Raw genomic sequence first — 472,247 nt, 5'->3', positions numbered from 1 at the left:
CTAATATAAAACACAATAAAAACACTTGCAGGATCCGCTCCTCGTATTAGAGGACCTGCATCCTACTATGAAGGGCAACACACAAAATCATCATAGTCACTGGGGGGGACTGGCGTTAGACTGTCCTGATGGAAACCCCAGTGGGCTAGAAGGACCTTTAGAGCGACAAGGAGACTCTGAAGGATCTGTATCCAGCGATGTATCCTGCACCCTTCTATGAAGGACCTGCTATTATTAGTGGACCTGCCTCCTGCTCTGGATGATCGGCACCTAAAGAAATAGGACCTGTACTCAACTCTGTAGGCCCTGCTCCCTGCATTATAGGACCTGCACCCAGGTCTTTTGGAGTCCTTACCCCCAAAACCATAAACACTAATATGGATCATGACTTTATTTACAAGACATTAAAACAATTAAAAATGTGTGTCCGTCCGTGTCCAAGTGTCCAGCAGAGCTCACAAATGGCGCAAGTCACTGGGGTGGATTTTTGGAAACCGATGTGGGCTAGAAGAAGCTTTGGAGTTCTGCTCTGAAGGACCCGCAGCCAGGGGTGCACCAGCCATGAGGCAAGTTGAGCCTCACAGTCACCTGCTACAAAGCAGGACCTGACACTTATAAATAAGCGTCACCATTCCAATGCTCGACTCAGGAAGTATAGAGTTTAAAGGACCTGCACCCTACTATACAGGGTGCAGCCTCTATGAGGCCCACAGTGTCGGGGGCCCCATCATCTGACCTGACAATAAAGAACGGAGGATGTGCACCATTATTTACATATTATGCTGTGCAGGGTACAGCATATGTATATAACATACAATGTATACGTGTGTATATATAAGTGTAAAGGCTCATGCATACGGCCATAATGGGGACCAATATCTGGGCGCACCATTTGTGGCCGGCTATTGGAGCCCATTGACGCCTGTGGCACCCAGTCCGGTGAGCAAATGTTATCTCACTGCACCGTGACCGTGCATGGAGAAGGACATGTCCCATATTTTGTCCTGTTACGGCACCGGCCCTGCGCTGCTCTGCTTGTCTGAATATACCCTTATATTTATATTATTTTTAAAACATATTTTATTTCAGTCAAAATACATAAATACACATCATACATTGCAAATACATTGCAGAAATCTTTTGTAACAGCATCCTGCATTTCGACTCATTTTACATATATATTTGTTTAAACTGAACCTCTGTTTTTATAACATACATTTTATGTTATCTACCGTATATACTCGAGTATAAGCCGACCCGAGTATAAGCCGAGGCCCCTAATTTTACCACAAAAAACTGTGAAAACTTTTTGACTCGAGTATAAGCCGAGGGTGGGAAATGCATTGGTCACAGCCTCTCCAGTATGTAGCCAGCCAGCCCCTGCCCCAGTGTATATAGCCTGCCAGCCCCTGCCCCAGTGTATGTAGCCAGCCAGCCCCTGCCCCAGTGTATATAGCCAGCCAGACCCTGCCCCAGTGTATATAGCCTGCCAGACCCTGCCCCAGTGTATATAGCCAGCCAGCCCCTGCCCCAGTGTATATAGCCTGCCAGACCCTGCCCCAGTGTATATAGCCTGCCAGACCCTGCCCCAGTGTATATAGCCAGCCAGCCCCTGCCCCAGTGTATATAGCCAGCCAGATCCTGCCCCAGTGTATATAGCCTGCCAGACCCTGCCCCAGTGTATATAGCCTGCCAGCCCCTGCACCAGTGTATATAGCCTGCCAGCCCCTGCCCCAGTGTATATAGCCTGCCAGCCCCTGCCCCAGTGTATATAGCCCCCCCTTCCCCATTGTGCAGCACAACAATACCGGATGGATCGCACAGAAGATCTACGGGTGCCGCCAGAAAGGCGAGTTTTGATTTATTTATTTTTTTGACTCGAGTATAAGCCGAGTTTGGGTTTTTCAGCACATTTTTTGTGCTGAAAAACTAGGCTTATACTCGAGTATATAAGGTATGTCCCTTTCGTAATCTTACTGCACTATATATTTATATTTTTAAAGGGGTAAGGGGGGGGGGGCAATCAGAAGTCTACTATGGGGTCCTCCTTCTCTTAGTTACGGCCCTGCCTGCTCTCTGTATCATGAGACCTGCCCCCTGCTCTGAACGACCTGCACACTGCTATACAGGACCTGCTCCTTACTCTGGAGGACCTTCACAGTGCTATATAGGACCTGCTCCTTGCTCTGGAAGACCTGCATACTGCATTACAGGACCTTCTCCCTGTATTAGAGGACCTGCACACTGCTATACAGGACCTGATCTCTGCATTAGAGGGCCTGCACCCTGCTGTACAGGACCTGATCTGGAGGACCTGCACACTGCCATACAGGACCTGCTCCCTGCATCAAAGGACCTGCTCACTGCGTCAGAGGACCTGCACACTGCTATGCAGGACCTGTTCCCTGCATTAGGGGGCTTGCACTCTGCTATACAGGACCTGCACCCTGCTATACAGGACCTGCTCCTTGCTCTGGAGGACTTGCACACTACTATACATGACCTGATCCCTGCATTAGGGGGCTTGCACTCTGCTATACAGGACCTGCTCCCTGCATTAGATGACCTGCTCCCTGCTATACAGGACCTGCTCCTTGCTCTGGAGGACCTGCACCCTGCTATACAGGACCCGCTCCATGTTCTGGAGGACCTGCACCCTGCTATACAGGACCCGATCCCTGCATTAGGGGTCCTGGACCCTGCTATACAGGACCTGATCCCTGCATCCTGCTATAAAGGACCTGATCCCTGCATTAGGGGTCCTGCACTCTGCTATACAGGACCTCCTCCCTGAACTGCAGGACCTCACCCCATGGACTGTAGACATAATGGACTGTAGGCAGACTCCGTCTCACAGAGACACTGAATAGAAGTGAGCTGTCACATCAGGAGAGGTTGCCATGGTCTCCTTCTGTTTTAGCAGACAATAAGCGCGGGCGCCAACGCCAAACTCATAAAACAGATGAAGGCAACAAGGACCTTCAGAGAGATGAAAACAAGAGACTTATCCAAGGGAGGTCTGACACTGGGATATCCAGACCAAAACATAGGGGGCAAGTGACACCACTGCACACCATCACCTACTCTGAAGGGTTAATGTCACAGGGGTCACTAGGAGCTTTTTGAACTAGTTTTTCCAGGACTATTTTATGCCATATTTAAAGGACATCTACCACCAGGATGAATGATTGTAAATCTTCTACACTTACATGTTGGTGTGTCCCCTCCGGCAGGATCTGGTTCTCTTTAAGCTTCTTAAGCCATTATTTTCATGAAAAAAATGTTTTAAAAATGATGCAAATTATGCTAATTTGCATATTTTTAAAAACCTTTTGTAAGTGTGCAAGGTTTACAAACCTTAATCCTGGTGGTAGATGTCCTTTAAGTCTATGAAAAAATAAGACACCAGTGACCTCACACTGCTGTGCTCTGTGCCCTCTTTAGCCAGTTTTATGCATTGTCCCTAGAAAGATGTTAGATCAGACCTTTGTGTATGTTAGTAGCAGCAGACCTATGAAATACAGATTTATTTTCATGGATTGAAGCCGCTGTGAGTGGGTCATCACACTGCTGTGCTCTGTGCTCTCTGCATCCAGTGTTAGGTAGATTTCCTGGACAGATGTGTATTCAGAGCTTCGTATATGTTGTAAGTAGCAGCAGGACTGTTTTATAAGGATTTATATTTCAGGCTTTTACATTCTTCAAGCGCACTTGGGGAGTCCTCACACTGCTGTGCACTTAGCTTTTTACATTGAGCTGTCCTGTTACCTCTCCAGTGTGTTCTCAGTAAAATCTGTAAGATGATTCCAGTTGGATACTACAGCAGTTACTAAGAGCAGAATGTAGAATGTGGTGTGGCTTAATGCTGAGAGCAGCCAAGAGCACAGCAGTGTGAGGACAGACTCTCAGTGTACTTGGAGATGCTGGAATATAAATCCATATTTCACAGCACTACTGCTACTAACCACAAACACATAATATGATTCCACAATTCTCTGGGGACAATACCTAACACTGGCTGCAGAGAGAACAGATCGCAGCTGTGTGAGGAAATTCCCTCAAGCTACAATCCTGGAATATAAAACCACATTTCATTGTCCTGCTGATATTTGAAAGATATTGGAGGAAAATGTAACTTTTAAAAAAATATTTGTACATTCTTGCTAGTTGGCCGCACATCTATGTATAACAGTGATGATTGGATCAGTCACACGTAATAACTATTATATTATGTCTATATATGCTTAGTTCATTATATAAGGGGGATCAATATTGCCAATTGCATTAGAGGGGTGCACTATATATATATATTATATACCTACCTTCATTGTTACCATAGTATTTTTTAAACTTGTAGTTACCTCTTTTCACCACCACTTTACAAGAATGTATTGCTTTCCATTGCCAACAATACAACAGCGCCCCCAACTGTTATGAACAAAAAGGAAGAGGATCACAACCATGATATGTTATAAGACATGATCAGACTATAATCACATGCATAAAAATATAACATCACCAACTCCAGGAACTACATGAAAGAATCATCACACATCAGTCCTGATTATGGGGGAGCAGAGGCCCAGATCTATTAAAGCCCCTGCGCCAGTTTTCTGTCTGACTTTGCAAACTTCTTGTACATGTATTTATAAAGTGTCCGCGGCACAAATTTCTGCAGAAAAGAATTTATGAGAAAAGAATGTTCCAGGAAATACTGACTGCTGTGTACTAGAATATAACTACTATAATACTGCCCCCTATGTACTAGAATATAACTACTATAATACTGCCCCCTATGTACTAGAATATAACTACTATAATACTGCCCCCTATGTACAAGAATATATCTACTATAATACTGCCCCCTATGTACTAGAATATAACTACTATAATACTACCCCCTATGTACTAGAATATAACTACTATAATACTGCCCCCTATGTACTAGAATATAACTACTATAATACTGCCCCCTATGTACTAGAATATAACTACTATAATACTGCCCCCTATGTACTAGAATATAACTACTATAATACTGCCCCCTATGTACAACAATATAACTACTATAATACTGCCCCCTATGTACAAGAATATAACTACTATAATACTGCCCCCTATGTACTAGAATATAACTACTATAATACTGCCCCCTATGTACAAGAATATAACTACTATAATACTGCCCCCTATGTACTAGAGTATAACTACTAAAATACTGCCCCCTATGTACTAGAATATAACTACTATAATACTGCCCCCTATGTACAAGAATATAACTACTATAATACTGCCCCCTATGTACAAGAATATAACTACTATAATACTGCCCCCTATGTACTAGAATATAACTACTATAATACTGTCCCCTATGTACAAGAATATAACTACTATAATACTGCTTCCTATGTACAAGAATATAACTACTATAATACTGCCCCCTATGTACAGGAATATAACTACTATAATACTGCCCCCTATGTACTAGAAAATAACTACTATAATACTGTCCCCTATGTACAGGAATATAACTACTATAATACTGCTTCCTATGTACAAGAATATAACTACTATAATACTGCCCCCTATGTACAGGAATATAACTACTATAATACTGCCCCCTATGTACAAGAATATAACTACTATAATACTGCCCCCCATGTACAAGAATATAACTACTATAATACTGCCCCCTATGTACAAGAATATAACTACTATAATACTGTCCCCTATGTACAAGAATATAACTACTATAATACTGCCCCCTATGTACAAGAATATAACTACTATAATACTGCCCCCTATGTACAAGAATATAACTACTATAATACTGCCCCCTATGTACAAGAATATAACTACTATAATACTACCCCCTATGTACTAGAATATAACTACTATGATACTGTCCCCTATGTACAAGAATATAACTACTATAATACTGCTTCCTATGTACAAGAATATAACTACTATAATACTGCCCCCTATGTACAGGAATATAACTACTATAATACTGCCCCCTATGTACTAGAAAATAACTACTATAATACTGTCCCCTATGTACAAGAATATAACTACTATAATACTGCTTCCTATGTACAAGAATATAACTACTATAATACTGCCCCCTATGTACAGGAATATAACTACTATAATACTGCCCCCTATGTACAAGAATATAACTACTATAATACTGCCCCCCATGTACAAGAATATAACTACTATAATACTGCCCCCTATGTACAAGAATATAACTACTATAATACTGCTTCCTATGTACAAGAATATAACTACTATAATACTGCCCCCTATATACAAGAATATAACTACTATAATACTGCCCCCTATGTACAGGAATATAACTACTATAATACCGCCCCCTATGTACAGGAATATAACTACTATAATACCGCCCCCTATGTACTAGAATATAACTACTATAATACCGCCCCCTATGTACTAGAATATAACTACTATAATACTGTCCCCTATGTACAAGAATATAACTACTATAATACTGCTTCCTATGTACAAGAATATAACTACTATAATACTGCCCCCTATATACAAGAATATAACTACTATAATACTGCCTCCTATGTACAAGAATATAACTACTATAATACTGCCCCCTATGTACAAGAATATAACTACTATAATACTGCCTCCTATTTACAGTAATATAACTACTATAATACTGCCCCCTATGTACAGCAATATAACTACTATAATACTGCCCCCTATGTACAAGAATATAACTACTATAATACTGCCTCCTATTTACAGTAATATAACTACTATAATACTGCCCCCTATGTACAGCAATATAACTACTATAATACTGCCCCTATGTACAAGAATATAACTACTATAATACTGCCCCCTATGTACAAGAATATAACTACTATAATATTGCCCCCTATGTACAAGAATATAACTACTATAATACTGCCCCCTATGTACAAGAATATAACTACTATAATACTGCCCCCTATGTACAAGAATATAGCTACTATAATACCTCCCCCTATGTACAAGAATATAACTACTATAATACTGCCCCCTATGTACAGGAATATAACTACTATAATACTGCCCCCTATGTACTAGAAAATAACTACTATAATACTGTCCCCTATGTACAAGAATATAACTACTATAATACTGCTTCCTATGTACAAGAATATAACTACTATAATACTGCCCCCTATGTACAGGAATATAACTACTATAATACTGCCCCCTATGTACAAGAATATAACTACTATAATACTGCCCCCCATGTACAAGAATATAACTACTATAATACTGCCCCCTATGTACAAGAATATAACTACTATAATACTGCTTCCTATGTACAAGAATATAACTACTATAATACTGCCCCCTATATACAAGAATATAACTACTATAATACTGCCCCCTATGTACAGGAATATAACTACTATAATACCGCCCCCTATGTACAGGAATATAACTACTATAATACCGCCCCCTATGTACTAGAATATAACTACTATAATACCGCCCCCTATGTACTAGAATATAACTACTATAATACTGTCCCCTATGTACAAGAATATAACTACTATAATACTGCTTCCTATGTACAAGAATATAACTACTATAATACTGCCCCCTATATACAAGAATATAACTACTATAATACTGCCTCCTATGTACAAGAATATAACTACTATAATACTGCCCCCTATGTACAAGAATATAACTACTATAATACTGCCCCCTATGTACAAGAATATAACTACTATAATACTGCCTCCTATTTACAGTAATATAACTACTATAATACTGCCCCCTATGTACAGCAATATAACTACTATAATACTGCCCCCTATGTACAAGAATATAACTACTATAATACTGCCTCCTATTTACAGTAATATAACTACTATAATACTGCCCCCTATGTACAGCAATATAACTACTATAATACTGCCCCTATGTACAAGAATATAACTACTATAATACTGCCCCCTATGTACAAGAATATAACTACTATAATATTGCCCCCTATGTACAAGAATATAACTACTATAATACTGCCCCCTATGTACAAGAATATAACTACTATAATACTGCCCCCTATGTACAAGAATATAGCTACTATAATACCTCCCCCTATGTACAAGAATATAACTACTATAATACTGCCCCCTATGTACAAGAATATAACTACTATAATACTGCCCCCCATGTACAAGAATATAACTACTATAATACTGCCCCCTATGTACAAGAATATAACTACTATAATACTGCTTCCTATGTACAAGAATATAACTACTATAATACTGCCCCCTATATACAAGAATATAACTACTATAATACCGCCCCCTATGTACAGGAATATAACTACTATAATACCGCCCCCTATGTACAGGAATATAACTACTATAATACCGCCCCCTATGTACTAGAATATAACTACTATAATACCGCCCCCTATGTACTAGAATATAACTACTATAATACTGTCCCCTATGTACAAGAATATAACTACTATAATACTGCCCCCTATATACAAGAATATAACTACTATAATACTGCCTCCTATGTACAAGAATATAACTACTATAATACTGCCCCCTATGTACAAGAATATAACTACTATAATATTGCCCCTATGTACAGGAATATAACTACTATAATACTGCCCCCTATGTACAAGAATAGAACTACTATAATACTGCCCCCTGTGTACAGGAATAGAACTACTATAATACTGTCCCCTATGTACAAGAATAGAACTACTATAATACTGCCCCCTATGTACAAGAATATAACTACTATAATACTGCCCCCTATGTACAAGAATATAACTACTATAATACTGTCCCCTATGTACAAGAATATAACTACTATAATACTGCCCCCTATGTACAAGAATATAACTACTATAATACTGCCCCCAATGTACAAGAATATAACTACTATAATACTGCCCCCTATGTACAAGAATATAACTACTATAATACTGCCCCCTATGTACAAGAATATAACTACTATAATACTGCCCCCTATGTACAGGAATATAACTACTATAATACTGCCCCCTATGTACAGGAATATAACTACTATAATACTGCCCCCTATGTACAGGAATATAACTACTATAATACTGCCCCCTATGTACAAGAATATAACTACTATAATACTGCCCCCTATGTACAGGAATATAACTACTATAATACTGCCCCCTATGTACAGGAATATAACTACTATAATACTGCCCCCTATGTACAGGAATATAACTACTATAATACTGCCCCCTATGTACAAGAATATAACTACTATAATACTGCCCCCTATGTACAGGAATATAACTACTATAATACTGCCCCCTATGTACAAGTATATAACTACTATAATACTGCCCCCTATGTACTAGAATATAACTACTATAATACTGCCCCTTATGTACAAGAATATAACTACTATAATACTGCCCCCTATGTACAGGAATATAACTACTATAATACTGCCCCCTATGTACAAGAATATAACTACTATAATACTGCCCCCTATGTACAAGAATATAACTACTATAATACTGCCTCCTATTTACAGTAATATAACTACTATAATACTGCCCCCTATGTACAGCAATATAACTACTATAATACTGCCCCTATGTACAAGAATATAACTACTATAATACTGCCCCCTATGTACAAGAATATAACTACTATAATATTGCCCCCTATGTACAAGAATATAACTACTATAATACTGCCCCCTATGTACAAGAATATAACTACTATAATACTGCCCCCTATGTACAAGAATATAGCTACTATAATACCTCCCCCTATGTACAAGAATATAACTACTATAATACTGCCCCCTATGTACAAGAATATAACTACTATAATACTGCCTGCTATGTACATGAATATAACTACTATAATACTGCCCCCTATGTACAAGAATATAACTACTATAATACTGCCTCCTATGTACAAGAATATAACTACTATAATACTGCCCCCTATGTACAAGAATATAACTACTATAATACTGCCCCCTATGTACAGGAATATAACTACTATAATACTGCCCCCTATGTACAGGAATATAACTACTATAATACTGCCCCCTATGTACAGGAATATAACTACTATAATACTGCCCCTATGTACAAGAATATAATTACTATAATACTGCCCCCTATGTACAAGTATATAACTACTATAATACTGCCCCCCTATGTACAAGTATATAACTACTATAATATTGCCCCCTATGTACAAGAATATAACTACTATAATACTGCCCCCTATGTACAAGAATATAACTACTATAATACTGGCCCATATGTACAAGAATATAACTACTATAATACTGCCTCCTATGTACAAGAATATAACTACTATAATACTGCCCCCTATGTACAAGAATATAACTACTATAATACTGCCTCCTATGTACAAGAATATAACTACTATAATACTGCCCCCTATGTACAAGAATATAACTACTATAATACTGCCCCCTATGTACAAGAATATAACTACTATAATACTGCCCCCTATGTACAAGAATATAGCTACTATATTACTGCCCCCTATGTACAAGAATATAACTACTATAATACTGCCCCCTATGTACAAGAATATAACTACTATAATATTGCCCCTATGTACAAGAATATAGCTACTATAATACCTCCCCCTATGTACAAGAAAATAACTACTATAATACTGCCCCCTATGTACAAGAATATAACTACTATAATACTGCCCCCTATGTACAAGAATATAGCTACTATATTACTGCCCCCTATGTACAAGAATATAACTACTATAATACTGCCCCCTATGTACAAGAATATAACTACTATAATACTGCCCCTATGTACAAGAATATAGCTACTATAATACCTCCCCCTATGTACAAGAAAATAACTACTATAATACTGCCCCCTATGTACAAGAAAATAACTACTATAATACTGCCCCCTATGTACAAGAAAATAACTACTATAATACTGCCCCCTATGTACAAGAATATAACTACTATAATACTGCCCCTATGTACAAGAATATAGCTACTATAATACCTCCCCCTATGTACAAGAAAATAACTACTATAATACTGCCCCTTATGTACAAGAATATAACTACTATAATACTGCCCCCTATGTACAAGAATATAGCTACTATATTACTGCCCCCTATGTACAAGAATATAACTACTATAATACTGCCCCCTATGTACAAGAATATAACTACTATAATACTGCCCCTATGTACAAGAATATGACTACTATAATACTACCCCCTATGTACAGGAATATAACTACTATAATACTGCCCTCTATGTACAAGAATATATCTACTATAATACTGCCCCCTATGTACAAGAAAATAACTACTATAATACTGCCCCCTATGTACAAGAATATAACTACTATAATACTGCCCCCTATGTACAAGAATATAACTACTATAATACCTCCCCCTATGTACAAGAAAATAACTACTATAATACTGCCCCCTATGTACAAGAAAATAACTACTATAATACTGATATGCATTGGAGAAGTCAGAGGTTTTTTGATCAGTGATGATTATTGTGTGACCTGTGATGTAGATGTGAAGCTGCAGGTGTCGGGGCGTCACACATAACTCACGTTCCCGCTCGCTTTTAATTAACAAGTATCACATAGACGCCGCTCTCCTGTGATTACATCTGTGCTGTACTATAGCGACTCGAGGAGATGCTGATCGGAGAACAGGTGACACCTTCTCTAAGTCTCATCTCCAGGGAATCTCATGCCGTCTCTTCCACCTGCAGCCTATAGTATAAATCTCTTAAAGGGGACTCATCACCAAATCGCTGGAAGCACAGCGCTAATCACATGGGGTTTGTCTTTCAACAATTTGAGGTTCGATTTGAAAATTTGACTCACACGTTCATGGAACACCCTCAGTACATCCCCCGTCACGACCAACACACCACCAGCGCCCCTTACCCTTCCTAATAGGGTTGAGGGCTTCACAGCAACTCAGGTTTGAGGCTCTTCAGCTCACCACCCAAAACAGAATCTGGATATGCTCGGTGCTTGCAACGTTACCCCACTGGGGCCTGACCGCATTGTGGGGGCATCTGGATTACCTGGGATCGAGGTGGCTGTCTATGCCTAGCACCAGAATGTGTCACAGTGGCTTTATCTATGAGAACAGGCCTGATCCACGCCTGTCAGGGCTCGCAGGAAGAAGTAAGGAGAAGGGGAGGCCGCGATGTACACAAGGGGTCTCTCTTGGGCACTCCCGATGTGCATTGTAATAGATCACAATGGATAACGGGAATCTTTGCAAAAGTCACACAGGCACATAGGAGCAGGTCACAGGCTGATGATGGTCCTTCCAACAGGCACACTCAAGGAGTTGGATCGGTTGGCTGTGGCGATGATTCCTTTGTGGAGTAGGAATTTAGTAGTAGCTCAACATTGATTTAGTGGTCAGAAATCTGGAAATGGGAGCCAGGTTGGCTCTGCTGCTTGGGCAGCAATCTATGTGCAGAGATGAATCTCTTTCAAGAAAAAGAATAGAAAGTTCCAGAAGCTTGGAATGAGCTCTTATTTATAGATTTTTGCACAGCTCACTCCAAAGCATGCTGAGCTGACAACCAATTACAGCCTGGGATTCTGCAGGAAAGATAACAAATGTTTCAACATAACATAAATATCACATTTAACCCTACAGTGGCAGGCATAATATTCTGCAGGTATTAACACTCCTTTTGATCAGTAGATGGTGAAGGATAGGTATAGCAAGGATTACATGTGAAACAAAGGGAAGCTCCAGCCTTAAAGGTAATATAAGTTTAAAGGCGGCATGGAAGGGCTGGCCAGAACCTCTTTAGCCAATCAGGAAAGTAACCAGAGCTAAATTTAGTGATGACTGTTTGATATTACATATCTTCCACCATAGTGACCATACACATCCTAAAGTGGCCCTAACAAGAGGTCAACTTACCATTCCCTCCCTACAACATATCTCTGATGCAGGCCAGGTCCTAATGTAGGGACCAGTTCTATATTGTAGTTGGAAGTCTGGGGTACCACATCTTAAATTTTGCTTTGGGATCCTAGTTACTAAGTGAAGCCTCAAGGAGTGTGGGGGGAAAGGGGCTATTGGTTTTTAGGAGTCACATCAAGAAGTTGTATTACCGTTCGGGACCTGAAGTAGGAAATATAACTGAGGGCAAAAAGAGTAGGACCTACAATGGTCACTATTACTGTGTGGAGCACTACAAGGGGGCGATCTTGCCTTGTGGTACACTGTGGATTCTGAGTCTATATGGAGGAGGTCGATGCTGGAAAAGTGAGGTTCCACAGATGTCTGGATGTCTTGGTTTGTAGTGAGGAGAATTCATAATGGTGGTCTGGGCTGGATGGAAAAGAAAAGGGCAAATAAGTATCTGGGAGGTTACCGAGTGTAACGATACTGTGTGGTCTGCAGAATCCCCGATACTTGCTTTGTCTGGTTACAGAATGGCGTTGACATTTGTCATTGGTATTTGCCAATATTGTCCCACATTTTAAGTGACATTGGGCAGGTTGGGTAGTTCTGGTTGGCGGGACTTAAATTACCAACAAGTTCTTGGTAAGTATGGTGTTGGTGGGCATGGGCATTGCTTCCACTGTGGCAGCCATAATAACCGCCATGGGGTCCAAGGTGTCAGAGGGGTCTGCAGCCTAGTGAGTGAAGGGTCCACATCATTACTGATGCATCTCCCAGGGAAGTGGTGGTGAACCTATGCCAGAGGTGGCACTAAAACCCCTTCCTGGGATCACATAAGCCACTTCCTCTTGCACAGAGTTTGTCAGACAGGACTGTGGGCCTCCTCCTGCAGTCCCAGGTCACCCAAGATGTGCCATGTTAGCGCTAATTTAAAGTGAAACATCATGGGCAGCCTGGGACAGAAGGAGGAAAGAGTAGACACCTGGATAGTCATTGGAGTTGCTTCCGGCCTGCTATTTTTCCTATTCAGGGGAACCCTCGAGTGAAGCTACAATGATAATCCAAAATTCTTCTTCTTTCAAGTGTATTTACGTCCTCAGGATGCCAATACAATTGAAACATGTGGCAGAGCTGGTAACAAGAGGTTGCTGCCATCGGCATCAGTATTTGGTATCATTTGTATAGTAGGTCCTGGCAGTTCATGGCACATCTCACGTGTTCTGGGTCGTGTTGTGTGTGGGCACCCTCCAATGCCAGGATCTGCAATTCAGCCTGCAATGTTCAGGCCTAGGTGGCCCAACCACGATTTTGCTATGGAGCTCCGCCTAGTTGTATATGTTGATGCTACTTGGGACAGAGAAACCAAACCAAATAAGGTGTTGTGTAAGCTCAAGCCACCAATTCTCTGGGACCATCAAGATCTTAGAGCAACTTGAACACCATGGACCCTGGACACGGTCTTAGACCACAAGGAAATTTACAATGAACCATTTCACCACCAAGGTTTTCATGGGCCCGGGGTAAGGTCTCCGAGTCTGACCACAATCCTACTTTCCAATTAATATGGCCAGCGTTAGGGGCAAGGTGGTGACCAGACACCTGACTATCTGCACCTTGGATCCATGGAGCTCTTCTTCCATGTCTGTTCCAGCCTTGTGAATACTGTAGATGTCTATTACAATTTTATATGCAAAATATACATTGTACGCCAATCATCGGAGCAGACGCGGATAAATTCTATTTACAGACAGCACGCGGCCCCCGGATACATCACATATCACACGAGACAACAAGATGGAATCACCAACAGCTGCAGATTCATGGAGACATCATGGCAGCTGCTCTGGAGGACACCAGTGATACATATTCATCGAGACGCTTCATCCTGACATGAAGGGAGAACATTCTCTGCAGCTGGGTCCAAACACTCTGCCCATACAGACATTATGACGCCGCCGGTGTGTGCACCAGCAGAGTACATGGACCTGTCTCTACCTGCGCTGTTACAGAGGAAGCCGAGAGGGAAGAGGAGCTTTGTTTTTATTGACCAGGTGCTCATTCAGTGCCAAAACATCACTTATGAAATATGCAAATGAGTGGCATCTCTTATTCTTCCCCCCTCAGGTGCTCTCCTGAGGTGCTCTCACCCCCTCCCAGAGCACTTTAGCCTCATTTGCATACTTCTAAAGTGAAGTTTTGCTGCAGAAGGATAATAAAATCAATGGTAGTGTCATAAATGTGGGTTTAACTATATGTGACATATATGGGCTCTAATTATCCAACAATCCGCTTTGTGCTTCTACTATGATATATACAGAACACAGCCCTTGTCTATTCTGCTGTACAGTTCTTCACATCTTTTCTATTACAGAAATTTGGGTCAGAAAAAAAAACCTTATTTTTGCTTAAATTTCTCTGACAGGTGGAGAATATATTATACCCCAACATTTGCTGCAGAAATGTGCCAGCAGGAACAGGAAGTGCAGAGAGGAAGGGGAGGGCCCAGCACCAGGGTGGTGAGTTTTGGTGAAAGGTGGAAGAGTAGAGTAAGAAAAAAATATATACTTTGTCTTCGAAATAAAATGTTTATTATATTATAAAATATTATGTTATACGATTTTTAACCCCTTCCAGCTAAAGCCTGACATACAACTGAGGAAAGGTTTTCCCAAATCTTTCTTCCGTTTCTTGGTCTGTTCCTGTCGTGTTATCTTCACAATCACTGAATTTGAGGAGCTTTGCCTGGTCCTGGTCTCATCATCCCTTACGTATAGGAGGATGTAAACTCTCTCTGCAATATCTTCATCACTGGACTCGGTATAGTATATATATATATACACAGCTTGGTATCATCCTCACTTGCAGAAATGGCAAATGTTCCTTCAGTCATGATTCTTCTCTCTTAGTTTCAGTCCAGTTCATTCTCCATCTCTACTGTAGACCAGGTTGACTTCATCTCACTCCGCCTTAAAGTTTCAGGCCGTGTTTTTGGCCATTAGCCAATCATTTTTGGAGATTTTTTGGTCTACACATACAGATTTATTTCTGAGTGATCTTAGAGGAAATTGCCCACTTGGATAGCCATGATTTTATTCAGCCATACTTATTGCTCAGCGTTTTCAGGGTCATAGCATCATTAGCCCTAAACACAAGAAATTTTGCCAAAAAAAATACTTTTTAAAATTATTCAAATTACGTGGCTCTTGGGAACTCTCGCGCATGTGCATGTGTCATCCCGATCACCCAGTTGGCTGTGCAATCTAATCCAGATGATGAGCTTGTATGTGCAAGAGCTCCCGAGAACCGGGTGCCATCAACCGCTTTCGGGCAGGGTAATGGGAGGGGGTTTATTTAAGGCAAATTGGTAGAAGCTGACAGCTAACTGATCTATAATGTTAGAGGACAGGGGTGCGGCCATTACATCTGTACCCCGCATTAATAGTATTTGGGGTGACCTATGTTACAGCAGCACAAGGAGGAGATCATGAAGGTTTCACACCGGCGGCCACAGAACAGATTTGGCTTCTACCTGGGAGCATGAGAACAAGTCTCTCCAATCTGACTATAAGCTCAATAATTAAAATTAATTATCTCGTGTGCGGGTGCACAGGAATCCTCCAGACGGTATGAACGGGGGGTACGGTGCACGCGCTGCTAATTATACAGTCAGGATTTTAATTGCGTTGTGTAAACACATTACAGGTAATTAAGAAAAATGGAAAATACTTTCCGTGCAATTCTCTTCGTTTTTGGATACATCGATGGCGACGTAATACGTGATGAATGATGGGCAGGTGACATCACGCAGACACGGAGGCACAGGAGGGGCCGGTATGGCAGAATATGCAAATTTAATACGTTTAATTTTTTTAGGATAATTTGCATAAAAATATTGAGGAGTTGGTGGGAAAGTGGGAGTGTTGGCCGGGGCGAGACAGATGCAACCAAATGCAACTTTGTAAAAAGCCACTAATGGCCGAGGAAACAATGGGGCAGATTTACTTACCCGGTCCATTCGCGATCCAGCGGCGCGTTCTCTGCGCTGGATTCGGGTCCGGACAGGATTTATTAAGGCAGTTCCTCCGACGTCCACCAGGTGGCGCTGCTGCGCTGTAGAGCATCGGAACGCACTGGAATACACCGAGTCGGGCTGAGTGAAGGTAAGTGCAAGTTTCGCGACACATTTTTTGTTTTAAATGCGGCGTTTTTTTTCGAATCCGTCGGGTTTTCATTCGGCCACGCCCCCCGATTTCCGTCGCGTGCATGCCAGCGCCGATGCGCCACAATCCGATCGCATGCGCCAAAATCCCGGGGCAGTTCAGGGGAAATTGGCGCAAACCGGAAATATTCGGGTAACACGTCGGGAAAACGTGAATCGGGCCCTTAGTAAATGACCCCCAATGTATTTAAAGGGAACCTGCCAGTTAAACTTCCCACACTAAACATATCTACCGTATGAAAATTGCTATTTTATAGCATTACAACTATCCCTATATTGTTCCGCCCCATGCCTGTTCCACAGTCCGTTTGTAAAGTTGACTCTCCATCTTTGTAAATTACTCTGTGTTTATGTCCTTTCTGCTCAGATGTGCCTCCAGCTTCCTAACTGACATGCTTTCTCTCAGCTCTGCTACATCATTCATACCCTGGCTGTGTGACTCGCTGAAGAGAATTCCTGAGGGAGGGGAGAATGAGGGGATTGAAGGGAATTCCCTCAGGAATTCTCTTCTGTCATGGGAATGAGCTGGAGGCGTGGCTGAGCAGGAAAGACATGAATCTGCAGACACAGCTCAGAGGAAATATGAAGATCAGACTCACACAGGGTCACATATCGAACTGATGCCTTCACAGTTCGCCACAGAATGGGCTAAGGTGGCGTTCGTGATCTTCTTAGGAGTCTCCTGTACTTTCCAAAAGGCTAAAGACATGCCCGACCAGACTTCATACAAGGTTTATTTGTAGCCTGATTTGCCCATGGAGACACATTGCTTTGCATCGGAGCTGCGTACACAAAAGTTACAAGTAGCTTTGCTATTTTATTTAAGATGTAGAGCGACTCATAAATCAATGATTGCAAAAATATCCACACCCTGTGTCCACCTCCCACCGATTATTGTAACATGAGGGGACAGACGGCCTTGGTATCCCAGCGCATGCAGAACCTCAGCTTCACTACATGTGGGCTGCAGGTCCAAAGCAAACACGGACCCCCATCGCCGCTACCTGAAGTATCTCGAGAGCCCTCAGAGACCCTTAACCCCTCATCACTAGGGATCCTTATGACAGGTTCCCTTTAAATACTGTACAATATACACAAGGCAGTACCAGAGCGTGTCCTATACCAGAGGAGGGACCTCGGGATTATCGGAGAAGTCTCCCTCGTCCTCGGCCGCACTCTTGGCTTTGCAGTTGCTCGGTATCAGAGGTCCCTGGGCTCCGCTTCTCTTGTCCTGGACAATATTCGCCACGTCTGGAAATGAACGCGCCGTTGGATCCACTTCAAGCGTCTCAATTCTCTCGCTGCAAAATATATCAGAGGCTGAAATCAGAGAGAGACACGAGCCGAGTGCAGGAAGGAGCGAGGAAGGGGATGGAATAAGATACACGGAGACTTCCCAAAAATCATCACAGTGCAGGAAAGCCTGATGAGGACTACAACCACCATCATCTACAGGAACTCGGATCTCCTGCCACTGATGCTGTAGTGACCACAGAAATAACTTCTCACCTCTGCATTTCTCTGATATAATAATAATAATAATAATAATATATATATATATAATGATATCACAGCATGAAGGTTATAAGTAACAACATCAGATCCTATATTTAGAACCTGTGATTTATAGGTAATGACATCAGGTGCTGTAGGTCATAAGCTACGACATCACAGCCCCTAGTTATAGGCAATGACATCAGAACCTGTAGTGTCTAGGCAATTCAATCAGATCCAGTAATTTAGGGGTAATGACATCACAGCCTCTACCTCTAGGTAATGACATCAGAAACTGTAGGGTATAGGCAGGGGTGGAGTAAGACCACCATGGACCCTGGGCTGTATGGATATTATGGCCCCTACAAGTCTGGAATCTCTTCCTACATCTGGTACTAGAATCAGCTTCTTGGGGAATGGAGGATGTGTCCCTTCTACTACTTTCAATCTGTGGTTTCAGGACCTTCAAAGGTCCTGAAATGGCTCTTGTGTACATGTGTAATAAGAACAGGAACAGATGTATAAGAATTTCATAGTTGAAAGTCCTTGTCAATATAAAATTTGGTGGGTGGTTTTGTTGGCCATGGGCCCCTTAGAATGCTTGGGCCCCGGGCTACCGCCCAAATCGCCTATGTTATGATCCACTACTAAAAATATAGGGAATAACATCACAATGTGAAGTTTCTAGGTAATGACATCAGATGCTGTAGGGTATAAGCTATGACATCACAGCCCCTAGTTATAGGCAATGACATCAGAACCAGTAGGGTGTTGGTAATTCAATCAGATCCTGTAGTTTACAGCTAATGACATCAGAACCTGTAGGTTATACGTTATGACATCACAACCTGTAGTTTTCAGGTAATGACATCAGAACATACCCGTCCACTTCCATATAAATCGGATCAGGTTCTGGGACATGGACTATAAGCAGTTACAGTGATACCAGTCACTAGTAGGATTATTCCTAGTGTCCTTCCAGGGCCTCCAGAGAGGGGGCTCAGCCGTCATTGCCCCAGCGCCTCTCCCAGGGGTATTACATTCTTAAAGGGGTTGTCCGAGAGTTATGAAAATAAACTAAAGGTGGCCGGAGGGGGCTGCTTAAAAAAATAAAGATGTACTTACCTTCCGGGGCCCTCCGGTGTCCCGCGCTGCTGTCACTCCGGTCCGGGCGCCATATAAACAAACATGGGCGGAGCAACGCTCCGGCCAGACCCGTCAACCTTCCGGCCCGCATTCACAATGCTGTGAATAGGGATGGGTAGGCGTGGCCAGCCACGACCGGCCGGAAGCAGAGTCCAGCGCTGCTCTGGCGGCCATGTTTGTTTACATGACGCCCGGACCAGAGTGACAGCAGCGCTGGACACCGGAGGGTAAGTAGATCTTTATTTTTTTAAGCAGCCCCCTCCGGCCAACTTTAGTTTATTTTCATAACTCTCGGACAACCCCTTTAACCAACAAGAGGATAAGGGTTTGGTCATGGAAATTACATGGGAAGGGAAACAAGAACCTGATCCTTCCACCCTGAGGGGCAAAATGCGGTACCGTAACATCGCCCCCTCTTATATACAGGGGCAGGAAACATAATAAACTTCCTAATGTCCACTATTTCCTAAAGTGTATAACAAGGTGACTCTCATATTAGTCTACAGAGCAGCTGATCTTTAGCCTCGGCGTCGTGACCCTCTCCGTTTGGCGAGCCGGGCCGCGGTGCCAGCCCTATTATATTAATTGTAAAATGAAGGAGTATCCAGGTGATTATGCAGAGTCATGATCCCGGCAGCCGTGAGATGTTGTGTACACCTCAGCCCTGCTGGGATAATTACCAGCGCGATATTAGTAACAAAGGATTCCGGCTTCCAAAGGAGCCCCAGGAGCACACGCAGACACCGCAAAATGTTCCCAATCATACGGGATCTAATGCCAGAAAAATAGGGTATGAATAACACATATTTATGTCTCATTAACCGCGATTTGTACTGAGGCGCAATCACATAGACAGACACATGTGCATAGCACCGCTGCAGTACCGGAACTGGCCACAGGGGGCTCACAACATGTTATTAACTGCCCTTCTGTATCACCAGCAGAAGCCCCGCCTCTTCTAGGCCACACCCTCTTTATTTTTGTGTTTCAATTTTTAACTTTTCGCATTCTAAAAGCCATAATTCTTAAATTTTTCTTTCTATGTGGCTGTAGGAGGGCTTATTTATGTGATTGGAGAGAGGGGTGAAGGCCCTAAACTCACCCAAAACCAATTCACTACCTGATCTGCCCAGGTTGTGCTAGTCACAAAGGACAACCTGAAGGCAATCCTTACTGTATGTGGCAGGGAACAGAAACAAATGACAGACGAAGAGACAGATATACTAACACTAGAGAAACGGGGAACAGCACAGGATCGGGGAACAGGCTCCACAACCAGTTTTAGAGGACAGGCTCAGGATCGAGGTATAGGGTCCAGAACAAGGTACAGGAAACTGGCTTAGATACAGGTTTGTGGTCCCAAACCAGAATGGGGTTAAGGGTTTCAGAATCAGGGTACCAGATCAGACTGGGATACAGGGTTCTGGATAAAGAAGGATATAGGGTCAGGTACAGCTTGAGGGTTCCGATAAGATTGGGGTTCAGGGTTTCGGATTAAATGGGTATACAGGGTTCTAGATCAAGAAGGATACAATGTCAGGTACAGATTTGGGGTTCTGGATCTGCTTGGGGTTCAGGGTACTTTATCAGATACAGGACACAGGGTTACGAATTAGATAGAGATACAGGGTTCTGCTTCAGATTTGTATACAGGGTTCCAGATTAGGCAGCATACAAGGTTCTGGATCAGTCAGGTACACACTCGGGGTTCTGGACAGGAAAGAAGGTTCCAGGTAAGGAAGGATACAAAGTTCCAGATCAGGCAGCATACAGTGTTAGGTAGAGGTTTGACTGCAGAATAGTGAGTGCAGCTCTGGAGTATAATAAAGGATGTAATATATATATATATATGCGATTATGTTACAGACTCACATTATGTATATGATGTACAGTGAAGGATATGTATCTTTAGTTGAATGTTTGGACCTGGGCCTAATGTGCATATAATTGATTACTGGGCGGCTGTACATCCTCAGAACTGCTTTATGTGCACAGCAGATACAGACTTAAGTATTTGCTGCAATGTTTATTCACTCTAAGCCTCCACTTCTGCTCGCTAAGACCTATTGTCTCCCTCCCTGAGGCATTTCATCATATCGCTGGGTTATGGATAAGGCTACTTATATGTATGATAATAGCATCCATATATACCTACCATATGGGGCTGGTAGTGCTTTATGGGAATCCACTACTCTATTAACCCTTTTAGAGGTAGCTTTCTAATAAAGGACATTCATCTTTTGTCCACAGGATGGGGAATACATATTGGAATGGATGCTGACTACCGGGACTCCCCTCACTCCGAAATTGGAATAAATGGGGGCCCGCTAATCCCCATCAGCTTCCCTGTCATGCTGAATTCCATCAGCTCTTGTGTGTGCAAAATCCTATTAAAGGCAATAGAGCTCAGGGCGACTATTAGGACTAAATTTTGACTATTTACAGCCACCACTAGGGGGAGCTCAGAATCTTACTGCATACTGTACACACATTGAAGTCAATAATAAATCTGTATGCAGTAAGCTCCTAAGCAGCCACTGGTGATAACAGAAGGTTATTAAAATTACAACTAGACAATAACCTGCTAAATATTGAAAGTATAAAGGATAATCCCCTGGGAACGTTCCCGTGTAGATCATTGTGTTCCTGTTTCCTCACAATAGGGCAGAATGGTATACAGTGTATTCCATGGAGAAGCTACTGAACGTATGGGAAAAGTAAGCAACGATCTACTGTGGTACCCATCCGAAAGAGTGGCAATGCCATATTAAAGGGGTTGGCCACTATCACAATATTTTAGGGGTACGTATAGGACCCTAATAGAGTCACCAATACTGTACCAAGGTAAAGTTTATGTTAATCAGCAGAGACCAGCAGCAGGACTCAGGACTTCCTCTGGTGCCCCATGTCCTGCCGGCTTCCCCCACCATCATAATCACTCCCATATCAGTGGTTGGAGGGGCGGGTGGATGTCTTTGCCACGCCCCTCCAACCAGTGATATGGGAGTGGTTATAAAGTAATAACTGCAGGCCTCCCCCTCCATCTGTCCTGCTGCCAGTAAGTCACCCGCTGGCCCTGGCGGTTTTGCAAAAACTTACCAGGGTAACAATTATATAGGTGACCCTATAAGAGTTTTGGTAAAGTTTTGTGATAGCGGCCGACCCTTTTAATGGACGTATCTGAATATTCAAAAATAGGTCTATTAATAATTAATATTAATAAGGATAAATTGGGTACCCCTTTAACCCCATGTTACCTGCACTGCACATTACTGGAGTTCCTGCTTTTTACCCCTGGAGAGGCCGCCCTCGGTTTCTGGATGAGATCGGAGGCCTAGAAAACACAATACAAAAGAGTAAATAAAGAGGAATTCTACCCAAAAAAAGAGACCTCCGTCACCTGTTTCCTAGTCTGACTGTAATCCGGACACACGGAGGAGATACTCCCCATCAGCCGGGTTTGCTTCCAGCTGTGTCTATGTGACAATGTCGGAGGTGACAGTGCAAGGCATGCTGGGACTTTTTACTACAGTCACAGGTTACAGATCACTGATGTAAATGTGGACAGTGAACATGTAAATAGCCACAGATCTAGAAATTATAAAAATAATCCATGTGTACAAATACATAAATATATAGACAAGTGAGGAGGTAAATGAAACTGCTCGTCCACTCTGCTCTCCTGGGGGTAAAACCTCTAGCAACTACTACAGATGTCACTAAGAGGAGGAGGGAAGGGGCTGTGCACTTTATTTTTCACAGTTCTGCTGATACTAACAAAATACCAGGCCTGATATCCAGCATTGCTGACAAATTCCCTTTAAACAGTCGGCGTGACATTGGCAGTTTGGATGTTACATTAGTTATTAGTAATCTCCTGGTAATGAGGTGACGCCTCTCCCTCTGCGGAGGACGTGCGGTTCCTGGATAATGTGTGTGGGGATGGGAACTGCTGATGAGGAGAAAAACTTGTGTGTTCCTCAGACTCCGGGATAATGGCTTGTGATGAATTATTGATGGCGCAGACTCCTCAGGGCTGGGATCAGATGTTTCCATCCACTGGAGATGGAGAGTTCTGCCATTAGTGAGTACGGGGTGATAATACCTGGCACCCGCCGCTCTGCTCACACCTGACCGTGTAACGTCACCCAAACACAGGCTGCACCCACACATGCAGGATCTAACTGCACCCGCTGCTCCCACACCTGACCTTGTAACGTCACCCAAACACAGGCTGCACCCACACATGCAGGATCTAACTGCACCCACACATGCAGGATCTAACTGCACCCGCTGCTCCCACACCTGACCGTGTAACGTCACCCAAACACAGGCTGCACCCACACATGCAGGATCTGACTGCACCCACACATGCAGGATCTAACTGCACCCACTGCTCCCACACCTGACCGTGTAACGTCACCCAAACACATGCTGCACCCACAAATGCAGGATCTAACTGCACCCACACATGCAGGATCTAACTGCACCCACACATGCAGGATCTAACTGCACCCACACATGCAGGATCTAACTGCACCCACACATGCAAGATCTAACTGCACCCACACATGCAGGATCTAACTGCACCCACACATGCAGGATCTAACTGCACCCACACATGCAGGATCTAACTGCACCCACACATGCAGGATCTAACTGCACCCACACATGCAGGATCTAACTGCACCCACACATGCAGGATCTAACTGCACCCACACATGCAGGATCTAACTGCACCCACACATGCAGGATCTAACTGCACCCACACATGCAGGATCTAACTGCACCCACACATGCAGGATCTAACTGCACCCACACATGCAGGATCTAACTGCACCCACACATGGAGGATCTAACTGCACCCACACATGCAGGATCTAACTGCACCCACACATGCAGGATCTAACTGCACCCGCCGCTCTGCTCACATCTGACCGTGTAACATCACCCAAACACAGGCAGCACCCACACATGCAGGATCTAACTGCACCCACCGCTCTGCTCTCCCCTGACCGTGTAACATCACCCAAACACAGGCTGCACCCACACATGCAAGATCTAACTGCACCCGCCGCTCTGCTCACACCTGACCGCGTAACATCACCCAAACACAGGCTGCACCCACACATGCAGGATCTAACTGCACCCACACATGCAGGATCTAACCCACACATATCTATCTCATATCTATCTATTTATCATCTATCTATCTATCTATCTATCTATCTATCTATCTATCTATCTATCTCATGTCTATCTATCTATCTCATATCTATCTATCTATCTCATAACTATCTATCTGTCTCATATCTATATCTATCTATCTATCTATCTATCTATCTCCTATCTATCTATCTATCTATCTCATATCTATCTATTTATCTATCTCATATCTATCTATCTATCTATCTATCTCCTATCTATCTATCTATCTATCTATCTATCTATCTATCTATCTATCTCATAACTATCTATCTGTCTCATATCTATCTCATAACTATCTATCTGTCTCATATCTATCTCATATCTATCTATCTATCTATCTATCTCATATCTATCTATCTATCTATCTATCTATCTATCTATCTATCTCCTATCTATCTATCTATCTATCTATCTCCTATCTATCTATCTATCTCCTATCTATCTATCTATCTATCTCCTATCTATCTATCTATCTATCTATCTATCTATCTATCTATCTATCTATCTATCTCATATCTATCTATCTATCTATCTCATATCTATCTATCTCATATCTATCTATCTCATATCTATCTATCTATCTCATAGCTATCTATCTATCTATCTATCTATCTATCTATCTATCTCCTAGCTATCTATCTCATATCTATCTATCTATCTATCTCCTATCTATCTCATATCTATCTATCTCATATCTATCTATCTATCTATCTATCTATCTCCTATCTATCTATCTCCTATCTATCTATCTCATATCTATCTATTTATCTATCTCCTATCTATCTATCTATCTATCTATCTATCTATCTATCTATCTCATATCTATCTATCCATCTATCTCATATCTATCTATCTGTTGCTGGATAGATTTTGTTTGTTTTCCTGACATCCCCTTTAAATTTCCTTCATGCCTCCATGATCTGATCCCATGACGGCCCTCGTGGGGTAATAACTGTGTTTGGGGGGGGGGGTCTTTTATGAGGAATTAGCGCCTGTAAGAGGCAGGAAAGGGTCCGGGGTTTTACGGCTTCCTAAGTGCTGGAGACGTTGATGAATCAGCAGCTCCGTCCGCACTGATGACTTCTTGTAGATTTAATACCCCTGCCCGCGGCCGGCTCATAATACCCAGGAAAATCCTGCCCCTAAGCCCAAAATCCGTGTAACACCTGGATCAATACAAACAGCGGAGCAGGACTGCGCCCTCCTGGGACGCTGCGCATACACTTATTATACAGCCCCGTGGCTACATCACTCAACATTAATACCACAGCTGCCAGGCACTGAAGGGTTAAAGCCACTCCACTGCATCACCGCACATTTTAAGGACCACTTTAAGGGGTATTCCAGTTAATGGAAGTTATTATCTATCCATAGAGGACAGCTAGGACCTCTCCTCACATGACCTCAGAGGTTCCCTTTACGCCCTTATAATGAAATGGTGCTGAGAATGAACCCCCCGGATCATATAGAGGACACCCGTATAGCATATAGTAATGTATTGTACCCCTGCAGTAATTCCACAAATCACTGGCCTCAGCAACCACCTCTACCCAAAGCCTACAGCACCAGCACAAACACCTCTACCCAAAGTCTACAGCACCAGCACAGCCGCCTCTACCCAAAGTCTACAGCACCAGCACAGCCACCTCTACCCAAAGCCTACAGCACCAGCACAGCCACCTCTACCCAAAGCCTACAGCACCAGCACAAACACCTCTACCCAAAGTCTACAGCACCAGCACAGCCACCTCTACCCAAAGCCTACAGCACCAGCACAAACACCTCTACCCAAAGTCTACAGCACCAGCACAGCCACCTCTACCCAAAGTCTACAGAACCAGCACAGCCACCTCTACCCAAAGCCTACAGCACCAGCACAGCCACCTCTACCCAAAGCCTACAGCACCAGCACAGACACCTCTACCCAAAGCCTACAGCACCAGCACAGCCACCTCTACCCAAAGCCTACAGCACCAGCACAAACACCTCTACCCAAAGTCTACAGCACCAGCACAGCCACCTCTACCAAAAGTCTACAGCACCAGCACAGCCACCTCTACCCAAAGCCTACAGCACCAGCACAAACACCTCTACCCAAAGTCTACAGCACCAGCACAGCCACCTCTACCCAAAGTCTACAGCACCAGCACAAACACCTCTACCCAAAGTCTACAGCACCAGCACAAACACCTCTACCCAAAGCTTAAAGCACCAGCACAAACACCTCTACCTGAAGCCTACAGCACCAGCACAAACACCTCTACCTGAAGCCTACAGCACCAGCACAAACACCTCTACCTGAAGCCTACAGCACCAGCACAAACACCTCTACCTGAAGCCTACAGCACCAGCACATATATCTGATTTGTAATTCAATCCTGTTGGGTGACGGGCTCCTAATTTAAAAATCCACAATGCCTCACGTTTAAGTAAGGTTTTACGACAGTCGCCAACTCAACCACCTCTACCCAAAGCCTACAGCATCAAAACACCCAAGTCTACTCAAAGCCTTCTACCCAAAGCCTACAGCACCAGCATAACCACTTCTACCCAAAGCCTACAGAACAAGAACAACCACCCCTTTCCAAAGGCTACAGCACAAACAGCTCTTAATAGAGCCTACATCGCCAGCACAACTACCTCTACCCAAAGGCTACCGCACCAGTACAACCACCACTACCCAGGGCCAACAAAAACAGAAAAAACACCTCTACCCAAAGTCTACAGCACCAGAACAACCACCTCTAACCAAAGCCTAAAGCACCAGCACAACCACCTCTACCCAAAGTCTACAGCACCAGCACAACCACCTCTACCCAAAGCCTACAGCACCAGTACAACCACCACTACCCAGGCCCAACAGAACCATAAAAAAAACAACTCTACCCAAAGCCTACAGCACCAGAACAACCATGTCCACCCAAAGACTACAGCAGCTCTACACAAAGACTGCAGCACAAACATAACCACCTCTAGCCAAAGACTATATATAGCACAATCAGCTGTACCAAATAAAAACAGCACCAGCACAATTACCTCTACCCAAAGACTACAGTACAAGCACAAAGACATAGCACCAGCACAACCACTTTTATTCAAAGCCTAAAGCACCAGCAGTCGTATGTGTAGCGGTCATCTCTGATGCCTGTGACTGCAGCAGCGAGTTTTGGAGCTCCCAATGTTAAGGAGTCATACAGACAGTGCTGGGTAAAGGAAGACCAATCTCTAACAGCTGTAAACTCTATTAATAGGCAGTCACGTGTAAGTCAATGTTTGAAGCATTAAAAGTTACACAACATGATGGGTTGTCAGATAACATGTCGCCAAGTCAGAAATCAATATGTTCCATACCAAAAGGATACAGTCAGGGAGGCTGAGCAGTGAGCGTTTCCTATGCATAACTGTGTGACAGGAACGGACTGATGATCATAGTAACTGTGAGAGGAGTTTCTGTCTTACTTCGTAGAGTCCCTACTTAATACAGTCTATAATTGGGGAAAATCTGATGTCTGGGATGGGGGAAACATAAGTCTCCATAGACTCAAATATAGAAACCCAGAGGCGGATTCCCTCTTCTGCTGTACAACCATCCCAATGTTATATATTAGTGATAGAAACAGCACGTGGCAATCCAGTATTAGCTATCAACCCTGGAGAGATGTGTAATCATACCATTGTGTGCTGATAGTAGCAGCAGGATTGTGAAATATGGATTTGTATTCCAGGACTGTAGCTTCTTCAAGTGCACTGGGGGCGTGTCCTCACACTGCTGGGCTCTGTATTGTCCCTGGAGAGATATGCAATCATACCTTTGTGTATGCTGTGAGTAGCAGCAGGACTGTGAAATATGGACTTATACTCCAGCATTGTAGCTTCTGCAGGTGCACTAGGAATGTGTCCTAACACTGCTGTGCTCTGAGAGATGTGTAATCAGACCTGTGTGTATGTAGCAAAAGTGAAGCTCTTTCAGGTCTGCAACTAAGAAATGTGAGTCTTTCCGCCTGAAGAGCTTTCTGCACTCTACTGCTCCACCTCTACTATATGTATTAGCTCTAGTATGCCTTTAAGTAAAGCCACTGACTCTACTATGGGATTATGGGAAATATGCAGATACATTTTTTAGGATAGGACAAGGAAAATAAAAGGCAAACCATGACATGGATAGGACAGGTATCCCAGAAGGTGCAGCTCGTAGCAGTGACTCAGGACAGAGAGGAGACTGTGGGACATTTGAGCTGCAGAGAACTGAAAGCTCTACCCAGGGCACCTGCAGAGCTGCAGACCTGTATCAAGAGTTCACTATTCACAGTCCTGTTCTCCACATTTCTACCTTATAATGTGTACACAGAGCACAGCAGTGTGAGGACTGCCCCCCAGTGAACTTTGGAGAAAATACAATCCTGGAATATAAATGCATTTTTCACAGTCCTGCAGCTACTAGCAATCTACACAAAGGTCTGATTACACATCTCTCCAGGGACAATGCCTAACACTTCCTAATGGTCAAAACAGCTGTCAAGAGGTACTGATACTTCAGACCATACTGTATACTGTGTCCAAGGAGGGGACAGGTAGGTACCTTGGGCATAGTGATGACTAAGTGCCCCGTTGTCTGTGACCTCTTGGCGGTGCTGCTGTCTGGCTTCACTTCTTCGGACAGGACGAGCTGGAAGGGCTGGAAGAGGAACGAAATGCAACATGAATGAAGATCAAGGCGAGGTTACACCGTAGCAGTGGTGGGGTCCCCTGAGCCAAAAGGAAGGAGCCACATCCCACTGATTATGTACCCTATTTGTAGATATTATACAGTAGAATATTTCATACCCTATTGGAGGGGAATGATAGTTCAGTGCGGTAAAATCAGGAGACATTATCCCTTTAAGGCCCCAGATAAAAGCCCCATTTAGGCAAAAATGTTCATCTGACTTCCTGTTTGTATCCACTTCCTCCTTCATGGGCGTCAATGTCATTTAATATGTAACAATCCATTGTGAAGGACGCTATGTAATACCCAATTTACCCTGCGGGGGTGCTATAGGGAAACAAAACACTAGGTTCCCCAGCGATCGCAGCTGATCACTGGTGGATGTAATAGGGGGTAGTCTTTGTGATCATATAACCATAAAAGGGGTCAGCTTTTGGGGCAGATATACAATGTTTCACAATCAGCAGCCAATCACAATGCAGCTTTCAACTTTTGCAGCATCGCAAGAAAAACTGCTACGCTGTGATTGGTTGAGAGTTAGTTTTTCGGAAATAAAGTTCTACAACTTTCCAATAATCTTCGTTTTCTTCCACCCCTTCGCCTTTGGACTGGTTTTAGGAAATCTCACCGCCCGACCTTAAAAAACCTCCAGATGTCATAGAGATGAGGGGCCGCTCCGTGTGCGCTGGGAATGATTGATGTAATGAGCAGCGGCTTATGGCAGATACCAAATAATTCTGTATCACAATCTCCAAGTGAGAGGCAGAAGCAGAGACTGATGGGAGCTTTCACTTCACATCATTTCTATCTTATTCAATCCCTACTGAAATCTCCATACAATGGATTCAACCAAAAACACCGGGTCACTACAGAACCATCACAAGAAGAGACTGAACAAAGTTATCTCCATACATGTATCATTATAACAGCTCTGTAAATCGGGACGCAAAAGCAAAATACAGGCAACAAAATCCCCTACTTAAAGACACCCGACTTAGAGAACCCCCCCCCCCCCCTTACAGACGGATCCCTCTGCCCCTGTGACCTCTCTGGTTGTTACTATAGTCCCAGGCTGCAATGATCAGCTGTAAGGTGTCTGTAATGAAGCTTTATAGATAATCCTTGGTCCCATTACAACAAAAGTTATGAAACTTCAGTTGTCACTGGAACAAAAGAAAAAAAATTGTCTAGAACTTCAATGATAAAATATAGTTTCGACTTACATACAAATTCAACTTAAGAACACACCTCCGGACCCTATCTTGTATGTAACCCGGGGACTGCCTGTACACCTTCAATACTTCAGGAGCTGAGTATAGGCTAATATACTCAAGTATAAGCCTATTATAATGGCTAATGCACGCCTACCTGTTTGTGTTAAAAAATATATGGAATAATATATCTAAAAAAAAAATTACTTTTTGATTATTATTCCCCCTTTGCAGTTACCTTGCTCTTCACCGTTACTCTTACATAATTAGGTTGAACATCAACGTCAACGAGAGAAGTGTCCAGGTGTCTGGAAGAAATTCATGACATAATAATAGAAAATCGATACAAAATTCTGCATTTTTTTCCCTATATCTCTGTGTGACCCTGTACCATGTCTGTGCATGACCCTGTACCGTGTCTGCTTGACCCTGTACCGTCTCTGTGTGACCCTGTACCATGTCTGTGCATGACCCTGTACCGTGTCTGCTTGACCCTGTACTGTCTCTGTGTGACCCTGTACCGTGTCTGTGCATGACTCTGTACCGTGTCTGTGCATGACCCTGTACCGTGTCTGTGCATGACTCTGTACCGTCTCTGTGTGACCCTGTACCGTGTCTGTGCATGACTCTGTACCGTCTCTGTGTGACCCTGTACCATGTCTGTGCATGACTCTGTACCGTCTCTGTGTGACCCTGTACTGTCTCTGTGTGACCCTATACCATGTCTGCGTGACCCTGTACTGTCTCTGTGTGACCCTATACCATGTCTGTGCATGACTCTGTACCGTCTCTGTGTGACCCTATACCATGTCTGTGCATGACTCTGTACCGTCTCTGTGTGACCCTGTACCATGTCTGTGCATGACTCTGTACCGTCTCTGTGTGACCCTATACCATGTCTGTGCATGACTCTGTACCGTCTCTGTGTGACCCTGTACCATGTCTGTGCATGACTCTGTACCGTCTCTGTGTGACCCTGTACCATGTCTGTACATGACTCTGTACCGTCTCTGTGTGACCCTGTACCATGTCTGTGCATGACTCTGTTCCGTCTCTGTGTGACCCTGTACCATGTCTGTGCATGACTCTGTACCGTCTCTGTGTGACCCTGTACCATGTCTGTACATGACTCTGTACCGTCTCTGTGTGACCCTGTACCATGTCTGTGCATGACTCTGTTCCGTCTCTGTGTGACCCTGTACCATGTCTGTGTGTAGCTCTGAACTACATAGGATCTTAAAATAGATAAAATGAAACATGGGGGCTCATTTACTAAAGGTTGCACCGAGCGCTTTAGTCAGACTATGCACCTTTTTCGGGGCTAAAACGGCTTGCACAGGCATTTAAGAAGTTTGCCGCGATTGAGTGGCGCACAGGACCCTTTTTGTGACGCGGCTGCGCTGCTTCCATGCGGCACAAATTAGGGGGGAAGGCCACCGGTCGATCCGACTGATTCGGACAGAGCGTTGGATATAACTCTTAAATTGTGTTGCAAGCCCCATATATATATATATAAAATGCACCACAAAAAAGATGGTGAACTCGTACCAGAGCAGAGAAGCGACACATTCATGATTTCTGGTGCACAATCTCAGTGAATCGCAGCATAGGGTTTTATACACAGACAATGCACTTTCGGTGAACTCCGGTGACCCTGTAAGTAAATGTGCCCCAATGTATCTAGAGAAGTAGAAACAGGATGAATTTATACACAACAAAATTAAAAACCTACCTATAGATCCCCAAATCCAAAATGAGCTGATTCCTCTCCTCATCATCCGTGAGAGTGAAATCCAACCTACATAATATAAAACCGCGAGGAAGAAAACATCATCTCAGCGCTGCTTCTATCCATGGATAATTAATACATGATAAGAGAAATTATTAATTACTATAATACTGCCCCCTATGTACAAGAATATAACTACTATAATACTGCCCCCTATGTACAGGAATATAACTACTATAATACTGCCCTCTATGTACATGAATATAACTACTATAATACTGCCCCCTATGTACAGGAATATAACTACTATAATACTGCCCCTATGTACAAGAATATAACTGCTATAATACTGCCCCTATGTACAGGAATGTAACTACTATAATACTGCCCCTATGTACAAGAATATAACTACTATAATACTGCCCCCTATGTACAAGAATATAACTACTATAATACTGTCCCCTATGTACAAGAATATAACTACTATAATACTGCCCCCTATGTACAGGAATATAACTACTATAATACTGCCCCCTATGTACAAGAATATAACTACTATAATACTGCCCCCTATGTACAAGAATATAACTACTATAATACTGCACCCTATGTACAAGAATATAACTACTATAATACTGCCCCCTATGTACAAGAATATAACTACTATAATACTGACCCTATGTACAAGAATATAACTACTATAATACAGCCCCCTATGTACAAGAATATAACTACTATAATACTGCCCCCTATGTACAAGAATATAACTACTATAATACTGCCTCCTATGTACAAGAATATAACTACTATAATACTGCCCCCTATGTACAAGAATATAACTACTATAATACTGCCCCCTATGTACAAGAATATAACTACTATAATACTGCCCCCTATGTACAAGAATATAACTACTATAATACTGCCCCCTATGTACAAGAATATAACTACTATAATACTGCCCCCTATGTACAAGAATATAACTACTATAATACTGCCCCCTATGTACAGGAATATAACTACTATAATACTGCCCTCTATGTACATGAATATAACTACTATAATACTGCCCCCTATGTACAGGAATATAACTACTATAATACTGCCCCTATGTACAAGAATATAACTGCTATAATACTGCCCCTATGTACAGGAATGTAACTACTATAATACTGCCCCTATGTACAAGAATATAACTACTATAATACTGCCCCCTATGTACAAGAATATAACTACTATAATACTGCCCCCTATGTACAAGAATATAACTACTATAATACTGTCCCCTATGTACAAGAATATAACTACTATAATACTGCCCCTATGTACAAGAATATAACTACTATAATACTGCCCCTATGTACAAGAATATAACTACTATAATACTGCCCCCTATGTACAAGAATATAACTACTATAATACTGCACCCTATGTACAAGAATATAACTACTATAATACTGCCCCCTATGTACAAGAATATAACTACTATAATACTGACCCTATGTACAAGAATATAACTACTATAATACAGCCCCCTATGTACAAGAATATAACTACTATAATACTGCCCCCTATGTACAAGAATATAACTACTATAATACTGCCTCCTATGTACAAGAATATAACTACTATAATACTGCCCCCTATGTACAAGAATATAACTACTATAATACTGCCCCCTATGTACAAGAATATAACTACTATAATACTGCCCCCTATGTACAAGAATATAACTACTATAATACTGCCCCCTATGTACAAGAATATAACTACTATAATACTGCCCCCTATGTACAAGAATATAACTACTATAATACTGCCCCCTATGTACAAGAATATAACTACTATAATACTGTCCCCTATGTACAAGAATATAACTACTATAATACTGCCCCTATGTACAAGAATATAACTACTATAATACTGCCCCTATGTACAAGAATATAACTACTATAATACTGCCCCCTATGTACAAGAATATAACTACTATAATACTGCACCCTATGTACAAGAATATAACTACTATAATACTGCCCCCTATGTACAAGAATATAACTACTATAATACTGACCCTATGTACAAGAATATAACTACTATAATACAGCCCCCTATGTACAAGAATATAACTACTATAATACTGCCCCCTATGTACAAGAATATAACTACTATAATACTGCCTCCTATGTACAGGAATATAACTACTATAATACTGCCCCCTATGTACAGTAATATAACTACTATAATACTGCCTCCTATGTACAGGAATATAACTACTATAATACTGCCTCCTATGTACAGTAATATAACTACTATAATACTGCCCCTTATGTACAAGAATATAACTACTATAATACTGCCCCCTATGTACAGGAATATAACTACTATAATACTGCCTCCTATGTACAGTAATATAACTACTATAGTACTGCCCCCTATGTACAGTAATATAACTACTATAATACTGCCCCCTATGTACAGGAATATAACTACTATAGTACTGCCCCCCATGTACAGGAATATAACTACTATAATACTGCCCCCTATGTACAGTAATATAACTACTATAGTACTGCCCCCCATGTACAGGAATATAACTACTATAATACTGCCTCCTATGTACAGTAATATAACTACTATAATACTGCCCCCTATGTACAAGAATATAACTACTATAATACTGCCCCCTATGTACAAGAATATAACTACTATAATACTGCCTCCTATGTACAGGAATATAACTACTATAATACTGCCTCATATGTACAGGAATATAACTACTATAATACTGCCTCCTATGTACAGTAATATAACTACTATAGTACTGCCCCCCATGTACAGGAATATAACTACTATAATACTGCCCCCTATGTACAGTAATATAACTACTATAGTACTGCCCCCCATGTACAGGAATATAACTACTATAATACTGCCTCCTATGTACAGGAATATAACTACTATAATACTGCCCCCTATGTACAGGAATATAACTACTATAATACTGCCCCCTATGTACAGTAATATAACTACTATAATACTGCCCCCCATGTACAGGAATATAACTACTATAATACTGCCCCCTATGTACAGGGATATAACTACTATAGTACTGCCCCCCATGTACAGGAATATAACTACTATAATACTGCCTCCTATGTACAGTAATATAACTACTATAGTACTGCCCCCTATGTACAGTAATATAACTACTATAATACTGCCCCCTATGTACAGGAATATAACTACTATAGTACTGCCCCCCATGTACAGGAATATAACTACTATAATACTGCCCCCTATGTACAGTAATATAACTACTATAGTACTGCCCCCCATGTACAGGAATATAACTACTATAATACTGCCTCCTATGTACAGTAATATAACTACTATAATACTGCCCCCTATGTACAAGAATATAACTACTATAATACTGCCCCCTATGTACAAGAATATAACTACTATAATACTGCCTCCTATGTACAGGAATATAACTACTATAATACTGCCCCCTATGTACAAGAATATAACTACTATAATACTGCCCCCTATGTACAAGAATATAACTACTATAATACTGCCCCCTATGTACAAGAATATAACTACTATAATACTGCCCCCTATGTACAAGAATATAACTACTATAATACTGCCCCCTATGTACAAGAATATAACTACTATAATACTGCCTCCTATGTACAGGAATATAACTACTATAATACTGCCCCCTATGTACAGTAATATAACTACTATAATACTGCCTCCTATGTACAGGAATATAACTACTATAATACTGCCCCCTATGTACAGTAATATAACTACTATAATACTGCCTCCTATGTACAGGAATATAACTACTATAATACTGCCTCCTATGTACAGTAATATAACTACTATAATACTGCCTCCTATGTACAGGAATATAACTACTATAATACTGCCTCCTATGTACAGTAATATAACTACTATAATACTGCCCCCTATGTACAAGAATATAACTACTATAATACTGCCCCCTATGTACAGGAATATAACTACTATAATACTGCCTCCTATGTACAGTAATATAACTACTATAATACTGCCCCCCTATGTACAAGAATATAACTACTATAATACTGCCTCCTATGTACAGTAATATAACTACTATAGTACTGCCCCCCATGTACAGGAATATAACTACTATAATACTGCCTCCTATGTACAGTAATATAACTACTATAATACTGCCTCCTATGTACAGTAATATAACTACTATAATACTGCCTCCTATGTACAGTAATATAACTACTATAATACTGCCCCCTATGTACAGGAATATAACTACTATAGTACTGCCCCCCATGTACAAGAATATAACTACTATAATACTGCCCCTATGTACAAGAATATAACTACTATAATACTGCCCCCTATGTACAGTAATATAACTACTATAATACTGCCCCCTATGTACAGTAATATAACTACTATAGTACTGCCCCCCATGTACAGGAATATAACTATGTTTTTTAAATTAAAAAACAATGTTAACCCCTTACTGCAGGTGATAATGAGGTCTATTTTCCTCTCATGTAAGAACTCTATGATGTTCGGATTAGCGCTCCTATAAATAGCGGTTATTAATTAGCGTTCTGCGTTCTGTATCCGCAGTGAGTTGTAACATATGAATCTGCCAAATGTTCTTGTGTGTTTGTGCGGGGCTGGAGGTTCCTCTCATTTCTCACATCAGTGTTTACAATGAATGATAATTCCCCGGTTGCCTGGTTCCAGGATGCGGTTATAATTAAGGGGGGGAGCCGGCGAGGCGCGAGCCGCCGCGCGCTGGAGCAGATCTGTCAGATGCCTTTGTATAGGAGACTGTGAAGCGGCTCTGAGCACAACAGGCGGTTATTAGCGGCTTCCCTGAAAACTTTATTCTCTCCGTGTATTTGGCGCTTACTTGGGTTCGTTAACATTCAGGGGGCGTCCATCTCTGCTGATCAGCGTCCGGGGAGGTTTTACTTTCTTCTTCTCTTCACTGAAACAAAATATGTGAGATCAGACTACAGATACATATATATTTATCATATCAGTAAGCAGGGACCGGCCTGGGACCCCCTTCCCCCCAATAGGTCTGCTCAGACTTTAAAGCCCCCCACACAGCCACTTCAATTATGCTAATGAGACATAAGGGCTACCCCAGCCCTTCTGTGCTGTGGCTTTACAAACTGTTGTTACACTGTGCAGCAGCAGGTCTCAGTCTCATCCTCCCCTTCCTGTAATCTCTGCAGCAGTGAGCACTAGTGATGGGAAGTCCGGCTCTTCTTAGTGAGCTGGATCATTAGGCTCCACTCACTAAAAGAGTTGACTCTTCTGGCTCTTGAACGGTTCCCTATTAAATATAAGTGAGCCTCAGGCCAGTCGGTCATCCCCCACTAAACTCCACTTTTAACCTGATCAGAGACGATTAGGGGCGGGGTTACGTGAGCTATCGGTTCACTGAAGGGAGACAACTCCTTTTGTTCACGCGAACGAGCCGGCATTTCATGCTGATTCATTCGCAAACGAACCATCACTAGTGAGCACACAGTGGGAGGGGGGAAGTGCTCCTTCACACTAATAGCCTGTGTAGCTACAACATGGGGGGCTAGGGCGGCCTTTCAGGCACCTTATATATAATTTTAAAGTTTAATTATAACTTATGTATAATTTTAAAAGTTGATTTTAGAAAGAAGGAGGCCATGGATAACAAATATACGGAGATTAGCACAGTCCTGGTGCCTGGATCTATGGTTAATGTCCCTGGTTTATCAGGATGGATTGTGAGGATTTCCTTTAGGCTCTCCATACATTTTAGATTGCTGTCAGTCGCCCCCTCCCATATACCCCAGCGCTGTGTTTCGGCTGTCATGGTGTATCGCCAGCTAATACTAGTTCACAGTATTGTCATCGTCCCCCAGTCCACCAACCTAAAAAAGTGACAGCCTTGAAAAGAGAAAAGAATGAATGGACATCTTTATGTGAGGATAACCGCAGGCGTTAGATAAAAAGCTGACAGGATGCAAAAAGATACAAGGCTGCGATGTGCGCGGGGATCCCTCGGATCACAGCGAGTCCTGCCGCACCGCCAGCTATTATCAGACAAAGACCAGGGGGGGTCATTTACTAAGGGTCTGAATCGTGCATTTCCAGCGGGTTTCCCGTATTTTTCCGTTTTGCGCTGAATTGCCCAGGGATTTTGGCGCACACGATCGGAATGTGGCGCATCAGCGCCGGCTTTCACGAGACAGAAATCGGGGGCCGTGGCCATCGGAAAACCCGATGGATTTGGAAAAAACGTAGAATTTAAAACACGAATTGTGTCGCAAAATCAATCATTCAAATGCACCAGGGATTGGATGGTGAACTCCGACAGACCTCGGCGCAGCAGCAACACCTGGTGGACAAGCTTAGAGAATCACCAGAAGACCCGAATCCTCATCGGAGAACACACCGCTGGATCACGACAGGACAAGGTAAGTAAATGACCCCCCAGGTCTATGATGCTTCTAGAATAAGATATTGAGGCGGCCATCTTTGTAGAGTGTGCAGAAATAAAGGCAAATCAGCCCTGGGGTAACGTGACCCCCACAGACCCCCCCTTAGTCTACTCTATGTGCTGTGATTTTCTGGTACTATCCTCTACCTCTCAGAATTTATCCCTGGATGAAGTAGAAATCTCGTCTTTCTCTGCGCTGACTTCCTGGGGAACTGATGAAGGGTTTGTATTAGTACACAGCAGCCAATCAGAGGAGGGGGAGGAGCAGCCTGGACCAATGATGAGACGGGGGTGTGTCAGTGACTCATGAGTCTGAGTCATGTAGGTGATGAGCCGAGCAGGAGGAATTGAAGAAAATATAACCCCACTTGTATATGAATAGTGGGACATTACCCCACCAGACAAAGAGGGGAATCAGTCCTTACCGTTACCATTGGGGGGTGCTAGGAGTTACCCCACTATGGGCATTCTGCTCTTCTCTACTCTACATTAACAATGTTTCCATGTTATAACACACCAGGAGGCAGAAAAGAAGAGCACACATACTTACCTGCTCCGGCCCCCAGCTCCCGCTCGCTGGTACTTCCAGTTTCAGTCTTGTGCCCCATTGGAAGTCGTGGTGGGTCACATGACCCCTTCATCCAATGACTGACCTTCTTATTGTCTCACAATCCAAGGAGGGCCAGTCATGGGATGAAATGGGATCATGTGACGCCCCAAAGGTTGTGGTCAACTAATCGGAGTAGTAAGCCTACACTAAACAGTCTACTAGTGAGACCGATTTATGTACAAATGTATACAGTGAATCAACGCCCTTGGAGAGGTGACTTAAAGGAAATCTACCATCACAATCCATCATGATAAACCAGGGACATTACTCATAGATCCAGGCACCGGGACTGTGGTATCTTCTTATATTTGTTATCCATGGCCTTCCCTCCTTCTATTCCATGTTACAGTATGCTGGAGGGGGTCCTGATCTTGCACCCCCAGCCCCAGGGTCTTGTGACGGGTTGTATGACATATTCCACCACGTTCTGCCCTTACCTCTTGCTCTCCTTGGCTTTGCGCTTCTCCTCGATGTATCTGTGAGTTTCCAGTCTACTTTCTGGGGTGTATTGTGACGGCTGCTGCCAAAAAGCTTCATCCTCTTGGTTTTCCTGGGGATCCACTTCAGGACAGTTCTCTTTATTTTCTGCAGATTCAGGTCTGAAAAATATTGATCAATAATTATAATTTTTTCAATAGAAGGTCCGGTCTTACAAAGGCCCCCCTAGCGGTGCCAGGCTCGTAGCACCCCCGTAACACTGCCTTCCCCCCACAACCTCCATAACAATGCTGGATCCATCGAGACCCCATAACAATGCTGGATCCATCCAGACCCCATAACAATGCTGGATCCATCCAGACCCCATAACAATGTTGGATCCATCCAGACCCCATAACAATGCTGGATCCATCCAGACCCCATAACAATGCTGGATCCATCCAGACCCCATAATAATGCTGGATCCATCGAGACCCCATAACAATGCTGGATCCATCGAGACCCCATAACAATGCTGGATCCATCGAGACCCCATAACAATGCTGGATCCATCCAGACCCCATAACAATGCTGGATCCATCCAGACCCCATAACAATGCTGGATCCATCCAGACCCCATAACATTGCTGGATCCATCCAGACCCCATAACAATGCTGGATCCATCCAGACCCCATAACAATGCTGGATCCTTCGAGACCCCATAACAATGCTGGATCCATCGAGACCCCATAACAATGCTGGATCCATCCAGACTCCATAACAATGCTGGATCCATCCAGACCCCATAACAATGCTGGATCCATCGAGACCCCATAAAAATGCTGGATCCATCGAGACCCCATAACAATGCTGGATCCATCCAGACCCCATAACAATGCTGGATCCTTCAAGACCCCATAACAATGCTGGATCCATCCAGACCCCATAACAATGCTGGATCCATCGAGACTCCATAACAATATTGGATCCATCGAGACCCCATAACAATGCTGCATCCTTCGAGACCCCATAACAATGCTGGATCCATCCAGACCCCATAACATTGCTGGATCCTTAGAGACCCCATAACAATGCTGGATCCATCGAGACCCCATAACAATGCTGGATCCATCGAGACCCCATAACAATGCTGGATCCATCGAGACCCCATAACAATGCTGGATCCATCGAGACCCCATAACAATGCTGGATCCATCGAGACCCCATAACAATGCTGGATCCATCGAGACCCCATAACAATGCTGGATCCATCGAGACCCCATAACAATGCTGGATCCATCGAGACCCCATAACAATGCTGGATCCATCGAGACCCCATAACAATGCTGGATGCATCGAGACCCCATAACAATGCTGGATCCATCGAGACCCCACAACAATGCTGGATCCATCGAGACCCCACAACAATGCTGGATCCTTCGAGACCCCATAACAATGCTGGATCCATCCAGACCCCATAACATTGCTGGATCCTTAGAGACCCCATAACAATGCTGGATCCATCGAGACCCCATAACAATGCTGGATCCATCGAGACCCCATAACAATGCTGGATCCATCGAGACCCCATAACAATGCTGGATCCATCGAGACCCCATAACAATGCTGGATCCATCGAGACCCCATAACAATGCTGGATCCATCGAGACCCCATAACAATGCTGGATCCATCGAGACCCCATAACAATGCTGGATCCATCGAGACCCCATAACAATGCTGGATCCATCGAGACCCCATAACAATGCTGGATCCATCCAGACCCCATAACAATGCTGGATGCATCGAGACCCCATAACAATGCTGGATCCATCGAGACCCCACAACAATGCAACCTCTACAACCCTAAAAGCAGAACCTGCCACATGGGGGGGGTGCACAGAACACCCCTAAAAGTGGGGATGAGTGTGTGATAGCGCGGGGTCTGATCACTGTGCCCCCTATACTAAGCTCCGTTCAGTATTTAAGCTGTCACAGAGGTCCCACAAAAGTGAAAGGCTAGCAGCACGAGGATACTCCCCTGCACACTATTATGTCACGATTTTCTCGCAATAATTGGATGTGTCATTGGTTGGACCCCGAGGAGCAGAAGTCTCTATCATGACCTCACTCCTCACTAAGGCTTAGATGCAATACCCCACATGGCCTCTGAGCAGGCGTGGTGCTGTTTTGGGATAGAAACAAACTTATTTTTCCAATTCTGTACTTCTTCTGCAGATTCTACACTTTGGGGGTACCCGAGATCGGAGCTTGGCCACCCAGTGAGGACGGCTATGCTATAAGGGCATATGGGGTACAGAGAGATCCGGCTGTATTATTCCGACTCGGATGCCTCATGTATTTCTTCTCCTTCCTGCAGAGAAGTAGAAGTCTTGCCAAGAAGACAATCGCGAAGAAAACGAATGAGGATAATTTGCAGCTTCCCGTGTGATGCGACTTCTGTCCTCTGTGGGGAATCTCTTAATAGCTGAGGAGGAAGCCAAGCAAATGTTCCTCTGTCCTCATCTCCATTATGAGGGATGTGAAAAGCTGCAGAGATTTGGGAAAGCTCCCAATGCAGAGAACAAACTTTATCGCAGTTTTCTTTTTGCAGCCAAACTTCATCTAAAAATTGAATGTTACGGTTTTGTGTCCACAGCTGCTATGCAGAGCTATACTTCTCCATGGTAACAGACTGCAAACAAAGCATGCGTAGTCTGACCTTGTGGTTATGTAGTAATTTTCTCCTGCTTCTTCCCAAAATGCATTCGGTATGTTGGTGAGAATTGGGAACAGAGTGACTGCAGAATCAGACTACACAGGGTTTGTTTGTTGTCTGTTACCGTGGGAACACATGGTAAAAGAAAGATGTGAACGTAGCAATAACAAAGGCTATTACAAAGTTTCTTTAAAGCAATTTTACATTGATCATATGGGACAAGAGTCTGCTTACCCAACGGTTACCATTTTGTTTACCTTACAATTGTACTAATTGTAACTTTCCTGAGGTTTAGCAGGCAGCTTATCGGCTAGCACCAATGAGTGTTTAGACAGAGCAAGTCTACAAATATAAACTCCGGAGCTTTTGCCTTGTCCTTCTTGGATTTAGTACTTGGATTTAGTCTCATTCCTTAGATTTTTAGTCTTGTCTCTGATCTGAGATAGTGTTATGAGCTAGAGAACTGATTGCTGATTATTTTCGTGCTGCTAATGCAGCAAAGCCAATCTGGCTGACAACTTCCAACTGCCACAACTAGCCAAACCACAGAAGGAGGGTTTGTTATTGGCCTGTCATGTGCTGTGCACACTTCCACTAATAAAGGAACCTTGAGTTGTTTTTCAAGAGCACATTTTCTCTGTGTGTGTCTGTGGCCTGATAGAGACCCCCACATACTTTTGCCCCTGAGTCCCATTAGATTTCCTAAGTAAAAACCAGACCAGGGGAGTTGAGGACCTGGGTCCTGACTCCCTCACTGTTGGCAAGGATACTTATAGCAATTAAATTTGAGAACCATATTTGCTCTTCATCTGAAAGTAAAAAAGGCTTTAACCAGAGGCAATGACATACAGTCCCTATCGGTAGCCAACTAAGAAATTTCTTTACATTAATCAAAGGAAAACTCAACATAAAACTGACACGTTGTATCCAGGTCTGAGGGGGTACAATAAGACAGAACCTGCTACACGTACAATGCGTTACTGATGTCGGTGTCCCCGCGTCCATCCGCGCCGGGCTCTCTCCCCTGTGTGCGGGAGGATTGGCTCAGCGCCTCTTGTCTATCCCGTAATCTCTTCAGCAGATAAACCTCCTCCTGCTCGCTGATCTGCTGCTGCACTTGGCGGTAATCCTGCAGGGCCTGGATCCGCTCAGAGCGATCTATCTCCTTCCCGTCCAGCCACTTCAAGACAAACAATATCAGACTCTCAGCTCCCAGAAGTGGAAGGGAAGAGACAAATAATCACAGTAGAAATATTATCTCCAATGTAACAAAATCCGTGTAAACGCTGCAGGAATTTAGGAATATCACAGAAACCTGAAATATTATAGTTTATACTAAAAATTTGCCCCCTTTGTACAAAAATATAACTACTATAATACTGCCCCCTATGTACAAGAATATAACTACTATAATACTGCCCCCTATGTACAAGAATATAACTACTATAATACTGCCCCCTATGTACAAGAATATAACTACTATAATACTGCCCCCTATGTACAAGAATATAACTACTATAATACTGCTCCCTATGTACAAGAATATAACTACTATAATACTGCCCCCTATGTACAAGAATATAACTACAGGCAGTCCCCGGGTTACATACAAGATAGGGACTGTAGGTTTGTTCTTAAGTTGAATTTGTATGTAAGTCGAAACTGTATATTTATCATTGTAGTTCCCGACAATTTTTTTTTTTGCCCCAGTGACAATTGGAGTTTCAAATTTTTTTGCTGTAATAGGACCAAGAATTATCAATAAAGCTTCATTGCAGACAATTTTAAGCTTATTATTGCAATCTGGGACTATTTTAAAGCATCCAGAGAGCTTCACCAGAGGTCACAGTGGGCAGAGGGGTCCGTCTGTAACTATGGGTTGTCTGTAAGTCGGGTGTCCTTAAGTAGGGGACCGCCTGTACTATAATACTGCCCCCTATGTACAAGAATATAACTACTATAATACTGCCCCTATGTACAAGAATATAACTACTATAATACTGCCCCCTATGTACAGGAATATAACTACTATAATACTGCTCCCTATGTACAAGAATATAACTACTATAATACTGCCCCCTATGTACAAGAATATAACTACTATAATACTGCCCCCTATGTACAAGAATATAACTACTATAATACTGCCCCCTATGTACAAGAATATAACTACTATAATACTGCCCCCTATGTACAAGAATATAACTACTATAATACTGCCCCTATGTGCAAGAATATAGCTACTATAATACTGCTCCCTATGTACAAGAATATAACTACTATAATACTGCCCCCTATGTACAGGAATATAACTACTATAATACTGCCCCTATGTACAAGAATATAACTACTATAATACTGCCCCCTATGTACAAGAATATAACTACTATAATACTGCCCCCTATGTACAGGAATATAACTACTATAATACACTGCCCCCTATGTACAAGAATATAACTACTATAATACTGCCCCCTATGTACAAGAATATAACTACTATAATACTGCCCCCTACGTACAAGAATATAACTACTATAATACTGCCCCCTATGTACAGGAATATAACTACTATAATACTGCCTCCTATGTACAAGAATATAACTACTATAATACTGCCCCCCTATGTGCAAGAATATAACTACTATAATACTGCCCCCTATGTACAAGAATATAACTACTATAATACTGCCCCCTATGTACAGGAATATAACTACTATAATACTGCCCCCTATGTACAAGAATATAACTACTATAATACTGCCCCCTATGTACAAGAATATAACTACTATAATACTGCCCCCTATGTACAAGACTATAACTACTATAATACTGCCCCCTATGTACAAGACTATAACTACTATAATACTGCCCCCTATGTACAAGAATATAACTGCTATAATACTGCCCCCTATGTACAAGAATATAACTACTATAATACTGCCCCTATGTACAAGAATATAACTACTATAATACTGCCCCCAATGTACAAGAATATAACTACTATAATACTGCCCCCTATGTACAAGAATATAACTACTATAATACTGCCCCCTATGTACAAGAATATAACTACTATAATACTGCCCCTTATGTACAATATAACTACTATAATACTGCCCCCTATGTACAAGAATATAACTACTATAATACTGCCCCCTATGTACAAGAATGTAACTATTACAATACTGCCCCCTATGTACAAGAATATAACTACTATAATACTGCCCCCTATGTACAAGAATATAACTACTATAATACTGCCCCCTATGTACAAGACTATAACTACTATAATACTGCCCCCTATGTACAAGAATATAACTGCTATAATAATCACAGTAGAAATATTATCTCCAATGTAACAAAATCCGTGTAAACGCTGCAGGAATTTAGGAATATCACAGAAACCTGAAATATTATAGTTTATACAAAAAATTTGCCCCCTTTGTACAAAAATATAACTACTATAATACTGCCCCCTATGTACAAGAATATAACTACTATAATACTGCCCCCTATGTACAAGAATATAACTACTATAATACTGCCCCCTATGTACAGGAATATAACTACTATAATACTGCCCCCTATGTACAAGAATATAACTACTATAATACTGCCTCCTATGTACAAGAATATAACTACTATAATACTGCCCCCTATGTACAGGAATATAACTACTATAATACTGCCCCCTATGTACAAGAATATAACTACTATAATACTGCCCCCTATGTACAAGAATATAACTAGTATAATACTTCCCCCCATGTCCAAGAATATAACTACTATAATACTGCCCCCTATGTACTAGAATATAACTACTATAATACTGCCCCCTATGTACAAGAATATAACTACTATAATACTGCCCCCTATGTACAAGAATATAACTACTATAATACTGCCCCCTATGTACAAGAATATAACTACTATAATACTGCCCTCTATGTACAAGAATATAACTACTATAATACTTCCCCCTATGTACAAGAATATAACTACTATAATACTGCCCCCTGTGTACAAGAATATAACTACTATAATACTGCCCCCTATGTACTGGAATATAACTACTATAATACTGCCCCCTATGTACTGGAATATAACTACTATAATACTGCCCCCTATGTACAAGAATATAACTACTATAATACTGTCCCCTATGTACAGGAATATAACTACTATAATACTGCCCCCTATGTACAAGAATATAACTACTATAATACTGCCCCCTATGTACAGGAATATAACTACTATAATACTGCCCCCTATGTACTGGAATATAACTACTATAATACTGCCCCCTATGTACAAGAATATAACTACTATAATACTGTCCCCTATGTACAGGAATATAACTACTATAATACTGCCCCCTATGTACAAGAATATAACTACTATAATACTGCCCCCTATGTACAGGAATATAACTACTATAATACTTCCCCCTATGTACAAGAATATAACTACTATAATACTGCCCCCTATGTACAAGAATATAACTACTATAATACTGCCCCCTATGTGCAAGAACATAACTACTATAATACTGCCCCCTATGTACTGGAATATAACTACTATAAAACTGCCCCCTATGTACAGGAATATAACTACTATAATACTGCCCCCTATGTACAAGAATATAACTACTATAATACTGCCCCCTATGTACAAGAATATAACTACTATAATACTGCCCCCTATGTACAAGAATATAACTACTATAATACTGCCCCCTATGTACAGGAATATAACTACTATAATACTGCTCCCTATGTACAAGAATATAACTACTATAATACTGCCCCCTATGTACAGGAATATAACTACTATAATACTGCTCCCTATGTACAAGAATATAACTACTATAATACTGCCCCCTATGTACAAGAATATAACTACTATAATAATTCCCCCTATGTACAAGAATATAACTACTATAACACTGCCCCCTATGTACAAGAATATAACTATTATAATACTGCCCCCTATGTACAAGAATATAACTACTATAATACTGCCCCCTATGTACAAGAATATAACTACTATAACACTGCACCCTATGTACAAGAATATAACTACTATAATACTGCCCCCTATGTACAGGACTATAACTACTATAATACTGCCCCCTATGTACTGGAATATAACTACTATAATACTGCCCCCTATGTACTGGAATATAACTACTATAACACTGCCCCCTATGTACAAGAATATAACTACTATAACACTGCCCCCTATGTACAAGAATATAACTACTATAATACTGCCCCCTATGTACTGGAATATAACTACTATAATACTGCCCCCTATGTACTGGAATATAACTACTATAATACTGCCCCCTATGTACAGGAATATAACTACTATAATACTGCCCCCTATGTACAGGAATATAACTACTATAATACTGCCCCCTATGTACTGGAATATAACTACTATAATACTGGCCCCTATGTACAGGAATATAACTACTATAATACTGCCCCCTATGTACAGGAATATAACAACTATAATACTGCCCCCTATGTACAAGTATATAACTACTATAATACTGCCCCCTATGTACAAGAATATAACTACTATAATACTGCCCCCTCTGTACAAGAATATAACTACTATAATACTTCCCCCTATGTACAAGAATATAACTACTATAATACTGCCCCCTATGTACAAGAATATAACTACTATAATACTGCCCCCTATGTACAAGAATATAACTACTATAACACTGCCCCCTATGTACAAGAATATAACTACTATAATACTGCCCCCTATGTACAAGAATATAACTACTATAATACTGCCCCCTATGTACAGGAATATAACTACTATAATACTGCCCCCTATGTACTGGAATATAACTACTATAATACTTCCCCCTATGTACAAGAATATAACTACTATAATACTGCCCCCTATGTACAAGAATATAACTACTATAATACTGCCCCCTATGTACTGGAATATAACTACTATAATACTGCCCCCTATGTACTGGAATATAACTACTATAATACTGCCCCCTATGTACAAGAATATAACTACTATAATACTGCCCCCTATGTACAAGAATATAACTACTATAATACTGCCCCCTATGTACAAGAATATAACTACTATAATACTGCCCCCTATGTACAGGAATATAACTACTATAATACTGCCTCCTATGTACAAGAATATAACTACTATAATACTGCCCCCTATGTACAAGAATATAACTACTATAATACTGCCCCCCTATGTACAAGAATATAACTACTATAATACTGCCCCCTGTGTACAAGAATATAACTACTATAATACTGCCCCCTGTGTACAAGAATATAACTACTATAATACTGCCCCCTATGTACAAGAATATAACTACTATAATACTGCCCCCCTATGTACAAGAATATAACTACTATAATACTTCCCCCTGTGTACAAGAATATAACTACTATAATACTGCCCCCTGTGTACAAGAATATAACTACTATAATACTGCCCCCTATGTACAGGAATATAACTACTATAATACTGCCCCCTATGTACAAGAATATAACTACTATAATACTGCTCCCTATGTACAAGAATATAACTACTATAATACTGCCCCCTATGTACAAGAATATAACTACTATAATACTGCCTCCTATGTATAAGAATATAACTACTATAATACTGCCCCTATGTACAGGAATATAACTACTATAATACTGCCCCCTATGTACAAGAATATAACTACTATAATACTGCCCCCTATGTACAACAATATAACTACTATAATACTGCCCCCTATGTACAAGAATATAACTACTATAATACTGCCCCCTATGATATCAGTGAGCATCTTGCAGTATATTGTTGCTCTGTGTAGAGTTATTCTCATTGTGATGAATGCTATTATTTCAGTATCTATATGGTACAGGTGAAGGAGGCCGTCCTTGTACCCAGTGTATAGCGGTATTATGTATCTCTCATATGGACAGTGTTTGAAATATTCTGCTGTGACTTGCAGTCATCCTCTATGGGAATCTTTCCTGCATGGACAGTATTAGAGATGCTGATGTCTGGAGTCCTATAATCTGTGATGTATTGTACAGCTCTGGCTAGGACTGTGTACAGAACCAGTATTACCAGGACCGGCCTTTGGGACTGGGGTCACTTTATTGTATTCTCCCCTGTGCAATCCTGCCATATATCTATAGACTTCTAGTCTGTGTGACCACCCTGGGGTCCCCAAACTAAGCTAGAAGCTGGACCCCCACCGATCAACTTTAAGACCGCCCTCCCCACCCCCCCTCTCACTGATTCAGTACCTTCAGCTGTGGGAGGGTGGTCACCACGTACTTCCGGTAGCCCTCATATTGTGCGCAGGGGTTTCCCACCAGGTAAAGTTCTCGCAGGTGAATGTTGTGTTTCAGGCTCTGGACGCTGGACAGTTCCCCCACGAAATTTACTGTAAGATCCAACTTCTGCAGAGATTCACAGCCTGAAGGAGGGAAATACATGGAGCTTCACTGCACAACTGCAACCCTTAACCCCTTAACCCCCAGGCCCTTTTTGGTTTTTGGGTTTCCATTTTTCACTCACTCATCTTCAGAGATCTAAAACTATTTTATTTTCCCATGTACATAGCGGTGTGGTTGTTTTCTGCGTAACAAATTGCTCTTCATAGTGACGGGTTTTTTTATTATTCCATGTCTTGTACTGGAAAGCGGGAAAAAAATCTATAGGCAGTGAAATTGGTGAAAAAATGCATTTGCGCCATTTTTGGGGGGCTTGGATTTTACAGCCTTCATTGTGACAGGTCTACTTCATTCTTTGGGTCGGTGCGATCACGGCGATACCAAACTTATATAGGTTTTATAATGTTTTCATGCATTTACAAAAATTAAAACCTCCGGTACAAAAAAAAAATTATTTTTTTTTGCCGTCTTCTGACGCTAATAACTTTCTCATACGTCAGTGCACGGAGCTCCGGATGGTGTCATTTTTTGCGAGACTGTGAGGCTTTTTGATCACTTTGTATTAAAAAAATGTTGTTGAAAAATGGCAAAAAGTGGCATTCTCGACTTTGGGGGCTATTTTCTGTTACAGGGGTTAAATGCCTGAAATAACCCATTATTATATTTTGATAGATCAGATATTTTGGGACGCGGCGATACCGAACATGTTTATGATTATTTCCTGTTTATTTACATAGATATCAGTTCTAGGGAAAGGAGGGTGATAAGAATTTTTAGTTTTTTATTTATTTATTCATAACTTTTTTATTTATTTATTTTTTTTTACTATTTTTCAGACTCCCTAGTGTACTTTAACCCTAGGTTTTCTGATTGATCTTACCATATACGGCCATACTACAGTATGACAGTGTATGGGGATTTTACTGTCATAGCAACAGATTGTCGCTCCCTGATGACATCATAGGAAGTGACATTCAAAGCCAAGACTGCGGCACCCACTCAGCGGCACCGATTGTAAAAGTTACCGGTGGGTGTTTGCTGCAATATGCAGCAAAAACTCACCATGTATGGTGAGGCTCCAGCCATTGAGCTTTCTCCGAACACTTGCACCCGACATGTGACGTATTGATCTGTCACACGTTGTTAAAGGGAACCTACCACCACAAATCTACCTATAAAGGTAGATCGGGTGGTAGGTGGATCAATGGGACCTGAGGATAGCCCTTTTAAGGGCTAATCCTCACGTCCCCGCAATTTTTTGGTAACTTTTATGAAACATTTATGCTAATTTTATTATGCGGCTACTGGGGCGTGGAGTAGCCGCATCTGAGGTTACACGAGGCGGCTACTCCACGCCCCGGTAGCCACTTTACCCCTCCTACTCACCATCTTCGGCGCGCAGCTGCTCGTAGCTGCGCGCCCTCGTCCAACGATCCGGCAGTCTGCGCATGCGCAGAACAGCAGGCCCGCGCCTGCGCGGTCACTGCTCCGAAGCCGGGACTGCACAGGCGCGGGCCTGCTGTTCTGCGCATGCGCAGACTGCAGGATCGTCGGACGAGGGCGCGCAGCTACGAGCAGCTGCGCGCCGAAGATGGTGAGTAGCAGGAGAAAAGGGGCTACCGGGGCGTGGAGTAGCCGCGCCATGTAACCTCAGATGCGGCTACTCCACGCCCCAGTAGCCGCATAATAAAATTAGCATAAACGTTTCATAAAAGTTACCAAAAAATTGCGGGGACGTGAGGATTAGCCCTTAAAAGGGCTATCCTCACGTCCCATTTATCCACCTACCACCCCGATCTACCTTTATAGGTAGATTCGTGGTGGTAGGTGCCCTTTAAGGGGTTAAAAGTATTCTCCAGGCAGACGGCTTATTAGAATAGGGTCCAAACCTATACTAATCTATACAGAAGTTGATGGATCCATCACTGTAGAATAGGAGTAGAGCTGCAGTAACCTCACATGGCCACTATACAGTCGATCTACTTTCCTGTAAAGCTTCCTGTGGACCAGCAGATGATTTGGGTGGGGTCTGGGTGTCGGAAACCACTATGGAAGTTCCAAACACTTGATTCTGGCCACCTACATGCACATGTAGCCTAAGGCTACTTTCGCACTGCCGTTGCCCGCCGTACCGTAGCGCAGCTCACCCCCGCCCCTCTCCATAGGAACATATAGCGCACGGCGCCGTACTACGGATGAAGATAGGACATGTCCTATCTTTTTCTGGGTTACGGAGCGGTACGGTGCCGCACGTATGCTGCACCGTACCGCTCCCGACGTGCGCCATGCGCCCATTGCTGTCTATGGGGGTCGTATATTGGCTGTATATACGTTGGCTGTATATCCGTCCCCCATACGGCAGTGTGAATGTAGCCTAAAGATGGACAATTTAACCCCATGATTGCAAACATGTACTGATCACTTACCTTCTAGATTTTCAATCTTTTCAATGTTGTTCAAGGCTAAATTCAGATATTCCAGCTTCTTTAATCGGCCAACGTTTTCTGTAATACAAAAATCAGGGTTCAGACACAATCCGTGTTTGTAGATACAAGTTCACCCTTTGGTTTCCAAATTCCTGCTGGAGTCTTCTGTTACTTGACCCCTACAGAGATCTATGGGTGACCTTGTAGTGTATGAGGTCATGGGGATGTCTCACATGATGGGTGACAGGCAGCTCATACTCAAGCATGGAGATGACCACCCCCCAGCCCGGGGTGAGCGCCCCATGGCCCGGATGAGCAGGGGGGATACCCAGGGCAGAATCCATAGTCCCCCATGGAACCTACGTGTACCTGACACGGACCTATCTTAGGGATGAGGTTGTTCTGGAGGTAGAGGATCTTCAGCTCTCGGCACCATTTGTCCAGGTGTTGGATCCTCTCCACATCTTGCTGGTGAAGGGATATTTCTTCCAAGGAGAAGATCTCGCAGTTGTTGTGCTCGGCTCGTCTGCGGATCAAGTCTTCTGTGACTGTGAAATAAAACAGCAGCTCAGGAGACGGCGCAGTGTGAATGATGGCGAGGAACAGCAAGATATGTGATACTACAGCGGAGCCTGAGGTCAGGAGGGACGCACAGCCCTCCAGACATCCCTGTGTACAGCGGATTGTACATGAGCTGCTGTGTTAGATCTTTGTATCCACTGTGGGACTCTAATGAGCCTCAGGGGCTCTGGGAGGGAGTACTGTAGCTGCACCGGCTGTTACAATGAGCAGAGCAGATCTCCTCCTACACTACCTGCTGCTTCTAGATTACACGTGCAGAGGGAGAGAGCTGGGGGGGGGGGGGATGTTCATTGTGACAACCTGAGAATCTACAGCACAAAGGAGCTCTGGTAACAACCCCAAGCTCATAAGAATAATTGTAACAGTTGATTTTAGAAGGATGGGTGGATAAGAAATATAAGATGATCACCTCCAAAAAATTATCCTCCAAAGTCATGTTATAATGAGCAGAGAAGAGTCAGATTTTACCTGAGATAAGTCAAGTTTAGAGGCTGCAGGGGGAAGAGTCGCTTCAGAAGCCTCTATTTTCTCTTCTGTAGCACTTACACACATGCTGCTTGTATCATAATAAGGATAAGAATCTCATCTTTCAGATTCTATGTGAGCTACAGAACTGAAGATACAGGCAGTTAAAGAAAGCCTTCAAATTCCCAACTATGGGGTAGATTTATTAGGCCATTTACACATGTTCAAGGTATTTTTCACCCCGCACATCACTTTGGATGTGTCGGGAGCAGGACGGGCCTCTAAACTTGACTCATCTCTGGCAAATCTTCTCTGCTCATTGTCACATGACTTTGGAGGAGATTTTTTTTATAGGTTATTGGGCATAAAATTCACATAAAAGAGGGAATTCTAGAAATGGCCTTTCATCCCCAACCTGAAGGAGCTGGGAGTTTGTAAATATATAAAATAAAAATGTAATAAATATGTGATCGGAGGGGTGATCGGGGGATTGCTGATGCTCGGGGTGCTACAATTTGGCAACTGAATTGCAGTACCGGCACCAACCATGGTCAGGAAAGGCGCTGTTTATGGAAGAACGCAGCAATGTTTTCCGACCTCTGGACAACCCCTTTAAAGATAATTGGGGGAGCAGTGTCCTGCTGCTCTGATCCCCGCGACCAGACGTCCTGCTGCTAGGTTTCAATCTCCCCACAGCGCCACCACAGGACATATGAGGTATTACACTTCCCACAAATTGCAAAACTACAACTCCCAGCATCCCACGGCGGGTTAGGAAGCAGAATAGTGACCACTACTATTGCTCTTACTACAGAGTCACTACATTTCTCTCTTCTTTGTGGAACTACAACTCCCAGCATGCCCTTACTATAAGAACTCACAGTTTTAAGTGACGATAATAGCTGGGACTTGTAGTTCCACACCATAAAGGAGCGGCACAATGTATATGAGGATGTCTATCGGGGCAGATACTCACTGAACACCATGTCCGCGGCTGAAGACGCTTCCGCTCCGGTGTGTACGAGCGGCGAAAACTGATAGAAGCGGCTCTGTAACCAAGACAACGAAATAATACGGCGGGGGGGACGGGACAAAAAGCTTCAAATCGAATTATAAACCGTTCTATCCTGGGAGCAGCGGCAGGGGGCGCTGTGTACAGGGGATAATGTCACAACGAGCAGCAATGGAGAAGCGATCAATCTGGCCGATCACGTTATCGCACACAGGAGGCTCTGAACGTCCAATTTGGAGCCTTACTAGGTTTTGATAGGTCATATGGGTTAGGGTCCCTGTGTGTACCTCAGGTCCCTTTACACTGGGTATTTTGTCTCCCCAAAATGTTTCATTTGACTCCCCAAGCTTCTATCAGGGTCCCGTGCACACTATAAAGATGAACCAAAAAACTAGGAGCCAAAAAACTGCAAAACTATCATCAGTGACGACACAAACCAGTTTATAGCAAGAGAATAAACTTACATTTTTCGCACGCAGTAGTTTTGCCCAAAAACAACAATTTTTTACAGTTTCACGGCTCACTCACCACTTTTCCCAAAAATGTGACCCTTTAATTTTACCAAAATGCAAACATATATAAATTGTCTTCTGATATTTCCTCCTCTGGTGTTAGATATTGTCCCTGGAGATTGGTGTAATCAGACCTTTGTGTATGTTGTTAGTAGCAGCAGGACTGTGATATATGGATTTATATTCCAGGATTGTACCTTTTCCAAGTGTACTGATGGTGTGTCCTTACTCTGCTGTGCCCTGTGCTCTCTGCAGCCAGTGTTAGGTATTGTCCCTGGAGAGATGTGTGATCATAGCTTTGTGTAAGGTGTTGGTAGCAGCAGGACTGTGAAATATGTCTTAATATTCCAGGATTGTAGCTTCTCCAAGTGCCCTGGTAGTGTATCCTCTCACTACTGTGCTCTGTGCAATAAACTGCATGGAACTTGATGTACAGGCAAAACTTTATCCCATAGAAGAGAGAAAATAACCCAATGACGACCAGATATCTGTTAAAATATTTCTCTTTAATAAAGTGCAGCATAAATAATCTCTATCTGTGCATAATCTGATTAATCTAATTACATCTATTAATATTTTCTGCATAATTAGGTGCTCAGGGAGGGGACACAAGTTAGATCTTCAGTATTGGACTGGAGGGGGGTCCAGCACCCCTGGAGATCAGATGTCCTCAGCAGCTCATACACATAGAATAGAACAGGAAGCAGACAGCCCCCTAGTGGTCACACAGTGTAACTGCAGATCAGTTTCCATTCATTTCTATGGGCGCTAAGCTGCAGTGACTCAGTTCAGCCACTGTATAGAGAACGGCGCTGCCCTCTTCTTGATCCATTTTCTGTTTATCAGCTGCTGAGAACATCTAATTTGCGATCCTTCGTATAGGGGACACCAAACACCTGTAGATCCGTATAGGTAGATGGATTAGTGTCCCAAATATTCCACATACTTAAAAAATACAAAGAAACTACATTCTAGTTTACATTCATTGAGTGAAGTGCAATAGTTTTATTTCCTTCAGACGGAGGCCGTGTTATTCATCTGCATCTGCCAAATTTCTGACACAGTCTCAGGATTTGCCTGGGATCTTAAGCCAATCAGTGCAGTATGGAGAGGCAGTGCACCCCACAGCAATCAGAGCTCCTGATACCACTGCACAGCAATCAGAGCTCCTGATACCACTGCACAGCAATCAGAGCTCCTGATACCACTGCACAGCAATAAGAGCTCCTGATACCACTGCACAGCAATCAGAGCTCCTGATACCACTGCACAGCAATCAGAGCTCCTGATACCAATGCACAGCAATCAGAGCTCCTGATACCACTGCACAGCAATAAGAGCTCCTGATACCACTGCACAGCAATCAGAGCTCCTGATACCACTGCACAGCAATCAGAGCTCCTGATACCACTGCACAGCAATCACAGCTCCTGATACCACTGCACAGCAATCAGAGCTCCTGATACCACTGCACAGCAATCAGAGCTCCTGATACCACTGCACAGCAATCAGAGCTCCTGATACCACTGCACAGCAATCAGAGCTCCTGATACCACTGCACAGCAATCAGAGCTCCTGATACCACTGCACAGCAATCAGAGCTCCTGATACCACTGCACAGCAATCAGAGCTCCTGATACCACTGCACAGCAATCAGAGCTTCTGATACCACTGCACAGCAATCAGAGCTCCTGATACCACTGCACAGCAATCAGAGCTCCTGATACCACTGCACAGCAATCAGAGCTCCTAATACCACTGCACAGCAATCAGAGCTCCTGATACCACTACACGGCAGCCGCCAAATTGGATCAAGGGCAAGTTTTTCCAATGGGGATTTTCCATAGATTCCATGTGGGTTCATACTGATTGGATGCAGCACTGCCAGCTCTGATCAGCACCAGGGACAACACATCCCACAGCTGTGCATCACAGGGAACGTTCCTGGTTGTTGTTGTAGCAGCTTTCTGCGTTTATAACTCTTGAACCACGAGAGATATAACAGATCTGATTGCGGAAATCGATTTCTGAGACAAGTCTGGTCTTTGATCCACTACATGTGGACCTTCCTATTGTAAAAATTTATGAATGATTCAATATGGCGGCTTTCAAGATGGAGACCAAGTTCCAGATCAGGGGCATAACTGGGAGAGGCAGGGCCCTATAGAAGACTTCTGAATGGGGCCCCCCTTCCCCTTTTTAAAATATATATACAGTATTTGTATATCTGCATATGTAAGTTACAATCACACATATTTATATACTCATATATACACACATTTATGTACTTGTATACATACACATACAGCATATAAACACCATATACACACATACAGCATAATCATACATACAGTATATACACACCATATATACATACAGCATATACACACAGAAATACAGTACCGTATACACCTATGCAGCATACACACATCACGTATGCACAAACGTATAGAGCATATACACATACAGCAAATACACACATATATACAATACCAGACTATACACAGACATACAGAATAAACACACTATACATACATTCAGCATATACACACCCAATACACAAAATGCCAGGGCCCCCTTACACTGTGGGCCCCATAGCTGATGTTATGGCTGCTACCCCTGTTGTTACATCCCTGTTCTAGATATAACCTCACAGACAGACACCTCACCCATAAGATTCCTATCTGATTATTTTTGAAATAAAAGGAACCCTGGAGCTTTTGATCGAGTAGGTAACCATATCGCCAAAAGTATGTGAACCCCATGTCCAATTCGGGAGCTTCATCTATACCCTGTGCTACCAGGTGTTAAAATATACTGAAATATCCAGAGATAACCCATATGGATCGTACCAAAGAGCTCAATGACTTTGGGCTTTGGTCATAGGCTCCGTCCTGTATCACAGGTCAGTACCATCAGATTTCTGACACATAGGTCCATTTCCACTACATAGGTCCATTTCCCTTTTATTACTATTATTGTTGAAGTGGTGGCGTCTAAAAGTAACAACAGCTCAGACCAAGCAAACAGAGCAATGATGCTAAGAGCTCCTGAAATACTCTGTGCTGCTGCTATCAACCCTGACTGGTTACACAATGACCGACAGTCATTGGAGTCTTTCAATGTGATCCCCAGTAATTGCCTTAGATCCAGGGGGACATGGCCGTCTTGGGACAAGTTACAGGAATTGCAGCCGAAAAGGCAAAGTGGCCCTGGCTTTAATCTTTTCCACTTTTGAGTTTTCAGTTTCCCCTCAGACCGGCTGAGTGTGGGGGTTCAGCTGCAGAACCAGCGCTTAGTGATTCTGCAGAAAAATCCAACTATCCAGGATACTCAATACAATAATTGGGAGACTGCTCCCTTGTCATGTCCAGCTCCAGCCAATAGAGGGCAGTACATAAAGCAATGAAAGGTTAGTCTGCAGAACTGCAGCTATTGCATCTACATCTATGTGCACCTAAAGGATTGTCAATGTATTACTGCTACTTAAAGGGGTTGTCCAGTTTGGAAAATCCATTGTGCTAGAGGGTAGTTCTATACATCATCTGCTTCCATAGGTCTATTGCTCTGGTCTATCCTTCATTTCACAGATAACCCATCTATGTGAATGGACACTGTGTAATACTTAATCTCCCCTCTGGGGGTGCTTCCCGCAAACCATTGATTAGCCCCTATGGATCCCAAATGATCACTGATGATCCTAGTTCATCACCATATTTACAATAGACCCTAAAAAGTAGATATTCTCCAGAATGGACAAACCCTTTAAGCATCTCCAGTAGACCTCCAATACTTGGTGTAATAATAATCTACACACATATAATAAATACAGTATGGCTGCTTTCTGATACAAACAGGAGCAGAATGTATAGGACACATTGGAATAGTTGTATTATGATGAAGTGTCTTGGAGTGGAGGCTCTGATTCTTCTTTAGGTGATGACGTTTTCGTAGTCTAGAGACCTACAGGAACGGGGAAAAGTTAGTGTTACACACCATAGAAGCGCCTAAACTTATGCAGGCCCACCAGATAAGATTATTGTGAGAGAAAATTATTCATCAACCCTTAGGAATTAGACCCTCAAAGACTCTAAATTGGGTGGTCATCTTCTGGATTTCTGGAGCTAATTTTTGAATTAGAGTCTGAGCCCACCGGAGGATCCTCAGGGACTCGGGTGGGCCAGTCCGGCACTGGGCGTGGCTACATCTACTATTGGTCCCAGATCACGCTAGAGGAGTGACCATGCCACACTGTGCTACCCCCATATGGTAAATCTGATTTTGTGTTTAGGAAAGAAGTGGACTCCAAGGACATCTCCAGTCTCAACTCTCACCCCTGAGCTAGGACTTCCACTACTACCCTAAATAGGTAAATTCATAGATGATGAATGAATTCAATTTGTCATGGCAGCCTATTTCCAAAATGTCCCGTATGTGTCAGGAATAATTTTCATAGATAGTCCTAGTAAAACTAATCAACGTTGGCTCTTAAAGGGGATGGGACTTGTGAAACCCAACTAAAGTCTAAGGTCCCATATTAGTTTAGAGAGAAGGCTAGTCCATCCATCATTCATGAGTGGGACATAGATATCCCTTTTTCGGGGCTTCCCGGACAGTGATCGGCTAGTGACCATGGACCAGAGCATCAGTTCTGTTTTGCCAAGAGTAGAGCTCATTTGCATATGACTCCCAAAATCAGATGGACCCAGGAGGAGCCAATAAACCATTCTTCAAGGCTCTTTAATAGGTCGAACATTGACTTACAAGTTAGGTGCAATATACCTATAGGTGGCACTAGAGAGCCTGTGATTTTCACTTTTCACATTGTCCCTACATCATCCTGATCTTAAGGAGGAAAAATAATGAGAGTGACACATATAGATTATATACATACCTGACCCACCACAGAATCACATAGAGCAACAAGAGAGATATGAAGATAAAGGTGAGGTCCGTCCACCTGCTCCGTCTGGTGTCATCTGCAACACAACATACAAAAATGCATAGTAAGGAGACCCCTTAAAGGGGATGTCTGGAATAGATATATGAACAATAGCAGCGGAAGATGCAAAATAAAACACATCCTATATTCTCCTTCCCTCCACTCTTATGTGTGGCTCCTGGTGTTCCCGATCTCGGCCTCTCCGCACCAGGCACATATTCAGACAACCCCTTTAAGAACAAGGCCTTTTTGGACCAAGGCCCTTGCCTAATTTTTATTTTTTTTATTGATGCACCCCAAGAACCATGACTTTTGAAATGAGGGCCTGATTACTGAGGGATGGGTAGTATTTTCTAACAGAACTCTTTTTAAGAAACTAATAATTTATCAATAATATTTTAACTCTTTCTATATGGGGGAGATGTACAGACTGCAAATTCTGCCTTTGATTTTTGCATTGTAAATTTTAAGTCTTTGGACACCAGAACCTGTACAGTGGATGAAGCTGAAAGCTGAAGGTACCGTCCATTATACTGTATAGTGGCGGAGCTGTGGAACTGCAGATTAGCTCCTATACATTTGCATGGAAGCTGCAGTACACCAGACGGCCACTATGCAGGGAAAGGAGCTTTCTGATTCCAGATTTGTCATTAATAGTAAAGGTGCAATAACAACCCTATAACCTACCCCTTCCCATCAAAACATTACATCAGAACAGCCAATTGGGGGCTGCAGTAGCTGGGGACCGTGACGTTATTTTAATAATTTTGCGTTGAAGCAGTGTATGAAGTGGATTTAACCTTTACATTAAAGGGGTTGTCTGTTTTTTCATAAAACCAGCTCCTCTCCTGACCATGGGCAGTGCATGGATAGCTCCATTCATTTCTATGCAGTCCAGCTGCAATACCAGGAACAACCTAGGTCAGGGGTGGCGCTGTTTTCATTTTTCTAGCACCGGACAAATCTATGAAACTTTAGAAAACTATACAACTGGATATTGCAATGTCGTACAGCATCTGCTAGAGGGCAGCACTAACAAGCAGAGGGCCACTTACCTACATCCATACAGACACTGTCTATAGCTGGGGTCAGGGTTGTAGCCAAGGAATCTGAAGAATGTCTTTTTACAAGCCGCCTCATAGTTGGTCTCCAGCTGCTCATCTCCTGTGAGAACTGACACGTATCTGCGTCTGTAGAAAACAACTCGTGTAAAACTCATAGAACACGGGGTTAGTGGTTGGGATCGTACACAGATGTAGCAGAGCTGAACTCATACAACCCAGGGGTGAGATCATAATGTAGATTTTCACTGAATTATCTCAATTGTTTTTTTCCGGCCCAGCAACAGCACCCGGCTTCCCCAGGCAACTGCTGGAGCCCAAAGGTGCTAGAGGGGCCCAATCTTACACCAAAAATAAATTTTGGCCCCCTGGATCGATTGAATTAAGGCACTGGTACAAATTATCACCATCCCGTTCCTCATTGTGGTTTATGAGGTGAGGGGGGAAGGTGTGGCCTGTGACGGGACGGGAGTTTTCTGTAAAGCTGCCACTAAGGCTCGGTCACCCAGGGGCTTACTTCTACCTGGAGCCGGCCACGGTTTTCTTGATGCAGGAAAGGAAGAGTTAAATAACAAACTCAGCTCTGCTAAATATCCTCAATACTGTATGTTATAGCTCGGATGCAAATGAGCATTTTTCTTAGAGGAAATTTCCCATCAAAATCCATCCTGATAAACCAGGGACATTACTCATAGATCCAGGCACCGGGACTGTGGTATCTTCTTATATGTGTTATCTATGGCCTCATTCCTTCTGAAATCCACTTTTAAAATTATGCCAATGAGCCTGAGGCTCCTCTGTGAGATGACTATACAGACTGTTACACTGTCTCAGCCTTCCTGGAAGAAGGTGAGACAGTGTAACAGCCTATATTGACAGATCACAGATGAGCTAGGGAAGCCTCTCAGCCTCATTTACATATTTTAATTTTGAAAGGTGATTTTAGAAGGAAGGAGGCCATAGATAACAAATATAAGCAGATACCACAGTCCCGGTGCCTGGATCTATGAGTAATGTCCCTGGTGTATCAGGATGGATTGTGATGGTAGATCAGTTGCAGTATATGCTGAGCTGTATCCGCTCCATCACTGATCTCTATCTTCAAGGACAAAAAACAAGTCCTCGTAGCTGCAGAGACGTGTAATCATAGCTCTAACTACTCCACATCCCTCCTGCTCAATGCAAAGAGCTAAGAGCACAGCAGGGTGAGGACAAGCACAGACATACAGTATATTTAAGCGCCTACCTTTATTTACGTACAGGTATCCACCACAGGAAAAGCGATTGAGCTGCTCGTCGTCTTTCTTCTTCTCATCTAAATACGGAAGGAACGCTGGGAATTAGGTGGTTTATCATTTCACGGATTTTCCGCAATGCGTTTTATACATCACTGAATATGAGCCATAAATTATATAGATACAGATTATATCCCTCAGATGTTACTTTGGGTTATTACATTGGCGCTGGGGTTGTTCTACAATTAGGAAATTCTGGGAGAAGATTCATTCAAAAATAGAGGAACAGCTGAATCTATCGATTGACTCTCCGAGTCTGAGAGAAAAGAATTATAACAATTTGTCATTTGACCCTTTTGGCTGAGGTGCTAATAGCTAGAGGTCAGAAAAACTCCCCCTTCATTGACACATTGGGGCTCATTTACTAAGGGTCAGAACGCTGCACTTTCATCGGGTTTCCCGAATATTTCCGTTTTGCGGCAAATTTCCCCGGGATTTTGACGCACGCTATCGTATTGTGGCGCATCGGCGCCGGCTTGCACAAGACAGAAATTGGGGGCCGTGGCCGTCGGACAACCCGACGGATTCAGACAAACTGCGGAATTTAAAAAAGGTTTTGTGTCGCAAGATCAAGCACTCACATACACCGAAGAAGGTGAACTCCGGCGGACCTCAGCGCAACAGCGACACCTGCAAGATATGGGGCGCATGATCTTAGTGAATCGCGTCGGACCCGAATCCTTGTCGGAAAACAACGCGCCGCGGGATCGCGATGGGACCGGGTAAGTAAATTGGGACACATTTTGAGAGGACATATCATGCTGGAAGAGGAAGAAATAAAGAATGGGGTGAATTGCAATTGGGAAAAATAAACGGGCGTACAGAGCACAGCAGTGTGAGGATACACATTGGATGTATCAAGAAAAAAAAACTTTACAAAACTCTACAATGCGCCATGGGTGTACACAAACGTAATGGAAAACACAGTCTCCATAGACGTCTATGGTACCCGGTCACAATGCGGCGAGCACACGCTGTCTCACAGCAACATGATCGGAAAAATACAGGACATGTGTTATATTTTGCCTTTTTACTGCGCATGCGGCACAATTCTCTATGGAAAGGGGAGGGGTGAGGAGCGCTCGTCTCTCCTCTCTCCTGCACCCGGCTGGATGCCATCCGTGTGCATGAGGCGTCAGGCAGCACCTACTATAGCTACAGACCCGATACAATTGTAATAGTAGAATCCCACCTTTATCCGTGTTGTATGAGGTTCCAGGGGGCACAGGATTTGCTGATTTTTCCACATTGTGCTCAGGTTGTAGCGTCTTGGTAGAAGGGCTGGCATGATGCACAGTTGTTAGGTATTGTTCTGGATGAAAATGATCTATATTTGTCAAAAAGCAAATAAAAAGTGTCGAAAAAATTAAAATAAAAACATTTGGGGCTTATGAAGCTTTACACACAATGGAGGGAAGTTACTAAAGTGGCGTCAAGTTAAAAAACATGGCTGTTTAAATCCAAAAACAGCGCCATGGGTAGTGTATGGTAGTGACCATGGGTAGTGTATGGTAGTGACCATGGGTAGTGTATGGTATTGCAGCTAAGCTCTGTTTCTATACAGCTGAGCTGCAGTACCAGCACTAACCATGGGCAGGAGTGGTGCTGTTTTTGTATTAAAGCAGCCATGTTTTATAATCTCTGGACAACTCCTTTAAGCTTAATATGCACAGATATAGTCATATATTTCATGCAGTCTTGTTGTCTTGTCAATCAAAAGGTGGGGCTTATCGTGAAAAGGCTGAGCTTATTGTGAAAGGGCAGGGCTAAGAGTGAAAGGGCAGGGCTTAATGTGAAAGGGTGGGGCTCAGTTCGACAGGGTGGGGCTTAGTGTGAATGGGTGGGTACTTAGTCTGAAAGGGCAGGGCTAAGAGTGAAAGGGCAGGGCTTAATGTGAAAGGGTGATGCTCAGTTCGAAAGGGCGGGGCTTAGTGTGAAAGGGTGGGGCTCAGTCTGAAAGGGCAGGGCTAAGAGTGAAAGTGCAGGGCTTAATATGAAAGGGTGGGGCTCAGTCTGAAAGGGCAGGGCTAAGAGTGAAAGGGCAGGGCATAATGTGAAAGGGTGGGGCTCAGTCTGAAAGGGCGGGGCTAAGAGTGAAAGGGCAGGGCTTAATGTGAAAGGGTGGGGCTCAGATCGAAAGGGTGGGGCTTAGTCTGAAAGGGCAGGGCTAAGAGTGAAAGTGCAAGGCTTAATGTGAAAGGGTGGGGCTCAGTCTGAAAGGGCAGGGCTAAGAGTGAAAGGGCAGGGCTTAATGTGAAAGGGTGGGGCTCAGTCTGAAAGGGCGGGGCTAAGAGTGAAAGGGCAGGGCTTAATGTGAAAGGGTGATGCTCAGTTCGAAAGGGCGGGGCTTAGTGTGAAAGGGTGGGGCTCAGTCTGAAAGGGCAGGGCTAAGAGTGAAAGTGCAGGGCTTAATATGAAAGGGTGGGGCTCAGTCTGAAAGGGCAGGGCTAAGAGTGAAAGGGCAGGGCATAATGTGAAAGGGTGGGGCTCAGTCTGAAAGGGCGGGGCTAAGAGTGAAAGGGCAGGGCTTAATGTGAAAGGGTGGGGCTCAGATCGAAAGGGTGGGGCTTAGTCTGAAAGGGCAGGGCTAAGAGTGAAAGTGCAGGGCATAATGTGAAAGGGTGGGGCTCAGTCTGAAAGGGCAGGGCTAAGAGTGAAAGGGCAGGGCTTAATGTGAAAGGGTGGGGCTCAGTCTGAAAGGGCGGGGCTAAGAGTGAAAGGGCAGGGCTTAATGTGAAAGGGTGATGCTCAGTTCGAAAGGGCGGGGCTTAGTGTGAAAGGGTGGGGCTCAGTCTGAAAGGGCAGGGCTAAGAGTGAAAGTGCAGGGCTTAATATGAAAGGGCGGGGGTTAGTGTGAAAGGGTGGGGCTCAGTCTGAAAGGGCAGGGCTAAGAGTGAAAGGGCAGGGCATAATGTGAAAGGGTGGGGCTTAGTGTGAATGGGTAAGGTTTAGTCTGAAAGGGCGGGGCTTAGTATTAAGTGTCTATTCAAAAAGTTCTAGAAGTTTCTGCCATATAGACAGGGGATGTCCCTTGGCCTTCACGAATCCTTAAGATTTCTGGGCTGATCTTCAGACTGTAGAATATCCGCTCTCCAATAACATTTATGTCTTATATGCAAAATGCAATTACTATTCCCCTACCGTTATGTACATGCTGGGAGGAACATCCAGGAGACACATGCTCATGATCTGGCTCCGGTATTTCTTGGAGAGCACACGGATTGGTGTTTCCTGAATCACAAAAGTCTAGATTTTCTGCAGGAAAAGAATTACAGATAATGAAGACTATGATCCAAACCAAACAATTCCCAGGCCCCGAAAACTGGCCAAAATGACCAGACCCTCATGTTGGGGGTTTGGTCAATGCTGAGCTGAGGAGAGGTCAACCCATGTGACAAGTCTTCCAAAGCAACACCCAAACCCTTTCTAATATCACCCCCAGGGGTTCCAAATAGCAGCATGGAGCCCAGGAGCCCTAGCAAGGGCATAACTTGAGGGGGTGCAGAGGTTGCGGTAGCACCTGGGCCCAAGAGGCTTAGGTGGCCCTTATGGTGTCACTTTCCCATATGAGAAGATTAATACTATAAACCATACATTATAGTCGGGGGCCCGGCACAGACTTTGCACTGGGGTCCATCAGCTTCTAGTTACTCCACTGAGCTTGGGGAGCCCATTAGCTGACGGATATGCTAAACTATACATTATAGCTGTGGGCCAAATACAGATTTTGCATTGGTGTCCAGCAGATAAGCGTCTTATTGTTAGGGGTCCTGCCACCACTCTGGTGATGTGCCATGTCCACCATGAAGGGAGTCACAGTCCATATAAAGTCTATTTGATGGATGAAGATAACTAAGCCTTGTACTCGTCCACCTCCACCAGCCCCATAGAGATGGATTAGAGTGATAGCGTCTCAGGTATCAGACACCTATCCTGTAGGAGCGATTAGGCATAAATTATGATTGTTGAATCATAAAAATAACCCCCCCCCCATGAGAAAATTCTTCAAACGAGTAAAAGAATCGAGAATAATACCGGAGCTGCAATTGAAGATTCGCTGTATCACGTGAGGTTCGAGGTCGTTCATTTCTTCAAACTCAGTTGGATGTCCATCATTTGTGAGATCAAGACGTCTTTGGGCCAAGGTCTTACGCCTCTTCCTAAAAATTCTAAACAAAAGACTTAATAGTTTAGAAACTTGCAAATTAATCGACAATCTCAATTTTTAGATTGCACCACCAGAAGGTCAATGGACCCTCTTTGGAGTCTTTGTTCTTGTCTGGACCATCATTGGTCAAATCCATCAGAAACCAAAAAAAATGACTGCACAGTGTTGTACAGCATCCTGGATCTCCAATCTGGTGAAACTAAACTTCTACATCTGTCATAAGAGGCCCACAACTAGACCACCGGCCACGTATCGACAGCATAAGACTAAGCACTGGACAAAGGCACAACTAAGAGGACCCAGGAGCTCTATGAGGTCCATACCTCTTATATAGATACATAGAGACCTTTCAGAACCTTTTGTTCTGGCCATGGGTCCACATACACCTTGAGCTGGTCCATCACTTACCTTACCATGTTCTCCTTGTAAGACACTGTGCATTGTGTAGGACTGAAGGATACGTTGCCCAGTTCATCCCAGCAGAAGCTTTCTTCATCACAGATGTAGTAGCCATTGGAGAGCAGGCGGAGGCTGTGCCGGGAGGGACTCATAGTTACACCTGATGGGATTGGGGGGCCATTGCTAGGAGAGCCCATGGTCAATGTATCAGAGGCATCCCTGTGAGATAGAAGGAGGTCAGTATCCAGTAAATGGTAGATCTGTATGGATCATTAAAAGAATTCCAAAAATATTGGGTTTGTAACATCAAGATTGCGAACTGTAAAAAAATATAGTGCTCTACAAGGACTCCATCTGAAAAGGAAAGGGATAAAGGACCCAACCTCAACAGAGCAGGGATAAAGGACCCAACCTCAACACACCAGGGAAAAAGGAACCAGCCTCAACAGATCCGGAATATAGGACCCATCCTCAAAAGACCAGGGATAAAGGACCCAACCTCAACAGACCAGGGATAAAGGATCCAACCTCAACAGACCAGGGATAAAGGACGAAACCTCTACAGACCAGGGATAAAGGACCCAACCTCAACAGACCAGGGATAAAGGACCCAACGTAACACACCAGCAAAAAAGGACCCAGCCTCAAGAGATCCGGAATAAAGGACCCAACCTCAACAGACCAGGGATAAAGGACCCAACCTCAACAGACCAGGGATACAGGACCCAACCTCAACAGACCAGGGATACAGGACCAAACTTCTACATACCAGGAATAAAGGACCCAACCTCAACAGAGCAGGGATAAAGGACCCAACCTCAACAGACCAGGGATAAAGGACCCAACCTCAGCAGACCAGGGATAAAGGACCCAACCTCAACAGACCAGGGATAAAGGACCCAACCTCAACAGACCAGGGATACACGACCAAACTTCTACAGACCAGGGATAAAGGACCCAACCTCAACAGACCAGGGATAAAGGACCCAACCTCAACAGACCAGGGATAAAGGACCCAACCTCAACAGACCAGGGATAAAGGACCCATCCTCAACAGACCAGGGATAAAGGACCCAGCCTCAAGAGATCCGGAATAAAGGACCCACCCTCAATAGACCAGGGATAAAGGACCCAACATCAACAGACCAGGAATAAAGGACCAATGTCAAAACACCAGGGAAAAAGGACCCAACCTCAACAGACCAGGGATATAGGACCAAACTTCTACAGACCAGGGAAAAATGACCCAACCTCAACAGACAAGAGATAAAGGACCGAACCTCAATAGACCAGGGATAAAGGACCCAACCTCAACAGAACAGTGATAAACGACCCAACTTCTACAGACCAGGGACAAAGGACCCAACCTAGAGACCGGGGATAAAGGACCCAACCTCAACAGACCAGGGACAAAGGACCCAACCTCAACAGACCAGGGATAAGGACTCAACCTAGAGACCAGGGAGGAATACTAGTTCACTGTCATATGGGTCACTCATCTATAATATTTACCGTGAGCAACGTCCAAAGAGCCTGTAAGGCAGAAGCGCTATCTCCTGGAAGAGGGAGGAGTCTGCAAGAAGAGGAAATGGTAAGTACCAAGTGACATCACAGAGAGCACTAGATAATCATCTGGACGTACATGTGACATGTGTATTGCCAATCTTGTTGATTTTGTTGGTAGTAGTGAACAATTGATTTATGTTTCAGGATTGTAGCTGGACTCGGTGCACTGAGAAGTGGGTTTTGAAGCACAGCAGTGTGAGGATATATCTCTAATGCAATGGAAAAAGATACAATCCTGGAATGTAAATCAATGATTCACACAAAGGTTTAAGCCCCTCTGCAGGATTGCGGTCAGATTCCCCTAAAAGGAAAAGTATAACCAAAAATGTACCTATTTTTATCAGGTTTTTTTCCTTGTCACTACCTTGTCAGCAGCTTTTACCCAATTAAATTTGTAAAACCTCAGTTACAGGATGAAATTTCCTTTTCAGAATTCCCTCCTTTATGTGAGATCTCACTCTTTGCCTGTAAAACATCTCCTCCAAAGTCAGGTGACAATGAGCAGAGAAGAGTCATATTTGCTTGAGATGAGTCAAGTTTAGAGGCTGCATGGGAGCTTCACTTCAGACGCCCCTATCTTCATATCTATAGCAATTAGAAACATGTTGCCATATTAAAGATAAGTGTCTCATCTTTCAGATTGCACATTTGTGGTTTTGTGAGCTACAGAACCGGAGATACAGTCAGTTAAATACATTAAATGTGGGCTCCAGTATTTCTTTTCTGCCTGTATCTCAGGTTCTGTAGCTCACAGAACCACAAGCCTGATGCCACCCAATCAATTGCAATGTAAGTGCTGCAGTTTAATAGGGAAGAAAGGACTCCTAGCGTCATAGATCGATACGATGCAAGGAGTCCCATTCTCTAGGTCTTTGAAACAGCTCTTAATGTGTACAGGACCCTTTAAGTTTCCCCCAGCAGCAGATGTCTATGAAGATAAGGATTAGCCTGAGCTGTCTGCCACCTGCTTGCATCCTGGTCAGATCTGACAATACAAGTGTATGGGGAAGATAAAGCTGATGGCCACATGAATGCTCAGCCTAGTCTGTATCAGCTCACACCATCAACATCTACTTTCCCAGGCTTCTGAATGGCATCAATGTTAGACTGCAGGGAAGTTTCATGAATCTGGAGGAGCTCAGTTGGGGGTGCGGTAGTGACAGTCATATGGGTTGTGATTCAGCTTTTCCACAATGTGCGGAATTATTGATGGAGAATTTCTAGTATTTTGTAAACAGAATATTGTAAACGTCATTAACAGTTCTCTAACATTCTAAAAGGCTTTCTATTTTAACTCTCATGATTTTTAAGATCTCTGCTTACTGTCAGTGAATGCAAATATTTAAAAAGGAAATCTACCATCCAAATCTATCATGGATAAACCAGGGACATTAGTCATAGATCCAGGCGCCGTGACTGTGGTATCTTCTTATATTTGTAATCCATGGCCTCCTGCCTTCTAAAATCAACTATTATAATTATGCTAATGAACTGTAAAGGCTATGAGTGTGTTATCATAGCCCTTCCCTGCTGCAGCTTCATAGGATGTTACACTGTGCTGAGAATGTCTCACCCAACCCCCAGCTCGGCCCCTCCTTCTCTGCCTGTGTACTCTAGCAGCAGCAGGAGGGACAGAGAAACCTGCTCTTCTCATTGTCACAGTCTGTGAATCTACCGCACTAAAGGGCTTTGGAAACGTTGATTTAAATAGAACCATTCAGCAGTTGTAAGAATACAGACTGCAGCCAGTGTTATGTATTGTCCCTGGAGAGATGAGTAATCAGACCTTAAAGGGGTGTTCTAATTTCACCAAATTAATATTTTTGTTTTCATGATTACAAATTATAAATTTTTCCAGTATACTTTTCTGTATCAATTCCTTACAGTTTTCTAGTTTTCTCAGCTTGCTGTCATTCTATAGAAACCTGACCATGGTCACACAGGTGCACGGTTTGTATCATAGAGGGTAAGTAGAATTGTGTGTGATTATGAGCCGTGCACCTGTGTGACCATGGTCAGATTTCTGTCCACTGTGTTCCCCCCCACCTCGGGAAACGGCTCTGTCATGGGTCTATTTTAACCCCCCCCCCCCCCTCCGTCGCATGCCATAATAGTACGGTGCGCGTCGGGTGCCGGTACATGGAGAGGACTCACGGGCAGAGCCCTCTCCATAGCCGGTGAGTCTTTGCTTTATGATAGCCTCGGGTCTTCCGAAGACCCGAGGCTGTCTCGTTTTAACCCATTCATTACAATGTGCGATCATTTAATGAATGAGGTGGAAAATCCCCATATACTACCATACAGCAGTATGGCAGTATATGGTAGGATCAATCAGACAACCTAAGGTTAAAGTACCCTAGGGAGTCTGAAAAATAGTGAAAGTAAAATTAAAAAAAACTAAAAAATTTTTTTTATAAAAAACATAAAAATTCAAATCACCCCCCTTTCCCTAGAAGTCATACAAATATAAATAAACAGCAAGAATCATAAACACATTAGGTATTTCTGCATCCAAAAATGGCCAATGTATCAAAATATAATAACGCTTTTACACTGCGTGTAAAATGGCACTTTTTTACCATTTTGAAAAATATTAAAAATTCTATAAAAAGTGATCAGAAGGTCCTCCAGTCCTAAAAATAGTAGCATTGAAAACATCATCAAAAGTTGCACAACATGACACCACCCACAGCTCCGTACACTGAAGTCTGAAAAAGTTATTAGCGCCAGAAGATGGCAAAAAATAAAAAAAAAATTTGTACAGCAGGTTTTAATTTTTGTAAATGTATGAAAACATAAAACCTATACAAATTTGGTATCCCCGTGATCGCACCGATCCAAAGAATACAGTAGACATGTCATTTGGGGTGCACACGGAAAGTCGTAAAATCCAAGCCCACAAGAAAACGGCAAAATGCGTTTTTTCACCCTTTTTCACTGCATTTGGAATTTTTTTCCTGCTTCCCAGTACATGGCCTGGAATATTCAGTACCGCCACTATGAAGTGCAATTTGTTATGCAGAAAACAAACCATCACACAGCTCTGTACACGGAAAAATAAAAAAAGTTATAGATTTTTGAAAGTGGGGAGTGAAAAATGGAAATGAGCATATTTAAAATTGGAAACAGACGCATGATGGAGCGGTTTTCCCGGGGGTGGGGGGATTACCGCTTCTCACTGGCCACTCCCATTGGACACGGGACACTGCTCTGTAGAGCGAAAGGTAATTTTTCATCTAATTTTTCTTTTTATCAGAAAAAGCCAGTTTTATTATAAAAAAAAACACTCTGGCAATGTTCACACTATTCTCTATGGGGACATGGAGGAGCCAGAAAATGGGCTCCCGGTGACAGGTTCCCTTTAAATGTTTAGCATGGCTAGCTTCAGTGATCTGATGGTCTGTTACAATGTATCAGTGCAGGCAAACCTCTGTGGGCAAAATGCAGCAACAGTGCAAATTACTTGTGTGTGCTGGAATTACCTACACTGATACATTGTAACAAACTGCTGCTGTGGAAAGTACTGGGTGAGGACAATCTCTCAGATCCTATTCATACACACATAATGTTGCCTTACAATATGAGCGGCTGGACATTGGGCTCCAGTTTCAAGCGGCCTTGTGTTCCAGCTCTCCTCCCCAGAGTGATGTCATAGTGGAGTGTTATGACATCACTGATGATAGATGTTTCCTTATACATTCTGCATAATCTGCTCCAGTATATTATTAGCATTGTAGAAGCCCCTGGCAGCCGCAGGGTGTATATTACAGGCCCAAACTATGGGTCATCAATAAGAGATCAATGGGTCCATCTCCCATCACCACCACTGATCAGAGTATTGAGGGAGACTTGTCAAGAGCTGCAAAGTCAGGTTCTCTGGTTCCTCTGCAGTACAGAGCTGCAATACCAGACACAGCCACTATACAATGTAAGAAGGGGCGTAACTACAGGGGCAGCTGCTATGGGGCCCACAGTGTCAGGGGGCTCCAGCATCTGGCATATAGGGTGTTTATTGGGTGTGTATATTCTGTATGTATGTATATATGGTGTGTGTATATGCTGTATGAGTGTGTGGCCGGGGGTATATACTGTGTGTATGTGTATATGCTGTATGTCTCTATATGGTATTGTATATATCTACAAATGCAATCGTAAGAGCGGGCACTACTGAAAAAGTACATAAAGTATTGTTGTCCGTGTATCCCTAAATATAACATTAAACAACATAGGAGAGAAAGGAGGGATACATGCGACGGACTTACCAAAAAAGTAACAAAATATTTTATTATAAATATCAATACAATATAAGAACAGGACACGAGACAACGATTAAAAACACTTAAGAAGATACACTCGCAGGTGTATCTGGCTACCGAGGGTCAGTGGACCCTGTAGTCCCTCCCACGGACAATGAGTACAAGAATGTGTGTAAAGAAATCAGTACAATGACACCAGGTATCCAAACCACAATGAATGATATGATATACAAATAGAAAAACAATAGCTAAATAGCGTTAAATGTGCATGAACCTGGTCATCAGGACAGGGCTGCCTGTGAAAACTGCAATGCCACGGGATATGGCAGTGCATGGGTGTTACCTATCTGGATGGAAGTGCAAAACAGTGCCGCAGGCAGGCCGAGTCAGACGGGGAGGGATGTGGAGCGAACCCCACGCGTATCGTCACCTAGCTGGTGACTTCCTCAGGGGTAAGTGAGCTAGGTGACGATACGCGTGGGGTTCGCTCCACATCCCTCCCCGTCTGACTCGGCCTGCCTGCGGCACTGTTTTGCACTTCCATCCAGATAGGTAACACCCATGCACTGCCATATCCCGTGGCATTGCAGTTTTCACAGGCAGCCCTGTCCTGATGACCAGGTTCATGCACATTTAACGCTATTTAGCTATTGTTTTTCTATTTGTATATCATATCATTCATTGTGGTTTGGATACCTGGTGTCATTGTACTGATTTCTTTACACACATTCTTGTACTCATTGTCCGTGGGAGGGACTACAGGGTCCACTGACCCTCGGTAGCCAGATACACCTGCGAGTGTATCTTCTTAAGTGTTTTTAATCGTTGTCTCGTGTCCTGTTCTTATATTGTATTGATATTTATAATAAAATATTTTGTTACTTTTTTGGTAAGTCCGTCGCATGTATCCCTCCTTTCTCTCCTATGTTGTTTAGTATTGTATATATCTATCTTTGTATTTGCTGTATGTGTGTTTCTATGTGATGTGCATATGCTGTATGTCTGTGTATATGATGCATGGGTGTATATGGTACTGTATGTATGTGTGTATATTCTGTATGTATGTATACATGGTGTGTGTATATGCTGTAAGTGTGTCTGTGTGGTGGGTGTATATACTGTGTGATTGTGTACATGTTGTATGTCTGTGTATATGATGCATGGGTGTATATGGTACTGTATGTATGTGTGTATATTCTGTATGTAAGTATATATGGTGTGTGTGTATATGCTGTATGTGTTTGTGATGGGGGTATATACTGTGTGTTTGTGTATGCGCTGTATGTCTGTTTATGGTATTGTATGTATCTATCTTTGTTTTTCCTGTATGTGTGTGCATATGGGATGTCCATATGCTGTATCTCTGTGTATATGATGCATGTGTGTACATGGCACTGTATGTATGTGTGTATATGCTGTATTTATGTATATATGGTGTATATATACTGTGTGTGATTGTAACTCACATGTTAGTATACAAATATGTATATTTTTATGGGGGAGGTGGGGGGTGCATTTCAGAAGTCTGCTATGGGGCCCTGCCTCTCCTCGTTACGCCCCTGAATGTAAGACAGCATCTCTGCTATACAGAATAGTCTGATATGATATGATCAGTAGGATATCTGACACCCAATGTCCCTCCAAACCAATCATCTAATATTGGGAGTCCTATATAGTGTATGGAGTGGTAAGCAGACAGCTCCATCCAGAGTGTAGTGGCCATGTAGGGTACTACAGAGCAACTCGCTTTCCGGCATGGTCACTACACAGCGGTGGAGCTTCTGGTATATTTCTGGTGCTGTGGCTCCTGATATCGGGTGATGGAGGTGCCACGTGTAAGACCCCCTCAATCCGATATGGAAAATCTATCCTAATCATAAGACATAATCACAACTAAACCTTGAGAAACCCCTTTAATTTTGCATAGTGAGGTTATGATTCCAGAGCATAGCAATGTTGTATAGGTAATCCGGCCAATGTACGGCACTGGTAGTACCTGGGATACCCAGGACATAGTTACATGTTGCTCCTCTGCTTTAGGTAACAATGAATCCTACACCTCAGTGCACATCACGGACACTTACATTTCCCCTTTATGGGCGTTGACATCATGGGGGGCTGAGCCGCCATCTTGAAGAAGTCCGAGCTCATGATCTGTAAGAGAGGAAGTTACTGTTACTATTGGGAATACATTGTATCCATCAGCTTAACATCCCTCCCCACATTGTCATGGCCATTGTTGGCACTGGACTGCCCACCCACCTTGGAAAATATTTTGGGTGACAATAACATATAAATTGGTCGGTTTGGAGACATGTAATAATCTGCATGTGATGGGAGGTCATGAACACTGTTGGGGTCTTCGATTCCAGCAGTGGGACAGGGGGGTCTTTATTATATATTTATATTATTTATGAATATGGAAAGTATCTGCCCCCCTGGTCTGTGCTCCTGGTGTTCACCTTTCCTGATGTCTGAAGGTCACAGCTTTCTCTTGTATCAGAGACTGGAGGCACTTAGAAACATTCCTGTCCTATCGCAAGCACTTTCCATGTGCCACCCTGAGGTCAGCGTTATGGCGCCAACATGGGGTCCTCTGCTGCTGTCACTGTAAAAAGGCATCTGTGGGCGGCCCATGTAATGTGGGCAGTTATGGCTGGCACAACATGTAATTTAATCAATGTTGCTGGCATAGGAGATAACATACGGGCATATGGGGCATGGCATACTCATGGGAAGTATCTCTGGCTGGCATAAGTTGGAACAAGGGCATCTGTGGTTAGAGTCTGCTGTAATGTTGGGGATTTTTTGGATAATGAAGATGTAGTAATGTGTGTTGTGGCTGTCATTGTGCATCTGTGGCTGGCAGAATAGGTAATGTGGGTCATATGGGGCCGGTATTGGCAGAAGTGGCAGAAATGGAATTAGTGGCTCTTTTGGTGACATCTGGGGCTGGCACTGTTAAGCCACAAAACTCTGGTTAGCACAAAATGTAATGTCCTGCGTCTGTTACTGGCCTGGGCATTAATGGCATCTCTGGCATCAGTATCTGGGGAAGTGGAGGTTGGCACAAAATGTAATATCATGCATCTTGGGTTGGACCAAGCTACAATGGGGGCAATCTGTAACAGGGGCTGATGTAGGGAATAACAAAGGGCAAATGTGGCTGGCACAGGCTGTAAAGGAGGCATCGAGTGAGGCTGTCACTGGAAGGCGGCACAGGGATAGCAGTAGCAATGACTCTGCTCTGACACTTGAGACCCTCATCACCGGGAGGAATTCCAGCAATGTGAGCCGCTCCTTTAAGAATAACAACTGGAGGCTGAGAATAACCATGGAGCTCAATGGGAAGCAGAAAATGTAGGAATTCTGTTCTCCGCTCTGCCCTGGTTGTATCTGTGCCTATCCTTAATGAATGGAACCAGAACATGAGACCAGGACAATGTTCCCCTGTCACATCTGTGTCAACATCCTGACTACGACATCACAAATATATTCATCTTCACCCCCCACTGCTTTCTCTACGTCATCCCATATTTCCATGTTGGATCTTATATGGTGAAGACCTGCTACATTGTTCATCCTAAGCCTCTTGGTTCATGAATATAATACCAGACCCACAGTAAAGACTGATACATATACAGAGAATATACGGCAGCATGGTGGCTCGGTGGTTAGTATTACAGCCTTGCAGCGCTGTGGTCCTGGGTTCAAGTCCCATCCAGGTAAACATCTACAAAGAGTTTGTATGTTCTCTCTGTGTTTGTGCGGGTTTCCTCCGGGCCCTCCGGTTTCCTCCCACACTCCAAAACATACTGGTAGGTTGATTACATTGTGAGCCCAATGGGGACAGGGACTGATTTGGGAAGCTCTGTGCAGTGCTGTGGAATATGTGTGCACTATATAAATAAATGATTATTTATATTATTATTATTATTATTATTATTATATATATGTGTATATATAACATTCAGAGTAAATTTTAAGAAGACTGGAAGATTCCATTTTTGGCTCCAGGCTTCTGTGTAGAGTCATTTCTTCATATGTAGCGTCTCCAAATCACTAAATCTCCGTCATAAACCCATTTTCTAACATGAATACATTCTTTTATATGAACTGAGCGCAAAAGGTAAAAAATTACCAAACTCATTTGAATGTTGGGGTCTCTTTAAGAAACTTCAAAGCAATACTCTTACATAAAGAGAGTCTGCCAGAAGGTTTTACACCCAGCCCCCTCCGGTAGGGGATGATATGTCCTTTCGAGAATAACCCTCTTTTACGTGATATCTCCTAAAATATCCTCCTCAGAAATCATGTGACGATAAGCTGAAATGAGTCTAGTTTAGAGGTTGTAGGGGAAGAGTCACTTCAGACGACCATATCTTCAGTTCTATAGCACCTAGAATCATGTATCTGGTGTCATATTCAAGCTAAGATCTACAAAAGCTACAGGCAGCTACAGGCAATTAAAGACATAGGGGCACATTTACTTACCCGGTCCAGCCGCGATCCAGCGCCGCGTTCTCCGATGAGGATTCGGGTCTGCCGGGATTCACTAAGGTCCGTGCGCCCGATATCCACCAGGTCCACCGGAGTTCACCTGCTTCTTCCCGATGCATGTGAGTGCTTGATCTTGCGACATAAATTCTTTTTTAAATTCTGCGGTTTTTCTGAATCCGTCAGGTTGTCCACCAGCCACGCCCCCGGATTTCTGTTGCGTGAAAGCCGGCGCCGATGTGCCAAAATCTGATCGCGGAAACCCGACGAAAGTGCGATTCGGACCCTTAGTAAATGAGCCCCATAGTGAGGGATTTCTTTTTTTTATGTTTGGCTTGGTGCCCCTGCGTGTGCATTTTTTGGCACCTGGTATTTGTGGTTTTTATTGGTGCTAAGCTGAGCCGTTGTGCGGCTTTTTAGGCACATTCTATGCCGCTTTGGTTATTGGGTATGTCCTGCAATATTTTTCTGATTTGGCGCTGTATAAAGCTGCCACTCAATGGCTGCTGTAAAAGCCTGATACAGCAATCATAAAGTGGTTAAATAGATGGGCATAAGGGTCCAAAATTACAGGAGCAAATGATGCATGAATATTTCTAAAAAAACATTTGCATTTGGTTTCCATTTTCTTATTTTAGAAAGGGTCAATTTCATTACATTGAACAAAGATTATATCAGTTCAGGCTAAGCAGTGAAAGTGGAGCCAAGTAAAAGCAAATTTTGTAAATCCCATTATGTAGTTGTAGGAAAACCAGCGACTGTGCCAAAAACCCCAAAGAAAATGCCAACCCCCCCCCCCCCCCATATTGGAAAAGATATAGATCTAAATAACCACTGATATCTCTAGATTACACATCACAAAAGACCCAACAATTAGATTCTTAGCTTTAATATGGCACCAGCAGCATGTTTCTAGGTGCTATAGAACTGAAGATAGGAGTGTCTGATGTGACTCTTCCCCTGCAGCCTCTAAACTTGATTCATATAAGGCAAATATGACTCTTCTCTGTTCATTTTCATATGACTTTAGTGAATGGGTGGGATTTCGCATAAAAGTAGGAATTCTAGAAAGGACATTTTATCCCCGACCTGAGAGAGCTAGGAGTTTAATGGGGTAACATCTGGTGACAGGATCCCTTTAAGGATTTTGCCCTTATTTGTCTTCTGCAGATGACATGTGTTACATGCGCAGTAGGAGCAGAGCTGAGGGTAGAGCCGGCATAGTGTCTGCTGTGCTCCGGCCCAGTGCAGATGTCACTGAGGTGGAGACAGAAGGAAGAAGAGACTGAGGGAGGACACATGGAGAGCCGAGGGTGACGGGTGAGAGGCGAGAGAGACCACAGGGATCCAGCATCATGATCAAACTCTTCTCCCTAAAGCAGAAGAAGAAGAAGAAGAAGAAGGAAGAAGAAGGAGCCGGCGGCTCCGAGGGAACCAGCAAGAAAGTGTCTCCCGCACATCTCCACATACAGAAAGATATCAATGAGCTGAGACTGCCGAAGGAATGTGAGATAGAATTCCCCGACCCCGACGACCTTCTCCATTTCACATTAGTTATCTGCCCAGATGAAGGTTTTTACAAAGGAGGAAAATTCATCTTCAGTTTCCAGGTTCCTGGAGGCGACTCCAACATCCGGCTCCACCAGGCCAAGACATTGCTGAGGAGGACCAATGGCCTCTGCCTGCCTCTAGCTTCTTACATGGCCGGAGGAGGCTACCCTTACGACCCACCAGAAGTGAGGTGTCAGACCAGGGTTTATCATCCCAGCATAGACCTGGAGGGTCACGTCTGCCTGAGTCTTCTAAGGGAGGACTGGAAGCCTCTACGTACAATAAACTCCATCGTATACGCCCTACGGTTCCTCTTCTTGGAGCCAAGTCCTGAAGACCCGTTGAATGAAGAAGCGGCGGAAGTTCTTCTGAACAACAGAGGGCTGTATGAGAAGAACGTGTGGCGGTCCATGCGCGGGGGATATATAGGATCCACCTACTATGAACGCTGCCTGAGATAGGATGACGCCACCGGTTGTTCATTTCTCCTCCCCGTCCTGCCACATTCCCTTCGGTGGCATATGACCTTACAGATTGCCCCTTTCACCACAACCATAAATTCAAGCTGAGCTCCTGATAATTAATAACAATAATTCTTTATTTATATAGCGCACACAGATTACGCAGCGCTGCACAGAGTTTGCCAAATCAGTCCCTGTCCCCAATGGGGCTCACAATCTATTGAACCTACCAGTATGTTTTGGAGTGTGGGAGGAAACCGGAGGACATGTACACAAACACGAAGAGAACATACAAACTCTTTGCAGATGTTGACCCTGGGACTTGAACCCAGGTCCCCAGCGCTGCAAGGCTATAATTCTAACCACTAAGCCACCATGCTGTGGGAAAGGCCTAGACATGGTCCTGCTGTTGTCCCTGTGCCTCTGAAAGGGAACAATGGGGTTGATGTATTGACACTGGTGCTACTGGCAAGTGGTTCCGACCTCGATTCTAATGTACAAATTTTATTCTACATCAGGTCCGAATATAACCAGTTTTTTGGTGCAAGTTATGGTACATTTGTCTGGCCAGGGGGTCTCCTAGGCTCTCCTTATTCCCTGTCTGATAAGACCCAAAAATTTTTTAATGCTTTCTATGCAAAATACATTTGTGCCATTTTCCTACGTGTTATTTGCGCCTTTCCAAATGGCACCTCCCCATTATTCTTTGAGTCGGTAAAATCCTGGGGATCCCAAATTTATATAATTTTTGTTCTGTTTTAATACATTTAAAATTTTTTAAATCTTTAGAGAATTTTTTTTTTGTAGTATTACCATATTCTAAAGCCAATAACTTTTTCATAATTCGGTATATGGACCTGTGTAAGGCCTTATTCACATGGCCGGATCCTTGGCGAGCACAGGGCAGAGTAGGGAGGGGGAGTGAGCACAGGGCAGAGTAGGGAGGGGGAGTGAGCACAGGGCAGAGTAGGGAGGGGGAGTGAGCACAGGGCAGAGTAGGGAGGGGGAGTGAGCACAGGGCAGAGTAGGGAGGGGGAGTGAGCACAGGGCAGAGTAGGGAGGGGGAGTGAGCACAGTGCAGAGTAGGGAGGGGCAGTGAGCACAGGGCAGAGTAGGGAGGGGGAGTGAACACAGGGCAGAGTAGGGAGGGGCAGTGAGCACAGGGCAGAGTAGGGAGGGGGAGTGAGCACAGGGCAGAGTAGGGAGGGGGAGTGAGCACAGGGCAGAGTAGGGAGGGGGAGTGAGCACAGGGCAGAGTAGGGAGGGGCAGTGAGCGCTCCTCTCCCCCTGCTTCTCTATTGAAAAACGAGTGGTCATGTGCTCACCGCACTGCGACCGGGTGCCGTAGACTTCTATTGCGCCTGTGATCTGGGTGCAATTTGTGCAGCCAGATCATGGCCACAATAACAGTTGTGAGATTAGGGCTTTAGTTGTCTTTTTTGTGGGATGAGCTGCCGTTTTCATCACAAACATTTAATTGCTGACCTTTCCATCACTTTTTATTAAGTGTCAGTTCTGACATTTGGACGCTCTTTTCCGTAACAGGGTTCACCATAGGGGATAATAATTTTTTGATATATCTGGCATTTCTGGGACACAGTGATACCAAACATATTTAGAATTATAGTTATTTATTTAGATTTCCGTTCTAGGGAAATTGGGTGATTTGAGTTTTTTATTTTTGAATTTCTTTAAACTTTAAAAAAAAAAAGAAAATTCACCATTGGATTGGGCCCTATAGAGTACCCTGCAGATCAATGAGGTGGCGGCGCCCAGCACCAGTCGTGGGTGCACAATGCATCAAACACTCGCCTTGTGCGGCCCATGAGCCCTCTCCATACCCCCTTATCAATGCTGTGTAGTCCTAGTAAATGCACACGTCGTAAGTGATTGAATTGGGCCCAAAAAATAAATAAACAAATAAAATGTATAAAAGCAAAATATCATAAATAGACAAATTAAGTGTCTATAGTGAGATGATCCCTTTAATAAGAAGAGCTTCATTGTGCGAGCCGACGAACACACAGGCGGCGGAGATGCTTGCTACACATCCTGTGTCCTCATATCCTGGTGACAAGTTACTCCTAATATATACAATAAATGTGCAGCATAAAAGTCTCTACTTCGCTGAGGTTCCTGGTAAAATTATTTGTGATCCTTTTGTAAAATAGATTCTACAAAGAGGAAAATGTTCTTACACTGTAATATAATATACGATGATTTCTCATGTCATGGAGATTTTTTTACAGATTTATTACTGGGTTTGGTGTATGGACAGTATACAGTTGACTCTTCAGCTCCCCCTAGTGGTGATGGCAGACAAACAATTTGTTATCATTTAACTCTGTGGTTTGCAGATGATTTGCAGCTCTCTATCAGTAAAATGAAGCTCTGTGTATATACTATGCTAGAATGTCATACGTATTTAAATAAACAGGTAATCATTTTCAAGCTGGACTGGATATTTAAAGAAAATCTTCCATCAAGCATGATAAATCAGGGACACTTACTCATAGATCCAGACACCAAGACTGTAGTAATCATCTTATATTTGTTATACATGGCCTCCTTCCTTCTAAAAGATCAATGTTTAGACTTATGCTAATGAGTCTGATGGGCTCTGGGGGTGTTACCAGAGCCCCTCAGTACTGCAGATTCACAGGCTGTTACAATGTACAGGAGCACTTCCCCCTCCTCCCACTGTGTAAAATTACATCAGAAAAAGGGAGGGAGAAGTAGTGATAAAGTGCTGATACAATGTATACAGCCCTCTATTGCTATACCAACTGCCCCCTAGTACTGTATATACTGCCCCCTTATACTCTCCCCCTATATATATAATTCCCCCCTCCTACAGGACCCATATCACCCCCATTATCTGCCTCTATAGGATGTACAGTGCTGATAACATACCCTACATTCCTAGTATTTGAATAATCACAATGCGTCCTATAATCTCTACTTCCTGCATCATTGGGGCTCATAATAACCAATCAGATTCAAACTTTTTTTTCCCAAACCCTTTGATTAGTTTCATTGGACAACATAATATAACAAAGGTTGTTGCTTCTGAATAGAGAATCCCTCCTTCCCATTGATTCATATTCCAGAATATCACTAGATGTAGCAGGGCTGAATCTGTCATTGCGTTGTCTCTTTGTACTGTAATAATAACTCACTGAGCCTTGATGAGTCATGAGAGCATCACAGCATTATAATACAACATGTGATGACAAAATGACAAGTTCAGCTCTGCTACATCTGTATTTATAGATCACAAAGAATCTGCGCCCCACATGACACCCAGACACCAGATAATATCAAACTATAGTGGAATATTAATGGCAAAACACATCACAGACCATTGTCTATTGAATTATTGGTGGGATTCTATACATAATATGGGAAAACTGCTTGACAAAACATATTATATTACATAACATGATGTTATTGGAATTATACTCCAGTGACAGATATATGGGACTATGGATTCTCTGTCGCTATCCCTCTACATGTCTCATAGATTGTAAGCTCTTGTGGAGCTCATTCCTTTTGCTTCATCTGACCATGCAATTGCTCTTTAATGTCTTATTTTTTGTACATGTCCCCCATGATTTGTACAGGGCTATAGAATATGATGGCGCTATATAATAATAATCCTTTATATAGCGCACACAGATTACGCAGCGCTGCACAGAACTTGCCAAATCGGTCCCTGTCCCCAAAAAGACTCACAATCTCATCAACCTACCAGTATGTTTTGGAGTGTGGGAGGAAACCGGAGGACCCGGAGGAAACCCACACAAACAAGGAGAGAACATACATACTCTTTGCAGATGTTGACTTGGGTGGGACTTGAACCCAGTAACCCAGCGCTGCAAGACCGTAGTGCAAACCACTGAGCCACCGTGCTGCATAAAGATTTCTTATTATTATGGACATAAAAAATATGAAATCTAAGTTTATGGAATTGTCCAAAAATTTGCAAAATTGGACAGAAACAGCTGAGGTAATGCGGGAGGAGCTGGATGTTACTTACCCGTCTGATGTGATCTGTTATATCAGTGTCTGGTGGGATCTTAGTTGCTCTCGCTGCAGGATCCTGATTGTTCCTTGCTCCCAGGGATACAGTGCAGATCAGTGAATCGCCTGATGCCACCTGTTAGTACCTTGTGGATCTGCAGCATAACTTAGTCTAGTCTATGAGAAGTCGCACCAAGACGCCCACAAGCTCCCAAAATCTGCCCTTCCCTCTTGGTGATGTCCGGGCGCTGCGCAGTCTCCGGCTTCCAGATCTCTTCTTAACTGTCTTGTTTCTTTTCAAACACAATCGGAGCAGTCGTCAGCCGCTGTCAGGCAGAATGAGGTCACATTTCCTGTAGAGCCGCAGCTCAGAGGCTTTCACAGGGGTAGAGGCGTATGTAGCAGAGCTGAGTGGGTCGCTTGGCATGTAACGGTCTGGTATCGCACTGCAGCCCACATGGAGATGAAAGAGTTACTTATTTATATAAAAGAATTGTATTGTTACATAAACGTTTACGAATTTCCTAGAATTCTCAAGATACTTGCTTGTTGTCAGTGAATGAAGATACTTTAGTTTCCATTCAGCGGCAGTAACCCTGTACATACTGTAGCTGGTCCTGCTCTCAGCTGACAATTGTATCCAGTCTAGACAAAGCTCTGGGAACTAAACAACCTGGATTCCAGAATGATACATTGTAGCAAACTATCAGACACATTCATGCAGTGGTCATTGACGGCTATTTTCGGCGTCATAAATTGTACTTTTCCGTGCCGGTATTCATTATTCCATGTCATGTAGTAGGAAGAGGGGAAATAATCCAAATATTGTGAAATTGGTGAAAAAACACATTTTCACAATTTTTTTAGTGGACTCTATTTACGCCTCAGTACAATCACGGCAATACCAAATTTATATAAATAAAGAATTAATTATGAATTTAATAAAGAATTAAAACCTTTTTTTTCGCCACGTTCTGACGCCAATTACGTTTTCATACTACAGACCTGTATGGTATCAATTTTTTGCGGGACAAGATGACCTTTTCATTGATGCCATTTTACATCATGTATGACCTTTATATCACTTTTTATTGCGAAATGGCAAAAAATATGGCAGTTTGGACATTTGGGCGCTATTTTCAGTTGGGAATAAAATGTTTCTATATTTTGATAAACTGGGACTTTTGGGATACAGTGATACCATGTTTATTAATGTTTTTGTCTATTTCTATATCAGGTCAAGGGAAAGTGGGGTGTTTTAAACTTTTAGGTTTATCATATAATATATTATACAATTTTTAGACCCCCAGGGGTATTTTACCCCTTGGGGGTCTGATTGCTTCAACATGCAGTATATGGCTGTTTTTCTAGTGATCTTTAGTGATCCAGAAGGCTGAAGGGAATCTAGCGTAGACTCCTAGATGTCATAGCAACTGATCACCACCCCCTTACACGGGGTGACAATAGAATCCAAGATGGCAGTCCACATGCAAAGACATTTAAATAGTTAACCCCCAAAATTGGTGCCACCACCACCTGCGGTGATACTGATGTATATTAATTTCTATGAAGCTGACGTAGTTTGCCCAGCGCTGAACCTTGTATTTTTGACCTCCCAGACATGATTCTTACTGTACTGATGTCATGTGTTTTCTTAAGTCATCCTGGATTATCTCATCATACGTTCTGTAGGAAGGACACATGGAGATCTATTGTTTAGTTATACACACAAGAGTCATGGTAACGGGGGTACCGCGCACCACTATCTACTCTCAGAAGACAGTTTGGGTCGGGCCACATCAGACAATAAGACTCCATTCACATCTGCAGTATTATATGATGTGACGGACGTATTGTAGGACTGATATGAAGGGCGTCTGTTAGAAATGATTGATGTGTAACACGTCCACTGTTCCATCATGTCTAGTGTTCTTTAGGTGCTAAGAATAGCACTCCATGATGTCCTTAAAGGGGTTTTCCCACCAAACAAGTTAGACCCCCTGGGACCCCCACGATCAGCAAATTAGGCGCTACCCTGGGATAGGTCCTAACTTGTTTGGTGGGAAAACCCCTTTAAGATCTTACTAAATATTTTTTGTGACATTAAAAGTGGTGAAAGTCACAGCGGCAAAACCCCAGACCTTAAAGTGGCCACAAAGTGAAAAACCACCCTGACTTGCCCCACATTGTATAATGCTCCCTTCCTGTGTCATGCACCCTAACTGTACCCACATCCCCAGACAGTACATTGCTCCCTCTGTTCTCCTATATAATGCCCCCTAAATTAGGTGACCACTTCCATTTTCCATTTGTCCCTCTTCCATTTGTCCCCCCATTGCAAAATTCGTGCCAGTATATTCCTCTGTCTGCAGTGTGTTGCTTAGAATGTGTTTTGTGTTGACTTTTCATAGTGTGAACTGTACTTTATGTTGTGGCTGTTTTGAGACTAATCACACTCTTACTTTGCAGTTCAGCTCTGGCCTAGCAAGAGTTAACCTGCTGTGATGGACAGTCCTCTGCTCCTAACAGCTGGGGCGGAGGCTTTCCTTACACCTATATAGATCATTTTCTGGTGGTTATATTTCCTGGGTAGCTCCATATTATCTTCGATTGCTGTTCTGATGTATTTCTGGTTATCCATTCTTGGCTTACTTATTTTGACTATACCTTTGTGTTGCGATTTTGTGAGGTATTCGCCATCTCTGCTGTGATTCAGACTCCGACCTCTCTTTTGTATTATTTGTTTGTAAGTCTTGTTTCATGTTCCCACTTTGGTGTAGTCTTCTAGTTGTCCTGTATCACCTAGGATATGCTGAGGCAAGAAGGCAGGTGACAGTTTGTGGGTTCAAATCAGGGATCACTGTCTTGATTATCCACCCCGAATCCAGTCCCTTCATTATACCCCTTTTCTTATTATGCTACCTTACAGTAGCCCTTGGCCTTGAGCCATCTTTTCAGTAACTCCCCCTATTTACAATGACACATTCTTGTTCCATGTTTTCTTACTGCCTTCCCAAATACACCATAGACACAGAAACATTGTCTGACATCACATTGGGGCACATTTACTTACCTGTCCAAGGACAGGACACCCGAAGTGCATTGTTCCATCGATAATGCACTCTGCCGCGATTCACTAAGATCATGTGCCCGATATCCTGCATGTGTCGCTTCCCCGCTCAGGTCCCCGGAATTCACCTTCTTCTTCCTGGTGCATGTAAGTGCATTGTCTTGCGACACAATTTGCATGTTAAATCCCGCACTCAGTCCGAATCCGTCTTATCATCCGATCGGCCCGTCCCAGATTTCTGCCTCATGAAAGCCTGCGCGATAGCGCCAAAATCTGATCGCATGTGATACAAACCCCTTTTAAATACCTGTCCCAGCCGTGCAATCCACGAAAACATTGGGAAGTCCGACGGGAATGCAATCCGTGGACCCTTAGTAAATAAGCCCCATTGCGTCCGCTGGCCTCTGCCACACGCAGCACAGGCTTAATGGTGGAGTTGGGAGCTGCCGATTGAGCTTGAGCCTGGGGCATACAGTAACTTCCCACTTATTCCAGAAAGGCTTGGGAGGTATCCAAGACTGTACCAGAGGAACCATACAGAGAACAGGGAGTTAACTACAATTAACTATGGATGCCAACCCTCCCAGGGCTTCAGTCGGGTCTCAGTTATAAGAAAAGATTAAAACAATTAAATATACAATATTTAGTCTTGAGGAGAGATGGAGTAAATCAAACCAAAAACAAGGGGGCGCTGTCTGTGTCTGAAAAAAACAAGGTTTAAATATCAGAGACAAGTGCAACACCCCTGCCAATACATAAGCAGGCTGGTAGTGGCGAATGGCGCCCTCTCCAGGTCAGGAGCTGTTTGGGGGAGTCGCGAACCCTCTATGAAGGTTCCAGATCCTGGACATTATGTAATTGCAGCTGTAGCCTCTGCCTGGAAAGGTAATAGTTAAATGGGTGTAAGACGTTATCCAATTATGTGGCTGTATTGTAAACTGGAGTATGATTGGAGAGGTGCTACCACCTGACCAGGGGGAGCACATGGGCCAGACCTCATGGTCTTTCCACAAAGCAGAGAATAAGATCTGCTGTTAGAGAGCTGACTGAACAGAGAGACAGTGTTCGGTACTGCCACAGAAACCAATCCCAGGAACTGAGTCAGGAGACTCTAATCCAGAGCTGCAGCTTCCACAGTTTGGACACAGCTCCATCCCAGCTCCTCCTGAGGACCACTAGCTACCTGTTGTTCAATAAAGAACCGTGAGTTGATTTGCACAACGTTGCCTCCGTCTGGTCCCTGGATATGGCTGTTACCACCACGGGCTTCCCCATCCATTACCCAAGAACTCATCCTACAGACACTCAGGGGTTGCCCCAGGGAGAACCAGTACATCAGCCTCTCCCTCCATATTTCTTGCACACACCACTTGCTGGAGACCTGCCAGGCTGTAGGACAGCCCTCCGGTCCCCATACCAAGTCCCGTGACACTAGCGTGCCTAGGCCACAACCGCCAGCCACTCCGGTATTCTGTGCCCCGGCTGCCTCCAGGCCCCAAGAATAGGCTACAACTCGGTGGAGGATGTTGCACAAGGCTTCTTTACTGTGAGAACTGTTAATTTGTGGAATAGCCAAGCTTGGGAACAGAGCACAGTAGGGACAGCAGAAAGCAGAGCACAGAGCAGCCTTGCAGCAATTGGGACCTGGGTTCAAGGACCAGGGTCAACATCTGCAAAGAGTTTGTATGTTCTTTATGTGTTTGCGTGGGTTTCCTCCAGGTCCTCTGGTTTCCTTCCACACTCCAAAACATGCAGGTAGGTTGATTAGATTGTGAGCCCCATTGGGGACAGGGACTGATTTGGCAAGTTCTGTGCAGCGCTACATAATCTGTGTGCACTATATAAATAAAGGAATTATTATTATTATTAGGGGCATCACTGAGACCGCCACCTCCTATGGGTAGAGCCTAACTTGCTTAGATGGTACAACCCCTTTAACTATGTAATAACAACAGGCAGAACCCAGTCTCCATCAATCAACTGATACAGTTACGTCCATAACTATTTAGACAATGACACAAATTTTGTGTTTCTTTTTAACTGTTTACCATAACATATTCGTTAACATATAGGCATACGGGCATACCGCGTGTGAATGGACCCTTACTAAAGAAAATCAGGTACAAGGAAATACAAGCAAATCACAGGGCTGACTTCTCCTCCCTGGCAGAAGAAGGGTTAATGCTGAGGAATGGTCTGGGCTAGCTGTCCTTCTCTTTCTCAGAAGGCTGGTACCTGGTCACAGGCAGGATCCCAGGGTCTGTGGCAGATTATAAACCTCTCCGCTTCTTCTTCTTTAATACTTACCTGGATGTGAGTCCAATGAGGCACATCGCACTCACATCAGAAGATCCAGCACCTGCGCCTCCTGCTGCGATGAGGGAAGTGAATCTGGGACAGTATCACGGCTTCACTGCACATGTGCCGTACCTGTGGGGTGTAAAACTCCAGCTATACATGCAGGCCAGGCCTGCTTCTTCCACCGGGCAACGCCCCCCGGGTAAGACCTGGTGGAAGAAACAAGGGCTGCCAGCAGCCGCCCGCTATCCCCAGTAAAAAAAAAAAAACCTCACCTTCCGGCATTCCTAGCAGCTCCTTTTATACCTTCTGCAGCTCTGTGCACTCGAGGCACCGTGGGGAGTGCCAGAAGGTGAGTACTTTTTTTTTCTAATGTGCTGGGGGAACTGGGGCTACCTATATACTGCAGGGAGGGGTGACTGCAGTGTGCAGGGGCTACTTATATTCCAGGTGACTGCAGTGTGATGGGGCTACCTATAAACTAAGGGGCCGCAGCGTGCTGGCTCCCTACATACTGGAGGGGGAGGCTGCAGTGTTCTGGGGCTACCTATATACAGGGAGGGAAGCTGCAGAGTGCTGGCTACTATTATAATGTGGGGGGGGGCTTCATGATGCTGGGACTACTTATATACTGGGGGGGGGTTGGCTGCATTGTGCTGGGGCTACCTATATACTGGGGGGTGGCTGTAGGATGCTGGCTACCTATTTACTGGGGGGAAGGGTTGGCTGCAATGTTCTAGGGCTCCCTACATACTTGGGGGGCTGTAGTGTTCTGGCTACCATTATACTGTGAGGAGGGGGGGGGGGGCTGCAGTGTGCTGGATACCTACATACTGTGGTGGTGGTGGCTGCAGTGTGCTGACTACTTATATCCTTGTGGTGCCTGTAGTGCTCTGGCTACCTATATACTTGGGGGGGCTGCAGTGTTCTAACTAGCTATATAAAGGGTGGAGCTGCACTGTGCTGGCTTCCTACTGGGGGAAGGAGGGGATGCAGTATAATGGCTACCTATATACAGGGATGTGGCTGCAGTGTGCTGGCTACCTATATACTGTTATGGCTGCATTAATCTTAGATAATTAAAGGGGATGTCCTATCTCTCATACTGCATTTCAAAAATTCTGACCACAAAGAGTATTTTTAGATCATTGTCATTGTTTTGAAAAATTGCACTGGATTCACTTTTGTTAGAGATTTTTATCTAGGGCCTTAACCGCCCTTACTTCATGTTGTACAGTGACCTTCAAATTAACCCTTTCATGACTGCCCCGGGGCTAGAACACAAAACCAAGAGATCTTCTCCCGTTTATTTCACAGCTGCATGTATAAAAAGACAGAAAAATCAGCATTAGTGGGCGTGACAAGGAGATAAGGAGCTTGGATGCTATAGGCTTAGTTTAAATGTACTACAACCGCTCTCTAATACATTCTACAAAAAGTTAATTAATGGTGCTCGGTTCTTAGGGACCTTGTTCCCAGACATATTTATACTAATTTCCTGAGAAGAAGGAGATAAGCGGACTCCAGAATCATAATATAATGCAGCATCCGAGACAGACTGGCTTCTCATTAAATGTCAATGGGAATTAGCTGGCAGGCGAGCAAACAGGTTACATAAAATGAAGTTTGAATCATGACATTAACTGGACAGTGCTTGACCCCCGGCGTGACCCCTGGCCAATACTTAAAATGGTGGACAGTAGTCAAGTTGGTGTCCGAAACCAGTGCGTTCTCCCTAACACTTTTATAGCACTCCGGTATGTCTCCAGTATGGATCTAATATGACTCCAGTTTGGATCTGGTATGGCTCCAATATGGGTCTGGTACGGGGCTCCGTTATGTCTCTTGTATGACTCCAGTATGGATCCAGCATGGCTCCAATATGGGTCTGGTATGGGGCTCCGTTATGTCTCTTGTATGGCTCCGGTTTGGATCTGGTATGGCTACGTTATGTCTCCAGTATGTTTCTGGTATGGGTATGCTTTGGCTTCAGTATGTCTCTGGTATGGCTCCAGATGGGATCTGGTATGCCTCCGGTTTTGATCTGGGTTCAGAATGTCTCTGGTATGTATCTGGTATGAGTCTGGTTTGGATCTCGTATGGCTCCAGTACGTCTCTGGTATAGGGCTGGGGTGGCTCTGGTATGTCTCCAGTTTGGATGTGTTATGTCCCTGGTATGGTTTCGGTTTGGATCGGATATGGCTTCATTATTGCTCCACTATGGGCTCGCTATGACTCAGGTTTGGATCTGTGTGCTCTCTGTTATGGCTGCATTAATCATAGATAATTAAAGGGGAAGTCTCATATCTCACACCGCATTTCCAGCATTCAGAGGATATGGAAGGATATTTTGTGATCTTGTGTCCTTGTTCTGACAGATTTCACTGGATTCACTTTTATTGGCTGTGATGTTACAGTATCATTCCCCTCCGTATAGCACAGGACTATAGACTGTGTATCATTATAACTCAACACTCCTCACGTCCTGATACATTGTAACGTATCCTGACCATTTTTAGTATTTCATAAGCCCCGCCCATACATCTCCCCAGGTCACATGACCACACAAGACGACGCGAACGCAGGAGAGTTCAGCCACGCCGGAAGTCACGTGAGCCTCACCATAGCAACGGCGGCGTACGCGTCTCCCTTTGACGCGCTAACCCGGAAGTTGTATTTGCGCGACCTCTGACGTGGCAGCGTGTGATTGGCTGGCGGGCGCTCAGAGGGCTCTCTGGGAGCTTCGGGTGGGAGTCCGCCGGAGAAGCTGAGACTGGAAGGATGAGGCTCCCCGGAGACTGAGACACCCCGAAATCCGAGAGGAGACTCCGCGTCCTTCACGGGCTGAGCGGTGCGCACCGTCACCCAGGGGGGAAGAGAGACAGCCGGGGTGAGAGGACCGGGGCATCGCCGGGGTTATTGGGCTGATACAGAGGACGAGGGGAGGAAGACACAGAGCAGCACAGGGAATGACAGGGACAGTGTGAGAGAGAGGAAGATGGGGTACGACACAGCAAGAGACAGCCAGTGACAGGTCGAGAGACAGCAGGGGATAGAAAGAGACAGTGAACGAGAGGGCAAGCGACAGCCAGTGACAGGGCAAGCGACAGCCAGCGACAGGGCAAGTGACAGCCGGGGATAGAAAGAGAGAGCCAGCGACAGGGCAAGTGACAGCCGGGGATAGAAAGAGAGAGCCAGCGACAGGGCAAGTGACAGCCGGGGATAGAAAGAGAGAGCCAGCGACAGGGCAAGTGACAGCCAGGGATAGAAAGAGAGAGCCAGCGACAGGGCAGGTGACAGCCGGGGATAGAAAGAGAGAGCCAGCGACAGGGCAAGTGACAGCCGGGGATAGAAAGAGAGAGCCAGCGACAGGGCAAGTGACAGCCGGGGATAGAAAGAGAGAGCCAGCGACAGGGCAAGTGACAGCCGGGGATAGAAAGAGAGAGCCAGCGACAGGGCAAGTGACAGCCGGGGATAGAAAGAGAGAGCCAGCGACAGGGCAAGTGACAGCCGGGGATAGAAAGAGAGAGCCAGCGACAGGGCAAGTGACAGCCGGGGATAGAAAGAGAGAGCCAGCGACAGGGCAAGTGACAGCCGGGGATAGAAAGAGAGAGCCAGCGACAGGGCAAGTGACAGCCGGGGATAGAAAGAGAGAGCCAGCGACAGGGCAAGTGACAGCCGGGGATAGAAAGAGAGAGCCAGCGACAGGGCAAGTGACAGCCGGGAATAATAAGAGACAGCCAGTGACAGGGTGAGAGACAGCCGGGGATAGAAAGGCAGCTGGTGGGAGAGAGCCTGGGGCGGCTAGTGGTGTATGACCGTGCAGGAGATGGCCGGCGTCAGAAAGATACAGTGAATGACAGAGTGAGAGCCTGTAATGGAAAGATACAGCCTGTGGCAGAGAGAGAGAGACGTTATGTGATGGGACAAGAGAGATGCAGCTTGTGATAGAAAGAGACAGCGTATGGAAGTGTGAGACACCTTGTGACAGACAAAAAGAGTGTATGACGGCAAGAGACCGTGTATAAGATGACGAGTGGATGGGTGAGAGTAAGCCAATGATAGCCTGTTGTAGAAAGAGACTGCGTGTCATGAGGCAGGAGAGAGAGAGGTGGGATGTGATGGGAGAAAAAATATTCTGTATGAGAGAAAGCAAAGGGCAAAGTCAAGAACAGATAGACAGTGAGAGATGTGTATCAAGGTCAAAAAAAGATGGAGAGAAGTTATGGCGGAGCGAGAGACCGCAGGGGACCGAGTGCTTCAATTCCGTTGTGTGACACAACCTGAGATGAGCGATGATGAGACGACTTTGCACATGTACAGGACACATAGACCCCACTGTTCTTGTGAATGGGGGTTCCCACAAATTATATAAGTTGCCGGTGAGCTGTCAATCACCTGTGTATGGTGCAGTACAGCGCTCATTTACATGTACATAAAGATCATAAAGGAAACAGATTCCCTATGGAAATGTGTGTTTGTAATGGAGAACACGTATGTATAATACACATCACTCCTCGTGGCTCGTATGGTGCTAGAGTAAGGTCCTTAATATATATAGTGAAGTAACTCGGCACTGTATTGCGATGAAATATTATAATTGTTTTATTCAGAAATTGTGCAATCCACAGACAATTATTTGTGATGTTTGGGTCACCAGTGCGACCTCCTTCAGACACTGAAATAGGAAATAAGTAATGACAGGAGGTGAATTGGAGATGGTCCGCTGCCTGAAGAAGGTCTCCTTGGTGACTGAAACGTCACAATTTTCTGTGGATTGCAAAATTTCTAAGTAAAACGGTTGTCACTTGTCATCGAGTTACTTCAGTGAGTATAATGCAGAAGACTTCACCAACAGGGACTAACATGGGAAATGATAAAGAGAACAATGAGATACAATAATAGGCATCACATGATCAGGGAAAATCTGTGACACAGGTGTATGGCTCATCATAACACACATGATAAACCGTGCACCTGTGTGACATCACATGACCAGGGATAGAACGAGCCCTGCACCAGGGCATCACGTGACCAGGGATAGAACGAGCCATGCGCCTGTGTGACATCACATGATCAGGGATATAATGAGCCATGCACCTGTGTGACATCACATGACCAGGGATATAATGAGCCCTGCACCTATGTGACATCAAGTGACCAGAGATATAACGAGTTGTGTACCTGTGTGACATCACATGACCAGGGATATAATGAGCCCTGCACCTGTGTGACATCACATGATCAGGGGTATAATGAGCTGTGCACCCGTGTGACATCAATGACCAGCGATTTAACAAGCTGTGCACCCGTGTGACATCACATGACCAGGGATATAACGAGCAGTGCATCTGTGTGACATCACATGATCAGGGATATAACGAGCTGTGCACCTGTGTGACATCACATGACCAGGGATATAATGAGCCTTGCACCTGTGTGACATCAATGACCAGGGATTTAACAAGCTGTGCACCTGTGTGACATCACATGACCAGGAATATATTACGAGCAGTGCACCTGTGTGACATCACATGATCAGGGATATAACAAGCCGTACACCTGTGTGACATCATGTGACCAGGGATATAGCGAGTCGTGCACCTGTGTGACATCACATGACCAGGGATTTATAACGAGCCGAGAACCTGTGTGACATCACATGACCAGGGATATAACGAGCCGAGAACCTGTGTGACATCACATGACCAGGTATATAATGAGCCGTGCACTTGTGTGACATCATATGACCATGGATATAATGAGCTATACACCTGTGTGACATCACATGACCAGGTATATAATGAGCCGTGCACCTGTGTGACATCACATGACCATGGATATAATGAGCTATACACCTGTGTGACATCACATGACCAGGTATATAACGAGCCGTGCACCTGTGTGAAATCATGTGATCAGGGTCAGATTTCTATCCCCTGGAAGTAAACAATGAAGCTTCCTATAGAATGACCATAAGCAGAAACAGTGAAGAATTGATATAGAAAGTATATTGGAAAATTGTACAACTTTTCATTATACAATAAATGACATTTGCTGTATGACACCTCCACGGGAGGGGCTGCATGGGTGCATTCAGTTTGTGCAATCCGCATGGTTCATTAGTGGCCGAAAGTTCGCTGTTTTTTCAAAAGAACGCAGGCGCAGGCCGTCGTGCTACTGTACGCCATATGACATGGAGGTGGCATATTTGCTATTTTAATCGTAAATTCTTGCACAGCTTAAGGATTTGCAATTACCAGGCAGTCCCCGAGTTACATACAAGAAAGGATTTGTAGGTTTGTTCTTAAGTTGAATTTGTATGTAAGTCGAAACAAAGACAAAAAATGTTTTTGTTAAAAAATGTTTTTGCCCCAGTGACAATTGAAGTTTAAAATTTTTTTTTGCTGTAATGGGACCAAGGATTATCAATAAAGCTTCATTACAGACACCTCACAGCTGATCATTACAGTCTGGGACTATAGTAACATCCAGAGAGGTCACCAGGGGGCACAGGGGTCCGTCTTTAACTATGGGTCGTCATTGGGAGAGGATGTGAAATTGTGAAATCGGGTGTGAAAAACTGATTAGAAATATTGAGCTGCCCCTGTAGTCAGGAGTGAGGAGAGGATTTATTATCAGCCCGTTGTGTTGTGCTGTATCCAGTTTTTTTTTTAGTAATAACTAAATGTTTCCATTATTTTGTAGGTCGGGTCAGAAGAGAAGACTCTTAAGATGAGTAAGACCCCTCCGATTCGTCCCGGGATCACATTTGAGATTGGCGCTCGTCTAGAGGCGCAGGACTACCTCCAGAAATGGTAAGGGCTGCCTTGTGTTTAAGACCTATACTGTGGGGTCAATGGACATTTGTAAGGTCTGTGGGCGGAGGGGGTCATGGCAGAAAGCTGCACAGATAACATTTTGCCAGACTTTGATGAATTGGTGTCTGAGGGGTTGGTCCATAACTCAAGCTACTAATTGTTTTGGGTCAAAGTGCTCGGACCCTCAGCAATCAACAGAATACAGGTTGGAGGCGCATCCTGACACTCCATTCACTGCCGTTCTCTGCTGTCTCTGCCCTGCTGTAGAGAGTTAGTGAAGTGTCGGGGTGCACGCTCAGCCTGTCTCCTGGTAATCCGGTCCCATGTTTATGGGATCTGTTGCGACTTATGATCAGAATGTTGTCTCCAACACTGGATAGGAGATGACATTCAAAAATTGGTGAATTTTTTGAAGGTCTTTTCCCAAAGCAGCCTTACATCCTATATACAGCAGCAATGCTGGACCCTGTGTGAAGGAGAATAGGAGTTCCTCTTACTGCTGTAAGGATGGTGGAGACTGTATGACTACCACATTATACTCATTCTCACAGCAGTGATGTGGAGTAGAGGACTGGGAACCCGTGTATCTACAATTTTACAGCATCTCACAAAAGTGAGTACACCTTTCACGTTTTTGGGAAAAAATCTTCTATCTTTTCATGGGACAACACAGAAGATCTGACACTTTTGATACTTAGTGTAAAGTGCGGGCAACAAAATTGAAGGAAGCCTCTTCTAATGATTGTGTAGATGTCCTCAGTCACTTGTTGAAGGTGTGGAGGACAGGGAGGAAGCATGACACACATTTGGTGGTCTTGTCCGAGTATATTACAGTTCTGGGATGCAGTCCTCAAGGTTACCTCACTACCCCAGTGTAATTCTACTCAATAAGCCCTCAACCTCCTTCTCACCAATCAAAATCCTCCTATTTTGGCAGCTAAATTACTAATTCTTACTTTGTGGAAGCATCAATCTCCTCCTTCTCTTTCTCAGTGGTATGATAAATTAAAGGAGTTCTGCTGCTTTGAGGAAGTGGCTCACTGGGATTGGGTCCCAGGAATAAATTCTTAAAAACTTGGTCCTCTTGGCGCAACCATGTAAGGTCAACCTGCCCACCTGCCCCATGACACTCTTATTGTCCCCAGAGGCTTCTCATCCCCAGGCCCTACTAATAAATAATAATAATTCTTTATATAGTGCACACAGATTACGCAGCGCTAAACAGAGCATGTCAAATTGGTCCCTGTCCCCAATGGGGCTCAAAATCTAATCAACCTACCAGTATGTTTTGGAGTGTGGGAGGAAACCGGAGGACCCAGAGGAAACCCACGCAAACACGGAGAGAACATACAAACTCTTTGCAGATGTTGACCCTGGGTCGGGCTTGAACTCAGGACCCCAGCTCTGCAAGGCTGTAGTGCTAACCACTGAACCACCATGCTGCTACCACTCCCATCACCCAACAACATCTATCAGATTAGAGTCTAATTGAACAAACTTTACCCATGTCTTCCTAGTTAACTATTATAATTAAACACGTCTATGGAGTATATATTACAGTTAATATTATACTCCTCCGCAGCTAAAAATACTCCACAGAGATGGCAAGAGGAGTATTATTACTACTCTCTGTAAGAAAAATAAAAGTAGTGCGCCCCCTGTGGCTGTGTGTTGAGTTGGTGTGAGGGTCACCATATTTTCCCGGTAATACAAGCAGTGTGTGAGGGGTGTTAGAGGGACTGAGAACCTGTAGACTGGACATGACTCGCCGACCTCTATGGTACAGTGTTGTGGGCATGCTCTGAGACCTGAGGGGGTGAAGCTGTAACATCACATATTGTAAGTTGTGGATCCTGCGCAGTCTCTATACAGGTGTTACCAGTCATAGTGATCTTGTTTGTGATGAGAATGAGGTGATGGCTGATAAGTGATCTCCACACAACAGGAAGTATCAGACGATTCTGAGGCTTGGAGCTCAAATACTGCAAGAATTCAAGATTATTTTTATGTGCACCTGGAAAATGTAAAAAAATAATAATGTGTAAATGCTTAAAATGTTTGTGTCTTATGGTGATGGCATCCGTTTTTGACAGGTTTGACCAATTATCTTAATTCAAACCTGCTTAAAAATGGGCCAAAAACGTGTTCAAATCGCCACGTGTGCCATCACCCTTAAAGAGGACCTGTCACCTCTAAAAACTGCACTAGGAGCTGTTTACTGAAGTAAGCAGCTCCTAGCGCTACAGCATATGCCGCAGTGTTATCGGAAACCTCCTATAACGCTAACAAACACTGCAGCGCTGTACAATTGAAAAGGCCGACCGCGCTGTAAGTGGTCGGGCGTATTCATGAGGGGGCGGGATTAGGGTCGGTGACTGCCACGTGAAGCTCTGCAGTCACCGCCGGCCTATGGAGTAGGAGGGCAGTATGGGGGAGAGGCAGCGCCTCAGACTGCCCCCTCATGAATACGCCCGAACGCTTACAGCACGGTCTGGCCTTTTCAATTGTACAGCGCTGCAGTGTTTGTTAGCGTTATAGGAGGTTTCCGATAACACTGCGGCATTTGCTGTAACGCTAGGTGCCGTTTTTAGAGGTGACAGGTCCTCTTTAAGGTAAATCTGCCATGAGAATCCATCCTGATAAACCAGGGACATTCCTCATAGATCCAGGCACCGGGACTGTGGGATCTTCTTCTAGTGTCTGTGTACCTGGTATGGTGACTATATCTGAGGCTGCAGGTGTCATAAGTTATTTATCTAATGTTTATTTATTTGTCGGCAGTGGATATACAGGCGGTCCCCTACTTAAGGACATCCGACTTACAGACAACCCATAGTTACAGACAGACCCCTCTGCCCCCTCTGACCTCTGGTGACCTCTCTGGATGTTACTATAGTCCCAGACTGCAATGATGAGCTGTAAGGTGTCTGTAATGAAGCTTTATAGATAATCCTTGCTCCAATTACAGCAAAAAATGTTTAAACTCCAATTGTCACTGGGGCCAAAATTTTTTTTGTCTGGATCTACAATTATAAAATATACAGTTTCGACTTACGTACAAATTCAACTTAAGAACAAACCTCCGGACCCTATCTTGTACGTAACCCGGGGACTGCCTGTATTCCTTACAATCATTCGTGTTATTATTTGGCATAATCTCTATATACAAATAGGATACACACATTCTAATTGGGTGTTCCTGAGCTCTGCTTCTATGTAAATATCATCTGAATTTGGCTATAAATAAAGTTTTTTTTTTATTATTTACCTTTGTAATTCGTATACTTTTCCCTTTGAGTACAAGTTTTGGGATGGAATAATCCTAATGAGCCTGAAAGGTTACCTGGGTGGTTCCCAGAGCCTCTCTATGCTGCAGCTTTACAGGCTGTTACACTGGTCGGAGCACATCTCCTGGGACCTCCTGTGCTGCAGTGAGATTACATCAGGCGGAGGGAGAGAGGGAGCAGGGGGAGACAAGGTAACAGCCTGTGAATCTGCACCAGTGAGAGGCTCTGATAATACCCCCAGGAGCCCTTCCAGATCTTAAGCAAAATTATAAAAGTTGATTTTATAAGGAAGGAGGTCATGGATAACAACTCGTGCCCGGATCTATGAGAAAGTGTCCCTGGTTTATGGGGATGGATATTGATGGTAAATCTCCTTTTGAAGGGTCAGTTACTTTTTCACAGGCTTTGCATAAATCAATTGTACAAGTTACCAGAAGAAACCTCGTCATACATCTTATAGGAGGAAGTTGCTTCTTTCTCCGCTTACTTGGCTTATTTCATCCTACTCTCTTCTTGATAAATTGAGTAATTCCTTAAATCTTTGGTGATCTTTGTCATGTGAGCAAAATTTGCTAGAAGAATTTATTCTGAAGTCTATGGAGAAGGGAGGGGGAGAAGGATGAGGTTCCCAATGCAGCAAGTTGCCTGAAAGTGAGGAGTAGACTTCATATGGGCAGCATTACTACATTGTATGATCCTAATAATAACCAACAAGAATGTTAAATGGGTTATCCCAAGTTTATGGTCCCTCCCCTCCCCCCTTATCTGCATAGTAGGGGATATGCGCAGATATGTAGTAAATGATCGCAGGTTCTAGTTGCAGGTTCTAGTCTCAATGTTATAGGGTCCGTGTTGTGTTAACTGGACTTTAGATCCAGGGTTTAGATGTTGCAGGGTTCCTGCCTTGATGGCTCCTCTCCATTACCTGTGTTATATACCTGAACCTTTAGGTGTAGGTTTTGTTTTCGGATTGTTAAGGAGCAAATGGACATAGGAGTAGCATGAGTTGCTGGGTGCTGGTCTAAAGACAAGACAAGATCAACTGCAGTCCCCAACTTGGACCTGCACAGTGGGAGCAAAAGCCAGAAACGTTGGGTGAGAGCCATTGTTGGACTGTGTTAAATAAATCTTTGAACTGTTATTTGAACAAACCTGCCTGGATGTGAATTTGTGCCAGACAACAAGTCTGTCTGACGGGTCCCATTTCCCACAATATATATATGTAATTGGAGAAGGGAGGCCGGCGCTGGCCATTTCATTGGGGAGGGGAGGCCGGCGTTGGCCATTTCATTGGGGAGGGGAGGCCGGCGCTAGCCATTTCATTGGGGAGGGGAGGCCGGCGTTGGCCATTTCATTGGGGAGGGGAGGCCGGCGCTGGCCATTTCATTGGGGAGGGGAGGCCGGCGCTGGCCATTTCATAGGGGAGGGGAGGCCGGCGCTGGCCATTTCATTGGGGAGGGGAGGCCGGCGCTGGCCATTTCATTGGGGAGGGGAGGCCGGCGCTGGCCATTTCATTGGGGAGGGGAGGCCGCCGCTGGCCCTTTCATTGGGGAGGGGAGGCCGCCGCTGGCCCCTTCATTGGGGAGGGGAGGCCGCCGCTGGCCCTTTGATTGGGGAGGGGAGGCCGCCGCTGGCCCTTTGATTGGGGAGGGGAGGCCGCCGCTGGCCCTTTGATTGGGGAGGGGAGGCCACAGCTGGCCCTTTGATTGGGGAGGGGAGGCCACAGCTGGCCCTTTGATTGGGGAGGGGAGGCCGCCGCTGGCCCTTTGATTGGGGAGGGGAGGCCGCCGCTGGCCCTTTGATTGGGGAGGGGAGGCCGCCGCTGGCCCTTTGATTGGGGAGGGGAGGCCGCCGCTGGCCCTTTGATTGGGGAGGGGAGGCCGCCGCTGGCCCTTTGATTGGCGGGGGGAGGCCGTCGCTGGCCCTTTGATTGGCGGGGGGAGGCCGCCGCTGGCCCTTTGATTGGCGGGGGGAGGCCGCCGCTGGCCCTTTGATTGGCGGGGGGAGGCCGTGATCAATGCTTTTGTGGTAAAATTAGGCGCCTCGGCTTATTCTATTTACCTGGACAATCAGCTCATGTTATTTATACTCCATGGTGAACTTTCTAAATTTAGAAAAGATTCCACATTTAAAGGTTACCCCAAAATGGTGCCTTTAAAAAGAATACTGCACCACACGTAGGCTATACATTTTTATAAATCTTCCACCTAAAATTGGTGTGTTGGGAATATGGCGATTTGTACATTTGGCTGCTGTTTTCCCTTACAGGTTTCACTGGTGGGAATAGTGGTTTTTATATTCTGATAGATCAGGACCTTTAGGACACAGGGATAACTAACATGTATTTCAGTTGTAGGTAAAGGGGCTAATTAGAAGTTTATTTTTTTTTATTTTTTTTTTTTATTTTTAGCCCCTTAAGGTACTTGAATCCTAGGGGAATCACATCCCTCAAGCCATGTATTACCTTAGCTGCCTGCCAGTGATGACTTTCAGCCACAGCTCATTCAATTAAGCTAGAGGTCATAGTGTTGTAGACGGCAGTGTAGCACAGGAAGAGTGTTCTCCTCCGCTTCATAGACTCCAATGGGACTCGTAGGTCACCAGCTGATGCCAGAAGTGGACCTCACCAGGCAGTAGTGATGTAATGATGGGACAGTGTTATCTATGTAGAGGACATTGTACAGGGAGGAGGAGGAGATAAGCTGTGACATCATCTATTGTCAGTAGTGATGTAATGATGGGTCAGTGTTATCTATGTAGAGGACATTGTACAGGGAGGAGGAGGAGATAAGCTGTGACATCATCTATTGTCAGTAGTGATGTAATGATGGGTCAGTGTTATCTATATAGAGGTCATTGTACAGGGAGGGGGAGGAGATAAGCTGTGACATCATCTATTGTCAGTAGTGATGTAATGATGGGTCAGTGTTATCTATATAGAGGTCATTGTACAGGGAGGGGGAGGAGATAAGCTGTGACATCACCTATTGTCAGTAGTGATGTAATGATGGGTCAGTGTTATCTATATAGAGGTCATTGTACAGGGAGGGGGAGGAGATAAGCTGTGACATCATCTATTGTCAGTAGTGATGTAATGATGGGTCAGTGTTATCTATATAGAGGTCATTGTACAGGGAGGGGGAGGAGATAAGCTGTGACATCATCTATTGTCAGTAGTGATGTAATGATGGGTCAGTGTTATCTATATAGAGGTCCTTGTACAGGGAGGGGGAGGAGATAAGCTGTGACATCATCTATTGTCAGTAGTGATGTAATGATGAGTCAGTGTTATCTATATAGAGGTCATTGTACAGGGAGGGGGAGGAGATAAGCTGTGACATCATCTATTGTCAGTAGTGATGTAATGATGGGTCAGTGTTATCTATATAGAGGTCATTGTACAGGGGAGGGGGAGGAGATAAGCTGTGACATCATCTATTGTCAGTAGTGATGTAATGATGGGTCAGTGTTATCTATATAGAGGTCATTGTACAGGGAGGGGTAGGAGATAAGCTGTGACATCATCTATTGTCAGTAGTGATGTAATAATGGGTCAGCGTCATCTATATAGAGGTCATTGTACAGGGAGGGGGAGGAGATAAGCTGTGACATCATCTATTGTCAGTAGTGATGTAATGATGGGTCAGTGTTATCTATATAGAGGTCATTGTACAGGGGAGGGGGAGGAGATAAGCTGTGACATCATCTATTGTCAGTAGTGATGTAATGATGGGTCAGTGTTATCTATATAGAGATCATTGTACAGGGAGGAGGAGGAGATAAGCTGTGACATCATCTATTGTCAGTAGTGATGTAATGATGGGCCAGTGTAATGATGTACCTAACTTGTTTTGTGGGAAAACCCTTTAAATTTGGGAATGGAGGGCTGTGTATAAAAATCACATTTTCTATTGCAAGTTTAACAATGGATATCTCTGGTTCTGTGCTGCCTAGAAACGCCAGATGTGGTAGTAGGGAGAAGTGTGTTTCTAGGTTCCATGGTTCAGAAGATCTGATCGCTTGCAGTGGGCCGCACTCATGACGTATGTCCCGTCTGCTGGGCGTTAGTAAATGTAATGTAAATCTGAATGTATATTGCTGTACAGCAGCTGTCGTGAAGGGGTTAAAGTTCATCCCCTCCTTCTTCTGTTTCCTAGAATGGAAATAAACATGAACGAACATAAACCTGTAGTCCCGATCTATCTACATATAATACGATTATTCCCTGCACTCAGGGGCGCACCTGCCATGAGGCGAGTTGAGAATCTCGCCTCAGGCGGCGCGCCACCTGCTGCACGACGGGGCGGCATGGTGCACCCGCCCGTCCATGCTGCCACCAGCCAGTCTGCCTATGCTGCCTCTGGACCCCCCACCTGTGCAGCCATGCTGCCGCCCACCGGACCGTCCTGCCGTCCGCCTGACCGCCCGCCCTGCATGCTGGCTGGCACATCCTCTTTCCCGCCAGCCGGCACATCCTTTTACCCGTTGGCCGCCACATCTTCCTGAGCACCTGTCTGCTCCGCTCCCTCTGTCCCATTCATCTCCGCTCCGCTCCCCCCTCATCCGCTCCGCTCCTTCTGTCCCGTTCATCTCTGCTCCCTCTTCTCCACTCCGCTCCGCTCTCCTCTGTTCCACTCCCTCTGTTCCTTTCATCTCCACCCCCCCCCCTCTCCTCCGCTCCGCTCCCTCTGTCCCGTTCATCTCCTCTCCGCTCCCCACTTCCTCCGCTATGCTCCGCTCCCTCCCTCCTCCGCTCCATCCCCCCTCACCTCGGCCCCCCTCCCCTCCACTCCTGGAGAACCTTTCTGGAGAATAAAAGAAAAAAAGTAAGTTTATCTGTGTATATGTATGTGATGTGTGTACATGTATGTGATGTGTGTATGTAATGTATGTGTACATGTATGTGATGTGTGTATGTAATGTATGTGTACATGTATGTGATGTGTGTATGTAATGTATGTGTACATGTATGTGATGTGTGTATGTAATGTATGTGTACATGTATGTGATGTGTGTATGTGTATATGTATGTATGTATGCATTTTATACTACATGGCCGCATGCTGTATGCGGTTTATTCTACATGGCGGTACACTACATGCATTTTATTCTACATGGCGATACGCTGTATGCATTTTATACTACATGGCGATACGCTGTATACATTTTATACTACATGGCGATACGCTGTATGCATTTTATACTACATGGCGGTACGCTGTATACATTTTATACCACATGGCGATATTCTGTATGTATTTTATACTACATGGCGGTACGCTGTATGCATTTTATACCACATGGCGATATGCTGTATGCATTTTATACTACATGGCGATACGCTGTATGCATTTTATACCACATGGCGATACGCTGTATGCATTTTATACTACATGGCGATATGCTGTATGCATTTTATACTACATGGCGATATGCTGTATGCATTTTATACTACATGGCGATACGCTGTATACATTTTATACCACATGGCGATATTCTGTATGTATTTTATACTACATGGCGGTACGCTGTATGCATTTTATACCACATGGCGATACGCTGTATACATTTTATACCACATGGCGATACGCTGTATGCATTTTATACTACATGGCGATATGCTGTATGCATTTTATACTACATGGCGATATGCTGTATGCATTTTATACTACATGGCGATACGCTGTATGCATTTTATACTACATGGCGATACGCTGTATACATTTTATACCACATGGCGATATTCTGTATGTATTTTATACTACATGGCGGTACGCTGTATGCATTTTATACTACATGGCGGTACGCTGTATACATTTTATACCACATGGCGGTACGCTGTATACATTTTATACCACATGGCGATACGCTGTATACATTTTATACCACATGGCGATACGCTGTATACATTTTATACCACATGGCGATACGCTGTATACATTTTATACCACATGGCGATACGCTGTATACATTTTATACCACATGGCGATACGCTGTATACATTTTATACCACATGGCGATACGCTGTATACATTTTATACCACATGGCGATACGCTGTATACATTTTATACCACATGGCGATACGCTGTATACATTTTATACCACATGGCGATACGCTGTATACATTTTATACCGCATGGCGATACGCTGTATGCATTTTATACCACATGGCGATACGCTGTATACATTTTATACCGCATGGCGATACGCTGTATACATTTTATACCGCATGGCGATACGCTGTATACATTTTATACCGCATGGCGATACGCTGTATACATTTTATACCGCATGGCGATACGCTGTATGCATTTTATACTACATGGAGGGACGCTGTATGTATTTTATACTACATGGCAATATTCTGTATGCAGTTTATACCACATGGCGATACACTGTATACATTTTATACTACATGGTGGTACGCTGTATGTATTTTATACTACATGGTGGTACGCTGTATGTATTTTATACTACATGGTGGTACGCTGTATGTATTTTATACTACATGGTGGTACGCTGTATGCATTTAATACTACATGGCGGTACATTGTATACATTTTATACTACATAGCGGCATGCTATATGCATTGCTTTATTTTCACACCAAACCAATATGGTGGATCTGGTCCTGACACTACCTGGAAATATTACATATATGTGCGGGGGGGGGAGGGGGTCTCTCTATGGCTCGCCTCAGGCAGCAGACAGGCTTGGTACACCCCTGCCTGCACTGAACCGTGTAACTGAAATGTCCAAATGTCGGAAGCGCAGTTCTAGCGTCAAAGATTTTTTTTTTTTTTTTTGTAATAAAAACTGTGGGATGAGTTCTTTTTTTCATGGCTGCCCTTTTATTAGGGACTGTTCAAGCTTTTGATCAAAGATTAATGAAACTGAATGTGAGCGCCCAGATGAGAATAATGGGGAGAGTGCAATGAAAATTAATTGTAAGAAAAAAAAAAAACCCACAAGAGATGATAAATGTGGTTTTTTTTTTTTTGGGGGGGGGGGGAGAAAGGGGGTGTTTGTTGTCGCTTTCACTGAATTTGGAAGTTTTTTTCCAGCTTCCCAGCACATTCCATGGAATGTTACATACAGACACAGATAATAATAATAATAATATTATATAATAATATAATAATAATGATAATTCTTTATTTAATTAGCGCACACAGATTACGCAGCGCTGCACAGAGCTTCCCGAATCAGTCACTGTCCCCAATGGGGCTCACAATCTAATCAACCTACCAGAATGTTTTGGAGTGTGGAAGGAAACCGGAGGACCCGGAGGAAACCTACACAAACACGGAGAGAACATACAAACTCTTTGCAGATGTTGCCATGGGTGGGAATCGAACCCAGGACCCAAGCGCTGCTCAGCCACTGTGCCGCCCTATAACATATAACAAGCCTCATACATAAAAAATAGAACGTTATAGATGGCAGATGAGAAGTAAAATACTGAAACGCATTCATTAATTGGGGCCAGGTCACTAAGGGGTTAAAGGAGTTTAGTAGTTTTTATTGATATCAGCATCAATCCTTCTGGCTCCATTGATATTTATGTCTGTAAACCGCTCCTATGCTGCCCCCTGCTGGCTGATGATGGGTATAAGCTGTAATTGGTTAGGGCTATGGCTGTGTTCACACTTCTATAGGTTCTGTTTTTATTAGATCCATAGGTGTAATAATTATATGACTGATAGGAACATTTGTAATTGTGGTAATGGGGGGTCCGTTATACCCCAGGTCACTAGTCACCTCTTTGGCACTGAGTACTGTACTCCGCTACTTCTGTCAGTGCCATGGATGGTGAATGGAGCGTGCATGACTGACCTCTATTCATTTGGGTTACATAGACCCCATACTCCTAATCCACTGGGACCCCCACTAATCAGCAAGTTATCGTCTATCCTTACGTGATGTAGCTGGACAAAGAGGTTTACAGAATTAGGATTATATGTCTGGTGTTGCAGCTCTATTGAAGTGTAATGCCACAATCAACCTGTGTACAGTTGTGGCGCTGTTTTGGATCAAAAGCAGTTCTTTTCTTCTTAACCTGGACATTGCCTTTAAAGGGAACCTGTCATCAGAAATTGACCTAATTAATCATTGCCGGTATGTTGTAAAGCAGAGTAACACCTTTCGGATCATGTTCCTTTCATGGCTCAGTGCGGTGGCATCATTCCGAAAATCAAGTTTGAAGTGAGATGTAAATTGGTTGTATAAAGTCATGGAGGCGGAGAGCTCAGCATTGAAGTCAAGCTCTCCTCACCTGAGAATGAAGATCTGGTTAATGAAGTGTCTGGATGTAGGACCATCAATTACAATGAGGTCAGGCATTCTGAAGTGAGGAGAGCTTGACTTCAGTATTAAACACTCCGCCTCCTTGACTTTATACAAACCAAATTACATGTCACTTCAAAGTTGATTTTTTTTTTTTTTGGACGATGCCACCGCACTGGGCCATGAAATAGACATGATCTACAAGGTGTTCAGCTTCTTGATGACATACTAGTAGTGGTTTATTAGGTCAATTTCTGCTGACAGGTTCCCTTTAAGGGAATTTTTAAAGAGTAATTTTATCCACAGCACTGTGGATAATCGCAATGGTTGCTTGAGGTCCAAGTCCTGGACTGTTGTATAGTCTCTACTGTAGGATGCTTGGGAGGGCTTATAGGACCGCCGTCCCAGGGGTCCCAGCTGCTATATGGCAGTGCAGGGGACATTCAGGTTTCAGTTTCTAGAGGTCACTGGGGGTCACAGGCCCCCAAAACAATCAGACATTTAGGTTAATTCTAATACTGGTGGCTTCTCTTTCCTTAGGTATCCATCAAAGATTGAGAAAATGGATTTTGAAGAGGGGAAGATGTTGGTCCACTTTGAGCGCTGGAGCAGCCGATACGACGAGTGGATCCCCTGGGACAGCAGCCGCATCCGTCCCCTGGAGAGACCGGCGCTACGGAAAGAGGGACTGAGGGACGACGAGGAGAACATTGTACGTCTCCTGACTCTTGTAGTGTGCACTTGGTTTGGGCTGTGGGTACCTGGGAGTTCTTAAAGGAGATGTCTTGAGAGATAACTGTAATCACTTACTATAGAATACTGTAGAAATACATTTCTATTCTGAAATATTCTAACAATGTATCTTCTTGTTCTAGGATTTTAAAGAAGGAGAAGAGGTCCTGGCCCGCTGGACTGATTGCCGGTATTATCCTGCCAAGATCGAAGCAATAAACAAGGAAGGTTTGTATCCTCATCATGTCAGATATGTAAAGGGGTTTAAAAGAAATCTACCACTAGGATGAAGGATTGTAAACCCAGCACACTGACATACTGGTTTGCGCCACCTCTGGCAAGAACTGCTCTTCTTTTAGCTTCTTATATCCTAGTTTTTACAAAAAAAGGCTTTAAAAATTATGCAAATAGGCCTGAGGGGCTCCAGGTTCTATGGACATCTATTGAGTGTGGAGCCCCTCGGGATCATTTGCGTAATTTTTAAAGCCTTGTTTTTGTAAAAACAAAGGCATGTGAAGCTAAAAGAAGAGCAGATCCTGCCAGAGGGGACACACAGCAGTATGTCAGTGTGTTTGGTTTACAATCCTTCGTCCTGGTGGTAGATTTCCTTTAAGGAGATTTTCCAGAGTTATGAGATTGATTGATTATTTACTGAGAGCGATAAAACTTGCACAACCAATCACTCCCTTTAAAGGGAATCTGTCACCAGGTTTTACCACATTAAATTACTATTAGTGTCCTCAGATCGGGGTAGGAAATGTCCTTTCTAGAATTAATCTTTTATGTGAAATCTCACCTTTTTACCTATAAATAATCTATAAATAAAGGGGTAATCCAGGAATAAGCATAATTCATATTCAATTGTTTTATTTAAGGGGAATACCCCTTTAAGTACAAATTTGATAAACCTTGTATGTAACCCGGGGACTGCCTGCATCCAGTTTTTTTGCAAAGGGTGTTTCTAGGTGCTATTAAACCAAAGTTAGTGGCAGCTAAAGTGACCCTTCCCCTGCAGCCTCTAAACTTCACTCGTCTCAGGTAAAATGTCACTCTTCTCCGCTTGTTGTCACCTGACTTTAGGAGGAGATTTTTTTTTATTGGTAAAAGGGAGAGATTTCACATAAAAGAGAAAATTCTAGAAAGGATGTTTCATCTCCTACCTGAGGGGACCGGGAGTTTAATGGGGGTAAAATCTGCTGATAGGTTCCTTTAATGGAAATCTACCATGTAAATCCACCATGATAAAGCAGGAACACCTTTTCAGGCACTGTGACTGTGGGAATCTTGTTATATTTGTTATCCATGGCCTCCTTCCTTCTAAAAGCAACGTTTAAAATTATGCTAATGAGGCACTGCGCGAGATTATATTAGGCGGTGGGAAGGGGGAGTTCTGAGGGGAGACAGTGTAACAGCCTGTGAAGCTCAAGCCCCAGAGCCCTTTTGGCTCATTAACATAATATTAAAAGTTGATTTATTGAAAAGTTATTGAAAGTTGAGTCACGGTGCCTGAATCTATGAATAAGTGTCCCTGGTTTATTATGGTAGATTTTGATGGTAGATTTTGAAGATATATGAATTTTATACTTTTTAAATAGTTTTAAATGTTTCTAATTTCCCTGCCCCCCCATTTGATCTGATCTGTTCTGTTCATACAGGAACCTACACCGTACAGTTTTATGATGGGGTTATTCGATGCCTGAAGAAGATGCACATTAAGTCTATGCCAGAAGATGCCAAAGGACAGGTAACCTCCTAAATTTGTGATGTTTACGGAAAAGCAGAGACCTCCTGTGCCCAGGCTCACCAGTCTCATCTCTTGTGTAGGACTGGATCGCATTAGTCAAAGCAGCTGCAGCCGCCGTGAAGAACAAGGCTGCGCACAAACCAAGGACGAGTGTGAACAGCAATAAAGACATCAAAGAAGAGCGAAAGATGCACAAAGGATCCGCAAAGAAGGAAGAGGTCGTCATCCATAAACCTCTGGACCTGGTCCACAGAGAGGAGGAGCCGACCTCCAGCCACAACCTGGGTATGAACTGGGGTTGTTATAAGTCGTAATACTCCTTTAAAGGGGTTGCTGCTGATCGCTTGGATTCCCACAATCGCCAAAATGGGGGTTTTGATCCCCGGAGAGGCAGTTTGACCATTCATTGTCTATGGCAGTGTTGTAGGATGGAGCACATGGTCCCTGACTATCCTCAGCAGTCCCATACACAATGAATGGAGCAACAAGGCACCAACAAGGCACAAGCTCAACCTGTGAACAGGAATCCCATTCATGACATGGAATCTGTGGCCAACCCCTTTAACACTTGAGAGCCCCAATACTATTTGGTGTTACTTTAGGCCCTAGCTACCCCTCCATTGTCCATCCATGGGCACCCAGCCTGTAAAAAAAAAGTCAGTTTCTTCAATTTTCTTGTGATTGCTTTATAGTAATTTTTTTTTTTTTAATCAGAATTTATTAAATGGTTATTTTTCCAATTTTAATAGGGTGTCTAATTCCAGAAAGCGCTTTAGAAGAATTTCCGAAACTGCCCCTTCCACATCGAGAGGATGACGTGTTACTGAAGAGGAAGATCAGCCAAGCCAGCACCTTCCAAGCGAAGCGCGCCCGGCTGAACAAGATTACAGGTACTGCCCCTGTGCGTGACATGTGAGAGGTGACTGGGGGACTCTCCAGCATACAGCAAGTGGTTTCACTACAGCGCCACCACAGGAGGATTAGAGAATTACATATGTGGTGTCTCTGTTATGCGTGGGTGTGCCATGAGGAAGGATCTAATATTAGACCCATGATGCAGTCATGACACATTGCACTCATATTTGTCAACATAAAGGTCAATGCAAGTCATGTCCATGTGACTTACAAATTGATTTTGTTACAAAATGATCCTACATTGACAAACAATTTTTTTCTTCTTTTTTTGGTTTGCACAATGTATCATGATGTTGTTCAAGCGATCACCATGTAGCCCAGGCCCAGTTTGCAGAAACACAACCCCAGGAATACCCAGACAGCCTTTGTTGTGGAGTCTGTCTAAAACAATCATAGATGGGCACAGCTTTGCCTATAACAACCCAATGGTCCTAAAAGGATTGCATGTGTGTGTTGTACAGCACAATCGTTCTCACAGTACAACCTTAAAGGGGTTGTCTGGGTTTCATCTCTTTTTTTAAAGAGAACCCGTCATGCAAAATAACCCCCTAAACTAAATATATTTTCATAAACTGCCATTAGAGAGCATTGCCTCTATCCCTTCATTGTCCCTCTACAGGCCTGTAAACCTAAGCAATGAGGTCCTAAAGCTGTATGCAAATGACCTGTGAAATGTCCAATGAGTCATTAGCATATTCAAGCTGTCCAGCTTATTCATGAGTGGGAGGCACAGCCACACCCCCAGTGCTAGACTGACAGCCTCTACAATGATGTAATGGCTCCTCCATGTGCTTGCTGCTGGCCACGCCCCCTGCAGCCTGTGTGTGTAAAGGAGAGATACAACAGCTCCAGGATGCAGCCATGTTATAGCAGAACATGTCAGGTACTTGTGTAGCTGATGTCTGTGTATTAGGAGGATGCAGCATGTCAGCAGATGCAGCACACACACTAGCAATGCTTTACTATACATCACACACAGACATGAGCAGGGGGAGGAGAGGGGAGGGGTAACAGTGGTGACATCACTGCCTCTGACCATGTGACCAGCCTCATTTACATAATAAAGAAAAGATGATTTTATAATGATTAATGTATGAAATAACTAGATAAAGGCTGGGATGGGATCCTTGTGAGCTGCTCCAACAGGTAGAGGTGACAGGACTAGTGACACAGACCTGATGACAGGTGTCCTTTAAAGACATTGGATTTCAATATTAGGGCACATTTGTATGGGCGTTTTTTACATCTGCATACTATCCGTTTTTTTCTTTTGTGGATAGAATATCGACTTCTATAGGTCCATTCACTTGTCTTTTTTTTTTTTTTTTTGATTGTGTAGACAGTGAGAAAAGAAAAGTAGCGCAATATTTTTGTATGGACCATTCATATATTTATATAAATTAATCTTATCCCCTCTTTCCTCATTACTGAGACCCTCCATACCCCATATCCCTTCTAAGTAGATTAGAAACAGATCTTTTTTTTTTTTTTTGCATTTTTTGTGGGCACACCTGTCGAGCCCTTGTACAGTGTTTCACATGTCTTTGCATTGACAATCAATCACTGTCAGCACCATAAAGATGAATAGAACAGCCGGGCACATGCACGACTAGCTGCTCTATGCATCATGGGTACAACGGACTGGCTTTCTCATGATTCATTGACTAATACCTGGTGCAGGGCCTGAAGGGAGGAGCAGGACTCATTGTCATTGTATTCCTAAAACCTGGAGACCTTCTCCTCCCTTCAGGCTCTGCACAAGGTATAATTCAATGATTCGGCTGTAACTGGAGTGTTCCTTTAACCCCTTACCAACATGTGACCTAACTGTACGTCAAACGGCGGCTCCCCCTGTTTGAAGAGTGCTCACGGGCTCACACCAGTGGTCAGTGAAGTCATCGGGGAATGGCGATCTGTTACAGCCTCGGGTCATACAAAGATCCAGGGCTGTCTGGTTTTAACCCTTTCATTACAATGTGCGATTTGCACATTCTAATGAATGATGTGTAAAATCCTCATATACTGTATATGGTAGGATCAATCAGACAACCTAGGGTTAAAGTACCCTAGGTACTGAAAAATAGTAACATTTTTTTAAAAAGTTACAAAAAAATTTAATAAAAAAAACTAAGAATTCAAATCCCTCCCCTTTCCCTGGAACTGAGATAAATTTAAATAAAAGTAAAATTATTAAACCTGTTCGGTATCGCCGCGTCACAAAGTGTCCGATCTATTAAGATATAATAAAATTTTTTCCCGACGTTTAACCCCGTAACGGAAAATAGCGCCCAAAGTTGTAAATGTCACTTTTTGCCTTTTTTTAAAAAATATAAAAAATTCTATTAAAAAAGTGATGGAAAGGTCTTGCAGTCATTAAAATGGTAACATTGAAAGCATCATCAAGTCCCAAAAAATGACACCACCCACAGCTCCATACAACGAAGTTTGAAAAAGTTATTAGCGCCAGAAGATGGCAAAATGAAGAATAATTTTTGTAAATTTTTGAAAACATCATAAAACCTATACAAATTTAGTATCCTTATGATCGCACCGACCCAAAGAATAAAGTAGACTTGTCATTTGGGGCGCACAGTGAAAGCCGTAAAATCCAGGCCTACAAGAAAACGGCGCAAATGCATGTTCACTGCATTTTGAATTTTTTTCCTGCTTCCCAGTACACGGCATGGAATATTAAACATCATCACTATGAAGTTAGGAAATAAACAAGCCCAAACACAGCTCTTTTAATGGAAAAATAAAAAAGTTTGATTTTTGAAGGTGGGGAGAGAAAAATGGAAATCAAAAACAAAAAAAGGGCCAGGTCGTTAAGGGTGCGGTTACACGGGGGCGGCCATTGAAACATATGCGGATGTTAACCAGCACCAGGTGTCTTGCATTTAAACAATACAAGACACTGGTTGCTTGTTATTGGTCACCTGCATTTCCATAGAAACACATATGCAATGGGGCCCTGGCACACCCCCATGGGCCTTAAACCGGGTCAAATCGGTACATGTGCTGCACCCTAAGGGTTAAGGTGTAAGATGCTGCAAATGCATGTGTAACCCTGTCTAGGGGTCTTCCTGCACTTGTCCATCTCCTGTTTGGAGAACACATGCTTCAGCTCCTCTCAAGACCTACTTAGCTTCCTCTTGAGACCGGCTCCGAGAATAGCTGCACCCGATCCGCACTACTTATCCCCTCACATCATTCTTTTCTTTGCTGCTGATGTTTGTTTCAGATCTATAGTCACCAGTTAAAGAAAGTCAAATCTCTTTCAATCTTTTTATTATTGTTTCTAAACATAATAAATAATCAAGCAACTTCTGGTCTTCAGAAAGCTTTCAAAAGGAGCTCAGATGAAGAACATCACACAGCAGATCCCACTGTGTTATCCAAGAACCAAGTACAGAATCCCTACACCCTTACTACCTCCATAGGATGTAATATGGGAAGTAGCAGCCAGCAGCTGCAAATCAAAATGTCCTTGATTGATCATCGGTCAGTGTGACCACCTCTTTAAATGTAGAAGTTTGGGCAGGTGCTGATCTGGAGCATAACAGCCTCTCACAGTTATAAAATCAGGTTGGATGTAGGGATGTAGTGATTTTAATCTATACACTGTCTCTTTGACTATCTTGTAGAAAACTTTGTCTGGCAATTTTTCACCATTTTCAAGATTTCTGCTTTTTTTTTTTGACAAATGATAGCCTTCCTATTGCCATTCAGAGGCAGGAACGTGCTGCTCTCAGCGGAGAAGTGGAGACAATTATATCCAGGCGAGACAATGCTCTGTGAACTCAACACAGCAGCAGCTGCACAGATCTCTCTGCTGTTTTGTTACAATGTATCGGTCTTTAGTCCAGGCTGTTTAGCTGACATTATCTAGACTGGACACAATTCTCTTCATTCAGAGGCAGTAACCTTGTACATACCGAGTCCTGCTCTCCGCTAAGAAGTGGAGATAATTGTGTTTAGTGTAGACAATGCTCTGTGAGCTAAACTGCCAGAACTAGAAGCAGATACATTCTAATAATGTATAATAGATTATTTTGCAAAGCTCATGTTTGTCAAGACTTAAAGGGGACCTGTCACTGCCTTTTTCACAAATACAGCTAATGACCGCTTCCCATGGAGCCCTAGTAACTAAATAACATCCTTTTTTTTTTTTAACTAAAAATTGATAAGTCAGCTTTGTTTTCTTACCTGGCATACAGCCAGAAATAGCAGTTGGAGGATACGTGTCCGGCTCCGTTGAGTCCTGCGGCGGCTCCTCATGCTTCCTCATCATTCGGCACTTCATGTCATGTGGCCAGGCTGATGTCATCTAAGGTACTTTAACCAGTAACATTTGCAAAATCTCCCCCATGCATGTATCTGATCACATGAAATCATAGCAGCCTCCATGGAGGAATTGCGATAACTAGAATGGTGGATGCTGTGATTTCATGTGATCAAATACATACATAGGGGAGATTTTGCAAATGTTACTGGGTAAAGGACCGTAGATGATATCACCCTGGTCACATGATCGTGCTAAATGGTGAGGAGGCATGAGGAGGAGCCGCCGACTCCTGCTCTATCTGGCTTTATGCCAAGTAAGATAACAAAGCTGATTTTATGGGGATGTGATTGACACCAATTTTAGATTTTAAAAAAAAAAGGTGGCTTTATGGGGACCTGTCACTAGATGTATTTGTGAAAAATGTGGTGACAGGTTCCTTTTTAATAAAAATATTTTTATATATATTTAATATATGTCCTATACTTGGTCAAAGTGTTATTGTTAATGCATTGGGCTAGCTCTTCAGTGCAGACTTTGTCATGTTTAAATTAGATGGATGTGACTATATATAACGTTCATGGGGTCACCACAGTTAACCTACCTGGACTAACCTACCTGGGCCACTTCTGCCACCATTCCCTTGTTTTATTGTCTAGCTGCTCCAAAACTTCTTTCTAAATATGCAAGTGCTCTCAGGGGCATCAGCAGACGTCCTCAGGTCTCGCGGGGGTTGGACCAGGTTTGCACGTTTTACCCGTCCCATTTTGTAGGATTGTTCTGACATCATATGTCAGCAGGGCATCCATGTATATGGTATGTTATGGCTTTGTCTCCCAGGATATCAACAGGTTTCCGTTTTCTTTGAAGGTTTATTGGCCTCCAAGGCTGTGGTGCTGGAGGACGCAGAGAAGAAGCAGCAAGCAACTGAACCGCCTGCAAAGCGGGAAGAGGTATGAAATGGGCCAGTGCCGACCCACATCAGGGCTGTACCTTACTCAACCTTAAACCAGTGCCTGTGTCCGGTGCAAAAGCTTTTCAACTGCACAAGTGGAAGGCCGTATGTGCGCCCGGTATTGCCCGTCTCCCTACCCTACATACAAGTTTACATTTTACAAATACTTTGCTCCACTTGTCTTTTAACCCAGTTGCATCTGTTAGATCCGATTTTAATTTAGGGGAACCTGCTAGAGGCTTTGGTCACAAATCTATTCACAGTTCTGGCAACAGGTTATCAGCAAAGGAGAATAACTAGGGACCCAATTGTTGCAAATTGGCGATTGCTGCTGAATCGGCACTCAAAAATCTCATTGGCTGTAATGCAATGCAATGCATTTTGGGAGATTATTTGAATTTCCTACTATGCATTACCACTAGAGGGCAGAGAGTAAACTAGCCACGTTTTGGGCAAAATTTTTAAAGCACAGTTTTAGATGTGACTTTTGGCTATTTAGAAGGTAAAGAAAAGTATGTATAGAAGTGGATGTAAACTCCAAAAATAGTAAATTAAAAAAAAAAATTATTGGTCTATAAGGACATGACTTCAGATCCCAAATACAGCGATATAATGGTTGGTTTATGCCGAATGTGAGGATGTTCCCTTGTGTTTTTTTTTTTTTTGCCCATGTGTTTATATGATTGTAAAGGAATGATAGAAACGTTATAACAATGTCCAGCTTTATAGGAAATAGGAAATCTGGTTGGTTTCCCTGGCAAATAGTTACTCTGTAAACTGCCATATTTCTTTTCTTTTTTACTTTTTTTTTTAAATTTGGCCTTTTTGAAGGCTTTGTCCACGTTTGGAAAAATGAAGAATCATTTCCATTGTTCATAATAAAAAGTTCCCCCCTTTTTTTTTTTTGACAATTTCATGTACAGACCTCTGTGTCTCCATGGTAACAGACTACAAGCAAATGCTGTGTAGTCAACAGTCTTGCAGTAGGATATTTCACTGACCTTGTCGGTCAGTTAGAGCCCTAGAAAGAAAATGGAGGGGCTTTAAAGGGAACCTGTGAACAGGGACCTCATTTTCACTAAAGACAGGTTACAGAATCCCATTACATTTACAGTGCACATCCGCCTTTCTGCCTTTTATAGGCATTTACAATATAATTGTGTGTTATAACTTACCTTGCACCCTGACAAAATCCTGGGGTAGTCACAGGGGTTGGGCTTCGGTTTGGATGCATTTCAAAAAACAACACGTGACTTGTCTGTGCTGCAGACTCCTCAGCTCTCAGCATCCACCTGTGTGCTCTTGTACAGCTCCTCCCTCCTGCTCCTTCACAGAGGTCACTGCCTGGTGAGATGAAATCAGTGGGAGGGAGGAGCTGTTCAAGAGCACAAAGGTGGGGGCTGAGAGCTGAGGAGTCTGCAGCACAGACAAGTTTTTTGAAATGCCTCCACACCAAAGTCCAGCCCCTGGGACTACCCCAGGATTTTTTCAGGGTGCAAGGTGAGTTATATCACACAATTATATTGTAACGCAAATGCTTAGAGAAAGCGGACATATTTGCAATGCAGGTGTGATGGGCTTCTGCAACCCGTCTTGGTCCCTGTTGACAGGTTCCCTTTAACTATCTCATGTCTTTTACTTTATCAACCAACGTTAGATTGTAAGCTCTAATGAGCAGGGCCAGTCATGTGCAAAGCATTTATAGTATGAATCTTACCACTTTCTATAACTTAAAGGGGACCTCAACATTGACATCAACATCATTGAGTCGGTTTTGCTCCACTGGCTCCGGCATAGATAACAAAAAAAATGTCTTCAAGCCTCAAATTCCCCTCACAATCGGTAACTTATCTTTCAGCACCCGATATGCCAATTCTGCTCTTTACTGTGAGGAGGGCAGTCTGGCACCACCCACCTGACAGTAGAAAACCTAATTAGCATATTGGGAGCTAAACATTGCAGCACTGATTGCTCAGGAACAGTGGGGGCTAGAGAAAAAGTCCAACTACTCCACACCTGGCAGAGTTGCCAGTGGAAGGGTCTCTTTACACTTTGTCAGTAACTACCCCACCGAAAGCAGGTTGTCACAATTTGCACTACCCAGTCCCCCCCCCCACTTTTGTTTGTCATAGGAAAGCCATGTAATATAGCTATTTGTATTTTTACTCTTCTCTGTGGACTGTCCTAGAGCCCTAAATACCTTAGGGTTGGTGCTAATTTTAAGTATAACTTCCCCTTTCTATAGTGCAAAATTTACCCAAAATTTACATACTGCCAGTAGATTTTGTTACCCAATGAATAAATAGGCCTAGGGGAGGACTAGATGCTCTGGTGTTATTTTTAGGCTGGACCTTGCATGTATAATAAGACCATTCTGTCTCGGAACAGAGAACTTGATCTCGGCTGCACATGCGCATCACTCTCCACTCATATCAATGGAGCTTTTATAGAAAGTTGACCCTCACAAGCTCCCATAGATGTGACTGGAGAATCCAGTGCGCACACATCCATCTTAATACTCCCCCAGCAATTGGACTGGAGCGGAAGACCAGGTTTTTTATGTGACAGATTTGGAGCTCACTTTCGGGACAAAAGTTTTAGGCTTTTGTGGCAAATCCTGTGGATATTCCAAAAATGTCCCCTTTAAGCCAGTGTAATGGTGGTCCACTGTCTCTGTTATGGCGCTTTTTACTTTGGCATCACTCATGCTGACAATATGACAGGTCAGATGTAGTGGCATGGGGGAGGTATGATACTGCCATCGTTCATACGGCTTCATTGTGTAGTCAGCACATCTCCGCTCTGCCCTGGGTTTGTAGGAGGATCACATACATCTTTACCAGGGCTATTTATCTGTAATCATCTTAAAGGGAACCTGTCAGCAGGTGTGACCATTGATTACTGCAGAAAGTGTTGAGTGTTGTCCTCATGTTGTTAGTAGCAGCAGCATTGGGAATAGTGCATTTATTGGATTCCAGGATTGCATCTGGATTCGGAGCACTCTAGTGCACTGGAGTGGGAGATATCTTCACTGTACTGATGCACAACTCCTCCCTCTGCTGTAGCAGTGTAATGTTGCAGTTTAGAAAAGGACAGATGTGGACACCGAGTCCTAATGTTAGACCACCCCTTACTGATCCTACCAACTTGCCTAGTCTACCCTAGATGGTAGGGGGCAACTTGTTGACATCCGAGTCAAACTCAGAAGAATAGTTGTACAAAGACGGGTCAAAACCAAAAGGACAATGCAGTACAGCATCAAGAAGACAAGGAAGGTTTAGAAGATCAAAATTACACGGAAAACGCTAGCAAGCTCCAAAGAAGGCTTGTAGCAAGCTCTGGGAAGTGGGCAGACAATCCTCTTAATGGATTTCAGAGTCTCGGTCTAGAGAGTAATTGGAGCGGTCCCCTGACATCCAGAAATACTAGACTAGCAGGGGAGAACTGTGAGTGGAGGAGGGATTTATCCATCACAGCTTAATTGTCTGCAGCAAGAACAAAGTCAACAGAAGACAGAAGGTTGTGGCGAAAATCATTTAAGACAGGAGAGGAATAAGGCAGTGTTCAGACTAGCACAAGACATGATACAAACGCAGTACAAAATCTCAGTTTGCAGCACACCTTCTGCTGTACTTTATGGGGAGAGGACGGTGCTGCAGCCTGAGCTGAGCTGATTTTTCAAGAATTCTTCAACAGTTACTCAGAGTAGAGGGGCTTAGAAGCAGTACAGCGAAGAGATCTCACACACCTGTGCAGCACAGTGCTCCAAATCTGATTACACATCTCTCCAGGGACAATATCTAAGGCCCCTCACACACGAGCGAGTGTGTCCAACTTCCATCACAGTCACAGCACTTCAGTAGTGGATTATAACATTTGGGTGGTAGCCCGGGACTGAGCCTTCTTGGAGCCCATGGCCACCCATCAATTTTTCTGAGAAGGATCTTTACTCATGAAATCTTCTTTCATCTGAGCCATTTCAGGACCTTTTAAATGTCCTCCAAAAGGTCCTGAAACCACAGATTGACAGCAGACGGAAGGGGGCAGACAGAAAGAAGCTAATTCTAGTACCAGATGTAGGAAGTGATTCCAGACTTATAGGGGCTATAATATTCATACAGCTCAGGTCACATGGCAGTGTTACTCCGCCCCTGAAGCACTTGCCAGCTGGAAAGACCAGCCTAAATGCTGAACAATCCGAACTAAACTCAGCAGGTCAGTTGAGTTCATGTTGTCAGTGTTCGGGCTGGACTTTTCAATCAGCGCATACTGCGACTGTGAAGCGAGTTAAACACATGGGCCTTACACTTTCTGCAGCTTCGCGTGGGCAAAACTTCTGACCTGCACCTCCCTAATAAGAGGGCCATGAAATACCCTTAGACTCTTCTCCCATTATATACTCCGAGGGAAGGTGAAGGAAGGGAAGGACCTGTTTGCACAATTGATGTTGCACATTGAACAGGGTCTACCGGGGGTAAAGCCTCCCACCAGCATTGTGTAGGGCACGTAATAAACTTTCCACACATACCAGTAATTTCAGAGAATAATTTATTATTCTTCTATATGTAAATGACCTTCCAAGTGCAACAGGGGCGGGGTTCTGTCTGGATTTCTTCCTTTCCATAGGAATGTTACGGTAAATCATCTGATAGGGCAGCATCGGGGTAAAAAACGGGTAGATCGGTAGCCATGTTCTCTTGCCCCTGTTGCGCTGATAAGCTCATTTGCATAAAGAAAAATGTAAGTTTTTCTAAAATGAGTGAAAGGAAGAAAGGATATGTCTGCAAAGATAACATTCCCTACACCTTTATAATTATAGATGTGGGGTCATATGCAGCGGGTAGACCCCCAATATTTTGATTTTTAATCGCAAATAACATATTTTTACTCTTAAAAACTTAAGCCATAAAATAAACTATTGTTTGATGCTGTAATTTTTTTGAAATTTAGGTTAATTTATATTAAAGTGGAATTTCTTCTTATATAACCGTCTTGGCTTCATAACGAGGCTTTTACTATCGGTATGGGGTCGGCAGGAACATTTAAAAAAAATTAATTTCTTATTGTAAAAAAACAAAAAAGTTTTCAAAATAAATTATTACTTTCCATTATTACATGAATGTTCTTGTTGGTCTCTGTTGTTGACCAATAATTGTTACATTAAGGTTTTTTTTTTTTCAGTTTTTTTTTTCACCATTTCTTTATTTCAGTCTGTTTTTTTTTTTATATTTGGAATTTTAATTTAATTAAAATTTTTATTTTATAAAACCCCCTTCTGCTCCTGAAGCTTTGCCCTTTCTTTTTCCTGTTTGGAAATAATGTGATATTTCTCTTTCATGTTGCTTTTTCTCCTTTTGCACAAAATGTGAATGTGTCCCTCCTTGTACGTTTCGCTCTTCTCGTTGGGGAGTGTTTTTTATATTTGCTGACAATATCAGGTACATGATGATGATCACTGAGCCATATGTTGTGTAGGGATAATAGGATATTTTGTGTAGGCATCAATTTTTTTTATATATATAAGTGAACCCTTGGACACGGCACAATTCCTTTGTTTCTTGTCTAATACATATACTTTTATTAATATTTACGCTTTTCCATGAGCTGCCTGGGTCTACCTAGTGTTGGGAAATGCTCCAAGATGCCTGTCCAGAAAACTACCGGCCAGAGTTAGGACCTACCTCAGCCGGTGATGAGCTGGGTCGGCATCTCGGTACATATCCGGGCAGCTTGTAGGTCGGAGATCGATAACATATCTGTCATGTTGTCAACCTCCCGTTTGGTGGTGGAAATTCCTTTCAAAGGGGTAGTTTAGGGGATGAAAAACACGACCTTTTTGCTTTTAAAAACAGCGCCACACCTGGTTTGTGCCAGTATTGCAGCTAAGCTGTGTAGAGGTGAGCGGAGCTTAGTTGACCATGGACAGGAGCGGAACTGTTTTTGGAAGAAGACGACATGTTTTGAACCCCTTAAACCCTTTTACAGATATTAAAAGGGATTTGTAATTGTACAATGTCAGAGGCATCTCCTCTCATTCTCCTTCTTAAAGGCGCACCCCCCTGTCCACAGGTTGTTTGATATGGCACCTCCGCCTTACTCACTTTTACAACTTCTTTAATGTGTGAATGTCTACACTTTTAAAATTTTATAGGTTATTAAATGACAATTTATAAGGGAATGAACTTCTATATAGGGGCACCTGCAGCTCCCTTTTAGATGGAGTACAGCCATACGTGTATATTACATCCCCCACCATTTATGTGGATGGCCATTACTTAGAGAGACCCTTCGGCTCGGTCACTGTATGTGTAGCAGTTTCGGATAGCGATCTTCTTTCTCACTGTTGGTTTAGTCACCTGTATGTTGTAATATTCTGCTCTTGCTGTAATATATGTCGCCAATCCCCCATTTTGCACTTTGACCTCCTCCCCAACCAACACCCCCCCCCCCCATTACTCCCTTTGCAGAACTATTTTGATATTTTGGTTAGAGGTTCTCCAAAAGATTGTACATCTATCCAACTAGTTAATTTTTTTTTTGTTCCAAATGTGGAAGTTTTTGTGTACCCCCACCCTCTCCTTAAAAAAAACAAAATGTATTGTTAAAGAGGACCTGTCACCCTTAAAAACAAATGTCCCATCAGTGTTACATTGCTAGAGTTATCGGAAACCTCCGATAACGCTAGCAGAAACTGTCATGCTGTACGCTAGAAACGCCGGACCGCTCTCATAGCGGTCTGGCATATTCATGAGGGGGCGGGATTAGGGGTGGTGACTGCCGCATGATGCTCGGCAGTGGGCAGGGTGGTCCGGGGAAGAGGCAACTCCTCGGATCGACCCCTCATGAATACGCCGGACCGCTTTGAGAGCAGTGCTGCTTTTGTACTGTACAGCACAGCAGTGTTAGTTAGCGTTATCGGAGGTTTCCTATAAAGCTAGCAGTGTAACACTGCTGGGACGGTTGTAGCGCTAGGAGCTGCTCACTTTAGTAAGCGGCTCCTAGTGTCGTTTTTAAGGGTGACAGGTCCTCTTCAAATTCTTCTTTGTTTGGGGAAAAAAAAAACCTTTACACAGTATAAATGTAGCTCATTTTGTAAGACCCATCGTAACTGATATGTTAGAAGGCTTAGAATCAATGGGCAAGGTCCAATATTTGAAACACCCCATAAACCTACAATAGCTGAAGGTCCTCCAATAGCTGAAGGTCCTCCAATAGCTGAAGGTCCTCCAATAGCTGAAGGTCCTGCACTGTGGATTCCTGTGTGTTGTTTCTACCTGATTTCTATCTGATTGTACTATACAAGGACATGCTGTTTATTTTTCCTGTGACCTCATTTTCTATAGAACTGATGATGTATGATGCTACATTTTGATGATCATGAAGCTGTTGTAGTTGATGTGCAATAAACTGTGTTTGTTTACATGTTGTGGCTATAATTAATATCTTGCTGATTTTTAGAGAAAAAAATTCCAACTGCAAACACAATGAACTTTTTGAGCATAAGGGCGCAGAGTCAGCAATTATTTGGCCATTATCCTTTATCCTTGACAAAGTCGGATGATTTAAAGTCCTTTTTCTTTTTTTTTTTTTTTTTTTTCTTGCTTTCCTTTATCGATAAGTCTGTTTTTGAATATCAACAATTAAAAGAAGAAATAAGTGCACAAATCAAGTCAGATTTCTTGGTGGCATTAAATTAAAGGAACAGAGACCACGACTGCCGGTTCAGCAGAATTCTCCCTTTCAGATGCAATGAACAGAAATTAACTGCATTTACATTTATATTGAATTGTCTAACAAGAACTAAGCTAGAAATTGTATAAATAAGATGGGGGGCAGTTCAGAGCCGGACCCCCTTTAAGAACTAAACACAAAAAACAGCTATGTCTTAATCATCTTTTTTTTCTAGTCTTCCTCTTCTTTCTTCCTTTATCTTTCTCTTCTCCATCCTTCAGCAGTCTTTTAATTCTTACATCATCCTTCTTCTCATTCTTCCTTTGTCTCTCCTCTTATTTTTGTGCCTTTCCACTTCTACTTCCATCCCTGCAACTTCTCGCTCTGTCCTTCTGCAACTTCTCGCTCTGTCCTTCTGCAACTTCTCGCTCTGTCCTTCTGCAACTTCTCGCTCTGTCCTTCTGCAACTTCTCGCTCTGTCCTTCTGCAACTTCTCGCTCTGTCCTTCTGCAACTTCTCGCTCTGTCCTCCTGCAACTTCTCGCTCTGTCCTCCTGCAACTTCTCGCTCTGTCCTTCTGCAACTTCTCGCTCTGTCCTTCTGCAACTTCTCGCTCTGTCCTTCTGCAACTTCTCGCTCTGTCCTCCTGCAACTTCTCGCTCTGTCCTCCTGCAACTTCTCGCTCTGTCCTTCTGCAACTTCTCGCTCTGTCCTTCTGCAACTTCTCGCTCTGTCCTTCTGCAACTTCTCGCTCTGTCCTTCTGCAACTTCTCGCTCTGTCCTTCTGCAACTTCTCGCTCTGTCCTCCTGCAACTTCTCGCTCTGTCCTTCTGCAACCTTCTCGCTCTGTCCTTCTGCAACCTTCTCGCTCTGTCCTTCTGCAACCTTCTCGCTCTGTCCTTCTGCAACCTTCTCGCTCTGTCCTTCTGCAACCTTCTCGCTCTGTCCTTCTGCAACCTTCTCGCTCTGTCCTTCTGCAACTTCTCGCTCTGTCCTCCTGCAACTTCTCGCTCTGTCCTCCTGCAACTTCTCGCTCTGTCCTCCTGCAACTTCTCGCTCTGTCCTCCTGCAACTTCTCGCTCTGTCCTTCTGCAACTTCTCGCTCTGTCCTCCTGCAACTTCTCGCTCTGTCCTCCTGCAACTTCTCGCTCTGTCCTTCTGCAACTTCTCGCTCTGTCCTTCTGCAACTTCTCGCTCTGTCCTTCTGCAACTTCTCGCTCTGTCCTTCTGCAACCTCTTCCTTCCGCTCTGTCCTTCTGCAACCTCTTCCTTCCGCTCTGTCCTTCTGCAACCTCTTCCTTCCGCTCTGTCCTTCTGCAACCTCTTCCTTCCGCTTTTCCCTCCAGTTTTTTTTTCCCTTGCTCTTTCTTCTCTTCTTGTTTTGTCCTTACCTTCGTTCCTTATTCACGTCATCAATCCGCTTCCAGTACTGCTTCAAGTGTGCCCATTAGTCTCCGTATCTGGACGTTCTCGCCAAGGACCAAGAAGCAAGAACCAATGGATCCTTTATTCACTGGAAAGCCTGTTTTCGTTATCTACCCAGTATTTCCTCAGCTGTCAACATTTCTTTTTTTAATACAGCTGGAAACCCCTCATAAAGTTGGTGCACAGAATCGGAAAATGGAGTAATAGCCTTGTCTATAGGCTGTGCCTGATGTTGCAGCTCTGTAATTTTCGAGGAACTGCAATACCACACACAACCTGTGGAAAATGATGGAGGAAAGAAACTGTTTTCACATTTTTCTCCTAGGGAAACGTTTACATTAAGGATAAAAAAGCTAAAGCTTAAAAATGATAAAAGAAATTCTTTGTTTGCTTTTTTCCCCCTACAGTTAATTCCTCAATTCCACAAATGCGGGTATTTTTAATCTTATTTTAAGTGTGTATATATATATATATATATCCAATGTCCATTCAACTGTCACTAATAATTTATACAAATACATTTTCTAAATGAGTCATTTTACCGCATAACATCTGATTCCTCAAGTATTCTGGGACCTGCACACGAGGTAAATGCCCGGCCAGTGGATGATGTATTGTGATGCATTTTTTTGTGTGTTTTTCACGGTTGCTCAATGTATTTTAAAATCTCTTTCAGCCTAAACATAATAAATTTGTATATATATTTTTTTTTAATTGCTTTAATGAAAAATGTTTAAAGTTTTTCCTGACTATAGTGTCCGTGGCTAGAGATGAGTGCACCCTTTAAGTTCGAGTGCATCCTGCACGACCCAGGCATATACAGCCAATCCAACAAACTGACTCCCCTAGCTACTAGCCATAGCTGTGATTGGTCAGAGGGACACCCCTGGCTGGCCATGGCTAGGGATGTCCATATGCCAGATTGTATCCAGCAATCTGTCCAGGTCGTGTGGGATACACCCGAACCCCAGACCCGAACTAAAAGTTTTGGATTCGCTCATCTCTATTCATGGCTTATCCTTAGATGCCATCGACCACATACAACTTAGGGGAAGCTTAGACCCACTTCTTTGTTGACCAGATACAGCTTAGCACCTTTTGGCAGTAGATGTAGTTCATGCCGCAGCACATTGTAATTAATGCCCGAGCATTACATAATAAACTAATAAAACCTATTTACAAAAATTATGTATTGCCGGACCCATAGACTCTAAAATAGATAGATAGAAATTAGGAACTTATATTTGTCTTTTTAATTTTTTTGACATAATGCTTATGGGTCCTTCAAAAAAAAAAAAAAAAAAAAAAAAAAAGTTCAAAAAGACATATGCTAAACGGAAAGTGAATCTGGGTGGAGGTCCCTGTTGAGAGAATAAGAAACATTTAGCTATGTCTGGTCTACATAAAGAGGTTCTATATAGAATGTTGTGGACGATTGATATTTGAACTCCTATTGGACCTCCTCTAAGGACAGGCCATTTATATTACGTTTCTGGAAAAGCCCTTGAAACCACAAAATAACGTCAGCTGAAATGTTAGGAATATTAGAAGTTAAAATGTAAAAAAAAAATTTATGTAATATGATTTTGTTTTCATCATTGTTTTTAATTTATAGATTAAAAAAAAAAAATGTTTTCAAATTTTAAAATGTTTAACTTTTAAAATGAATCATCCGATTATTTCAGGAAATTTAGGTTTTTTTTCATTATTGTGTTAATTTATATGATTGTATTTGAATTTTATTTAGTCTTTCAGTTCATAAAGGTTTTTATTTATAGATTTTTATGCAATTTTTTTTTTTTTTTGCTTCAAAGGATTTCACGTGTCTCTAAATTGTGAATCTTACGCAATAAATGTGTTTTTTTTTTATTTGTCTGTCTTTTTATTTAGGCAATTCCTCCCAAACCTCAGAGTCCAATTGAAGCAAATGTATTCCATTCTAATATGGCAGCCAAACCTTTGCCATTGACTTTGTCTTCTGGGAAGTCGCGCAGCAAGAAAGACAAACGGGAGTCTGCCGACGCCTCGGGGTGTAAGAAGTCCTCGTCAATTAGTGATCCACAGATTAACAAAGGCGAGGAACTGTCCAGTCACTTTCCTCATTTTGCAAAAAATAAAAATTCAGACCGTGTTTTAATTGCTGGATTTTAGTGGTAGCAATGGAAGACGATTTATATGTATCGGGTGTAAAGCCATTACTACTCCTCCTGAGCCGAGTGTGCATGTGTCCATTTTAGTAAAAGGCTATTGAGTTGAAACTGCTCGTTTTAAAAAAAAAAAAAATGCAGTAAAACATATGGAACTGACAATTCCCCCCCCCCACCCCCCGCCCCTTTAAAGATCACTTTTCTGTGTGCAAAATTCTCTGTCCGCTCACTATACTTCTTATGTTGGTCCGAGAACATTTTTACATTTGTCTGTTACTTAACATTTTTATACCCAGTTGATTTTTATCTGGATTATTTCATATTAGAAATATTACAAAACTTGTAGAATTTTTTGCCCTTTTTTCCCCCCTTTAAAATTTGTTTTATTTATTTTTATTTTATTTGTGTGTAATTTTAGATTTTTTTTTCCACCTCCTAATCATGCTATTAAACAAGTAGGGAAAAATAGTAAAAAAATAATAATCCAAAGTAAAAAAAAATTTGGAAAAGAATTTGCTAGTAGGAAAACTGTCAGTTATTCTACTTTATAAAAAAAAAAAAAAAATTTAATGTCATTTTAAAATGTTAATATTATAATTTGTATATTTTATGTATAAAAATATTTTATCGAAACCACTTTTATTTCCCTTCTTGTTATCGGCACCAGCCAATTTTTTTAGGTGCTTAGTTGCCCGAAAAGAATCCCCCCCTCCTCCCATCTGATAATCTGATACTATAGAACGAACAAGGGGGAAAAAAGGTTTAATTATCAGTTGGAAATTTTTTTTTTTAATAATTTTTTTTAAATTTTTTTAATTTTGAAGTAAGCATGTTGTCTCGGTACGGGTCTTACATTTCTTTAACACCAAAGGTTATTTCCTTCCACTTCCTTATGATTGAAAGATCTTTCTTTATAGGTTCCCCACACAACGCAAATCTTTCTAGGTCCGGGCGGAACAACCAAAGGCGAAGATCTCGGCGACATACATCGGAAACCTCCGGTGACATCCTCCGCCTGCCTTTCAATGAAGGAAAAAGCTTTCTAGGTTACCCACAGACTCCACAAGACCTTTCAATAGCCAAGGGTAATTAATAACTTCAATGCGTGACCTTCACTGGGGCTACAGATCATTCATTGTTTCTCAAATTCAATTTTTGAATCTGAATTTTTGGTTTCATCTGCCAGCGAGTCATCAAATTTTTATTTCATCAGTTTCATTTTATTTTTTAATTTTTTTAATTTTTTTTTTTTTTTTTTAGACCTTTAGGTTAGGAATATAGAACTTTTTAAACTTGTACTATTGTCAATTATTTTTTGTTCCGCATTAACATACTAAAATTTAGCTCTCTTTATACTAGTTCTATTTCTATTATTGACCTTGGACCGTTGACTTCATTTGGAAATTTTTTAACATTTTATTTCCAGTTTTTTTTTTTTTTTTTTACTGAATTTTGGCCTGTTATTTCAACTTCAATTTACATATACTGCTTTGCTTTTAATTTTAAACCATTTACGTTTTTTTTTTTTTGGTCGATACAGAAATTTATTTTCGGCACTTTTAAAATTTTAAAGTAGTTCTATTTCTAGTGTGTGCCATTTTGCATTTATTAAAAAAAAAAAAAAAAAAAAAATATTAATATTATTTTACCTCCGGTCCACTTTTTGTTTTATTCTTTTTTAGATTTGACTTTTGGGTTTTAAGTTGAATAAATATTTTAAACTCTTTTTACCTTTTTATTTATTTTTTTTTGTTTTTTGTATGATGATGTGGTTAATAATTAGATGTCTTTTTATTAAGTGAATAATTTACTTTATAGATCCAGATTTTATAGATTTTTTTTGTTCACTTTCTGGGTGACCATTTTTTCTCTCTTTTCTCCAGCTGTGTGTTTTTTGGTTGTTATTACTATACATTTTGAATCCTTAGGACTGGTAAAATACATTGATCGGGTGTGGGTTCTCATTGTTGTTGAACCAGGATGACATTAATAAATGATAATCTAGTGATCTCACACGTTTTTGATGTTTGATTTTCCATGCAAAAGTAAAATGTACCATGACCCCTTTCGTTGTTGCTTCTGAAACGATTCCAGACATGATGAAGCGACTGACCCCCAGAACGTCCTATTGTAATACTCTATCACATTCTTTTGTTTATATAGTACCTGACGTTGCCTTTGTGCCTCAAGAGAAGCTCGAACCACTTGACCTAAGCCGTAACGTGGAAATTACATCTCCCACCATAACCCCCGAGTCCACTTACCACATTGACTGTCTCAGTAAAGAGAAGGAACACTTACAGTTGATAAGCTATTCACCAAAAGCAATAGCTGATTGCAGGATAGCCTCCACATCATCAGGTAATCCACTTTTTGGCTTTTACAAGCTCAAGGCTTGTTTAATACTATGTGTAAAACCCAAGCAATCTACAACTCTTCTCATCCCTGGTCCAGGAGGTACCGGAGGAGGTAGGTGCTCCGTAACCTTTGAAGCATATTTTCTGACAAACATGATGCCCTACTTTATATGTTATAGCATTGTGTTTGGAAGGGGAATCCGAAACCTCATCCACGTGTACTGTACGAGATACGCAACATATTGGTTCAGCGTTAGATCTGGACCCTGGGTACAGAGACAGGTACTTGCAGATACTAAGGATATGGTTGGTTTCTTCTTCTTCAATTTAAGTTTTTATGGGCACTTCAAAAAAAATGTGGGCTTTTATATAATGGATCAAACCAACTGGATTATTGGGGGAGTTGTAATTAGACTTTCCTCCTGTTTCACCGCCAAACCATATGAATTCTGGGAATGTTACCATGGGAAATCATCAAAAATAACACAGATCCTTGTCTGTTGAGGGATCACATTGCTGTTTTTTCTATTCTGTTGTTTTTTTTTTCCTACATAATAATAATAATTCCTTTATTGATATAGCGCACACAGATTACTCAGCGCTGCACAGAGTTTGCCAAATTGGTCCTTGTCCCCATGGGTCTCACAATCTAAACAACCTATTAGTATGTTTTTTTTGGAGTGTGGGAGGAAACCGGAGGACCTGGAGGAAACCCACGCAAACACTGAGAGAACATACAAACTCTTTGCATATGTTGACCTGGGTGGGATTTCTACCCAGGACTCCAGTGCTGCAAGGCAGAAGTGCTACTCACTCATCCGCCGTGCCACCCTACATCAACAATACCTTTTTTTTATTCACTTGGTTGTTTTAAAATTTGAGGGCTCTCGGTTTTTTTGATTGGTTGATCTTACTTCACGGTTTTTAAAAGACTCCATATCAACATTTTCTTGCCTTGGTCTCCATCAGGTTCTATCTTCTTCTCATACTTCCCATGTGTATAGTTTCCTTCCATATAACTCTATGGCCTTAAGAAAAGAATTAGTGACCACTGATCAGTAGACGCCACTTCTCCACATTTGTGAGGGACTTACAGATGACAATACATGGAATGTGACCGTATCCTTTTAAATCCCGTTGCCTATGAGTTCGGGTTGGATCAATTTGCTCCGTGCACTTGCAGGATTTCCTGGACCGAAACTGGAATCGCCGAACTTAACTTACTTACCATGTCCGTTCAGCTCAGTAAATTGAGTTCAGTTCAGTATTTTGAGGTTCGGTCCGGAAAAACCCACATGTGCACGGAGCGAGTTTCCTGGACCGAATTAGTTTGTGGGCAACTAGTCTTTGTCATTACATGTAGATCCAAACTGAATCACTGGCATGCTACAAGATGGCATAACCACTTTTGTGGTGTTACATAGAATAACGATGTTCCCATAAGATTTTTTACAATGCATATTTTATCAGCCGTTGACTTCTCCTTGTCAGGTTCTTAAGAACTTCTCATGAGGACTAATGAAGTATCTGCAAGTGCCTGTAGGATGGTTTTATAGGAATTAATGTACTCTGTAGAGGGTTTGCAGGACAGGAATAATCGAGGGGTTCTTCAAGATTGACAATTTAGGGTCTACTCTTAGGAAAGGTTAATTATCGGAGATCGTTAAGGTCCTACATCCGGTCACTCCTGTTACAAAGTCACACAACATGCACAAGTGTCTACTGCACTGTAGCTAGATATTTGGTGAAGAGTATGAGCATGAGGGAGGTGACGTGTGAATGTGAATATTGTGGTCTGTACAAAGTGGACTCTTGACTACATCAAGAAATTTTTGGAAAGATTATAAAATTGATCCATCAAGAGGAAACCGTTATGTTATGAAGATTTAAGGGAAATCCTACGACAAGATGATGGAGACAATTAAAGAAATTCTCATGGTTGGGTCTCCGGGAGACATATATTGTCATCTAGGAGAAGGAACGTTCTGCATGAAACTCTAATAATTTGATCACTTTGTGTGGACCTCCACCTGAAGGCACTTCTCGTAGAAATGGATACGAGGTGGAAAGACTTTGTGGAGTCTTATTTGGGATCAGTATTGGATTAGTGTAAGTTCACTTTTTCATAGTACAAGTCTAAGAGGTTTTCTGGATGGTAGTCATGGATTTGGGTTATGATGTCATTGTATTGGCCTCCTTGGAGACCGTAATGATGACGTACCCTACTAGGCCCCTGGCTGATCTGTACGTGTTGTCACATCCAGTTCTGTCCAATCCATCATCTTTCCACAATTTGAAACTGTTTTACCAATTTGTTGTTGACCTAAGACGAGCCCCCAAAGAAACCCCCAATGACCCATTCACCTTGCGTTTACGTAAACATGAAGTTAACGCAACATAGTTGCGGCGTTGAAACACGGCCTCAGGCTAAAGAAAAATGGCGGATGAAGGTGTAATCCATCTCCTAAGTGAATGATTGATCTCGAATCACGGGAATTAAAAAGTAAAAGGACCAGGCCAAAGCCTCGGGTGTCTTCGACAGATGGCAAATGATTGACTTGATTAGATGCAGAAGAATGGGAGATTCCGACAAGACGCTCTGCAAGGAAATCGCAACATTCATTACGGAACATTAACCCTTCATGTATTAGAAATCGTATCCATTCCTAAATGTATCAGATGGTGTATTGTGACTCTCCTTACACTACAAGGCAGAGTCTACAGAATCTATACCAGAACCCCCCCCCCATCTACATCTTGTTGCATCTGTGAGAGGTTCCACCACAATACACACAGATTGTGAGGATGAGGGTCTATTTCCACAGTCGCAAAGAGCTTTAACCCTCTAATGTATAGATCTGACTGATAACACAATTTAATAACTCCACTTCTCAGTCTTGTGACCTGATTATTGGACTTTCTGGATTATCAGATGCGCCATTAAAGGGACTATACTCCCGAGTTGAGATGCCGGGTCCCTATAGTAGTGTTTACAGCTCTCTAATTAACCCCTTCCTCCCTCCATAATTGGTTTGCTTTTCATCGGGGAGAATTGCTGTTCCTTTTTATGTCGGAATCTGCCGTCATTCAATCACTGTAACGAGCGACTGCTTCTTCTAAAGTGAAAAAACGCAGCAAAGGGTTAAACCCTTCCACAGCCATCGCGTTACGCCATCCATTATTCCATGGATAACGCGGGCCTGGAGGAAGAGAGAGAGAGAAAAAGCTCCATTGATTGTACATGAGGATGGTCGGGCCTAGTGCCGGAGCACATGCTGCAGATGGAAGGAGCACAGAGGATTGTGGGAGTTGTAGTCCCCCCTCTCACACTGCAGACATGGGAATAACCAGCCTTGCATTCTATATAGTGTATCATATCACATATTCTGAGATGGGGAATAGAGTCCTGGGTGTCGGTGGCGGATAATTTCGTTTTTTTTTTTTTTTATCAAGAATTTATTAGCTCCTTCTGTCGGGTCTCGTATTGCGATAGATTTAATAAGACTACTGCTAATGCAAATTTGGTTGTGGCCCTTGAAAAAAAAAATTTGGAATAGCAATCCAGTTGTGACAAGTGCTTCGTGTCTGTTCTGATTTTACAAAATCCTCCTCTTTAGGCTTAAAGGGATAGTCCACACTTTTAGAGCCATTATCAAACTATAGTGACTGCATATTTCAAGGGGTGTTCCTGCATTTCTTAGGTGTGTCAGCCAGATTGGTGGCTGTACAACCCCATAACCATCCCACAGGTCCGTACTAAAGTAAATGGGAGCCTGTAGTATCCCAGTTTGACCACTGCTGTGTGTATGGAGCTGTTAGCTTCCAGCTTCTTACATTGTATTTTGTGCGGCTGATTGGTGGTAAAGGCTAATTGCCTTATTTTTTTAACACTTGCCCTTTCTTGTTCCTTCTCTTCATCATCTACTTCTTCTTCCTCTTCTACTTTTCACATTCCATGTACATTGTTTGTAGTGAATCTCCTGCTCACTATCTCCATCCTCAAGGAGATTGTATCCATAGTTGTTCCATCCCACCAGATGTTTAAATTTGTATAGAGTTGTGTTCTCTTCATTCCTTACCAAGCACAGTGCCATTCATTGTATAGTGGCCGTGCTTGGTATTGCAGCCCTATAATAGGACTAGGCTGCTAATTGGCGTGGGTACTTGCAACACTGACCTTTGATACAGAGGCGTGATGGGTGGGGGTTGCTGTGTTTCAGAATCCTAATCGGTGCTCCATGTAACTACATTCTGGAAAAGCCCTTTAATGTTTGGTGTATACGTCTGTATATGACAGTGATGGCGAACCTATGGCACTGGTGCCAGAAGTGGCACTCAGAGCCATTTCTTTGGGCACTCACACCATCACCCCAGGACAGAGTTCCCCAAAGAGGACCAAATCCACCATATCTTCCTGCAGTCCCAGGCAACTTAAGAGATGCTATTCTCAGCGCTATTTTAAAGCGACAATTCATTGGCTGTTTGGAACTGCGGGGAAAGTGAAAAGGTGTTGACAGAACTGCAATACCTTTTAAGGTCCTCATTCTGGACCCACCATTCCTCCTCTACAGAGACACCCTGGAGAGAAGCTCAACAAGAGTATGAATTTGCCCTCCTTCTTTCAATTGTATTGGTGGCCTCATGGGGCCGATACAATTGAAAGATTAAAAGAACAGGTAACAATGAGTTACTTCTTAAAATGCCATGTTGGCACTTCACAGTAAATAAGTGAATTTTGGATGTTGTTTGGGCACTCGGTCTCTAAAAGGTTCGCCATCACTGGTATATGAGGTGTGAACTCAACCTTCAAAATCAAGTGTCTGCACTCCTGACACACATTATATCAGGATCCCCCATAATCTTAGGTCTTCCCTCTGCTGTTCCTTCTGGTAAAATGGTAATAAATTAATTAAATTAGTGGTCAATTTTTGAAAATAAAAATTTCATGCAAGTTTTTTCGATGTGCGGCCGCAGACGCGGGAAAAACAAATCGATTTACCATATGGGTGTTGAAGAAAATCTCCCATCAAAATCCATCCTGGTAAACCAGGGACATTATTTATAGATCCAGGCCCCGGGACTGTGGGAATCTGTGGCCTCCATTCTTCTAAAATTTATTTTTCTGATTATGCTAATGAGCCAGAAGGTTTCTGGGTGTGTTACCAGAGCCCCTATATGCTGCAGCTTCACACGCTGTGCACTTATAAGACAGAGGGGAGGGGGAGACCTGGTAATGGCATTTAACGCTACAGCATAGAGGGGCTCCAGTAACACCCCCAGCACTTCGCCCTCCCTCTGCCTGATGCTAATATTGCACAGCCAGCTGTGGGAAGTGCTCCTGCACAGTGTAACAGCCTGTGAATTTGCAGCACAGTGTGTCTCTGGTAACACCCACAGAGCCCTTTCGTCTCATTAGCATAATGATGAAAGTTGATTTTCGAAGGAAGGAGGCCATGGATAACACATATAAGAAGGTTCCCACAGTCCCGGTGTCTGGATCCATGAGTAATGTCCCTGGTTTATCAGGATGGATTTTGGTGATAGATTAGGGGCGTGTCTTCACAGAAACTGATCAAAGGCCGTTGTATTACAATGTAAAAAATTAGTGTATTTTCCACTATTTACAGATCTTGTCACTATTACATGGATTGAACCTTCTTCTCTTCCCCTTTAGCCCTCCTGGAGCCCCTCGCCCCCTCCTTACACACTGTCGCGGCTTTACCCAATAACTTAAAGCCACCAAAATCCACCAAGAAGAAGAAACCTCCTGTTCTCCTGAACACAGAAGTGACAGAGACGTCATCTACTCCCGTGGCAGAAAGCCGACCCCCGGACCCTCTGCGAGACAAGACAGCGAAGAAAGACAAGCAGCCGCCAACCGGTAACAAGCCTCATATCCATCAGAGGTTTTATCTGATTTTTCTGATTTTTTTTATCTTTTATTTGTTGGGCTACCAAAACATTTCTTTGTTTTTGTGTTTTTTTTTTTTTTTGCGAGCTGATGAATACTTTTTTTTAATAATATTTAGAATCCAAAAGATTCTATTATTATTATTATTATTATTATTATTATTATTATTATTATTATTATTATTATTTTAGTTTATTATAATTTTTTTTGTTTTTTTTTTAACTTTCCTTGAAAATGTCAAACTGATACAAAAAAAATAGAGTTTGGACGATTCCAATGTAACTGAGGCATGTTTAGGTTAAAAAAAAAAAAAATAGTTTTTAAAAGAAATAAAAACTTTGATTTTACACTTTTGTCAACAGGAACCATAAAGGCGGAAAAGAAAGTAAAGACTGAGGAGAAGTCGTCTTCCGCTGGTAAATACTCTGATCTTTCCTCTGATGTGGGGTTAAAGCTGAAGACATCTGCCCCCACTGGGGGCTGTTTCTCCCTATAACTGGGGCTCTTTTAGATGTCCCACTTGTTAAACTTGTAAAAATAATTAAGTAAAATGTAAACAGTTAAAGGGGTTGTCCAGGCCTATTTCCTTGAAAAATCAACTTTTAAAATTATGCTAATGAGCCAAGGGGGCTCTTTGCGGGTGTTACCAGAACTTCTGACTGCTGCAGCTTCATAGGCTGTTACATTGTTTAGACCTTGTCATTGAGGAGTAAAACAGGGGAGAACACCCGTTTTTTTTTAAGCCGATTTTGCAAGTTTTCCTAGCCTCAAAGTATGGAGAGGTTATTGTTACATAGTTACATAGTTTATATGGTTGATACAAGGTAATATTACAAGGTCTGTCATTTTCATCAGCAAATTGAGAAACAGAATCTAAGATGCTCCAGAATCCCACATTGTATGATTTATTTAAATAACGAATTTGTATTTTCTTACAAAAAATAAGTATTTGATACAATTGCATATATATCAAAATATTAGGTTCAGGAACCAGGTTCTGCAGTTCTAGAGTTTGGACGTCTCCTGAAGTTCTTGTAGTTTGCACAAGCTGCACAAGGGGTTCTGGTCCACTCCTCCATATAGATCTTCGACAGATCGTTCAGGGTTCAGGGCTGTCGTTGGACAACATTAAGTTTCACCTCCTCCAAAGTTTTGATTGGTTTCCGGTCTGGAGACTGATGAGGCCACTGCAGGACCTTGAAACGCTTCTTGCAGGCCCTTCTCCAAGGCTTTTACTGAGGGGAGGAGGTTGTTGGCCAAAATCTTGTAATACATGACCTGATCCATCCTCCATTCACTACGGTGCAGTTGTCCTGTCCCCTCTGCAGTGTCATGTTTCCACCCCCAGACTTCACGGTTTGGACAATGTTCTTGGGGTTGCACTCATCCTTGCTGCAGCATGTGTAGGGACTTGTGGAATCACATTACATATGTTGTATCAGATCATCACTGTATAACAATAATGTACCAGTTTAATGCCATCTCTTTCCCTAGTTGGTAAGAAGAAAGAAAAAGACAAGGAGAAGAAAGAGAAGAAGGAGAAGGATCACTCCAAGTCCAAACAGAAGAAGAAGAAAAAGAAGAAGAAGAAAAGTAGGCAAATACATGTGATCTGGTTACCGCTTATCCTCTGTACTTAAAGGAAATCCACCATGACAATCCACCATGATAAACCAGGGGCATTACTCATAAACACAGACACAGTGACTGTGGTAATCTTCTATCTGTTATCCATGGCCTCCTTCCTTCTAACGTTACATTACAAACTTTTATAATTATGAAAATTAGCTTGAAGAGCTTTGGGGTGTTTTGTCAGAGCCCATCCATGCTTTAGCATCACAGGCTGTTACACTGTGCAACTCCCCCCCCCCCCTCCCCCTTCATCACTGTGTGAAATTACATCAAGCAGATGGAGGAGGGAAGTGCTGAGGGAGCAGGGTGGAGGTGAGACGGTGCAACAGCATGGAGGAGCTCTGGTAACACCACCCAGAGCCCTTCTGGCTTATCAGTATTTTTATTTTTAGGCCGGATAACAAATATAAGAAGATGCCACAGTCCCGGTGCCTGGATCTATGAGTAATGTCCCTGGTTTATCAGGATGGATTGTCATGGTAGATTTCCTCTAAAGGTATTAAAATCCCTGATAGAGAGGTGTGCACTAAGCGACAAGTCGGGGTTAGCTTTGCCTGTGTTGTATCCTTTGCTCTGCAAATCGTCTTCGTCTCTTCCCTTTTACAGAACATTCAGACCAGGAAGAAAGTTCCTTGGACTTGTTGGACAGAAGCTCCTCTCCAGGGATCCGCTCATCCTCCAGCTCTGTCCCTCCCAACAACACAGTAAAGAACACCACCTTCCAGTTCCCATGTGCCATCCTGTCTGTGGATCTTACTGGAGAAAGTGAGTCTATGGGGGTGTTATCACTTTCACGACTAAGGCTGCATTCACACAAACGTATGAAAACGCCCTTATGTACGGGTAGCAAGCGGCCCCATTCATTTCAATGGGCAATATGGCCATTCATGTACATGGCCGTATGGCCCACAGCTCCGTACTGTAAGCGAGCTGTATAAAAATATAGAACAATATTTTCCATTGTATTTCCGTTCTGTTCGGCCCATAGACGTCAATGGGAACGTATAAAATACAGGCTAAGGCTACATGCACACTGCCGTGAGCCCGCCGCACCGTAGCACGGTTGGCACACGGCAGCGCGGGGAGAGGAGGAGGAGGTGAGCGCAGCTCACCCCCGCCCCTCTCCATAGCAATCTATGGCCACGGCGCCGTAATACGGGAAAAGATAGGACATGTCCTATCTTTTCCCGGGTGACGGAGCGGTATGGTACCGTACTGCTCCCGTAGGGCGCCGCGAGCCCATAGAAGTGTATGGGGGACATATATCGGTCGCATATACGTCGGCTGTATATACGTCCCCCATACTGTAGTGTGAATGTAGCCTAAATACGTGCTGCATATGGCTGTGCACCGTATACTGCCGTATGTATGTGCTGTATCCAGAACCAGAGGGAGGTGCATTCTGTGAGATAGTCAGTCAGCTTTCCGTCATCTGCCAGCCCACTGTATTGTAGACGGATACGGTACAGATAAGGTGCCATACGTGCACATATGGTTGAACATCGTCACGTACATACGGATTCATACAGAACGGAAATAACGGATTGGAGAAATCACATGTTTGTGTGAATGGGGCATTCACATGGCCGTCTGGGGGAAATTTGCGGCTGCATATACATCCCCATAGACAGCAATGACGGCCCGGTGGCGATACCGATCCGCATGTACACCGGGAAAAGATAGAGCATGCTCTATATTACCCCGTGTGTGCGGCCGTGTTCGCACCTTTCTCTATGGAGGGGTCACCTCCTCTCCAGGGCACAGACGTATGTCCGCCGGGCTGCAGCCTTGCAGGCATACGGCTGTATGAATGGGGCCTAAGGGTCATTGATACCTGTATGTCCAAGTTTTTGCATTGCTGTTCATCACTTTCCATACAAACATAATGAGCAATAGATAAATCTCAGTTTTCTTGCATATTATCTGTGCACAGTCCATGTACAGACATCGAGGCCCCATCATCTAGCTGAATGCGCTAAACTTTACGTTTGTCTCCTGCCCAGACCTTTCCGACATGGAATTTCTCGACTCCTCGACCGAGAGCCTGATCCTCAGTGGGGACGAGTACAACCAGGAATTTGACTCGACAAACTTTGAGGAGTCTCAGGATGAGGAGGAAGGCGTCAGCGAGATCGTCCGATGTGTGTGTCAGATGGACGAGGAGAACGGCTTCATGATCCAGGTGTGGGGTCTATAGCATAAGATCTCTGCTAGCTGTCAGTGAGCAGTCATGCTAGTGTTTTCTCTGAGGAGCTGAAAGCTGCTCCTGACCTGGTCCCATTCACAGAGCTGCACAGAGGGATGTGATACATTGTAATGAACCTTAACGAATGATCTTGTCAGCCTTCAAGAATATTTCTATTCTCTCCCAGCAAACAGAGATCACACGGTGTCTGGCCAGGGGCAAACTGGGATAAGATTATAGCACAAACCTCCATAAAATGGCAATTTTTGCACTGAGAAATTGGAGAACCAAATTGGTGTTGCAGTGTTTTGAACCTCAGCAATTAGACACCTAAAACCTATCCATAGGAAGACCCCTTTAAATGATATATATTCTGGAACCAGCCACTAAAGGAAGCTTCAATGTTCACTTTAAAGGGAACCTTTCAGTTAATCTAAACCACACTAACTAAACGGCTACTATACAGCAGTACAACTATCCCTATATTGTTCCTCCACATGCCTGTGTTCGAGTATCTTTTAGTAAAGTTGACTCGCCCTTTATGCAACTGATCCCATGTTATTCCAGTCATCGTCCTCATTGCAGTGTGTTGCACATGTACTATAAGGCAGTGCAGTGATACAATATAGAAGGTGGGGGGTTGTCATTCACTATAATGAGAAATGTTGGGTAAATTAGATGGATTTTCTTCCTAATGCATTGGATTTTTTGGATTTTGCACCCACTTCATCTAATAATTGTGTACTTCTTCTCCTTTGCAGTGTGAGGAGTGTCTGTGTTGGCAGCACAGTGTTTGCATGGGGCTGCTGGAGGACAGTATTCCGGAGCAGTATATATGCTATGTGTGCAGCGACCCACCAGGTGAGGAAAGGATCATCTTCACACACGGACTTTATAATGAGGTTGTCAGGCAGCATGTCCATAGCTATCCTCAGACTACCCGGGTCTGCACTAAAGAGGAAAAAGGCTCATCATAGATCTGGAGCAGATTAGGGCTGGGGCTGGATCTGGAGCAGATTAGGGCTCGATCCTGGATCTGGAGCAGATTAAGGCTCGTCCCATATGGAGTGAACTCCCAAATCTGTATTGCTGCAGCATGTGAATGATGTTTTGTAAATCTCCAGCATTTTCATGGTCCTGAACTTGTGTGAATATCCATCTCCTCCTTTTGTATCACTGACATTTAAAATGGAGCAAAACATAAATTTTCCTTCGGAAAACTTTAAAACGTTGCTTTAATAATATCTCTAATATCTCTAGTGCTGGTGGTCGCACATGCTCAGTAGCTAATTCTCATCACCCCGATTATCCTATACATGGATGACAGATGATTCCTGCTAATGTGCAGTTAGACTATGAGTATTTGCACAGTGATCCGGCTTCTACTCCCCAGCACCAGCTGGCCCTTCCCAGCAGGGGGCGTCCTAACTAGTATGTCATCGTAATATCTACCTTTTCTGTCTGATTTTACAGGACAGAGATGGAGCGCAAAGTACAAGTATGACAGAGAGTGGCTGAATAACGGGCGCATGTGCGGCCTCTCCTTCATAAACGAGAACTACTCCTACCTGAACGCCAAGAAGATTGTATCCACGCACCACCTCCTGGCCGACGTGTACGGCGTTACTGAGATACTACACGGCCTGCAGCTAAAATTTGGGATATTGAAGTAAGTGATGAATGCTTTCTGTATAAAGTTTGTTCTTCGTACTCCAGTCACATCCAAAGCTGTAGACACTTGTCGTCTCCTCCTCTTTACTTGTGGCTCCTCCTCCTGTATCACAGTCCATTGCATGCTGCAGGGTGCCGTTCCCCAGGCGACCAGTTTCCAGCAGCTCCTCTTTCCAGCCCACCACTTATCAATGACTTTTTGCAGGAACAAAGACCACCCTGACCTCCGACTGTGGTCACGACAAGGAAGAGGTGGACAGAACCACAGAGGTCCGACAAATAAGCTGGACAATACGGAAGAGACGTACATTGCCAGCGAGCACAGCTACCAGAAGCAACAGGGCACCGAGGGCGAAAACAAGATGCCCAACAATGAGAGCGGGAAGTCCGAGGACAGTTACAGCATGACGCTGGACAGTCACAGGACGAACTCCCTCCCCGAGGTGAAGAGGAGGCTATCGGATCATGTAAATATAGAGAGGAGGACGGAGCAGGTGAGAGACTGCAGCACGGCCAGAGAGCGCTCTCTATGTGCATCACATCTCCCCCATCACTGACCATCAGTCCTTCTCTTCCAGGCAGAAGTGTTCAATGATAGGAGAGCAGCCGAGGAGCAGCTGGACACTCACCTCCAGTGGCAGCTCAACCTCCTGACCCACATCGAGAGCGTCCAGAACGAGGTCACCAGCCGCATGGACCTCATAGAGAAGGAAGTAGATGGTACGGACAACGTTTTGTGGCGTATATATCGTACTCTCACCCTCTTATACTCTCTTTGGCCATATATCATGCTCCCTCTTACTTGCTGTGCCACAAGTCTCTCTCGCCCTCCTCTGTGCCCCCCTCTCTGGCACATCTGTGGCCCCCCTCTCTGGCACATCTGTGGCCCTCCCCTCTGTGGGCCCTCCCCTCTGTGGGCCCTCCCCTCTGTGAGCCCTCCTCTCTGTGAGCCCTCCTCTCTGTGAGCCCCCCTCTCTGTGAGCCCCCCTCTCTGTGAGCCCCCCTCTCTGTGAGCCCCCCTCTCTGTGAGCCCCCCTCTCTGTGAGCCCTCCTCTCTGTGGGCCCTCCTCTCTGTGGGCCCTCCTCTCTGTGGGCCCCCCTCTCTGTGGGCCCCCCTCTCTGTGGGCCCTCCTCTCTGTGGGCCCTCCTCTCTGTGGGCCCTCCTCTCTGTGGGCCCTCCTCTCTGTGGGCCCTCCTCTCTGTGGGCCCTCCTCTCTGTGGGCCCTCCTCTCTGTGGGCCCCCCTCTCTGTGGGCCCTCCTCTCTGTGGGCCCTCCTCTCTGTGGGCCCTCCTGTCTCCCCGCTCCCTTGCTTTTTAGCAATCTCTCTTCAGTTGACCCTACGTGTCTTCTCTTATCTGCCCCTCCACCTATTAGGAGGAGCAGTACAGAAGGGCCCAATGTTTACACCTCCACCAATCAGATTGCTATCCCCTGCCCTGTGTGTATTGGAGAACAATCACCCTTGTGCCATCCCTATTGTCTGACCATGTCCTTCCCTCCTAGTGCTGGAGAGCTGGCTGGATTTCACCGGAGAGCTGGAGCCCCCCGACCCCCTGACCCGGCTCCCACAGATAAAGAGACGCATCAAACAGCTTTTAATAGACATGGGGAAAGTCCAGCAGATGGCCGCGCTCTGCTCCGTATGACGAAAGAGAAGACGGAGGGACTTGGCTGCTGCCGCGGGTTGAACTATTTTCTTACTTAGGATACAAAGTTTGTACAGATTTTATTGACATTATAAATAAAGTATATATTATATTATTATTTAGTATTAATCCTTCACAAGGATTATCCCCCGGAGCCGCCTCACACGTCCCGGCTCACTGTGACTTATCATTCCTGGGATAAGGACACAAGAAGGAATAGGATGTGCTGCCTCCGCTGGAGGGGAGGTGGAATTACATCCAAATTCTGAATTTCCTCAATTTTCCATTTAAAATATTTTTTTTATATTTTTTCCTGAATTTTAGTTTTTCTTGGCTTAAAGCAGTATTGCAGATACTTCCCATAGTCCTATGCAGACTATGAGAATATGCCTCCTGTACATAGTCCTGCATGGAAGTGTAGCTCAAGCTTCACTGGATCGCTCTTTACCTAGAAAATACTCTTACCCCTCTGGATATATACTGAAACCTAAGGACAGCTTATGTTTTCCTTCACCATGCTTTACACTGCCGCTCAGTTCTTTCTGTTTGACTACAGGATATTAACAGAAGCTCAGCAGGAAATCACAAGCTAATAAGGATTATTTCTATCCCACTGGTTCTGCAGTGATATACAAGGTGATCAGGTAACACGGGGGTCTCCCATAAGATGACCCAAGATGATGAGCCAAAGAGAGATGTCCCTTATAGCTTCCCATCCCATAGAGCCTACCTTCTCCTTCGAGGGCGTGGGGAGGTCCCGCCTTCTCCCCCGAGGGCGTGGGGAGGTCCCGCCTTCTCCTCCGAGGGCGTGGGGAGGTCCCGCCTTCTCCCCCGAGGGCGTGGGGAGGTCCCGCCTTCTCCCCCGAGGGCGTGGGGAGGTCCCGCCTTCTCCCCCGAGGGCGTGGGGAGGTCCCGCCTTCTCCCCCGAGGGCGTGGGGAGGTCCCGCCTTCTCCCCCGAGGGCGTGGGGAGGTCCCGCCTTCTCCCCCGAGGGCGTGGGGAGGTCCCGCCTTCTCCCCCGAGGGCGTGGGGAGGTCCCGCCTTCTCCCCCGAGGGCGTGGGGAGGTCCCGCCTTCTCCCCCGAGGGCGTGGGGAGGTCCCGCCTTCTCCCCCGAGGGCGTGGGGAGGTCCCGCCTTCTCCCCCGAGGGCGTGGGGAGGTCCCGCCTTCTCCCCCGAGGGCGTGGGGAGGTCCCGCCTTCTCCCCCGAGGGCGTGGGGAGGTCCCGCCTTCTCCCCCGAGGGCGTGGGGAGGTCCCGCCTTCTCCCCCGAGGGCGTGGGGAGGTCCCGCCTTCTCCCCCGAGGGCGTGGGGAGGTCCCGCCTTCTCCCCCGAGGGCGTGGGGAGGTCCCGCCTTCTCCCCCGAGGGCGTGGGGAGGTCCCGCCTTCTCCCCCGAGGGCGTGGGGAGGTCCCGCCTTCTCCCCCGAGGGCGTGGGGAGGTCCCGCCTTCTCCCCCGAGGGCGTGGGGAGGTCCCGCCTTCTCCCCCGAGGGCGTGGGGAGGTCCCGCCTTCTCCCCCGAGGGCGTGGGGAGGTCCCGCCTTCTCCCCCGAGGGCGTGGGGAGGTCCCGCCTTCTCCCCCCGTGGTCGTGGGGAGGTCCCGCCTTCTCCCCCCGTGGTCGTGGGGAGGTCCCGCCTTCTCCCCCCGTGGTCGTGGGGAGATCCCGCCTTCTCCCCCCGAGGGCGTCGGGAGATCCCGCCTTCTCCCCCCGAGATCCCACCTGGGACAGCCCTCAGAGGGACCAGGTTTTACATTTTAAGGCTTTTTTAGAAAGATTTTGACCCTAATAAATGGTCCCCCCCTGCAATACTGCGTTATCCAGCATCTTCCCCACAGTGTGCCAAAACCCCCACTACTACAGGAACTGGAAGCCCCTCGTGGAGGTGAATCCAAGGATCCGACTTCTCTGAAGAGGTTTTATCTGAGACTTTCTTCTTATCTGCAGTGTTTACGATGGATGTATAGAACATTATAGCAATATTTTTGCCCTGAGTAATTCAAGAAGCCTGTAACTTTATATCTTCTCTTATGTACATGATAATAAATGGCCTCAGCGGGTATGAGGGCACCAGCCGACCAGGGGCTGCACCGCAAGTGTTGTCATAGGGAAATGTCCTGCTGCATTACAAATATTTTAAAGAATCCAAAGCGAAAGAAGCAAAACTTCAGCTGCGACATAGGACTGATATTTTTATGTGTCTTTATTAAAGGTTATTTATGTGCATCGCTCTTCACCGAGTCACTGTGTACATACATGACATTACTTATCCTGTATTATACCCCAGAGCTACACTCACTATTCTGCTGCTGGTGCAGTCACTGTGTACATACATGACATTACTTATCCTGTACTGATCCCGAGTTACATCCTGTATTATACTCCAGAGCTGCACTCACTATTCTGCTGCTGGTGCAGTCACTGTGTACATACATGACATTACTTATCCTGTACTGATCCCGAGTTACACCCTGTATTATACTCCAGAGCTGCACTCACTATTCTGCTGCTGGTGCAGTCACTGTGTACATACATGACATTACTTATCCTGTATTATACTCCAGAGCTGCACTCACTATTCTGCTGCTGGTGGAGTCACTGTGTACATACATGACATTACTTATCCTGTATTATACTCCAGAGCTGCACTCACTATTCTGCTGCTGGTGCAGTCGCTGTGTACATACATGACATTACTTATCCTGTACTGATCCTGAGTTACATCCTGTATTATACTCCAGAGCTGCACTCACTATTCTGCTGCTGGTGCAGTCACTGTGTACATACATGACATTACTTATCCTGTACTGATCCCGAGTGACATCCTGTATTATACTCCAGAGCTGCACTCACTATTCTGCTGCTGGTGCAGTCACTGTGTACATACATGACATTACTTATCCTGTACTGATCCTGAGTTACACCCTGTATTATACCCCAGAGCTGCACTCACTATTCTGCTGGTACAGTCACTGTGTACATACATGACATTACTTATCCTGTATTATACCCCAGAGCTGCACTCACTATTCTGCTGCTGGTGCAGTCACTGTGTACATACATGACATTACTTATCCTGTACTGATCCTGAGTTACATCCTGTATTATACTCCAGAGCTGCACTCACTATTCTGCTGCTGGTGCAGTCACTGTGTACAAACATGACATTACTTATCCTGTACTGATCCCGAGTTACATCCTGTATTATACTCCAGAGCTGCACTCACTATTCTGCTGCTGGTGCAGTCACTGTGTACATACATGACATTACTCCTGTACTGATCCCGAGTTACATCCTGTATTATACCCCAAAGCTGCACTCACTATTCTGCTGCTGGTGCAGTCACTGTGTACATACATGACATTACTTATTCTGTATTATACTCCAGAGCTGCACTCACTATTCTGCTGCTGGTGCAGTCGCTGTGTACATACATGACATTACTTATCCTGTATTATACCCCAGAGCTGCACTCACTATTCTGCTGGTACAGTCACTGTGTACATACATGACATTACTTATCCTGTATTATACCCCAGAGCTGCACTCACTATTCTGCTGCTGGTGCAGTCACTGTGTACATACATGACATTACTTATCCTGTACTGATCCTGAGTTACATCCTGTATTATACCCCAGAGCTGCACTCACTATTCTGCTGCTGGTGCAGTCGCTGTGTACATACATGACATTACTTATCCTGTACTGATCCTGAGTTACATCCTGTATTATACCCCAGAGCTGCACTCACTATTCTGCTGCTGGTGCAGTCACTGTGTACATACATGACATTACTTATCCTGTACTGATCCTGAGTTACATCCTGTATTATACCCCAGAGCTGCACTCACTATTCTGCTGCTGGTGCAGTCGCTGTGTACATACATGACATTACTTATCCTGTACTGATCCTGAGTTACATCCTGTATTATACCCCAGAGCTGCACTCACTATTCTGCTGCTGGTGCAGTCACTGTGTACATACATGACATTACTTATCCTGTACTGATCCTGAGTTACATCCTGTATTATACCCCAGAGCTGCACTCACTATTCTGCTGCTGGTGCAGTCACTGTGTACATACATGACATTACTTATCCTGTACTGATCCTGAGTTACATCCTGTATTATACTCCAGAGCTGCACTCACTATTCTGCTGCTGGTGCAGTCACTGTGTACATACATGACATTACTTATCCTGTACTGATCCTGAGTTACATCCTGTATTATACTCCAGAGCTGCTCTCACTATTCTGCTGCTGGTGCAGTCACAGTGTACATACATTACATTACTTATCCTGTACTGATCCTGAATTACATCCTGTATTATACCCCAGAGCTGCACTCACTATTCTGCTGCTGGTGCAGTCACTGTATATACATGACATTACTTATCCTGTACTGATCCTGAGTTACATCCTGTAGATCTTTTATTTTATATAAAAGTAAAAAACATAACAATACAAACCAAACATAATATACAATATATACAATATCTTACCTGCTGGTCCAGCCACATTCACTCCTAGAAAAACAATAACTTACAATACACCGAAATGAATAACACCAAATACTACAACCCCCACCCAACCGATTGTCACATCCTCAACCAAACCAATAAACAATAAGACAAGCCACACCCACAAATAAACATAAATGACTATAAATATACATAAACCCACCCCACACCCTCTAATAACAAACCACCCCTCACAAATCACATCCCACACCCATTTATTTTTTTTTTTTAAAATATATAATAACAAACACATAATACACATAACATTACACTAAACTAGATCCCTCGCCCGCACCCTCCCCTTCCCCCCAGACACTGGTCTAACGTCCAAAGTTTGCGTTAAGTAGTCCAGACCAGTGCCCAGGGTCAGTTCATAAGTCCCACCACCATCACCCCCCTCCCAACCTAACACTATGTCCCAAACCCCAATATATACAATATATACACTGATTACAACATAACATAAAGAAAACAGAATACAAATAAAATCTGAACAACATCAATCAAAACCACATAAAGCCCAGGTTCGGCGCCTGCAAGCCCCTACATCACTACAACCTCAGAACACAAAACAAAAATCTACTGTGCAGCATCAGCCCAACACCAGGAGCGGAGATGACAGACTAATGGACACTAAAGGAGAACCCCCTCCAAAGGAGAGAGGCCCTCCCCGTGCCCAGCCTCTCATACTCCAGAGAGCGCACCTTCACCAGGTCACCCAGAATGTTCCTAACCACCTCATCCACCGGGAGGATTTTACGCTGCGTCGATACTAAACACCGTGCGTTCCACGTGTGGTACCTGACCACTAGGCTAACTAGGAATAACGTGCAGCGGTCCCAGCCACCCAGGCCTCTGAATGCTCCATAGGCCCACTCCGCATAAGAGAGACCGGCCAACCCGAACCAATGGATGGAAGCGCCCACCCGGTTGTACACCTCTGTGTTAAAGGGGCACTGAAGCAGGAAGTGGTCCATGCTCTCCAGCAGGCCACCGCACTCCTCCTGGGGACAACCCCTTTCCTCAGAGCTCCTACACTTCAGATTGTCCCTCACACACAGCTTTCCATGGAAGCAGCGCCAAGTCACGTCCCAAAACTTCAAGGGGATCCTGATGGAATTCAATAAACTCAAACCCACCCTCAGATCCTGACTTGGGCAATCCCTGAGGGCCAGAGGCTTCTGGAAATGGGTCAACAGAACCCTTTTGTCAAGGACTTTCCTCAACATGGTCCTGATTTCCCACATTCCCAGACCCCACCGGCGAATCACCTTCAGAACCGGGGTAGCGTAAGCCGGAAGATGCCCATGCGGTGTACGGAGATCCTTCACTCGCCCTCCTGTCTCCCATTCCTGGAAGAAAGGCCGAAACTATCCCCTGCAGGAGTATACCCACGGAGGAGCCCTCTCTTTCCAGAGGTTTGCTACATTGATCTTAAGAAAGGTATTCACTAGGAATACCACAGGGTTGACCATACACAACCCTCCTTGTCTCCTCATGCGGTAAGTAACCTCCCTCTTGATAAGGTTCAGCCTATTCCCCCATAACAGCTGGAAGAACAGACTGTAGACCCGAGTCCAGAGGGGTTCTGGCAACATGCACACACTGCCCAGATAAATCAGCAACGGGAGCAGGTAAGTTTTAATCAGGTTAACCCTTTCTCTGAGGGTCAAAGACCAACCCTTCCACTGGTCCACCTTCTGAGCGGCGATCTTAAGCCTGCCGTCCCAGTTTTGCATGGGGTAATCCCCCTGGCCAAATTCGATGCCGAGAACTTTGGCAGAGTCCTGGGGCCCTGGAAGAGTGTCCGGGAGATCAAAGCCTGGACCTCCCTCTCCCAGCCAGAGACTCTCACACTTATCCCGGTTGATCTTGGACCCAGAAGCCTCTGAGTAGCGGTCAACCTCTGACATCACCCATTGCGCCTCCCCTCCCGAGGACACGAAAACGGTGACATCATCGGCATACGCTACCACTCTAAGAGTGGCTTCCGGTGCTACCCGATCCATCCCGACTCCCACCAACGGCCCACGATCAACCCTCCTAAGGAATGGGTCAATCGCGAACACGTATAAAAGTGGGCTCAGAGGACAACCCTGGCGAACACCAGACCCGACCTCAAAAGAGCGGCCAATCCAACCATTCACAAGCGGGAAACTCTCTGCCCCTGCATACAAAACTTTCAGCCAATTGACAAACTCCCCCGGCAGGCCATAACTCAGAAGGATAGACCAGAGGTACTCGTGGTTAACCCGATCAAACGCTTTTGCCTGATCCAAGGACAGCAAGTACCCCTTCCAGTTACCAGCCCTGCCCTGCTCCACTGCCTCCCGGACACAAAGCACAGCACTAAATGTACTGCGGCCTGGAACAGAGCAGTGCTGGGTCCCCGAAAGGAGCCGGGGTGCAAACTGCACCAGCCGATTAAACAGCACCTTTGCCAAAACCTTTCTGTCCGTATTGAGAAGCGCTATGGGACGCCAGTTCTCAATACGAGATCGGTCCTTACCCTTTGACAGGATGATCAGGGCAGACCTCCTCATTGACTTCGGCAGAGCGCCCGAGGAAAGACACTCATTGAATACCTCAGTCAAGAGGGGAACCAAGGCGTCCTTAAAGGTCTTATAAAACTCAGATGTTAAGCCATCCGGACCTGGTGATTTCTTGAGGGCGAGCCCTTCAATCGCCAGGCTGACTTCCTCTTCCCTGATCATCTCTGTCAAAATATCAAGAGAGGGGTCTACTCCTGGCTCAGGGACAGTTTCAGCCAGGAAAGCCGACATCACACCCCGATCTAGATCCTTCCTGCCCAAGAGGTGCGAGTAGAAGGATCTGACGACCTCCAGAATCCCTGATCTGGACCTTTTCAGGGATCCCGTACGGTCAACCAGTCCCGTGACAACTTTACCATTCACTGACATCTTGCAGTTTCTGTAAGGGTCGGGCGAGCCAAAGATGCGTGTCTATCGTACTGACACCTCTTCAGCAAATATTTCACTCTGGAGATGTCCTCACGACTACCTCCAGTCGAGACGAGATGCTCGAGTTTCCTCCTCAGGCCCTGATACAGGCGGTACCTGTCATGGCTCCTGAGGCTCGAGAGCTGGCGGAAGAATCTCGCCACCCTTTTCTTGAGCATCTCCCACCACTCTGACTTACTGCTACAAAGGCCCAGCAAAGGTACCTGGCTCTGAAGAAAGTCCTCAAAGGATTATCTGATCTGCGCTTCTTCCAGGAGAGACGAATTGAGCTTCCAGTAGCCTCTTCCCATCCGGGGGGTCTCTGTAACATTCAGAGAAAACAAAATTAAACAGTGATCGGAGAATTCCACCTCAACAACAGACACTGCTGAAGAAATGGCTTCCTCCTTTAAATAAAACCTGTCTATTCTAGACCTGCAGCTACCCCTATAATAGGTGAACCCCACGTGGCCTGGGGTGTGCCGGATGTGGACATCCACCATGCGAGCCTCACTGGCTATGCTATTAAGAGCGACGCTATCATAAGTCAGCTTGTCTCTGGAACCTCCCCTATCCTGGGACCTCGTGACAGCATTGAAGTCCCCTCCAAAGACCACCTGCCGACTAGTAAAAAGGTAGGGCTTGATCCTCATAAAGAGACACTTCCTGTCCCACTTGGACTGGGGACCATAGATGTTAATTAAGCGAAGTTCTTGTCCCTTCATGAGGACATCCAGGATCAGGCACCTCCCCATTTCTAACTCAATAACTCGTCGGCATTCTACCGGTGCGGTAAAAAGGACCGCCACTCCGCTATACGGCTCGGCCGCAAGAGACCAATAGGAAGGCCCGTGTCTCCATTCCCTCTTAGCTTTAAACACGGCCGCCAAATCTGGCAGCCTGGTCTCCTGCAAAAATAAAATGTCGGCTTCAACACGGCCGAGAAAATCAAAGGCCGCAAATCTAGCCGCATCAGACTTAATGCTGGCAACATTAATGGATGCCAGCGTCAACGGAGTGGGTGCCGCCATCATGAGTGATTGAGTTAGACGGCTTTCTTTTTACCCATCTTACCAACACCCTCGGGAAATGAACACCCCCTTTTTAGACATTTTGTGGTGTCCATCTCCCGCACCTCTGATGCTTCAGGGGCAGATCCAGGACCTGCCCCCTCATCCTCGTCTCCAGACTCTGGGCCAGTCTCCCCTCCTGAGGACCCTGACTCCCCAGGGGGAGACTCGGCACCTCCTGCAGGCCCCGCCACCTCTGGCCCTTCACCCTCAGCCCCTCCATCGGCAGGAGAGGCTCCATCCAGGGCCAGGAATCGATTTGAAAGTTCGACCAGCGGGGGGTCGGTTGCTCCTTCCTTGGGTACCTTAGTCAGGGTGGGAGAAGATCTTACACCTCCCTTCTTTTTACCCTTTTTCTTCTTTTTGGCGCCACGCTTACGCTTTTCCTCTAGCCACGCCCTATTATCCTCATCCATACTCTCATAATGGGAGGAGTCTGAGGACGTGGCACCTTCCTCTCTTTCGATCCTCCTGACCTCCTCTTCCAGTACATCATCCCCTGGGGCCTCAGCGACAGGTGTGGTCTCCAGGACAGCGCCAGAGGTCGTCCCAGCAGCCCGAGACTCCCCCCGCTCTCTCTCCTGTTGACGCTTCTCTAGACGCCTTAGCTGGGCAGGCGTCTTTTTCCTGTCTTTCTTCCCTGGCCCCTCCATTACTCCGCCTCTGCTAGTCCCCTCCCCAGCAGATTCAGCCTCATGGCTTTCATCCGCTGAGGCTGAGCCTGCATTAGCGAAGGAAACAGGACAACGACTGTACGGGTGACCGAGATCACCACACAGGTTACACCTAATCTGCCCTGTACAGGATACAGCGAGATGGCCGACACCCCCACACAACGCACACTTCTGCACGGTGCAGTTTGCGATGAAATGTGTGGGGTCACCGCACCTGTGACACAGCTTAGGCTGCCCCCGGTAGAAGATCAGGATCCGATCCCTCCCCAGGAAGGCTGATGAAGGGATGTGGGCGACTGAGTTACCTGAACGCCTCAACTTCACCATGAAGGTCCAGGCCCCTGACCAGATACCATACTCGTCACGATTTTTCTCGGGTACTCCCAGTACCTCTCCATAACGATTCATCCAGGTCATGATGTCAAAGCAAGATAGTGATTCGTTACGGGTAAGAACGGTCACTTTCTTGGGTTCGCTCTGGCGAGACACTGCTTGCACAGCAAAGTCCCGCCACTCGGGCTCGTTGTATCTCAGCTCATAGTTGGACCAGAAGAGCTCAAGCCCCTCCGGCCGAACAAAGCTGATATCAAACTCAGATGTACCATAGGGATGGATCAAGGCAAAGATGTCAGCCGCCTTGAAGTCCATCTTCAGCAGCAGCTCAACTACCCGTGCCCGAGGGGGACACACATCACTGCCACGCCACCGAAGACGGACCACATTCCTACGGTTAGCACCCGGCCCGGTTGTCGGGAGCGACCATGATGTCTCCCTGCCTCTTTGCTCTCGGAAGGCAGACAGGCCGTGCCTCTCTATCCAAAAAGACAAATCAACCTCCTGCCCCGCTACATTGATCGTCCTTTCTCCCTTCTGTAAGGCCTGCAGGAGGCGCCGTTGCAAAAAGCCGTCCCCAGAGCCCAGAGACGAGGATGATGGACCCCTACTTCCCCCAGCAGCGACACTGGCATAGCTCTTAACGGGGGCCGCCACTGGGGGAGCAACCGGACCAACCCCTGCACCCACCACATTAACACTACCCACCTGCATGTTACACTCAGCCGCGCCACCCGCACCACCAGTCACTCCATCACTCACCCCCAAAGCTGGAAAAGATTCTCCACCACTCACATTATCCACCACAACATTACTGACACCACTCACACTGGCTGGACCAGCAGCAATATTAGCAGACAAGACCACCTCCGCATCTTCAGGCACAAGGGACGGGGGTCCCCCCGCAGCGCATCGCCCAGAGGGGACCCCAACTTGTGTCACACTTGTGCCCTCCACATCATCGGTAGCAGATGTTATTTTACTTTTCTTAGAGGAAGGTAGGAGTCGCCGCTGATCTTTGGCTGGTATGTGGCGCCGCTGATCCCCACCTTCCTCAGCACTCCTCTGCAGACTATCTCCAACACCAACACAAAACAGTACTTTAGGCTTGGGAGGTCCGGAGCCCTCAGCCTCAGCGACCCCTACACACTGCCGCCGCACCATAACCAAGTGATCAGCGGCAACAGCATGAAGAGGCGCCGAGGTACCGGAAGCTGCCACCAGTGCCGGGCTATCCCCTCCTCCCACTGGGGGACGCACCACAGCACTGGATTTGGATGGTATCACCACAGCCGAGCCGCCCTTACTGTCCGGCCTTGCGGCCGATGCCTCCCCTGCTCCCCCACTGTTACCACAAACAGAGACGGAGCCCATCGCCACATCAGATGTCACACCTGTAATCTCCCCGCTCCCTGGCACTGAGTCCACTGCAGGACCCGTGCTGGGCTGGGTAACGGGGCTCGCACAGTGAGCTGACCCTGCGGCCGACTCGGGTTTTACGGGGAGGGGGCTGTAGACTAGACTCACCACTTCCACGGATTTGGTCTTCTTCTTTCGTGGTTTGCTGCCCCCCGGTGCATCCTCCGGCAGATCGTCTCCAAAAGTAAAGTCCTGGAGGTGCACAGGGGACTCGAGCCGTCGGATCTCCTCCATCAGCGCCCCTCCCTGGTGGCTGTCACTATCCTCACCCGGGCCGGCAGAGCCGCAGCCAGATGACATGGCCGCTTGTCCTGCAGGGGGCCCACGGCACCGGGCTTTCCTCCTCCGTCTGACTCTCTGGCTGAAGCCCCATCAGCCGCCTCTGCTTCTCCTCCTCCATCTCCCGGAATCTCTCATCATTAAGGATCTTTTCTTTAAACGGACCGCTCCTCTCCAGCAGATAAGCTTTCCTCTCCTCCAAGGCCTGGATGTCAGTCTGGAGCCTGGAAATCTCTGCCATAATCTGCTCCTTCTTCCTCTTTGGGGCAGAGCTTGCCCTGGCATGGGCGCACCTGAGCTCCTCCCGCAGTCTCCTCACCGTCTTGCTGGCTTCTTCGTACTCAGAGAGGTGGCCCAGAGCCCGGGAGGCATAGGTGGAAATAGACTCCCGGGTCCTCAGCATTCCCCAGCCCTCTTCACTGAGGTCAGCCTCGCCTCTCTGAGCACTCAGCTTTCCTGCGGTATGCAGCTTTTCAGAGGTACCCAGCTTTCCCGAGGTATCCAGCTTTCCTGGGGTTTTGGCGCTGTTTGAAGCCTTAGCTGGCCTGGGGGTACTTGGAGCAGCATTGCTGCTGTTCCTTGCAGATCTTCTTACCCCCAAGGCTTCCACAGCGCTGGCCGGTTCCTGGCTACCCCTGCCTCCTGCCGACCTAGACCGGGAAGCAGGAGCCTGGGACTTGCTGCCCTGGCTCATGCCTGGAAACCCACTCCCTCCCTGGGAGAGGAGAGAGCAGGCCCCAGGTGGAGGTGGTTTTCCCTGGAGCTCAGGAGCAGCAGCAGCACACAGCCTCTCACAGCAACAGACAGCTAACGAGCTAACGAGATACACCTGAGATGCACTCACTATCTGCTGCTGGTGCAGTCACTGTGTACATAAATGACATTACTTATCCTGTACTGATCCTGAGTTACATCCTGCATTATAATCCAGAGCTGCACTCACTATTCTGCTGCTGGTGCAGTCACTGTGTACATACATGACATTACTTATCCTGTACTGATCCTGAGTTACATCCTGTATTATACTCCAGAGCTGCACTCACTATTCTGCTGGTGCAGTCACTGGGTACATACATGACATTACTTATCCTGTACTGATCCTGAGTTACATCCTGTATTATACTCCAGAGCTGCACTCACTATTCTGCTGCTGGTGCAGTCACTGTGTACATACATGACATTACTTATCCTGTACTGATCCTGAGTTACATCCTGTATTATACCCCAGAGCTGCACTCACTATTCTGCTGCTGGTGCAGTCACTGTGTACATACATGACATTACTTATCCTGTACTGATCCTGAGTTACATCCTGTATTATACTCCAGAGCTGCACTCACTATTCTGCTGCTGGTGCAGTCACTGTGTACATACATGACATTACTTATCCTGTACTGATCCTGAGTTACATCTTGTATTATACTCCAGAGCTGCACTCACTATTCTGCTGCTGGTGCAGTCACTGTGTACATACATGACATTACTTATCCTGTACTGATCCTGAGTTACACACTGTATTATACCCCAGAGCTGCACTCACTATTCTGCTGGTACAGTCACTGTGTACATACATAGACTGGGTGCCATGGATCCCAATAAACCAATGTGAACTCTCTCAGGCCCTTTAATACTAATCCACATTATCAAACAAATAACCATAAACACACGCAGACTCTTCCTTTGTTGGGTATAAAAATTGGTCACAGCTTTATTTTTTAAATAACAATTTTCCAAAAAACTCTTAAACTCGTGAAGGCACTTGATTGTGAACTCGTTCCATTGGCCCGGCCGCTGTATGCCAGCTGGCCTCCCAGCTGCCAAGTCGGCCAACCGAGCCTTCACCTCCATTGCTCATTTTCCGCCAGCTGTGACTTGAAGAAACTGAAAAACAATAAATTAACAAGCAAACAAACACACAAATAGGGCGGGAGGGCGGGACCGCTTCTCTGCCAAGCTTGTGACAAAGAGGAAGCACCCACCCCTTACACCAGCTTAAATACCACATGCCAGTAGGCGTGAATAACTATGAGGTAGTAGGGTGGGGATGAGCTATAACCCACCCCCAATTAAAGTGCCACCAGCCCTTGAACATAACCTTGAGTCAAACTAAAAGAGCAGACACCAGTCTAGGGGCACCTTCCTTAATTAGTCAGGCGTACCCCGCAACATTACTTATCCTGTACTGATCCTGAGTTACATCCTGTATTATACCCCAGAGCTGCACTCACTATTCTGCTGCTGGTGCAGTCACTGTGTACATACATGACATTACTTATCCTGTACTGATCCTGAGTTACATCCTGTATTATACCCCAGAGCTGCACTCACTATTCTGCTGCTGGTGCAGTCAATGTGTACATACATGACATTACTTATCCTGTACTGATCCTGAGTTACACCCTGTATTATACCCCAGAGCTGCACTCACTATTCTGCTGCTGGTGCAGTCACTGTGTACATACATGACATTACTTATCCTGTACTGATCCTGAGTTACATCCTGTATTATACCCCAGAGCTGGACTCACTATTCTGCTGCTGGTGCAGTCACTGTGTACATACATGACATTACTTATCCTGTACTGATCCTGAGTTACATCCTGTATTATACCCCAGAGCTGCACTCACTATTCTGCTGCAGGTGCAGTCACTGTGTACATACATGACATTACTTATCCTGTACTGATCCTGAGTTACATCCTGTATTATACCCCAGAGCTGCACTCACTATTCTGCTGCTGGTGCAGTCAATGTGTACATACATGACATTACTTATCCTGTACTGATCCTGAGTTACATCCTGTATTATACTCCAGAGCTGCACTCACTATTCTGCTGCTGGTGCAGTCACTGTGTACATACATGACATTACTTATCCTGTACTGATCCTGAGTTACATCCTGTATTATACTCCAGAGCTGCACTCACTATTCTGCTGCTGGTGCAGTCACTGTGTACATACATGACATTACTTATCCTGTACTGATCCTGAGTTACATCCTGTATTATACTCCAGAGCTGCACTCACTATTCTGCTGCTGGTGCAGTCACTGTGTACATGACATTCCTCCACTCCCTGGAGTACAATAATGGATCCCTGTGTGTTTTTGGGGCAGAACAACTTGCTGAGTTCTGGAACCTATTTGTTACTATATAGGTATCTACTCCACATAGAGCGGAGCTGATGTATCTAAGCTGCCATTTTAGAGGCATCTACTATGCAAAGGACTGAGCAGCTGTATCTAAGCTGACATTATACGAGAGCTTTGAGTTACATTAGAGCTGTATCTAAGTTTACACGTTTCTGATAATAGTCATTTATAGCTTTGATGTCTCTGCTCAAAAACATAAAGGGAACATTAAAATCCCACATCCTGGATCCCCGGGAATAAGATCTTGTAGTTGCAATCCTTTTATTTATTACATAGTGGAAGGTGCTAAGAACAACAATACAATAACAAATCACAATAAATATTTTACAGAGGAATAAGACTCAATCAAAGTAGAAAATCAAATTTCAGGCTGATCCCACTTGGATGGACATAAAGCTCTGTAGTGTGTGTGGCGCCCATAAACCTGTATGACCTCCCTATCTCATGGCATCTCATGGATCTCATCATCTCTGATCTGTCTCATCTTTCTATGTGTCAGATACTAATGAATCTTCAAAAGCTAAATGAAAGTGTAGATAAACCCTGTACCCTGATAATCTAAGCACATTGTCAGCACACAGAATCTCATAGCACAGATGAATCATGAAGTGACTGCTCAGAGAGTCCCCGCTCACACTCTGGAATCTTACACTGACCATCACTGAGTGATAGGAGCTAAAGCAGCAATAACGCTGAGTAACATTGTACAGTAAGGGGTTAAAATTATCTTTATTGTGTAAACATCTCTAGGGGGTTAAAATTTAAGAACTTTCTTTCATAGGAAAACCCTTTTAAAGCAAAAGTCACCTCCTGGATAGTCTGTGATGCAGCACGGCTTTGATAGAAGGAACAACAAACAGCGGGTATGGAAAGGTTTCGGACCCCTTTAAATGTTTTGTTGCAACCAATTTTCTTTTTTTTCCCATAAATTTGCCCTCTTGTTGCCAGAATGAAAAGTAGAATTGTAGATATTTTTGCTAATTTATTACGCTTATATATAAAACTGAAATATCACATGGTGATAAGTATTCAGACTCTTTGCTGTCACAGTCTTATTTAAATCACACGCTGTCCATTTCTTTTTGATCCTCCTTCAGATGATTCTTCTTCTTCATTGGAGCCCAGCTGTGTTTAATTAAAATTATTGGACTTGATTAGGAAAGGAAAACACCTAACAGTACATGCCACAGCACATGAGAATCATGAGGTCTAAGGAACTGCCCAAGGCGTCCAGAGACATAATTGTGGCAAGGCACAGATCTGGCCATGGTTACAAAAGAAGGTTCTGCAGTTTTCTAAGAGCACAGTGGCCTCCATATTCCGTAAATGGAAGAAGTTTGGGACACAACTCTTCCTTGATCTGGCTGTCCAGCCAAACTAAGCAATTATGCCAATCGCCCTGCACAATGTTGGGTTGTAAGCATTACGCTGACTTGTGGAGGTCAGACCCTGTCACCACACTCATGGAGTCTGTTCATGACGCTTTGAGCTCTGACACTGCCCCTTCATTAACCCTCGGGGGCCTGACCACATTGTGGGGGCAGCTGGATTCCCTGGTACCTGAGCGTCTGGCTTGTAGTGTGGCTTAGCACCATGGTCTCCCATTGATGGCTTGGTCCAGTAGAACAGGCCATATCCTCACCCATCAGGGCTAGTGAGGAGATGCAAGAAGAGAGGGACGCCACAATGTAATGAAGATGGTGTAGGGCAGATGGTGAAGGGGAGGCCTAAGGTATTGGTGGCAGCAGCCAGGGATGACGCGTGGACAGGGATGATGAACAAAAACTCACTCTCTTTAATGGTTCACAGTCCAACAAAGCAGCAGATAACAGGGTGTATACGTTCCTCTCTGCAGGCACATACAAGGCAGTAGAATTTGTTGGCTGTGGATCCAGAATTTGGAGAGTACCTTAGCCCCAGTCCAGTGGTCGGAGAGATGGCTACTAGGACCTCTGATTGACTCTGCTGCTTGGGAGCAACAGACGGCAGTCTCTGTGTTATTAGCACACGGACGCACAGGCTTATACGCTTGCGAGAGCTCACTGCAAAGCACCCTGAGCTGCCAACCAATCAGCAGCCTGGGTTTTGCAAAAAACTATTTGGAAATATCCAACATCAACATTAAAGATTAACTTTCTAGTGATAGGAAAACTTCAGTTTTATGGAGGTAGGATTCCTAAGATCAGCATGGAAAGGCTGGCCAGACCCTCAAGCTGATCAGGAGGCTACCCGGAGCTAAATTTTAGTAATGACCCGTCCAGCGGGCCATTACAATTCTCCTGTTCCACATTGCACAAAAAAGGAGGTAGCGATCTTGCTGCAGGGTGTTGTCCTACTATGGCCCCCTCCAGGTCTCCTGGTGCACTATACTGGTATCTGCTCCATGCTCTGGACACTCTGTTGAAACAGAAATCCTTCTTGCCACAGTTTGCATCGATGTACCATGCCAGATAAGCTGCACTACCTGAGCAAGTTACATGGATTGTAGAAGCTGCCTTAGGAGTGAGTACAATTACAAAAATGACCAAAACAGCCAAGAAGAATGAGAATAGAGAAATGGTCTGTGGTCACCACCTACAGGACCGCTTGTCTTGCTTATTGCCGGGTGTGGAGAGAGATTTTTTTCGGGATTGATGTAAAACTTTACACATATGATTCTTTATCTACTTCCTTCTTCTACAGAGGATGGATTTACAGGTTTTTTTTTCATATTTAAATGTTATTACATTTTTTAAAAACATTAAAACAGATCGTAACAGACAGAAAAAAAAGGCGGGGTCGGGATAAGCAAGGTAAACAGGATATCGGGTACAGGATTGCACCCGTTATGGGAGGGTTACAGATGAGTGTAACAATAATATTTCAGTTTGTGATACAAATACACAGCAACAGAAATATAATATATATACAGTGCCTACAAGTAGTATTCAACCCCCTGCAGATTTAGTAAGTTTTATAAGAAGCAAATAAGTTAGAGCCTTCAAACTTCAAACAAGAGCAGGATTTATTAACAGATGCATAAATCTTACAAACCAAAAAGTTATGTTGCTCAGTTAAATTGTAATAAATTTTAAACAGAAAAGTATGGGTCAATTATTATTCAACCCCTCAAACCACCAGAATTCGGTTTGGTTCCCCTAAAGTATGAAGAAGTAGTTCAGGCACAAAGAACAATGAGCTTCACATGTTTGGATTAATTACCTGTTTTTCCAGCCTTTTCTGACTATTTAGACCCTCCCCAAACTTGTGAACAGCCTCATACATGGTCAACATGGGAAAGACCAAGGAGCATTCCAAGGCCATTAGAGACAAGATCGTGGAGGGTCACAAGGCTGGCAAGGGGTACAAAACCCTTTCCAAGGAGTTGGGCCTACCTGTCTCCACTGTTGGGAGCATCATCCGGAAGTGGAAGGCTTATGGAACTACTGTTAGCCTTCCACGGCCTGGACAGCCTTTGAAAGTTTCCTCCCGTGCCGAGGCCAGGCTTGTCCGAAGAGTCAAGGCTAACCCAAGGACAACAAGGAAGGAGCTCCGGGAAGATCTCATGGCAGTGGGGACATTGGTTTCAGTCAATACCATAAGTAACGTACTCCACCGCAATGGTCTCCGTTCCAGACGAGCACGTAAGGTACCTTTACTTTCAAAGCGTCATGTCAAGGCTCGTTTACAGTTTGCTCATGATCACTTGGAGGACTCTGAGACAGACTGGTTCAAGGTTCTCTGGTCTGTTGAGACCAAGATCGAGATCTTTGGTGCCAACCACACACGTGATGTTTGGAGACTGGATGGCACTGCATACGACCCCAAGAATACCATCCCTACAGTCAAGCATGGTGGTGGCAACATCATGCTGTGGGGCTGCTTCTCAGCCAAGGGGCCTGGCCATCTGCTCCGCATCCATGGGAAGATGGATAGCACGGCCTACTTGGAGATTTTGGCCAAGAACCTCCGCTCCTCCATCAAGGATCTTAAGATGCGTCGTCATTTCATCTTCCAACAAGACAACGACCCAAAGCACACAGCCAAGAAAACCAAGGCCTGGTTCAAGAAGGAAAAAATCAAGGTGTTGCAGTGGCCTAGTCAGTCTCCTGACCTTAACCCAATTGAAAACTTGTGGAAGGAGCTCAAGATTAAAGTCCACATGAGACACCCAAACCTAGATAACTTGGAGAAGATCTGCATGGAGGAGTGGGCCAAGATAACTCCAGAGACCTGTGCCGGCCTGATCAGGTCTTATAAAAGACAATTATTAGCTGTAATTGCAAACAAGGGTCATTCCACAAAATATTAAACCTAGGGGTTGAATAATAATTGACCCACACTTTTATTTTTAAAATTTATTAAAATATAACTAAGCAACATAACTTTTTGGTTTGTAAGATTTATGCATCTGTTAATAAATCCTGCTCTTGTTTGAAGTTTGAAGGCTCTAACTTATTTGCCTCTTATCAAACCTGATAAATTTGCAGGGGGTTGAATACTACTTGTAGGCACTGTATAATAATAATATTCAATGTTGCTGTAATTGTCCAGAATTTTCTCACAATCCTGACGTAATTGATTTGTTATATAAAGTTACTCCGGATAAAATGAAAGGAAAAGGGGGCAGAAGTAGTAGATGACAGAAAAAAAGAAAGAGTGGAGAGGGGGGGGGGGGCGGTCGAATTTAAGGAAAATAGTGCTGCCTCCCCCTACCTGTTGTTCAGGTCTTTGTGGATTCACCATTCTGTGGCTGAAGTGGGACTGTACTGGTCAATTCCAGAAAGCGGGGGAAGCCACATCCAATTGTCCAGGTTTTTTGAGAGCGGGTGACTCCCTTTCGACCGGTATTCAGAAGAATTTCCATCCGCTGCAGCTCATTGCCCAACCACTGATGCATGGAGGGAGGATCAGGGGAACGCCAGCAGCCCCGGGATATAAGCCTTGGCCGCCTTAAGGAGATAGCACAACAGGGACTTTCTGTACGTGGCAAAGGATATCTCATAATGGTGAAGCAAAACCCAAGCGAGATCGTCCCGCAGCTCTCTGCCCGTCACCTCGCAAATCACCCCCAGTATGGAGCAAGTGAAGGACAGCTCCTAAAGATATGGAGGAGTGCGCCCTCCTCTTTACCACAGCGCCAACAGTTCTGGGAGACCTCGGGGAGCATATTATGGAGTACATAAGGCACCCTGTAGCACCTGAGTAACTTATAGTTTGTCTCCTGATAGGCCGTGATTAACGAGGACTTGTGCGCCAGTTCATACATCTTTTCCCTTTGCTCTGTGGAAAGAATCAGTGTCAGATCTCGTTCCCGTTTGGTCATTAATGATGGAACGTGATCTTGCAGGGGAGTTACCAGGAGACTATATGCTAATGAGAGAGTACCCCTAATCAGACCTGTGCATGCGCCCTAAAAGCTCGTCAGTGACCGGCTAATAGCAGGATGTGGTGTAAGAGATCCTTAGTAGTGTGTTAGCTGAAGGCCCTGCCACATGGGTGCTGGCGGCAGGTCCGGCGGGGAGACCAGGTCGTCTCCTCTGTGCCATTTCCTGTTCACCAGGAGGTGGCATGCCCTGAAATGGCCGGGTTTGACCCATTTCTTGAAAACTGGTGACGTGATCCCTGGGGGGAAAGCAGGATTGCCAAGGATTGGTGTCAGGGGGGAGTCGGTGGGAGAAATTGTTGCCTTCAATCTAGAATGTTTGAAAGCCAACAAGGTGGCCTAATGGTAGGACAGCAACTGGCACCGTTTTCTCTCCACCCATGGAAGGCAGGATAGCAGGATACGGGTAAAACGCCGCTCAATTGAGAGCCAAGCTTTTGTAGGTATGGACAGACTTTCAGAACTTCCTGTGACACGATGATTCAGCGTTATTTCCATAGGAGCAGCGGGATCCGGAGATCTTTCATGCACATCTGACCCTCCTAGGTGCACCTCGTCTAGTGACCTCTCAGGCCTCTTATATGTTCATCTCACTCCAGCGACGTCTCAAGGACCTGATGGTCACATCGCAGGGTGACTCTGCAGATCTCATGTCACAGCTCCCCATCATAGCCGCCAAATGTGACCCTCAGATTCATCTCCAACACTTTCCAGCTGGCAGGATATGCTGAGAGTTGTAGTACCCTGACAGCTGAAAGCAGTTGGATATTAATGTCCATAGTAAATGCACCTGAAGTTCCCAATTTCATTAAGAAGTAAATCTTGACTATTAGTCATTTTTGTGAGGGTCATAAGGTCGCATATTTGCCGTCACTGCGAGGCACTGACTGCATATGACCTCAACTAGAGATGTATAAATCTGTAGACTGTGAGCTCCCCCTAATGGCAGCTGCAGGGAGTCAAATAATTATCACATTATCTATCTATCTCCTATCTATCTATCTATCTATCTATCTATCTATCTCCTATCTATCTATCTATCTATCTATCTATCTATCTATCTATCTATCTATCTATCTATCTATCTATCTATCTATCTCATATCTATCTATCTATCTCCTATCTATCTTCTATCTATCTATCTATCTATCTATCTATCTCATATCTATCTATATTTATTCATCTATCAACCTCTATGTCCTCCATCTTTGCTGGTTCTGTAGCAGTTCCCTTCCCAGGTGGATGATGTAGGTATAAGCTTCTGCACTGACCTCCTGGTCCTGGTCCAGTGATCACATAATAGTAGGAACCTGCGTCACTGGATGACTCTGCACATCGCCCTGTGCATGCTGATGCCTATATAAGCCTGTGGATAGGATGTGATCCTCACTGGACCATCACCCCCTGGCTTATTCCAATGGCCCAGCTCCTTACTCTCTGCTTAGTCTGCTTTATATCTGCAGCCTGTGCTACAATAGCAGGTAAGTCATTTTTTAAAATTCCATATGGATCCTCCAGAACCTCATCTTCACTCCTCAACTATAGGATGTCAGGATGTCATGTGAACTCCCATTTAGTGTCCTATCTGCAGGCAGCATATTATAGAGCAGGAGGAGCTGAGCAGATTGTACATTGTGTCCTATCTGCAGGCAGCATGTTATAGAGCAGGAGGAGTTGAGCAGATTGTACATAGTGTCCTATCTGCAGGCAACATGTTATAGAGCAGGAGGAGCTGAGCAGATTGTACCTAGTGTCCTATCTGCAGGCAACATGTTATAGAGCAGGAGGAGCTGAGCAGATTGTACATAGTGTCCTATCTGCAGGCAGCATGTTATAGAGCAGGAGGAGCTGAGCAGATTGTACATTGTGTCCTATCTGCAGGCAGCATGTTATAGAGCAGGAGGAGCTGAGCAGATTGTATATAGTGTCCTATCTGCAGGCAGCATGTTATAGAGCAGGAGGAGCTGAGCAGATTGTACATAGTGTCCGATCTGCAGGCAGCATGTTATAGAGCATGAGGAGCTGAGCAGATTGTACATAGTGTCCTATCTGCAGGCAGCATGTTATAGAGCAGGAGGAGCTGAGCAGATTGTACATAGTGTCCTATCTGCAGGCAACATGTTATAGAGCAGGAGAAGCTGAGCAGATTGTACATAGTGTCCTATATGCAGCATGTTATAGAGCAGGAGGAGCTGAGCAGATTGTATATAGTGTCCTATCTGCAGGCAGCATGTTATAGAGCAGGAGGAGCTGAGCAGATTGTACATATTGTCCTATCTGCAGGCAGCATGTTATAGAGCAGGAGGAGCTGAGCAGATTGTACATTGTGTCCTATCTGCAGGCAGCATGTTATAGAGCAGGAGGAGCTGAGCAGATTGTATATAGTGTCCTATCTGCAGGCAGCATGTTATAGAGCAGGAGGAGCTGAGCAGATTGTACATAGTGTCCTATCTGCAGGCAACATGTTATAGAGCAGGAGAAGCTGAGCAGATTGTACATAGTGTCCTATCTGCAGGCAGCATGTTATAGAGCAGGAGGAGCTGAGCAGATTGTACATTGTGTCCTATCTGCAGGCAGCATGTTATAGAGCAGGAGGAGCTGAGCAGATTGTACATAGGATCCTATCTGCAGGCAGCATGTTATAGAGCAGGAGGAGCTGAGCAGATTGTACATAGTGTCCTATCTGTAGGCAGCATGTTATAGAGCATGAGGAGCTGAGCAGATTGTACATAGTGTCCTATCTGCAGGCAGCATGTTATAGAGCAGGAGGAGCTGAGCAGGTTGTACATAGATTTTTTCTTATTGTTTATGGATGGAGTATTGGTAGTAAATGGGTTCAGAAAACCCCTTTAAGAAACAGTTAAGTATTCAAAATGAATCTGTATTTGAAAAACTGATGTGATACAAACATTGGGGGAAATATATCAAGGCTTGTAGTCAGTATCTTCTGAAATATACATGACGGTTCATCTTAAATCCAAATTCTATGTGCAGAATATCAGCTGGACTCCCAGCCTCTGCTGCCATGTGAACTCGCCAGACAGAAGGCCCTGAGTGCGGGAGCCCCCTACATCCCCCAGTGCTCGGAGGAGGGGCTCTACAGGTGAGGGAACAATGTTACATTGTGTATCCCCTATACTCTACACTTCTGTAGCGCTCTCTACATCTTATAGGAGTCCTTAGAATGTTTATCTGAAAGCAGTTGGGGGTCAATGGGGTTAAAGGGGACTTCCAGTTCCAATTTAAGAATAGTCACATAAAGTCAGTAAAGTTTCCTTATTTGAACCAAAATCTGAATGCAATGCAGTTTGATATTTCACCACTAGATGGCAGCAACATTCTAATGCTTACAGGGGTTTTCTCATTTAATCTCAAAAAGGTTGAATTAATGTAACAATGTAAAAAAGTTCTGCAACCTTCTGCCTCTCGTCCTTGGCTGCTTGCTGTCAGTGAATAGGCACCTGCTTCATCATACATCTGGGGGACTCTTCTTATCTTAAAGGAACACTCCAATCAGAGCTAACTCATTGAATAATACGTGGTGCAGCACCTGAAGGGAGGAGCAGGACTCATTGTCATTGTATTCCTAGGAGTCCTGCTCCTCCCATCAGGCCCTGCACAAGGGGAATACAATGGATCGGATGTGAATGGAGTGTTCCTTTAAGATTCTATAGAATAACCATATATCACATACATAAGATTTCACTGTCTTCATCTTTATGTTATATACCTCCCCCTCCTGTGTCATAGGAACATCCAGTGTGATAGAAATGGCGCCTCCTGCTGGTGTGTAGATGCTGAGGGGGCAGAGGTCCCGGGCAGCAGAGTCACAGGATCACCGGCCACATGTAAGATTATTATCACTGATTATTATTTCATATCATTATTTACAGTAATGTTTAGTTTTTAAGTAAATCTATAATCCTACAACATTAGGGGGACATTAGTCATAGGGGGTCTCAGGTTCGTCTAATTTTGTGCTTGGTTTGTTCCTTTTCTTGGCTTGTAATTTATGTTTGCTGTTGTTTTGTCTTATTAAATGCGTTTTGAATTGTCCCATGTCCAATTCAGTTGCGTCTTATGTTGCACGTAAATTGTTGCAAATAATTCCCCAACAAAGTAAATCTTATTTGGGACCAATAATGGAACCAGATAGAAAAAAATATGGCAGAACATTCAGGGCTTCATCTCTGCACATAAAGGGGGGGACATTAATCATAGTCTGTTAGACTGTTTTGAGCGTCTTTTAGCGCAAAAATCTAGCATCTCGTTAATTTATGCGCCCATTTTCTGGCGCACGGCAAAGTTCGGCACTTAGCGGTTCTGAGTCCCTGCGCCTTATCTGACATAGTGAGTGCGTCCTATACAGATGTTTGCACGGGATCTATCACTAATTTGCGCCTAAAAAGGCACAAAATAGGCGCAGAAAATTCACCTCCTCTGAGCAGCTGCACTTCCAAAAAACTTCACTTTTCATTACTAAAAACATAAATTTTAGTTTCCCAAATGAAAAATCACCTCTATGCAACATGGAAAATACTTCGGAGCAGTTTTATAATGTAAAGTTTCTCCAGTGACGACTTCATCATTGTCTATGGGATCATCTCTGGGAGTGATTATTGTCTATGGGATCATCTCTGGGAGTGATTATTGTCTATGGGATCATCTCTGGGAGTGATTATTGTCTATGGGATCATCTCTGGGAGTGATTATTGTCTATGGGATCATCTCTGGGAGTGATTATTGTCTATGGGATCATCTCTGGGAGTGATCATTGTCTATAGGATCATCTCTGGGAGTGATTATTGTCTATGGGATCATCTCTGGGAGTGATTATTGTCTATGGGATCATCTCTGGGAGTGATTATTGTCTATGGGATCATCTCTGGGAGTGATCATTGTCTATGGGATCATCTCTGGGAGTGATTATTGTCTATGGCAGTGGTGGCGAACCTATGGCACGGGTGCCAGAGGTGGCACTCAGAGCCCTTTCTGTGGGCACTCAGGCTATCACCCCAGGACAGAGTTCACCAAACACGGAATCTTCCTGTAGGCCCAGGAAAATTAAGAGATGCTGCTATCAGTGCTTTTTCGACACTTTGTTGACTGTTTGGGACTGCAGGAAAAGTGAGAAGGTCTTCACAGAACTGCAATATCTTTGGAGGTCATCATGCTGGACCCGACCATTCTTTCTGTACAGAGAGACCCTGGAAAGAAGCTACAATGATAATCTGAATTTGCTCTCCTTCTTTTAACTGGTGGCCTCAGACCGCCAATATAATTGAACAATGTGAAAGAACAGGTAGCAGTAAGTTACTGCTTAAAATTTCATGTTGGCACTTCAAGATAAATAAGTGGATTTCGGTTGTTGTCTGGGCACTCGGTCTCTAAAAGGTTCGCCATCACTGGTCTATGGGATCATCTCTGGGAGTGATTATTGTCTATGGGATCATCTCTGGGAGTGATTATTGTCTATGGGATCATCTCTGGGAGTGATCACTGTCTATGGGATCATCTCTGGGAGTCATTATTGTCTATGGGATCATCTCTGGGAGTGATTATTGTCTTATTGTACAGATCTGAGAATATTATCAGTCTCCATTTACTGTAAATTATAATAAAAAAGGCAAAGACTCATTGCGTTTTTCACGCACGTTTTCTGTGCGTGCTTTTGACGCGCAGAACTTGCATTGCACTCTGACCCTTTGTAATCAATGGGTCTTTTCAGACTTGCATTTTTTTTTACGCGCGTTTAAATCTCGACATGCTCTACTTTTGCAAATCATGCACGTGAAAAGCGCATTAAAATTGCATTGAAAACGCGCGTGAAAAACTGAGACACTGAACAAACTCTGACTGAAAACTGATTGCACTCTGATGAAAAATGTGCGTTTTTCACTGACCAAACCCTGATCACACCCTGATCAAACTCTGACGTGATCTGCAACGCAAGTGTGGGAGGGGCCTGAGTCCCTGCAGTTACATCACAATGATGGGTTTTTGTGCAGAGATGAAGCCCTGAACGTTCTGTCACCTTCTCTCAGTCTCCTTTCATTATTGCTCACAAATGAGATCTAACAATTTGAGACAAATTTGGCGCTAATTTAGGCGCAAATGAATGGGACATGAGACAATTCCAAAGTGCATTTACTAGGGCAGAACTAGATCCATCATAGATCAGGAGCCAAAAAGAAGAACAAACCAGGTGCAAAAATAGGCGAACCTGAGACCCCCCTATGATTAATGTCCCCCGAAGTCTCAGCTTGTACAATGTCCGGAGCACATTATGATGTAACTGCAGGGGCTAAAAGTTACAGAGATGGAAATGAGTCTTTTCCTTTTTTATTATAATGTACAGTAAATGGAGACTGATAATATTCTCAGATCTGTACAATAAGACAATAATCACTCCCAGAGATGATCCCATAGACAATAATCACTCCCAGAGATGATCCCATAGACAATAATCACTCCCAGAGATGATCCCATAGACAATAATCACTCCCAGAGATGATCCCATAGACAATGATCACTCCCAGAGATGATCCCATAGACAATAATCACTCCCAGAGATGATCCCATAGACAATAATCACTCCCAGAGATGATCCCATAGACAATAATCACTCCCAGAGATGATCCCATAGACAATAATCACTCCCAGAGATGATCCCATAGACAATGATGAAGTCGTTACTGGAGAAATTTTACATTTTAAAACTGCGCTTTTATATGTTGCATGGAGGGAATTCTTCATTTTCGTTAATGAAAAGGGAGTTTTTTTTTTCGAGTGCAGCTGCTTAGAGTAGGTGTATTTCTACGACTTTTTTGATTATGATAGATACTGCACAAACATCTGTATAACAGCCTCTTACCATGTCAGATAAGGCGCAGGGACTCAGAACCACTAAGTGCCGGACTTTTCCTTGCACCCAAAAAAGTCACAAATTAGAGCCAAATTTACTAACTGCGCCAAAAGCTTGCGCAAAAAACCCCACGAAAAACAGTAAAAAACGATGATCAATGTCCCCCATTGTGTGTGTATATTTGATGTGTTTATTCTCTATATGTGTGTATGAGTGAAGAACTGCATGTGTATGTATATGGGTATATCAATGTGTGTATATATGAGTGTAATATGTATATTTTTAAGGGGAAGGGGGTCTCATTCAGAAGTCTGCTATGGGGAAGTCCTGCATCTCCTAGTAACGCCCCTGTAGTCGTCATTTCTCCTGTGCTGTTTATTAGGTTTATAGATAGATAGAAAGATATAAGATAAAAAGAAGACCCCTCTCTATATACCAGTGCATGGAGCCTGTGTCACTGTGCAACAGTAATGCTCTTAGTTACATAAAATCCTCCCACTGACAACCATTAAGCTCATAGTCTAGACCAGTGATGGGGAACCTTTTAGAGTCCGAGTGCCCAAACTACAACCAAGTCCCACTTATTTATAACAAATTGCCAACACAGAAATGTAATTAGTGATTTATACTCCCTTCTCTGTCACAGTTTTCATTGATATCAGCCCCTGGGGACACCAATAAAGCAGAAAATAGGAGAGATTTGGATGATCATTGTAGCTTCCCCCCAGGGTCCCATAAACAGGAAGAATTGTAAGGGCCGGAGCAGGAGCTACAATGATAATCCAGATCCGTCCACACTTCCCACTCCTCCAGTAGTCCCAGGTAGCACTGTCACCTTAAAATAGCTCTCTCCATTACCCAGGGACATATATTACAGACACTCAGGGGTTGCCCCAGGGAGAACCAGCACCACAGCCTCTCCCTCCATATTTCTTGCACACACCACCTGCTGGAGACCTGCCAGGCTGTAGGACAGCCCTCCGGTTCTCATACCAAGCACCATGACACTAGCGCGCCTAGGCCGCAACCGCCAGCCACTCCGGTATTCTGGGCCCCGGCTGTCTCCAGGCCCCAAGAAAAGGCTACAACCCAGTGGGGGATGTTGCGGATAGGAGATACATATGAGATAGATAGATAGATAGATAGAAGAAATAAATACATGATACACGTGTTGGATACATGAATATGAGATTTGATAGACACATAAATAGATAGACTGAAGGTCCCTATAATCGGGGAGGTGTATACTGTGCCCCCATTACTATCACACATCCTATTAGTCGGATGCTGCAGGTTCCCTTCTCCTTTATCCATTTCTCCTTCTGTATTTCAGGTTTATCTTTTTGTCGGCTGCAGAAGCAGCGGATCCTCCTGGGCGGATACCTGAACAGCAGCTCCACCTCCTTCACCCCTCGCTGCCAGGACTCGGGCGACTATGAGTCTGTACAATGTGACCAGCAGCTGGCCGAGTGCTGGTGTGTGGACACCGAGGGCATGGAGATCTATGGGACCCGCCAGAAGGGGGCGCCACTGCAGTGTGAGTCTCACAGGGCTACAGAATCAACGATACAGGGTCCTTACAGTGTTATGTTAGAAATGAAGAAGCCCCTGGGAGGTCCTCACTCCTCCGATTTCCTCCAATCACGGCAATTGTAACAACAGCAGGAGACAAGGATGTTTTTTTGCAGGAAGGATTGCCTTGGTTTACTGCATGAGATGAATAGTTTTACTTTGTAGAACAAAGTGACTTTTCTGACAGCAGAAGCAGAGTATGTTGACCTTACAGGAAGGGTCTCCTTGTCTAGCAGCAGGGAATGAATATGTTCCTCTTACAGGGGAAAGTTACTACAGCAGATTAAAGTGTGGACGAGGTAGTGATTTGTCTGGCAGCAGGAGATGACTATGTTCACCTTACAGGAGGAATTGACTTACCTAACAGCAGGATTCAGCAGTTTGTCTCAGCAGTAGCAGCAGAGTATGTTAGTCCCTCAGGAGGCAGTGACTTTCCTGGGAGCAGCAGAGGAATATATTGACCTTACAGGAGGAATTGACTTACCTAACAGCAGGATTCAGCAGTTTGTCTCAGCAGTAGCAGCAGAGTATGTTAGTCCCTCAGGAGGCAGTGACTCTCCTGGGAGCAGCAGAGGAATATATTGACCTTACAGTAGAGAGTAACTGGTCTCTACAGGAGATGACTATGTTACTCTTGGAGGAGAGAGCGACTTGTCTGACAGCAGGAGGGGACGATGTTGATTTTGCAGGGGACACTTCTCTAACAGCATGAGGAGAGTATATTCCTCTTACAGGAGGGAATGAATTATCTGTCAGCAGTAGATGAGTATATTGATCTTGCAAGAGAAAGTGACTTGTCCGACTGCTGAGAGGGGGGTGACTATTCGGACAGCAGGAGATAAGTATGTTGAATTTGCAGCAGGGAATGACTTGTATCTTGCATGAAATAAATGCATTGATTTTGAAGGTGGAAATGAAACACGTGAAAGTGTAAAAGCGACCACTGAAATGTAGATCGGGCAAACAGCAGCCCATTGCAGCACAGAGTATTTCAGGAGCATAGTGATCTGATATAACTGGGCACCTATGTGGGTCCTGCATACGAGAACTTTTTGGTAACTTTCCAGGTCCACAGAGATGTGCGGTTAGAGATCGCCGGATCCTGCACGATGTCGGAGAGAAGAATCCCCCTCAGTGCGATAAGGACGGAGGATTCCTCCCGGTCCAGTGCAAACTGGTGAATACCACGGACCAGATGGTGTTTGATGTTGTCACCAGTTTTAGCAGGTAAAGAACTTTCCATCCCATCACAAGCCAATGAATCCGTATCACGTGTCTATCACAGTGTGGAGAGCAAAGCCTCAGATCCAGCCCATTTCCTGGGCCACAAGGCGGGTGCCATGGGCTAACTTGCATAAAAATGGGCATTCATGGGTAGATTGGAGGCGTGGCTTAAAAATGGCACCATGAGAAATGCAGATCTGGTGGAATTTGAAACGTATCAACACTGGTTATCAGCCGGAGTAGGAGGGTTTGTCTGTAGTTTTAGGGGTAAAAAATTTCGGATAACCCTGAAAATATTTTACAAAAGTCAAAACAGATCATTATTTTGGTAACGATCAGGGTGGGAATTGTTGGCTTGTTGGCGCAAATTGGGAATCTTCTGACTTGAATGATGAATTCGGAGAGGTTTAGTATTTGAATGTTTCATAGATCAGTACAATTGATTTGAGGACCTGCAGGTCCAACCATGTGACCACAGGTCCTTCAGCAGTATCATCGAAAGAGGAAGATATCTCTGAACATTCCACAGGTGATACATCATATGTGCAAACACTACACCCCAAAAAATAGGAAAACATATCAGCAATGCATAACATTATCTACCATTGCTCCTGGATCAAGGAGGGAGGTGGATGGACCCCGAAACAGAATTGAGGGTGGATTAGAGGGTACAAGGATGACGGACCAATGTCACAGTAATAATAATTCATAATAATTCTTTATTTATATAGCGCCTACAGTCTATGCAGTGCTGCACATGCATGTCATATTGGTCCCTCTCCCCATGGGGCTCACAATCTAATCAATCTACCAGTATGTTTTGGAGTGTGGGAGGAAACCGGAGGAACCCGTAGGAAACCTACGCAAACACGGAGAGAACCTACAAACTCTTTGCAGATATAGGCAAGAGATGATAAAGAGAAAATATATGGAATATATATAGGCAATAGAAACCTACAAGGCAGGGGTTCACCAGCCATGAGGCTAGTTGAGCCTCTTGCCTCAGGCGGCACCACCTGCTGCAAGATGGGAGGCAGAATCAGGGGTGCAGTCACCTGCTACAAAGCTTCACAAGTTAGAAAAGTAACTGACACCTGATACTTTATGTACAATACAGCAGAACCAAATCTGAGATACTGAAGGGGTTCTGTAGGATTCTGGTGGTACCTCTCCTTTCAATGAACTTTGCAGAAATTAGTGGTTCTGTGAAACTCGTTCTGGTCATTGCAGTTTCTTGTAGAAGTAAAGTTTATTGAAGAGTTACCGAGTGAAATCCCTGATATAGGATTGGTGGGTGTAGAACTTCCTGGCTCTGCTCACTCTGCCCCAGTCTATACAGCAAAGCTGACAAGTCAATAGTAGAACACAGACAATATCAGGGTATAGTGTGCGCTGTACAGGCCGGGGCGTGACCCTGGAATATTACATAATCTGGAGACGAAGGACGTGATATTTATTTCAGATTTCTATTAATGTAATAGAGGAATTTATATTATTGCGAAACCTTGTGATTTACGGACTGTTTATTCTGTTGTTTTGGTGGATTCCACATTCTTTTACTATGTGGGAGATTTGTGGTTATTCCAGAGATTTCAGGACGAGGGGGAAGCGATGCGGATCTCGTGTATCACAAACTAAACATTCGCTTCCTTCTTCTCGCTAATTACTTCTGAGATTAATGATTATTTTTTTGTTAAAATTGTTGAGATTTTTTTGTCGTGGGAGGAATTTATTATTCTGGTGGTTTAGGGTTTTACTTACACAAAATAGAAACACAATTTTGTATAAACTACATTACAGAGTATAACTCATCATATCTAATGGCAAAAAAAATATTATTTAAAGGAAATTTACCACCAGGATGATGGATTGTAAACCAAGCGCACTGACATACTGGTGTGTGCCCCCTCTGGCAGGATCCACTCTACTTTTAGCTTCTTATGCTTTGGTTTCTAAGAAAAAAAAGTTTTTAAAATTATGCAAATCAGCCGGAGGGACTCCGGGCTCAATTAACATGTATAGGGCCCCTAAGGCTCATTTGCATAATTTTAAAAACCTAAAAGACAGATGGGGCACACACCAGGATGTCAGTGTGCTTGGTTTACAGTCCTTCATCCTGGTGGTAGATGCCCTCTAAAGGAAATCTACTCATAATCCATCATGATAAACCAGAGACACTCATAGATCCAGACACCGTTATCCATGCTATCCATGGCCTCCTTCCTTCTTTTACAAGTATTCTAATGAGTTAGAATGGCTCTGGGGGGCTTTACCAGAACCCCTTTGTGCTGTAGCTTCACAGGCTGTTACACTGTCCCCCTTCCCCTGCTCCCTCAGCACTTCCCTCTCCCTCTGCCTGATGAAATGTCACATAGTGGAAGGGGAGAAATTCTTCTAACAGCTTGTGAAGCTACATCACGCAGGGGCTTTAATAACACCCCCAGAGCCCTTCTGGCTCATTTGCATAATTGTAAATCTCGATTTTACAAGTAAGTAGGCTATAGATAACGGATAATAGAAGATACCACAGCCACGGAGCCTGGTTCTATGTGTAAGTGTCTCTGGTTGTATTTTGATGGTAGATTTCCTTTACGTAAATTAACCCCTTAATGGTACAAGACAGAATAGTACGTCACAGTGTTCCTAAGGTTGTATGGAGCGGTACACGGCTGAGCTCTGTCCATACAAAACAGATGCAAGTACAGATCTTGCCTTTTAAGTGCTACAAGGAAAAACGGCACTCACATTTTTGCGCTGATGTGTGCGTGCCGCCATATTGGGGGGATTGACACCCCCTCATGGTATCATCAAGTAATAGCGATTGCGATGAAATGGTGGTGTCATATGGAGAACAGTGGAAGTCATAAAAAAATGGAATATTAAGATTGACACTTTGTGGTCCTTGGATGGAGCTCCGCCCTCCTGACAGTAGGGAGCCAAAAAGACTGACCATAATGCCAGTGGTGGCCATAGAGATGCAAAGATTAGGGGTTGGCGATGGCGACAAGACAAGAGATTCTTTTTGTCACCCATTTTTAAGCAAATCTACTGTATACAGGTGGTCCCCTACTTAAGGACACCCAACTTACAGACAACCCCTAGTTACAGACGGACCCCTCTGCCCCCTGTGACCTCTGGTGACCTCTCTGGATGTTACTATAGTCCCAGACTGCAATGATCAGCTGTAAGGCGTCTGTAATGAAGCTTTATTGATAATCCTTGGTCCAATTACAGCAAAAAATTTTGAAACTCCAATTATCACCGGGACAAAAAATTTGTCTGGATCTACAATTATAAAATATTATTCCGATTTACATACAAATTCAACTTAAGAACAAACCTCCGGACCCTATCTTGTACGTAACCCGGGGACTGCTTGTATTAGTCTTTGTCTTATAGATATGGATTAGAGTCCCCATGGACCTTCTCCCCTCTCACAGCACAGTGACATCATCAGTCCAGATCAACCTCCCCCCTCACCTTATGACATCACTAATATAACTACATAACCCCGCCCCTCACTCTACTGTCTAACTAATCAGACGCAATAGACTCGTCGTTATCGATATCTCCGCCTACTACCGATAATTAGGATGGAGGTGACTGGATGATCAGATGGTTCCATGATGTTCCTTTTCCTTTCAGGTCTCCAGATACATTCAAGACCTTTAAGTCTCTTAGAGAATCCTTCCCCGAGGTGTCTGGGTACTGTTACTGCGCTGACGCCCTAGGGCGGGAACTGGAGGGCACCGGTGAGTTAGAGGGGGTGGGGCCTATCATGTAGTGGGCATGCTCACCGCACAGAGAGGGAGGAGACATCATGTCCCATCTTCTTGCTCTTCCTTCTCCACTTTATTCTTCTTATGTGACAATAACTATCATCATTATATTGTCCCATGTCTCCTCCACTCAGGGCTAGAGATGCTCCTGGATGAAATCTATGACACCGTATTTTCAGGACTCCCCTCTTCACGCTCATTCCCAGAATCGGCCATCTATCGTATGCTGCAGAGAAGGTTTTTGGGTGTCCAACTAATCACCTCAGGAAGATTCAGATGTAAGTGCAACACCCCCCACCGGGGCCTAGCCTTTTCCTGGGGCCTGGAGGCAGCCTGAGCCCAGAAAATCTGAGTGGCTGGCGGTTGCGGCCTTGGCACGCTGGTGTCACGGTGCTTGGTATGGGGACCGGAGGGCTGACCTACAGCCGGGCAGGTCTCCAGCAGGTGGTGTGTGCAAGAAATAAGGAGGGAGAGGCTGTGGTGCTGGTTCTCCCTGAGGAAACCCCTGAGTGTCTGTGAGATTAATCCCTGGGTAATGGATGGGGAGCCCGTGGTGGTAACAGCCGTATCCAGGGATCAGACCGAGGCAACGTTGTGCAAATCAACTCTCAGTTCTTTATTGAACAATAGTTATCAGGCAACGGGCCTAAACAGTCAGACAGCAGATCTGGATTCTGGTACTGGAGTAGTGGTGGAGAGTGGTTTGCAGGATAAGGCACCGGCTGGGTAGTAGATTCAGACTGGGATAATGGAGATGAAGCTGTGTCCATACTGTGGAAGCTGCAGCTCTGGGTTAGAGTTTTGCATAAGTCCTAAATCTTATGAGTCTTGACCATGATATGGACCAAGCTGAGAATCTTCTGTATATGACACACGTCTCGTTAGTATTTTGTCTCTGATTTCTCCTCCAGGTCCTACAGCTTGTGAAGTCCAGCGCTTTACGTCTACACAGATGGGGGATGTCCACGTACCATCTTGTGAAGATGATGGGAGTTATAAGTCTGTGCAATGCCAACAAGGCGGCCAATGCTGGTGCGTGGATTACAATGGAAGGAAAATCCCTGGATCACGTGTCATGAGAGACGCACCAAAGTGTGGTGAGAGGCTTCATCTCTACTGTAATATTTGGTTTTTAGATTTCATACTGACCTGGCTCTGCTGACTGTGTCTCAGTCTACACAGCAAAGCTTTTTCATGTCATGTCAGATTATTCTGGATGTCTAAGATATCAGTTTTTTTTTACTCTTGTAGATAATTATGAAGATTGTTCTACTAGAAGAAGACAGGCGCTCTCCACCCTGTTATATGGACCTTCAGGTCACTTTGGTCAAAAAAGTTTGTTTCTTACTCAAGAAGAGGAGTCAGGAACAAAAATAAGCTCAAGATTTTGCCCATCCTACTTAGTGGAGACATTTCTGAATTCTGGTCTGCTGGCTGAGGCCGGTCAAGATGCAGAAGACTTGAAGATTCAGCTCAAAACCTTCCTTGCTAATACAGTCCTTGGGCTCTTTTCCTCCAAAACGCAAGTAGACTTTGCTCTACAATTCACATCCAACCCCCAAAAGTTTCAACAGACCCTTTTTGGCGGAAAATTTCTAAAAAATTTGGGTTCATTTAACTTCACCAGTGCGGTGGGTACCAATAGCAAATTTAGTTTTAGCAATTTGTTCCAACAGATTGGCTTAACCGGACAGTACAGTGGAGGAAACTTTAAGGAACTTGCAAAACTCTTTTCATCGAAAGATGACTCTTACTTGACGAGAGATTCCTCAAACTCATCAAAACCAGACTTTAACCTGAACCAGTCAGTTTTATCCAGTTTTGGGCGTGAAGTAAACCTACAAGAAAACCGTAACCGCATTGAGTACCTGGAGTCCATCTTGGAACGTAAAGAGTTTTCCACATTTCTCCGAGATGTGGTGTCCATCCCATCTTACATTGCTGAAGATGTTTATGAAGCAGTGAAGATACTGATGGAATCTGAAGCCTGTGAGAAGAGACCAGAAGGGGTATTTGTGCCATCATGTACCAAGGACGGCCGATATGAAGAAACCCAGTGCAGTATGTCTGAATGTTGGTGTGCTGATGAACAAGGTCGAGAAATTCAAGGAACGAGAACACAGAATCAACAACCGTTATGCCCATCGAAGTGTTTGAAGGAGCAGAAGACTCAAATAGCTTTACAGAGAAGCCAACCAGCAGGCGCGGACATCTATATTCCGGCCTGTGACCAGAAAGGAAATTTTTTGACGGTGCAATGTGCAGGCAAACATTGCTTCTGTGTCGACTTAGAGGGCAAAGTTATTCCAGGAACTCAAAAATTTTCAGGAGAAAATATTCAATGTAAGTGTTTTCTATTCCAACTAATGAATATACTTTTGTTCTATGTCTTTCTACATCTAATGTTCTACAGAAATGTATTCTAGATCTTAAGTTGTAAAAAGTAATTTTTTGGGGGGAGCAAGGGGAAAAAAGTTGATGATGACTATGTTGCACTGTGTTTTGCCTATTTTAGGTCCAAGTTATTGCCAGTTGGCTGCCAGTGATGCTTTTCTTCGGGTCACAAGGTCTTTGTTTTTGGTGCCTACTCCACCGCTTGACTCATTAGAAGTCTACATCCCCCAATGCTCCCTGGAAGGAGACTGGAGAGCAATCCAATGCAGTGGCCCCATGGAGCAAGCCTTCCAGTTATATGAGAGGTGGACCAATTTGACCGGAACTGTTTCATTCACAGACTCCCTGAAGGTCCTTCTGAAGTATAAGGAATCTTCTTCTCAAAGTTTTTCTGTCTTTGTGCAGACCCTTTACGACAATGGCCATCAGAATGTTTTCCCGGTGTTCTCCCAATATTCTCTCTTTGGTGATGTACCTCAAGAGATCCTGGAGGGCAATGTGTCCATGTTATTATCCGATAACATTCTGCTGAACCCGTTTATTTTCTGGAGACTGTTAAGTGGAAGCCTATCCTACTATCCGGGGTCATATAGTGATTTTTCCACACCGCTTGGACATCTAGACACACGCAGATGTTGGTGTGTGAATATGGATGGCAAACAAATTGAAGGAACCAAAACACCACCCAACAAGGTCCCAAAATGTAAGTTGCAGCATTTATACTCTATGAACCAAGGAGCTATGACATAGGGTTTGTAGATCAGCCACATATTCATCTTTGTACTTAGATGTTCAGATAACTGGAAGTCATTTTGAAACTCAGTAGTTGGGAAGGGACCATCGAAAAACTGAATCCAGTCTTATATTGAGCCTCTAAAGTTTTAGGTTCTAGGGCAGTGGTTCTCAGCTACATTTGGTCCATTTACTTCTCCGTAGACCTGAAGTCTTCTTGGTATAATGTAGCAAAGGTGATACAGGGGGTCTCATGGACTAAACTAGGATATCCATGAGAAAGGTCATCAACGTCAGATCAGTGGGGCCCTATACTTGGCACCATTATGTATCAGCTAGTGCCCACTGCTCGAAGAACAGCACCATGCTTTGTAAAGTGGCTCTACCTGGTAATGCAATTCATTAAATTTAGCTTTTTCTATTTTGATAAGCTGGTCATTAGGGGCTCTATGTATCAGAACTAGAGATGAGTAGACCCAACGTTCAAGTTCAGGTTTGGCAATATGTCCTGACATGGCCGACTGGCAACTGAACAGCCAATCCAAACGGACGCCCCAAGCAATTAGTAATGGCTGTAATTAGCCGGGGGGACACATCTGATTGGAGACACCCCTGGCCGGTCATAGCCATGGCTAGATGTTAGGGGCGTCCATTTGTCAGATTGTCTTTTCGGCTGCCAATCCACCAATATGTCCGGGTCAGGTGGTCAAACCCACACTTGAACGTCAAGTCTACTCATTTCAACTCAGAAGCCACTAATTTCATACACATTATATGTACATATTATAATGTACGTTATGTGTATATATAATTCATATGGATGAATCAAGACTGCTTTAATTTTGGAAAAAACTTTTACATCTAGACGCCTAAACATATTTAGATACCAGATCAGATTCTTATATTTGTTGACATCCTAAACCAGATCAACCAAGTCAATCTCTTTTCAGAAGTCAATGGAACATATTGCTAGAGAAATGATGTTTCCACTACAACTATATTGTATATGTTTGAAAATGGAACAATACCCTCTGGTTATTAATTAGAGTCTTGGTTCAGGACTAGGACAAGGTCTTTTGTTGCCTGTATCTGATATGGGACAACACTCCACCATCACCTTGCATTGTCTAGACTATTTCTATCTAAAAAGTGAGAAATTCCAAGAACTTTCATTGAAAATGCATCTTATTCATTCCCACCACCTCCATTCTCCATATGGTGGTGGAACAGTAGAATAATCGGGGGACAGGGAATATACGTGTTAATAGGTCATTAATATATTTTATTAATTCAAAAATACCCTTGTGCCCTTTAATTTTATGTTTTTTTTCGCCAGGTCCTGGGTCTTGTGAGTTAGCTAAACTACAGACGTCCCAATTCCTTGAGGACGCTAAGAAGATCATCACTGCTTCAAATTCTTCCCATTTCCCTTTGGCCTACAGCTTCTTACGGTCCAATGGGCTTCAACTGACTGAGAAGGATCTGCTCTTCCCTGAGCATGAGAGATCTGGGATTGGGTTATCGGAGAAGTTCTTGAGTACAGACGCCTATGGTCTGAAGCTTGCTGCCTATTCCAGTACGAGTTCCATGTGGTATCTACAGTATAAGTCTGATACATCGTGTTCTGAGACCAGGATTAGAGATGAGCAGATCATCCAAGACTCACCTCACTGAAGCTCCACCAAACTTTTTCAAAAGATTCGGTTTGGTTCCGAATTGGTTTGGACCGATCTTGCTTCTCTTGTCCTGATGTTCATGAAAATGTTTCATCATTTATTAAAATAATTTTTTCCCGTATCCTTTCTGCTTCACTTTGGACAAGGGACAGGCCCTTGGAAAAATTTGTCCAAAGTGAAGCAGAAAAGATTCCGATTCACTTTGATGCCTAAAAAAATATCAGATTCCTTCTGAATCTATGAACCTATGAGTATGTTCTCTCATCTCTAACCACGACTTCAGGGCCAATCTCTACTTATAAATGGGATGGTCTCAGGGAGGGGTTTATAAAGGGAGGTGACCATTATAACCTAGGACTGAGGTGATAGTGGAAACAATAAAATCTGAAGATCTTCTTGTCCTGAGCTTAATATGATGATGTCAGAGCGAGGCCCCTTTTTTTTTGGTTTTCTTCATGACTTCAATTTCAAACTAAAAGTTCGGGTTCAGACATTTGGGTCCCCCCCCATGGGTAACATCCATAATCTGTGGGTTTTAACTTCTCAAATCCTATGATTGGTGCTCCCCGTTAATGTCATGGGGAGCAACAATTCTTGAGAAAATGTCTGTGGACCACCAGGGTGTGCTTTGCCAGGGGGTCTTAACAATGGGTGTTCGGCCATTCCTAAACTTGAACAGGACCACTCATCCCTAATTCCTATCTAAAATTTTCCAACGCCTCAGATGTTTACAGCTTCAATTCCTCTGGTTGGAGAGAAAATTCTTTTTACAGTCATTTTTTATTAAAAAAGTTTTCTCTACAAAAATACCCAAAAATACTGCACATAAAAAAAATATATATTTAATTTGTTTACTTAAAACTTAAAGAAAAACATCTATATAGTAATATAAAAACATGACTTATATTACCAAATGGATGGTGAAACAAAAAAGTGATAAAAAAGAAAAAAAAAATTAAACGTAACGTGTACTCCAATAATACAACATATCGGGGCACATTTACTTACCCGTACCCGCCGCTGATCCGAAATGTCCGACGAGGATTCGGAGCTGCCACGAATCACTTATAGCGTGCACCCGATTTCTTGAAAGTGTCGCTTCCCCGCTCAGGTCCCCCGGAGTTCACCTTCTTCTTCCCAGTGTATGGGAGTGCTTGATCTTGCGACACAATTTGAATTTTAAATTCCGTGGTTTGTCCGAATCAGTCGGGTCATCCGTCGGCTGATTTGTGTCACATGAAAGCCGGCACCGATGCGCCACAATCTGATGTGCCAAAAACCCGGGGCAATTCAGCGCAAATTGGAAATATTCAGGAAACCCGACGGAAATGCGTCCGATGGACCCTTAGTAAATGTGTCCCATCATGTCCAAAAAAAACATATATATGTTGAAAGAAAAAGTAAAAGATAACAGTTTTCCTAAGGCAATGGTACTGTTTTTTTAGGGAATAAAATCCAGTATTTATAGACTTTCTAGTCCTCAATCATCTTTTAGTATTGATCTATATTTTCTTTGCCTATAGCTCTGCAGTTCTTCTGGCAAAGTGGAGCCAATTCTAGAGAGACCGCCCAGTTGTCTTACATCCCATACAGCCCTCAGTGTGATGGTCTTGGAAACTGGAACCCAGTTCAGTTTTATCAGGGGACGGGTGAGATATAGAACTTTTCAGTCTTCTTTCTTGTCATTCTATAACTTTAACTTCAATACGTTGTTGCGTTCATGGCGTTTAGAGTGGGGGTTACTTACAGTCATCAGCCACACAGTAAGACATTGCTCTAAAGCCTGTAAGTTCCTCATAGGCTGATATGGCCTAGATATAAGCCTGGTGACTGGTGACATCCATTATACTTGTGGAACCAGAGATCTTTTGCTCTGTATCTTGATGGGGCCATTGGCAGGAACCAAAGATGATCTAAAAATGGTGGAATTCTTTCACCAGGTTTGAGGCTAACTTCAGTTTTTGAAGAACCTATGGAGAATTGTTACGATTTGCTCTCTTTCCTTTAGGTCACTACTGGTGTGTTGATGATGAAGGAAGCTACATTCCTGGTTCCCTTGTGACAAGAGCTTCTGGACCTCCACAGTGTAAGACCTCTAGTTGTTATGACGGGAGACCTTGTATAGACATCCAGTTGGGCTTATTTAGCTCCGGGGAGGAAGGAGAACCTAGGCTCCTCATGGGCAGGTTGATGCTCTGCTGGTCTTCAAAGTATCTACTGTGGTTTCAAACAAAGGCAGAAGTCACTAGGAATGACTATGCTCTGACAGTTGGGTAGGAGAGTGCCTTGAGAACAAGCCATGAGACTTTCTTGTTTCCTGGTGGGTCATAGACATTTGATTACTAGCAAATCCTACCAAAGATGTGCCCAGAAATGTCTCAAGTTTATGGTCAGCTTAGGTCAGGTCTACGTAATTCATAACAATAGCTACGTCTTCTGCAGGCCGGACCTCTTGCCACCAAGCTCGGGCCAACTCTCTGATTTCCAGTTGGATACCCAAAAAATCTTCTGCACGTGGCATCTCCAGCCAGTTTATACCACGCTGCACCGAGGTAATATGTCATTACTTTATAATCCTGGAGTTCCTTTCTATAGAATCATATGTAGAGTCAACAGGTAACTTCTCCTGGTTAGGGCTTTCTCAGTAGGATGAGAGGAAAGATTATTTCAGTGTACGGTCAAGGTGGCACAACCATATGGTGTATAGTGAGGTCAGACTTTCAAATTGGTCACCTCTTTTTTCCTGTCTCATATAGGGACTGATTGTATCCCTAGATCCCTGAACAACAATGCTGGGGTGTCCCTAGATCCCTGAACAACAATGCTGGGGTACGGTCCACGGACGTGGTTAACTGCTTCAAGTTGCATAACCACAAAATGAAGAGAAATTTATAAAACTTTGATGCCTCAACTTATAGACAAAATTCTATGGTTTTTTTTTATGGCTTTCCAGTTGGTCGTGTCCAAGGGGGTCCAGACTATAGAAGAAGATCCTGGAGCTACTATATGGCTCATGGATTATACATGGATCCCTTCTCAATTGTAGTGTACATGAAACTACACAATTGGGCCACGGAAATAGGTTCATGATGGAACCAACCTCAACCCTTCTCTCCTAGATGAAGATTTCAGTCAAATTTGAGCCCCGGTCTATCGTTTCTTTGGAGGCCTTGCTCGTTTTTATTGTTATTTGCTTATGTGGACTTGGGATTCAGGTTGGGAACTGTTTCCATGGGAAGGTTGAAGAAGAACCAAGCATAGACATAACATAAAGACTAGAAGACCTGGTAGTGGTGCAGGATCAGGCTTTGAACTCCAAACACTTCTTGTAGACCATACAGGCATTCATGAAATGTTTCTGGTTGATCTCCTTTGTCTTTTTACACAATTACACATTTATTTCTTATTTTTTAGTCTGGACAATATTATACTTTACAAACGTCAGAGACAAGGTCCTGGTGCTTGCATCCAATAACCGGCCAAGTTGTCCTGCACGATGTTGGTGGCTCTGAGGACGTGACATGTAAGTGGAGGAGCTGGATTAATAATCAGACCTCATATCCTTAGGCCAACAAAACTATCAAGAGAATTGCAGCATGAGTTGTGATTGGAGTATAAGATGTGATAAAGCGTCTTCTCATACATAGGTCCAGGTCTTTGCACCATCGCTAAATCTGAAGCCACAGTTCTGGGAGAGCAATTCAGTCCCTCGTGTGATAATAATGGGAATCCCAGAAGGGAGCAGTGTGATCCGGAGAGAGATCGCTGCGTCTGTGTCTTTATACACGGTGAAGAGGCAGCAGGGACTGAAGTGGCCATGTCTGGAAAGTCAGGAGATCTCTGTCAGGGTATGGAGTCTAGAATTCTACATTTGTCTTCTTTACTTTAGAAAAGTAACATATGACGGGTATAGGCTGTCCCCACTGAGACATGTAGCCAGTTTGTCCTTGGGCTACTCCTGAAGGTAGTTTGTAAGTGTCCTCCTCGGTATTTACCCTTTACCCCTTTTTGGGGATATGGACTTTACTGCACAGTGAACCCCAGGTCACTACCTCTTGAAGTGGCTGAGGGAGGAGGGACACCAGAGCCAAGCACCAGGGGATATTCAATTTAAAAAAAAACTAAAAAAATAACATTTTTCAGAATTTATTGCATTTTAAAAGAGGTTTTACAGGCTTAAAAACTAAGAATAGGTCATCGATATCAGATTGAAGGGGGTCAACCATAGACCATCTGTTCTCTGCATCTGATACACAGATAATAGAACAGACAGCGCTGTTTTCTGTGTAGTGGCTGAACCAAGTTACTGAAGAGCAGCTCCAATTTCTATGAATGGGAGATTGGCTGCAGTGACACAGTTTGGCCACAAGACTGGAATGGCGCTGTCTGCTTCCTGTTCGGTTGTCTGTGTGATCTGTGTCGGTGCTGGGACACCCGTCAATCTGATTTTTCTTCTATCTTATGGTACAAAATATTCCCCGGCTAATCTGGAAATGTCTTGTCTCTGTTAGCTCCATTGTGTCCTCTTCCATTTGGCGCTGTGGATATCCAGCACGGATCTATTTTCTGTCAGGAGGTTTTGGAGTCAGGGGAGAAGTCACAGAGATGTCAAGTTCAATGTCATAAAGGCTACAGCGATGTCTTTCCAAGCGGCATATTTACATGTGACCCGAAAACTCAGCAGTGGGCCACACAGCCGCCTCATGTCCAGGCCTGTCAAAGTAAGAGTCTGATCTCCACTTTCATACATAAGGTCCATAATTCTTGCAATAATAAAGTTTTCTACAAAAAACTTCACATGCCACCACAGAAAACCTATGTTGTAAAGCTCTGCCTACTCCTTGCCACCACTAGGAGGAGCTCAGGAGTTTACTGTATACAGTATCCCCCAATGTTGGCTGCAGAAACAATAATTTTATCACACCTGAATGTCTGTGCAGAAAATTTTGAGCTCTGTGGCTAGAAATCAGCTGTGAGCCCTATAAAGATATAGGGGCAGATATACTTACCCGGTCCATTCGCGATCCAGTGGCGCGTTCTCTGCGGTGGATTCGGGTCCGGCCGGGATCTATTAAGGTAGTGCCTTCGACGTCCACCAGGTGGCGCTGCTGCGCTGAAGAGCATCGGAACGCACTCAAGTTCACTGGCCTATACCTAGTGAAAGTAAGTGCAAGCTCCGCGACAATTTTCTTTTTTTAAATGCGGCGGTTTTTCCGTATCCGTCGGGTTTTCGTTCGGCCACGCCCCCCCCGATTTCCATTGCGTGCACGCCGCCACAGATGCGCCACAATCCGATCGCGTGCGCCAAAATCCCGGGGGAAATCGGCACAAATCTTCGGGAAATATTCGGGTAACACGTCGGGAAAACGCGAATTGGGCCCTTAGTAAATGACCCCCATAGTCGGAAATTCATCACAAGAGATTTTTGGGCATTAATGTGCTGGAACATAAAAACACTGATCCATGAAAATGTGTAGCAATCTCCAAAAATTCTAAATTTTTGCAAATATGTTGCCACAGAGCTGAATTTGTAACACCTGACTGACTCGCCTCTGACACATCTGGTTGTTCAATTATCAGCAGTAATAAGTTTTATATTTACTACAGGGCTGGGGACCTTCCAAACCCTCCAAACCCAGGCCTGGTTCCAGCTCACATTGCCTCCTGGCAAAATGTGCATGAGTGACTACGCCGAGATCCTACAAACCTTTAAAGCCTTTATACTGGATGATCTGAAGTCACGAGGACTGTGTAGTGTTGAGGTAAGCCATTGACTTTTGGGATTGGTATCTTCACATCTTCAAGGGGGTCTAAAAATTTTCCTGGAAGACCAAATGGTCCTCAAAGAGACGTCCATAAGACCTTTGGTACAACTCATGTGATTGTATTGGGTTTCGTTGTGTGGTTTCTCCAATGTTTGTAGGAGATCGTCCAGATCATGAGATGTTCCATGGTGTTGGCAGTGGTGGACATCGATGGACATATTTAGGTCTTGTCCACCACCATTAGTCATGTATTGATTATTACCACCGCTCTTTTCCCATGGTGCAGATAGACCATTTTGAGAGTCGTGGAGAAGGACGTCTGTCTGTATGTGATGACTCCTCTGTCTACGTAGAATGTTTGTCCACCAGTCGCCTCGGAGTGAACATCACATGGACGGCTCAGCTCCAACAAATCCCGGAGTCTTCCCTGCCCACTTTACATGACATTGGTAGGTAGTTTGATGGAGGTGAGTGCGTGGGGGACCTCTTTTTTTAAGCTTTGTCACTGAGAGGAGACCTGAGCTCCACAAATGTCCTTAACTTGGCCACTGATCAGATGTCTTGAGATCTTCCCGACCTCTGACTTGGATTGGCCAAGGTTGGACCATTATTGATATAATCAAGACTTGTTATAAGCCAACAATAGCTTGAGTAGTCTGAGCATCAACAGCGGAATGGTTCCTTATATCCAATATCCAGGGCAAGAAGAAACCAGAGGAGACATTTTGACCTCTAGCACCTTTTTTGATGACTTAAATCAGGATCATGGTCAGCTGGCCTCGGTACCTAAAGGGGTGTCCCCACTACAGTGATCGCCCTATTTCATACCTCACCACTGTTGGCGTGACCATTGGCACATACAGAATGTGGGTTTGCATTTGCCATAAAGGGTCCGATCTGACTACAGCGCTGGTGCCCAGGCTTTCTGCTCACGTCCTTGTGACTATGATGGAGCAGCAAACAGGCCATATGACAAGTGGAGGACACTGGCCAAGTCTCTTATCATCTTCCTGCTTCCCTCCCCATCTGCTTTCACCTTGAAACCTTTGCTGAATTCCATCTTGCTAGCAAGACAGACAGAAGCTCACTGAGATGTCTGACTACATAGCGGTCTAAGGAGGGGGAGGGGGAGGTCAGAGAAGCTAAGTCTCTACCCACCAGTGCAGAGGTAACTAAGTCAGAGACAACAGAGACAGAGACGACAGAGATGGAAGATGATGGAAAATGAATGACCAAAATAATTACCCCTCAGCATGAAGGTGACATGTTTGTGGTTTATTATTTGGGTCACAGATAATGATACAGATCACTATTCACCATTAATGGATTCGGCCGTGGCCCCAGTGTCCCATCTCTGTATGTAGAGCGCTGTGCAGACAGTGACATGTCACAGGGGTTAATCCGGTGGCCGCTGTCTGGTGCTCTGCGCTACATCGATGATCTTATTTATCACTGAACTTCACACTAAGGCAGGTTTTTGGTCACTTTAAAAAAATTTTTAGATTTGGATTCTCTGGCAGCATTTAATATAGTATACATGGTTGTTAAAGTCAGCATGTTATAGAGAAGGAGGAGCCAAGAAGTTTGTACATAGTGTCCTATCTGCAGGCAGCATGTTATAGAGAAGGAGGAGCCAAGAAGTTTGTACATAGTGTCCTATCTGCAGGCAGCATGTTATAGAGCAGGAGGAGCTGAGCAGATTTTACATAGTGTCCTATCTACAGGCAGCATGTTATAGAGCAGGAGGAGCCAAGAAGCTTGTACATAGTGTCATATCTGCAGGCAGCATGTTACAGAGCAGGAGGAGCTGAGCAGATTGTACATAGTGTCCTATCTGCAGGCAGCATGTTATAGAGCAGGAGGAGCTGAGCAGATTGTACATATTGTCCTATCTGCAGGCAGCATGTTATAGAGCAGGAGGAGCTGAGCACATTGTACATAGTGTCCTATCTGCAGGCAGCATGTTATAGAGCAGGAGGAGCTGAGCACATTGTACATAGTGTCCTATCTGCAAGCAGCATGTTATAGAGCAGGAGGAGCTGAGCAGATTTTACATTGTGTCCTATCTGCGGGCAGCATGTTATAGAGCAGGAGGAGCCAAGAAGCTTGTACATAGTATCATATCTGCAGGCAGCATGTTATAGAGCAGGAGGAGCTGGGCAGATTGTACATAGTGTCCTATCTGCAGGCAGCATGTTATAGAGCAGGAGGAGCTGAGTAGCTTGTACATAGTGTCCTATCTGCAGGCAGCATGTTATAGAGCAGGAGGAGCTGAGAAGATTGCACATAGTGTCCTATCTGCAGGCAGCATGTTATAGAGCAGGAGGAGATGAGCAGATTGTACATAACATCCTATCTGCAGGCAGCATGTTGTAGAGCAGGAGGAGCCAGGAAGCTTGTACATAGTGTCCTATCTGCAGGCAGCATGTTATAGAACAGGAGCAGTTGAGCAACATAATAAGGATGATAACACCATCATAAAACCTTTTGCTTTATTTTAGGGGAAAATTATTCTTTTACAATCATTCTGCAGTGTTAGACTGTATGAACCTCTCATATATGTAGGGGTAACAGGTGCCGGTGAAGGGGGACCCCACATTTTGATTTCATTGTATTACCCGGACTTTGAGATGTCTTTTGGCTCACTTAAAACTGAAAAAAAATGACAATAATTTCTCCAGTTCCCTCTCGGAGGCTTCATCAGATCCGCCAGCAGGTTATGGCCACATTGAGAGGAAGCGCCAAATCCCGGGACTGATGTTCCCACTAATGAGAGATTGCTGAACATTGCTCAATTTCTGATGCAAGAAAACAGATCTGTCCGTCCCAGTGTCTGGGTCACATAAAGTGTAATCCTGGATTTAGAGGAAGGAGTGGGATTCTGGAGGAGCACGATCCTGGCAGCTCAGGGTCCGGACACCAAAAATAATACTTTGATTCATCCCAAAAAATGTTAAAGGGGTTGTCCGATTGCTTTGATGTGGCATTGTGTGAAAATAATTAAAATCAGTTGTAAGTTTCTCTGCTTCTTTGCCAACAGCATGTTATAGAGCAGGAGAAGCTGAGCAGATTGTACATAGTGTCCTATCTGCAGGCAGCATGTTATAGAGCAGGAGAAGCTGAGCAGATTGTACATAGTGTCCTATCTGCAGGCAGCAGGTTATAGAGCAGGAGGAGTTGAGCAGATTGTACAGAGTGTCCTATCTGCAGGCAGCATGTTATAGAGGAGGAGGAGCTGAGCAGATTGTACATAGTGTCCTATCTGCAGGCAGCATGTTATAGAGCAGGAGAAGCTGAGCAGATTGTACATAGTGTCCTATCTGCAGACAGCAGGTTATAGAGCAGGAGGAGCTGAGCAGATTGTACAGAGTGTCCTATCTGCAGGCAGCATGTTATAGAGGAGGAGGAGCTGAGCAGATTGTACATAGTGTCCTATCTGCAGGCAACATGTTATAGAGCAGGAGGAGCTGAGCAGATTGTACATAGTGTCCTATCTGCAGGCAGCATGTTATAGAGTAGGAGGAGCTGAGCAGATTGTACATAGTGTCCTATCTGCAGGCAGCATGTTATAGAGCAGGAGGAGCTCAGCAGATTGTACATAGTGTCCTATCTGCAGGCAGCATGTTATAGAGCAGGAGGAGCTGAGCAGATTGTACTCAGTGTCCTATCTGCAGGCAGCAGGTTATAGAGCAGGAGCTGAGCAGATTGTACATAGTGTCCTATCTGCAGGCAACATGTTATAGAGGAGGAGGAGCTGAGCAGATTGTACATAGTGTCCTATCTGCAGGCAACATGTTATAGAGGAGGAGGGACTGAGCAGATTGTACAACTTGCAGGCAGCGTGCTATAGATACTTCTAATAAAGTTTGCATAACCTTACAGTCCTGAAAAATTAGACACATCCTGGCCCAAAAAGAAGGGAGTGCTAGTTGGCTGTGAGGTTCTCAGGGGCGGGCATAAATGGAATAATATTGATTAACCTAAACCTACCCCTGTCCCCAAGTGTCTCCTAAGATACAAAAAAAATAAAATTTTTGGTCATAGCTAATCAAAATTTCCAGTGATAATATTAGGGCATTTAAGCCCCTCCCCTGGGAAAGCCCTCCCTAATCTTCCAAGTAACGCCCACTTTCTGTTACGGTATACAAAAATTTCTATCCCTTGCAGGTCGAGACCTTGCACTTTTGTAATACCTAACCAACCCTTTCATTGTGCAATTATAAACTCCGCCCCTGCCCAGGAATACTTACAAATGGGCGGGAATACTCAGTTTTTTGCAAATTTATACATACCCCCTAAAGTTTCTTTTGAAGGACGATCCTATAAAAATGATCATGGTTGAAGGTAGACATTGCAACCAGTTTAGGGAGGGACCAGATTGTGCATATTGGCTCCGCGGGGGCGGGACTTTCCTATTATAGCATAGGCAGATAATCTCCTGATATGAAGCCATATGGTCTCCTTATGCCCCATTTTGGGTTATACCTATAGGTATATGTATACATAATGGTGATCAGTGCTCAGCAGTGATTGATGTAACATCGCTATGGCATATGTTGGCGCCATATACATAGTAATGTAATCTTCTCCCCTTATAGAAGCCGCACTCGCTGCCGAGGACTTGGTCGGGCGCCTCTTATCTCTGGTCAGATCTGGCAGCTACTCCCTGAATTTGGATTCCAAGCTTTTTGTGGCAGAGAAATCCGATTTCCAGCCGGAATCACGTATCACACTCGGCTGCGCTAACGGATTCCAGAAAATTTCGACATCCAGGAGAGAAGAGATTGGGGATGTGGGAGGCTGCGGTATGTGACATCTCTATGTGTGGATGAGATCTGACATTGCTCCAGGGGAAATGTATTATTTACTGAAGGTCATGGGTTCTGCTCCAGTCACATCCAGAGCTGCATTCATAATTCTGCTGCTGCTGTAACTCTCGATGGCCATACATCTAACTGCAAACATCTCAAAGCAAATGATGATAATGATGGGATATTAGTTAAAATTCAGAATTCAGCTTTGAATGTGACTAGAGTATAAATAAGTTATGCTACAAAATACCCGAAGCCCAGATGTAGCTGAGCTGAATCTGTCGTTTGACCTCTGTCGTGTATTTCATTTGAATGTAAGTCAGAGAGGTGACCTGCAGTCCTATGTAAATCTTCGCAGGGATCTGCCCAGCTGGGAGTTACTCTGAGGATGGAAGATGCTCTCCCTGCCCTGTGGGATCGTATCAGGAAAAAGCCGGGACAAGTAAATGCATGAAGTGTCCGCTGGGCACCAGCACCCGCTACTCCGGGGCCTTCAGCCGCAGCCAATGTGAGTGTAAACCCAGGGGACAAATGTCTCACATACAGTATGTAGCAGCAGGACTGTGATATATGGATTTATATTTCAGGATTGTAGCTTCTCCAAGTTCATTTGGGGCGTGTCCTCACACTGCTGTGCTCTTAGCTCTTTACAGCCAGTTTAATAATAATAATAAAATTCTTTATTTATATAGCGCACACAGATTCCGCAGCGCTGCACAAAGCATGTCAAATCGGTCCCTGTCACCAATGGGGCTCACAATCTAATCAACCTACCAGTATGTTTTGGAGTGTGGGAGGAAACCGGAGGAAACCCACGCAAACACGGAGAGAACATACAAACTCTTTGGAGATGTTGACCTGGGTGGGATTTGAACTCAGGACCCCAGCACTGCAAAGCTGTAGTGCTAACCATGAGCCACTGTGCCGCCCTCATAGGCGGATTAAGATGAAGTTCCACATGCAACCAGTGAGCAGGCGTGGCGCTGTTTATGGAGAAAGCTGCAGTATTTTTCCTCTCTTGCATCCTTAAAGGGAACCTGTCTTCAGGTGTTACCCCACTATTAGCCCCTTCAGATAGGTGATCAAATGTTCTTTGTAGAATTCGCTCTTTAATGTGAATTCTCATTTTATATGAATGACATGAGATGAGTCCAGTTTAGTAGTTGCAGGGGGAGGGTCACTTCTGAACCCCCTCGCTTCTGTTCTATATCAATTTTTAAACATGTTAATCTCACCTTTTAGATACCATCAGGCTTATGGTTCTGTGACCTACAGACCTGGAATTACAGGCCGTTATTCCGAAAATATTCTGGACCTGGATCTTTATCTGCATCTTCAATGTCCAGCTATGGATTTAGCTGCCTGTATCTCTGGTTCTGTAGCTCGCAAAGCCATAAGCCTTATGTGATCTGAAAGATAAGATCCACATCTTTAATATGACACCAGCAGCATGTTTCTAGGTGCTATAGAACAGAAGATAGGGGTTTTCTGAAGTGACAATGCCCCTACAGCCTCTAAACGTGACACAACTAATTTGAAAATGAGGTGAGAAGAGTCATATTTGCCCGATTTTGGGAGAGATTTTTTTATTATAGATAAACAGGTAAGATTTCACATAAAAGAGGAAATTCTAGAAAGGACATTTCATCCCTTGCCTGACGGGGTACTAGGAGTTTCGTGGGATTAAACCTAAGTGAACCGTCCCTTTAAGGAGCACATGTTGCATCTGGAGACACTTGTTCCAACGTAGCAAATCCCTTCAATGTGCTCCATGTGTTGTGTCAGCAGAAGCGAGGGGATTGTTTGTGTTACATTTGTGTATTGGAAACATTTTGGATACATGTTTATATCCCGCGGCTCCTGGAGAGACCTGGATCCCATTTTTGGAGTGATTGACAAGTCTGTGACCGCGCCGGACCCCGCGTATGTGCGGAACAGATGATAAATGTGTGTGACAGGCAGGCCGTGGGGGCGTGGGGGGGGATTAAGAAGACATAAAAGTTTTTTAAAGGGTTTTTTTTTATTGATCTGATAATTGACCTTTATATAGCAGAATAGGGGGGGTCTGACACTAAGGACCCTCCAAAAAACATAAAAAATACAGATAACCTATTATCCTGCATATGAGATGTTGATCTTTCAATTTTAATCTATAGAGGAACCTATAGAGGTGTTAATCCTCCCTGCAGCACCCCCGCAGGAGAAATAATGTATTACACCACAGAATTCCATAAAACACCTTCTATACAAGGGTCCGGAATAAAAGACCCCCCTCTTATTACATCATAAACCTGTCCTATTATACTCATGTGTCATAGACTGTATCTATCCTGGATATTAGGTCTCACCGGCTGCCAGAGGAATGAGCGAGGCTTAGAGTGTGACCCCCTAGGACGGATCCTTGCATCACAGCGAGACACAGACACTAACAAGTATTACTGCGCTGACAACTCAGGGGAGAAACTGATGTGGACGGAAAGTGACAGCGAGCTGACAGAGGAGCAGTGTGTATGTGAGTATCTGCGATAGTCTGCAGCCGCCATCACACAATACAATGTATCCAGGAAGATTCTACATCATTTACTCTGCAGAGTCCGTCCCAAAAATCCTCCTCCCCCCTGACAGAAGTCATGAAAATATATACAGGTCCCCAAAGTACATTACAAAAACCGGAATAGTTCTTCCATCTCAAATGAAATATATTTAAATCAGGATAAATTCTAGTGTAAGAGGCTCCACCCACTAAATTAATATATATATATACTTTGCCTGAATACATTTTGGCAAATACTTTGATTATGTACCAGGCTGCTCAAATTATAAAATAATGCATCTCAGGAATTATTATAGCTCAGAACATATATACAGCACCAGAGCCGAGCTTAGTGTATAGATACAGCACCAGAATTAAGCTCAGTACAAAAATACAGCACCAATACTAAGCTCAATACAGAAAAACAGCAGTAGAGCCAAACACTTAAAGCAACAGAACCAAGCTATGTACAGAAAAACAGCACAAGAACCAAGCTCAGTATAGAAATACTGCAATAGGGCTAAGCTCTTACAGCAATAGTACCAAGCCCCATACAGGAATACAGAACCAGATCCAAGCTCAGTACAGAAATACTGCACTAGGGCTAAGCTCTTACAGCAATAGTACCAAGCCCCATACAGAAACATGGTTGTTCAGCTGATCAAATAAGATTTTCTCCCATTTTCTTATTCTCCGCACCTCAGAATCCTTGCACTGTGATAGGCCAGGATAAGATGGGACGGTCTGTGTGGGTGAATAGCACTATAGATAGATAGATAGAGAGAGAGGAGGATTGTGGGTAATACAGTGGTTACAGGGCTTCTGAGATACTGAGAATTCTCAAGATGACAATGACTCTACATAATACATGCATTTTATGTGTAATTTGAAAATTTCTATTCTTTACATCCAGAGGTTGACTCCCGGGGTTCAATGCACTGCTATATACAGAAATACAGCACCAGAACCCAGTTCAGCACAAACATACAGCATAGAAACCAAGTTTTGTACAGAAATACTGCACCAGGACTGAGCTCTGTACAGAAATACAGCACCAGAACTGAGCTCTATACAAAGATACAGCACCAGAACTGAGCTCTGTACAGAGATACAGCACCACAACTGAGCTCTGTACAGAGATACAGCACCACAACTGAGCTCTGTACAGAGATACAGCACCACAACTGAGCTCTGTACAGAGATACAGCACCAGAACTGAGCTCTGTACAGAGATACAGCACCAGAAATGAGCTCTGTACAGAGACAGCACCACAACTGAGCTCTGTACAGAGATACAGCACCACAACTGAGCTCTGTACAGAGATACAGCACCACAACTGAGCTCTGTACAGAGATACAGCACCAGAACTGAGCTCTGTACAGAGATACAGCACCAGAACTGAGCTCTGTACAGATACAGCACCAGAACTGAGCTCTGTACAGAGATACAGCACCAGAACTGAGCTCTGTACAGAGATACAGCACCAGGACTGAGCTCTGTACCGAAATAAAGCACCAGAACTGAGATCTGTACAGAGATACAGCACCAGAACTGAGTCTGTAACCACAATGACACATAGAGGGGCAAAGGATTTGTTTCCCCAAACGAGAAGATTATCTGCAAAATTGTTTCCTTTTTTTAATCAAATAAAAAAACACTCAGATAACAGCTATAAAAAGATAATCAGAATTATTTTGGGGGGTTTTGTTCTGATGTTATTTTTGCCTCTTATCTTTCTGATTGCTACTGCCCCCTATCTGCAGGCAGGATGTAATGCAGAGGTTTACCTGCCCTGAGATTTCTACTGCCCCCTATCTGCGGGCAGGATGTAATACAGAGGTTTACCTGGCCTGAGATTTCTACTGCCCCCTATCTGCGGGCAGGATGTAATACAGAGGTTTACCTGCCCAGAGATTTCTACTGCCCCCTATCTGCAGGCAGGATGTAATGCAGAGGTTTACCTGCCCAGAGATTTCTACTGCCCCCTATCTGCGGGCAGGATGTAATACAGAGGTTTACCTGCCCTGAGATTGCTACTGCCCCCTATCTGCGGGCACGATGTAATACAGAGGTTTACCTGCCCTGAGATTTCTACTGCCCCCTATCTGCGGGCAGGATGTAATACAGAGGTTTACCTGCCCTGAGATTGCTACTGCCCCCTATCTGCGGGCACGATGTAATACAGAGGTTTACCTGCCCTGAGATTTCTACTGCCCCCTATCTGCGGTCAGGATGTAATACAGAGGTTTACCTGCCCAGAGATTTCTACTGCCCCCTATCTGTGGGCAGGATGTACTACAGAGGTTTACCTGGCCTGAGATTTCTACTGCCCCCTATCTGCGGGCAGGATGTAATACAGAGGTTTACCTGCCCTGAGATTTCTACTGCCCCCTATCTGTGGGCAGGATGTAATACAGAGGTTTACCTGCCCTGAGATTTCTACTGCCCCCTATCTGCAGGCAGGATGTAATGCAGAGGTTTACCTGCCCTGAAATTTCTACTGCCCCCTATCTGCGGGCAGGATGTAATACAGAGGTTTACCTGGCCTGAGATTTCTACTGCCCCCTATCTGCGGGCAGGATGTAATACAGAGGTTTACCTGGCCTGAGATTTCTACTGCCCCCTATCTGCGGGCAGGATGTAATACAGAGGTTTACCTGGCCTGAGATTTCTACTGCCCCCTATCTGCGGGCAGGATGTAATACAGAGGTTTATGTAGCAGGTCAAGGAGTTTTCTTACAGGAACTAATATTGTATCGTCCTTCTAGTGTTACGTAGGTTTGAGATGGTCCCTGAGGACAACCTGTTGGTCAGTAATGAAGATTCTGGTGCTGATCCATCCAGTGGAGTGAAGGAGAAGAGGGGACGACTCCTGGACTGTATCACTGGTAAGTCATAAGTAATACATTCAGGAAGGTAGAGTGTAAGCTTATAGGTCTAGCTCTGCTTTAGAGGGTTTATTCACATAATTTCTTGGTTGTTTTCTATTATTCTGATAAAGGAGACAAGTCTTATTCCACATTTTCAAATATCTTCATAAAAATTATCATAAAAATAGCCCAATTCTCTGGGTTGTGGTCAGTATGGGGAACTGCAGTCCAGCTTCCATTATTGTAAATGAGAGCTGCAGTAACACAGCGAGGCCACTACTTAGAAAATGGCGCTGTTCTTCCAGCTCTGTTCTCTGTGCTGATTCTGGTGCATAATCAGCTGATTGGTGGGTTCCCGAGTGTCAGACAGTAATCGATATTGATGAATGAAAGTATGAATAGATTGATGTATTAAAGATAGAAACCCCCTTTAATCTCATAATTCTGTATCATTCTCTCTCTCTGATTATTACTACAGATTGTGCCATGGATGTAGATTGTGACTACCTGACAGTAACCACCAATGGCTCCGGGGTGATCTGTCAGCTGTACCCGGGGGAGGGACCCCGCATCATGTGCAGCGCAGATAGTCAGGTATGACCCACCTCTGGGGACCCCCCTACTCCAGCCCCAATCCTAGGAGAAGCCGGGATCTCACAGGATCCTAATATGTCAGGACCTGAGATCTTCCAACTGTCTAAGGTCAATAAGAAGATGATAAAACTAAAAATACATTTGTTTTATTCCAGATTTCTGATGCCCTGGGGAACTCCATCTCCTCCAGTATGGACGCACCGCGCTGCCAGTATAGGGTACAACTGGTGACAGCAGGAAGTGTCACTGTATACAGGAAACGAGGTAACAATCACTATCATTACATATCCTGTATTATACTCCAGAGCTGCACTCACTATTCTGCTGCTGGTGCAGTCACTGTGTACATACATGACATTACTTATCCTGTACTGATCCTGAGTTACATCCTGTATTATACTCCAGAGCTGCACTCACAATTCTGCTGCTGGTGCAGTCACTGTGTACATAGATGACATTACTTATCCTGTACTGATCCTGAGTTACATCCTGTATTATACTCCAGAGCTGCACTCACTATTCTGCTGCTGGTGCAGTCACTGTGTACATACATGACATTACTTATCCTGTACTGATCCTGAGTTACATCCTGTATTATACTCCAGAGCTGCACTCACTATTCTGCTGCTGGTGCAGTCACTGTGTACATACATGACATTAATTATCCTGTACTGATCCTGAGTTACATCCTGTATTATACTCCAGAGCTGCACTCACTATTCTGCTGCTGGTGCAGTCACTGTGTACATACATGACATTACTTATCCTGTACTGATCCTGAGTTACATCCTGTAGATCTTTTATTAAAATATATCATATAAAACAGAACAAAAACAGAAAACACAAAACAAACATAATATACAATATATACAAAATATTTACAACAACTCACCTGCTGGTCCAGCCTCATTCACACCTAGCCAACATAAGATATTATTAACACAAATGGACATAAACGCACCCTCCACCCTCTAATAACAGACCACCCCACACAGATAACATATCATACACCCAAAAACATTTAATTTTTATTTTAATACATTTTTTTTAAACAAAATGCACCCTACATTAAACTGAATCCCATCCCTACTCCCTTCCTCAGACACTGGTCTAATGTCCAAAGTTTGCATTAAGAAGTCCCACCACCATCACCCCCCTCCCAACCTAACACTATATCCCAAACCCCACTATATACAATATATACATACAATATAAACACTATTTACAACATGATGAATACAATCATATAAACCAACCACATAAAGTCCAGGTTTGGCGTCTGCAGCCCAACATCTCTATATATTCAGAGCACAAAACCAAAATCTACTGTGCAGCATCAGCCCAACACCAGGAGAGGAGATGACAGACTAAGGGACACTAAAGGAGAACCCCCTGTCCTGAGCTGCACTCACTGTTCTAAGCTATTTTCTATATTATTCTATTTATTCCAATCAGGACAAGACTTCTCTGATCTCGGAGATGTTACTCGCACTGATTTCGCCAATACACTTTCTGGTGTGTATCGTGCAATGCTCTTCCCATCCACTGGGGGCAGTAGACTGACCGATGGATACTTCATGTGTCGTCAGACGTGTTCTCAGGACTCCTGCTGTGATGGGTTTATTCTCAGTCAGGTCACATTAAATCAAGGTAATGTTACATTGTTACAGATGTGAATGTAGACATTTCGGAATAGTTACTAGAGGAGTGGGATTGGTGGGGAAGGGCTCAGCTGAAAGGGGTCCTGGTAAAATGGGTCTGGACATGAAATGCTTCGTGCCAACATTTAGTAAGTGAATCTGGTTACAGATTTTTGGTAAATATGGGCCAATCTCCCTATAATAATCCTACATCAGTAGAGCTCCAGAAGTGTCATCATGGTCAGTCATTGTCAATCTCAACACATGTGCCAGGTAGTGGCCCAAAAACAGTGTGGTATTTGAGTAAGCCACGCCCCCTGATGAACAGTCATGACAAGGGGGTGGGGCTGTGATGCCTTGATTGTTACAAATTGCAACATTTTAAAATGTCACAGTTTTCTGTTTGTCTTTAATCATCATCAAGAATCAATAGTGTATAACTGCAGGATCCGACTACGAAATGTTCAAATGTAGTCTGTTACCATTGAAACACAAAGGGGCTCATTTACTAAGGGTCCGAACGCCGCACTTTCATTGTGTTTCCCGAATATTTCCGTTTTGCGCCGAATTGCCCCGGGATTTTGGCGCATGCGATACGACTGTGGTGGATTAGCACTAGCTTGCACGCGACAGATATGGGGGGGGGGGGCATGGACGTTGGACAACCCGACGGATTCGGAAAAAACGCGGAATTTAAAAAAGGATTTGTGTCGCAAGATCAGCACTTACATGCACCAGGAAGAAGAAGGTGAACTCCGGCGGACCTCGGCACAGCAGCGACACCTGCTGGATATCGGGCACACGGACCTTAGTGAATCCCGTTGGACAACGCGCCACTCGATCGTGACTGGAATGGGTAAGTAAATTTGCCCCAAAGTGCATAGTGTGAAAAGGGGGCATTTTTTGCTTGGGATAGTTTTTTTTTTTACTTACAATTGAACAGAATGTTTCCTCCAGCTCCTGGTACTAAAAGGGAGGGGGAGGGGCCATGACAAGTCCATGGAGTGGGCGGGGCTCTCCGTTTCATCAGATTAGAATAGCAGCAGGAAACGGTACTGACCGGGTCGTCACACGATAGAAGATACATTTGCAGCGGAAAGTGAGCAAAATTATTAAGTGAGTCATTCCAAAAAGTCATAGAAACCTATTTTGCTCCTTTTTTGTGATGCCAGAAATCAGGTTCCATCCTCCTAATTGTATCACATAAAGCCACAACAATGTTGCCATCTCCATAAATGAAGCTCCTGTTCATGTCCTTCTCAATCCCTCTGACAGATCTGAGCACATAACAGGAAGGGTAGTCCTGGGCACACAAGGATCAGGGTCATGGTGTGGGCTCCATCACTCTGCGACGTGTCAGGGGGGAGGGGGGCCGGAGCATTTACAGATCTTACAGACTGGGACAATAAAGAAGAGGAAATTGATTGAACATTGATGATCCCGGAATGTCCCAGAAAACCAACCTCACGATGTGCAGCTAATTACAGGCAGCGGCTCACGTATGGGGGGTCCTCCGGGGAGCCTTCATCATCTGCCGACCTCATTCTACACAGCAGGAAATATATGGATCTGCCTTGTGTCATGTGCAGGATATTAGAACATTCCTGATATCCGTCAGGAATTCATTTATAGTTTATTAAGATCCAGAAGGAAAAGTAAACAAAATCTGAGAGCTCCAATATTCCATGGGGAAAAACAGGAGACCCCTTTAATTAGGGATTTAGATTGTGAGAATCACTGAGGTATATAGAGTGATGTAATGGATGGAAATCTCTGTACAAGGAAACAGAATGGGGTCATTTACTAAGGGCCCGATTTGCGTTTTCCCGACGTGTTACCCGAATATTTCCGATTTGCGCTGATTTACCCTGAATTGCCCCGGGACTTTGGCGCACGCGATCGGATTGTGGCGCATCGGCGCTGGCATGCACGCGACGGAAATCGTTGGGCGTGGCCGAACGAAAACCCGACGGATTCGCAAAAAACGCCGCATTTAAAGCAAAAAATCTGTCGCGGAGCTTGCACTTACCTTCACTAGGAATAGGCAGTTGAACTTGAGTGCGTTCCGATGCTTTTCAGCGCAGCAGCACCACCTGGTGGACGTCGGAGGAACTACCTTAATGAATCCCGGCCGGACCTGAATCCACCGCAGAGAACGCGCCGCTGGATCGCGAATGGACCGGGTAAGTAAATCTGCCCCAATGTTTGTATATTGAACTTGAGGATAAACTCCTGAGCTCCCCCTAGTGGTGACTACAGACAGATAAATTCTTTTATTTGAAGGAGTATAATTACTGACTTGTTGTATGTCCCTCTGTAGGCACAGCAGTGTGTGCTCTGCTCCGCTCCCCCGGCTCCCTGCTCTGTAGTGTAAGTGACTGGAGTAAAACCTCCCGCCTGGGTGGAGATGGCATCTGCCGAGGAGTGAGCTCCAACAAGGCGGAGAAGAAGTTTTCTTTCTTCCTAGGAGGCCAGGAGTTCTCTGGAAGTGAGTTATCCATGTGCTGGTGATGAGTGGATGATGGGAGTGATGGGCGGCTATGCTTGGCGCTGCAGACATTGACCATCCTTCTTGTTCTCAGGTTACTCCCTGTTATCTCAGAGCATCGGGATGGCAGATTACTCCACAGAACTGAGTGAGGACATGAAAGCCGAGATTCAGGAGGTTTTCTTTGGTTTTCAACGAGTTTTCTTACGTAAAGGTAACAAAGTCCAAAAAAAATATCTCACAGCTGAGGGTCTGTCACAGTTGTATCGAGTTTAGGCAGTCATATACCTGTGTCTGGATGTTAGTTGCACAAAGCAAATCTATCATCAAAATCCATCATGATGAACCAGGGACAATACTCATAGTTCTATATTTGTCATCCATGGCCTCCTTCCTTCTAAAATCAACTTTTAAAATTATGCTAATGAACCAGAAGTGCTATGGGAGGAGTTAACAGGGCCTCTTTGTTTGTCAGCTTCACAGACTGTTACACAATTCCCCCTCCCATTGTGTGCAATTGCAGCAGGCAGAGGTAGCAGGGAAGTGCTGAGGGAACAGGGGTGAGGATGAGACAGTGTAACAGCCTCTGAAACTACAGCATGAAAGAGCTCTGGTAATGTCCCCCAGAGCCCTTCTGGCTCATTAGCATCATTTAAAAGTTGATTTCAGAAGGAAGGAGGCCATGGATAACACATATAAGAAGATCCCACAGTCCCGGTGCCTGGATCTATGGGTAATGTCCCTGGTTTATCCAAAATGGATTTTGTTAGTAGATTTCCATTAAAGCCCCATTGTGCAAAAACTTGAGTAGAAATCTCCTTCTACTTTGTGGATCCCTCTCCTATATAGAGATGCGTCTCCATGGTTACAGACTACAAATAATCCCTGTGTAGTCTGCTCTGCTGCTTTGTGTTACTCCTTTCTACTGGTCTCTCCTCAATATCAAGAATCAATAACAAGATCCGACTACAGAAGGTTTGTAGTCTGTAGCCATGGAGACACATCTGTGTATATATACAGTAACACATTTTTATCCACAAATAAGTGAATGAGGCCAATCACAAGTCATGGGAGTCAAGAATATGATGTTTTATCTGTGTTTAGGTGTTGACAAGACACAAGTGAGTCTTACCGGATGTCCCCGGGTGGAGACTGGGACCAATTCCACCAGCGTATCAGGTACTAGAGGGGTTGAGGATGATGGTGGTGGTAGTACTGGGGTGACCTGTTCTGCATCCATCCTGCTGCTATATTAAAGGGGATGTGACACCTCACACTTGGGGTCCCAGAGACTCAGATCTTGTAGGAAAATCTAAATCCAGGTTTTTACCACATTCTGCATTGCTGCTCCTCTCCTCTGCCATACGTCACATGACTTCCATCATCTTATTTCTCGTCTCCGCAGCTTCTGCCAAGGAACAATTCCTTCCAGTGAACAGCGAGGACGTCGTCATTAACCAAGACATTTCGGTCGCAAATATCAAATATTGGATTTCTAAAGATCATTACTCATCCGAGCAAGCGACGTCCTGGTGTCTAACACGTACGGAAAGATCAGACAGAGGAAAATTTACTATTATTTGGGGGACAGGACAGGGACGCACTGACACCGGGGAAGAGGGGGGGGGGGGTGTTCGGGGACAGGGACACGCTGACACTGGGGGGACAGTTTCACGCTAACCCTTGGGGGACAGGGACACACTGACACTTGGGGGACAGGACAGGGACACGCTGACACTTGGGGGACAGGACAGGGACACGCTGACACTTGGGGGACAGGACAGGGACACGCTGACACTTGGGGGACAGGACAGGAACACGCTGACACTTGGGGGACAGGACAGGGACACGCTGACACTTGGGGGACAGGACAGGGACACGCTGACACTTGGGGGACAGGACAGGAACACGCTGACACTTGGGGGGACAGGACAGGGACACGCTGACACTTGGGGGGACAGGACAGGGACACGCTGACACTTGGGGGGACAGGACAGGGACACGCTGACACTTGGGGGACAGGACAGGGACACGCTGACACTTGGGGGACAGGACAGGGACACGCTGACACTTGGGGGACAGGACAGGAACACGCTGACACTTGGGGGACAGGACAGGAACACGCTGACACTTGGGGGGCAGGACAGGGACACGCTGACACTTGGGGGGACAGGACAGGGACACGCTGACACTTGGGGGACAGGACAGGGACACGCTGACACTTGGGGGACAGGACAGGGACACGCTGACACTTGCGGGGACAGTACAGGGACATGCTGACACTTGGGGGGACGAGACAGGGACACACTGACACTTGGGGGACAGGACAGGGACATTTGGGTTAGAGGATGGTACAGCGATGTGTTGGTTGATGTCTTCTCTCTCCTGGGGATGTCTCATCACACTCCTCGTCTGTCTCCAGGTTGTCTGGAAGAAGCGTCTTGGTGCCGTCTTGCAGATTTACGAGACGGGGCGTCGGAATATTTCTCCTGTCTCATTTATCCGGACACATGGAATTGTAATAATCTCACTGACGCGGCTCCAGGTCGTTGCGACATCGTCCTCAGTGAGAAGCCGCAGTCTCTGTATCGCAGGAGAGGTTGGTGCTGGTGTCGGATGAGTGACGTCCGCTATAACCTGGGACACATGTGACTTCTGTGTCTTTATACCTGCAGAGACCATCGGTAACAAGGTGAAGAATTTCTACAGCCTCATCCCGTACCGGACACTGAGCGCCGCGACCCTGAGGAACCGGATAACGGTGACAGGGACAAGCGTTTCCAGGGGGTGAGATCCGTTACAATGACCCAGGCCATGTAACCACCAACCAAAATCTTCACTGATTCAATATAATAAAACCTCAGGATTTGTTTTGTGTCTCCGTTTTACAGCATTCTTAAGATCTCTGCTTGCTGTCATTGAATGGGAACACCCTAGCTTACATTCAGAGCTATACACTTGCCTTCACCCCATGTTTCTGACAGCTGTGGGATTGTTACTATTGTATCCAGGCATACACAGAGGTCTGATTACACATCTCTCCGGGGAGAATACCTTATACTGGTTGTAGAGAGCACAGAGCACAGCAGTGTGAGGAGCAGTGCATTTAGAGGAGCTACAATCCTATAGTATAAATCCATATATCACAGTCCTGCTGCTACTAACAACATACACAAAGGTCTGATTACACATCTCTCCAGGGACAATACCTAACATTGGCTGCAGAGGGCACAACAGTGTGAGGACAATCCCCCCAGTGCACTTGGAGAAGCTACAACACTGGAATTTAAATCCATATATCACAGTCCTGCTGCTACTAACAACATACACAAAGGTACAATTACCTTTGATAAGAGCACAGCAGTGTGAGGACATCCTACCAGTGCACTTTGAGAAGTTGCGATCCTGAAATATAAAAATGTATATCACAGTCCTGCTGCTAATAACAACATACATAAAGGTCTGGTTACACATTTCTACAGGGACAACATCTAACACTGGCTGCAATTTTTTTATGGTCACACCTGCTGATAGGTTCCCTTTAATCATATGAATATTGTACATACTGGATTCTAATTAAAAATCACTTTACTTTCAGGTTTTTCCAGTGTGAGCTCCACTGTGATGCGGATCCATGTTGCAAAGGATTTGGATACGTTCAACAAACTGGGACACAAGGTAAGTGGCCAAACTCCTCCTGCATGTAAGAGATTTGGGTGTCATGTGATCAGAGGGTGCACCACCTCCCACCCTACCATCCCCCTGACTACATGTTACCGATTTATTAAACAATGTTTAATAGACTCCCATGTGGATACTGGTTACTTCACTGATACATTGTAACAAAGTATAAGAACAGGAAACAGATTTGTTCTGCTCATTTGTTCTGTTTAAAGAGAACTCTAATCATTCTATAACATTGTAGCAAAATCTCAGCTGTGAGAAAAGCTACAAAACTGCAAAAATCTGTAAGAAACAGAGACTGAGGAATTAATGATAAGTACAGAAGGTTGCATGATAATTTGACCACTAGGTGGCGCCGATATCTGACGTGAATTCAAGGTCTGTGGTTTGCATTCTGATTTCCATTCATTATTTCCAGGGGTGGAGAGGATGTGTTGGTTGCTCTCCAGTTTGGGGGTACAGTCCTGTGCGGAACAAGATGGCGGCACGTGGCGGATCTCCAACTGCAGCTTTCCCAATAAAGGGATGGAGGCTTTACCATTTGGGTGGTACCAGAAGCCAGGTAGGTAATAACAATTCATTGACATGAAGGAACAGGGATGGTTGCCCATTGACAATCACCACATGAAATAAGAGAGACTTTTTATCACCACCCATAGAGGGCGCCATGTAGTCCTGATCTTTAAGGGAAGTTACTTGAACTAAAATTATTATTTTCTTGTTTACAGGTGACCAGGAACGAATTGCCCCTGAGCTGTGCCCACCTACTGACATCACACCTGAGGGGGAAGAAGGTGAGATACAGAACTCACATCTGGAGACAGTATTATAGTAGTTATATTCTTGTACATAGGGGGCAGTATTATAGTAGTTATATTCTTGTACATAGGGGGCAGTATTATAGTAGTTATATTCTTGTACATAGGGGGCAGTATTATAGTAGTTATATTCCTGTAAACAGGGGGCAGTATTATAGTAGTTATATTCTTGTACATAGGGGGCAGTATTATAGTAGTTATATTCTTGTACATAGGGGCAGTATTATAGTAGTTATATTCTTGTACATAGGAGGCAGTATTATAGTAGTTATATTCTTGTACATAGGGGGCAGTATTATAGTAGTTATATTCTTGTACATAGGAGGCAGTATTATAGTAGTTATATTCTTGTACATAGAGGGCAGTATTATAGTAGTTATATTCTTGTACATAGGGGGCAGTATTATAGAAGTTATATTCTTGTACATAGGGGGCAGTATTATAGTAGTTATATTCTTGTACATAGGGGGCAGTATTATAGTAGTTATATTCTTGTACATAGGGGGCAGTATTATAGTAGTTATATTCTTGTACATAGGGGGCAGTATTATAGTAGTTATATTCTTGTACATAGAGGGCAGTATTATAGTAGTTATATTCTTGTACATAGGGGGCAGTATTATAGAAGTTATATTCTTGTACATAGGGGGCAGTATTATAGTAGTTATATTCTTGTACATAGGGGGCAGTATTATAGTAGTTATATTCTTGTACATAGGGGGCAGTATTATAGTAGTTATATTCTTGTACATAGGAGGCAGTATTATTGTAGTTATATTCTTTTACATAGGGAGCAGTATTATAGTAGTTATATTCTTGTACATAGGGGGCAGTATTATAGTAGTTATATTCCTGTACATAGGGGGCAGTATTATAGTAGTTATATTCCTGTACATAGGGGGCAGTATTATAGTAGTTATATTCTTGTACATAGGGGGCAGTATTATAGTATTTATATTCTTGTACATAGGGGGAGTATTATAGTAGTTATATTCTTTTACATAGGGGGCAGTATTATAGTAGTTATATTCTTGTACATAGGGGGCAGTATTATAGTAGTTATATTCCTGTACATAGGGGGCAGTATTATAGTAGTTATATTCTTGTACATAGGGGGAGTATTATAGTAGTTATATTCTTTTACATAGCGGGCAGTATTTTAGTAGTTATATTCCTGTACATAGGGGGCAGTATTATAGTAGTTATATTCCTGTACATAGGGGGCAGTATTATAGTAGTTATATTCTTGTACATAGGGGGAAGTATTATAGTATTTATATTCTTGTACATAGGGGGAGTATTATAGTAGTTATATTCTTGTACATAGGGGGAAGTATTATAGTAGTTATATTCTTGTACATAGGGGGCAGTATTATAGTAGTTATATTCCTGTACATAGGGGGCAGTATTATAGTAGTTATATTCTTGTACATAGGGGGCAGTATTATAGTATTTATATTCTTGTACATAGGGGGAGTATTATAGTAGTTATATTCTTGTACATAGGGGGCAGTATTATAGTATTTATATTCTTGTACATAGGGGGCAGTATTATAGTAGTTATATTCTTGTACATAGGGGGCAGTATTATAGTAGTTATATTCTTGTACATAGGGGGCAGTATTATAGTAGTTATATTCTTGTACATAGGGGGCAGTATTATAGTAGTTATATTCTTGTACATAGGGAGCAGTATTATAGTAGTTATCTTCTTTTACATAGGGGGCAGTATTATAGTAGTTATATTCTTGTACATAGGGGGCAGTATTATAGTAGTTATATTCCTGTACATAGGGGGCAGTATTATAGTAGTTATATTCTTGTACATAGGGGGCAGTATTATAGTAGTTATATTCTTGTACATAGGGGGCAGTATTATAGTAGTTATATTCTTTTACATAGGGGGCAGTATTATAGTAGTTATATTCTTGTACATAGGGGGCAGTATTATAGTAGTTATATTCCTGTACATAGGGGGCAGTATTATAGTAGTTATATTCCTGTACATAGGGGGCAGTATTATAGTAGTTATATTCTTGTACATAGGGGGCAGTATTATAGTATTTATATTCTTGTACATAGGGGGAGTATTATAGTAGTTATATTCTTGTACATAGGGGGAAGTATTATAGTAGTTATATTCCTGTACATAGGGGGCAGTATTATAGTAGTTATATTCTTGTACATAGGGGGCAGTATTATAGTAGTTATATTCCTGTACATAGGGGGCAGTATTATAGTAGTTATCTTCTTTTACATAGGGGGCAGTATTATAGTAGTTATATTCTTGTACATAGGGGGCAGTATTATAGTAGTTATATTCCTGTACATAGGGGGCAGTATTATAGTAGTTATATTCCTGTACATAGGGGGCAGTATTATAGTAGTTATATTCTTGTACATAGGAGGCAGTATTATTGTAGTTATATTCTTTTACATAGGGGGCAGTATTATAGTAGTTATATTCTTGTACATAGGGGGCAGTATTATAGTAGTTATATTCTTGTACATAGGGAGCAGTATTATAGTAGTTATATTCTTGTACATAGGGGGCAGTATTATAGTAGTTATATTCTTGTACATAGGGAGCAGTATTATAGTAGTTATATTCTTGTACATAGGGGGCAGTATTATAGTAGTTATATTCTTGTACATAGGGGGCAGTATTATAGTAGTTATATTCTTGTACATAGGGGCAGTATTATAGTAGTTATATTCCTGTACATAGGGGCAGTATTATAGTATTATATTCTTGTACATAGGGGGCAGTATTATAGTAGTTATATTCCTGTACATAGGGTGCAGTATTATAGAAGTTATATTCTTGTACATAGGGGGCAGTATTATAGTAGTTATATTCCTGTACATAGGGGGCAGTATTATAGTAGTTATATTCTTGTATATAGGGGGCAGTATTATAGTATTTATATTCTTGTACATAGGGGGAGTATTATAGTAGTTATATTCTTGTACATAGGGGGCAGTATTATAGTAGTTATATTCTTGTACATAGGGGGCAGTATTATAGTAGTTATATTCCTGTACATAGGGGGCAGTATTATATTAGTTATATTCTTGTACATAGGGAGCAGTATTATAGTAGTTATATTCTTGTACATAGGGGGCAGTATTATAGTAGTTATATTCTTTTACATAGGGGGCAGTATTATAGTAGTTATATTCTTTTACATAGGGGGCAGTATTATAGTAGTTATATTCTTGTACATAGGGGGCAGTATTATAGTAGTTATATTCTTGTACATAGGGGGCAGTATTATAGTAGTTATATTCTTTTACATAGGGGGCAGTATTATAGTAGTTATATTCTTGTACATAGGGGGCAGTATTATAGTAGTTATATTCCTGTACATAGGGGGCAGTATTATAGTAGTTATATTCTTGTACATAGGAGGCAGTATTATTGTAGTTATACTCTTTTACATAGGGGGCAGTATTATAGTAGTTATATTCTTGTACATAAGGGGCAGTATTATAGTAGTTATATTCTTGTACATAGGGGGCAGTATTATAGTAGTTATATTCTTGTACATAGGGGGCAGTATTATAGTAGTTATATTCTTGTACATAGGGGGCAGTATTATAGTAGTTATATTCTTGTACATAGGGGGCAGTATTATAGTAGTTATATTCTTTTACATAGGGGGCAGTATTATAGTAGTTATATTCTTGTACACAGGGGGCAGTATTATAGTAGTTATATTCCTGTACATAGGGGGCAGTATTATAGTAGTTATATTCTTGTACATAGGGGGAAGTATTATAGGAGTTATATTCTTGTACATAGGGGGCAGTATTATAGTAGTTATATTCCTGTACATAGGGGGCAGTATTTTAGTAGTTATATTCTTGTACATAGGGGGCAGTATTATAGTATTTATATTCTTGTACATAGGGGGATTATTATAGTAGTTATATTCTTGTACATAGGGGGCAGTATTATAGTAGTTATATTCTTGTACATAGGGGCAGTATTATAGTAGTTATATTCTTGTACATAGGGGGCAGTATTATAGTAGTTATATTCTTGTACATAGGGGGCAGTATTATAGTAGTTATATTCTTTTACATAGGGGGCAGTATTATTGTAGTTATCTTCATTTGCATAGGGGGCAGTATTATAGTAGTTAAATTCTTGTACATAGGGGGCAGTATTATAGTAGTTATATTCCTGTACATAGGGGGCAGTATTATAGTAGTTATATTCCTGTACATAGGGGGCAGTATTATAGTAGTTATATTCTTGTACATAGGAGGCAGTATTATTGTAGTTATATTCTTTTACATAGGGGGCAGTATTATAGTAGTTATATTCTTGTACATAGGGGGCAGTATTATAGTAGTTATATTCTTGTACATAGGGAGCAGTATTATAGTAGTTATTTTCTTGTACATAGGGGGCAGTATTATAGTAGTTATATTCTTGTACATAGGGGGCAGTATTATAGTAGTTATATTCTTGTACATAGGGGCAGTATTATAGTAGTTATATTCCTGTACATAGGGGCAGTATTATAGTATTATATTCTTGTACATAGGGGGCAGTATTATAGTAGTTATATTCTTGTACATAGGGGGTAGTATTATAGTAGTTATATTCTTGTACATAGGGGGCAGTATTATAGTAGTTATATTTTTGTACATAGGGGGCAGTATTATAGTAGTTATATTGTAGTCCATGTAGTATAAATGCCCATGGACATTTTTCTATGTTTACCAGTAATTAGGGAGGTGATGACATCTGCTTCCTCTCTGCTCCCATGGCTTTGTGCTGTTGCACCTATAAACAGCTTTTGTCACTCTGTAATTTTGGATAATTCAGCGGATGAGCGGTATGTGGCCACCGACAGTTATAGCTCAGTAATGCAGCAGATTCTGTCATTATACTGGCTTAATGATACCTCTGTGGATATTTTTGGACTTGTACACATGTCTATGAACCACTAGATGCTATTCTCACCTTCCCCTTGAAGTTTTTATTGATCCAGCTGTAACATGGGGACAGAATGACCTCAATCCAGAACAATAATGATTTTCTGTAAATGAACTGTACATGGAAAAATGTAAACACTGTATAATATTATTGTAAATGCTGCACTGGGAATCATGCACGGAAAATAGACATTACTTATCCTGTACTGATCCTGAGTTACATCCAGTATTATACCCCAGAGCTGCACTCACTATTCTGCTGCCGGTGCAGTCACTGTGTACATACATGACATTACTTATCCTGTACTGATCCTGAGTTACATCCAGTATTATACCCCAGAGCTGCACTCACTATTCTGCTGCCGGTGCAGTCACTGTGTACATACATGAGATTACTTATCCTGTACTGATCCTGAGTTACATCCAGTATTATACCCCAGAGCTGCACTCACTATTCTGCTGCTGGTGCAGTCACTGTGTACATACATGACATTACTTATCCTGTACTGATCCTGAGTTACATCCAGTATTATACTCCAGAGCTGCACTCACTATTCTGCTGCTGGTGCAGTCACTGTGTACATACATGACATTACTTATCCTGTACTGATCCTGAGTTACATCTTGTATTATACCCCAGAGCTGCACTCACTATTCTGCTGCTGGTGCAGTCACTGTGTACATACATGAGATTACTTATCCTGTACTGATCCTAAGTTACATCCAGTATTATACTCCAGAGCTGCACTCACTATTCTGCTGCTGGTGCAGTCACTGTGTACATACATGACATTACTTATCCTGTACTGATCCTGAGTTACATCCAGTATTATACTCCAGAGCTGCACTCACTATTCTGTTGCTGGTGCAGTCACTGTGTACATACATGACATTACTTATCCTGTACTGATCCTGAGTTACATCTTGTATTATACCCCAGAGCTGCACTCACTATTCTGCTGCCGGTGCAGTCACTGTGTACATACATGAGATTACTTATCCTGTACTGATCCTGAGTTACATCCAGTATTATACTCCAGAGCTGCACTCTTTATTCTGTTGCTGGTGCAGTCACTGTGTACATACATGACATTACTTATCCTGTACTGATCCTGAGTTACATCCTGTATTATACTCCAGAGCTGCACTCACTATTCTGCTGGTGCAGTCACTGTGTACATACATGACATTACTTATCCTGTACTGATCCTGAGTTACATCCTGTATTATACCCCAGAGCTGCACTCACTATTCTGCTGCTGGTGCAGTCACTGTGTACATACATGACATTACTTATCCTGTACTGATCCTGAGTTACATCCTGTATTATACCCCAGAGCTGCACTCACTATTCTGCTGCTGGTGCAGTCACTGTGTACATACATGGCATTACTTATCCTGTACTGATCCTGAGTTACACCCTGTATTATACTCCAGAGCTTCACTCACTATTCTGCTGCTGGTGCAGTCACTGTGTACATACATGACATTACTTATCCTGTACTGATCCTGAGTTACATCCTGTATTATACTCCAGAGCTGCACTCACTATTCTGCTGCTGGTGCAGTCACTGTGTACATACATTACATTACTTATCCTGTACTGATCCTGAGTTACATCCTGTATTATACTCCAGTAATGCACTCACTATTCTGCTGCTGGTGCAGTCACTGTGTACATACATGACATTACTTATCCTGTACTGATCCTGAGTTACATCCTGTATTATACCCCAGAGCTGCACTCACTATTCTGCTGCTGGAGCAGTCACTGTGTACATACATGACATTACTTATCCTGTACTGATCCTGAGTTACATCCTGTGTTATACTCCAGAGCTGCACTCACTATTCTGCTGCTGGTGCAGTCACTGTGTACATACATGACATTACTTATCCTGTACTGATCCTGAGTTACATCCTGTATTATACCCCAGAGCTGCACTCACTATTCTGCTGCTGGTGCAGTCACTGTGTACATACATGACATTACTTATCCTGTACTGATCCTGAGTTACATCCTGTATTATACTCCAGAGCTGCACTCACTATTCTGCTGCTGGTGCAGTCACTGTGTACATACATGACATTACTTATCCTGTACTGATCCTGAGTTACATCCTGTATTATTCTCCAGAGCTTCACTCACTATATTTTTCATTTTTGCACTTGCATTTTGTATTTATATTGTTTCTTTTATAATTTTTGTAGAATCTCTTGATAACTGGGTCACTTTGGACGTCTCCTCCGTCACCCTTGATCCTTCCCTTTCTGCATATGATACAGTTGAGATTGAGCTGAATTCAGTGATGACGCTTCCCTCTGCTCGGAGTTATTGTCTATCAGGTAAATCCTTTGTTGCTGATCTTTGCTCTGACATCAGATGACATCCATATCTACTTGATAGCTGCCGGTTATATATACACTACAGACGTCATGTATATAGTATTTTATACAACGTGAATAAAAGGGGTGGAGCTTGGCTCATCTCTTCTGTGACATGCCCCTCCCTCTTCTAGCTTTATACATTGTATCAGTTTCAGATTCTCCTATAGAAATGAGGTTTTCAGGATTCCTCTTCTGTCTAGTGATGTGATTGTGTTGTAGGTCACTATGTGTACATATGACGTATTACTTCTAGTCTTTATTTTCCCATAGTATGTGCTCGCTCCAAATCCTGCGTTACCACTGCAATTAACATTCAGCAAACTGCTGCAAAATGTACATTTTACCCCGAAACACAGACCTGCCGCTACAGTCTGAAGGGTCCTCGCTGTCAGCTGATGGTCAGAGAACAAGCGACCTCCTTCTATAGGAAGAAAGGTAACGTCATCCATAACCGACCTCTAGGTAGTGCTATCCTTACTGTAGTCGTAGTCATCACCCCAGCGGGAGGGTCATTGCGTGGTTTGGGAATAGCATTTCTAACAAGTAGAGTTAGTATATTGTGGGGTGTTCAAGGCGGTTTTGTCTTGGCACTCTATGGCAGTATGATGCTCAATGCTCCATTATCTACAATCCCAGCATAGTCGACTGTTGCTGCACCCATATCATGGCTACAAACCCTGTATATGGGGGAAATATTTGGGAAATTGCATGGCAGTATTGTACTGTTAATATATAGCGGTGGCCAACAGTCCCACTCTTCCTTGTAACAGTTCTGACAAACTCACGGGGCTTGTCCTGGCCCTTAAAGGGGCGGGATTGGTAAAAACCCTCACTTTTATGGGCATTCCTGGTATGTTGCGTGACGTCCCCATGGGTCTGACTTAATTAGGATCTTTCACCATCTCACACATGTGGAGATGAATGTACCATACTTTAGGAGCTGCTACAGAGATTTGGGGGCACTTCTGAATCTTCCTTTTAGCCCCCACTGTTGCTGAGTTACCAGTAAAGATATGTGACCATCATGGTCCTCTTCACTGTCTGAGAGGAGGAGCTAGAGTAGAGGGGGGGGGGGGGTTACGATAATCTTCCACTTGTCAGAGAAGATTAGCATAAAACACGCCTCCTCCCAGCACTTATAGAAATGTTTCCCCTAAATCCCTTCCTCATCCAATCCCTTCCCTTCCTTGGTTGAACTTGATGGAAATGTGTCTTTTATCAACTGTATAAACCATGTAACTATGTAACAATGTAACCTCCTCTCTGGCAGTGGAGAGGATTAGAATGGTCAGAGACTAGGACTGATATTTCATCAACCGTGGGGGTTAGAAAGAAAATTCAAAGTGCCCCTGAATCTGTATAGCAGCCTCTACAGAATGTATGTTCATCTCCACATGTGTGCAGCGGTGAAAGGTTCTCTTTAAATGCCCTGATTTATACCCACACGAAGTTGGTAATTTTGGATATGGGACATAACACTGAAGTAAATGGCTGGTAATGGGTATAGAGCCATAATGTGGACTCTATATGGCAATATTAGCTTAGTCCTTCATGGCAGCATCAAACTAGTACTGACTAATTCTAAGGAGCTTGAAGACTTTCCCTTTAATTAAGGAGCCATAGGGCCTTCCATTTTTGAAGTCTGGTACTATTGACAACACCTTTTTTCCTGCTTCTTAAAAGTGGGAAAGTTAATGCAATTTTATGTAAAAAGAATCAATTTTAGGGGGTTGGAGGCTCAAAATTCAATTTAGAGAAATTTGTCTAAATTTGTCTTTAATTTGTAAATTTTACAATTTCAGCCTCGGCACGTCCTATGACCTCACTGACCATATCACAGGGCGGCATTGTGGGAAAACTTGGCTCAGTTTCCATTGGTTCCGATATTAAATATGTAAATCACTTCTTGGGCGTCCCTTATGCAGCTCCACCCACAGGCGACAACCGATTCCGAGCTCCTCAGTCATATTCCTGGAGCGGCACATGGAATGCCACCTTCATCAGGTAGGGAGAGTGCGTGGGAGGTCACGTGACCCCCTGGTGGAGGATATTTTCACACAGAAGTTGAATTTATTGGAAAAATAATTGTGGCTAAATTAAGAAGACGGGTTCCTGTTATGACTGCACATCATTTAGATAACGTCTTCTGTTGTGGAGATTATGAGATCACTTGTTAGTTAGGGCTTTGTTGAAATACATAACTTCAAGGGTCAATGATGTTGCATTCAACGCTCTAGCAAAGATGGTTGGCCCCTCCAAGACTCATCACAACACAGTCCTCAACACCCAAAATCATCAGTTCCCAAACGTCACCAATCAGAACTCATCAGATCCAAGTCCTTGGCATCCAAGCCTCATCATATCCCAATTTTCACTACCTAAAACTTACCAGACCCCAGAGCTCACGACTTTGGTCTGGAGAAGTTATCATACTCCAGACCAAGACTTTTTAGATCATACCCTCACCATTCAAACCTCACCAGAACCCATAGCACATGAACCAAGACTGATCACACCCAAACCATCTGCATCCGAGACTCATCATACCCCATTCTTCTCCAAGTGAGGCTTATCAGATTCCAGACCTCATCACAGAATCCAGAATACAATGTCCAAGACTTTTCAACAGCCAAAATCGCATATCCAAGAATTATCAGACCCCAGACATTTGTAACCAACACTTATCAGACCTCAGACCTCTGCTCCTCACTGCCTACACTTTATTAGCCCCAAGGCCTAAACACTCAAGATCTTCAAACCTTGGATCTCTTAACCGACCAGAAACTCTTCATACTCAAGACTCATTAGTTCCCATATAAGGTCCCATATCTCACCCAAGAATCCAAGACCCTTAAGAACCCAAAGCTTGTAACTCAAGATTCACCAATCCCCAGATTTCATAATCCAAATGCCTAGATTCTTGATTTTTAGCACCAAAGACCTACTAGACTCAGACCTCATCATTCAAGGTTCTACAGACTTCACCACCAAGATCCATAGCTATAAGACCACATGGCTCAGTACCTAAGACTCACAACACCAGGACCTCAGCAGCCATTACTCATAAGACTCAGAAAGACTCATCTGTCAGGAGTATCTACTTGGGAAATGAGTCTACAAGAAAACATGAAGTGGATTTTAGACTGACCGGCTCTGATAGACAACACAGCTTGGTTGGGGGTCATTGGTTTTTAGGGGTGTCAATATATGGGGTGCTTAATCCTGCATCCTGTCTCTGATGTCTGAGAGGCTTCTGTACATACGGAGAAGACACTGGTAATATGAAGGGTATACGGTAAAGGCCATCCCGGATAAATCAGAACTAACAAGTGACGAAAACTGAAGGAAGTAAAATATCCCCCATAACAGGGACTTGTATTCAAGTGTAAGGCTTCAGCTTTTCTCACTCCTAAAACTAAGACCCTCGTTTATTTCTTTCTTTCCATCTTATTTATGTCTCAGTGATTTCTTTATTATTTAGGATTTTTAAAATTGCATTTTATTATAAATCATTTGCATTTATGTATTTCTATTATTTTATTATAGTTCATAACTTTACTTGTGATAATAATTTGCTAGTTTTTTTTATTTACCGTATTTAGAATAATTTTCTTCTTATATTTTCAAATTCTTAATTTGTAGCACTTATTTAGTATTTTTTATCTTATTAATTATTTGTGTTTACAATCATTTTTTATTTCATTATTTTTTTTTCCAAACATTTATTTATGATTTTAGAATGTAGTGTTTTTTTTTTTTTATTATCTAACTTTATTGTATGTGATTTCATTTCCAGACCAAGCTGCCTGCAGCCCGGGAATGGGAAGGCTCAGTATTCATCTGTCAGTGAGGATTGCTTGTACCTTAACTTATTTGTTCCGCAGAATTTGGTAAGTATTCACACCCACTATGTGCCAAGCCAACACTTATCCCAATGGAGGAACATGGTGTAATAACATGACAGCCATTAGACCTTAATGTGAACAATGTAATACTTCATTTCTCCTCTGGGGGAGCTGCAGGGAAAACAAACACTTGCCATAATTTTTACTAAGAGAAACAACATAAGGACAACAATCACCTTCTCCTGATCGGGACCTTCTCCAACAAAAAGCTGAACAATCTTACTATTTCTAGCATCTGTTACTTCATGTGTCAAAGCCTGAAAACCAACCGTGACCTGATCATTTTCACAGCTGAGGGTTTGTTATAGTTGTATCCAGTCTAGAAGATCCTCTGCAGCCAACACACATAAGCAAAGTCCTTTCTGAGTTTACTACAAAGTATCTGCATTGTTGCCATTGTCCTACCAAAAAAGGGGTTGGGTTTATGTAGATGACACCTGGAGGAGGTCCAAAGGTTTAAGATGCACCAATGTTTACAAATATAAAAGTATCAGTCTGGAGAGAAGTGCAGGAGACTTACTACATTGGATACAATTGTAACAAACTCTCAGCCATGGGAAGTATTTGAATTATACAGAACAAGAATGTTCCTGCATTTTTGCCATTTAGGATTTTTCTTTTCAATAAGGGCAACATAAAGTAATTCCTCCATCTCTAAGCCTTAATGTTGTAACCTAGTGTTCACACCCAACACACCCTGTCCTGTGTCCCCCATAATAGGTCCTGCGTTATAAATGACGGATAGTGGGTGAGGCTCCTGTTATAGATTTTGCCCTTTAGGCTCCGTTACCTCTTGTCCAATCCACTAGTTCTCTATGTGACATTACTGTGTGCACTGTATACAATGTATCAATCCTTGTCCCTTTGTTTTTAGGGAACAAGCTCCCCCGTTCTGCTGTATTTCCACAACAGTCCCAAAGACTATGCTGAGAATGGCCAGACGTTTGTGGATGGCTCGTACCTGGCGGCCATAGGGGACATCATTGTGGTCACTGCCAGCTACAGGGTTGGTGCTTTTGGCTTCCTAAGCTCAGGTAGGTGCACAGGGGACTGTCAAGCCCACGCAGCCAACAGATGTTTCAATCATTTCTTCTTCTTGAGCAAATATTTTCAGAATTTCAGATACTGGGTGGAAGTATCCTCACACTGCTGTGCTCTTAGTTCTCTGCATTGAACAGCTTCACAGTGCCTCACCTCTGTAGTCAGTTAAAGATACAGTATTTAACCAGAAGGAGGAGACTGTGCAGTCATTTCAATGCAGGGAGCTAAGAGCACAGCTGGGTGAGGACATACCCCAGTGCACTTGGAGAAGCAATCCTTCAACATGCACACAAATATGATCCCTCTTCTAAAACCATTACTTGGTCAGAACTGCTGACAGATTCCCTTTAAAGAAAAAAATTCTGTTTGCCTGAAGCCACCACTTGGGGGAGCTGCTGAGTATCTGGCATACAGGTGTATCATAGTGTTCTATGTAGAAACAGTAAGTTCCAGAGCTCCCTCTAGTGGTGTCCGGTGGAAGAAGTAATCTCTATGTCTGTGCAGGGGATTTGGATTTTTTTTTTCAATAAAAATTGGATCCGACTGTGATCATTTAAATAGAAGTTTAGAAATGTATTCGATTACCGTCTTCCATAAATATAGTGATTTTTTTCTTGTATTGTTGGACTGAATGTCCGGAGCATCTGCTTTTTGTTGGATGACTGCGATCAGACGCGTCTGGTTTTATTATAAATGTCGTTTCCCCCCGTTTCAGGTAACGCCGTGCCAAATGGCAACTGGGGCCTTCTCGATCAGACCGCAGCCCTGAAATGGGTCCAGGAAAACATTGCTTATTTTGGAGGTGACCCTGAACAAATTAGTATCATGGCGGACCGGGCGGGCGCTGACCTGGCCAGCATTCACTTATTATTACCAGAGGCGAAGGCGATAAAGAGAGCAGCGCTCATGGTAAGACGCCACTGACTGCATGACACGGAGTGTACCATTGGAGAGCTGGGGGTGTATTTCTGGGCCTCTCACATAGCTATGTCCTGAAAGTGCATGCTGGGAGTTGTAGTCGAGAAATGGTTGTCTTTCTATATTTGGAGACTGTTGCTTTAGAGGTGTCAGTTTTGGAAATTTTTGGAACCTAATTTTGTTCACATGATCACCAAGCGAGCGTGGAACTAGGAGAGACAGGGCCCCATAGCAGGCTACTGAATGAGGCCCAATTCTCACTTAAAAAATATACATATTTCTATACTCACACAGTATATACACACCAGACAAATACAGCATAAACATACATACAGTAGGTACACACCATATTAACATACAGCCTATACACATATATACAGTATATACGCACCACACACACATACACATCCAATACTGCAAATGCTGGGGCCCCCTGACACTGTGGGCCCCATAGCAGCTGCTATGGCTGCTACCCCTGTAGTTACGCCCCTGATGATCACAAATATGTAGGTTGTTTGAATGAAGTAAGAGCCCCACCATTGCCCACAGGTTGTGTCTGGTATTGCAGCTCAGCCTCTCTGAAGTGGTCTATACCAGTCACATCCTGATGATAGCCTTAAAGGGATTGTCCAGAATTAAGAAAACATGGCATATATTTAAAAATGTAAAATAATGACGACGGCTCTTGATTGGTTGTTGGTGACAAACGACAGCTACGATATGATTGGTGGAATTGGCAAATGGCACTGGTTTTATTCTCAATGGGTTATCTGAAAAGTTTTTGACTATATTTTTTGTGAGCCTATCATATACTGTGGGCAGCTGGTGTATGATGTACCACTGGTTGGATGAGGAGTTGGTACATTAAGTAGTATTTTAAAAAAAAAAACACGTTGAACAAGAAATTTCTTTATTTATACTGTACCGAGAAACATTTTATAAAATACAAAAAAAAGTTAATTTACAGTTAAAGGGACCTCATCGCCATAAAAGTGAGGTCCGCTCTGTGGGTGGCAGGTTATAGAGCAGGAGGGGCTGAGAAGATATATACATTTTTCTGGGAAAATATTCGGTAGACCTCGGCGTTTTTATCCTTTCAACTTCGGCATATTCTCGACGTAGGAGTCCAGTGGGCGGTCCTATACCGAGATCTGCTTAATCAGCTTCTACTGTTCTATATCCTGCTGCCTGTAGATGTCATTGCATTTACAACATCCCGGTGTTCCTATAAATTCTTACACGTTGTGGCGCTACAAGTGGGTCATAGTAGGTGACCCCCGATTGTACCTACTCATCTCTAAAATCTCAGATATTCTGTGGATTGGCACTCCCATCATCCTTTGAAATCATAGTCAGTTGGTCTCCCTAGCAAAAATAAACTCTTATTGTGGTCTGATACCTGTTTCCATACAGTAAAATCCACGCCCAACCACCCCTGGTCTCCATCATCAGAGAAAAGGTAATGGTTGATGTTCATAGACTTGAGGTTTCAGAACTTTCCATGGGATTTAATTAAAACTCATGTTTGTGGTGGGAAGATTTGGTAAAACTGTTGCCAGCATCTTGCAAAGTGGTAACTGGGGGGCAGATTTGTTTTTGACCTGCTCAACCCTGGTCGCCATAGATGTCTAGATTTTAGATATCTCCTCTACCCATTCCAATGGCTTGAGTGGCTTGACTTGGCTAGCCAAGTGGTTTGACCCATGTCCATGGCTCAGGTTTAGCTTTCTTCCTCCTTGTCCTTGGTGCCACCTCTGGAGGAGTATTTGAGCTGCTCGTAGGAAATGGAATGGGAACACCTTGAGATAAGCTGATGGCTCTCCATCTATAATATGAGAATCTGTAGACCATCTCAAGTGAAGTCCCGTAGACTCATCCTTCCTGTTGTATATCAAGGTCCTCAACTTTTGTAAGTGGACTATAACAGAGACCTTTGACCTGGTGTCATCCATCACTAACACTGGTTATTACCCATTTGGTCTTCCTTTCTATCATGGACAACAAGGTCTATCTGTGCGGTTTCCTTGATCTTCTCCACTTCACAAGATTCCATGTATCATTATCCCTAATTTTAGATCTTGGTGTCATCTTGTCAAAAATAATCTTGGAGTGGCCACACCTGACCCACCACAGGTCATATCTATTTAAGGGTCATTTCTGAGTTCTTGTGGTAATTAAAAAAAAAATTATATTAGAAGATAAAATTCCATAACTGGAAGTTTAGGTTTCAAAAATATTGAAGACTATTTCCATCAATATTTTGAGTTTTTGTAGTCCTTGATTGGGTTTCCTCAAGGAAACATGAAGTCATTTGGTCAAAATCAAACATCTGCCTTGTTTGGGTCTTCTGCCAAGAACCTTTTAAGAACCTTTGTGGGCAAAACTAATGATACCTAGAAGAGTTTTGAGACAGAACCTATGATCTTTGGTCATCTGTAGGAAACCCTAGGACAGTGGTGGCGAACCTATGGCACGAGTGCACCTGTGGGCACTTAGGTCATCACCCCAGGACAGAGTTCACCAAACAGGACCAAATCCATCAAATCTTCCTGCTGTCCCAGGCAACTTGGAGAGAAGCTATAATGAAAGTCTGAATTTGCCCTCCTTATTTCAATTGTATTGGCATCCGATACAATTGAAAGAAGTGGAAGAACAGGTAGCAGTAAGTTACTGTCAAAATGTCACGTTGGCACTTAAAGGGAACCTGTCACCAGGAGACCCATTTTTAGCACTCCCCCTCGAAGAGCCTCGAAACATATTACCAACACGTTACCAAAAGTTCTACCACTTTCTAACATCCTTTTACGCTTTCAGTTCTGAAATGTTTTGAGATCCCTGAAAAATGTATCAAAGAACCTTCCAATCCTCAACTTGAAGGACACATGTCTGAAAGTTTGGGTCTCGTGATGCATCTCCTAGGGCAGTGGTGGCGAACCTTATGGAGACAGAGTGCCCGAACTACAACCAAAATCCATTTATTTACTGTTAAAGGGGACCTGTCACCAGGAGACCCATTTTTAGCTCTCCCCCAGTCCCCACAGAACACAGTACATACACTGCCAAAGTGTTTTTGTATAAAAAATAGGTTTTACAGAAAAAAAGATATGTTATATTGTACCTTTCATTAGCATCTGCTGTGTGACTAGGCAGTTGCCAATTGGGAGGAGCTGGAAAGGAGCAGTTTCCCCCCCACCCTTGGGAAACATGTGACCTTTTCAAATATATGAATAACTCCCCACACTCGGGATTGGCTGTAGAGGAGCAGGGGGCGTCGCTAAGCCCAGTGATGAGTGTTTTCATATATTTAAAAAGGTCACATGGAGAAGCAGTTTCCCAAGGGTGGGGGGAACTGCTCCTTTCCAGCTCCTCCCTTTTGGCAACTGCCTAGTCACACAGCAGATGCTAATGAAAGGTACAATATAACGTATCTTTTTTTCTGTAAAACCAATTTTTAATACAAAAACACTTTGGCAGTGTATGTACTGTGTTCTGTGGGGACTGGGGGAGTGCTAAAAATGGGTCTCCTGGTGACAGGTTCCCTTTAACAGTAAATAAATGGATTTTGGTTGTAGTTCGGGCACTCTGTCTCTATAAGGTTCGCCACCACTGCCCTAGGAGATGCATCACGAGACCCAAACTTTCAGACATGTGTCCTTCAAGTTGAGGATTGGAAGGTTCTTTGATACATTTTTCAGGGATCTCAAAACATTTCAGAACTGAAAGCGTAAAAGGATGTAAGAAAGTGGTAGAACTTCTGGTAACGTGTTGGTAATATGTTTCGAGGCTCTTAGTTCCAACACTGGTGGACCTTCCGGTAATTTGTGGACCAGTTCTACAGCAGAAGACTTCTCATAGCCTCATGAAAGGTGAACAATTCCTTCTCTGATCCCACTAATAAGTTCTTCTCTGACAAAACAGAAAGCCAGTCTGAACAAAGCTCAATCAATGTGATAGAAGTTCCATGTGACAGTAGAAGATTTGGGTTGTCCTCCTTAAGCAGTGTCCTAGTGAGTCCCAGTGAAGGGGAGAACTTTCTGAGGGTCTGGAGATTCGGCACAGAACTCCATAATCTCATCTGTAACTTTCCATATAATTTGCGCAGTCAGAAATGACACTGTTCCTAGAAAAGATACAACTCCGGCGATTCCGTTTTTCCTTTAGTTCATTGTTAGGAATGGTAAAGTTTCCTTCTCCGTCTTCTGCCAGGGACAGGTACGAGGCGATGCTTTGTCTCAGCCCATAACTAAGGAAGGAGTCATCAGTTTCCAAGGAAGTCTCTGGTTCTTCTGCCGCCAGTGACACCCTGCGGAATGAGAGAATCACATGTTACATCCAAGTAGCTATATACAGTATGAGACATGGGGACTATATGTAACTATACAGGGACCGGACAATACCCACCTCTTCATACTCTTCCAGTTAAATGGCTTCTTCCTTCTCATGACTGGAACTTCCTGCCGCACATGGAGGACATTTACAGACTGTTGTGTGAGGCACGGGGTGGTGAGAACACAGCACAAGCCATCGGCACTTTCTAGAAAGAAACAAAGATGAATCACTGTAAATAACATAGATTATCATTCTCCACCATAGGGGGCAGTATTATAGTAGTTATATTCTTGTACATAGGGGGCAGTATTATAGTAGTTATATTCTTGTACATAGGGGGCAGTATTATAGTAGTTATATTCCTGTACATAGGGGGCAGTATTATAGTAGTTATATTCTTGTACATAGGGGGCAGTATTATAGTAGTTATATTCTTGTACATAGGGGGCAGTATTATAGTAGTTATATTCTTGTACATAGGGGGCAGTATTATAGTAGTTATATTCTTGTACATAGGGGGCAGTATTATAGTAGTTATATTCTTGTACATAGGGGGCAGTATTATAGTAGTTATATTCTTGTACATAGGGGGCAGTATTATAGTAGTTATATTCTTGTACATAGGGGGCAGTATTATAGTAGTTATATTCTTGTACATAGGGGGCAGTATTATAGTAGTTATATTCTTGTACATAGGGGGCAGTATTATAGTAGTTATATTCCTGTACATAGGGGGCAGTATTATAGTAGTTATATTCTTGTACATAGGGGGCAGTATTATAGTAGTTATATTCTTATACATAGGGGACAGTATTATAGTAGTTATATTCCTGTACATAGGGGGCAGTATTATAGTAGTTATATTCCTGTACATAGGGGGCAGTATTATAGTAGTTATATTCCTGTACATAGGGGCAGTATTGTAGTAGTTATATTCTTGTACATAGGGGGCAGTATTATAGTAGTTATATTCCTGTACATAGGGGGCAGTATTATAGTAGTTATATTCTTGTACATAGGGGCAGTATTATAGTAGTTATATTCCTGTACATAGGGGGCAGTATTATAGTAGTTATATTCTTGTACATAGGGGGCAGTATTATAGTAGTTATATTCCTGTACATAGGGGGCAGTATTATAGTAGTTATATTCTTGTACATAGGGGTCAGTATTATAGTAGTTATATTCTTGTACATAGGGGGCAGTATTATAGTAGTTATATTCTTGTACATAGGGGGCAGTATTATAGTAGTTATATTCTTGTACATAGGGGGCAGTATTATAGTAGTTATATTCTTGTACATAGGGGGCAGTATTATAGTAGTTATATTCTTGTACATAGGGGGCAGTATTATAGTAGTTATATTCTTGTACATAGGGGGCAGTATTATAGTAGTTATATTCTTGTACATAGGGGGCAGTATTATAGTAGTTATATTCCTGTACATAGGGGCAGTATTATAGTAGGTATATTCTTGTACATAGGGGGCAGTATTATAGTAGTTATATTCTTGTACATAGGGGGCAGTATTATAGTAGTTCTATTCTTGTACATAGGGGCAGTATTATAGTAGTTATATTCTTGTACATAGGAGGCAGTATTATAGGAGTTATATTCTTTTACATAGGAGGCAGTATTATATTAGTTATATTTTTGTACATAGGGGGCAGTATTATAGTAGTTATATTCTTGTACATAGGGGGCAGTATTATAGTAGTTATAGTCTTGTACATAGGGGGCAGTATTATAGTAGTTATAGTCTTGTACATAGGGGGCAGTATTATAATATAGTTATATTCTTGTACAAAGGGGGCAATATTATAGTAGTTATATTCTTGTATATAGGGGGCAGTATTATAGTAGTTATAGTCTTGTACATTGGGGGCAGTATTATAGTTGTTATATTCCTGTACATAAGGGGCAGTATTATAGTAGTTATAGTCTTGTACATAGGGGGCAGTATTATAGTAGTTATATTCCTGTACATAGGGGGCAGTATTAGAGAAGTTGTATTCTTGTACATAGGGTCAGTGTTATAGTAGTTATATTCTTGTACATAGGGTCAGTGTTATAGTAGTTATATTCTTGTACATAGGGGGCAGTATTATAGTAGTTATATTCTTGTACATAGGGGGCAGTATTATAGTGGTTATATTCTTGTACATACGGGCTGTATTATAGTAGTTATATCCTTGTACATATGGGGCAGTATTATAGTAGTTATATCCCTGTACATAGGGGGCAGTATTATAGTAGTTATATTCCTGTACATAGGAGGCAGTATTACAGTAGTTATATTCTTGTACATAGGGGGCAGTATTATAGTAGTTATATTCTTGTACATAGGGGACAGTATTATAGAAGTTATATCCCTGTACATAGGGGGCAGTATTATAGTAGTTATATTCTTGTACATAGGGGGCAGTATTATAGTAGTTATATTCTTGTACATAGGGGGCAGTATTATAGTAGTTATATTCTTGTACATAGGGGGCAGTATTATAGTAGTTATATTCTTGTACATAGGGGGAAGTATTATAGTAGTTATATTCCTGTACATATGGGGCAGTATTATAGTAGTTATATTCCTGTACATAGGGGGCAGTATTATAGTAGTTATATTCCTGTACATAGGGGGCAGTATTATAGTGGTTATATTCTTGTACATAGGGGGCAGTATTATAGTGGTTATATCCTTGTACATAGGGGGCAGTATTATAGTAGTTATATTCTTGTACATAGGGGGCAGTATTATAGTGGTTATATTCCTGTACATAGGGGGCAGTATTATAGTAGTTATATTCTTGTACATAGGGGGCAGTATTATAGTAGTTATATTCCTGTACATAGGGGGCAGTATTATAGTAGTTATATTCTTGTACATAGGGGCAGTATTATAGTTGTTATATTCCTGTACATAGGGGGCAGTATTATAGTAGTTATATTCTTGTACATAGGGGGCAGTATTATAGCAGTTATATTCTTATACATAGGGGGCAGTATTATAGTAGTTATATTCTTGTACATAGGGGGCAGTATTATAGTAGGTATATTCCTGTACATAGGGGGCAGTATTATAGTAGTTATATTCTTGTACATAGGGGGCAGTATTATAGTAGTTATATTCTTGTACATAGGGGGCAGTATTATAGTATTATATTCTTGTACATAGGGGGCAGTATTATAGTAGTTATATTCTTGTACATAGGAGGCAGTATTATAGTAGTTATATTCTTGTACATAGGAGGCAGTATTATAGTAGTTATATTCTTGTACATAGGGGGAAGTATTATAGTAGTTATATTCCTGTACATAGGGGGCAGTATTATAATAGTTATATTCTTGTACATAGGGGGCAGTATTATAATAGTTATATTTTTGTACATAGGGGGCAGTATTATAGTAGTTATATTCTTGTACATAGGGGACAGTATTATAGTAGTTATAGTCTTGTACATAGGAGGCAGTATTATAGTAGTTATATTCTTGTACATAGGGGCAGTATTATAGTAGTTATATTCTTGTACATAGGGGGCAGTATTATAGTAGTTATATTCTTGTACATAGGGAGCAGTATTATAGTAGTTATATTCTTGTACATAGGGGGCAGTATTATAGTAGTTATATTCTTGTACATAGGGGGCAGTATTATAGTCGTTATATTCTTGTACATAGGGGGCAGTATTATAGTGGTTATATTCTTGTACATGGGGGGCAGTATTATATAATTCTGCTGCTCACCTGAATAGTGATTCACAAGGTGCTCTAGACACTGGAAGGTTAACCTCGGAGAGATATAATACCAGTTGTTTGGCAAGCGGAAGATTCTATAATGTTTTATTTGTCTGTGTTTGACTGATAATGAATAGGATCCTGTGAATAAGGGAAGAAAATATAACAGTCTATATGACAATCTTATGGCACAGCTATAATATTGCACACGTTAATTTATCAGACGTAATGCTGCTATAATACATTCTACACTGTCTTAATGGGTTCTGTATCTGAGTAGATATTAGTATGTAGTGATGTTGCTCCATTGTTAGGGGCTATGTGGTCTCATAGAGCCAGGCAGGTGCCCGCCGATGCCATTGTCTACTCTTACAAGTGCAGAAGCCGGATGCCCATTGTTGCCCGCTCCTGCCTCCAGCAGGGCAGTATCTGGCAGCATGAGGCCGGGGCATTAGATCCAGGGCTATTTTTACAGTCACAGACACGACTGTGGTCTCTTGTGTTCCTTTATGTGGTTGGTTGGGGGAGAACCCTTCTAGTTACTCTGACTGCTGTGGTTACTTGGGGCCGGTCACCCCACAAGCCCATTATGGTTTATATATGACTGTACATGTACCATATATATACACTACTAATTATATATGTAACCACAACCAGGCAGCTGCCAGATCTCCTCCATCCTGGAAGGTTTATGGCTACAGAGCAGCCGATACATAATATCACCCTGTAAGTCAGGGGTCCCCAAACTTTTTACATAGGGGGCCGTTCACTGTCCCTCTCAGACCGTTGGAGGGCCAGACTAAAGTTTAAAAATAAATAGCGGTACATGTGATTGGGCCCCCCTCAATTAATGCTGCCCCACCATTAATTATTTTACATGCTGACCCCCCCCACTATTATTAATTATTTCCTGATGCCCCTCCATCATTAATTATTTCCTGATGCCCCTCCATAATTAATTATTACCTGATGCCCCTCCATCATTAATTAATTCCTGATGCCCCTCCATCATTAATTATTTCCTGATGCCCCTCCATCATTAATTATTACCTGATGCCCCTCCATCATTAATTATTTCCTGATGCCCCTCCATCATTAATTAATTCCTGATGCCCCTCCATCATTTATTATAACCTGATGCCCCTCCATCATTTATTATAACCTGATGCCCCTCCATCATTTATTATTTTGTATAATGCATAATTAATAATTTTTTTATATCAGGGCCCCCTGGCCGCCACAATCTTTTTGCTACAGTTTAAAAAAAAACCAAAAACCTATACTCACCTCTGGCAGCGGCTCCCGCGTCTTCTTTCTTCTGGCTGCTGCCGGACAGGAAGGGGTGCGCGGCCAGGTTCAAGGAGCGATGTGCGCCGGGGTCGTCTTCCGGCCACATCGCTCCACCTGCAGTAATAGTGCTCGAGCGGACACATCGGCCGCATCGAGGGGCCTCCGGACGGACGGAGGCCCCTGCCCGACTGCCGCGACCTGCCGGGGGCCTCAGTAGGAGCCGCTGGCGCTCCAAGCCCTGACTGCGGCGGGGGCCGGATTACACTGTTCTCCAGGGCTAATATTTCACACTTACTAATGTCCTTCCTGCCAGGGAGGATTCTCAGTTTAGATTACACATTTATTGGTTACAAAGGGGATTATCCAGAGAACCTATTCATGTGGATAGACACCAGAGGTGGCGCTGCAGGTGAAATAAACACTTACTACTTGTTTTCCTTACATCCTAGACAACCCCTTTAAGATTCTAAAAAAGCCTTTTAAGGAGGACAGATCCCATTCCCTTACGTACGTATCAGTGCCACATGTGCTTGTTTTGGATTTTACCTTGTTTCGTTTCGCTTTGTCTGATCATGAAAGATCCGGTCTTCATTTCCGGGAGCTCTAATAGTTGTTCAGATTTCTCCCTCCCGACACCATCGAATAACCACCTGAAAAGAAAAACCCACAGGTTTACTCACAAGAAAATGCATCCTGACAGCCCCCTCCTCCCTTCTCGCAGCAGAAATCTCAGCAATACAATGGGGGTCATTTACTTAGGGCCTGATTCGCGTTTTCCCGACGTGTTACCCGAATATTTCCGTTTTGCGCCGAATTACCCTGTATTGCCCCGGGATTTCGGTGCACGCGATCGGATTGTGGCGCATCGGCATTGGCATGCACGCGACGGAAATCGGGGGGCGTGGCCGAACAAAAACCCAACGGATTCGGAGAAACCGCCGCATTTTTTAAAAAAAACTGTCGCTGGACACGCGCTCACCTTCACCAAGAATAGGATCGTGAATAGAGATGAGCGAGCTTGATGCTCGGTCGAGCATTAGCGTACTCGAAACTGCTCGTTGCTCGGATGAGTATTTCGCCCGCTCGAGAAAATGGCATCTCCCGCCGTTTTGCTTTTTGGCGGCCAGAAACAGAGCCAATCACAAGCCAGGAGACTCTGCACTCCACCCAGCATGACGTGGTACCCTTACACGTCGATAGCACGTGGTTGGCTGGCCAGATCAGGTGACCCTGGGATAGACTAGCCGCTGCCCGCGCTGCTCGGATCATTCTGTGTCTGGATGCCGCTAGGGAGAGAGCTGCTGCTGGTCAGGGAAAGCGTTAGGGTGTTCTATTAGAATACTGTTAGGCAGGAGTGATTCTCCAAGAACCCAACAGCCCTTCTTAGGGCTACAATAACGTTCTACTTTTTTTTTTTTATTTGCTTGTGGCTGGGCTTGCTGGCACTAATAGTGCAGCTAGTACCATATTGTGAGGAATTTGCAGGGAGACTTGTGTTTAGCTCTTAGTGACACACATATCCACCTCAAACACCGAAGTGGGACAATTTATTAGGGGTTTGATTTGAATTAGGCAGAGTCTGCTGATTTATTTATTTTTTACGTTTATTTATCTTATAACTCAAAGTCATCTGGCACAGCACAAAATCCAGTTGTGTGCTGTCAGTGTAGGTTAGAAACTAGCCATAGCAATAGGATAGCATCGTTTTGTTTAAAAAAAAAAACACAAAAAACACAAAAAAAAAAATTTGAAGTTTACACTTTAATTTTGAAAATGTTTAACCCGAGGGCTAGGGGTAGAGGACGAGGGCGTGGACGTGGGCGTCCAACTACTGCAGGGGTCAGAGGCCGTAGTCCTGGGCGGGGTGAGACACCACCTGCTGATGAGGGAGCAGGGGAACGCCGCAGAGCTACACTCCCTAGGTTCATGTCTGAAGTTACTGGGACTCGTGGTAGAGCACTGTTGAGGCCAGAACAGTGTGAAGAGGTGATGTCGTGGATTGCGGACAATGCTTCTAGCCATTTGTCCACCAGTCAGTCTTCCACGCAGTCCACCCATGTCACCGAAATCAGCACTCCTCCAGCTCCTCCACCTCAGCCTCCTTCCCCCCAGTCTGCCCCCTCCCAGCAAAATTTGGCATTTGAACCGGCATATTCTGAGGAACTGTTTTCTGGACCCTTCCCACAGTCACAACCACGGTTGCTGCTGAGCAATTTTCCGATGCCCAGGTTTTCCACCGGTCGCAGTCTGTGGGTGATGATGACATTATTGACGTAGTGGAAGAAGTGTGTAAAGAGGTGTCGGACGATGAGGAGACACGGTTGTCAGACAGTGGTGAAGTTGTTGTCAGGGCAGGAAGTCCGAGGGGGGAGCAGACTGAGGGATCGGAGGATGATGAGGTGACAGACCCAAGCTGGGTTGATAGGCCGGGTGAACACAGTGCTTCTGAGACGGAGGGGAGTCCTCGACCAGAACAGGTTGGAAGAGGCAGTGGTGGGGCCAGACGGAGAGGCAGGGCCAGAGCTGGTGCATCAGCGCCAAATGTTGCCCGTAGTCAAGCTCCCGTGGCGAGGGCTAGATTTTCAGAAGTCTGGAGGTTCTTTAAAGAAACACCGGATGACCGACGGACTGTGGTGTGCAACCTTTGCCAAACCAGGATCAGCAGGGGTTCCACCACTACTAGCTTAACTACCACCAGTATGCGCAGGCATATGAATGCTAAACACCCCACTCAATGGCACCAAGCCCGTTCACCTCCGGCCGGGCACACCACTGCTCCTTCCCCTGTGTCATCTGCTAGTCAGCCCCCTGCCCAGGACCACGGCCCAAACAGCTCCCGTGCGAAAACCCCATCTTCGCCTCCACGATCCTCCACAGCATCCACCATACCGTTCAGCTCTCCATACCCCAGACGCTGGAGCGCAAAAGGAAGTATAGCGCAACCCACCCACTTTTCCCGATGTGACGCCCCAGCCCTGCACAAGCACGTGTCAGAGAACATCATCTGTGCCCTGACCAACGCCGTTTCTGACAAGGTCCACCTGACCACGGACACGTGGACGAGTGCTGCCGGACAGGGCCACTATATATCGCTGACGGCACATTGGGTTAACTTGGTGGAGGCTGGGACCGAGTCTGACCCTGGGGCTGGTCATATACTGCCGACGCCGAGGATTGCGGGGCCTACCTCGGTCCAGGTCTCAAAGGCCTACTATGACTCCTCCCACCCCTCCTCCACCTCCTCCTCCTCCGAATTACCATCCGTGGGCATGGCGCCATCAGTCGGTAGCTCTAGGCACAGCAGCAGTGCCGTCGCTAAGTGACAGCAGGCGGTGCTCAAACTGCTGAGCCTAGGCGATAAAAGGCACACCGCCCAAGAGCTATTACAGGGCATCACGGCGCAGACTGATCTGTGGCTGGCACCGCTGAACCTGAAGCCAGGCATGGTTGTGTGTGACAACGGCCGTAACCTGGTGGAGGCTCTGTAACTCGGCAGACTGACACATGTGCCATGCCTTTCGAAACCTCATGGCGGCGGCCGCCCCTCGGTATTCGGTCCCCAGCCGCCACTACTTTTCCCGATGTGACGTCCCAGCCCTGCACAAGCACGTGTCAGAGAACATCATCTGTGCCCTGACCAACGCCGTTTCTGACAAGGTCCACCTGACCACGGACACGTGGACGAGTGCTGCCGGACAGAGCCACTATATATCGCTGACGGCACATTGGGTTAACTTGGTGGAGGCTGGGACCGAGTCTGACCCTGGGGCTGGTCATATACTGCCGACGCCGAGGATTGCGGGGCCTACCTCGGTCCAGGTCTCAAAGGCCTACTATGCCTCCTCCTCCTCCCACCCCTCCTCCACCTCCTCCTCCTCCGAATTACCATCCGTGGGCATGGCGCCATCAGTCGGTAGCTCTAGGCACAGCAGCAGTGCCGTCGCTAAGCGACAGCAGGCGGTGCTCAAACTGCTGAGCCTAGGCGATAAAAGGCACACCGCCCAAGAGCTATTACAGGGCATCACGGCGCAGACTGATCTGTGGCTGGCACCGCTGAACCTGAAGCCAGGCATGGTTGTGTGTGACAACGGCCGTAACCTGGTGGCGGCTCTGCAACTCGGCAGACTGACACATGTGCCATGCCTGGCCCATGTGTTAAATCTCATAGTTCAGCGTTTCCTCAAGACATACCCCAATCTGTCTGATTTGCTCACGAAGGTGCGCCGCATCTGTGCGCATTTCAGAAAGTCCAGCACAGATGCTGCCACTCTCAGGGCAGCGCAGCGCCGCCTCCAACTGTCCGCTCACCGACTGTTGTGCGACGTGCCCACGAGGTGGAATTCAACATTAACCATGTTATCCAGAGTTTACCAGCAGCGCAGAGCGATTGTAGACTGCCAGATGTCAACTTCCACCAGAACTGGTAGTCAGGTCAGTCAGCTTCCTCAAGTCTACAATGAGGAGTGGACGTGGATGTCTGATATCTGTCAGGTGCTGAGTAACTTTGAGGAGTCAACACAGATGGTCAGTGGCGATGCCGCCATCATCAGCCTCACCATCCCGCTGCTTGGTCTGTTGAAAAACTCTCTGATCAGCATGAAGTCGGAAGCTTTGCGCTCGTCACAAGAGACGGGGGAAGAAGATTCCCTTGTTGATAGCCAAAGCACCCTCAGGTCTGTTTCTCAGCGCATATCGGAGGAGGTGGAGGAGGATGAGGAGGAAGAGGAGGAGAATGTTGGCGAGACAGAAGAGGGGACCATTGTTCAGTCCTTCACTGTTCAGCGTGTATGGGCAGAAGAAGAGGAGTTGGAGGAGGAGGAAATGGACAGTCAGGCCATTGAGGGGAGGGAATTCTTGCGCGTTGGGACTCTGGCGCATATGGCAGATTTCATGCTAGGCTGCCTATCCCGTGACCCTCGCGTTCAAAGAATTTATTCCAGCACCGATTACTGGGTATTCACTCTCCTGGACCCACGGTACAAGCAAAATCTTTCCACTCTCATCCCTGGAGAGGAAAGGAGTGTGAGAATGCATGAATACCAGCAGGCCCTGGTGCACAAGCTGAAACACTATTTCCCTTCTGACAGCGCTAGCGGCAGAGTGCGTAGTTCTGTGGGACAAGTAGCGAGGGAGAGTAGGCGAGCAGGCAGCTTGTCCAGCACTGGCAAGGGTACGCTTTACAAGGCCTTTGCCAGTTTTATGTCACCCCAGCAAGACACTGTCACCTGTCCCCAGTCTCGGCAGAGTAGGGCTGATCTTTACAGAAAGATGGTGAGGGAGTACGTAGCTGACCATACCATCGTCCTAAATGATCACACAGCTCCCTACAACTACTGGGTTTCAAAGCTGGACATGTGGCACGAACTGGCGCTGTACGCCTTGGAGGTTCTTGCCTGCCCTGCCGCTAGCGTGTTGTCCGAGCGGGTTTTCAGTGCAGCTGGTGGCATCATCACCGATAAGCGTACACGCCTGTCGACTGACAGCGCTGACAGGCTGACGCTTATCAAGATGAATAAAGCCTGGATTTCTGCGGATTTTCATTCTCCACCAGGTGAAAGAAGCTCAACCTGAATAATTTATGCACTCCTCCTCCTCATTGTCCTCCTTCTCCTCCTCTTTGTACACTAAAGCAGAGGAAACTGGCTATTTTTGCCAGGGCCAACTGGCTCTAGCTATAGCACTCTATGTATTTAATTTTTCTGGAGGGCCACCTACCCGGTCCTCTGTTTTAAGCAATTTTTGGGAGTGCCACATACAGGCACTCAATCTATTGAATTTTTCTGGAGGACCACCTACCTGCTCCTCTGCTTTGAAAACTTTTTTGGACTGCCACATACAGGCACTCAATCTATTTAATTTTTCTGGAGGACCACCTACCTGCTCCTCTGGTTTGAAAACTTTTTTGGACTGCCACATACAGGCACTATCCAAATTAAATTGTCTCCATAGCAGCCTCCACATGTCGTCTTTTTAGCTGGCTCCACACGTTGTCTCCATTGCTACCTCCACACGTCATCGCCATAGCTGCCTCCAAAAGTCGTCCATATAGCTGCCTCCATACATGGTCTCCTTATCAAACGAGCTGTGTCAGGCAGAATTTTGGGTTGTTTTCATGGCTTCCACATCAAACTTGTTAACTTTGTCGCCACCCTGCTGTGTAATCCACAAAATATACTGGCAAACTTTTATCATTTACCGATATTATTTCAGCGCTTCTTGCGCATCTGTTTACATTCCCCTCACCCGCCATATCCTAAACTTATAAGAACGCTACTACACTTGATCTTATACAAAAGGTTCTTAGAAGTGCTGTTTGGGGAGTAGCCTAGAGACAGGGGCTTGGATTGGCGAAAGCTCGCCTGGCAGCGGAGCGCCAGCTCCATGCCAAGATCCAACTAACATAGTTTTAACTGCAGCACCTTTAATCTACTACTAGTTCACTGCCTCCATACATGGTCCCCTTATCAAACGAGCTGTGTCGGGCAGAATTTTCAGGTGTTTCACCAGATACATAGTGGAACTCGGCCCATCTGTCGCCGCCATGCTGGAGACCTGAAGTTTCAATCATAGCAGCGCAATATGAATGCCCCATACTGTCACTCTTAATCATGGAAGTCGTCTCCATGGCTGCCTCCCCATGTCGTCCCTTTATCAAACGAGCTTTCAGGTGTTTCACCAGATACGTTATGGAACTTGTTCATTATGTCGCCACCATGCTGTGTTATCGACTAAATATACCGTCAACCTTTTGTTCACATAGGAAATCATTTCACCTCCTTCGGTGAAACCTGAGTCCATTTAGGGTATGTCGCCATGCCACTCTCTAGCCTGCCGCTGCTGCCGCTGCCTCTGCATGCCGTCCCCTATAGTGTCAGGGTCAATTATTGCATGTTTTAGATGCTATCTAGCTTCATTCTGTCACTCTGTCATGGCCATGCTGTTGCCCATAATTTTGGCATAATGGTGCGATTATGCAGCCTCAGAGGCATCCATGCATGCTGCCCCTGCTGTTTCCTGTCCATTTCCGTGGTGTTTCCATCCTTTTCTGAGGTTCCCAGGTGTTTGGCCAAGCTTCCCTGTGCAGAGCCTTGGTCCCCTTCAAAAATGCTCGAGTCTCCCATTGACTTCAATGGGGTTCGTTATTCGGACGAGCACTCGAGCATCGGGAAAAGTTCGTCTCGAATAACGAGTACCCGAGCATTTTAGTGCTCGCTCATCTCTAATCGTGAACTCCGGCAGACTTCAGCGCAGCAGCGACACCTGGTGGACGTCGGAGGAACTGCCTTAGTGAATCGCCGGAAGACCTGAATCCACCGCAAAGAACGCGCTGCTGGATCACGAATGGACCGGGTAAGTAAATCTCATTTACTTACCTGGTCCAGTCGCGATCCCGCAGCGCGTTGTCCGACGTGGATTCGGGTTCTGTCAGGATTCACTAATGTCGTGCGCCCAATATCCAGCAGGTGTTGCTGCAGCGCCGAGGTCCGCCGGAGTTCACCTGCTTCTTCCTGGTGCATGTGAGTGCTTGATCTTGCGACACATTTAGTTTTTTAAATTCCGCGTCTTTTTCCAATCCGTCGGGTTTTCCGACGGCCACGCCCACGATTTATGTCACGTGAAAGCCGGCGCGATTGCACCAAAATCTGATCGCGTGAACCAAAATCCCGGCGGAATTTAGCGCAAACCGGAAAATTTGGGAAACCCGACGAAAGTGCGGCTGCGGAGCCCTTAGTAAATGAACCCCATTAAATGCAACTTGTTACCACTTCATCGCCCCCTGCTGACTCCTGGGTGTCTTACACTTATTGCAAGAGAGAAGGTGAATATTCATTCATACAATATAACGGGCTCAATCAGCTTTCACAAAAATTATAATTTTTGGTGCAAAGTGAGAGTTTCAAGATATAAAGCTTTTTATTTAATAGTGTCATTAATAGAGATGAGCGAACATGCTCGTCCGAGCTTGATGCTCGGTCGAGCATTAGGGTACTCGAAACTGCTCGTTACTCGGACGAATACTTCGCCCGCTCGAGAAAATGGCAGCTCCCGCCGTTTTGCTTTTTGGCGGCCAGAAACAGAGCCAATCACAAGCCAGGAGACTCTGCACTCCACCCAGCATGACGTGGTACCCTTACACGTCGATAGCAGTGGTTGGCTGGCCAGATCAGGTGACCCTGGGATAGACTAGCCGCTGGCCGCGCTGCTCGGATCATTCTGTCTCTGGATGCCGCTAGGGAGAGAGCTGCTGCTGCTCAGGGAAAGCGTTAGGGTGTTCTATTAGCTTACTGTTAGGCAGGAGTGATTCTACAACAACCCAACAGCCCTTCTTAGGGCTACAATAACGTTATACTTTTTTTATTTTAATTTGCATCTTTTACCATTTTGTGAGGAATTAGCAGGGGGACTTGCTACCGTTGTGTTTAGCTCTTAGTGGCACACATATCCATAGCAAAGGCTGAAGTGGCAAAATTCAGTAGGGGTTGGATTTCTATTAGGCAATAACTCAGTGTCATCTCATCTGGCATAGTAGTGTGCTTCCTTTGATACTTGGCTAGAAAATAGCCATAGGAGAATACAAACAGCTTCTTGAAGCCTACAGTAGCGTTCTATATATTTGATTTCTGGTTGATCTGCTGGTGGCTTTAGTTTCTGCAGTGCATGTACTTGCCAATTCTGAGCAATTTGTAGTGAGACTTGCGACCGCTGTGTTCTGCGCTTAGTGGCGCACATATCCATAGCAAAGGCTGAAGTGGGAAAATTCAGTAGGGGTTGGATTTCTATTAGGCACTAACTCAGTGTCATCTCATCTGGCATAGTAGTGTGCTTCCTTTGATACTTGGCTAGAAAATAGCCATAGGAGAATACAAACAGCTTCTTGAAGCCTACAGTAGCGTTCTATATATTTGATTTCTGGTTGATCTGCTGGTGGCTGTAGTTTCTGCAGTGCATGTACTTGCCAATTCTGAGCAATTTGTAGTGAGACTTGCGACCGCTGTGTTCTGCGCTTAGTGGCGCACATATCCATAGCAAAGGCTGAAGTGGGAAAATTCAGTAGGGGTTGGATTTCTATTAGGCACTAACTCAGTGTCATCTCATCTGGCATAGTAGTGTGCTTCCTTTGATACTTGGCTAGAAAATAGCCATAGGAGAATACAAACAGCTTCTTGAAGCCTACAGTAGCGTTCTATATATTTGATTTCTGGTTGATCTGCTGGTGGCTTTAGTTTCTGCAGTGCATGTACTTGCCAATTCTGAGCAATTTGTAGTGAGACTTGCGACCGCTGTGTTCTGCGCTTAGTGGCGCACATATCCATAGCAAAGGCTGAAGTGGCAAAATTCAGTAGGGGTTGGATTTCTATTAGGCAATAACTCAGTGTCATCTCATCTGGCATAGTAGTGTGCTTCCTTTGATACTTGGCTAGAAAATAGCCATAGGAGAATACAAACAGCTTCTTGAAGCCTACAGTAGCGTTCTATATATTTGATTTCTGGTTGATCTGCTGGTGGCTTTAGTTTCTGCAGTGCATGTACTTGCCAATTCTGAGCAATTTGTAGTGAGACTTGCGACCGCTGTGTTCTGCGCTTAGTGGCGCACATATCCATAGCAAAGGCTGAAGTGGCAAAATTCAGTAGGGGTTGGATTTCTATTAGGCAATAACTCAGTGTCATCTCATCTGGCATAGTAGTGTGCTTCCTTTGATACTTGGCTAGAAAATAGCCATAGGAGAATACAAACAGCTTCTTGAAGCCTACAGTAGCGTTCTATATATTTGATTTCTGGTTGATCTGCTGGTGGCTTTAGTTTCTGCAGTGCATGTACTTGCCAATTCTGAGCAATTTGTAGTGAGACTTGCGACCGCTGTGTTCTGCGCTTAGTGGCGCACATATCCATAGCAAAGGCTGAAGTGGGAAAATTCAGTAGGGGTTGGATTTCTATTAGGCACTAACTCAGTGTCATCTCATCTGGCATAGTAGTGTGCTTCCTTTGATACTTGGCTAGAAAATAGCCATAGGAGAATACAAACAGCTTCTTGAAGCCTACAGTAGCGTTCTATATATTTGATTTCTGGTTGATCTGCTGGTGGCTTTAGTTTCTGCAGTGCATGTACTTGCCAATTCTGAGCAATTTGTAGTGAGACTTGCGACCGCTGTGTTCTGCGCTTAGTGGCGCACATATCCATAGCAAAGGCTGAAGTGGCAAAATTCAGTAGGGGTTGGATTTCTATTAGGCAATAACTCAGTGTCATCTCATCTGGCATAGTAGTGTGCTTCCTTTGATACTTGGCTAGAAAATAGCCATAGGAGAATACAAACAGCTTCTTGAAGCCTACAGTAGCGTTCTATATATTTGATTTCTGGTTGATCTGCTGGTGGCTTTAGTTTCTGCAGTGCATGTACTTGCCAATTCTGAGCAATTTGTAGTGAGACTTGCGACCGCTGTGTTCTGCGCTTAGTGGCGCACATATCCATAGCAAAGGCTGAAGTGGGAAAATTCAGTAGGGGTTGGATTTCTATTAGGCACTAACTCAGTGTCATCTCATCTGGCATAGTAGTGTGCTTCCTTTGATACTTGGCTAGAAAATAGCCATAGCAATAGGATAGGATTGTTTGGTTCTAAAAACTCAAAAAAAAACAAAAAACACAAAAAAAAACAAAAAACACAAAAAAACACAAAAAAAAACAAAAAAAAGTAAAAAAAAAAAAAAAGTTATAACTCTCATTTTAAAAATGTTTAACCCCAGGGCTAGGGGTAGAGGACGAGGGCGGGGACGTGGGCGTCCAACTACTGCAGGGGTCAGAGGCCGTGGTCCTGGGCGGGGTGAGACACCACCTGCTGATGAGGGAGCAGGGGAACGCCGCAGAGCTACACTCCCTAGGTTCATGTCTGAAGTTACTGGGACTCGTGGTAGAGCACTGTTGAGGCCAGAACAGTGCGAACAGGTGATGTCGTGGATTGCTGACAATGCTTCGAGCAATTTGTCCACCACCAGTCAGTCTTCCACGCAGTCCACCCATGTCACCGAAATCCCCACTCCTCCAGCTCCTGCACCTCAGCCTCCTCCCCCCCAGTCTGCCCCCTCCCAGGAAAATTTGCCATTTGAACCGGCATACTCTGAGGAACTGTTTTCTGGACCCTTCCCACAGTCACAAACCACTTGTCCGGTTGCTGCTGAGCAATTTTCCGATGCCCAGGTTTTCCACCAGTCACAGTCTGTGGGTGATGATGACCTTCTTGACGTAGTGGAAGTGTGTAAAGAGGTGTCCGACGATGAGGAGACACGGTTGTCAGACAGTGGGGAAGTTGTTGTCAGGGCAGGAAGTCCGAGGGGGGAGCAGACTGAGGGATCGGAGGATGATGAGGTGACAGACCCAAGCTGGGTTGAGAGGCCGGGTGAACACAGTGCTTCTGAGACGGAGGAGAGTCCTCGACCTGAACAGGTTGGAAGAGGCAGTGGTGGGGCCAGACGGAGAGGCAGGGCCAGAGCTGGTGCATCAGCGCCACTGTCAACTAGTGAAGCTCCCGTGGTGAGGGCTCTTGCGGCGAGGGCTAGATCTTCAGAAGTGTGGAGGTTCTTTAAGGAAACACCGGATGACCGACGGACTGTGGTGTGCAACATTTGCCAAACCAGGCTCAGCAGGGGTTCCACCACTACTAGCTTAACTACCACCAGTATGCGCAGGCATATGAATGCTAAGCACCCCACTCAGTGGCAACAAGCCCGTTCACCTCCGGCCGTGCACACCACTGCTCCTTCCCCTGTGTCAGCTGCTAGTCAGCCCCCTGCCCAGGACCCTGGCCCAAAAACCCCATCGTCGCCTCCACGATCCTCCACAGCATCCACCAGCGTTCAGCTCTCCATACCCCAGACGCTGGAGCGGAAACGCAAATATAGTGCAACCCACCCGCACGCCCAAGCCCTTAATGTGCACATCTCCAGATTGCTTAGCCTGGAGATGCTGCCCTATAGGCTAGTAGAGACCGAGGCCTTTCGCAACCTCATGGCGGCGGCCGCCCCTCGGTATTCGGTCCCCAGCCGCCACTACTTTTCCCGATGTGCCGTCCCAGCCCTGCACCAGCACGTGTCAGACAACATCATCCGTGCCCTGACCAACGCCGTTTCTGACAAGGTCCACCTGACCACGGACACGTGGACGAGTGCTGCCGGGCAGGGCCACTATATATCGCTGACGGCACATTGGGTTAACTTGGTGGAGGCTGGGACCGAGACTGACCCTGGGGCTGCTCATATACTGCCGACGCCGAGGATTGCGGGGCCTACCTCGGTCCAGGTGTTTCAGGCCTACTATGCCTCCTCCTCCTCCCACCCCTCCTCCACCTCCTCCGAACTACCATCCGTGGGCACGGCGCCATCAGTCGGTAGCTCTAGGCACAGCAGCAGTGCCGTCGCTAAGCGACAGCAGGCGGTGCTCAAACTGCTGAGCCTAGGCGACAAAAGGCACACCGCCCAAGAGCTATTACAGGGCATCACGGCGCAGACTGATCTGTGGCTGGCACCGCTGAACCTCAAGCCGGGAATGGTTGTGTGTGACAACGGCCGTAACCTGGTGGCGGCTCTGCAACTCGGCAGACTGACACATGTGCCATGCCTGGCCCATGTGTTAAATCTGATAGTGCAGCGTTTCCTCAAGACATACCCCAATCTGTCTGATTTGCTCACGAAGGTGCGCCGCATCTGTGCGCATTTCAGGAAGTCCAGCCCAGATGCTGCCACTCTCAGGGCAGCGCAGCGCCGCCTCCAACTGCCCGCTCACCGACTGTTGTGCGACGTGCCCACGAGGTGGAATTCAACACTGACCATGTTATCCAGAGTTTACCAGCAGCGCAGAGCGATTGTAGACTGCCAGATGTCAACTTCCACCAGAACTGGTAGTCAGGTCAGTCAGCTTCCTCAAGTCTACAATGAGGAGTGGACGTGGATGTCTGATATCTGTCAGGTGCTGAGTAACTTTGAGGAGTCAACACAGATGGTCAGTGGCGATGCCGCCATCATCAGCCTCACCATCCCGCTGCTTGGCCTGTTGAAAAACTCTCTGGTCAGCATGAAGTCGGAAGCTTTGCGCTCGTCACAAGAGACGGGGGAAGAATATTCCCTTGTTGATAGCCAAAGCACCCTGAGGTCTGTTTCTCAGCGCATATCGGAGGAGGTGGAGGTGGAGGAGGATGAGGAGGAAGAGGAGGAGAATGTTGGCGAGACACAAGAGGGGACCATTGTTGAGTCCTTCACTGTTCAGCGTGTATGGGCAGAAGAAGAGGAGTTGGAGGAGTTGGAGGAGGAGGAAATGGACAGTCAGGCCAGTGAGGGGAGTGAATTCTTACGCGTTGGTACTCTGGCGCATATGGCAGATTTCATGCTAGGCTGCCTATCCCGTGACCCTCGCGTTCAAAGAATTTATTCCAGCACCGATTACTGGGTGTTCACTCTCCTGGACCCACGGTACAAGCAAAATCTTGCCACTCTCATCCCTGCAGAGGAAAGGAGTGTGAGAATGCATGAATACCAGCAGGCCCTGGTGCACAAGCTGAAACAGTATTTCCCTTCTGACAGCGCTAGCGGCAGAGTGCGTAGTTCTGCGGGACAAGTAGCGAGGGAGAGTAGGCGAGCAGGCAGCTTGTCCAGCACTGGCAAGGGTACGCTTTACAAGGCTTTTGCCAGCTTTATGTCACCCCAGCAAGACACTGTCACCTGTCCCCAGTCTCGGCAGAGTAGGGCTGATCTTTACAGAAAGATGGTGAGGGAGTACGTAGCTGACCATACCATCGTCCTAAATGATCACACAGCTCCCTACAACTACTGGGTTTCAAAGCTGGACATGTGGCACGAACTGGCGCTGTACGCCTTGGAGGTTCTTGCCTGCCCTGCCGCTAGCGTCTTGTCCGAGCGGGTTTTCAGTGCAGCTGGTGGCATCATCACCGATAAGCGTACACGCCTGTCGACTGACAGCGCTGACAGGCTGACGCTTATTAAAATGAATAAAGGCTGGATTTCTCAGAATTTCCAATCTCCACCAGGTGAAGGAAGCTCAACCTGAATAATTGATCCACTCCTCCTCCTCCTCCTCATTTTCCTCCTTCTCCTCCTCTTTGTACAGTAAAGCAGAGGAAAATGGCTATTTTTTGACAGGGCCCACTGGCTCTTGCTATACTTCATGCATTTAATTTTTCTGGAGGGCCACCTACCCGGTCCTCTGTTTGAAACAATTTTTGTGAGTGCCACATACAGGCACTCAATCTATTCCATTTTTCTGGAGGGCCACCTACCCGGTCCTCTGGTTTGAACAATTTTTGGGACTGCCACATACAGGCACTCAATCTATTCCATTTTACTGGAGGGCCACCTACCTGCTCCTCTGGTTTGAAGAATTTTTGGGACTGCCACATACAGGCACTCAATCTATTCCATTTTACTGGAGGGCCACCTACCTGCTCCTCTGGTTTGAAGAATTTTTGGGACTGCCACATACAGGCACTCAATCTATTCCATTTTACTGGAGGGCCACCTACCTGCTCCTCTGGTTTGAACAATTTTTGGGACTGCCACATACAGGCACTCAATCTATTCCATTTTACTGGAGGGCCACCTACCTGCTCCTCTGGTTTGAAGAATTTTTGGGACTGCCACATACAGGCACTCAATCTATTCCATTTTACTGGAGGGCCACCTACCTGCTCCTCTGGTTTGAAAAATGTTTGGGACTGCCACATACAGGCACTATCCAAATTAAATTGTCTCCATAGCAGCCTCCACACGTTGTCTCCATTGCTACCTCCAAAAGTCGTCCATATAGCTGCCTCCATACATCGTCCCTTTATCAAACGAGGTGTGTCAGGCAGAAATTTGGGTTGTTTTCATGGATTCCACATCAAAGTTGTTAACTTTGTCGCCACCCTGCTGTGTTATCCACAAAATATACTAATAAACTTTTATCATTTACCAATATTATTTCAGCGCTTCTTGCGCATCTGTTTACATTCCCCTCACCCGCCATATCCCAAACTTATAAGAACGCTACTACACTTAACTTGGTGCAGGCTGGGACCGAGTCTGACCCTGGGGCTGGTCATATACTGCCGACGCAGAGAATTGCGGGGCCTACCTCGGTCCAGGTCTCAAAGGCCTACTATACCTCCTCCCACCCCTCCTCCACCTCCTCCTCCTCCGAATTACCATCCGTGGGCATGGCGCCATCAGTCGGTAGCTCTAGGCACAGCAGCAGTGCCGTCGCTAAGCGACAGCAGGCGGTGCTGAAACTGCTGAGCCTAGGCGATAAAAGGCACACCGCCCAAGAGCTATTACAGGGCATTCCACATCAAAGTTGTTAACTTTGTCGCCACCCTGCTGTGTAATCCACAAAATATACTGGCAAACTTTTACCATTTAGGGATATTATTTCAGCGCTTCTTGCGCATCTGTTTACATTCCCCTCACCCGCCATATCCTAAACTTATAAGAACGCTACTACACTTGATCTTATACAAAAGTGCTGTTTGGGGAGTAGCCTAGAGACAGGGGCTTGGATTTGCGAAAGCTCGCCTGGCAGCGGAGCGCCAGCTCCATGCGCATCATGCGCTTCTTGCGCATCTGTTTACATTCCCCTCACCCGGCATATCCTAAACTTATAAGAACGCTACTACACTTGATCTTATACAAAAGTGCTGTTTGGGGAGTAGCCTAGAGACAGGGGCTTGGATTGGCGAAAGCTCGTCTGGCAGCGGAGCGCCAGCTCCATGCCAAGATCCAACTAACATAGTTTTAACTGCAGCACCTTTAATCTACTACTAGTTCACTGCCTCCATACATGGTCCCCTTATCAAACGAGCTGTGTCAGGCAGAATTTTGGGTTGTTTTCATGGCTTCCATGTTAACTTTGTCGCCACCCTGCTGTGTAATCCACAAAATATACTGGCAAACTTTTATCATGTACCGATATTATTTGAGCACTTCTTGCTCACCTCCTTTGGTTCCTCTCTGCCACCCATTGGTTTGAAGCCTGAGTCCATTTAGGGTATGTCGCCATGCCACTCTCTAGCCTGCCGCTGCCTCTGCATGCCGTCCCCTATAGTGTCAGGGTCAATTATTGGATGTTTTAGATGCTATCTAGCTTCATTCTGTCACTCTGTCATGGCCATGCTGTTGCCCATAATTTTGGCATAATGGTGCGTTTAAGCAGCCTCAGAGGCATCCATGCATGCTGCCCCTGCTGTTTCCTGTCCATTTCCGTGGTGTTTCCATCCTTTTCTGAGGTTCCCAGGTGTTTGGCCAAGCTTCCCTGTGCAGAGCCTTGGTCCTCTTGAAAAATGCTCGAGTCTCCCATTGACTTCAATGGGGTTCGTTATTCGAGACGAGCACTCGAGCATCGGGAAAAGTTCGTCTCGAATAACGAGTACCCGAGCATTTTAGTGTTCGCTCATCTCTAGTCATTAACAATATTAAAAAAAAAAAAATGAATGGGAAATAAACAGGTCACCTCCCCTTTAAGAGCTGGTATGAGCGGCTGTGCACTCACCCATGATAGACTTTGGCTACACACTTGGATGGAATATAGTTCTCACGTCCAGTTCTGAGGGATACGACTCTCCACCATCCTCCCTCACTGTAATAGAAGGAAGAAGAAAACATTGGAATATTGTATGAACAAACCTGGAGAATATGAACAGAAATGATGCCGCTCTCCAGCTGTAAAAAGGTTTTTCTTCCCCGAATATTCAGTAACATTACAAATATTTTATATGGTGGAGCTTAAAGGGATCTGTCAGTGGTATTGACTGTGCAGTACTGCTCCCAGTGTTAGGTATTGTCCCTGGATAGATGTGTAATCAGACCTTTGTGTATATTGTTAGTAGCAGCAGGACTGTGAAATTTGGTTTTATAAGCAAGGATTTTAGCTTCTCCAAGTGCACTGGGGGTGTGTCCTCACACTGCTGTGCTCCCTGCAGGTATTGTTAGGTATTGTTCCTGGAGAGATTTGTAATCATACCTCTGTGCATGTTATTAGTAGCAGCAGGATTGTGAAATCTGGGGGCATATCCTCACACAGCTGACCTCTGTGCTCTCGATAGCCTGTGTTATGCATTGTTCCTGGTGAGATGCGTCATCATACCTCTGTGTATGTTATTAGTAGTAGCAGGATTGTGAAATCTTGTGTCGTATCCTCACACTGCTGTCCTCTGTGCTCTCTGTAGGCATTGTCCCTGGACAGATGTGTAATCATGAACTATGAAACCTGGCGGCTCACACTGCTGTGCTCTAAGCCCTATGATTAAACTGGTTTTCAGCCTCTCCCCTCTCCTTTAAATCTGTAGAAGGCTTCTGGATGAATGATACATCACTTCCTTAGAGAGAAGGGAGTGATAAGCAGTTTATTGCAGAGAGCTCAGAGCACAGTAATGTATCTACAACACTGGTACATAAAATCTTATTTCACAGTCCTGCTGCTACTAATGATATGGAAATGTTTTGGTAGAGGTAGAGGTTGGTGGAGCCCAGTTGGCAAATTTCTTGTCTCAATTTTTTCTTGATATATTATGATCCTATAGGGAATTGTGAACATTCCCTTCTACAGCTTTCACTCAGAGCATCTCGATGTAGGTTCCTTTGTAGTGAATGGGAGCTACTGTGCAGTAACCTAGTTTGACCACTACACATAGAGCGGCGCTGTCTGCTTCTTGTTCCGTTCTATTTTTATTAGCAGCTGAGAACATCTGATCTGTGGGTGCTGGGTGGTGAACACCTATTATTCAATCTATATGTTACCACTATTTTTTTTTTAGCCTGGATCACCCCTTTAAGGTTCCTTATTGTCTCTCATATAGAAGGTCCTGGAGTTTTTTGTCCTTTTACTTCTGTTTCCTGACCATTGCTCCGGCCGTCTACTCCATAGGGTCACTGTGGCGCCACCTATCTGATCATTGGGTACTGCATTGCACAATGGGAGCACTATTATGGTTACTATGTGGCGGTTACTGTATGTTGCCACTATATGGTTCCATTATATTTGGAATAATAGCAATATTTAACCTCTGTAGTAAGATTTTCCCCGGAGTCCTCCATGACCCTGATTCTAGGACATCTTTTTGGTCTTCGCATTGATTTTCTCACATGTATCGGATTTGCATCAGCGCTTTTTGAGGTTTCTTGTTTTTCTCACATACAGGAAAGTCGTGTTCCATTGTGTGATTCCCACCTGCTACTATACCGCCCTGTATACAGCGTATACTGATACATCTTACCATGGTGATAGCAGGGGGTGTAATACATATATTACCGCCATACACTGCCCTCTCACTATGTCAGGGAATTATATGGGAACCCACACCACCCCATGTAATACACCGCCCCATGTAATACACCTACTGTATAATGCTGCTATAAGGGATCTGATACAGGCAGTCCCCGGGTTATGTACAAAATAGGTTCTGTAGGTTTGTTCTTAAGTTGAATTTGTATATAAGTTGGAACTGCATATTTTTATAATTGTATCTCCAGACGTAATTTTTTTGGTCTCTGTTGGATTTTTAAAAAGTTGGGTTGTCATAAGAACCAGGAGTAACAATACAACTAAGTTGCAGACACCTGTGATAACTGTTACAGCTGATCTTGGTAAACTAAGGCTAAAGTACAATAAATTACCAACATCCAGAGGTCCGTTTGTAACTAAGGGTCGTCTGTAAGTTGGGTGTTCTTAAGTAGGGGACCACCTGTAGTTAGATACAGATTCTAGGTATTGTACTAGTGATGGGAAGTCCGGCTCTTCTTAGTGAGCTGGATCATCAGACTCCACTCACTAAGAGCTCCTGTACGGCTCCCTATTAAATATATGGGCCAGTCAGTCACCCCAACCATTCCACTTTTTACCCGATTGTATCAAATTAAAGGGGGCTTGGTGAGCCGGTTAAGGACAGGGTTTAGTGAGCCATCGGCTCACTGATGGGAGAGGGCTACCGTGGTTTATGAACAAGAGCCGGCTCTTAGAGCTGACTCGTTCGCAAACGACACATCACTATGTTGGACACACATTTTTCCTTACACAAAACATGAAGAAGGAAGTAATAAAGGAATTGTGTTTCTAAGAGAAATATTTACTTTTATTGCTACATATTATAATCTCTGGCATCTGACTCTGGAGAAGTAATAATAGCTGTTAATACTAGTAGAAACGGCGATAATAATATATAATGATATAAATAACAGTGATATAGTACAAATACTATTACTACTAATTCTACCACTTCTAATAATAACAACCATATAACATACATATAACAATCCTATAATGATACATTTAATTGTATAATAGTTCCATGAAAATGCTACAAAATATAATCAAATATCGCACATAAGTAAAGGAAACCTACCACCATTTACTATCAGAAGTAGCTCTCTAATCTGTAATCTAATAATCCTGGAACATAACTTGTTACAAACTTTATTTTAGTAACATGCAAAGTAACTGCAGAGGCTAATGGGGTGTGTCCTAGCCTGGTCAGGCACTGGGAGTTGAGCCTAGGACACGCCCCAGTAGCCTATGCAGGTAATTTACATATCGCTAAAATAAAGGGGGTCATTTATCTTCTTTCCCCCTTCTCCGAGCTCTTTTTGCGCCTTTTGTGAGTCTATTTTTTGCACCTGTCAAACAAAGGTGGAATTTTATTAGGTGGAAATTTTAAAAAAGGTGCAATTTTCTGCGCAAATCATATCATTACCTTTCCTAAGAATGGTCAGGACTGGCGTGTTATTGCAAAATAATTGCGCCCATATAGGAAAAAAAGCACAAAAAATTGCGCAAATACCTCAGAAAATTACTAAGTGTCTGAGGGGTAAGTGTCTGAGGAAGTCACCAGTGAGGTGACGATACGCGTGGGGTCTGCTCCACATCCCTCCCCGTCTGACTTGGCCTGCCTGCGGCACTTGCTTCCACCTTTATCCAGATAGGTACCGCTCACGCATTGCCCTAATTAGTGGCATTGCATCTTTTCTCAGGCAGCCTTGCCCTGATTACCAGGTTTTTGTATACCTAGTTCCATTCAGCTATTGACTTTTTTCACTTGCTATTATATTGTTGATTGTGGTCTGGACACTTGGTGTCATTCTGCACATTCATTCACACAAACCTTTGGATTGTCTGTACGTGGGAGGGACTACAGGGTCCATTGACCCTTGGTAGCCAGATACACCTTTGTGTGTATCTTCTTAAGTGTTTTTAATTTTTTCTCTGTCCTGTTTATATGTGTGGTAATTTACAATAAAATATTTTGTTATTTATGGTCAGTCCCTTGTACGTATCCCATCTTTTTCTTCAGTGTTGTTATAAATTAATGACTAATATTATAGCAGAGAGATACTGTAACTGGTGCTATTTCAGCGATACAATAATGATCACTACTGCTTCAACAATGAAGTAAAAAACAACAAGAAACAATAATAGTTCTAGTAAATATAACAATAATTATAATAATTAGATTCATAACAAAATACAACTGGTAAAAATACTCCTATTAATAGGGAGAAAACTACTTCTGTTATTGATACCAGGACTACAACTCACTCTTCTGCTACTAATAAAAATAACACTTCTACTACTAAAATCAAGTACAGACGGTCCCCTACTTAAGAACACCCGACTTACATACGACCCCTAGTTACAAACAGACCTCTGGATATTGGTAATTTCCTGTACTTTAGTCCTAGGCTACAATAATCAGCTATAACAGTTATCACAGTCTGTAATGAAGATTTAGTGTTAATCCTGGTTCTTATGACAACCCAACATTTTTAAAATCCAATTGTCACAGAGACAAAGAAAATGTTGTCTGGAGCTACAATTATAAAATATACAGTTCCGACTTACATACAAATTCAGCTTAAGAAATAAGCCTGCAGAACCTCTCCTGTACATAACCCGGGGACCGTCTGTACTCATAAAGTGCTGTCATTTTCTGAAAACCTGCACAGTTCCATTAAATAGAGTTGTACTACTGCTACTGCTATATGTGAACAGCTATAAGAATGATTACTATCTTATACTAGTAATGAGCGCTACCAGTATAACTACTACTACGGTATTACTACAACTTCTAACTGATACTATAAATTGCTACTATATCTAAGTTTTGCTACACTACTGTTTCGTACTGTGTTACACAAGTAATGTTTGATGAGTAAAGCTGAGGGCTGGATGTGCTGAATTCAGTTCTAGCTGCTCCGTGTTTGTGCCGTGTATTAGGGTGATGATGATAATCACTGACTTGTGTAAAACTGGCTACTGATACTTACTATTACTACTACTAGTGCTAGTGCGCCTACAGAATATATAATAGCTAGTACTGTTACTCTGCTAGCTTCTGTATTTACTAACATTGCTAAATTCTAATTCTACTGCCACTATTACTACTAATTATAATACCTGCTTCTACCACTACTACTACTACTATTACTAGTGCGCCTACAGAATATATAACTAGTACTGTTACTCTGCTAGCATCTTTATTTACTAATATTCCCAACTTCTTATTGTTCTGCCACTATTACTACTAATTATAATACCTGCTTCTAACACTAACGCTTCTAATTACTACTACTCTTATGAACCTCTAATATTACTATTATTGATACTAACTACTACTATTACTATACACAGCTACTAATACAACTGCTATTTTTAAATATTGCTACCGCTACTGTTTTGTAGGCCGGTTTACACAAGCATAGTTTTTTTTACTGATATTATAACCTTTTAACATTATTAATAAATACTACTTCTATTGCTATTATTAATATTATTGCTATTATTATTATTATTGATAATATTACTATTATTGTTACTATTATTACTATTATCATTATTAATACTATTACTATTATTATTACTATTATCATTATTAATACTATTACTATTGTTAATACTATTATTACTATTATCATTATTGATACTATTGCTATTATTGTTACTATTATTACTATTATCATTATTAATACTATTACTATTATTATTACTAGTAACTACCACTCCCCATTACTGCTCACTACTGCCATAACTAATAATAACCACTATCATTTATGTACAGAAATAATAATAATAAACTCCTACAATAATATTGCAATCGGAATATTCTCCCTTTATACTGTACATCTTCTAATAACCATACCAGTAATAATCACTTACTCTGAAATGACCCGGAGTTTCTCTCCAAAGTAAAATATGGGCTCGCTGATGTCGGGCGGGGGGTAGTCATAGAGGACGGCCAGGAAGTCACTTTCCCCATCTGACGAGGATAAAAATAATAAGATATGAGGGACAATCTATTAGTACTGGTGTAGGGAGGGGAGATTGGTTGTGGTACAGTGTTGGGGTGCACTGCAGCTCATTACTTTATAGTCTAATATTAGCAAGTCAACTTTCATCCAGCAACAGCGCCCCACTTACCCACAGGTTGTGTGTTGTATTGCAGCTCAGACTTTTAATGAAGTTGAGCTGCAATACCAGACACATGCAATGGGTGGCGCTCTATCTGTCTCGTTCTGCCTTGTTTTTCTGATTCAATCCTGATATTCAGTTATTTAAAGGGATCATGACACTTAAAGGAGCGATGGCGCTACTTTATTGTTTACCAGGACAGAAACATACACGTCATATGGCCTTATAATGTAGCTTATCCTAGCTATCCCATCTCTGTGTATATTGGTATTGGACTGTGAAATGTGGATTTATATACCATGTGTATTTACAGTGTATGCTCACACTGCTGTGCTCTTAGTTCTCTGCACTGAGCTGCTCCACAGCCTCCCCTTCTGAGTAGAATGTAACAACTGTAGAGCACAGAGCACAGCAGTGTGAGGATTTACAATCCTAGAACATAAATCCATATTTCACAGTTCTGCTGCTACTAACAACATACACAAATGTTTAATTATACATCTATCCAGGGACAATAACTAACATTGGCTGCACAGAGCACAGAAGTGTGAGGACACACCCCCAGTGCACTTGGAGAAGCTACAATCCTGGAGTATAAATCCATATTTCACAGTCCTGCTGCTACACACATTAAAGTGCGCATCATCTAACACAGTAATAGGAAGTGATATATTATAGGTGGAGTCACCTTTGTAGCCGTATACACTGACCTTTATGGGTGGGAGTGATCTTGTCGGGGGGAGCGGAGTTCCTCATCATGTTCCCCATATCCGGTCTATCCTCAGTTATTGATCCTAGGATACAGGGTGACACACAGGTGACATAGGAGCCGCTTCTATCTGGTGTAATGACAGAGCTGCTGGTGTTATAATCTCTTTATCAGTATTACATCACGGATGTTCCTGTTACATTTGTAACTACTAAAATATTACCGCAAACTGATGACACATGATAGCACAAGACCAGGGCCGGATTAAGGGTGGTGGGGGCCCCTGGGCGCAAATTGGTGGGGGCCCTTCCAACAATGTTTTTGGAAGTATATAGCCTGCGAGTCCCTGTAGTATATAGCCTGCGAGCCCCCTGTAGTATATAGCCTGCCAGCCCCCTGTAGTATATAGCCTGCCAGCCCCCTGTAGTATATAGCCTGCCAGCCCCCTGCAGTGTATAGCAAGCCAGACCCCTGTAGTATATAGCCTGCCAGCCCCCTGTAGTATATAGCCTGCCAGCCCCCTGTAGTATATAGCCTGCCAGCCCCCTGTAGTATATAGCCTGCCAGCCCCCTGTAGTATATAGCCTGCCAGCCCCCGTGGAATAAAGCCACCAGACCCCCTGTAGTATACAGCCACCAACCCCCTGTAGTATACAGCCACCAGCCCCCTGTAGTATACAGCCACCAGCCCCCTGTAGTATACAGCCTGCCAGCCCCCTGTAGAATTTAGCCACCAGTCTCCTGTAGAAAATGGCCTTCATACTTACCTCACCTTCCCTTCCAGTGATCCCACGACACTGGAGGCTCTTCCTCGCTCTTCGGGCAGCCGCCACCTCTGAAGACACAGCTGCCATCGCTGGGGGAGATCGCCGATGCGCTGTTTTAGCGGCAGCATGTAGTGATCGGATGCCAACAGCGTGACGTCATCACCCGCCGCCAGTGTCCCATCACAACCTGCTGCCGCTGAAACAGTGCATCGCCGAGCTCCCCCAGCGATGGCAGCTGTGTCTCACTGACATAGCTGACATCCTAGACCCCTAAGTGCAGTGCGGGCATCCACGGGCTGAGCTGAGTTGCTGACTGTTGAAAACTGGTGGGGGCCCCTTAAAAGGTGAAAGCGGTGGTGGCCCCGGGGCTTGAGCCCCAGGAGCCCCTCCTTTAATCCGGCCCTGCACATGACATGTGAAAGGCAGGAGATGTACATATGTCCCCTTAAAGACTAGAACAAATATGTTTATGAAATCTTTTAAGTTTTCTTTATAAGTTACAGTTGGGGGGGGGGGGGCTTGTTTTCTTGGGGCTGTTATATATTTTTTTATGGGTTACATTAAATAAATTGATTGTTTTTTATTTTAAAAAAATGCCCCATATTGACTCTCTGTATTGTCATACAGCTCGACTTTAAGGGGCTGCATCAATAACCAGCACCCTAGATGCACCAACAACCACAACACAGCAATAAATACCACCCCAAAAACTACCACAGTAAAACATAAACATAACATAAATACATCAGACCACTCGTTTTACAATCTGTGGGGTCTCAGCACTGAGACCCCACTGATCAGTAAGTTAGGCCCTATCCCGTGGATAGGGCCTAACTTGTCTTTGTGGGAAAACCCCTTTAACAACTGCTGAGCCCTGGTCAGATGGATGGATCCAGGCTTCAGCCCAAGACCACCCATCTGATAGCAGAGAACCTTATGAGCTTAGGTCGCTTCAATACCCAATCTCTAATTAGGTTCTAGTATCAGACAAATAGTCCTGGCCTTAAGCCGAAAGTCTGGCTCCTCCCATGTGTCAACATAGGCAACAAAATAATGTTATTAATTACTCGGCTCCGACCCAGAGACTAAATTCTAACTGTACAAGACCACGTAAACTTTACTTTTTGTGTTTATGATTTTCATCTCCTGTTTTCCATTAAGCCACAGCTTTTTTATTTTCGGAGCTGTATGGGGGCTTGTTTTCTGCAGGATATTGTGTAGTTCACTGGCAAGATTTAAAGGGAACCTGTCACTTGGTGAATCGATATAAAACCACAATAAGTGCCTTGTAGGGCCAGTTGCATGTGCGCCGGACATGTCTTTATAAATTGAAACCGCTGCTTGCAGCAGGAAAAATTTACTTATATTCATGGTCCCCTTCAGGTCAGGGGGGTGGGGTTTTGAGTACAGCAGTCAAGGAGGTGCCGGCCCTCAAGAACGCATCTTTACATAACTCCTCCTCTCTATCTCCCTGTAATCTCCATCTCGTTTCTATTCTCGCGCATGCGCTGGTCATCTATGCTCCGACCCTGCATGTACACGGAGGGAGAAAGGCGCACTGCGCATGCGCGAGAATTGGAATGAGACCGCAGAAGGCCAAGGAGAGGACAAGAAGCCAGGAGGCAGGGACTGCTGCGGCTACGAAGAGATAAGGAAGCGCGGTTATGTGAAGATGCAGCCTTGACTGCTGTGCCCGAAACCCCACCCTCCTGACTGGAAGCGCACCATGTATATAAGTACATTTTTGCTGTTGCAAGCAGCGGTCTCAATTTATAAAGACATGTCCGGCGCACGCGCAACTGGCCCTACAAGGCACTTATTGTGGTTTTATAACGATTCTCCTGGTGACAGGTTCCCTTTAATATTCTGTGCCATGTGCTAGAAAAAACCAAGTCGCAGCATCTCCTGGTGCGCTGCCGTCGTGTGGCTTTTGCTCTGCCATCCAAAAGACACTTCCCATTAAATCTTTCCATATTCATGATCACTGGGATTGCGAAATATACATTGAGAGATTTCTGAATTTTGAATCTCTATGACCAAATTCTGACAGTGTAACTTTTTCATAATTCGGTGCTGGTGTCATTTTTGTGGGATGAGCTCAGGTTTTCATTGATACCATTTTGAGATTTGAGATTTTTTTTTAAAAGATTTAAACTTCCAAAATTTGCTGTTTTGGACGTATTTTCTGTTACGGCGCTCACTGTATGGGATCATTGTTTTTAGATTTTGATAGATCAGAGGTTATAGGAGGCGGGGTTACCTAACATGTTTACGGCTTTATGTGTTTATTTAAGTCGATGGTGTAGGGAAGGTGGGTTTGAATTTTCACTTTTACTTTTAAAGTTTTCCAAAACTTTATTCAACTATTTTCCTTTACTATTATATCAGGTCCCTACTGTATTTTATCCCTGGAGTATCTGATTGCTCATACAATATAAAGGCAGTCCCCAGGTTACATACAAGATAGGGTCTGTAGGTTTGTTCTTAAGTTGAGTTTGTATGTAAGTCGGAACTGTATATTTTATCATTGTAATCCCAGCCAGAACATTTTTTGGTCTCTGTGACAATTGGATTTTAAAAAATGTTGGGTTGTCATAAGAATCAATATTAACACTAAAGCTTCATGACAGACACATGTGATAACTGTTATAGCTGATTATTGTAGCCTAAGGCTAAAGTACAGTAAATTACCAATATCCAGAGGCCCGTTTGTAACTAGGGGTCGTATGTAAGTTGAGTGTTCTTAAGTAGGGGACCGCCTGTACTGTAATACCATAGTACAGCAGTGCATTGTACATATACTATTCCTCTATTATAGGCTGCCAGAGGCAGGGTGTAATAGGGATCACTGACTAACAGGCCTGGGAGCAAAACATCATTGCGCCATTTAATGGCAGGGGTCTGTTGTACAAACAGCAAACACCTCCCTTACATCCATACACTGCTCATGCTTTAAAAGGTTTAAAGATGGGGGTTGGAGTATTTTTTTAAAAGTATTTTTAGTAACTTTTTTTGTAGATTGCTGGCACATTATTGCTGTGTTTATATAAGTATAATGTGGCTTCATTATATTAACCACATTGACCAACCTCCTCCATTGATCCCACTTATGATGACCGCATCCCCTTAAGATTGCAGACCTCAGGACAACCACCCCCATCATCCTCACTATCTGCAGGGCTGTAGATGTTCATGAGAACTTTTTACAAATAGAGAAGTTGGTCAGTAGAAGTTTTGCAGAAGTTTCCGTCCAGCAGCATGCAACATGGGAAGTAGACAGGACTGTGAATATGTGTGTCTAATATATATGTATATATATGTATATGTATGTATGTGTGTGTATACAGCAGGTTTTGTCTGTATCCGCAGAGTTATGATACAGGGGGCTCCGCAGCCGAAACACAATAGATGAAAATTGTATGCTACTCATTGAATGTAATGACACACCACGTGCCTCATGCCTCACATACATTGCACGGATCCATGTATCGCTCCCTATTCCCCATTGCATGCTTAGAATATGTGATCAGTAGATTCAATTTTGAGAAGTGAGAGAGAAGTATTTCCCTTTCTTATATGTGCAGTGGCAGTGTGACTTTATTTTTATCCCTGAAAAGGTGAGAAATACATAAACCTGTGAATTTTATGTACACTGCAGAGACTATGTACAATCACCCAGGTTATACCGGCTGTACATATATCATTATATACAGGAGATCCCCAGGTTATACCGGCTGTACATATATCACTATATACAGGAGATCCCCAGGTTATACCAGCTGTACATATATCATTATATACAGGAGTTCCCCAGGTTATACCAGCTGTACATATATCATTATATACAGGAGATCCCCAGGTTATACCGGCTGTACATATATCATTATATACAGGAGATCCCCAGGTTATACCACCTGTACATATATCATTATATACAGGAGATCCCCAGGTTATACCAGCTGTACATATATCATTATATACAGGAGATCCCCAGGTTATACCGGCTGTACATATATCATTATATACAGGAGATCCCCAGGTTATACCGGCTGTACATATATCATTATATACAGGAGATCCCCAGGTTATACCGGCTGTACATATATCATTATATACAGGAGATCCCCAGGTTATACCGGCTGTACATATATCATTATATACAGGAGATCCCCAGGTTATACCAGCTGTACATATATCATTATATACAGGAGATCCCCAGGTTATACCGGCTGTACATATATCATTATATACAGGAGATCCCCAGGTTATACCGGCTGTACATATATCATTATATACAGGAGATCCCCAGGTTATACCGGCTGTACATATATCATTATATACAGGAGATCCCCAGGTTATACCGGCTGTACATATATCATTATATACAGGAGATCCTCAGGCTATACCAGCTGTACATATATCATTATACACAGGAGATCCCCAGGTTATACCGGCTGTACATATATCATTATATACAGGAGATCCCCAGGTTATACCAGCTGTACATATATCATTATATACAGGAGATCCCCAGGTTATACCGGCTGTACATATATCATTATATACAGGAGATCCCCAGGTTATACCGGCTGTACATATATCATTATATACAGGAGATCCTCAGGTTATACCAGCTGTACATATATCATTATACACAGGAGATCCCCAGGTTATACCGGCTGTACATATATCATTATATACAGGAGATCCCCAGGTTATACCAGCTATACATATATCATTATATACAGGAGATCCCCAGGTTATACCGGCTGTACGTATATCATTATATACAGGAGATCCCCAGGTTATACCAGCTGTACATATATCATTATATACAGGAGATCCCCAGGTTATACCAGCTGTACATATATCATTATGTACAGGAGATCCCCAGGTTATACAAGCTGTACATATATCATTATATACAGGAGATCCCCAGGTTATACCGGCTGTACATATATCACTATATACAGGAGATCCCCAGGTTATACCGGCTCTACATATATCATTATATACAGGAGATCCCCAGGTTATACCAGCTGTACATATATCATTATATACAGGAGATCCCCAGGTTATACCAGCTGTACATATATCATTATATACAGGAGATCCCCAGGTTATACCAGCTGTACATATATCATTATATACAGGAGATCCCCAGGTTATACCGGCTGTACATATATCATTATATACAGGAGATCCCCAGGTTATACCGGCTGTACATATATCATTATATACAGGAGATCCTCAGGTTATACCGGCTGTACATATATCATTATATACAGGAGATCCCCAGGTTATACCAGCTGTATATATATCATTATATACAGGAGATCCCCAGGTTATACCAGCTGTATATATATCATTATATACAGGAGATCCCCATGTTATACCGGCTGTACATATATCATTATATACAGGAGATCCCCAGGTTATACCGGCTGTACATATATCATTATATACAGGAGATCCCCAGGTTATACCGGCTGTACATATATCATTATATACAGGAGATCCCCAGGTTATACCGGCTGTACATATATCATTATATACAGGAGATCCCCAGGTTATACCGGCTGTACATATATCATTATATACAGGAGATCCCCAGGTTATACCGGCTCTACATATATCATTATATACAGGAGATCCTCAGGTTATACCGGCTCTACATATATCATTATATACAGGAGATCCCCAGGTTATACCAGCTGTATATATATCATTATATACAGGAGATCCCCAGGTTATACCGGCTGTACATATATCATTATATACAGGAGATCCCCAGGTTATACCAGCTGTACATATATCATTATATACAGGAGATCCCCAGGTTATACCGGCTGTACATATATCATTATATACAGGAGATCCCCAGGTTATACCGGCTGTACATATATCATTATATACAGGAGATCCCCAGGTTATACCGGCTGTACATATATCATTATATACAGGAGATCCCCAGGTTATACCGGCTGTACATATATCATTATATACAGGAAATCCCCAGGTTATACCGGCTGTACATATATCATTATATACAGGAGATCCCCAGGTTATACCGGCTGTACATATATCATTATATACAGGAGATCCCCAGGTTATACCGGCTGTACATATATCATTATATACAGGAGATCCCCAGGTTATACCGGTTGTACATATATCATTATATACAGGAGATCCCCAGGTTATACCAGCTTTACATATATCATTATATACAGGAGATCCCCAGGTTATACCGGCTGTACATATATCATTATATACAGGAGATCCCCAGGTTATACCAGCTGTACATATATCATTATATACAGGAGATCCCCAGGTTATACCAGCTGTACATATATCATTATATACAGGAGATCCCCAGGTTATACCGGCTGTACATATATCATTATATACAGGAGATCCCCAGGTTATAATAGCTGTACATATATCATTATATACAGGAGATCCCCAGGTTATACCCGCTGTACATATATCATTATATACAGGAGATCCCCAGGTTATACCAGCTGTACATATATCATTATATACAGAAGATCCCCGGGTTATACCGGCTGTACATATATCATTATATACAGGAGATCCCCAGGTTATACCAGCTGTACATATATCATTATATACCGGAGATCCCCAGGTTATACGAGCTGTACATATATCATTATATACAGGAGATCTCCAGGTTATACCAGCTGTACATATATCATTATATACAGGAGATTCCCAGGTTATACCGGCTGTACATATATCATTACATACAGGAGATCCCCAGGTTATACCGGCTGTACATATATCATTATATACAGGAGATCCCCAGGTTATACCGGCTGTACATATATCATTATATACAGGAGATCCCCAGGTTATACCAGCTGTACATATATCATTATATACAGGAGATCCCCAAGTTATACCAGCTGTACATATATCATTATATACAGGAGATCGCCAGGTTATACCGGCTGTACATATATCATTATATACAGGAGATCCCCAGGTTATACCGGCTGTACATATATCATTATATACAGGAGATCCCCAGGTTATACCAGCTGTACATATATCATTATATACAGGAGATCTCCAGGTTATACCAGCTGTACATATATCATTATATACAGGAGATCCCCAGGTTATACCAGCTGTACATATATCATTTTATACAGGAGATCCCCAGGTTATACCGGCTGTACATATATCATTATATACAGGAGATCCCCAGGTTATACCGGCTGTACATATATCATTACATACAGGAGATCCCCAGGTTATACCGGCTGTACATATATCATTATATACAGGAGATCCCCAGGTTATACCGGCTGTACATATATCATTATATACAGGAGATCCCCAGGTTATACCAGCTGTACATATATCATTATATACAGGAGATCCCCAGGTTATACCAGCTGTACATATATCATTATATACAGGAGATCCCCAGGTTATACGAGCTGTACATATATTATTATATACAGGAGATCCCCAGGTTATACCAGCTGTACATATATCATTATATACAGGAGATCCCCAGGTTATACCAGCTGTACATATATCATTATATACAGGAGTTCCCCAGGTTATACCAGCTGTACATATATCATTATATACAGGAGATCCCCAGGTTATACCAGCTGTACATATATCATTATATACAGGAGATCCCCAGGTTATACCGGCTGTACATATATCATTATATACAGGAGATCCCCAGGTTATACCACCTGTACATATATCATTATATACAGGAGATCCCCAGGTTATACCAGCTGTACATATATCATTATATACAGGAGATCCCCAGGTTATACCGGCTGTACATATATCATTATATACAGGAGATCCCCAGGTTATACCGGCTGTACATATATCATTATATACAGGAGATCCCCAGGTTATACCGGCTGTACATATATCATTATATACAGGAGATCCCCAGGTTATACCGGCTGTACATATATCATTATATACAGGAGATCCCCAGGTTATACCAGCTGTACATATATCATTATATACAGGAGATCCCCAGGTTATACCGGCTGTACATATATCATTATATACAGGAGATCCCCAGGTTATACCGGCTGTACATATATCATTATATACAGGAGATCCCCAGGTTATACCGGCTGTACATATATCATTATATACAGGAGATCCCCAGGTTATACCGGCTGTACATATATCATTATATACAGGAGATCCTCAGGCTATACCAGCTGTACATATATCATTATACACAGGAGATCCCCAGGTTATACCGGCTGTACATATATCATTATATACAGGAGATCCCCAGGTTATACCAGCTGTACATATATCATTATATACAGGAGATCCCCAGGTTATACCGGCTGTACATATATCATTATATACAGGAGATCCCCAGGTTATACCGGCTGTACATATATCATTATATACAGGAGATCCTCAGGTTATACCAGCTGTACATATATCATTATACACAGGAGATCCCCAGGTTATACCGGCTGTACATATATCATTATATACAGGAGATCCCCAGGTTATACCAGCTATACATATATCATTATATACAGGAGATCCCCAGGTTATACCGGCTGTACGTATATCATTATATACAGGAGATCCCCAGGTTATACCAGCTGTACATATATCATTATATACAGGAGATCCCCAGGTTATACCAGCTGTACATATATCATTATGTACAGGAGATCCCCAGGTTATACAAGCTGTACATATATCATTATATACAGGAGATCCCCAGGTTATACCGGCTGTACATATATCACTATATACAGGAGATCCCCAGGTTATACCGGCTCTACATATATCATTATATACAGGAGATCCCCAGGTTATACCAGCTGTACATATATCATTATATACAGGAGTTCCCCAGGTTATACCAGCTGTACATATATCATTATATACAGGAGATCCCCAGGTTATACCAGCTGTACATATATCATTATATACAGGAGATCCCCAGGTTATACCGGCTGTACATATATCATTATATACAGGAGATCCCCAGGTTATACCACCTGTACATATATCATTATATACAGGAGATCCCCAGGTTATACCAGCTGTACATATATCATTATATACAGGAGATCCCCAGGTTATACCGGCTGTACATATATCATTATATACAGGAGATCCCCAGGTTATACCGGCTGTACATATATCATTATATACAGGAGATCCCCAGGTTATACCGGCTGTACATATATCATTATATACAGGAGATCCCCAGGTTATACCGGCTGTACATATATCATTATATACAGGAGATCCCCAGGTTATACCAGCTGTACATATATCATTATATACAGGAGATCCCCAGGTTATACCGGCTGTACATATATCATTATATACAGGAGATCCCCAGGTTATACCGGCTGTACATATATCATTATATACAGGAGATCCCCAGGTTATACCGGCTGTACATATATCATTATATACAGGAGATCCCCAGGTTATACCGGCTGTACATATATCATTATATACAGGAGATCCTCAGGCTATACCAGCTGTACATATATCATTATACACAGGAGATCCCCAGGTTATACCGGCTGTACATATATCATTATATACAGGAGATCCCCAGGTTATACCAGCTGTACATATATCATTATATACAGGAGATCCCCAGGTTATACCGGCTGTACATATATCATTATATACAGGAGATCCCCAGGTTATACCGGCTGTACATATATCATTATATACAGGAGATCCTCAGGTTATACCAGCTGTACATATATCATTATACACAGGAGATCCCCAGGTTATACCGGCTGTACATATATCATTATATACAGGAGATCCCCAGGTTATACCAGCTATACATATATCATTATATACAGGAGATCCCCAGGTTATACCGGCTGTACATATATCATTATATACAGGAGATCCCCAGGTTATACAAGCTGTACATATATCATTATATACAGGAGATCCCCAGGTTATACCGGCTGTACATATATCACTATATACAGGAGATCCCCAGGTTATACCGGCTCTACATATATCATTATATACAGGAGATCCCCAGGTTATACCAGCTGTACATATATCATTATATACAGGAGATCCCCAGGTTATACCAGCTGTACATATATCATTATATACAGGAGATCCCCAGGTTATACCGGCTCTACATATATCATTATATACAGGAGATCCCCAGGTTATACCGGCTCTACATATATCATTATATACAGGAGATCCCCAGGTTATACCAGCTGTACATATATCATTATATACAGGAGATCCCCAGGTTATACCAGCTGTACATATATCATTATATACAGGAGATCCCCAGGTTATACCAGCTGTACATATATCATTATATACAGGAGATCCCCAGGTTATACCGGCTGTACATATATCATTATATACAGGAGATCCCCAGGTTATACCGGCTGTACATATATCATTATATACAGGAGATCCTCAGGTTATACCGGCTGTACATATATCATTATATACAGGAGATCCCCAGGTTATACCAGCTGTATATATATCATTATATACAGGAGATCCCCAGGTTATACCAGCTGTATATATATCATTATATACAGGAGATCCCCATGTTATACCGGCTGTACATATATCATTATATACAGGAGATCCCCAGGTTATACCGGCTGTACATATATCATTATATACAGGAGATCCCCAGGTTATACCGGCTGTACATATATCATTATATACAGGAGATCCCCAGGTTATACCGGCTGTACATATATCATTATATACAGGAGATCCCCAGGTTATACCGGCTGTACATATATCATTATATACAGGAGATCCCCAGGTTATACCGGCTCTACATATATCATTATATACAGGAGATCCTCAGGTTATACCGGCTCTACATATATCATTATATACAGGAGATCCCCAGGTTATACCAGCTGTATATATATCATTATATACAGGAGATCCCCAGGTTATACCGGCTGTACATATATCATTATATACAGGAGATCCCCAGGTTATACCAGCTGTACATATATCATTATATACAGGAGATCCCCAGGTTATACCGGCTGTACATATATCATTATATACAGGAGATCCCCAGGTTATACCGGCTGTACATATATCATTATATACAGGAGATCCCCAGGTTATACCGGCTGTACATATATCATTATATACAGGAGATCCCCAGGTTATACCGGCTGTACATATATCATTATATACAGGAAATCCCCAGGTTATACCGGCTGTACATATATCATTATATACAGGAGATCCCCAGGTTATACCGGCTGTACATATATCATTATATACAGGAGATCCCCAGGTTATACCGGCTGTACATATATCATTATATACAGGAGATCCCCAGGTTATACCGGTTGTACATATATCATTATATACAGGAGATCCCCAGGTTATACCAGCTTTACATATATCATTATATACAGGAGATCCCCAGGTTATACCGGCTGTACATATATCATTATATACAGGAGATCCCCAGGTTATACCAGCTGTACATATATCATTATATACAGGAGATCCCCAGGTTATACCGGCTGTACATATATCATTATATACAGGAGATCCCCAGGTTATAATAGCTGTACATATATCATTATATACAGGAGATCCCCAGGTTATACCCGCTGTACATATATCATTATATACAGGAGATCCCCAGGTTATACCAGCTGTACATATATCATTATATACAGAAGATCCCCGGGTTATACCGGCTGTACATATATCATTATATACAGGAGATCCCCAGGTTATACCAGCTGTACATATATCATTATATACCGGAGATCCCCAGGTTATACGAGCTGTACATATATCATTATATACAGGAGATCTCCAGGTTATACCAGCTGTACATATATCATTATATACAGGAGATTCCCAGGTTATACCGGCTGTACATATATCATTACATACAGGAGATCCCCAGGTTATACCGGCTGTACATATATCATTATATACAGGAGATCCCCAGGTTATACCGGCTGTACATATATCATTATATACAGGAGATCCCCAGGTTATACCAGCTGTACATATATCATTATATACAGGAGATCCCCAAGTTATACCAGCTGTACATATATCATTATATACAGGAGATCGCCAGGTTATACCGGCTGTACATATATCATTATATACAGGAGATCCCCAGGTTATACCGGCTGTACATATATCATTATATACAGGAGATCCCCAGGTTATACCAGCTGTACATATATCATTATATACAGGAGATCTCCAGGTTATACCAGCTGTACATATATCATTATATACAGGAGATCCCCAGGTTATACCAGCTGTACATATATCATTATATGCAGGAGATCTCCAGGTTATACCAGCTGTACATATATCATTTTATACAGGAGATCCCCAGGTTATACCGGCTGTACATATATCATTATATACAGGAGATCCCCAGGTTATACCGGCTGTACATATATCATTACATACAGGAGATCCCCAGGTTATACCGGCTGTACATATATCATTATATACAGGAGATCCCCAGGTTATACCGGCTGTACATATATCATTATATACAGGAGATCCCCAGGTTATACCAGCTGTACATATATCATTATATACAGGAGATCCCCAGGTTATACCAGCTGTACATATATCATTATATACAGGAGATCCCCAGGTTATACGAGCTGTACATATATTATTATATACAGGAGATCCCCAGGTTATACCAGCTGTACATATATCATTATATACAGGAGATCCCCAGGTTATACCGGCTGTACATATATCATTATATACAGGAGATCCCCAGGTTATACCGGCTATACATATATCATTATATACAGGAGATCCCCAGGTTATACCGGCTGTACATATATCATTATATACAGGAGATCCCCAGGTTATACCGGCTGTACATATATCATTATATACAGGAGATCCCCAGGTTATACCAGCTGTACATATATCATTATATACAGGAGATCCCCAGGTTATACCGGCTGTTCATATATCATTATATACAGGAGATCCCCAGGTTATAATAGCTGTACATATATCATTATATACAGGATATGCCCAGGTTATACCCGCTGTACATATATCATTATATACAGGAGATCCCCAGGTTATACCAGCTGTACATATATCATTATATACAGAAGATCCCCGGGTTATACCGGCTGTACATATATCATTATATACAGGAGATCCCCAGGTTATACCAGCTGTACATATATCATTATATACCGGAGATCCCCAGGTTATACGAGCTGTACATATATCATTATATACAGGAGATCCCCAGGTTATACCGGCTGTACATATATCATTACATACAGGAGATCCCCAGGTTATACCGGCTGTACATATATCATTATATACAGGAGATCCCCAGGTTATACCGGCTGTACATATATCATTATATACAGGAGATCCCCAGGTTATACCAGCTGTACATATATCATTATATACAGGAGATCCCCAAGTTATACCAGCTGTACATATATCATTATATACAGGAGATCCCCAGGTTATACCGGCTGTACATATATCATTATATACAGGAGATCCCCAGGTTATACCGGCTGTACATATATCATTATATACAGGAGATCCCCAGGTTATACCGGCTGTACATATATCATTATATACAGGAGATCCCCAGGTTATACCGGCTGCACATATATCATTATATACAGGAAGTGCCCAGGTTATACCGGCTGTACATATATCATTATATACAGGAGATCCCCAGGTTATACCGGCTGTACATATATCATTATATACAGGAGATCTCCAGGTTATACTGGCTGTACATATATCATTATATACAGGAGATCCCCAGGTTATACCGGCTGTACATATATCATTATATACAGGAGATCCCCAGGTTATACCGGTTGTACATATATCATTATATACAGGAGATCCCCAGGTTATACCAGCTGTACATATATCATTATATACAGGAGATCCCCAGGTTATACCAGCTGTACATATATCATTATATACAGGAGATCCCCAGTTTATACCAGCTGTACATATATCATTATATGTAGGAGATCCCCAGGTTATACCAGCTGTACATATATCATTATATACAGGAGATCCTTAGGTTATACCGGCTGTACATATATCATTATATGCAGGAGATCTCCAGGTTATACCAGCTGTACATATATCATTATATCCAGGAGATCCCCAGGTTATACCAGCTGTACATATATCATTATATACAGGAGATCCACAGGTTATATCGGCTGTACATATATCATTATATACAGGAGATCCCCAGGTTATACCAGCTGTACATATATCATTATATACAGGAGATCCCCAGGTTATACCGGCTGTACATATATCATTATATACAGGAGATCCCCAGGTTATACCAGCTGTACATATATCATTATATACAGGAGATCCCAGGTTATACCGGCTGTACATATATCATTATATACAGGAGATCCCCAGGTTATACCAGCTGTACATATATCATTATATACAGGAGATCCCCAGGTTATACCGGCTGTACATATATCATTATATACAGGGGATCCCCAGGTTATACCAGCTGTACATATATCACTATATACAGGAGATCCCCAGGTTATACCGGCTGTACATATATCATTATATACAGGAGATCCCCAGGTTATACCGGCTGTACATATATCATTATATACAGGAGATCCCCAGGTTATACCGGCTGTACATATATCATTATATACAGGAGATCCCCAGGTTATACCGGCTGTACATATATCATTATATACAGGACATACCCAGGTTATACCGGCTGTACATATATCATTATATACAGGAGATCCCCAGGTTATACCAGCTGTACATATATCATTATATACAGGAGATCCCCAGGTTATACCGGCTGTACATATATCATTATATACAGGAGATCCCCAGGTTATACCGGCTGTACATATATCATTATATACAGGAGATCCCCAGGATATACCGGCTGTACATCTATCATTATATACAGGAGATCCCCAGGTTATACCGGCTGTACATATATCATTATATACAGGGGATCCCCAGGTTATACCAGCTGTACATATATCACTATATACAGGAGATCCCCAGGTTATACCGGCTGTACATATATCATTATATACAGGAGATCCCCAGGTTATACCAGCTGTACATATATCATTATATACAGGAGATCCCCAGGTTATACCGGCTGTACATATATAATTATATACAGTACATCCCCAGGTTATACCAGCTGTACATATACCATTATATACAGGAGATCCCCAGGTTATACCAGCTGTACATATATCATTATATACAGGAGATCCCCAGGTTATACCGGCTGTACATATATCATTATATACAGGAGATCCCCAGGTTATACCGGCTGTACATATAACATTATATACAGGGGATCCCCAGGTTATACCGGCTGTACATATATCATTATATACAGGAGATCCCCAGGTTATACCGGCTGTACATATATCACTATATACAGGAGATCCCCAGGTTATACCAGCTGTACATATATCATTATATACAGGAGATCCCCAGGTTATACCAGCTGTACATATATCATTATATACAGGAGATCCCCAGGTTATACCAGCTGTACATACATCATTATATACAGGAGATCCCCAGGTTATACCGGCTGTACATATATCACTATATACAGGAGATCCCCAGGTTATACCGGCTGTACATATATCATTATATACAGGAGATCCCCAGGTTATACCGGCTGTACATATATCATTATATACAGGAGATCCCCAGGTTATACCGGCTGTACATATATCCATACATGGGGGCAATAAGAATCCTTGTATTTGGGGACCTATCGGGCCACTTTGGTCTCCCGGTTCCTGAGGCTCCTCCTCTCTCGGGGCGCTCACTAGTGTTTCCTATGTGACAGTAATTACTTTATGTTTTTCTAGCAAGAACTGAAATTAGAAGTGAGAATCCTCGGTTCACTGGAGCTTACACTCTAATCATAGACTCCATAGGCTAAATATTGAAAGCGTATTCCATGCAGTGCGCCAACATAGAGACCGTAAAGAGGTTGGGGGCGCATTCATTTACGGAGGGAAGTCACAAAAGTAACTTTCCAGCTGTAGAATGTCATCACCTACAGGCCAGCGTGTAGTCTGTGTAGCAGTATTAAATATATATGGGGCTTATTTACTAAGGGTCCCGCGGATCGCACTTTCGTCCGATTTTGGAAATTTTCAGGACTTGAGCCGCTGTGACATTTATTTAGAACTTGATTGTGTCGCACGCAATCCTTTTTGGCACCGACTTTCATGCAACAGAAATTAAGGGGTGGGCCATCGGACAATCCGACTGATTCGGACTGAGCGCGGGATTTAACTTTCAAAATGTGTCACAACACAATGCACTTACATGCACCAGGAAGAAGAAGGTGAACTCCAGGGACCTGAGCGGGGAAGCGACACATGCAGGATATCGGGCGCACGATCTTAGTGACTCCTCACACAGCGCATTATACACGGACAATGCACTTACATGCACCAGGAAGAAGAAGGTGAACTCCGGGGACCTGAGCGGGGAAGCGACACATGCAGGATATCGGGTGCACGATCTTAGTGACTCCCCGCACAACGCATTATACACGGACAATGCACTTACATGCACCAGGAAGAAGAAGGTGAACTCCGGGGACCTGAGTGGGGAAGCGACACATGCAGGATATCGGGTGCACGATCTTAGTGACTCCCCGCACAGCGCATTATACACGGACAATGCACTTACATGCACCAGGAAGAAGAAGGTGAACTCCGGGGACCTGAGCGGGGAAGCGACACATGCAGGATATCGGGTGCACGATCTTAGTGACTCCCTGCACAGCGCATTATACACGGACAATGCACTTACATGGACCAGAAGGAAGAAGGTGAACTCCGGGGACCTGAGCGGGGAAGAGACACATGCAAGATATCGGGTGCACGATCTTAGTGACTCCCCGCACAGCGCATTATACTCGGACAATGCACTTACATGCACCAGGAAGAAGAAGGTGAACTCCTGGGACCTCAGCGGGGAAGTGACACATGCAGGATATCGGGCGCACGATCTTAGTGACTCCCCGCACAGCACATTATACACGGACAATGCACTTACATGCACCAGGAAGAAGAAGGTGAACTCCGGGGACCTGAGCGGGGAAGCGACAAATGCAGGATATCGGGTGCACGATCTTAGTGACTCCCCGCACAGCGCATTATACACGGACAATGCACTTACATGCACCAGGAAGAAGAAGGTGAACTCCAGGGACCTGAGTGGGGAAGCGACACATGCAGGATATTGGGCGCACGATCTTAGTGACTCCCCGCACAGCGCATTATACACAGACAATGCACTTACATGCACCAGGAAGAAGAAGGTGAACTCCAGGGACCTGAGCGGGGAAGCGACACATGCAGGATATCGGGGCACAATCTTAGTGACTCCCCGCACAGCGCATTATACACGGACAATGCACTTACATGCACCAGGAAGAAGAAGGTGAACTCCGGGGACCAGAGCGGGGAAGTGACACATGCAGGATATCGGGCGCACGATCTTAGTGACTCCCCGCACAGCGCATTATACACGGACAATGCACTTACGTGCACCAGGAAGAAGAAGGTGAACTATTATTTATTTCATAAAGGAAAGAAGGAGGAGAGGGGGCAATAATATCAATGGGAGAAGCTGGGGGATAAAACATGAGGGGGAGCTGCTGGACGGCATAATAAGAGGGGGAGCTGCTGGAGGGCATAATAAGAGGTGGAGCTCCTGCAGGGACACAGTAAGAGGGGGAGCTACTGGAGGGACACAATAAGAGGGGGAGCTACTGGAGTGACACAATAAGAGGGGGAGCTACTGGAGGGACACAATAAGAGGGGGAGCTACTGGAGGGACACAATAAGAGGGGGAGCTACTGGAGGGACACAATAAGAGGGGGAGCTACTGGAGGGACACAAGAGGGGGAGCTACTGGAGGGACACAATAAGAGGGGGAGCTGCTGGAGGGACACAATTGGGGGGGAGCTACTGGAGGGACACAATAAGAGGGGGAGCTACTGGAGGGACACAATTGTGGGGGGAGCTACTGGAGGGACACAGTAAGAGGGGGAGCTACTGGAGGGACACAATAAGAGGGGGAGCTACTGGAGGGACACAATAAGAGGGTGAGCTACTGGAGGGACACAATAAGAGGGGGAGCTACTGGAGGGACACAATTGTGGGGGGAGCTACTGGAGGGACACAGTAAGAGGGGGAGCTACTGGAGGGACACAGTAAGAGGGGGAGCTACTGGAGGGACACAATAAGAGGGTGAGCTACTGGAGGGACACCATAAGAGGGGGAGCTACTGGTGGGACACAATAAGAGGGGGAGCTACTGGAGGGACACAATAAGAGGGGGAGCTACTGGAGGGACACAATAAGAGGGAGAGCTACTGGAGGGACACAATAAGAGGGGGAGCTACTGGAGTGACACAATAAGAGGGGGAGCTACTGGAGGGACACAATAAGAGGGGGAGCTACTGGAGGGACACAATAAGAGGGGGAGCTACTGGTGGGACACAATAAGAGGGGGAGCTACAGGAGGGACACAATAAGAGGGGGAGCTACTGGAGGGACACAATAAGAGGGGGAGCTACTGGAGGGACACAATAAGAGGGGAAGCTACTGGAGGGACACAATAAGAGGGGGAGCTACTGGAGGGACACAATAAGAGGGGGAGCTACTGGAGGGACACAATAAGAGGGGAAGCTACTGGAGTGACACAATAAGAGGGGGAGCTACTGGAGGGACACAATAAGAGGGGAAGCTACTGGAGTGACACAATAAGAGGGGGAGCTACTGGAGGGACACAATAAGAGGGGAAGCTGCTGGACGGACACAATTAGGGGGTGGGGGCTGCTGGAGTAGCACAAAAAGATGGGGAGCTACTGGATGGGGCAAAACTAATGGGTGAGGTGCTGGAAGGGGTCACAATAAGAGGGGAAGCTGCGGAGGACACAATAAGAGGGATGTTTAATACGTGGGGCAGCTGGGGGCACAATGTCAGGGGGCTACAATGTGACGAAATGATGGAGGGCACTTAGGGGGAATTATACTGTGTGGCGGAGGAATAAGGGGCAAAGTAAAAGGCAGAGCTTAAAGTTAAACATTTTCCAATGTCCTTCAGGTGCTTTATCTTTTGTCCCTCTTTTGCTACTATGAAAGTTGCGTTATGTGTGAATATATAGTTACTATGTGCACCCTGGATACTGGATGGGTTCTCCATATGTTGTGTATTTGTGATGTATGGGTGCTATATACAGTATGTACCATGTGGGTGTATTGTTACTTTATTTGCTACATGTATTTAGTTACTATTTGCACATTAGATACTTGCTGGGTGCTGGATGTGTATTAGTGGTGTATGGGTGCTATAAATGTACTGTGTGGGTGCTCTATAGTTACTGTTTGCACCCTGGATACTGGGTGGGTGCTCTGTATGTTCTGTATTGGTGGTGTATGGGTGCTATATATGTACTGTGCGGGTGCTCTATAGTTACTGTTTGCACCCTGGATACTGGGTGGGTGCTCTGTATGTTCTGTATTGGTGGTGTATGGGTGCTATATATGTACTGTGCGGGTGCTCTATAGTTACTGTTTGCACCCTGGATACTGGGTGGGTGCTCTGTATGTTCTGTATTGGTGGTGTATGGGTGCTATATATGTACTGTGCGGGTGCTCTATAGTTACTGTTTGCACCCTGGATACTGGGTGGGTGCTCTGTATGTTATGTATTGGTGGTGTATGGGTGCTATATATGTACTGTGCGGGTGCTCTATAGTTACTGTTTGCACCCTGGATACTGGGTGGGTGCTCTGTATGTTCTGTATTGGTGGTGTATGGGTGCTATATATGTACTGTGCGGGTGCTCTATAGTTACTGTTTGCACCCTGGATACTGGGTGGGTGCTCTGTATGTTCTGTATTGGTGGTGTATGGGTGCTATATATGTACTGTGCGGGTGCTCTATAGTTACTGTTTGCACCCTGGATACTGGGTGGGTGCTCTGTATGTTCTGTATTGGTGGTGTATGGGTGCTATATATGTACTGTGCGGGTGCTCTATAGTTACTGTTTGCACCCTGGATACTGGGTGGGTGCTCTGTATGTTATGTATTGGTGGTGTATGGGTGCTATATATGTACTGTGCGGGTGCTCTATAGTTACTGTTTGCACCCTGGATACTGGGTGGGTGCTCTGTATGTTCTGTATTGGTGGTGTATGGGTGCTATATATGTACTGTGCGGGTGCTCTATAGTTACTGTTTGCACCCTGGATACTGGGTGGGTGCTCTGTATGTTCTGTATTGGTGGTGTATGGGTGCTATATATGTACTGTGCGGGTGCTCTATAGTTAATGTTTGCACCCTGGATACGGGGTGGGTGCTCTGTATGGACTGCAGGTGCCCTGTGGGTGCTTTATGGAGCTGTGAAATGGCGACATAGAAAAAACCTGTACACAGTTTTGTGAACACAGCACCAAATATAAGGAAAAAAACCCAAAACAACTTCCTTTAAATATTTTTTTCTGGTGCTAAATGTGGCCCAATCATCTCCCGTAGACCCCCCTGTATGCGCCTTATGAGCCCCCCGTGTTACAGGGGTGTGTTACCAGACACACCAGCGTGCAGATGTAGCTGGGAGAAGACAGTAATGTTCTCTATAAAGGTCCAGCCCCTTTAAGAAGTTCAGTCGTTGTAGATTTTGCTATTTTAAGTCACTTTAAAAATAGCACATCCTAAGGTGAAGATGTAAAACATAAAAGCTGTGGTTACCAAAGAAGTCATATTCAGAAAAGCGCAGAGGTCTGCAACGTGCTGGGAACTGTCTGACCATATAGACTGCAGCCAGTGTTAGGTACTGTCCCTGGAGAGATGTGTAATCAGACCTTTGTGTATATTGTTAGTAGCAGCAGGACTGTGAAATGTGGATTTATATTCCCGGATTGTAGCTTCTCCAACTGTACTGGGCTGTGCTCTCTGCAGTCAGTGTTAGATTTTGTCCCTGGAGAGCTGTGTAATTATACCATTGTGTATGTTGTTAGTAGCAGCAGGACTTTGAAATGTGGATTTATATTCTAGGATTGTAGCTAATTGTAACCAAGTGCCCTTACCTTATCCTGCTCAGTGCTCTCTGCAGCCAGTGTTATGTATTGTCCCTGGAGTTGTGTAAACAGATCTTTCTGTATGTTATTAGTAGCAGCAGGACTGTAAAATATCAACACTGGGATGTGTTCTCACACTGCTGTGCTCTAAAAATAGAAGTCCCGGCACTCGTTGCCTTCTTAAGCAAGTAGGTTTATTTGCGCATCAGAACAGCCACATCACAGTAACATCACAGTGTTAGAGTCACTGGAGAGCTGTGGAATTATACCTTTGTGTTGTTAGTAGCAGCAGGACTGTGAAATGTGAATGTATATTCCAGGATTGTAGTTACATCAAGCGTCCTCACCCTGTCCTGCTCAGTGCCCTCTGCAGCCAGTGTTATGTATTGTTCCCAGGGAAAAGTGTAATGGTAATTTTGTATATGTTAGTAACAGAAGGACTGTAAAAAATATGATATATATATCATAACTGATGAGAATAGATTCAAACTAGAAGTAACAAAGTATAATATGGGCGACCTTATAACCTTATTATTATTAACCTTATTCAAACTTATTATTATTTTCCCAAAGTTTAGGAGCCAAGTGTCTGATTATTGGATCTACAGTAAATATGAATGCTGAAGTCCTCAAAGCCCCAAATAAATGGGGCCCATAGCTGCTGGGAAGGGCCCACATAAGGATGTACATAAGGAATCCGTGGGGGTGAGAGGGGCCATATCTAATGAATCCATAGGGGGTGAGGGGCCTTTATATAATATAAAATGATAAACTATAAAATATGTTAGGGAACAGGAGACTGTTTTAGTTTCTAATTTTTTAATGCTGTTCACTGCAAAGGGGCCCACTGAGGTTCTGTCGCCCAGGGGCCCAGTGAGATCTGGAGCTAACCCTGGAGTTAGTGTTCTCTTTACAGAGACTTAGCCAATAACGGCCACCTTGCAGGCGTTGAGAGCCTTATAGCCATTGATGCTCCACTAGGGGATTCTGCTAAATATGCAAATAGGATTTCCTAGATTCCTTGTGAGGCAGACCCCCTACCATCCAGCTTGACCATCAGGAAGTCTAATGACATGATGTGGGCTAACCAGCCATCTGTATTTCAGAAGGAACGGATTCCCACATGTAGACCGCGCTGTGTTAATATTGTTTCTTTTTTAAAGATAACAATCTCATCTTGAAATTGCACTAGGCTTGTGGGTCCGTGAGCTACAGAACTGGAGATAGCAATTCTCAAGAACCAAGAAATCCAGTTCCCAGTTTTCTTTTTCTGTATCTCTCTGTAGCTCACACAACGATGTGATCTCTTATCTTTAATATGACACCAGCAGCACGTATGTAGGTGCTATAGAACTGAAGATAAACGTATATGAGTTGACCCTTCCCCTGCAGCCTCTAAACTTGTCTCAAGTCAAGTAAATATGACTCTTCTCTGCTCAATGTCACATGACTTTGGTGGAGATTTTTTTTCTTGGTAAATGGGGGAGATTTCACATAAAAGAGGAAATTCTAGAAAGGACATTTCATCACCGACCTTGTACTTTAGTGCCAGCGTTGCTGGTGGTGTAGGGTAAGGGGTTAACAGTTTTGTGAAGCTTCTTCTTCTCTATTGCACAGAGATGGGCGCAGGATAATGTAGATGATCTTGTGGCTGTGAGTTATAACACATGATGTGTGATGTATGATATGGAGAAGTGAGAAGACATGTTGTTTCCTCATTTTGCTTTACTAGTTGTCACCAGGATTCATGGGGGGTGCAATGTAATCAGAAATTAATTAAAACTACAAAAATTGTAAAAATGGGGGGAATTGGATATCCACCGAAAAACATGTGCCCAAATAATGCCGTCATACAGTGCCCAAGTATCACAGCCCAATGAATACACTAGCGGATGCGTCTCTATGCAATATACAGTGGTACAAGCTGGGGTGCATTGGGGTGCATTGGGGTGCATTGGGGTGCACTGGAGCCCTCTTAAAATATTACAAAAAGTTCTAGCTAAAGTGTAGACAGAAAGTAAATGCGTCATACTGCGCCCGTTCCCTCGTCTCGAAAACAAGGCCCTCAGTCTGCAGGAAGGTTCTTACCGCACGTGACTATAGATAAATCATTTACATAAATCTCATAACTGAAACCATGACACCAAGTAACGGAACATCCGTCTATATAGATGGATAATACACAAAGTACAAAATGCACAGGTACAAACATAGATCCTGCAGAAAACATAATATTTACTGACATGAAGAAACAAAGTTGCTAAATAAATTGATACATTTTGAAATTGTACATTTTTCCAAAACATTTCCGGAGACTTATTGTCAATGTGAACAGTGGCGGATTATAATATTGGAGGTTTGGGCAGTAGCCCAAGGCCCAAAGTATCCAGGTGGCCCATGGTCACCTAAACCACACATCAAATGTTATACTCAGAAGGGAAACCATTCCCTAAGAAGCAGATTCTAGTCCCAGATGTAGGAAGTGATTCCAGACTTGTAGGGGTTATAATATTCCTACAGCGCTGGGCGCACGACCACCCAAACCACACAACAGAAGGACCTTCACCCATGACATCTGTTCTTGCTTTCAATACACATGTACACAAGAACCATTTCAGGACCTTTGAAGGTCCTCCAAAGGTCCTGAAACCAGCAGAAGGGACACATCCTCCATTCCCCAAGAAGCTGACCCTAGTACCAGATGTAGGAAGTGATTCCAGACTTGTAGGGGCCATAATATTCATACAGCCCAGGGTCCATGACCACCCAAACCACACAACCTTTTAAAAAGGACCTTTAATCATGACATCTGTTCTTGAACTTAATACACATGTACACAAGAGCCATTTACGGACCTTTGAGGGTCCTCCAAAGGTCCTGTAACCACAGATTGAAAGCAGCAGAAGGGACACGTCCTCCATTCCCCAAGAAGCTGATTCTAGTACCAGATGTAGGAAGTGACTCCAGACTTGTAGGGGCCATAATATTCATACAGCCCAGGGCCCATGGTGGTCTTATACCACCCCTGAATTTGAACCACAATCAACAGGAGTCAGATTGGCCCCAATTTTTTTTTATTTCTAGCAGGAGAATGGTGAGAACCTCCTTAGAATAGAATAATAAGGTTAGTCGTCCATATCCGATTCAAGGTGTAACCAGCTCCAAGGATTTTTTTATCCCAATTATTATTTGCATAAATTTTTGTAACACATATAGTAATTCCTATTATTTTAAAGTACGGTAAACTTTGTAAGATAGACCCTAAAGGTCCAGGTAGAAGACCAAGGCCCGGGTTTGGGTTTTCTGTTAGAATCTCTATGGCTCAGACATTTCTATGGAGGGTTAATTAAAGGATAACTAGAATGATTAAGCACAAAAATTTGGGGGGATTTTATGATTTCCTACATCAGTCCTACATTGACGCACTTCTGTATGTGGATTGTAATAAGGCTAAACCATTGTATAATGAGGGGGCCGGCATTCTACCTGTCTAGAAATATGCAGTATTTTGACTCAAAATAAAAATTGGGATCCATGTTTTGAATAGTTTTAGTTTTGCCAAAATTCATACGTTTCCTAGCCTAAAGCTATACCTGAGCGTATAGAACATATCCCATATGTCAGCCGTATTATCCGGACTGAAGATCTTGCAACAGTCACCTGCAAGACGGTTGTCATACTGTTGTCTACTTTTAACATTTTTTTAAATAATTTTTTGCAGTTTTCTTTAAATTTTTACCATTCTATAGAAATTTTTAAGAAAACTGCAAAAAATTATTTTAAAAAATGGCTAAGTATTAGACTAAAGTATTAAAAGAATTAAAGAAAGGCACAAATCCATCTAGTTTGAAGTATTGTGTTTCTGTCTTGATCCAGAAGAAGTCGAAAACAACCCCTGGCGGGTAATTACAAAAAAAACTCAAATTAAGGGACAAAAAATCCAGTCCTGAAATGTAGAACGTCGTCTAACACAAAAAGAAACCAAAACTATATAGTTTAAAGTTAACTATTACATTTTGGAAAGAAAGTCAGTATTTCTGGATTGTTAAGTACAGGCGGTCCCCTACTTAAGAACACTTGACTTACATACGACCCCTAGTTACAAACGGGCCTCTGGATATTGGTAATTTGTTGTACTTTAGTCCTGGGCTACAATAATCAGCTGTAACAGTTATCACAGGCGTCTGTAATGAATCTTTATTGTTACTCCTGATTCTTATGACAACCCAACATTTTTAAAATCCAATTGTCACAGAGACCAAAAAAGTTCTGTCTGGGAATACAATGATAAAATATACAGTTCCGACTTACATACAAATTCAACTTAAGAACAAACCTACAGACCCTATCTTGTATGTAACCCGGGGACTGCCTGTATTTAAACAGATTTCTTTTACTTTCGAGATGCACAATTGTCATTTTGTCAAGTCTAACGCACAAAATTATCTGATTTCTATAAACTTTTTTAAAAACGTCTTAGTTAGATACGTCAGTCTCTGTGTGCAGGATGCAGATGTAGTAGATTATCTACAGTAGAATATGAAAAAGTTGTTACAAATCAATAGGATTTCGAGTTGTAGGTAACTAAAAATTTGCGTAGATTTTGATAAAATTACCGTAAATCTTCTGAAAAGAGAACTTACCTGTGAAAATCCCATCGCCATCGATATATATATACGGATTGTAGTGGGGTGGATGTTGATTCGTTGAGTGAAGGGACTGGAAGAGAAGAACCTTCAGTGTTGTGAAAGTCGCACGCTCAAGCAGAACGTCAGTTGCAAAAGCGGCCACAAACTTCCTCTGACGGGGAACAAAGAAAGTTTCTAGAACTTACAGAGAAGTTCCTGTTTAATTTAGATATTGAACAACTTTGCAGAAAAAAATGAAGTCCCTTTGTACCTTGTGTTCCACAGTGTATTTCAGATGACAACATATCAACCACATTATGCAAATGTTCCAGTACAGTAAATTCATAAGAATCTCGCCCGTCGCTGCTAATATGGTATTTGCGCACATCCCCCTCCACATGACATTTGTAGGTGTAACACATTGTTTGATCCTCTCTTTGCTACTTTACTTGGGGATATTTAAAAAAAAAAGATCCATTTTTGGGTTTTCTTCTCAGAACGGAACCCAAAAATGATAACTCGAATATGGAAAACGTCCATGTAGCCGAGGCCGGGGTAAGAAAAGGAAAGAGCACCTACTTGATTTGGCTCCCGGAATCCAGGTGGTTTCAGTTCATCCTGTTTCAGGCATGCGTCCAGCTGAAAGGGGGTCACATGACCTGCTTCATCCAATAAGTGGCCTCATTGGAGGCAACTCATTGGATAAGTCAGGTTCTTGCCCCCTTCCACGGAACTTCTGGTTGGTCACAAGCCCAGAACTGGAAATGCCAGAGCCTACTTTCATTCATGGAAGACTCCTTTAAAATTTTCAACCAAAATGGAAGTGAAATGGAATGAAAATGGTCTTATATAGGCTGATAAATGCCAAGATGAGATCAATATACTGTACAAGGGACTCGAAGGAATTAAAAGAATCTAAGCCATACATCAGGGGTAGACTTCTCAATAAGGTGGTCTTTTGAAGATGTCCCTGGAGAGATGGGTAATCAGACCTTTGTGATCTTGTTAGTAGGATCAGTAGTATCAAATATGGATTTATAGTCCAGGGTTGCAGCTTCCTCACACTGCTGTTCTCTGGGCTCTGTGCAATGAGCTTCTCCACAAACTCTTTACAATACTCTTGACAATACAGGAAGGAAGTGTGTGTCTCAAATATGTCCTCCGCTATACAGACCATACAAGAAGGAAGGGTCTTCAATATGACCTCCCCTATACAGACCATAAAGGAAGGAAGTGTCTCAAATATCTCCTCCCCTATACAGACAATACAGGAAGTAAGTGTGTGTCTCCAATAAGTCCTCCCATATACAGACAATACAGGAAAGAAGTGTGTGTCTCTAACATGGCCTCTCTCATACAGACCATACAGGAAGGAAGTGTCTCAAATATGTTCTCCCCTATACAGACCATACAGGAAGGAAGTGTCTCCAATATGTCCTCCCCTATACAGACAATACAGGAAGGAAGTGTGTGTCTCTAACATGGCCTCTCCCATACAGACCATGCAGGAAGGAAGTGTGTGTCTCAAATATGTCTTCCCCTATACAGACAATACAGGAAGGAAGTGTCTCCAATATGTCCTCCCCTATACAGATCATAAAGGAAGTCTCCAATATGTCCTCCCCTATACAGACCATACAGGAAGGAAGTGTGTGTCTCCAATATGTCCTCCCCTATACAGACCATACAGGAAGGAAGTGTGTGTCTCTAACATGGCCTCTCTCATACAGACCATACAGGAAGGAAGTGTCTCCTATATGTCCTCCCATATACAGACCATACAGGAAGGAAGTGTCTACAATATGCCCTCCCCTTTACAGATGATACAGGAAGGAAGTGTGTGTCTCCAATATGTCCTCCCTTATACAGACAGTACAGGAAGGAAGTGTCTACAATATGTCCTCCCCTTTACAGACGATACAGGAAGGAAGTGTGTGTCTCCTATATCTCCTCCCTTATACAGAGAGTACAGGAAGGAAGTGTCTCCAATATGTCCTCCCATATACAGACCATACAGGAAGGAAGCGTGTGTCTCCAATATGGCCAAGCATATACTACCAGGTGTCCAACTTGGAAGTGTTTAGCCAAAAAATACTCAGTAGCATCTGACATGTCTGATTTCTTATGTCTCCTCAACCATTTATGATGCTTTTTTCATTTATTGAATTTCCAGGGGGGCTCTGCCTTTTCTCCAATGTTACTGGTCAGTGAGAAGAGAGCTCAACAACAAGTCCAATCATTGGCTGAGGAAGTGGGATGTCCTCCTGCTGGAAGTGAAGACACCTTGTCCTGTCTACGGAAAGTAGATGCCAACACCCTCAACGCGGCCCAGACCAAGGTTACCCAGACATTTTATTACATTTTGTGCATAAATTTAGAAGGATATATGGCAGTCACTATTGATTGTGTTTCGGACACGGATATATTTACTATTCTCAGGTTTCCAAAATTGACAACCATTAATGGAGACCATAGAATCGCTCAAAGAATGTTATAACCCAGACAGAGAGAATCTGAAAATTGTAGTCAGATCCACCTCACACAATTTTTTCCAAACCATGTTTTTGATTTGGGGTTAAAAATTTGCATAATAACCATGACAGCTCCTCCCATGGATCTATAGATAACTAGAAGAAGTGGTTCATTTGGGTCAGATGTCCACTCTTTAACCTGCTGATGTATCAGAGACTTCAATTGTAGCAAAAATGTATGAATCGACATTGTTGAGTCACATTGTAACATTTGTTGGTAAATACACTCCCTTGACCCGGCTATTTTTAGGGTGAAGATCAGAGGTTACACTATTCCAGGATTTCGTAGCATCTATCCACGTTATCTTACATAAATAGCAAAGTTGAGAAATCTTTGCAGACACTTCATTAATTGTGTGACATCGTTTCGATATAAAGGATCACTGAGTCGAGATCTTCACATGACCAGTTACTCAGATCCACCTCCTCGAAAGGCTTATTCTCCATGTCCTCATTGACCGATGACATCAACATGGGGTTAACTTATATTTTGTTTTTCCCTGTTTTTACAATTTTTTTAAAAAAACGTATTCTATTATTTATTTTTAATCATTTGCATAAGGAATGTGGTCTTGTCTAAAGTTCTGTTCCTGGAGACAATGGGGGTCATTTACTAAGGGCCCGAATCGCGTTTTTCCGGCGGGTTACCCGAATTTTTCCATTTTGCTCCGATTTTCCCTGAATTGCCCTGGGTTTTTAGTGCATGCGATCAGATCGGCGCTGGCGCGCACACTATGGAAATCGGGGGGCATGGCCATACGAAAACCCGACGGATTCAGAAAAACCGCCGTATTTTTTTTAAAAAAAGTGTTGCCTGACACACACTTATCTGCACCCAGCGCCAATGGGGCAGATTTACTTACCCGGTCCATTCGCAATCCAGTGGCGCGTTCTCTGTGGAGGATTCTGGTCTTCCGGCGATTCACTAGTGCGCCCAATGTCCACTAGGTGTCACTGCTGCGCTGAAGTCCGTCAGAGTTCACCAAGCCTAGCCGGGTGCAGGTAAGCGCGTGTCAAGCAACATTTTTTTTTTTAAATACGGCGGTTTTTCCGAATCCGACGGGTTTTCTTACGCCCGCGTGCGCCAAAAACCCGGGGCAATTCAGGGAAAATCGGCGCAAAACAGAAAAATTTGGGGAACGATTCAGGCCCTTAGTAAATGACCCCCATTGTGTCTTTTCATCATATTGATGTCATATCCAAATGAATCCTAAGGGTTGCAGTTGCCTTGAGGTCTATCAGGTTTCCATTGAAGTTTGAAAAATTTTTTATGGCAAAAACCGTGGCATAAAACAAAACTTTTCTTGTCTTTAAAAATATTGGGACTGGTGATGGAAATATCATAAAATTTCAGCACCGTCTTGTATATTAAAGTATTAGAAGCTATAAGTTGAGGTTGGTACTTACTACGAGCAAACTCAAATCTGAACCTAGGCTTCATGAAGAAGTTTGGGTTCGGCATTTTGCCTACTCTCCCCCACCCACCACGACATTAACACCCGCAATTTGTACATTTAAGTGCGAACCTATGGCACTGGTGTCAGAGGCGGCACTCTGAGCCCTTTCTGTGGGCACCCGGAATATCGCCCCAGAATGAAGTTCACCAGACAGAACTGCTTAAATTGCTGCGCTGCCACTTTGCAATAAATAACTGGCTTTTGGTTGAAGTTTTGGCACTGAGGCTCTAAATGGTTCACCATTACTGCCCTATGGGCTTTGCTGGTGGCATTTATAGGGTAACTCCTGCGATTGGTGCCAGCGAGTGTTGCCATTGGGTGTGAGTATTCAGGTTCCTTACCAGGTCCACTCATCCCTAGTTGGTACACATTAACATATTGACTGTAAGTACTTTAAAGGGACTTTACCTCCTACCTTAAAATGATAATCCAGTGCCCATTGGGTTACTGTACCCATAAGGAACTTATCTCTGTGTAAGTTATCAGTGTCCTGTAGATGTTAGAAATTTTATTCAGTATGTAAATTAGTATATTGGTGCACCCTGGAGCGTTACTGTTGCCCCTCGGACACCAATTCCCATCACCTGCTGGTTCTGGTTCTCTGTCTGGCTTCTCCACATCTACTGGCCCTCTTATAACCAGTAAATCTGAAGAACAATTAGGGAAATTCTGAAGATTGGACATATTCTGCTCATGTAGATGTATTTGCAGCATGTGGTCTCCAAACCAAGGTCTCAGACACTTCTCAGACTCAGTAACCAGTCTATGATCCTTGACATCTCTTGGTTTGTAGACCGTGTTTTAAGAAAGATGGAACTACTATAATTCCACACGCACCTTTAATTTCAATTGATGAGATTCCTCCTATGACCCAGATCTGATGTGGTTTGCAAAAGCCATAAATCGTTGTCTACACCAATAATTTAGCTTTCTTGATCTTGATTGCACTGACAGCTTCTTGCAATACAAGGACCGTTCCAGAGTTGGGGTCCAGTGGTGGATGGTGACTACCTCCGAAATACACTGTCGTACTTACTACAGCAGAAGACCACCCAACGTATAGACCTCCTCATTGGAAGTTCTGAGCATGATGGTCTGGTCAGCAGATCTATGGCGATTAAGGTATGTGCCCTCCTTTTCTGCCTCTGTGTCTACTTTCTCAGTAAATGTCCCTTTTATTTGTCCCTAGTGCATAAAAACACAGTTTCTGCATACAAACTATAACATAACTAAAACATTACACGGGGACAGCAATAAAAAACAATCTTACTACAAAGATACTATCCAGCAACCATCATTACTACATACATACAGCATCAGAACCAAGTTACTACATACATACAGCATCAGGACCAAGATTACTACATACATACATCATCAGAACCAAGTTGCTACATACATACATTAACAGAACCAATATTACTATATAGAAACAGGACTTATAATGCAGCAAATTTATCACATTGATGCTGGATGATAAATCTGGCACGGTATACGATATATCCATGTAGCTCCTCCTCATAGGTGAGGATAACAGATTGTTCATAGGTAATATCAGCAATTACTGTAAATCTTGTGACAGAAGACTCGTTTGATAAGAGAATTTCTTCATTTCTTCTTCTTCTCCTGGTCCACCATGTCAGCTTCTTTCAGCCATTACTTGTCTCTGCAGAATAGGAACACAAAAAAATTTAGCAACTTCATAACACTAACACGATATTATTCTGCTCACAGTAGTCAATATAGGAACAGTGTCCCCACAATAGCCAATATAGTAACATAGGCCTCACAGTAGATAATAGAGTACCACAGCAGCAGTAAAAGGGCCCCCACAGTAGCCAAGTCTCAGTGCTCCCCATAGTAGTCAGGTCATATCTCCCCACCCACACTGTAATCATTAGTAATATCCTTCCCCACAGTAGCCATTTGCAAGTAGACTAATGGTGCACACTGAAGCAACAAGACTGGTGCTGCTTTAGGAGAGAGATGAAAGGTGACTATGGAACCCTCAGCGCCATCAGATGTTCCCTCTATGCAATAACACCTCTGCAACACAATCAGCTACCCCCCCCCATGCCATAACACCTCTGCAGCACCATCAGATGATCCCCCCATGGCATTACACCTCTATAGCACCATCAGCTACCCCCCCCCCCTCCCATGCCATAATACCTCTGCAGCACCATCAGATGATCCCCCCATGGCATTACACCTCTATAGCACCATCAGCTGATCCCTCCATGCCATAACACCTCTGCAGCGCCATCAGCTGATCCCTCCATGCCATAACTCCTCTGCAGCACCGTCAGCTGATCCCTCCATGCCATAACATCTCTGCAGCGCCATCAACTGATCCCTCCATGTAATAACACCTCTGCAGCGCCGTCAGCTGGTCCCTCCATGCCATAACACCTCTGCAGCGCCATTAGCTGATCCCTCCATGTAATAACACCTCTGCAGCACCATCAGATGATCCCTCCATGCCATAACATCTCTGCAGCTCCATCAGCTGATCCCTCCATGCCATAACACTTCTGCAGCGCTATCAGCTGATCCCTCCATGCCATTACACCTCTGCAGTACCATCAGCTGATCCCTCCATGTAATAACACCTCTGCAGCACCATCAGCTGATCCCTCCATGTAATAACACCTCTGCAGCACCATCAGATGACCCCTCCATGCCATAACATCTCTGCAGCTCCATCAGCTGATCCCTCCATGCCATAACACCTCTGCAGCACCATCAGCTGATCCCTCCATGCCATAACATCTCTGCACCGCCACCAGCTGATCCCTCCATGCCATAACACCTCTGCAGCACCATCAGCTGATCCCTCCATGCCATAACATCTCTGCAGCTCCATCAGCTGATCCCTCCATGCCATAACACTTCTGCAGCGCCATCAGCTGATCCCTCCATGCCATTACACCTCTGCAGTGCCATCAGCTGATCCCTCCTTACCATAACACATCAGCAGTGCCATCAGCTGATCCCTCCATGCCATAACACCTCTGCAGCGCTGTCAGCTGATCCCTCCATGACATAACACCTCTGCAGCACCGTCAGCTAATCCTTCCATGCCATGCTCTATTGATGCAGTCATTCATGCAAAAGGAGGCGTGTCTAAGTATTGAGGGCATTTACTGTACAGGCTTTGCATTTGGCCACCATTTCCGTGATCAAAATCATGTGGCAATGGGCCACATTTATTAAAGTGTTTGTGCCCATTTTGCTGTCTGACTTTGCACTGAAAACGTTGTGCAAACTGCTTGTAAATGTATTTATAAAGTGTCTGCGCCAGTTTTGTGCTCTGTATCTGACACGACAAAAAAATGGGCACCTAAAGTGGTGCCACATTAATGGAGATCGTGCACCAGTTTTGATGAATCTGCTGCACTCTGCGCTAGTACTGATAAATGTGGCCATTGACTCTTCAGTTTTCCTCGGCTGTGGTCATAATCATCAGCATTAACAGAAATAAACACTTGAAAAATTTCCTCTGTTTGTAATGACTCCATATATTATATACAAGTTCCACTTTTTAAATTAAATTATTAAGTCATTAAACTTTTTGTCAAAGAGAAAACTTTAGCTATTACAGATGATATTTTATATTCTTTTGCAATCATTTCTGGTTTGTAATTTAGCAAAAATTACTGTATCAGTTGTGATCTCTACTTCCTGTTTGTGACCATTTCTGAAATATGGAAAGGATGAAAATAGATGTTCTAAACCTCAGGTCTGCGTGTTCTCTGCTGATAAGTCACCAGTTACTGTACTGAGGAGCGAGGGACCAACAGTAGTGTCAGCTCTACAGAAACTCAGAATATACTTCTCCTATGTACAATATAACTACTATAATACTGCCCCCTATGTACAGGAATATAACTACTATAATACTGCTCCCTATGTACAAGAATATAACTACTATAATACTGCCCCCTATGTACAAGAATATAACTACTATAATACTGCCCCCTATGTACAAGACTATAACTACTATAATACTGCCCCCTATGTACAAGAATATAACTACTATAATACTGCCCCCTATGTACAAGAATATAACTACTATAATACTGCCCCCTATGTACAGGAATATAACTACTATAATACTGCCCCCTATGTACAAGAATATAACTACTATAATACTGCCCCCTATGTACAGGAATATATCTACTATAATACTGCCCCCTATGTACAAGAATATAACTACTATAATACTGCCCCCTATGTACCGGAATATAACTACTATAATACAGCCCCCGATGTACAAGAATATAACTACTATAATACTGCCCCCTATGTACAGGAATATAACTACTATAATACTGCCCCCTATGTACAAGAATATAACTACTATAATACTGCCCCCTATGTACAAGAATATAACTACTATAATACTGCCCCCTATGTACCGGAATATAACTACTATAATACTGCCCCCTATGTACAAGAATATAACTACTATAATACTGCCCCCTATGTACAAGAATATAACTACTATAATACTGCCCCCTATGTACAAGAATATAACTACTATAATACTGCTCCCTATGTACAAGAATATAACTACTATAATACTGCCCCCTATGTACAAGAATATAACTACTATAATACTGCCCCCTATGTACAAGAATATAACTACTATAATACTGCTCCCTATGTACAAGAATATAACTACTATAATACTGCCCCCTATGTACAAGAATATAACTACTATAATACTGCTCCCTATGTACAGGAATATAACTACTATAATACTGCCCCCTATGTACAGGAATATAACTACTGTAATACTGCCCCCTATGTACAAGAATATAACTACTATAATACTGCCCCCTATGTACAGGAATAGAACTACTATAATTCTGCCCCCTATGTACAGGAATATAACTACTATAATACTGCCCCCTATGTACAGGAATATAACTACTATAATTCTGCCCCCTATGTACAGGAATATAACTACTATAATACTGCCTCCTATGTACAAGAGTATAACTACTATAATACTGCCCCCTATGTACAAGAATATAACTACTATAATACTGCCTCCTATGTACAAGAGTATAACTACTATAATACTGCCCCCTATGTACAAGAATATAACTACTATAATACTGCCCCCTATGTACAGGAATATAACTACTATAATACTGCCCCCTATGTACAGGAATATAACTACTATATTACTGCTCCCTATGTACAAGAATATAACTATTATAATACTGCCCCCTATGTACAGGAATATAACTACTATAATACTGCCCCCTATGTACAAGAATATAACTACTATAATACTGCCCCTATGTACAGGAATATAACTACTATAATACTGCTCCCTATGTACAAGAATATAACTACTATAATACTGCCCCCTATGTACAAGAATATAACTACTATAATACTGCCCCCTATGTACAGGAATATAACTACTATAATACTGCCCCCTATGTACAGGAATATAACTACTATAATACTGCCCCCTATGTACAGGAATATAACTACTATAATACTGTCCCCTATGTACAAGAATATAACTACTATAATACTGTCCCCTATGTACAAGAATATAACTACTATAATACTGTCCCCTATGTACAAGAATATAACTACTATAATACTGCCCCCTATGTACAAGAATACAACTACTATAATACTGCCCCCTATGTACAAGAATATAACTACTATAATACTGCCCTCCTATGTACAAGAATATAACTACTATAATACTGCCCCCTATGTACAAGAATATAACTACTATAATACTACCCCCCATGTACAAGAATATAACTACTATAATACTACCCCCCCATGTACAAGAATATAACTACTATAATACTACCCCCCCCATGTTTAAGAATATAACTACTATAATACTGCCCCTATGTACAAGAATATAACTACTATAATACTGCCCCCTATGTACAGGAATATAACTACTATAATACTGCCCCCTATGTACAAGAATATAACTACTATAATACTGCCCCCTATGTACAAGAATATGACTACTATAATACTGCCCCTATGTACAAGAATATAACTACTATAATACAGGCAGTCCCCGGGTTACGTACAAGATAGGGTCTGTAGGTTTGTTCTTAAGTTGAATTTGTATGTAAGTCGGAACTGTATACTTTATAATTGTAAACCCAGCCAAAATTTTTTGGGTCTCTGTGACAATTGAATTTTAAAAATGTTAGACTGCCATAAGAATCAGGATTAACAATAAAGCTTCATTTCAGACATCATTTATAACTGTTACAGCTGTTTATTTTAGCCTAGGACTAAAGTATAGTAAATTACCAAATTCCAGGGGTCATTTTGTAACTAGGGGTCGTCTGTAAGTTGGGTGTTCTTAAGTAGGGGACCGCCTGTTCTGCCCCCTGTGTACAAGAATATAACTACTATAATACTGCCCCCTGTGTACAAGAATATAACTACTATAATACTGCCCCTATGTATAAGAATATAACTACTATAATACTGCCCCTATGTACAGGAATATAACTACTATAATACTGCCCCCTATGTACAAGAATATAACTACTATAATACTGCCCCTATGTACAAGAATATAACTACAATAATACTGCCCTCTATGTACAAGAATATAACTACTATAATACTGCCCCCTATGTACAGGAATATAACTACTATAATACTGCCCCCTATGTACAAGAATATAACTACTATAATACTGCCCCCTATGTACAGGAATATAACTACTATAATACTGCCCCCTATGTACAAGAATATAACTACTATAATACTGCTCCCTATGTACAAGAATATAACTACTATAATACTTCCCCCTATATACAGGAATATAACTACTATAATACTGCCCCCTATGTACAGGAATATAACTACTATAATACTGCCCCCTATGTACAAGAATATAACTACTATAATACTGCCCCCTGTGTACAAGAATATAACTACTATAATACTGCCCCCTGTGTACAAGAATATAACTACTATAATACTGCCCCCTGTGTACAAGAATATAACTACTATAATACTGTTCCTATGTATAAGAATATAACTACTATAATACTGCCCCCTATGTACAAGAATATAACTACTATAATACTGCCCCCTATGTACAGGAATATAACTACTATAATACTGCCCCCTATGTACAAGAATATAACTACTATAATACTGCCCCCTATGTACAAGAATATAACTACTATAATACTGCCCCTATGTGCAAGAATATAACTACAATAATACTGCCCTCTATGTACAAGAATATAACTACTATAATACTGCCCCCTATGTACAGGAATATAACTACTATAATACTGCCCCCTATGTACAAGAATATAACTACTATAATACTGCCCCCTATGTACAGGAATATAACTACTATAATACTGCCCCCTATGTACAAGAATATAACTACTATAATACTGCTCCCTATGTACAAGAATATAACTACTATAATACTTCCCCCTATATACAGGAATATAACTACTATAATACTGCCCCCTATGTACAGGAATATAACTACTATAATACTGCCCCCTATGTACAAGAATATAACTACTATAATACTGCCCCCTGTGTACAAGAATATAACTACTATAATACTGCCCCCTGTGTACAAGAATATAACTACTATAATACTGCCCCCTGTGTACAAGAATATAACTACTATAATACTGCCCCTATGTATAAGAATATAACTACTATAATACTGCCCCTATGTACAGGAATATAACTACTATAATACTGCCCCCTATGTACAAGAATATAACTACTATAATACTGCCCCTATGTACAAGAATATAACTACAATAATACTGCTCCCTATGTACAAGAATATAACTACTATAATACTGCCCCCTATGTACAAGAATATAACTACTATAATACTGCTCCCTATGTACAAGAATATAACTACTATAATACTGCCCCCTATGTACAGGAATATAACTACTATAATACTGCCCCCTATGTACAGGAATATAACTACTATAATACTGCCCCCTATGTACAGGAATATAACTACTATAATACTGCCCCCTATGTACAGGAATATAACTACTATAATACTGCCCCCTATGTACAGGAATATAACTACTATAATACTGCCCCCTATGTACAGGAATATAACTACTATAATACTGCCCCCTATGTACAAGAATATAACTACTATAATACTGCCCCCTATGTACAGGGATATAACTACTATAATACTGCCCCCTATGTACAAGAATATAACTACTATAATACTGCCCCCTATGTACAAGAATATAACTACTATAATACTGCCCCCTATGTATAAGAATATAACTACTATAATACTGCCCCCTATGTACAGGGATATAACTACTATAATACTGCCCCCTATGTACAAGAATGTAACTACTTTCGGATATTTGGAGAACCAGTTATTGAAATTTTATTATTACAATTGATAAAAATTAACAAATATCTTTTCTTCCATCAGAGGTTTGAAGAGGCTGAAGGACGAGGTGAGAGTAAGATGGCTTTCTACCAGGCTCTACAGAACTCCCTGGGGGGAGAGGAGATGAGCCCCCTGGTGCAGGCGGCTGCGGTCTGGTACTACTCCCTGCAGCATTCCTCTGATGACTATGCCGTCTTCTCCAGAGCCTTGGAGAATGCTACACGGTAGGTGACATGTTCTGGGACTGGCTGTATATATATATACCGTATATCATGTATCTCAGAGATCTCCTGACATGCATCTATGAGGCATCAGAATTAGAATGAAGTGTGTCCAAAAATCTGGTGTAAATGAGTTCAGCGTGTGAGGTCTCCACACATTTGTTGTAAATTTTGAATAATTTTTAAAGGAGCAGTTACATTTTACATAGAGGATAGATATGAGATAGATAGATAGATCTCCAGGTCCGACTGAAAGGAAGTCGTTGGAGGGTGGCCCCTCGCTGGTACATCTGCGGTTGTTTTATCCACATCCACTTCCTCAGCCACAGTAAACCCTTGAGAGCCGGTCACATTTGTCGTTGTAGAGGCCGCCGGGTTGTTCCATGGACGAGGCCTGGTCCATGGATGGCAATAGGGCCAGTACTTATGACGTAGGTGGACGTGGCACTCATGTAGGTCACCGCTTGTGGCAGTGCAGGCTAGGGAGCAGCTGGAAGGTGCAGCCAGAAGTCCACTTTGTAAAGATCCTCATAGACAGCTTTTTCGTGGTCCGGAATCTGGAAAACGCCGACAGCCCAGGTTCCTCGGAGTCCTTCTTGGAGGCTGAATTTGATTCACTCACCACCTTTCAGGTAGTGGAGGAGCTCTCCCACCCGGTAAAGTCCGCCGTTGCAAAGCTGAAGGCCTGCAGTCTGTGGTCTAGTTGTGTTGAACCCAGATGCCCTCCTTAGACTGACCTGCCACAAAGCGCTGGGCCTCTCTCTCCTGTCGACATTGGTCGGAGACAGCGTCTCGGAGTTGCTGGCGAAGGGTTTCACCCCTGCCCTGAGGCTGCGGGGGCACCAATGCAAGTGGCCGCCTCTCAGGTGCAGGAGCCCGGGAGCGAGCAGGTGCTGGAGCTGGAACAGGGGTAGCCGGAGTGGAAGTAGTGGCAGGGGGAGCAATGACCACTTCCTCGGCCGCAGTATGCCCTGGAACCAGTTCAGAAGCAGGTGTCGGGGCCTCCTCTTGGGGTGCAGCCAGCTCTTGGCATCAGAATAGTAGCCCAAAAAGGCAATAGGTATTGCCCGGGTAAAAGGTTGTGCTCCATCACCAACCTGAGATATGTCTGCATGACAGAGGCCCGGATCATGCCTCGGTGCAGTCGATGTACAGTGGATGGTTGTCGGATGGGTTGTGCACACACAACAATCACCATCTCGAGGGCTTTGAAGAACTCCAGTTCCTCAGCAGGAGTTAGAAGTCTGGGTCCTGACATGCTGCCAACGATCTCCTTGCTCCACAAGGTACACAGGTGTTCTTTCACCGTGTTGAGGTGGGGCAGGAAGTTCTCTTCCCGCCAGAGAGCAGAGTCAAAGTCCTTCCCATCGAGGGTCATGGTGGGCTTTATTTCCTCCTGTGCCACAGAGACAGCAGGCTGGGTTCGCATCATTCGCGCATCGGCAGAGCTTAGAGAGTAGCCTGGCAGGCTGGAGCTCCTTGCTGTGCCACACAGTCTACCAGAGGTTAATGCTTTGGGCGCTACAGCACTGGATGTAGCAGAGCTAGCACAGTTCTTTTGTAGGGATTAACCTCCTGGGTGCTGGAGCAGTGCTCAACAGCACGTGGCGATGAAATAACACAGTTTTTTTGTAGATCACAATCAGTTGGGCATTAACCCGGATGGCAGCAGGGTTATGCAGCACAGCCTTTTAGTAAAAGGACAGTCTATAGTGCCAGTATAAGGCACAGGAGTCTATATCCTGTTCGTGACGCCACACGAGGGGCCTGGAGGCAGCTGAGGCAGCTGAGGCCCAGAATACCGGAGTGGCTGGCAGTTGCGGCCTAGGCACGCTGATGTCACGGTGCTTGGTATGGGGACTGGAGCGCTGTCCTACAGCCTGGCAGGTCTCCAGCAGGTGGTGTGTGCAAGAAATATGGAGGAAGAGGCTGATGTACTGGTTCTCCCTGGGGCAACCCCTGAGTGCCCATAATATATGTCCCTGGGTGATGGATGGGGAGCCCTTGGTGGTACAGCCGTATCCAGGGATCAGACGGAGGCAACGTTGTGCAAATCAACTTATTGTTCTTTATTGAACAACAGTTAGCAGGCAACAAGCCAGAATGGTTAAATATCCGATTCGGATTTTGGTACTGGATTGGTCGTGGAGAGGGTCTTTAGGAATAAAGCACCAGCCTGGTATTAGATGCAGGCTGGGATAATTGAGGTGAAGCTGTATCCAAACTGTGTAAGCTGTAGCTCTGGGTTAGAGTCTCCTGACTCAGTTCCTGGGATTGGTATCCATGGCAGCACTGAAGGTATACTCTACACATTGGGGCACATTCACTTCACAGAAAGTGCATTGTCCCTGTGTAATGCCCTGTGCTGCGATTCACTACGATCGTGCGCCTGATATCCTGCATGTGTCGCTTCCCCGCTCAGGTCCGCCGGAGTTCACCTTCTTCTTCCTGGTGCATGTAAGTGCATTGTCCGTGTATAATGCGCTGTGCAGGGAGTCACTAAGATCGTGCGCCTGATATCCTGCATGTGTCGCTTCCCCGCTCAGGTCCGCCGGAGTTCACCTTCTTCTTCCTGGTGCATGCAAGTGCATTGTTTTGCCAAATTTACATACGCACTAACCCTTTTGGGACTGCCAAGGCAACAATAGCATTATTTACAAACTGTCCTGAGACAGAAAAAGTCAGGCCTAAAACTTAACCTTTATTATTGATAACTGACAACATTTTTGATGGAATTCACTCCTAAATAATGTTAAAAATTGTTTGTTGGGGCTGCTACAAATAACGCGTCCTATTTCTTGGGAGAATAGTCGCCCTCAATCAGTGTATATTATTAGTGTATCTCTGCAGCGATTAACACTAGTGAGCAGCCTCTAACAACACATCTTAAAACACATGTACAAGCCCCCCCGACATGTTTCTCCGGAGCACCGGCGTCTTCAGGGGATCGAGGCTACTGATGACCCCCTGATGACGTTGGTGCTTTGGCGAAACATGTCGGGGGGCTCGTGTATGTTTTTTAAGATGTGTTGTTAGAGGCTGCTCACTAGTGTTAATCGCAGTTAAGGTTAAGATTTAGGCCTGACCGGTAATGGTGATGCCACACATGGCGTTTTGAACACGTTTTTGGGCCGTTTTTGAGCAGTCTGTTAAAAAACACATGCATTTTTTTAAAACGCATGCGTTTTTGACAGGTTTGACCAATTATCTTAATTGAAACTGGTCAAAAATGGCCCAAAAACGCCATGTGTGGCATCACCCTAAGGCTTTTTCTGTCTCAGGACAGTTTGTTAATAATGCTTGATCTTGCGACACAATTTGAAAGTTAAAGCCTGCGCTCAGTCCGAATCAGTCGGATCGTCCGAAGGCACCGCCCCCCCCCCCGATTTCTGTCACATGATAGCAGCGCTTTTGCGCCAAAATCCGATCGCCTGCAACACAATCCCCTGTTAAATACCTGTCCCAGCTGTGCAAAACCCGAATACGTCGAAAAGTCTGACGAAAGTGCGTCTGCGGACCCTTAGTAAATAAGCCCCTCTGACTCTCTCTTCACTCTGACCATGTGGTGAGCCCATTAGGTAGGAACACAGACCAGCTAAGACCAGGTGGGGTTTTATACTAGCGCCTCTCCAATCACACTCCAGTTTACAATACAGCCACATAATTGGATAATATCTTACACCCATTTAACTGTTGCCTTCCCAGGCAGAGGCTACAGCTGCAAGTTACCTAAGTTCTCCTGGCATTATCCTCTGGGGTGAGTTGCGCAGGCTCACCAGATGGATCCTGACAGGTAGAGGGCGCTGTTCACAACTACTACCTTGCCTATGCGTTGGCAGGGGTGTTGCAGATAGATATGAGATAGAGGTAGATACATAGATACTTGAGGAGAGTTCTCAGCAGCATAATTGTAAAAAAAATGGCGGGTACAGGCTACCAGGGCCGGGGCAAACAGGTCCCCAAAATATGTACAAGGAAAAAAGCAGCGCTCCAGTGCAGGTACATGTCAGGGCATAAGGTGGTGTCTTTACTCCATAGTGACATGTAGCGACATTTCGGTTTGGCACAAGCATTTTTGGACCTTGAGAAAGTTCATACTGAGCTGCAAGGTCACCACTTATCCCCTCACACCTACCTGCTCTGAAGCGCTGCTTTATTCCTTGTACATAGATAGATGAATATGATAAAAGAGATGGATATGATACAGACAGACAGATATGAGAAGCAGAACATTCTCCCGCTACGTGTCACATTATCTCCTTATGTCCATAGAATAACGATGCAGGGAGTCGTCTATAGATAGAATGTGCGTCCCCCGGCTCAGGAATGTGTGATATCATGTACGGACATACAGTGGATTATCCCGTGTACTGTATACACCCCGGGGGGCTCCGCAGGCTGCACCTGAATAGACAATGTATCACAGTTATAAGTTACAGACTAAAGGCTTCTCTACTCTACTCACATCTGTCCTTGTCTCCTCTTCTTATACATTTCATATCTATCTATTTATCTATTATTCCATCATATTACTTATTCGTTTTATATGCATCAGGCCAGATGTATCACTTGTTTTTTCTGTTGTTTTTGCACTTTTTCATATTGTCGCACTGTTCTTGCGCCACTTTTGCGACTAAACACCAAGCTAGCCGGACAGCAAAAATAACCAGGTTTCCCTCATTTATCCGACCAATCCAGATGTTTTGCTGCACCTAATAATCATCATCAGTGACTTGTCCATTTACGCGCAATTTAGGTCCAAAAACCCTCCAGCCTGAAGGTGGTGTAAACTGAGAGGCAGCACTGAGCTCTGGTGCAGAGCAGCTCATCCCCAGCAGCAGGTACTAGACACTACAGACACTGCAGACACCATGGGGCACATTTACTTACCCCATCCCCGGAGTTCACAGAAAGTACATTGTCCGTGTATAATGTGCTGTGCGGGGAGTCACTAAGATCGTGTGCCCGATATCCTGCATGTGTTGCTTCCCCGCTCAGGTCCCTGGAGTTCACCTTCTTCTTCCTGGTGCATGTAAGTGCATTGTCCGTGTATAATGTGCTGTGCGGGGAGTCACTAAGATCATGCGCCCGATATCCTGCATGTGTCGCTTCCCCGCTCAGGTCCCTGGAGTTCACCTTCTTCTTCCTGGTGCATGTAAGTGCATTGTCCGTGTATAATGTGCTGTGCGGGGAGTCACTAAGATCCTGCGCCCGATATCCTGCATGTGTCACTTCCCCGCTCAGGTCCCCGGAGTTCACCTTCTTCTTCCTGGTGCATGTAAGTGCATTGTCCGTGTATAATGCGCTGTGCGGGGAGTCACTAAGATCGTGCGCCCAATATCCTGCATGTGTCACTTCCCCGCTCAGGTCCCCAGAGTTCACCTTCTTCTTCCTGGTGCATGTAAGTGCATTGTCCGTGTATAATGCGCTGTGCGGGGAGTCACTAAGATCCTGCACCCGATATCCTGCATGTGTCGCTTCTCCGCTCAGGTCCCCGGAGTTCACCTTCTTCTTCCTGGTGCATGTAAGTGCATTGTCCATGTATAATGCGCTGTGCGGGGAGTCACTAAGATCGTGCGCCCGATATCCTGCATGTGTCGCTTCCCTGCTCAGGTCCTTCTTCTTGGTGCATGTAAGTGATTGGGCTTGCGACAAAATTTGAATGTTAAATCCCGCGCTCAGTCTGAATCAGTCTGTTGGTCCAACGGCACGCCCCCTAAATTCTGTGGCATGGAAGACAGCGCAGTCGTGCCACAAAAAGGGTTGAGTGTGACACAATCACAGCACACCCGCTACTTAAATACCTGTGCAAACCTTTTTCCCATTGAAAAAAGGGCACAGTCCGAAAAAAGCATGGAGCAAAGCCGTAGCAAATGTGCCCCTTTGTGCAGCCTCTGTTTACAGTTCATGACCTTCTATTTACAAACAATCTGCAAAAGCTGCAGCTCAGAGCAGGACAGAAGAGAAGTGAGTGGGGGAGAGACAGTACAGAGAAGTGTCCCCATGTAGCAGGATAGAAGAGAAGTGAGTGGGAGCTGCAGACAGTACAGAGAAGTGTCCTCGTGTAACAGGATAGAAGAGAAGTGAGTGGGAGCTGCTGACAGGACAGAGAAGTGTCCCCATGTAGCAGGATAGATAAGAAGTGAATGGGAGCTGCAGACAAGACAGAGAAGTGTCCCGTGTAGCAGGATGACCACACTGGTGTCTGAGGAGGATACTGGACAGAATTATCTATCTATCTCCTATCTATCTATCTCCTATCTATCTATCTCCTATCTATCTATCTATCTATCTATCATCTATCTATTCATCTCTCCCCCTTGTTTTGCAGGGATCACTTTGTAGCTTGTCCTGTAGTGCAGATGGCCGCCCACTGGTCTGAGAATGGGAAGGGTCCTGTGTACATGTATTATGTTCCCGAGACCTACTCCCAGGGCAGGTAAGTGAGCGTTCACATAATCTCCTGTGGATCTGCCATAGATACCATAAAGCAGAATTCTACATTTTCTTATGACATCATTTTTTATTTCTAAACTCTCTTTATTTTGTAGAATTTATCCTCAGTCCAAGTTACAAAACCTAAAAAGTAAAAAATACAAAAATGTTTAAAAAATAGTGATATAATAGTTATATAAATAATGGAGAGATCCAGGAATACATTGCCTCCTGCCCCGGGCCCCTAGGAGCCACGGCTGCCATGTACATGTGTTTCGATGATTGACGACTAAGGACAACATGGAAGTTTCTTTTGGCGGAATGTTCCGTTCTTGTTCCCAGGAATCGCTGGCGGCTGTTCCTGAATAATTTTAGAGGAATTTTTTCAGATTGAGGGAGATTAATGTAGATTGATACTTTGTATCAGAGGTGCAGCATAAGGATCCTGGGTCCTTGCTATGACCCCAAATTCTATGCAAGATCCTCATCTGTATGGGATTCCCCTTTTTAGGGTGTCTACCACCCCCCAGATCCCCCACAAGTAAAACCACCATTGTGTAAGGAACTTTATAACATTTCCGGACATACATTCCTGTCTCTCACCAGTCGCTCATTTTAGAAAATACGTAAATTGTATCTTTATGTGAATTAGTCTTTTGGTGCACTGGGGGCGGAGCTATGTCTGCTAATTTATCTGTTTTTATATTTTTGGGCTCACATTTTACCCGGCACAAGCCCTTTATCCACTTTTTAAGATCTTCCATAGAAATATTATTAAAGGAAAAAAAAAGAGAGAATTGGTGCGCCAGCAGACATGGCTCCGCCCCCCAGTGCACCAAAAGGCTCATTTGCATAAATATAAAAAATAACATTTACTACAGCAGATTTCTGGGAAATAAGACTGGAAAGTGCTGCACACAATGTTGGTTTAATGTATGCAGGGATCTGGGAGCTTTTACTGCACAAAGATCCCCAATAATAATCCCCAACATCTGTACCCGGGTCCTTTCAATACTATTACATTCTATTTTTCCAAGGGGTCTACCAATAGCATTTACCATGCAGTCTGTACCCAGTATTAGATATTGTAGCTTCTCCAAGTGCACTGGGGGCGTGTCCTCACGCTGCTGCGGTCTTTGCTCTCTGCAGCCAGTGTTATGTATTGTCCCTGGAGATATGTGTAATCAGACCTCACACTGCTGTGCTCTGTGCTCTCTGCAGCCAGTGTTATGTATTGTACCTGGAGAGATGTGTGATATAGATTTATTTTCTGGGATTGTAGATGGAGCATGAGATGTATGCCCTCACACTGCCCTAACACTGCTGTGCTCTTATCTCTCTGTAGTAAACTGCTCTACAGAACCTTTACCAAGAGCAGATAGGGACAGTACAGAAGTTCAGTGCAAAGTACTAAGCACAGCAGTGTGACAACACATCCCTAGGATATGAATATAAAATAATATTTCACAGTCCTGCTGCTACTAATAACATACATTAAGCTATGAATACACTTCTCTTCAGCGACAATATTTAACACTGGCTGCAGAGAGCACAGCAGTGTGAGGACACATAACGTCTTATATTCCTTGTATCCCCCCACGTGAAGGTGCAAAATAGGCTGAGAGAGGTCGTACGGCTCAGCCGAAATGTTGTTATATGGGAGAATAAAGATGTTCACATTCTAACAGAATTTAGGGCAGCACGGTGGCTGAGTGGTTAGCACTATAGCCTTGCAGCGCTGGAGTCCTGGGTTCAAGTCCCACCTGGGTCAACATATGCAAAGAGTTTGTGTGTTCTCTCCGTGTTTGTGTGGGTTTCCTCCAGTTTCCTCCCACACTCCAAAAACATACTGGTAGTTGATTAGACTGTGAGCCCCATTGGGGACAAGGACTGATTTGGGCAGCTCTGTGCAGCGCTGCGTAATCTGTGTGCGCTATATAAATAAAGAATTTTCATTATTTATTGTTTCTATATTTCAGCTCCGCTTTGGATCTGCCGGAAGACATCATGTTCGCTTTCGGAATTCCCTTCCACTCCAACTACAGGAGTCAGTTTTCTGCAGAGGAGCAGAGTCTTTCCCTGCAGGTTATGCAATACCTGGCCAACTTCGTGCGAACGGGGTACGTGGTGTGCAGCATACGGTATACTGTACTAATACGGTGTGCGGTATACAGGAGTAATATGGTAGTATATTATTTAGGAGTAATACGATGCAAACACACATATCAGTGCAACATATGTATATATTCTGGGGGTTATGGGGCCCTATTAAGAGGTCTGCTATGGGGCCCTGCCTCTGCTAGTTACGCCGCTGAATGACCGTGAATAAACCCATGATGAACACTTACAACATCAATCCCTTTTACACTCACTTCCCCTTTAAGAGATGATAATATCAGATACAATTGTTACTTCTTCTTTCAGAGAAATTTATATGAAAAAGTTACATTTATAGATTTGTTTTTTTTTTTTCCAGAAACCCCAACTTTCCATACAATTTTTCCAGAAAGCGGAACGTGGCTTTACCCCCCTGGCCGGAGCACCGGGTACACGGCACCGGAGAGAGATATAAAGAATTCACCAAACTCCTACCCAATCAGCAAGGGTTAAAGCGAGCCGAGTGCTCGTTCTGGAATCGGCTCATCCCCGCCCTGAGATCATCTACAAGTGAGTAAGAGATGAAAGAGGCGGCAGATGTCAGGAGTGCAGGTGCGAGGGGGAGAGAAGGGGATGATGTCATGTGTAATGCCGTAAATTATGTTACAGAGCAGAGTTCTGTCTATTATTTGACTGAGCTAAGGTGCATATTATGAGGCTCTGCAGCAGCTGAGGTGTGTTTACTGAGGTTCTGCAGCAGGTTAGGTGCATTTTATGAGGCTCTGCAGCAGTTTAGGTGTGTATTATGATGTCTTGCAGTAGCTGCAGTGTGTATTATGAGGCTCTGCAGCAGCGGAGGTATTACAAGGTTCTGCAGCAGCAGAGGTTGATATATGGAGGTTCTGCAGCAGCTGAGGTTGATATATGGAGGTTCTGCAACAGCTCAGGTATCTATTAGCAGGTTCTGCAGCAGGTGAGATGTGTATTAGGAGGTTCTGCGGCAGCTGAGGTGTGTATAATGATTCCCTGCAGCAGTTGAGGTGTGTATTACAAGGTTCTGCAGCAGCTGAGGCTGATATATGGAGGTTCTGCAGCAGCTGAGGCTGATATATGGAGGTTCTGCAGCAGCTGAGGTGTGATATGTGGTCTCATCCTGCTATGTTTGTACTGATGGTTGTATTTGGTCTCATAGATTTCCGGGCCGGTTCTGTCCAGGGGGAGAATATCTCGGGCAGTGGAGTGACATCTGCAGTGACAGGATCCAGCCGGATGGAAGACAAAGGATCTTACGCCTGAGAGACAATGACGTCATCCGCCACCTGTTCCCCGAATCTCTGTCCAAAAATACACAATGAAATCTTTTGTTTCTGTCTTTTCTTACAATAAAGTGATTCACAATGTAACATCCGTCCCTCATCGTCATCATCTGACCTCTCCCCATAGAACAAATGTCACCAACTGCCGGACTCATGTGATGTGCTCCTGACCTCACACTGCTGTGCTCTTAGCTCTCTGCAGTGAGCTGATCCTCACTTTGGCAGAACTCTTGTTGGACACACAAGCTTTTTACTCAATATCCAGTGTTCTGATACCTGGAGCCGACCCTGGTGCAGCATCTCAGTGCACAGAGCACAGCAGTGTGAGGATTTCTTCCCCAGTTGAGGAAGCTAGAACACACAATGGTACAATTACACATCTCTCCAGGTACAATAACCAAAACTGGCTGCACAGAGCACAGCAGTGTGAGGACACAAGGGTATAATTACTCATCTCTCCAGGTACAGTAACCAAAACTGGCTGCAGAGAGCACAGCAGTGTGAGGATACAAAGGTATGATAACACATCTCTCCAGGGACAATAACCAAAACATGCTGCAAGGACACACCACCACTGCATTTGGAAAAGCTCGAATCCTGGGATACTAATCCATATATCACAGTCCTGCTGCTACTAAGAACACACATAATGGTCTAATTACACATTTCTCCAGGGACAATACATGACACTTGCTGTAGAGAGCAGAGAGCACAGCAGTGTGAGGACACACACCCAGTACAATTGGAGACAATACTATGCTGGAATATGAATCCATATAACACAGTCCTGCTGCTACTAACAAGCTACAGATAAGGAGAAACATCTGATAATATCTGATACAAATGATAACGGCACAGTGACAAAACTCTTCCGGAATATGAGAAGCGCGTGCAGTCATCAATGATAAGATGCAGGGGTCCGGGCAATTACTCTTCACTGATATTTGGTCATTGTATAATGTTATTTTCACAGTATGTGGCGGTATTACTTATCACTAGAGAGATCCAGAACATTACCATGTGGATACAGTTCATATACAATTTGGCTTGGTATGAGGCTATAATGTGGCACAATATGGAGGTATTATATAGATATATTACTTGGACACCGTATGGCGCTTTTACTTGAGTACTTTATGGAAGTATTATTTGGCCATTATATTGGTATAATACCGCCATACATTGTATGACACTCCCATTATTGCTATGGAGGTCTGATGTGAGCAGTTTATAGATGTATGACTTGTATACTGTAGGGTGCAATTCTTGAGGCTCTTCATGGATATTCTATGAATCAGTATTAATTCTCCACTAGATGGCGCCACTCATTGGGTACTTTATGGAAGTATTTTGGCAATGTATGGTATTATTTCAGTTCTCTATGTAGGTTCTGTATTATCTGGGTATTCTATAAAGGTGCTATACTATTTGGGTTCTCTATATATGCTGTATTATTTGGGTTCTCTATGCAGATTTTACTCAGCTTCTCTATGAGGTTCTGTAATATTTGAGTTCTCTATGTAGGTCCTATATTTGGGTTTTCTATGTAGTTTCTGTATTATCTGGGTTCTCTATGTAGGTCCTATATTTGGGTTCTCTATGTAGGTTCTGTATTTGGGTTCTCTATGTAGGTTCTGTATTATCTGGGTTCTCTACGTAGGTTCTGTATTATCTGGGTTCTCTACGTAGGTTCTGTATTATCTGGGTTCTCTATGTAGGTCCTATATTTGGGTTCTCTATGTAGGTTCTGTATTTGGGTTCTCTATGTAGGTTCTGTATTATCTGAGTTCTCTATGTAGGTCCTATATTTGGGTTCTCTATGTATGTTATGTATTTGGGTTTTCTTTGTAGGTTCTCTGTTATTTGGGTTCTCTTTCTAGGTTCTCTGTTATTTGGTTTCTCTATGTAGGTCCTATATTTGGGTTCTCTATGTAGGTCCTATATTTGGGTTCTCTATGTAGGTCCTATATTTGGGTTCTCTATGTAGGTTCTGTATTTGGGTTCTCTATGTAGGTTCTCCATTATTTGGGTTCTCTATGTAGGTTCTCCATTATTTGGGTTCTCTATGTAGGTTCTGTATTTGGGTTCTCTATGTATGTACTGTATTTGGGTTTTCTTTGTAGGTTCTCTGTTATTTGGGTTCTCTATGTAGGTCCTATATTTGGGCTTTCTAAGCAGTTTCTATATTATTTGGCTATGATCATACAGTAATATGGTCAGTGTGTGGATGATTTAAACATTTGGGCTCTGTATATGACGCTATTAACAATGCACAATATGTATCAACCAATGTGCATTCCTATAGTTTTCACAATAGATGTATGGCCGTATTCTATGATACTATATATATATATATATATATATCGGTATTCTAATTCTCTACAGTATTTTTGCACTGTATGATAGTTTTTTTTAATATTTCCAATATCCAGGTATTTTGGGCCTTTCCCTTTGAAGTTTCCATAGTCTTCCTCCAGGTTCAGAAAGCAGCAAGTAATGAAATGCATGAACCTGTGATGTGACACTACGGGGTCTCATGTGTACAATGTTCTGCCCTGTAGCATCTTCCCCGACCTTCTTCATTTCCAGGTCACTGTATCTTTCAATCTAGAAGTTGCAGAATCCGGAGTATAACAGGAAGTGGGTGCGCGGCGTATAGCACCTGTCCTACATCTCTGGGGTCCTACACCTGTTGGAACGTTCTTGTGTTCCACCCTCAGAGCTTTGCACCCATGAATGGTAAGGCTCGCCTTCATCACAGGTGTCTTCTCATCAAGGTAGAGGAGGAAAGGTCAGGATTTGTTTTCAGATTAGTATAGCACCTGCATATACTGCAGCGACTCCGGCTTAGATTACTGTGATTTACACTTCAGTATCTAATTGGCCACCAAAGTACTAGAAGATCCTCCAATGGAGCCAACAATAGGCTCAGAGGTCCAGCTGATGACAACCCAATTTAGAGGGGTTGTGTCCAGTTTTAATGTCACACGTATCTATTAGGTACAAGCACCCCATTGAAATTCGGATTGTGCAAATTTTTCCAAATCTCAAAATTCCAGAAACACCCATGATTGGTTCGAGCATGAAACATGGGAACAAAGCCTTTTTGTCAAAGATCGTTACTCCATAGGGAGTGACGATCCTCAGCACATAACGCTGGTTATCTAGTCTTTAGATATCAGGTGTTACCGGCAGGGAATGGGGGTGAACCCCAACAAGGTGGGTTTGGTTCTGCTCATCACTAGTCCCTATCTTGTTGGTTGGGATCAGACCAATCCCAAGAATGTGGGTCCAGTTCTCACTATTGGTTGGTCGAGCATCCTGGTGCTCCATTCAATAATATGGTGGTGCCGGAAATTGGCGAGCACAGCACTCCGGTATCTTTGGCGCTCTTATAGTACTTCTACTAAAGTAACAACGAGAGCCGAGAGTTGTTCTCAGAAACTTTTAATACCCCATAGTATTGAAAGGTGCAATAGGAACATACTCAACATGTCCCTTCATCAATTTGTTATTTTGGGTCTGCCCCAACACAATACCTGCTCAACTGTGATGAGCGGAGCCGTTCAGGTTCAGAAAGTTTGGCCAAACTTTAATACTGCAAAAGTTTGGTTTCGGTAACCGACCCGAACACCTGCCCGTAACACCCGCGATCCATGTTAACCCTTTAAATGTGACTGGCAAAAGATTGTTGCTCCTCCTGACGGATCCAAACATTGGGGTTCGCTGCTCATCTCTATCGATTGCCTATTCTGAGTTTTTCCTGGCTAGCCAAAATTTATGGGATTATCAAATATTTCTGAGATCCTTGTGATATAACTGACTTGTGGTGTTCCCCTCTAAAGTTAATGGACAATAAAAATGTAAAATACTAGAGCAATAGGGAAAAAAAGCTAAAACATAAAATGCCCTAAAACCTGTTTCAAAAGTAGTGAGATTCATAGAGTTCCATATTCCATAGAGACGCTGATATGACAGGTGTCAGGAAGGACCCGAGGGCGACGCAGCGCGCATCAACCTTCTGGCAGGTGAGGAGCGGAGTCTGCACAGCAGGATCAGCAGGTTATACGCATCTACCAAAAACAGGCAGGATTTTGTTTCAAGTTACTGCCCTCAGGATCATAAAAATCGGCTTATAAAAATTCAAAAACTGCAAAACCGGTACGGTGCCGCTCCCTTAGGGCGCCGCGCGCCCATAGCCGTCCATGGGGGACGTATATCGGGCGTATATACGTCCCCCTTGCGGTCGTGTGAATCCAGCCTTAGGAGATGCAGATGACTGGTCCCACCTTGGTTTTTTCCCATCCATTGTGATCAACAGGTTGTAAAAAAAATGAATAAAATTTGATAAAAAAAATATTGTGACAAAGTTTCCGTTTCCTACAGTTTCCAGGTGGTAGAAATGTAAAAATGCAATGGTCCAATCGACAAACTCAAGTAGACAAATTCAAGGGGTGGGACATTTTTGCTCCAATTTTTGGAGCCTTACATATTACTTTTACATTTATGACATCAAAGAAGATAATTTCTGATTACATTTGTCATAAGGGGGACTGGATATGGATCATGGGGGAACATTCAAATATTTCCACAAAAATGCTCATTCGGAGCACAGAAAACCTTTGTTTAGCCACTTTCATTACTCACTTACGAAAAGATACTTGTATACTGTCCAAACAATCAGTATTATTGTATCACAATATTTTTAAACTTTGGACCAATAGTTCCAATTTGTTCTAGACAAATTTAAGATATTTCTGCATGAAGTGCATTCTCATAGGCGGGTCTCTGATCAGCAAGCCCCGCCCATGAGGGGTAATTCTCCTTACTAGATAATTCCTGCTGTATTTCTATAACATTTATTGCTTAAAGGGCTTTTCCAAGTTTGTGACATTTATGACCTATTCATATGATATTCAATCAATTTCAGATTGGTGATGTTACCACATTCTATTCTTTGTGTACTGGTAGGAACATAGAACTGCAGCTGTTCTCTTATTAAAAGGGGGTTTCCAACCACATCAGGTTTTCTTCTATCCACAGGATAAGGGATAATTTGCAGATTAGAGGGGGTCCCTATGGTGGGACTTCCACGGATCACGAGAACAGTTGTAACCCAAATAAATGGACCAGCATTGTAGATCATACATGCTGCCCTCCATTCACTGTCTGTGGTACTGACGGAAGTAGCGCAGTACTGCTATAAAACTGAATAGATCCTATGGAGCATGTGCGATCAACTGCTCTGTTAATTTGGTGCACAACGGACCCCCAGTCTTCTGATCCTTGACTGCCCTACCACTGGAACCCCAAACAATCAGATAATTAATTATCTCTTGATGTGCCTTGACAACCCCTAAAATACATGGGACCTCCATGACTGTCAACTACACAGAGAATGGAGGCTACTACCGATCGGACCCCCACGGATCGTGTGTGGATGTCCTTCTGTACCTCGGGTTCACAAACCTAAAATTCCTTTAAATGAAACCTACCACTTTAAAATGACCCTTCTGACCCACAAATACCTTAAGCTAGCTCAGGATGAGCTGATGCCGGACCATATTTTCAATTAAACCAGAAACCGCTGTATTTGTAGAAAAATGATTTTCTTGTGGTAGTAAAATCTGTCTTCGGCGCTTCTATAAGCGTCATGCGGCGCGCACCCCGGACCCTGCTCCGCGGTCACGCTCTCGTCAGCGCCGCTCCCGTCACTAATTTTGCAGTGCCCGAGAGCCGGTGACGTCACCGAGCTCTCGGGCACACTAGCGCATGCGCACCACCTCCTCCCGGCGCGTCGCGGCCAGATCCCATTGCGCATGCGCGAAGTCCCGAAGCCTCGCGATACTACGCGATACTACGAGGCTTCGGGACTTCGCGCATGCGCAATGGGATCCGGCCGCGACGCGCCGGGAGGAGGTGGTGCGCATGCGCTAGTGTGCCCGAGAGCTCGGTGACGTCACCGGCTCTCGGGCACTGCAAAATTAGTGACGGGAGCGGCGCTGACGAGAGCGTGACCGCGGAGCAGGGTCCGGGGTGCGCGCCGCATGACGCTTATAGAAGCGCCGAAGAGAGATTTTACTACCACAAGAAAATCATTTTTCTACAAATACAGCGGTTTCTGGTTTAATTGAAAATATGGTCCGGCATCAGCTCATCCTGAGCTAGCTTAAGGTATATGTGGGTCAGAAGGGTCATTTTAAAGTGGTAAGTTTCCTTTAATTGTGGCAATACAGGAAGTCCCCGGGTTACGTACAAGATAGGGTCTGTTGGTTTGTTCTGAAGTTGAATTTGTATGTAAGTCAGAACTGAATATTTTATAATTGTAACCCCAGACAAAATTTTTTTTGGTCTCTGTGACAATTGTATTTAAAACTTTTGGGTTGTCATACGAATCAGGGTTAACAATAAAGATTAATTGCAGACGCCTGTGATAACTTATGCCTAGGGCTAAAGTATAGTAACTTACCAACATAATTTGTTGTAACTAGGGGTCGTCTGTAAGTCGGGGACCACCTGTAATTAGTTACATATTATTCTTCACCAATATTGTCCTGATGTTCCATTCTGCACATTCCATCTTTTATCCTATTTCCCATTTCCTTATTTCCCAGAATCTTTTGACACTTCCAAAAATTCTATCTTTTCTCAAGTTATTTTTTTAGTAAATGGAAGTCGTCTTAAAAAAATCGGATTCCTCTTCTCGTTGCTTATTCTATGGATCAGTCCTAATCCTGACTACTTGGAGCGGTGGGATGTGAATCTGCCGGCTGTGGCTGATGAAGAGTCTTATGAAAGTGACTTTGTTCCAATGTCTCAGGAAAAGACAGAACTAAGAGGAGATTAATCCCGGAATGGAGAGTCGTGTGTGTGGTTCTCATTTAGAGTTGGGCTCCTTCCAGAATCTGTGAGCGGGTCCGCACTTACACGCCACCACCCTGAGTATAACTAGGACCCCTACAGATTCCGCATCTTGTGGAGTCTCCAGATCAAAGACCCAACGCTACAAACGCGCTTGTTGTTCTGAACACATCAAACAGGAAATATTTTTGAAGTTTGATTTTTGTACAAAACAGATTCTCACTGTATACTCCAATTAGTGGCATAAAATACTGAATGTGATTGGTGGATCAGACCTCAGGGTCCACACTGTATACGTGGTACAGGCAGTCCCCAGGTTACGTACAGGATAGGGTCCATCGGTTTGTTCTTAAGTTGAATTTGTATGTAAGTCGGAAATAAATTTTTTTTTGTCCCAGTGACAATTAGATTTTCAAAATGTTTTGCTGTAATGGGACCAAGGATTATCAATAAAGCTTCATTACAGACACCTTACAGCTGATCATTGCAGCCTGGGACTATAGTAACATCCAGAGAGGTGACCAGAGGTCACAGGGGAAAGAGGGTTCCGTCTGTAACTAGGGGTTGTCTGTAAGTCAGGTGGCCTTAAGTAGGGGACCGCCTGTATAGACCTAATTGGGAACAAATGGGCCGTAGCAAATGTACTACAGCCACTGATACGGGATACATGTGATAGCACCTTCTAAAAGGGAACCTGTCAGCAGGTGAGACCATGCAGACTGCAGTAAGAGTTAAGGATTGTCTATGGGGGGATCTCACACTGCTGTGTTCTTTGTTCTCTGCAGCTAGTGTTAGGTATTGTCCCTGTAGAGCTGTGTAATCATACTTCAATGTATGTTGTTAGTAGCAGCAGGACTGTGAAATATGGAATTATATATTCCAGTACACTGGAGCATGTCCTTACACTGCTATGCTCTGTGCTCTCTGCAGCCAGTGTCTGTCCTCTTGAGGCAAAGATTAGTATATTGACAACAGAGAGTTTTCTGAACTACATGAGATGGCCATGCTTATCAGTCACAAGCACTGGCCCTGATTATCTTACTTTAAGACCCTCCCATGATTATCTTACTTTAAGACCCGCCCGTGATTATCATACCACAAGACCTGCCCATGAATATCATACCACAAGATCTGCCCATGATTATCATACCACAAGACCCTCCCATTATTATTAAAGTACAAGACCCTCTCATGATTATCATACCACAAGACCCTCCCATGATTATTATAGTACAAGACCCTCCAATGATTATCATACCACAAGACCCTCCCATGATTATCATGCTACAAGACCCTTCCATGATTATCATGCTACAAGACCCACCCATGATTATCATACCACAAGACCCGCCCATGATTATCATACCACAAGACCCTTCCATGATTATCATACCACAAGACCCTCCCATGATTATCATACCACAAGACCCTCCCATGATTATCATACCACAAGACCCACCCATGATTATCATACCACAAGACCCGCCCATGATTATCATACCACAAGACCCTCCCATGATTATTATAGTACAAGACCCTCCAATGATTATCATACCACAAGACCCTCCCATGATTATCATGCTACAAGACCCTTCCATGATTATCATGCTACAAGACCCACCCATGATTATCATACCACAAGACCCGCCCATGTTTATCATACCACAAGACCCTCCCATGATTATCATACCACAAGACCCTCCCATGATTATCATACCACAAGACCCTCCCATGATTATCATACCACAAGACCCACCCATGATTATCATACCACAAGACCCTCCCATGATTATCATACCACAAGACCCTCCCATGATTATCATACCACAAGACCCACCCATGATTATCATACCACAAGACCCTCCCATGATTATCATACCACAAGACCCGCCCATGATTATAATACCACAAGACCCTTCCATGATTATCATACCACAAGACCCTCCCATGATTATCATATCACAAGACCTGCCCTTGATTATCATACCACAAGACCCTCCCATTATTATTAAAGTACAAGACCCTCTCATGATTATCATACCACAAGACCCTCCCATGATTATTATAGTACAAGACACTCCAATGATTATCATACCACAAGACCCTCCCATGATTATCCTGCTACAAGACCCTCCCATGATTATCATAACACAAGACCCACCCATGATTATCATACCACAAGACCCTCCCATGATTATCATACCACAAGACCCACCCATGATTATCATACCACAAGACCCTTCCATGATTATCATAACACAAGATCCACCCATGATTATCATACTACAAGACCCTCCCATGATTATCATACCACAAGACCCACCCATGATTATCATACCACAAGACCCACCCATGATTATCATACCACAAGACCCTCCCATGATTATCATAACACAAGACCCACCCATGATTATCATACTACAAGACCCACCCATGATTATCATACCACAAGACCCTCCCCATGATTATTATAACACAAGACCCTCCCATGATTATCATAACACAAGACCCACCCATGATTATCATACTACAAGACCCACCCATGATTATCATACCACAAGACCCTCCCCATGATTATTATAACACAAGACCCTCCCATGATTATCAAGACCACAAGACCCTCCCATGATTATCATACCAAAAGACCCTCCCATGATTATCTTAGTACAAGACCTGCCTATGATTATCATACCACAAGACCCACCCATGATTATCATAGTACAAGACCCTCCCATGATTATCATACCACACGACCCTCCCATGATTATCATACTACAAGACCTGCCTATGATTATCATACCACAAGACCTGACCATGATTATCATACCAAAAGACCTTCCCATGATTATCATACCACACGACCCTCCCATGATTATCATACCACAAGACCTGCCCATGACTATCATACCACAAGACCCTCCCATGATTATCATACCACAAGACCTGCCCATGACTATCATACCAAATGACCCTCCCATGTTTATCATACCCCAAGACCCTCCCACGATTATCAAAGCACAAGTTATGCCCATGATTATTTAACCACAAGACCCTCCCATTGTGTAAGTGTAAAGCTTTTATATTTCCAATAGGATCTGAGGAAAACATTCACCAAATTAAAATAAAAAGGTGGAAGAAGATTGAAGGGATCGGGGGGGAGGATTTGTCTTCTTCATTACATTTCTCTGTAACCATTTTTATAACAATGAAGTCACTGATTGGATGAGATAAGCAGCGTCGTCCTCTCTGCCCGGGGGCTCAGCGCTGGCGGCTGCACATCCATCTTCCTTTTTACTGAATTAAAAAAAATCAGAAACAAAAAGTTTTGTATAAAAATGTTTCTTACTTCACCAATTTTAAGTTGGGCTATCAGTATGTGGTCAGCGGGGCCCCCACGGTTTGGCTCCCAGGCCACCAGGTGATGCGTACTCAGGACGGCAAGTGCTTACACTGGCAACTGTGGGCATTCAGGAACTTTGTCCTATTGACTGGAGTTGGACCTCCACCAATTTCATTGATGATGACCTAATTTAAAGGGGTTTTCCAGCAAAAAAAGAGCGCATTCTCACCCCGATCTGATTTAGACTTGGTCACAGGACCCCTTACCAGGACCCCAGCCAATGAGTGGCCTCCATAGACCAAGGGACATCACTTGCCTTTTCCTGAGGACTTCACTTCCTTTGTTGTATTCGGCCTAAAGTGGGTCCTTTGACCTTCTTAAACGTCTCAAAAATTGGTAGTACCTGGAACCAGCAAGAGGAGGAGATTGGTGGAAAAGCACTTTAAGTCATCAATCGAGTGAACTTGGAAAACACTTTTTCAAAAAGTTCAAAGATTTGGAGCTTTGGGGCATTTTTAATTGTGCCCAGGAATTTACCATAAGCCTAGTTTTTCAGCACAAAAAAATGTGCTGAAATCCCAAACTCAGCTTATACTCGAGTACAAAGAATATATCAAAACTCACCTTTCCAGCTTTCCCCGCTGCTGGCTATATACTGGGGCAGGGGGCTGGCTATATACTGTGGCAGGGGGCTGGCTATATACTTAGGCAGGGGGCTGGCTATATACTGGGGCAGGGGGCTGGCTATATACTGGGGCAGGGGGCTGGCTATATACTGGGAGATATGGTCCGGCAGGCTATATACTGGGGAGGCTGTGACCAATGCATATCCCACCCTCGGCTTATACTCGAGTCAATAGGTTTTCCCAGGTTTTTGTGGTAAAATTAGGGGCCTCGGATTATACTTGGGTTGGCTTATACTCGAGTATATACGGTATATACGTTTTTTTGTATTTTCATTGGAATTATATATTCGTGTACAAGCTGAGTTTTTTAGAACAAAAAATGTACTGTGAAAACCCAACTCGGCCTATACAAAAGAGTATAAAAAATAAACTTACATACTCACCTCTCGATGCCCCGTGCAGCTCCTCTTCCTTCTCCTTGTCACTTGTAGCAGAGCGGGCAGAGACACATCCATGCGCACTGCCCCGCACACACTATGATGTCAGCAGCGGCGACACTGGCGCGTCATAGAGTGTGGTAGCAGAGCGCATGGGCGCCTCTCTACAGGTCATGTGTGGTATTGCAGCTCAACTATAGTCAAAATTTTCCTGTAACGTAGTTTTTTCTCCAGGTCTTATAACATGGATCAATGTATGAGTGAATTATAAGAAGCTGCAGTTACAGGAACAATTTTTCCCAATAACTGGCCTCTGCTAATCAGATGATAAATAAGCAATGATAATATTTGGTATCTACCTCTACTAGAAGCTTCCATTCCTGATCATTGCCCAACTTATAGGGACCCTATGGGGCACATTTACTAAGGGTCCGCACGGCGCATTTTCGTCGGGCTTCCCGACTATTTCCGGTTTGCGCTGCATTTAAGTGGGGTTTTTGTCCCACGCGATCGGATTTCGGCACAATCGTGCCGACTTGCATGCGACACAAAACGGAGGGCGTGGCCGAAGGACAACCCGACTGATTTGGACTGAGTGCGGGATTTACAATTCAAATTGTGTCGCAAGACAATGCACTCACATACACCGGGAAGAAGAAGGTGAACTCCGGGGACCTGAGCGGGGAAGCGACACATGCAGGAAAATGGAAGCACCATCTTGAAGAATCGCGCCGAACTTCATTCTCGTCGGAAAACGCACCTCGGGGATCGTGACAGGACCAGGTAAGTAAAACTGCCTCTTTGTCTTCCCATTGGACTTACATGACAATGATGACCCCACCACATGGTCCACCCTTTTTGAAAACGTCCATTATTTGATGTACAAATCTCCCAGTCTACTCAATGATAATAACTCCTGAGTCCATATTGTAGATGTGATTTTTTGCACTTGTAACCACTGAGATCACCGGACCTTAGGGTGATGTCACCAGATCCTGTTATCAGGACCTAACATGGTCATCCCCCACCAAAATGTCACAAAAATATAATAGCTCAGGCTCCAGACTACTAAAAAGGACGGTGGCCGATGGGGTTTTGTGGCTTCTTTCCTCCTCCTATGTATAAATAATTGTGTATCACATTGTGGTTTTGCAAAGAAGTAGAAGAAGGAACAAGATTTTCTAAATGTTTTAACTCAGACGAGACATGACCCGAGCATCAAGAGCCAATAATCCACAAATTACATCAATAAAGTAAAGAAAACATGAAGATCTTGTCCAGACCTTCCCTGGTGGGTTTTGGTTTCGTTTTGTGGTGAACCTCAATATTATGTTGGAAATCACCCGTAGTCCTATGACTGTGCGTCCTTCTATGGGAGACTCTTCTGTAGGGAACTGAAACTAACATTTCGTGTGAGACGCGGTGCAGAAACCATCGGTGGATGGAGGAGTCATGATAAGGACAGTGAACCCCCTAGAACATAGGATATCACAATGTCTCCAGAATGAAGTTCTCTCAGGATCTCACATGTGATGCCACCTGTCTGAGATGCACTTGTGATGTCACAAGAGCTTGTTGTATCTGCCAATGACTTAAGCCATCACTTGTGACATCACAATAGCTTACCAGGAAAGGTTGTGATGTCACCGTAGTAGCTTGATGGGAATTCGCTTGTGATGTCACAACTGCAATGTGCCATCAGGGCCTAATAGTGAATGGGGTATATGTAATAGCCCAGGAGGCAACAGGTCAGGTGGCTAAGGACCAGCTGGTTGTCACAGCTACTCTCTCCTGGCATGGAGCACTCTCCATACCCCTCAGGGTTGGCAGTAACAATGCAAGATGGGGGTCACACAGTGTAGGGTTCCAACTGGGGGTTCTCCCAGCTCATGACAGTCCTAGGCTGATGTCATAGGGGAAGCTCATAATGGTAATCCACTATCCAGGGACACAAAAAGAGACAAAATGGTCCAACTCATACTCTGTTTATTGTGCCACAAGGAACAGCAGTAACAACATGCTGGAAATCCACTCTCCCCCACTCCTCTCCATTCTCTAAACCTTTGGACTGTGCCTCTGGAAAGTTCTGGGCTGTCAGCCAATTGTGCCACCTGCTGAGTACCAGGTTATGTAAAAAGTAAACACAGAATATGAATATTAAAATATTTAAAATTACCAAACCCTGCCCACAAATACCTAATCAGACCATTAGATGGCGGTGATGTACACATTAGCTCACACTCAGACAGGAGTTTACTTAGGAAAGCTGGGTTTTCCCTGAGATATGGACAGCAGAAGAGTGATCAGGCCTGCAGTGTTCACTCCAGTGGGATTAGTAATGACCCCTACACAAGAACTTACCACCCTAAAATACACTTATGATGTTACAGTAGTAAAAATACTACTTACCTTCCAACTTTCAGGGCAGTAACGTCACAAAGTATTGGGAAGTTTTCTCTTCTTGGCCACACTTTTTGGGTTGCCCCTAACCCCACAAAGTATAAAGTCCCCCCATAGTGGCTCAAATTAGTGTAAAGTCCCTTTCCGCCTCACACTGTTAAATGCCCCCTTCCTATTGTCCTGTTCTATGTCCCTCGACTGTATAACCCTCTCCCCATGGACCCCCCAAACCAATAATGCTCCCCTTTCTGTAGGCACTTACTCATAATGTTCCCCTTCCTGTAGGCACTTACTCATAATGTTCCCCTTCCTGTAGGCACTTTCCCCTAATGTGCCCCTTGGAAAAGTTGTGTTTTTTGCTGGAGTTCTTCTATAACAATACACATAATGGCAGCAAAGTCCTGAACATTCATTATGTGGCGTTTGGACTTTCTGGGATTTATAGAGAGCAGATGGGTCGCACATCATGATCTGGAGTCTCTGTTTCTCTCTCCGGAGCTTCGCTCTCTTCATCTGCCCAAAATGTGTTTTGTCTTAAAAAATCTAAAAATAAGGCAAAGTGACACAAATAACAGAGAATAAAACGAATCTGCTAAGCACGAAATCAGAAGACGCTTAGTGTCTGGTCACGAATCCTGATGCCCGAGGAGGTCCAGTATTATAAGTGGGACCCATCAGGTGGGGAAGATCTTGTATTTGAGGCCGAGAGCTTTATGTGTTGTCTCTCCACTTCTTGGTATCCAGCTTGGGTTAGGTCTATATGAAATTTCACAATTAAAGGGATTGTCCCATTGTATTAACTTTCCACAGAGCATAAGTTGGAGATCGCTGGGGGTCCAATCACCGGAACCTCCGAAGATGATTGGAAAATGGACTGAAGGTGTAGACGGATGGCCGGCAGATATCCTTGACCCATGCTCTATTATTTCCCATCGCTCTATACAAGGCAGGGCTTTGGCAGCACCATAGAAGTGAATGGAGCAGCGGTCCTGCATGTGTTCTTCACCTCCATTCAGAGAATGTTTTGTGGTCCCTCCTTCTCCCACTCATTGTGGGGCGCAGACGTCAGACCCCCATCTATCTCCAACAAATCCCCGCTCTATTAGTTATTGCTATGACATTCAGCCCTTCTGGTACTTCCATAGGACATAGATCCTTGTAGTACTTTAACCAAAATAGAGATAAAAAAAATCCAGATTCCATTCATTGAAGAATTTTCAAAAGATTCAGTTGAGTTCCGAAAATTATTTGGCCTGAACCCAATAGATGTAACTTGTTAAATAACTCACTCTAGACCTATAAAACGCAGATTTTTCATCAAAACTCAGAACCTCTGAGCAAGAGGAGAGGGGCTGTGAAGTAGCTCAATTAAGAGCACAGCAGTGTGAGGACACGCCCCCAATGCACTTGGAGAAACTGCAATCTTGGAATGTAAATTCATCTCTCACAGTCCTGCTGCTACTAACAACATACAGAGAACTGATTACACATTTCTCTTGGCTCTGGACAATCCCTACTACTGGCTGCGGTCTACATGGTCACACCTGCTGACAGGTTCCCTTTAATATGTAACTGTACATATTGTTTCCTCTGCCGGGTGCAGGACCTTAAATTTGTTTACATTAAATGCCAAAAATCTAGAAATTCCCTCCTCTCACTATACAGTTTTGATAAAGTAGTTGCATCCTGTCCGAGTATGAGCTCATCCAGGGAATATCTCCCTGTGATCTGGTCCGCTGCCAAGACCCCGGAGCCTCTCTTGGAGAAGACCCTGAGAACATCTGGGGAGTAGGGAGCTTACACTAAGGGGCTCATGTATCAAACTTTAATAGTTTGTCTTTTTCTTTCATTTTTGAGACTTTTCATGGCACTTGTGCTCATTTGTGCTTGTTTTGGCGCCTAAATTAGTCTCCTTTGAGGTTCGCCATCGTCTTGTTCCCTGAGTTATCACCCGATTCAGATGGGAAAGTTGCAACTTTTTTAAAAAGTCACAAATTTTGGCGCAAATCTCAGGCTGCCCCTGACCAGGTGTAGAAATTAGTTTGGAACTGATTGCGACTTTTGGAGACTTTTTGCAACTTTTGTTTCAAAAAGTAGCAATTTCACTAAAGACCAAACGCCCCATGTATCAATAATGAATAACTACTAAGATACATCTGACCAGCAGAAAAGCCAAGAAGAGTCCCAGAAAACAGATGGACAAAGCCAGACTTATGATACAGGTGCCCCTGAGGCTGCGTGGCGTTACCGCATGCCTCTTCAAACATATCACAACAGCCAAAAAGAGTAGATATGCGCAATTACTTAGCTGTCAACATTGAGGGTCATTTACTTACCCAGTCCAGTCGCGATCCAGTGGCACGTTCTCCAACGAGGATTCAGGTTCTTCCGGGATTCACTAAGTTATGTGCCTGATGACCTTCAGGTGTCACTGCTGCGCCGAGGTCCGCTGGAGTTCACCTTCTTCTACTCGGTGCATGTAAGTGCTGATCTTGCGACAAAATTTTTTTAAAAAATACCACAGGTTTTCCGACGGCCACGCCTCCCCGATTTCCGTCGCATGCAAGCCGGCACCGACGCGACACAATCCCATTGTGTGCCCCAAAAAACCTGGGGCAATTCAGGGACAAACGGCCCAAAACGGTAATATTCAGTAAACCCGGCGATTCGGACCCTTAGTAAATGAGCCCCATTGTGTTTACCAAACTAATGTGTTAACATGATGTTACCATGTGTGTTAACAAACACATGCATTTGTTAACGCTATGGTGCATTTGTGAATGCACCCTCAGAGTCTAATAAATCTATTACCCAGGTCATAGGCTGCTCCAAGGGGTTTTCCAGATTATTTCTACATCATCAACATCAGATAAGAGACTGAGGACCAGCTAATTACTAGTGGAGCCTGAGCCATGTATTATGCACCCAGAGCGCTGCCTATAGGACCCTAGGTGCCGGAGCAGGTCCTTTCTCCTGTGTCACACACATTAGTTTACTATCATGCACCATAGGAGGAGGAGATCTGTGATCATGCTTTCCATTTTGTAGCTCACCAACGTGTGCTAGGTCGGGGTTACAGCTGGGCGAGCACACGTCCATGTGAATGCGCCCTTATCATCAGAACACAATAGCTACCCCACAGGAACATAAAATGAAACAATGATAATCTGAAGCACGAGGCCGCACCCTTTCTATTCTGATGCCTTATATAGTATGAAATAGTCCTAGGTGCCAGACATGGCTGCCAAGCCAAAAATGGATTTATAGCCGAAAAAAAATCCCATACAGGAACATAGAATTAATAGGATCCTGGAACAAAGTCTCGGGCCTGACTGATGAAATATTAGTAAGACGTTCCGTTCTGTGATGAGGAGGTACAAGTTCTCATTTCTTGTCTAAACTGTGGTTATTTTTGGCAGAAACCATCCGCAACGTAATGTGATAAATATTTATGATGTCAACTCAAAATGTGAGATTCTGATGACTCAGCAAAGATTTTTTTATTACTGCTCAGATATTTCATTATTTATCTCAATGAGGATAAAGGGGTAAGGGTGCGTCCACACGTTCAGTTTTTCAGGTGCAGTTTTTGATGCTAAAACCAGGAATGGAGTAAAAGTAAAAGTTCACTAAGATTGTGCGCCCGATATCCTGCATGTGTCGCTTCCCCGCTCAGGTCCCGGAGTTCACCTTCTTCTTCCTGGTGCATGTAAGTGCATTGTCCGTGTATAATGCACTGTGCAGGGAGTCACTAAGATCATGCACCCGATATATCCTGCATGTGTCGCTTCCCCGCTCAGGTCCCCAGAGTTCACCATCTTCTTCCTGGTGCATGGAAGTGCATTGTCCGTGTATAATGCGCTGTGCGGGGAGGCACTAAGATCGTGCGCCCGATATCCTGCATGTGTCGCTTCCCCGTTCAGGTCCCCGGAGTTCACCTTCTTCTTCCTGGTGCATGTAAGTGCATTGTCCGTGTATAATGCGCTGTGCGGGGAGTCACTAAGATCCTGCGCCCGATATCCTGCATGTGTCGCTTCCCCGCTCAGGTCCCCGGAGTTCACCTTCTTCTTCCTGGTGCATGTAAGTGCATTGTTCGTGTATAATGCGCTGTGAGGGGAGTCACTAAGATCATGCGCCCGATATCCTGCATGTGTCGCTTCCCCGCTCAGGTCCCCGGAGTTCACCTTCTTCTTCCTGGTGCATGTAAGTGCATTGTCCGTGTAAAATGCGCTGTGCGGGGAGTCACTAAGATCCTGCACCCGATATCCTGCATGTGTCGCTTCCCTGCTCAGGTCCCCGGAGTTCACCTTCTTCTTCCTGGTGCATGTAAGTGCATTGTCCGTGTATAATGCGCTGTGCGGGGAGTCACTAAGATCCTGCGCCCGATATCCTGCATGTGTCGCTTCCCCGCTCAGGTCCCCGGAGTTCACCTTCTTCTTCCTGGTGCATGTAAGTGCATTGTCCGTGTATAATGCACTGTGCGGGGAGTCACTAAGATCGTGCACCCGATATCCTGCATGTGTCGCTTCCCCGCTCAGGTCCCCGGAGTTCACCTTCTTCTTCCTGGTGCATGTAAGTGCATTGTCCGTGTAAAATGCACTGTGCGGGGAGTCACTAAGATCCTGCGCCCGATATCCTGCATGTGTCGCTTCCCCGCTCAGGTCCCCGGAGTTCACCTTCTTCTTCCTGGTGCATGTAAGTGTATTGTCCGTGTATAATGCACTGTGCGGGGAGTCACTAAGATCCTGCGCCCAATATCCTGCATGTGTCGCTTCCCCGCTCAGGTCCCCGGAGTTCACCTTCTTCTTCCTGGTGCATGTAAGTGCATTGTCCGTGTATAATGCGCTGTGCGGGGAGTCACTAAGATCGCGCGCCCGATATCCTGCATGTGTCGCTTCCCCGCTCAGGTCCCCGGAGTTCACCTTCTTCTTCCTGGTGCATGTAAGTGCATTGTCTGTGTATAATGCGCTGTGCAGGGAGTCACTAAGATCATGCACCCGATATATCCTGCATGTGTCGCTTCCCCGCTCAGGTCCCCAGAGTTCACCTTCTTCTTCCTGGTGCATGGAAGTGCATTGTCCGTGTATAATGCGCTGTGCGGGGAGTCACTAAGATTGTATGCCCGATATCCTGCATGTGTCGCTTCCCCGCTCAGGTCCCCGGAGTTCACCTTCTTCTTCCTGGTGCATGTAAGTGCATTGTCCGTGTAAAATGCGCTGTGCGGGGAGTCACTAAGATCCTGCGCCCGATATCCTGCATGTGTCGCTTCCCCGCTCAGGTCCCCGGAGTTCACCTTCTTCTTCCTGGTGCATGTAAGTGCATTGTCTTGCAACACGATTTTTAAGTTAAATCCCGCGCTCAGCCCGAATCAGTCGACAGCCCCCCCCCCCCCCATTTCTGTCACATGGAAACAGTGCAGCCGCGCCACAATCCGATCGTGTGCGACACAATCCCAGCGCATACCCCTGCTAAATACCTGTCCGAGCAGTGCAATCCCCGAAGAAGGTGAACAGTCCTACAAAAGTGCGATCCGCAACCCTTATTAAATGAGGATGGAAGACACACTGGGGCAGATTTACTTACCCGGTCCATTCGCGATCCCGCGCTGCGCTGTCCGAGGTTGATTCGGAGCTTGCCAGGATTCACTAAGGTTGTGCACCCGATATCCAGTAGGTGTCTCTGCTGCACCGAGGTCCGCCAGAGTTCACCTTCTTCCTCCTGGTGCATGTAAGTACTGATCTTGCGAGACAATTCTTTTTTAAATTCCGCGGTTTTCTGAATCCATCGGGTTTTCCGATGGCCACGCCCCCAATTTGTCGCGTGAAAGCCAGCGCCGATGCGCTACAATCCGATTGCGTGCAAGAAAATCCCAGGGCAATTCTGCGCAAATCGGAAATATTCAAAAGTGCGTCATTCGGACCCTTAGTAATTGAGCCCCACTATGTTGTAGGCCATGTATCTTTTTTTTTTTGGTTCTCTATTATGAATAGTCTTAGATCTTAAGAAGGCAAAAGTTTTTTTTCAGCTTATATTTGTGATCTATTTATAGAACTGGTCATCAGATCAGTGAGGGTCCATCACCTCAGATTTCCACAATCACTGGATCCAGACTCAAACAGAGGCAAAAGAACATTTCCATTCTCTGTGTGATGTCTAAGCTTTGTTGTTGTACCCAAAAACTTTCTGAGAATGAACCCTGATTGGTAGGTATTCCTATTAGCAGTCCCCCACACATTGCATAACCCTTTTATATAGAATGGTCATCAACATATATGAGCCAGAACATCCATTTAAGTGAAAGCTCCAGGTACCAATGCAATGGACCCCGGCCCACCATGTGTCATCTAGAGAACTGGTTTCTAATTATGTGTTCTAGGTGACTCCATAGACATCACCGCCCTTGTATCTGCACTCCCAAGAACTATGGCCTTCAAGTGCCTTCTAGTCCATCGTAGGTGTCCACTCGGGCTCCTCAAAATGTTTTGTCTAAAACAAGAAGATAACATACTGTAGATCTGATCATGATGGGAAATGTTGAGGAACGTCATGGACTCCACAATCCATTGTATGGTCTTCTGCCTGGTCGGGAAGTGGCCAGGAATATCTTCCTCTTTGCAGGCAGGAAGTTTTACAGCGCCTTGTAATCCTCTCTACTTCACTTCAGACACAAGTGTTAACAACTTTACAAACTCAATCAGCGGAGCAGCCGTAAGTGGTAACAGCTGTCCGCCTGGAACGGTCAGTGAGAAGAATGAGCTGGAAACTTAAATAAGGGGGAAAAAAAATCTGTGAAGTCTCCAAGAAGCATTTTCATAGATTCACTTGATAAAACTCGGATGAAGTTTCAGTTTGAGGTTAAGCCATGTGGGCCACTTTTAACTTGTGAATCATTAGGGAAACTATCTGAGGTATCTGTCTATGGAGATTCTCCAAGATTCCAAACTTTGACCTAAAAGTGGACATGTAACTCCTCAAGCTTGTCCATCTGCTCAGGGGCCTTAGAAAGTTCAGAGGGGTCAGTAAACAACCATCATCCTTCTCCTGTCTGTCACCCTGGCCAAACTCCTGATAGACATTGGGGCAGATTTACTTACCCAGTCTTGTCGCAATCCCGCAGTGCGTTGTCCGACGTGGATACAGGTTTTGCCGGGATTCACTAAGGTCGTGTGCCCGATATCCAGTAGGTGTCGCTGCTGCGCTGAGGTCCGCCGGAGTTCACCTTCTTCTTCCCGGTGCATGTGAGTGCTTGATCTTGCGACACATTTCGTTTTTTAAATTCTGCGGTTCTTCCGAATCCATCGTGTTGTCCATCGGCCACGCCCCCGATAACTGTCACGTGAAAGCCGGTGCGATTGTGCCAAAATCCGATCGCATGGGCCAAAATGCCAGCGGAATTCAGCACAAAATTCGGAAAAATTCGGGAAGCGCGGCGGAAAAATGCGATTTGGACCCTTAGTAAATGAGCCCCATTGTTTCATCCCAAGCAGTCAGTGACAGAACCTCAATGCTTACCTAAGGTGCTCTGTGATTGGCCTATAACAATTATTTTGTACATGTCTTTGAGCAGTTTACATCCAGAAATGGAGGAACAGAACTTTTTTCAGTTTTCTAGACCACCAGGTTATTAGTTTGACCAATTCAAGATGTAGTGGATGTATGGATTTCATAGACTTGTATAGGTTAAGAGGTGGTAACCAGAGGGGACACTTAAAAGACACTTGTGGGTGGTGACACACATGGCGTTTTTAGGCCGTTTTTAGTAGTGCGTTTTCAGATCGGGAAAAAACGCGTGCGTTAAAAAATGCATGCATTTTTGAATTAAGATAATTGGTCAAACCTGTCAAAAACACATGCGTTTTTTACGATCTGAAAACGCACTAACTAAAAACCGCCCAAAAACGGCCTAAAAACACCACCCTTAAGGTTAAGCCAAACTGGTTAGATGACTAGTAGATTTTAGTAGATCTTCCACCTCTAGGGCACATAGTAGCCCTGTCCGAGATGTAATGACTTGAATTCTTTGCATGTATAACTTTACCACAGTCCAGAATTTTCTGGGATTGTTCCAAATTTTTAGAGGGAACACATTTTGAGATAGACTTGTCACATTTAAAAGGACAGGGATTGCAAAACTTTATGCAAAAGTAAACATTCCTGGTATGGACTTGGACCCGGGAAAGAACCCAAATGCCCTGATCTTATCAAACCAATTTCTGGCATCTATAACTTTCTCCATACGTTATAGTCTCATCAGATAAGTAAAGGGCTCTGATGGTTAGGATAAAGAACAGACTTTATTGATCCAGAATCAGCTGCTCATGTGCTTGGGCTTTATCTGGCAGACTGTAGGGCAACAGAACACCTTATGTAAACCACCTGTAAGGTCACTTTAATAAAGTACCCAGAACACATATATTAGTTAAATTTAACCGTATAAGTAACTTCTAAAATACGACAGTGATTTCTTGCCGGGTGGAAAATTAGGTTACATTAACCCTTAATATCCAAAAATCAGGCACTTGGGATAGAATCAAACATGACTAGCCGGACTCCCAGCTGGCAAGTCGGCCAACTGAGCAACCACCATCTCCAATCTTCCACCATTCCGCCTGCTGTGACTTGAAATTAACTATAAAATACAAAGAAAAACATTACAAAAAACATAACATCTCAGTAACATAGGAATGGGGGGAGTTTGATTGATAACATTGAATCATCAGCCATATAAACCCCCACGTCCTATAGGAGGGGAGGACGTCATGAGGCAACAGGGGACGGGTGAGAACACATCTTAAAGACACAGATCACCAACCCTATTAGTACACAAAATTTAACCCTTTCAGCCCCCAGTCTAGGGGTACCCTCCTTAAACAGTCAGGTGTACCCCACACATATTCATGAAGCAAACTTGAATGTTTTCTGTGACCTAAAGACTGAAATATTAATGTCCAGACATCCAAGATGGCTGTCAAGAAGCTTCTCCTTTAGGAAAAGGTTGAGTAAACCCAACGATTCTGGGACCTGATGACCATGACTGGTTAGTAGTAATGATGCCAAACCACATGTAAGAGCGATATCTATCTCACCAGAGGAGTTCTGGAATCCAGATCATCTCTGTGGAGGATTATTATTCTGTGGAAACTCCATGGTACGAATGAGTAACGTGTATTTGGTTTGTCCTGGGTGAATTCTGCGCATCTGAATAAAGGTTTATCACATCGCTCATCACAGTAACCACTCTTCCTGGAATTATGTATTCTGAGACTGTGACTAATGGCTACTGGGGGCATCATTGTGACTACTCAGGTTATCCCTGTGACTTCTAGCTTCTGCAGGGACCACTGTGACTACTGGGGGGATCACTATGACTACTGGGGGGCAGTGCTGTGACTGCTGGAAGGATCACTATTACTACTGGCTACTGGAGGCACTGCTGTGACTACTGGGGACATAATTGTGAATACTCAGGTTATCCATGTGACTGCTGGCTTCTCCAGGGATCACTGTGACTACTGTGGGATCACTGTGACTACTGGGGCAGTGCTGTGTCTGCTTGAGGGATCACTGTGACTATGGGGGGGGGGGGTCATTGTGACTACTGAGGTCATCCCTGTGACTGCTGGCTTCTGCAGGGATCATTGTGACTACTGGGGGGATCACTGTGAATAGTGGGGGCAGTGCTGTGAGTGCTGGTGGGATCACTGTGACTATGGGGGGATTATTGTGACTACTGAGGTCATCCCTGTGACTGCTGGCTTCTGGGGGATCACTGTGACTACTGGGGGATCACTGTGACTACTGGGGGATCACTGTGAATAGTGGGGGCAGTGCTGTGAGTGCTGGTGGGATCACTGTGACTATGGGGGGATTATTGTGACTACTGAGGTCATCCCTGTGACTGCTGGCTTCTGCAGGGATCATTGTGACTACTGGGGGGATCACTGTGAATAGTGGGGGCAGTGCTGTGAGTGCTGGTGGGATCACTGTGACTATGGGGGGATTATTGTGACTACTGAGGTCATCCCTGTGACTGCTGGCTTCTGCAGGGATCATTGTGACTACTGGGGGGATCACTGTGAATAGTGGGGGCAGTGCTGTGAGTGCTGGTGGGATCACTGTGACTATGGGGGGATTATTGTGACTACTGAGGTCATCCCTGTGACTGCTGGCTTCTGGGGGATCACTGTGACTACTGAGGTCATCCCTGTGACTGCTGGCTTCTGCAGGGATCACTGTGACTACTGGGGGGATCATTGTGACTACTCAGGTTATCCCTGTGACTTCTAGCTTCTGCAGGGACCACTGTGACTACTGGGGGGATCACTATGACTACTGGGGGGCAGTGCTGTGACTGCTGGAAGGATCACTATTACTACTGGCTACTGGAGGCACTGCTGTGACTACTGGGGACATAATTGTGAATACTCAGGTTATCCATGTGACTGCTGGCTTCTCCAGGGATCACTGTGACTACTGTGGGATCACTGTGACTACTGGGGCAGTGCTGTGTCTGCTTGAGGGATCACTGTGACTATGGGGGGGGGGTCATTGTGACTACTGAGGTCATCCCTGTGACTGCTGGCTTCTGCAGGGATCATTGTGACTACTGGGGGGATCACTGTGAATAGTGGGGGCAGTGCTGTGAGTGCTGGTGGGATCACTGTGACTATGGGGGGATTATTGTGACTACTGAGGTCATCCCTGTGACTGCTGGCTTCTGGGGGATCACTGTGACTACTGGGGGATCACTGTGACTACTGGGGGATCACTGTGAATAGTGGGGGCAGTGCTGTGAGTGCTGGTGGGATCACTGTGACTATGGGGGGATTATTGTGACTACTGAGGTCATCCCTGTGACTGCTGGCTTCTGCAGGGATCATTGTGACTACTGGGGGGATCACTGTGAATAGTGGGGGCAGTGCTGTGAGTGCTGGTGGGATCACTGTGACTATGGGGGGATTATTGTGACTACTGAGGTCATCCCTGTGACTGCTGGCTTCTGCAGGGATCATTGTGACTACTGGGGGGATCACTGTGAATAGTGGGGGCAGTGCTGTGAGTGCTGGTGGGATCACTGTGACTATGGGGGGATTATTGTGACTACTGAGGTCATCCCTGTGACTGCTGGCTTCTGGGGGATCACTGTGACTACTGAGGTCATCCCTGTGACTGCTGGCTTCTGCAGGGATCACTGTGACTACTGGGGGGATCACTGTGAATAGTGGGGGCAGTGCTGTGAGTGCTGGTGGGATCACTGTGACTATGGGGGGATTATTGTGACTACTGAGGTCATTCCTGTGACTGCTGGCTTCTGGGGGATCACTGTGACTACTGGGGGATCACTGTGACTACTGGGGGATCACTGTGAACATGATTCATTCAGTTATGAAGTAGCAACGAAAATAATTTTATGATTGAGGGTCTCCGCATCATGAAGAACTGCATTACAGGGTCATGGACGATTGAGAACCGCTGCTCTATACAATTATAGAACTCAAACCAGTCCAGTAATGCAGAACCAACACACGACCCACAATATAAATACAGACCCGCTATACACCTCTTAACTAACATGGACCCCCAGACCAGACCCTGTAACCAAATACAGGTCCCAAACCAGGACCCCAAAACTGGGACTCGCCCCGATCATCACTTGTCTCCTTCTATCTCATATCTATCCCTCTATAAGATTAATCTGCTCTACACTTGACTTACATCAACACTTAACACTTATTTGTCATTTTGTTATAATACGTTTTGGGGAAATTTATGACTTTTCTTCAGTTTCAGTCATTTGTCAACACGAATTGCGCTCCTTGTTAGATGCCCCCGGCCCTGAGCTGTGTGATTTATGTTGTGCACCTTCTTGTGAGGACGGATGAGTGCACTTTATCTGGAAAACCAGATGTTTCCAGAGGTGAAGCCTCCTGCAGTAACATCTAGAGGAAGGTACATATAGATACTTTATAACAATGTGATGTGTTCTAATATTCATCCATCTAAGCTGTGGTGTAACAAGGGGCCCGGTGCAAACTTTATACTGGGGCCCCATCTAGACCCGCACTGCAGTCCCAACCTGTAAAAATGGATTTGAGAAAACACAATACACAGACTATAAATATGTTACAAGGACATAAAAATGAAAGAAATTCCGGCATCTTTTTCTTAGGTAAAAAAATATTTTTTTATGAAAAAATCATTAAAATGACGAGAAGGCTAAGAAAAGAAGTAACACCTTCTGTGATGCGTTTTGAACTAAACTATACTTTACTTTATCATACATAGACATATAGACAAAGCAATAAACTCTTCACACACATAACCTATATATACTATACACAGACCTATAGCTATATTTACCATACATATACTCAACACATTCTAGATATGAAAGATATATGAACATACATGCACATAAAAATGTCCCTACAATTAGAATGCAACTATACAAATAATAAATGTACTACACACATAAATATATAACAGCAGTGAATATACTACACAGGCTATGGCTAATAATTCTTTGTAAGTTTGAAATGCGTCAGTCCATTTGCTATTTAATATTTTTAATGAAGATGAAATAAAGTTTTATCGCACTTATTTTTTCATGCTTGCCTGGTTGCTGGATTCACCCTCCTCCTTACTCTGTGTACTGATTCGGCTCAGCTTATCCGAGCTCCGAAGTCTAATACATGGCTGCTCAGGGCAGGTGAGCTGAAATTTTCTGTTTTCACTTTTTGCAATATACTACACACATAAATATAAACAAGCAGTGAATATACTACACACCGAAATATATACCAGCAATTAATATACTGCACCCAGAAATGTATACCAGCAGTGAATATACTATACACATAAATATATACAAGCAGTTAATATACTACACACACAAATATATACTAGCAGTCAATACAGTGCACACAGAAATATATAACAGCAGTTAATATACTGCACGCAAAAATATATTCCAGCAGTGAATATACTGCACACAGAAATATATACCAGCAGTGAATATACCGCACAGAAATATATACCAGTAGTGAATATACTGCACACAGAAATATATACCAGCACAAAATATATTGCACACATAAAAATATACCACCAGTGAATATAATGCACACAGAAATATATACCAGCAGTAAATATTATACAAATAACATATGGAAATAAGAACTATATCACATATTACTGTATGTTGGCAATAAATGTACTGCAGACCAGGGTAGCCATCAGGCAGAGATTTATTATACTTTTTGTCTAAGTTACTGAAAGTTTCCTCCTTTTGTCTTTCTTTGCTAGCTAGGCCCATCCTAGTTTTCATCCCTATGGATGGACCCCTCACAGGTCTAGGTCTTGTAGTGGTATAGGTATATATATATATATGTAGGTAGTCTTGTAAAGAATGACAATGGCGCCTGAAAAACAGAGAAATCCAAAAACAAAGATAGAATATTCTGCCTGCAGGGGACTGTCACCCTGTTTCTGACATGGAGGATATTTACTGCTCTTAATCTGTTCCTTTTAATCTTCACATATTGAATTTCATATCATCCCCTGGTAGCCTCATCACCCTCCTCTCATGTTACTATAGATTCACATCTCTGGTCTGTAGCGGGTAAGGAACAAACAGATTTCTTCAAATACACAGTTATGCAAATGAGCCTGAGGGGCTCCGGGCTCCATTGCTCATGGACAGATAGAGATCACATGACCATCCATGTCTGGAATGTCCGGCTGATGAGATAAAACACAGGAGGCTTCACTTTACATATCAGGAAAGGGGAGCAGAACTATTACTAGATGTATAGTGGCAAATTACCTAAAATCCTGCCCCTCCTTCCCCCACTTACACACATTACATACAATATGAGGTTGAGCGGCCAATCCCTTTAAGGATGTATGAAGAGTGTTCACAGGCTGAGCCCCCTTCATTCACGGTGGGTGTTAGCTACATGCCAACACCCGTCTCTGACACCTGGGTGGGACCAGCACCTGGGATGGGTTTGCCGTTCCCTGTGACGTCATCGGGGAGCAGTGATCTGTTCCCATGGGAGCCTGGAGTCTGCGAGAGACTGAGAGGAATGATCAGACCCCCAAGGGTTAAAGCACCCTTGGGTTTCTAAAAAGTAGTAAAAAATATAAAAGAAAAAACTATTCTTATCACCCCTTTCCATTAGAAATGCTATAAAAATAAACATGTCCATATAAAGTCCCACTGGAAAATAGCTCCCAAATGGCTGCAAAGCCACTTTTTGGCCATTTTGCAACACATAAAAAATTTGATAAAAAGTGATGTAAAGGTCGTACAGTCCCCTAAAATGGTAACAATTAAAACATCATCACGTCCCGCAAAAATGACACCTCACTGTCACGGGTGCTCCTATGACCTATGTCTCGGGTCACAGGCATACCCGTGGACCCCCATGTGCCTCATCTCGGCAGCCGCAGGGATACTCACCCATCCACGCTCCAGCGACGGCTCCTGTGGTCCAGTGTGGGCGCCCCCGCTCCCGAGTGCGCTCGTGTCGTCTGTGTAAAAATTTAAAGGGCCAGCGCACCGCTAATTGCCACTGCTCGGACACTTTCTGCCTATATAGCCTGCACCTACTTTTGACCCGTGCCGAATCTTTGTGCCTCGATGCTTGTTTGGAGACTTTTGCGATTATTCGTTGTGACCTCTGCTTCCGTTCCTGACCTCGATTCCCCGCCGCCTGTCTTGACCTTCTGCTACGTCCCCGACTCCGATCCTGTGCTGCCTGTCCTGACCTCCTGGGTGAATATGACTCTGATTCTGCCTGCCGTCTCTGTACCTCGCCTTTACCGCCACCTGCGAGCAAAGTTGCGCCTGTGGAGCGACTTGGTGGTATCCCTCCGCAGCAAGTCCAACCAGCTTTGCGGTGGGCTCCAGTGAAAACCGGGTGCCACGTAAAACTCCGCTCCCAGGTGTCGGCTTATGTCATCACTCGTGGTGGTTCAGTGAGTCCACTACCCCGACCCTGACACTTACACAGGTTCGTATGAAAAAGTTATTGGTATCAGAATAGGGCAAAATGAAGAACAAAACATAAATAAGTTGGGGATAGTCGCAACTAGTTGCACCGACCCAAGGAATAAAGGGGAGGCATCATTTGGAGCGCACCGTAAAAGATTTCCCACAAGAAAAAGGCGCATATGCGTTTTTTCGACAACTTCATTGCCTTTGGAATTTTTGTCCAGCTCCCCATTTACTGGCAAAGAATATGTAATGATATAATTAGGAAGGAGGAAATACAGGAAAATAAAACAAAGTTATTTTTAAAGACGGGTAGCGGAAAATGGAAACACAAAAAAAGTTAAATGACCTGGTCCTTAAGGGGTTAATACAGATGTCATTTTCCATCACATGTATCAGTCTGTAGGGGGTGACAATGAGCACAGGAGGCATTCTGAGCACTCTCTCCTCGCTCCTGGTATCACCATGCAGGCCTGGGTCCCCAGCCGGGGAGTCATCTCTTACAGTCTGGAGACGGATGAGTAATTAATCCGCCTTCTTGGAAGATGTTTCACTTTTTTGTTTTCATCCAAATACAAGATTATAGTTTGTTGTGATTTGAAGAATCCTAATCCTGACCCAGCGATCCATCATCCTACGGACCAGGCAGCAAAGTTCATAAGAGGAGACATAAATCTGATTTCTGCCGGGCTGATAGATCCTCATTATACGGCTGTGATATCTGTGTGAGGGGAAGGAGAGGAATCTCTTACAGCAGGGGCCAGACATTTGGTGCTGATGGACAGAACGATACATTGGGGAGTAGGACGTGTAGATTACTTGTACTTTATAGTCTGACGTACACAGAGCCTTGAGCTTCTCCATTATCTATGTGCTAATTCATAGATAAATCTTATTCCGCTGCACTGAGTTATAGGCTCCATTCTCCACATCTTCCTCTCCTCTTCTTCTTTTCTGTACTCGCCACTACCGTCCTGTAGTCCCTGCTCTTATCTCTGTTTCCTCTCGTTCCTTCTCTCCTCTTCCCTTCTCATCTCTACTTTTCCCTATTCTCTAATTTCTTCTTTCCTCTTCTCTCCCCATCTGATTCTCTTTGTTTCCCCATCCTTTAGTTTCCTATATATTTTTCTCTTTTTTTCTCCTATCGCTATCTCCTCTTACGCTTTTCACCTCTTTTCACACCTCTTCTTATACGTCTCTACTCCATCACCACTTCTCTCTCCTTCCTTTTCTCTGACCTTACTCCTCCTTACTTCTCCTCTGTGCTTCTGCACTTCTTCTTCCCACTTCTCTATTTTGCTTCTTCTCTCTTTGTCTTATCTTCTACTCTCTATATATATATTTTCTTCCTTTTCTCCCCTTCTCTTTTTTCCCTCTCTCTCCATCCCTTTATTTTTCTCTCTTCTTTTTCACCCCCCCCCGTGTTCTCTCCTTTTCTGTCCTCTTCTTCTTTCTGATTATGTCCTCTCCCCTATAGCCCTCCTATTCCTCTTGCATCTCCACTACTTCTGTCTCCTCTCACCTCATCATTTCTGCTCCCCTACTCTTCTTTTCTTCTCCCTTCATCCCGTTATTTTTCTCTCTTCTTGTTCGCCTCTCCTTGTTCTCTCCTCTTCTTCTTTCTCATTATCTCCTCTCCCCTTTTGTCATCCTATTCCTATCTCCTCTACTTCTCTTCTCCTCTACCCAATTCTCATCTCCTTCTTCCTGCGCCCCCTAGTCTTCTTTTCCTCTCATTTCATCCCTTTATCTTTCTCTTTTATTTTTCACCTTCCTAGTTCTCTCCATTTCCGTCCTCTTCATTCTGCTTATCTTCTCTACCCTCGCCTCACCCCTCCTATTCCTCTCTTATCCCCTTTGCCGTTCCTCTACCAAATTCTCATCTTTTCTCTCCTTCTCCTTTTCCTCTCTCCTCTGCTTCCATTTCCATCTTCTTCCAGACTCTTTCCCTGTTATCTACTTTTCCCTCCTCTCCTCTTTCACTCTCCTCTCCTCTATTCTCTCCTCCTTTTTTTCTTTTTTTCTTTTCTTTCTTTACATCTCCCCTTAACCTATTCATTTTCTTTTCTTATTTTTATTCTTTTCCTCCATACACCCCAAATGTCTCTACACTTTCTTTCTAATCTCTTGACTGCGAACCCTTTATGTTCCTCTTCACTTCCCAGTCCTTCCTTTGTTCTCATTCTGTCCTCATTTCTCTTCCCTCTTCCTTTCACCTATTAGAGAAACCTTGTAAGGTTTTAATCCCTAAACCAAAATTTGGTGCACCTGGCAGATGGGTCTTTGAGAGCCCTAAGATCACAGAGCCCTAGTTCCACTGTTTCCATCCTAGAGCTACATCCCTGCTTATATTTTCTTCTACTCTCTTACCTTTTTATATCTCTTCTCATCCTCTCCATGTCCTTCTCCTGCCCTCTATATATATATATCATCCTCAGGAGTGATCCTGCACCTCTCCCCTACTTTAGATTTTTCTATGATAGACTATTCAGAACTCTTCCATTTTGTATTCTCAATCTCAAGTATCAAGTATGTTACAATCTGCCATCAGTGATGATCCATCATCTTGGACTTCCACCAATGTCCACTCTTAGAAATCTTGACTTGGTCACATTTGTATCTCTACCATATCTTGGAGAAATGATACAAATGACTCATTCATGTTATCAATTGTCTTGTATCATCTGTAAGAACTCTAAATGTCCAGTGATTCCTTCATACAGTTGAAAAAAGAAACATGTCCATCAAATACATCTTCATTGTTCACCTTGACCCAAAAGTAGACAACCCCTTCAATCCTTCAGAGCGTTATTACTGATCCTTCTGTAGGAACATGGTCTCCTCCGGTCCTCCCCATTGCTTACAGTTGAAGGAATATCTATTTTGGGCACATAAGGCAAACACAGTCTCCTCTCTGGATATTCAACAGCATCAGAAGCCGACGAATTACCCTCTGGCCGCAAGCACAAAGTCCTGTCATAATTTCCCACTTCTACCAGACTGATTTATTGCATCACTTTGAGATTTCAGAGTAAACGTCTTTCGGAATTCTTGTGTTTGTTCAGCAATTCTGTCATCTCGGAGGTGAGAGGCGGCTGGTTCAAGACGTCGGCACATCTGTATTTTTAATGTATTATGTCAGATGGACAAATATGTATATGGCAGAAGCAGAGCAAATGTTCTGCAGACAATGTTTGATACAAGACTATAAAAGTGTAGCATGGAAATGTTTGTTTTACAGTAATAAAATACTTTAGTGGCAAGACATAGCAATGGTACTACATAGCAGCTGTAACTCATAGCAGTAAGCCTAGCAGTGGTAACACATAGCAGTAATCCTAGCAGCTGTAACACATAGCATGAAGCCTAGCAGCTGTAACACATAGCAGTAAGCTTAACAGCTGTAACACATAGCAGTAAGCCTAGCAGTGGTAACACATAGCAGTAAGCCTAGCAGCTGTAACACATAGCAGTAAGCCTAGCAGCTGTAACACATGGCAGTAAGCCTAACAGCTGTAACACATAGCAGGAAGCCTAGCAGCTGTAACACATAGCAGTAAGCCTAGCAGCTGTAACACATTGCAGTAAGCCTAGCAGTGGTAACACATAGCAGTAAGCCTAGCAGCTGTAACACAGAGCAGTAAGCCTAGCAGCTGTAACACATAGCAGTTTCATCCTCTATGACACTAGAGAGTAAAACACCCCCATAGTGGTCCTGCTCTCTCCTCATTATCCAGACTCCAATCAGATAGAGAGATCCGAGGACTTTGGATCCAAGTCATCACGTCAAAATCTTTGTCGTTCCGTAGAACAGAAGCTGCTCCATCCTTTGGATGATCTCTATCATGCTTCAGGATTTTGATTTGATTTATGACTTCAATGACAGATTTTACGCTCCACATATTTATTTAATCAAATAATTAAAGACAAATTTCTAATCAACGACTGCGCGACGACTGCCAACTAACATGTGAACATGAGGCGGACAGGATCCCAGACAGCGGAGTTTATTAATGGGAGAAATTTACTCCGGAGAGGATCACATCCAAACCCATCAATGGATGCAATAACAATGGATGCAAAAACAATGGATAAGTGGATGCAGGCTTAAAGGGATTCTTTGTTTGTTTTGGTTAGAAGATTAAAGGTTGATCACCAGTGATTGGCTGATCAATGGGGAGATGCAAATAATTTGCTCTGCAAAAACTAGTAATTGGCCGATTAAATGTGAAAATAACCAGGGACTGGCTTGAAAAATGTTTGATCACTAGTGTTTTGGTGATCAGAGTAGAAATCACCAGTGATTGGTGACCATTGATTGGCTTGAAAAGATAAGATCACTAGTGACCGCCCTAACAAAAGTGAAATCAAATTTGATTGGGTGATGAAATATGAGATATGAGATGTATTTGTCAAGGTCTTCACTTTCCCTGCAGTGCCCCACCCCCATACCTACTGTAGGCTACGATGCAATAAAAAAAATACGCCATTCTTAAAGGGGTTTGCCCATGAAAGAAAATTCTCAAATTCCAATGATGTTAATACAATAAAGATAATTTTAACCCCTTACTTTGCAATGTTACTCAGTGTTATTGATGATTTAGCTCCTATCACTCAATGATGGTCAGTGTAAGATTCCAGAGTGTGAGCGGGGAATCTCTGAGCAAACACTTCATGATCCATCTGTGCTATGAGATGCTGTGTGCTGACAATGTGCTTAGATTATCAGGGTACAGGGTTTATCTACACTTTTATTTAGCTTCTGAACATTCACTGGTATCTGACACACAGAAAAAAAGACAGTTCAGAAATGAGATGATGAGATCCATGAGATGCATATTACATACAATGACACTCTCCAGCTCTGCTACATTGGCTTATGTGTTACAGATACGGTTACCTACGTACGTTACGAGAGGCAGGTCATATGTATATATTACAAAGCAAATATGAACAATACTATGTTATGATACATATGAAAATATATGTCAGCCAAATGTTGATTAGCTCTCCGCTAGTCCTCCCTACTCCCTCATACACATGCATGCTCGATTTTATCCCGCACCCGCCTGCTGACAGTAGATGAAGGTGGTGGGACAACCCTGCTGACAGTAGATGAAGGTGGTGGGACAACCCTGCTGACAGTAGATGAAGGTGGTGGGACAACCCCGCTGACAGTAGATGAAGGCAGTGGGACAACCCTGCTGACAATAGATGAAGGCAGTGGGACAACCCTGCTGACAGTAGATAAAGAACCCATTGAAATTGTAGGATTTGCCCGAGCCTCATTGGAAGTGTACTGCTGAACTTCTGCTAGATACTGTGTGAGCAGATTTACTTACCCGGTCCTGTCACGATCCCGTGGTGCGTTGTCCGACGAGGATTCAGGTCCAGCGCGATTCACTAAGATCGTGCGTCCGAGCTCCTGCATTCGTTGCTTCTGCGCCGAGGTCCGCCGGAGTTCACCTGCTTCTTCCCGGTGCATGTGAGTGCTGATCTTGCGAAAACAATTCGTTCTTTAAATTTTGCGGTTTTGCCAAATCCCGCAGGTTGTCCGACGGCCGCGCCACGTGATTTCTGTTGCGTGCAACCTGGCGCCGATGTGCCACAAACCGATCTCGTGCACCAAAAACCAAGGGCAATTTGCGCAAAACGGAAATATCTGGGAAACCCGACAAAAGTGCAGTCCTCGGAGAAACCGCCGCTGGAATGCGAATGGACTGGGTAAGTAAATGTGCCCCAATGTATTTTTGTTGTAAACTGCTTGCACCAGTATTTAAGAAGTGTCCGCGCTGCTATTGTGTTGCACGCAACCGTTTTGTCGCCAAAGTGCACTAGGCACCATGTGACACAAATAAGGGGGCGTTCCGGTGCTCAGTCGGACCATGCGCAAGATTTATCATGCAAGCTGTTTTGCACGCCCTATGTTAAAGGTTCACCAGAAAGAAGTTGCAGGTCCAGTGCAGGGAAGCGCCAAATTCATGATTTCTGGTGCACGATCTTAATGAAACTGGCGCACCCAACATTACACACGGGCAGAGAACTTTTAGTGCAGTTTCGCACATTCTTAGTAAATGTTCCCCACAGAGTTATGGAACAATTTTTTAATTTATTTAGTTGTATTATATTTCCCCAGAATCAAACTTTCTTTTAATGAGCAAAAGGATTTCTTGTTTTTCTATTTTCTCCCATTCAGAGTGGAGCTTTGCATTAGATATTACTTTGCTACCAGGGCCCTAAAAATGCCAAATCAGCCCTTGTATTAAATGACAATTAACCCTATGTTTGATGAGTTATTTGTATATTCTGTAGGTTTTTGTTATTGTCCTTATTAACCCCTTAATGACCGACCTATCGGGATTCTACGTCGGTCATTAAGGGTACTTCTTCTGACGCGACGCCTTTCTACGGCGCCGCGTCAGAAGAAGATTTCGGGACATCGGGTCAGTATAGTGCCGGTGTCGGGCTGTGATATCACAGCCAAGACCCGGCACTAACACCCGGGATCGGAAAAACTCAGATCCCGGGTGTTTAACCCCTTACACACCGCGGTCAAGCATGACCGCGGCGTGCAAGTGTGTCCCCCGTGGATCGGACCCCCCCGGTGTGCTTACCGGGGGATCCGATCCCTCCTGCCGCTGCCCCGGGTCCCGACGAGTGACCCGAGGCTGTCGGCTCCTCTTCTCGCCGGGTCCTGCCTTCCTGGCAGGACCCGGCTGTAAGTAACTGAGCATGCGCGGCATGCTCAGTTACTTACACTTTACACTGCAATACAAGTGTATTGCAGTGTAGAGGCTTGAATAAGTGATCGGATGATGCAAAAAAGGGTCCCCCTTTAGGGCATTGCCCCGATGGGACCCCAACTTTTGTCACACTTGTGCCCTCCGCATCATCAGTAGCAGATGTTAATTTAGCTTTCTTAAAATTGGGTAAAATTTGCAGCTGATCCTTGGCAGGTATTAGGCGCCGCTTTTCTTCACCTGCATCCGGACATGGATCATCCCCAAAACCAACACAAAATAAAATTTTACTGTCCTGTTTGGGAGGTCTGGAGCCCTCAGCCTCAGCGACCCCTCCCCACTGCCGCCGCCCCCCACCTAAGTGATCAGCGGCAACAGCATGAAGAGGCGCTGAGGCACCGGAAGCTTCCACCAGTGCCCTCCCACTGGGGGACGCACCACAGCACTGGATTTTGATGGTATAGCCACTGCCGAGCCACCCTTACTGTCCGGCCTTGCGGCCGATGCCTCCCCTGCTCCCCCACTGTTACCACAAACAGAGACGGAGCCCATCACCACATCAGATGTCACACCTGTAATCTCCCTGCACCTTTGCACCGGGTCCACAGCAGAACTCGGGGGGGTTTGGGTAGCAGGGCTTGCACAGTGAGCTGACCCTGCGCTTTGCCCGGGGGGGTGTACAGGGAGGGGGGTAAAGATGAAACGTACCTCTTCTTGCTGCTTTGGCCTGGTCTTCTTACTCTTCCTCCGACTGCTCCCCCCAGCGGCCTCCTCTGGGAGCTCATCACCAAAAGAAAAGTTCTCCATGCGCACTGGGGACTCGAGCAGCCGGATCTCCGCCATGAGCGTCCCTCCCTGGCTGCCGGTGTCACTGTCCTCCCCCGAGCGAGGTGTTACTGCTGGCTGTCCTGCAGGGGGCCCACTGCACGAGGCCTGCTGATCTTCCTGCAGGCCGCCAGGTGGGAACTGCTGCTCGTCATCATCATCATCACCCTCCTCCTCCACCTGGCTCACAGGCTGCAACCCCATCAGCCTTTGCTCTCTGTTGTCAGCCATTTCTGAGAATCTGTCATCATTTAAAAGTTTTTCTTTAAACGGTCCGCTATTCTCACATAAAAAGATCTTTCTGGAATCCAACTTTGCAATCTTTCCTTTTAGGCGATTAATCTCACCATTTATCTCCATCTTGCGCTTCTTTTGCGCTGTGACAGCCCTGGCGCGGGCACATCGCAGCTCCTCCCGGAGCCTCCTGATGGTCTTGGTCGCCTCTTCGTACTCACAGAGGTGGCTCTGTACCCGGGAGGCATAGGTGGACAAAGACTCCCGGGGTGCCTGCACCGCCCAGCCTCCCCCCGCATGGTCAGCCTTACCTCTGTGAGCACTCCGCTTCATGGCTCCAGCCCCAGAAGGACCGCTCTCACCCGCACTGACATAGACATCCAGGTTCTTGCTGCGCTGCTTCACACTAGACCCAGGGGGAGTAGGAGCCGCATTGCTACGACTCCTGATGGAACGTCTCACCCCCTATGAGTCCTCCATAGCGCTGGCCGGTTCCTGGCTACCCCTGCCCCCCGCCGGCCTGGCCCGGGAAGCAGGAGCCTGGGGCTTGCCGCTCTGGCTCATGCCTGGAAACCCACCCCCTCCCTGGGAAGGGAGAGAGCAGGCCCCAGGTGGAGATAGATTATTCCTGGAGCTCAGAGCAGCAGCAGCACACAGCCTCTCACAGCAACTCACAAAGATAACGAGGTAACGAGCTCCAGAGATGCACTCAGCTCATTTGCTGTTGTTCTGCTAGAGAAAGGTTCGTGTCTGGGTGTAGTTTCTCTTATGTGTAAGATCACTACTTTAAGCCCCTGAAGTCAGAATTCGGCAGAGTTTAGTCAGCGGGTGAGTAACACTTACCACAGTCTTGTTTCCAGCTCCAGGCGTCCAGAGTTTCGTCCATGGCAGGAGAATATCACTGTTCTGTTACATACAATATCAGAGACCCAGAGCCAAACTTTTAGGTTGGGGTTCAGAATTAAGTTAGGATCCCCTGAACTCTACGATTTGGGTCCGACTGACACTAGGGATGAATGTGTAACATGTGTCTGATGATGTCACAATATAAATAGGGAGAACAGATAAACTTTACTAAACTGGATATAAATACAATGGCTTTCAAGTTCATTCAACTCAGATGGTAGTGAGAGGGGAGCAATTCATTGCAGAGAGCACAGAGCACAGCAGTGTGAGGACACTTCCCCAGTGCACTTGGAGAATCTACAATCCAGGAATATAAATCCATATCCGCAGCTCTGCTGCTTAAAACACCTTACATAAAGGTCTGACTACACGTGTCTGCAGGGTCCATGCCTAACACTGGCTGCAGAGAGCTAAGTGCACAGCAGTGTGAGGACATTCCTGAAGATCCTTTTGTAAATCAATCTGCGTCAGGCCCTGTATCCTACTGTTTTGTCTTTTGATAATATTTGCTACAACGTATCTGTTCAACATATCTTAGGCAGTGGACTACTCAGAGCGGCGACCTACCTACCTCTGTCCGGTACCACTTATGGTCATCTGCAGCTACAAGCCTCTGTTTTCCCATCAACATGAACCTGGCGCTCTACAAATACACAATGGAAATGACAGTGGGGCAGATTTACTAAGGTGCTTGCGCCAGTTTTCTGGCAGAGGTTGCACGTTCTTTCATGTATTTAAGAAGTGTCTGCGCCACATTTGTGTTGCACATGACCGTTTTGTGTCACGTTTCGCTACTCTTCCTGCGACACAAATGTCTGCACTAAAGGGGGCGCTTCTGTGCTTAGTCGGACCGTGCGCCACATTTATCATGCAAAGTCTGAATTGTATTGCACGCCCCATGTTAAAGGTGCACCAAAAAAAGTTGGTGCACCCTGTCGGGGCCCTGTACACCACACAGGTAACTGCACATAATCTACACTGCACATAGTCCACACTGCACATAGTCTACACTGCACATAGTAGACAATACACAGGAAACTGCACTTAGTATACCCTGCACATAGTCCACACTGCACATAGTCCACACTACACGTAGTACACACTACACATAGTCCACACTACACATAGTATACACTACACATAGTACACACTACACATAGTCCACACTGCACATAGTATACACTACACATAGTACACACTACACATAGTACACACTGCACATAGTATACACTACACATAGTACACACTACACATAGTCCACACTACACATAGTATACACTACACATAGTACACACTACACATAGTCCACACTGCACATAGTATACACTACACATAGTACACACTACACATAGTACACCCTGCACATAGTACACCCTGCACATAGTACACACTACACATAGTATACACTACACATAGTACACACTACACATAGTACACACTACACATAGTACACCCTGCACATAGTACACCCTGCACATAGTACACACTACACATAGTATACACTGCACATAGTACACACTACACATAGTACACACTACACATAGTACACACTACACATAGTACACACTGCACATAGTATGCACTACACATAGTACACACTACACATAGTACACACTACACATAGTACACCCTGCACATAGTACACCCTGCACATAGTACACACTACACATAGTATACACTGCACATAGTACACACTACACATAGTACACACTACACATAGTACACACTACACATAGTACACACTGCACATAGTATGCACTACACATAGTACACACTACACATAGTACACACTACACATAGTACACACTACACATAGTCCACACTGCACATAGTCTACACTGCACATAGTCCACACTACACATAGTACACACTACACATAGTCCACACTACACATAGTATACACTACACATAGTACACACTACACATAGTCCACACTGCACATAGTATACACTACACATAGTACACACTACACATAGTACACCCTGCACATAGTACACCCTGCACATAGTACACCCTGCACATAGTCCACACTGCACATAGTATACACTGCACATAGTACACATTACACATAGTATGCACTACACATAGTACACACTACACATAGTACACACTGCACATAGTATACACTACACATAGTCCACACTACACATAGTATACACTACACATAGTACACACTACACATAGTCCACACTGCACATAGTATACACTACACATAGTACACACTGCACATAGCACACACTGCCCATAGTCCACACTGCACATAGTATACACTACACAGGACACTGCACATAGTATACACTGCACATAGTCCACACTGCACATAGTATAAACTGCACATAGTCCACAATGCACATAGTATACACTGCACATAGTACACCATGCACATAGTACATACTGCACATAGTACACCCTGCACATAGTACACCCTGCACATAGTCCACACTGCACATAGTATACACTACACATAGTGCACACTACACATAGCACACCCTGCACATAGTACACACTACACATAGTACACGCACTGCACATAGTCCACACTACACATAGTACACACTGCACATAGCACACACTACACATAGTACACACTGCACATAGTACACACTACACATAGTACACGCACTGCACATAGTCCACACTACACATAGTACACACTGCACATAGTACACACTGCACATAGTCCACACTGCACATAGTCCACACTGCACATAGTATACACTGCACATAGTCCACACTGCACATAGTCCACACTGCACATAGTATACACTGCACATAGTACACCATGCACATAGTACATACTGCACATAGTACATACTGCACATAGTACACCCTGCACATAGTACACACTGCACATAGTCCACATTGCACATAGTCCACATTACACATAGTATGCACTACACATAGTACACACTACACATAGTACACACTGCACATAGTATACACTGCACATAGTCCACACTGCACATAGTATACACTGCACATAGTCCACACTGCACATAGTATACACTACACATAGTACACACTACACATAGTCCACCATACACATAGTACACGCACTGCACATAGTCTACACTACACATAGTCCACACTGCACATAGTCCACACTGCACATAGTCCACACTGCACATAGTACACCCTAGTACACATAACCCACACTGCACATAGTATACACTACACATAGTACACACTACACATAGTCCACACTACACATAGTACACGCACTGCACATAGTCCACACTACACATAGTCCACACTGCACATAGTCCACACTGCACATAGTACACACTGCACATAGTCCACACTACACATAGTACACACACTGCACATAGTCCACACTACACATAGTCCACACTGCACATAGTACACACTGCACATATTCCACACTACACATAGTCCACACTGCACATAGTCCACACTACACATAGTCCACACTACACATAGTACACACTGCACATAGTACACACTGCACATAGTACACACCGCACATAGTACACACTGCACATAGTACATACTGCACATAATACACACTGCACATCATACACACTGCACATCGTACACACAGTACATAGTACACACTGCACATAGTACACACACTGCACATAATACACACTGCACATCGTACACACTACACATAGTACACACACTGCACATAATACACACTGCACATCGTACACACAGCACATAGTACACACTGCACATCGTACACACTGCACATAGCACACACTGCACATAGTACACACTGCACATAGTACACACTACACATAGTACACACACTGCATATAATACACACTGCACATCGTACACACAGCACATAGTACACACTGCACATCGTACACACTGCACATAGCACACACTACACATAGTCCACACTACACATAGTACACGCACTGCACATAGTCCACACTACACATAGTCCACACTGCACATAGTCCACACTGCACATAGTACACACTGCACATAGTCCACACTACACATAGTACACACACTGCACATTTTCCACACTACACATAGTCCACACTGCACATAGTACACACTGCACATATTCCACACTACACATAGTCCACACTGCACATAGTCCACACTACACATAGTCCACACTACACATAGTACACACTGCACATAGTACACACTGCACATAGTACACACCGCACATAGTACACACTGCACATAGTACATACTGCACATAATACACACTGCACATCATACACACTGCACATCGTACACACAGTACATAGTACACACTGCACATAGTACACACACTGCACATAATACACACTGCACATCGTACACACAGCACATAGTACACACTGCACATCGTACACACTGCACATAGCACACACTGCACATAGTACACCCTGCACATAGTACACACTGCACATAGTACACACACTGCACATAATACACACTGCACATCGTACACACTGCACATCGTACACACTACACATAGTACACACACTGCACATAATACACACTGCACATCGTACACACAGCACATAGTACACACTGCACATCGTACACACTGCACATAGCACACACTGCACATAGTACACACTGCACATAGTACACACTACACATAGTACACACACTGCATATAATACACACTGCACATCGTACACACAGCACATAGTACACACTGCACATCGTACACACTGCACATAGCACACACTGCACTGCTCTTAGTAAATATGCACCAGTGTGTAGTCATTGAACATAGTCTACTGCCCCTAGTGGTAGAAATGTGTATTATTTGTATTTCTTTTGTATTTCTTCTTTTTTTTTTTTTTGGTATTTTGAACATTTTATCTCTTGGGGTCAGTTTAGGGTCATTTTAGACCAATGAATTGGGATTTATGGTTTACACAGTTTTGCACTAGTTCCTTTAGGGTGAGTATTGGTAGGTCAGGAGCAGCACCTCTGACCTTTTATTTTATTCAAGAAATACAAATAATACACATTTCTACCACTAGGGACAGAGGACTAAGGGGGCATTTACTGAGAAATTCCAAAATGCACTAAAAGTGCTATTTCCGTGTATAATGTTTCGTGCGGCGATTTACTAAGATCGTGCACAAGAAATCATGAATGTGTCGCTTCCCCACTCAGGTCCGACAGAGTTCACCATCCTTTTTGTGGTGCACCTATAACATAGGGGGTGCGACACTATTTGCAAATTAAATCTCGCGCTCTGTCCGAATCAGTTTGACCGTCCGACAGCCCATCCCATGGGGGCAGCCCAGGCGCCACAAAATAGGTCACGTGGGACACAATCGCAGCACGGACACAATGGGGCACATTTACTTACCCGGTCCAGTATTATAACTATTATAATACTGTACCCTATGTACAAGAATATAACTACTATAATACTGCCCCCTAAGTACAAGAATATAACTACTATAATACTGCCCCCTATGTACAGGAATATAACTACTATAATACTGCCCCCTATGTACAGGAATATAACTACTATAATACTGCCCCCTATGTACAAGAATATAACTACTATAATACTGCCCCCTATGTACAGGAATATAACTACTATAATACTGCCCCCTATGTACAGGAATATAACTACTATAATACTGCCCCCCATGTACAAGAATATAACTACTATAATACTGCCCCTATGTACAGGAATATAACTACTATAATACTGCCCCCTATGTACAAGAATATAACTACTATAATACTGCCCCTATGTACAAGAATATAACTACTATAATACTTCCCCCTATGTACAGGAATATAACTACTATAATACTGCCCCCTATGTACAAGTATATAATTCCTATAATACTGCCTCCTATGTACAGGAATATAACTACTATAATACTGCCCCCTATGTACAAGAATATAACTACTATAATACTGCCCCCTATGTACAGGAATATAACTACTATAATACTGCCCCCTATGTACAGGAATATAACTACTATAATACTGCCCCCCATGTACAAGAATATTACTACTATAATACTGCCCCCTATGTACAAGAATATAACTACTATAATACTGCCCCCTATGTAGAAGAATATAACTACTATAATACTGCCCCCCATGTACAAGAATATTACTACTATAATACTGCCCCCCATGTACAAGAATATTACTACTATAATACTGCCCCCTATTTACAAGAATATTACTACTATAATACTGCTCCCTATGTACAAGAATATAACTACTATAATACTGCCCCCTATGTACAGGAATATAACTACTATAATACTGCTCCCTATGTACAAGTATATAACTACTATAATACTGCCCCCTATGTACAGGAATATAACTACTATAATACTGCCCCCTATGTACAAGAATATAACTACTATAATACTGCCCCTATGTACAAGAATATAACTACTATAATACTTCCCCCTATGTACAGGAATATAACTACTATAATACTGCCCCCTATGTACAAGTATATAATTCCTATAATACTGCCTCCTATGTACAGGAATATAACTACTATAATACTGCCCCCTATGTACAAGAATATAACTACTATAATACTGCCCCCTATGTACAGGAATATAACTACTATAATACTGCCCCCTATGTACAGGAATATAACTACTATAATACTGCCCCCCATGTACAAGAATATTACTACTATAATACTGCCCCCTATGTACAAGAATATAACTACTATAATACTGCCCCCTATGTAGAAGAATATAACTACTATAATACTGCCCCCCATGTACAAGAATATTACTACTATAATACTGCCCCCTATTTACAAGAATATTACTACTATAATACTGCTCCCTATGTACAAGAATATAACTACTATAATACTGCCCCCTATGTACAGGAATATAACTACTATAATACTGCCCCCTATGTACAAGAATATAACTACTATAATACTGCCCCCTATGTACAGGAATATAACTACTATAATACTGCCCCCTATGTACAGGAATATAACTACTATAATACTGCCCCCCATGTACAAGAATATTACTACTATAATACTGCCCCCTATGTACAAGAATATAACTACTATAATACTGCCCCCTATGTAGAAGAATATAACTACTATAATACTGCCCCCCATGTACAAGAATATTACTACTATAATACTGCCCCCCATGTACAAGAATATTACTACTATAATACTGCCCCCTATTTACAAGAATATTACTACTATAATACTGCTCCCTATGTACAAGAATATAACTACTATAATACTGCCCCCTATGTACAGGAATATAACTACTATAATACTGCTCCCTATGTACAAGTATATAACTACTATAATACTGCCCCCTATGTACAGGAATATAACTACTATAATACTGCCCCCTATGTACAAGAATATAACTACTATAATACTGCCCCTATGTACAAGAATATAACTACTATAATACTTCCCCCTATGTACAGGAATATAACTACTATAATACTGCCCCCTATGTACAAGTATATAATTCCTATAATACTGCCTCCTATGTACAGGAATATAACTACTATAATACTGCCCCCTATGTACAAGAATATAACTACTATAATACTGCCCCCTATGTACAGGAATATAACTACTATAATACTGCCCCCTATGTACAGGAATATAACTACTATAATACTGCCCCCCATGTACAAGAATATTACTACTATAATACTGCCCCCTATGTACAAGAATATAACTACTATAATACTGCCCCCTATGTAGAAGAATATAACTACTATAATACTGCCCCCCATGTACAAGAATATTACTACTATAATACTGCCCCCTATTTACAAGAATATTACTACTATAATACTGCTCCCTATGTACAAGAATATAACTACTATAATACTGCCCCCTATGTACAGGAATATAACTACTATAATACTGCTCCCTATGTACAAGTATATAACTACTATAATACTGCCCCCTATGTACAAGAATATAACTACTATAATACTGCCCCCTATGTACAGGAATATAACTACTATAATACTGCCCCCTATGTACAGGAATATAACTACTATAATACTGCCCCCTATGTACAAGAATATAACTACTATAATACTGCCCCCTATGTATAGGAATATAACTACTATAATACTGCCCCTATGTACAAGAATATAACTACTATAATACTGCCCCCTATGTATAGGAATATAACTACTATAATACTGCCCCCTATGTACAAGAATATAACTACTATAATACTGCCCCCTATGTATAGGAATATAACTACTATAATACTGCCCCCTATCTACAAGAATATAACTACTATAATACTGCCCCCTATGTACAAGAATATAACTACTATAATACTGCCCACTATGTACAAGAATATAACTACTATAATACTTCCCCCTATGTACAGGAATATAACTACTATAATACTGCTCCCTATGTACAAGAATATAACTACTATAATATTTCTCCCTATGTACAAGAATATAACTACTATAATACTTTCCCCTATGTACAAGAATATAACTACTATAATACTTTCCCCTATGTACAAGAATATAACTACTATAATACTGCCCCCTATGTACAAGAATCTAACTACTATAATACTTCCCCCTATGTACAGGAATATAACTACTATAATACTGCCCCCTATGTACAAGTATATAATTCCTATAATACTGCCTCCTATGTACAGGAATATAACCACTATAATACTACCCCCTATGTACAAGAATATAACTACTATAATACTGCCCCCTATGTACAAGAATATAACTACTATAATACTGCCCCCTATGTACAAGAATATAACTACTATAATACTGCCCCCTATGTACAGGAATATAACTACTATAATACTGCTCCCTATGTACAAGAATATAACTACTATAATACTGCCCCCTATGTATAGGAATATAACTACTATAACACTGCCTCCTATGTATAGGAATATAACTACTATAATACTGCCCCCTATGTATAGGAATATAACTACTATAATACTGCCCCCTATGTACAAGAACATAACTACTATAATACTGCCCCCTATGTATAGCAATATAACTACTATAATACTGCCCCCTATCTACAAGAATATAACTACTATAATACTGCCCCCTATGTACAAGAATATAACTACTATAATACTGCCCACTATGTACAAGAATATAACTACTATAATACTGCCCCCTATGTACAGGAATATAACTACTATAATACTGCTCCCTATGTACAAGAATATAACTACTATAATACTGCTCCCTATGTACAAGAATATAACTACTATAATACTGCCCCCTATGTACAAGAATATAACTACTATAATACTTTCCCCTATGTACAAGAATATATCTACTATAATACTGCCCCCTATGTACAAGAATATAACTACTATAATACTTTCCCCTATGTACAAGAATATAACTACTATAATACTGCCCGCTATGTACAAGAATATAACTACTATAATACTTCCCCCTATGTACAGGAATATAACTACTATAATACTGCTCCCTATGTACAAGAATATAACTACTATAATACTGCTCCCTATGTACAAGAATATAACTACTATAATACTGCTCCCTATGTACAAGAATATAACTACTATAATACTTCCCCCTATGTACAGGAATATAACTACTATAATACTGCTCCCTATGTACAAGAATATAACTACTATAATACTGCTCCCTATGTACAAGAATATAACTACTATAATACTTTCCCCTATGTACAAGAATATAACTACTATAATACTTCCCCCTATGTACAAGAATATAACTACTATAATACTGCCCCCTATGTACAAGTATATAACTACTATAATACTGCCCCCTATGTACAAGAATATAACTACTATAATACTGCCCCCTATGTACAAGTATATAACTACTATAATACTGCCCCCTATGTACAAGAATATAACTACTATAACACTTTCCCCTATGTAAAAGAATACAACTACTATAATACTTTCCCCTATGTACAAGAATATAACTACTATAATACTGCCCCCTATCTACAAGAATATAACTACTATAATACTGCCCCATATGTACAAGAATATAACTACTATAATACTGCCCACTATGTACAAGAATATAACTACTATAATACTGCCCCCTATGTACAGGAATATAACTACTATAATACTGCTGCCTATGTACAGGAATATAACTACTATAATACTGCTCCCTATGTACAAGAATATAACTACTATAATACTGCCCCCTATGTACAAGAATATAACTACTATAATACTTTCCCCTATGTACAAGAATATAACTACTATAATACTTTCCCCTATGTACAAGAATATAACTACTATAATACTGCCCCCTATGTACAAGAATATAACTACTATAATACTGCCCCTTATGTACAAGAATATAACTACTATAATACTTCCCCCTATGTACAGGAATATAACTACTATAATACTGCTCCCTATGTACAAGAATATAACTACTATAATACTGCTCCCTATGTACAAGAATATAACTACTATAATACTGCCCCCTATGTACAAGAATATAACTACTATAATACTTTCCCCTATGTACAAGAATATAACTACTATAATACTGCCCCCTATGTACAAGAATATAACTACTATAATACTTCCCGCTATGTACAGGAATATAACTACTATAATACTGCTCCCTATGTACAAGAATATAACTACTATAATACTGCTCCCTATGTACAAGAATATAACTACTATAATACTGCCCCCTATGTACAAGAATATAACTACTATAATACTTTCCCCTATGTACAAGAATATAACTACTATAATACTGCCCCCTATGTACAAGAATATAACTACTATAATACTGCCCCCTATGTACAGGAATATAACTACTATAATACTGCCCCCTATGTACAGGAATATAACTACTATAATACTGCCCCCTATGTACAGGAATATAACTACTATAATACTGCCCCCTATGTACAAGAATATAACTACTATAATACTTTCCCCTATGTAAAAGAATACAACTACTATAATACTTTCCCCTATGTACAAGAATATAACTACTATAATACTGCCCCCTATGTACAAGAATATAACTACTATAATACTTTCCCCTATGTAAAAGAATATAACTACTATTATACTTTCCCCTATGTACAAGAATATAACTACTATAATACTCCCCCCTATGTACAGGAATATAACTACTATAATACTGCCCCCTATGTACAAGAATATAACTACTATAATACTGCCCCCTATGTACAAGAATATAACTACTATAATACTGCCCCCTATGTACAGGAATATAACTACTGTAATACTGCCCCCTATGTACAAGAATATAACTACTATAATACTGCCCCCTATGTACAGGAATATAACTACTATAATACTGTCCCCTATGTACAAGAATATAACTACTATAATACTGCTCCCTATGTACAAGAATATAACTACTATAATACTGCCCCCTATGTACAGGAATATAACTACTATAATACTGCCCCCTATGTACAAGAATATAACTACTATAATACTTTCCCCTATGTACAAGAATATAACTACTATAATACTTTCCCCTATGTACAAGAATATAACTACTATAATACTGCCCCCTATGTACAAGAATACAACTACTATAATACTTTCCCCTATGTACAAGAATATAACTACTATAATACTGCCCCCTATGTACAAGAATATAACTACTATAATACTTTCCCCTATGTACAAGAATATAACTACTATAATACTGCCCCCTATGTACAAGAATATAACTACTATAATACTGCCCCCTATGTACAGGAATATAACTACTATAATACTGCCCCCTATGTACAAGAATATAACTACTATAATACTGCCCCCTATGTACAAGAATATAACTACTATAATACTGCCCCCTATGTACAAGAATATAACTACTATAATACTGCCCCCTATGTACAGGAATATAACTACTATAATACTGCCCCCTATGTACTAGAATATAACTACTATAATACTGCCCCCTATGTACAGGAATATAACTACTATAATACTGCCCCCTATGTACAGGAATATAACTACTATAATACTGCCCCCTATGTACAAGAATATAACTACTATAATACTGCCCCCTATGTACAAGAATATAACTACTATAATACTGCCCCCTATGTACAGGAATATAACTACTATAATACTGCCCCCTATGTACAAGAATATAACTACTATAATACTGCCCCCTATGTACAAGAATATAACTACTATAATACTGCCCCCTATGTACAAGAATATAACTACTATAATACTGCCCCCTATGTACAGGAATATAACTACTATAATACTGCCCCTATGTACAAGAATATAACTACTATAATACTGCCCCCTATGTACAGGAATATAACTACTATAATACTGCCCCCTATGTACAAGAATATAACTACTATAATACTGCCCCCTATGTACAAGAATATAACCACTATAATACTGCCCCCCTATGTACAGGAATATAACTACTATAATACTGCCCCCTATGTACAAGAATATAACCACTATAATACTGCCCCCTATGTACAAGACATTTCAACACAATTCTAAATGTTAAATCCTGCGCTCAGTCCACGCCCCCTGATTTCTGTTGCGTGCAAGCCGGCGCCGATGCGTCAAAATCCGATCGCGTGCACCAAAATCCCAGGGCAATGCAGCGCAAAATGGAAATTGGCTTGAAACCCGACGAAAATGCGCTCCGCGGACCTTTAGTAAATGAGCCCCATTGTCCAACACTTCGCCAATTATTCATGCCCCTTGGTGACAACATACAGGAGCCGTGAATAATTGGCAGCCCGGAGGGTCAGACATTAGGGCTTATTTACTAAGGGTCCCGCGGCCGCATTTCCGTTGGGTTTTCAGACGTTTTCTGGGATCACACCGCTGGGACAGGGTTTTACAAAGGGATCGGCCAGATTTTGGCGCATCGGCACTGGCTTTCATGCGACAGATATCGGGGGGAGGCCGTCGGACGATCTAACGGACTCAGACTTAGCCCGGGATTTAATTTAAAAATTGTGCACCGGGAAGAAGAAGGTGAACTCCGGGGACCTGAGCGGGGAAGCGACACATGCAGGATATCGGGCGCAGGATCTTAGTGACTCCCCGCACAGCGCATTATACACGGACAATGCACTTACATGCACCGGGAAGAAGAAGGTGAACTCCGGGGACCTGAGCGGGGAAGTGATACATGCAGGATATTGGGCGCAGGATCTTAGTGACTCCCCGCACAGCGCATTATACACGGACAATGCACTTACATGCACCGGGAAGAAGAAGGTGAACTCCGGGGACCTGAGCGGGGAAGCGACACATGCAGGATATCGGGCGCACAAGCTTTTTGAATCGTGGCACAGGGCATTATACACGGACAATGCACTTACATGCATCAGGAAGAAGAAGGTGAACTCCGGGGACCTGAGCGGGGAAGCGACACATGCAGGATATCGGGCGCACAAGCTTTTTGAATCGTGGCACAGCGCATTATACACGGACAATGCACTTACATGCATCAGGAAGAAGAAGGTGAACTCCGGGGACCTGAGCGGGGAAGCGACACATGCAGGATATCGGGCGCAGGATCTTAGTGACTCCCCGCACAGCGCATTATACACGGACAATGCACTTACATGCACCAGGAAGAAGAAGGTGAACTCCGGGGACCTGAGCGGGGAAGCGACACATGCAGGATATCGGGCGCACAAGCTTAGTGACTCGCCGCACAGCGCATTATACACGGACAATGCACTTACATGCACCAGGAAGTAGAAGGTGAACTCCGGGGACCTGAGCGGGGAAGAATCGTGGCACAGCGCATTATACACGGACAATGCACTTACATGCATCAGGAAGAAGAAGGTGAACTCCGGGGACCTGAGCGGGGAAGCGACACATGCAGGATATCGGGCGCACAAGCTTTTTGAATCGTGGCACAGCGCATTATACACGGACAATGCACTTACATGCATCAGGAAGAAGAAGGTGAACTCCGGGGACCTGAGCGGGGAAGCGACACATGCAGGATATCGGGCGCACAAGCTTTTTGAATCGTGGCACAGCGCATTATACACGGACAATGCACTTACATGCATCAGGAAGAAGAAGGTGAACTCCGGGGACCTGAGCGGCACATGCAGGATATCGGGCGCAGGATCTTAGTGACTCCCCGCACAGCGCATTATACACGGACAATGCACTTACATGCACCAGGAAGAAGAAGGTGAACTCCGGGGACCTGAGCGGGGAAGCGACACATGCAGGATATCGGGCGCACGATCTTAGTGACTCCCGGCACAGCGCATTATACACAGACAATGCACTTACATGCACCGGGAAGGAGAAGGTGAACTCCGGGGACATGAGCGGGGAAGTGACACATGCAGGATATCGGGCGCACAAGCTTTTTGAATCGTGGCACAGCGCATTAGAGTTGGACAACGCACTTCCGGGAGCTCCTCCGGACGGGTAAGTAAATGCGCCCCGATGTCTTTTTTTCAGGTGATCCGGCATGTCAGGCTTGAAGAAGACGAGCGCCGGGATCTCGATGGAGAGGACTTTCGGCGATTATGTGTAGCTTAGCTTTAGAGTACTATAGTGGTAGATTTCCTTTAATTTTGGTTTCCTTAAAGAATTCTTGTATTTTAACCAAAAATCCAAAGAAATTAAACATTTACATTCCAGAGTGTGATTTATCTGAACTCTAAATAAAACAATTTAAAATTTTGTCCTTGGTCCAAGAACAAGATTGTAAAACTGGTCAGGGGTAAAATTCCAGAAGGTTCAATGACACAATCCATGAAAATCTTATCACAGCTACACTTACATATTTTGTCCCATACATCACATCTGCCTTCTAATATCATTATTAATTATACACATATAGGGCTGTATTCACACTATTGTGGTTTTTCTTTGTTCTGACAAGTCATAGGGGGCAGTATTATAGTAGTTATATTCTTGTACATAGGGGGCAGTATTATAGTAGTTATATTCTTGTACATAGGGGGCAGTATTATAGTAGTTATATTCCTGTACATAGGGGGCAGTATTATAGTAGTTATATTCCTGTACATAGGGAGCAGTATTATAGTAGTTATATTCCTGTACATAAGGGGCAGTATTATAGTAGTTATATTCTTGTACATAGGGGGCAGTATTATAGTAGTTATATTCTTGTACATAGGGGGCAGTATTATAGTAGTTATATTCTTGTACATAGGGGCAGTATTATAGTAGTTATATTCCTGTACATAGGGAGCAGTATTATAGTAGTTATATTCCTGTACATAAGGGGCAGTATTATAGTAGTTATATTCTTGTACATAGGGGGCAGTATTATAGTAGTTATATTCTTGTACATAGGGGGCAGTATGATAGTAGTTATATTCTTGTACATAGGGGGCAGTATTATAGTAGATATATTCTTGTACATAGGGGGCAGTATTATAGTAGTTATATTCCTGTACATAGGGGACAGTATTATAGTAGTTATATTCTTGTACATAGGGGGCAGTATTATAGTAGTTATATTCTTGTACATAGGGAGCAGTATTATAGTAGTTATATTCTTGTACATAGGGAGCAGTATTATAGTAGTTATATTCCTGTACATAGGAGGCAGTATTATAGTAGTTATGTTCCTGTACATAGGAGGCAGTATTATAGTAGTTATATTCTTGTACCTAGGGGGCAGTATTATAGTAGATATATTCTTGTACATAGGGGGCAGTATTATAGTAGTTATATTCTTGTACATAGGGGGCAGTATTATAGTAGTTATATTCTTGTACCTAGGGGGCAGTATTATAGTAGATATATTCTTGTACATAGGGGGCAGTATTATAGTAGTTATATTCTTGTACATAGGGGGCAGTATTATAGTAGTTATATTCTTGTACATAGGGGGCAGTATTATAGTAGTTATATTCTTGTACATAGGGGGCAGTATTATAGTAGTTATATTCTTGTACATAGGGGGCAGTATTATAGTAGTTATATTCTTGTACATAGGGGGCAGTATTATAGTAGTTATATTCCTGTACATAGGGGGCAGTATTATAGTAGTTATATTCCTGTACATAGGGGGCAGTATTATAGTAGTTATATTCCTGTACATAGGGGGCAGTATTATAGTAGTTATATTCCTGTACATAGGGGGCAGTATTATAGTAGTTATATTCTTGTACATAGGGGGCAGTATTATAGTAGTTATATTCCTGTACATAGGGGGCAGTATTATAGTAGTAATATTCTTGTACATAGGGGGCAGTATTATAGTAGTTATATTCCTGTACATAGGGGGCAGTATTATAGTAGTAATATTCTTGTACATAGGGGGCAGTATTATAGTAGTTATATTCTTGTACATAGGGGGCAGTATTGTAGTAGTTATATTCTTGTACATAGGGGCAGTATTATAGTAGTTATATTCTTGTACATAGGGGGCAGTATTATAGTAGTTATATTCTTGTACATAGGGGGCAGTATTATAGTAGTTATATTCTTGTACATAGGGGGCAGTATTATAGTAGTTATATTCTTGTACATAGGGGGCAGTATTATAGTAGTTATATTCCTGTACATTGGATGTATAGCTTTTCTTGGTATCATACATGGTCCTGTGAGGCTGATGCTTCTCTTCTTCTTCTCTATAGTTTGGGTCGGACATCTCCTTATTAGATCCCTGTCTCATCCCTGGCTGTGCAGTCGGTAGCAGTCGGTGAATACTTGTAGCAGTAGGTCAGTAGACGTGGTATTGTCTCGGTATAATTACTAGCAGACTTGCGGGGCATGGTGTATTTGGTATTTGTGGCTGTGACTTCTCCTCGCAGTACATGGAGGTGGGGAGAGAATAGGAGGCTGGAGCACTGTCTGAGAGGGGATTGCAGGGTTTGTCTTAGATCCTGACGTCAGACCTGTCTCTTTAAAAAAAAGAGTGAGACAAAAGGACATAACTGGTCTGTGTGTGACCTGGGACTGCTGGGTGCTGCACCCTCGTCACCAGTGATTCTGACCCCAAGAGACTCCCTGCTGCCTCCAATCAATGTATTTCACTCTGGTTCCTAGTGATGAGGTGGCTCTTATACTGGATTTTAGCAGCAAGCAGCTTTGGTCAGGTGAGTCCTGCGGATGCCTCATACCTGCTGGATGTAGCAGTGCTGGATCTGTCATGGAACTTCTTCGTTGTGTAACATTGTATAGTTTAGGATAACCGTAAGTTGTGGATGTAGCAGAGATGAGATGACATAGTGACTTTAACTACTTAATCTACAGATTGTCTGGATGTGACTAACTCGTCTCTGCTCCTCAGAATGCAGCGCAACATTGTATCACTGTCACTATTCCGGGGCTTGTGATCTTCTGTATCATTGGATTCTATGTAGTCAGTGCTGGGTGATGCTGCAGTGGGATGACAAGGGTCAGTCCTGGTATAAGGGGGCATGGCATATTCCCAAATTCAGCAACTATGCCAGCAGAGCCATAGATGTAGTGCAGATGTAGCGGATCCGAATGTGTCTTTGCTCACTTTTTCCTAATATGATGTCACCTACAGAATCCCAGGTAATCCTACATGATGCCCACACAGCAATATCACAAGTTCGGCTCTGCTACGTCTTTCGTTTTTTAAAGGGATCCTCCATAAGTTTTGTGATCGTGATGATTCGTTCAATGGAAAATGTTATAGAAGGGCAAAGTTTTCTTTCAATTTTGGATTTTGGGTCCGGCTCAAAACACGTGGCAGAAACTTCAAGCCGGAGAAGGAGGGAGCAAGGGGGGGAGAGAGAGAACAACTTTAGGAAACAAGTTATGTGTCTGGAAGGAGAACACTCATTTATTGTACAGTAAACAGTCCTGGAGCGCCGGGGGGATTGGGTTTCTCTTATCGGGATGAATTCATTCTGCTGCTTTCTGGGGCAGCGTGTCCTTGGCTTAGGCTCATCCATTGCCCCCTCCTCCAGGGCAGGTAGCTGCACATACCGGGCCGCTGAGGATGACACCCCCCGAGGGGCTACAGATACTGGATACCTGTCAGTATCTAATCCCGGGGAGGCGTATATCCCAGCAGGGCTGGGGGGACTGTGCACATACCTGATTATCAATGTATCATGGTAATAATATGTTTCATTCTTAATGGTTAATGGATCAATATCGTGCACCAAAAGCAGAGCATTCCAAACATTATCAAATACCGATTTTCTAGGGCTGGAATATTAATATATTGATGATGTTATAGGATATATTATTAGATGGGGTTAGAATGGCCCTGAGCTGCAGTACTAGTCATGGACACAACCAAATGTACAGCGCTGTTCAATGTCAACATTAAAGGGTTATATAAAGCATAGAATTCACAGAGTAGAGAAGTGGAGGAGCTGTAATAAAGGGAACCTGTCAGCAGGTGTGACCACGCAGACTGCAGTCAGTGTTATGTATTGTCCCTGGAGAGATGATGTTAGTAGCAGAAGGACTGTGAAATATGGATTTATATTTTAGGAATGTAGCTTCACCAAGTGCACTGGGACATGTCCTCACACTGCTGTGTTATGCACTCTCTGAGCCAGTGTTATGTATTGTCCCTGGTGAGATGTGTAATCAGACCTTTGTGTATGTAGTTAGTACCAGCAGGACCGTCACATATAGATTTATATTCCAGGATTGTATCTTACCCAAGTGCACTAGGGACATGTCCTCACACTGCTGTGTTCTGTGTTCTCTGCAAAGTATTAGGTATTGTACCAGGAGAGATGTGTAATTTATATTCCAGCTTCTCCAATGGGAGCATATCCTTACACTGCTGTGCTCTGTGCACTCTGCTCCACGGCTCTTCTCCCGGCAGTACAGATTTTCAGCCAAAGAATCTATATTTCATAACCCTGCAGCTACTTACACCATACTCAGATGTCTCTCCATGGACAATACCTAAGACTTACTGCAGAGTATACAGGGCACAGCAGTGTGAGGGTACAAATCCATATATTACAGTCCTCCTGCGATTACACTTCTCTCCAGGTACAATACCTAACACTGGATGCAGAAAGCACAGAGCACAGCAGTGTGAGGGCAATATTTAACACTACATTTAGTCTGCAGGGTCACACCTGTAATGGGATGTTATAGGATGTGCAATGGTAGCAACAGCCCCCGTCCCTCTGCCACCTCCATGGCCACCGATATTATGCATCGTAACTACTGCAGAATAAACTGTATCATATATATATATATTCCTAATAAGAGGTATATATATATATACTGACAGAACTATACGTCACATACAGTTATATGGGAATATTCAGAAAGAGCCCCAGTGGAATCCTGGGTATAATGTGAGGGCTCTTAAAGCCCCCCTCCAGTGCTAAAATCTTGGGGTTCTTGGGGCTTGCTATTACAACTGTACTTAGTAATATAGAGTGTATACAGTACATTGGGTGTAGTTATAGGGGGTTCGGAGGTGACCCCTATATATATATAAAGACCCCTATATTATAATGGCTCATACAAGGTGGGGCCCCCGTTATAGATGTGGTATCCAGTTGGATATATTCTGCTTTAGTTTCTGGTCCTGATTTGGCAGCCGTCGTCTCCATCTCTAAGACCTGATTTGGGGAGTGTGACATGTGGGGCGGGCGGCTCCGTACTCTCCTCTCCAAATATATCAGGGATTTGGAGCGCAGCATGTGATGTTTTATTTGGCTAAACCTACAGATGGAAAAGGACGGAGAATCGTTACTGATATAAAAGAGTGGAGGCTATAACAGAGCACTGAGAGGGTTAATATAGAATCTCTCAAATTATATAAATCACAGCAATTCACAGGAATACACACAGTGATGTCACAGTACAGAGATAATACACACAGTGATGTCACAGTACAGGGATAATACACACAGTGATGTCACAGTACAGGGATAATACACACAGTGATGTCACAGTACAGGGATAATACACACAGTGATGTCACAGTACAGGGATAATACACACAGTGATGTCACAGTACAGAGATAATACACACAGTGATGTCACAGTACAGGGATAATACACACAGTGATGTCACAGTACAGGGATAATACACACAGTGATGTCACAGTACAGGGATAATACACACAGTGATGTCACAGTACAGGGATAATACACACAGTGATGTCACAGTACAGGGATAATACACACAGTGATGTCACAGTACAGGGGATAATACACACAGTGATGTCACAGTACAGGGATAATACACACAGAGATGTCACAGTACAGAGATAATACACACAGTGATGTCACAGTACAGGGATAATACACACAATAATATCACAGTACAGAGATAATACACACAGTGATGTCACAGTACAGGGATAATACACACAGTGATGTCACAGTACAGGAATAATACACACAGTGATGTCACAGTGCAGGGATAATACACACAGTGATGTCACAGTACAGGGATAATACACACAGTGATGTCATAGTACAGGGATAATACACACAGTGATGTCACAGTACAGGGATAATACACACAGCGATGTCACAGTACAGGGATAATACACACAGTGATGTCACAGTACAGGGATAATACACACAGTGATGTCACAGTACAGGGATAATACACACAGTGATGTCACAGTACAGGGATAATACACACAGTGATGTCACAGTACAGGGGTAATACACACAGTAATATCACAGTACAGAGATAATACACACAGTGATGTCACAGTACAGGGATAATACACACAGTGATGTCACAGTACAGGTATAATACACACAGTGATGTCACAGTACAGGGATAATACACACAGAGATGTCACAGTACAGGGATAATACACACAGTGATGTCACAGTACAGGGATAATACACACAGAGATGTCACAGTACACGGATAATACACACAGTGATGTCACAGTACAGAGATAATACACACAGTGATGTCACAGTACAGAGATAATACACACAGTAATGTCACAGTACAGGGATAATACACACAGTGATGTCACAGTACAGGGGATAATACACACAGTGATGTCACAGTACAGGGATAATACACACAGTGATGTCACAGTACAGGGATAATACACACAGTGATGTCACAGTACAGGGATAATACACACAGTGATGTCACAGTACAGGGATAATACACACAGTAATATCACAGTACAGGGATAATACACACAGTGATGTCACAGTACAGGGATAATACACACAGTGATGTCACAGTACAGAGATACTACACACAGTGATGTCACAGTACAGGGATAATACACACAGTGATGTCAGAGTACAGAGATAATACACACAGTGATATCACAGTACAGGGATAATACACACAGTGATGTCACAGTACAGGGGGATAATACACACAGTGATGTCAGAGTACAGAGATAATACACACAGTGATGTCACAGTACAGGGATAATACACACAGTGATGTCACAGTACAGAGATACTACACACAGTGATGTCACAGTACAGGGATAATACACACAGTGATGTCATAGTACAGGGGATAATACACACAGTGATGTCACAGTACAGAGATAATACACACAGTGATGTCACAGTACAGAGATAATACACACAGTAATGTCACAGTACAGAGATAATACACACAGTGATGTCACAGTACAGAGATAATACACACAGTAATGTCACAGTACAGGGATAGTACACACAGTAATATCACAGTACAGAGATAATACACACAGTGATGTCACAGTACAGGGATAATACACAGAGTGATGTCACAGTACAGGGATAATACACACAGTGATGTCAGAGTACAGAGATAATACACACAGTGATGTCACAGTACAGGGATAATACACACAGTGATGTCACAGTACAGGGATAATACACACAGTGATGTCAGAGTACAGAGATAATACACACAGTGATATCACAGTACAGGGATAATACACACAGTGATGTCACAGTACAGGGGGATAATACACACAGTGATGTCAGAGTACAGAGATAATACACACAGTAATATCACAGTACAGAGATAATACACACAGTGATGTCACAGTACAGGGATAATACACACAGTAATATCACAGTACAGAGATAATACACACAGTGATGTCACAGTACAGGGATAATACACACAGTGATGTCACAGTACAGGGATAATACACACAGCGATGTCACAGTACAGGGATAATACACACAGTAATATCACAGTACAGGGGTAATACACACAGTGATGCCACAGTACAGGGATAATACACACAGTGATGTCACAGTACAGGGATAATACACACAGTGATGTCAGAGTACAGAGATAATACACACAGTGATGTCAGAGTACAGGGGTAATACACACAGTAATATCACAGTACAGGGGTAATACACACAGTGATGCCACAGTACAGGGATAATACACACAGTGATGTCACAGTACAGGGATAATACACACAGTAATATCACAGTACAGGGGTAATACACACAGTGATGCCACAGTACAGGGATAATACACACAGTGATGTCACAGTACAGGGATAATACACACAGTGATGTCACAGTACAGGGATACTACACACAGTAATATCACAGTACAGGGGTAATACACACAGTGATGCCACAGTACAGGGATAATACACACAGAGATGTCACAGTACAGGGATAATACACACAGTGATGTCACAGTACAGGGATAATACACACAGTGATGTCACAGTACAGGGATAATACACACAGTGATGTCACAGTACAGGGATAATACACACAGTGATGTCACAGTACAGGGATAATACACACAGCGATGTCACAGTACAGGGATAATACACACAGTAATATCACAGTACAGGGGTAATACACACAGTGATGCCACAGTACAGGGATAATACACACAGAGATGTCACAGTACAGGGATAATACACACAGTGATGTCACAGTACAGGGATAATACACACAGTGATGTCACAGTACAGTGATAATACACACAGTGATGTCACAGGACAGGGATAATACACACAGTGATGTCACAGGACAGGGATAATACACACAGTAATATCACAGTACAGGGATAATACACACAGTGATGTCACAGTACAGGGATAATACACACAGTGATGTCAGAGTACAGAGATAATACACACAGTGATGTCAGAGTACAGGGATAATACACACAGTGATGTCACAGTACAGGGGGATAATACACACAGTGATGTCACAGTACAGGGATAATACACACAGTGATGTCACAGTACAGGGATAATACACACAGTAATTTCACAGTACAGGGATAATACTCACAGTAATTTCACAGTACAGGGATAATACTCACAGTGATGTCACAGTACAGGGATAATACACACAGTAATTTCACAGTACAGGGATAATACTCACAGTGATGTCACAGTACAGGGATAATACACACAGTGATGTCACAGTATAGGGATAATACACACAGTAATGTCACAGTATAGGGATAATACACACAGTGATGTCACAGTACAGGGATAATACACGCAGTGATGTCACAGTACAGGGGATAATACACACAGTGATGTCACAGTACAGGGATAATACACACAGTGATGTCACAGTACAGGGATAATACACACAGTGATGTCACAGTACAGGGATAATACACACAGTGATGTAACAGTGCAGGGATAATACACACAGTGATGTCACAGTACAGGGATAATACACACAGTGATGTCACAGTACAGAGATATTACACACAGTGATGTCACAGTACAGGGATAATACACACAGTGATGTCACAGTACAGGGATAATACACACAGTGATGTCACAGTACAGGGATAATGCACACAGTGATGTCACAGTACAGAGATAATACACACAGTGATGTCACAGTACAGGAATAATGCACACAGTGATGTCACAGTACAGGGATAATACACACAGTGATGTCACAGTACAGGAATAATGCACACAGTGATGTCACAGTACAGGGATAATACACACAGTGATGTCACAGTACAGGGATAATACACACAGTGATGTCACAGGACAGGGATAATACACACAGTGATGTCACAGGACAGGGATAATACACACAGTAATATCACAGTACAGGGATAATACACACAGTGATGTCACAGTACAGGGATAATACACACAGTGATGTCAGAGTACAGAGATAATACACACAGTGATGTCAGAGTACAGGGATAATACACACAGTGATGTCACAGTACAGGGGGATAATACACACAGTGATGTCACAGTACAGGGATAATACACACAGTGATGTCACAGTACAGGGATAATACACACAGTAATTTCACAGTACAGGGATAATACTCACAGTAATTTCACAGTACAGGGATAATACTCACAGTGATGTCACAGTACAGGGATAATACACACAGTAATTTCACAGTACAGGGATAATACTCACAGTGATGTCACAGTACAGGGATAATACACACAGTGATGTCACAGTATAGGGATAATACACACAGTAATGTCACAGTATAGGGATAATACACACAGTGATGTCACAGTACAGGGATAATACACGCAGTGATGTCACAGTACAGGGGATAATACACACAGTGATGTCACAGTACAGGGATAATACACACAGTGATGTCACAGTACAGGGATAATACACACAGTGATGTCACAGTACAGGGATAATACACACAGTGATGTAACAGTGCAGGGATAATACACACAGTGATGTCACAGTACAGGGATAATACACACAGTGATGTCACAGTACAGAGATATTACACACAGTGATGTCACAGTACAGGGATAATACACACAGTGATGTCACAGTACAGGGATAATACACACAGTGATGTCACAGTACAGGGATAATGCACACAGTGATGTCACAGTACAGGGATAATACACACAGTGATGTCACAGTACAGAGATAATACACACAGTGATGTCACAGTACAGGAATAATGCACACAGTGATGTCACAGTACAGGGATAATACACACAGTGATGTCACAGTACAGGGATAATGCACACAGTGATGTCACAGTACAGGGATAATACACACAGTGATGTCACAGTACAGAGATAATACACACAGTGATGTCACAGTACAGAGATAATACACACAGTGATGTCACAGTACAGGAATAATGCACACAGTGATGTCACAGTACAGGGATAATACACACAGTGATGTCACAGTACAGGAATAATGCACACAGTGATGTCACAGTACAGGGATAATACACACAGTGATGTCACAGTACAGGGATAATACACACAGTGATGTCACAGTACAGGTGGTCCCCTACTCAAGGACACCCGACTTACAGACGACCCCTAGTTACAGACGGACCCCTCTACCCAATGTGATCTCTGGGGAAGTCTCTGGATGTTACTATAGTCCCAGACTGCAATGATCAGCTGTAATGTGTCTGAAATGAAGCTTTATTGATAATCTTTGGTCCAATTACAGCAAAAAATTTGAAAATCCAATGTGATTGGGACCAAAAATTTTTTTGTCTGGAGCTACAATTATAAAATATACAGTTTCGACTTACATACAAATTTAACTTAAGTAGAAACCCAAGGAACCTATCTTTACATAACCCAGGGACTGCCTGTATTTCTATAGAGGGACACGAGTTATAATGTATATAATGCCTCCTTATGATTGTCTTATTCCTTTATTCTTCTTGACACTCAGTTCCCTGCGGCAGCTCCTCTTACTGTCCTGTGACACTACTATGTGCAGCCCTGATCCCAGCAGTTACAATGACATCATCAAACAGCAGCCTCTGCGGCACACGGCAGCAGCACGGGCTCGATGCCGGAGCGGGGGGATCCTTGCTTCACCATTGCATTTACCTTTGTGTCTGGAGGGATTCCGTATTCAATGTTCTTTACCTGCTGTCATGGGCCACAATCATCAGTCCCTGATCACACTGGGGTATGACATCACCATGTGCGGGTATCTGGATTTCCCCATGACCTCCAGTCCCTACTTGTGTACATCTAGATTCATGATGGCGGGTGGGGGGCACGACGCTGCGTCACCTGCTCCAGATGGGATCCCATCTCAGGGACAAATATGAGGCCTTATAGAAAGCTCCAAGCACAGGTGCCCAGTAATTTCCTGCTGGAGTCACAGCGCGCCAGATGTGGGGAGCAGGGATCCGCCATGTGGGATATTTAAGGTAAACAAGTGGATGTGCCAGTGTACCATCTGTAGCCTCCTGCCCGCACCCTGAACTGACCTGACACATCACCAAGAACCAGCTACCATGACTGCAGCCAGTGTTATGTATTGTCCCTGCTGAGGTGTGTTAACAGACTTTTGTGTATGTAGTTAGTAGCAGCAGGACTGTGAAATATGGATTTATATTCCAGGATTGTAGCTTCTTCAAGTGCACTGGGGGCGTGTCCTCTCACTGCTGTGTTATGCGCTCTCTGAGCCAGTGTTATGTTTTGTCCCTGGTGAGGTGTAGTAACTGACCTTTGTGTATGTAGTTAGTAACAGCAGGACTGTGATATATAGATTTATATTCCAGGATTGTAGCTTACCCAAGTGCACTAGGGGCATGTCCTTACACTGCTGTGTTATGCACTCTCTGCAGCCACTGTTACGTATTGTCCCTGGTGAGATGTGTTAACAGACCTTTGTGTATGTAGTTAGTAGCAGCAGGACTGTGAAATATGGATTTATATTCCAGGATTGTAGCTTCTTCAAGTGCACAGTGGACATGTCCTTACACTGCCGTGTTATGCACTCTCTGAGCCAGTGTTATGTATTGTCCCTGGTGAGATGTGTGTGTAGTTAGAAGCAGCAGGACTGTGAAATATGGATTTATATTCCAGGATTGTAGCTTCTTCAAGTGCACTAGGGACATGTCCTTACAATGCTGTGTTATGCACTCTCTGCAGCCACTGTTATGTATTGTCCCTGTGAGGTGTGTTAACTGTCCTTTGTGTATGTAGTTAGTAGCAGCAGGACTGTGAAATATGGATTTATATTCCAGGATTGTAGCTTCTTCAAGTGCACAGTGGACATGTCCTTACACTGCTGTGCTCTCTGCAGCCAGTGTTATTTATTGTCCCTGGTGAGGTGTGTTAACTGACCTTTGTGTATGTAGTTAGTAGCAGCAGGACTGTGAAATATAGATTTATATTCCAGGATTGTAGCTTACCCACTAGGGACATGTCCTCACACTGCTGTGTTCTGTGCTCTCTGCAAAGTATTAGGTATTGTACCAGGAGAGATGTGATATTTATATTCCAGCTTCTCCAAGTGCTGTGGGAGCATATCCTCACACTGCTGTGTTCTGTGCACTCTGCTCCACAGCTCTTCCCCTGGATCATTGTGTGATGAGGATAACTGTCTCTTTACTGTCTATGAATGGAGATGACATTGGCTTTATATGATATTTGATCATTTCTATATAAATAGATTTTACGTTATTCTTTTTCTGTCTTGGAGATGTAACTGTTTTATAACGTGGTCGGGCACCGGGCACCGCGTCTCCCCCAACCACACCCAGAAATACACAAGCAAACACTGCGCCTCCAAGTACCGTCATCTGCCAGGAGTCACAGCCCCTATAATACAGGATTAATACCGCACTGCGCTGCGTGAAGCCTTAAAGGGGCGGTAACTCTCCAACAAACTCTACATAAATCAGTGGTACATGAAAATATGAGAAATAGCGTAACACATGTAATCTAAGAAGAGCGGTTCTTACTCCTTATATCTGGCTCCACTCCTCCCCTCCCTGTGACAAGTGCAGCTCACAGAAGTATCAGATTACTTCTCCCCATAGACGTCTGTAGTAATCCACAGTATAGTGAGAGAAGAGAGACATAGGCACAGGGGCTGCTGAAGATAGTAGTAAGTTTCTATCTCACCACAAGTGCTCTACTTACATGAGCACAGTCAGATCTTTTCTATATGATCCTGCTCATGCAGAAGCAGATTCTCCTCCACCTTTTATGTGCAGTATAATGGCGACACCATAGCAGCTAATCTCCAGCCACCCCCTATGAGTCACCAGAGTAGGAGAGATAGAGCAATGAGCTCCCTCTAGTGGAAGCAGCAGGTATCATAATTATACTGTCTACAATGAGCTCCCTCTAGTGGAAGCAGCAGGTATCATAATTATACTGTCTACAATGAGCTCCCTCTAGTGGAGGCAGCAGGTGTCATAATTAAACTGTCTACAATGAGCTCCCTCTAGTGGAGGCAGCAGGTGTCATAATTAAACTGTCTACAATGAGCTCCCTCTACTGGAAGCAGCAGGTATCATAATTATACTGTCTACAATGAGCTCCCTCTAGTGGAAGCAGCAGGTGTCATAATTAAACTGTCTACAATGAGCTCCCTCTAGTGGAAGCAGCTTGTATCATAATTATACTGTCTACAATGAGCTCCCTCTAGTGGAGGCAGCAGGTGTCATAATTAAACTGTCTACAGTGAGCTCCCTCTAGTGGAAGCAAAGTAGCAGTATAATCTGTCTGCAGTGACCTGACGATGAAAGGTATCAGTGTAAATCTATCTACAGTAAACTCTCTATAGTGGAGAAGGATGAATCTATCTGCAATGGGCTTCCTCTAGTGGAGGTCGCAGAATAAATCTGTCTGATGGGAGCTTCTTCTAGTGGAGATGGCAGGTAGCGACATAAATCTGTCTGCAGTGACTTTCCTCTTGTGAAGGTAACAGGTAGCAGTATAAATCTATCTACAATAAGCTCCCTCTAGTGGATGCAGCAAGTAGCAATAAAATATAAATGTGTCCGCAGTGAGCTCCATCTAGTGGATGCAGCAGGTAGCAATACAATATAAATGTGTCCAGAGTGAGCTCCATCTAGTGGATATGGCAGGTAGCAATAAAATATAAATGTGTCCGCAGTGAGCTCCATCTAGTGGATGCAGCAGGTAGCAATACAATATAAATGTGTCCACAGTGAGCTCCCTCTAGTGGAGACGGCAGGTAGCAATACAATATAAATGTGTCCACAGTGAGCTCCATCTAGTGGATGCAGCAGGTAGCAATACAATATAAATGTGTCCAGAGTGAGCTCCATCTAGTGGATATGGCAGGTAGCAATAAAATATAAATGTGTCCGCAGTGAGCTCCCTCTAGTGGATGCAGCAGGTAGCAATAAAATATAAATGTGTCCGCAGTGAGCTCCATCTAGTGGATGCAGCAGGTAGCAATACAATATAAATGTGTCCACAGTGAGCTCCCTCTAGTGGATGCAGAAGGTAGGAATACTATATAAATGTGTCCGCAGTGAGCTCCCTCTAGTGGATGCAGCAGGTAGCACTAAAATATAAATGTGTCTGCAGTGAGCTCCCTCTAGTGGATGCAGAAGGTAGCAATACAATATAAATGTGTCCACAGTGAGCTCCCTCTAGTGGATGCAGCAAGTGGCAATACAATATAAATGTGTCCAGAGTGAGCTCCCTCTAGTGGATGCAGCAGGTAGCAATACAATATAAATGTGTCCACAGTGAGCTCCCTCTAGTGGAGACAGCAGGTAGCAATACAATATAAATGTGTCCACAGTGAGCTCCCTCTAGTGGATGCAGCAGGTAGCAATACAATATAAATGTGTCCACAGTGAGCTCCCTCTAGTGGAGACGGCAGGTAGCAATACAATATAAATGTGTCCACAGTGAGCTCCCTCTAGTGGAGACGGCAGGTAGCAATACAATATAAATGTGTCCTCAGTGAGCTCCCTCTAGTGGATGCAGCAGGTAGCACTAAAATATAAATGTGTCTGCAGTGAGCTCCCTCTAGTGGATGCAGAAGGTAGGAATACTATATAAATGTGTCCGCAGTGAGCTCCATCTAGTGGATGCAGAAGGTAGCAATACAATATAAATGTGTCCACAGTGAGCTCCCTCTAGTGGATGCAGAAGGTAGCAATACAATATAAATGTGTCCACAGTGAGCTCCATCTAGTGGAGACGGCAGGTAGCAGTATAATTCTGTATGTAGTGAACTCCATCTAATGGATGCGGAAGGAAGAAGCTAAGACAGTGTCAATGTTAACAGGAGAAGCAGGGAATTGAAACCCTCTCTCCATGTGACCAAAGTGCTGATGGTCTTGACAGATCTGTTGTTGTCAATTGGGTTGTACCCCAAAGTTGAAATTCCCTAGTCATTCCTGCACCCCTCCCCCAGCTGAGATAATACAGGCGCTTGTTGTGTATGTGTGTGGTGCCCGGGGGACTGCAGACATAGAGGTCAGTGCAGATTTTTGACTTCACCTCCAGACACAATAAAAAAGAAACCAAAAACTTGTTTGTTACGTTTCATGCTGCAAACAATTCCAAAAGGTGAGAAAATCTGACGGGTGAGTAAGACAGGCAGGACGAGCCATGTGATGGAGGAATGTTCTGCCCCGGGGCAAGTGATGTTATCTGTCACCACAAGCGCAGGAAGAATTCAGCAGCAAATTCTTCAAGGATTTGTACAGTGTCATGTAAATATACATTGTATAGTGATACATTCATTTTACTATGTACTCACAGTCTACAGCATTTACCATCCCCTTTAATTCACCTTTAAAAAATGAAGACACTTTGAAAATGTTCTTAATAAAAACAAATTCCATACAGCCCCTGACATCATCATTTCCATAGTAACACACTACAAAACAAACAACATTTAATAATATCTTGGGTTACCCCTAAAGGTGGCTGTATATACAGAATGTACTAATCTCCTGAGCTCCCCTAGTGGTGTCTGTATATACAGTATGTAGTAATCTCCTGAGCTCCCCTTAATGGTGGCTGTATATACAGTATGTAGTAATCTCCTGAGCTCTCCCTAGTGGTGTCTGTATATACAGTATGTAGTAATCACCTGAGCTCCCCCTAGTGGTGGCTGTATATACAGTATGTAGTAATCACCTGAGCTCCCCCTAGTGGTGGCTGTATATACAGTATGTAGTAATCTCCTGAGCTCCCCTAGTGGTGGCTGTATATACAGTATGTAGTATTCTCCTGAGCTCCCCCTAGTGGTGGCTGTATATACAGTATGTAGTAATCTCCTGAGCTCCCCTAGTGGTGGCTGTATATACAGTATGTAGTATTCTCCTGAGCTCCCCCTAGTGGTGGCTGTATATACAGTATGTAGTATTCTCCTGAGCTCCCCCTAGTGGTGGCTGTATATACAGTATGTACTAATCTCCTGAGCTCCCCTAGTGGTGTCTGTATATACAGTATGTAGTAATCTCCTGAGCTCCCCTTAATGGTGGCTGTATATACAGTATGTAGTATTCTCCTGAGCTCCCCCTAGTGGTGGCTGTATATACAGTATGTAGTAATCTCCTGAGCTCCCCCTAGTGGTGGCTGTATATACAGTATGCATAATCCCCTGACCTCCCCCTAGTGGTGGGGTATATACAGTATGCATAATCTCCTGAGCTCCTCCTAGTGGTGGCTGTATATACAGTATGTAATAATCTTCTGAGCTCCTCCTGGTGGTGGCTGTATATACAGTATGTAGTAATCTCCTGAGCTCCCCCTAGTGGTGGCTGTATATATAGTATGTAGTAATCTCCTGAGCTCCCCCTAATGGTGTCTGTATATACAGTATGTAGTAATCTCCTGAGCTCCTCCTAGTGGTGGCTGTATACAGTATGTAGTAATCTCCTGAGCTCCCCCTAGTGGTGGCTGTATATATAGTATGTAGTAATCTCCTGAGCTCCCCCTAATGGTGGCTGTGTATATACAGTATGTAGTAATCTCCTGAGCTCCTCCTAGTGGTGGCTGTATATACAGTATGTAGTAATCTCCTGAGCTCCTCCTAGTGGTGGTCTATATACAGTATGTAGTAATCTTCTCAGATCTCCTAGTGGTGGCTGTGTACACAGTAAGAAGTAATCACATGAACTCCCTCTAGTGGTGGCTGTGTACACAGTAAGAAGTAATCACATGAGCTCCCTCTAGTGGTGGCTGTATATCCAGTATGTAGTAATCTCATGAGATTCCCCATAGTGGTGGCTGTATATAAAATATGTACTAATCTCCTGAGCTCCCCCTAGTGGTGGCTGTATATACAGAATGTACTAATCTCCTGAGCTCCCCCTAGTGGTGGCTGTATATACAGTATGTAGTAATCTCCTGAGTTCCCCCTAGTGGTGGTCTATATACAGTATGTAGTAATCTTCTCAGATCTCCTAGTGGTGGCTATGTACACAGTAAGAAGTAATCACATGAGCTCCCTCTAGTGGTGGCTGTGTACACAGTATATATATTTGTTATGTACAAATACAAGTTTCCCCAATTTATGCGGAATTTATTTTTAAAAGAATGTGCATTTTTGGGGGTTTTTTGTAAATATGGGACTATAACCCAAACACTCTATTATAACATACCAGAGGCTGCTGGACAGTTATAATTATAAACTCTTTGAACTCCTCCACCTTTTCATAGATCTCCACATTCTTGCAGTGAATAAAAGAGGGGGGATGGGTAGAAATAGCACAAAAAATGATGGTAGCACAGTATACAAAGAGGAAGCAGATCTGGCTATAGAAATTTCTGAATGAGGAACAAGATATTTTCCTATTGTTCTATGTAATATAACACTGTAGTGAGGTCATTACACTGGGTATACCGTGCTAGACGTGCCATGTGCAGAAGCAATGATGGCCAGATATTTAAGTCCGACTTTAAATCTTTTCTATAGAATTCATAAGGGTTTTCCTATAGCTGCAATAGCTGAAAACAAACATTTTTCTAATAAGCAGTCATTACCTTATTGAAGCCGTTTCTCTGATAATTCTGCCTCCTTCGTCCTCTCTATCTTCTTCCCTGCACTATAGTTGCTGAGAACAATCTGTGCAGTGAAACTCTACGGACTGGAGGGTCAGGAAAGGGTGAGGGGGTGGAGCTATGCAGTTTGCTCCTCCTTCTCTGCTCAGTGATTACAGGAAGTAGCTGCATCATGTCTGCTCTGTCCTGTCTACACTCTGCTCTCATGTCCCCACACACAGTGCACCTTCTCCCCCTGCAGCCGCTTCATTCAATAATCTAGTGTGGACAGAATATCATCCATAATCCTGCAAACCCTCTCCATCTCTCTACAAGACTTGAGTAGCCTCAGCACAGCAGTCTGATGTGTAGGATGAAGGTTATTTACTTCTGTGTACTATGTCTTCTCCACACCCATTGTGGCAGGTAGAGTGTATAGTAGTCATAAGGCTGTAATAGAATATAGGTCTAACTGTGTAACAGTGCGTAGATGTACGTGTAAGTGTGTGTATACGTTTCTGTAATACATGTTAGTATGGATGTGAGGATGTAAAACTGACATTGAATTTATCTGTCAAGTGAGGGTCACATCTGTGCTAATGCATTAGAGGAGAGCTCGGCCTTATGGGAAGTGAGAGAAGCTGCTCTGGCCTCAATGCGCTTAGCTGATGTCACTACTAGGAAGTGCACACCCACCTCAGTAGAAGCTGGAGAGGATTTTACAAAAACTTCTGATAGATATGTGAGGCTGGATCTCAGGATAGGAAGAAGCCAGCAGCATGAGATTGAGATTGTTGGATTTGTTGTCACAGGTTCTCTCCAGCTGTGCTCAAACTATTTTTGAATATTTTTGACTATAAATCCATATAATCCTTCTGCTACAAAGTGATGATTAAATCCCTCTCTAGGACTGACAGGGGTAGGATAGCATCAGATGAAGGTTGTCTTGGGTTAGGTGAAGATAAATGGTAAAGCTTTTGTACATTACACTGAAAATACTCTTTGCTATACACCCCCTTTAAATAATATTTTTATTGGGATGGTGCAACTTCCCAGAAACCATCAGACAACTTTTCCAGTTTTTGTAAAGTTGTATGAAGGTGCCGTCCTCTTTAATACAGTATTATGTGGCCATAGCTGTAATACGCTGCGGTTTGGCGTCCGTCGCAGCCAAAGCTGGAGAAATACTTTGCAATGAGGTGAGATTTGTTCGTCTCTATGAAGGGATTGTATCGAGGAAAGTAATAATACAAATTGCCTAGAAGGCGGTCAGCCAGGAGCAGATACTAGGATTAGGAAACCATCACAAAATACAGAAAAAGTTGAGATTATTGAAAGGGAATTATCCATTTCTGTGGGGCTGACATTACACCATACTCCAGTCACACCCAAAGCTGCATTCAAAATAATCTCTTCACTCTTCTACTGCCATGTCATAGTGGTGTGAATACAGCTATATTTGTCAGATCTCTTAAAGCAGTATACCCCTTTAATGAAGGCGACGGATGCACGGCCGGGCATGCGCGCTGGCTTATAGTAAATAACCCCCACTATATATACAGGTCCTGCTTTGTAGCAGGTGACTGCGTCCCTGATGCTGCCCCCTATCTTGTTGCAGCTGGTGCTACCTGAGGCAAAAGGCTCAATTTGCATCAATGCTGGCGCACTCTTGTATTATTTTTGTGTTATTGTATTTTATTATATTGTATTATGTATTATTTCTGATGATTTCTTTTTATTATTTAAAATTCTTTCGTATTGTTACATAATTATGAATATTTTAATTATATTAGTAACTTTTTATCATTTTCCTTATGATTTTTAAAATTTTTATTTGTTGTTATTATTTATTGAAATGTTTTATTATAGTTATTTTAAAGTATTACACTCTTTTATCATGAATAAATAACCATTTGTATTCATCACTTATTAAGTTGACTATTATTTTTGATTATTATCATTATTAATATTGTAATTACCAATACAACACAAGAACAAAAAGCTATTAAAAAACCACAACGTTGCTTCATCTGTTCAATCTGTACCTCAGTATATAACTCAGGACAGTAATGAAGCTTCTTCTTTATGGCATCTGTTGCATCTGGCCTGAAGCTACATTGCAAGAAGCTGCAATTCAAAATCTGTCATTGAGGGGGTCATTTACTAAGGGCCCGATTCGCGTTTTCCCGACGTGTTACCCGAATATTTCCGTTTTGCGCCGATTTTCCCTGTATTGCCCCAGGATTTTGGCGCACGCGATTGGATTGTGGCGCATCGGCGCTGGCATGCACGAGACGTAAATCTGGGGGACGTGGCCGAACGAAAACCTGACGGATTCGAAAAAACGCCGCATTTAAAAAAAAAAGAAGTGTTGCGGGACTCGCGCTTACCTTCACTAGGAATAGGCCGCTAAATTTCAGGGCATTCCAGCGGGCCTCGAGGAACTTCAGCGCAGCAGCGTTACCTGGTGGACGTCGGAGGAACTGCCTTAATGAATCCTGGCCGGACCCGAATCCAGCACAGAGAACGCGCCGCTGGATCGCGAATGGGCCGGGTGAGTAAATCTGCCCGTGTGTGTACGCAGCTCCTGGGCAGAGAAATGTGTCGTCATGGTTACAGATCCTTTTTTTCTCACCTTTTTTGGACTTTATAGATGACTGTACAATCAGGCTACATTTTGTAATATAGTAACCATGTCTGTAACCATGGTAACACATGGCTTTGCATTGGGACTGTATACATAAATGGTATTTTAGGGCAGGCAAAGGGGTCTTCGAGCACTTAATTTCCCTATGAGATGGGAGGTAAGAATATACATTCACTGTTACACAAATCTAAATCAACCCTAGTATTCAGCTCGGCCAATCAGAGCAATAGAATCAAGTGATCCTGTTGCTCTGATTGGCTGATTTGCTTGATGTGACCTGTAGCCATAGTCATGCAGTTGCCACAATAGGGGAATTGCCTGGGGTTCGCCCCCTCCCCCTATTCTATTTTTATCACCAAAGTTTTCTCCCCATTTTTTAAATTATAACATAAAATGCAGAACAAAGAAACATGTGGTTCAGTTTACTAAAGAAAATATAAAGGAAGTAAAAGCTCATTATAAGCAAAAAGAAAGAAGAATAGGAATGTGGATCCTGAGAGGAAGCCAAAAATATAGGATGGAGGAGGAGGGAGAGAAACCTCTGGATAGAGGGGAGGATGTAAAGACTAAGAAACGAGTGGAGGGCAGCAGACGTGTAGGAGGAGAGGAAGATGAAACAGTGAAGCGTCCGGTCACTTGTCACCAGGGACCTGATTTTCACTAAAGACGGGTTACAGAAGCCCAACACACCTGCAGTGCACATCTGTCTTTCTGCTTTCTCTAAGCATTTGCATTACAATATTATTGTGTGTTATAACTTACCTTGTATCCTGACATAATCCTCTGTGTAGTCCCAGGGGTTGGTCTTTGGTTTGGATGCATTTCAAAAAACAACATGTAGCTTGTCTGTGCTGCAGACTCCTCAGCTCTCAGCCCCCACCTTTGTGCTCCTGTACAGCTCCTCCCCCACTGAGGTCAGCTCACCAGGCTGTGACCTCTGTGAAGAAGCAGGAGTGAGGAGCTGTACAGGAGCACAAAGGTGGGGGCTGAGAGCTGAAGAGTCTGTAGCACAGACAAGTCACATGTTGTTTTTTGAAATGCCTCCAAACCAAAGCCCAACCCCTGGGACTAAACAGAGGAATCAGTCTGGGTGCAAGGTAAGCTATAGCATACATATATTGCAATACAAATGCTTAGAGAAGACAGAGAGGCAGATTTGCACAGCAGCTGTAATGGGCTTCTGTAACCTTCTTTTAGTGAAAATGAGGTCCCTGGTGACAGGTTCCCTTTAAGATACTAAATCTTTACTAATGTGCTGAAAATACTTCATAAACCTCATTCTTTGTTTTTCTGTTGTAAGGCGTCTGGATGCATGAAGTCACCAGTAGATGGAGCTAAATGCAAACATTATTAAAGGGAACCTGTCATCAGGAGCCCTTTTTCTGGCTCCCCCATGGCCCCATAGAGAATAGTGTACACATTGCCAATCAATTTTCATAGCAAAAAAACGCTATGTCATGCGCCAAATTCAAATTAAAAAACGCCCATTTCCCCAAAACATCTCATATAATCATGTAACCAAATTTTTGTTTATAGTATTAGTAGGAGCAGAACTGTGACATGTGGAATTATATTTCCGGTTTTAGCTTCACCAAGTGCACTGCGGCTGTGTCCTCACACTGCTGTGCCCTGGGCTCTCTGTAGACAGTGATAGATAAAGTCTCTGGAGAGATTTGTAATCAAACCTTTGTTTATATTATTAGTAGGAGCAGGACTGTGACATGTGGAATTATTTTACAGGATTGCAGCTTTACCTAAAGCACTGTGGCTGTGTCCTCACCCTGCTGTGCTCTATCCTCTCTGCAGCAAGTGTTTTGTATTGTCTCTGGAGAGATATGCAATCAAACCTTGGTGTACGTTGTTAGTAGCAGCAGGATTGTGAAATGTGGATTTATATTCCAGGATTGTAGCTTCTACAAATGCACATGTAGGATCATGTCCTCACACTGCTGTACCCTTAGTTTTATGTGCTGACTTGTATGCAACCTCTGACCTTTTAGGTCAGTGAAAAATTTTAGGAGACTCCTACTAGAACAGTGGTTAGGGGTTCTGCAGTAGCTCAATGTAGAGACCTAAAAGCACAGAAGGGTTAGGACACACCCCCTTTACAATCCAGTAATGTAAATCCACTTATCACAGTCCTGCTGCTACTAATAATATACACTAAGGTCTGATTAAACATTACAGGGAGCTATTGTTATATAACACTCCCATTAAACCCTAGGGGGTCCCTCTATAGTAAATATGTCACTGCAGGGTTAAATGGGGACATCAACCAGTTAGCGAAAAACCACAGACTTGGAAGGGTTCTCTAGGGTGTAACCTTGAAACATTTCAGTAATTTTGTGAATTTCAATTTTTTAAAAAAAAAACTGTAAAGTTAGAACTATGCAGCCATGTACAGTCTCATGTAGTGTAGCTGTAATGTAGCGCATCACTTGTAACTCTTTCCTATTACCGCCATATCGCTACATACCGCACAGTATCCGCTCTCCTGACACTTTGTTTTGCTTTCCAGGACACAATATTTACTACAATGCAGTAAGTGACGGATCTGCTTCCTATAGCCGAGGCTTTATATGTAACTGTGATAAATGATTTCACAGAGCTGAGCGCACAGTAGGACTTGGCAGGAAACGTGATGCTTCATCTATAGGACGGTAGTATAGAGTCACAGCTAGGGGCGGTTTTCTCCAGCTGCGCGTAAATCTGTGTTATATTTACATAATTACCAGCTCTCTCCTGGCCCCAAACACTGACTGCAAATACTGAGGTCACCGGAACATTCCTGCTCCAGAAATTATACACCGAGGATTAACATGTCTATTTACACACTTTGCATCTTTGTTTCTTTGGGCAGTATTATAGTAGTTATATTCTTGTACATAGGAGGCAGTATTATAGTAGTTATATTCTTGTACACAGAGGGCAGTATTATAGTAGTTATATTCTTGTACATAGGGAGCAGTATTATAGTAGTTATATTCCTGTACATAGGAGCAGTATTATAGTAGTTATATTCCTGTACATAGGGGGCAGTATTATAGTAGTTATATTCCTGTACATAGGGGGCAGTATTATAGTAGTTATATTCCTGTACATAGGGAGCAGTATTATAGTAGTTATATTCTTGTACATAGGAGCAGTATTATAGTAGTTATATTCCTGTACATAGGGGGCGGTATTATAGTAGTTATATTCTTGTAAATAGGGGGCAGTATTATAGTAGTTATATACTTGTACATAGGGGGCAGTATTATAGTAGTTATATTCTTGTACATAGGGGCAGTATTATAGAAGTTATATTCTGGTACATAGGGAGCAGTATTATAGTAGTTATATTCTTGTACATAGGGGGCAGTATTATAGTAGTTATATTCTTGTACATAGGGGGCGGTATTATAGTAGTTATATTCTTGTAAATAGGGGGCAGTATTATAGTAGTTATATTCTTGTACATAGAGGGCAGTATTATAGTAGTTCTATTCTTGTACATAGGGGGCAGCATTATAGTAGTTATATTCTTGTACATAGGGGGCAGTATTATAGTAGTTATATTCTTGTACATAGGGGGCAGTATTATAGTAGTTATATTCTTGTACATAGGGGGCAGTATTATAGTAGTTATATTCTTGTACATAGGGGGCAGTATTATAGTAGTTATATTCTTATACATAGGGGGCAGTATTATAGTAGTTATATTCTTGTACACAGAGGGCAGTATTATAGTAGTTATATTCTGGTACATAGGGGGCAGTATTATAGTAGTTATATTCTTGTACATAGGGGCAGTATTATAGTAGTTATATTCTGGTACATAGGGAGCAGTATTATAGTAGTTATATTCTTGTACATAGGGGGCAGTATTATAGTAGTTATATTCTTGTACATAGGGGGCAGTATTATAGTAGTTATATTCTTGTACATATGGGGCAGTATTATAGTAGTTATATTCTTGTATATAGGGGGCAGTATTATAGTAGTTACATTCCTGTACATAGGGGACAGTATTATAGTAGTTATATTCTTGTACATAGGGGGCAGTATTATAGTAGTTATATTCCTGTACATAGGGGGCAGTATTATAGTAGTTATATTCTTGTACATAGGGGGCAGTATTATAGTAGTTATATTCCTGTACATAGGGGGCAGTATTATAGTAGTTGAAATCTTAAAACTGCTGGACATGATAGTATAAAGTATAAAGTTAAAGAATTGTAAATGAGGAGATAAAATTAATTTCCTTTGATAAAGAGAGATACATTATATTTCCTGTCACTGCGCTGCGCATGATTCTTTCCTCATGTTCTGCTCAACTATTATTAAGCAAAACAAGAAGACGCTTATTTGTTGTACCTTACTTGCTGTTCCTGGTGGTCTGTACTTTATGTCCTTTTTCTTATTAGTGTGATGTTTAGAGATGAGATAATCAAATAAGACTAAGTGGGAACTCGATCCGAGTTTCATAAAAAATTTAATTATGCACTGAGTTTCCTGGAGATTTACGATACCAAAGTTCTGAGACCAGGATTTTGTGGAAGCCGTGACAACCTCCTGAAACCGGTTCCATGACCCGGCTCCTCAAAAAGTAGCCGTCTTGGTGGCTCCCTGATTCAGCCTGCAGTTCCCTGAGAGCATCCACTAGGGGGTGCCTTCTTGGAAGTGTGTGAGAGGGAGGACCCAATCCCCCCGGGCCAAGTCAGGGCTCCAGTAGGGCAGCTAGTTTTTGGGAAAAACTCCTTCTTGGCAGATCAGAATATTGTTTCCACTCCATTCTGGAAAGGGCTCCAGGAGGTCGGAAAGGGTTAATGCCCTCCATGTCTTGGTAAAGAACCCTAGATTTGCCCTGTTTCTGTAGTTCGGTGAGAAAAATAGGCAAGTTTAAGACTCTTTGGCAAGGCAAGCCTTGTATCTCCTCCCAGTTGTGGCAGAAATTAGTGGGAACCTCCCAAAAAGTAGCAGCTCTCCTGATGTGGCCTGTGGAGACCAGGTCTTCCCTCTTCCAGATATGGAGGGAGGGTGTCTCCCTGTGTCTCAGATTCTCTAATTTTATGAGAACCCCAACAGTTCTGCAGCGAGCGAGGGGGAGGCACTAGGCCATGCCAGAATGAGTTCCAGGAGGTTGGACCGGGCTTCCATGACCTCCCATTCTTGCCTATCTGACCACCTTGAGCCCTTTCTGGCAAGGCCTGACACCTCATCTAAAGCCTTTCTGCCTAAACGAAGTCATGGCAGAGCTCTAGGAGGTGGGAGCACCATACTTGAAGGTGGTGGAGGTTCCATCTGACCTCCTGGAGCCCCTTCTGGCAAAGCCTGGCTCTTCATCCTGAGCATGGAGGGATTTCTACCTGTTCAGGTTGATGCAATTCAAATTTTTTAAAGTAATTTGTAGACTAGGCCAAAATTTATGAGAAATTTGTTCTCCTCTAGTGATATTGTTTCATTACTTGAACCTGATTCATTTTGACTTAAATCCGATAATAAAAAATGGTGAATCGGCCAAATCATATGTTTAAGAAATGTGATAATCTGAAGTGACATTGTTTCATTCCTTGAACCTGGATGAAGTCCATCCCTTTCCTAGTGGATCCCTTGTCATCCCCAATAATTTAGTGACCATTACTGCTGACCCAGTGACCCTCTACCCATTACATCAATGATCCCCTCTGACATTACTCCAAGATTTCATGCCCTGAAGATCAAAATAACTTTCAGGTCAGACTTGAGACTACAATATATCACTTCCAATAGGAGGAATCTCTGAGTGGTGTCATAGACTCTCCTTCTTCTTCTGGATACCAGAGCTTTCTGAGGTCAGCAATGTTCCAGAGCATCTTCTTACCTGCATCTAGAACGTTCCAGAAGATTATGGTGAAAGGATTTCCCCTTTAAAAAAGCAGGAGGCTGAGTAATGTGCTTCTAAATTCTCATAAATTACATTTCGTGATTAAAGATTCCTTCTCTTTGTGGAATTTATATTTCACTTTGTTCTCAATTATTAAAAACTGTAAAAATACAGATCCTTCTGCGAATAATTATCACTGAAGGCTTGTAAAAGGGAAATTATTACAGTAGTGTGGGAACCAAATACAAGAACAGGGAAATATCTCATGTGGGATACGGATGTAACGAGCCACAAAGCCACCGGGTGCTGGAAAGTATCAAAGTATCTATTTATCTATCTCATCTCTTCCCTTCTATCGATCTACAGCTGAAATCAGAGGTTACCAAATTTTTAAGATATTTTTATTACTTTATGTAAAATATAAAGTTTCCGTAGTATTTGGCGCCATTACCCTTACACCGGATCATTTAGGTCACACTTTCTGGATCCTTCCACAATCTTCTCACAATAGTTGGTAGGAATTTGGGCCCCTTCCTCCTGAAAGAACTCATGTATCTGAGCCATGTTTGTAGCTTTTTGCTGGCACTGGCATTTCCATCTTCCATCTTCCTTCCTTCCCATCAACATTCCTTCCTTCCTTCCCATCTACCTTCCTTCCTTCCTTCCCATCTACCTTCCTTCCTTCCCATCTACCTTCTTTCCTTCCCATCTACCTTCCTTCCTTCCCATCTACCTTCCTTCCATCCCATCCCATCTACCTCCCTTCCTTCCCATCTACCTTCCTTCCTTCCCATCTACCTTCCTTCCTCCCTTTCTTCCCATCTACCTTCCTTCCTTCCTCTCTTTCTTCCCATTTACCTTCCTTCCTTCCTATCTACCTTTCTTCCCATCGACCTTCCTTCCTTCCCATTAACCTTCCTTCCTTTCTTCCCATCTACCTTCCTTCCTTCCTTACGTACATACATAGAATGTAGAGTATCCTCATCTACCTCCCAGACCTGCCCCGTTCCCTGCTGTGGATTACATTAGGAAATTATTTGGCTGAAATATTTTTCTTTTGAAAAATGTTTTGGAATATTCAGCCGGAGCCGTGAGGAGCAACAGAAAGAACAGCTGAACAAATTGTAACCTGCCACATCCACGATCACGTCTGCAATGAAAACATTATCCCGGAGCAGAGTAAATATATCTCTGCCCTTCATGTGGCTCCGTCACCACAACACAAAGATGTGGGGAGGTCCGGCCCATGGAAAGCTCCGCACATCTCCAGATCACATTGTGGCTTAAAGAAGGCCAACAAAGTGTAACCTATTATATAAGAAGAGCATACCAGGACAATGGACAAAGCACAGCCCAGAAAATAGGCCCCAGACCAGAATGGTAAATTAATACAGACCCCCAGACCACAGCTACAATTAAAGGGAGTTTTCATGCTCAGTGGGAAAGTCCTCGCTGGTTCGGGCAGGTAGAACACATACATATAAGTGACACTCGCCTATATCCGGTGCTTCGTTACAGCAGAGAGGTCCCTGGCGGTCACAGATGAAACGTATGGGACTGCTGAGGTCAGTGATTGGCTAAAGTGGTCAGTGACCAGGACGGAGACGGAACAAGGACCGCGGCCCCGGAAGAGATCACCAGACTATGTTTTCTTTCCTGTCTTTAACTCCTTGGCCCTTTTGATCTGAACTGTACACAGACCATTGACCAGACCCCCATATACATTCAGACCCCTTAAAATAAAAACAGCCCAAAATAAACTAGGATCCTATACCAGGCTCTATTCACGCCTTAAAACAGGGAACCCTACATGAATTCAAACCCCCAGACCAACCACCAAAGTGAATTCAGAACTGAAATCCCATCTGACCCCCAGACCTAGAAAAATAAAATTCTTAGAAATTGGGACTTTATTTATAGCAATTTAATCTTTGTATTTTTCACTGCTGATACTTTCCAACCTCAGTAGCTTTTGGGCCCCTAATAACGAAACCCCTAGAACAGGGTCGGCTCCAGGTTTTGGTAGGCCCCTGGGTGACGGAGCGTCATGGGGCCCCTTTGCAGTAAACTTACAAGGTGGCATGAAAATTCAGAAACTATAACAGTCTCCTGTTCCCTAAAATATTCCCTAGTTTATCATCCCAAACAGCCTCCCCATGGCTATGTTATATACAGCCCCCCTCCTACTATGGATTCATTAGATACAGACCCTCAACCCCATGAATTCTTATGTACAGCTTTATGTGTCCACCCCCCCCCCCCAGTAGCTCTGGGCCCTGAGCTCTTGCCTGGGTATGTCCAGTGCTGGCCCTGTCCTAGCAGGGGAGAAACTATGGCAGTGCTCAACACATGGTCCCTGGTGGCCTTTGGGACACTCAACCCTGGGTCTAGGTGGTCAACATAAGACAAGTAAGAAGAAATACATTATTCTCTAGCATAATGTGCCATAAGCCTCTCCAATGTAAGATGGGGGGTCCTTCCTGGCACCACCCACCTGACTGTACCTGAGTAAATACCGTTGCCATATTTACTTGTGTATATAACCTCTAACATCATGTTATGTCCTCACACCTGAGGTGATAGGAATTCGGTGGGGATCCGCCTCTGCTCGCTTTAAGATCAGCATCAGGGGGAAGGATCTACATCATGAAGAAGAAAGAATAGTGCAGGGAATCCTACACGTCTGCTCCCGGGGCTGTATCACTTCTTGTGTCTGACCCTCGGAGGACCATCATAATGCTCATACAGGTGGAAAGACGTCTCTGAAATGCCTCTACTGTCAGGGTGATGCTGGAAACCAAAATAAGCTAAATGGGGGTCTCTACGCAGTGACCTTCCCACATACCCTCCAGGCACAATTCTCTTCATGTGGAAGGCAGCGGAATCCTTTTGAAATTCCATCCTTCTTTGTGTAAAACCGTAACATTTTGACAATAGTAATTAGCCAAAAAATGTGCCAGAAAGAATTTGCAAATATCTACAAAATTATGAAAAAATACTTTGGGTCAGATTTCTAAATAATGGACTGGAAACTCAATTCTGTACAAATAAGTATGGTCTGTTCTCTCCCCCTTAGAGAAGCGGGTTCTTCCCGATCTGGACATATTGCTCGGAGGCCAGTCCGGCAAATTAAAGATTAATGTCCGGGTTGTGAGGAACACACCTCAATGCTGAACCAGAACCTATACTGCTCATCTCTACTCCTGGAAACTTGCAGGTGATACTTTCTCCTACTACCGGATCCCTTTATAGCTCTTATACCCAAAAGAGGAGTCCTTGGCTGGGCCTGGTTCACTGTTCCAGGACTAGAACCTAAAGGTATGAAGCTGGGACCTGGTCCTGCTCACAATAGATAGCAGCTGGCTTCTTAGAGTCATCCCATTGAACTCTCCAAAGACCTCCAAGAGCCAAGGTCTCTGGCCAGCTTTTTGATTTCAGAACCATGGCCATTGCTTGGAACTTCACAAGGAGAAGTAAAAGGGCTTCTTGGAGTAGTTACATTGAGACCCTCACGGACCAGTGAAGAACTTTTGTGCTTAGCAAGGTCAGAATTTCAATCGACCAAGTACATTGGAGGATTAGCTACTTGGAGTCGTCCCAATAATTTCCCCATAGACCTGACAAATCCATGGTCTCTTGGCTAGGTAAGAGTTTCAGGACCAGGCACCACAAGAGCCAGGCCATGGTCCCAAATTTCAGGACCTAGACCCCCAGGTACAGGGATTGGGAACAAATAGATCAGATTTGGACATCCCGCTGAAACTTCTCTAATAGTGTCCTTCGCTTTCCTCCCACACTCCAAAAAACATACTGATAGGTTGATTAGATTGTGAGCCCCATTGGGGACAGGGACTGATTGGAAAGCTCTGTGCAGCACTGTGTAATCTGTGTGCGCTATATAAAGAATAATTATTATTATTATTTAATGGAAGGTGGACTGTGTATCATTCAATGGTCCCTATCCATGGTCAACAATACCTGGTCCCAGTCCTGGTTCTTTGACCTGGTCAGAACCCTACATGGTGTCTCCAGTCTGTATTGGATTCAGCAATACAACTCTGTAGAGCCACCCACCAATCCCTCCAGCCACAAATGGTGCCAGGTCCTTGTCCAAGTATCCAGGATCCTGGACGACTGCTCTTCCTTTTTAGTTATTTTTGCTGAATGAATTCCCTACAGTTTCAGATTCACCAAAAACACACATTTTGGCAATTTTTTAATAAATTTACTTTGTGCAATTTGACTTTAGTTACCAGCGATCACCTATTGATTAGATCTGGAAAAGATTCACTTAATTGGATTCCTTGTTTATCAACAAAGTCCGTGCTGAACATTCCGGAATTCCTTACCCTGTTAGTTTATCTCTGATCCAGGAATCGGCATCTCTTATAAATCACGGCATGGGACATCCTCTGGATACAATGTTGCAGTTTATAATATAAATTGGGTGAATAATGTTGATGTGGAGGTGAGATTGTCCTGGAGTCACCCTCTCTCACTTACGAGTCGCAGTAAAAGTTGGTATTTCAATCATGCGCCCTATAACTTTAAGGATCGGGTAGTTGGCAGACGGCAGTCACATCATGTATTGTCATTAAGCTGAGGATTTCCAGGAACGTTCCTTCTGGGCTTAGAGAGCGCTAAACAGAACGAGTCAGGATCTGCTACTACTGCTATAAGATTTATATAGCAATGATGTTACTCAGGAGCCACATGGACTTGATAGGTGGGTTCAGGATCTCAACTGACGCCCACCAAAAAACCCAAATTGCCTTCTAGAACCATCCCAAACACATCTAGACATAGGGGCAGCGGTGCAGCCATATAGGTCACAGAGGTTTTGGTTGATACCAGGCCCATAAGCTTTGATTAACTTTGATGTCTCCCAATTTCAGCATCATAAATTCTTCAACCTTACTCCATGCACTGTGATTTATAACATAAGCTAAAAGGCACCTTTCCCCTTGGGAGATCATTAGAAGTCCAAGAAGTTTAGTATATTGTCAAGTAACTGAGGCTATAGAGAAATATGCAGCTACAATGGTTAAAGTTTTCTCCTTATATTCCATTTTTTCTATATTTAGAGAAGATGACACTGGATATAACTGAAGCAGAAGCTGCTGTATCTAAGCTGCCATTATATAGGCATCTACTATACATAGAGCTGAGCTGCTGTATCTAAGCTGAGATTATATAAGCCTCCACCTTACCTTGAGTTGAGTTGTTGTATGTAAGCTGCCGTTATATAGCTATTCTCATAGAGATGAGCTGATGTATCTAAGCTGCCATTACATAGTCATTTTAAAGGTGCTGTATCTAAGCTGCCTTGTTAAAGCAGATGTATTATTCATATGCACTTTGCAGTCTGCTCATAAGTCTCTAAATGTTACTGGGGGATAAGGAAGAGTTGCTTGGGGGTCCCAGCTAAACCTTTGCTGTGGGTCCTGTTACTCTCTAGTTACACCTCTGCCCGGAGGGGATCAGGGGGTCCTGAATATCACGGATCTTACAATAGCAGCTTGATTCTTTTCTGGCCTCAATAATCATTTGTTTACATCAATTTCTCATAACAGATAAACCATCCTGATGCAATAACCTCAGAGCTGAGGGTTTGTTACAGTTGTATCAATATGGTAAAGACATCAGCATCTACATTCCTGCCCTGACAATTTGCTACAATGTATCAGTGCAGGTAAAGTGATTGAGCCTGAAGTCCCGTATTTATCGCTCTGGTCCCTGGTGACTGCTGCCCCTGGATTAGTCCTGTAGTAGGACAGATGATGGGGAGAGGTTGGGTGCCCTCTACTGGATACATGACACATTTCAGCTTGGACTTGCAGCCTTCAGAATCTCATCCCAGAATTAGATTTAAAGGGGCGGCATTTCCACTTGTCTCTTCAGCCTAATAGACAAAACCCATCTTTATAGAACTTTTGATGTAGCAGAGTTGGATTTGTTTTTGGCACAATCATGTAACATGCACCGGTCCAGTCATACAGAGCTGGTCTCCAGGGCTGGGCCGGGTTATCACATGATGTAGGTGAACATCGCTCTCTGGACTATGTGACCCCCTCTTCCAGATACTAAGGGATCTCGCAGCTTTCAGAAATATCAATTTCTATTGTGGAAATTAAGAAAAAAAAATCTTTATGAAGTGGAATTTTTTTTCAAGATAATATTTGTCCTCCATGGTAACGGGCGAGAAGCTTCTGTAGAGATCTAGTATTACACGTGGACATGTGGAGAAGACATCAGGAATGTGGAATGAAGAAGCTGAAGTCACAGGAATGAGGAGGTGACCAGGCTTGGTCCTCAGTCCAGAACTTCACCTTAGTCCAATACTTTGTCCTCTATAGTATTTAGTCCAGGATTTGTCTCCTTAATACTTAGTCCACTACTTCTCCTCCTTAGTAATAGTCCAGGACATGTCTATCACTTGTTCCCAGTATTCGTCCTTCTCAGCAGTTGGTCTATCACTTGTCATTCTCTATATCTAGGCCAGCTTGTGGAGATCCAGCCTGTGGAGATCCAACATGTGGAGATCCAGCCTGTGGAGATCCAGGCTGTGGAGATCCAGCCAGTAGAGATCCAGCCTGTGGAGATCCAACTTGTGGAGATCCAGCCTGTGGAGATCCAGCCTGTGGAGATCCAGCCTGTGTCCTCCTTAGTCTTATTCAAGCACATCTGCTCCTTTGTACTTAGTCCGGCAGCACTAGTCCTCCTTAGTCCGGCAGCACTAGTCCTCCTTAGTTCGGCAGCACTAGTCCTCCTTAGTCCGGCAGCACTAGTCCTCCTTAGTCCGGCAGCACTAGTCCTCCTTAGTCCGGCAGCACTAGTCCTCCTTAGTCCGGCAGCACTAGTCCTCCTTAGTCCGGCAGCACTAGTCCTCCTTAGTCCGGCAGCACTAGTCCTCCTTAGTCCGGCAGCACTAGTCCTCCTTAGTCCGGCAGCACTAGTCCTCCTTAGTCCGGCAGCACTAGTCCTCCTTAGTCCGGCAGCACTAGTCCTCCTTAGTTCGGCAGCACTAGTCCTCCTTAGTCCGGCAGCACTAGTCCTCCTTAGTCCGGCAGCACTAGTCCTCCTTAGTTCGGCAGCACTAGTCCTCCTTAGTCCGGCAGCACTAGTCCTCCTTAGTCCGGCAGCACTAGTCCTCCTTAGTCCGGCAGCACTAGTCCTCCTTAGTCCGGCAGCACTAGTCCTCCTTAGTTCGGCAGCACTAGTCCTCCTTAGTTCGGCAGCACTAGTCCTCCTTAGTCCGGCAGCACTAGTCCTCCTTAGTCCGGCAGCACTAGTCCTCCTTAGTTCGGCAGCACTAGTCCTCCTTAGTCCGGCAGCACTAGTCCTCCTTAGTCCGGCAGCACTAGTCCTCCTTAGTCCGGCAGCACTAGTCCTCCTTAGTCCGGCAGCACTAGTCCTCCTTAGTTCGGCAGCACTAGTCCTCCTTAGTCCGGCAGCACTAGTCCTCCTTAGTCCGGCAGCACTAGTCCTCCTTAGTCCGGCAGCACTAGTCCTCCTTAGTCCGGCAGCACTAGTCCTCCTTAGTCCGGCAGCACTAGTCCTCCTTAGTCCGGCAGCACTAGTCCTCCTTAGTCCGGCAGCACTAGTCCTCCTTAGTCCGGCAGCACTAGTTTCCTTTGGCTCATGCTCCAGCACTTGACCTCCCTAGTATATTTTACATTATTTCTTCTGCAACTTACTTCCTTAGCATGTGTAGTCCACTCCTTGTCCTTAGTGATTAATCCAGTATTTCTTAATACTATGTCCGGCTTCTCGCAGTGCTTATTCCAGCTCTGGTTATTCTTAGTATTTAGTATAGTATTTAATACTTCTCTCAGCACATGTCCAGGTCTTCAGAACTTAAGTCCTTACTAGCACCTTACCTCCTTAATATAATGCCCAATATATCTCCTCCCTTGAGGGTGCGTTCCCACATTGCAGTTAAAACTGCATCGCAATCAGCTTTGAGGTGGTTTTAGGTGGAGTTTTGTCAATTTAACAGGTGAAAGACATGAACTGAAGAGTGAATGACATTTGTGGAGCAGGTTACCCCTCAAAATCAAATTCACTCGTTCAGTTTATGGGGGTCATTTACTAAGGGCCCGATTCGCGGTTTCCCGACGTGTTACCCTAATATTTCCGATTTGCGCCGATTTTCCCTGAATTGCCCCGGGATTTTGCCGCACACGATCGGATTGTGCCGAATCGGCGCCGGCATGCACGCGACGGAAATCGGGGGGCGTGGCCGAACGAAAACCCGACAGATTCGGAAAAACCGCTGCTTTTAAAACAAAAAATCTGTTGCGGAGCTTGCACTTACCTTCACTCAGCCCGAGCCGGTGAACTCCAGCACGTTCCAATGCTTTTCAGCGCAGCAGCGCCACCTGGTGGACGGCAGAGGAACTACCTTAATAAATCCCGTCCGGACCCGAATCCAGCGCAGAGAACGCGCTGCTGGATCCCGAACGGACCGGGTAAGTAAATCTGCCCCTATGTCTTTCACTTGTTAAATTGACAAAACTTCACCTAAAACCACCTCAAAGCTGATTGCGATGCAGTTTTAACTGCAACGTGTGAACGCGCCCGAAGTCCAGCATTTGTTCTGCTTTATTGCCCACATTATTGAAGCGTTTGCACCAGTTTGCTGTCTGACTTTACACAGAAAAGAACGTGCAAACTGCTTGTACATGTATTTATGAAGTGTCCGTGGAAGTTTTGTGGCGCGGCTGCTGTGTCCAACAAGACAGAAGAAATGTGCAAGAGTCTTGTTCTTTTTCTTCTTTGCGATAAGTCTAGCTCTTCTAATCCTCAGTGCTAAGTCTAGTCTTCACTTCCCCTGTGCTCAATCCAGCTGTTCTCATTAGTGCTAAGTCTTGCTCTTCTTCTCCTGGGGGTTAGCTTGTCCCTTCCTAAGTTTCTTAGTGCTTGGTGTAGCTCTTCTTCTCCTTAGTCTTCAGTCTAGTTCTTCTTCTACTCTGTCTTAAGTTGAGCCATTCTTCTCCTAATTTATTAAGTGCTTAGTCTAGATCAGTGGTGGCGAACCTATGGCACGGGTGCCAGGGGCGGCACTCAGAGCCATTTCTGTGGGCACTTGGGCCATCGCCCGAGCACACGGGACAGGACTCTGCAGAATTTTCCTGCAGTTTCAAGCAACTTGGAAGCAAAGATGCTGCTTTCAGTGATATTTTAAAGTGATTCTTACTTGGGACTGTAGGAAAAGGGAGAATGTGTAGACAGGACCGATTTATCTTTGGAGGACCTCCTGCTGGCCCCATGATTCTCTTTGTACAGAGAGACACTGGAAAGAAGCTACAATGATGCAAATTTTCCCTCCTCTACTGTGTTGCTGTCCTCAGGAGGCCAATATGATTGAACGTTGTTGAAGAACAGGGAACAATAAGTTACTGCTTTAATTTTTGGTTGGCACCTTGGGATAATTGAGGGTTTGGGGTTGCAGTTTGGGCACTCGGTCGCTAAAAGGTTCGCCATCACTGGTCTAGATCTTCTATCCTTAGTCTTTAGTCTAGCTCTTCTTCTACTTACTCTTAAGTTGAGCCCTTTTTCTCCTAATTTCTTTGGTCCTTAGTCTGCTTAGTGCTTAGACTATTCCTTCTCCTACTTCATAGTTAGTCTAACTCTTCTTCTCCTTAGTCTTCAGTCTAGTTCTTCTTCTACTCTGTCTTTAGTCGAGCCCTTCTTCTCCTATTTCTTTACTGCTTAGTCTAGCTCTTCTATCCTTAGTCTTTAGTCTAGCTCTTCTATCCTTAGTCTTTAGTTTAGCTCTTCTATCCTTAGTCTTTAGTCTAGCTCTTCTATCCTTAGTCTTTAGTCTAGCTCTTCTATCCTTAGTCTTTAGTCTAGCTCTTCTTCTACTTTAGTCTTTAGTCTAGCTCTTCTATCCTTGGTCTTTAGTCTAGCTCTTCTATCCTTAGTCTTTAGTCTAGCTCTTCTATCCTTAGTCTTTAGTCTAGCTCTTCTATCCTTAGTCTTTAGTTTAGCTCTTCTATCCTTAGTCTTTAGTCTAGCTCTTCTATCCTTAGTCTTTAGTCTAGCTCTTCTTCTACTTTAGTCTTTAGTCTAGCTCTTCTATCCTTAGTCTTTAGTCTAGCTCTTCTATCCTTAGTCTTTAGTCTAGCTCTTCTATCCTTAGTCTTTAGTCTAGCTCTTCTATCCTTAGTCTTTAGTCTAGCTCTTCTTCTATCCTTAGTCTTTAGTCTAGCTCTTCTATCCTTAGTCTTTAGTCTAGCTCTTCTTCTATCCTTAGTCTTTAGTCTAGCTCTTCTATCCTTAGTCTTTAGTCTAGCTCTTCTTCTACTTTAGTCTTTAGTTGAGCCCTTCATATCTTCATTTCTTTGGTCCTTAGTCTGCTTAGTGCTTAGAATATTCCTTCTCCTAATTAGCAGTTAGTCTAATCTTCTTCTCCTTAGTCTTCAGTCTAGCTCTTCTTATGCTTAGTGCTAAGTTTTACTCTTCTCTTTTGTGCTTAGCCTAGCTTGTCCCTCCTTTATGTTCCTTAGTGTTTAGTTTAGCTCTTCTTCTCCTTAGTCTTTAGTCAAGCCCATATTTTCCTAATTTCTTTAGTACTTATTCTCGCTCTTCTTCTCCTAAGTTCCTAAGTGCCAAGTTTTGCTTGTTTTCTTCTAGTACTTCTCCTCAGGGCTTAGTCCAGTTGTTCTCTTCCTTTGTGCTTAGTCTTGCTCTTCTTGGTCTTCTGGCTTGTTTTCTTCTTAGTACTTAGTTCAGCAACTTGTCCAACATAGGACCTTCTCCAGGACTTGTGATCTTCTTTAGCAGATAGCCCACTTCTTCTCTACTTAGTCTCTTTGTACTTTTTCCAGCACTTGTCCTTCTCTCCACTTAGTCCAGCACTTTACCCTCATGTATGATGTCTCATGTCTGCGGAGAGAACAAGGCACCGTACCCGGCAGCCGTGTTGCATAGAAGGAAGAATCCGTCAGGATATTTGATAAGAAGACAAGTAATATTCTGGCCAGCTGAAACCTCCAAGACCTCTGTATTCCCACTTTTGTAGACCACGTCCAGCGAGAGATTCCCTGGTATCAGTGTCAGGATGTATTTCTTTCTACAATGTGACGGCCAAGCACCTGCATGTCCACAGCCTGGAGCCAGATGTTCCTGCTGCCGTCCTGCCACATCACAGGCTCCTAGAATAGACATTGCTACTAGGACCTGCTTATATAAGGGCAGGTGTCCGAGGGTGCCATCAGTGGAGTAGTAACCCAGATGACTGCTTCCCTAATTTTCTGTAAAGGGCATCGTGTGTATGTAGGAGCACAGATCTAGGGGTTCAAAGGTCGCAGCAGCCGTGTGCCCTGGGGCATCAGACTACAGACCCCTCTGCTACATACAATGATGGTGGAGGGGGTTCTGTTATCCCCAATGCCACCTATGCCAATCATTTCTCTGTGCAGACACTGAACCAGCAGGGGATGAAGCAGTGAAGTTTGGGCAGGAATGACTATTGATTGTCTATCCTCAGCATAGACCATCGATAGCTTCCTGTGGGGCACCATATAAGAGGTGCAGATGTAGTGACAGCTTTGGGACATGTAACCCTCTCCTTCCAGCTCCGCGCCAGTACAGGGTCAGGTATCCTGGGAATAGGTCATCAATAGTTCCTTGCCAATTCCTTTCAGAAAAAAATGGAAATGATTGGAATTTGGGATGCAGCTCTGGATGTAACTGGAGAACATAACGTAACTCAGTCTAATAATAGAAGTGTTTTAGATGTACTAGACTGATAGATTTACATAGGACTGCAGGTAACATAGTGCATTAGGATGACTGCAACTACTGGAAACCCCAGAGGGTTTATATATGCAGCAGGGATAAGTTTGTCGTCCTGTGTCATTTTACCATAATTCTGTTTATAATGATGTTATTATACATGTCATTATATATTATCCTATAATCATTAATGATTCAGTGACACTTGGCTGCACACACATCCAGCTCTGCTCCATCTCCATGTGACAAGTGCTGAGCCTTGTAGTTCTCCCTCTAAGTTTATGACCCTGGCGGCTGTGATATTTTGGGCTGCGCCTCTGTTCTCTGTGTGTCTGAGATTTGGCAGCTGTGGATGAGGCAGCGGCGGCCGGGGAGGGTCTGCCTGGACTGCACTGCACCGCTGGATAGCCCTCGGCTCTATTGTCAGGAGCCGCTCATCAGCGCAGGGATTCCTGGTGATATCATATCCAAGGAATTTACTGGATGAGGAATGTGTCACTGATTGTACATTATATACAGGAATATTATATACTGACTGCATTATATACAGGATTATTATACACTGACTATACATTATATACAGCAATATTATATACTGACTGCACATTATATACAGGACCATTATATACTGACTGTACATTATACACAGGACTATTATATACTGACTGCACATAATATACAGAACTATTATATACTGACTACATTATACACAGGACTATTATATACTGACTGCACATTATATACAGGACTATTATATACTGACTACATTATATACAGGACTATTATATACTGACTGCACGTTATATACAGGACTATTATACACTGACTGCACATTATATACAGGAATATTATATACTGACTATACATTATATACAGGACTATTATATACTGACTGCACATAATATACAGAACTATTATATACTGACTATACATTATATACAGGACTATTATATACTGATTGCACATTACATACAGTACTATTATACACTGACTGTGCATTATATACAGGACCATTATATACTGACTATACCTTATACACAGGACAATTATATACTGACTACATTATATACAGGACCATTATATACTGACTGTACATTATACACAGGACTATTACATACTGACTGCACATAATATACATAACTATTATATACTGACTATACATTATATACAGGACTATTATATACTGACTACATTATATACAGGGATATTATATACTGACTATACATTATATACAGGACTATTATATACTGACTATACATTATATACAGGATTCTTATATACTGACTACATTATATACAGGGATATTATATACTGAATGTACATTATATACAGGAATATTATATACTGACTGTACATTATTTACAGGACTATTATATACTGATTGCACATTACATACAGGACCATTATATACTGACTGCACATTATATACAGGACTATTATATACTGACTGTACATTATACACAGGACTATTATATACTGACTGCACATTATACACAGGACTATTATATACTGACTGCACATTATACACAGGACTATTATATACTGACTGTACATTATACACAGGACAATTACATACTGATTGCGCATTATATACAGGATTATTATTATAGACAGGGACGTTATGCAGGGCTATAGTATACTGATAGAACAGTCCTGCGGGCAGTCAGCTGTGCCAGACCACTTAGGGGGGATGTAAACATTGGGTGGGTGACATATGCGGCTGTCTTGCAGCTTAGCACCGAGGTTAACACTTCATTTGGATATGAGCTGGACGCCAACGAGCCGCCGGAGTTAAAGGGATGATCTAGTCTTATGTACATTGTATGATCTGATAGTTGTCACTATTTACAAGACCTCTGCTTGCTGAAATCTTGGTTTAATAAACTTGACCTCTCCAATTGTAGAGAATCCTTCCGCATGAATGTTCTGGAACCCTCGTGTTTATAATCAGTAGAACAATACATTGTAACACAGATGAAGGTTTGTTACAACTTGAAGGTGTATTCCAGAATCGTCAGAGTCCAACAGCTGGCACATGATTGGGAGGGGGTGCACAAGCTGGCACCAGGATGGGCAGTGTCCAAGAGCTGGCACCAAGATGGGCAGGGTCCAACTGCTGGCACCAGAATGGGCAGTGTCCAAGAGCTGGCACCAGGATGGGCAGTGTCCAAGAGCTGGCACCAGGATGGGCAGGGTCCAAGAGCTGGCACCAGGATGGGCAGGGTCCAAGAGCTGGCACCAGGATGGGCAGGGTCCAAGAGCTGGCACCAGGATGGGCAGGGTCCAAGAGCTGGCACCAGGATGGGCAGGGTCCAAGAGCTGGCACCAGGATGGGCAGGGTCCAAGAGCTGGCACCAGGATGGGCAGGGTCCAAGAGCTGGCACCAGGATGGGCAGGGTCCAAGAGCTGGCACCAGGGTGGGCAGGGTCCAACAGCTGGCACAAGGATAGGCAGAGTCCAGATTGTCAGCCCCTTGAGCCTTATCTTATTTTCTCTTTTATTCTCGTTACTTCCAGGTCCTTTCACTAAACACCACCACAATGCCGCCTGTCCTTGCTGTCTCCGAGGAGTACACTAGGACTCAGTACTGCAAATGGCCGTGCGAGTGCCCCCCAGACCCACCTGTGTGCCCACCCGGGGTCAGCCTGGTCACAGACGGCTGCGACTGCTGTAAGACATGTGGGAAGCAACTGGGGGAGAACTGTACAGAGGCCGACACATGTGACACACATAAAGGGCTGTACTGTGACTACAGCAGGGACGCGCCTAGGTACGAAGTAGGTGTCTGTGGACGTAAGTATCTCATACAGTTATTATACTTCATTTCTCGGAAGGAGACATAGCTTTAGGGGGCATCTCCTCCTGCTCTATAACATGCTGCCTGCAGATAGGACACTATGTGCAATCTGCTCAGCTCCTCCTGCTCTATAACATGCTGCCTGCAGATAGGACACTATGTATAATCTGCTCAGCTCCTCCTGCTCTATAACATCCTGCCTGCAGATAGGAGACTATGTACAATCTGTTCAGCTCCTCCTGCTCTATAACATGCTGCCTGCAGATAGGACACTTTGTACAATCTGCTCAGCTCCTACTATTCTATAACATGCTGCCTGCAGATAGGACACTATGTACAATCTGCTCAGCTCCTCCTGCTCTATAACATGCTGCCTTCAGATAGGACACTATGTACAATCTGATTAGCTCCTCCTGCTCTATAACATGCTGCCTGCAGATAGGACACTATGTACAATCTGTTCAGCTCCTCCAGCTCTATAACATGCTGCCTGCAGATAGGACACTATTTACAATCTGCTCAGCTCCTCCTGCTCTATAATATGCTGCCTGCAGATAGGACACTATGTACAACCTGCTCAGCTCCTCCTGCTCTATAACATGCTGCCTGCAGATAGGACACTATGTACAATGTGCTCAGCTCCTGCTGCTCTATAACATGCTGCCTGCAGATAGGACACTATGTACAATCTGCTCATCCCCTCCTGCTCTATATCATCCTATTCCATGTGACATATATGGATGCTGCATGCAGTACCTGTCAGGGGGTGATGATTCGGGTGGTGATGACCTCTCGCTGTGTATTTGTAGAGATGACTGGAGTCGGTTGTCTCCTGAATGGGGTGCGATACGTCAATGGTCAGAGCTTTCAACCAAACTGCAAGTTTAACTGCACTTGTCTGAACGGGGATATTGGCTGTGTCCCCCTCTGCATGAACTCTCGCCCCCCGCTGGTCTGGTGTCAAAACCCCAAACGTGTTAAATTGGCAGGAAAATGTTGTGAACAATGGATCTGTGACGATTCGAAGAGGTTCAGGAAGGCCTCTCCCCGACATATTGCCTCCCCAGGTAAGAATCATAATGGGGGGGTTATTATTAGGATTATTATGCAAAGAAATACTTTGTGCAATACCACATGTGGCCACATGGTGCGCTGTGTGACAGAACTGTGTTCTGCAGGGGAAGTCATGAATGTGTAGTGCAGTCCACAGCGCCATCTAGTGGTGGAAATGCTTAGTGCAGTCATTCATTTCTCTGTTATATCTACTTCAGCTGATGTTTTGCTTCTGTGTTTCAGTCTACGCCGGGGAAAGTGATTCCTGGCACAATAACTGCATCATCCAGACCACCCCCTGGAGCCCGTGCACCAAGACCTGTGGGATTGGAATATCGACCCGGATATCCAACGATAACGACAAGTGTAAACTGCTCAAGGAGAGTCGTCTGTGTAACATGAGACCTTGCGAGGTGGACATCACTCAGCATTTCCGGGTACGAGGTGCCAGTCTGTCCTACATGTCAGGGCATGGGACAAAAATAAGCCAAAATTATTATATCAATTGCAAAATGTGTAATGACTTTATTAGAAATCGGGTGATGATCTCTAGGCACATAGCCTGGAATAGATGATTGTCTCATGTAGATACAGGAGGTCCCTACTTAAGAACACTCGACTTACATACGACCCCTAGTTACAAACGGACCTCTGGTAATTGTTAATTTCCTGTACTTTAGTCCTAGGCTACAATCATCAGCTGTAATAGTTAAGAGCACAGAGAAAAGCAGTGTGAGGATCCACTTGAACAAACTAAGCTACAAGCTTGGAATACAATCCGAATCAATCAAGACATGATTAAAAAGCTCTCCAAGCACAGTAAATAACACTGTCTGAAGAGAGCTAAGAGCACAGCAGTGTGAGGACACACCCCCAGTGCACTTGGGGAAGCCACAATCCTGGAATATAAACCCATATTTCACAGTCCTGCTGCTACTAACAGCATACACAAAAGATCTGATTACACATCTCACTAGGGGTAATTGCTAACACAGTCTATAGAGAGCACAGAGCACAGCAGTGTGAGGACACACCACTATTATTTCCCAGACCTGCGGCTGCTAACAGCATACACAAAGGTCTGATTACACATCTCACCAGCGACAATCGCTAACACTAGCTGCAGAGAGCACAGAGCACAGCAGTGTGAGCTATAATATTCCACAGCCCTGCTGCTCCTCACACTGTCTCCAGTATTGCATAAAGACGCTTGTGACAGTTTTACTTTAAGAAAATTTCCATTAACATCTTTTTCCTCTTTTTTTTCAGCCTGGTAAGAAATGTCTGTCTGTTTACCGGGAGCCCGAACCGAAAAATTTCACTATTTCTGGCTGCGTGAGTAAGAAAACCTACAGACCCAAGTACTGCGGCGTGTGCTCGGACGACAGGTGCTGCAGCCCATACAAGTCCAAGACCATCCAGGTCCAGTTTGATTGCCCGGACGGGACGGGGGTCTCCTGGAACGTCATGTGGATCAACGCCTGTTTCTGTAACCTGAACTGCCGCAGACCTAATGATATTTTTGCAGATCTGGAAAGTTATCACGATTATACGGAAATTATAAACTGAGGAAAGACGATGATCCATAAGGAGGAGCCATAGAGGCTACGATGGTGCTGCACCTATAACGTGTCTCAGGGTCAGAGGTCACTTATAATCTGCTGCATAACTTATTATTATCCATATACCATCACAATCCATCCTGATAAACCAGGGACATTACTCATAGATCCAGGCACCGGGACTGTGGTAATCTTCTTATATGTGTTATCCATGGCCTCCTTCCTTCTAAAATCAACTTTTATAATTATGCTAATGAGCCAGAAGAACTCTGGCGGTGTTACCAGAGCCCCTCATTGCTGTAGCTTCACAGGCTGTTACACTGTGCAAAAGCACTTCCTCACTCCCGCTGTGTGACATTTCAGCAGGCGAAGATAGGGGGAGACTGTGTAACAGCCCATGAAGCTACAACATGAGGGGCTTTGGCAACAACCCCAGAGCCCTCCAGAGTTGATTTTAGATGGGTATGGATAATAAATATAAGAAGATACCACAGTCCCGGTGCCTGGATCTATGAGTAATGTCCCCGGTTTATCAGGATGGATTCTGATGGTAGACGTGCGGCACTTCTATATGAAGATATTAGGATATAAGAGAAGTGCCTCATCCTCTCCTTCCCGCCTTCCGTCATCCCCTTTAAGCCAATATATTGCACAGCTGGGCCAGGTTTCCCAGAGTAAGTACCAACATCGTGGTTGCCAATTCATAATTTCCAGGCTGACGGTGATAATGGGGCCCCACAACCCAAAAATAATTCCAAAAAGGAAATTTTTTAATAATTTCTAGAAGAGAAGACTCATTGGAGACAAACACTAAGTGTGGAGGACCCAAAGGGTGCACAGACCATAGAGTCCAGCAATGAGGGGGCTCCATGAGAGAAGGGGCCCCCAGCGTGTTGGTTGCATCTCACTTCCACCATCTGTCTGATATACATGGAAGCCGTGGACTTTACCTTTAAGACCAACACTTTGACCCTTCTTTATGTGTGTAATCCAAACCCCAACCGAGGTCTTTGCCAAATCTAGCGCATGCCCACCCTCCCCTGAAAGCTCGTGCAATGCGCATGAAGAGGTCAGACTGTACCGCGCATGTACAGCACCATAAAGGAGCGAGAAGTGGCTGCATCCAGCAGTGATGACATGGCAGAGGGAGGGTTCCCATACACCTTATATACAGTATACACACCTTATACCGCACACACAGTATATTCACACATCATGTACCATATATACACCATATAGCATACACACAGTATATACACACACCATGTACCATATATACACCATATAGCATACACACAGTATATACACACACCATGTACCATATATACACCATATAGCATACACACAGTATATACACACACCATGGGCCACATTTATCACTTTTGTGCGCCTAAGTGTAGTAGTTGCGCCTAGATTCTGGCGCACTGTTTTGCCAGAATTATCACAAGCTACAACCACCTGTGATAAGTATATTTTCTGCCTCTTATTAATCACTTTACTTTAACACAGTTTTGGCGCAGTTTAGGCGCAATGTTAGATTCGGGCAGTTACATGTGATCCTGCTACAAGCTCCTCTCTGCTTCTCCCGCAGCCCAGAATGAAGATAACACTCACAGCAGCACCCAGGTGTGTGACACCCAGCACCCAGTGACCTCCTCAGCAGCACCCAGGTGTGTGACACCCTGCACCCAGTGACCTCCTCAGCAGGGGCTTCTCCTGGAGGGGATCCCCCAGTGCTGGTCTCCTGCTGCACCCCTGTAATTCTGCACAATATCCCCCTCAGACACTGTGCAGAATTACTTGGGGGACACTTGTATGTCGTATGTGCAACATTCTGCAAAGTTCTGAGCTCTTGCTTTGAGCTCAGGAGTTTGCAGAATGTTTTGTAAATAGAAGGTGATGAAGTGTAAATAAAGTCTGCAGCTCCTGTCTGCAGAGTATCTCATGTCTGTATGATCTGTACTAGTGTCTGCAGGGTCTGGCTGAGCTCTGCTGCTAGAAATGAGCTGTTCTGCACAGGGGCTCAGTGCTTTCTTCTCAGATAACGCCACCTTCGGGCTGGAGTGTTTTTGCGCCCGTTTTTGCGCCTAAATGAAAAAGTTGCAAGTGATGAATATCATTAGGCGCAGCAAAACATCTGGATTGGTAAGATAGATGAGGGAAAGCTGCTTATTTTTGCTGCTCGGCTAGTTTGGCGTTTAGTCACAAAAATGGCGCAAAATCGGTGCGCCTGAATGAAAAGGCGCAAAAACAACAGAAAAAACGAGTGATACACGTGGCCCCATGTACCATATATACACCATATAGCATACACACAGTATATACACACCTTATACCATACACACAGTATACCATATATAAATATAGTATATACACATCATATACAGTATATACACAATCAATACCACACAGACCCCCACACCAATTTGATATTCGATAGGACATCAATATTTTTAGCTTGGAAAACCCCTAAGATCCCAGGAAATTATTTTTGGAAATTGGCAACTATGTAATAACTGTGTGTCCATGACTTTATGTTAATTAATTTAAATAATAATAAAGTATCTATTTTGTTTGACTCCTGGTGTGTGGATCTGGTGCGGTGCGGATCTCTGCACTCATGTATTTTTGGGGGGTATATAGTGAGACCACCCCATTCTTATCACATTATAGAATATATTTATGTATATTAGCCTGTTTGTTACATTGTACTATAGTGACCATGACTACAGAAGAAAGAGTGTCCTCATCCATGATGAAAACAGGAATAACATGGGAGCTGTATAACGCATTAGGCTGGGAGCTCCCCCTAGTGGCTGAAATATTATAGGTAAATAATAATACAATAAATACTACAAAATTAAAATATGTATATTTTAACCTTTATTTTATAGTTATATTATAATATTAATTTTATATTATTGTGTAATACAAATATTTTTCTCTCTCTCTTAATATATATATATATATATATATATATATATATATATATATATATATATATATATATATATATAGAGAATATTATTATAATGAAAAAATAAAATTTCCACACTCTTTGTCTACAGGAACAGAGGATTATTCACATCAATATTTTGTAGGCGACACGTACAGTCGCTTTGTTCCAATTATTCCCCCCCAAAAAAGCACAAAGACGCTGCAGAGCAAAGTTACAAGTTTATTGTTCCTCAATAAATACAATAATCCCATTCATATGTGTAATACAATGAGCTCCTTCTACTAGTTCTACACAAATCACAGTTTTCTGCCCCCAAACAATGGGAAAATTAAAATATATAGAACACTGGATAATGAGTAACATAGAAAAGGCTAAAATCAACAAATGCTGGAAAAATATTGGGTTTTTTTTTGTTTTTTTTTCATGTTTCATCAAAAAGGGGAAAATATTTAACATCCTTGAAATTTTCTGTTGCATATTTAATGATTTTTAACCTTCGTAAAATTATTATTTTTTTTTTATTCTTAAACTTCTATATTTTTGAATTAGTTCTTAATGTATTTTAAAATTAGGTGCAATGATCTTTCCTATACATTTGTTAAAAAACTCAGATAATTGGTAGCAGTCAAAGTCAATACACAGGGGGAAAAAAATTAAATCCAAAATTTTTGACCCATTTTTAACATTTTTTTTTTTTAGGTTTTTTAAAATAATTTTTAGAAGAGTATTTTTTCTATTAAATGTTGTATAATAACAGATTACGTTGTGTTCTACCCATACAGCACAATGAGAAAACCATGCAACCGTATCAAACCGAGAAAAGTTTTTCATTGCGCTAATTACGATTATTTTCTCCGTAACTGTATTTCCATTGCATAAGAAGAAAGGTCATAAAATGGGGCAAGAAAAAAAAAAGAATAAAATAAAAAAATAAGTAGATTTATTTCTCTAAAAATTCTGATAATATTTGAAAAAAAAAGATTTACATGAAAAATCCCACCTGTAGAGTAAGTGGCTTATAGTAAAAACTATTTTCTAGTATTAAAACTATTAAAATAGATTTAAAAGCACAAAACATTCATAAATATTTTCAATTATTTATTTACATTTTTTTGCGTTAAATTGCCCATTATTGCTGCAAACTCCATTAAATTGAGTGTTATTAAAATAAAAAAAAAATAAAATAAAAAAATGCCAGTGTTATGTAAGCACAATCATCACAGATTTGACTTGTGCGGATACCACAGGGTGAAGTTTCCATAAGCTTCCGCTATGTTTTTGGAGTGTTTCACGACTACGAGTAGCTATGTACTAAATGTTGCGCTTAACAATCTTTGGTCCTTGAAAATTTAAGTTTTTTGGAATTTTTTGTCAGCTTTAACCCTTTGGCTATCATGATAATACTCTCCAGAGCTGCTTCATCTGTACAATTGGCAGGAAAGTTTACAGCGATCGGTGAGATCGTGGATTTAGCAGGAGACTTCCATAGACTTGACGTTGTTTTGGTCGGCGTTGGTGTTGTTGACCTCCATCCTGGTGTCGGTGTGGGAGCGCCCGCGGTTCCCCTCTCCGGTCTGAGCTCGGCTTCTGTTACCATCTCCGGTGTGAGAGCGGCTTCGGGACCCTTCATTAGTGTGAGACCGGCTCCGGTTACCATCCAGAGAGGAGACGCTGGCACCAGAGTTTGTTCTGGATCTTATCAGTCTGGTCATACTGGCTGCAGGCACTAAGAAAAAATACAAAGAGATTAATTAAAGATGAGCAAAAATCAGAGTGTACATGTATCTTCAACATACTTTTGGAACGGAAAGTATTCAGACCCCTTTAAATTTTTTACTCCAATTGGTAATATCAAAAAAGTTCCTCTTTTGCTAATTTCTGACACCATCTTGACAGAAAAAAAACTGAAATGTAGAGACTCATATTTAACTCACTCCATTTCCTTCCGATACTCCTTGAGATGGTTCTACTCCTTCATTGGAGTCCTGCTATTTTCAATTAAACTGATTGGACTTGATTAGGAAAGGTGCACACATGTCTATGTAAGACTTCACAGCTCACAGTGCATGTCCGAGCACATGAGAATCATGAGGTCTAAGGAACTGCCCAAGGAGCTCAGAGACAGAATTGTGGTAAGGCAAAAAAGAATTTCTGCAGCACTCAAGGTACCTAAGTGGCCTCCAAAATCCTTAGATGGAACAAGTTTGGGACAACCACAAGTCTTCCCCTACCTGGTCATCCAGCCAAACTAAGCAATCATGGGAGAAGAGCCTTGGTGAGACCCTCACTGCAGCCTACAGCAGTCGGGGCTTTATGGCAGAGTCTGGAAGCTTCTCCTCAGTACAAGACACATGAAAGCCGCATACAGGGTGCAAAACACATGGAGGATCCCGGACTATGAGGAATAAGATTCTCTGCTCTGATGAGATGAAGATTGGACTTTTTGGTGTTAATTCTAAGCGGTGGAGAAAGCCCGGAGCTGCTCATCACCTGCCAAATACAATCCCAGCAGTGACACATGGGGAGCAGCATCAGGCTATGGGGGGGACAGGACCACTGGGGGTAATGGAAGGAAAGATGAATGCAGCCAAGTACAGAGAGATCCTGGATGAGAACCTCTTCCAGATTCTCTGGACCTCAGACTGGGCCGAACCTTCTAACAAGACAATGACCCTAAGTACAAGCTAAAATAACACAGCAGAGGCTTCAGAACATCTCTGTGACCATTCCTGACCGGCCCAGCCAGAGCCCGAACCTAAACCCCATTGTCACAATGGGGGCAGAGGGCACATTAAAGAACAATAAAAAGTACTTTTTTGATCTTAAAAATTTGCTGCTATGAAATAACGAGTGAAAAGTTGAAAGTGGTCTGAAAACTTTCTGTACCTACTGTAAAAGACAGAAATATAGTAGTTATATTCTTGTACATAGGGGGCAGTATTATAGTAGTTATATTCCTTTTCCAATGGGCTCAGTATTATAGTAGTTATATTCCTGTACATAGGGGGCAGTATTATAGTAGTTATATTCCTGTACATAGGGGCAGTATTATAGTAGTTATATTATTGTACATAGGGGGCAGTATTATAGTAGTTATATTCTTGTACACAGGGGGCAGTATTATAGTAGTTATATTCTTGTACATAGGGGGCAGTATTATAGTAGTTATATTCTTGTACATAGGGGGCAGTATTATAGTAGTTATATTCTTGTACACAGGGGGCAGTATTATAGTAGTTATATTCTTGTACATAGGGGGCAGTATTATAGTAGTTATATTCTTGTACATAGGGGGCAGTATTATAGTAGTTATATTCTTGTACATAGGGGGCAGTATTATAGTAGTTATATTCCTGTACATAGGAGGCAGTATTTTAGTAGTTATATTCCTGTACATAGGGGGGAGTATTATAGCAGTTATATTCCTGTACAAAGGGGGCAGTATTATAGTAGTTATATTCCTGTACATAGGGGCAGTATTATAGTAGTTATATTCTTGTACATAGGGGCAGTATTATAGTAGTTATATTCCTGTACATAGGGGGCAGTATTATAGTAGTTATATTCCTGTACATAGGGGCAGTATTATAGTAGTTATATTCTTGTACATAGGGGGCAGTATTATAGTAGTTATATTCTTGTACATAGGGGCAGTATTATAGTAGTTATATTCCTGTACATAGGGGGCAGTATTATAGTAGTTATATTCCTGTACATATAACTACTATAATACTGCCCCCTATGTACAGGAATATAACTATTATAGTAGTTATATTCTTGTACATAGGGGGCAGTATTATAGTAGTTATATTCTTGTACATAGGGGGCAGTATTATAGTAGTTATATTCTTGTACATAGGGGGCAGTATTATAGTAGTTATATTCCTGTACATAGGGGGCAGTATTATAGTAGTTATATTCCTGTACATAGGGGGCAGTATTATAGTAGTTATATTCTTTTACATAGGGGGCAGTATTATAGTAGTTATATTCTTGTACATAGGGGCAGTATTATAGTAGTTATATTCTTGTACATAGGGGGCAGTATTATAGTAGTTATATTCTTGTACATACGGGGCAGTATTATAGTAGTTATATTCTTGTACATAGGGGGCAGTATTATAGTAGTTATATTCTTGTACATAGGGGGCAGTATTATAGTAGTTATATTGTTGTACATAGGGGGCAGTATTATAGTAGTTATATTGTTGTACATAGGGGGCAGTATTATAGTAGTTATATTGTTGTACATAGGGGGCAGTATTATAGTAGTTATATTATTGTACATAGGGGGCAGTATTATAGTAGTTATATCCTTGTACATAGGGGGCAGTATTATAGTAGTTATATCCTTGTACATAGGGGGCAGTATTATAGTAGTTATATTCTTGTACATTGGGGGCAGTATTATAGTAGTTATATACTTGTACATAGGGGGCAGTATTATAGTAGTTATATTCTTGTACATAGGGGGCAGTATTATAGTAGTTATATTGTTGTACATAGGGGGCAGTATTATAGTAGTTATATTGTTGTACATAGGGGGCAGTATTATAGTAGTTATAGTCTTGTACATAGGGGGCAGTATTATAGTAGATATATTGTTGTACATAGGGGGCAGTATTATAGTAGTTATATTGTTGTACATAGGGGGCAGTATTATAGTAGTTATATTGTTGTACATAGGGGGCAGTATTATAGTAGTTATATTCTTGTACATAGGGGGCAGTATTATAGTAGCTATATTCTTGTACATAGGGGGCAGTATTATAGTAGTTATATTCTTGTACATAGGGGCAGTATTATAGTAGTTATATTCTTGCACATAGGGGGCAGTATTATAGTAGTTATATCCTTGTACATAGGGGGCAGTATTATAGTAGTTATATTCCTGTACGTAGGGGGCAGTATTATAGTAGTTATATTCTTGTACATAGAGGGCAGTATTATAGTAGTTATATTCTTGTACATAGGGGGCAGTATTATAGTAGTTATATTCTTGTACATAGGGGGCAGTATTATAGTAGTTATATTGTTGTACATAGGGGGCAGTATTATAGTAGTTATATTGTTGTACATAGGGGGCAGTATTATAGTAGTTATATTATTGTACATAGGGGGCAGTATTATAGTAGTTATATCCTTGTACATAGGGGGCAGTATTATAGTAGTTATATCCTTGTACATAGGGGGCAGTATTATAGTAGTTATATTCTTGTACATTGGGGGCAGTATTATAGTAGTTATATACTTGTACATAGGGGGCAGTATTATAGTAGTTATATTCTTGTACATAGGGGGCAGTATTATAGCAGTTATATTCTTGTACATAGGGGGCAGTATTATAGTAGTTATATTGTTGTACATAGGGGGCAGTATTATAGTAGTTATATTGTTGTACATAGGGGGCAGTATTATAGTAGTTATATTGTTGTACATAGGGGGCAGTATTATAGTAGTTATAGTCTTGTACATAGGGGGCAGTATTATAGTAGATATATTGTTGTACATAGGGGGCAGTATTATAGTAGTTATATTGTTGTACATAGGGGGCAGTATTATAGTAGTTATATTGTTGTACATAGGGGGCAGTATTATAGTAGTTATATTCTTGTACATAGGGGGCAGTATTATAGTAGCTATATTCTTGTACATAGGGGGCAGTATTATAGTAGTTATATTCTTGTACATAGGGGCAGTATTATAGTAGTTATATTCTTGCACATAGGGGGCAGTATTATAGTAGTTATATCCTTGTACATAGGGGGCAGTATTATAGTAGTTATATTCCTGTACGTAGGGGGCAGTATTATAGTAGTTATATTCTTGTACATAGAGGGCAGTATTATAGTAGTTATATTCTTGTACATAGGGGGCAGTATTATAGTAGTTATATTCTTGTACATAGGGGGCAGTATTATAGTAGTTATATTCTTGTACATAGAGGGCAGTATTATAGTAGTTATATTCCTGTACATTGGGGGCAGTATTATAGTAGTTATATTCTTGTACATAGAGGGCAGTATTATAGTAGTTATATTCTTGTACATAGAGGGCAGTATTATAGTAGTTATATTCCTGTACATTGGGGGCAGTATTATAGTAGTTATATTCTTGTACATAGAGGGCAGTATTATAGTAGTTATATTCCTGTACATTGGGGGCAGTATTATAGTAGTTATATTCTTGTACATAGGGGGCAGTATTATAGTAGTTATATTCTTGTACATAGGGGGCAGTATTATAGTAGTTATATTCTTGTACATAGGGGGCAGTATTATAGTAGTTATATTCTTGTACATAGGGGGCAGTATTATAGTAGTTATATTCATGTACATAGGGGGCAGTATTATAGTAGTTATATTCTTGTACATAGGGGGCAGTATTATAGTAGTTATATTCTTGTACATAGGGGGCAGTATTATAGCAGTTATATTCTTGTACATAGGGGGCAGTATTATAGTAGTTATATTCTTGTACATAGGGGGCAGTATTATAGTAGTTATATTCTTGTACATAGGGGGCAGTATTATAGCAGTTATATTCTTTCTTTCCAACTTTGCTCTGAAAAGATAGGATCAGGAACCTATTCTAATTGTATAGACCTTATAATTGATATTGTCTACATTAAAATGATAACTTACTGTATCCCATTCCTTGGACAAAATATTTAAAGGCTTCGGCGAGCTTGGCCGGCTAAAAACAATGAAGAATGGTATATGTTAAAGACCAGAAGTTATCACTTATTATAATATTTTTTTTACTCCGTTCTTTTTTTCATAATTACCTGAACAACTTGTGGAAATCCTCCACAGTCCGACATCTAAAAGGAAAATGATATAATGATAGGTTAAAAAAAACAAACAAAAATATTTTAACTTCTAAACTGACCACATCACATGACCCCTCCTGACCATGTGACCCCCTCCTGACCATGTGACCCCTCCTGACCATGTGACCCCCCTCCTGACCATGTGACCCCCCTCCTGACCATGTGACCCCTCCTGACCATGTGACCCCCCTCCTGACCATGTGACTCCTCCTGACCATGTGACCCTCCTCCTGACAATGTGACTCCTCCTGACCATGTGACCCCCCTCCTGACCATGTTACCCCTCCTGACAATGTGACCCCCCTCCTGACAATGTGACCCCTCCTGACCATGTGACCCCTCCTGACCATGTGACCCCTCCTGACCATGTGACCCCTCCTGACCATGTGACCCCCCCTCCTGACCACGTGACCCCCCTCCTGACCACGTGACCCCCCTCCTGACCACGTGAACCCCCCCTGAATACTTCTTTGTATTACCAAATTTTGGGGCAACCAGATTATTTTTTATATTATTGAAAACCCCATGTAATGGTCAGAAGATGCCTCCACTTTCTACTGTAGAAAACCCATCAAACAGAGCTGGAATCTCATAGGCTTGAAGCCAAGGGACGCAGCCATGGGGGTCCGGTTTAGCCATTACTCTGTCAATCGATAGTGACACCTTGGCCAATGAGAAGGTTCTTGGGTCTTACCTTTAGTAGTGTCGTCTTAGTTGGATCCAGTTTTGAGTTGCATTCCACCTTAACAAAGTTGAAAAACAACAATTTTATATTGTTATGTCAAATTCTACAAAAATACACTCAAATTTTTTTACAACATTGACCATAGATAAGTAGAACATAAAACAGCTACGATTTGGTTGGATGGTCCCTATTAGAGCATCTGGCATGGGGTTAGAAAAAATTTGCTCTCGATTTTGGGTGTTGGAGGCCACTACTATGCCTTGGCTAGTGTATTCATCAACATGAAGAAAACAAAATCTCTTCCCATGGAGAAGACATGGCTATGACTAAATGGAAATTTTAAATTCGAGACCCCCCCCCTGCTCCCTTCTACTACCTAGATTGGTAGCTTCATTCTGGAGGACCATCTCCATTGATGGACCAATTTGGTGGCTGATGTCCAATATGGTGCCACCGCCTTCCCACAATGTAATGACTTGTAGTCATAAAAGGAATTAAACCTTAAACCCCCATGTGACGGCTTATTGGGTATTGAACCTACCTGCTGGTATAGGTAGGTTGCTTGGACTTTCTTGAAGACAACAAGTTATCTCTATGTAACATCTAGTAGTTGGCCGATAGACATTATAAGGGATCGGTTGTTCGATAAAATTTTAAGAACTGGGTAAGACCAAGCAAAGACCATCTTTCTGATATTAACCTCCCCACACTAGACCTAAAAAAGTTACTTTTTGGCCAATAAACATGGACATGCATTGGATGGAGGACTCTTTCAGAGAAAGTCTTATGGACCAAAAGTCCATTTTCCACCCAATTTCTTTAAGTTTCCTCTAGATCATCCCTGTAAGGGCCACGTCTCACATAGTCCCACCACTCCAGATAACAGAGGAAGCCTGGGATGTCTTAACTATAATGAAAGAATTAGGTTGGGAACCTACCACAGCATCTACAGCAGGAGAACTATCACCGACAACCAGAAGAGCAGGACACCTGGAATACAAGAGGAGAACGATCTGAGGTCTTCATCTCCTGGTCACATCAGAGGAGCACTAAGAGCATGTGGACAGGTTGACCATCATACAACAAGCATGGCTGCCAGACAATGGCCTGGTCTTCCATATTGTAGACATTACATAAAAGCAAATGGTTTCATCAATGTTGGTCGCTGGTTAAGTTTTCACTGAAGATAAAAATTTGGTGGAGTCATGGAGCCTCCAGTCTGTTTTCTTCACTTTTATCCAAATATTGATGGAGGAGAACTCTTATCTTAACCTCTGCAAATTACACTGAGCAAAACTCTAAGCTCCTCAGAGGCGGAGCTTAATATCCCACAAAGATATAGGAAAAATAAGACTTCTACATTAAAACTGGTGGCTGAAAAGACCAACAAAGTTTAATATTAAATTGTTGGGGTTTTTTTTTTATTTTTTTTTTTTAATTCACAACTTACTTTAATGTAACTGGATTAATTCCAGGTATCGGACGTTCAATCTCAAGGTCTCTTCGGCTGCAAAAATAAAAAATAAACTTGACTAATGTAGTACAACACAGTATTATAGTTATATAGTTCTTGTAGATAGGAAGCAGTATTACAGCAGTTATATTCCTTTACATAGGGGGCAGTATTATAGTAGTTATATTCTTGTACATAGGGGGCAGTATTATAGTAGTTATATTCCTGTACATAGGGGCAGTATTACAGCAGTTATATTCCTTTACATAGGGGGCAGTATTACAGCAGTTATATTCCTGTACATAGGGGGCAGTATTATAGTAGTTATATTCTTGTACATAGGGGGCAATATTACAGCAGTTATATTCCTTTACATAGGGGGCAGTATTACAGCAGTTATATTCCTGTACATAGGGGGCAGTATTATAGTAGTTATATTCTTGTACATAGGGGGCAGTATTATAGTAGTTATATTCTTGTACATAGGGGGCAGTATTATAGTAGTTATATTCTTGTACATAGGGGGCAGTATTATAGTAGTTATATCCCTGTACATAGGGGGCAGTATTATAGTAGTTATATTCCTGTACATAGGGGGCAGTATTATAGTAGTAACATTCCTGTACATAGGGGGCAGTATTATAGTAGTTATATTCTTGTACATAGGGGGCAGTATTATAGTAGTTATATTCCTGTATATAGGGAGCAGTATTATAGTAGTTATATTCCTGTACATAGGGGGCAGTATTATAGTAGTTATATTCTTGTACATAGGGGGCAGTATTATAGTGGTTATATTCTTGTACACAGGGGGAAGTGTTATAGTAGTTATATTCTTGTACATAGGGGACAGTATTATAGTAGTTATATTCTTGTACATAGGGGGCAGTATTATAGTAGTTATATTCTTGTACATAGGGGCAGTATTATAGCAGTTATATTCTTGTACATAGGGGGCAGTATTATAGTAGTTATATTCTTGTACATAGGGGGCAGTATTATAGCAGTTATATTCTTGTACATAGGGGGCAGTATTATAGTAGTTATATTCTTGTACATAGGGGACAGTATTATAGTAGTTATATTCTTGTACATAGGGGACAGTATTATAGTAGTTATATTCTTGTACATAGGGGGCAGTATTATAGTAGTTATATTCTTGTACATAGGGGCAGTATTATAGTAGTTATATTCTTGTACACAGGGGACAGTATTATAGTAGTTATATTCTTGTACATAGGGGAAGTATTATAGTAGTTATATTCTTGTACATAGGGGACAGTATTATAGTAGTTATAATCTTGTACATAGGGGGCAGTATTATAGTAGTTATATTCTTGTACATAGGGGGCAGTATTATAGTAGTTATATTCTTGTACATAGGGGGCAGTATTATAGTAGTTATATTCTTGTACATAGGGGGCAGTATTATAGTAGTTATATTCTTGTACACAGGGGGCAGTATTATAGTAGTTATATTCTTGTACATAGGGGAAGTATTATAGTAGTTATATTCTTGTACATAGGGGACAGTATTATAGTAGTTATAATCTTGTACATAGGGGGCAGTATTATAGTAGTTATATTCTTGTACATAGGGGGCAGTATTATAGTAGTTATATTCTTGCACATAGGGGAAGTATTATAGTAGTTATATTCTTGTACATAGGGGACAGTATTATAGTAGTTATAATCTTGTACATAGGGGGCAGTATTATAGTAGTTATATTCTTGTACATAGGGGGCAGTATTATAGTAGTTATATTCTTGTACATAGGGGGCAGTATTATAGTAGTTATATTCTTGTACACAGGGGGCAGTATTATAGTAGTTATATTCTTGTACATAGGGGGCAGTATTATAGTAGTTATATTCTTGCACATAGGGGGCAGTATTATAGTAGTTATATTCTTGTACATAGGGGGCAGTATTATAGTAGATATATTCTTGTACATAAGGGGCAGTATTATAGCAGTTATATTCCTGTACATAGAGGGTAGTATTATAGTAGTTATATTCTTGCACATAGGGCAGTATTATAGTAGTTATATTCTTGTACATAGGGGGCAGTATTGTAGTAGTTATATTCTTGTACATAGGAGGCAGTATTATAGTAGTTATATTCTTGTACATAGGGGGCAGTATTATAGAAGTTATATTCCTGTACATAGGGGGCAGTATTATAGAGGTTATATTCTTGTACATAGGGGGCAGTATTAAAGTAGTTATATTCCTGTACATAGGGGCAGTATTATAGTAGTTATATTCCTGTACATAGGGGGCAGTATTATAGTAGTTATATTCCTGTACATAGGGGGCAGTATTATAGTAGTTATATTCTTGTACATAGGGGGCAGTATTATAGTAGTTATATTCTTGTACATAGGAGGCAGTATTATAGTAGTTATATTCTTGTACATAGGGGGCAGTATTATAGAGGTTATATTCTTGTACATAGGGGGCAGTATTAAAGTAGTTATATTCCTGTACATAGGGGCAGTATTATAGTAGTTATATTCCTGTACATAGGGGGCAGTATTATAGTAGTTATATTCCTGTACATAGGGGGCAGTATTATAGTAGTTATATTCTTGTACATAGGGGGCAGTATTATAGTAGTTATATTCTTGTACATAGGGGGCAGTATTATAGTAGTTATATTCTTGTACATAGGGGGCAGTATTATAGTAGTTATATTCTTGTACATAGGGGGCAGTATTATAGTAGTTATATTCTTGTACATAGGGGGCAGTATTATAGTAGTTATATTCTTGTACATAGGGGGCAGTATTATAGTAGTTATATTCTTGTACATAGGGGGCAGTATTATAGTAGTTATATTCTTGTACATAGGGGGCAGTATTATAGTAGTTATATTCTTGTACATAGGGGACAGTATTATAGTAGTTATATTCTTGTACATAGGGGACAGTATTATAGTAGTTATATTCTTGTACATAGGGGGCAGTATTATAGTAGTTATATTCTTGTACATAGGGGCAGTATTATAGTAGTTATATTCTTGTACACAGGGGACAGTATTATAGTAGTTATATTCTTGTACATAGGGGAAGTATTATAGTAGTTATATTCTTGTACATAGGGGACAGTATTATAGTAGTTATAATCTTGTACATAGGGGGCAGTATTATAGTAGTTATATTCTTGTACATAGGGGGCAGTATTATAGTAGTTATATTCTTGTACATAGGGGGCAGTATTATAGTAGTTATATTCTTGTACATAGGGGGCAGTATTATAGTAGTTATATTCTTGTACACAGGGGGCAGTATTATAGTAGTTATATTCTTGTACATAGGGGAAGTATTATAGTAGTTATATTCTTGTACATAGGGGACAGTATTATAGTAGTTATAATCTTGTACATAGGGGGCAGTATTATAGTAGTTATATTCTTGTACATAGGGGGCAGTATTATAGTAGTTATATTCTTGCACATAGGGGAAGTATTATAGTAGTTATATTCTTGTACATATGGGACAGTATTATAGTAGTTATAATCTTGTACATAGGGGGCAGTATTATAGTAGTTATATTCTTGTACATAGGGGGCAGTATTATAGTAGTTATATTCTTGTACATAGGGGGCAGTATTATAGTAGTTATATTCTTGTACATAAGGGGCAGTATTATAGCAGTTATATTCCTGTACATAGAGGGCAGTATTATAGTAGTTATATTCTTGCACATAGGGCAGTATTATAGTAGTTATATTCTTGTACATAGGGGGCAGTATTGTAGTAGTTATATTCTTGTACATAGGAGGCAGTATTATAGTAGTTATATTCTTGTACATAGGGGGCAGTATTATAGAAGTTATATTCCTGTACATAGGGGGCAGTATTATAGAGGTTATATTCTTGTACATAGGGGGCAGTATTAAAGTAGTTATATTCCTGTACATAGGGGCAGTATTATAGTAGTTATATTCCTGTACATAGGGGGCAGTATTATAGTAGTTATATTCCTGTACATAGGGGGCAGTATTATAGTAGTTATATTCTTGTACATAGGGGGCAGTATTATAGTAGTTATATTCTTGTACATAGGAGGCAGTATTATAGTAGTTATATTCTTGTACATAGGGGGCAGTATTATAGAGGTTATATTCTTGTACATAGGGGGCAGTATTAAAGTAGTTATATTCCTGTACATAGGGGCAGTATTATAGTAGTTATATTCCTGTACATAGGGGGCAGTATTATAGTAGTTATATTCCTGTACATAGGGGGCAGTATTATAGTAGTTATATTCTTGTACATAGGGGGCAGTATTATAGTAGTTATATTCTTGTACATAGGGGGCAGTATTATAGTAGTTATATTCTTGTACATAGGGGGCAGTATTATAGTAGTTATATTCTTGTACATAGGGGGCAGTATTATAGTAGTTATATTCTTGTACATAGGGGGCAGTATTATAGTAGTTATATTCTTGTACATAGGGGGCAGTATTATAGTAGTTATATTCTTGTACATAGGGGGCAGTATTATAGTAGTTATATTCTTGTACATAGGGGGCAGTATTATAGTAGTTATATTTTTGTACATAGGGGCAGTATTATAGTTGAGGATGCTGTCAGTATTACCTGTTATATGACTTGACAAAGAGGGCGAGGTTATTCTGGTTGATGTCGTTGATGATGTGCTGGCGGTAGGTGTACACTAGGTCGTGGTTGCTGTGAATTTCATCCTTGATACAAAAGGAAAAAAATAGAGTTCAGCTTAAACGATTAGATGAGCGTCAGACACTGGAGCTCTGCTCTAGTTATGAATTTCTGAATCTAGGTCAGTAAACAAGCTGCTTCACCCGAGGACAAAAAAAACACATAAAACAACAAAGATGAGACCTGGGGAGAGGGACGGGACGGGGTGAGATGTAATGTGGATAAAAGCTCGTGTCTCCTGTGTTACATAACGGCCTTGATTCAATGCTGCAGCATATAACAGGAGATACTTGTAGGGCAGCAGAACATGACATATACATGACCCACATGACACATGAGCCCCATATACAATCCCTGGACCCCCAGACATCACATGCTACTTGTAACTTTGCTGTCTGTGCGGCAGGAGGACCAACGTGTGACTACTATCCATGGATGGAACTTTATGGGATTGTTGTAGGGTTTTGGAGTGTGGGAGGAAACAGGAGGACCCGGCGGAAACCCACGAAAACACAGAGAGAACATACAAACTCTTTGTAGATTTTGACCTGGTTGGGACTTGAACCCAGTACCCCAGTGCTGCAAGGCTGTAATGCTAACCACTGAGCCACCGTGCTGCCCTAATGTTTTATAGACCAACATATTCTGTGTTTTCTACAGAATTTATTTTATTATAAACTTACCTTGGAAAATAGATGTGAAATCACCATATCGGGCAATCCGTGGGTAAGTCCTGAAATCTGGTAAGCAAAAGAAAAAAGTTAAAATAATTAAAAACAAAAAAAGATTGAGAAAAACGTATCTGAACCCAATCAATGTGCGCCGTCTGGGGCCAATGTCTCAACATCCATTGAATTGTAAAGAGAGAGCTGTGCGGGATCTAATTGGTGAAGCAACAGTAATCCCTCCTCCGAGGAACCATGTTGAAGCATCTGATTGGTCGCTTTATTTTCTATGTATATTGGGGAGAGGATGGGTGCAGTCCATTATTGTAGTGAGCTCTACTTTATCTTAAATTGTGTCTTACACTTATAAGGGCATTATGGGAACATAGCAGCTCTTTTTGAGAATTAGCACCGACCTCTGTCCAAGTGTAGTGGCATTTGTGGTTTTTGTGATCAAAAATTCCTTTATATATGAGGTTTAAAAAGAACCTGTCAGTAACCTAGCAGCCCCATGTAGGGTATGACATGTTATACCTAGAATTCTCTCCTTTATGTGAACTCTCTCCTGTTTATCTATATAAAATCTCCCCCAAAGTCAGGCAAATATGACTCGTCTCAGATGAGACAAGTCAAGTTTAGTAGCTCCAGGAGTAGTATCATTTCAGACACCCCTATCTTTTGTTCTGTAGCACCTATAAACATGCTGCTGGTGTCATATTAAAGATAAGGATCTCATTACAAGGCTTATGTGAGATACAGACAGTTAAAGTCAAAGAAAAATGCCTATTTTTTAACTGTTTCTAAGTCCAGTTGTGTAGTGACCTTCCAATTGCAAACACTAAACTTGACACATCTCATGTGAAAATGGGATGAGAAGAGTCAGATTTGTGATAGAGAAGATGGAATTCTAGGAAGTGTGGTAAAACCTGATGACAGGTTCCCTTTAAAGGGAAAAAAAGCTTTAAAGTAAAATAAACATTTATACATTAAAATGTTGACATCGAGTCGAAAGTATAAACTATTTACATCAACTTCAAAATGTCAGAAAGAAAGAAATACAATTAAAAATGTGGGGCAGAAAAGTTTAAGAAGTAAGGACATTATCACTTACTACTAGGGGCGTAACTACAGTGGTAGCAGCTGCTATGGGGTCCGCAGTGTTAGGGGGCCCCATCATCTGACCTGACACTAAAAAATGAGGGATGTGCACCATTATACTGTATACATATTATGCTGCGTATATATATATAACATATGTGATGTATACAGGCTGTATATATGTGTGTATCCGTGATGTGTATATACTGTATGTGATGGGTTTATGCTCTATATGTGTGTGTATATGTGTAAGAATATAGAAATGTGAGTGTATGAGTGAGGAGCTGTATGTGTATGTATATAGTTATATCAATGTGTATATGAGTGTAATATGTATATACAAGTGTAGGGGGGCCCCATTTAGCAGTCTGCTATGGGGCCCTGCCTCTCCTAGTTACTTATTATCCCCATCATATCCAGATGTTGCAGCATTAATGAAGTTTAGATGATGAAGTTACATTTTTGGGATGATCTAAATAAAAAGTTGCACAAAGTAGCTAAACCTTTGCCCAAATTCCATCTTCGGGTCCCTGGGTGCCATAGTGGGGGTTCTAGGATGGGCTTAAGGGAAAGATCCATTAATATTAGTCGCCCATACAATGTGGATACTACAGTCTATGGAGAAATATTTTGCAGTGTTTGGGTGGCGCCCCATTACCTTGGTCGCGGCCCAGTCCATCCAGCCCTCGGCACAGGGGTTGATGTTAATGAGCACCAGGCCTTCCACCATGCTGGGGTGGTTCAGCTGGAACACAAAGAGATCACAATTTAGTAAATTTCCAGCGATTCATGCGGAGCGTCTGCAGCTGGAGCCAGCGACATTCCCCGGCCGGTTTGTTCTGAATTAAGCAAAAGTCATCTAATCCCTCTAATGGATTTTAATGAGAACTTCATGTTCCGTGTAGAAACCATAAACTTTGTATCAGACTGTCCATGGCTCAGTACAGATGTAGCGGAGCTGAGTTTGTCATTTGGCACAATCCGTAATTACTTTACAGCTTGTGCTTTCAGGATTGTAACGTTATCTTAAAGGGGTTTTCCATTTGTCAGCCCGATGAGGCTAGTCGGGAGCCCTGACCACCTAATCAGGAGCCCTGACCACCTAATCAGGAGCCGATGACCAGTAAGTACACTCCACTTTTTTTCCCATACTCCGTCACTCTGGAGTTCTATAGAATTTCAGAAAAACCCCTTTAACCACAGGAATAATAGTCATTCACCTTTAAATAACCTGCATTATGATCTGATTGGCAGAGGGAGATCACATGACTCCCATCCCCACTCCTTGTGGGTGGGACACATCGTTTTACATTATTACTTACTGATAGGTTCCCAGGTGGGGAGTTTTGGGGGGGGGGGGGGTCATTTAGTAGATAAAATACTTTCAGAGAGGATTGATCAGGGATTATTTTTTAACACACGCAATCAAGAAATCAGTTCAGTTTCTGTTCTCTATGAGTGACACTTACAGCAAATCGAGTGAGGATATAGGCACCAGCTCCGATTCCCAGTCCCAGGACACTCTTCAAACTGTCAATATAAAAAAAATGCATAAAAATGTATCACTTCCTCTAAAATTATCTCATCATTTGCTAAAGGGAGAGCAAGATCTGAACCAATCAAGAATGTGGCCTGGTAGCCCCTCCCCTAACCACACCCCTGCGGAACCGGTTATAAAAAAAATGAAGAATTTCCAGTAAGGATGGAGGTGCCCAATGAATGAATCCACCTACATCAGGCGAGTTCCCCCTTATCCTTCTACTTACATCGCAAGCGACTATTTTTTTAGACAAACACTTAAAAAACTCATGTTGGGGGTCTGGAGGCTCTGCAAAGGAGTTGATCCTTACCCCAGCTGCTGTACAACACCAGGTAGCATTTCGGCCAGTTGGTCCATTGAAGGGTAGACATACCTGAGAAGACATACAAGTATTATTATCTTTATTGTTGGTAATTCGGGGGTGGAGTAAGACCACCCATGGGCCCTGGGTTGTACGACTATTATGGCCCCTACAAGTCTGGAATCACTTCCTACATCTGGGACTAGAATCAGGATGTGTCCCTTCTGCTGCTTTCAATATGTGGTTTCAGGACCTTTGGAGGTCCTTCAAAGGTCCTGAAATGGCTCTTGTGTACATGTGCATTGAGAGCAGGAACAGATGTACGAGTATTTCATGGGTGAAAGTCCTTGTCAGTATAAAATTTGGTTGGTGGTTTGGGTGGCCATGGGCCCCCTAGAAGGCTTGGGCCCCGGGCTACCACCCAAACCACCGGTGTTATATTCCACTACTGGTTGGTGCCTATCTGACTTGTCATTGTTATTGGGAACCATTGGCACATGCACTGAGCTCCTCGTCTGTAACAATGATCACAAAATTCAATATATCAGTGACGTAGGATTCCTGAGCCTACTGACAATCCCTATCAAGACTTGGTGCGGGGTTTTCATCAGATCGCAAAAATGATGGGGCAACAGTATCCTGGGTATGTTCCCCTGCACTATATAGGAACAGCAAATCATCCCATTACACTCATGATCAGTAGGACCCCCCTCAATCAATGAGTAAGGACGGGGTATCCCCTGCCAATGCACTTTAGCTGGGTGGGCGGGGCATTTAGATTTGGACAAGAGACATCACTAAACCCGAGCAATGACATCATTTAAAGGGGGATTTCCAATATTCATGAAATAATAAGAACATAGCCTCAAAATATGATCAATGGAACTAACTACTGAGGCTTCCAATATTCGATGTGAGTCCTAGCAGGTAAGTGGACAATCATAGATTGATCAACTGGAGGATATAGAGAAGAATATACACTTTTTTTCCCCCCAAAACAGTGCCACACCTGCACTCAGGTTGTGTGCGGTACTGCAGCCAATCCCATTCCATGTTAGAAATAATTTTGGAATTAGCCCCATTATGTGTTGACAGCCAGAACCTGCGCCCATAATAAGACGCTTCTCGTCACTGAGCCGGACTTATCTGCGATTTCCACCGCTGCAGTCACTAATCATTACTAAATCTTCCTTCTGATAAGCCTCATTGGCATTGACAGGGCTTAGTGCCCCATTAACCTCTTATGCCCCAGAGTCACTAATCTGGGCACGTAAACACAACGCCAATCATCTCATTATGGGCCTTACCCAGCCGGGAAAGACGCGGCTCCTTCGTGCTGCCCGGGCGCGTCCACATGGCACACGGAGAAGTGCTGCGTGATCTCGTGCATGTCTTCATAGTTAAAGAGGGAGTTGAAGCAGGTTTTATCTGGAATTTAGAATTTTTACAATTTGCGTCGTTCTAGAATTTAGAGATTCCGAAAGTAAAAAAGAAAGTTTCTCCCTAATCACGTGCAAAATTCTCCATAGACTGCGGCTTCAGCGCCATATATTGAATTATTGGCTCCACCAAGACCATAAATATGGGAGCACAATATGATGTGATGTGATGTGAGGTCACAATACTGTAACAGCATCTACATCTAAAGAAAACCTTGGGGCGGACACTACTAAGTATCAAAATACCCCAGGTCACAAGAGGTTAAAATAAGTTCTATGGCTTTACCACAGCAATTCATGCTTTTCTTTATGTATAGTAGAGAAATGATGGCAGCATGTTATAGAGCAGGAGGAGCTGAGCAGATTGTATATAGTGTCCTATCTGCAGGCAGCATGTTATAGAGCAGGAGGAGCTGAGCAGATTGTACATAGTGTCCTACACATACTAGATAGGACACTGGGTACAATCTGCTCATCTCCTCCTGCTCTATAACAAGCTGCCTGCAGATAGTACACTATATACAATCTGCTCAGCTCCTCCTGCTCTATAACATACTGCCTGCAGATAGTACACTATGGGCCACATTTATCACTTGTTTTTTCTGTTGTTTTTGCGCCTTTTCGCTTAGGCGCACCGTTTTTGCGCCATTTTTGCGATTAAACGTCAAATTAGCCGCGCAGCTAAAATAACCAGCTTTCCCTCATCTATCGTTCATTTCCAGATGTTTTGCTGCGCCTAATGATATTCATCACCTGCGACTTTTGCATTTAGGCGCAAAAACGGGCGCAAAAACACTCCAGCCCGAAGGTGGCGTTATCTGAGAAGAAAGCACTGAGCCCCTTTGCAGAAGAGCTCATTTCTAGCAGCAGAGCTCAGCCAGACACTGGTACATGTAATAGATACATTAGATACATTGCAGACACTAGTACATATAATAGATACATTACATACACTGCAGACACTAGTACAGATAATAGATACATTAGATACATTACAGACAGGAGCTGCAGACTCTATTTACAGTTCATCACTTTCTATTTACTAAATATTCTGCAAAACGTTGAGCTCACAGCAAGAGCAAGAGAAGTTTGCACAAGTTTGCAGAAGTTTGCAGAATTTTGCAGATACTACAAACAAGTGTCCCCCATGTAATTCTGCAGAGTGTCTGAGGGGGATACTGTGCAGAATTACAGGGGTGCAGCAGGAGACCAGCATTGGGGGATCCCCTCCAGGAGAAGCCACTGCTGAGGAGGTCACTGGGTGCTGGGTGTCACACACCTGGGTGCTGCTGTGAGTGTTATCTTTATTCTGGGCTGTGGGAGAAGCAGAGAGGAGCTTGTAGCAGGATCACATGTAAGTGCCTGAATCTAACATTGCGCCTAAACTGCGCCTAAACTGCGCCTAAACTAAAGTGATTAATAAGAGGCAGAATATATACTTATCACAGATGGTTGTAGCTTGTGATAATTCTAGCAAAACAGTGCGCCCGAATTTAGGCGCAACTACTACACTTAGGCGCACAAAAGTGATAAATGTGGCCCATAGTGTCCTATCTGCAGGCAGCATGTTATAGAGCAGGAGGAGCTGAGCAGATTATACATAGTGACCTATCTGCAGGCAGCATGCTATAGAGCAGGAGGAGCTGAGCAGATTGGGAGTCTGGTGGGTGATCCTAATTAGTAACTAGCATGGAAACCATAGGAAAAGCGGAGATTGAAGTCTAATAAATTACCAGTTTTTATTACTTACGGTTTAGTCCGATATCGTGGTACGTCAGGATGACGGGTCTGTTCTGTCTTGGGGTACCACACATGGTGACGTGGACGATTCCATGAGCTGTTTCAATGTCGTGTTCCTGAGGAAGACAACAGAACAGAACATGAGTAGTCATATCTTCCGGGGATGGGTGAAGGTTCCCATGAAATGTTCATTAAACAAGAAAGGGGCAGGTACCAGCCCAAACTTCATTCCCTTTCACATTGCCCAAGCGTCTTTGCAGTGGGTAAAACTACCCAGACCTGTAACCATCAAGCCAGACATTGCTAATAACAACCACCAAGACGTGTGCCTCTGGAAAGAGCTGAAACCATCAAGCTGGACATTGCTAATAACTACCAGGACGTGTGCCTCTGGGAACAGCTGTAACCATCAAGCCGGACATTGCTAATAACAACCACCAAGACGTGTGCCTCTGGAAAGAGCTGTAACCATCAAGCCGGACATTGCTAATAACTACCACCAGGACGTGTGCCTCTGGGAAGAGCTGTAACCATCAAGCCAGACATTGCTAATAACAACCACCAAGACGTGTGCCTCTGGAAAGAGCTGTAACCATCAAGCCGGACATTGCTAATAACTACCAGGACGTGTGGCTCTGGGAAGAGCTGTAACCATCAAGCCGGACATTGCTAATAACTACCAGGACGTGTGGCTCTGGGAAGAGCTGTAACCATCAAGCCGGACATTGCTAATAACTACCACCAGGACGTGTGCCTCTGGGAAGAGCTGTAACCATCAAGCCGGACATTGCTAATAACTACCAGGACGTGTGGCTCTGGGAAGAGCTGTAACCATCAAGCCGGACATTGCTAATAACTACCACCAGGACGTGTGCCTCTGGGAAGAGCTGTAACCATCAAGCCGGACATTGCTAATAACTACCAGGACGTGTGGCTCTGGGAAGAGCTGTAACCATCAAGCCGGACATTGCTAATAACTACCAAGACGTGTGCCTCTGGGAAGAGCTGTAACCATCAAGCCGGACATTGCTAATAACTACCAGGACGTGTGCCTCTGGGAAGAGCTGTAACCATCAAGCCGGACATTGCTAATAACTACCAAGACGTGTGGCTCTGGGAACAGCTGTAACCATCAAGCCGGACATTGCTAATAACAACCACCAGGACGTGTGCCTCTGGGAACAGCTGTAACCATCAAGCCGGACATTGCTAATAACTACCACCAGGACGTGTGCCTCTGGGAACAGCTGCAACCATCAGGTCTGTATTTACCAAGACATTGTTTATAACAACCACCAAGCGCATTGCCTCTCCATAACCACCAGTTTATCTAAAACTTATGAACATCCCCTTCCCCATGAATCTGTTGCCTATACAACATGTGATACAACATGTAATAAATAAGACATTTTGGTCTGAAACACAGACCTTCTTCGGTTCCAGATTGTCTGGAATTCAGAGGAGAGGAGAAGGTAGGTAGGTAAGAGGATAAAGGTAGGTATGCCGGGCTGTAGCGTCAGGGGAGTGGGGGTGCTGCCACTTTAACGTCGGACAGGGATTTCTCACATACTATGATGAAAATAAAGCGATATACAATTGATTTCTCCATATTGAGGGCCAAGTATTTGTTGGGCACTGTGGAAATAGGTGAGCACCTACCTGAGCACCAAAGGTTATGTAAACCATCAGGAACTAATCACAAGGAGTGAGGTGTATTCTACTGTGGGACACTTACAGGGCCAAGAACCCAACAGTAAGGACTGAGGTGCTACAACCTAACATCCACATATCAAATGTGTGTCATACCAGACATAACCAGCAGACAGAGGTGGCGCTGTTCCAGGAATGATACATTGTATCATTATGTATCAGCTGGAGGCGGAGTCCTCCCTTAGGTTATTAGCTGCTGTATTATTGTGTTATGTAATAAAAGCCTTTGATTCTGTTGTATCCGTCTGCTCGGAGCAAATAAGCCCTGAGAAAAGTCCCAGCTCAAGTCTCCATGGAGATATGGATTATATGTCACTGCTCCGACCGCTCTACGTACATCAGCTACAAGTTTTACTCCACAAATCGGACGACAAATATGAACAAGAACAGTAACATCATAGAATATTCTATGGCAAAATATATGATAATCAAAGTGACCGTGGAGCGTAAACTCTGTACTGAGGTAGCAGAGCTGGATGTGTTATTCCACCGCTCTGTGGGCAATGTGAAAACTTACTGCAGAAACTTTATAGTTGCCCTACTGTGTCATCCCAATAAGATAGTGTGTGACTCACTGAGCTCTGCTACATCTGTGCATGAAACCAAATTCTAGAAACTATCACATGCAAATTGATAGATATGAGATAGATAGATAGATAGATAGATAGATAGATAGATAGATAGATAGATAGATAGATACTTGCCAAATCAGTCCCTGTCCCCAATGGGGCTCACAATCTAATTACCCTACCTGTATGTTTTGGAGTGTGGGAGGAAAGCGGAGGACCCGGAGGAAACCCACACAAACACGGAGAGAACATACAAACTCTTTGCAGATGTTGACCTGGAAGGGACTTGAAACCAGGACCCCAGCGCTGCAAGGCTGTAGAGCTAACCACAAAGGATATGAGATATACACCGTCAATAAATAGATGATGTACATAGATAAATATGATATCAATATATAGATATTGTAAGGCGATGGCCGGTCAGATACTGGAGGGGGTGTACATCTCCCCTAGATTGTGTAGTTGGGTGAGATGATAGAAATCCACAATGTCTGTTTTTCAGCAAACAACATTGGGGGTCATTTATCTTATTCCCCCTTCTCTGAGCTCTCTCTGAGCTCTCTTTGAGTCTGTTCTTTGCACCTCATTTGTCTTTGTAGTTTCGGCTCTTTGTCAAAAGCAGATTTTTTTTTTTTTTTTGACTAAAATTTTTGTGCAACTCCTACCATTGCTTTTCCCTTTTCTGCCCTTTTAGGCGCAAACATCTGGAAGCAGGAGAAATACTGAGACAAATCAGGAAACGGAGAAATCCGACAAACTACTGGAAAATATCCCAACGCACCCAAAAAATTATGTAAATACAACCACAAAGCACATCCCAGACTAAAATAAATCTGCCCCCATGTTTGCTGGGCATTATTTATGTGCTGGGCACTGGGCTGGATTATTTAGGGGATAGCAGATAGTGGGACTTCCAATCCCATCCCCTCCAGTCCACACCTGGTGCACACTCCTGCTAATCCTGGTGTCATTGCCAACTACACAGCAACCCCAAACCCTACAATATGCAGATATAAAAATAATAAATATTGATAGATTGTTGTGAAATACAATAGATAATTGATATATTTGGGCTCATTACTATATTAAAAACTGGGCCCAGAGGAGTCCAATAATATTCAATTCCAGAGCAGATTGGCCGCCCAGATAGGGGGCGCGATCACATGGTCGCGTTTTCATTGCGTTTTGAAACGCAGAGTTAACATTGTGTTTACAATGCGTCTTGTAAATGCAATTGTTTACAAAATCATCTCAGCTGTTTCAAAACGCAACCAAAACGCACCCTGTGACCGCGCACCAGATAGAAAACATGAGCTAGATAAATAGATGGATAATGGATACATACAAGACCTGAGATAAAGGTAGATAAATATAAGACATGAGGGAGATGGTATACAGATACACAGATGGAGGATGGATAAATATTAGACATGAGATAGATAGATAGGAGATAGATAGATAATAGATAGATAGGAGATAGATAGATAATAGATAGATAGGAGATAGATAGATAGATAGATATGAGATAGATAGATAGATAGATATGAGATAGATAGATAGATAGATAGATAGATAGATAGATAGATAGATAGATATGAGATAGATAGATAGATAGATAGATAGATAGATAGATAGAAAAAGGAAGGTTTAGAGCAGCACAGCAACTCCGGTGGGTGCAAGTCCGTAAGTCCCCAGGCAGGGGGACTGCAATATAAGGTTTAGGAAGAGGCAGCACTCCAAAAGGTAATTTCAAAAAAGTGGGGTGTCTTTATTCCATAAGCGACGTTTCAGCTCCTTACGAGCCTTTTTCAAGCATGGTGCCATGCTTGAAAAAGGCTTGTAAGGAGCTGAAACGTCGCTTATGGAATAAAGACACCCCACTTTTTTGAAATTACCTTTTGGAGTGCTGCCTCTTCCTAAACCTTAGATAGATAGATAGATAGATAGATAGATAGATAGATAGATAGATAGATAGATAAATAGATAGGAGATAGATAGATAGATATGAGATAGATAGATAGATAGATAGATAGATAGATAGATATGTGATAGATAGATAGATAGATAGATAGATAGATAGATAGATAGATAGATAGATAGGAGATCGATAGATAGATAGGAGATCGATAGATAGATAGATGATAGATAGATAGATAGATAGATAGATAGATAGATCGTTAGATAGATCGTTAGATAGATATGAGATAGATAGATATGAGATAGATAGATAGATAGATAGATAGATAGATAGGAGATAGATAGATAGATAGATAGATAGATAGATAGATAGATAAATAGATAGGAGATAGATAGATAGATAGATAGATAGATAGGAGATAGATAGATAGATAGATAGATAGATAGATAGATAGATAGGAGATAGATAGATAGATAGATAGATAGATAGATAGATCGTTAGATAGATCGTTAGATAGATATGAGATAGATAGATATGAGATAGATAGATAGATAGATAGATAGATAGATAGGAGATAGATAGATAGATAGATAGATAGATAGATAGATAGATAAATAGATAGGAGATAGATAGATAGATAGATAGATAGATAGATAGATAGATAGGAGATAGATAGATAGATAGATAGATAGATAGATAGGAGATAGATAGATAGATAGATAGATAGATAGATAGATAGATAGATATGAGATAGATAGATAGATAGATAGATAGATAGATAGATAGATAGGAGATAGATAGATAGATAGATAGATAGATAGATATGAGATAGATAGATAGATAGATAGATATGAGATAGATAGATATGAGATAGATAGATAGATAGATAGATAGATAGGAGATAGATAGATAGATAGATAGATAGATAGATAGATAGATAAATAGATAGGAGATAGATAGATAGATAGATAGATAGATAGATAGATAGATAGGAGATAGATAGATAGATAGATAGATAGATAGATATGAGATAGATAGATAGATAGATAGATAGATAGATAGATAGATAGGAGATAGATAGATAGATAGATAGATAGATATGAGATAGATAGATAGATAGATAGATAGATAGGAGATCGATAGATAGATAGGAGATCGATAGATGATAGATAGATAGATAGATAGATAGATAGATAGGAGATAGATAGATAGATAGGAGATAGATAGATAGGAGATAGATAGATAGATAGATAGATAGATAGATAGATAGATAGATAGATAGGAGATAGATAGATAGGAGATAGATAGATAGATAGATAGATAGATAGATAGATAGATATGAGATAGATAGATAGATAGATAGATAGATAGATAGATAGATAGGAGATAGATAGATAGATAGATAGATAGATAGGAGATAGATAGATAGATAGATAGATATGAGATAGATAGATAGGAGATAGATAGATAGGAGATAGATAGATAGATAGATACCGTAGATAGATAGATAGGAGATAGATGATAGATAGATAGATAGATAGATAGATAGATAGATAGATAGATAGATATGAGATAGATGATAGATAGATAGATAGATAGATAGATAGATAGATAAATACAAGACATGAGATAATAGTGTAATAAAGACACAGATAGACATTGGACACCTCATCCCGGCTGCTACTTACTTCATTCGTTGTATAAAACACGCAGTCGTCCACGTCCAGCACCATTGTGTATTAGTGAGATGTAGCGGGGAGTAGCTGGACTTACATATCCCAGGCTTATATATCCACCTGCTGCTCCTCCCAGCATGCACCTCTGCCACCACAAGCTAAGGAGGGATGAAGATGTTCTTAACCTGGATCTGTGTCAAAGGTTCATCATATGACACATGCTCTCCCGGCTCAGACAACAAAACAAGGTCAACCTCAGGAAAAGATGGGGGCCCCCGGAGCCACCAGGACAAATCCCCTCCATCGCCAGCTAAGAAGGGCACGGCCGGCATCCCGCAGCGCCTAACACCACAAGAAGACCTGACTGATCAGTACTGGCAGCTTCATCTTTGGCTTTTGACCACTGAGAGGTCAACCAAGCACCAACAGCAAAAAACTAAGAATTTAAAACTTACAAAGCAATGCAATATAACAGCACTAATACTTGATCCCTAAAGGGAACCTGTCAGCAGATTTCGACCCAATTAAACTTGCAGCGCCCTCAGGTTGGGGATAAAATGTCCATTCTAGATTTCCCTCTTATATGTGAAATCTCCCCCATTTACCTCTACAAAGAGTCATATGAGAATGAGCAGAGAAGAGTCAGATTTTGCTTAAGATGAGTCAAATTCAGATCTTGGGCTTTATAGAAACATTTTGCTGGTGTCATATTATATTTTTATGGTTTTGTAATCTACACAACCGGAGATAATAAAGACATGAGCAGGGCCCTCACACTATTGTTTCCTTGGGACTATATTTTTACTCTCTTTACTCTTATTTGCTTTGTATATCTCCCCCATGTTATAGAAATAAACATTAATATGATAGACAGGGACTGGTTATTTATTAGCAGCTTACATCTGCATAATTCCCATAATTCCTCACCTTTGTAATAATAATATATTGTCTGTTATTATAAACATTGTCTATTAATCTGCTACAATGTATCAGTCTGGGGTCTGGACTGTTCCTCCTACAGATGATTGCATAGACTAGATACAATTGTAGCAGATGCTCAGCAGTGGAAAGTTTGGGGTCAGTACAGGCTTTTGGATGTAATTATGACTGTTACCGTTCACTTACAGCAATCAGAGATCTTAACATTGTAAAGAAAAAAGGTAAATGAAAATCTACAGAACTTTTTGTTTCCCTACAGAGCCCTGTAAATGGTGTAATCAGGATGGGGATTGGGGAGTGCGACCTATGATGTGTAAGTAGGGATCTACCTGGTACTGATCCGTGTATGATCTTTACAGTCCGTACTAACCCCCTATACAAGTATAATATCCATCAGATTATGATCTATAACACTGTAATACTATAATACCATCTACTATCCCCTGAGAGGTCCAGATTAGTAGATATAGATCCCTATTCACCTAGAGAGCAGTTATTTATACTACACCTGGACCTGTACACTTAGTAGCAGCAGGACTGTGAAAAATGTATTTATATTGCAGGATTCTAACTTCTAAATGCAGTTCAGGTGTGTCCTCACACTGCTGTGCTCTGTGCTCTCTGCAGCCAGTGATTGGTTTTGTCCCTAAGAGATGTGCAATCAGACCTCCGTGTATGTTGTTAGTAGCAGCAGGACTGTGAATATGGATTTATATTTCAGGATTGTAACTTTAGTGCATTGAGAGCAACAATATGGTGTCACATAGTTTTCAATTTCAGGATGCTAGTGCACTGAGGCTGCGTCCCCACACTGCTTTGCTTTACTCTACCCTGTTCCCTCTGTTTTGGTAAGTACTTTAACAACATGATTATGGTTCTTGTTGAATACTACAGCAATTAGTTAGCTGTAGGAGTTCAATGTAAAGAGCTAAGAGCACAGCAGTGTGAGGATGTGCCCAATTGCACTTGGAGAAGCTGCAATCAATTTTTCACAGAACCTTGTGGGTGTGGCTGATGTAGATGAAGTAACCGCCCCTGAGGTTCTCTACACTTTGTATTCCTCGGGAGAATGTTCTTATTCCATGGGATGTTGATATACCGCCATGTCAGATCTCGGGGGTCTACAGCCGAGCAGACGAGACCTTTCCTTTTCTTGTTTATTAGGTGTTAACCAGTTGGGGTGGAGATAATTACACGAGGAGCCAGAATATTACAATGTAATATTACGGTAGGTCACTAGGAGTAAGTGATGCGCGGTTTATTACTGCGGAGACAGATGGCGGCACATAACAAGCAGGCGTCACAGGGAAGCAGCCTCTTTAACCACCGATTTACATTAAAACACCATTTCGGGGAAGAGGAGGGGGAGGGGAGCACGAGATCCTCGTGTGGTAATCTGCTAAGGATGAAGATGCTCGCCATCTGTCCAGACATTGTGACCTTTGTGTTGCACAAGAATTGTTCCATCCATAACATTGGCGCGGGACGTGTATACAGCAAAATGTCACCATAACCTTCTACAAGTGTTTATGGCGCGGATGAGGAATGCGCTGCTGGACACAAACTGGAGGCAAAATCTACATGATGGATGAGAAGATGAGATTGTAGTCGTATTTACAGAATCAATCAGTGACCTATTACTTCAGGGCTGGTCACCCTGTCCTGACCTGACTAATATCACAAGAATGGACAGGTCACTGCCTCCTGCAAAATCAACAGACTCCTCTACTGCAGAGTGCTACAGACGAGCCTGCTTTTCTGTGCTGTGTGCCACATCCCCCTTCCTATTACATACAGAGTCCCGTCCTCATTTATATCACATGAGAAGACAGGTCACTGCCTCCTGCAAAATCAACAGACTCCTCTACTGCGGAGTGCTACAGACGAGTCTGCTTTTCTGTGCTGTGTGCCACATCCCCCTTCCTCCTGCCTCTTACATACACAGTCCAGTCCTCATTTATATCACATGAGAAGACAGGTCACTGCCTCCTGCAAAATCAGCACACTCCGGACACGTGGAGTAGCCTGCTTCTTACACATTGTAACTGTATCATGTATCATTCCTCCTTCCCTTCTGCCCAGGTCACACCCAGTCCAGTCCTTACTTACATGACATGGGTTGATAACTGCCTCCTTCATAATCAGCACATGAAGAGCCGCAGAAGAGCCAATACCTTACTCAATGTAACTGTACTATGGCTCCAAACCTTTCATCCTGCCCCTTTTTATACACAGTCCAACCCTTACTTACAGGTCACTGCCTGCTGCAAAATCAAAACACTCCTGACATGATATACTCTGGACTGCAGAAGAGCCGGCTCCTCACTAAAAATGAGTGCTAAAAATGGGTCTCCTGGTGACAGGTTCCCTTTAATGTAATTTTACCCCCTTCCTATCCTCATGTCTTCACTAAGTGGACAGGTCACTGCCTCCTGGAAAATCAACAGTCTCCTCTCCATCTACAATGTGATAGTGTCATGTGCCCTATAACTTCCTCCTGCCCCATTCAGTCCAGTCCTTACATCACACGAGTGGAGAGGTTATTTCTCTGCTGATATCATATCGTTGTGCCGCTCCCCTTCCCTTCCTTGTCACATACTATATAGTCCTCACTAATATCACATGAGAAACATCATTAACCTGATATCCTCTGTGCTGCAGATTAGCCGGCTCCTTATACAATATAACCACATTCCTTTACTCTTTACTACTCAATATATTTGCTGGTGCTTCCTTATATCACATTAGAGGAAAGGTCACTGCCTCCTGTAAAATCAGAACACTCCCCTCCTGAGTTACAGTGTGCTGCTGAAGAACTTTATGTTATTGTGCTACATCCCTTTCCCAAACCTGTAAAGCACAGTCCTGTCTTCACTTTCATTACATGAGGTCACTGCCTCCTACAAAATCAGAACACTCCCCTCCTGAGTTACAGTGTGCTGCTGAAGAACCTTCTCCTTCCATTATGTAATTGTGCTACATCCCTTTGCCAAAACCTGTAACACACAGTCCTGTCTTCACTACCATTACATGAGGTCACTGCCTCCTGCAAAATCAACACATTCCTGTTCTGAAGTACTTGCAGAGAAGCCTGCTCCTTCCATAATGTAACTGTCCCTTTCCATAACCCTATAACATAGTCTTGTCTTCACTAACATCAGGAGTGGACAGGTCACTGCCTCCTGCAGAATCAGCACAATCCTCTCCAGAAATCCTCTGTGCTGCAGAGTTGGCTGATCCTTACACGATATAAAAGTACAACACACTCTTCCTCCTATCCCTAAATGCAGACCTTTCCAATAGGTCCAAGAGCGTACAGGTCACTGCTCCCCACAGAGGTGCATCCTTCTCCTGACATCCTCTGTGCTGCTGGAAATTCTGCAACTTCCAAAGGACATAGAGGTGTCCTTCCTCCTATCTCTAGTTTCTACAGAATTATCCCCATTGAGGATATTTTAATATTAACCCTTCCTTGCCATAGTCCAGGAATGTTACATTAACCCCTTCACCAGGTTAGATCACAAGGTGTGTGACCATTAACCCCTTTACTACTTAAACTATGAAAAATCTTATCATGTGTATATAAGTGATAGAGGGGGGTCCATACATTGCTCATGCACAGGGGTGCTCAGCACACTCCTATAGAAAGTGCAGGGTCACCAGCAGCACAGAGGATTTCAGGATGTAGCAGGATCTGACAAATAATGGGGTTATTATGGGGTCAGTGCTTGGTGACTAGGGATGGGAAGCATAAGGGGCTCCCTCTAGGGCTTTGCAGGGCGTCTGCCCTGTTCTCCTCCGGTGTAAACACTAATCGTGTGGAAATGCTCTTTCCGGAGATCTGCGCGGATGGCGGCTTTGGAGGCTGCTGGATATAACAACAGTTAAAGGGATTAGCCTGCGCTCACTGGCTGACACACTTACATGTATGGGGCACACCAGACTACTGGGACACGGCGTTACATGACTGACGTGGGGAAAGATGGGAGATTCTTACTGACAGGGGAAGGAGAACTGATACAAATGTATCAACAAGTAACCAAAATAAAACATAAGAATATATTTCTCATAATATAACAATAAAAACCTATAAACTTCTAATCCGCTGTTACAGTCAGAGCCCTGACATCAGCAGGATTTAGGGTTCTCTGATCAAGGTCTGTGAGGACACGGGGGCAGAACTGGGGGAAATACTTGTCATTGTACTGGATAACTAATAGTATCTAGTACTATCACAGTCTACGAAAAACACCCCAAAAATGAAATAAAAGCACCATATGGTTCTCAGCAGATACTGCCACATGGTGCACCTTTAAGAAACTGCCATACAATGCCAACATAATACAAAATATACATAATATACAATGATGTTATAAATAATATACATAATATCATGCAGTGTTCACATTACTGCCATACAGTCCATCCATAATACTATATAATAAGTTCACACATTGCACAAAGGTTGGGTTCATATCAGGTTCTAAGAACATGTTGGGATTCTGATGTGTCCTGCCACTATATGTCAATGTAAATGCCCATTGTATATGTTGGGAGCTTACCTGACGTATATGCTGAGCGAATACATAAAACGAGATGTGAGCCCTAACTGGGAAAACTGGGGTGTTCTGAGGCAATTTAACCAAAGTCATAGCAAAACCCCTTCATATAGTAACTAAATAACTGACACACCAGGATCATATACTACCATATACTGTCATTGTCCATATCACTGTAGTACAGGGAACTCAAAATACTTCTGTAAATTCCTTTATTTATAAAGCGCACACAGGTTATGCAGCGCTGCACAGAGTTTCCTAAATCAGTCCCTGTCCCCAATGGGGCTCACAATCTAATCAACCTACTAGTATGTTTTGGAGTGTGGGAGGAAACCGGAGGACCCAAAGGAAAATCACTCAAACACGGAGAGAACATACAAACTCTTTGCAGATGTTGACCCTGGGACTTGAACCCAGGACCCCAGCGCTGCAAGGCTGTAGTGCTAACCACTGTAAAGCAATTTTATATCAAGACTTTACAAAGTAACAGAGACTGCATTATAGTGTCACAATGTATCCTTTATAATACTGCCACACAATACCCATAAAACACTGCCAAAGAGAGCCCACATTCACTTCCATACAGTCCATCCACAATATCACTAGATAATGTCAATCATGGGGTGCCTATATAATACCGTCATGCATTGCCTCCATGATACAGAGCCCTGTGATGTAATACTGCCAAAGAGAGCACACAATTTGCTGCCATACAGTGCCCTATGAAACCAACAATTACTATGCCTGTAATACTATCAACAGGTGCCCATATAATACTGCCATGTAGTGTCCCTATTATGCTGCCACATTATACCCATATAATACTGCCATGTAGTGTCCCTAATATGCTGCCACCTAATACCCATATAATACTGCCATGTAGTGTCCCTATTATGCTGCCACCTTATACCCATATAATACTGCCATGTAGTGTCCCTATTATGCTGCCACCTTATACCCATATAATACTGCCATGTAGTGTCCCTATTATGCTGCCACCTTATACCCATATAATACTGCCATGTAGTGTCCCTAATATGCTGCCACCTTATACCCATATAATACTGCCATGTAGTGTCCCTATTATGCTGCCACCTTATACCCATATAATACTGCCATGTAGTGTCCCTATTATGCTGCCACCTTATACCCATATAATACTGCCATGTAGTGTCCCTATTATGCTGCCACCTTATACCCATATAATACTGCCATGTAGTGTCCCTAATATGCTGCCACCTTATACCCATATAATACTGCCATGTAGTGTCCCTAATATGCTGCCACCTTATACCCATATAATACCGCCATTCAATGCTTCTATTATACTATTATCTATTAATTCCTATATTTGTATAGCGCACACATATTACGCAGCGCTGCACAGAGCTTGTCAGCTACTCTTTTGCTGTGTCAGATTTATCACTGTGATGATGAATTCTGGTGCAGTATAAGATTGTTGGTTCCTACTTTTCTGCAAGCCACGCCCCTTTTCTTGTGAAGCCACACCCATTTCCAAATACCACGCCCCCATAGTTGGAAAAACCTTTGTCTAAAATGCCTTGCGGCACATTTATCGTTTGTTTTTTGGACGCCAGGATTCTGGTGCAGGTGTGTTAATAATTTCCTCCCATCGTGTGCCAGTATCTGGGGCGATGCTGAAGAAAGTTTTCTTGGTAGATGGTGTCACAGGTCATAAGATGTTATAACTGCGAAGCCACTAATAGTAATATCTGACACTGCATAGCATGTGGTGGCACTTACCGTGATCTCATAGTCCTGCAATAATAGTGTTATTCCCTAAGAGAAAAGTAAATTAAAAAAAATCAAATAATAGTAAAAAATGTTTTTAATAGAATAATAATAAGAATAAAGTTATTAAAATTAAATCTTAAAAATTTTTTTAAAAGTAAATATTAATTTAAAAAGTTATTAAAATCAACCAATAAAACAAAAAATAAAATTGAATAGAATAAAAAAAATCCTTTGAAGACATCACATCTATGAGGTTATATGGGGAGACACAAGTCCCTGTAGATGACTGATGATAAGGAATCACATGACTGGCAGAAACCTAATGTAGTCCTACTATCCATATTACTTCCTATGGGGGCAGTGGGCTGTGGATGTGAAAGGTGCAAGCATCTCTCTGTGATATGGCGGTATTATTTATATATTGTACAACACATTATTACAGGACCTTTTTGGGAACACTATATGGTTTTGTTAAGTGTAGATTATGTTTTGGCATTATTTGCTGGAGCACTGGATGGTGGTATTATAGGAGCACTGGATGGTGGTATTATAGGAGCACTGGATGGTGGTATTATAGGAGCACTGGATGGTGGTATTATAGGAGCACTGGATGGTGGTATTATAGGAGCACTGGATGGTGGTATTATAGGAGCACTGGATGGTGGTATTATAGGAGCACTGGATGGTGGTATTATAGGAGCACTGGATGGTGGTATTATAGGAGCACTGGGTGGTGGTATTATAGGAGCACTGGATGGTGGTATTATAGGAGCACTGGATGGTGGTATTGTAGGAGCACTGGATGGTGGTATTGTAGGAGCACTGGATGGTGGTATTATAGGAGCACTGGATGGTGGTATTATAGGAGCACTGGATGGTGGTATTATAGGAGCACTGGATGGTGGTATTATAGGAGCACTGGGTGGTGGTATTATAGGAGCACTGGATGGTGGTATTGTAGGAGCACTGGATAGTGGTATTATAGGAGCACTGGGTGGTGGTATTATAGGAGCACTGGGTGGTGGTATGATAGGAGCACTGGATGGTGGTATTATAGGAGCACTGGGTGGTGGTATTGTAGGAGCACTGGGTGGTGGTATTATAGGAGCACTGAATGGTGGTATTATAGGAGCACTTGGTGGTGGTATGATAGGAGCACTGGGTGGTGGTATGATAGGAGCACTGGGTGGTGGTATTGTAGGAGCACTGGATGGTGGTATTGTAGGAGCACTGGATGGTGGTATTATAGGAGCACTGGGTGGTGGTATGATAGGAGCACTGGGTGGTGGTATGATAGGAGCACTGGGTGGTGGTATGATAGGAGCACTGGGTGGTGGTATGATAGGAGCACTGGATGGTGGTATTGTAGGAGCACTGGATGGTGGTATTATAGGAGCACTGGATGGTGGTATTATAGGAGCACTGGATGGTGGTATTATAGGAGCACTGGATGGTGGTATTATAGGAGCACTGGATGGTGGTATTATAGGAGCACTGGGTGGTGGTATGATAGGAGCACTGGATGGTGGTATTGTAGGAGCACTGGATGGTGGTATTATAGGAGCACTGGATGGTGGTATTATAGGAGCACTGGATGGTGGTATGATAGGAGCACTGGATGGTGGTATTATAGGAGCACTGGATGGTGGTATTGTAGGAGCACTGGATAGTGGTATTATAGGAGCACTGGGTGGTGGTATGATAGGAGCACTGGGTGGTGGTATGATAGGAGCACTGGATGGTGGTATTATAGGAGCACTGGATGGTGGTATTGTAGGAGCACTGGATGGTGGTATTATAGGAGCACTGGGTGGTGGTATTATAGGAGCACTGAATGGTGGTATGATAGGAGCACTGGGTGGTGGTATTATAGGAGCACTGGATAGTGGTATTGTAGGAGCACTGGATGGTGGTATTATAGGAGCACTGAATGGTGGTATGATAGGAGCACTGGGTGGTGGTATTATAGGAGCACTGAATGGTGGTATTATAGGAGCACTGAATGGTGGTATGATAGGAGCACTGGGTGGTGGTATTATAGGAGCACTGGATGGTGGTATTATAGGAGCACTGGATGGTGGTATTATAGGAGCACTGGATAGTGGTATTATAGGAGCACTGGATGGTGGTATTATAGGAGCACTGGGTGGTGGTATTATAGGAGCACTGGGTGGTGGTATTATAGGAGCACTGGATGGTGGTATTATAGGAGCACTGGGTGGTGGTAATATAAGAGCACTGGATGGTGTTATTATATGAGCACTGGATGGTGGTATTATAGGAGCACTGGATGGTGGTATTATAGGAGCACTGGATGGTGGTATTATAGGAGCACTGGATGGTGGTATTATAGGAGCACTGGATAGTGGTATTATAGGAGCACTGGATGGTGGTATTGTAGGAGCACTGGATGGTGGTATTATAGGAGCACTGGATGGTGGTATTATAGGAGCACTGGATAGTGGTATTATAGGAGCACTGGGTGGTGGTATTATAGGAGCATTGGATGGTGGTATTATAGGAGCACTGGGTGGTGGTATTATAGGAGCACTGGGTGGTGGTATTATAGGAGCACTGGATGGTGGTATTATAGGAGCACTGGGTGGTGGTAATATAAGAGCACTGGATGGTGTTATTATATGAGCACTGGATGGTGGTATTATAGGAGCACTGGATGGTGGTATTATAGGAGCACTGGATGGTGGTATTATAGGAGCACTGGATAGTGGTATTATAGGAGCACTGGATGGTGGTATTATAGGAGCACTGGATGGTGGTATTGTAGGAGCACTGGGTGGTGGAATTATAGGAGCACTTGGTGGTATTATAGGAGCACTAGATGGTGGTATTATAGGAGCACTGGGTGGTGGTATTATAGGAGCACTGGGTGGTGGTATTATAAGAGCACTGGATGGTGTTATGATAGGAGCACTGGATGGTGGTATGATAGCAGCACTGGATGGTGGTATGATAGGAGCACTGGGTGGTGGTATTATAGGAGCACTGGATGGTGGTATTATAGGAGCACTGGATGGTGTTATGATAGGAGCACTGGATGGTGGTATGATAGGAGCACTGGATGGTGGTATGATAGGAGCACTGGATGGTGGTATGATAGGAGCACTGGATGGTGGTATGATAGGAGCACTGGATGGTGGTATTATAGGAGCACTGGATGGCGGTATTATAGGAGCACTGGATGGTGGTATTATAGGAGCACTGGGTGGTGGTAATATAAGAGCACTAGATGGTGGTATTGTAGGAGCACTGGATGGCGGTATTATAGGAGCACTGGATGGTGGTATTATAGGAGCACTGGATGGTGGTATTATAGGAGCACTAGATGGTGGTATTGTAGGAGCACTGGATGGTGGTATTATAGGAGCACTGGATGCTGGTATTATAGGAGAACTGGATAGTGGTATTATAGGAGCACTGGATGGTGGTATTATAGGAGCACTGGATGGTGGTATTATAGGAGCACTGGATGGTGGTATTATAGGAGCACTAGATGGTGGTATTATAGGAGCACTGGATGGTGGTATGATAGGAGCACTGGATAGTGGTATTATAGGAGCACTGGGTGGTGGTATGATAGGAGCACTGGATGGTGGTATGATAGGAGCACTGGATAGTGGTATTATAGGAGCACTGGATAGTGGTATTATAGGAGCACTGGATGGTGGTATTATAGGAGCACTGGATGGTGGTATTATAGGAGCACTAGATGGTGGTATTATAGGAGCACTGGGTGGTGGTATTATAGGAGCACTGGGTGGTGGTATTATAGGAGCACTGGATGGTGGTATTATAGGAGCACTAGATGGTGGTATTATAGGAGCACTGGATGGTGGTATTGTAGGAGCACTGGATGGTGGTATTATAGGAGCACTGGATAGTGGTATTATAGGAGCACTGGATAGTGGTATTATAGGAGCACTGGGTGGTGGTATTATAGGAGCACTTGATAGTGGTATTATAGGAGCACTGAGTGGTGGCATTATAGGAGCACTGGGTGGTGGCATTATAGGAGCACTGGATGGTGGTATTATAGGAGCACTGGATGGTGGTATTGTAGGAGCACTGGATGGTGGTATTATAAGAGCACTGGATGGTGGTATTATAGGAGCACCGGATGGTGGTATTATAGGAGCACTGGATGGTGGTATTATAGGAGCACCGGATGGTGGTATGATAGGAGCACTGGGTGGTGGTATTACAGGAGCACTGGATAGCGGTATTATAGGAGCACTGGGTGGTGGCATTATAGGAGCACTGGGTGGTGGCATTATAGGAGCACTGGATGGTGGTATTATAGGAGCACCGGATGGTGGTATTATTTAGAACTGGATATAAGATTACTGTATTACTGTACACATCAGTCATCCATGAAGATCTAGGAGGTAGTAGGTGCACGAGTAATATACCATGGTATAAATTCAGCACTCAATTTTAGATCAATTACAAAACAACACTGATCGGCAATCCAGGAAGCAGAGCGAGGCGCTGACCCTTCCCAATGGGGTCGTCTTATTCGCCTTTCTAACCACCAGCAATCCGCTTTCTGAGGAAGGTGTTTTGACCGAAAAGTTAATATACCGTATGTAAATTGCCAATCGCTGTTGTTCCACTAAAGACTATTTGTAATTGAGTGCTGAGTTTATACCATTTATGTATAATTTGGTCTATGAATGGGGGTAGTATTTGAGTGATGTATGGCGGTATTATACTGCACTGCTATTACATGTCTCCAGGTATGGAGCTGGTATTTGGTCACTTGGTAATATTTATGTAATGTATGGCCGTACTGTTTAGTCACTAAATGTTTGTATAATCTGAGCTTCATATGGCAGGAGTATTTGGGCACTGAATGGTGGTAATACTTGAGCAGTATATGGCCGTATTACTTAGATCCTGGGCAGTATGGCTATTACATTGCCACTAGATTACTTTATGTAGGGATATTTGGTTGCTGTATTGTGGTATTTTTTGATCACTGTTGGGTGTTGTTTGGTCATTGTATGATGGTCATATTTAAGCAATATATGGCAGTATTATTTAGTCACTGAATGTTTGTATAATTTGAGCTTCATATGGAAGGATTATTTGGTCACTATATTGTGCTACGAGTTCAGCAGTCTGTGTGATTACAGAATGGTAGTACTATAGTGGGGTTTTTGATCACTGACTATTGCTATTATTTACTTACTGAATGGTATTATACCGTAATTTGAGTTGTGTATGGCAGTAATATTTGGTCACTAAATGGTGGTATTATTTTAGCATTGTACGGTTGTCTTGTCTGATCACAAAATAGGGACATTATTTGGCCCTTGTATTGCGGTATTACTTAGATCTTGCTATTGCATTACTTTATGTGTGGGGCTGGTATTTGGTCACTTTATAGCGGTATTATTTGATCACTGTGTTGTGTAATTATTAGTGATTGTATGGTAGTATTAGTAAGTCAATTTATTAGGTCACTTTAGGCAATATGTTGGAATTATTTGAGAATTATATGGAGATTATATGTACAGGACGTACCATTGATGTAGTTACTATATGGCGGTATTATTAGGTCACTATATGGTGCCATTATTTTAACAGTGCATTGCAGTAAATCAGCAGCAGAAATGTATCTTTTGTCTTGTCTGCAAAGTATTTCAGCCCCCTGTAGCGGTATATTGTAGGGAAACAGTAGTCTGATTGTGCAGAGTTGTCAGGACATGCTGGGGGTTGTACTTCCATAGAGGTTGCAGTTTTTATTTTGACCTATGACACTACTGGGAGGTTTGCCCGTCACTTTTATATGGAGATGGTAAAAAAATAGTGAAGATTGTTTCCTGTCCTGTGCTATTTCCCTGTAGAGAATTTTGCGGACAAGTTATCATCACGGAAATGTAAAGAAAAAAGTTTTTTGTGTTCAGTCGCTGAGATTTGTCTACGTTTCTTACGGTTTTCTATGTGTTTGGTGTCTGACTTGTAGATTCCCTGACTTGTGGCCTCTCCAGAAAATTCCAAAGAAATTGCTCATATCCACAAACGCTTGGAAATACATCCTGTTACTATAGAGTCCGGGGGAATTCCTGCCAATACAGTAATAATACCGCCCATAAGCAACATGACGTAAAGGTCCATTACCTCCTCCTTGTCCACCAGCAGCGGCTTCCCCTCCACTAGATTAAATTCCTGATGCTGCGTAGACATTTTGTGAGTCTGAAAAATACAAAAAATGACACAGATCAATATAAAGAAAGTGCAGAGTAAAAATATCAGCATTCACACACATTGGAGCGGGTTTACAAAACTGACTGCGCCAGTTTTCAGGCACAGTTTGCACATAAATGCAAGTATTTATGAAGTGACACAAAACTCTGCACCTAAAGGGGTGTCACATTTATATCGGAAGTCCAACTTTATTGTGGCACATGCAGGGTGTGCAAGTCTTTAATAATCTGGTGCACTCTGCTCATTAGTGACTGCACATAGGGGGACATTAATCATAGTCAGACTGTTTTGAGCGTCTTTTAACGCTAAAATCTGGCGCATCTCGTTAATTAGGCGCATTTATGCGCCATTTCTGGCTCACGGCAAAGTTCGGCACGTAGTGGTTTTGAGTCTCTGCGCCTTATCTGACATAGTGAGTGCGTCCTAAACAGATGTTTGCACGGGATCTATCACAAAAGTGCGCCTAAAAAGGCACAAAATAGGCGCAGAAAATGCACCTCCTCTGAGCAGCTGCACTTCCAAAAAACTTCCCTTTTCATTACTAAAAACATACATTTTAGGTTCCCAAATGAAGAATAACCTCTATGCAACATGGAAAATACTTCGGAGCAGTTTTAAAATGTAAAATTTCTCCAGTAACGACTTTATCATTGTCTATGGGATCATCTCTGGGAGTGATTATTGTCTTATTGTACAGATCTGAGAATATTATCAGTCTCCATTTCATGTAAATTACAATAAAAAGGGAAAAGACTCATTTCAGCAAGATTTTTTTTTTTTTTTTTTTTTACATCTCTGTCACTTTTAGTTCCTGCATTTGCATCATAATGATATTTTTTTTGTGCAGAGATGAAGTCCTGAACGTTCTGTCACATTTTCTCAGTCTCCTTTCATTATTGCTCACAAATGAGATCTAACAATTGCGCCAAATTTGGCGCTAATTTAGGCGCAAATGAATGGGACATGCGACAAATCCAAAGTGCATTTACTAAGGCAGAACCAGATCCATCATAGATCAGGAGCCAAAAAGAAGAGCAAACCAGGCGCAAAAACAGGCGAACCTGAGACCCACTATGATTAATGTCCCCCATAGTGCCCTACTGCCTCACTAATGATACATCTGGGTCATAGCTTTAATAATTCATGATGCATGTGCTTACAGTGCAGAACAGAACTGGCACCAATGCATTCAGAGACTCCTCTTATTGACCTTCATATGGTATTTTGCCTATGTGAAAGAATATGTCTACTATAATACTGCATCCTATGTACAAGAATATAACTACTATAATACTGTCCCCTATGTACAAGAATATAACTACTATAATACTGCCCCTATGTACAAGAATATAACTACTATAATACTGCCCCCTATGTACAAGAATATAACTACTATAATACTGCTCCCTATGTACAGGAATATAACTACTATAATACTGCCCCCTGTGTACAAGAATATAGCTACTATAATACTGCCCCCTATGTACAAGAATATCACTACTATAATACTGCCCCCTATGTACAAGAATATAACTACTATAATACTGCTCCCTATGTACAGGAATATAACTACTATAATACTGTCACTATGTACAAGAATATCACTACTATAATACTGCCCCCTATGTACAAGAATATAACTACTATAATACTGCCCCTATGTACAAGAATATAACTACTATAATACTGCCCCTATGTACAAGAATATAACTACTATAATACTGTCCCCTATGTACAAGAATATAACTACTATAATACTCCCCCCTATGTACAAGAATATCACTACTATAATACTGCCCCCTATGTACAGGAATATAACTACTATAATACTCCCCCCTATGTACAAGAATATCACTACTATAATACTGCCCCCTATGTACAAGAATATAACTACTATAATACTCCCCCCTATGTACAAGAATATCACTACTATAATACTGCCCCCTATGTACAGGAATATAACTACTATAATACTGCCCCCTATGTACAAGAATATAACTACTATAATACTGTCCCCTATGTACAAGAATATAACTACTATAATACTCCCCCCTATGTACAAGAATATAACTACTATAATAATGCCCCCTATGTACAAGAATATAACTACTATAATACTGCCCCCTATGTACAAGAATATAACTACTATAATACTGCCCCTATGTACAAGAATATAACTACTATAATACTGCCCCTATGTACAAGAATATAACTACTATAATACTGTCCCCTATGTACAAGAATATAACTACTATAATACTCCCCCTATGTACAAGAATATAACTACTATAATAATGCCCCCTATGTACAAGAATATAACTACTATAATACTGCCCCCTATGTACAAGAATATAACTACTATAATACTGCCCCCTATGTACAAGAATATAACTACTATAATACTGTCCCCTATGTACAAGAATATAACTACTATAATAATGCCCCCTATGTACAAGAATATAACTACTATAATACTGCCCCCTATGTACAAGAATATGTCTACTATAATACTGCCCCCTATGTGCAAGAATATAACTACTATAATACTGCCCCCTATGTACAGGAATATATCTACTATAATACTGCCCCCTATATACAAGAATATAACTCCTATAATACTGCCACCTATGTACAAGAATATAACTACTATAATACTGCCCCCTATGTACAGGAATATAACTACTATAATACTACCCCCTATGTACAGGAATATAACTACTATAATACTGCCCCCTATGTACAGGAATATAATTACTATAATACTGCCCACTATGTACAAGAATATAACTACTATAATACTGCCCACTATGTACAAGAATATAACTACTATAATACTGCTTCCTATGTACAAGAATATAACTACTATAATACTGCCCCCTATGTAAAATAATATAACTACTATAATACTGCCCCCTATGTACAGGAATATAATTACTATAATACTGCCCACTATGTACAAGAATATAACTACTATAATACTGCTTCCTATGTACAAGAATATAACTACTATAATACTGCCCCCTATGTACAAGACTATAACTACTATAATACTGCCCCCTATGTACAGGAATATAACTACTATAATACTGCCCCCTATGTACAAGAATATAACTACTATAATACTGCCCCCTATGTACAAGAATATAACTACTATAATACTGCCCCCTATGTACAGGAATATAACTACTATAATACTGCCCCTATGTACAAGAATATAACTACTATAATACTGCCCCCTATGTACAGGGATATAACTACTATAATACTGCCCCCTATGTACAGGAATATAACTACTATAATACTGCCCCCCCCTATGTACAAGAATATAACTACTATAATACTGCCTCCTATGTACAAGAATATAACTACTATAATACTGCCCCCTGTGTACAGGAATATAACTACTATAATACTGCCCCCTATGTACAAGAATATAACTACTATAATACTGCCCCCTATGTACAAGAATATAACTACTATAATACTGCCCCCTATGTACAAGAATATAACTACAATAGCAGAATAGTGAGTGCAGCTCTGGAGTATAATACAGGATGTAACTCAGGATCACTACAGGATAAGTAATGTCATGTATGTACACAGTGACTGCACCACCAGCAGAATAGTGAGTGCAGCTCCAGAGTATAATACTGGATGTAACTCAGGATCAGTACAGGATAAGTAATGTCATGTATGTACACAGTGACTGCACCACCAGCAGAATAGTGAGTGCAGCTCCGTAGTATAATACTGGATGTAACTCAGGATCAGTACAGGATAAGTAATGTCATGTATGTACACAGTGACTGCACCAGCAGCAGAATAGTGAGTGCAGCTCTGGAGTATAATACAGGATGTAACTCAGGATCAGTACAGGATAAGTAATGTCATGTATGTACACAGTGACTGCACCAGCAGCAGAATAGTGAGTGCAGCTCTGGAGTATAATACATGATGTAACTCAGGATCAGTACAGGATAAGTAATGTCATGTATGTACACAGTGACTGCACCACCAGCAGAATAGTGAGTGCAGCTCTGGGGTATAATACAGGATGTAACTCAGGATCAGTACAGGATAAGTAATGTCATGTATGTACACAGTGACTGCACCAGCAGAATAGTGAGTGCAGCTCTGGGGTATAATACAGGATGTAACTCAGGATCAGTACAGGATAAGTAATGTCATGTATGTACACAGTGGCTGCACCAGCAGCAGAATAGTGAGTGCAGCTCTGGAGTATAATACAGGATGTAACTCAGGATCAGTACAGGATAAGTAATGTCATGTATGTACACAGTGACTGCACCAGCAGCAGAATAGTGAGTGCAGCTCCGTAGTATAATACTGGATGTAACTCAGGATCAGTACAGGATAAGTAATGTCATGTATGTACACAGTGACTGCACCAGCAGCAGAATAGTGAGTGCAGCTCTGGAGTATAATACAGGATGTAACTCAGGATCAGTACAGGATAAGTAATGTCATGTATGTACACAGTGACTGCACCAGCAGCAGAATAGTGAGTGCAGCTCTGGAGTATAATACATGATGTAACTCAGGATCAGTACAGGATAAGTAATGTCATGTATGTACACAGTGACTGCACCAGCAGAATAGTGAGTGCAGCTCCGGAGTATAATACTGGATGTAACTCAGGATAGGTTTTAAAATTTTTATGTACCTCACATATAATTTCGGACATAATTACACGGCGGGGAAGGCTTTGAAGATGTGCAGTTGTCAGCAGATTCCTCACCTTTGCTCTATAACATTACCAGGTCTTGTGATCAGCCTTGTAAAGATATGAGGCGACTTGGAAGGAGCAGAGGGACACATTGTCCTGCGGGGGTTAATCATTACTCCTGGGATTATGGAATTGTATAATCCTGCACCCCCATTACTACCAGGACCTATACAGGGGCCATCGGGTGACTCCTTCCTATATAAAGATGCCAGTTCTGTCCCCTATAGATTATATTTGGGGGCTTTGTACAGAATATTTTGGAGTTCTGCAGCTTCATGTTACATCTCTGGTTACTTTGTAACATTTCACATAACTTTTACTTACTACAAGTTATTCAATAATTCTTCAGCCTCAAATCTGGGAAGTAAAGTAATGACGGATAAACTTCCCTTTCTCTAGTTTCTTTGTGTTTTGCAATCGTTTTCCAGAATTTGCTGACTCAGCAGTAATTAACTATTAATACTTAACGTGGCTAAACCAGAAAATAATATGAATATAAGAAACCTACAACATCAATGAAAGGGAAATTACTGATTGTTAATATTATAAAATTTGGTATAAAAATCATAGATTTCCTACTGTTGCAGGTCCAGCTCCATCCTACAGATGGCGCCAGTGCACTGACTGTTAGAACAGATTTGGGGCTTATTAGCTGTTAGATGATGAGGCCACGTGTTTAGGGCTCATTCACACCCTAGGTTTTTCACAAATCTTTCCAATAAAATATCACATGACCTTGATGACCTTGAAGAGAAATTAAAGGATCACTGTGGGGTCATGGTCTGTTCTTCCAAAGCCCTGGATCATAGGGGGCGGAGCATGACACAAGGTGTCACAGAACGCCAAAGACAGAGTCACGCCCCTTACAGACATCAGTCACAACTCCTGACAGGTGAGGTTAGTTGCCGCAGTGCATTGTGGGAGCATGTGATTTTGTGGTTATTACTAGCTCCCTGCTATTATACTTTTATAAGGATCGCTGCTTGCAGTAATCATTGTTGTTGATATTAAACCCATAAAGACATAATATTTGCCATCACTGAGGGTTTGTTACAATTGTATCCAGTTTACGTAAATTCTCTTTATTGAGCAGGTTCCGCTGTCTGATTACTAAGAGTTTGTTACAATTGTATTTAGACATTCAGAATCCAATTTCTTGATGCTGAAGGTTTGTTACACTTGCATCTGGTTTACTCAACCTCTGTGTGGCCACCATCTATTACTGCTGGGGATTTGTTACAATTGTATCACATCAACCCAACCTATGGCCTAAGCAGTTTGGAATACTGACTGATACATTTTACCTGCACTGGTACATTGTAGCAAACTATCAGGGGCAGGGAAAAGGTTTATGCTGCCCAGCACTCTGACACCTTGTACATATCATTAAAGGGAACCTGTCACCAGGGACCTCATTTTAACTAAAGACAGGCTGCAGAAGTGTATTACCCCTGCATTGCACATCTGCCTTTCTGCATTCTCTAAGCATTTGCATTACAATATAATTGTGTCTTATAACTTACCTTGCACCCTGACAGCATCCTCTGTGTAGTCACAGGGGTTGGGCTTTGGTTTGGATGCATTTCAAAAAACAACATGTGACTTGTCTGTGCTGCAGACTCCTCAGCTCTGAGCCCCCACCTTTGTGTTCCTGTACAGCTCCTCCCTCTCCCACTGATGTCAGCTCATCAGACTGTGTGACCTATGTGAAGGTGGACAGAGGAGCTGTACAGGGGTACAAAGGTGGGGGCCAAGAGCTGAGGAGTCTGCAGCACAGACAAGTCACATGTTGTTTTTTGAAATGCATCCAAACCAAAGCCCAACTCCTGGGACTACACAGAGGATTCTGTCAGGATACAAGGCAAGTTATAACACACAATTATATTGTAATGAAAATGCTTAGAGAAAGCATCAAGACATATTTGCAACCAGGTGTAAAGGGCTTCTGTAACCCGTCTTTAGTGAAAATGAGGTCCCCGGTGACAGGTTCCCTTTGAGAGCCGAAAGACACTTTTTGCTACTGCATGACTGAATGAGTTGGAATACAAACTAGTACATTTTATCTTCACTGCTACATTGTAACAAAACATTGGTACAGGATATATATTTCTGCCTTTACTATACTGAGACCAGGAAGTAAGAGTTCTCCCTATGGAGACTTTGCCCATTATGGCTGCCATATAGGTGTGTGGAGACTTATAGCCATTGGTGCTCCACTAGGGGATTCTGGGAAATATGCAAATACATTTCCCAAAGTGGGAAATGGAAAACAATGCCTCCTTTTGCTGAGCCCCTCTACTATACTGAATGAGCTGGAATACAAACTAGTAGATTTTACCTACACTGCTACATTGTCACAAACAATCCTGCAAACAGCTTTTGTTACGCTACGCTCCCGCACCCACATAAACGTCTATTCTACACTGATACATTGTAGCAAATTGTAAGGACAGGTAAGATTTTGCTGCTACTGGATACCCAAAAAATGTGTTTAATCTGCACTGATACACTGTAGCAAAGTAACAGGCAAGAGAACCCTGTGAGCTAATGCACTGACGTCTAAACTGCACTGATACATTGTAGCAAACTATCAACTATGGACTAAGTTTCCATTCATAGAGGAGACAGACTGGAGAGTTTATTTCCAAAACTTCAAGCTTCATTTACAAGAAACTTTCCTATAGACAAGTTTAACTATTCAGTAGTCCCTTTAAATGGCTGACAACAGAGAATAATAGATAGTATCCCACTACACAGTAGATGGGAGATGCAGCGCCTCTTTAATATCGGTGGTTGTATGCAATGCCCCGTCCTTGCCTGGCACAGCAGGGGTGATGCCCAGTAGGTGGCAAAGCTACACATAAAGAGTGTTGGTGGCTAACACGTCTTTACTACGCGAGTATCTTTTGTTTACGCCGCCATAGACGTGTATGGATCTCCGAAATATATGGTCACTGCAGGCCACCATACATATAACCCAAGCAGACCTCAGAGATGTAGCAGAGCTGAGACTGTTCTCCTATATATATAGAATATTAGAATATTTCCATAAACTCTGCTACATGATACAAAGTATTTAAGATTAAGACAACTTCAGCTCTGCTACATCTCTATATCTAAATGATGCAACAATGTTGTAGTCCAAGTATAGATGTAGCAGAGCCGAGTCTCCCATACTTTACAAGTAGATTTACGTAGGACTGCTGGAAAGCTATGTCTGCTTAACTAAACAAGGCAAGGTACAGGGCAACATTGTTGCCACTAATGATGGATGCAATTGATGTAAAAATGTCAAATTAGCAAGTAGATTTACATAGGACTGCAGGAAACTCGAAGATCGGTTAAAGACAATTTCAGCACTGCTACATCTGTGTATATATACAGGGCAACAGACTTGCAGATAATGATATTTGTAGTTTTGTTATATAGATGCTCCTGGGCTTTGTAGTTCCACTGCTGTTGTGGTACTACAAGTCCCAGAGTGCACAGTGTCTGTTGGGTGTTATAATCCCAGTATATCTGCTCCTTAGTAGGCGTCTGAGGAACCACAAATCCCAGCAACTACAGTGTCTGATGAATAACTCCTACTCCCACTTTCCATATAAACGCTGGGACTTGTAGTTCTCCAGGCCACAGCCACCCCCTGCCTGGAGGACTTACCTCTCACAGATGTTTCCCCAGATGCTGCTTCCTCTCTTGCAGAGTTTTTTTTTTCACTAATCCGTGCAGCAGAGAGTGGGGGGTTATATGGGATGGAGCTGCTCCACCCCAGGGCTGAGCGGGGTGTGGAGGGGGCAGGATGGGCACGCCTCGTACACAGCATCAGCATGGAGCACAGAGCTGATGTGCACACTCGCACGTCACTGCTACTTCAGCTCAGATGTAGCAGAGCTCAACCGCTCATTAAACCTGGACACATAATAGACCTATGTGCTGTGCCAAATAACAAACTCAGCCCTGCTACAACTATATTATATCCCACAATATACAGTTACATAGTAGTTGGTCCATCACCCAGCTTTCCTGAACAGTCCTGTCTATCACCCAGCTTTCCTGAACAGTCCTGTCTATCACCCAGCTTTCCTGAACAGTCCTGTCTATCACCCAGCTTTCCGGAACAGTCCTGTCTATCACCCAGCTTTCATGAACAGTCCTGTCTATCACCCAGCTTTCCTGAACAGTCCTGTCTATCACCCAGCTTTCCTAAACAGTCCTGTCCTCTTATACAGGTACAAGCAGCATAAGGTGGTCGACCACACCCTGTGACCGTGTTGCCCATCACCCAGATTTTTGCGAAACAGATATTTAGAATATTATAATAACATGAGGAAGTCGTCTTTTACAGAGAGTCATGTTCTAAGGACAAACTTCTAATGTAAAGGGAACCTGTCAGCAGTTTTATCAGCCATGGAGATATAATATAATATTATAATAATAATAATAATATAATTAAAATAATAATGATATAATAATCTTTATTTAAATAGCACCATCATATTCCGTAGAGTTTTCCACTCATATTGTTATAATTATAACTTTGTAGCAGCAGGACTGTGACAATTGGATTTACATTCCAGGATTGTACCTTTTGCAAGTGCATGGGGGGAGAGTTCTCACACTGCTGTGCTCTTAGCTCTCTGCATTCATCTGCAATGCAGCCTCTTAAGTAAAAGCCCAAGTAAGTATCCAGTTTAATACAACGGAAGTTGTAGAACAGGCGGAGTTGATCGTGAACAGCTCATTGCAGAGAGAGCTAAGAGCACAGCAGTGCGAGGAGGCTTTCTCAGTGCAGATAGGGAAGCTACAATCCGAGAATATATATGCATTTATCACAGTCCTGCTGCTACAAACAACATATGCAACAGTATGATTACACATCTCTCTAGGTGCAATACATGACACGGTCTGTAGAGAGCACAGAGCACAGCAGTGTGAGGACACACCCCCAGTGCGCCTATTAAAGCTACAATCCTGGAATATAAATCTATATTTAACAGTCCTGCTGCTACTAACAACAACACACAAATGTATGATTACACATCACTGGCTGCAGTCAGATGATCCCTCTGATCTTAATTCTACCTAATATTAAAGGTATTAAAGGTCAGAGAATAGAATCTTTTGTCCTGATAATTTGCTACAATGTATAAACGCAAATAAAATGTATCAATCTTCATGTTTTTTTATTCGTAACCCTTCACTTTACAAAGTATCACCGCACTGTGATAACTGATTCCCACTAAGTGTCCCATAAGAAATCAGTCTATTGGTCAATGACTCCTTCTTTGTGTGACCAAACCATTGCATCAAGAAATCTATTTTCTTCTCAGAGTTACTTCAACTATATCTTAGACGACCTCTTAATTCTCAGAGCTTAAATCTCCTCTTATATCTCAGAGCTTAGACCTCCTCTTATATCTCAGAGCTTAGACCTCCTCTTATATCTCAGAGCTTAGACCTCCTCTTATATCTCAGAGCTTAGACCTCCTCTTCTATCTCAGAGCTTAGACCTCCTCTTATATATCTCAAAGCTTAGACCTCCTCTTCTATCTCAGAGCTTAGACCTCCTCTTATATCTCAGAGCTTAGACCTCCTCTTATATCTCAGAGCTTAGACCTCCTCTTATATCTCAGAGCTTAGACCTCCTCTTATATCTCAGAGCTGAGACCTCCTCTTATATCTCAGAGCTTAGACCTCCTCTTATATCTCAGAGCTTAGACCTCCTCTTATATCTCAGAGCTTAGACCTCCTCTTATATCTCAGAGCTTAGACCTCCTCTTATATCTCAGAGCTTAGATCTCCTCTTATATCTCAAAGCTTAGACCTCCTCTTCTATCTCAGAGCTTAGACCTCCTCTTATATATCTCAAAGCTTAGACCTCCTCTTCTATCTCAGAGCTTAGACCTCCTCTTATATATCTCAGAGCTTAGACCTCCTCCTATATCTCAGAACTTACACCTCCTCTTATATCTCAGAGCTTAGACCTTCTCTTATATCTCAGATCTTAGACCTCCTCTTGTATCTCAGAGCTTAGACCTCCTCTTATATCTCAGAGCTTACACCTCCTCTTATATCTCAGATCTTAGACCTCCTCTTGTATCTCAGAGCTTAGACCTCCTCTTATATCTCAGAGCTTAGACCTTCTCTTATATCTCAGATCTTAGACCTCCTCTTATATCTCAGATCTTAGACCTCCTCCTATATCTCAAAGCTTAGACCTCCTCTTCTATCTCAGAGCTTAGACCTCCTCTTATATATCTCAGAGCTTAGACCTCCTCCTATATCTCAGAGCTTACACCTCCTCTTATATCTCAGAGCTTAGACCTTCTCTTATATCTCAGATCTTAGGCCTCCTCTTCTATCTCAGAGCTTAGACCTCCTCTTATATCTCAGAGCTTAGACCTCCTCTTATATCTCAGAGCTTAGACCTCCTCTTATATCTCAGAGCTTAGACCTCCTCTTATATCTCAGAGCTTAGACCTCCTCTTATATCTCAGAGCTTAGACCTCCTCTTATATCTCAAAGCTTAGACCTCCTCTTCTATCTCAGAGCTTAGACCTCCTCTTATATCTCAGAGCTTAGACCTCCTCTTATATCTCAGAGCTTAGACCTCCTCTTATATCTCAAAGCTTAGACCTCCTCTTCTATCTCAGAGCTTAGACCTCCTCTTATATATCTCAAAGCTTAGACCTCCTCTTCTATCTCAGAGCTTAGACCTCCTCTTATATATCTCAGAGCTTAGACCTCCTCCTATATCTCAGAGCTTACACCTCCTCTTATATCTCAGAGCTTAGACCTTCTCTTATATCTCAGATCTTAGACCTCCTCTTGTATCTCAGAGCTTAGACCTCCTCTTATATCTCAGAGCTTACACCTCCTCTTATATCTCAGATCTTAGACCTCCTCTTGTATCTCAGAGCTTAGACCTCCTCTTATATCTCAGAGCTTAGACCTTCTCTTATATTTCAGATCTTAGACCTCCTCTTATATCTCAGATCTTAGACCTCCTCCTATATCTCAAAGCTTAGACCTCCTCTTCTATCTCAGAGCTTAGACCTCCTCTTATATATCTCAGAGCTTAGACCTCCTCCTATATCTCAGAGCTTACACCTCCTCTTATATCTCAGAGCTTAGACCTTCTCTTATATCTCAGATCTTAGACCTCCTCTTATATCTCAGATCTTAGACCTCCTCTTGTATCTCAGAGCTTAGATCTCCTCTTATATCTCAGAGCTTAGACCTCCTCTTATATCTCAGAGCTTAGACCTCCTCTTACATCTCAGAGCTTAGACCTCCTCTTATATCTCAGAGCTTAGACCTCCTCTTATATCTCAGATCTTAGACCTCCTCTTATATCTCAGATCTTAGACCTCCTCTTATATCTCAGATCTTAGACCTCCTCTTGTATCTCAGAGCTTAGATCTCCTCTTATATCTCAGAGCTTAGACCTCCTCTTATATCTCAGAGCTTAGACCTCCTCTTATATCTCAGAGCTTAGACCTCCTCTTACATCTCAGAGCTTAGACCTCCTCTTATATCTCAGAGCTTAGACCTCCTCCTATATCTCAGAGTTTAGACCTCCTCTAATATCTCAGAGCTTAGACCTCCTCTTATATCTCAGAGCTTAGACCTCCTCTTACATCTCAGAGCTTAGACCTCCTCTCCTATATCTCAGAGCTTAGACCTCGTCTTCTATATCAGAGCTTAGACCTCCTCTTATATCTCAGAGCTTAGACCTCGTCTTCTATATCAGAGCTTAGACCTCCTCTTATATCTCAGAGCTTAGACCTCCTCTTATATCTCAGAGCTTAGACCTCCTCTTACATCTCAGAGCTTAGACCTCCTCTTATATCTCAGAGCTTAGACCTCCTCTTATATCTCAGAGCTTAGACCTCCTCTTATATCTCAGATCTTAGACCTCCTCTTCTATCTCAGAGCTTAGACCTCCTCTTATATCTCAGATCTTAGACCTCATCTTATATCTCAGATCTTAGACCTCCTCTTATATCTCATAGCTTAGACCTCCTCTTATATCTCAGAGCTTAGACCTCCTCTTATATCTCAGATCTTAGACCTCCTCTTATATCTCAGATCTTAGACCTCCTCTTATATCTCAGAGCTTAGACCTCCTCTTATATCTCAGAGCTTAGACCTCCTCTTATATCTCAGAGCTTAGACCTCCTCTTATATCTCAGAGCTTAGACCTCCTCTTATATCTCAGAGCTTAGACCTCCTCTTATATCTCAGAGCTTAGACCTCCTCTTATATCTCAGAGCTTAGACCTCCTCTTATATCTCAGATCTTAGACCTCCTCTTGTATCTCAGATCTTAGACCTCCTCTTATATCTCAGAGCTTAGACCTCCTCTTATATCTCAGGGCTTAGACCTCCTCTTATATCTCAGAGCTTAGACCTCCTCTTATATCTCAGAGCTTAGACCTCCTCTTATATCTCAGAGCTTAGACCTCCTCTTATATCTCAGAGCTTAGACCTCCTCTTATATCTCAGGGCTTAGACCTCCTCTTATATCTCAGAGCTTAGACCTCCTCTTATATCTCAGGGCTTAGACCTCCTCTTATATCTCAGAGCTTAGACCTCCTCTTATATCTCAGAGTTTAGACCTCCTCTTATATCTCAGAGCTTAGACCTCCTCTTATATCTCAGAGTTTAGACCTCCTCTTAGATCTCAGAGCTTAGACCTCCTCTTATATCTCAGAGCTTAGATCTCCTCTTACATCTCAGAGCTTAGACCTCCTCTTACATCTCAGATCTTAGACCTCCTCTTATATCTCAGAGCTTAGACCTCCTCTTTTATCTCAGAGCTTAGAGCTCTGCTTATATCTCAGAGCTTAGACCTCCTCTTATATCTCAGAGCTTAGACCTCCTCTTAGATCTCAGAGCTTAGAGCTCCTCTTATATCTCAGAGCTTAGACCTCCTCTTATATCTCAGAGCTTAGACCTCCTCTTATATCTCAGAGCTTAGACCTCCTCTTACATCTCAGAGCTTAGACCTCCTCTTACATCTCAGATCTTAGACCTCCTCTTATATCTCAGAGCTTAAACCTCCTCTTTTATCTCAGAGCTTAGAGCTCTGCTTATATCTCAGAGCTTAGACCTCCTCTTATATCTCAGAGCTTAGACCTCCTCTTAGATCTCAGAGCTTAGAGCTCCTCTTATATCTCAGAGCTTAGACCTCCTCTTATATCTCAGAGCTTAGACCTCCTCTTATATCTCAGAGCTTAGACCTCCTCTTATATCTCAGAGCTTAGACCTCCTCTTATATCTCAGAGCTTAGACCTCCTCTTATATCTCAGAGCTTAGACCTTCTCTTATATATCTCAGATCTTAGACCTTCTCTTATATCTCAGATCTTAGACCTCCTCTTATATCTCAGAGCTTAGACCTCCTCTTATATCTCAGAGCTTAGACCTCCTCTTATATCTCAGAGCTTAGACCTCCTCTTATATCTCAGATCTTAGACCTCCTCTTGTATCTCAGATCTTAGACCTCCTCTTGTATCTCAGATCTTAGACCTCCTCTTATATCTCAGAGCTTAGACCTCCTCTTATATCTCAGAGCTTAGACCTCCTCTTATATCTCAGAGCTTAGACCTCCTCTTATATCTCAGAGCTTAGACCTCCTCTTATATCTCAGAGCTTAGACCTCCTCCTATATCTCAGAGTTTAGACCTCCTCTTACATCTCAGAGCTTAGACCTCCTCTTATATCTCAGATCTTAGACCTTCTCTTATATCTCAGGGCTTAGACCTCCTCTTATATCTCAGAGCTTAGACCTCCTCTTATATCTCAGGGCTTAGACCTCCTCTTATATCTCAGAGCTTAGACCTCCTCTTATATCTCAGATCTTAGCCCTCCTCTTCTATCTCAGATCTTAGACCTCCTCTTATATCTCAGAGCTTAGACCTCCTCTTATATCTCAGAGCTTAGACCTCCTCTTATATCTCAGAGCTTAGACCTCCTCCTATATCTCAGAGTTTAGACCTCCTCTTACATCTCAGAGCTTAGACCTCCTCTTATATCTCAGAGCTTAGACCTCCTCTTATATCTCAGAGCTTAGACCTCCTCTTATATCTCAGAGCTTAGACCTCCTCTTACATCTAAGAGCTTAGACCTCCTCTTATATCTCAGAGTTTAGACCTCCTGTTATATCTCAGAGCTTAGACCTCCTCTTATATCTCAGAGCTTAGACCTCCTCTTATATCTCAGAGCTTAGACCTCCTCTTATATCTCAGAGCTTAGACCTCCTCTTATATCTCAGAGCTTAGACCTCCTCCTATATATCAGAGCTTAGACCTCCTCTTACATCTCAGAGCTTAGACCTCCTCCTATATATCAGAGCTTAGACCTCCTCTTACATCTCAGAGTTTAGACCTCCTCTTATATCTCAGAGCTTAGACCTCCTCTTCTATCTCAGAGCTTAGACCTCCTCTTCTATCTCAGGGCTTAGACCTCCTCTTATATCTCAGAGCTTAGACCTCCTCTTATATCTCAGGGCTTAGACCTCCTCTTATATCTCAGAGCTTAGACCTCCTCTTACATCTCAGAGCTTAGACCTCCTTTTATATCTCAGGGCTTAGACCTCCTCCTTAAGCTCAGAGTTTAGACCTCCTTTTATTATTTCAGGGTTTAGACCTCCTCTTACATCTCAGAGCTTAGACCTCCTCTTATATCTCAGAGCTTAGACCTCCTCCTATATCTCAGAGCTTAGACCTCCTCTTATATCTCAGAGCTTAGACCTCCTCTTATATCTCAGAGCTTAGACCTCCTCTTATATCTCAGAGCTTAGACCTCCTCTTATATCTCAGAGCTTAGACCTCCTCTTATATCTCAGATCTTAGACCTCCTCTTGTATCTCAGATCTTAGACCTCCTCTTATATCTCAGAGCTTAGACCTCCTCTTATATCTCAGAGCTTAGACCTCCTCTTATATCTCAGAGCTTAGACCTCCTCTTATATCTCAGATCTTAGACCTTCTCTTATATCTCAGAGCTTAGACCTCCTCTTATATCTCAGGGCTTAGACCTCCTCTTATATCTCAGAGCTTAGACCTCCTCTTATATCTCAGAGCTTAGACCTCCTCTTATATCTCAGAGCTTAGACCTCCTCTTATATCTCAGAGCTTAGACCTCCTCTTATATCTCAGGGCTTAGACCTCCTCTTATATCTCAGAGCTTAGACCTCCTCTTATATCTCAGGGCTTAGACCTCCTCTTATATCTCAGAGCTTAGACCTCCTCTTATATCTCAGAGTTTAGACCTCCTCTTATATCTCAGAGCTTAGACCTCCTCTTATATCTCAGAGTTTATACCTCCTCTTAGATCTCAGAGCTTAGACCTCCTCTTATATCTCAGAGCTTAGACCTCCTCTTACATCTCAGAGCTTAGACCTCCTCTTACATCTCAGATCTTAGACCTCCTCTTATATCTCAGAGCTTAGACCTCCTCTTTTATCTCAGAGCTTAGAGCTCTGCTTATATCTCAGAGCTTAGACCTCCTCTTATATCTCAGAGCTTAGACCTCCTCTTAGATCTCAGAGCTTAGAGCTCCTCTTATATCTAAGAGCTTAGACCTCCTCTTATATCTCAGAGCTTAGACCTCCTCTTATATCTCAGAGCTTAGACCTCCTCTTACATCTCAGAGCTTAGACCTCCTCTTACATCTCAGAGCTTAGAGCTCCTCTTATATCTCAGAGCTTAGACCTCCTCTTATATCTCAGAGCTTAGACCTCCTCTTATATCTCAGAGCTTAGACCTCCTCTTACATCTCAGAGCTTAGACCTCCTCTTACATCTCAGATCTTAGACCTCCTCTTATATCTCAGAGCTTAAACCTCCTCTTTTATCTCAGAGCTTAGAGCTCTGCTTATATCTCAGAGCTTAGACCTCCTCTTATATCTCAGAGCTTAGACCTCCTCTTAGATCTCAGAGCTTAGAGCTCCTCTTATATCTCAGAGCTTAGACCTCCTCTTATATCTCAGAGCTTAGACCTCCTCTTATATCTCAGAGCTTAGACCTCCTCTTACATCTCAGAGCTTAGACCTCCTCTTACATCTCAGATCTTAGACCTCCTCTTATATCTCAGAGCTTAAACCTCCTCTTTTATCTCAGAGCTTAGAGCTCTGCTTATATCTCAGAGCTTAGACCTCCTCTTATATCTCAGAGCTTAGACCTCCTCTTAGATCTCAGAGCTTAGAGCTCCTCTTATATCTCAGAGCTTAGACCTCCTCTTATATCTCAGAGCTTAGACCTCCTCTTATATCTCAGAGCTTAGACCTCCTCTTATATCTCAGAGCTTAGACCTCCTCTTATATCTCAGAGCTTAGACCTCCTCTTATATCTCAGAGCTTAGAACTCCTCTTATATCTCAGATCTTAGACCTCCTCTTGTATCTCAGATCTTAGACCTCCTCTTGTATCTCAGATCTTAGACCTCCTCTTATATCTCAGAGCTTAGACCTCCTCTTATATCTCAGAGCTTAGACCTCCTCTTATATCTCAGAGCTTAGACCTCCTCTTATATCTCAGAGCTTAGACCTCCTCTTATATCTCAGAGCTTAGACCTCCTCTTATATCTCAGAGCTTAGACCTCCTCTTATATCTCAGATCTTAGACCTCCTCTTGTATCTCAGATCTTAGACCTCCTCTTGTATCTCAGATCTTAGACCTCCTCTTGTATCTCAGATCTTAGACCTCCTCTTATATCTCAGAGCTTAGACCTCCTCTTATATCTCAGAGCTTAGACCTCCTCTTATATCTCAGAGCTTAGACCTCCTCTTATATCTCAGAGCTTAGACCTCCTCTTATATCTCAGAGCTTAGACCTCCTCTTATATCTCAGAGCTTAGACCTCCTCTTATATCTCAGAGCTTAGACCTCCTCCTATATCTCAGAGTTTAGACCTCCTCTTATATCTCAGAGCTTAGACCTCCTCTTATATCTCAGATCTTAGACCTCCTCTTCTATCTCAGATCTTAGACCTCCTCTTATATCTCAGAGCTTAGACCTCCTCTTATATCTCAGAGCTTAGACCTCCTCTTATATCTCAGAGCTTAGACCTCCTCCTATATCTCAGAGTTTAGACCTCCTCTTACATCTCAGAGCTTAGACCTCCTCTTATATCTCAGAGCTTAGACCTCCTCTTATATCTCAGAGCTTAGACCTCCTCTTATATCTCAGAGCTTAGACCTCCTCTTATATCTCAGAGCTTAGACCTCCTCTTACATCTAAGAGCTTAGACCTCCTCTTATATCTCAGAGTTTAGACCTCCTGTTATATCTCAGAGCTTAGACCTCCTCTTATATCTCAGAGCTTAGACCTCCTCTTATATCTCAGAGCTTAGACCTCCTCTTATATCTCAGAGTTTAGACCTCCTCCTATATATCAGAGCTTAGACCTCCTCTTACATCTCAGAGCTTAGACCTCCTCCTATATATCAGAGCTTAGACCTCCTCTTACATCTCAGAGCTTAGACCTCCTCTTATATCTCAGAGCTTAGACCTCCTCTTCTATCTCAGAGCTTAGACCTCCTCTTCTATCTCAGGGCTTAGACCTCCTCTTATATCTCAGAGCTTAGACCTCCTCTTATATCTCAGGGCTTAGACCTCCTCTTATATCTCAGAGCTTAGACCTCCTCTTACATCTCAGAGCTTAGACCTCCTTTTATATCTCAGGGCTTAGACCTCCTCCTTAAGCTCAGAGTTTAGACCTCCTTTTATTATTTCAGGGTTTAGACCTCCTCTTACATCTCAGAGCTTAGACCTCCTCTTATATCTCAGAGCTTAGACCTCCTCCTATATCTCAGAGCTTAGACCTCCTCTTATATCTCAGATCTTAGACCTCCTCTTATATCTCAGAGCTTAGACCTCCTCCTATATCTCAGAGCTTAGACCTCCTCTTATATCTCAGATCTTAGACCTCCTCTTATATCTCAGAGCTTAGACCTCCTCCTATATCTCAGAGCTTAGACCTCCTCTTATATCTCAGAGCTTAGACCTCCTCTTATATCTCAGAGCTTAGACCTCCTCCTATATCTCAGAGCTTAGACCTCCTCTTATATCTCAGAGCTTAGACCTCCTCCTATATCTCAGAGCTTAGATCTCCACCTATCTCATCCCAAAGTTAAGACCTTCTCCTATACTTCAGAGCTTAAACTTCCAGAGGTCCACCAAAATATCAGAGGCTGAACCTCAGTAGAAAGCTCAGAGATTGGAATTCCTTTTAGCTCTCAGAGTTTCGGCCACTGCTATATCTCTAAAGGGGAGCTTCCACCTACACCGCAAAGTTTAGATTCCACTTTGATCTGAGTTTGGACCTCCACCGTTATCTCAAAGGCTGGACATCCATTTTATTTCTTTGAGGTTATCTTAGAAATTGGACCTCCATATGGATTTCAGAGTTGACACCTCCATCTAAGGCTACATTCACACGGCCGTTGCCCGCCCGTACCGTAGCGGGCAACGGCAGTGCACGGGGAGAGGAGGAGGAGGTGAGCGCAGCTCACCCCCGCTCCTCTCCATAGGGATGTATGGCGCACGGCACCATATTACGGGAAAATATAGGACATGTCCTATCTTTTTCTGGGGTACGGAGCAGTACGATGCCGCACCTGTGCGCCCCTATATCTATGACCACATTCTTTATAATATAATGTTTATAGATATGAAAAAATACTGAGTCTGGATGTGACTACCTCTGACCAGTCCTGAGAATCTGTTATGGGTTTCATATGGGTTTTATTTGATGTTTGAGTCTCGGGTCGTCTCTGCGGGGTCTCCCACTACCCTTCGCATTATGTTCAGATTTGGCAACTTTTGATGAAGTTTACAAATGGATGAACTGCTGTCGGTCTGGCCGAGGTCCCGAGCATTCCCAAGCAGTGGGACATCTTCTGGACCGCAGGAACTTATTACAGCTCAGCCATCAGGAGGATTTATCAGACTTACAGAAATTGTGGTCGTTAATGGTAATTAGAGGACGTAAAAATACTAAGAGAAAAATAACAGGGGCCCTAATCACATAATAGAAGATCTGGTCTACAATAGTATAACACGCTACAAACAACATACCAATAAAAGTGCCATAAGGTCAATCAACCAATCAGATGTGTTGACTTGGCTCACATGACCCATTACCTATAGAATCATTCATTAGACCTTTCCTTGTGGACCCCCCTTCTTTTGTGGATAGGTGATAAAGACCACCGCCCACCGGCTTGTGTCTCCTCTGTGGCATCTCATAGATGGTCAGGAGATCTGTCTGGTGATATCTGATGAAGGATCATCTCACACTCTGGAGGCCCCCAGATGTGATTGCATGGACAGTGCATTGGTTTCAATGGGAACAGTGTAATACCTCATTCCTCCAGTGGTGGCACTGCAGAGTAATTGATCACTTCCTGTTCGGAGGTGATTGCTGGAGGTCACAGGATCGGGACTTCCTGTTAGACCCTTTGTAACGAGGTTACTCTGCACTCCACCCTGCTGACTGTTTCCCATGATTCTGACTTTGCTTTGATTATCAGGTTAAGCAGAAATAATATATTACAGAAATACATTATCAACTCCTTCATGCTGCATTTGTCAAAAAACATCATGAGACGCCTTGATGACTGTGAACATCGTCCGTTTATTATCCTTGAAGAATTGAAGAACTCGACATGTGATCTTCCATAGACTTTAATATCGCTGGAAATGCTTTGGAATTACTTTCCATGTAACTTGATTGCTTAAATGTAGGATTTTCATGAGATAATGATGTCTTAAAGGGATCTGTCAGCAGGTGTGCAGTACTGTAGGCAGGTATTGCCCCTGGAGAGATGTGTAATCAGACCTTTCTGTAAGGTTTTTGTAGCAGCAGGACTGTGATATATGGATTTATATTCCAGGACTTTTGCTTCTTCAAGCGCATTGGAGGCGTGTCCTCACACTGCTGTGCTCTGTGCTCTCTGCAGCCAGTCCTTGGAGAGATGTGTACTCACACCTTTGTATATGTACATAGTAGCAGCAGGACTCTGAAATATAAACTGTGAATATCAACGATTTATATTCCAGGATTGTAGCTTCTCCAAGTGTACTAAAGACATGTTTTAACACTGCTGTGCTCTGTGCTCTCTGTATTGAACTGCTCCGCAGCATCTTCCCTATATTCTGTATGAAAGCTGTAATAAGCTTCAGACTTGATATTACAGCAGCCACTCAAAGAAGAGGAGATTGGTTGTGGAATGGCTCAATGCACAGAGAACAGCAGTGTAAGAAGATGCCTTGAGTGAACTTGGAGAAATTAAAATAAAAACCTGTTCTATAAATTTTTTAATTTTTCACAGCACTGCTGCTACTAACAGCTTTCACAAAGGTATGGTTACACATCTTTCTAGGAACAATACCTAACAATAACTGCAGAGAGCACAGAGCACAGCAGTGTGAGGACACACCTCCAGTGCACTTGAAGAAGCAAAAGTCCTGGAATATAAATCCATATTTCACAGTCCCGCTGCTACTAACAACATACACAAAGGTCTCTCCAGGGACAATAACTAACACTGGCTGCAGTTTACATGGTCACAGCTGCTGACAGGTTTCCTATAAGTAATAATTAACTACAACTTATATTAGGTATTGGTCCACCTTGTGGAAATTGAGAATGTAGATTCCCTTAGCTATCCATGATCTCCAAAAGAAGAACCAATTTCAATACCTTACAAGTAACTGTGGGGAAAAAACATATGTGATATAATAATAAAGGGGGGTCACTACCACATTGCATCCTGCCCTGCACTGATGAGGGGCACAATCTCCGCACAGTCTGCTGATCTCTGCTGTGACTCATAGTCATGTTCATAGTTGTTCCTCCAACAAGTCAACAGAGAGGATCCAGTTTTCTGAAGAATCCCCTATAGATTCCGGATAAACGTGTATGACCAGGGCGCCGGCCGGGATAGTAAATCTTGTGTGTACTGAGGGGCAGCCTGGGGGAGGGGAGAGGAACTGAAGAACAAATAGAGGCAACAATGTCAGTGTCTTCAAGTTTCTGGAGAATTTTGTCTTTAAAGGAAAACCATGATGATAAACCCGGGCCACCCAATCATAGATCCAGGCACCGGGACTGTGGTATCTTCTTATATTTGTTATCCATACCCATCTAAAATCAACTCTGGGTGGCTCTGGGGTTGTTGCCAAAGCCTCTTCATGTTGTAGCATCATGGGCCGTTACACTGTGGCCTCCTTCCTTCTAAAAATCACACTGTGGGGAGTGTAACGAGTGCCCCTCCATGCTGGTGCTGCACAGGCTGTAACACTGTGCAGGAGCACTTCCCCCTTCTACTGTGTGAGATGATGGCAGGCAGAGGGAGCAGGGTGTGCTAAGGGAACAGGGGCAGGGGAGACAGTGTAACAGCCTTTGAAGCTACAGCACTGACGGACTCTGGTTCCCAGCACACTTCTTTGGCTCATTAGCATAATTGTAAAAGTCGATTTTAGAAGGAATGAGGTCATGTATAGCAAATATAAGAAGATTACCATAGTCACGGTGCCTGAATCTAAAAAAAAATAGTCTGTGGTTTATCAGGAGGGATTTTGATGGGAGATTTACATTTATAGCGAAATAATGAGACCTAGAATCTATGAATCTTCTCCTGATGGTGGGAATGTCCCTAGTATTATACCTTAGACAATTTAGACATAAACCTTGTCTAATGCAACAGCACTCCAGAGCTTTAACAGCCGCTGCCTGACATTGTGCTTTCAGAGTGTGATCTACGACCCAAGTCCTTCTCTAGAAGTTTTTTATGGTGACCAATAGATAAGACGCCTTATGTTCGGCCCATGGTACCTGCCCAGAACCTGAACATGATAATATTTAGCTTGAGATCTTGTTTTTCTCGGCCGCTCTCTATAAGTAACATATTACATGATGATTCACGTGCCGTTTGTGGTTTCCTGCCTCTTCCTGATGTTTGTAGTTGATGTTTTGCTTAGTGCTGTGGATTGTGCCTCCGTTGCATCAGACCGTAGGCGGAGATGTGGATTTCATTGAGTCTTGTGACTCTTCACCACCAGTGACTTATGTAAACTGAAGGAAATATCAAAGCTGATGGTTGGCCTCGGCAATAGAGGTGCGATACCATCGGCTGGGATTGTAGAGATCGTCCAACTATCCCTGGAAGACGTCCTCCTATGTTGTCGCTACCCGACCCTAAGGATGACACAAAAGCTCCTCTACAAGACTAGATCCTAGCATTTGTATGTGGCATATAGATGACCCTGGTATGACTGCGGTGTACGCCCGATGGGTTACGGAGGGTGCACCTGGACTGGTGGAGGATGTTTGAGGCCCTAATTTATTGTTTGTTTTACTGTTTTGGATATTCTGTGTTTTTATAGTTCTGAAGTCACAGCTGGCGGAAAAATGAAGATCTGAGATTGCTGCTTTGCTCGTCTGGCCGACTTGCCATCTGGGAGTCCAGATGGGTATAGTATCACCAGGACATCTACCACCCGGATGAAGTATTGTAAACCAAGCACACTGACATACTGATGTGCGCTCCCTCTTTCAGGATATGCTCTTCTTTTAGCTTTATATGCTTTGTTTTTAAGAAAACACAGCTTTGAGAATTATGCAAATTAGTCTGAGGGGCTCCAGGCTCCATCAACATCTATGTAGCAATATGGTTGCATAATTTTATAAACATTTTTTCTAAAAACCAGGGAATAAGAAGCTAAAAGAAGAGCCGATCCTGCCAGAGGGGGCGCACACCAGTATGTCAGTGCGCTTGGTTTACAATCCTACATCCTGGAGGTAGATGTCCTTTCAGTATTCTTAGTTTTTAGTATTTATCCACCACATTTACAAAATAGAAAAATAAACACATACTTTGAAGGGTCCACTGTAGTTACAGTATTGGCTCCTCAATCTCTAGGTGGTTCTAGTCCCATCAGACCTGATGTACATTGTGTATGTGATGATTGAGCTAATGAATGAATGGCATGAGATTTCAGGGGTCAGAGATTGACCAGAGACACAAAAAGGGAGCTGCTACTGGAAACGTGTGGAATAAGAGGTTTATACATGGATTTTGCCCATTTTATTCTCAAATCTTGGAAACTCCCTTTAAGCCTGATCCAATTGCAACCTATATTTATTATTATTATTATTATTATTATCAGCCCATGAAAACCATGCACTGGTCCAAGTAGTGACAGAGCTTAGGTTGGGTCTAGGTTTTTGGAACTGATCCCCCACCCCAAGGATGGATCACGGTTGCTCAGTGGTTAGTACTACAGCCTTGCAGTGCTGGGGACCTGCGTTCAAGTCCCTTCCAGGTCAACATCTGCAAAGAGTTTGTATGTTCTCTCCGTGTTTGCGTGGGTTTCCTTTGGGTCCTCCCACAGTCCAAAACATACTGGTAGGTTGATTAGATTGTGAGCCCCAATTTGGTAAGTTCTGCGCAGCGCTGCGTAATCTGTGTGCAGATCCATAGAAGATGATGGTTTCATCCATATGTAGTGGCCACAGCAGAAAACCTCAGCTCAGCATCTATTCAATCCTATGGGAGCCGGCAGAGTTTTAGTAATTTGGTGCGGCCAAGAATGGGTCAAAGTTGAATTCCCAGATGGTCATTTTTGGAGTTGTAGCTTTGCAAGTTCTTCTGTAATTAATACTTGGGACACTGGATTGGATATATTAGCCAACCTTTTAGAATTAAGGTAAATTACGTCAGATTTTGACCCAGATCCTAATAAAAAACACCAATCTCTACCTTGACCAGAAAAAACTATACACTTGAAATAGATCTCTATCCCAGTATGTTTGAAGGTAGACCTAGATCCTACTGGAGGAGGTCTAATTAGCATACGTTTTCCCATGGAGCATCGGCAATGGGTGGTTTCCTCAAGGAGAAGTAGAATCCCCTGAAATCTCAATGTCTCACCCTCCAAACTAACTCCGGTTCTGTCTTCAGTGACCTGTAAACCTCAGGTTGTAAACAGTAAACTGGTCTGTCGTCCTTGTGACCGGGCGCGAAGCCAGAGGACAGAAAAATGTGCAGCGCAATGGCTGATTAATCAGGGACTATCAGGATGGAAAGCCATAGAGGTAATAGAAGCCCGGACGGACGCTCACACTGTTTACTAGAATAAAGAGCAGAGAAAATGACTTCCCCGCAGGGGATGGAAAGAAAAACATGTTTCTCTCCCATACAACAGGTTCTGTCACGGCTATGGGACGCCGTGTGACTGGAAGACTTGTTGTCGACGAGGTCTCTGCATAGTTTTCTTGAATGTTTTATCTACAGTAAGAAGGAAAGCCAAAATATTGTTATGGGTGGTATTTGTGGGAATGCGGAGATAATTATGTGATAATTGCACATTTTTTACATACTTGTTAAGGTGTTCCTGGTGGACACAAACAATTTGGCATTTGTAGGTTTTATTCCTTTATTTTGAGTTATAATCACCAGACAACAAGAACCGGGGAAGCAGAGCTCAAAACCGCAAGTCTGAAGCTCCAAACCAATGGCCATCAAAAATGGAACACTAAACCAATGGACACCGAGGCTGAAGCACTAAAGCAATGGACACCAAGGCTGGAGCACTAAACCAATGGACGCCGAGGCTAAAGCATTAAACCAATGGACACCGAGGCTGAAGCACTAAACCAATGAACACTGAGGCTGAAGCACTGAACCAATGGACACTGAGGCTGAAGCACTGAACAAATGGACGCCGAGGCTGAAGCACTGAACCAATGGACACCAAGGCTGGAGCACTAAACCAATGGACACCGAGGCTGAAGCACTAAACCAATGGACACCGAGGCTGAAGCACTAAACCAATGGACACCGAGGCTGAAGCACTAAACCAATCGACACAAAAGCTGGAGCAGTAAACCAATGGACACCAAGGCTGAAGCACTAAACCAATGGACGCCGAGGCTAAAGCACCAAACCAATGGACGCTGAGGCTAAAGCACTAAACCAATGGACAACAAGGCTGAAGCACTAAACCAATGGACACCAAGGCTAAAGCACTAAACCAATGGACACCGAGGCTAAAGCACTAAACCAATGGACGCCGAGGCTAAAGCACTAAACCAATGGACACCAAGGCTGAAGCAGTAAACCAATGGACACTGAGGCTGAAGCACTAAACCAATGGACACTGAGGCTGAAGCACTAAACCAATGGACACTGAGGCTGAAGCACTAAACCAATCGACACAAAAGCTGGAGCACTAAACCAATGGACACCGAGGCTGAAGCACTAAACCAATGGACACCAAGGCTGAAGCACTTAACCAATGGACACCGAGGCTGAAGCACTAAACCAATGGTCACAAAAGCTGGAGCACTAAACCAATAGACACCAAGGCTGAAGCACTAAACCAATGGACACAAAAGCTGGAGCAGTAAACCAATGGACACCAAGGCTGAAGCACTAAAATAATGGACACCGAGGCTGAAACACTAAACCAATGGACACCAAGGTTGGACCATTAAACCACTGAACACCAAGGCTGCAATGCTAAACAATTGGATACCAAAACTAAGTTAATGGAGACCCAAGCTGGAGCATTAGGGCTTTTCACACCAAGGCTGGAGCACTAAACCAATGGGGACCCAAGCTGGAGCACTAAACCAATGGGGACCCAAGCTGGAGCATTAAGCCACTGGACATCAAGGCTGGATCACTAAACTGCTAGACAGTAAGGATGGGGCACTTAACTACTGGACATCAATGCTGGAGCACTAAACCCCTGTGCACCAAGGCTGTAGCTGTGAACCAATGAACACCAGGACCGGAGCACTAAACCACTCTTGTCCAAGGCTGGAGCACTAAACCCTGGACACCAAAAGTTGGAGTGCTAAACCACTGGACACTAAGGCTGGGGCACTAAACACTTATAATAAAGGACTGGAGATCTAAAAGACTCAACAGACTGGAGACTGGGGCACTAAATAACTGGAAATTAAGGATTGTAAAATGGAATCACTGGGCACCATGAACTTGAGCACTAAACTCCTGGACACCATAAATTAGAGCATTCAAGCAACGGGAACCAAAGACTTAAGAACTGGACCTCAGGATACCAAGGAATGTTGCACTAAACCACTGAACACCAATGATTAAACAACAGGACATCAAGAATATGAACACAAAATGACTATATACCAAAGAAAGGAGCACAAAATAACTGGAAATTAAGGATCAGAGAACTAAATTACTGGACACCAAGGACTACGGCACCAAACTCCTGGACACCAGAGATTAGAGAAATGAGCTACTATTCACCAAGGATTAAATTATTTAACCACTGGAGACCAAAGACTGGAAAACTAAATCCCTGAACTCCAAGAACTGAAGAACAAAACCACTCAACATCAAGGACTTTAGAACTGAACCATTAGACACCAAAGGATAGAAAACTGAATCATCAACTGGAGCATGAAAGCACTGGACACCAAGGTCCATAGTTCTACCCATACACCAAGACCTGAGCACTGAGGTACGAGGTGAAGCATTAGACATCAAAGACTACAGAACCAAAACATTAGGCACCAAGGACCTAAGACATACACCATTGGACATTGAGGACTGGAGAACTATACTATGAACACCAGGGACAGAGACAATGAACCACTGAACATCAGAGACTGAAGAACCAAACCACCATAAGGCAAGACTCAGCTCGTAAACCAGTAGACACCAAGACCATAAATACTGACCACTGGGGGTCAAGCCCAACCCTGGAGAATCAAAAGAGAAAACTTCTTAATTTGATGAATAGAAAGATGATTATCATTACCATGGTGACGTCTCCTCCTTCTGTGCTACAAAGAAAGTTCCTATTCTTGTGTTTCTTGCCCCGAGGAGTCTTAAAGTGACCTGTAATGGAGCTTTGGCCACTCGTGTCCCTCATTACCACTCCGTAGCTCCGTATACATTGTATCACTTATTAACCAGCAAGGATAATAATTTAGTGCTCATCAACATTGTAGCCTTGGAGCTACTGACTTCTAAGAATCAAAGACTTTGGAAGGAGATCATTTCCTTCATACACACTTGGACGCACGTGTGATTGTTTGGGGAAGTCAGGAGGAAACTAAAGGAGGATTCCTCGGCGGATGAAGGGGTTCTCCATTTTGGAACTTACTTTGTTTTGTTGTCAAGATTTTTTGATTACAAACTGATCAATAATTCTTCCTTTTCCTGACCTACCGTGATCATAAGGAATCAATTTCCCTGCAGCACCCCCACAGGTGCCATCGGGTATTACACAATGTCCATTCACATCAATTGGTTTATTATGTAGTGAGAAGAGTCCTCCAGAACAAAATATACTCTTTGTAGTATCTCTAAACTATGGACAAGAAGGTCCATGACTGCATATGCCCATCTAAAAATGTAACTGCCACTTCCTATACTGTACAGAACATATGGGCTGTGCTGTGTTCAGAGAAGAAATCTGTGAAGTACATCACTGCACCAGAGTGCTCCAAGTGCAGCCACAATCCTGGAATATAATTCCATATTTCACAGTCCTGCGGCTACTAGCAACATACACAAAGGTTTGATTACACAGCGTTCCAGGGACTGTGCTCAACACAGTCTGCAGAGAGCACAGAGACAACAGTGTGAGGACAGGGTCCTGCTGCTAGTAATAAAATACACATAAGTTTTGGTTACACAGCTCTCTAATGACAATAGTTAATACTGGCTACTAAGACCACAGCGCACAGCAGTGTGAGGACAGACACCCATTGCACTTGGCATATTACATCTATATACATATATCACAGTCCTGCTGCTACTAACATACACAAAGAGGACACATCTCTCCATGCACAATAAATATCACAGAGAGCACAGAGGACAGCAGTGTGAGGACACAGACCTGCTGCTACTAAGAACATACACAAAGGACTGATTACACATCTCTCCAGGGACAATGCATAACACTGTCTGCAGAGAGGACAGAGCACAGCAGTGTGAGGACACAGTCCTGCTGCTACTAACAATACAATACATTACACTGGCTGCAGTATTATATGGTCACTCCAGCTGCAAAGTTTTTTCTTTTGGAAACATTTTATGTAAGAGAATTACGTTTACTCGAAGAAATTTTAGAATCAAATATGTAATTTAGATGTAGAGAGAGAATTGTCTAGAAGCATCAGGTGCCGTGCTGGGGTCAGACGCCGGGTCGTGTTCTGATCAGAGAGGACGCGGCCTCGCTCTACAACTAATTAATTCCACAATAACCTTTAGTAACACTGGAGTTCTCTCCGCAGTGCGCGTTACACGCCTGGATACACCTTGGCTGCGGCCGATGTCTCACTTGCAGATTAGATTTGGAACTCGCATTTTAACAAACTTACAAAATACTTGTTGCTTGCTCACCCTCAAATTACTGAAGTCATGTGACCCCTGTCTGGGTAATTAGCCGTGCCCTCCAGCGCTAGGACTGGTGTCATTGGAAGAGTCACCCATGGGGGGGGGTGAGGGGTCATACATATAGATATAGGGATGAGGACGTGCAGAGAACAACTGCAATAAAACATATTATACTGACATGTCCACATTTATCAGGAATGTTCATTTCTAACCATCTTTCAAAAATCTATCCATCTATCTATCTCACATTTATCTATCTCCTATGTATCTATCTATATCTATCTATCTATCTATCTATCTATCTATCTATCTATCTATCTATATCTATCTATCAATCTCATATCTATCTATCTATCTATCTATCTATCTATCTCATATCTATCTATCTCCTATCTATCTCATATCTATCTATCTATCTCCTATCTATCTATCTATCTATCTATCTATCTCCTATCTATCTCCTATCTATCTATCTATCTATCTATCTATCTCATAACTATCTATCTATCTATCTATCTATCTCCTATCTATCTATCTCCTATCTATCTCATATCTATCTATCTATCTATCTATCTATCTATCTCCTATCTATCTATCTATCTATCTATCTATCTATCTATCTATCTCCTATCTATCTATCTATCTATCTCATAACTATCTATCTATCTATCTATCCCATATCTATCTATCTATCTATCTCATAACTATCTATCTCATAACTATCTATCTATCTATCTATCTCATATCTATCTATCTATCTCATATCTATCTATCTCATATCTATCTATCTATCTATCTATCTATCTATCTATCTATCTCCTATCTCCTATCTATCTATCTATCTATCTATCTCCTATCTATCTATCTATCTATCTATCTATCTATCTATCTATCTCCTATCTATCTATCTATCTCATATCTATCTATCTCATATCTATCTATCTGTCTATCTATTTATCCAAATATATCTTATGTATATTACTATGTATCTTTTCTCTAGCTATCTATTGTAAAGAAAAGGATAGAACGCCAAATGAAAGAAAAAAATCTGATTCTATGATCTATTGCGCTATTATATAGCAATATCTCTATCTATCAGTTTACCCATCTATCTTTATCATCTCTTTTAATGTAATCCAAAGAAATGGGTAAATGTCCAAATAGTAAGTAAAAATAGATAACATCCTCCCTGTCTATCCTGCTATTACTAAGCTTTATCTGTGTTTATACAATGACATTTGCTCAATTATTCAAACACAAAACAATAGAAATACAGACATAAGATGGACTGATGGATTGGAGAGATAGACAGACAGATACATAGATAGAGAGATTGATATTTTTTACCCATAATAGTGAAACAAACTTAAGTTGGACATTTTAATGAAACAGATTAACATTCATTAAGCAAAATGTTACAATGGGTCAATAGCAGAATAAATAATCCTGCCCCGGGCTCTTACCTGGTCACTTTCCATCTTCCACACTTTGATCATTCCCTCCTCCTGTGTTGCTGGTTGTTAGAAGGCATAAAGTGGTCACACCAGAGTGTCACCCGCAGCACAGAGGACATAGGGAGTAAGAGGCTCATCATCCTGCGCAATGATCCAATGAGGCTTTCCTACTGGCGCTAATACACACATGGGATTAGGTAGAATCATATCAGTAATCCGCCATGCCTGACCATTGTATTCCACACACCTGCCATAGGACAGACTGCACAAATAAGATTACACCTACAGGGGAGACCAGCGCATAATTAGTTAATAAACTTCAGCTATTTCCAGCTACTCTGCCCATATGTGTTGTCACCTAGAATTACACCGACCATATAATAATCCATTGGGATATTGCAGCTCCGAAGCCTTAAAAATGGTTGAAGTATATGTAACACAGTACAACTACAGGATAAGTAATGTCATGTATGTACACAGTGACTGCACCAGCAGCAGAATAGTGAGTGCAGCTCTGGGGTATAATACAGGATGTAACTCAGGATCAGTACAGGATAAGTAATGTCATGTATGTACACAGTGACTGCACCAGCAGCAGAATAGTGAGTGCAGCTCTGGAGTAAAATACAGGATGCAACTCAGGATCAGTACAGGATAAGTAATGTCATGTATGTACACAGTGACTGCACCAGCAGCAGAATAGTGAGTGCAGCTCTGGGGTATAATACAGGATGTAACTCAGGATCAGTACAGGATAAGTAATGTCATGTATGTACACAGTGACTGCACCAGCAGAATAGTGAGTGCAGCTCTGGAGTATAATACAGGATGTAACACAGTACAACTACAGGATAAGTAATGTCATGTATGTACACAGTGACTGCACCAGCAGCAGAATAGTGAGTGCAGCTCTGGGGTATAATACAGGATGTAACTCAGGATCAGTACAGGATAAGTAATGTCATGTATGTGCACAGTGACTGCACCAGCAGAATAGTGAGTGCAGCTCTGGAGTATAATACAGGATGTAACACAGTACAACTACAGGATAAGTAATGTCATGTATGTACACAGTGACTGCACCAGCAGCAGAATAGTGAGTGCAGCTCTGGAGTATAATACAGGATGTAACACAGTACAACTACAGGATAAGTAATGTCATGTATGTACACAGTGACTGCACCAGCAGCAGAATAGTGAGTGCAGCTCTGGAGTATAATACAGGATGTAACTCAGGATCAGTACAGGATAAGTAATGTCATGTATGTACACAGTGACTGCTCCAGCAGCAGAATAGTGAGTGCAGCTCTGGGGTATAATACAGGATGTAACTCAGGATCAGTACAGGATAAGTAATGTCATGTATGTACACAGTGACTGCACCAGCAGCAGAATAGTGAGTGCAGCTCTGGGGTATAATACAGGATGTAACTCAGGATCAGTACAGGATAAGTAATGTCATGTATGTACACAGTGACTGCACCAGCAGCAGAATAGTGAGTGCAGCTCTGGAGTATAATACAGGATGTAACTCAGGATCAGTACAGGATAAGTAATGTCATGTATGTACACAGTGACTGCACCAGCAGCAGAATAGTGAGTGCAGCTCTGGGGTATAATACAGGATGTAACTCAGGATCAGTACAGGATAAGTAATGTCATGTATGTACACAGTGACTGCACCAGCAGCAGAATAGTGAGTGCAGCTCTGGGGTATAATACTGGATGTAACTCAGGATCAGTACAGGATAAGTAATGTCATGTATGTACACAGTGACTGCACCAGCAGCAGCATAGTGAGTGCAGCTCTGAAGTATAATATAGGATGTAACTCAGGATCAGTACAGGATAAGTAATGTCATGTATGTACACAGTGACTGCACCAGCAGCAGAATAGTGAGTGCAGCTCTGGGGTATAATACAGGATGTAACTCAGGATCAGTACAGGATAAGTAATGTCATGTATGTACACAGTGACTGCACCAGCAGCAGAATAGTGAGTGCAGCTCTGGGGTATAATACAGGATGTAACTCAGGATCAGTACAGGATAAGTAATGTCATGTATGTACACAGTGACTGCACCAGCAGAAGAATAGTGAGTGCAGCTCTGGGGTATAATACATGGGATGTAATGAGGAGGTCATGTATGGGACCCAGCAGTGATCTGATAATGATGAGTTACCCTCAGGCTGACATGTGGTTCTGGTAGACAGACACCGGATCCTCCAGCACATGATGTACAGTAGTGACATTAGTCCTATTAGCGGCACTTCCTGACAGATGGTGCTGTAATAAAGACACGATTCTGTGCAGTTACATTATGATGATGGTGATAAATTTAAATATTATTTATGATTCACTTTGATTTTCTTACATTTAAAGGGATCACAACTGGAGGAAAATTGTTCCTTTAATAGAAGTCCACACAGATAACAGTGTTGAACCTGAGAACACCAAGACCTATATGTTGCAGGGGATGGGGTCAGCACGGCGGTTAAGTGGTTAGCATTACAGCCTTGCAGCCCTGGGGTCCTGGGTTCAAGTCCCAGGGTCAACATCTGCAAAGAGTTTGCATGTTCTCTCCGTGTTTGCGTGGGTTCTCC

At 43.2% G+C, this 472,247-nt stretch overlaps 7 protein-coding genes and 1 pseudogene across 14 annotated transcripts; 4 read left to right on the top strand and 4 right to left on the bottom strand.

Annotated features, from left to right (window-relative positions):
* Positions 1–17,085: 17,085 nt before the first annotated feature.
* Positions 17,086–55,017, bottom strand: DNAAF11 (dynein axonemal assembly factor 11). 2 transcript variants are annotated; one of them, XM_072151167.1, is made up of 12 exons: positions 54,449–54,721; positions 53,236–53,403; positions 52,856–52,933; positions 50,280–50,452; positions 43,938–44,146; positions 40,269–40,430; positions 37,644–37,721; positions 32,705–32,770; positions 31,211–31,280; positions 29,636–29,731; positions 23,106–23,182; positions 17,086–18,509 (listed from the first exon to the last, which is right to left on the bottom strand). In XM_072151167.1, exons 1-12 carry the CDS (start codon positions 54,660–54,662, stop codon positions 18,326–18,328), a joined length of 1,575 nt encoding a protein of 524 aa, XP_072007268.1. In that variant the 5' UTR covers positions 54,663–54,721; the 3' UTR covers positions 17,086–18,325. The 2 variants fall into 2 exon arrangements, with proteins under 2 accessions (XP_072007268.1, XP_072007270.1); XM_072151169.1 differs by lacking the exon at positions 54,449–54,721 and adding an exon at positions 54,879–55,017 and having other exon boundaries at positions 17,092–18,509.
* A 4,250-nt stretch (positions 55,018–59,267) lies between these two features.
* On the bottom strand, positions 59,268–83,908 carry TMEM71 (transmembrane protein 71). 2 transcript variants are annotated; one of them, XM_072151165.1, is made up of 11 exons: positions 83,662–83,908; positions 75,198–75,267; positions 68,804–68,864; positions 67,301–67,510; positions 66,760–66,893; positions 65,866–65,979; positions 63,917–64,051; positions 62,676–62,744; positions 61,424–61,558; positions 60,321–60,405; positions 59,268–59,389 (listed from the first exon to the last, which is right to left on the bottom strand). In XM_072151165.1, the coding sequence occupies exons 2-11, from the start codon at positions 75,262–75,264 to the stop codon at positions 59,359–59,361; spliced, it is 1,041 nt and encodes a 346-aa protein (XP_072007266.1). In that variant the 5' UTR covers positions 75,265–75,267; positions 83,662–83,908; the 3' UTR covers positions 59,268–59,358. The 2 variants fall into 2 exon arrangements, with proteins under 2 accessions (XP_072007266.1, XP_072007267.1); XM_072151166.1 differs by lacking the exons at positions 75,198–75,267; positions 83,662–83,908 and adding an exon at positions 72,435–72,521.
* On the top strand, positions 72,603–80,563 carry LOC140132414 (NEDD8-conjugating enzyme Ubc12 pseudogene; annotated as a pseudogene).
* Positions 83,909–91,691: 7,783 nt separating the features above from the next.
* PHF20L1 (PHD finger protein 20 like 1) lies at positions 91,692–142,799 on the top strand. The gene is made up of 21 exons (XM_072151164.1): positions 91,692–91,903; positions 95,722–95,831; positions 107,949–108,120; positions 108,284–108,368; positions 109,796–109,884; positions 109,965–110,169; positions 110,634–110,774; positions 115,952–116,034; positions 127,022–127,205; positions 128,196–128,363; positions 129,442–129,639; positions 135,310–135,516; positions 135,909–135,962; positions 137,041–137,139; positions 137,785–137,943; positions 139,182–139,360; positions 140,125–140,224; positions 140,837–141,032; positions 141,240–141,528; positions 141,613–141,754; positions 142,539–142,799. The coding sequence occupies exons 2-21, from the start codon at positions 95,749–95,751 to the stop codon at positions 142,679–142,681; spliced, it is 2,976 nt and encodes a 991-aa protein (XP_072007265.1). The 5' UTR covers positions 91,692–91,903; positions 95,722–95,748; the 3' UTR covers positions 142,682–142,799.
* A 21,017-nt stretch (positions 142,800–163,816) lies between these two features.
* TG (thyroglobulin) lies at positions 163,817–300,738 on the top strand. The gene is made up of 48 exons (XM_072154600.1): positions 163,817–163,930; positions 165,444–165,552; positions 166,200–166,297; positions 170,648–170,851; positions 171,954–172,113; positions 175,756–175,862; positions 176,024–176,167; positions 176,801–176,986; positions 177,141–178,232; positions 178,405–178,986; positions 180,352–180,591; positions 182,215–182,340; positions 182,700–182,777; positions 183,134–183,243; positions 184,106–184,214; positions 184,339–184,539; positions 185,203–185,412; positions 186,299–186,453; positions 186,743–186,905; positions 191,055–191,261; positions 191,626–191,775; positions 193,609–193,779; positions 196,570–196,689; positions 197,150–197,265; positions 197,421–197,529; positions 198,721–198,915; positions 201,226–201,393; positions 201,488–201,607; positions 202,498–202,572; positions 202,799–202,936; positions 203,816–203,992; positions 204,069–204,180; positions 204,992–205,071; positions 205,496–205,639; positions 205,806–205,871; positions 213,057–213,191; positions 213,504–213,668; positions 215,036–215,237; positions 217,030–217,123; positions 218,013–218,172; positions 218,895–219,088; positions 280,340–280,504; positions 283,109–283,276; positions 290,625–290,806; positions 297,135–297,242; positions 299,218–299,358; positions 299,715–299,905; positions 300,528–300,738. The coding sequence occupies exons 1-48, from the start codon at positions 163,867–163,869 to the stop codon at positions 300,629–300,631; spliced, it is 8,295 nt and encodes a 2,764-aa protein (XP_072010701.1). The 5' UTR covers positions 163,817–163,866; the 3' UTR covers positions 300,632–300,738.
* SLA (Src like adaptor) lies at positions 222,713–278,419 on the bottom strand. The gene is made up of 8 exons (XM_072151163.1): positions 278,182–278,419; positions 251,594–251,677; positions 250,632–250,731; positions 244,977–245,063; positions 228,996–229,099; positions 227,169–227,300; positions 223,499–223,631; positions 222,713–223,400 (listed from the first exon to the last, which is right to left on the bottom strand). Exons 2-8 carry the CDS (start codon positions 251,649–251,651, stop codon positions 223,169–223,171), a joined length of 846 nt encoding a protein of 281 aa, XP_072007264.1. The 5' UTR covers positions 251,652–251,677; positions 278,182–278,419; the 3' UTR covers positions 222,713–223,168.
* A 54,131-nt stretch (positions 300,739–354,869) lies between the features above and the next one.
* CCN4 (cellular communication network factor 4) lies at positions 354,870–398,868 on the top strand. Of its 2 annotated transcripts, none has more exons than XM_072151162.1 (5): positions 354,870–355,077; positions 393,395–393,671; positions 394,665–394,742; positions 394,972–395,165; positions 395,998–398,868. In XM_072151162.1, the coding sequence occupies exons 1-5, from the start codon at positions 355,030–355,032 to the stop codon at positions 396,295–396,297; spliced, it is 897 nt and encodes a 298-aa protein (XP_072007263.1). In that variant the 5' UTR covers positions 354,870–355,029; the 3' UTR covers positions 396,298–398,868. The 2 variants fall into 2 exon arrangements, with proteins under 2 accessions (XP_072007263.1, XP_072007262.1); XM_072151161.1 differs by having other exon boundaries at positions 354,874–355,077; positions 394,485–394,742.
* A 586-nt stretch (positions 398,869–399,454) lies between these two features.
* Positions 399,455–469,760, bottom strand: NDRG1 (N-myc downstream regulated 1). 5 transcript variants are annotated; one of them, XM_072151155.1, is made up of 16 exons: positions 469,653–469,760; positions 438,957–439,031; positions 432,825–432,860; positions 419,700–419,805; positions 417,818–417,938; positions 416,520–416,582; positions 416,139–416,199; positions 415,328–415,414; positions 413,590–413,646; positions 412,829–412,932; positions 408,217–408,273; positions 407,705–407,756; positions 406,776–406,823; positions 406,037–406,072; positions 405,894–405,945; positions 399,455–400,975 (listed from the first exon to the last, which is right to left on the bottom strand). In XM_072151155.1, exons 1-16 carry the CDS (start codon positions 469,683–469,685, stop codon positions 400,719–400,721), a joined length of 1,245 nt encoding a protein of 414 aa, XP_072007256.1. In that variant the 5' UTR covers positions 469,686–469,760; the 3' UTR covers positions 399,455–400,718. The 5 variants fall into 5 exon arrangements, with proteins under 5 accessions (XP_072007256.1, XP_072007259.1, XP_072007258.1 ...); XM_072151158.1 differs by lacking the exon at positions 469,653–469,760 and adding an exon at positions 447,451–447,532; XM_072151157.1 differs by lacking the exon at positions 432,825–432,860.
* Between the last annotated feature and the right edge of the window lie 2,487 nt (positions 469,761–472,247).

The sequence above is a fragment of the Engystomops pustulosus genome, chromosome 5 (genome assembly GCF_040894005.1).
Source record: "Engystomops pustulosus chromosome 5, aEngPut4.maternal, whole genome shotgun sequence".
NCBI lineage: Eukaryota > Metazoa > Chordata > Amphibia > Anura > Leptodactylidae > Engystomops > Engystomops pustulosus.
The sequence above is the reverse complement of the archived record's forward strand: the minus strand, read 5'-3'. Positions and strand labels throughout refer to the sequence as shown.

Excerpts from the sequence above, each read along its gene's own strand:
- DNAAF11 (XM_072151167.1), bottom strand. The coding sequence starts at position 54,662 with ATGCTGGGAGTTGTAGTTTTGCAATTTGTGGGAAGTGTAATACCTCAT. Across the intron at positions 40,431-43,937 it reads ACCGACATCAGTAACGCATT|ACCTGAATCTGCAGAAAATA; the intron begins GTACGTGTAGCA and ends AATATTTTTCAG. Across the intron at positions 31,281-32,704 it reads TTGGATTTGGGGATCTATAG|ACACCTGGACACTTCTCTCG; the intron begins GTAGGTTTTTAA and ends AATTTCTTCCAG.
- TMEM71 (XM_072151165.1), bottom strand. The coding sequence starts at position 75,264 with ATGAGCTCGGACTTCTTCAAGATGGCGGCTCAGCCCCCCATGATGTCA. Across the intron at positions 61,559-62,675 it reads ATACCTGTACGTAAATAAAG|ACGCAGATACGTGTCAGTTC; the intron begins GTAGGCGCTTAA and ends TGTTTTCTACAG. Across the intron at positions 60,406-61,423 it reads CAGTGTCTGTATGGATGTAG|ATGACACCAGACGGAGCAGG; the intron begins GTAAGTGGCCCT and ends GTTGTGTTGCAG.
- PHF20L1 (XM_072151164.1), top strand. The coding sequence starts at position 95,749 with ATGAGTAAGACCCCTCCGATTCGTCCCGGGATCACATTTGAGATTGGC. Across the intron at positions 109,885-109,964 it reads CAGAAGATGCCAAAGGACAG|GACTGGATCGCATTAGTCAA; the intron begins GTAACCTCCTAA and ends TCTCTTGTGTAG. Across the intron at positions 141,033-141,239 it reads CTAAAATTTGGGATATTGAA|GAACAAAGACCACCCTGACC; the intron begins GTAAGTGATGAA and ends GACTTTTTGCAG.
- TG (XM_072154600.1), top strand. The coding sequence starts at position 163,867 with ATGGCCCAGCTCCTTACTCTCTGCTTAGTCTGCTTTATATCTGCAGCC. Across the intron at positions 185,413-186,298 it reads TCATGTCCAGGCCTGTCAAA|GGCTGGGGACCTTCCAAACC; the intron begins GTAAGAGTCTGA and ends TATTTACTACAG. Across the intron at positions 201,608-202,497 it reads ACGAGTTTTCTTACGTAAAG|GTGTTGACAAGACACAAGTG; the intron begins GTAACAAAGTCC and ends ATCTGTGTTTAG.
- SLA (XM_072151163.1), bottom strand. The coding sequence starts at position 251,651 with ATGGGGAACATGATGAGGAACTCCGCTCCCCCCGACAAGATCACTCCC. Across the intron at positions 245,064-250,631 it reads AAACTCCGGGTCATTTCAGA|TGAGGGAGGATGGTGGAGAG; the intron begins GTAAGTGATTAT and ends CTTCTATTACAG. Across the intron at positions 227,301-228,995 it reads ACAAAGCGAAACGAAACAAG|GATCCTATTCATTATCAGTC; the intron begins GTAAAATCCAAA and ends CCTTATTCACAG.
- CCN4 (XM_072151161.1), top strand. The coding sequence starts at position 355,030 with ATGAGGTGGCTCTTATACTGGATTTTAGCAGCAAGCAGCTTTGGTCAG. Across the intron at positions 355,078-393,394 it reads CAGCAAGCAGCTTTGGTCAG|GTCCTTTCACTAAACACCAC; the intron begins GTGAGTCCTGCG and ends CGTTACTTCCAG. Across the intron at positions 393,672-394,484 it reads CGAAGTAGGTGTCTGTGGAC|AGATGACTGGAGTCGGTTGT; the intron begins GTAAGTATCTCA and ends GTGTATTTGTAG.
- NDRG1 (XM_072151155.1), bottom strand. The coding sequence starts at position 469,685 with ATGATCAAAGTGTGGAAGATGGAAAGTGACCAG. Across the intron at positions 416,583-417,817 it reads GCCGCGTCTTTCCCGGCTGG|GTATGTCTACCCTTCAATGG; the intron begins GTAAGGCCCATA and ends ATGTCTTCTCAG. Across the intron at positions 405,946-406,036 it reads GATTTCCACAAGTTGTTCAG|CCGGCCAAGCTCGCCGAAGC; the intron begins GTAATTATGAAA and ends CATTGTTTTTAG.